General features: G+C 43.6%; 2 protein-coding genes across 3 annotated transcripts in view; one reads left to right on the top strand and one right to left on the bottom strand.

The window, feature by feature from the left end:
• The first annotated feature begins 108,141 nt into the window (after positions 1–108,141).
• Positions 108,142–376,927, top strand: STT3B (STT3 oligosaccharyltransferase complex catalytic subunit B). The gene is made up of 16 exons (XM_082258272.1): positions 108,142–108,777; positions 199,530–199,638; positions 218,886–219,173; positions 255,664–255,729; positions 258,855–258,954; positions 293,793–293,891; positions 295,575–295,721; positions 304,088–304,136; positions 314,384–314,538; positions 317,115–317,323; positions 332,574–332,761; positions 337,988–338,159; positions 353,896–354,069; positions 356,154–356,267; positions 363,500–363,712; positions 374,423–376,927. The coding sequence occupies exons 1-16, from the start codon at positions 108,497–108,499 to the stop codon at positions 374,501–374,503; spliced, it is 2,445 nt and encodes an 814-aa protein (XP_082114398.1). The 5' UTR covers positions 108,142–108,496; the 3' UTR covers positions 374,504–376,927.
• Positions 376,928–446,688: 69,761 nt separating this feature from the next.
• OSBPL10 (oxysterol binding protein like 10) overlaps positions 446,689–576,716 on the bottom strand; it is a 745,381-nt gene continuing 615,353 nt past the window's right edge. For both annotated transcript variants that reach the window (XM_082258274.1, XM_082258273.1), the window contains 4 exons: positions 532,355–532,541; positions 526,601–526,783; positions 500,567–500,720; positions 446,689–447,412 (listed from right to left, as the gene is read on the bottom strand). In XM_082258274.1, the coding sequence (XP_082114400.1) occupies positions 447,371–447,412; positions 500,567–500,720; positions 526,601–526,783; positions 532,355–532,541 (566 nt within the window). In that variant the 3' untranslated portion in view covers positions 446,689–447,370. The remainder of the gene's footprint in view (positions 447,413–500,566; positions 500,721–526,600; positions 526,784–532,354; positions 532,542–576,716) is intronic.

The raw sequence follows: 576,716 nt of genomic DNA on the forward strand, positions 1-576,716 counted from the left end.
CGACTGGTGTTGCTGAGAATATTGGAATTTTTTTCCAACTGGCTCTGCTGAATGCCTATGTGCTATACAAAGCGCCAGGAAGAAGTGGATCCTTCCAAAAATTCCACAAATAGATCATCACAGCCCTTCTGGATCCAGAAGGTGCTATGGCCCAAATTCACAATCCAAATGCAGTGAGCCGGCTGCAGGAGAGGCATTTCTGGATGTCCTTCCTAGTACCCAGGGCCACTGATAAGGCAGTACAGCCAGCCCTCTTGTACTGGGCACCATCAGTTCAAAAGGGGGGCCCAGGTACCTGATGAGCAGGAGGGCTGGCTGTACTATATTATTACAGCCACCGATGCTCTTCTTCCTCCCACTGCAGCACTGCCAGCTTTTCTTCCTCTATCTCCCTCCGGCTAAACTGCAGGAGGATTGGTCCTAGCACATGTACCCCTTTCATCTGCGGTCTGGGCCCACCTTTTGCCCCTTTCCCCTGCAGCGATTCCAGCTTCCCTCCCCTCCCGTCGGCAGCTGCTGTGAGCATAAAGGGATATATTTCAGGATAGAGAGCGGGGAAGAGGACATTAAATATGTAATTTACTGGCCCCTTCCTTTCCTGAATGAACACAGTGAGTGATCGGTACCAATCACTACTGTGTCCATTTATCACCAAAGCATAGTAAACTGTGTTAACTATGCTTCAGTTTGTGAATGAGCAGGTAGCCTCAGAGCGTTTTATTTTCATTCATCTGTGCTGCTGAGGTTGCAAATAAAGGCACTGATAAATCTACGTCCTCAGTCACTTTCGGCCAGGAGAAGGGGTTCCTGTCAGGGAGGCTGTATGGGGCCCTGTGATTTCTAACAGCAGCCCTGCTGGTTTACCCAAAGAGCACCCCAAAGAAGATGTTATGTCTGTAGAAAACGCGGATATAGGTGTGACACCAGCTTTTTTTGTCCCTCCTGTCCTGGTCAACCTGGTCTCTGCATCGGGGACTGTTTCTGTCGCTACCACACACTAGTGAAGTATTAGTATAGGGTAAAGCACGGCACAGTCTAGGGCACACTTTCAGACAGGGTCTGGAAAGATGTTAGATGCCTATCGCATTTTGAGAGCCTGGAACGTTTAAAGTTTTTTACAGTTACAAAAAAAGTGTAAAAAGAAAAAAAGTTTAATAAAAAAAAAACCTAAACCTAAAAAAAAAAGACAAAAATAGTTGTCGTTTTATTGAGTTAATTTTCTGTTCTTACTGTTGTACTTTAAAATATGCTGCTATACTGTGATGTTTTATTGTTACTGTTTTTCATTGTTAACCAAAGTTTGCTATGCAGATACTGCCATTCTACTGTTTTACTGTACTGCATACTATTATATTGCAATGTTTTATTGTTACTGTGTTTTATTGTTAACCATTGTTTGCTTTGTAGGTACACCCATCAGCTGCAGCACTGATCTGTTTATCCTGACAGCAACAGCATTTGCTGTCAGCATATATGTAAATCAATGATTGCAGTAGGAGGTGATTTCACCACCGCAGTTAAAAAAAAAAAGCATATATGGCAAAGCATAGGGCAGGGGTCTTCAAACTATGGACCTCCAGTTGTTCTGGAACTACAATTCCCATCATGCCTAGTCATGTCTGTGAATCTCAGAGTTTTACAATGCCTCATGGGATGTGTAGTTCCACAACAGCTGGAGGGCCGTAGTTTGAGGATCCCTGGCATAGGGGATGGGGTGGACACAGAGGGCAGATCTCCCCTATGCTTCCCCACATATTTTTTTTCACTTTTCTTGGCAGAGATTTCTTCATCCACATTGATCATAGTAAATCAATGTGAATGAAGGAATCTGCCATGGGCTGAATGAAGAAAAAAGAACATTACATGTATGCCCATCATTAGAAGTGGGTGGATCCTTGGAGGTCTAATGGTGGGCATACCATACACTTTCTGGCAGATATTTCTTCATTCACATCGATTAACAGGCTGCATGAAAGAAAAGGACCTTACAATATGCCCAACAAGGACCAGCAACATACTGGTACGTCACTGGAGTTTGAGTGGTCAAACCGGGATGATGCCTGCAGGTTTAGGCATCATCTTGGTATCATTTTTTCAGCCGGTGGTCGGCTTTCATGTAAAAGCAATCCTAGCAGCTAATTAGCCACTAGACTGCTTTTACAAGCAATGGGTAGAGACTCCCCTCCCAGCGCCTTTCACGGTTGTCTCAGGCTCTGCTGTCCACCAGGTAACCTGAGAATGCAGCCAGTGTTTCCGTCAGCTGACCATAGAGCTGATCGGAGACCGGAATGGCTCCACTCAGCTCTATGGCCTAAGATCCAGAAACCTACGAGCACTTCAGTTTCGCCAGATATAATCAGCCCCATTTTTAAATTGGAAAAGCATCCTATCACACTGATCTTTTTTTTTTTTTTTAAAGATATTTTTATTGAGTATATAAACAAACATACAAATATAAAGAACCAACAAATACAAGACCTTCTTAGCAAAGAACTGAAACAAGTACAACGCAATGCTATCAAGCATTACCATGATCACTGGTGCTCCCCGGTCACACCCCCCCCCCCCCGAACAAATAATATAGGAGAAGTTGTAGGTTAACAAGACATCATGTACTAGTAGAAGTATGCACCATACAATACTTGGACGTCAGTAGTGATTCCTTACGGAGTAACAGGGATGGTGTAATGTTCCGGTACCTCTGGTACCCTTGTCTCCATATTTCTCCTCTCCTAATTACGTCCCATCTTGTGTAACAAAGGACGCATATACCTTTAAGACCGGATGACATCATTGCCGAGCGCCGCTATGAGCGGCTATTTCAATCGCCGGTTTGCTCTCACTCATCGCTCGTTCAAACCCACATGTTCATCGCACCTACGCCTGAGAAGTCGGAGCTGCTGACATACCTCCCTTGCTGAACTGAAGCCGGAAACCTCGCTGGTGATCCGTATCTCGCTACGGGATCACCCCTCTCCAATGGACACTGTTATTCTAAAACCTATCTAAGTGATAAGTACCCCGCAGGGGATTCTTGCTAACCAATCTCCTACTGTCATCTACTGCAATTACCAAGACTATCTGTATCTATCTATTCACTATCATCTGCATAGACTGTTAGCTCTTGGGACTACCTTCAACTATCCTTGCACTAGGTTACTCTGTCTAAGTATACTCTATCTGTGTCCTCTTACCATCTGCACTATACTTGACATCAGAACCTATCTGCTTTACCATCACCTGCAACTCTCCTAATACTACTTCTAGTGCTCACCATAATAGCCTGTCTCTCATCTATATATCCTCATATACTCTATCCTCCATTAAACATCTATTAATATATATATAGTATATAACAGGCTGTACACGGTGATGAAGTCCTGAGAGTTGGATATGTTGTTCAACAGATTCTCTACAAGGCTACTGAGTGTAATAATTCTGCAGCTGTAAATCCATCCACAAACAAAAACGCATGAACGTTACAGATGGAATCTGTATCCATCGAACTAGGAGGAGGTAGAGTAAGGGGACTGGATATCCAGCCATGCCATATTTTGTCAAACAAGTGTGGACGACCTCGCAACTCAAAAGTAAGTTTATAAAGGGGAAGACAGTTATTAACTAATTAAAGCCAGGCAGTAACCGTAGGCCCGTAGAACCCTTCCAACACAGAAGTATCGCCTTTTTAGCATAAAAATACAGGATACGGAGCAGCCGTTTGACGTGTCCGGCAACCAACAGGTCCCCGAACACGCCCAACAGGCAATTCTTTGGATGAAGGACATTAGGGAGACCAAGAACCGAGGACAGGAATGTATTAACTTCAGCCCAAAATTTAGCCACCACCGGACAGGACCAAAAACAGTGAAGAAAGTCGGCCGGCTGACCACAGCCCCGAAAACAATCAGGGGTGGGACGCATGCCGAATTTATGCAGGCGGCCAGGAGTGAAATAACTCTGATGAAACACCTTCAGTTGGATCAGGCGATCGTTGGAGGCTATAACAGATTTATGATAAGTAGTAGTAAATTCAGTCCAGTCATCCACACTAAGGTCAATAATCATGTTAACCCAACGTGTCTGTGCCTTGGCAAATCTAGGATTGGAATCTGTCATCAAAAAAGAGTAGTATTGTGAAATGAGCTTCGTAGTGCCAGGGTCTCTAAGCAGTTTCTCCAAAGCAGACATGCTCAAAGGAGCCGATAGCGAAGAAAACTGAGCCTTCAAAGCATGTCTGATCTGGATATAAAAAAACGAGGCCGAAGCAGGTAGTCCAAACTCTCCCTGTAGCTGCCGGAAGGACTTGAACCCCTGGGCAGTGTATAAGTGGTTAAGATACTTAATACCCTTTGCTATCCAAAACTGACAACTTGGGTGAGACATCAGTTCCGGGAGTTCAGGATTGCACCAGAGCGGGTTATTAGGGGATGAGGTCCAGGCGTCCACAGGAAGCCACTGTATCACAGTTTTAAAAAGGGATAAGGTGGTCCAAAGCATAAGGGCACCAGGAACGTGGGGGACTTGCCTATGATACACTATATTATGAAGAGATTCAAGTGAGTCAACTATAGCAGCTTCAGTAGTAGAGCAGGCATTATGTTAGGAGGGATGCAACCAATCATGAATCACCACCAGCTGAGACGCAAGGTAGTAGCAATAGAAATTGGGGAAGGCAGACCAGCCATGTGTGTGGGCAGTTTTAGGGTATCCAAAGCTATCCTAGGGGACTTTTTATGCCACAGGAACGTTAACAGAAGTGAGTCTATGCGCCTGAAAAGGGATTTAGGGACCTTGCACGGAGCGTTAGACAAAACATACAGAAGTTTCAGGAGGAAAATATTTTGATCATATTAACTCGCCCTATCAAATTCAAGGGAAGATTCATCCATTGGGAGATACGTTGTTGGAGGAGATCAATGAGAGGGCATAGATTATTGGACACATAGGAATGTAGCAGCAGCTGGACAATAACCCTGAGGTAACGAAAGGAGTGGGACACCTGGAGCTTGGAACCCGAGTATATCACCAATTCGGCTGCGGGGTCCAAAGGAAAAATAGTGAATTTGGACCAATTTATGCGAAAGCCCGAAAAGTCCCCGAAGCTCTCCATCTCCCTGAGAAGGGCTCGCAAGGAGTCAGAGGGATCCGCCAGGTAGACAAGCGTATCGTCAGCATAAAGGGATATTCTCTCCTCAATAGAGTAGATAGCCAGACCCCGGATGTCCAGAGCTGAGCGGATACGGACAGCCAGAGGTTCAATGACCAAGGCAAACAAAAGTGGGGATAAAGGGCATCCCTGCCTCGTACCTCTAGAGATGGAGAACTTCGGGGAGATCGTAGCATTCACCCTAACTCTAGCAACAGGATCGGTGTAAAGAAGCTTAATCCAGGCAATCATGCGGGGACCAAACCCGAATTTCTGTAAAACCTTAAATAAATACGGCCACTCTACACTGTCAAATGCTTTACAGGTGTCTAAGGAAACAATAACACGAGTCGAGGAATTAGGATGTGGGTACTGTAAGTTATGGAACAACCTGCGGATATTCATACGGGTAGAACGGGATAAAACCTCCCTGGTCATCCTGTACCAATGAAGGGATAATCTTATTTAATCGGGTTGGCCAGCACTTTGTCAAGAATTTTCACATCTACGTTAATCAACGAAATGGGTCTATAAGAATCACAATGTAGGGGATCTTTACGGGGTTTAAGGAGGAGAATAATTAAGGCCTCTCGCATTGACGGGGGGAGCACCCCAGCCTCCAGAGCAGCATCAAAGGTGCGCAGGAGGTGGGGGCTAAGAAGGTGTTTAAACGAATGATACCATTCAGGGGGGAATCCGTCAGGTCCAGGGGTTTTGTGTTTGGGCATCTTTCCGATTGCAGCTTCTATCTCCTCTACCCTAAGTGGGGCCTCGAGGTCCTCAGTATCTTGAGCCGTCAGGGAAGGGAGGGTAATGTCAGTGAGGTAGAGAGACAGGGAGGTATCGTCATAATGGGCAGTGGAGGTATAAAGGTCAGTGAAGAAGGAGACAAATGCATCAAGAATGGCCGAAGGAGCATCCACCACCTCTGTCGGAGAAACACAAATCCTCGGGACAGAAGTGGGAGAATACTCTGGGCGAGCCAAATAGGCCAACAGCCGGCCTGCCTTATTACCATGTTCAAACAGTTTTTGAGAAGTATACAGCATACGTTTCTGGGTAAGGTGCAGTAGGCGGAGTTCATAACTTCTGCGGGCTTGAAGCCATTGAGCATGTGTGTGTAGAGAAGGCTGAGCAGCATAAGCTCCTTCAGCCTCTACCAAGGTAGTCTCAAGCTCTGCAGTGCAAATTTTATTATTCTTACGGAGGATACCCGTAATAGACATAAAGGTATCTCGGGCAGAGGGCTTGAACGCCTCCCACATCAGGGAGTCTGCAGTGAACAGGTTCGTTTCCCAATACTCCGAGACCCTTTAGTGCAAGCGCCCAGAACTGTAGGGTCAGACAGCCAATGAGCATTGAGACGCCACAGTGGAGGGCTGGAAGCCGGCAGAATAGGGGCATGATCCAAAATCCCACGAGGAAGGATGGATGCCCCAGATACGAGCGGGAGGGTGTGAGAGGGAGCAAAAATCAGATCAATACGAGACATAATTTTAGAAGAATCAGAGTGACACGTATATTGTCTAGTGTCAGGGTGTTTCCAGCGCCACACGTCCACCAAACCATATACTTGAATCCAGTCCAACAGGGACTGGAAGATACGTCCCTCCCCCCGCAAGCGGTCCATGGCAGGGTCAATCACTGCATTAAAGTCCCCCACATAGAGGACATGACCCAATGGAGTGTCCAGAATAAAGGAAGTAACTTTGTGAAGAATGTCTGCTGAAAACAGAGGAGGGATATATAGGTAAATTAAATTAAGGACAGTATGGCCAATCTGCAGGGACAACAGAACATATCTGCCCTCTGGGTCCGTCCATATGCGAAGCACCTCCACTGAGAGGGACCTAGCAACCAGGACAGAGACCCCCCTAGAGTAGGAAGTATGAAAGGCATGGTAGGAACGATCAATCCAAGCTCTTTTCAGGGCTAAATGTTTAGGGGCCATAAGATTGGTTTCATGGAGACATATAATATGTGGTTTGTACTGTTTGAGGAAGGAGAAAACCAGGGACCGCTTGTGAGGAGAGTTCAAACCCATGACATTCCAAGAAATAATTTTCAAAGGAGTAGACATATGGACTTTAACTTTCGTGTGTACCCAGGTGTCCGCCAGCTGCTAGGCCGCAGACACCACGGGGGGGGGGGGGGGGGGGTTAGAAGCAACTATACAACGGGGGCGACACAAGGGGAGCACCAGCAAGCGAAAAGTAGTAAAAAAAAACCCAAACAGGGTAGGTCTAAATCAAGAACAAACCCAACCCCGCTCTTCCATCCCAACCATAGAGAGCCTAGGATCCCAAATAACAGTTAGCAGTCAATATCCTTATGATGCGAAGATCAACCCAGGAAAGGGGCAAAAAGAAAAAAAAACTGGGGAGAGCAGGACAAGAAAAAAAATCCTGCCACAAAAGGGGAAAAAGGGGGAGAATAAACACAGAGACATCTTCTGCATTCCTCTGTTGGTAAAGAAGAAACTGTCATGCCAGCAAGGAGAGTCAACACGGGTATCCAGGAACCAGCCTGGGGCCACATAGCAGCAAGTAGGATGAAAGACACCGGCATCCTGTCAGGAAGGTAGTGCCCAAATACAGGAGGAGAACAAACAGGGCAAAGAGAACCCACAGCAAGGATGGATCGTCAGCAGGATCCATTGAGGCACTTCATGAAACTGGGAAACAAGCAGTGGCGGCTGGTGCTCAAAATTTTTTTGGGGGGGGGGCGCAAAAAGAAAAATGTAATAGGTATTGCTTCGCGGCAAAAAACGCAGTAAAAAAATTGCATGACTTTGAGGTCATGGTACAGGCATGGCACAGGTGATGGTATAGGCATGGCACAGGTGATGGTATAGGCATGGCACAGGTGATGGTACAGGCATGGCACAGGTGATGGTATAGGCATGGCACAGGTGATGGTACAGGCATGGCACAGGTGTTGGTATAGGCATGGCACAGGTGATGGTACAGGCATGGCACAGGTGATGGTACAGGCATGGCACAGGTGATGGCACAGGTATGGCACAGGTGATGGTATAGGCATGGCACAGGTGATGGTATAGGCATGGCACAGGTGATGGCACAGGTGATGGCATAGGCATGGCACAGGTGATGGTATAGGCATGGCACAGGTATGGCACAGGTGATGGTATAGGCATGGCACAGGTGATGGTATAGGCATGGCACAGGTGATGGCACAGGTGATGGCATAGGCATGGCACAGGCATGGCACAGGTGATGGCACAGGTATGGCACAGGTGATGGTATAGGCATGGCACAGGTGATGGTATAGGCATGGCACAGGTGATGGCACAGGTGATGGTATAGGCATGGCACAGGTGATGGTATAGGCATGGCACAGGCATGGCAAAGGTGATGGCACAGGTGATGGTATAGGCATGGCACAGGTGATGGCATAGGCATGGCACAGGTGATGGCACAGGTGATGGCATAGGCATGGCACAGGTGATGGTACAGGCATGGCACAGGTGATGGCACAGGTATGGCACAGGTGATGGTATAGGCATGGCACAGGTGATGGTATAGGCATGGCACAGGTGATGGCATAGGCATGGCACAGGTGATGGTATAGGCATGGCACAGGTATGGCACAGGTGATGGTATAGGCATGGCACAGGTGATGGTATAGGCATGGCACAGGTGATGGCACAGGTGATGGCATAGGCATGGCACAGGCATGGCACAGGTGATGGCACAGGTATGGCACAGGTGATGGTATAGGCATGGCACAGGTGATGGTATAGGCATGGCACAGGTGATGGCACAGGTGATGGTATAGGCATGGCACAGGTCATGGTATAGGCATGGCACAGGCATGGCAAAGGTGATGGCACAGGTGATGGTATAGGCATGGCACAGGTGATGGCATAGGCATGGCACAGGTGATGGCACAGGTGATGGCATAGGCATGGCACAGGTGATGGCATAGGCGTGGCACAGGTGATGGCACAGGTGATGGCATAGGCATGGCACAGGTGATGGCATAGGCATGGCACAGGTGATGGCACAGGTGATGGCATCGGCATGGCACAGGTGATGGCATCGGCATGGCACAGGTGATGGCATAGGCATGGCACAGGTGATGGCACAGGTGATGGCATAGGCATGGCACAGGTGATGGCATAGACATGGCACAGATGATGGCACAGGTGATGGCATAGGCATGGCACAGGTGATGGCACAGGTGATGGTACAGGCATGGCACAGGTGAGGGCACAGGTCGGCTTCAATCACTTACCTTCTGACGGCGGCGGGATGGTGGGATTCCGGGAACCGAGACGAGCAGCGCCGTGGACGTCCTCCTCTTCAGTCTTCTGTCTTCCGGTCCGGGCGGCGGGAAGGAGATCGGGCGGTGACGGTGCGTGACTGACGACGCACCGGCACCGCCCCCATTGCGAGTCAGCGATGTCCTGGATGATGATTGGTCCAGGATGGAGACTGGACCAATCACAGCCAGGATATCACGAAGGTGGGGGTGGCTTAGCGCTTTTTCCTGAGCCCAGGTTACGCCCCCAGAAGGCAGCCAATCGGCGCCTCTTCTGGGTCGTAAACCCCCCCCCCCCCCATAGCCACCAGGCCCAGCGCATAGGCCTGCAAACACGTTTTTTTTTTCAAAACTTTATTTGTTCCTTTTGTCATTATTTTTTTTTTCTTCTATTTTTTTTTCTTTTTTTTTAGGGGGTGGCGGCGCTCTGGCGCCCCCTATGCACGGGCCGCCACTGGAAACAAGTAGCACCAAGAGTCCAGAAACGTATAAGGAAGAGATCACAATCAGCGATGCCGAGGTCGTTGAGAACCACCAAAGGTGTAAAACAGCCAGGTTGATGCTTTTCCAGGAGTATTGAAGAATATGGGTTTGTGAGCATGAATAACTTTAAGCTTGGCCGGAAACAGCATGGAGTAGGAGATCTCTTGCTTGCAAAGTCTAGCCTTGACCAATGCAAATGAGGCCCTCTGCTTCTGGACATCCGCCGAAAAGTCAGGAAAGATCCGGATGGTCTGACCATTAAATTGTAGTTCACCCTTCAGGCGGGCCGCCCGCAAAATAGCCACCTTGTCCTGGAAGTTGAGGATTCGAGCAATAATGGAGCGTGGGGGTGCCCCCGCTGGAGGAGGACGAGGAGGGGTGCGGTGGGCCCATTCAATAGCAAAGGAAGCAGGGAGGACATTTGAGCCCAAAGCAGATTGCAACCAGGATGACAGAAAATCTTCAGGCGCGGACCCTTCGGAGTGCTCAGGGAACCCCACAAAATGCAGGTTATTGCGGCGGGACCTGTTTTCCAAATCATCAATTTTGGCGCGCAGCGCCATGAGTTCACTGGAAGTTTCCTGCACAGTAACGGACAGGGGATTGACAGTGTCCTCTACTGTATAGTGCTAATGCGTTCCTCAGTAGCCCCCACTCTCTCCCTCATATTCTGTACATCATGTTTTAGCAAGGAAAAGTCTATATGGATAGTTTCAATCCGAGCAGTGAGGGAGGCCTTGCAATCCTTAATGGCCGACATAATCTGCCCTAGGGTAGGCTCAGCAGCAGGCTCACCTTGCTCATCCAGCGGCGGGAAGGCATCATCCTCACAGGCAGGACAAGAAGGATGAAGATCGGGGGGGGACAGCGGAGCGTGGATGGGAAGAAATCTTCCTGAGAATTTGCGGTAGACAGAGGGGCCTTGCAGGCTGAAGAGGAGCGCAGGTCACCGGCGCCATTTTGGCTGAGGAACCGGTCCATCGTTCCGGCCGATGTTGCGGCTTTTTGAGGGCCAATCTTTACCATATCAAGGCAGCGGGGTGTTCCCGAGGTCCGGAGGAGTCGATTGAGGTAAGTGCCAGGGCAATCGGTGCAGGATAGCATATAGGATGGAAAGAGGAAGCGAGGAGCTCAGGGTTTAGTGTGCTGCTCGGTCCGCCATCAAGCCACGCCCCCTCCTATCACACCGATCTTGGTGTGGTCAGATGCTTTAAGGGCAGAGAGATCTAGAGTCTAATAGACCCCAATTTTTTCAAAAAAGAGTACCTGTCGCTACTTATTGCTTGCTATCATAGGGGATATTTACATTTCTTGTGATAACAAAAGAAATGATAAAAAAAAAAAAAAATTAAGGGAAGGTGTAAAATTAAAAGAAAAAAGCAAAATAAATAGTATAAAAAAAAAAATTAAAGCACCCCTGTCCCCCATGTTTGCGCGCAAACGCAGGCATCAGTCTCATGTCGTGACTGCTTTTTGGGGTCCTGTACGCGGTTAGACTGTCAAAAAGTCTCACACATGTTGGATCCCCGTACTTAGGAGAATCAGCAAAATGTATTTTGGGGTGTATTTTCACATATACCCATGGCACGCGTGAGCAATATATAATTTCAATGACAACTTTGTGTAAAAGAATATTGTGACGAGACCCTTGCTCGCTCTGTCCGCTCTCCCGACACTCCTCTGTTTCTAGTAAGTCCGCTTGCCGATCGCAACGTCTGATGGTTCGGTCAACCAAGGATCCGGGATCCGAACTACAGCTATGTGCCGTCCGGAATCCATTAGAACAAAACACCAGGCAAGCTGTATGTACGTTCAAACAGGAAGACCATTTATTGGAAGAACACAGCACACTTTATACAGAAAGTGGAATATACATGCAAATGAGGGCTTGAAATGAGTCAACAGGGATTGGTCAGATAGCTTTGACCAATGCAAATGAGGGCTTGAAAATGAGTCAGTAGTGATTGGTCAGATAACTTTGACCAATGCAAGGAGACAGAAGCCCCAGGGGGCAATCAATGTACACAATAGTCAGACACAGAACAATGGTTGTCTAACGAGCCCTGAATACACATTACTCTGTGTCAATACCTCCCTTAGCAGACAACAGGTGCGGTCATTAGCATTAGCCCACCTGACAATAGTTGAATGGGGAGCCACCCCCAGACAGTCCGGCTTCTCAGAACTTCCTGGGATGACCATATTAGGAATGGGTTTCCTGCTCAGAAACCTCATGGCAAAGGGAACAATTGACCTTGCTGACAAAAATGAAGCAATTCAACCCCTCACCCATCTGTCCTTAAATTCCAGTGATGGTGAACACCATCACATATCTTCCCCCGGGTAAACAGTCCAACAGCCACAGTGGGACCCCCAACGGGTCAACTCGAGGATGTTGGAAAAGTAGTCTTAAGGTTCTAGGTCTGTCTGCCGGGATAACCCATCCGCATTCCCATTTTGAGGCCCAGGCCGGTATTGTATGGTGAAATTGTATGGTTGCAACGCCAGGCTCCACCGTAGTAATCGCCCGTTCTCTCCCGCCACCCTGTTAAGCCATATCAAGGGATTGTGGTCCGTCATGACGGTAAAAGAGCGTCCATACACGTAGGGCTGCAATTTCTTTAAAGCCCAGACTAAGGCCAAACACTCTTTTTCCACGGCAGCATATCCAACTTCCCGGGGTAACAACTTGCGGCTGAGATACGCCACCGGGTGCTCTTTCCCGTCCTCACCAATTTGGCTTAGTACAGCTCCCAGTCCGAACATGGAGGCATCTGTATGAACGACAAAGCGTTTGTTAGGATCGGGTGCCGCCAGTATGGGAGCTTGCGTTAGGGCGGTTTTTAACTGATGAAAGGCTGTCTCGCACTCCGAGGACCACAGGACCTGTTTCGGGAGAGTCTTTTTGGTCAGGTCCGTTAGGGGTTTGGCTATGTCACTATAGTGGGGTACAAACCTCCTGTAGTACCCTGCTGTCCCTAAAAATGCAAGTACCTGGGTCTTGGTTCTGGGAACCGGCCAGTTTAGGACGGCCTCTATTTTGGCAGGTTCTGGCCTCTGCTTCCCACATCCCACTCTATGTCCCAGATATTGCACCTCAGACATCCCGATATTACATTTGTCTGGCTTTAGGGTCAGGTTTGCGGCTCGGATTCTATCTAGCACTATTCCCAGGTGTCTAAGATGTTCCTCCCAGGTCTGGCTATAGATTGCAATGTCGTCAAGATATGCACATGCAAAATCTTGCAGACCATCGAGGAGTTCATCTATCATCCGCTGGAAGGTAGCCGGAGCATTCTTCATCCCAAATGGCATCACCAGAAACTGGTAAAGGCCGATTGGGGTGATGAAGGCCGACTTCGGAATTGCTTCTGCGTCCAAGGGAATCTGCCAGTAGCCCTTACACAAGTCAATAGTCGTCAGATAATGTCCCTGGGCTATTTTGTCCAGCAATTCATCCACTCGGGGCATAGGGTAGGCATCTGTCACAGTACAGTCATTCAGTCGCCTATAGTCCACACAAAATCGGGTCGTGCCATCCCGTTTTGGGACTAATACTACAGGGGACGCCCAGGGGCTTGTTGATGGTTCGATCACCCCTAACTCGAGCATTTCCCTAATCTCTGCTCTCATCCCTTCTTGCACTGCTCCGGGAATCCTATAGGCTGGTTGTCTCAGGGGCTTCTGCCCAGGAGTCTCTACCTTGTGCACAGCTATGTGAGTATACCCAGGGAGTGCCGAGAACATCTCCTGTCGGTCCTGGAGTAATTCTCGGGCCTGTTCTCGTTCTTGGGATCCTAATCTATCTCCTAGCTGTATATCCTCCACCCCCCCAGAACAGTTATTGATTTCGGGAAGCTCCAGCATCGGTAGATATTCAGAGTCCCCGGTGGCCGGAGCGCATATGGCGGCTACTGCCTCAGCCCTCTCATTAAAGGCCTTCATCATATTAATGTGGAACGTCCTCTTAATGTTGGTGTCTGCACAGCTGGCAACCACATAGGTGGTATCGCACAGCTGTTTTACCACCTGATAGGGGCCCTGCCAGGAGGCCTGCAATTTATTTTGCTTCAGGGGTTTTATTACCAGGACTTTCTGTCCAATATAAAAGCTGCGATTCCGCGCAGACCGATCATACCAAACCTTCTGCTGACTCTGGGCTGATTGCATATTCTCATGGACTAGCTCAGTAAGGTCCCGCAGTCGCTCCCTGAGTTCCAAGACATAACTAAGGATGGGGAGGCCTTCCGGATCCTCTGCCCCCTCCCACTGGGCCCTTACTAAGTCTAAGGGTCCCCTAACCCTTCGCCCATATAACAGCTCAAATGGGGAAAACCCTGTGGACTCTTGGGGTACCTCTCTATATGCAAACAGTAGATGGGGAAGGTATTTCTCCCAATCCTTCCTACTCTCCACGAAGGCCCGAAGCAGCTGCTTCAGAGTCCCATTAAATCTCTCACACAGCCCATTAGTCTGAGGGTGGTAGGGGGCGCTCTGGAGGGGTTTAATCCCACAGAGACGCCAGAGTTGCTGCGTCAGTTCCGCTGTGAACTGGGTACCCTGATCGGACAATATCTCGTGGGGAAACCCTACCCTAGTAAATACCCGCAGTAAGGCATCTGCTACTGTATCCGCCTGGATATTGGATAAGGGAATGGCTTCCGGGTAGCGGGTGGCGTAATCCACCACCGTAAGAATATACTTCTTCCCGGTGGCACTGGGGCGGGCCAGTGGGCCTATAATATCTACCGCTATGCGGCTAAAGGGTTCTCTAATAATTGGCAGGGGTTGCAGCGAGGCTTTTGGGTGATCCCCTGTCTTCCCTACTTTCTGACAAGTCTCACAGGTCCGGCAATATTCTCGCACCTCCGCATGTAATCTGGGCCAGAAGAAAGCATGAGACAACCGACTCCGGGTCTTGGCTATCCCTAAATGTCCGGCCAAGGGGATGTCGTGAGCCAGTCGCAATAGCTCCCGTCTGTACTTCTGGGGTACAACTAGCTGTTTGTGGGGGCCCTGTCGATTCCCAGTGCCCATTCCCTCAGTGTAACGATAAAGAAACCCCCCCTCCCACTCTATTCTGTCTTCCCCCACCCCACCTGGATCCTTGCCCGCCCTGTCCCGATAACCCGCTAAAGTTGGGTCACTCTGAGTCTCTTGCCTAACGTCAGAGGGAGAATCCCAGGACACGGTGTTGTCAATTCGGGGTAACGTAGGAGGATTTGGTCTTACCTGGGTCCCCATAGGAGTGGAGTTGCCTTGGAGTTGGCTCTGACGTCTGGTGGTTACGGCCATGGCAGCCTCTGGGGCATACGAGGAAGTTAAATGGCCCAAATCGTTCCCCAAAAGTACTTCTGCGGGTAACTCGCGTAGTAATCCCACTCGCACATGTCGCTCCCCTGAGCCCCAATCCAAGAGGACTTGGGCGGTGGATAAACGTAGCACCTGGCCCCCTGCTACCCTGACTGCAACAGTCTGGCCGGTCCGGGCTGACTGGGGAATCATGTGAGGCTGGATGAGGATAATCGTAGCCCCGGAATCGCGGAGTCCCTGGGCGGGCTGCCCATTAACCCATACTGCCTGGCGATGGAGCTGCCGATTATCTCCGGCAGCAGCTTGGACAGGATCAGCTTCGAAAAGTTTGCCGCACTCTTCCTGAACATCTCGATGGTTGGGCTCATTCTGGTAGCAATGAGCCGCTGGTCTGGATGGATGATTAGTCTCTCGATACCTCGTGGATTGGCTAGGGCAATGTCGTTGCAGATGACCAGTTCGGTTACAGGTATAGCACTTAGGTCCGGTAGGTGGGTTGGGTCAGGCTGGGGGTCTCGAGGCGGACCACGGAGGTACTGAAGTTGGCTTAGAGGCTGGTAAACTGGGCCGAGATAGTGGATAGCGCTCGTTTTCACCTGACCTTCGAGAGTCCAGATATTCATCGGCCAGAGTAGCTGCTTGTTGTACCGTCTGTGGTTGTTTATCTCGCACCCAATCCCGTACTACCAGAGGGGTGTGGTTAAAAAACTGTTCTAATAGTACTAGCTGGGTGATGTCCTCTATGGTATGAGCATGGCTTCCCTGGAACCAGCTCTTAAGGTTCCGCTGCATATGATGTGCCCACTCCACGTATGTTGTGTTGGTTTGTTTCCGGGATTCTCGAAACTTAATCCGGCTGGCTTCGGGTGTAATGGCAAATCGGGCTAGCAAAGCTTCTTTTACCCGGTCGTAGTCTTTAGCGTCTTCGTCCTCCAGGGCCCGAAATGCATCCGCCGCTCTGCCAGTTAAATTACTCGCCAGTAAAACGACCCAATCTTGGGACAGTACTTCATGTATCTGGCATAGTCTCTCAAAGTCCTGCAGGAATGCGTCAATTTCCTCCTCTCCTTCCTTAAATAGTTTGAACGCCCGAAAGGGCAACTTACGGACAGTCGCTGCATCTTTAGGCGTTTTCTCCGATTGACGTATTTCTGCCATTTTCTGCTCATGTTGCCGCTCTCGTTCCCTCTCTTGCTGTTCTCGTTCTTTCTCTTGTCGCTCATCCTGCAGCTGGATGTCTCTAATGGCATTCTGTATGGCGGTCTCTGATGGGTTAGCACCATATAATGCCAACCGCTCCCGAACTCGTTGCTGAAAAAAGTCTTCAACTGACCGGGGTCCTGCATCACCATCCCTCTGATCCATCTCGGCTAGCTCACTGATCAGGGTGGCCTTGTTCTTTGTCCCACCGGTCCCTCCGCGGCTCTCAAGTAAGTCTTTCAGCGTGGCTCTCCTGCATGCTGCATAGCTGGTCATTGACTCTGGTGGTTTGGAGTGTCCCGGTAACTGGAGAGCAAATCCCACCGCTGCCAACCAATGTGACGAGACCCTTGCTCGCTCTGTCCGCTCTCCCGACACTCCTCTGTTTCTAGTAAGTCCGCTTGCCGATCGCAACGTCTGATGGTTCGGTCAACCAAGGATCCGGGATCCGAACTACAGCTATGTGCCGTCCGGAATCCATTAGAACAAAACACCAGGCAAGCTGTATGTACGTTCAAACAGGAAGACCATTTATTGGAAGAACACAGCACACTTTATACAGAAAGTGGAATATACATGCAAATGAGGGCTTGAAATGAGTCAACAGGGATTGGTCAGATAGCTTTGACCAATGCAAATGAGGGCTTGAAAATGAGTCAGTAGTGATTGGTCAGATAACTTTGACCAATGCAAGGAGACAGAAGCCCCAGGGGGCAATCAATGTACACAATAGTCAGACACAGAACAATGGTTGTCTAACGAGCCCTGAATACACATTACTCTGTGTCAATACCTCCCTTAGCAGACAACAGGTGCGGTCATTAGCATTAGCCCACCTGACAATAGTTGAATGGGGAGCCACCCCCAGACAGTCCGGCTCCTCAGAACTTCCTGGGATGACCATATTAGGAATGGGTTTCCTGCTCAGAAACCTCATGGCAAAGGGAACAATTGACCTTGCTGACAAAAATGAAGCAATTCAACCCCTCACCCATCTGTCCTTAAATTCCAGTGATGGTGAACACCATCACAAATATATATATATTTTTTTGTCATTTTTTAAACTCTTATGACAAAAAAAATTAAACATTCAATGGGCTCAACATGCCTCTCAGCACATTCCTTAGGGTGTCTACTTTACAAAAAGGGGTAATTTTGGGGGGGGGGGGTTACTGCCCTGCCATTTTAGCACTTCAAGAAATGAGATAGACAGTCAGAAAGTAAAAGCTGCGTAAATTCCAGTATACACACCATAGTTTGTAGACGCTTTTGCGCAAACCAATAAATATTCGCTTATTGAGATTTCTTTTTTTATCAAAGACATGTAGCTAAATACATTTTGGCCTAAATGTATCAAAAAAAAATTGAGTTTCTTGGATATTTTTTATAAGAAAAAGTAGAAAACATAATTCTTTCTCAAAATTGTTGGTCTTTTTTCATTTATATCGCAAAAAAATAAAAATTCCAGTGGTGATCAATTACCACCAAAAGAAATCTCTATTTGTGGCTAAAAAAATGACATACATTTTGCTTGGATACAACATTGCATGACTGCACAATTACCAGATAAATTAGTGCAGTGCCAAATTGCAAAGAAAAGCCTGGTCATTAAGGGGGTAAAACCTTCTGGTCCTTAAGTGGTTAAAAATAGACAAAGCCCATGTGTGAGTGGTGGATTTAAAAGTGATTGCATTAAGATAGTTATCTGCTTCCTTTTTACCCGTCCATGCCACCCATCTTTCCCTTCTCTTTAGTTAGCATTTACGTATCTCTGATGTATATTTCTATTGTGTAAAGAAATCAAATCCCTACAATAAAGATCCAGTTGTCCTTCTTTAATCAGGAACTAGGGCTTAAAGTGTTTGTTACCCCAACACTTCATATTCCTGATATGTGCCTGCTGTACCATAGCTTTTATGAGAAAGTATCCTGTTCTTTTTTTATTGCTTCCTTTATGAGAAATCCCTGGTGTTCCTGCCAGTCCCTCTGCTTTCCTATTAAAAACTGACCACACTAAGCAGGAGAGCACATGTGGTCAGTTCTCTAGCTATGCTGGGAACCTAATGTGCTCTCCTCCAAGGATCAGACTTGTTTTGACATGCCTCCGCTGCACAGCGGATCACTAGGAAGCTCAGTGTGCTACCGCTTTTATTACCCCAGCTTTTATGCAGCTGAGAACAGAGGGAATGTGATCACTTATAAAAATAGGAAAAAAGGTATTTATGATGTTTTTTTTACAGAAATGTTATGCTTTTCATTTATATTTTTAACTGAATGGGTTGTTTTACAAGGTAACAGGTAACAATCACTTTAACCACTTTACCACCGGAGGATTTTGCTGTCTTACGTCTGGGCCACTTTTTGCGATTCGGCACTGTGCGACTTTAACTGACAATTGCGCGGTCTTGCAACGCCGTACCCAAATGAAATTGACGTCCTTTTTTCCCACAAATAGAGCTTTCTTTTGGTGGTATTTGATCACCTGTGCGATTTTTATTTTTTGCGCTATAAACAAATAAATAGCGTAAATTTTGAAAAAATAACAATATTTTTCACATTTTTTTATATGAAATTCCCCCCAAAAAAATGTAAAAATCAAAATTTTTTTAATTTTTGGCCAATTTGTTTTCTGCTACCTACGTTTGGTAAAAAATATTGCAATAAGCGTATTTTGATTGGTTTGCGCAAAAGTTATTGCGTTTACTAACTAAGGGAAAGATTTATGTCATTTTTGGTGTTTTTTTTTTTAACGAGTAATGGCGGCGATCTGCGATTTTTTTTGCGGGACTGTGACATTGCGGCGGACAGATCGGACCCCTGACTGACATTTTTGACACTTTTGGGGGTACCAGTGACATTACTGCAGTAATCAGTGCTATAAATATGCACTGTTACTGTAAAAATGACACTGGCAGGGAAGGGGTTAATTTTATTGGAGAGGGAGGGGTTAATGTATGCCTGGTGCTTACTGACGTGTGTGGGGGTAGGTGACTGTGTGACACAGGGACAGATCGGATGTACATGTACATGGCATGCATCCTCGTTTCCCTATACATGACATGCATCCCTTGTACCCAGCTGCACCATCTTGTACTCTTTAGATGTCATGCATCCTCCCTGCCCTTTTAATACCATAGAGAACACTTTCATTTCCCTTTTAAACACCATGCATCCTGCTGACGCATTACATGACATGCTTTCTCCTTACCCTTTATATGACATAACCCCCTCCCCCTTTTCCAATCTCTACCAGTATTTACTCCTAAAATACCATGCATCTTCCTGACCCCTTATGTTACATGCATCCTCCTTTTCCTGCTCCGTGAGCCCTTTCTCGTTACATGACATAAGAACTCCAAACTGGGCACAACTTAAATTGTTTCACAGCAAAATCATGTCACAGCCAGAACAACCAGCTGCGGCAATGCACATGATTTTTGCTGTAAAACAATTTAAGTTGTGCCCAGTTTGGAGTTGTTATACTTATAGTCTACCTGGTAAATGGATCTAAATTTACGCTTTGGATTGGAAGATACCCTTGTATCTCCTAAGAAAATTGTATGGTGTAAAAATGGTGTTGACCAATCTATCCCCTGATGCACATCTTGATTTGACAACAACCAATTCTATACTCTGCTTATATTGCATTTAAAATTCATATTTGCATCACCTTAGAAGTAGCTTGAAATCTATCCCCTGAGGAAAACGTTTTGGTGAAACATGTCGGGATTGCTACTCCATTATACTACCGCAAATATATGTATATGAACTCTATATGTACACAGCCAACAAATTGATTTTAACTATGGTGTATATGTGTCTACCCTCAATCTTTGTTTGGATTTTTTAACCACCTAAGCCCCGGAGGATTTGGCTGCTCAAAGACCAGGACCTATTTTGCGATTCGGCACTGCGTGAGTTTAACGGACAATTTCGCGGTAGTGCGATGCTGTACCTAAATAAAAAAATAAAATTGACGTCCTTTTTTTCCCACTTTCTTTTGGTGGTATTTGATCACCTGTGCGATTTTTATTTTTTGCGCTATAAACAAAAAAAGAGCGTCAATTTTGAAAAAATAACAATATTTTTCACATTTTTTTTTATATAAAATTCCCCAAAAAAAAGTAAAAATCTAAATTTTTTAATATTTTAGGCGAATTTGTTTTCTGCTACATATTTTTGGTAAAAAAAAAATCGCAATAAGCGTATTTTGATTGGTTTGCGCAAAATGTGTTGCGTTTACTAACTAAGGGAAATATTTATGTAATTTTTATTGTTTTTTTTTTTAACAAGTAATGGCGGCGATCTGCGATTTTTTTTTGCGGGACTGCAACATTGCAGTGGATAGATCGGACCACTGACTAACATTTTTGACACTTTTGGGGGTACCAGTGACATTACTACAGTAATCAGTGCTATACATATGCACTGTCAATGTAAAAATGACACTGGCAAGGAAGGGGTTAACTTTATTAGAGATCCAGGGGTTAAGTGTGTCCCTAGGGGCGTGCTTCTAACTGTCAATGGTCGTGGCTTTTGATGTAACCACAAAGACATACGATCCTACATAGCAGGATCATATAGTCTCTGCTGTTACACCAGGGAGAATGACAGCCGCCTGCCTTTCTCCCTCTCCAGCGGGAGATCGCGAGTGATAGGCGGACATCGAAGCCGCCGGTCACTCACGCGGGGATGGCAGTGAATGAGTGGGGGCGGGAGCGTACCTCCGGCGGCGCGCGGTAGCCCCCTAATGGCTCCTGGGCGAGCGACGTAGTACTACGTCGCTTTGCCCAGGAGGGGCTGACTGCCGCAGTAAATGTACTTGCGCGGTCGGCAAGTGGTTAAACAACTGACAATAATACATTTTGTATATTTTAAATAATGTGTTGATGTTGAAATTACTGGCATCTAAAAAATCCCTAATCTTTTCTTCCCCATTTGGGGGTTGATTCTTCTTGCTATTTACCTTTGGGATGTGGTGCCTTTGGGTTACTCTCCAGGCAAACCTTTTTTCCTGTTCACATTACAATACAGTAAAGATGCGGGTGGTATGGCGGTTCCGAACATTAGACCTTATTTCTATGCGGCCAAACTGAAGCACCTTACAGGCTGGCATCTGGTGGATATGACGAGCCCAGTACCCAGCTTACTTACAGGCATCGACCCTGATCTTACAGCTCTATCCCATTTGGAATTTAACTTCTTCCTAGTCCCTACTAGATATCCTATGACAGCCTTATTTTAACGCTCTGGAAACATTTTGAAAACCACCATGCATATTAGGGGTTATCTCAGCTGCACTCTTCTGTGGAATAATAGTAATTATGTTGAATTAGCTAAATTGCAAGGCTTCTTATTATGGCAAAAAAAAAAGGTATTCGGTTGATAGCCCAGGTATACTCACTCACTCCTCTGCAAGAGGAATTTCATCTACCTAGATACCACTTTTAGAACTATTTACGTCATGCGCTTTAATCACAAACAGCTCACATTCAGATGGTTTTAGTAGACTCGGTTTACTAGTGAAGTTACTCAAATCTACATTTCCCTGCAGAAATAGGACATCTGAAAAACGTTATAAATATGGCAGACGAGGCCTGGAGAAACATGCAGTAGGATGCGGGTGACCAGAGCTCTGTCAGAACGATCTCTGTTATCGCTTATCCTGCTGCCCCACAACTCTGCACTTTGCTGTATCTGTACCCCAGAGCTGCCTGACATCGCGGGGACATGTCGCCTCCCAAGAAAGCCACAGAATCCTCTGCTAAACTGGATACAATCTGCCGACAGGACAAGGAGTCCTTCTCCCAAGATAACGCTTACTTGGGCCTGGAGGCGGGTGCAGCGGGAACTGATACGGCAAGAGTTTTCAAGGACATCTCCACCTGCCAGGCAACTCTAACAACAAAAATTGATCAAGTGAAAATTGACATCTCTTTGGTACGGCAGGACAGGCAGAAACTTCGAGAACGGGTCACTGAAACAGAAAACAGGATCCGTGGAGGTGAGGACTCCCTTCCCCGTTACAGAACACCACAGATAGCCTTCAGCTCCAGGTGAATCAAATCCTGCAAAAGCAGGATGACATGGAGAATAGGCTTCGCCGCTGCAATCTGAGGTTCATCGGTTTACCGGAGGAAGCAGAGGGTTCCAACCCCTCTAACTACTTGGAGCAGCTACTCATCAAGACCTACGGGAGGGAGGCCTTTTCGCCCATGTTTGTAATGGAAAGGGCACATCGGCTGTCGGGCAGACCACCGCCCCAGGGTGCACCACCACGCACATTTATCACTAAATTGTTAAACTACCAAGATAGGGATGCAGTCCTTCGCGTGGCGAGAGAGAAGGGGAATATTCCATTTGGTAACAGCAGGATCGCGGTTTTCCCAGACTTCCCTGCTGAAGTTCAGAAGAGGTGCAAGAGCTTCACAGAAGCCAAACGCAGACTCCGGGTCAAGCATATTAAATATGCTATGTTGTTTTTGCCCGCCTCCGGGTGGAGGGAGAGGACCAGGTTCACTTCTTCGAGGATCCCAAGGCCATCATTACATGGTTGGAACACCTTGAGACACGCGGATGAAGCTGGCACCTACTATCTCCCACTCATGGTTTTCGTCGACTGCCTAACACCTGCTCTGTGGATGCACCATGTACCTGTACTCTCTCTTCTCTTTACTCCTTTAGATGCCTGAAATTGTCTTTGTTCCCCTTATACCAACTATAAATTGAGCCTGTATACAGGAGTGCGACTGGCCCGCACTGCGCAGCAACACTTTCCCTTCCCCCCCCCCCCCCCCCCCCTCCCCGACAGGCACCTTCAGTCTCACTTATCCCTTTACCGTGGGACCATTATTATTATTTCTTTCTGATGGAGCGCTCTGAGTAACCTGAAGCCCATCCCAAGACCAGGGCTAGGTGTTCTGGCGTGCATCGCCATGTGTTACTATTCTCTTTTCTTCACCAATCCAGGGTTTCCTACAAATTGGGATTTGGGGTTCTATGCCCGCACAAGTTGGGGGTGGTGCAGGGCGAAGAGGGAGGGGAATGTTTGTTTGATATTGCAAGACGTTTTGAGGTGCAAGGAACAGTTCAATGACTCTGTATACTGTGCAAGGCTTTACTGTGAATGGGCTTCTACTGGTCTATTCTCTATAGTCAGCCCAATGTCACTGAATGCTATTTTATGTGCTAGGGTGACCGAGATCCCAGGTGCATTCGGCCTTGTTAATTCTCTGCCGACACCATGGCCTCCTTGAAATTGATAACATGGAATGTTAGGGATCTTGGTGATAAACTTAAATGGTCAGCTGCCTTCACCTCTATCAAAAAGCACAGGGTAGATACAGTATTCTAGTGTTAGTGGAAACTCATCTTGAGGGTCACTTACAGCTAACGCTTAAACACCTCTGGATTGGCTGGACGTTCACCTCCCACTCCAAGGGCATTGCTATCCTTGTAGCCAAATCGCTACACTTCGTGCTCCTGGGATCTCGGGTTGACCCTCTTGGTATGTTCGTGTTTCTTCATGCCTTAGTTTTTAGTGAGCCACTCCCGATTATGGCTTTCTATGTTTACCCCCCCCCATCCCCCCGTTCTCCATTTCCATCATTTTAGAGGGATTAACATATATGTCCCACTACCCTGCAATACCTGTGATATGGCTTGGGGACTTTAACAACACCCTGCATCCGGCCCTGGATAGATTGAAGATGAACTCGCAGGCCCCCGTCTGCCACCTCTAGATCTAGATTTGCCCGCTTGATAGATGGATTTAATTTAGTAGATACTTGGAGGGCTAAGTTCCCCGTTCAGCAGGCCTGCTCATGTTTTTCGGCTACACATCACTCCATGTCCCGTATAGACCTTATACTTATATCCCAGACCCTGCTCCCCCGACTTTTGGCTGTGGGTTTCTCCCCTAGGATCCTCTCAGACCATAGCCCATACTGGATCAGGCTTAGCCTTCACCACAACAGGCCACCGCCTGAGTGGTGCCTTAATCCGGCTTGGCTTTCTCTCATTCCTGAGGAGGCTGATCTGTATGCTAAATGGCAACTTTTTTATGCGGACAATGACAACACGGCTTCCCCCTCAGTGGTGTGGGAGGCGTTCAAAATACACGTCAGGTCTACCCTGGTTTCTCGGATCGAAAACATAAAGACCAGGTCTGAGCTGTCCTACTCTCAGGCCGTCCTCGGTATGTCCTCTGCAGGCAAGCATACATAGCAGACCCCACTCCATCTAAAGCCTCTCATTTTAAACCAGGACCAGTTAGATTATGAAAAAGCTAGTAAAAACTTTTCTTTTAAAAAACAGAGACTGTTTGAACATGGGGAACGGGCGGGTAGGCTACTGACCTACTTAGCCCACTGTGAAGACAGGCTGCCGGTGGTCATCACGTTGCAGTCCCCCAGTGGAGATCCCCTGACGGAACTTAGACTAATGACAGAGAAGTTCAGAGACTTTTTTCAAAAAGTGTACACCTCCACAGCCCCTTTCTGATCATTCTATTATGCATTCCTTCCTTGACAACATACAGTTTCTCAGGCTCACAGATGCTCAGATTACAAGCCTCGAGGCACCACTCACTGTCGATGAGATTGCTGCGGCCGTCGCTAAATTCCCCAGGTCTAAGTCTCCGGGCCTAGATGGCCTCCCTATTGAATTTTACGCTCACTACTCCGAATTTCTGCTGCCACGGCTTCTTTCCCTTTTTAACCATATGTTTGATGAATTTTCCATGCCACCCTCCAATGCGTGTAGCTTTGATAGTTTCAATTCCTAAACCTGGCAAGGATCCTCACCTGCCAGAATCATACCACCTCATCTCTCTATTACAAGTGAATGTTAAATTCCTGGCCAAAATACTATCTGTTAGGGTAAACCAGGTGATCCTATCCTTTGATACACACAGACCAGTCAGGCTTTATGCAGGGCAGGAACACTTTTTTAACTTACAGAGACTTTTCATGAACCTTCAGGCTGAGCATGATAATTCTGCAACTAGAGTCGTGGTAGCGTAGGATACGGCCGATTCAGTCGAGTGGTGCTTTCTATAGAAATGCCTGGAAAACGATGGTTTTGGCCCCAAATTCATAAAATGGGTACAGCTGTTATATCGTGACCCGGTGGCCAGAGTCTTGGCGAACGGATGGACATCCGCTCATTTCCGACTTACCAAGGGGACTAGGCAGGGGCGTCCTTTGTCCCCATTGCTATATGCACTGGCTGCTGAACCACTCACGATAGCAATTCGGGCACACCCCGACATTCATGGCCTCCAGGTGGGCTCCCTAACCAGAAAGCTCAGCATGTATGCCGATGATACGTTGTTGTATCTAGCGCATTCAGAGGCATCACTGTCGACAGCCCTTTCTCTCTTTGAGCAATTTGGCACTTTCTCCGGTCTTAAAATCAACTGGGACAAGTCACAGATACTGCCCTTACTCTGCAAAAAGTGGACCGTATTAAATATCTTGGTATACAAGCTACTGTGTCTCCACAAGATTATATACCTGACAATATCCAACCCCTCTTCCACCTTATTAAGACCAAGACACAGATATGGTCCAGATTACCATTGGGGTGATGGGTCAGGTCAATCTGATAAATATAGTGCTTCTCCCTAAGATTCTCTATATGATGTGGCATTTACCGGTTTATTTGCCCCTCAAGTACTTTAAACAGATGGAGTCCCTTCTAAAGACATTTGTTTGAGGGACGAGTAGGCACAAAATATCGTGGGGAAAACTTAAGAACCCCTCTGACCTGGGAGGGGTGGCGCTCCCGGATCTCAACCATTATTATCTGGCATGTAGTGTATTAACACAGACAAGCTGTATAGGTTGCTTCTTTATTCACTGCACATCAGCATGCAACTAACTTCAGCCACACCCAGCTCCCAGACATATACATAATTGTAACATTTTGCAGACAGCAACTTAACCCGTTGCTTACCATACTACATTCCCTCCTCTCTTTGAATAAAACATAATATGCACAACGTATTAATAAGATTAACAAAATGCATGGATGAACAACTAAAAATTTAAACTATAAACTCCTGACTATACACATAGTCCTTAAGGTAGGCCGGTGGATTTGTTGCTCGTTTTTCTCTTGGCCATTCCGATGTGGATGGTTGTGGATTGAAGTCTGGATCACTGGCAGTATCATCACTACTCTTTGCCTGTTCGCCATCTTCCGATACTTGACCTTCTGACTCAATAAATTTCTTCACAAATGAGGAATTACGCACTTTTGTGTGTCCATCTAAATCCTCTAAAACCACTTGAGTACCTCTTTTCTCCTTTACAACATAAGGCTCAGGTTCAAAGGACGGAGCCAGTTTGTTAAACCGATCACTTTGAAGCAACACCTTATCACCCTGTTGAAGGCCACTAGGTTGACAATGGCGGCGGTGGTTTGCATATTGTTCAGCCCGGATCTTCCTTTCCTCATCAATATGCCGAAAAGGTTTCTGACTTGTAGGAGGACCCCCAATGTCTGGCAATTTTGTCCTGACTTTGCGACCACAAAGAAGTTCCGCAGGACTAACGCCAGTGACAGTATGCGGAGTTGTGCGATAAGCCAAAAGAAAACGCCACAGTTCCTTTTTCCAGTCTCTTCTCTCTAAATGAGCAATCCGCAAAGCTTTCAGCAAGGTTCGATTCTGGCGTTCCACTTCCCCGTTAGCCTGTGGCCAGTATGGAGTTGTACGATGATGTTCAATAGCATTTGATTTCAGATAATCCTGAAATTCCTGAGACGTAAATTGGGCACCATTATCACTCACAATCCGTTTAGGCAACCCATGAGATGCAAAAATGCTCTCCAACCCCTCAATTACAGTTGATGATGTAGCTTTAGTGAGAACTATCACCTCTTGCCACCTTGAATAATAGTCCACAACAACTAAAAGATGGTGTCCAGATGGAATGTCGCACAGATCAATGGCTAAATCTTCCCATGGTCCCTCAGGTAGAACAGTGTGAGTTACTGGTTCTGGTTTAGGTTTGCTGCCCACCAACTGACATGCTCGACATGAAGAAACCAAACGTTCCACATCCTTGTCAATTCCTGGCCACCAGACTTTCTCACGTAATCTTTGTTTGGTGCGTACAATGCCTTGATGGCCCTCATGGGCTAAATGTAATGTACGTTTCCGTAAATCTTTAGGCATCACAATACGATTGCCACGTAGAACTAGTTGTCCTGCAATACTCAGCTCTTGTTTGATTCTGTGATAGCTTGGGTCACAATCCACCCAAACCCCTTGTCTTACACATTTTCTCAACCAAGCAATTTCCGGATCCACAGATGACAATTCTTCAACCTCCCGCGGTGTCAATGCCTGAGGCATGGCGTTAGTAGCCACAAAACGAATGTACTCTTCTGCCAGGTTATGAACAGGTGCAGAAGACTGAGGCAATCTGGAAAGTGCATCCGCCGCATTAGTCGGTCCAGGTCTGTACCGCACTGTAAAGCGATATGGTAACAATCTGAGAACCCATCTCTCAATTCTGGCGGATGGTTTTGAGCGTGGCGAATATATCACTTCAAGAGGCTTGTGGTCTGTGATGATTTCAAAATCAAGGCCGTAGAGATAGGTGTGAAACCTTTCACATCCCCAAACAACAGCCAAAGCTTCTTTCTCGGTCTTAGAATAACGTCTCTCTACATCAGTGAGGGATCTGCTTGCATACTGAATAGGCCTGTAATCGCCTGTGCATTGTCTCTGAACCAAGATGGCGCCTAACCCCACAGGGCTAGCATCGACAATAACTTGGGTGTGTGCAGTAGGATTGAAATAAGCCAAAGTTGTGGCGCAAGTCAGCCGTCTCTTAAGTTCATCAAATGCACCTTGTTCCAAAAAGCCCCACTTCCATGGGACTGCTTTGCGAGTCAACACTCTCAAAGGTTCACTGACAGTCGCCATATCTGGAATAAACTTGGCACAGTAATTCACTAGCCCAAGAAAACTGCGTACTTCTGCAGGGTTTTCAGGATTTCTGGCATCAGACACAGCTTTAATTTTACAGTCCTCTGGACCAATGCCCCTGTCAGACAGCACATGGCCCATAAAAGTCATTTTATTCATTTGAAATGTGCATTTCTTCTCATTTAATGTTAACCCTTTCTCCTTCAAGCGATTTAGCACTGCACGGAGACGTTCGTCGTGCTCCTGTGTGTTTGTTCCCCACACAATTATATCATCAGAAATGTTATGCGTGCCTTCACAACCATGTAGCACTTGCTGAATCACATGTTGATAGGCCTCCGGTGCGGACGATACGCCAAACATCAACCTCTTGTATCTAAAAAGACCTTTATGGCTTGCAAATGTAGTGATGACTCTAGATGCTGGGGTCAATTCAATCTGATGATAACCCCATTTCAAATCCAATCCGAATATCTGTGCCCTTTGGTACAACAACTAACGGCGATACCCACGGAGTGGGCCCTTCCACAGGTTCAATAATGTCAAGGTCTAGCAGCTCTGCCAGTTTGTGCTCAACAGGTGATCTCAGGCTATAAGGAAGTCTGCGTACTGGCTGTGCAATAGGCTTTACATGTGGATCAATGTGAAGCTCCAACTGAAAATCCTTTAATTTTCCAAACCCAGAGAAGCAATCTTTAAATTCCTCTTTCAATGCAGAAATAGCAGGAGACACCATATTCACTCTTGCGCTGCCTACATCACGGCCAATCTGTAACACCCCTAGTGCCATTGCGGTTTGACAACCAAGCAGAGGCGACCCTGTGCCATCTACAACATAGAATTCGGTCTGCAATGGAGGACCAGTCTCATGTGTTTGAACAGAGGTATAAAATTTGCCTTTAAGTTGCAGTGGTGTACTGGAGCCATAAGTATAAATCTGTTTAGTGGTGTTACACAATTTAAGGTGATTTTCTCTGCCATTAAGACTGTGCCAAGAAGCCAAGTCCATAACATTGCATGTAGCTCCAGAGTCAATCAACACTGACACATCCGTATTTCCAATCTTAATGGTTAATGTCCCGGCTTGCAGAGAACACAGGGAGAATATAAATTCACAGTCAGGAGCACTCTCTTTATCCTCAGCTATAACATTTACTTGTGCAGATTGTCCTTTGGTTTTGTTATCTCTGGTTGTACTTCTACACACAGCTGCAAAATGACCTGTCTTTCCACAAGCATAGCACATTTTATTCTGTACCACAGTGCAGTCCTGACTTGTGTGTCCCGCCCTGCCACATTTTTTGCAGGTGATATGTAAAGTCCTCTTTGGAAAACTCTCTTTCCTACTCCAGATATTCCTATTATTATAGGTAGGTTTGGAGACTGTATTGACAGATGCAGTGTTCTTGGTTTCAATATGCAGAGCCTGGAGCTCAGACAGTTCAATGGCTCTTGCAATCTCCTGCAGACTAGTAAGTGTGAGACTAGGTTCTCTCAATAATCTCCTCCTGAGGTGCACAGATGTGCATTTCTCTATGACCTGATCTCTGATTATCTCCTCAGTTACAGTCCCAAAATCACAAGACTTTGCCAGATATTTCAGCCTAGTCACATAACTGTCTGTGGTTTCTCCCAGTTCTTGCACAGCCTGTCTAAACTTATATCTTTCATAGGGAATATTTTTCTTTGGCTCAAAGTACTCACTCAGTCTATTCATGGCTGTCTCATAGTCTGAATCTTCCCCTGTTGCTCCCAGGGTTTCAAAAATGTCCTGAACTTGAGGTCCAGCTAGATGCAGCAGCATGGCTCTCTTCTGAGCAGGTGCAGTCACTCCTGTGGCTATAACATAGAGCTGAAATCCCTTCTTTAACTTGTCCCAGCGCTGTGAGAGACTAGTGTGGTCTCCAGACACATCAAACGGTCCTATAGCCGGTAAATCCAGAAAGCTAGCCATCCTCGTCGCCAAAATGTAGTGTATTAACACAGACAAGCTGTATAGGTTGCTTCTTTATTCACTGCACATCAGCATGCAACTAACTTCAGCCACACCCAGCTCCCAGACATATACATAATTGTAACATTTTGCAGACAGCAACTTAACCCGTTGCTTACCATACTACATGGCATCCCAATTGTCTCAGCTATTTCATATTGATAAGGTTGACAAAACGCGGTTCCTGGCCCTGTTGTGTCCCACATGGTCACACCCGACCGCTGACCCCCTGTCTGTCATACTACGGGGTGTGAGGGGTCAGAGAGTAGGGTGAATACTAAGACCCTTCTGTATCACTATAGTCGCTTTTGGGATGTAACATTAGAATCGTCCCAGATGAGGAATTGGACAAATTTTCTAAAATCTTCTTACAGGAAACACTGTTTGTTGCTAAGAAACTCATTGCAGATTGCTGTAAAAACGTAGGGGTTGCCCCACCAAATTTGACAAAATTTGGGATAGATGGTTGCAGGCCCTGGAAACATGTGTCTAACTGAGCCTCCTGGATCATGTTTTTTCTTGTTATCCAGCACTGAGGTCAACGTTGAATCTCATTTCTCTTCTGCACTGCATGGATATGTCCTGACTCCACTTGCACCGTGTGCGTCTTGCTTTTGTTCCTTATATACTTGAGTTGTTATATCCTATGTTAGTCTAAAATGATTTGTTTGTAAGTACGGAAACCCTTTTATTCATGTTACCCTTGTACACTTGTTTGTGTTGTATGATGTGACTAACTTTCAATAAACATCACCATTTAAATTGAAATGGGGCAGACGAGACACACCTCTAGGTCCTAAGTGTAATGCTGAAGGCAGCAGCCTAATACACACATTTTAGAGATACCCAAAACACTTTAGATACTGGAGTATGTTATGTACAACATAGCATACAGAGTGCAGAGGTCATCATGAGTATGTTACAACACAGCATATAAAGTGGAAGGGTCAGGAGTATGTACCCACTGAAAATATGCAGGCACCATTGGGTGAGAGATCAGTCTTCCAGATAGTGACTGTAGCAAATGGGTGACACGGGTTTCCAATTCCAGCAATGCCCCAACATTTAGTTTATATACAGTCAGGTAGATCAGCTGTTGGCACAATAAGATTGATGGGTGTGCCATCTTAGCACCTACCTAGACAATCCATTCAGTTAATATCTTGTCAGGTAGGCATTTGAACTACATAGCTGTTGATGGCTCTAAAGATAATTGCAGAGTCGTAATGTAAAGTGTGGCCAGCTGATGACACATCAAGTAAAAACCCTGTCAAAACATTCAGATGAGTGTTATATTAGCAAGAATATGTACTGCAAATGTGCATATGGATATAATTAGTGAGTGTTATTACTGACTGAAGTGGTAAACATTTTACATTTTTAAGGCTTTTATGAGGGCATCAAGGGCTATGAAATGCCGTTAAAGTAGAGAAGTAATTCTGTGTTCTGCTTTTTTGACCCAATTACTTTCTAACAATAAAACAAGGCTTATTATTAAGCAGAATTTATTAAATGTTTTGTCAGTCACTTTAAAGTGCATTTTAGTCACTATAGAAGTCTGTTACAGCACTTTGCTATGACAGGAAAAATGATGAGCTCGCATTATGTCAATTTTTTTGAGTTATAATCAGCTTAATTTTGCATGCCTGTTTTGAAGTACAAATAAAGGCTCCCCTTTTGACAGTCTAAAAACTATCAAATCCAGTTACAGCACAGTAAGGCACAAGCCTTATAAACGTAAACAAAAGACTTTCTTTACTCTCCTTGACTTGGTTAAATTTGGCCAAACTCCAAGCACACAATAGAACGAATATGAAATAGCCTAATTCCCTGATGTTGCTAGGCCCTGGCACCTGGATAATATGCCCCTGGTAGCCTCCTGATGCCCTTGTCTGGGACTTGCAACTGCTTCAGTTCAGCATTCTTTTTCTGGTCTCCTCCTGAAAGAGGGCGGCAAGAGGGAGTAGGTGTGATGATGACCGCTAAGATGCTCTCCTGTGCACAACAGAAGATTACAGGTGGCACAGTAGCTAGGCTTACTATGCAGCTTCTCACATTCTGCTTCTCATCTGGACCTGCAGGGTTTCTTTCCCAAGCAGGATGAAAGATACCTCTGAAAGGTATTGTGCTGCTGCTGACTTGCATGTAGAGGGTGGTAGTAAATTATCACTAAAGTACGCTGAATTTTATTTGGGATGAATATAAATACATGCCCAATGGTTTCATGTGCTATGGGGTCTAAGTGTTGTGTGTAATTGCTGCTGTAGGGGTGGTTTCTATAGTGGGCTGTACAAAGTTGCTGGTAGCAGTCAGCAGCTTTGCTTGGATTTTAGGCTGGGTGTACACTTATGGGAATTGGATACGGGTTTCCCCGCATCCAATTCGCATTACAGGAGACTGTGACCGGCTCTCAATGGAGCAACGAACACACAGCTCTGGGACGGCTGCGGTTCACACTGGAAAAGGGTCCTGTGCATCTTTGGCTCTGTTTCAGGTCTGAATTTGGGCAAAAATTTGGACCAGATTCACACCTGAAAAAATGAGCAGGGACGCACCGGACCCCTGCTGTGAGCCGCGGCCTCGAGGCTCCATTCACACCTGTGCAGTTTGCTTTTGAGTGTTTCTGCAGTGCCTTTTGCTGTGCTTGTCTAAAAAAGGTAGACAAATTGAAAAACGAAAAATGCGCATATGTGGTGCCCATGGCTCTATTGTATGCTTGTTCTATTTTGTATTTGATACTTTTAACCCCTTCCTTTTTCTTCTTTTTGTTTTGTACACTCGTACGTTTTGATTTTCACAACCTGAAAAAATACTAATAAAAAAATACACTGAACAAAATTATAAACGCAACACTTTTGTTTTTGCCCCCATTTTTCATGAGCTGAACTCAAGGATCTAAGGCTTTTTCTATCTACTCAAAAGGCCTATTTCTCTCAAATAGTGTTCACAAATCTGTCTAAATCTGTGTTAGGCTTCTTTCACACGGCCGCTCCGCTGCTTTAGTCCGCTGCGGGACTTTTTTTTTTTTTTTTCACGGAGCGGATGACATTTGTGTCATTCGCTCCGTGTGCCCGCATATCATCCCATCCGTTTGCGGATGATATGCGGACATAATGTAAGTATATGGCATTGCGGATGTCAGCGGATGACACCACTGACATCCGATTTTCCTTCCTTTCCGTTTTTTACACGGATGAAAAAATAGGGTTCTGTTCCATTCCAAAAAACGGAACAGAACTGAAAGGAGGAAAATCGGATGTCAGCGGATGGTATTCCGCTGACATCCGCAGTGCCATTCACTTACATTAAAGACCGCAAATCATCCGCAAAAAAATAGGATGATTTGCGGACACACGGAGCGGCCGTGTGAAAGGACCCTTAGTGAGCACATCTCCTTTGCCAAGATAATCCATCCACCTCACAGGTGTGGCATATCAAGATGCTGATTAGACAGCATGATTATTGCACAGGTGTGCCTTAGGCTGGACACAATAAAAGGCCACTCTAAAATTTGCATTTTTATCACACAGCACAATGCCACAGATGTCGCAAGTTTTGAGGGAGCGTGCAATTGGCATGCTGACTGCAGGAATGCCCACCAGAGCTATTGCCCATGAATTCAATGTTTATTTCTCTACCATATGCCATCTGCAAAGGTGTTTCAGAGAATTTGGCAGTACATCACATCTGCAGACCACGTGTAACTACACCAGCCCAGGACCTCCACATCCAGTATCTTCACCTCATAGATCGTCTGAGATCAGCAACCCAGACCGCTGCTGCAACAATTGGTTTGCATAACCAAAGAATTTCTGCACAAACTGTAAGAAACCGTCTCAGGGAAGCTCATCTGCATGCTCGTCGTCCTTATCGGAGTCTCGACCTGACTGCAGTTCGTCGTTGTAACAGACTTGGGTGGGCAAATGCTCACATTCGATGGCGCCTGGCACTTTGGAGAGGTGTTCCCTTCACGGATAAATCCTGGTTTTCACTGTACAGGGCAGATGGCAGACTGCATGTATGGCGTTGTGTGTGTGAGTGGTTTGCTGATATCAACTTTGTGGATCGAGTGGCCCATGGTGGCAGTGGGGTTATGGTATGGGCATGTTATGGACAACAAACACAGGTGCATTTTATTGATGGCATTTTGAATGCACAGAGATACCGTGACGAGATTCCGAGGCCCGTTGTTGGGCCATTCATCCATGACCATGATAATGCACAGCCCTATGTTGCAAGGATCTGTACACAATTCCTGGAAGCTGAAAACATCCCAGTTCTTGCATGGCCAGCATACTCACCCATTGAGCATGTTTGGGTGCTCTGTATTGGCGTATATGACAGCGTGTTGAAGGTCCTGCCAATATCCAGCAACTTCGCACAGCCTTTGAAGAGGAGTGGACCAACATTCCACAGGCCACAATCAAAAACCTGATCAACTCTATGCAAATGAGATGTGTTGCACTGCGTGAGGCAAATGGTGGTCACACCAGATACTGACTGGTTTTCGGACAATTCCTCCCTCTGATACCAACGATGGGGCAATAATCCCTCTGATACCAACGATGAGGGACTATTCCTCACACTGATACCAACGTTGGGGCACTATTCCTCCCACTAATACCAAAGATGGAGCATTTTTTACTCTCACTGACGCCAAGACATTTTCTACTCCCACTGGCCACATTCCACCCCCCCCCCCCCCCTAAAGTCAGAAGGACAGTAAACTGGCTCTTTGTTTAGAAAGTTTGTAGACCCCCTGTCCTTTACCATGAGATAATACAACGTAACAATTTATTTTTTTTATTTCAGTGAATTGACTTTAATGCTATATCACAATATCTACCACACATGCTTACCGAAAATTTTATATTTTAATTTAATGAATTGGATCTTTAATTATTACAAGTAATATATCATAGAAAATTGGCACGTGAAACAAATATCGCATGCGATAACTATTCGTAAATTGACCCCTATGTTAAAATTTGGAACATATTTGAGAATGTATTACTTCACAGTACAAGCAGTTACAGAGGTCAGTGATGGCTTGTTTTAAAGCCCTTTTACTGCTTGTTAAAGATATGTTAATACTTTAATGTCCATAATCTGGGCATAGCTGGACTTTAATTCTTGCTGGGTAATACTTTATAAGGTTCTGTAATAGAAATATATAAAATATGCAGTCATATTACAGGTGCTCAGTGCAGCCACCCCAAAATAGGAGTTGTGTTACTAACCATATCACCAGATTTAAATAAAAAAGGAAAAGAAAAGCCTGAAAAAAGAAAACATGCAGCAACCACATCTAAGAACTGGTAAGCTGTAAAATGTATTTTTGTTCTTATATTTAGATAAACCTTTATATTTTCTGTTGCAGTGCAATATAAATTATGCAGTTGTGATATGATATAATGTGCTCTTATTGTTTGAGATTTTCTGGCTGAATGATAAAAGTTGCTCTTGCTGTATGGCTTAATGAGCTGTAGAGGAAAGATACGTTCTCTCCAGGTAATATACTGTTACTGCATTAAATGATCTCAGCAGGGCCTGTACATACATTATTAGTGTTGAATGGACATGACATGATTGTTTTAACTCACATTTCTGCCTTGTGATTGCAGACCCTAAAAAACAGGTTTTCACCCCAGGGGTTACTTCTGCTTCATGCAGTTAATTCATCATAACAAGGTTTTTTTAAATTATACTTGTTATACTTGTTATTTAAAACTTAATAAACAGTGAGTGGTTAAAAAGTATGTAAACCTTTAAGTGATAATAAATCCTAATTTTTATATATCCTTTTTTTAAAATAAAATAATAAACATGTCAAGGATCCAGGAGCACCGGCGGGGGACCCGAGAAGAAGAGGATTGGGGCTTCTCCCAGAAAAACCATTGCACTTAGCAGGTAAGTATAACATGTTTATTATTTTTAAAAAATACAATTGTAACCTTTAGTGTGGGTTCACACATATGCGATGCGGGAACCAGCGTGATTCCTGTGCGGGTTCCCGCATCGCCTGTCTTTGACAGGCAGTTCCCATTGCCTATGGGAACCGCTGCAGGTCAATACAAAGTTAATGTCACCCCAGATCGGTTTGCAGATCGCAGTGTAAAATGGTGCAGAAATGAACACCCATGCGATTCGATTCCAGTGCGTACCAAAAAGGGTCCTGCACCCTTAATCTGTATTGCTGAATTTGCATCACACAGACATCGCATGAGATCTGCAAAGCAATGCAGCGCAAATCACATGTGATGTCTGACATCGCAATCGTGTGATCCCAGCCTTTCAATCACTTCAACTGCTGTTGCCCTTTCTGGTGCTTATGTTTCAAATTACAGTGAATGATTACACAGCTGTGAGTGTTTGGTGAATGTCACATTCACTTACTTATAAATATTCGCCTATATGTATTACTTTGTAGCCTTCTGCATGCGGTTTCTTCCCCCCCCCCCCATATACATACCTAAACCCAATCTCAATCTAGCAATGTGCACAAGAGCAGCATCTCTCAGCTCTCTCTCCCCTCATTGGACAGAGCGGCAGCAGACATTGGCTCCTGCTGCTGTCAATCATTGCCAGTGAGGCGAAAACGGGGGCAGGGTTCGAGCCGTGCTCTGTGTGTCAATGAACACACAGAGCCGGCTTGGAGGTGGGCATGCACCGGAGCCCCTGTACACCTTACTATGGGGTCACTTGGCAAAGGGGAGGAGTCAAGAGCACCAGCAGGGGACCCCAAAAGAGGCGGGTCAAGGCTGCTTTAGTTAAAACCGTTGCACAGAGCAGGTAAGTATAACATTTGTTATTTAAAGAAATGCATTAAAAATCCTTTTGAGTAATGACACAATCATTGCATTTTAAACCGCCCAAAAGCAGTGCTGGGGTTCATAATGGTGCACAGGCGTGATAGCTGAAGTAAAATAAATCTAGAACCCTATTTTCAAGCAGTTGTAATGGCCACTGGTTTATGTAAGATTGTGTTTTTTGCCAGTCCTTGATTTTATGAGTATCCTGGTTTTGTAGATGTTTTACCCTGATGAGAAACTGTGTTTTTCCTATCTTACTAGCCTTTTCCTCTTTTTAATGTTAGAAGATGATGAAAATCAAATATAAAGAAGATTCTATCTATCTATCTATCTATCTATCTATCTATCTATCTATCTATCTATCTATCTATCTATCTATCTATCTATCTATCTATCTATCTATCTATCTATCTATCTATCTATCATCTAAAGACATTTTGCAAGGTCTGCAGTGAATAAACAAGCGTAATAAGTACGTTGTTCAATTAAAAGATTTGATCTAATGTACAGCTGTGTATGTGTTTGCTATGATTCATATCATACTTGGGGGGTTGAATGATAGGCGCAAAGGTAATGTATCACAGTCTGATAAAGTCCATGAGTAATACATAATATTCCAACACTTGGGCAAGCGGATCTGTGAGATTTAGCTGGCTCTGGAGAAGCAATGGGAAGGAAGCAGAAGATGACAGGTATGTTTTATTATACCCCTAAACAGGGCTACTCACATAAGTGAATTAAACTCAGGCTCATCGATTGTAAAAGGTCTGAGACGCCATGGGAAGTGTCCGCATATAGCAATTGAGGAGCCTGATTTTAACCCATTTATGTGAGTAGCCCTGTTTAGGGTTATATTAAAACTTAGCCGTCCTACTACACTTAGTGGTGCTTCTCCTCCTCTGTTTCCTTCATATCATACTTATGTAGGGCCCCCCCCCCCCAACCTCCAGGGGCCTAGTGTTGACCCCCCAGAGACAGGGAGGGCTGACATTCCTCCTCAGGGTGCAGGTTACTAGGCATTGTGGGTGGTGTACAAGGTAGAAAGATGGGCACCAATCACTTTTTTGCTTGAACAAAGAGAAGTTTATTTCTCACAAAAAGGAAAAAATGTAGTAGAGAGGGGTAGGGCACATGACACCCTTAGTCAAAAACAGCAGCAGACTAGCAGACTGGCAAACTCCTTAAACAAAAATGTATAAAAAGGTAGACAGCAGTACAGAAAAGGAGCCTTTAAGCTGGAATCATCAATCTGTACTTTGTAGCATAAGCTGTCTCCTATAGCATCAAAACTCAGTTCACAGCATCGTACGAAATTCCCTTGGATGAGTTATCTCTTGAAGTTTTTCCAGGCACTACATAGTCCCCGGCTCATGAAGAGTCACCTCTGGTACTTCCTCAGTTCTCCATCCTTCTCAGTATTGCCTCCAGGTAGTGAGCAGGCTCTTCCTTGCAGAACCTTAAGCAGGGCCGGCCTTAGGTGTTCAGGCGCCCTGTGCGAGCTAATCCTGTGGCGCCCCCCCCCCCATCTTCACCCCTCGCCCCCCTGGTCACCTAAACATAAAGAGGAAAAAAATATTTGTAACAATTAATCCTCCTCAAAAAGGCAGGGACTTTATGAGGTGCATGTGAAACAGGCCAAAATGAATAATGCAGCGCCAAAGTGCAAATAATGATTACAGTGTACAAATGGTTACATACATTACATTACATACATCACTCACATTACATACATACATTACATACATGTATACAATACATTACATACATATATTACATTACATACATGCATACATTACATACATGCATACATTACATTACATACATAACATTACACGCATACATTACATACATACATACATTACATTACATACATAACATTACACGCATACATTACATACATACATACATTACATTACATACATAACATTACACGCATACATTACATACATACATTACATTACATGCATACATTACATTACATTACATACATGTATACATTACATACATACATTACATGCATACATTACATACATACATTACATTACATGATGCATACATTACATACATACATTACATTACATGAAATGCATACATTACATACAGTGGGTACGGAAAGTATTCAGACCCCCTTAAATTTTTCACTCTTTGTTATATTGCAGCCATTAGCTAAAATCATTTAAGTTCATTCTTCTTCCTCATGAATGTACACACAGCTCCCCATATTCACAGGAAAACACAGAATTGTTGACATTGTTGCAGATTTATTAAAAAAGAAAAACTGAAATATCACATGGTCCTAAGTATTCAGACCCTTTGCTGTGACACTCATATATTTACCTCAGGTGCTTTCCATTTCTTCTGATCATCCTTGAGATGGTTCTACACCTTCATTTGAGTCCAGCTGTGTTTGATTATACTGATTGGACTTGATTAGGAAAGCCACACACCTGTCTATACAAGACCTTCCAGATCACAATCCATGTCAGAGCAAATGAGAATCATGAGGTCAAAGGAACTGCCTGAAGAGCTCATAAACAGAATTGTGGCAAGGCACAGATCTGGCCAAGGTTACAAAAAGATTTCTGCTGCACTTAAGGTTCCTAAGAGCACAGTGGCCTCCATAATACTCAAATGGAAGATGTTTGGGACGACCAGAACCCTTCCTAGAGCTGGCCGTCCGGCCAAACTGAGCTATCGGGGGAGAAGAGCCTTGGTGAGAGAGGTAAAGAAGAACCCAAAGATCACTGTGGCTGAGCTCCAGAGATGCAGTCAGGAGATGGGAGAAAGTTGTAGAAAGTCAACCATCACTGCAGCCCTCCACCAGTCGGGGCTTTATGGCAGAGTGGCACGACGGAAGCCTCTCCTCAGTGTAAGACACATGAAAGCCCGCATGGAGTTTGCTAAAAAAACACCTGAAGGACTCCAAGATGGTGAGAAATAAGATTCTCTGGTCTGATGAGACCAAAATAGAACTTTTTGGCCTTAATTCTAAGCGGTATGTGTGGAGAAAACCAGGCACTGCTCATCACCTGTCCAATACAGTCCCAACAGTGAAGCATGGTGGTGGCAGCATCATGCTGTGGGGGTGTTTTTCAGCTGCAGGGACAGGACGACTGGTTGCAATCGAGGGAAAGATGAATGCGGCCAAGTACAGGGATATCCTGGACAAAAACCTTCTCCAGAGTGCTCTGGACCTCAGACTGGGCCGAAGGTTTACCTTCCAACAAGACAATGACCCTAAGCACACAGCTAAAATAACGAAGGAGTGGCTTCACAACAACTCCGTGACTGTTCTTGAATGGCCCAGCCAGAGCCCTGACTTAAACCCAATTGAGCATCTCTGAAGAGACCTAAAAATGGCTGTCCACCAACGTTTACCATCCAACCTGACAGAACTGGAGAGGATCTGCAAGGAGGAATGGCAGAGGATCCCCAAATCCAAGTGTGAAAGACTTGTTGCATCTTTCCCAAAAAGACTCCTGGCTGTATTAGATCAAAAGGGGGCTTCTACTAAATACTGAGCAAAGGGTCTGAATACTTAGGACCATGTGATATTTCAGTTTTTCTTTTTTAATAAATCTGCAACAATGTCAACAATTCTGTGTTTTTCTGTCAGTATGGGGTGCTATGTGTACATTCACGAGGAAGAAGAATGAACTTAATTGATTTTAGCAAATGGCTGCAATATAACAAAGAGTGAAAAATTTAAGGGGGTCTGAATACTTTCCGTACCCACTGTACATGCATTACATACATGTATGTAAATGTGCCATCCCGATCCGATGCTCTTAGCTCTTCACCCAGTCCCAGGGCAGGGGGACCTGGCAGCGCCTGCTGCTATGCTGCTACTACTAGTTCGGACTCCTGAGTAAACAGTCTGCGAGCTGTGATGGCCGCACGGCGCCCCTGTTGCCCATGGCGCCCCGTGCGGCCGCACAGCCCGCACACCCCAAAGGCCGGCCCTGACCTTAAGCACATGGTTAGGCCTCAGGCTTCAGGCCCACCCAGCAGCATCTGTTACTCACACACCCACAGAAAAGGACTCAGATCACCTGACTTCCTCTAAATAAATACCTTCTCCCAGCATGCTCAGCAACCAGTATGATTGGCTGAGAAAAGTTTACATATCCATAAACTAGACTCACTGTAATTCACCATACTAATGCCAAAGGTAACAGCACCACCTATTGACAGAAGAGAGGAACCACAGCTGAACCAGGTTTAGGAGGAAACCCATTTGACTACAATAGCCAGGCTAGCTACCACCTAGCACAGCTACATTTATTAGCAGCCCTGTTTAGGACAAAGGTGCTACACTTATATTCAGAATTTTGAGAGATTATTGTTAATTGGTAGTTTATTTTTAAACCCTGTGGATTTATTTATTTTTTTTAAGAGAACAATTGCATAATACTTGCGTTTCCAGGGGCTTTAAACAACTCCTCATGATTATCTGCATGGTAGCCAAAAAGACTATTTCAAATAAGTGGATTTACTCAGACTCCCCTTGTCTTTCTTTATTTGAAATAAAATAAAATGGATGGGTTTTGCATGGATGGAGGCCTTTCTGAAGAAAGGAATTTGGGTCCAAAAATTCTCTGATGTATAGGAATAGTTTGTACAAACATTGTCTGTGGATATGCAACAACTGATAGTGCAGAGTTTTCATCACACTCAGTGGTATCTGACTAAAATTCTTAAACACAATCTCCCTATTGATGTTCCACATTTGTGCTGACCCAGCATATTAATTAGTTTACTTGAGGCTTCCTCCACCTCCTAGGATACTGGGTAATCACTTGGCCACCACCCTCCAACTAGTCATCAATTTATTTGCAGGGCTATCTACTTAAAAATGTAACTGTTCACTTGAATATTCAACAGAATACATTTCCCTATGACTTTCTCTCTGTGTAGCTATGTCACTGTAACGTATTGGTTTTACTGGCTAAATGTTGTGGCCCTTCCATAATCACTTTATGTTGTAAACTTCAGCCATCCTTATTAGCCAAATATTGTAGCCTCAGTTCTGTTATTTGCATTCTCACTCAATAATTATTTTTTTTTTAAAAGGGACATTAATGGGGTGATTAATGCAGTACAATTAAACATTTCAAGGCTCTACTTTCCACTATTTAGCTCTTGTGATTGGGTTGAGGTACTGCGTGACATCCTCCAGAAATTTCACAAAAAGCCTGTGTAAGGTCGGCCACAGAATATGCAATTTTTTTCCTGCAACCACAGGTCAGCGTTGACGTGTTCTCCCAAGGGGGGGGGGGGGGCATCCTAGCCAGGTGAATCCAGTATTTATTGCTAGCAGCTATAACAGCCGCTAGCAGTAATCGCTTGTGAAAATCCAACAAGCTGGCTGTACCCAAGTTGATCGATTGATAAATTTGGGTACATTCAGCCTGCCCACACGTGGGTTCGAATTTCAGCCGGTTTCTGCTGAACTGGCCAAGAATTGAACCATCTATGGCCAGCTTAACTGCAGCTCTTTAACTCACCAATTTCCATCAAAACAATGCACATATACTGAGAGCCATTTTCAGTTTTAGAGCTTTTGACTCCAATACACTGGACTGGACATATCCTACATTGAATCGGACTGCAGAAACACAGACCAGGTGAAACCTTGTTAAGTACTCTTCATTCCTTTTCCAATTTATAGTATTTTACTGTTGCCTTTTGTTCTTTTGCTTATTTTTTTGTAATATATTTTTTCTATAAATATTTGGTTTGCACTGTTTTTCTAGTTTATTTTATTAAACTCTATCTGAAAGTTTTAGGCTCGGTTCACACTGGGGCGGCACGACTCCTTACTACTTCGGGGGCGACTTGTGCATTCACATAATGGAAGTCTATGCAAGTCACTCCGAGGTCGCCCGAAGTAGTACAAGACCCTTTTTCTAAGTCGGAGCGACTTGTGTCGCTCCTATTAGAACGGGTCCTGTAGTAGTCATTGAACCACGAGGGGGCGCGACTTGTCAGGCTGACAAGTCGCCTGACAAGTCGCGCTAGTGTGAATCGAGTCTTAAAGTTTTTATTGTTGTTTCTCTGGGCAGATTGTCCCTCTATAATTAGGGCAGACACTCTCAGCTTACCAAAGCACAAAAGAATTAGGGGGTTTCCTGAACCCAGTACGGTACCATCGAGCTATGTTCCTTAACAGGCGTAAGTAAGCCAATGCTAGAGGTTAGGTAGTCCTCGATTAAGCTATGTCCCCTCTACCTTTATAGTGTAAGATACTGGTACCTCTGGTACCCTTATTTTCTATTTTCTTTTCAAATATGCGTCCCACCTTTCTAATTAGGTGGTACGCATACACCTTTAAGACGGATGACGTCATCGCCGAGCGCCGCAGAGCGGCTATTTCAACCGCCGGCGTTCTCTCTCACATTGTTCGTTCAAATTGCCTGTGTGTCCACATGCTTACAAGCTTGTCTTGCTGCCGGAACCTCCAGCTACTTTCTTTTACTTGGAACAGACCGGAACCTCGCTACCGATCCCTGTATCTCGCTACTGGATCACTCCCTTACTACTGGACCCTTCTACTACTAACTTACTAGTGATAAGTACCCCACAGGGGAATCCTCCATAACCTTACTTACACTATCTACCTTTGCACATAAGGACTGTTACTATCTATGCATACTAATTCTATCATCTGCACTGTTACATAGATTGCTAGCTCTTGAGTCTACTACCATCTATCCTTGCACTGGGTTAGTCTATCCTGTATTTGTCATCTGCTGTCCTTACCACCTGTTACCATACTCGATTACTAACCTATCTGCATTCTACCTAATACCATCTAATACTCTCCTGAACAATTCTATCAAGTGCTTACCATCTCTGTCACTGTTCACACCTGTCCCTTCAGCACATCATCTTCATACTATCATATACATCCTATCACTCCAGGAACATCTTATTGAGTGTGTATATCTGTATGCTGAAGCTGACAGGCCCACAGTGATGAGTCTGGAGAGTTGGATCTGGTTATTCAACACATCTCTACATGACTACTGAGTGGAGATTCTGCAGCTGCAAATCCAGCCTACTACAAAAATGCAGGAGCGTTACAGATTGAACGAACCTAAAAAATGGATTCAGCAGAATTACCCACTCAAGTGACACAATTAACACAACAAGTAAATGCATTAATGTTTGCTCTTACTGAAGTAAAAGAAGAAAATCAGACTCTGATACAGCAGGTAACCCGTCTTTCACGGCTCACTGCTGTTCAACCCCCTGAACCTAAAATAAACCCTCCTCTAGTGTTTACAGGTGATCTGAAAAAATTTTGTGAATTCAAAAACGCATGTCAATTGCTTTTTTTGTTAAAACCTCGTACATACCCTACTGATCAAATTAAAGTCTGTACCGTTATCTCATACTTAACGGGTGATCCACGGGCCTGGGCAGACTCTCTCTTTGAGAAAAATTATCAGCTTCTCAACTCCTATTCTTTATTCCTAGTGGAACTCGCTAGTTTATATGATGACCCCAACAGGCAGAGTACTGCTGATATTCAATTGAGGGCTTTAAAACAAGGAAGGAGACCTGTAGAAGACTTTGTAGCTGAGTTCAAAAGATGGACCCTTGATTCAGGGTGGAATGACACATCTCTGCGAACTCAATTCAGACTCGGGTTGTCAGAAGCTGTTAAAGACGAGCTCGCCCGAGCGGATTTACCTGGCACCTTGGATGCCTTAATACAACTCAGTATCAACATCGACAGGCGACTGCGTGAAAGAAGGGCTGAAAAAATGGGAATGCCATTGTCTAGTCCTTCTCGGATTTCGGCCGTTGACCCTACTCCCATGGAGGTAGGAACCATACGCCCACCTTTATCAACTACTGAACGAGCCAGAAGAAGATCCAGAAACCTCTGCATGTACTGCGCATCCCCGGATCATTTGATAAGCGTCTGTCCCCTTGTCTGCAAAAAAGAGGGTGAGTGTTCACATGTCTTGCTAGGAGGATTAACGACTTCCTTTTCTAACCCCTATCTTTTTGTTCATTTGACATTGCAGTGGGACCAGACTAGGATTACCACCAAGGCTATGATCGACACCGGATCTTGTGGAAACTATATTGATACATGTTTTGTTACCTTAAATAAAATACCTATTATTTCAAAACCTAAACCTGTTTCTGTTAGTTTCATTAACGGTATTCCACTATCTTCTGGTCCAATCACTAACCAGACACAAGCACTCCTTGTTACTACCAACGAGTCTCATATGGAGACCACCACTTTTGATATACTATCTTCACCCCATTTTTCTATTATTTTGGGACTCCCCTGGTTACACACACATCAACCAATCATAGATTGGAAAAGACGGACTTTGTCTTTCCCTTCTCACTATTGCGAGATTACGTGTAACCTCCCATCTTTTGGAAAGATCCTGTCTGTGGTGTCAGATGAGATTGCACCACTATGCTATCAGGACCTGTCCGAAGTATTCCTTGAAAAAAATGCTCAAGTGTTGCCTCCCCATGGGCATTATGATTGCACTATCGATCTACTCCCTAACAGCAAATTGCCTTTCGGTCATGTTTATCCTCTTTCACAGGATGAACTTTCTCATCTCAAGGAATACTTGGATGAGAATTTGACAAAAGGTTTCATCAGACCCTCTACTTCTTCCACAGCTGCAGGACTTTTCTTTGTCCGCAATAAGGATTAAAGTCTTAGGCCTATTATCGATTATAGGCAATTAAATACGATTACAATAAAGGATCGCTATCCTTTACCGCTCATCCCTGAACTCATTGAACAAGTGCGTGGGGCTACTTACTTCTCTAAATTAGACCTGAAAGGGGCATACAACCTAATCCGAATCCGCGACGGAGATGAGTGGAAAACAGCATTCAGAACCAGATACGGATTATTCGAATATCTTGTGATGCCATTCGGGTTGTGTAATGCTCCCGCAGCTTTCCAAAGGTTCATAAACGACATCTTTAGAGACTTACTTGATGTCTGTGTTGTAGTATATCTGGACGATATACTTATCTATTCTCGATCTCTCTCTGAACATATAAAACATGTAAGACTTGTGTTATCCAGATTACTTGCACACAATCTATACGTGAAATTAAAAAAATGCCTATTTCATAAAGAAGAAATATTATTTCTAGGATACATCATATCCAAAACCGGAATTAAGATGGATATGAGCAAGATATCCTGTATTCTGGACTGGCCTATACCAACAACTCGTAAGGCATTACAGCGATTCCTTGGATTTTCAAACTAGTATAGGAAGTTCATCAAGAACTTTTCTGCCATTGTGAGACCTCTCACACAACTGACAAGTATAAAGAAACCATTCAAATGGTCAGAAGAAGCAAATCGAGCTTTCTGCTTGTTAAAATCAAGCTTTACTTCTGCTCCCATACTACGCCATCCAGACCCATCCCTCCAATATATTCTGGAGGTAGATGCGTCAAATATGGCAGTAGGAGCAGTTCTCTCCCAACGACCAACAAATACTTCACCACTCCACCCAGTTGCTTTCTTTTCAAAATCATTAAGCAGCCCAGAGGTGAATTACCCAGTGGGTGAAAAGGAGTTGCTTGCCATAAAACTGGCACTGGAGAATTGGCGACATCTACTTGAGGGTACCCGGTTACCAATACTCATATATACAGATCATAAAAACCTTCAATACCTCCAGACTAACAAAACTCTCTCCCACCGGCAGGTACGATGGTCATTATTCTTCCTAAGATTCAACTTCTTAGTGACCTACACGCCTGCAGACAAAAATAAAAAAGCGGATGCGCTATCACGATTAACCGAAGATAACTGCGCTGAAATCCCTTCTATTCCTATAATACCCTATGAACGTATTATTGGGGTTGTTCGTTCCCTGAAGGAAGAGATTTTGCACAGTATAGGATTGGATTCACCTCCACCACAACTAAGTACTGATGCAGAAGGCTTCCTCTACTACAACGACAAACTTTACATACCCCCTACTATGCGCACCAAGATCTTGGAGTTATCACATGATGTGCCCATGGCAGGACATATGGGTATGACGAAAACCCTTAATTTGCTTACTAGGCAGTTTTGGTGGCCTGATATGAAGACGTCTGTACAAAAATTTGTATCTTCATGTGACATCTGTGCAAGGTCCAAAATTGACACTACAAAACCATCTGGTCTACTCTGCAGTCTACCAATACTCCAGGTTCCATGGGAGGTTGTATCCTTAGACTTTATAGTAGAACTACCACCTTCTAAAGGATTTAATACCATTCTAGTGTCAGTGGACCACCTGACAAAGATGGCACATTTCATCGCTATCCGTAGACTACCTTCATCCAAACAAACAGCGGAACTACTGATGAAACATGTGTTCAAGTTACACGGAATACCAAAGACTCTTTTATCCGACCGTGGTTCACAGTTCATCTCCAAATTTTGGCAAGCTCTTTGTCAAATATTACGGATTGAGGGAAAGCTCACTTCTCCCTACCACCCTCAGACCAACGGACAGACTGAAAGAGTCAACCAGTGTATAGAACAATATCTGCGTTGCTACACATCATACCTACAGGATGATTGGGTGGACCTTCTCCCTCTGGCGGAATTTGCTTATAACAACGTAACCCACAGTACTAAGCAAAGTCCGTTCTACTTGAACTATGGGTTTCATCCCACACTTCTTCCACCACGCATCCTACCATCAAGTAACCCAGTAGCCTCAGACTATCTTACCCAAATAAAGGACTCTCTGGGTTTACTTAATACTAGGGATGCACCGAATATTCGGCGGCCGAACACTATTCGGCCGAAAATAGAGAAAATAGCACTTTCGGCATTCGGCCGAATAAGTCAAAAGGCCGAATAATTTTGAGCCGAACAATGTCAGCTTCCGCCCTGACCGCTCACCTTCCTCATTGCGGCTCGCGGCTCCCTTCTCACACGCCGCCGGTGTCCTGTCCGGCCGCGAGTAGGGGGTGTGACGTCACGCGCGCGTCCCGCCCCCTGCTCCTGACTGCGGCTCCTTCACACTAGGTCCACGCCCCGCCCCCCTGTTCGCGGCTTTTGGCTCTGGCTGCAGTTCAGGTATGTGATGTGGAGCTGAGCACATTTGGGGGAGAATACGGTAGCTGGCAGCTGCACAAGCATTAGTGTGCAGACTGCCATATGTTGTTGCCACTTGCCATGCTCATTACATTAGAGTGCCCTATAAAGTGCCCCTTAAAAAAAAAAAAGAAAAAAAATGTGCCCAACAGAGTGCTCCCTTGACATAAAATGTGGCCATCAGTGTGCCCCTTATTTTATGCTAAGGGACATGCTGATGAGCATATTTTATGTTAAGGGGCACTCTGATGAGCATATTTTATGTTAAGGGGCACTCTGATGGGCATATTTTATTTTAAGGGGCACGCTAATGGGCATATTTTATGTTAAGAGCAACGCTGATTTAAATGTTTTGTTTTGCCCATCAGCGTGCCCCCTAACATAAAATAAGCCCATCAGCGTGCCCCCTAAAAATTGGCAAAATAAATGGAAAAAATGCGAAACACCGCGTTCGGTATTCGGCCTTCGGCCAAGCATTTCATTATTATTCGGCTTCGGCTTCGGCCAAGAATATCATTTCGGTGCATCCCTACTTAATACCACTATCTCACACGCCCACAGCCAACAAAAAAGGTACTACGACCTCCGTAGAAGACCTTCTCCTCAGTATGCTTTTGGGGACCTCGTTTGGCTATCGACAAGAAATTTAAGATTAAAGATCCCTAGCAAAAAGCTTGGACCTTTATTTCTGGGACCCTTCCCAATTAAGAAACTTATTGGAAAAGCTGCAGTACAGCTCACCTTACCAGCAGATCTCAAGATCCATCCCATCTTCCATGTGTCGCTACTGAAGCCCCATGTTCCTAATCAAGGAATAAGGCCTACCATCTTGCCTCCACCTCCAGTACAAGTTGAAGGCGGAGAAGAATATGAGATTAAGGAGATTTTGGATTCTCGTATCCACAGAGGAAGACTCCAGTATCTCATAAGATGGAAGAACTATGGACCCCAAGACGACACCTGGTTGGATACCACTGATGTTCACGCACCTAGACTTATACGAAGATTTCACTCGAAATACCCGGAGAAACCAGTGCTATAGGCCTTCCGGAGCCGGCCTTAAGGGGGGGGGTACTGTAAGATTCTGGTACCTCTGGTACCCTTATTTTCTATTTTCTTTTCAAATATGCGTCCCACCTTTCTAATTAGGTGGTACGCATACACCTTTAAGACGGATGACGTCATCGCCGAGCGCCGCAGAGCGGCTATTTCAACCGCCGGCGTTCTCTCTCACATTGTTCGTTCAAATTGCCTGTGTGTCCACATGCTTACAAGCTTGTCTTGCTGCTGGAACCTCCAGCTACTTTCTTTTACTTGGAACAGACCGGAACCTCGCTACCGATCCCTGTATCTCGCTACTGGATCACTCCCTTACTACTGGACCCTTCTACTACTAACTTACTAGTGATAAGTACCCCACAGGGGAATCCTCCATAACCTTACTTACACTATCTACCTTTGCACATAAGGACTGTTACTATCTATGCATACTAATTCTATCATCTGCACTGTTACATAGATTGCTAGCTCTTGAGTCTACTACCATCTATCCTTGCACTGGGTTAGTCTATCCTGTATTTGTCATCTGCTGTCCTTACCACCTGTTACCATACTCGATTACTAACCTATCTGCATTCTACCTAATACCATCTAATACTCTCCTGAACAATTCTATCAAGTGCTTACCATCTCTGTCACTGTTCACACCTGTCCCTTCAGCACATCATCTTCATACTATCATATACATCCTATCACTCCAGGAACATCTTATTGAGTGTGTATATCTGTATGCTGAAGCTGACAGGCCCACAGTGATGAGTCTGGAGAGTTGGATCTGGTTATTCAACACATCTCTACATGACTACTGAGTGGAGATTCTGCAGCTGCAAATCCAGCCTACTACAAAAACGCAGGAGCGTTACATATAGGTGCCTCCTTAGTTGCCCTTTTCTAGATTGGGCCCAGTCAGAGATCAACCACTAATAGGTTCCACATTCAAGACCATTCTAAAGACACATGGTTCGGCTATCAATCCCCTAGCTATCTCTCCTATGTTACCAGCAATCGTAAACTATGACTTCCCTTCTGGTATCTTGGCCCCTAAATCTCACCCATTTCTACACAACAAAATATTTTGACTCACGGACTTCAGGGATAATTGAAGCTGAAAATCAGTTTCTGACATTCATTGGATGGTGGATCCTCCACCTATTTGGCGGGATTTTCAGATTAGGCCCTTTCTACTTTATTTACTTCCTAGACAGTCAAACACCTTCAGTCATATTGCATTTAAAGCTTTGTGTAAAGATCCCTCTCTGCTTTAACATGGTCTATCTATAGCCCAAGCCATATTTCTTTCCCTATCTGAGAACTATGCCTACTCTTTATTGACTGAATGGGAGAAAACCCTTTCTCAACAATTCACCACAGCACAGAGAGAGCATATTCTCTACTTCGCACAAAAACCTTTTATTTCCTCTAGACTCCAGGAACTTGGCTATAAGTTGTTGACTAGATAGTATATAGCCCATGCAAAACTGCACTGAATGTTCCCTGAAGTCGATCCCAAATGCTGGAAATGTGAGGACTTTGAGGATATGTTGCTCCACATATTTTTGTTTTTCCTACATATCTGACCCTTGGTTGGCTGTGTGATCCTGGAAGTCACCAATTTATCCCTTGGCGACGATCTGGTGGCATGTCTTCTACATTGAAGTTCTTTATCTAAGCAGAAATACAACTACTTCTTAGTAAATCATTTGCTCCATGTGGCCAGTACATGTATACCAGCTAATTAGAAAGTCACTTCGTCACCCATGGTAGGTCAATAGTTCAAATCAGTGAATGATCTAATCAAAATAGAGAAACTTACCTTGGTCCTCAAAAAACAAGAGGACCATTTTCATAAGACATGGCTCTACTGGATCCAGTTGAAATTCTCCATCATGTATAAAGAAAAATGGATGATCTGCTCTCCTGCTTAGGTGGCTTTGTTGGAGGCCAGTGTTTTATTTAATTTCATCCCCTTTTTTCCCCTTCCCATACTTTTCTCACTCTTTTTTGGAAAATTTTGCTGGGACCTTTTCATCTCCTAGCTGGCAACGATTTCTCACCTGCCTTTGGCTCAATATACAGAGTTAGCCACTAGGTGATTTTCTTTTGGATATTAATATACAGCACAAATGTCTCTTTGGAAGAGGGATGTACCATAATGTGATTTGTGACCTTGTTTTATGTACCTATGGTGATGATGTGTACATATGTGCATCATTTATGTATGTGATTGCTGTTTGTTTTGTCACCTGAGATAAAGAATTAAAAAAAATAATAATAATTAAAAATGTTTTATAGCTAATGCTCTAAACCAGGTCCCCAACCCCCGAACCAGTGCCAGTCCATGGCCTGCTGGAGACTGGGCCATGCGTCAGGGGGTGGGCAGCAGGTAAGTGAGCCAGCACAGCCTGCACTGCTATCCTCCAATCACCAGAGGGCGCCCACTCCCCTTCTCCTAGCACCACTACTTCCTTCTGTCTCTGTGGCCACGAAGAACAAGGGGAGTGAGGAGAGCAGATCAAGGACAGGATCTCATAGAGCACTGGTGAGACCCAGGCTGCACCCCCAATGCCCCGGCCACCTCTCTGAGGTGACAGGCTGCTGCCAAAAACCCATCTGGTGTCCTCATGCTTTTGCTCAAATCTTGCATTTCTGGATCAGCCATGGGGGTGAATATGTGAAATAAGTTTGAACTGCCCCCCTTGAATCCCTTTTTTTATCTAGTTAGGTATCTAGTGGTCATGGTGCATCCCTTCATTCATTGTTTCTCTATAGCTGACACTAACATTGTTGCATGTAATATGTCCTGTCAAATCACAAATCAATCACATGTCCAGCAGACATGCTCTTTGCTCTGATTTATTTCCTGGAAATATCACTCTATTTTGGCTTATTAACAGTCCCAGTTGCCAGGGAAGTTGAGGACCACTGCTCTAAACTCATACCTAAAGGATCTCTGTCTCTTTGAACAGTACTACTATATTTTAACATCTGTTGTATTCCTGTATGGTGTGACTGTGTGTATTACAGAATTGTTAGGAAAATAAAAGTTTTAATATGACATTGATATGATTGAGGTGAAAAGCGTTCAACTGTCCATTAAAGAAAAATTAAATTTTTGCATGCCCACACACCAGGGTTGATTCTAAACCAGGTTTTTATTTATATTAGTGATATTCTAGCACAGTACCAGTGACTTCCCCAGCTGGGATGTATGATTATATATTGGAACGTTGAGGATATTTTTGGTGCATTTGTTTGTTTGTTTTTTCGGCTAGAGATTAGCTTTTATCCCAACCGTCACCCGAAGGAGCTGCTGTAAACATTGAGAATTTCTTTATTTGGTTGTGATGTCATGCTACCCTTATTATACAAAAGGAAGTCCATGAGACAATAACCTCACACAAGATTCCACCTCTCTGGTTTTTTGTGGGAAGTTAATCCCAGGGAGCACAACCTACCCAGATGCAGATAATTACCTCAACTCAATGCCTTCTCCCATCACTTTTAAGCTATCAGTGTATTTTTTGTCAGCGTTTTGTAGCCACTGAGTATTTTTAGTAGGCATGGTTCTGGCCAGAGCCTTATTTCAGGCTTTTTCTTGCCTTTGGTATTGTAAATGTCAAAGTCTTACCTTGCCCTCCTGTTGGCAGCCATCTTGGACATGTGCAGACTGCTGCCTCTTATAAACTCTGATTCCATCATCACTTGCTTGCTGCCTGGGCATCGCACAGGGATGATGCTGCACATCTGACTATATCTATCACCTGATAGGTTGCAGTCCGGCTACAAGAATGTTAAGGCTGATGCCTTATCTTGCCATTATTCTGTGTTGTCCAGGGAGGACTCCATGCTGACACTGGTCATACCTTCAGATCAAATCCTGACTGCCATCCACACCAACTTAAACTCTCCTCTTGGGGAACAGATCTTAACTGCCCAACCTGATGCTCCCACTGAGAGACCTGGTGGCAAATGTTTTTTGCCTGAGGGGTTGCGCATCAGACTGTTGCACACGTACCACAATTCCAAGACTGCCAGTCATCCTGGTAAAAACCAGATGTCCTGGACTATTTCCCGTCAGTTCTGGTGGCCATCTCTTCGTACTCATGTTGCTGCGTATGTGGCTGCTTGTTCGGTCTGTGCCCAGAACAAAGCTCCTCTGCACCTTCCCTTGGACCTACTGCATCCCATTCCCAATGGGAAGTGTCCCTGGTCTCACCTGGCCATGGATCTTATTGTGGAACTTCCCGTATCTCGAGGTTACATGGTAATCCTCATGGTTATCGACCAGTTCTCCAAAATGTGCCATTGTGTTCCGTTTAAGTGGCTGCCTACCGCTCAGGAGCCTGCCTCTGTGTTTTTCAGGGAAGTCTTCAGTTTACACGGGTTTCCTAAGGAGATTGTCTCGGATCGCAGGAACCAGTTTGTATCCATGTTCTGGCACGCCTTTTTCTCCTAGTTGGGTATTCGACTCTCCTCTCCTCGGCCTACCATCCGCAGTCCAATGGTGCCGCTGAGCATTTCAACCAAGCTCTGGAGCAATTTCTCCACTGCTATATCTTTGACCATCAGGACAATTGGGTTGATCTGCTACCCTGGGCGGAGTTTGCCAGGAACTCTGCCATCAACTCGGCTTCCAGAATGTCTCCATTTGTGGCCAATTACGGGTTCCAACCCGCTTTGTTGCCTGAGTCGATCTCACCACAGGACATCCCGGCTGTGAAGGATCATCTTGAAGCCACTAGTTTGCAATTGCTATACTTCTTCACTTCCTCGCCCTCGTCCCATTTCTGTGGGCAATCATGAGGAATTTGAGGTTAGCAGCATCTTGGATTCCCATCTGTTCTGAGGTCAGGTTCAATACCTGGTGCACTGGAAGGGTTATGGTCCTGAGGAGCGCTCCTGGGTTCCCTCCGCTGATGTTCAGGCTCCTGCCCTTCTCTGCACTTTCCATGCTCGCTTTCCTCAGAAACTGTTTTTTGCTCCGTGGAGGAGGGGCTGCTGAGACGGGGGTACTGTCAAGGTCTTACCTTGCCCTTCTGTTGGATATGTGCAGACTGCTGCCTCTTTTAGACTCTGATTGCATCATCACTTGCCTACTGTCTGGGCGTTGCACAGTGATGATGCTGCACAGCTGACTATATCCATCACCTAGTGGGTTGCAGTCCTTGCCCTTGTCTTTGTGCTCCAAGGTATATCTCTGCTAGCAGTCTTCTGTTCTTTGTGTTCCTCTGTGTATGAGCTGGCTTGGCTGATGACTCTGGCTCTCGACCCCACATCGGCAGATGACCCAGCATTAGCAGACTACCTGTCAGGGATCCAATATTATGCGCAGGCACATTGACGGTGCAAACCGGCAAACACCTATGTGCATGCGCGTACAAAGAGGCGCCTTGAAAAGTGCGCAATCCTCATTGGCGCCAGGCATCCTATTTAAGGGCAGTGGTCACACTGAATCTTTGCTGTGTGATCTTTAGCTCTCCTGTCTCCTGTACCTGAAATTACCTGCTGTTCCTGATCATCTGACCCGGCTTGCCTTTGACCTTGATTACCTGCTGCCCGCCCTGACCCCGGCTTATCTTGACTACTCTTCTGCCTCATCCTGATCTGCTTATCCGCTACCGGCTATTGGACTTGTACCTGCTCTTGGCCTGACTGGGGAATCCGGAGGACCGTGACCTGGTGTTAGAACGCAGCCAAATCCATCCCCACCATCAGGGGCCCTGGTGAATACTGGCTAGCACTTAGACTCCACACCTCTCGTGAACCTGTGCCTGCTAGATATCCAGTCAGCATCCCTGTCCTGAGATAGCACATAGTTCCAGGCTCTTCATCCGGTGAGAAATTCCTCTACACGTCAGGCTCTGCCACGACACCCCTGACAGTATCACACAGCCATGACTGAGCCTGCAAGAGGGACTTCTCCTATGGATGAGATCTGCCAGCATCTTGCGGCCCTCACTCAGGCTGTCAAATCCCTGCAGGAGGGCTAAACTCAGTTGGAAGGTCGTGTTCAGTCCCTAACCTCCGCCACGGACCCTGCGCTGGCCGCAGCCTCTTCTGCAAGTTTAGGACCTTCCGCAATGCTTGCGAGTTATATTTCTCGCTACAACCACGGACCTTTTCCTTGGAAGCCACTAAAGTAGGGTTCATCATAGCCCTGCTTCAAGGTGAACCTCAGTCCTGGGCTCACCGCCTGCTTGAGGAACACAACGATCAGTTGAATACTATGACACCGTTCTTTGACGCAATGGCGCAGTTATACGACGACCCACAGGGCACTTCCACCACAGAAGCCGCACTCCACACACTTCAGCAAGTGTAGGTACTAATCACTCTGGCCATTCAGATAGACCGCCGGCTCTGTGAACACAGAGCAGAGAGGTCCACTTAGCAGTCCCCTCGTCTGGATGATGCCACGGGTTCCTACCCCTGCGCACGTCTTCTCCTCCAGTCCCAGTCCAAACAGCACAGCTCCGGTTAACCCAGTACCAGATACTTCTGAACCTATGCAACTTGGGCTTATGCCCCCCTCCTTGACGGCAGAAGAAGGCCTGCGGCGATGACAAAACAACCTTTGCCTGTACTGCAGAGAGGCCGTACACTTTGTACGCTCATGCCCAGCGAAACTGCGTAAGTGTCTTTCTATCTCTCCCTCAAGCTACCCAGCATCTGCTATCAATACCACTCACCTGGCTCTCTCTCTCGTTCCAGCTTCCAGAAGGTCCGGTTCCAGTCACCGCTATAATTGATTCCGGGGCATGCAGTTGCTTCATTGATCTAACCTTTTCAGCACAGCATGCCATTCCACTCAGGCACAAGTCGCAAGGACTCTCCATCTTCCTGGCTGATGGGTCTCACATCAAGTCTGGCCCGGTAACTCAAGAAACCCCTCCATTGCCTGTAGTCACCTGTGAAAATCACAAAGAGTTGTTGAGCCTGGATGCCATTTCCTCCCCCCTGTTCCCCATTATCCTGGGGTTACCCTGGCTACAAGCACACAATCTGCAAATAAATTGGACTTCCGGAGACATCAAGTTCCAGTCCCCCTAATGCCAGAATCATTGTCTGCCAGTGCCCTTCAGTTCTTCTAGCACTCTGCTATGTATGGACTCTGATAAGGAAATACGTTCCTCCATGCCAGAACCGTATCATGAGTATCTGGACGTCTTCAGCAAACAGGGGGCTGAGACCCTACCCTCACATCGTCCCTATGATTGCCCGAGCGAGCTGCTCCCAGGGGCCAAAATTCCTTTCAGACGCATTTTTCCTTTATCAGAATGTGAATTAGGCACCCTAAAGGACTATGTGGCAGAGAATCTAAAGAAGGGATTCATCTGACCTTCTACTTCCCCGGCAGGAGCTGAAATCTTCTTTGTGGAGAAGAAGGACCATTCGTTTCGGCCCTGTGTGGACTATCGAGAATTAAACAAAATCACAGTTAAGGACCGTTACCCCCTGCCATTGATTCCCAAACTCTTTCAGAGACTAAGAACTGCCTCTGTATTCACCAAACTGGACCTACGGGGAGCCTACAACTTGGTCTGTATCAGGGAGGGGGATGAATGAAAGACAGCATTCCGCACCCAATTTGGTCACTATGATTATCTGGTAATGCCTTTCGGTCTCTGCAATGCCCCGGCCACCTTCCAGCATTGCGTTAGCTATATTTTCAGAGACTACCTGGACATTTTCGTAGTCGTGTACTTGGATGATATCCTGGTTTTCTCTACTTCCCTGGTCCAGCATCGAGAACATGTTAAGAAAGTACTCCACCGACTCCGGCAGCACAGACTCTACGCTAAACCAGAAAAGTGCGAATTCGAACAGCAGAGTATCCAGTTCCTTGGTCTGGTGATTTCCTCAGAAGGGATCAAGATGGATCCACAGAAGGTCTCCGCCATTCTGGACTGGCCAGGCTCTGCCACGACACCCCTGACACTACCTGCTTCTGGAGTCGACCCCGGCTTGGGTGACTGCCCGCTTCTGGACTTCACCTCGGCTTGTTCTTGCTTCCACTTCCTCACTCCTGCTGTGTTTATTTTTGTTTGCTCCAATAAACTACTTTATTTTACCTGCATCCCGCTGTGGTCTGGTTTCCTGGCACCCTGACAGTAATAACACAAAGCAGTTTAGGAAATTAGTTTAGGTTGTTACCCTTAGATTTGTTTTGTTTGGCTTTCGTTTCTGTCTCTGACATGTAGGATTGTGTTTGCTCTGAGTTTGTAGGCAAACTGCAGGAGTTAGACCCACATGGATATTGGGGACTCCCTCTGGTCTAGTTCAGGCATCGCCTAAGAACCAATCGTTTTGGAAAAAAAAAAAAAAAAGAACCAGCTTTGACTCAAAGGCCACTAGCTCCAGCCCTTCCGTATGAAATTCTTGCTAGAATTTTCCAAGACAATTGTAGAAAGAACTACCTCAACTGCAGAGCAGGATTCCTGAGCCACCAGACCAAAGACAATCTAGTCATTGGTGTCAGGTGAATCCGTTTGTCCAGCGACTAAACCAATTTGTCTGATGTCCAATAAGTATGTTGTGGTGCAGGGGTCTGGAGTGGAACTACCTCAAAGGAGGCTATCATTAAGCCCAGAATTCTCAAGCAGAACTGCAGAGTTAGACAGCTCCTGGACTGTAGACTCTGAAACTGGGAGCGGAGAGTTAAAAGTTTTTGCTTGGTAAGAAGAAATCTGGCTTGAGCCATATCCAGTATGACACTCAGACACTAAGAGCCGGTTCACATTTGTGCGGCTGCGGCACTCGCATGTAATGTCGGAGCGCACTGCTCCTTCATTACATGCGACCGGCTGTGCGGTGCGAGTTTAGCCATACACTTTGTATGGCTAAATTCGCACCGCACCCGCAGCAAACACGCACAGGACCCTTTTTGGCAGCCGCATCAGGATCGGATCGCACAGCAGTTCACACTTGTGCGATCCGATCCTGTGCGAACTGCAAGATCGCACTGCGATATGCGATCAAACTGGGGGTGTCGTTAAGATTACATTGACACCCCCAGCGTATCGCATATGGCAGTGTGAACTGCCGGGGGTGCGTTTGCGATGCGGGAACAGGCTGCGGATTCGCAGCCTTCCCGCATCGCATAAGTGTGAACCGGGGCTAAAACTGATGTGTCAGTTTCAACACTGATTTCTGAAGGTTCATGATCCATAATTTTGGTTTTGAAGGGGGGAGGGGGGTACATAGGGGTCACAGGGTACATTTTTTGCTGGAGCAGATTTTTGCTTTGAGTGGGTTGCCTGAGGGAAGGTGGGCTTTGCTTTGGGAGTTTTGCTTGGCAAGGATTTTTTTAAAGATTGCTAGTAAAAACATAATTTAGTAGAAGTGATCTACTAAATAAAATCCTTCTCCTCTTTCAAAGCAAGCTTTAAAATAGCATACAGTGCCTGTGGCTCATGTGCCATGCAATAGCCAAACAGCAGTGATGTAGAGCCCAGAATAAGTGACAGAAAAGATTGAGCTCTTGAAAGATGAAGTGACAAGTGACAGTAGGACACAGCTCAGGCCTGTCTTCACTGGAGAAGGGCACACAGGCAGGTCAGTTTGCCATAATGTGCAAGCATGCACAGCATAGTTACACATTATGGCAAGTTGTAATCCTGACTTCTATATGGTAGACTGTATATAACATACTCCTGACCACTTCACTCTGTATACTGGGCTTTCATTTGTAGGCAGTATCCCCCTTTTGTAAAAAATGAATAAATGCACCCACATCAATAATTAAAAAAAAAATGTCCCTTAAATGTTTGCCTTAGAGCTTGCTGAGCATTGAACAACTCTGTACTTTACATACACCTGACCCCTGCATTATGTGCATTATCTACTCCTGACCCCTACATTCTGTATGAAAGCTCAGGTTTTAAGAGTTTCTCGCTTCAATTTTGCCACACTTACAATTTGTTGGGTATGCTGCCTCATTCTTCTTTGTGTCCCCAAATGTATGGGGATCTGTGATCTGTTAAAGGCGGTCATGCATGTTTCCCTGCTAATTAGAAGGCAACAAGGCCCAAAGTGAGGTAAGGCTTCACATACTCACAAACTTAAGCTTAAGCAGCTGGTACTGACAAGGGTAGTAGATGGATGGAGGTGGTCAAATCACTGTAGACGGGCAGAAGAGGGGAGACTGGATAATCCCTGATGCACAGAAAAGCAGAAGTGGAAGCAGCAGAAGGGTGCTTCCTCCTAAGCTAAAAGATGGGAAAGGAGCCTGTGCAACACTTCAGCTAGTAGATGAGATCAGATCTCTCAGGCATGACTGTTACCTCAGTATAAAAGGGTGAAGAATTTAAAATGGCGCCCAATGGTCAAAACTGTGAGGTAACTGCAATTACTGCAATCCGATGGACCATACTCAATGAATGGGTCACACTGAAAGGTTGTGTCACAGCTCTAGAAAGTGAGGAAAAAACTGGAAAACGCTCTGTTGGTCACTAATACAGTACACAAAGGACTGAGAATTGCCATAAAGCAGAGTCCATCCAAGGACCAAGGGCTTACTCACAGAGTAGGTCCTATACAGGTCCACTTATAGTAACCATACAGGATGTTCCATACATCTTGAAAAGCAGGAGAAGATAACACAGAGCCTCCAATAGTTACATTCCATTGTTTTTTAAAATTATTTAAAATAACATAAAACCACTCATGTGCATAGAGTAAAAAAAATACTATGGATAATCACCTACTATTCTAAAACAGGCTCACACCAGACTGCTAGCTGTTCCCATTCACGTGTGTCTCTGTAACGTGATGATGTGTCCAGACCCATCAACTTGTTTTATCAATTTATTGACTTCTTCAGTAGCATCCTTGGAAGTCCACTGTGTGCTATTTCATGACTCCAGTGTGTAGGCACTTTTCTAACAATATTGTAAATAAATATATTCAATAGAATATATTCCTCGCGCCTAGGAGTGCCTGATCAAGTAAGTGAAATAGATATAATAAATAGAAAAAATAAATGGATGAGCAGCTGCTATAAAGTGCAAAGTGAACATGTAAAAAAATCCTACAGTAGATGAGATATTATAGCGCTTGCTAATGTATGGGGGGGGGGGGACTAAAGGGAATGTGTGTACAGTGTACATAGGCTATAAAATCTCTTAAAACATAAAATGGGCTGTACCCCTAAAACATATACATATTGATAAACATTTAAATAAATAATGTGACCAAAATCAAGTCCAACAATTCACAGTGTATATAAAGTGCTGAGTGACATAAAAAATAGTTCATTGGTGACTCAGTGGCTGGTATTCCATAAAAGTGCCAAAAATATAAGGAAAAGTGCTGGTGCTTGGTGCTGTGTCCTCCAATGGATAAAGGTATCCAATCATGCAGATAATAGGGGCAAGATGTGAACTCACCAGATGTGATGGGTCTCAACTACCATACAGCAAGGAGACCAATAGAGCTTGAGTGACCCTCCAGGTCAGAGTAATGGCATCTGCTGGGCTCCTATCCCTCTTGGCCAGAAATCCCCCAGATGTGGAAAACGGGACTCCTCACGGTTACTCCCGGTGTGGATTTTAGGGAACAAAAGAGGATAGGCTCCGGATGGTGTAGTACCATTAAACAAATTTATTCGGTAAAAATATAGACAAAGCCGGTTAAAAATACAAAAACGCTGTGCAAGACCCTATCGTGGATGTCAGTAGCGTGGAGAGCGGCTTGCGTTCCAAGCTGACTTCTGGGTATGACGGCGTGCGTTCCCCCTGACGCGCGTTTCGTCAGAGCGTAGTGACGTCTTCAGAGGTGGAGACGTACGCTCGTATGGGGACTTAAGTACGATGTGCGCCTCCCTCCGCTCCTCCCTCCCCGGAAGTTCCTCCTCCCAGCGTCCATCGTCACCTAGTAACGCACGGACTTCGGGATACAATAGAACATCCGTGGAAAGTATAGGATCGTTTGGTTACGCACTCGTAACAAGCTTGTTATACACACAATCTTACGGGATTATTTTGTAATCACCTCTCGGAGCTAAATTTACAATCAAGTAATATTACGTGCTAAAACCACTCTATCTCTAAAGTGATTACAAATGCATCATACATTTTTGCTCCGTGGGTGTGTTACATGATTTGGATAACCATATATGGAAATTCTTCTTTCTTTATATACTACACATTAGAGGGGGTAATTAAAATAATAATAGTGCTATAGTGCATAATTACAAAATATTTCACCTTAATAAATTGTATGCATATATAAAGCTATTTACATATCATACAAAAAAAGTGATATTTCATACATATAAGGTACCATATAGAGTCCTATATCATACATAATGTGAAGTGAGAGCATAAATCATATTGACTAGTGATGGAATCCACCAATAAAGTGCATTTAGACAACAAATATTTGTGAGAATTATATCGTGAAAGACATAAACTTCTAGGATATATATTAAGTGCCATAGGTATTTCAGGGTGCTCCCTGATTAAATTTCATGATATATATATAATAATAAGTGCATGGTGCTCAGGAATGTTGTGCTAAAAAGGAAAAAAATATATGTATTGAGGGGTCAGCAATTTTTTTAAAAATATAAATATGTGAAAATGTAAAAACATGTTCAAAAGGATTAAAAGCTTATATGGAAATTCTTATGGATCGGAAATGAAGCAGTTGAGGTCCATGTCTATGTTTAAACCCAGGGCCTGGAGTGTCGATAGGTCATAAATCCACCTGGATTCATTTTGTGATACAGCTATCCTCATGTTCTTCCCTCGCCAGTTGTATTCAACTCTATCAATCCCACAGGCTGACAATAGAGTGGGGTCTTGATTATGTACAAGGCGAAAATGGTTGGAGACGCTGTGGTTCTTGAATCCTTTGCGGATGTTGTCAATGTCTCCTTGCCTTATCCTGAGTTTTCTAGTGGTGCGTCCCACGTATTGGAGCCCACAAGGGCATGTGAGTAGGTAAGTAACTTGGGTACTTTCACGGGTGATGAGTTTTGTGATATTATAGCTTTTACCTGTGATCCTAGATTTGAATTCCACGGTCTTACGTTTCCGATTTTTAATTGTTTTGCAAGTTTTGCACTTGCCGCAGGAAAAAAATCCCTTTTGTTCAAAAAATGGAATACGTTTCTTTGGGGGTTCCGGTACATTCTTAACCACCATATCTTTCAAATTGCGTCCTTTTCTATAGACAAATTTTGGGCGGGGGGGTAGTACTTCTTTCAGTTTTTCATCTCTAAGTAGGATATGCCAATGGTTGTGTATAATTTGTTCGACCTCTTTATATCTAATATTGTATTGAGATATAAAGGTCAAGGCATAGTTTTCTGCTTTTTTTGTCTTCTTTTGTAGTAGCTCCTTCCTATCCATGTTTCTTACTTCCTCCTTAATTTTGTTCAATGATTCTTGTTTGTATCCTTTCTCTTTGAATCTTTGAATGAGGGTATCGCTTAGGACGTTGAAGTCTTCTTTGGTTTTACAATTTCTTCTCATTCTTAAAATTTGATCCAGCTAGGGTGGTGGCAGCTATGTGTAGGGATGTAGCCATTCCTATCTGTTAATTTAAAAAATGTCTTTGTGTATAAAGCATTTTCTTTTTGGGAAATGGTGAGGTCTAGGAAGTTCACTTCCTGTTTGCTCCAAGTGCCTGTGAATTTAATGGAGTAGTTGTTGACATTTATCTGTTCCAGGAATGCTTTCAGGGACTCCTCTGATCCCTTCCATATGATGAAAATGTCATCTATGAAGCGCCTGTATACTAAGAGTTCTTCAATATGTTTTCCAAAGATTTCTTCACTTTCCCATTTACTGAGGAATAAGTTGGCTACACTCGGCGCATATCGTGCGCCCATGGCTACTCCTTTGTGCTGTCGATAGTAAGATCCCTGATGCCAGAAGTAGTTTTTCCTCATGGCCATCTTCAGCATTTTAAGGATGAACGATTTCTGTTCCTGTTCTAGTTGGGATTTGTTGTTCAGAGCCCATTCGACAGCTGATAGTGCGTCTTTTTGTAGAATGTTGGTGTAGAGGGACTCCACATCAATAGTAGCAAGAAGTACTTCCCCGTCCAGTTCAGTGGAATCCAGGATGTTGATTAGATGCCCACTGTCTTTTAGGTGTGAGGGATAGGTTTCCACCAGAGGTTGCAAGTAAGTGTCAAGATACTCGCCCAGTCTTGAGAAAAGGGAATTTATTCCACTGATAATTGGGCGTCCTGGTGGTTTTTCAGCATCCTTATGTATTTTCGGAAGTTGATAGATAATAGGCAATCTAGGTGCTTCCGGAATGAGATATTTATGTTCTTTCTTATTTAGTATCCCTCTTTTATGTGCTTTCTTAAGGTGCTTTTTTAATCTATTCCTATATTTTGTCAGCTGGTTGTCTTTTAATTTAATATAGGTTTCTTCATCCTGTACCAACCTATTCAATTCCTCATAATAATGTTCCTTGGTTAAAATTACTATACCGCCCCCCTTATCTGCGGGGTGGATAACTATATTGCGTCTTTCCTCCAATTCCTTAATTCCTGCAGCTATATTCTGTTTCGGCTTGTGCCATTTCTTCTTCATCTTCTTCAAATCCTGCTCGACTAGCGATTTAAAAGTATCGATAAAATTATTATTTTTACATTTCGGATTAAAAGTTGATTTATTCTTTAGTCCACTGTGTAGAAAAATTTCCTGTTCCTGCTCATTTCCTGTGACCATGGGAGTTTCTTGTTTACATATATAATGTTTCTTTATGTTAATCTTCCTAATTGTTACGCTGAGCGCTCGGGGCCTCCTGCTGGCCTCGGAGCGCTCACAGTGTATGCCTCCAGGCAGCACTCCAGCGTCTCGGCGTGTGCGTCCCTGCTCTCTAGGGCGCGCGCGCGCCGGGACTCTTAGATTCAAAGGGCCAGTGCACCAGTGATTGGTGCCTTGCCTAAAGTGGTTATTAAGGGTTAAGGTTTGTGAGAGGTAGTGCTGACTTAATTAGGCTTCACCTGTGCACTACCCATAAATACCTTCTCCTCCCACAGCTTCCTGCCGGATCTTTGTGCCTTGTGCCTTTGAGAAAGCGTTCCCTGCTGTGTTTGTTTGCTTTGCCTGTTGCCGAACCCGTTGCTACCGACTACTCGCCTTTGAACCTTTGCCGCCTGCCCTGACCTCTGCTACGTCCGACTACGCTCTTGCCTACTCCCTGTGTACCACGCCATATCAGCTGCCAGAGGGGTCGAGTTGTTACTAGGGGACACGACCTGGTAGTTACCGCCGCAGCAAATCCATCCCGCCTTGCGGCGGGCTCTGGTGAAGACCAGTAACTGCTTAGAACCGGTCCTCTAGTTCAACCCGTGCCATCGCCTCTCTGGTCCAGAGGATCCACTACCAGTCCTGCCGGTTCGTGACAGTAAGATCCGGCCATGGATCCCGCTGATGTTCCCCTGCCAAGCCTAGCGGACCTCACCACCATTGTGGCCCAGCAGGGTCAACAGCTGGCCCAGTTGACCGCTATGTTGCAGCAGCTCCTGCCTTCTCAGCAACAGCCAGCACCTCCGCCTGCAGTTGCCACCGGTTCCAGAATCCGTTTGTCCCTACCAGACAAATATGACGGAGATCCAAAGCAGTGCCGTGGGTTCCTGTCGCAGTGCTCTCTCCACCTCGAGCTACTGTCCGACCAGTTTCCTTCTGAGCTAGCCAAGGTAGCCTTTATTCTCAGTTTACTGTCCAGGAAGGCCCTGGCCTGGGCTACACCACTATGGGACCGCGCAGATCCTGCCACCGCTTCCGTCCAGAGCTTCTGCCTAGAGTTCCGGAATGTTTTTGAGGAGCCTGCCCGGGTTACCTCCGCAGAGACTGCCTTACTAAACTTGACCCAAGGAGATTCTTCCGTGGGTGACTATGCCATTCAGTTCCGCACCCTGGCCTCTGAGCTGAACTGGAACAATGAAGCCCTTTGCGCCACCTTCAAGAAGGGACTTAACAGCGAGATAAAGGACGTCCTGGCTGCACATGAGCTTCCTTCCACTCTTAGTGACCTCATCTTGCTGGCCACTAGGATAGACAAGCGTTTCGCCGAAAGACAAGAGGAACTCCTCCTTGAAAAGGAAAAAGCTCGTCCTAGACGTTACCCTCGTCTGGCTCCCGTTTTTCTGCGTCCACCTCAACCCGCTACTGGGCCTCCCGCCATGGAGGCCATGCAGGTGGATCGGTCACGCCTGACTCCGCAAGAACGAAGCCGCCGCAGAGACGAGAACCTGTGTCTGTACTGTGCCAGTACTGAGCACTTCCTTAGAGATTGTCCTCTCCGTCCACCGCGTTCAGGAAACGCTCGCACCTAGTAAACGTGGGAGAGGCGTTGCTAGGTGTGGATTCTTCCTCTCCACGTCTCATCATACCTGTGCAGTTGATCATCTCTTCCAAGTCCTCTTTCTCCGCAACCGCCTTCTTGGATTCCGGTTCAGCAGGCAACTTCATTCACGCCTCCTTGGTTGACAAGTACCGTATTCCAGTAATCCGTCTACCCAAGCCGTTTTTCATCTCTACTGTTAACGGTGAGAGACTCTCTGCCACCGTGCAGTTCCGTACCCAGCCTCTGCAGATGGACATCGGAATATTTCATACCGAGACTTTAGAGTTCTTTGTCCTTCCCTTCTGTTCCTCCGAACTCCTCCTGGGTCTGCCGTGGCTTCAACGTCATAGTCCTGTCCTGAATTGGTCCACCGGTGAGATCCTGCGTTGGGGTTCCTCCTGTTCTGACCGCTGTCTCAAGCCTGCTCTGGTCAAACAGGACCCGCAAGTTTCTCCGCCTCCAGGGCTGCCAAAGCCATACCATTCCTTTGCAGATGTCTTCTGCAAGAAACAAGCTGAGGTTCTTCCTCCTCACCGACCCTATGATTGCCCGATCGACCTGATACCCGGTTCTACTCCACCTCGGGGCAGAATTTATCCTCTCTCACCTCCTGAGACTCTTGCCATGTCTGACTATATACGTGAGAACATACAGAGAGGATTCATAAGAAAATCTTCTTCTCCTGCTGGGGCCGGTTTTTTCTTCGTGACAAAAAAAGACGGCTCCCTCCGCCCCTGCATTGACTACAGAGGTCTTAATAAAATTACCATCAAGAACCGTTACCCTCTGCCTTTAATCTCTGAGTTATTTGATCTTCTCCGAGGGGCAAAGATCTTCACTAAATTGGACCTTCGGGGGGCCTATAATCTGATCCGTATCCGTGAGGGAGACGAATGGAAGACCGCCTTTAACACAAGGGACGGCCATTTTGAGTATTTGGTGATGCCCTTCGGCCTCTGCAACGCACCTGCTGTCTTCCAGGAATTTGTCAATGATATTTTCAGGGACTTACTTTACACCTGCGTGGTCGTATACCTGGATGATATCCTCATCTTCTCCTCCAATTTGGACCAACACCGAGCCTATGTGCGACAAGTCCTTACTCGTCTTAGGAGGAATCGCCTGTACGCTAAACTTGAAAAATGTATTTTTGAACGGACCTCCCTGCCTTTCCTGGGATACATTATCTCAGCCCAAGGCTTCAAATGGACCCAGCCAAGCTCTCTGCGGTTCTGGATTGGCCACGTCCCTCTGGTCTCCGAGCCATACAAAGATTTCTGGGCTTTGCGAACTACTACAGGCAATTCATCCCTCACTATTCCACTCTGGTAGCTCCTATCGTGGCTCTCACAAGAAAAGGAGCTAACCCCAAATCCTGGCCTTCCTAAGCCGAGGAAGCCTTCCAGTCCCTGAAATCCGCCTTTGCCTCTGCACCCGTTCTCTCTAGACCAGATTCCACCAAACCTTTCTCTCTTGAAGTGGATGCCTCCTCGGTGGGAGCCGGAGCTGTCCTCACCCAGAAGTCCTCCAGGGGCAAGACTTCAACTTGTGGCTTCTTTTCAAAGACATTCTCTCCCGCAGAGAGAAATTACTCCATTGGGGACAGAGAACTGCTTGCTATTAAATTGGCACTGGAGGAATGGAGACATTTACTCGAGGGCGCCACACATCCTGTGTACATCTTCACAGACCACAAGAACCTGGCTTATCTCCAGTCTGCTCAGAGACTAAATCCCCGTCAGGCCCGTTGGTCTCTGTTCTTCGCCCGCTTTAATTTTGAGATCCATTTCCGTCCGGCTTGTAAGAACATTAGGGCAGATGCTCTGTCTCGCTCCTCTGATGTGGTGGGCGACGAGTTAACACCTCAATATATTATCCCTCCAGAACGCCTTATTACAGTCGCTCCCGTGGACCTGCGCCTTCTTCCTCCTGGCAAATCCTACGTACCTCCACGTCAGCGGTTGCGAATTCTCAAGTGGGGCCACGCCTCCCATTTTGCCGGTCATCCGGGGGTGCTAAAATCTCTCCAACTAATCTCCCAAAGGTACTGGTGGCCTTCTTTGGAGAAAGATGTCTCGGACTTCGTCCAGGCCTGTATGATTTGCGCCCGGGATAAAGCGCCTCGCCAGAAACCAACGGGCCTCCTCTTGCCTTTACCTGTTCCTGAAGTTCCCTGGTCTCACATCGTTATGGACTTTATTACAGATCTTCCCTCCTCCCATGGCAAGTCCGTTATTTGGGTCGTGGTGGATCGCTTCTCCAAGATGGCTCACTTTGTACCCCTGCCCGGTCTACCCTCTGCACCCATGTTGGCCAAACAATTTTTCCAGCACATCTTCCGTCTCCATGGCCTTCCCAAACATATTGTCTCGGATCGTGGGGTACAATTCGTCTCCAAATTCTGGAGGGCTTTATGTGCTCAGCTCGGGATCAAATTGGACTTCTCTTCTTCTTACCATCCTCAGTCTAACGGCCAAGTAGAACGGGTGAACCAAATTTTGGGTGACTATCTGCGTCACTTTGTGTCCTCACGCCATGACGACTGGGCTGATCTACTTCCCTGGGCGGAGTTCTCCTACAACTACAAACAATCCTCTGCTTCTAACAAGTCTCCTTTCTTTGTAGTTTTTGGCCGTCATCCTCTTCCACCTCTGCCACAGTCTCCCACTCCTTCTTCTGTACCTGCCGTTGACAGTCTTGTACAGGACTTTTCCTCCATCTGGCGAGAAACCCACGCTGCTCTCCTCAAGGCTTCCGCCCGTATGGAGGTTCAAGCTGATAAGAGACGCAGATCTCCTCCGGAATTTCGCCCGGGTGACAAGGTGTGGCTCTCCTCTAGGTACATCCGATTTAGGGTCCCAAGTTACAAGTTGGGCCCTCATTTCTTGGGACCCTATAAAATCAAGAGTCGTATCAATCAAGTTTCTTATCAGCTCCATCTTCCTCCCTCCCTCCGAATCCATAACTCCTTCCATGTTTCCCTTCTTAAACCTGCTGTCTTTAACCGTTTTTCTCCCAAGCTTGTTTCTCCCACCCCTGTCGCCGGTACCTCCGATATATTCTCTGTCAAGGAGATCTTGGCGACCAAGATCTCCCGGGGGAAAAATTTTTTTTTGGTCGACTGGGAGGGCTGCGGTCCTGAGGAGAGGTCATGGGAGCCGGAGGAGAACATCCTGGACCGCAGTCTCATCCTCAAGTTCCTCGGTACCAAAAGGAGAGGGAGACCAAAGGGGGGGGGTACAGTTACGCTGAGCGCTCCGGGCCTCCTGCTGGCCTCGGAGCGCTCACAGCGTATGCCTCCAGGCAGCACTCCAGCGTCTTGGCGTGTGCGTCCCTGCTCTCTAGGGCGCGCGCGCGCCGGGACTCTTAGATTCAAAGGGCCAGTGCACCAGTGATTGGTGCCTTGCCTAAAGTGGTTATTAAGGGTTAAGGTTTGTGAGAGGTAGTGCTGACTTAATTAGGCTTCACCTGTGCACTACCCATAAATACCTTCTCCTCCCACAGCTTCCTGCCGGATCTTTGTGCCTTGTGCCTTTGAGAAAGCGTTCCCTGCTGTGTTTGTTTGCTTTGCCTGTTGCCGAACCCGTTGCTACCGACTACTCGCCTTTGAACCTTTGCCGCCTGCCCTGACCTCTGCTACGTCCGACTACGCTCTTGCCTACTCCCTGTGTACCACGCCATATCAGCTGCCAGAGGGGTCGAGTTGTTACTAGGGGACACGACCTGGTAGTTACCGCCGCAGCAAATCCATCCCGCCTTGCGGCGGGCTCTGGTGAAGACCAGTAACTGCTTAGAACCGGTCCTCTAGTTCAACCCGTGCCATCGCCTCTCTGGTCCAGAGGATCCACTACCAGTCCTGCCGGTTCGTGACACTAATCAGTTTTTGGACATCTACATATACACTAAAGGGGTCCATTAGTTGATCTGGGGCATACTTCAAGCCCATATCTAATACCGTCATCTCTTGTTCAGTAAAAGTAAGTCCACTTAGGTTGAAAATTCCCTGTCCTATTGGTTTCTTTTCCTTTTTGCCCCTACTTCCTCTACAGCCTCTTCGTTTCTTGCCCCCTCTCTTCCTGTTTGTGTGGATTGTTGGGGCCGCTGATATTGGGGGGGTGGGGGTTTCCAATAGTTTCTTCTTCCCCTGCGTCCTCTCCCATTGTTGGGTCGATTCCATCCTCTGTTCCCCCTGTGTGGGCGGTAGTAGTAGGGCTCCCAATTTCTCGGTGGGTTCCAGGCTGGAGGTTCTCTGTTCTCCCACCTGGGAAAATCCCATACGTAGGGTCTTTCTGGTGTATAATATTGATCTTGCATATCCTCTGAAGACGTCACTACGCTCTGACGAAACGCGCATCAGGTGGAACGCACGCCGTCATACCCGGAAGTCAGCCTGGAACGCAAGCCGCTCTCCACGCTACTGACATCCGCGATAGGGTCTTGCACAGCGTTTTTGTATTTTTAACCGGCTTTGTCTATATTTTTACCGAATAAATTTGTTTAATGGTACTACACCATCCGGAGCCTATCCTCTTTTGTTCCCTAAAATCCACACCGGGAGTAACCGTGAGGAGTCCCGTTTTCCACATCTGGGGGATTTCTGGCCGAGAGGGATAGGAGCCCAGCAGATGCCATTACTCTGACCTGGAGGGTCACTCAAGCTCTATTGGTCTCCTTGCCGTATGGTAGTTGAGACCCATCACATCTGGTGAGTTCACATCTTGCCCCTATTATCTGCACGATTGGATACCTTTTGGAGGACACAGCACCAAGCACCAGCACTTTTCCTTATATTTTTGGCACTTTTATGGAATACCAGCCACTGAGTCACCAATGAACTATTTTTATGTCACTCAGCACTTTATATACACTGTGAATTGTTGGACTTGATTTTGGTCACATTATTTATTTAAATGTTTATCAATATGTATATGTTTTAGGGGTACAGCCCATTTTATGTTTTAAGAGATTTTATAGCCTATGTACACTGTACACACATTCCCTTTAGTCCCCCCCCCCCCCCCATACATTGGCAAGCGCTATAATATCTCATCTACTGTGGGATTTTTTTACATGTTCACTTTTCTAACAAATCACAATAAATTCCATTGGCCACAGGACACTTATACAGGTCTTCCTTTTAGTAACCATACAGGATGTTCCATACATATTGAAAAACAGAAGGAGATAACACAGAGCCTCCAATAGTGAAAATCCATTGTTTTTATAATTATTTAAAATAACATAAAACCACTCATGTGCATAGAGTGTAAAAACAATACTGTAGATAATCTACTACTATTCTAAAATAGGCACACACCAGACTTCTACCTGTTCCCATCCACGTGTGTCTCTGTAACAAGATGATGTGTCCAGACCCACCTACGTGTTTTATCAATTGAATGACTTCTTCAGGAAAATCATTGGAAGTCCAGTGTGTGATATTTCATGACTCCAGTGCGTAGGCACATTTCTAACAAATCACAATAAATTCCATTGGCCACAGGACACTTATACAGGTCTACTTATATTAACCGTACAGGATGTTCCATGCATATTGAAAAGCAGAAGGAGATAACACAGAGCCTCCAATTGTGAAATTCCATTGTTTTTATAATTATTTAAAATAACATAAAACCACTCATGTGCATAGAGTTTAAAAACAATACTATGGGTAATCACCTACTATTCTAAAACAGGCACACACCAGACTTCTACCTGTTCCCATCCACGTGTGTCTCTGTAACAAGATGTGTCCAGACCACCAACGTGTTTTATCAATTGAATGACTTCTTCAGGAGAATCCCTGGAAGTCCAGTGTGTGTTATTTCATGACTCCAGTGCAAAGGCACTTTTCTAATAAATTCCATTGGCCACAGGACAAACTGAGATTGTATATAACTGGATGCTTCCTATGGTAATCACATCTCTGTGTATCTAGGTGTTTGGTGTCTGCGTGATTAGGACCTTGCATGCATATGTGCTGAAAGATGTATTCCTCTTCAGTTTTCATTGAAGCATATGGATAGTTCTTCTTAGACTTCATCTGCCCTGATGTGAACAGTAGTGTGAGCATTTAAGACACAGCTGCAAACAATGCACCCATGTGTATGAACTGTTGGGATACAGAGACGCTACAGAGAAGAGGATTCATTTGTTTCTGACAGTAGATCTGCAGCATATGCATAGCTCATTTGTCAGATCAAGTTAAAGCCACTTATATCAGACTTATCTAATCTCAGTGGGCATTTCCAGTTTAGCACCTTCATTTCTGTAATACATTTTTAATTAAAACTTGTTACAAATCCCCTTAGGTTTCAGTAATAAAGTAGTAATTAGATGAATGTGGAAAAGTTTTGTTTTCAATGCATTAATCATGTCATGCAGCTGAAGACAATGACTTGGACCTGTATCAGAACCATAATGTTCGAATCGAGTGCCTCCTAGTGTCTAAAAATACCGTCCGGTGAATGTCAGATAAATATTGGAAGCTCACGATGTTAAAATGCGTGTGCTAAAAACAAATTACATAACAGTGTGTATCACCTTTCTTTGCAGCATTGCAAAAACTGATAAGTGGCCAACTAAAAATAGACAGAGAGTTACAGTGAGGATTGTCAGTCGTGAACAGCTGCAATTTAGGGAATCAAACATGAAATCACTGTGATTAGAGGACATTTTAAGTAAAAAGCCCTTGAAAATTGCATTTTTTTTTCTTTTAATGAATCTACTCTCAGCCTGGGTTCACACTATTGCGATGCGAGAACCAGCGCAATTCCAGTGCATCTCCCTCGCAGACAGTTCACACTGCCCTCTTCGAACCGCTGCGGGTGTCAATACAAAGGTAATGACACCCCCAGATCGGTTCGCAGATTGCCATTTGAACTGTGAATTGGGACAGGAATGGGATTGCATGGGTGTGAACACCCATGCAATCCGAATCTAGTGCGGGGAAAAAAAGGTTCCTGCAGCATTTTCGTGGGAATGCAATGCGAGTTCAGCCATACAAACTGTATGGCTGAATTCGCATTGCACAGACATATCATGTGATCTGCACAGTAATGCGGTTTGAATCACATTCAATGTCCTTGTTGGCAATAGTGTGAACCCAGGCTTAAAGTGTTACTAAACCCAGGACCCTGCATTCACTATATCTGGTCTCCCACAGTACACAGAACGTGGAAATGCAGTTATTTTAGTAAATACAAACTGCTAAATACCTTTTCTCATCAGCAGTTAGAGGAGTCCTGTGACTTGTATAATTTGCGGTTCACATATATGCGATACGGGAACCAGCGTGATTCCAGTGCAGGTTCCCACATCGCATGTCTCCTGCCAGCAGTTCACACTGGCATCTGCAAACCGCTGGGAGTGTCAATGCAAGTCAAGTTAATAACACCCCCAGATTGGTTCGCAGATCGCAGTGCGAACTGCCAAATGTTGATGGAATTGGATCACATAGGTGTGAACACTCATGCGATCTGATTCCAGTGTGGACCATTAAAAGGGTCCTACACCATTTTGTTGTGAATGTGATGCAAATTCAGCCATACAATCTGTATGACTGACTTTGCATCGCTCAGACATCACATGTGATCTGCACAGCAGTGCTGTGCAAATCACAAGCAATGTACAACATCGCACCAGTGCGAACCCAGCCTCACTGTCTGGGTAAAGCTTATAAGAGGAGTTTTCATTTACCCCTGACCCTCTGTCTGGACAGTGCTGATTGGCCCTGTGCTAATCACATGCTCTCTCCCAAGATTAAAAAAAACTCTCTAGCAATACACACCAAACTGAGCATGTACAACCTGACTCCAAATGCTCTGTACTATCAGGAAATGGTCTGGAGTCAGTGGAAGAAGAGGAGGATCAGAGAAGACAGGATCAAACAGCCTCTATACACAATGCAGAGAATTAACACTTTAGGTTCCACAGTAAGTATAACAAGCATGCTTTGCTGCATATACACACTGATTTTACTGTTGTGTGTTTAGTAACACTTTAAAACCACTTGCCGACAGCCGCACGACTATCTACGTCGGCGGTCAGCCCCTCACAGGCAAAGCGACGTAGGTCTACGTCGCTAGCCTGTGAGGGTCTAGGGAGCGAGCGCACGCCGCCGGAGGCGCGCTCCCGCTCCCGCGTGGTCACGGACCCCCCCGCGCGTGTGACCGGCGGACTCGATGTCCGCCGGTCACTCTGCGATCGTCGGGGGAGAGGGAGAAAGTCAGGCGGCTTGTGTAAACAAGCTGCCTGTCATTCTCCCCTGTGTATGAAGGATGATCATACGGTTCTACTATGTAGAACCGTTGATCACTGTTCATACATCTGAAGCCACAGCCAATCACAGTAGAAAGCACGCCCCTAGGGACACACATAGCCCCTCCCTTTCAAGAAAAAGTTAACCCCTTCACGGCCAGTGTATTTTTACAGTAACAGTGCATATGTATAGCACTGATTACTGTAGAAATGTCACTGGTAACCCCAAAAGTGTCAAAAATGTCAGTCAAGGGTCCGATCTGTCCGCAGCAATGTCGCAGTACCGCAAAAAAAATCGCAGATCGCCGCCATTACGCGTTAAAAAAAAAAAATGACAAAAATCTTTCCCTTTGTTAGTAAACGTGATAACTTTTGCGCAAACCAATCAAAATACGCTTTTTGCCATTTTTTTCACCAAACATAGGTAGCATAAAACAAATTGGCCGAAAATGTTAAAAAATTTTGATTTTTACATTTTTTTGGGGGGGAATTTCATATAAAAAAAATGTTAAAAATATTGCTATTTTTGCAAAATTTACGCTCTTTTTTTGTTTATAGCGCATGATCAAAAAATCGCACAGGTGATCAAATACCACCAAAAGAAAGCTCTGTTTGTGGGAAAAAAAGGACGCCAAATTCGTTTAGATACAGCGTCGCACGACCGCGCAATTGTGCGTTAAAGTCACGCAGTGCAGAATCGCAAAATACCCCCTGGTCAGGAAGGGGGTAAAATCTTCCGGGGCCTAAGTGGTTAATAAAACTCATCAGTAGAGAAATATGGGGCAGCCTTTGATGACCTTCTGAAAATTTTATTTGTCTGGCTGTTTTTGTTTTTAATAGTTTGAGACATTGACCTCAAACAGCATAAGGACTGGGAAACTTGCAGCGTGCATGGACATAGCTAGGGTTCACTTTAAAGCCTGACTTCGGGTTTTTGTCTTACTTTAACTGCTTGCTGACCATATACTGTAGATATACAGCAGCAAGGTGGCTCTTCTGCGTAGGATCATGTACGTAGTACGTGATCCTTCACTTCTGGGTTTGGGGCGTGCTCCTCCGGGGGCCTGCTCCTGCTATGATTAGACACAGCGGGATCTGATTGGCGGGTACGGCCGACTTGATGTCCGCCAGCACCTGCTGATGATTCAGTACAGTGACAGAATGGCGGTCTGCTTATGTAAACAAGGCAGATCGCTGTTCTGTCACTACAGAAGACATGGGCCCTGTGTCTCTGCTAAGCAGAGGCACCGATCCATGCCTTCTCCTAGTACAAACACCTCCCCCACAGTAGTAAAGCACATGTCAAGCACACAATTAACCATTTGATTGGGCCTGATGTTAACCCCCTTCCTTGCCAGTGTCATTAGTACAGTCACAGTGAATGTTTTTTAGCACTGATCACTGTATTGGTGTCACTGGTCCCCAAAAAGTGTCAAAAGTGTCAATGAATGTCCCGACTGTCCGCAGCAATATCCCAGTCCCGCTATAAGTCGCTGATCATCGCCATTGCTATTAAAAAATAAATTATTTAAACTATCCCAAAATTTGTAGGCGCTATAACTTTTGTGCAAACCAATCAATATACACTTTTTGGGATTTATTTTACCAAAAATATGTAGCAGAATACATATTGGCCTAAAATGATGAAGAAATTAGATTTTTTTTATTTATTTTTTATTGGATATGTTTTATAGCAGAAAGTAAAAAATATTGTTTTTTTTTTCCAAAATTGTTGGTATTTTTTTGTTTATAGAGCAAAAAATTCAAACCGCGGAGGTCATCAAATACCACCAAAAGAAAGTTCTATTTGTGGGAAAAAAGGAGATACATTTTGTTTAGGTACAGCGTCGCCTGACTGAGCAATTGCCAGTTAAAGTAATGCAGTGCCGTATTGCAAAAAATGGCCTGGTCATGAAGGGGGGTAAACCTTCCAGAGCTGAAGTGGGTAAAAAGGTTGTTCGGGCTACGTACATGATCCTACGCAGAAGAGCCACCTTGCTGCTGTATATCTACAGTATATGGTCAGCAAGCAGTTAAAGTAAGACAAAAACCCGAAGTCAGGCTTTAAAGTGAACCCTAGCTATGTCCATGCACGCTGCAAGTTTCCCAGTCCTTATGCTGTTTGAGGTCAATGTCTCAAACTATTAAAAACAAAAACAGCCAGACAAATAAAATTTTCAGAAGGTCATCAAAGGCTGCCCCATATTTCTCTACTGATGAGTTTTATTAACCACTTAGGCCCCGGAAGATTTTACCCCCTTCCTGACCAGGGGGTATTTTGCGATTCTGCACTGCGTGACTTTAACGCACAATTGCGCGGTCGTGCGACGCTGTATCTAAACGAATTTGGCGTCCTTTTTTTCCCACAAACAGAGCTTTCTTTTGGTGGTATTTGATCACCTGTGCGATTTTTTGATCATGCGCTATAAACAAAAAAAGAGCGTAAATTTTGCAAAAATAGCAATATTTTTAACATTTTTTTTATATGAAATTCCCCCCCAAAAAAATTTAAAAATCAAAATTTTTTAACATTTTCGGCCAATTTGTTTTATGCTACCTATGTTTGGTGAAAAAAATGGCATTAGCTTGCATGTACTTCCACTGTGAAGACTCTTATAAATTCACTAGAGTTAGGACTGCAGGTAATACAGGGTGCCGTGGAGTGGCCCTGCAGCTTAAACATGCGTTTGCAAATATGTGCTAACTAAACCCCTGTTTTGATGCAAACTGTTAGACAGGTTAATTTGATTGGTAAGCAAACTGGTTAGCAAATTGAACTGGGAATTTTATTTTTGTTTGTCTCATGTGCGTTGCCCTTCCATGTGATCTTTGCTATGAAGGCCAGTTATAGGTGGGGGCAGAGGCCATTTTCTTTACTGATAATGTTCTGCCTCATGCCATGATAGGGACTTTCTCTTACAACAAGGCATGATTGAGGTATACCCAAAGGCTCAGATTGACTGACCTTCATACCTATTTAGGTGTGTGCATTTATAAACGTATTCACCTGACCCTAAAGATTGGGTTACTAATAATACTATTGATATAACACCCAGGCCCAAGGGGGGTGGGGGGACTGGGAAAAAAAGGGGAGGGGGGGATTTACACAAACTAAAAACTCTTTACATGCATACATCAAGGATTTCTCCCATGTATTAGAGACTTTATAACATTACAAATGGGAGATTTTCCACAGCCCTTAACCTACCCTCATGGGGAATTGATGTGTACAGCGAGCACACATCAAGGGAAAGCCACAGAAGCCATCTGTGGCTTTCCCTTGATGTGTGTTCACTGTACACATAAATTCCCCATGAGGGTGGGTTAAGGGCTGTGGAAAATGTATTGGCAGAAGCTGATTACGTCCACATTTGCCCTGGAACTTAACTATTTTCAATTTAATGGTTCCTTTGACAGGCAGATTTCTGGAAAAGCTATGGGTGCTCATTTTGCACCCTGTTATGCCAACTTATTTATGGGTTTGTGGGAGAAGTACAACATCTGGACCCAGAACCCATATGCCAGATATTTAGTATATTATGGGCATTATATTGATGATGTGCTCATTATCTGGGATGGCCCATTAGAGACAGTTTCTCAATTTGTCTCATATTGCAATTTGAATACATATGGTATCCAGTTTACACATGTGGCAGATGCCCACTCGCTTGTGTTTCTGGATTTAGTGTTGGCTTGAGACGAGTATGGCAAGATTATCTCCAAGACCCATTTTAAAGAGACGACGGGCAAATCATACTTACATAAAAACACCTGCCACCACCCCAGGTGGAAGGACAACATCCCTTACAGCAAATTGTGTAGGCTGCATAGGAATGGCATCAATATGTCAGACTATCTAGAACATATGAGTTATTAACGAGTTATGTAGACTATGAGTTATTAACGAGTATGAGTTATTAATGAGCAAATTCATTGAGAATGGGTACCACAGGGAACATATACAGAAAGCAGTTGACCGTTACTGTCCTGGGTTGAATACAGGTACACAAGGCAGACAGCAGGTTAAATCTGGGGATACACTATTCACCACCAGATTTAATGGCCAGCATTGGGCCATTAAGAGAGCCATTCAGAGACATTGGCTCATCATTAAACTAGATACTGCTTTAAGTGGGGGGATTAAAGATATGCCCACTTTTCTTAACTTGACGGGATCATACAAATCTAAGTCAAGCAAATGTAATGACTGTCAATTCATGGTTCATGGCAAAAAGGCTTTTACCTGTAGAGATGGCCGTACTTTTCAGATAAACCAATTTATAAGCAGCAGCACACAGTTTGTGGTATATGGACTTGGGTGTCCCTGTGGGTTCCTCTATGTTGGCAGGATGGAACGGACTATGCGTACGAGATTCGGTGAACACTGCCGCTTTATCGAACAAGAAAGCAATAAGCATAGTGTCCCTTGCCACTTCCTACAGGTACATGGATGTAGAACACAGTGGTTAGAGCGTTTTGGTATAGAGGCTATACCCATGACTAACTCTGAGGGCAAAAAGTTCTCCAGATTATGCATGCGTCAAGATCTGGGTGAAGGATTTATTTTTATATAAATGGTTCAGCTCCTAGAGTGGATGTGACTTGATAAAGGAGGCCATGCCTCAGAAACGCGCCGTCATGGCAATGTCCTGATGTCATCCCCCTCCCCTGTCTGGCATTTGTGGGTCACTGTGTTGACAGAGCGAAACACCGGCTGGACCAGGCACATGTGCAGTTGTATCCAGACGCTGTGTCTATGGTTTTAAATGGTCTGTCATGATCCTGTCTCTCCAGTCAGGATTTTTCAGTGGTGAACGAGGAGAGACACCAGAGATTCTTTCACATGCTGCTGATCATCTTTAACACATGTGAATGTATTGATTGCAGTGTTTTTAAATGATTTAATCAAAGCTGTATTACAGTAGGGCGAATGTGCGCTCTCTTTTCTTTTGTTTTTGTTTGGTAATGTTCCTGCCACCCAGTGTAATATTTGAGAGCTGCAGCACCCTGTTGGTTTAAGACATGTCATCTTAGTAGCACTACAATCCCCAGCCAGCCAGAGGAACTTTCTTTTGATCTGTGCACCAGCTAGTTTGGTTTCTTTTGCTGTATACTTTATGTAGCTGAAACCACATACAGTTTATGGAGCACTGACAGTGGCTGTAGCAATTAACAAAATAAATAGTTTGTTTGGGTCATCTTGGCAATCTTTTTAAAGTAACACAAAACCTGCAGTTAGACTTTAAGGCAATGATAGCAGTGTTACTGGGGTGGATAATCAAAGAGTATTAGAAGGGTCAAAATATTTACCCTTCCTGAAGAAATGCTTCTGCAAGATGCAATCCATGCCCGTCATATGACCAAAATGCTATGTATTTGGTTAAATTAACTCTGCTAAATGATTTGACCAGAGTTCAAACTGGCTGTTCTATTCAGTCACAAGACCAAATAGTTATCCCTTGGTCACAGGACTGGCTCAGACGAAAGCCTGAAGCAATGCTTTGGTGAGGAAATATATGTTTTTCAGCCTTGCTTTAAGTCTTCATTTATCTGCACTACTTTCACTAAATAAAAATGCAGTTCTCAGACCACACATATTTTGTTTACTTTCATTGAGCAAGCTTCGTGCAATGCAATGTTAGGATGGTTCATTGACTTCTATAGGTTACCCCTACAGGACTAATTAATGGGAAGCTCATAGAAGTCACTAACATGTAAAGCACTTACCTGACATTAAACTTAGGGCCCAATTTACTGAAGTGTAAGGCCTCGTTCACACAGGCATACTACAGCGTACACTTGAACGAGGGCTGTGATTACCTGTATAGGTGTCCCATGCTTCCCCGTTTATGGAGCCTCATTCATATCAATACTACCAATTTTACCTGTGTGGGTACATGGCCCAAACTCATACAGTGCATGTTCAGAGCCCAGATGTCAAAATGGGAGCAGCAGTTTTATCCATCCAGCTGCCCTATTGAATGGGATTGCCTACACAGGGATGCACGAAACACCTGTGTATTCCCATGCAGGTAAACATGGCCCCAGCATGGCATATGAAGTAGTACACCTGTGTGAATAAGGCCTGCACAGAGGAGAAGAAAACTTGCATTCACTTCAAACATCAACTCTTATACAATCTAAAAAAAGAAAAAAGAGTTTCTTCTTAAAACGATTGCCATTAGTTCAGGCCCTTAGTGTGTGCACATGCACTTGACAAATACTGTATCACAGGGAACCCATGAGGATGGCAGTTAGTTAAGTGTTATCAACTTGGGTCCCACTCCCAGCGACTTGATGATCGAGAGGTCTAAAAAGAACTCAGCTTTGTGCTAAACCCGGCGATATCCTCCAATGTCATCCCCACAGCTGTAGTCAATGTGTCCAACTACCTAGTAGTTGGTCTCCGTCTTCCCCTGGTTCCTTCAACCTTCCCAAACATTATTTCCTTCCTCAGTGATCTTTCTCTTCTGACTTTTGAGACCAAAATATGACAGTCATAACTTCATAATTTGGGCTTCTAGTGACATAGCCGGTTTGATCTCTTCCAAAATTGATCTATTAGTTCTATGGGCTGTCCACAGCACGCATAAAATCCTTCTCCAGCACCAAAGCTCACAGGAGTCAAACTTCTTTTCAACCTGTTCCTGCTTTGACAACCGTAATAGGGGTTGCAGTTGCCACCTCCGAAATACAGGTATGTTTAAGGCCTTGGTCCCACTAGGTGCAGTAACTGGGGGTTTCCTGTGATGGATCAATAACATTAATCAAAAGGGGACACATTGCAAAAGAGCCCCTGGGTGCTAAGCAGTGGAAAAAAAACCTGAGCTCATGTGAAGGTTCCATGTGCTGTCGATTTTTCCGCATAGAAATAAAGAAAACAAAAAGTATATTGTGCAATGTGCTTATATGCATCACACCACCCCTTACTGGACCTTGCACTGACAACTGCAGGCCAATGTGAATGAGTCCACACTGGTAAACCTTTATCCTCACTGGTCCATCTAAAGCCTCATAAATATGGTGCTATGCTGCATCTTCATAGATGACCGATTTAGTTTACTAATGTAACGAGACCCTTGCTCGCTCGCTTTCGCTCTCCCGACTTTCCTTTGCCACTAGTGAGTCAGCTTGCAGATCGCAACGTCTGATGGTTAGCTCATCCAAGGTTCCGGGATCCGAACTACAGCTACTACAGCTACTGTATGTGCCATTCGGAAGTCATTAGAACAAACACCAGGCAGGCTGTATGTAAGTTCAAAGAGTAAGGCCTTTGTACACAACACACTTTTATACAGAATTTGAAACATCCTGCCCCCAACAACTGCTTTCCTATTGGTCAATTGTAAAGTACATGGTGTCCTCTTTCGGGTCCTCCTTAGCCATGCAAATGAGGACTTGAAAATGAGTCAGCAGGGATTGGTCCGCTTGATTAGAAGGACTGCCATGTGTAATGAGACAGAAGCCCCAGGGGGCAATCAATGTACACAATAGCCAGACACAGAACAATGGAGCCGTCTGGAGCCTAAGACAGAGCAGAAGACCCCCCCCCCCACTGTGTAACAGATTTCAAGGAGGAAAACCTCCGCATTCCAAGGTCCATGACAACTAAGACTAGGACTATCTATCACAAACCCAGTAGTTGCACTTTTGCTTGAATATTTTTAGATACTTTCACCAAGTAGCAAAGTGTCAGAGAATGTTGACAGCTTTATCAAAATTGCTTCTTTTGTAAAGCCCAAGTCCAGGGGAAAATGACCTTACTCCTTAGTCTTGATCAAAAACAGCTCACAATAAAGTCACAGTTTCCTCTATAAGCCAGGCCAGTTTCCTGCCCTGGGGACCAGACATTTTTCACTGCTGGTTATCTTCTTGGCACTGGTCACCTCCCCCATGATTTTTCCTGCCTCTGGAGCCAGGAGAGAGGTCCTGGTCACTAAAAGTGTGGCCTACACCAATAGGATTTGTCCACATCATACAGGCATTGATGTGGACACCTGAAAAAGGATCCCAGGAAGTAAACAGAAGAAGAGGGGAAGATAATAATGTGACTGTGACTTGTGTAGGTGTGTGATTCCTAAAGAACTTTTCAGTTCTGTTTAGCCATCATCCCGGGAATGTGACTGTGACTAACAGTCATATTACTGTAAACATCAATAAGGAAATTCACAAGAAAAATAAAATAAGAAAAACAAAGAGTAGATCAATCTACATATGCACAGTTGGAAAAGTACAGATACATTTACAAAATAAAATTAACCCACTATTAACTATTTGAAAAACTGTGGTGTACATACATTTCTACAATTAACAAATCGTCATTGTATTTAAATGACACTTTCTATCTTTAAAAATATTAATTCACATAGATGATTAGAATCTATATATATCAACATATCCTTCTATAGTGTGTATGTACTTGCCTTGATCCAAAGTACCAAGTGTGATTTCTCTCTGCTTTCTCATTCTTCTGTTATCTGCATTAATAACTTCTTACAGTCTATGCCACACCCTAAATCCAGGGAGACGGCCCCTTCAGCACACAGAAGCTGATTGACAGCCTCAACTAAGCATGTTTTCTTATGAGACTGTGTAGAAGGGGGTGTCCATTTTCTCCACTCAGTTCTCAGATTACACTCAGCTCTCTGCTTTATGCTGTGCAGTGCATGACATCAGATCTCCACCCCCTGCAGCTATGAAATGCTATGAAAAATGTGTGCTTTAGAAAGCTGTATAGGAGAGAGTGCTGCAGATAAGCAGGTACAACCTATGTAGGATGATTTGATTCATCTTTGTGTATCAGCTGAGGCAAGTAACTTTACTGGGTATACTGTATACACTATATCAGTGGTCCTCAACCCTGGCCTACAGGGTCCACTAACAGGCCAGGTTTTAAGTATTACCTTGGGGAGATGCAAACTAGAATACTGCAATCACTGAGCAGCAAATTATATCACCTGGGATGTATTTCAGTTATCTTGCAAACCTGGCCTGTTAGTGGGCCCTGTAGGCCAGGGTTGAGGACCACTGCACTATATTACCTAAAGTATTAGTACGCCTGCCTTTACACACACATGAACTTTACTGGCATCCCAGTCTTAGTCCATTTGGTTCAATATTTAGTTGGCCCACCCTTTGCAGCTATAACAGCTTCAACTCTTCTGGGAAGGCTGTCCACAAGGTTTAGGAGTGTGTCTTTGGGATTGTTTGACCATTTTTCCAAAAGCACATTTGTGAGGTTTGACACTGATGTTGGACAAGAAGGTCTGGCTCACAGTCTCTGCTCTAATTCATCCCAAATGTGTTCTATCAGATTGAGATCAGGACAGTCAAATTCCTCCACCCCAAACTTGCTCATCGTTGTCTTTATGGACCTTGCTTTGTGCACTGGTCCAAATCATTTGGTGGAGGGCGGATTATGGGCTGGAGTTGTTTTTCAGGGGTTGGGCTTGGCCCATTCGTTCCAGTGAAAGGAACTCTTAAGGTGTCAGCATACCAAGACATTTTGGACAATTTCATGCTCCCAACTCTATGGAAACAGTTTGGGGATGGCCCCTACCTGTTCCAACATGACTGCACACCAGTGCACAAAGCAAGGCCCATAAAGACATGGATGAGCGAATTTGGGGTGAAGGAAATAATCTTTCCTTCTTAATCTTTAGCAATGCAATTTTCAGTAAATCAATGCAATTCGGCAAACTGGGAGTGTTTTGTACACCATTGATGTACAGAACACCTCCAAAATGTAATTTCCAGCTTGTGTGATTGGCTCACTGATTTTCCCAGAAGTCCGCACTAAGATGTAAGTCACCTTTTAAGCATCCTCTACAAAAAAAATGTCATTTGTGAGATACGCCCTAAGGGTTAATTACTTATAATGTGATGCCAACACTGCAACACTTAAAGTGCATCAGCTGATTATATTGAATCAGAAAAAGTTTGTTAAAATCCTTGCAATGAATGTACAATCATCGCCCACAGGGGATTGTTTTGTTTTCTCAAACAAAACTTTTTTTACAACATAATTTTGGATGGTATATTGGAGGGGGGGGGGGGGGAATAGAAATGCGTGCCTAGAAGGGTATAATGGATTCGGCATATTGGGTATAATAATATGTAATAATAGGTATAATCCATAAAATATTAATAATATCATTATTACTCTTAAAGAAGCCGATAACCCAGTATTACTAGTATGTTAAAACGGGAAGGGGGGGGGGGGGGGACAGGACTTTGTATGAGGTGTGTGGAGTCGGTAGGCATGATAAATTGGTACAATAACTTAGCATCAAATAAAAGATTTAATATATATCATATTGTGACATGAACAAAACATGCATGATACATGAGAGTTACATACATATGACAATTAAATCGATAGAGCAATAAAGGATATCCTAAATGCTGGATCATACACAGTAGATGGGATATGCATTGAAAAGGAGGTCACTGTGAGTAGGCATACATAAAATCCAAATATGAAGATAATAAATAATTGTGGGGTGGGGGATACATCCATGTTGGGCTCAACACGTTTCGTGGATAGTATTCCACTTCATCAGGCATAAATGCACCCCAAATCAGCATTCAAGATAAAGTTAGTAAAAATGAGGATGTTGTGGACAGTATTCCAAAAGGCCAAGGGGTCTGTTCTGGAAGCTGTAGGGGCCCAGACTGTGGCCCAGGGCATACCAGATAGGCATTCCAGGATACATAAGAGTGACCGAAGTAATGAGTGGTAGGTAGTGTCACAGGTAATGATCTCCAAAGATTTCTAAATGGGTAAAAGTGTAGAGTTAATATAGTGTTCACTGGTGCTACAGTGATAAAAATGTAGAATAAATGTAGAGATATATACCTAAGTGGGTTGATCAAAGGAGATCGAGCTTGAAAGATGGTTAAAGAATGTAAATAATGTAAAAGGGGAATCCAGTAGGTAACAGAACTGGAACACTCCGACTGGGTACCTCCGTTGATGGATGCTCCTAGTTCTTCCCGAGGGCTCCAAGTACTCCACCAGACACCATAAACACAGCAGACCCTACGACTCGCTGCAGCTTGGTTGGGGTCTCGCCGTCGCTTACCCACCCTGGACCTATGACAAGGCTCCAGGTTCCAGTGGGTGAACCTATCTTTCCCCAGAGTGTGAAGCAGGAACGGGAACAAGCTCTTACAAGTTGTAGCAGATTCCCCCAATAAGAGACAGGACTCTAGATTGAGGGTGAAGTAGAACTCTAGGTTTAATGGTACAGCTGCTCTTTTATACCTGTTTTTATGGTGGACCTTGTGGGGCACAGGACATGAAATTCACAATCCAATAAAAACAGAGTTTTACACTCAGTCACTCCCATACAGTGTACACAATCCATCCCCTCTGCCTGTGATACAATTAACTAAGACAATGGACTAACTCAATTACTCTAAGCAGAAAAAACATACATTTTGCAAACCCCAAAAAGTACCCCAAAATACAACATATCAACACAAAAGTCACATCCCCTGATAGCCCTGATTTGCAATATTTGAATAACATATCCAAAAATCCTCCAGATTGGTTCAGGGGTTCAGGAATTTCCTGGAAGTCTTATTTTTGCCCCACCGTGCACATGGTCCCATGCCCGAAACAGTTCCATACACTCAACGGAAAAAAACTGCTGGACAATTTAAGATGGCCGTCGCCACATGTTTGAATCTGTTCCAATTAAAAGTCCAATGTGGTTATCACAGGGCCCATAGTCCAAGGGTAAGAGGCTGGCAAGTGGGCCTCTCCAAAAACCAGTGGCGAGGTCACTTTCACTGCACTATACATTCAAAACAAGATAAACTAGTGTAAACTTACAACTCGCACACCTTACACAGAGTATAGTCCTGCACCTCAGTAACTCCTCTCCCACTACGTAACACTGTGTGAATTTGTGTAAGCACTTCGAATACAAATATTTGCAATACAGCTGAAACCCATGGTCCTTTTATCCATGAAGCATATGATGCATTACCATGGATAAAGGAGCCACACCTAGAGTAGATAGCCATGGGTCCGAATATTTTAAGGGCACCCTCTGTGTTGGAATGTCACTTTTTCTATAGGAAGTATTCAATTTACTTAACTCCCCCCATTCTTCCAGGGTGGGAGGGTGAGGGTACTTCCATTTGAGAGCTATGAGTTTGGGGGTCAAAAAAAACAGTCCAGTAGCTAGGCTCAACATTTCTTGAGTCCATAGCTCTGGATCCAGACCTCCTAGTAGATAAACAAGGGGTATGGACATCTGAAATACCCTGTTTATTGTATTTACAATCACTTCCCAATAACGACACTGCTTAGGGCATTTCCACAACATGCGTAGAAGGTCGGCCGGTCCCCCTTGACATCTTGGACAACATAGACTATCCCTACAGTGCCAATAAAAAAATTTAAATGTAATATGATATACCTTGTGTAGTATAAACAGTTGCGTCAGCCATTGAGTAGGTGACAATGACACCACAGTGACCTGTTCTAGAGGTGATATCCACTTATCTTCTGAAATATTCCAAAGGTCTCTATGCCACCCTCCTCTACAGATTAGGACTAGTTTGTCACTCACAGTCCTATGTAAATAGGCATACAGGGTGGAAATTAGACATTTCTTTGTGTCTGTGCAGGCTGGTTTATCAATTAATAGGGTAATCCTCAGAGATAGAAAGGTGTGCTTGGTTTGAGCCATTAGTCCATGCCTCAGTTGGAGATACTAATAAAATCTGCTACTTGGCAACTTGTATTCCAATTGTAATGTTTGAAACAATTTCAGGGTATCACCACTGTATAATTGGTGTACAAAATGGATCCCAGCCTGGTACCAATAATCAAACCCTTCTAGCTGTGCTATTTCCCCCATTTGGACATTATCCCACAATGGAGTGTGGACAGGACAACAATCATATTGCATTATATGCTTCATCTCAAACCAGACTTTATTTAACAAAGCGCAAGTCGGATTTAGTTCTACTTTAAGTGCATGTAAACCTAACAGCTGCCAATAAATACCTCCTTCAACACAGCTTCCTTTAACCTTTGTAATAAAACAACTATCCCAAAAATGGCTGGGATTTATTACTCAATGGTTCATGAGCAATCACGTGACCACTATTTGTCCTCCGCGATCTAAGCACTGGAGACAGAGCCTGGTATTCATGATTTGCTTTTGCAGGATTGCTGCAAGAACAAATGACAGTGAGACTCTATGAAGACACCGCTGTCAATCAATTGCATTGATCTGCCCTGTAAGGCCATGCTGGCGGTGATGTAAGCAGCAGGGACCATGACAGAGCACAGTGTGCCATAGAGATGCCTCTTTTTTTTTTTCAACACAGATCCAAAAATGCACAATAGGGTAATAACGCTGCAGAGATTGGATGAGCCTGCATATTGTTGACGCTACAAAGCAGATAAAGTGAGTCACTGGCAGAATCAACAAGTATTTTCAACCGATTGCAAACTACAGTAAAACCTTGAATTGCGAGCATAAGTCGTTCCGGAAACATGCTTGTAATTCAAAGCACTTTTATATCAAAGCGAATTTCCCCACAGGAAATAATAGAAACTCAGATGATTCCTTCCACAACCATTTATTCATAAGTCCTTCAGTCTATAGTTCATATAAAAAGATTATAGCAATGTGACTTCAAGGCAACTTTGAGGCAACTTCAAGGAATGCCTGGGTAATCTTCCTGTAATGTCGGATCAAAATTACATCAATTAACCACTTCTGGACCGGAAGGTTTTCCCCCTTAATGACCAGACAATGTTTGCCAATATTCATTCGCTATTGTCATACAACTGGGTGGGCTCAGGGCGCAGCGCTCTGAGCCCCGAGCCCACCCTTTTTTGAAGCCTATTAGAGCCTCTGGCTCTAATCACGTGCTTCAAAAAAAAAAAAATCTCCTATTGGAATCCATGCGTCCGGCGCCCTGCATGTAGATTAGGGGGGCCGGACGCATGGATGGGGTGGCGGCGCCCCTGCGTCCCCCATGAACGGGCCGCCGCTGCTTGTGCACCTTTTTATTGAGCTTATTTGAGTTTCTTTGAGCTCCTTTGTGCTTTTTTGAGTCTATGGGCACAAGTCAAATAGAAGTTGCCTTGAAGTAGTACAGGAAACTTTTCTAAAGTCAGCACGACTTCAGTAGTGCTAATTAAGACAGCTCTCATTGACTAAAATGAGATTTCTCTTCATTTTTATACTCGTATTGCAAGACCTTGCTCATTTATCAAGTTAAAATGTATAAAAAAAAAATGTTGCTGGTCTTGTAAAACACTCGCAGACCAAGTTACTCGCAATCCAAGGTTTTACTGTATATATTACAATAGACAACACATCGCTATTAAATGTTATTTGCTTCCACACATAGAGTAGCCCTGCTCTGCAGAACAGTACAGGACACAAGGTTTTGTACTTTACCTGGGGCTGTTTACAAAGAAAAACAATGGCAAGACACTGAGAATTTACCATTTCCCTCCCTGCACACTTATTTTGAATAGGGAATTTGTGCTGAAACTTTAACAGTATAAATTACAGTATATTATTACAAAATAAATATTCTTGAGTCTTTTGGACAAAGTCCCTAGCAGGCGAGTGTTTTATTTCCCAATGCCTACCATTTAGGCTTTAACCCTTCACACTGACGGAATGCAAATATACGGCCTCGGCTTCAGGGGGTTGTACCGGAGTAATGCCTGCAGCTAGGGGCATCACGCCGGTACCGTTGTTTAGAGCCGACGGTCAGCTTTTTTGTAATGACAGCCGATATGGCTGAGCAGCTGCTCGGGTGTCATTGCAAGGAGCGGGAGGAGGCGACCACCCGCCCCCCCTCCACCTGCCTTCCGCGGCTCGCCCGGGTTTCCCGTCCCACCGGGTGACCTGAGTGACCAGCCGGCATGTCCGCCAGCTGGCCCAAGACCCGATCAAAGCCACATTCAGCTCTGATCAGGTCTCCAATGTAAAAACCCGGAAGCGGTGTCATGACATCACTTCCAGGTACTAAAGCCTTAAAGGCACAAGATTTAAAAAATATGACAGCATTCAAAACATCCAAACTTGGCGTTTTGAATGCTTTTAAGTCTTACAGACCCCAGATCTCTTCATAAACAGTACCTGTCACTGCCTATTACTGTCACAAGGAATGTTTACATTTCTTGTGACAGCAATAAAAGTGATTAAAATTTTTTTTTTTTAAATGGACAGTGTAAAAATAAAAAAAAATAAAAAATAAAATAATTAAGAAAAAAAAATATTTATAGCGCCCCGTCCCTCCGTTCTGGCGTGCAGAAGCGAATGCATATATAAATGGTGTTTAAACCACACATGTGAGGTATCACGTGATCATTAGAGAGAGAGCAATAATTCTAGCACAAGACCTCCTCTGTAACTCTAAACAGGTAACTGTTAAAAAATTTTAAACTTCACCTATGGAAATTTTTAAGTACCGTAGTTTGTCACCATTCCACGAGTGTGTGCAGTTTTGAAGCATGACATGTTAGGTATCCATTTACACGGTGTAACATCATCTTTCCCATTATACCAAAAATTGGGCTAACTTTACCGTTTTCTTCCAAAAAAATAGCATTTTAAAGATGGCTGTGCAATTACCGTGTGACATAAAATATTGCAATGATCAACATTTTATTCTCTAGGGTCTCTGCTTAAAAATATATATATATTGTTTGGGGGTTCTAAGTAACTTTCTAGCAAAAAATACTAATTTTAACTTGTAAGCAACAAATGTCAGAAAAAGGCTTAGACTCCAAGGGGTTAAAAGTACATGTGCCATGCCTGTCCACCTTGCTCCTCTTGCCAACTTCTCCTCTGTGTGCCCATACCAAATGCATGCCTTTGATGACATGGACATCCCATGATGCCTTGTGCTCCTTATACACTACAAGCTGTACGTGCTGGCCACCAGCTTAAAGCGGAGTTCCACCCATTTTTAATAGGTTGGAATACATAGATCTATGTAATCCCCTTTAAAACGGCTTTTACCAATGGAAACTTTTTTTTTTTTTTGCTAGTAAATACCTTAATTTCTGCTTTATTCCTCCTCTCCTCACTTCCGGGTCCGATCGGTGATGACGTCATTCGGCGATTCGCAGTGTCTGCTGGGATGTATTCTATTCCAGAAATCTCGCAGTAGCTGAGCTGTACTAAGCCGTGCCTGCCCCGCCTCCGCCCCGCCTCCTCTCATTGAGTTGTATTGTATGCAATGTATTAAGGCTGTTCTCTGCCCCGCCTCCGCCCCGCCTCCTCTCATTGAGTTGTATTGTATGAATGTATTAAGGCCGTTCTCTGCCCCGCCTCCGCCCCGCCTCCTCTCAATGAGTTGTATTGTATGCAATGTATTAAGGCCGTTCTCTGCCCCGCCTCCGCCCCGAGGCGGGGCAGAGAACGGCCTTAATACATTCATACAATACAACTCAATGAGAGGAGACGGGGCAGAGAACGGCCTTAATACATTCTTACAATACAACTCAATGAGAGGAGGCGGGGCGGAGGCGAGGCAGAGAACGGCCTTAATACATTCATACAATACAACTCAATGAGAGGAGGCGGGGCAGAGGCGGGGCAGAGAACGGCCTTAATACATTCATACAATACAACTCAATGAGAGGAGGCGGGGCGGAGGCGGGGCAGAGAACGGCCTTAATACATTCATACAATACAACTCAATGAGAGGAGGCAGGGCGGAGGCGGGGCGGAGGCGGGGCAGGCACGGCTCAGTACAGCTCAGCTACTGCGAGATTTCTGGGATAGAATACATCCCAGCAGACACTGCGAATCGCCGAATGACGTCATCGCCGATCGGACCCGGAAGTGAGGAGAGGAGGAATAAAGCAGAAATTAAGGTATTTACTAGCAAAAAAAAAGAAAAAAAGTTTCCATTGGTAAAAGCCATTTTAAAGGGGATTACATAGATCTAAAGTTCCAAAAATGGGTGGAACTCCACTTTAAAGTCCACAGGGAGCACATATTCTAGGGTGACAACACTGTTCCTCTTTAGGGAGTTGCTTAGGCATTGCTGTCACCCTAAGAAAGAAATTGAAGAAAATCACAGAATCGCCAGGTAAAAAAAACACAAACTGAAAGAAGGAGGAAACAGCCAGAACGAGTGAACCGTTGGATACGATTTTACACATTTTTATCTTTAGGTTTACAGATAGTAACATGTGGACAGACTGAAGCACTAAATATATCATCAATACCACATACAAAAGTGAAGGAAGCTGTACTTTTCTCTCTAAGGCCTAGGTTATATGACTGGCACTCTCTACTCTACTGCATCTGAAAAGCAATTTGTAGTGGACTGCTTTTCAGGGGTACAGTACAGCAGCGGCTTGCATTCAGGCATTCAGGAGGCAATGATGCCACCTTCTGATTGCCCATTTATTTTTCGAGTGAATGGGCACTTTCTGTTGAAATATCAGGCCGCAACCATGTGCCAAGCATTTGACTTGGAGTTGTGGTGCAGCCCCTTTCACTTGCATGGGTCATGTCTGGCCTTAATCACACAGGCATTGAAAATAAGTGTTTGGGTAGTGTTTTCTTCATCTTCCTGACCGCATTTCAATGACAGCTGATTTAACTCTGGTTTCCCCCACCACTCCAAAGACATGCTGGTACGTTATTGGCTCCTATCTAAGTTGGCTCTAGTATGTGTATGAATGTAAATTAGGGACCTTAGATTGTAAATATGTGTAAAGTGCTGCATAAATAGACAGCACTATTTAAGTACCTATAATAAATAAATAAAAATATTGATTTAACCGGGAGTGGATGAAGGTATATAGATGGAAGCGTTTGGCAAAGGCCCATTTGGGACGGAGCAGAATCCATCAAGCAGATCCGCCGCTATGAGGGGAATCTCTCCGTTGATTCCTGCTGAGCAGGTGAATAACAGGTCCGTGTCTGCTCCACTATACAGAGCGGACACAGACACAGCCCGCTGTTCTCTATAGGGCAGTCGGATGGAAACAGTTTGTCATCTGATCAACTGGAAAGATGGCAAACGTATCCCCAACCGTCTGTTTTTAGCGGACCGGATCAGATGCTGGCTGGTGTCAGCAGACACATGTGTGGACAATGGGTGGTCCAATTGGGTCCGCCTGAAAAATGGACAGGGGAACACGATCGGTCCGTTGGTGTGAAAGGGGCCTTCCTTTACACTTGGGGTTGGAAAGTGGGAAAAATAGGCAGGTCAATCGTGTTTTTAAAGCCCCCCCTCCCAAACTGCAAAGACAGCTGGATGGGGTATGTCATGATACTTTGCTTTGTGGTGTGGCAAAAATTAAACCCCCGGTCAGGTTCCACAGGCCACCACCAAAGTGATATACTGAATTAAATTTCCTATTAACCACTTCCATACAGAGCAGTTACACCCCCTTCCTGCCCAGACCAATTTTCAGCTTTCAGCGCTCTCACACTTTGAATGATAATTTCTCAGTCATGCAACGCTGTACCCAATCAAATTTTTTATCATTTTTTTCACACAAATAGAGCTTTCTTTTGGTAGTATTTAATCACCAATGGGTTTTTATTTTTTGTGATATAAGTGAAAAAAGAGCGAACATTTTGAAAAAAAAAACATTTTGTTTTAGTTTCTATCATAAAATTTTGCAAATAAGTCATTTTTTTCATAAATTTGGGCCAAAATTTATACTACTACATATCTTTGGTAAAAATAACCCAAATTAGTGGTTATTATTTAGTTTGTGTGAAAGTTATAGAGTCTACAAGCTATGGTGCCAATCATTGAAAATTGATCACACCTAATCACACCAGATGTAGCGATGGCCTATCTCATTTCTTGAGGCCCTGAAATGTCAGGACAGTATAAATACCCCCCAAATGACCCCTTTTTGGAAAGTAGACATTCCAGGGTATTTAGTAAGAGGCATGTTGAGTTTTTTGAAGTTGTAATTTTTTCCCACAATTCTTGGGAAAATGAAGAAATCATTTTTTTTTTTTACACAAAATTGTCATAATAACACGTTATTTCTCACACACAGTATATGCATACTTGCAATTACACCCCAAAATACATTCTGCTACTCCTCCTGAGTATGTGAATACCACATGTGTGAGACTTTTATACAGCCTGGCCACATACCGAGGCCCAACATTCAAGGAGCACCGTCAGGTGTTCTAGGAGCATAAATCACACATATAATTTCCTAACGACCTATCACACTTTTGAAGGCCCTGGAGCACCGGTACAATGGAATTACCCACAAAATGACCCCATTTTGGAAAGCAAACACCCCAATGTATATTCTATGATGCATAATGAGTCTTTTGAACATGTCGTTTTTTTCCACACGTTTTTGGAAAATGTGGAAAGAAAATGAAAACGCATTTTTTTTTACACAAGGTTGTCAATTTATAGGATATTTCTAACACATAGCATGTACATAGCAAAAATTACACCCCAAAATACATTCTGCTACTCCTCCTGAGTATGGCGATACCACATATGTGAGACTTTGTCACAGCCTGGCCACATACAGAGACCCAACATTCAAGGAGCACCTTCAGGTGTTCTAGGAGCATAAATTACACATATAATTTCATTACAACCTATCACACCAGGACAATGGAAACCCCCACAAAATGACCCCATTTTGGAAAGCAAACACCCGACACATAATCTAGGAGGCATGGGCTGCAGATAGGTATTCTGATGGGCTGCAGACAGGTACTCAGTTACACTGATCAGCTTCAGAAAGGTACTCGGGTACTCTGATGAGCTTCAGAGAGGTACTTGGGTATTCTGATGGGCTAGAGACAGGTACTCGGGTAATCTGATGAGCTGCAGATAGGTACTCGGGTACTCTGGGCTGGAGACAGGTACTCGGGTACTCTGATGGGCTACAGAGAGGTACTCGGGTACTATGATGGGCTGCAGAGAGGTATTCGGTTACTCTGATGGGCAGAAGACAGGTACCCAGGTACTCTATTGGGCTGAAGATAGGTGCTTAGATACCCTGATGGGCTGGAGACAGGTACTCAGGTATTCTGATGGGCTAGTGACAGGTACTCGGGTACTCTGATAACAGGTACTTGGGTACTCTGATGGGCTGGTGACAGGTACTTGGGTACGCTGATGACATGTTCTCGGTACTCTGATGGGCTTCAGAGAGGTACTTGGTTACTCTGATGGGCTGCAGAGAGGTACTCGGGTACTCTGGGCTGGAGACAGGTACTCTGATGGGATACAGAGAGGTACTCGGGTACTCTGATGGGCTGGTGACAGGTACTCGGGTACTCTGATGGGTTGGTGACAGGTACTCGGGTACTCTGATGACAGGTACTGGGGTACTCTGATGACAGGTACTCAGGTACTCTAATAACAGGTACTTGAGTACTCTAATGACAGGTACTCAAAGTACCCGAGTATCTGTCATCAGAGTACCCGAGAACCTGTCATCAGAGTACCCGAGTACCTGTCACCAGCCCATCAGAGTACCCGAGTACCTGTCGTCAGAGTACCCGGGTACCTGTCACCAGCCCATTAGAGTACCCGAGTACCTGTCATCAGAGTACCCGAGTACCTGTCACCAGCCCATCAGAGTACCCGAGTACCTGTCACCAGCCCATCAGAGTACCCGAGTACCTGTCATCAGAGTTCCCTGCCTCTGGGGTGCGTGCGGCGGGCACGAGGGAAATGCATGTGGCCGTCTGTGATTGGACACAGCCGGTCACATAGTAAAGAGACATTTTTTAATGACTCTTTACACCGATCCGGGATGGGCTGTGCCCCAACGGACATGCCCCATCCCCGGTCGCCGGGCTGTGCGCCCCCCGGGGGGGCGGGAGAGCAGCGGATCCTTGTGAACGTCATATGACGCCCGCCCGTATCGACACAGTGTTCCTGCCGATGTCATTTTATAATGCGCTGGTATGGAACTGGTTAAACAGCCTATTCGGTTGTGAAACTGAAAAAAAAGCAGGCAGTTTTTCCTCCTGAGGCTGGGTTCACACTGATGCGGCCGCAGGTCACAGCAGGGGGTCTGGTGTGTCCCTGTATACCGATTCACGTGAGAATCAAGTCCAATTTTTTTCCTGAATTCGCACCTGAAACTGAGTCAAGGACACACAGAACTCTTTTCCAATGTGGACCGTGGCCTCCCCAGGGCTGTGTGAACTGGCTCCATTGAGTCACACTTGCGGGGAAACCCACATCCAATTCGCATCAGTGTAAACCCAGCCTGAAGGCCTGTCAGCTATGTTTGTACCGCTCTGTGGAAGGGGTTTCACTGCACACAGAAAACCAATATAGATTGTAGGGTTTGAGAGCTGAAACTATTAACTCTTGAGGTTTCTCTGGGGGGAGAGCGGAAGCACTGATTGCAATGATAGTGAGAGATCTAATCCTAACAGGGTGAAGTGTGTTATTAGAAGCCCTCTTAGTAATATAGCACGGTATTAAGGCATTTTATATTTGGCTGCCTGCAGAATTGATCAGAAATTGAAAGGTTAAGTTCACCTTTAAATAAATAAAAAATGCAAGTTTTTGAAGTTTAAAAAAGTGTGTTTATTACATTTTTCCTCAGGAGCCTGCAGAGCATTGCACCTGCGATCAGTGGATGGTAGGGGCAATGTCAGGCTCCTACACACTCTTCCCCAAGCTTTCTTGCCCATTAAGAACTACCAGTCTGTCTGCTGTAGTGGAAAATGTGAGTTGTAGTTCATTCTTTCACAGATCTTTGTGAATGAATGATGTGACTGTGTGGGTGGAAGGGGGGGGGGGGGTGCTGCATAGTAACATATTACACCCTAAATATGGATGTAACAAGATACTAAAGGTGAACGTATCCTTTAAAGTAGAACAAATCTCTCCTCTTCTTTACACAATGGAAGCTGCCATCTTTTTCTTTGATCTGCTGTTGCCATGGCGCTGCACATGTGATCAGTTATGACATCAACCATTAGATGGGTTGACAGGTTGTTTGAGAGCAAAAGCACATGAGACAATTATCAGTCATGGCATGCCTTGCATATACCTGTTTTGGGAAACCAATAAAGTGGCTTTAGTTTTTTTTTTTATTATTATATACAGGATTTATATAGCGCCAATAGTTTGTGCAGCACTTTACAGTTTAAAGGGAGACAATACAGCAACAATACAATTCAATACAAGAGCGGTTGTGAGGGCCCTGCTCCTGCGAGCTTACAATCTAATAGGGAGGGGCTGGTGGAACAAAAGGTGGTAACTGTGAGAGATGAACTGCCACCTATAAGTGCAGCCTCATCAGTGCCTCCTGATCAGTGCCCATCAGTGCCACCCATCAGTGCAGCCTCATCAGTGCACATCAATGAAGGAGAAAAATTAGCTGTTTGCAAAATTTTATAAAAAATTATAAAAAATGCTTTGTTTTTTTTTTTTTTCAAAATGTTGCCTTTTTTTAATTATTTAGCAAAAAATAAAAAACCTGGTGATTAACAAATACCACCAAAGGAAATCTCTATTTGTGGGGGAAAAAAATGATAAAAATGTCACATGAGTAGAGTGTTGCATGACCGCACAATTGTCATTCAAAGAGTGACAGTGCTGAAAGCTGGAAATTGGCCTGGGCAGGAAGGGGGTGAAAGCAGTGGCGTCACTAGGGGGGTGGGGGGTCAAGACTTTGCCAATATTATGCTGTGCACCCCCCAACAGGATCCCACCTCCTGCTCTGGGATGGTGGGTCGGTAAGCCCAGATTGCGGGATCCCTACCCATCATCCATCAGCATCACATCATCCGATGCTTCCTGCATAGTTCCGGCTCCTGTAATACCAAATGTACTCTGTGAGGTCACAGGAGAGATACAGGAAGTATCGGCTCTGCTCTCTAATTCAACCGCATGTTAACTTGTTACGCATGTCAACCTGCACGCCGTTGATGTGTCTCACAGGAGCCAGCAGTACCCATCAGCAGCACCCACCAGCAGTACCCGCCAGCAGTACCAGCCAGCAGTACCAGCCAGCAATACCATCCAGCAGTACTCACCAGCAGTACTCACCAGCAGTACCCGTCAGCAGTACCAGCCAGCATACCCACCAGCAGTACCAGCCAGCAGTACCCACCAGCTGTACAAGCCAGCAGTACCAGCCTGCATTACTAGCAAGCAGTACCCATCAGCAGTACCAGCCAGCATACCCACCAGCAATACCAGCCAGAAGTACGCACCAGCAGTACCCACCAGCTGTACAAGCTAGCAGTACCAGCGTGCAGTACTAGCAAGCAGTACCCACCAGCAGTACCAGCCAGCAGTACCCACCAGCAGTACCAGCCAGCAGTACCCGCCAGAAGTACCAGCCAGCACTACCAGTCCTGGAGGACAACCAGCAGCAGCCACCAGCTATACCCGCCTGTGGGACAGCAGCAGCCAGTGATACCTGCAAGAATCCTGAGGAACCAGCCAAGGGGATCTGTCCCCTTCTGTGTGGGTGGATCGGATCAGAGGGCCCATAGAATGGAGCAGGCTTTGTCTGTGTCTGCTCTGCTCATGCTGAGTAGACACTGACCTGTCATCTGCCCCCTCCGCTCATTGTGGCCAGCGATCGGTTACCAAGTCGCTAAAGTGGCTCTTGCTCCTCAAAAGGTTGGGCACCCCTGCTGTAGGGGCATGAGTCCTGGATGGAGAGGTGCACTGTAGCAGCCTTCCCTCTTAGTTTTGCCACGGTGTGGAAGAGGGAAGGAGTGCCGGGTGGAGAGGTGCGCTGTACTGGAGCGCATCAGGAGACCTGTGGAGAAATCATAACGATCTCCCATGAAGTTGATAAAAGTATTAAGACTGCCCCCACTGTCGCGGCTGACCAACTTTTCTCACTTTTCTCACTAATCTTCCCTACCTTCTCTGCACTGAGAGCATGGCATCATTACTAGGCTTTATTACTGCGTAAACTGGCAACAATACTAGGCTTTATTACTGCATAAACTGGCATCAATACTAGGCTTTATTACTGTGTAAACTGGCAACAATACTAGGGGCTATTACTGCATAAACTGGCACCAATACAAGGGGTTGTTACTGCATAAACTGGCACCAATACTAGGGGCTATTACTGCAAATACTGGCACCAATAATAGGGGCTATTATTGCAGAAACTGGCACCAATACATACGGGTTATTACTGCATAAACTGGCACAAATACTAGGGCGTTATTACTGCGTAAACTGGCACCAATACTAGGGGCTATTACTGCATAAATTGGATCCAAAACTAGGGGCTATTACTGCGTAAACTGGCACCAATAGTAGGGGCTATAACTGCGTAAACTGGCACCAATACTAGGAGCTATTACTGTGTAAACTAGCACCAATACTAGGGGCTATTACTGCATAAACTGACACCAATACTAGGGGCTATTACTGCATAAACTGGCACCAAAACTAGGGGCTATTACTGCGTAAACAGGTACCAATACTAGGGGCTATTACTGCATAAACTGGCACCAATACTAGGAGCTATTACTGCATAAACTGGCACCAATATTAGTAGTTATTATTGCGTAAACTGGAACCAATACTAGGGGCAATTACTGTGTAAACTGGCATCAATACTAGGGGCTATTACTGTGTAAACTGGCACCAATACTAGGGGCTATTACTGCATAAACCGGCACCAATACTAGGGGTTATTACTTCGTAAACCAGCACCAATACTAGGCACTTTTACTGCATAAACTGACACCAGTACTAGGGGTTATTACTGCGTAAACTGGCACCAATACTAGGGGTTAATACTGCGTAAACTGGCACCAATTCTAGGGGTTATTACTGCATGAACTGGCACCAATACTAGGGGTTATTAATGCTTAACTGGCACCAACACTAGGGGTTATTACTGTGTAAACTGGCACTAATACTAGGGGTATTATTGCGTAAACTGGCATCAATACTAGGGGCTATTACTGCGTAAATTGGCACCAATACTAGGGGTTATTACTGCATACATTAGCACCAATACATGGGGTTAATTCTGCGCAAACCGGCACCAATACCAGGGGTTATTACTGCGTAAACTGACACCAATACTAGGGGCTATTACTGCATAAACTGGCACCAATACTAGGGGTTATTACTGCATAAATTTGGCACCAATACTATGGATTGTTACTGCATAAACTGGCACCAATACTAGGGGTTATTTCTGCGTAAACTGGCACCAATACTAGGGGATATGACTGCGTAAAACTGGCACCAATTCTAGGGGTTATTACTGCGTTAACTGGCACCAATTCTCTGGATTATTACTGCGTAAACTGGCACCAATACTAGGAGTTATTACTGCATAAACTGGCATTAACAATAGAGGTTATTACTGCGTAAACTGGCACCAATACTAGGGGTATTACTGCATAAACTGGCACCAGTACTAGGGGCTATTACTGCGTAAACTCCGCCAATACTAGGGGTTCTTACTGCATAAAATGGCACCAATACAAGGGGCCATTACTACATAAACTGGCACTAATACTAGGGGTTATTACTGTGCAAACTGGCACCAATACTAGGTTATTATTGTGCAAACTGGCACCAATACTAGGGGTTATTGCTGTGCAAACTGGCACCAATACTAGGGGTTATTACTGCGTTAATTGGCACCGATACTAGGGGCTATTCCTGCGTAAACTGGCACCAATACTAGGGGCTGTTACTGCATAGACTGGCACCAATACTAAGGGTTATCACTGCATAAACTGGCAACAATAATAGGGGTGATTACTGCATAAACTGGCAACAATGCGAGGGGCTATTACTGCGTACACCAGCACCAATACTAGGGGTTATCACTGTGTAAACTGGCACTAATACTAAGTGACGCCCAAGGGGAGGGCGAAACGTGTATAGCGAGGCAGAGTGTACTACGTCACATCCGGCCGGTAAAACGCACGCTGCGGGAGCAGTAACCACTGGGCCGCACAACGCTGTTATCAGATCCTTGTTTGTAAGTGGATTCATTTGTTTGGAGAACATTTATGCACTATATATTGAGCACGGATTGCAGCAATTTATGATTATTTATTTATTTGATGAATATTAATTTATCTATTATAAGAAGTGATTCTATTTAGCAGCGCTGACTCACATACACTTCTAATACTAGGGGTTATTACTGTGTAAACTGGTACCAATACTAGGGGTTATTACTGCGTAAACTGGCACCAATACTAGGGGTTATTACTGCATAAACTGGCACCAGTACTAGGGGTTAATACTGGTGCCAGTTTTAGGAGAGGCTATTATTGCGTAAACTGGCAACATTACTAGGAGTTATTACTGCATAAACCGGCTTCAATACTAGTGGATATTACTGTGTAAACTGGCACCAATACTAGGGGCTATTACTGTGTAAACTGGCACCATTACTAGGGGCTATTACTGCGTAAACTAACACCGATAGTAGGGGGTTATTACTGCGTAAACTGGCACCAATAGTAGGGGCTATTACTGCGTAACCTGGCACCAATACTAGGGGCTATTAATGAATAAACTGGCACCAAAACTTGGGGCAATTACTGTGTACACTGGCACCAATACTAGGGGTTATTACTGCGTAAACTGGCACCAATACTAGAGTTTATTACTGCGTAAACTGGCACCAATACTAGGTGTTATTACTGTGTAAACTGGCACCAATGCTAGGGGTTATTACTGTGTAAACTGGCACCAATACTGGGGGCTATTACTGCATAAACTGGCCCCAATAGTAGGGGCTATTATTGCGTACACCGGCACCAATACTAGGGGTTATCACTGTGTAAACTGGCACTAATACTAGCTGATGCCCAAGAGGAGGGCGAAACGCGTATAGCGAGGCAGAGCGTACTACATCACATCCGGCCGGTAAAACGCACGCTGCGGGAGCAGTAGCCACTGGGCCGCACAACACTGTTATCAGATCCTTGTTTGTAAGTGGATTTTTATACTTTAATAAAGTTTTGCTGTACATACTTCACTATGGCAAGCTTTGTCATTATGTGTCACTGAGGAGCAACACCGCCAGCAGTATCCTCTAGCAGCCTTCCGCACACTCACACAGGAACAGCATTTGGGTTACAGAATCTGGATTAAAGGATATCCCAAGGAGAGCACAACAGTCCAGAATAATCTGGTAATGATCTACAGGCTTGGCTTTATACCAACTGACTTTCTGCAGAATTGAAGCACAGAAGCACTTTTTTGTCACTTTTGAATATCTACTGCATAAACTGGCACCAATACTAGGGGTTATTACTGCGTAGTCTGGCACCAATACTAGGGGTTATTACTCCATAAACTGGCACCAATACTAGCGGTTATTACTGTGTAAATGCCACCAATACTAGGGGTTATTACTATGTAAACTGGCACCAATACTAGTGGTTATTAATGCGTAAACTGGCACCAATACTAGGGGTTATTACTGTGTAAACTGGCACCAATACTAGTGGTTATTACTGCGTAAACTGGCACCAATACTAGGAGCTATTACTGTGTAAACTGGCGCCAATACTAGGGGTTATTACTGCGTAAACTGGCGCCAATAATAGGAGTTTTTACTGCGTAATCTGGCCCAAATACTAAGGGCTATTACTGCATAAACTGGCAGCAATTCTAGGGGTTATTACTGCCTAAACTGGCACCAATACTAGGAGCTATTTCTGCTTGAACTGGCGCCAATACTAAGGGTTATTACTGCGTAAACTGGCAGCAATACTAGGGGTTATTACTTTGTAAACTGGCACCAATACTAGTGGTTATTACTGCGTAAACTGGCACTAATTCTAGGAGCTATTACAGCATAAACTGGCACCAATACCATGGGTTATTACTGCATAAACTGGCAACAGTAATAGGGGCTATGACTACATAGACTGCATAAACTGCATAAACTGGCACCAATACTAGGAGTAATTACTGTGCAAACTGGCACCAATACTAAGGGGTTATTACTTTGTAAACTGGCACCAATAATAGGGGTTATAACTGCATAAACTGGGACCAATACTAGGTGTTATTACTGAGTATACTGTTTGCTGAAATGCTTTAAACCAGTGGCGTAACTAACAGGATCGCAGCAGTCGCACTCGCACTCACAACTGGGCCCTGACTTTTTACCGTGCGCGGGGGGGGAGTTGCTGCCAGCCGCTGAGGGGAGGCTGAGCTGAGCAGTGGAGTCAGGAGCCATCTTCTATCCATCCATGTAGGGAGGCAGGGGGGGACACTGAAAGAGAAAGTCAGCTGACTAGCTGACACCAATAGAGTGAAGGGGGAGGAGCTCTCCTCTCTCTACGGGGATTCCTGTTGACACACAGACATCCCTGGAGGCGCGTGAATACTGAGGGGGAATCGACGAACTGACCATGTAAGTGACAAACTACCAGTGCAACTGATCCCAACCTCCACCACCTCTGCCTCTTACTGATCATATCCCCACCACAGGGGTCTCATCCCCATTCCCCCCCAATCACCTATACAACAGAAGTGATGGGGGGATTAGAATGAGACTTGTGGTGGTGATAGGATTAGTAAAAGGCAGAGGTGGTGGCGGGGGGAGGATGGCACCACCGCTGCCACTAATCCCACCCCCCCCCACCACCACCGCTGCCACTGATCCCAACCCCTCACTTCCACTACTGCCACTAATCCCACCCTCTCATCATCACCACCGCTTGCCACCGGCAATTGCAGAACCCAGGGGAGGACTGGGCTGACGTCACGTCATCTGATCTAAAGCAGAGGGAGCCTGAGGCCTCAGCATTTAGAGCGGAGGAGGATTTAACTTTCTCCTTCTCCCTCGCTCCGCCCCGAGTGGTTTAGCTCCACCCACCTCCTCCATCATCTCATGGTCAGAGGGGAAAAAACTGCCAGGACTCGAGGTCTGAGGCGAGGCTGACTGAGTGCTGGGGATGGATCATGTGTGTCATGGGGAGCCAGGCACTGCAGAGAAACCCATACAAAGAGGAGGGGATCATTCTAGGACTTGTAGTCCTTTAGTTTTGGGGGATGTGACCCAAACATAAGTGAAGGACTACAGGTCCCAGCATGAACCCCTCAGAGCTGAGGATGCGATACCCCCAACTAGTTAAGGACTACAGGCCCCAGCATGAACCCGTAAGATCTTATGGGTTCATGCTGGGACTAGTAGTCCTTCATCTTTGGGGGGGGGGTCACAGCTTTAGATCTAAGGGGTTCATCATGGAACTAGTAGTCCTTCACTTTTTTTGGGGGGGGAGTCACATCCTTAGATCTCAGGGGTTCATGCTGGGACTTGTAGCCCATCGCTTTTGGGAGGTATGAACTTCCTAAAAGTGAAGGACTGCAAGCTTCAGCATGAACCCCTCAGAGCTGAGGACGTGACACCCCCTCCTAACTAGTGAAGGACTACAAGTCCCAACATAAGCCCCTGAAATTTAAGAATGTGACTAGTGATCGACTGATATTCGGTTTTTCGTTGCCGATACTGATATTTTGTACAATGCATATTGGTATCGGCCGATATTGTCGTACATTTAAAAAAAACCCTCCTCTGCACTTAAAAGCTTTCAAAACGCCAAGTTTGGCTGTTTTGAATGCTGTCATTTCTTTTAATTTGGCGCCGAGTACCTGGAAGTGATGTCATGACATCACTTCCAGGTTTTTGCATGGAGACCCGCTCAGAGCCGAATGCCGCTTTGATCTGGTCTTTGGCAGCCGTGCAGGCTGCTTGCCTGGGACTCCCGGTGGGACGGGAGACCCGGGCGAGCTGCAGAAGGTGGCGGGAGACGTCCCCTCCCACTCCTTGTAATGACAGCCGAGCGGCTTCTCAGCCGCATCAGTTGTCATTACAAGACAGCCGACCCTCGACTATGGACGCCGGTACCAGGGTGATGCCTCTAGCTGCAGGCATCACTCCAGTACAAGCACTTTCCCAAAATATCGGCAATATTGGTAACCTCTGGGGCCGATTCCAAAATATTGGGGAAAGTGCATATCGGCCCTCGATATATATCGGCTTTGCTGATAATCGGTCAATCGCTAAATGTGACCCCCCCAAAAGTGAAGGACTACTAGTCCCAGCATGAACCCCTCAGAGCTGAGGACATGACACCCCTCAACTAGTTAAGGACTATAAGACCCATCATTAGCCCCTGAAATCTAAGAATGTGACCCCTTAGATCTCACGGGTTCATGCTGGGACTTGTAGTCATTCACTAGTTGGGGGAGTCAGGTCTTCAGCTCTGAGGGGTTCATGCAAGGTTTTGTCTGCACTGCTTGCACTTTAGTTTCTGAGGCCATGGTGGTACAAGTCCCCCAGAAGAAATTAATTGTTTACCAGAGCAAGCAAGTATTTATTGTGCATATCTGGTGTATATAACAAAGGGAGCAGGTATTTAATGTTCATATCTGGTGTATATAACAAAGGGAGCAGGTATTTAATGTTCATATCTGGTGTATATAACAAAGGGAGCAAGTATTTAATGTTCATATCTGGTGTATATAACAGAGCGAGCAGGTATGTAATGTGCATATTTGGTGTATATAACAGAGCGAGCAAGTATGTAATGTGCATATCTGGTGTATATAACAACGCGAGCAAGTATGTAATGTGCATATCTGGTGTATATAACAGAGCAAGCAAGTATGTAATGTGCATATCTGGTGTATATAACAGAGCGAGCAGGTATGTAATGTGCAAATCTGGTGTATATAACAGAGCGAGCAAGTATGTAATGTGCATATCTGGTGTATATAACAGAGCAAGCAAATATGTAATGTGCATATCTGGTGTATATAACAGAGCAAGCAAGTATGTAATGTGCATATCTGGTGTATATAACAGAGCAAGCAGGTATGTAATGTGCATATCTGGTGTATATAACAGAGCGAGCAAGTATGTAATGTGCATATCTGGTGTATATAACAGAGCAAGCAAATATGTAATGTGCATATCTGGTGTATATAACAGAGCAAGCAAGTATGTAATGTGCATATCTGGTGTATATAACAGAGCAAGCAGGTATGTAATGTGCAAATCTGGTGTATATAACAGAGCGAGCAGGTATGTAATGTGCATATCTGGTGTATATAACAGAGCAAGCAGGTATGTAATGTGCATATCTGGTGTATATAACAGAGCGAGCAGGTATGTAATGTGCATATCTGGTGTATATAACAGAGCAAGCAGGTATGTAATGTGCATATCTGGTGTATATAACAGAGCGAGCAGGTATGTAATGTGCATATCTGGTGTATATAACAGAGCGAGCAGGTATGTAATGTGCATATCTGGTGTATATAACAGAGCAAGCAGGTATTTCATGTGCATATCTGGTGTATATAACAGAGCGAGCAAGTATGTAATGTGCATATCTGGTGTATATAACCGAGCGAGCAGATATGTAATGTGCATATCTGGTGTATATAACAGAGCGAGCAGGTATGTAATGTGCATATCTGGTGTATATAACAGAGCGAGCAAGTATGTAATGTGCATATCTGGTGTATATAACAGAGCAAGCAGGTATGTAATGTGCATATCTGGTGTATATAACAGAGCGAGCAAGTATGTAATGTGCATATCTGGTGTATATAACAGAGCAAGCAAATATGTAATGTGCATATCTGGTGTATATAACAGAGCAAGCAAGTATGTAATGTGCATATCTGGTGTATATAACAGAGCAAGCAGGTATGTAATGTGCAAATCTGGTGTATATAACAGAGCAAGCAGGTATGTAATGTGCATATCTGGTGTATATAACAGAGCGAGCAGGTATGTAATGTGCATATCTGATGTATATAACCGAGCGAGCAAGTATTTAATGTGCATATCTGATGTATATAACAGAGCGAGCAAGTATGTAATGTGCATATCTGGTGTATATAACAGAGCGAGCAGGTATGTAATGTGTATATCTGGTGTATATAACAGAGCGAGCAGGTATGTAATGTGCATATCTGGTGTATATAACAGAGCGAGCAGGTATGTAATGTGCATATCTGGTGTATATAACAGAGCGAGCAGGTATGTAATGTGCATATCTGGTGTATATAACAGAGCGAGCAGGTATGTAATGTGCATATCTGGTGTATATAACAGAGCGAGCAGGTATGTAATGTGCATATCTGGTGTATATAACAGAGCGAGCAAGTATGTAATGTGCATATCTGATGTATATAACCGAGCGAGCAAGTATTTAATGTGCATATCTGATGTATATAACAGAGCGAGCAAGTATGTAATGTGCATATCTGGTGTATATAACAGAGCGAGCAGGTATGTAATGTGTATATCTGGTGTATATAACAGAGCGAGCAGGTATGTAATGTGAATATCTGGTGTATATAACAGAGCGAGCAAGTATGTAATGTGCATATCTGATGTATATAACCGAGCGAGCAAGTATTTAATGTGCATATCTGGTGTATATAACAGAGCGAGCAGGTATGTAATGTGCATATCTGGTGTATATAACAGAGCGAGCAGGTACAGTGCTTTGCGAAAGTATTGGGCCCCCTTGAACTTTTCGACCTTTTGCCACATTTCAGGCTTCAAACATAAAGATATAAAACTGTAATTTTTTGTGAAGAATCAACAACAAGTGGAACACAATCATGAAGTGGAATGACATTTATTGGATATTTCAAACTTTTTTAACAAATAAAAAACTGAAAAATTGGGCGTGCAAAATTATTCAGCCCCCTTAAGTTATCATCATTAGTCATTTAGGTCAACATTGGATCATTCAGAGATCCTCACTGAACTTCTGGAGAGAGTTTGCTGCACTGAAAGTAAAGGGGCTGAATAATTTTGCACGCCCAATTTTTCAGTTTTTTATTTGTTAACAAAGTTTGAAATATCCAATAAATTTTGTTCCACTTCATGATTGTGTCCCACTTGTTGTTAATTCTTCACAAAAAATTACAGTTTTATATCTTTATGTTTGAAGCCTGAAATGTGGCAAAAGGGTGCAAAGTCCAAGGGGGCCGAATACTTTCGCAAGGCACTGTATTTAATGTTTATATCTGGTGTATATAACAGAGCATCTCATTAGCCAAAAGCAGGCCCAAACTTCCCATTGAAATATTTATACGTTTATGTTGATTAAGATTGTTCTTCATTTTAAATATTGTGTTGTTTTTCCTGTTTTTTGTGCACTATAAATAAAATATATGCATAGGAATTTGTTCATATTTTTTTTTTCACACTATAGTCCGGCCCCCAACGGTGTCTGAGGGACAATGAACTGGCCCCATATAAAAGGTTTGAGGCCCCCCACTTTATATACCGCCCCTCCTATCCAGGTGTATAGGGTGACACGTGGGGCCAGGTAGTCCTGGGGGCCCTTTATGGTTTCTTGCACCTTCTTGTTACACCTCTGCTTTACACTATAAGGAAAATCTTTTGAGAGTTTTCCTCTTTCTCAGGACTGAAGTAATACCTGAGGTAGAAAGGAAATCTCTGGAAAGCTTGTCCTTTATGTGTTCGGTGAGTACAATAAAAAGGTATCCATGCACACAGCATTACTCATATTTTATAACCTTATTTATATATATATATATATATATATACTTATTTCGTTTTTTTCAGTGGTACAATATAGTAGTGAAAATTATGAGTGCCCCCCCCCCCCCCCCCATATATATTGTTCCTAGGGTCGCCACTGGGTGTAGGTGCCCAGTATTGAGGTGGTGAATCCAGAGGTAGGACGGGGGAATGTCACACACAGGATTGTATGAGGTGAAGGTTCCTGCTGTGACCCTGGTGAGCTCTGATCTATGTGCAGTACATGGGCGGGGGGGTGAACGGCAGGTGGCCGGACATAAGTCACCCGAGCGAGCCCTGCTGACGTCACTCAGGCACCCCCAGCCAACAACAACGAAAGATCGGACAAACGTAATTGGATGACACAAAGGTGGAAGCCCCGCCTTCCCCTCGGCTCATTTTCCCCGCAGTTTACTAAAGGTCCCGCCCACCCTATCAGCGTGTCGCGCCCATTGGCTCGGAACACCTGTCTGTCATCCAGCACTTTCCTCCTCTCCCGTTCATCTAACAAGCACGTGCCTACGAGGCCTACGGGGAAGTGTTTATGGACGCCCCGCCTCCGGGTTACGTCACGGCCAGGGAAGAGGCGTGACTCGCGGTTCTATTGTCCGCGACTGGTCGTCGTCTCGCCCGGGCCCCGCCTCCCACGTACCTGTCGCTCCTCTACTGGCTGAGAGTTTAGGTTTCGCTCAGGGAGTGGGCGTGTTGTCCCGGCGAAGCCCCTCCCTCCAGTCAGCGCTGAGTAGGAAATGTCATTTGAGCAGAGAGGCGAGGAGCACTAGCCGGCTCCGGTGATCCCGGCCTTCCTAGGAACAGCCCTGACAGTGTGATGAGGACAGCGAGACCGGCCGGGCCGCGGGAGAGCACAGCTGCAGGCGATCGGGACAACGCGGGGACGGCTGAACCCATCTAACGGACGAGCCGCGTGCCCGCGCATTTCAAACCTCCCTCCTCATCCCCTGCTCCGCCAACCGTCACCGAACGTCCCCCCCTCCCCACCTCCAGCACACACCCCCACCCGGGAGGAGGAGGAGCGGCCAGCGGGGGGGAATCCAACATGGCGGAGAACGCAACCCTGGATCATAAGCACAAAGCGACAACCGTCAACTCCGGGGCCTCCTCCCCCGCCCCGGGCTCCGGGAGATCGGCATCCTCGGCCAACAGCAGCGTGGTTCCCCACTCCCCCGTAGGAGGGCTATCGGGGGGCTTGTCGCAGCCTGCCGGCTGGCAGTCTCTTCTCTCCTTCACCATCCTCTTCCTGGCCTGGCTGGCCGGCTTCAGCTCCAGGCTCTTCGCAGTCATCCGATTCGAGAGCATCATCCATGAGTTCGACCCCTGGTGAGTGAACACAATGACAGGGTGACAACAAGGGGGGCACTTCCGGGGAACGGTGACACCGCTCACACATCAGGAGGGACCGCCCACACTGCTCAGAGGAAGTGTGAAAGAATGAGAGAGGGGGGGGGGGGCTTACCTGGTTTATAGGACAGATCACTGCCACTGCTAGTCTTCAAATGGACCAATGAGAAGACAGCAAAACATTGCTGGAGGAGTGACTCCCCTTATGTTGGTGGGCACTAGGGGAAGTGGGCAAGTTGTAGGTGACCCCTTTAGGTTGGTGACTAGTGCAGATGTGGTCCCTTACATTCTTAGGAGTAGGACCCTCTTGTATTGGGGGGGTCAATGGACAGTCCCCCCTCCTCTTAATCTGGTGGTCAGTTGCCCCTTTTGCGACACACGTCAGTGCAAGAAGTAACCCCTTTACATTGGTGATCAGTGACCAGTTGTCTTATTATACATTGGTCAGTAGGACACCCCTAACTTTTGTGGGTCAGAAGACCCCTCTTACAATTGGTTGTCAGTTGCCCCCTTACATCAGAGTTCAGTAGAAGAATTAACCCCTTTCAATGGTGGTCCGTCAGTTGCCCCCCCCCCCTTCTTTTCCTTACATTGGTGGTCTGTTGCTCCTTTTTATATTGGAGATCAGTAATCAGAAGAAGTAGTAAAACATTTACATTGGTGGCCACTTGGTCCCTTTACAACAGAGATCAGAAGAATTAACACCTTTTACGTTGGTAGGTCAATGGCTATTTGCCCCTTTTTCATTGGTAGGTCAGTGGTCAGTTGCCCCCCCCCCCCCATCTTTACATTGATGGGTCAGTGGATCCCCCTCAACCTTACTTTGCTGATCAGTGGCCAGTTCCCCCCTTTACATTGGTGGGTCAGTGGACAGTTTACCCCTCCCTTACATTGGTGCTTAGTTGTCCCTTTACATCAGATGGTCATTGGCAGAAGTAACCCCTTTATATTGGTGGGTTGGTGCAGTCCCCAACTCTACATTGGTGATCAGCTGCCCCCTTTACATAAGAGTTCATTAGCAGGAGTAACCCCTTTACATTTGTGGGTCAGTGGTCAGTTCCCCCTTCTTTACTATTGTGGGTCAGTGGCCAGTTCCCCCTTAACATTGGTGGGTCAGTGGACAGTCCCCAACTTTACATTGGCGATCAGTTGCCCCTTTACATCAGAGGTCAATAGAAATAGTAACCCCTTTACATTGGTGGGTCAGTGGCCACTTGCCCCTTCCTTACATTGGCAATCAGTTGCCCCTTTACATCAGAGGTCAATAGAAGTAGTAACCCCTTTACGTTGGTGGGTCAGTGGCCAGTTGCCCCCTTTACGTTGGTGGGTCAGTGGCCAGTTGCCCCCTTTACGTTGGTGGGTCAGTGGCCAGTTGCCCCCTTTACGTTGGTGGGTCAGTGGCCAGTTGCCCCCTTTACCTTGGTGGGTCAGTGGCCAGTTGCCCCCTTTACGTTGGTGGGTCAGTGGCCACCTGCCTCCTTTACGTTGGTGGGTTAGTGGCCACCTGCCTCCTTTACGTTGGTGGCTAGTGTAGGTGGGAGGTAGGTGAGTTTGCCCTGGTTGGGAGGCTCAGTATAACATGATTTATCCCCTCTATTCTGCAGTGTCCAGCAGTGACATATGACTTTGGTTCTAGTTATCTCCTGCATAGTGGGATTGCATTGTATATGCTGTCCATACTGTCAGGTCATTTATTATTGTGATCACCGGATCCTATGTCAGGGGATCTGTCACTCATGTTCTGATTACACTTCACTCCTCTAGGAAGATCATTAGTTGGAGTTGATTTTCTAGAAGGGAATGTTTCTCCTCCAGTTCTCTGTGCAGAAGTCTTGTCTTATATTGTAGTAGCCATCTATGTATACATCTTGTGTACTTGCCGCCAGCTGAATTGTCATTTTTTGTTTGTTCAGTATTGAATGACTTTACCCCTCCCCCTCATTCTTTATGATGAGCAGCCTCAGTGCAGACATAAGATACATGTCACTTGGGTTCCTCTTTGGCACTTCTGCAATAAGACATTTTCCCTGGCAGCGGAAATAGTAAAAGTGCCAGTAATGTGTGAGAATGTCTCAGCCTACTTTCTGGTTGGAAATGAAACGTGTGGCTGAAACTGAACTTGCGTGTAGACACTTATTCAGGAGGAAGCCGTAACATTTTTATTGCTGCACATGTAGAGCGTTCTTATTCAGCCAATCAGAAATCATCTTTCATGAATCTGACAGCTGATCACTGGATGCTTTGAGGAATGAGTGTGATAAAGTTCTTGGCGTGGTTTGCTGTGATCTGCTATCCCTTTTATTTCCGATCAGTGAGCACATTTCATTTGTAATATTGGGTAATCTCACATTTGTCTGAATGGGATTTGTGCTGTTTTTATGTTGCTTTTTTAGGAGATCCTGTTTTTTTTTTTTTTTTCTCTGCAGTACACCTAATTGTCATTTCTATCTATATCTTATTATCAGAATGGAAAGACCTTTCATACCTTGTCTTCCAATAAGGAATGCATGCTGATTTTGGGTGCAGGTTGTTCATCCATCCACCACCCTGCCATATGCCCTTCTCTCCTGTGCACCGTCACATAGCTGTCTGGCAGGAGCGAAGGCGCTGGTATAAAAAACCCAGAGCCGCCTCTTCAAACTCTAGTGATTATGAAACTGTTGTGACTTGGGTAACAATCCTGCCTTTGATTACATGCGATTCAAAGGAAATAACCGTTTCTGCAGGCATATTATTTTCCTGAAACAGGCAATTGCATATAATGCAGCTGTGCAGATATATTGTGTGCGGGGAGAAAGCATTTCTACTGCGGAACTAAAGGAGAGAAGCAGGAAGTAGATTGTAAGAAGGATCGTCTCAATGTGGTGTCTATCCACAAAGGCTAACCTGGCTTTATTGTGCACACTCAATAGGCCTGTCTGTCATTGGATACACTCCGATGTAATTTAAGGATCTGACATCTGTATAGCTGAATCGTATACTCTCAATAATTATTGGATTCACTGCTTGTCTGCTTGACATTGATTTAGAGAATGCATGGCCTTGACACATGCCTTTCGCATTTAAGGAAGTCAGTGCAGCCAAATTCTTGCTTTCATTGTTAAGGCAAGTGAATGGGCAGATTCAAAGCAAGTTCTGCAGATTGTATGGGTCACAATTCAAGTGCTGAACATTCTACTTCTCTAGTTGATGGCTGGAGTGGGGAGATTATAGACCTTGCACAGGTTCACTTGGGCCTATTGCTGAAACATAACAGAAAAGCTGCGATTATTGCTTGAAACCTTCCACTTTTTATTTTTTGTCTTGTTTCTAGTAATTTTCTACCAACTGTACAATTTTAATAAAAGACACATTTGGTGTATTTCACTTGTTTTATAAAATTCATCTGAAAGCAAATTTTAATAATTTCTTTGCTTAGTTGCTGCGCTATATTTTAGTTTCTTAAAGCCTGACTCAAAATATTTAAAATGATCTCTTGCAGTGAAGCTGTCTCTGCACTGAAAGGGTTGATGGCTGATTTGTTTCTAGGGGAGAGGACACACTGTTTAACTTGACTACCCCCCCCCCCCCCCCCCCCCATACTCAGTGTATGGTCCTTGGCGTCATTATGTCCAGTCTAATGCCTCGTACACACGCAACGATTATCGGCCAACCGATCGTCCGACTTTTGTCCAGAGTGGTATTTTGTTGGTTGGAATGTGCCTAGACTGCACACAAATTTTCTCGGCCAACAACAATCTACTTCAGAAGTGATGTCATGTGCTGGTTTACTTTCCTTCTCTGAGCATGCCCAGTCTTAGTCAGTACAGATTTCGGCAGACAAAAATCTGATGAGCGACGGAAAATCGGCCGTTGTGTTGACAGCCAACAAAAATTTTATAGCATGCACACCAGATTTTTTTTCGGCCGAAAAGTCAGAGTCGGTTGTCGAAAGCATCATACTAACAAGCCGAAAATCGGCCGATCGGACGTTGGCCGAAAGTTCACGGCCAACTATCGATGCGTGTGTACGAGGCATTAGGCTTTTGACCCTGCTTTGGTCTTGATGGTGTCAGGATCCTAGACCGCTGGAGTGTTGGGGAGAAGATGCAGGGACTGGTGTGGCCAGTGACAGTAGAAAATGGCTTGCCATTACTGGTGGTAAAGAAACAATGCCCCGTTTTTATTATTGGGGCGGGGGTGGAAAAGTGCACCCGCCTTTTGGTTGCCGGTGGGTGGAAAAGTGCACCCGCCTTTTGGTTGCCGGTGGGTGGAAAAGTGCACCCGCCTTTTGGTTGCCGGTGGGTGGAAAAGTGCACCAAAGACCATATAAAGGCAAGCAAAGGGCCGTAGTTTGAAGACCCCTGCCTTAGACCAAATGGCCTAGGAATCAGACCTAACATAGATAAATTTTTTCTTTTATGTGGCACACCGCAATGCACCGTGCTTTCGTTGCCCACAACTGAATTGGTGTGTTTCAGGCATAGTTCATAATGAATGTTGCCGTGGTTTGTGTTCTACAATGCGTTGTGGTTATTGCAAGACAACAGTGTGAAAAGAGACTTTATTCTGGAAATTGAATGGCCAATAACTTATCAAGAATATAAATCCTTCATGAAGGTAAGCGGACATGAGACTGAGGCCTAAGTAATACTGAGCTCCCATAATCCCCTAGAGGTGAATTATTACTCTCGAGGAGCACAAATGGGAGTTTTTGGGGGAACCTCTGCTTAAAGTAGCATCAGTTGCTAGGATGGCTGTAGTTACACTTGTTGAGCCACTGCACGATAAAACCAGAGCCATTCACCGCTGCGCGATAAAACCAGAGCCATTCACTGCAGTTTAAGATTTGGGGCCATCTATAAAGCCTCATGCACACTCATGCTCATGGGCGTTTGAAAAACAAGGAGCTGCAAAGCCAGTTCTGACGCCAGGAAAAAGCAGCTGTAAAAGCGTGCTTTTAGAAGCAGTTTGTATTGGCATTAATGCACGTTTTAGCCACTTTTAGCAGCCTTTCTCCCCCCCTCTTCTACTTTCCAACATCAAATCCAACTACTGCAGCCTAAAAACATCTGATGTGGCCTAATGCTGTATGCAGCGTTAAGCAGCCTTTAGCAGCGTCAAGCTCCCGGCAAGCAAAACTGAAGGTCCCCACAGACCCTCAGAGCGCATGCGCCGCTCGCGTGAGCGACTGCATGCACTGCACGTGCCGGTTTAGGAGATATTATTTGTACCTACAGGTAAGCCTTATTATAGGCTTACCTGTAGGTAAAAGCGTCAAAAAGCGGTATGCTACCGATTTAACGTTGCTGCTCCAGAACGCACTGGCCCTGGGTTTTTTTTTTTTTTTTTTTTTTTTTTTTTTGTATTAAAAGCAAACTTTTAGGTGGGGTTCACCAGTCTGCATTTTTAATGAGCATTGCAACACCTGTTTAAACAAGTTGGCACCCGTTTTCTTGCACTGGCATGGATTTCAAAGGGCCCTTCAATATTCCTTGACATGTATTTGTGGGAACCCAGCTTTATTTATCTCGATTACTGGTAATGTCACCTTTTGCCAGATATCTTGGTCTGCATGAAATTGTGGAGGGAAAAATTGTCACATGAAATAAAACACTTTGAATTCATATACTGAATATTAGAACTGCACCCGGCTTCAAGAGTACAATTCTTTTATAAAGGTAATTCTACATTGTCTGGTTCTGCAATTGTTGAATTGTGACAGTTCGCATAGTTTATACATATTTTAGGGAGATCACCGAGTACATTGATTTTTAGTTTATCCTTGGCTTGCATACAATACACAGAGCTCTGCTAAATTGTGTTTGCTTCAGCCTCATTTAGGAATGGTGACTTTGTACAGTCTGATTCTTCTCTCCTTGCTGCTTTGACATTGAGCAACAACAAAACAAATTAAGCCCGGTTCACATTTGTGCATTCCTGTTCACCGGTTCAGGTGCAAATTTTTGCCTGAATTCGCACCTGAACCTGACCCAAACGCACAGGACCATTTTTTTAAATTGCACCGCGGCCACCCTGGACATGTGAACCGGCTCCATTGAGAGCCGGTCACATTCCTCTGTTATGCGAACTGGATGCGACGTAGAACACATCCAACTCGCATATATGTGAATCCAGCCTAAAGCAGGCTATACTGTACATAATGCAATTTTCTTTCCTTTAGCCATGGGTTGGGGTTGAAGGAAAGGAAATTGCTTGATTCCCCCATCAACACAGATCGTGTTAAGGGAATCCTTCCCGCTGTGCTATTGTATCCTGACAACGGGAGGTTTCCTCCAGTGATCACTGCCACCACCTATAGCCGCAGGGTTAAGCACACCCTCCTGTCTGCATACCTGGACTAAGGGCAGATGGATTCCAGGAAGTCAATTAAATTGTATGGTAACTGTATTGTCTGCCCTCATGTTGTAAAGCGCTGCGTAAACTGTTGGTGCTATATAAATCCTGAATAATAAGTAAATGCTACATGAACCATCTGCCCTTACTCAAGATGGCCACAGCTAGAAATGATAGGGGGTGTTTTTTAAAGTGCTTTCTTTGCAAAAAAAAAAAAAGCACGGAGACATGGATGGATGGAGGGGGGAGTTTGCTTTGAATATTAAAAATGAATTCAATAGCATTTTTTTGGTTTGTGGTGCTGAGATGCATATTGGTTCCACTTTAAAGGTATATTTAATAGTAAGTGCACATTATTTTTGCAGGTAAAAAAATGTGCATTCATTTTTTGGAGCCTGTAAAGCATTGCAGCGGTGCCCACCCTTGTATTGCGCGCTCTGGCGGTGCCCACCCTTGTATTGCGCGCTCTGGCGGTGCCCACCCTTGTATAGCGCGCGCTCTGGCGGTGCCCACCCTTGTATAGCGCGCGCTCTGGCGGTGCCCACCCTTGTATAGCGCGCGCTCTGGCGGTGCCCACCCTTGTATAGCGTGCGCTCTGGCGGTGCCCACCCTTGTATAGCGCGCGCTCTGGCGGTGCCCACCCTTGTATAGCGCGCGCTCTGGCGGTGCCCACCCTTGTATAGCGCGCGCTCTGGCGGTGCCCACCCTTGTATAGCGCGCTCTCTAATGTGTTGGCCATCTAAAATGAATATGCCTGTTTTATACTGCCTGCTATGTGGCAGTCTTGATTAATCTCCCTTACTATTTCAAAAGTCTCCACAGTTTCAAACTTTATATTTTGGATTCAGTTAGCATAAGTTTCTAAAACTTTTTTTAGGAACATCTGTGAACGTCATTCAACTTGGCTTAAAGCAGAAAAACTATTAATAACGTTCTCAAAGATGCAGAACGGTTTCGGGAGTTTATTGGAACTGCTTGTATGTGAGGCAAAGCTTTCTGATCCAGACAAGAGATATTCCTACACACTGCAGACTTACTAAAAATAGTAATGGCATTTTTAACAAAATTTTGTAATAAACAGTGTGTTATATTGCAGATTACCAGTCTTAGCTGTGATGGCTGCCTGGTGATCCGACCAGTAAGTCTGTTATTTCTCAACTTTAACAGACCCACGTGTCCAGCAAAAGTGTCAGTTGGAGGGTTGAGACAAAGCGGGTGATTACAATGGTTGGCTTTTTTTTAAATTGTTGTTATTCCTTTTTTATATGAAACCTTTTATACCAAACAGATAAAAATAAAACCGGTTGTTCTAAGTGTTTTTTATTTATTTTTTACCTGGAGTTTAGCGGAGTTCCACCCAAAAGTGGAATTTCCGCTTTAGGTAGTGCTAACCCCCTGACATGCCACATTTGGCATGTCATTTTTGGGGGGGGGGGGGAGAGCAGGTACCTAGTTTTCACATGTACCCGCTCCCACTTGCGCTCGGAGCGCCGCGGCACCCTGAGCGGAAGTTCTCTCCCCCTCCCTCCCCTGCAATCTTCTGGGACATGTCAGAGGTCCCAGAAGAATGCCGGCCAATCACGATGCGTAGCGCAACTCGCGCATGCTCAGTGCGTACCCGGCTGTGAAGCCGCAAACTGTCACAGCCGGGTGCCCACACCAGTGATGCCGGCGCCACAGAGCAGAGAGGGAGAAGAGCGAGGCTTCGGGCGGCCGCATCGCTGGGCCGTTGGACAGGTGAGTGTGTGAGGCTGGAACTCCGCTTTAAGTCAAGGCCATCTAAATCTGCTAGTGCATGTAATGCTACCCTTTCTCCAAATTGACAGTGCTGCTGTCTAAGGGCTCATTTACTCTTGCTTTGACTTGAACGCATATTAAAGCACCTATCCCTTTAAAATGTTTTTTTTTTTTTTTTTTATGCTTCGGTGATGCTTTTTTTAGGCTTTAATAAAGCTTGGCAAATGCTGTGTGTGTTGATTTTTCTTTGTTTTAAAGGGGACCAGCAAGGTGGATTTGATTTTAAATCAAGTCAATTTAAATCCTTAGTAAAGACTTGATTTAAATCATAATTTTTAAAGCGCAACTGTCATCTCTGTCCCACAGCAACTCCTCCTCTAATGCCTCGCACACACGCGTCAATATTTGGCCGTGAATTTTCAGCCAACATCCGATCGGCCGATTTTCGGCTTGTTAGTATGATGCTTCCGATAACCGACTCCAACTTTTCGGCCAAAAAAAATCTGGTGTGCAGGCTATAAAATTTGTTGGCCGTCACCACAACGGCCGATTTTCCGTCAGTCAGTACAGATTTCGGCAGACAAAAATCTGATGAGCAAGACTGGGCATGCTCAGAGAAGAAAGAACACACAGAAAGTAAACCAGCACATGACATCACTTCTGAAGTAGATTTTTGTTGGCCGAAAAAATTTGTGTGCAGTCTAGAGCATATTTCAACCAACACAACAACCCTGGACAAAAGTCGGCCGATAATCGTTGCGTGTGTACGGGGCATAACTCGCTGTTGATTCACCGACAGTCCCATTCACTTTAATTGGACAGCTGGTGATGCACCAGTGACACAACAAGGTGAGGGACGTGGATGCCGATAACAGGGGCGGCCATGATGGATCTGAAATGACAGGTGCTCTTTAAATGTAAAAACTTTTTCTTCGTGGTAGTTAGAATCTTTAATATTTGCAAACAAAATGATGGTTTCCTACTTGGAATAAGCAGCTTTCAGGTTAGTAAAACAGCGATATCCGATTAAATCATACAGTTTGTAGTGTACATAGATTACAAAACAATGGTATAAAGGAATATTCCTGAACTTTGTTTTAGCTCACTGTTACTGTGAAATTGTGTGAAGACATCAATGCAGTGCATGTTATGTTAGTGTGCAGAGCTTGGATTCATTGAATGCGTTCAGCAAACATCTAAATATTGCAGGATATACAGCCTCATTCTACGTAACTAAGCTCCATTTCATGTTTAAAGCGGAGTGTCACCCAAAAGTGGAACTTTCGCTCATTTGCTTCCTCCCCCCTCCAGTGCCACATTTTGGCCCCTTTTGGGGGGGGGGGGTACCAGATTTGACAGGTACCCTTCCCCACTTCCGGGAGACAGCGCCATGGCGTCGTTCCGTCCAGTTTCTCCTCCCCGCCGCCGCTGAGCCAATCAGAATGTGCAGTGTGCTTCGCGCATGCGCAGTAGGGAGCCCGCTGTGAAGCCAAAAGGTTTCATTGCTGGTTTCCCTCACGGTGAATGGTGGAGGCGGTGACAGCCGATCTGAAAATCGGCTGGGGTACTGACATTGAGGGCTCCCTGGACAAGTAAGTGTCTATATATTAAGTCAGCAGCTACAGTATTTGTAGCTGCTGACTTTATCTTTTTTTCTCACAACTGGAACATCTCTTTAATAAACTAAATTATTAATGTATCTTGCATGGGAAAACTATCTTTTAGATAGATTTTTTACTCAAAAGCTTTTTATTCAAAAGCATTTTATAAAAAAAAAAAAAAAAATCAATGATTTAAAAAAAAAATACAAAGATATTTTTTTTTTTTTTTTTTTTTACCATGCTGGGGCCCAGTAGAACCTTGGCTCAGTAGTAACCCCTAACTCTGCTGATTTCTCCCCCCCCCCACATAGTAGTAACACCCAGCTGTGCTGATCCTACTCTCCTGCTGCTCCACTCTTTACACATGTCACATTTGCATATATTCGTTTCCCGAATATATACACAGGAATCAGAAGTGTTGATTTCTTATTTCCGGTTTTGCTTGTTGGTTTCCTAGTGCATCCTGGGATATCTCATACCTGCAATACCTCCAAAAAAAAGGGAAGCTAATGCTGAATAAAAGCCCCTCAAAAGCGTCGGGTGCTGTAAGCAAGCTTTGTCATTAGACTTCTGTGGAGGCTTTGGAGACTGAAGCATCAAGAAAGTGACATGGGGCATGTTTGCTTAAAAAAAACCCCCCCCCCCCCCCCCAAAAAGCAAGGCTTTAACAGGACTCTAAGGTAACCATTTTATTTAGTGACAGGCGCTTTAAATGGCATTCAGAGCACTTTAAAAAAGTGTATCCAATGCCACATTTTGCAGCAAGTGCTAAAGCTGTCAATCCTCCATCCAGACTGGAAACTTCTTTAAGATGGGTATCGCCAGGTAAAAATTAAGGAAACCAGTTTGAAAAGAAAACTAATGCAGCTATCATTTATTGGTTATTTTTTTTCCAAACACTATTAAACCCAAGCATAAACTGTCGTGTGAAGGCTTTCTTACACTGACTATAGAATGTCTCTAGCTTAGAGCTACAAAAAGACCGCTCTGTCCTTGCACCATTCACTGACCACGGAGTCACCGTGACATTTTCCGTGTTCCAGGATGTCTTCACACTACATGCAATTATGTGATTTAACAGAATGTTTTAGCAAAATTTGGATGAGGACTTGCCCTGCAAACTGTTTCTGGGGGTGGGGGTAACTTAATATTAGGAAAAGGTATACAGTAAACCCACATGCGGGGGTTACGTTCCGGACCCAGCTGCGAAAAGTGAAAATCTGCGAAAAAGAAAAACCCTATTAAAATGCATTGTAGGCATGTTTTTTTTTACTGTCACTGTACGTGTAAAAGCATTTTAAGGTCTTTAAACACACTTTTAAAACAATATAAACTCATTTAAACACATAAAAGATACTGAGAGACATAGCAAGAGCTATGGAAAACACAAAAAATATTTAATTTTGAATGATTTATATAGTAAAATAACACTACAAAAAAAAAAATGCAATATACCGCGACCGCAAAAACTGAACCGCGATGGAGCGGGGGTTTACTGTAACTCTTTGTGTAAATGCCACAAAGTTTCAACCATATCTTTACAAATGGGTATAGTAACCTTCATCAAATGGATCCTGGGCAGATCAGACTGCTTTTCAATAAAGGGTATTGCTTACACCAATAAATTTGACAGATAACCTCACTTTTCTTCATAGTTTGACATAGTTGTCCAATTCCCTCATGTAATAAAATCACCTTGGATTCCAAAGGGCAAAGTAAAAACCATAAAAATAACATATTTAGTGCCCCTGTAACCAATTTCTATATCAGCCATCAGATATCCAAAGGAATGATTGGTTTTTCTCTATTCGCTGACAACCACTTCTTCAGGAGGGCGAGTCCTGATCTATCTATGATCCAAACATAAATTCATGAATCAAAAAACTTACAAGATCATGGATTATTTTCATAGGTACATAAAATACGCTGTTTTAGTATATAAACCAGCTAAAGGTGCTTGCTGTGATGGAACGATAGAACTCCAAAGATTGTTTGTTCTACAGCTATGGTATTGGAATGTTGTCTATACTGGAGACCGTTTAGTAGGGTGAGTTATCTGAGGAACGTAATTAAAAAATGTGCTCTCTAAAGATAATTTGGCAAATAACTCTACATTCAGTTTTCAAGAATTTGAAAATGTTCCCATAAATTCCAGGTTAGTTTGGAACAGGGGTAGGGAACCTATGGCTCGTGAGCAAGACTTGGCTCTTTTGATGGCTGCATCTGGCTCGCAGACAAATATTTAATAAAGGGGGGGCGTGTCCGGACGTGAGGTTTGCTGGACGTGTAGTCCCAGAGCTCCGCTGCGTCTACCACTCAATTCAGTGCCATCCATGTAGCTGTGCCCGGTGCCAAGGAGATTTCTGCACCCATTGAAGGTACACTTTGTGGGCTACCCACCGCTACTCTCAGTTGGTCTCTGGGTGACCGGATTGCCGCGCTACGGACCCCACGGCCTACTCGGGGTACCGCCACCGGCTCGTGTGCTGTGCATCTGAGGGCCTTGGCAATCATCGCCGGGTAAGGAGACCTGCCATCCGCTCCCTGTGCCCCGACAGACACCCGGGGACCCGCGGGAGTTGCCTCTCGCATCCAATGCTGAAGGCCTTCAGCGGCCGGCCGCCATATTCTCAGAGCCTATACTCACCTCCATCATTCCCAGGCCTGCAGGCGCTTCACCTCTCTGGCCTCATTGCATGCCTGCCTGATCTGTTCTCTTCCCGACCCGACTCCAGGCACTTTAACACGGCTCCATCTACTCACTGTATAGCTGTGGCCCATGAGTATTAAAGGTCCCCAACCCCTGAAATAGAGTGTATGGCTTTCACGGAATTACATTTGAAAATATGTGGTGTTCATGGCTCTCTCAGCCAAAAAGGTTCCTGACCCCTGGTTTGGAATATAATACTCTAATTTAATTTGGGAATAATACAAGGTATTTTAATATTTTAATTACATGTTCATCTTCCCCCCCCCCCCCCCCCCATCCAATTAATGGTGTTGGTACATGCCTTCAGAGTTCCATTTTTCCATTACGGCGAGCACCTTTAGCCGGTTTGGACACACACGGAGCTGGCAGGGAGGGAGGGGGTGAGGGAGACAGAGCTGGGGACAGAGGCATGCAGGCTGAACATTTGTGATCAGGGCTCATTAGCCATGGATTATTATGGTCAGCTCATGGAGGACACAGAAAGTGGCAGAATCAGACAGGTTTAGAGTTTATACAGAGGCAGGTTAGGTAGCACAAGCACTGTCTATTTTCTATTTTATTTTACTAGTTCCTGACCTGCTGCTGCAGGTCAGCTCTATTACGCGAAATGACATAACCTGTACGTAGTTTGGTGTAATAGCCAGTGGGGGCACGCACTGACTGTCCATGGGAGGAGCCAATCAGCATGTCCGGCGGACAAGACGGCCACCCGTGATCGCTCCCTATAGAGACAGAACGGTGGTTTGCCTATGTAAACAAGGCAGACTGCTATTCTGTCTGAGATGAACACGGGGATCTTGTGTTCCTGCTATTTAGGAGCACAGGTCTCTTTGTTCATCTAGCAAGTACAACCCCCACACAGTTAGAAAGCACCCCTAGAGCAGTGATGGCGGACCTTTGCGCCCCAGATGTTTTTGGAACTGCATTTCCCATGATGCTTATGCACTTTGCAGTATAGTTAAGCATCATGGGTAATATAGTTCCAAAACATCTGGGGGTGCCACGGTTCACCATCACTGCCCTAGGGACACATTTAACCCTTTGATCGCCCCTGGTGTTAAACCCTTCCCTGCCACTGTCATTAGTACAGTAACAGTGCATATTTTTAGCATGGATTAGTAGTAATGTCACTGGTCAATCCCACCCAAAAATGTCAGTTAAGTGTCCGATCTGTCCGCCGCAATGTCGCTGATTGCCGCCATTACTAGTAAAAAAGAAACCACCTAAATCTATCCCCTAGTTTGTAGACGCGATAACTTTTGCGCAAGCCTATCAATATACACTTATTGGTATTTTTTTTTTTTTTTTTTTTTTTTTAACCAAAAATCCATAGCCGAATACATATTGGCCTAAATTGGTGAAAACCTTTTATTTAATTTTTTTATTGGGAATGTTTTAGAGCAGAAAGTAAAAAATATTGTTTGTTTTTTTTTTCTTTTTGTTTTAAACTGCAAAAAATAAAACCCCCCGAGGTGATCAAATGCACCAAAAGAAATCTGTGGGGGGGAAGGACATCGTTGTTTTGGGTACCGCGTTGCACGGCCGAACAATTGTCAGTTCAAATAATGCTGTGCCGTATCGCAAAAATGGCCTGGTCATTAAGGGGGTAAAACCTTCCTTTCCAGAAGTAGTTGAATATGAAAGAACTGGAGAGGATTTATAATATGTTATAATTCCACTCTGGTTTTTGGTTTTCAGCGCAGCACTTTGTCTAAATATCACTATTTTAATATGTATTAACACACTTCAAAGTATAATGAATTTCTTCCGCTGTAGTCTAGAAACGTATTAATTTTTTCGCTAGTGCGACATTAATAGGGCATGAAAAAAAAGATAAAAAAAAAAAAAAAAAAAAAAAGCAAATGTTTCTTGATTTTTGAAAAGCATTCTCTATACAGAAAATGTATAGCATATCCTGTCCTTTCTTTATCCTTAGTTTATGGAATAGTTTAGTATTGCCTTAATTTGCGTACATTTTGTATTTCCTTTAACAGAGCAGTAGCCCTAATTCCTTAAAGTGGAATTTAACCCAAAAACAAAAATGTTATGTTGTTGCTCTTTACAGATTCTTTTTATGGGGTGGCTGAGTTTTTTTCTCTTTTTTTTTTTTTTTTACCTCACTTGGTGGTCTGTCCAGTAACCCACTTAGGGCCCTATTAACACCTGAGCGTTTTACGAGCTGAAAAACGCTCATCTCTGAAGTCCCACAAGGCCCAACAAGCAAAATCCCATTCATTTCAATGGCCCCTGTTCACATATGAGCGTTTTGGCGCCTGAAGCAAAACGCCAAAGCTCAAAAAATTACATGAGCTTTTTTTGGCAGATTAGAATCCTTTTTGTTAGATGTCAATGCCTAAATACTGGAAAGATGTACACCGCTTTACACAAGTCGCTCCGACTTAGAAAAAGGGTCCTGTACTACTTTGGGGCGACCTGCATTGACTTCAATGATGTGAAGTCCGTGCATGCCGCTCAGAGGTCGCGGTGCGAGCTGCGCACCGTGACTTCACAGGAACCCCCGGCAAATCGGGTCGCGCCTATGTGAACCGGCTCTAAAAGTACAGACCGCGTAAAAATAGTGACCCGAAAAATAAATTTCCCATAGCCCCTCTCGCACAGAAACATGAGCGGCCTTTCCCCAGCATGGGGTATTTAAATGTGTTGCGTGCATCCCCATGCTGGTGTCCCATTGTTCTCTATAGACACACGGCTGCACAGACACAGCTGCTGTGTCCCAATATGGCGTGCGGATAGCTGAACGCAGATGGAGTTCAGGGACCCGCACCAGCATGTCATATTGGAATACAGGGACTGTCTGTGCAGCCACGTGCCCCAGTAGAGAGTAGTGGGACACCATCATGGGGATGCACGCAACACCTATAAATACCCCATGTAGGGGAAAGACAGCCCTGCACAAGGGCTTATATGCCATCGCCCCATGTAAACGGGGCCCAACAGTTTCTTACATCTCGTCGGGACTCTTGGTCCGATCCAGATCCTACTCTGTGCTTGATTTAGATTTTATATAATGGAACATTAAAAACTTCCAATGGTCGGCAGGAACATTTAAAACTCTGGCCACAAGAGCCCCTTTTAAAGATACAGGATTCAAGTGAGGCAATTTGTTCCCCTTTTTAACTGAGATCCTTTTTGGGTGGACTGGTCCTTTAAGACATTTTGGCTGAGATTGGGTGTGGGTTTTAATATCGAGACCTCTTTAGGTTTGCTTGCATTTTAAATAGAAATTGGTATATTTTTTACTCGTTTACTCGATCTGCTTCTAGAAGTAAAGCTGTGCTTCCCGTTTATTGGTCCAGTAATATATTCCTGGCTGTAGTGGCGGCTTGAGTGCTGTTTCGAAAATGAAAATATTTCATTTTACTAATATAATTTGAACAGTGCAGTTCATTTCATTGGGTAAACATGTTCACTTCAGATTATTTGTGTTCCTAATGCTTTTCCACTGCTAAGGATTCATTCTCGTATAGTTTTATTAACCTGGTTCTAAGACGTGGATATTGGATCAAAAGCCCACCTTTTTGATAGAGGGCTTTGCAGGGCGTTTATATAGTGGAGTGTAAAGGGGGAAAAAATGAAACATGGAAAATTATTTAACTATGGAAATCCCAGATAATGCCACTTTTTCTACTATGCTATCGGATTAATATCAATGATAACATTTTTTTCCATTGACTAATGTCAAGAAGGGAACAGATCAACATAGACGTGTTTTTATGGCTCAGCTAAACAATGTATTGGGTTTACTTTAGAGATAGGACCGGAAGGATTTTTTTCATTTGCCTTCTGCATGCTGCCAACCCAAACTGCTGCAAGAAATTCTATACTGAGCAAACGGAAACTTGCACAGGGCTAAGCATGCAGGGCCTTGGCAGGGAATGCGGTGTACATAAGGTATATGTGTTTTAATTATGTATTTTGCAGTTTGCCTGGAGTTTCTCCTTAAACCATTTGCATCAGTCCCTATCCCCAAACAAGCTTCTAATCTCATACCCAAAACATAGGCACTCCACGATATGAACCGCTTTGTTAGGTGGAAAAGCAGCCTATAAGTGCTTGTTGGACTGCGTGGTGGGAATAGGCAGAATACTATATAGCAGGGGTCTCCAACTTTTTAAACAAAGGGCCAGTTTACTGTCTTATAGACTTTAGGGGGGGGGGGGGGTCAGTCTGTAGTAAGAGTAGAAAAGCTTATCGGTGGGGAAAACCTAATGCCCCATTATTTTTTCAGTGAGAGTATCTGTGCCTCATCATTTGTGTCAGTGGGGAGGAATTGTGCCCCATTGTTCGTGTCACTGGGAAGAATTATTCCCTGTCATTTGGCCCCATTGTTGGTCTCATTGGGAGGAAAAGTGCCCCGTCATTGGTATCTTTGGGCCCCATTGTTTCTCATTGGGAGGAAAAGTGCCCCGTCATTGGTATCTTTGGGCCCCATTGTTTCTCATTGGGAGGAAAAGTGCCCCGTCATTGGTATCTTTGGGCCCAATTGTTGGTCTCATTGGGAGGAAAAGTGCCCCGTCATTGGTATCTTTGGGCCCAATTGTTGGTCTCATTGGGAGGAAAAGTGCCCGTCATTGGTATCTTTGGGCCCAATTGTTGGTCTCATTGGGAGGAAAAGTGCCCGTCATTGGTATCTTTGGGCCCCATCGTTGGTGTCATGGGGGAAATTGTGCCCCGTCACTGGTATAACTGAGGAATTTTGCCCCTTTATTGGTGTCAGTAGGGGGAATTATGGCCCCAAGGGCTGAATAAAAGCAAGCAAAGGGCCGCATCTGGCCCCTAGGCTGCAGTTTGGAGACAACTACTATATAGGATATGCAGATCCACTACAGATCATGCTAACCACTGCTGACTGTACCAGGTTGGACCCCATTTTACTTTCAGATCTGCCGTAATTCTTCGTGGCATAGATTCAACAAGGTGTTGGAAACATTTCTCAGATTTTGGTCCATATTGACATGATAGCATCACTCAGTTGCTGCAGATTTGTCGGCTGCACATCCATGATGCGAATCTCACATTCCACCACATCCCAAAGGTGCTCTATTGGATTGAGATCTGGTGACTGTGGAGGCCATTGGAGTACAGTGACCTCATTGTCATGTTCAAGACACCAGTTTGAAATGGTTTGAGCTTTGTGACACGGTGCATTATCCTGCTGGAAGGAGCCATTAGCAGATGGGTACACTGTAGTCATAAAGGGATGGACAAGGACAGCAACAATACTCAGGTAGGCCGTGGTGTTTAAACAATGCTCAATTGGTATGAAGGAGCCCAAAGTATGCCAAGAAAATATCCCTTACACCATTACACCACCACTACCAGCCTGAACCATTGATACAAGGCAGGAGGCAATGTTTTTCCAATCTTCTATTGTCCAATTTTGGTGAGGCTGTGTGAATTGTAGCCTCAGTTTCCTGTTAGCTGACAAGAGTGGCACCCGGTTTGGCCTTCTGCTACTGTAGCCCACCTGCTTCAAGGTTCGATGTGGTTTTTGTTCAAAGTATTCTGCATACCTTGGTTGTAACAAGTGGTTATTTGAGTTACTGTTTATCGTCTCGAACCAGTATGCCTATTCGCCTCTGACAACAAGGCACTTTGTCCACATAACTGCAGCTCACTGGATATTTTCTTTTTCGGCCCATTCTCTGTAAACCCAAGAGATGGTTGTGCATGAAAATCCCAGTAGATCAGTTTTTGAAATACTCAGACAAGCCCATTTGGCACCAACAACCATGCCACGTTTAAAATCCCTTAAATCCTGTTTCTTCCCTGTTCTGATGCTCGGTTTGAACTTTAGCAAGTTGTCCTCACCACATCTAAATGGCTAAAAAGCAATTGAACAGGTGTACCTAATAATAAAGTGGTCGGGGTATGTGTAATGAATAACCAAACATAGTGTTATACAGAGGCGACCCCGGGTCACTGTGTGTGTTAGCAATCTACGCCTGGTTTTGGTAAAGGCAGGCCTGCTGATTGCACACCTGTGGGCTGGGTCCATATTATTCCCAGGGTTAGCACTCCCAGTTGGAGACAGCTGCACCCGGGCATACAGGAGGTCTGGCCCAGGAGTCAGGAGGACTCCAACCGACAGAAATGAGGTCTGTGTATGGGAGTCAGGAGGGCTCCCACCTTCCCTGAGAGAGAGGCTGCAGTTGGCAGCCAGAGCTTACAGGTCTGCAGGAGGCAGATGTATTCCGCAACAGCGCAGTATGAAGCTGATCCCAAGGAAGCTACAAGGAAGCTTGGCCAAAGGATACTTGTATTGGTCTGAGGATCAAACCTTAGGCCTAGGCGTGAGGTTTGAAGCAGCCTTGTTGCATGTGAGTAAGCCAGGAGGCTGAATAAACCAATTAAGTAATGGTGGAACCCCTGCGAGGGAAATTGCTGTGGGTTTTGTGAACTTTCCGCTATTTAAATAAAAATGGGCTACCATGCCCTTAAAAAAAAAAAGGGTCTGGACTGACGCTACTTCTTCAAATCGCATTCGCCACTTGAGATTAATTGCCCTGAATCGTTAGTGTGTATGTGTGTATAGTAGGGCTGAACGATAGTCGATGTGATATCGACTATCTTGCTGCAGGCGTGGGCGATAGTCACATCGCCGAAGATACGATGTAAGGCATAGTAGGCATTAGGCAGGGAGAAGGCGGGATGACTCGCAGTGGTTGTAGCAGAACACAGCCCGACATCCGTCCCACACGTTCAGTCTGGCTGCCTGAAGCTAGCCTAGTTCTCCAGCTGATGGTAATATGATCCTAGAGTGAGGAGCTCAGCTCCTCCCTGTAACCAATCAGCGGCTCCCAGCACACTGACACTGAAGAACTGGAAACAAGCTTGTATTGTAACAGTTCAGAGTGAAGAGTCAAGTCAGTTCACTGAGTAGTTCAGTACACCGAACGTGTGGGACTGGACTGATGTCATGTCAGGCTGTGTTCTTCTACCTCCTGCCACCACTGGTAGTCCTGACTGTGCCTAATCCACACTGTCACTGTCAATCCCTACAATAACATTAACCCTAGCTGTATGGTGCAATCTGCAATTACAATCAGAAGAAGGCTGCGCTGCTGCAATACTTGGAGACTGCAATCATTCTTGGAGACTTCAACATCCCTGTTAATCTTAACACTCCTGCTACTTCTAAACTTTTGAGCTTAACCTCCTCTTTTGACCTAAAACAATGGACACATGCTTCTACTCACTCTAATGGCAACAGCCTTGACCTCATGTTCTCCTACCTATGCACCCCTCACAACCTCTCCAACATTCCATTCCCTCTCTCTGATCACCACCTCATTAGTTTGTCTCTCCTTGTCTTCCTCCTTACCTTCCAACTACCGAACAATTACCCGTAGAAACCTTCGCCATCTGAACCCTTCACTTCTTTTTTCTGCTACAGATGGTCTCTTCAACACAATCTCATCCCTCTCCTGCCCCAACATGGCCACTTCTGTCTACAACAGTTCACTGTCATCTACCCTGGATGCTTTGGCCCCCCTCACTACACACAGAATCGGGCCCCGACCGCTTCAACCCTGGCAGACAGACAATACCAGAAGCCTCAAAAAACGTAGTTGTGCTCTTGAGCGTCTGTGGCGTAAGACTAAGTCACAGCAAGATTTCAGTCAATATAAATCTGCCCTCCAAAAATACAGTTCCTGCCTCCACACTGCCAAACAGACCTACTTTATCACTCTCATTAACACCCTCTCACACAGTCCCCGTCAACTCTTTTCTACCTTCAACGCTCTACTTCGTCCTCCATTGCCTCCACCCACTAACTTACTCACTGCCCAAGAGATTGCCAATCACTTCAAAAATAAGATCGATACAATTCGTGAAGAGATTTTTACACTAAAGAGATCTCCCTCACCTTACACACCTTGTCCTCCTGCACAATCAATACTTCCCTTGTTTAACCCAACTACTGTAGAGGAAGTTACTAAAAATTTTTCTAATGCCCACCTAACTTCCTGGACCCTGTTCCTTCTCGAATACTACGGTCACCCTCTGACTCTATCCTACACTCTTTAACTCGTATCTTCAACCTCTCCCTCTCCACTGGGATCTTCCCCAGCTCTCTAAAACATGCGCTAGTAACTCCCATACCAAAGAAAGCCTCGCTAGACCCCTCCAATCTTAATAACTTAAGACCCATCTCCTTACTCCCTTTTGCTTCCAAGCTCCTTGAACGTTTTAGTCTACAACCGCCTGAGCAAGCACCTCATTGAGAATAACCTCCTTGATCCCCTTCAGTCTGGATTTCGCCGGCAACACTCCACAGAAATTTCTCTCCTAAAACTTACAAATGACTTACTAACAGCAAAAACCAATGGTCACTACTCGATACTCTTACTCTTGGACCTCTCGGCTGCCTTTGATACTGTTGACCACCCCCTCCTTCTCAAAAAACTGTTTGCTCGGTCTCCGTGACTGTGCTCTCCACTGGTTCGAATCTTACCTATCTCACCGCACCTTCAGTGTCACTTACAATTCCACTTACTCCTCTGCAACTCCTCTTACTGTTGGGGTCCCCCAAGGTTCTGTCCTTGGACCACTACTATTCTCAATCTATACCTCCTCCCTGGGTCAGCTAATAGCCTCCCATGGCTTCCACTACCATTTCTATGCTGATGACACCCAAATCTACCTCTCTACCCCTCAGCTCACCCCATCAGTCTCCTCCCGCATCACTGATCTACTTAGACATATCAGCCTGGATGTCTCACCACTTCCTCAAACTGAATCTATCTAAAACCGAGCTCATAATATTTCCTCCTCTACGTGCCCCTTCCCCAGAATTCTCTGTCAAGATCAATGGAATAACTATTAGTCCTTCCACACATGCCAGTGTGCTAGGGGTAACCCTGGACTCTGCACTGTCCTTTCAGGCTCACATCCAATCCCTGTCCAAATCATGCCACCTTAACCTCCGCAACATCGCTAGAATACGGCCCTTTTTAACCAATGACACCACCAAGCTCTTAATTCACGCCCTGGTTATCTCTCGCCTCGACTATTGCAACTCCCTCCTCATTGGATTACCCTTACATAGATTATCCCCCCTTCAATCCATAATGAATGCAGCTGCAAGACTTATCCACCTTACCAACCGTTCAGTGTCCTCCAACCCTCTCTGCCAATCCCTTCATTGGCTTCCACTCACCCAACGAATAAAATTCAAAGTACTAACAGTTTACAAAGCCATCCACAACTCTGCCCCCAGCTACATCACTAACCTGATCTCAAAATATCAACCTAGCCGCTCTCTTCGGTCCTCCCAAGACCTCCTGCTCTCTAGCTCCCTTGTCACCTCTTCCCATGCTCGCCTCCAGGATTTCTCCAGAGCTTCTCCCATTCTTTGGAACTCTCTACCCCAATCTGTCCGACTGTCCCCTAATCTATCCATCTTTAGACGATCCCTGAAAACCCTTCTCTTTAAAGAAGCCTACCCGGCTACTAACTAATAACGCTGTTTCTCTTGCTCCATCAGCGCATCCCCCACAGCTATTGCCTTTTGTATCAATTGACCCTCCCTTTTAGATTGTAAGCTCTAACGAGCAAGGCCCTCTGATTCCTTTTGTTCCAAATTGTAGTGTAACTGTAATGTCTGCCCTCATTTTGTTAAGCGCTGCGCAAACTGTTGGCGCTATATAAATCCTGTATAATAAATAATAATAATACTTCCATGATTTCCTCTCAATATCGCAATATATATCGTTGGAAAAAAAATCGCAATGTACTTTTTTTTTTTCCAATATCATGCAGCCCTAGTGTATAGACACACATGCACGCACTTGGTGTTTTGTAGTTACCTAATATAATTTTTCAAGACCTCCTCCTAAATTTTGCTGTATTTTCTTAAATGTTTAGAGGAGCTCCAGGCTGGCCCCCCCTCAACAATTTAAAGTCAGCCGCTACAAATACTATAGCTGCTGACTCTTAATGTAAGGACACTTACCTGGCTAAGGATCCAGCGATGTCCTCACCCGAGCCGATTCTTAATCCAGCTGTGGGTGCAGGTGCTGGCATCTCTAGTAGGGGAAACTGCTTCACAGTCTGTTTCCTACTGTGCATGCGTGAGTCTCGCTGCGCCTTGTGAATAGTCCCGTACTCTTCTGGGACCCGTAATGCATGTAATCCCCACACCAGCAGGTAAACTGCTCTGCTATTTAACAGACACGTGGGGCTGCCATAATTCTTAATGGCACCCCCTTCCCTTCTGAAAATGCAAAATGTTTTCTGGTACGGGAAATCGCATGGTTGCTGTGCCCACAGAAAAGCGATCTGCACCAAATGCATATGTGTGAACCTAGTCTAATGCCTGTGCGCACAGCTGTCAGTTTCCACTGCAGTGAGCTGGTATGATGCGAGTTACATGTGCATTATTTTTTTATTTTTTGCCAACTTTATTTGAAGTGCACAAAGTGACTGCACTTTCACCTCTGGGCTGCGTTGCTGGGTAAATGGGGCACATAAGAAAATGTTTTTATGTGCCCCCCTGGTAGTGACTGGCATTCTTTTGGTGTCCAAGGGCACATACAGGGTTAGTAGGTCTGTGCTTACTTTGCTGTTTTTAAACACAGAGCTTATCTAGGTGGTCAGAGGGAAATAATGTAAATGGACCAGGGATCCACTTTAAGGCAGCAAATGGAAGACTTCGTGCTGATAAAACACAGGAAGGAGGTTAAGTAGTGGTTAAGAAAAGGAAGGTTTGAATTCTGAGAAACTCTTAATGGAAGAATTAGCAGCTGGTAACGATTTAGATATAATTATATTTTTATTTTATGCTTCAGGGTTCATTTCTGTATATAAACATGTCTGGCATCTGCTGTGATTTGTCAAGCTCAGAGACTACCACAGAAGGAGTAAAAAGGTGAAAATGGGATCTTGTCGAGGGCTGCTTCCGATATCAAAGTCTAAATACACCTGCAAGACTTCAAGGGACTTGTGAAGTCTGTTTTCGGCAGCCAGCAGGGACTAGAAGCAGCTGGTGGTTGTATGACCCAGAGGGCCCCCGTGTGTCTTCTCAATAATACTTCATTTTTTTCTTGGTAATTTTTACTAGTTTGTTTTGCTTTGAGCCTCGTATTTGAATTTTATTTTTTGTAAATACTTAATGTTTTTGGCAAAATCAATTCTACCATCAAGGGCCCGTCTAAAGACTTGGATTTCTACTGCAAGTTAAAGGTTTCCTGAAGTTGATTCCAATGCTGAGATAAATCGGATACTGTGAAATGTTACATGTAGCAGATGTAGTTTATCTGCGGTGTGAAAGGCATTGCAGACCTCGTAGAAGTCCATTGAAGCTGGCAGAGTGGCCAGTTGCAGTACTGGAATTGAAAATCGCACATAGAAGAAGTTTGATTGGCCCAAATCTACGGCTCCTCACACCACTTCAAAGCACTAAACCCTGTGCCCAACCTTAAAGTTTATTTCATTTGAATTAAAGTAGAACTATAGGCAAAACCTTTTCTTTTTGGATGGGGTACGGGAAAGTTATATCCTGTCAGAGAATATTTTTCACCATTTGTGTGCTATTGTGGCGATTTCTCTTTATTTCCTGTCACTGAACCAAACAGGAAGTGAGATCAGATCCCTGCAAATTAACCCCTTGCCGACTGCTCACAGTAATCCTAATGTGGCAGTGGGTCCAGCGATGTAGACCTACGTCGCTGGACTCCTAGTGATTTTGGCGGCGACGCGCACGGCGTTGGATCTGGCCAGAAGATGAGAGGCGGCGATTGCCGCCTCTCTTCCCTGATCATTGGGGAAAGTGTGAGAAGACCCGACTGCTTATGTAAATAAAGCAGGCGGATCTTCTCTGTGACAGACAGGGAGAGATCACAGGATTCAGCATAGCTGAACCTGCGATCTGTCTGTCACAGAACCCCCATTCCCCCCCCCGTTACACACACACACACACACACACACACACACACACACACACACACACACACACACACACACACACACACACTCACCCATAGTGTTAACCCCTTCCCTACCAGTGTCACTATTTCAGTGACAGTGCATATTTTCAGCACTGATTACTGTAGTAATGTCACTGGTCCCCCCAAAAGTGTCAAATGGTCACGATCTGAATGTCGCAGTCCCGCAAAAAATCGCAGATCGCCGCCATTACTAGTTTAAAAAAAAAAGACAAATCTTTCCCGTAGTTAGTAAATGCGATAACTTTTGCGCAAACCAATCAAAATACGCTTATTGCTATTATTATTATTATTATTATTATTATTATTATTATTATTATTATTATTATTTTTAACCAAAAATATGTAGCAGAATACAAATTGGCCTAAAATGTTAAACATTTGATTTTTCATTTTTTTTTTTTTGGGAAAGTTTTATATAGCAGAATATATATATATATATATATATATATATATATATATATATATATATATATATATATATATATATATATATATATATATATATATATATATATATATACAGGCCTCGACAAATCCCGGGCGCCAGGTCGCATTTGCGACTAGAATTAGCGACCTGGCGCCTGGGGTGCCCTGCTTGAGCTGTCCTGTCCCTTTTGCGCCCCCCACCTCCTCTTCGAGTTCACGGACTTCCGCGCCGTCCAGAAATTTAGTCCCCGGCTTTTCGGCCTTCTTCTGTGAGATGAGAAGCTAGGGGAACTGGCGCCCTCTTGTGGTGGCCGGGAGTAATGCATGTTCTCAATGCCTTTTCTTCTCCTTCCAAAGAGGAGAAGAGAGGGAAGTTTTTTAAGGCTTCATCTCTCTGTCCAGTTACCTTTGCTTAAAGGTAAGTGGACAGGGAGTGTGGTTATTATTATTAATTTATTTTTTAAATGTAAAAAAAATAATAATTTCTTTTTTTTTAATTAAAAAAAAATAAAAAAATGTTTTCTTTTTTTTTTCTTCAATTCTTATTAAAAAAAAAAAAAAAATATATATATATATATATATATATATATATATATATATATATATATATATATATATATATATATATATATATATATATATATATATATATATATATATATATATATCTATCTTTTTTTTTTTTTCCTCATCGCCGTGCCACAGCCGAAGGCCCCTTTCACACGGGCTGTCTGATCAGGTCCGCCTGTCAGTTTTTCAGGCAGACCTGATCGGACCGTTCAGTCTCCTCTATGGAGCGGTAATCTGCCGCCATCTGACCCTGCCCGCCAAAAACAGACGGATGGTGGTTCTATTTTCTATCCATCCCATGGATCGGATCGGATGGAAAGAGACAGACAGTCTGTTTCCATCCAATTGCGCTATATAGGAGAGTGGGGTTCTAGTCGTATTTATGTGTAAATTTAGTATCAGTTTTTTTAAATAAAGCTTGGTTGTTTAAAAAAAAAAAAAAAAAAACTGGCTCCTAACTTTTTTAGCTGGCTCCTAGATTTCAGGCAAATTTGTCAAGCCCTGTATATATATATATATATATATATATATATATATATATATATATATATATATATATATATATATATATATATATTATAATTTTTCCCAAAATTTCAACAAGCAGTAAAGGCTTTAACCACTTGTGCTCCAGAAGGTTTTAACCCCTCATGACCAGAGCATTTTGTAGTATGTGCTACTTTAAAGAGGAATTAAAGTCCCCCAAAAAAAGCGAGGGGAAAAAAAAGCCCTGTAAAGAAAAGGGCATAATGAGCTAGTATGCATCGCATACTAGCTCATTATGTAGTACTTACCTTAAAACGAAGCCCCCGCCGTGCCGCCACCTCAGCGACAGGACGGCGACATGTCCGGCCGTCCTGCTTCCAGGTTCGCGTCCTCCGGCCATCTGATCGGCCGGAGGCGCGATTACATCACTCCCGCGCCTGCGCGCGGGAGCCGACGTTCACGGCACTGAGCTCTGAAGGAACGGCACGGGTGGCCGTTCCTTCAGAGCGCCTGCGCCGATGACGTCATCGGCAGTATGCACTCTAAATATCTCCTAAACGGTGCAAGTTTGGGAGATATTTATAGCACCTATAGGTAAGCCTTAATATAGGCTGACCTATAGGTAAAAGTTTGTGAGGTGGGTTTACAACCTCTTTAACTGGCAACTGAACGGTCATGCAATACTGTATGCAAATAAAATGTGTACTTTTTTTTTTTTTTTCTCTCTATCTGAATGAAAAAAACACTGAAAACTGTGTAAAACAAAACCCCTGCCCTTCCCCCCCCCCCCCCCCCCATATTTTTTACTTTGACCTAAAACCTATCCAATAAAATGTCGCCATAAATTTAGGCTAACATATGTATCTATCTACTACATGTCTTTTGATTAAATAAAAAAAAAAAAAAACCCAATAAGTGATTGGCTTGTATGAAACCAAAAAGAGACCTTTATCGTATTGGACTTTACTGGTTCCAGAAAGAAACGGCCACACATTGATGGAAGGTTGCAAGTGCTAAATATTGTCTGGTGGACTGTTTTATATGGTCTATGTGTATGCATTGGATGAATAAATGGTTTAATGAATATACGCTGGGAGGGATGGCTGTGTTCCTTTTTTGAGGAATTTCTCAGTGACACTTTACAAATGCAGATTGCCTGGTGAAGGCAAGAATATTGGAATATGATTTAACATCTTTGTATTCCGGACATATTTATACTCCCAGTTGGCTCACAACTAATGTTGTATGTGTATTGTCATACTTTGCCGTATCATCCAATATATTTGGTTTACACTGCACACTATACCACCGTCCTCGTGCCACGCTCATAGAGCAATATGCCAATTTTCCTTGCTGCCAAGACAATGAGGTCCTGAAGAAGCGAATAAATGTGAAACACGTTGACCTTCTAAAACATTTGGCAAAGACAGATCAGGGATTTTTTTTGTACATTTTTGTTAAAGTGAAGATTATTTTTAACAGCAAAGATTTCAACTTTCATGAATGGGTTAAATCTTGCTTTTTAAGGTGCTTTTGCTGCTTGTTCTGAAGATGTAAAAATTTTAGAGTGGAAGGGAAGTCAAAACTGAATCAAAACCTAATAGTCTACTCTAAGTGGAATCCCACCTCAATTCTAAGCCTATTCTATCTACCCTGTAAAAGGAAAGATGTCTACACGACTTCTGAAGTCACTCGGGTCCGATCACATGATCTCCCCAGAGTAGAGTAGATATCGCCAACAATAGTTGCAGAACCTTTTCATAAGCTTACCGTGGAGCATCTGTTGTCGGCTGTCCCTTCTCTGCACTGAAGCCAGTAGGTTTAGTTGGGTTTTGACTTGCTTTCCACTTTAGGCCCCATGCACACGGGGCGTTAGAAAAAACGTACGTCAGTTAGTTCTGACGCCGGAAAAAGCAGCTGTAAAAACGTGCTTTCAGTAGCTTTTTCCATTGGCGTTATTGCACGTTTTGCCACGTTGCTTTTAGCGTCATCGGGAGGCCCCGCCCCCTCATGTCACAGATGGCGTCATATGTGACATGAGGGGGCGGGGCCTCCCGATGATGTCATCGGGGCCACGCCCCTAATGGCTATATAATAAGCTGCAGAGACCGGAGATAGGCATAATCAGCGGAGACGTCGTCGGAGGAGGACCGGAGGAAGAAGAGCCGACAGCAAAAGAGCAGAAGACCGGAGAGGAGAAGAAAAGAAGAGAGGACAGCAGAAGAGGGGACAGCAGAAGACCCCGGAGAGAAGAACAAAAGAAGAGGGGGACAGCAAAAGAGCAGAAGACCCCGGAGAAGACCCCGGAGAGGAGAAGATTTTTAATAAACTTTCCAAAACGTCTCGTCGTTATTTCCATACACTGCCTTTTATGTGGTGAATGAGTAGGGGTACAGTGTACCCCATACCCATTCACATAGGGAGGGGGTCCGGGATCTGGGGGGCCCCTTGTTAAAGGGGGCTTCCAGATTCAGATGAGCCCCCTGCCCGCAGACCCCCACAACCACCGGCCAGGGTTGTGGGGATGAGGCCCTTGTCCTCATCAACATGGGGGCAAGGTGCTTTGAGGTGGGGGGTGCAGAGCTCCCCCTACCCCAAAGCACCAACACCCCCCCCCCCCCCCATGTTGAGGGCATGTGGCCTGGTGTGGTCCAGGGGGTGGGGCCGCTCGCTCGTCCCCTCCCCTTTCCTGGCCTGCCGGGCTGCATGCTCGGATAAGGGTCTGGTATGGATTTTGGGGGGGACCCCACGCAGATTTTTCGGCGTGGGGCTACCCTCAAATTCCATAACAGACCCGAAGGGCCTGGTTTGGAACCTTGGGGGGGACCCCACGCCGTTTTTTTTTCCCATTTTGGCGTGGAGTTCCCCCTCAAGATTCCCACAGCGCAAGTCACCCCGCAAGTCGGATCCGACTTGCGGTGTTGCGACCTCCATTCAAATCAATAGGCTCCCATAGGGAACCATTGATTTTGAATGGAAGAAAAAAAAACGTATAACGTGGCTTAACGCACGTTAAGCAACGTTATAGCAAAGTTATTCAGCTTTTAGCAGCGTCAGGCGTTTTTAACGCTGTAACGCTGGTCCTCAGAACGCGCAGGTCGTGGGTTCTTGTTGCAGCTTAAAAACGCCTAGGCCACTTGCAGCTCAAAAACGTCTGAGTGTGCATGAGGCCATAGAATAACATGGAGGGGCGTTTTTAGGTTGCAAAAAGAAAACGCCTGACGCTGCTTACAGCGGCGTTAAAAACGTCCCGTGTGCATGGGGCCTTAATGTGCATATTATGGACACGGGTATCATGGAGACAGAAAATGAGGGAAAATCTGAAATTTGAGTTGTCCACAGAACACAAATGGAGGGAAAATCTTCCAATTGGAACACATTTTTCTTGAGGGAACTCCTCAATATGAACAGATTTGAATTCTGGTTGGTCACTGAGATGCTGCATATGGCAAACTGTCATATATATATAACCTGTCCAAGAGGATAGATTCACATGTCCCTTGCTGGTGCCGACATCTTCACCCAGTTGTCTGCTGGGTTTGGGGTCTTCACCTATCTTGACTGGCTGACCTGGGATATTGGAACTCCTGCCCAGTGAGTTGTTCATCCCCACATCATTGCACGCGCTGCTCGGTGTACATTTGGGGAAAACCTTTGTGACTGGCAGAAGAGGAGCTTTTATTTTCTTCTGCAAAGAGAGCCTACCTGTCAGCAATGTTTCATTACAAGGTTATAGTTCCACCTTAATCTCAGCTTGTTCATAAGTCAAAGCCGTATGTACAGCTTGTGCCTCGGATCCAAGTGACAAACGATGAAAGTATCTGCTTTTTCTTTCTGTGGAGAAAAGCGAATGCAACTTGCTGCAAGTGTTCCACATTTTACTAATCTCCTCACAGAAGAGCGCACAGCAAGTCCTGGCATTGTGACAAGTAGTCCGAGGACAGGCAAATGCCTTACTACCTATCATTCTTGGAGAGACATCTGACTACGGAGGAGGGGGGAATGGTAGGTGCAATGGCAGTGTATCACAGTCTGATAAAGTTCATAAATATTACTTAGTCCAACACTTGGGCTTGCTAATCCTTGAGCTTTAGCTGACTCTGGGCAACAATGAGAAGAGAGAGGAGGAAAAGTGCAATGAAGTGTAGTGGGACAGGTACATTTTTTTTTTTTTTTTTTTTTTTTTTTTTTCTCCCCCTAATCAGGGCAACTTAAAGACTTAAGCCCCGGAAGATTTTACCCCCTTCCTGACCAGGGGTTTTTTTTTTTTTTTTTTGTTTTTTTTACTGCGTGACTTTAACGAACAATTGCGCGGTCGTGCGACGCTGTACCTAAAACGAATTTCACATCCTTTTTTTCCCACAAACAGAGCTTTCTTTTGGTTGTATTTGATCACCTGTGCGATTTTTTTTATTTTTTATTTTTTTTTTTTTTTCCCCGTTTACTGCGACATTGCGGCGGACAGATCGGACCCTTGACTGACATTTTTGACACTTTGGGGGTTACCAGTGACATTACTGCAGTACAGTGCTATACATATGCACTGTTACTGTAAAAATTACACTGGCAGGGAAGGGGTTAACTGTATTGGAGAGGGAGGGGTTAAGTGTGTCCTAGGGGCTTGCTTCTAACTGTGATGGGACAGGTCTACTATTGTAAAAACAGAGCAACGGTTCTACATAGTAGAACCGTCTGATCTCCATTTTTACACAGGGGAGAATGACAGGCGGCTTGTTTACATAAGCCGCCCGCCTTTCTCCCTCTCTACCGACGATCGTAGTGTGACCGGCGGTCACACGCGGACTCCTCAGTGAACAAGCCGGGGCGCTCGCTCGCCCGCTATTGGCTCACAAGCCGGTCACAGGCTAGCGACGTGTATATATACGTCACTTTGCCTGGCCGGGGCTGACCGCCACAGTATATCTACTTGCGGCGGTCGGCAAGTGGTTAAGGCCCGTACACACGATAAGAAAATCTGAAGGAAAATTTCGTCCGACCGATCTGCCGATTTTCGGATTGTTAGTATGGTGCTTTACAAAGGAGCGAGCATGCTCGGAATCAGCATGGCGCATGCTCCGACACACGTTGCAAAGCACCCTGGGTCCTGTGACGTCTACACACTTAACGCTACCTCACACTGCTCTGCTTTCCAGGCCATGATCCACCGGAGTAAGAGTGATTCTAAGCCAGCTTTCTCCCTACCTCCTGGATCTCCACCACATCCCTCCCAGTGCCACATTCCCCATGGCGTCCTGGACCTCATATGAAGGATGAACCTGTTTTTAAACCAGCTAGGCAAGTTGCCCTGATTAGGGGTAAAAATAAAACGTACACATTCTACTACACTTTAGCCCCGTACACACGATCAGATTATCGAACGATCTGTCGTCCATTTTTTGTGGTATGCTAGTCTGATGTGGAAAGTGAAGAGGTTATTTTCATACGAATTTTCCCGTACAACAGAATTCTACTTCAAAAGTGATGTCATGTTGGATTGCTTTGTATGTGTTCTTTCGTTTCTGAGCATACCTAGTCTTGCTCTTAAGATTTTTTTCCATCAAAATCTGTACTAATGAGACGAAAATCGGTCGTTATTTTAACGGATGACAAAAATGATATAGCCTGCACATCAGGATTTTGTCGGCCGCAAAGTCTGAGTCGGCTGCCGAAAGCACCATACTAACAATCCAAAAATCGGCAGATCGGTCGTCAGACGAAATTTCCCTTCAGATTTTATCGTGTGTAAGTGCCTTTAGTCCGGTGCCTTAAAGAAAAAAGAGAAAAAGCACCACTATGACCATCCTTCAGGATGAAGTTGTCGTCCTCCCAACTCTGTATCCTCACTTGGTATGTTTTTTTGCACTTGGAATATTGTTGTTTAAATTCCACCAGGATTCGATTTCCAGTGGATGACTCGGAAGATCTTCTAGATTGTAGTAAATTTTATTGCTGTAGAGTGACTATTCACTTTAATGTATAAATATTAATGAGCATAAATTGTGGTTATACTTTTTAGGAAGTCTGTTTGAATTTGACAGGCTTGAGTTTTATGAACAGTTGTATTCATTTTGCTATACATTCTAGAATTGAATTGTATTAGAAGCGGCGTGCTTATGTTGCATTGGTATGATTTTGCAGCTAATTGTCTTTTAAGCATAGTCTTTCCCCGTAGTAACATGTTTGCTTGGCTCTTATGGTTCAGCCATATGGCCTTTAATATGTTTATAGCTGAGAGAAGAAGGCGCCATGCCTCCACCGGTAAAATCGCTGCACAGCACAACAAAGGTGCTTTGGGTCCACTATTCCATAACATTAGTAATGTGAGGTTTGTATGTTCTCCCATTTTGTTCATTTTAGCAAATGAACTTGACACTTCAGCGCTAAGATTTCATAAGGAAACAGCTGTGTACTCTAACTAGATAATGATGGTGATGCAGCCCTCCACAGATCGGGGAATCTTTAACTGTGCAAACAACAAAAAGCCAAAAGGGCACAAACCTAGTGTGTTATCCACAGCACTTTATTGTAAGATGAAAAGTACAAACCAGGCTGCATATAAGAGTGTAATAAATTCAGAAACCAGAAGTCCGACCTCCATAGATCCAACTGGATGACAGAACCAGCTGACGTGTTTCGGGGGACTGGCCCCCCTTCCTCAGAGCAAACAAAAACTGTTTGCTTGCCAAGGCAAAACAAGGTATATAGGGGGATGGGGCAAGAAAACCCCCACTCATGGATGAGGACTTTAAAGGATGTAGGGTATCAAATCAGTGAGCATGACAATTGTATATAAAACGGTAATATTTTATTTTTACAAATGGATAAAAAATATATCATAAAAACATCATATTGAAAGATAATGATTTCCAGGGTTTGAAAGACCATCCGATACAGGTGATGGCTTCTGAAAAGTTGGTCAATAGGTTTGACGTGTTTCGCAGAATAGATTGTGTTCTATGTAGTGCTTCTTCAGAGACCTTTGATATTGGCCAGCTTCATAGTAACAATACCCAAGAAAAGGAAAAAAAACATAAATACACATACTCAGTGCATGACTATATAGATTTTCCTGACAAATCTTTTTTATTTTATTTTTTTTTCCCTCTTGTACTCGCCAATACTAATTATCGATACCTACCTCAAATTTTTTTTGTAACTTTGAAATGCTTTTTAAGTGTAAATTTACAAATTGAATGCTTTTTAAAACAAAAAAAAAAGTATTTAATTTGTAAAATAACTTTTCAATGCTCTTAAGTGTAAACAAGGGTAGGTATCGGAAATTAGTATTGGCAAGTACGAAAAAAAAAAAACACCCTAAAAAAAAAACAAGTATAACTAAAGGCAATTTTTTCTTTCTAGTTTTGGATAGAGTGCAGATTAGAAACCCTGTCAGTTTTGATTGCGGTCTGTGCTTCTATTAGGGGGATTCTCTCTCTATTTGGCCTGTTTATCATCATTGAAAGTGAAAGAAATTCCCAAATTTTGGGTTGTCCTCAGAGGTAATGGGGAGAAATCTTCCAATCAGGACACTAGTTCTGGTGACCTGGGGATCCTCAAGGAATTCCCCTAATTTTGCAGGGATTCCCTCTCACTTCCTGTTTGGCTATGGGACAGGAAGTGAAGAGAAATCTCCTCCACCGTGGGACACAGATGGTGAAAACAAAAAAATTGACAGGGGTTATAACCCTCCCTTGCTCTGTCTAAAATGGGGTAAAAAACATTTTGCCCATAGTTGTACTTTAAAGGAGTTGTAAAGTCAGGTTTTTTTTTTTTTTTTTTTTTTTTTTTTTTTTTATCTTGCATTCTCTGTATTAAGATAAATAAAAACTGTGTGCAGTAGCCCCCCCCCCCCCCCCAAACACTTACCTGAGGTCCCTCTCTGTCCAAAGATGTCCAGGAGTGTCTCAGCTGTCCCAGATTCTCCCTCCTGATTGGCTGAGAAACAGCAGCGCGATTGGCTGTCGGTGCTGTCATTCAGTCAGCTAGCCAATCAGGAGGGAGAGGGGCCGGGATGAGTGGACACATGGAGCTGTGACTCGGCTCGGGTGCCCCCATAGCAAGCAGCTTTCTGTGGGGGCACTCAACAGGAGGGAGGGGACAGGATCACAGAAGAGGGACCTGAGAAGAGGATCTGGGCTGCTCTGTGCAAATCCACTGCACAGAGCATGTGCAAATCCACTGCACAGAGCAGGTAAGTATAACAGTTTATTTTTTTTTTAAGAAAAAAACAAGACTTCTACAATCGCTTTAATGGTAATTTTTTTTTTTTTTTTGATCTTTACAAATTACATTCTTTTTCATTGCATTTCTTTTAAATTTGATTGAAGCAAAGAGTATTATGTCTTATTTTATTGCCATCTTGTTTTATAAGTTAATGTTCATTCTTTAAAAATAAAGTTCTTCACAATCGTGATCTTTATTCTAAGCAAAAAAAAATCATGATTCTCATTTTATCCAGAATCGTGCAGCTCTATTCAGATGTCGGTGTTCATCTTCCACAGATCTTTCCAAAAAAGAGAGAAGCTCAGAAATAGAAAGGGAATCATTTTTGTCTATCTGGTGGGAAGAATTATTACTATCTTTCGCACCGCCACCAACCCGATTCTAACCTGGTGTGCGGTTGGAGGATGAGAGCTCTGACTGTGAAATAGGAGCAGCTGTGTGTCGGAAAGTAATAGGATGCACTGTGTAAATCATACGGACATGGGCAGTATGTGGTCAGCGTACAGCATGAGAACCGCATGGCACCTGAAAATCCATCCTATACAAGACCATTTATTCCGTCTCCAGTGGTTTTATTTAAATTTTATTTTTCTTAAATCAAAACCAGGATGCTGTTGGGATTGGGCATTTTTGTTTTTCTGTGGATGTAACAGTGTTAAGAGACGAGGGCAAGCGTGACCTACAATTGTAGAACGGATTGTTGGGAAATCGGTCCAGTTGTTGTTCTCTCCTTCTAGCAGCTTTGTTTTTGCATTTATCACTGGCGCACATCCCTCTGAAGCCTTTGTGTGCATGCTCCCCATGCCAAGAGCTCTGAAACATTTGATGCTCGTTCACACGGGTGAACTATAGTGTACGCCCATGCGAGGGCCGTGTTTCTCTACACAAGGATGCACAGGTGTCCCATGCATCTCAATACAAGTAGTCCTAGTCCTTTCAATTGGGATGTAGGGCCTGCAGACCCAGCTGTCAAATTAGGAATGACGGCTTTGTGCAGCCCCTGCGTTCTAATTTAACCACTTGCCCACCGCCAGCAGTACATATACTGCGGCAGCTCAGCTCTATTGCGTGAAACGATGTAGTTTCGTGCAATAGCCAGTGGGGTCATGCACTGATTGGCCAGAGGGGGAGCCAGTCGGTGGGTCCGGCGGATGCGATGTCCGCCAGCCACCAGCGAACACTCCCCAGAAAGGCAGAACGTTCTGTCACGGATGAACAGAGGGATCCTGTGTTCCTGCTATTTAGGAACATGGATCTGTGGTCATCTTATGCAGGGATCCTCAAACTACGGCCCTCCAGCTGTTGAACTACACGTCCCATGAGGCATTGTAAAACTCTTGACAATTCATTCCAACTGGAGGACCTTAGTTTGAAGACCCCTGATTTAGTGAGTCCATCTCCGCACAGTTAGAAAGCATCCCCTAGGGCAGGGGTCTCCACTATGGCCCTCCAGCTGTTGAGGAACTGCACGTCCCATGAGGCATTGTAAAACCCTGACATTCACAGACATGACTAGGCATGATGGGGAATTGTAGTTCTTGGAACAATTGGAGGACCTTAGTTTGAAGACCTCTGATCTAGTGAGTCCATCCCCGCACAGTTAGAAAGCATCCCCTAGGGCAGGGGTCTCCAAACTATGGCCCTCCAGCTGTTGCAGAACTACATGTCCCATGAGGCATTGCAAAACTCAGACATGAATAGGCATGGTGGGAATTGTAGTCCCTGAACAACTATGGCCCTCCAGTTGTTCAGGGACTACCAATTCCCATCATGCCTATTCATGTCTGTGAATGTCAGCTTTGCAATGCCTCATGGGACATGTAGTTCTGCAACAGCTGGAGGGCCATAGTTTGGAGATCCCTGCCGTAGGGACACACTTGACCTTTTTATTGCCTCTGGTGTTAACCCCTTCCCTGCCAGTGTCATTATTACAGTAATAGTGCACATTTTTAGCACTGATTACTGTAGTAATGTCACTGGTCCCCCCAAAATTGTCAGGTGTCCGATCTGTCTTGTGTGGCAAGGCAATTGTATGCGCTATACTGTTTTTTCTTTATTTGATATCCCCCCCCCCCCCCCACGAAAGTGGAGTTACCCTTTAAACAAACTTTGATATGCGGACTATTTTGGCTGCCTTATTTTCTGTTCATAGATGGAAACTGTCATCAGCTTGTTGGTAAAGGTTATTTTAGGTCATTCACATACATATTGTATTTTCAGTCTTTCAGTTTAGTGGCTCTATATTTCAAATATCTATTTTTTTTTTCTCTTTTTAAGATCCGTACAGCAAAGATGATACTACTGATGAGTGATAGTCCTCTGAAGTTGTCACTCCCACCTGCTGCTGGAAAATGGAGCCTTTTCTTAGGACATGGCTGCAGGGCAGCGGAGATGATAAACAGGGTGGTGCATTGAGGGAACAGCTCCGCAACAGTCTTTTCTGTGATTTAGGCTTGTCGTTTAATGGTTATTAGAATTTTAATGATTACTTGAAGGCCATTATTGCCTTATATGGGAAGTTTGACATTATGGATTTCCTTTAATTAAGAATGTAGTCTCTATTTTAATGATCTATGTCAGGTGAAAGAAGCTCCCAGTCTTCTGATTACATGCAGTGCAAATTGTGTGTTAATCTTTGTGAATATGTATTATCTGCGTTTTTAATGTGAGGAACCTGTATCTGCAGGGAACAACACTGTAAAACTTTTTGTTTTGAAGTTGTATAGGCTGCGGGAAGGGTTTAAAGCGGAGTTCTGGCCACAAAAACATTTTTTCAATAAACATACCCCCGGGACAGTCAGGGCTAGTACATTCCACAATGGATAGCCTCTGATCTGTCCCGGTTCACACTTACCTGCTAGAAGAAATACTCACTTTTAAAATTTCTTCTCCAGCGTTTCCATCTCTGTTGTGGGCAGCTGAAGCCAGCGCAATCCTCTTCCGCGTCTTCTTCTCCCAGAATGCGCCTTCACCGCCCCCTCTCGTCACTTCCGGTGCGGCGCCGCATTCCTCCACAGCTTCTGGGCATGCCCAGAAGCTGTTTAGCAGGGAATGCGGCGTCGCACCGTAAGTGACGAGCGGGGCCGGTGCTGTCGCATTGATTCCTGGGAGCGATGACGTTCAGCTCCCAGGAATCATTGCAAACCGGAAATGAGGGCGAGGGCCGAGGTAGGAAGTGGAAGACAGGTGAGTATTTCTTTCTACAATTACAAGGTAAGTAAACAAAAAAAAAATATCCTAACTATCCAATTCTGTTTCAGGTGGGGAAAAGCAAGCGGATGGCCACAAAATCGGTTATGTTGATTTTGTGGCCGGAACTCCGCTTTAAAAGGGCCATTCTTTGTAATGGCCAGTGTTGAACTTTTTTTGGTGTCGAACAGTCTTTACTTTCCACAAAGATGTCTATAGGGATGCAAAAACTACTTGAAGCCGGTCAGAAGGGACAGGTCATATGCACCTGTCAATTTTGAATGAACTCAGAAGCGTCTCAAACGGGCCACCAACTAGGGATGCACCAGTACCAGTTTTTTTCCGAGTGAGTATGGATATTGATACTTTTTTTTTTTCTCAAGTAATCGCCAATACCAATTAAGGATGCCTATATTTTTTTTTTTTTTTTTTTTTTTTTTTTGTGATTTTAATGAAAAACGTCCACAGCTAACTTTTTCCTTATGCTACATTCACACCTGAGCGTAGCGTTTTCGTGTGTTTTTTACTGCGATTTACAGGCGTTTTTTTGTGCAGGCATTTTTAGATTGAATAGAGACCAATGGAAAACGCCTGTAATCTGCCCAAAAAGCTCATGTACTTTTTCGAGCGTTGGGCGTTTTGCTCACAGCGTCAAAACGCTCAGATGTGAACAGGGGCCATTGAAATGAATAGGATTTGTCTTGTTGGGCGTTTTGAGAGCTGATCCTAGAGCAGAAAAACTCCCCAAAAACGCCTACATGTGAACGGAGCCTTTATACATGAACTGTATCTAAACCCAAGAACAAACCTATACCCTACTACAGCTTACCCGTCCTGAAGTTGGTTGCTTTAGTTTCCTTTTTTTTTTTTTTCCTTTTTTTATATTCATCCAGTGACTCTCCCAGTAATCGCTGTATCTAAGAAGGAGCAATGTTGTCTCCCATTCTCCACACCTCCATAACACAGGGGGTAGATGTTCTGTAGTCCACTGGAAACACTGGGAACAACGCTAACTTAGTGAGGACAGAGAGAGAACACAAGGAGTTAACACTAAAGCCGGCCACAGACGGTTCGAATGTCGGCCGCTTCAGCAGGAACCAGCAGAGATTCAAGCTATTTATGGGCAGGCTGAATATACCCAAGTTGATCAATCGATCAACATGGGTACAACCAGCCTGTCGCATTTTATGTGATTATTTCTAGCAGTTATTATAGTTCTTCCAGCCCCCTCCGCCAGGTTAAAAACCATTGCTCCGCAGCAGGGATTCCCCCCATCTGTACTGACTGAAAGGGGAATCAAGCAATTTTTCTTTCAGGTTGCAGAAAAAAAATTTCTCTTTCTATGCCTGGCCTAACTGGCTTAACAGGTGTTGTGTTTTTTTTTTTTTTTTTCTTTGCATATATCGAACAGGTTAAACTTTTTTTGTTATATCTACTAGAAATGGCAAGGAGCAAATAACGTTTCATTATTGGGTAGAGGTACACAGAATGGAAATTTTGTTACCGAAAATTCGGGATGCACTTGGCTGAAACCAACAGTTTAAAAAAAAAAAATGTGTGTGTATATATATATATATATATACATATTCAACTTTTTTGTTATCATGAATTGAAATGATTATAAATTTGTTGCCCATTATCGCCACATTTAGCGCACAAAAAAAGCTCAAGAAAAATGCATCCCTTGAAATTCTGTGTCTTCACACTGGTCCATTATGCTTTGGTTGTGGTGTTAATCTCGCTTGCTGCATTTTTGGTCCGTAAAAAAAAAAAAAAAACAGAATTGCACCAAAAACTTAACCTCCCTGTTGAAATGCATTGAAAATGCATCCCTGTTATGTTTTTGATGCACATGACCTACGAAACGCATCATAAGCGCAGTAAAATTGTAGTAGAATCTCGTACGTTTTTATGCCATTATCGGCACCTTTTCTCTATCGTCAAAATGTAGAAAACGCCCCTATTGTTAGGATCTATCTACACTTTTAGATGTCGATATCTTTTTAGGGGTTTATGTTCTTTTCTCCCTTCCTTGCTCATTACCTTATCACTGATCTCCCCATGAAGTAAATGGACGTGCAATGTCACATGGGGTATAAACCTATTGGTGGATTCAGTATCCTCCTTCACTGGAATGCACATCCTCAGAACTTCCTAATTTGAGCTGAATCTGGCCTGCCCCCTCTTGCATCCTCCACATTCCTATTGGTCAGTGACGTAGAGACCATAGTGATAGGCCAATAGGAATGACATGAAGATCACTGAATGGTGTCACACATATAATACCTTCATATCCGTAGCTTCAGAAACTCAGTATACTTAAATCAGCAGTCCCAAAGTGCATTTAAAGAGAACCAGTTAGCATCGTGGATTTGGAAGAATATGAATCTGTACCTTTTTTAAACTGTAATGGTGCAGCCTCACTTCCCTGGAATAGGTGAGTGCTGGGATTTAGTTGTAATATCTAATGTCAAAGCAGAAATGTCATCTCATTGTCAAGGTGTAAGGCCCCGATGGATGCTGGCCTGTCTCCTGCCTGAGCTCAGGACTGATAAGTCTCCAGGCTTCTGGGGGAGCGAAAAACTGTCAATTAGCAAAAGCTTTCATGTAATCTTGACAGTACCTTTTTGTTCAGTATATGACTAGATTTTTGAGAGTACATCGTCTGTGCTGAGCTCCACCAGGAGATGCAACAGCTTGACACTTCTCTATTAGAAGAACGAATTAAAGATCGGGAGATAAAGTTCTTTCTGAGCGCTCTGTCTTTTTAAGAGTGGAGGATTTGGATCATTACAAAAACTCCAACTGGAGATTGGTTCTCTGGACAGCCAGAACAGGAAGTGAAGGGAAATTTTACTTTCCCTAAACTGAAACCATGGCAGCACAGTGGCCAAGGTTTAGAACTTGTCATGTTTTTATGGCTGCCTCCGTTGGGTAGAATTTCTCACATTCTGTCCCAATGACCATGATTGCAGACTGGAGAGTTCTCCACTGGAGAGAATACAATAAACTTTTTGGATAGAGTATAAAGAAGAGTTGGACAGTTTTACAGCTATCTCTGGCTCCGTTTAAAGCGGAGTTCCGGCCTCAAATACCTTTTTTAACTAAAAATACCCCTATAATACTAATCCATTGCCCTTTACAGAACCGCTATTCTCATACTTACAAGGTGTACGGTATTGGATTTTAGTCAAAATCTTACTTTTAAAACCGCTGTCTGGGTGCAGCCATCTTGGATGTGGGCATCTGAAGCCGCAGTGTAATCTGCTGTGTCCTCCTTCCTGATTCCAGGGAGTGTTCTGGGAGTTCTTCCTGATTCCAGCCTCCTGGGAGTGATGACAAACAGCTCCCAGGATGCAATGCAAAGGCGGAAGTGATGTCGGTGGCCGTGGCCACAGAGGGGGGAGAAGGAGGAAGTACAATCAAAAATGCCCTGAAAATAAGGTAAGGGACCCCCGAAAAAAATTGAAAATTCCCAATTGTTGATCAGCATAGCGAGAACTCCAGGAATCACTAAAGTTACAAAATAGGCCGGAACTCCACTTGGGGAAATTGTTCTTAGGCATTAAGATTTGTTTTACCCTTCGGCGTGACCCTTAATTTTGTTTCCAGATGTTACAGGGACTGGGTATGAAAGGAAATGCTTTACCGAAGAGAACCCCAACATCAATAGAAACCCCAACATCAATAGAAACCTAACCAAAGTTCTATTTTTTTTTTTTTTTTTTTTTAACCATTTTACCAAAAAAAGCATGGATTAGCTTTAAAATGTATCTTCAATGAATACTGAGGCAGTCTAAATGTTTTCTTCATCTGGCTGAGCTTCGCGTTGACATCCATCGATGATGTGATATGCACCTGGGGTGATTGTAGCCTTAAAGTGAAGTTGAGATGTTCTTCTGCATTGTACGTAATAACGCACATGCTCCTAGGTGAGGTGTTTCATGTGTCATCCCCATCACCTGCTGCCATCCCTTCAGGTTTTTCACGGTAGGATTTTAATGAAAGTGTATTGGTATTCTGCCGCTCACCAGCAAAGATCCAGAATCTCCGCTGTGCAAATAAAAATATTTTCACAGCTTTTTTTGTATCCCATAAGTGTGAATGTAGACACTCCTCTCCATGCAAGGCTGTTTTAAATTGGAATCCAGCTGCTCCTGTCTGACATTGTTTCCTATGCAGCACTTTTCACGATAGGCACTTATTTTTGTGCTTCACAGGATGTCAATTTTGCCAACATATTTCATACTGCTTTCCACAGTTTTATCCAAACACATGATCATTTGGGATATAGTCAGAATGTTTACCGTGTTTTTACACATCCCTCTTGATGACTTAACGACGTGATCGCAAAAGCTTCAATAAAACTGAACAATGCCATTTATAAAGCTGTGTGTTTGACAACATCCATCACTACTGGGAATGGAGCTCAAATCTTTCCCATTATTTCTTCTCTCCTGAAAAGTATTAGCAATATGCTCAGGGGATGTACGTTCGATTGTTCTTGATGATCTCAAGACACCAATATCTGTGCTTCAGCTAAGGCCAAGCAAACTCTCATATAAGAGGTAATACAACGTTTTGTGGCTGCATTTTCATCAAGTGTTTGAGAAGTAGTTGGGGGATGGGAAGTGTAAGGGGCAGTTAATATCTCGTACACACAATGAGTTTTTTTTTTTTTGCATGCTAGTCTCCATATTGAAAAATGAAGAGGTTACTAAAGTTGCAAAAATTCTCGGACGACAGAATAAAAATTCTGAAGTGATGCCATGTATTGTAAGACTATACTGCTTAAACAAAAATTTTACGATCTGGTATCGTACCAGGAAAAAATGTTTTGCTTGTTGCTTTGGATAATAACGGATTATCTGTCGTGATCAGCTCTCCAAAGCTGTGTACTAACCATTAAAATATCGTACGATCAATATTTATCAGATTTTTGTGATTGTGTGTACAGGCCTTTATAAGGGGTATATATAAGAAGTTGCAATGGGCAAGATCTATAGTCATTCTTTATGCATGCAAAAAAGAGTCTTCCGTAATCCAACACCATTGCGGACATCTTTGCCTCAGTGCTCCAGAGGATTTAGTAATGGACAAGATGGAATCTAGGCTGATGCAAGGGAGTCTCCTCTGTCTCCTATTTTCTCAGCCTTACACACCGGGTATAATGGGGATATTAAAAATGTCTGCCACCAAACACAGACTTGCATTGCTGTGATCACCAGTTATACCACAAAAAGGCATGCTAGAAGTTATTAAATTTAGTTTTATATGATCACCATTATAACAATAGTTATGCTTGACAATCCATAAGTTTACTTGAGCAATCTACTTCCACGTTGAGTGCTGCCTGTCTGCTGGCCATCTCTTTACACAATTTCCTGGATTCCCTGCTTTCTTTTCAGTTTTTCTTTTGCGGTTTACTTTCAATTTCTAAGGACTACATATCCCATGGTACCTTGCTGCTTGTAAGCAGCGAGCCCTGTGCTGACTCTACATCACAAAATCCTCCTTTCAGCACCTCTGTAGTTCACAAGGCAGGCTCTGTGAAATGTGTGTGACAGAACAGGGCCTCCTCACAGGGCATATTGAATGGGACAGGGCACCTCCTGCAGTGCACCCCAGGCGCCAGGTCGCTAATTCTAGTCGCCAATGTGACCTGGAACCATCACATAGGTTCTGGAATTGGTGTACTGACCTTTTTTTTGACACATATGCTCCTGAAGGATTCCTAAAACGAGTCCACATGTGAACTGTAATCAGAATCTTTGCATGTTATAAACCCCTATGTGGAGAGTCATTTTTAATGTGTATTAGATTTTTTAATGGTACATAATAAAGTTGTTTTTATGGTACTTGGTTCCTCTTCTATATGTCCACACAAAGTCCATGACTACATATTCTGTTCATAGTTTTACATGATTTGGTAGCATGTGGACATATAGCACACAGTCTGGGCTTCTCTCCCGATATATAGATGATTGGGAGGGTAGTATACGTATTAGCAGATTTAATTACACTAACAAATTGAAGCCAAACTCCAGCTCACATTTTATAAGCAGTTACAGCCAACATTTTTTTCCCTTTTGGGGATATAGGCTTTGCATAAGTAAATCTGATCATTTTTATCACCCCTACCATTAAGTGGTTTGTCTTATTCATGTAAACTGATAGTCTCCTGGAGAGCTCAAGCTTTTGAAAAACCGACTTGCTGGATGGACCACCAAATGAAAATACAAGAAAGTGCCTAAAAAAAAAAAATGAATGCAGCCACCACATCTGAAAATATGTAAACTACAATATATAAAATATTTGCTTTTGGGTTTAAGACCCCATTCAGACCAGCGCGACTTGTAGCCTGACAAGTCGCGCTCGGTCGCTCGCCATTGATTAGCACAGGACCAGTTCTAATAGGAGCGAAACAAGTCGCTCCGACTTAGAAAAAGGGTCCTGTACTACTTTGGGGCGACCTGGGAGCGACTTGCATTGACTTCCATTATGTGAAGTCCCTGTAAGTTGCGCCAAAGTCGCCGTGCACAGCACAGGTCGCCCCTCGAAACGGCTCTAATAGTGCTTTAAAGCCTTGAACCCATTTTTATTTGGTTGTGGTTTTATAATGTCAGTGATTTTCCACTCCTCTGTATTGTGGTTTTAAACTTTTAAAATTTAAACTTCAGGCAAACTGCCAAAAACATTTGGAATACATGTTTCCGTTCACCTACCAGAGGGTTTGTAATTCTGTAATGTTTACTTGTTTGAATCGCTTATTTATCGGTTTAGCTTTGTGGATTCTTCTACCACCTGCTTACCTGCACTGGACAGGGAATTGGCATAGTCGCCTTTTTGTACAACGAGCAGGGAGGGGACTAAGCAGTAGAAAACCAGTAGTAGAGTGACGGCCCTGATTAAAAGTGTGCTGTGTTACACAAGAATGACTGGACAAAATTGCAAATCAGCAGTTGGAGAAAGGAAGTTGTGGGTTTTTTTTTTGTTTTTTTTTTTTGTTAAGGTGTTTTATTTAGCAACTTTAGAGAGAACCCATGAAACTGAGGCCATCAGAACACAGGATGTGATGGCACTATAGTCAGCTATGCAGCTGCTGGAGACATTCACCCCCATATAAAAAGACAGGTACAGCATGGGGCACTCGAGCAGGCTTGCCTCCGAGCCACGCTCCTGCCAATAGACATTGTTCATTGACACGCAATTTGGTTCGGCCCCGCCCCTCTTTCCTCATTGGCTTAGTGGTTGTGATTGACAGCAGCAGGAGCCAATGGCTATCACTGCTGTGGGAGCCAATGAGGAGAGACCTGGGAAGAGCCACTGCTCTCATGCACATCGCTAGATCAGGATGGGGCCCAGGTAAGGAAGGCTACACCAAAAAGGCTTTTTTTTTTTTTTAGCCTTTTTTTTTTTTGCATAGAATGCATTACGGTAAATACCTCCTGCCTTTAGAACCACCTTAACATGATTCAGAGAAGAGCTGCCCCACACATGTAGGCTATGCCCCCCCCCCACAGATATTTTTTTACTCCCACTGTAGTGCAATTCTCAGCATTGTCACTGCTGATTCACAAGCTTCTTTTAATAGTTTCCCTTTTAAGATAAATAAAAATATATGTATGTGCAATCAGGTCCATAAATATTGGGACATCGACACAATTCTGATGTTTTTGGCTCTATAAACCCCCACAATGGATTTGAAATGAAACAAACAAGATGTGCTTTAACTGCAGACTTTCAGCTTTAATTTGAGGGTATTTACACCCAAATCAGGTGAACGGTGTAGGAATTAGTTTGTATATGTGCCTCCCACTTTGTAAGGGACCAAAAGTAATGGGACAGATAACAATCATACATCAAACTTTCACTTTTAAATACTTGGTTGCAAATCCTTTGCAGTCAATTACAGCCTGAAGTCTAGAATGCATAGACATCACCAGATGCTGGGTTTCAACCCTGGTGATGCTCTGCCAGGCCTTTACTGCAACGGTCTTCAGTTCGTGCTTGTTCTTGGGGCATTTTCCCTTCAGTTTTGTCTTCAAGTGAAATGCATGCTCAATCGGATTCAGGTCAGGTGATTGACTTGGCCATTGCATAACATTCCACTTCTTACCCTTAAACTCTTTGGTTGCTTTTGCAGTATGCTTCGGGTCATTGTCCATTTGCACTGTGAAGCGCCGTCCAATGAGTTCTGAAGCATTTGCCTGAATATGAGCAGATCATATTGCCTGAAACACTTCAGAATTCATCCTGTTGCTTTTGTCAGCAGTCACATCAATAAATAAAAGAGAACCAGTTCCATTGGCAGCCATACATGCCCACGCCATGACACTACCACCACCATGCTTCACTGATGAGGTGGTATGCTTTGGATCATAAGCAGTTAGTTCCCTTCCTTCTCCATACTCTTCTCTTCCCATCACTCTGGTACAAGTTGATCTTGGTCTCATCTGTCCATAGGATGTTGTTCCAGAATTGTGAAGGCTTTTTTAGATGTTGTTTGGGAAACTCTAATCTGGCCTTCCTGTTTTTGAGGCTCACCAATGGTTTACATCTTGTGGTGAACCCTCTGTATTCACTCTGGTGAAGTCTTCTCTTGATTGTTGACTTTGACACACATACACCTACCTCCTGGAGAGTGTTCTTGATTTGGCCAACTGTTGTGAAGGATGTTTTCTTCACCAGGGAAAGAATTCTTCGGTCTTCCACCACAGTTGTTTTCCGTGGTCTTTTGGTGTTGCTGAGCTCACCGGTGCATTCTTTCTTTTAAAGGATGTGCCAAACAGTTGATTGGCCACGCCTAATGTTTTTGCTATCTCTCTGATGGGTTTGTTTTGTTTTTTTCAGCTTCACTGATAGTGACAGCTCTTTGGATCTCATATTGAGAGTTGACAGCAACAGATTCCAAATGCAAATAGCACACTTGAAATGAACCCTGGACCTTTTTATCTGCTCCTTGTAAATGGGATAATGAGGGAATAACACACACCTGGCCATGGAACAGCTGAGCAGCCAATTGTCCCATTACTTTTGGTCCCTTTTTAAAAAGTGGGAGGCACATATACAAATTGTTGTAATTCCTACACCTTTCACCTGATTTTGGATGTAAATACCCTCAAATTACTGCTGAAAGTCTGCAGTTAAGGCACATATTTTTTTGTTTAATTTCAAATCCATTGTGGTGGTGTAGAGAGCCAAAAAGATTAGAATTGTGTAGATGTCCCAATATTTATGGACCAGACTATGTGATTCTAGGACAATATCCCCCTCCCCCCCCGGACAATATTCCCCCCTCTAACCCTAACCCTATGTCGGGGGGGAATAATGTCCCAGGGGGAATATTGTCCTGATACCGACTATGTATGTATGTATGTATGTATGTATGTATGTATGTATCTCTATTTGTGGACATTGAGCATATTCATGAAAATCCATATAGAAGTTTATAATTGATGTCATTTTGTGCTGTGTCTGCTAGGTTGTCCTTGGATTGACTGTAGTACTCTATATATCAACAGTGATTCATGGAGCCAAATATCAAAAAGATCTGAACTGATCTATTTGGGTCTTTGCTTTTCTCTGGGTTAGTGCCAGTTCACACATGTGATTCGCACCGCTCTGCAAATCGCATGCGATGTCTGTGCGATATGAATTCAGCCATGCAGATTGTATGGATGAATTCGCATCTCATTTAAACCAAAGTTACGTTTTTTTTTTTTTTTTTTTTTGTTCATACCAGAATCGGATCGCATGGGTGTTCACACCTATGCAATCTGATTCCTGTCCGAACTCAGTTTCTCACGGCAATATGGGAACTAATCTGGGGGTGTCGTTAACTTTTTGTATTGACACTCCCAGCAGTTTGCATATAGCAGTGTGAACTGCCTATGAGTCGGGTGCGATGTGGGAACCCGCAGTGGATTTGCAGTGTTGCTGCATCACACCAATGTGAACCGGGCACTTAACACCGTCCGAATATATTAATGGGTTAAGCGTGAGCGGTTTGTCTTTTTTCTTAACCTTGATGACTACTGTATCTAGCCAAGGCTGGCAGAGATGAGAGCTTCTAGTGAATGAAAGATTTTCCCTTACGGTCAGACAGGAAGCGTGGATCTATATCCGGACCCAGACAGTAATACAGGAAAAAACTGATAGAGATTTGAATTGTTTTTTTACTAAAAAGGCTCTTAGTGAGTTCTGTATCCCTATTGGGAATTCTGTGTTTCTATATTTGTACACCACACAGAAATAAGGAAAAACATTTCTAGTGGGAACTCAGTCGTGAAATCAGAGGCTCTCGCCATTCCTCATTGTGTTCAGAACTTTCAAAAAAGTTGGACAGATAATCTGACACCTAACCCTTTCCCCCCATTTGGAGAAAAACGTCCGAATCTCCTTCTAGCCCAACTCTAGGGTCCATTCACAACGTTTGGATGGGTACAACTTGGGCTTTGACACGTGATGGACAACTGTTGCATTGTATAACATTCAGGTACAGGTTTCATGCAACATTTGAGGGCTAACATTGAAGTCTATGGCTCTTAAGTTGTATGAAAGGTAGACCAAAGTAGTGTTTGAACTACTTTGAAGTCGCTGCAACTTTAGGTTGCACATGTATGAATGGTTATTAATGGAAAACATGGGGAACGACTTGTCATGCATCCTTGATGTCCAAAGTTGCACGATAAGTCACACATGTGTGAATAGAGCCTCCACCTTTTCCAGATATGGGGAACATACACTAGTGGCCTATTGCCGGTCCTTAACAATGTCCGTTGATGAGGACAAATTAATCAATCAAAACTAAAGAGAAGCCGCACTTGTTTCTGGAAAAAAATTAAGTCGGCAGCTACAAATACTGTAGCTGCTGACGTTTCATTAAGGAAAAAAAAAAAAAAACCTCCAGGGATCCATCACTCTCCTCACCCTGGCCAGTTGTTTGCTGGTCTTCGGGTCCCCAGTGCCACCATCTTGGATATGGGAAACGAGTTATGGCTTTATAGCCAGCTCCTACTTGTGCATGCTCGAGATGCAGTGCACTTTCTGAAAGATTTCGCAGTCTCCTAGATGTGGCATGTCCCAGGAGTTTGTGGGTGGGGAGGGGGCCTAAACTTTCTCTTGTCTGGATGAGCAGAAGTGGTAGTGGGTACCTGCCAGAAATGGGTGAAGTTCTGTATAAGCTCCAATAGGAGAAACTGATTCCCGGAGAAAGGGAGCTGCAGGGTAATGCCGGGAAGGTAAATATAAATGGGTCCGAAATCGGCCGGTAAAGGCTTGTTCACATGTGCATCAATGCCCTGTTTTTGAGGGAAAGGCAGTGGAGGTTCCTGTATCCCAGAATGCACTGGGGAAAAATGAGAACTAGGACAGAGCAGCTACTTCTACTTTGAGCACCCATGTGGTAACACCATTTGTATCTGCATGCAGACAAAAGCATCAATCCAGCCAGCAATCCTGACAGTGCCAGGCAGGAGCATAGGCCTGGAGAATTGCCTGTGGCAAAGCTTTTTGTATCAACAAAGTGTTGATGCCAGCAAGTGACAATGCCAGCAATTTGCAAAAACTTGAAATTGACATGCCAGCAAGTATCATGAAGGCTGACGCTGAAGCAGAGTTTCAGCCTTTATTAAAAAAATAATAATTAAGTCAGCAGCTACAAATACAGGGGCTCAGGGGTCCCAAACTGGCATGATGGGACTTGGAGTTTTACAAGAGCTGGAGAGCCACCAGTTTGAGACCCATGCTGTAGCTGCTGACTTGTAATATAAGGAAACTTGCCTGTTCGGGGAGCCAGTAATGTCGGCACCCGAAGCTGACCCGTCCATCGACTCTGGGTGCAGACGCCGCCATCCTTACTAAGGGAATAAGGAAGTAAAGGCAGAGGGGGGAGGGGCCTCAAATGACGTAAGTCGCCGTGGCACACTTACACGGAAGTGGGAGCAGGTACCCGTTTTTGACAGGTATCCACTCCCCCCTGACAGGTGCCAAATTTAGCAGCGGAGGTGGAGAGGAAGCAGATGAGCAGAGCTTCCACTTTTGGGTGGAACTCCGCTTTAATTTATTGATACTTATAGGCGAGGTGGGCAGATTCAATACCGGATATTAGGAGAAATATCAGCTACTGCATCTGCTCACTGGCAATCACAAGGCAAAGGGGCTTGATGGAGTAATTGTCTCCAGAAATGACAATAAAGAGAACACTATTGCTGGCCATACACTATACGAACAATTGTTCAAATTTCCTTTTCGAAAAACAAACCCTCGGCCGTGAGAGCAAACAATAGTGCCATCATGTAATGACCGTTCAATGGACATCCATTTTTTGTTCTTTTTTTTCACATATACCTAGTGCAAACAGTTTGGAAAAAAAAAATTCAAAAGTTTGTATTTTGGCTCAGAAACATCACAACCGATTACCAATTTGTGCCCATTAACTGGCCCAAAAACGAGCAAACTGTCCGAATCGAATTTCGGCTGATTTTTCGTTTATAGTAGTGTATGGCCAGCATTAGACCTGACTTGCTGCAAAATTAAAAGGTGTTGTTCTGGTGACACAGGATGCCTAATATCAGTCGGGTTCACACTGGTGCGCTGTGGTTTGGCCACAGCACGAGTGTATGTACGGTTCTCATGCGTTTTTAGCCGCAGCCCTACATGATCCTGGTTATTAAGGAATGCTTGACATTACGAAACCATATGCAGTTGGCTTATGGCATAATATTAGGACAGATAGTAATTACTAAACTACTCATTCATACATTTTCACAGTTTTTACTGCGTTTTTGTGAAGTTTCTAGTCCAGATGGAGATGAAACCACTTTCAACTAGCAATTCATGAACGATATGTAGGCTTTCAATAGTTGCGTTCTTATTTATAGCCATAGTCCACTCATGCACCTTTTATTATTTTACTGATGAATAAAAATTTGTATTTTATTTTTATGCCCTGGAGCCGCTGCAAAGCATTGCAACTGCAGCCAGTGAATTAAGGGTGCAATGCTCTGCCTCCTGCAGACTATTCCTCCAGCCACAAGTTCGTATTGAGGTACAGATTTTCAGTTATGGAGCTGGAGAAAGTATTTGACTACAAGATCAGTGATGTTACTGCTCAAGAGCTCCATTGAAAACTAGAAGTCCCTCGGCTGCAAGGGAAGATGGAACTTCGATCCTACTTCTGCGGTCTCTCACTGATGCTCCAGTCCCCTACTTTCTGCCGAGTGCCCCCATAGCAAGTCACTTGCTATGGGGGCACTAGTGCAGGTTTGCCCCCCCCTCGCTGTGATTGACAGAAGCTGGAGCCCAGTGGCTCCTGCTACTGTCTTCTAGCCAGTGAGAAGGGAGAGAGCCAAGAGTCTCGGCTCTGGTGCACAGCGCTGGATCGAGTTTGGGCTCCGGTAAGTATAAGGAGGGTGGGGGAGCTGCATGCAGGAGGTTTTTACCTTAATGCAGAGAATACATTTAACATGAACGTCCTGCTTTCAGGACCACTTTAAATAATAGCCAGTGGGGAGAAAAATTCCTGGATTCTGTAAGAGGGCATGCTATACTCTAAAATGGGTCAGAAAAGTGGATTATTCTGGTTTCTTATGAAGGCAGATTACTCCAAAGTGAGAAATGTCCCCTTTGTCATTGTCCATGGAACAGATGTCACCATTATGGTGTCAACTCAAAATGTTACATTTTCAAATTCCCTTATTTCCAGTCCCTGTGGCAGTTGCCATCGTGACAAATGCAGAGAACAAATTTGCCTTTAAATATACTTTAAATGGTCATTTCCTTCAGAAAAATGATTGCACACCAGGGTGATATTTACATTTCAGAACTGAGCAGTTTGATGTGAGAATTATCAAAAGATAAAGGGACAAACTGCAGCACTTTAATCGGTCTGTTTTCTGCCTCAATGTTCTGAGATATAGATAGATGGAGATATAGATAGATTATAATATATATATATATATATATATATATATATATATATATATATATATATATATATATATATATATATATATATATATATATATATATAGCTATATCTCTATTTATGCATTTATTTTTTAATTGTAATCGTAAGAAAAGTCCTTTTAAAGCAGCAAGCGTACGATAATCTGATCGTTCGTGCACAGCTTTCAAGAGCCGAACTGAAATTATCCGATAGGACAAAACTTTTAATGTAGGGTACGAGAATGATTTTCGTTTAATCAGTACAGTATTTGCCTGAAAATTAAATTGGAAGAGCAAGACTACGCATGCACGGAACTCAAAGAATACATTGCAATAAAACACGTTGCATCACTTCTGAAGCTGTATTCTGTTGAACAAAAATTTTTGACATGAGCCTAGCATGCAAAGAATACTGATCATTTGTCCAATATTCTTATTGTGTGTACCAGGCTTAAAGCTGTGTTCCACCCATTCTTCTTTTTTTTTTTTTTTTTTTTTATGTGCAGTCATTCCCATGGCTATCCTCACTGCTATTCCAAATGGCAATTTTTTTATTTTTATTTTTTTCCCGTTTTTCCAATTTTTTTCCTGCAGCACTTTCGGCTCCAGGCGATTGTTACAGGGCAATTCCCATGTGTTCCTAGGATATCACTGTCCCAGGAGTTTGTGGGAATTGCCTAATACGGAAATCTTGCGTGATTTCCAGACCGGAAATGACGCAAACGGGAGGAGTCCCCCCCACTTCCATTACCTTCCGGATCGCCTGTGATTGACAGGGTGCCATAATACCAGGGCGGGAACTTCCGCCGACACCTCTATGGCAACCTATCGGGAAGAAACAACGCTGCCCAGTTGCATTACTGCGCAGGCATGAGATCGGGAGGTGCTTGCTGGGTAGCCAGCTGGTTAATTCTAAAAAAAAAAAAAAATCTCAAATCGGGACAGCCAGCTGCACTGATTCCCAGAAATGAAGACAAACGGCTTAAGATGCCCACAACAGCGATGGACCCTGCCTGTTTCTGAGATCAGGTTAGTTTGTAGTGATTTTAAAAAAAAGGAATTAAAAGGCCTCATTGCTGACAGTATCCTAATGATGCTTTGGAAGTGGTAACAATTACGGGGAACTTATAGAAAAAGGTTGAATTGGTGGACTGGAACTCTGCTTTTAAGTCTCAGTAGCAAAGTACAACTTTGGTGGTTTTCTGGCCAATAATGATACTTCTTGTGATACCGGTTTCTCAGACAGCATATTTATTTATCCATTTTAAAATGGCTAACCGGTTGTTTTTAATTAACTTGTGAGACTGTTGTGCAACTATCAACGTGACTGTTGCTATTAACTGCTCTTCATGTGCCTGAATCCTTATTTCATGGTAAGAAAATTGCCTGAGGATATTGCTGAATGCTACAGATCCTGATCTCCAGTGCCTGTACTGAGTGGCCTGTAGCTAGCTCCAAGCGTCTGATAAGATGGAAACTGTTTCATATTGCCAGGGGTGAAATTGTATTATCAGCAGGGACCACAGCAATTTGTACTATTTTAACATTGGGTCATAATAAATATCTTGCAGAGCAGCTTGTACTAAACTATTGTCAAAATAACTTTGTGTTAAAAAAAAAAAAATATGGCCTCCATTCCTTCATAACAAACCACCTAGAAGGCTTTTGGAGTAGTTGGGGGTACATCTTACTTGCCCTCAGGTTTTCATACAAGAGCATCAGCTAATGCTTATAATGTAAATGGCTAAAACCTATCCTGTCAAAGGCAATTGTTCATGGACTGTACTTATGGCAGAATACATTTTCTCCATCCCCTTTTATGGTTTAGGAATTTCTTGAGCCAATCTAAACCACTCTCCAGTAACTGCAAGTGTCAACTGACGGCATGCCATTCACTGACATAATTCCCAAGTCTTCATTTCAGCCACTGTAATCTTCACTTTTATGTGTCTATCATACTGGTAATGACCATTCGTGCCACTCCTCATGTAAGACCCAGCTGTCTATCATCCATCTGCAGAGATGGTGTCTATTTAAAAGAATTCAGCCCTTTGGAAGGTCTCATGTTTTTATTGTCCTGGAACTCTAAAATTTCCACACTAATGAGCAGAAATCTAATCTGTCAATGGGAAAACAGATCTCTGCAAAGCGATTTAAAGCTGAACTCCAGTCTAAGCAAATATTGTCTAAATACAAGAGCCATGGGTTTTCTTACTTAAAGCGGAGTTCCGGGCACAGAAATTTTTTTTTCAGAGAACATACCCCCGGGACAGTCAGGGCTAGTACATTCCACAATGGCTAGCCTCTGATCTGTCCCGGTTCACACTTACCTGCAAGAAGAAATACTCACTTATAGAATTTCTTCCACAGCGTTGCCATCTCTGTTGTGGGCAGCTGAAGCCAGCGCGATCCTCTTCTGTGTCCTCTTCCGCGTCTTCTCCCAGAATGCGCCTTCACCGGCCCCCTCGTCACTTCCGGTGCGGTGCCGCATTCCTCCACAGGAAGTGACGAGCAGGACGGGTGCCGTCGCATTGATTCCTGGGAGCGATGACGTTCAGCTCCCAGGAATCATTGCAAACCGGAAGTGACGGCGCGGAACGTGGCCACAGAGGGAGGAAGTGAAAAAAGGTGAGTATTTCTTTCTACAATTACGAGGTAAGTAAAAAAAAAAAATCCCGAAATATCCAATTCCTTTTCAGGTGAAGCAAAGCAAGCGGATGGGCACAAAATCGATTAGGTCGATTTTGTGCCCGGAACTCCGCTTTAAATATTGGTTTTCTTTGTGCATTTGTTCTAGATATGTGCCGTAATTCCATGGAACTGCCCATTGTCTCTTTGGCTGTGTTCACATCTGAATGTGGCGTTTCCATTCACTTTTTTGCACATTTTGGAAAGTTTCCGTTCCTTGCGCATAGGGCAGCCTATTTACGTGACTCAGATGCCCTACGCGTGGCAGAAGCCCCTAAAGCTCTATAAAGCAGTATAATGTGGGCTTTCACTACGTGTATTGGCGCATTCGCCGCGTGGCAGTCGTGTGCCTGCAACTGTGCTTGAGGTGCGATTTACCAAATTTTCTTGTAATAAAGACCAGCCACTGATCTTCTCCTTCCTTGTGCAGGGAAACTGGTCTTGTATCCCCCCTTTTCATAATTTTCTGTGGGTAGCCAAGCCTATAATGGGTGGGCCAGCCACAGCTTTTGCAGACTACATGCTGCCCAGCGATGAAGTAGCTGCTACTTTTACAAGGAAATTCCGGGATTTGCAATCCCACTTGATACACACAATGTGGATTTATACCTTTTGTGGCTATTGAGAAATACATTTTTAAAAAAATGTTTTGCGCCTAGAGTTCAGCTTAAAAAAACATGCTAACTGCATTTGTATGTGTGTGTGTGTGTGTGTGTGTGTGTGTGTGTGTGTGTGTGTGTGTGTGTGTGTATGTGTATGTGTATGTGTGTGTGTGTATATATATATATATATATATATATATATATATATATATATATATATATATATATATATATATATATATATATATATATATATATATATATATATATATATATAATATATATATTCTTATCTGAAATCGCATCATTATGGAGATGTATTGTCAAAGGGATTTCAAGTGATTGCAACATAAATGCAAATTTCTCTAGCGCTCATCGACAGACGTAGTCCTCGGTGATACACCACCTTCGGGTTATGTTACCTCCGCAGGAGCAGGACTAGACAGGAAATTAAAAAAAGCTCTGGCCACACCCTAGGGGCAGTCCCAGAGGGTATATCCTCTCTCTCTCTGCCTCAGCAAATCAGTTATTTTCTGTCTAGTTAGGAGTAAGGACCTAGATACCTTGCTGGGATCTTAGGTCCTGGCAAGAAATTTTTTTCTAAAAGGATTTTTGGACAGCTTTTTTTCTCCAGTGTTCCTGTGAGATCTTCAAGCAAGAAAGCTGAACTGGGCGACGGGCTGGATGTTGAGATCCGGTGGTCACCCCAGTTCAGCCTACGAGCGCGTGCAGGCCATAGCTCCGCGCTGAGTCGGCCGCGACAAAGTCCCATTAAAGGACTGAACCCGCGAGTTAAACGTCTCGCTGAAACGCCAAAGACCATGAGTCACGGCGTCTGTATCGGTCGACAGCCCTCCCGCCCCGGTGGAGAGGGGTACTGTCAGGAGTTGGTGCCCGCCTGGTTCCGGTATGGTGAGTAGTATGTTCCCCCTGTTTTCCCTGACGGGTTTTGTGGTGAACGCGGGCCCCTCTCTGTATGGTAAGAAAGAGTTTTCTTTCTATCCTATAACATGTCACAAATCCTCCTACTTTGAGTGTGATTTTATGTGTGCAAAAGCCAGGAGGCTTGGTTTGGGAGCTAACAATCTATTGTATACACGTTTTAAAGATGTAATCTGTGGCATTCTGGGAATCTTATGGGTTAAGTATAAGCTACTTACCAGTCAGAAGCCATGGACATGTAGACTGCCTTCCAAGTCAGATCTCCAGCTAATAGCAGGCCTCCCGAACGGCCATGCGGTCCGCCAGGGCCGGTACCGCCAAACACGCCATATCCCCATGCAGAGAGAGTGTTGTGTGCCTGCAACACACCGCTAGTCAGCACAGGCCGCCGCCATGTTTTTTGCTGGATCGCACGAGCCGCCATTTTGGCGTAGCCTCGTGTCTCCAGCATGGGGGCGGCCATGTTTTAGGTGATTCTACACCTCGTGGAGCTTGGGGGAGGCGCCGGAAGGCGTACAGAGGGGCGGAGCCGCCTCCTTTCTTCCTGGGCAGCCAGCCAAAAGACTTCCTGTTTGTCTAAGACAGCGCTGTAAGCTGTTGCAGTTCAACTCTGAACATCAAGTGGTGAGCCTGGGGGTCTATCTCTCTCTCTCTCGATCGATAGGGATCCCTAGCAGGTAACACTAAGGGGTTTTTTGTGGCACTGAGGGTCAAAAAAAAAAAAAAAAAAAAAGTTTTTCTTTACTTTGAATTATATCATCCAGGAAGTAACTGGAGTTATTATGGACCCTGCCACACAGATTCCCCCACCTGTTTCCCTCGAGGGGGCCTCGGGACCCGCCGGTGTACAGAGTATAGAGTCATTTACAGCAATTTTGGAGTCTATGGTGGCTCGGGTGGAGGCGGCCTGTCAGGGACGGGGGTCAAGGAAGCGACCCCCGCCTACCCCTATACTATCTGACACCTCTGACTCTGATTCAGAGATGGTCACTGCAGTTGCAGGTTCCTCTGCAAGGGCTGCTATCCCAGGTAAAGCCCCCTCAGACAGTGAGGAGGACGCTTCTTCTCCTGCTATAATTCAGGAAGAAGCATTGGTGGACGCACTAGTTGTGGCAGTGCAAGAAACCTTAAAACTTGAGGCTTTACCGGCAGAGGCAACTGAAACAGAGAGGCCTTTTGGGACTAATAAGCCCATCAAGACGGCGAAGGCCTTTCCTGTACCTAAATGTTTTGGAAATCAGATTAAAGGAGAATGGGAACATTCTAAACGTACCTTTACTATTTCCAAGCGTATTGCTAGACGCTATCCGTTTGAGGAATCCATCATTAAGAAATGGACGGTACCACCAGTCGTGGATCCGCCTATTTCCAGGCTGAATAAAGCCACGGTTATTCCAGTGGAGGACACTTCGTCCTTTAAGGATCCGGTGGATCGAAAGATAGAAGCGGAGTCCCGCACTATCTTTTCTCTGATAGGGTCAGCATTTAGACCAGTAATTGTTATTGGTCTAGTTTCCCAGACACTTACAGAATGGGCGAAGATGGTACGCCAAGATCTTAGGGGAAAAGATATTCCCCAGGAGACATCTGATTTGATAGAACAGATCATATAAGGGCTACAGTTTATCTGTGACGCAGCCTTGGACACTACTCCCTTGTTAGGGCATGCATCTAAGTTAGCAGTGATCCTCAGACGTGTGCTGTGGTTAAAATGCTGGTCAGCTGACCTAGGTTCCAAAAAGACTTTGACCAATCTCCCTTTTCAGGGGAATCGTCTATTTGGAGCCAACCTAGATGAAATCATTAAGGATGCCACCGGGGGCAAGAGTACTTTTTTACCACAGGCTGCAAAAGCTAAGGAACCTCGCAACAAGCGAGGACCTTTCTTTACCGCCCATAAAGGACGCCCGGCTGGTACTTCCGGGAAAGGCAAGACTCCTCCAGGAGGGTTCAAGAAGGGCTGGTCGGACAAGCAGAGGACCAACCCAGCCAAACCCGAAGTAAAGGAGTACACAGCCTGAAGGTGCGCCCCCACCCAATTTCAGGGTGGGGGGACGTTTTCACCGGTATTCAGGACATTAGATCGAGCATCAACCACTACTACCGGTGCGATTCTTCCCTTCCAACATTTAAGTACAGGAAGCGGTAGTTACCGTTCCCTGTATAGATCTTTTCCTTTACCTTTTCCTAAGATTAGTCCCGATACCTCACAGGAATCGGATCTGATTGACCAGATAGGCCAAGTAGCCTCTAGTCGGGTGACTTCGGTCCCTGAGGTTCAACCAGAAAAGATCACCTTGCCTGATAACTATCAGGTATCTGATAAATGTGTGGGAACAGAAAACGACCAGACTTTCTCGGATGGTCGGGGCCAGATACCTCTAGGGACGCCTGGTTCAGATCCAATCAGCGCCAGTGGTCCTAGAAATTCTAGGCTGGCCTCTTCAAGCCGGCCTGGCCGACTTGGACAGGTTAGTCGCAGACGTTCCGTGGGAACTTCGTCTCAGGGAATGTCTGTAGTCTCAAGGACCTATTTACCTTCGTGCTTTACAGTCGCTGGTTTTAATGGCCTGGCCATTGAGACCCAAGTACTGAAGGACAGAGGTTTGTCTACTTCTGTCATTCCTACCCTTATTAAAGCAAGGAAAGCGACTTCCAGCAAAGTCTATTATCACACATGGAAGACTTATATTGCGTGGTGCGAATCTTTAGGATTTCCTCCACGTACCTATTCGGTGTCTCGAATATTGGCCTTTTTGCAACAAGGGGTTGAGCAGAAGCTAGCCTTGAGCACCATCAAGGGTCAAGTTTCAGCATTAGCAATCTTCTTTCAGAAACCTTTAGCTACCAAATCCTTGGTGCGGAATTTCATCCAGGGGGTGCGGCACCTGGCTCCTCCAATCCGCGCGCCCTTACCGCCCTGGGATCTTAATTTGGTTTTGTCGGTTCTACAGAAACCTCCCTTTGAAAACATCAGGGAGATTCCCTTGCTTACTTTATCCCAGAAGGTGGTCTTCTTGGTGGCTATTACTTCTGCTCGCAGGGTGTCAGAACTGGCTGCATTATCATGCCAGTCCCCATACCTAGTGATTCATAGGGATAAGGTAGTACTTCATCCTAAGCCATCTTTTCTTCCTAAGGTGGTTTCAGATTTTCATCTGAATGAAGATATTGTACTACCTTCCTTGTGTCCTCAGCCCAAGCATCATCGGGAACATGCGTTGCATTCCTTGGATGTGGTTCGGGCAATCAGGGTATACCTGAAAGCTACGGAATCATTCCGTAAGACGGATTCACTTTTTGTGATCACGGATGGCCCCAGAAAGGGTTTGCCTGCATCTGCCGCGACCATTGCCAAATGGATTAGACAAACGGTGGTACAGGCTTATTCTATTAAGGGTCAGAGTCCTCCGTTCCCTGTTAGGGCGCACTCCACTCGAGCGCTCAGTACTTCCTGGGCCTTTCGCCATCAGGCGTCAGTGGTCCAGGTATGTAAGGCGGCCACTTGGTCGTCGGTACATACCTTTACTAAATTCTATAAAATTGATGTGACGGCATCGGCGGATGCCTCATTTGGCCGCAAGGTTTTGCAGGCCGCAATTTGAGGAGACCGGTGGTCTACCTCGAGGGTTTTTTTCTGTTTGAAAAATTTTTTTGTTGAGTCTCATCATTTAGGATGAGCATTGTAAACTTCTAGTTGGCACCGGTTGGGCCTTCTAGATTGGGATTTGATTTCCATTTTCCCACCCCTCAGTTGTGATACTGCTCTGGGACGTCCCGAAGGTGGTGTATCACCGAGGACTACGTCTGTCGATGAGCGCTAGAGAAAAATGGATTTTTGTAAAATCTTACCGTAAAATCCTTTTCTCTTAGCTCATCGACAGACGTAGTCCCCGCCCCTCTGTTTTGGAGTTGGGTTGGGTTAAATTCTCTAAGCACTGCTTTTTCACATAACTGATTTGCTGAGGCAGAGAGAGAGAGGATATACCCTCTGGGACTGCCCCTAGGGTGTGGCCAGAGCTTTTTAATTTCCTGTCTAGTCCTGCTCCTGCGGAGGTAACATAACCCGAAGGTGGTGTATCACCGAGGACTACGTCTGTCGATGAGCTAAGAGAAAAGGATTTTACGGTAAGATTTTACAAAAATCCATTTTTATCCAGAAGATCCAACTTCTTCTTTTGAGTCTGTTTCCTAGTGTAACCTACCCCAAGGAGAGGAAAGGAAACTCTTTGCCACTCTGTGAAATTGTTGTTAGAAAGCAGAAATTGGGAAGGATACAAGAAAACTGAAGTCACTGATTATCCCTTGGAGTTGAATCCATTATTCAGAAATTGAAGTGTAGCACATCTGTAAAGAACAGGCTGGCCACCAACGAAAACAAGTGTGCATGCAGGAGACTCGTGAAAGGAAGAACCCAAAAGATCCCTGACCATTTTAAAGGGGGTTACAACTCTTTGGATGAGATATGAGGGACTACGTATACAACCACTTCACCAGCATACCAAAAGGGTGCTTCATCAGTTGAAGCATTATGGTAGAGTGAACTGTTGACTAAAATTCCCATGATCAACTTTTTTGGAGGCGCTGAAGATAGTTTTAGAAGGTTCTATGATCTGGTAAGAAAAAAATGTAGCTTTTTGTCCATGAAACTAAACTTTGCCATACTTCATCGTAAGTGCACCATCACACATCCCATCAATTGCCCTGAATTATTTGTAAGGGTAGAATCCATGCTGGAAAATCTTGGCAAAAGCCTGATGGAGTCTGCAAAAACACTTGCCATAGTGGGAGGAAATCCCTGCAAATTAAGGGAGTCTCTTGGGGACACCCGGTCACCAGAACTAGTGTCCCCATTGGAAGCTTTCCCCTCTGTTACTTTTCTGGGGACAACCCAAAACATGGGATTTTCATTTAATTTTCACTTAGGGCTGAACGATTTTCGATGTAACCTCGAATATCGTGCTGCGGGCTTGGGCAATAGTCACATCGCCGGATCATGCGATATTGGGGACTCGCAGTGAAGGTAGAAGAATACAGCCTGACATCCGTCCCACATGTTAAGTCCATCCTGCAGCTCTCCTCAGCAGTGAGCAGCGGCACAGGGAACCAATCACGCGTGCCTGCACACCTGCTTGGATTCGCTGTGTCGCTACTCATGACGTGATTGGTTCGCTGTGCTGTGGGGCGGAAGTGTATTGTGGGGACTGGAGTGTGCTTCCGGTGCGAAGGAGCTGCCTGGTGGAGAGGACTACAACTCCCAGCATTACCCCCACTTCCCGCGTTTCCGTCTGCCCCCAGCCAGAGAGATTCCCCCTCCCTCCTGGAGAACCGACTTCACAGGCCGATCATGAGGGACATACAGAAGAGGCAGAGGGAGCTCCGCACGTGGGCCGAGGCTGCCAAGAAGGTACCAAATACGGAGGGAAGGCGACTGTACCATGTACACCAGGAAGAGGCGGGTATAAATATCGCAATATATATCGTTGGGGAAAAAATATCGCAATGTGTTTTTTATTTTTTTTTTTTCCCAATATCGTGCAGCCCTACTTTCAATGATCATGGTCAACAGGACAAATGGAGAGGGGTAATCTCTCTAATGGGGGCACAGACAGTAATAAAAACTAACAGGTATTCTAATCCCTCTCCACTCTATCCAAAACCTAAAGAAAGTTTTGCCTTTTTAGTTATATTGTAACAATTTTTTGGGGTGCAGCAGCTGTTAATACTTGTTGACGTGTCCTCTAATTAATTTAGTTTTTAGTATTCAATTTCCGTGGGTAATTTTTTTTTTTTTTCCCATGAGCTTTTTGAGCGGTGCCTAATTCTTGGCCTATTTTCTTGATGGCCTTTTTTAGGTTATACTGCCTATGAAATTCTAGTTAAGATTGCTTAAACTGATTTTGATTGATGAATGCGGTCAAAATCTGAAAGTGGAGTTAAAATTCATAACTAGCAAAGTGAGCTAGTGACAGATTTATTGCTGCACAGATGAATTTTCTTTTCTGTGACATATGCAGAGGCAGCGGTCTCATGTTCTCGCAGTAATATTAAAAATGCTCAGCATATTGGATTAGTAGCTCATGTCTAATGAGACCAAAACCACTGGCCCTTAGAGAAGTAACTCGGATCACAGAATCCTTTTAAAGAAAGCATGCCTGTAATTAATAGTACTTAGCTGTATACATCAGTTTTCATCACCAGGTTTCATCATTGAATTTTAAAGCTTGAACATCTATCTGCTGATCATGTTTTTTGCTAAAGCAGAAGAGGGAATACTTAGTTTTGTCAAAGAAAAAAGCAGTTTGATAGATTTAATTTAATTATGCATGTTGCCGGCGTGTAGATGGTCTGTTAGTGTTTCTATTTTTAAGTGTGGGCTCAAAAGCAGCACTTTCTTGGCAGTTTGTAATGAAACCTTTTTTTACTGCTTTCAATGCATACAGTGCCTTGCGAAAGTATTCGACCCCCCCCCCCCTTGAACTTTGCGACCTTTTGCCACATTTCAGGCTTCAAACATAAAGATATAAAACTGTAATTTTTTGTGAAGAATCAACAACAAGTGGGACACAATCATGAAGTGGAACAAAATTTTATTGGATATTTCAAACTTTTGTAACAAATAAAAAACTGAAATAAAAAAGTATATGACTGATTGTTATCCTATGGACAGAGTCTCCCACCTCAGCTGTAGATCTCTGCAGTTCATCCAGAGTGATCATGGGCCTCTTAGCTGCATCTCTGATCAGTCTTCTTCTTGTATGAGCTGAAAGTTTAGAGGGACGGCCAGGTCTTCGTAGATTTGCAGTGGTCTGATACTCCTTCCATTTCAATATTATCGCTTGCACAGTGCTCCTTGGGATGTTTAAAGCTTGGGAAATCTTTTTGTATCCAAATCCGGCTTTAAACTTCTCCAACAGTATCTCGGACCTGCCTGGTGTGTTCCTTGTTCTTCATGATGCTCTCTGCTCTTTAAACGGACCTCTGAGACTATCACAGTGCAGGTGCATTTATACGGAGACTTGATTACACACAGGTGGATTCTATTTATCATCATTAGTCATTTAGGTCAACATTGGATCATTCAGAGATCCTCACTGAACTTCTGGAGAGTTTGCTGCACTGAAAGTAAGGGGGCTGAATAATTTTGCACACCCAATTTTTCAGTTTTTTATTTGTTAAAGTTTGAAATATCCAATAAATTTCGTTCCACTTCATGGTTGTGTTCCACTTGTTGTTGATTCTTGACATAAAATCAGTTTTACTGTATATCTTTGTTTGAAGCCTGAAATGTGGCAAAAGGTTGCAAAGTTCAAGGGGGCCGAATACTTTCGCAAGGCACTGTATTAACCTAATTTGGCTCAAATAATTGTCTCTGCCCATTTTACCCAGGGGTACAGTGTTTTAGAAGTCGATTTGTATTGCTCTGTGTCCCCATTTACAAGATGCAACCTCTCTAGTTGTGCTGTTTGCTATTATTATTATTCAAAGTGAAGTTAAAATATACATTTTTGGTTGTCCCTAGAAAAGTAATAGAGGGGAAATGTTCCAATGGGGACACTAGTTCTGGTGACCTGGGGTCCCCATGGCATTCCCTTAATTTGCAGGGATTTCCTCACTTCCTGTTTGACTATGAAACAGGAAGTGAAGGGAAATCTCCGCAATGGGATAGAGATGGTGGAAAAAAAAATCTGGCGGATTCTAATCCTTGCTTTTCTATCCAAAATAGAAAAAAAATGTGCCTATAGTTCTACTTTAATACTATATAATATGTTAGATCTTTACTCCAGGAGTATGAGTTTGGAAATGCTTAAATATTGCATTACAATTAAACCCATTAGATTAGGGGTCTCAAACTAGTGGCCCTCCAGCTGTTGCAGAACTACAATTCCCAGGAAGCATTTCATGGCTGACAGTTACAAGCATGACTCATAGGCAGAGGCATGATGGGGCTTGTAGTTGCATAACAGCTGGAGGGCTGCCAGTTTGAGACCCCTGCACTATATTTTAGCCGACTAAAATGTACTTAAGATTTTAGTTGACTAAAATACGACAAAAACTGCATTTTAGTTAGGCTGACTAAAACTAAATTGAGATTTGTCATCAAAATTAACACTAATTCCTCCCTGCTGCATGAAAGGTGCAAAGAAGACACTCCCCTTGGATCACAACCTCTCTAATGTAATTAAATATAATGCAGGACCAGTCGCCCTGCATTGTACTTGATGGCTTCTGAGAGCACAGACTGTCAGGGAGTGAGAAATAAAGGTTAACTATTGCTGGCTTTACCTTACTAGATAAAATTCGTAATTAACCCTTGCAAGGGGGGCACTGCCTTTTCAATTTTCTGGCTTGACTGGAGTTCAGCATTAAAGAAAAACTACACATGAAAGCGATAGCTGTCATTCTTCCGTTCTCTGGAAGATGCAGTGAACCAGAGAATAGAATGGGTCATCTGACACACCAGAAGCGTTTGGCGTGCTTTTATGCAATGATTGTTGCAGACAATCCATGTTCTGTAGTAGTAGCTTAAGAGACTTTCCAGTTTATGCCATGTCTTTCTTCAAATGATAAAAGAAGTGTTTTGTAATTTTGTCTTCTCTGAATACTAGAAGTCGCTGTAATTACCTGAGCTGATAAAGCGGTAACAAACCGCAAAAAAAATGTCCCCTACAAAATAGCATAATGTGCTAGTATGTAGGGCTGCAACTAACGATTATTTTCATAATCGATTAGTTGGCCGATTGTTTCGATTTAATCAGATAAAAAAAATAAACTCAGTGTGGCATATAATTTTAGTTATGTAAATATTAAAGAGACTTTATTCTTTGAATATCTATATGCAGTTGTAAATACAAATAACCAGCTATATGGTGAGAAAAGATATACCTGTGCTCAAATCCCAATAGCTTGTACATGTATTAACCACTTCCCGTCCGCTCACTGAGCTGGTACTGCGGCAAAGTGGCTCGTTATCGTCCAGCGACGTAAACCTACGTCACCAGACTCTCCCCTCGGCGGCGCGCGGGCGCCGCCTGAAGCTCGCTCGCGCTGTATTCAGACACAGCGGGAGTCGGGTCAGGGGAGGAGAGGTGGTGATCACCGCCGCTCTTCCTTGATCGTCGGGGATCGAGTGAGAAAATCCGCCCACTTGTGTAAACAAAGTGGGCGGATCTCCTATGTGACAGACAGGGACAGATTATAGGATTTAGCATAGCTGAACCTGCGATCTGTCTGTCACACAACCCCCTCCCCCCACACACGTCAGTAAGCATGAGGCATACATTTAACCCCTTGATCACCAATAAAGTTAACCCCTTCCCTGCCAGTGTAATTATTACAGTGCATATACGATTTACTGTAGTAATGTCACTGGTACCCCCAAAAGTGTCAAAAGTCAGTTAGGGGTCTGATCTGTCTGCCGCAATGTTGCAGTCCAGAAAAAAAATCGCAGATCGCCGCCATTACTAGTAAAATAAACACTAAAAATGACAAATCTTTCCCGTAGTTAGTAAACCTGATAACTTTTGCGCAAACCAATCATAATACGCTTATTTTTTTTACCAAAAATATGTAGCCAAAAACAAATTGGCCTAAAATGTTAAATTTTTGATTTTTTTAATTTTTTTTTTTTCGGGAATGTTGTATATCATTATTATTTTTTTTTTTTTTTTTCAAAATTGTCGCTCCTGTTTTTCAAAAATTAAAAATCGCACAGGATCAAATACCACCAAAAAGCTAGATTTGTGGGGGGAAAAAAGGACATAAATGTAATTTGGGTACAGCGTCTCAGGACCGCGCAATTGTCCGTTAAAGTAACGCAGTGCCGAATCGCGAAATATAGCCTGGTCAGGAATGGGGTAAAATCTTCGGTCTTAAAGCGGTTATAAATAAGCTCATTGAGAATTTTTTTGTCACATGTAGCTAAATACATTTTGGCCTAAATATATGACAAAAATTTAATATATTGGTTATTTTTTAACTGTCAAAAGTAGAAAATGTCAGATTTTTAGCTTTTTTTTTTTTTTTTTTTTTTTTCTTTTTTTTTAATTTTGTAAAAAATTAAAAGCGCAGAGGTGATCAAATACCACCAAAAAGCTCGGTTTGTGGGGAAAAAAATGACGTAAATTTCGTTTGGGTACAGGGTTGCATGACCGCGCAATTGTCCGTTAAATTCGCGCAGTGCCAAGTTGCAAAAAGTGGCCTGGACATAAAGCAGGAAAATCCTCCGGTGGTAGAGTGGTTAAAACTATCAGGTGTTGAAGCGTTGTGACCACATATTAACACTACAAATTCTGGATCGATTAAATAACTGTTTTTCATAGTTTGCTGGAAAGGTTGCTCTGATACTAAAACCAATACCTTTTTTGCAATTCTATTGACTGGCATTTAGTTCTGTTAAATCAACTCACAAGCCGCAATGAAATCAGAGGTCCAAATTGCACTGATCTGCGGCTTTAAAATCACGCTGAAGTAGATAAATTTTAAAATTTTAAAGAAGAAAATCCATTTATTTTAGTTTTTTGTATGGCAATAAATGGAGTTTGTTTTTATTTTTTTTCCTTTGTGCGATGGCCTAGCACCACATGTGGTATTTGTTCTACAGTGACAAACTACTGTACATGGAGGAAGAACTGGTTGGGCGAATTTAGGAAACGAGTGACTGCACACGGTCCATGAGAAGAAATGTGCTGTTACTTCACAGCGATTTATATTATTCTAGGGCTCCATTGTCTTTCCCCTAAGGAGTGCCAGTGTTTGTTACAAGAAATCGGAAAGCAGTATTAAACCCAAAAGCAAACCTTTATTCTATTGCAGCTTACCAATACTTGGATCTGATGGCTGTATTCGTTTTAATTTTTAGACCTTGTTCTAGTTTCATCTCATGATCCTGTCCGTGTCTGTTTTTCAAAAGGACAAGCTCTGTTCCTGATGCATCCATTTACAGGGATGAGACCGACCAGATAACACTGACAGGGGTGCTTACAGTGGTCAGCTTTTATTGATTTATGTAAAATCTTTATAATCAGTTAAAGCAAACCTTTTTTTTTTTTTTTTTGGGTTAAAGTGTGAGATGCAGTTTGTTTTTAGTTTGTTAGTATATCTAAATCTGCTAGTTCATCGAACACTACCTTCCCCTGACAATGCTACAGTGCTCCTTCATCCAGAGTGGGGGCACTCTAATACAGGAGATCACCAGGCTAAGACTGGGGGGGGAGGCTATATAATAAAATTATACGTACCTACTCTGGGTTTTGCACAGAGCAGCCCCTATCCTCCTTTTCTGGGGTGCCCCGGCAGTGCTCCTGGCTCTTCATTGGGTGCCCCCTGCGGAGAGCTGCTTTCCGTGCGGAACCTGTAAAACAGGGGTGTCAAACTCCATTTCACAGAGAGCTGCATCAGCATTATGGATGCCCTCAAAGGGCTGATTGTATCTGTTGGACTATATAAATGTTTCTATACTTTATCACAGGGATTCCCAATCTATGGTCCTGTAGCTGTTGCAGAACTACACATCCCATGAGGCATTGTAAAACTGACATTCACATACCTGGCAAGGCATGATGGGAAGTGTAGTTCCTGAAAAATTTCAGGGCTGTAGTTTGTGAATCCCTGCTTTATCATATATTAAATAATTGCCTCTGCATTTGATTACTAGTTTTGGTAATAACTTTGGCTCTGAAGGGCAGATGCCTACTCACACCCCTGTAACAGAGGATGCATGTCTGAAAAGGAAGGTCACACCACTGGACAAGATCCTTTTTTGGACACTGCTCAGACAGAACATGGTTCTGCCATGGTGGTCTGGTGCTGGTTGCTCAGACAAGGTGGTGTCGGAGATGAGAGGGATGCTGCAGGAGAGTAGCGAGGGCCTAGAGGGCCACATTCGTCCTGCGGGCCTCTTGGTTGACACGTGCTGTGAAGATACTGTAGAAATAGGAAAGCTGTGCATTACAAGGTCTGGTGTGGTCATCCTGATCCTGGTATGACACAAGTCTGCATGTTGGGATTCAGATTTGGCAAGATTTTTTACTAGTTATTGATTTACTAGGTAATAAAGCTAGGATGAGGTTGATGGCCCCGGGACTGGCAAATCTGTGAGGAAAAACTTTGCTATCAGTTACAAAGTGCAGGCACCTAGAGGCATTTTGGCTTTGGTTAGGACTGCAGAACTATTTTAGGGGTACTTGTAGTGGCCTGCACATCACAAAGAGGTCCAAGGGGCTACATGGCAGCTTTCCAGTACCATAAAAGTGACCTATAGCAGCAGCAGCTGTGGGCTTGTTTTAACCCCTTGAATCCTAGGATGTTTGTATACATAACTTGATAGACAAGGGGTTAAAAGCAGTTGTAAACCGCAGCTTTGTGGCGCATAAACAAAAAAACATCTGCAAGGCAATGGCATAATGCGCTAGTATGCACCACATACTAGCGCATTATAAAATACATTTGAACTAAGCTCTTCAGGGCTGTGCGGTCACAGCTGAGAGGGTTGATATGTCAAACAACCCCCATGCGCCCCATCTGTCTTCCAGGTTCGTGCATTCCGGCTATCTTATTGGCCAGAGCCGTGATGACGACACATGCACGCCGGAGCCCTTGGTTCCTGCTCAAAGCTCTGAAGTTCTGGCAAGGTATGCTGGACCTTCGGTACGTATGCCCCGGTGACATAACTGGCTGCATGCTGGGGGAACTCTCCTAAACAGTGCATGTTTAGAAGATAATCATTTTCCCTACAGGTGAGCCGTCTAATAGACTTTCCTGTAGGTAAAGATTATTCTAGGGAGTTTACTACCACTTTAAAGCTGGAGTTTAGTCTGCCTATATTTTAACCTTCCCTGGTTTCTCCTTTCTTCCCCTCATCAAACTGCTAACGAAAGGTTTTAAATACAAATGTTCATTCTATTCTTTTAAACCTAGTGGCATCACTGGGTCTTTGCTCCTTCACACCAGCCATGATCTGCCCACATTTCACGTGAAGGGACACAAACTCCCTTCCTCAGTACTCCTCACAAGAGCCCTCGGGTCCTGATAAAAGCCCTCGGGTCCTGATAAAAGCAATGTAGCTCACTTGGGGGGGGGGGGGTTAAGCAAGTGTCAGGATGCCTTGGTGGGTGGATGTCAGTCTGGAGGAGTAGGGATTTCTCGGTAGCAGTTTTAATTTAGTCGAAATTAACACTTTATTTTTGCTGACTAAAATGGGGCTAAAACTGTTCCAAAAGCTAAAATACGTCTAAAACTAAAATGGCATTTCAGTCTAAAGGCTAAATTGAAATTTGACGTCAAAATGAACACTGGTTATATAAATAGCGAAATCTGTGTAGTGCATGTTCAGACCTTAATACCATAAAAAAAATGTTTGATTTTTTACTCCAGGAGTATATAATGAGTGCTAGAAAAATGCTAGCATGAAATTCTAGAGTGGCGGTAAGCCTTAAACTAGAACTATAGGCAAAACCTATTTTTTTTTTTTTTTTTTTTCTTTCATTTTGGATAGAGCAAGGGTGGGTTATAACCCCTGATTTTTTTTTTTTTTCCGCCATAGGTGTCCCATTGCGGAGATTTACCTTCACATCCTGTCCCATAGACAAACCGGAAATGAGAGGAAATTCCTGCAAATGAAGGGAATTCCTAGGATACCCCAGCTCACTAAAACTAGAGTCCCCATTGGAAGATTACTTTTCTGGGGACAACCCAGGCCAAAATTTGGGGTTTTCCTTTACTTTTAATGAAAATGGTAAACGGAACAAATAGGTTGAATCCCCTTAACGGAGGCACAGATAGAAATAAAACTGACTGGTGTTCTAATCCATCACCACTCTATCTAAAGGCAAAACTTTTTCTTTTTAGTTTTAGATATACTTTAAGGTCACTCACTTTTGCATTCTATGCATTATGATGAAAAACATCTTGGTTTTATTTGACCTGCGTTCACTTCCATGTGCTCCTTGCTGCAAAGGCCAGGTATAGGTGGGGGCATTGGCCATTTGTCTGTAGACTTCAAACAGTCGGTGCGTAATAATTCACTCTTATTATATATAGGCTGCCTGCACCCAGCTCAGCAATAGTACAGAAATAAAATGCGCTATGGAGCTGATCGCTCATGTGAATGAGCCTTTGGCTCCTTTCACACTTATGCAACCTAAAAATTGCAAGATTTTACCTCGTTTTTTTTTTTTGGTCATGATTAGACAAAATTTTGACTGGACTTGAACCATGGACTTGAACCAATGCCTATGTCTATGGACCTCAAAACGCATTCAGATCGGCCCAAAGTAGTGCAGGGACTACTTTGAAGTCATACAGATATGAACGGTACTCCATAGAAAATCATGGAGTATACAACTTTGCAGTCCCAAGTCGCAGGACAAATCGCACAAGTGAGAATGGGGCCTTGCACCTCTTGCCAGGGCGTTGGATGGTCAGGTGGGGGAGTGATCTGTTAAGTCTTCAGAAGAATTTTGTTGAGGTATGGCATGGAATACCTTGCCTTGGTAGAATATCTGTCATGCGTTAAGAGATTTGATTTTGGCATGTCAGTCGCTGTGTCTGCCTGTGCCTGTTCCCCGCCGAGCAGTGCACTCACCGAAATGAAAAGTCATGACTGATCTTCAAAAATTGGCTGAAACATCACCAGGCAATGAACGCTCGCCAGCATTTTTCCTCACATCCCCATTTGCTTACATGACAGAGTTATCTGTATCAATTTGCAGGAACAACGTTTAGTCTCCAACGTTAAATTTTGTTCATGCACATTTAGACCCTAGAAATAGCCTCAGAATCTTCGTCATTATTTAGAACCTAAATAAGTAGTGAAATGTAAGTGACAGGTTTTTTTTTTTTTTCCCTACGATGTCAGTTATCTTTTAATATAATGCCTTCCTAATGTAGACACTTTGAAAGAACCAAGGTGACCTTTTTTCTATTCCAATTTGCTGCTACTCTTTTGACAAGCTACCAAGTATAAATTATAACATTATTAAAGCAGTATTAAACCCAAAACCAAAAACTGAATATATTGCAGCTTACAAATCCTATGTAGTGGCTGTGTAATAGTTTTCTTTAACCACTTTACCACCGGAGGATTTTGCTGTCTTCCGTCCAGGCCACTTTTTGCGATTCGGCGCTGTGCGACTTCAACTGACAATTGCGCGGTCGTGCGACGCCGTACCCAAACGAAATTTACGTCCTTTTTTTCCCACAAACAGAGCTTTCTTTTGGTGGTATTTGATCACCTGTGCGATTTTTACTTTTTGCGCTATAAACAAAAAAAGAGCGTTTATTTTGAAAAAATAACAATATTTTTAACATTTTTTTTATATGAAATTCCCCCCAAAAAAGATGTAAAAACCAATTTTTAAAAAAATTTTTGGCCAATTTGTTTTATGCTACATATGTTTGGTAAAAAAAAATCGCAATAAGCGTATTTTGATTGGTTTGCGCAAAAGTTATTGCGTTTACTAACAAAGGGAAAGATTTCTGTCATTTTTGGTGTTTTTTTTTTTAACGCGTAATGGCGGCGATCTCCAAGTTTTTTTTTTTTTTTTTTTTTTGTTTTTTTTTGCGGGACTGCGACATTGCGGCGGACAGATCGGACCCTTGACTGACATTTTTGACACTTTTGGGGGTACCAGTGACATTACTGCAGTAATCGGTGCTATAAATATGCACTGTTACTGTAAAAATGACACTGGCAGGGAAGGGGTTAATTTTATTGGAGAGGGAGGGGTTAATGTATGCCTGGTGCTTACTGACGTGTAGGGGGGGAGGTGACTGAGTGAGTCATGGACAGATCGGATGTCCAGCTATGCTGAACAGTCTGATCTGTCACTCCCTGTCACTATGGAGATCCGCCCGCTGTGTTTACACACAGCGGGCGGATCTCCAGACTCGATCCCCGACGATCGGGTAAGAGCAGCGGCGATCGCCGCTGCTCCTCCCCTGGCCCGACTCCCGCTGTGAATGAAAACAGCGGGAGCGAGCCTCCGGCGGCGCGCAAGCGCCGCCCAGAAGGGGGAGTGTCTAACGACGTTAATACTACGTCGCTGGACGATAACGAACCACTCTGCCGCAGTAGTATTACTGTGAGCGGTTCTAAAGTGGTTAAAGAGTAACTCCACTTTAGTGTTGGGGGGGCAGCAAATAAAGAAACAATCTAGTGTATATAATTGCGACACAAATCATATTGTAATTGAATGTTGTTAAAAATGACTTTTCCTTTTCAATCTGCAGCTGTTGTAATTTTCTGAAAATGCGATATGGCTACCTAGAGCTGTTCTGTACACAGAATGTATACTGACCACCCCCCCAGAAACATAATTTCCTGCTTGTGTGATTGGCTCACCAATTTTCCCAGAAGTCTGCACTAAGATGCAAGTCAGATTTCTGGCATCCCCTGCAACAAAAATGTCATTTTTGGTGAGATACTCCCAATAGGAACACGGCTAAAGGGATGCAGGCATAGCAGCTTTCCTCATTGGAGCCCTGCAGCTGCACAGGTGATAGATAATTATGAAACCACTCCCATTAGACCCACTCAGCACAGAGGTACAGAGAAACAATGATTTCTTCAGAATAACAAAAGGTAGGAATCTGCAACAAAGTTTGTTTAAAATCCTTGCAATGTACATGGATCACCCAGAGGGGAATGTTTTTTTTTTTCCTCAACAAAAGCGGAGATATGCTTTAAGGCTTTTCCCCTGGTTATCTGGCCAGTAATACACCTACTGTATTATATTATACAGACACTACTCTGGATGAAGGAGCACAGGAGTCAGATTTGGACAGCAGCATTGTCTGTCTCAAGGGAGGGGGGAGTGTTGGATGTACTAGCAGATTTAAATACAATAGCAAGTCGGCTAATATTTAATAAATTACAGCAGTTTTTTCCATTTGGATTTAAAGTTTTACATAAAAGCTGATCATTTTAAGCACCCCTGTCCGTGTATAAATAGTCTCTCATCCAGTAACTGCAAGAGCTTTTCTGTTGAAAAACAAACTTACCGGCTAGATCACCAGATAAAAATAGAAGAAAGCCTAAAAAGGAAAATAAGGCGGCAATCACAACTAAGAATTAGTAAGCTGCAATGTTTGCTTTGGGATTTAAAACTGATTAAGTATGCAAGCGTGACTTGGCGGTCCATTTTATGAAAGCTAAAAATAAAATTTTTGCATTTTTTTGAGGTGATTTCAAATTGGATTTTTTTTTATTTAATTTAAATAATTTCACTAGTTTGCTTTTCACAATTGTGGAAACATTTTTTAAGGCCCCCCCATTAATAATTTCTTTTGTATACCTGTAAACTGGAAGTCCTTTTCACAAAACTAATCATGCTTCTATGTACCTATGTATCTTATACCTTTTTTGTTTTTTTTTGTTTTTTTTGTTTTTTTTTACCGTGTCACAGCACAATTTTGTCATAGAAGTAAGCAGCATGATTTTCACATTTGGTGCCATATTTGTGTACTTCCATTTTGTATACACATTTCTATCTGCCGCCTCCTTTTTTTTGCTGGGTAACTAGCGCCATAAATTAATTTGATCTTCATTGAAAATCTATTGACAGAGCTGTAGATTTTACGTGACTGAAAAAGAATAATAATGCAGGCTATCGCACTATTAAACATTTCCATAACGCATGTTGGTGTGATGCATTGCCTTTCATTCTGAGTTGTACCCCGATGCACCTCGCCAACTAGCGTACATTGCAACAATGCTGCATTAGATTTTTGGTTTGTTTTTAATAGGTTGGGCACCCCTTTCAAAGGAATGGTTTCTATCTAGATGTCAACGCACATTGTGGTTGTGCTAATGGACCGCAGTGGTGTGGATAGGCTATGGAGCCTATTTATTATGTTGCATTTACTGGGGTGTGTGTGTGTGTGTTTGTGTATGTATGTGTGTATGGGGTGGGGGGGGGGCTGGATGAGGGCGGGGATAATAGGAGACTGCAGAGATCCATGAGTGTTCATCAAGAGAGGAGAAATGTGTGTCTGTGTGTAAATCCAGGAAGTGAACAGGCAGCAGCTTCAGCTGCCCACAGTTAAAATGGCTGCAGCCAGACTTGGTGGAGGGAGATTTCTCAGATTTTAGTCCATATTCACATGATAGCATCACGCAGTTGCTGCAGATTTGTCGGCAGCACATCTATGATGCGAAGCTCCCATTCCACCACATCCCAAAGGTGCTCTATTGGATCGAGATCTGGTGACTGTGGAGGCCATTGGAGTACAAGGCAGGATGGATCCATGCTTTCATGTTTATGCCAAATGCTGACCCTACCATCTGAATGTCGCAGCTGAAATCAAGATTCCTCAGACAAGGCAACATTTTTCCAATCTTCTATTGTCCAATTTTGGTGAGCCTGTGCGAATTGTAGTCGGTTTCCTGTTCTTAGCTGACAGAAGTGGCACCCGGTGCCGTTGTCTGCTGCTGTAGCCCATCTGCTTCAAGGTGGGATGTTTTGTGCGATTAAAGATAGTAGTATTCTGCATACCTTGGTTGTAATGAGTGGTTATTTGAGTTACTGTTGCTTTTCTATCATCTCGAACCAATCTGTCCATTTTCCTCTGACCTCAACCAGGCATTTTTGTATACACAGCTGCTGCTCACTGAATATCTTCTATTTTTCAGACCATTTTCTGTAAATCCTAGAGATGGTTGTGAGTGAAAATCCCTGTAGATCAGCAGTTTTTGCTCAGACCAGGCTCCCTGGCACCAATAACCATGCCACAATCAAAGTCCCTAAACTCCCTTTCTTCCCCATTCTGATGCGTGTGTGTGTGTTAGTGATCAGAGGGGGAGCCTCAAGAGTTGCTTACATTTTAAGTCCTCCTTTACACTAGTGCGACTTGTCATGCAATTTGGCAGGTTGCACCCTATTGTTTGTAGTGCTGCACTGATTAGAAAAAGTAATTCCTGCGATTTCAGGTGCGACTTGCATAGACATCTGTGTATGAAGTCACCCAGATGTCAGCCAAGGTCGCCCCTGAAGTCACACTGACATGCGGCTTTGAAATTGTGCAATTTCTAGTGAAGCTGCATGATTTCAAAGCTGCATTTAATATGACCCATGGCTGAAGAGAGCTTCTAGGTAAGAAATAGATTTTAGGATCATGTTATTCTAGTAACACTTCTTTATCTCCATTTGAAGGAACAAAGTCCAGGTTATCTTGTAACTTTGACATAAATGCTCTATTGTTTGTTGAAGAGGCAGGTAGTTCAAACCAAGGTGGTGTGGTCCGGTGCTCACATTGAATATTTTTTTTAATAGATACGGTTAAACTACAGCTTTTTTTTTTACCCAGAATGCACAGTGTACAGCACAAATTCCCTGTAAGCTGTTCTTGTAATGCTGGTTTACCAGAAATTGTCTAATGATTTTCTTTAACCCATCCATGGCAGATGCGGGCTGTGTGAAAGGACCCATTGATGGCAAGTCAAATAACATTTAACATGACAATGGTTTGAGAGTGTATAACAATTTTTTTTTTTTTTTTAAGTGATCGCATCCGATCTGTTCTCAGCTGCATAAGGAACTCAGAAAACTGAGGGAGACACAGCAGTATACAGGTCTTCCCAGTGAATGTGTGTGTGGCTGGGGGCGGGGTGTCAGGACAAGTCTATTGCAGGAGTTCCCAGCTCAGCTAGTAAACTGACCATGCTGTGCTGTCCTGCCAAATGTGGTTAGCTTTTAATATAAAAACAGGGGGACTGGCAGGAACCCCCGGGATCTCACACAAAGCAAGCAAAGTGCATGGTACAGCACCAACAAATCCGGAATATGAAATGTTGGGTTCACGTAATCTTTAATTGGGTATTTGGGAAATGCTGAATGCATCTTGAAAGTAGACCTTGCACAAAAGATTTCCCACTTTGGGATAGCACTAACTTTTTACCACCCCTCCCCTAACCTATGCTGATGGTATTTTTTTTTTCTTTTACCGCCTGGTGAAGTCAGAAATACTCACTGCCATTTCCATAACACCCCCGAGGCCATTGGACCCCTACTGTTTCTTTTGACCCTGCAGCAATCTAAAAGAGGGCGTTGGGAGGGGGTACAGCTTTATGCCGAAGAGGGGCTTTTATATTTTCCGCAGTTGCCACAAAGAATATTACCTACTTTATATGCACCTAATGTTCCATATATTGCAAAGTATAATATTGTAGAAGTAACAGTGACCTCTTTAGGGGGCTGTGAATAGCTTGGGTAGAGAGCAGAGCTGTGGTTGGGACTCAATGGGTCCCCCCCAATTACTGGCTGCCTTCAGGAAGGGGCGGATACCAGACCATTCATCCTGCACACAGAGTACAGCAGTGACTGGTCTTTATTACAAGAAATCCCTTTACAGAGGCAAAGTGCAGGAGTTCTGCTGGATTACTTGCTGGATCTGGGAGTCATGTACACACGGCAGAAAGGTTCAAGTAAGAATGAAATGAAAAAAGGGCTTTTTATATGCCCCTTTTCCTCATGGGAGAAATGGCAGGGTAGCAGCTTTAGATTTTAGTCAGAATTTAGGCGGGATAGTCTTGACAGGAATTTACCTCAGGGGAAAAAGCGGGATCCTGGCTGGAGATGGTTCCAGGAGGTGGGATTAGGAGTATCCTGACAGGTGATAGGTCAGTTGTAGGGAAAGTTCTAGAAGGTATTAGGAGCCTATAAAAGAGCAGTGCGGTCTCTGAGGGGCTCATTCACCTCAGAGAAATCCTAGTGTTCGTCTCCCCACCCCCCCCCCCCTCCCCTTATGTCACGGCTGTTTATGTGGTATGTCACCTTTGCAGCTATGTAAAGGGGGACTAATGTGTTAGAAATGGGAGTTTTTAATGATAAAGACAATTTTATATTTATTGATGCAGCCTGAGCTTTTTATGGCTAGGCTGTCTGAGGATGTGTGGATAATTATTTGAGCCCCTGGTTCACACTGGGGCGACCTGGTCGCCTGACAGGTCGCCTTCCACAGAGAAGTTGTGGACCCGTTCTAATAGGAGCGACACAAGTCGCTCCGACTTAGAAAAAGGGTCCGGAGCTTCTTTGGGGCGACCTGCATAGACTTCAATGTTATGAAGTCCGTGCCGGCCGCTCCGAGGTCGCGGTGCGAGCAGCGCGCTGCGACCTCTGAGGTCGCCCCGGGAAGTAGCGTCGCCCCAGTGTGAACGGGGCCTGAGTCTTTATTATTTATTAATGCTTTAAACCAATAATAAACGGCCGGGGCCAATTTTTTAATCCAATTCTGGGTCAGTTTTTTATTATATTATAAGGCTTTAGAGTGTTAAGACAGATCCGGCCTATTATCCCATACACATGCCTGTTAAGGTCGGATTTGGTAACCCTGAATTTTCGTCTTTAAAGAAATTGTGCCATAGGTTTGTTAGGCCTTTAAATATCTAGGATAGGAAGGTGGGCAGAACCTTGTTTAGCAGTTTTTGGAAAGGTGGTGGAAAATTGCAGATCTTTACTTCTTATCTGTCTGACTAGTGATTCCAACCTAATTACTTCACAAATAGAGCAGAGAAAACGTAATTACCTGTGACTGGAAGGACTGATGAATAGTCCTATCACCAAAGGCCATAAACTCCCAGAGACTTCTGGTTTGCATGTTCCCCTCTTATTTTTCATTTCATGTTGAAGTCTTGTTAATTTAAAGAGCCGAAACAGACCATTTAGACGGTTTTATATAGAGCAGAGTAGTAATGTATAAGAGTTTTTAATGTGTTTAGATGATGAAGATGATTAGAACTCCCTTAGGAGAAGCCTGGGGAAGTTTACAAGTAGTCTATTGACAAGGCCATTCCATTTAATGGCTGGAAAGTGACATGTATTATCCAGATATGGCCATGAATCGGCTGCCCCAAAGTTTTAATGGAGGCAATTTTCACATATTGTTTTACGATGTGATCATGTAAATTTGTATGCACATGCAAATGTGAGTGAGAAAATAGTGGGGAGAAAGAAGCTTTTAGGCAATTATATGCAAGAAGAGCTGCTAGAAAGTAAAATTTATTCTAATCGGATGTCATGTTGCCTCAAGATGGTAATCATTGCACCCCATGTTAAACCACACCTGGGCATGCTTGAGTTAAGCTGATGTTACACTTAATATCCTGCCGCTGGCATAAATTCACCAGCTACAGGATTGCTATGGGGGGACAGCAAAGAGGTGGAACACCTTCCTTGCATGCGTTGCAACCTTGCCAGCTGGATAAGCGAGGAGTCTCTCTCCGTCGTAACTGCAGTTCTGCAGCTTATTTCAGTGGTGATGAAATGACTCTTAACTGCTGAAAAGAGCCACGGACTGACCCACATAATGCAGGTAAGTGCTCCCCCTGCATCTTGTTGCTGGGCTATTATCCCCAGCAAACAGTCTTGTGCGAGTGACATCAGCCTTACTTAGCCAAGGCTACAAGTAGAGGTCTAAGTCCTTTCTATTAATGTCACTATATATGTAAATCCTGGGGCCCGTGTTCTATTCTGGACTATGTATACACTTCTCAGGCAGATCAATACTCTGCTGCTCTCCCCTGGATTGCTATGATGTAACAGCTGGAAGTATGAGACCATGCTTCCTCCTGCCTGTTACCGACTGGTGACATCATTCTCCCAGATTGTGCTTGGGTCACATGACTGGAGTGCAAGGACTGATTTTTAAAAAAAGTAAAATCTTGCCCTGTATTGTGATGTATACTGTGCCTTCAAAAAGTATTCATACCCCTTGAAATTTTCCATATTTTTTGTAATTTTACAACCAAAAATACATTATTGTATTTTATTGGGGTTTATGTGATAGACCACTACCAAGTGGCACATAACTGTGAAGTGGAAGGAAAATGATAAATAGTTTTCACAATTTTTTTTTTTTTTTTACAAATCTGAAAAGTGTGGAATTCAGCTCCCTTGAGTCAATACCTTGTAGAACCACCTTTCACTGCGATTACAGCTGCAGGTCTATTTGGATAGGTCTCCACCAGCTTTGCACATTTAGAGAATGAAGCTTTTGCCCATTCTTCTTTGCAAAATAGCTCAAGCTCTGTCTGATTGGATGGGGAGCGTCTATGAACACCAATTCAAGTCTTGCCACAAATTCTCAAATGGAATTGGGTCAGGATTTTGACTGGGCCATTCTAACACATGAATATGCTTTAGGCCCCTTTCACACAGGCGGACCGTTCAGATCCGCCTGTCCGTTTTTTTGGCGGATCTGAACGGTCCCCCCATACATCTCTATGGGGCATCGGATGGCAGCGAAGACATGTCCACTGACACCCGATCCGTCAAATCTGGACGGATGGAAACCCTATTTTCCATCCGTCCAGCGGATCGGATGAGAACGGACCGACGGTCCGTTCTCATCCGATTCCCCCATGGAGATCTATGGGGCTGTGACAGCTGTGTCTCCGCACACAGTGCGGAGAACAGCTGTCATTCTCCTGCTCAGCGGGGGATCGGCGAATCGATCCCCCGCTGAGAAAAGCGGAGTCTGTTTGACGGACTTACTGTGTGAAAGGACTTACTGTGTGAAAGGAGCCTTAAAAGAAACCGTTCAATTGTAGCTCTGGCTGTATGCTTAGGGTCGTTGTCCTGCTTGAAGGTGGACCTCCGCACCAGTCAAGTCTTTTGCAGACTCTCTCTGTCGAACAGGTTTTCTTCTAAAATTGTCCTGTAATTGGCTCGATCCATCTTCCCACCATCGCGGCTTGCAAACGACTTCTCATAATAGAAGTCAATGCAAGTCGCTCCGACTTCGCTCAGAAGTAGTGCAGGAACCTTTTTCTAAGTCTGAGCGACTTGAGTCGTTCTGATTAGGACGGTTCCCTTGCACAGAATGGAGCGCTACTTGTCAGGTGACCAGGTCGCCTGACAATTCGGAGTAGTGTGAACCGGGTCTTATGGTTTCCTTGTTTACTTTTCCTGTGTGCATGCCTTGCTCCTAAATCTACACATGCCTGCTGCAAATATGAGGTGGTTAGCTAAATCTAATGCAACCTGCACATGTATACTGTTTGATAGATTGGCCATAACGCAATTTTTATAGACCTATGATGTTGTTGGCGTTGAGCTGGTTTTACTTTGTAGACTTATACCAACTGACCTCAGACTCCATGTGGAAGGATGAGAACATCCTAAGGGTCTGTGGTCTTATTTACCATGGGACATCTCTAATAGTTCAAAAAGAAAACAGTCTGGACCAGGTTTAAAATGTTAGTTTGTTTTTCTCTTCCTTGAAGTTGTTGATGCCACTTGGCATTATTAATCCAGTGTGTTAGTGCACATGCTCGCATACTACCATTTACCAGATGACAATAAACATTTAATTTGCAGTTTTCTGAAATATCTGCAGCAATTACTTTTTTTATGAAACCTGTTCATTATCTTCCCTGCATGTAACCCATCCGACATATGGAACTTAGTCAGTCATATCAGTCTGTGGTGTTGTATAAATCTGAAATGGCTTATTTAAGCAAGTTGTGCGTTGTAAAGCTTCCTCTAGGATTTAGACCCCATTTGAAAGGGTCAAGTTACCTTTGGGTATCTCTCAGTGGAAATCTGTGATGACCATAATAAGGTCTGATAAACCCCAAATTTGTACAGAACACAGTGGGGGCAATAATAATAAAGTCTCACTCTAGCTGTGCACCAGTTGAGGGAAAGTTAATTACTTTTTACATTTTCATTTTCTAAACTGTGTGGAAAAAAGAGATGGAAGCTGATTGATTGCTATGGGCAATGGCACCAGTTGAGATAAAACTTGTCTACAACTTTTTAATTGAGTGCAACCCTCATTTTCCTCCATGTGCAAGTTAGTAACAGGGACGGTCTGATTTAATCTAAAGTCTGCAGTAGCCAGCCAGAGAAGGTGAAAGGATCCATCCAGCTCAAGGTGCAATTTGACGTAAAGCCGAGAAAGACAGATGGAATGTAGAGGGTCCTAAAATGTGCTCTAGCAGAATCTGTAAAAGACTCTAAATGGGCACAGTTGTAAGTGGCTGCAGTGCCAGGTCAAGGTCACCTGGTGCCCAGGGTGAAGACAGCACATTGCACCCTACCCCCAGGGGGGTGCACTCCACACTGAGACATATGTAACATATGAGTTTAACAGTGGTACGCATGCTGTCCTGCAGTAAAATGAGGGGCTGAAGTCTGCAGTGATGTAAAAAGAAATTCTTCAGCATCGGTATGAGAAAAACGTCTCTCCATTGGTGTCTCTAAAATCACGTTTTTTACGTCGTATGGATAGCCGAGTGCATGTGTGTTGCTTATCTAGAAAAGCGAGCACCAGGATTCACCATAGCAAGCTGTCAGAGGCTTAAAGAATCTGCTAATTTTCAATGGCGTACCAGCAGAGATGTATAGTAACTAAGTAGAACTACTTCACTACTGTACATAAGTACCGAAAGGCGGTATCTGTACTTTCCTAGAGTAGAAATTTTTTCTCCTACTTCCACTTTTACTTCACTACATTTTTTCAATGATTTCAATACTTCTACTCCGATATTTTTTTTTTTTTTGTGCTGCATAATTACTCGTTACAATTATAAAAATTACTACTGCCAGAACAGTAGATGGCAGGTTTCATGAAGCTCAAAACATGGGTATTATCAGCGCATACGAAAATAAATGCTACTGTATGTATAAATGAAAGCTGCATTTGAAATAATAAAAAACAATATGATGTTCAAACTTTTGACTTCTTTCTTTAATAACTACATAACACAGTACTTGTACTTTTACTTTCAGTAATTGAGTAGCAAAATTAAAAAAAAAAAAAAAAACTACTTGCAATACTTAAGTACAAAAAATGTTGAATACTTTAGTACTTCTACTCAAGTCAGCTTTTGATTGAGCACTTGTACTTTTAATGAAGTATGGGTTTCGAGTACCAGATACTACAGCAAGACCTTCAGAGATCTTATGGAGTCCATGCCTTGAAAGGTTGGGGCTGTTCTGGCATCAAAAGGGGGATCTACTCCATATTGCAGGGCTTGACAAATTTTCCTGAAATCTAGGAGCCAGCTAAAAAAGTTAGGAGCCAGTTTTTTTTGTTTTTTTTTAAACTAACAACCAAGCTTTATTTAATAAAACGGATACTAAATTTACACATAAATACGACTAGAACCCCACTCTCCTCTAGCGCAATTGGATGAAAACAGACTGTCTGTCTCTTTCCATCCGATGCCATCTGATCCGATCCACGGGATGGATAGAAAATAGAACCACCATCCGTCTGCTTTTGGCGGACAGGATCAGATGGCGGCAGATTACTGCTCCATAGAGGAGAATGAAGGGTCCGATCAGGTCTGCCTGAAAAACTGACAGGCGGACCTGATCAGACAGCCCGTGTGAAAGGGGCCTTCGGCTGTGGCATGGCGATGAGGAAAAAAAAAAAAAGATATTTTTTTTTATAATAATAATTGGAAAAAATATAATATATTTTTTTAATAATTAAAAAAAAAAAAAAAAAATATTATTTAGTTTTTACATTAAAAAAATAAATTTAAATTAATAATAAATAACCACACTCCCTGTCAAAGGTAACTAACTGGACAGGGAGATGGTAATGCATTGTGAACAAACAGTGGAAACAGTAATTACAACAGTCATTACTCCCGGCCACCACAAGAGGGCGCCAGTTCCCCATTGGAAGCCTCATCTCAAGTAGGCCGAAAAGCCGGGGCCTCAATTTTCGTACGGCCCGGAAGTCCGTGCACTCCATACGCGGAAGTCCGTACAAAAATGACAGGGCACCCCAGGCGCCAGGTCGCTAATTCTAGTCGCAAATGCGACCTGACGTCCGGGTTTTGTCGAGGCCTGCCATATTGGGTGGAAATATTAGTTGGGTGATCATGATGATATGGCTAATCGGTGTATATTTTGCAGGGAGTTGCCAAAATATTAGGGGGGATTTACTAAATCTGCAGCAACTGAATAGTAACCAATCAGTTTGCTGCGCCAGCTTATTCAATTAAGCTTTGAAAATGAAAGCTAGAAGCTGAATGGTTGCCATACACAACTGATGCAGATTCTGTCTGCTTTAGTCTTAGTAATTCCCCTTGCTGTATGTTCCTCTTCAGTAATTATACCACATTTTACTCAGCTTTAGGTTTGTTTTTCATAGGTCATGGGACTCGAAAACCGTATCAAAAACATACCACGGATGCATTATTGCTGCATTCGATGCATTTCAATAGGGAAATGCGTTTTTGGTGCTTTTTATTTTTTCTGACCAAAAATGCAGGATTTTTAATGCCACAACGGACCAGTGTAAAGACGTACATAGAACTTTTAAAGGGATACATTTTTCTTGAGCTAAAGGTGCCAATGTTGGCCAACAATAAATTCATATTCATTTAAATTAATGATCTGAATTAAAAAGTGGAATATAATACAAGAATGTATAAAAAATATTTTTTTTAAAATAGTTTTCGGCCATGTGCATCCTGCATTTTCGGTTTCGGCACCAAAATTTCCATTCAGCGCACCTCTAATACCTGGTGTTTTAATTTTAAAACAGTCACAGCTACTGTTTGTAAAGGGTTAACTGGTTTGTGACGTGGTTGATCACTCTCAAGCTCTTAGATTTGCCCGTGATTGTAATGTCACAAGGTGAACTGTGTTCAATACTCTAAGCTTATAAACTATTGTTTGTAAGTGGCTCCCTGCTTTCATATATGAACTTGTAGGATCTGTGCATGGGGGAATCACTCATTTCTAAAGGTCTGATGGGAACTGCTGTTTGTTAGTGTTCATAATGAAGAGGGCGATCTCTAGCCATCAGTAGAACCTGCCTGCCGTATATTAAAGGGTCACTGAATTTAAATTGTCTTCACTAATGCTATGCTGGGATATTTGAGATGTTTTAAAATGGACTTACTGCCTGCATTTGCTTAAGATGCTTTATCATGGCAAATTTTTCTTTGTATTTATGCTAGCAAGATTTCAAATCTGTTTTCTGATGTCGCTGCACTTTTTTGCTGTATGAACTCTGTAATATTGCTAAATGGCGTAAGCATGGGGAGGTGTTCCGCCTTCTTTTTTTTTTTTTTTTTCTCCTATCTTTTTATTATTCACTTTGAAATTGGCACCAATCACAGAATACATTTAGAAATCTTCCTCAACCTTTTTTTACTACAGAAGAAACTTTAACAAAAAAAGAAATTGTGTGGGTAAAGTGCCCCTTACGTTGGTGCTCAGGGGCAAGGGTGGCCCCCTCCCCTATACGTTGGTGCTCAGGGGCAAGGGTGGCCCCCTCCCCTATACGTTGGTGCTCAGGGGCAAGGGTGGCCCCCTCCCCTATACGTTGGTGCTCAGGGGCAAGGGTGGCCCCCTCCCCTATACGTTGGTGCTCAGGGGCAAGGGTGGCCCCCTCCCCTATACGTTGGTGCTCAGGGGCAAGGGTGGCCCCCTCCCCTATACGTTGGTGCTCAGGGGCAAGGGTGGCCCCCTCCCCTATACGTTGGTGCTCAGGGGCAAGGGTGGCCCCCTCCCCTATACGTTGGTGCTCAGGGGCAAGGGTGGCCCCCTCCCCTATACGTTGGTGCTCAGGGGCAAGGGTGGCCCCCTCCCCTATACGTTGGTGCTCAGGGGCAAGGGTGGCCCCCTCCCCTATACGTTGGTGCTCAGGGGCAAGGGTGGCCCCCTCCCCTATACGTTGGTGCTCAGGGGCAAGGGTGGCCCCCTCCCCTATACGTTGGTGCTCAGGGGCAAGGGTGGCCCCCTCCCCTATACGTTGGTGCTCAGGGGCAAGGGTGGCCCCCTCCCCTATACGTTGGTGCTCAGGGGCAAGGGTGGCCCCCTCCCCTATACGTTGGTGCTCAGGGGCAAGGGTGGCCCCCTCCCCTATACGTTGGTGCTCAGGGGCAAGGGTGGCCCCCTCCCCTATACGTTGGTGCTCAGGGGCAAGGGTGGCCCCCTCCCCTATACGTTGGTGCTCAGGGGCAAGGGTGGCCCCCTCCCCTATACGTTGGTGCTCAGGGGCAAGGGTGGCCCCCTCCCCTATACGTTGGTGCTCAGGGGCAAGGGTGGCCCCCTCCCCTATACGTTGGTGCTCAGGGGCAAGGGTGGCCCCCCTCCCCTATACGTTGGTGCTCAGGGGCAAGGGTGGCCCCCCTCCCCTATACGTTGGTGCTCAGGGGCAAGGGTGGCCCCCCTCCCCTATACGTTGGTGCTCAGGGGCAAGGGTGGCCCCCTCCCCTATACGTTGGTGCTCAGGGGCAAGGGTGGCCCCCTCCCCTATACGTTGGTGCTCAGGGGCAAGGGTGGCCCCCTCCCCTATACGTTGGTGCTCAGGGGCAAGGGTGGCCCCCTCCCCTATACGTTGGTGCTCAGGGGCAAGGGTGGCCCCCTCCCCTATACGTTGGTGCTCAGGGGCAAGGGTGGCCCCCTCCCCTATACGTTGGTGCTCAGGGGCAAGGGTGGCCCCCTCCCCTATACGTTGGTGCTCAGGGGCAAGGGTTGCCCCCCTCCCCTATACGTTGGTGCTCAGGGGCAAGGGTGGCCCCCCTCCCCTATACGTTGGTGCTCAGGGGCAAGGGTGGCCCCTCCCCTGTACGGTTGGTGCTCAGGGGCAAGGGTGGCCCCTCCCCTGTACGGTTGGTGCTCAGGGGCAAGGGTGGCCCCTCCCCTGTACGGTTGGTGCTCAGGGGCAAGGGTGGGCCCCTCCCCTGTACGGTTGGTGCTCAGGGGCAAGGGTGGGCCCTACTGTTGAGTCTGAGATTACATGAAAATCTGATGCCACTTGGTATTTTCTAGAGTCCATGGAGATTGTGGCACACTCGTGGCATACACACTCCTAAACGTTGTCATCCGTGTCCCTGTAGCTGCATTGATAGAGTAACACCACTTTTGGTATTGCGGTACTTAGTTTACAAATGATGAGCAGGCTGGAAGAATGAGACCTTGATTCTGTGTTTGTTCGAAGGCTCGACATGCAATGATGGTAAGACATTGGTTTCTGTTGCAATATACATTTTTGTGCAGAAACACATGGCATGCAAATGCTACACAGAAGAAGCCATAAAGCTAAAGCAGCCAATGTATGCAGAAATCCAGATGGCCTATTGCATAGTTCATGATGAAATTTGCAAAACATGTCTGAATGTATCTGCCAGAAACGACATCCTATCCTGGTCAGCATCCGATAAACGGACTTGCAAAAATAGTGTTCTGCCTGTGATCCTGTGTGTTTGACTTGGGTAGATGCACAGTTTGTTCTTGTTGAGATTCTTGGTTATGATTTATTTTTTTTCCTTATCACTCCAGACCGCTAGTAACATGGCTGAAATGCTAACCATAAAAAAAGATGTAAATTAGGGCCCATTCACGCTTATCACTTTTAACGCATGTCAACACATGTACACGTTTCAGCCATGGTTTTAAACAAGGTGCTGGCTCACATCATTGTGAGGTGTTGATGTCGATTGTCAGTACTTTGATGCATCTGTGAACAATAGAAGGCCTAGTGATGCGTTGTCATGCATTTGCCACTGTCAAGTGAAAGCACATAAAATACATGCGCTGAAAGTGACTTCAGCCTAGGAATTTATTATGATTGACTATTTTAGGCCTCCTTCCCGTGAGCAATTACGGGCATACACCACATTTCAGCAGCAAGAATCAGATTCTTGCACCTGGGATGACTGCTGTATGAGAACAGTTATGGTAGCTTAGCGTGTACAGAGTAATGACAATCTGCGAGGAGCTGTCACCGTGCCTTTATCTGCCTACCCAGCAGTTACTTGTAGATTGGGGTGGATGGATGAGTGACCTTGCATGCTGACATCTGTCCCTTAACACAGGTAAACGCTGGACACGTGTGGATCCATGTGAGCAGAGACTGCTATTACTCTCTACAGGCTGAGCAGCTTTTACTGTTTGTATACACCTTTCATCACAGCTACAAGAATCCACTGATATCTCCTACTGGAATCCAGTGTATGCCTGCAATATCCCAAATATCCCCATACAATTTACTATAAGTTTGTATAGATCTACTAACACATTTTTACTTTGAGGGCCTTCCTGATTGGATACAAATTCTTTGGATGGGTTGGGTAGTTCTTTACATTATATAGTTTTGGTAAATCTAAAGGAGATTGTACAGAAATTGTACAATTAAATTGTATAATGGCCATCTTAAAGAGGAAGAAAACTCCCCCTCCTATGCTGCTTTTCAATTAGATCTTTATATTAAAGAGGTTGTAAACTCATTAAATTTTTTTTTCCTACCTGAAAGAGACACACATAATGAGCTAGTATGCATCACATACTAGCTCATTATGAAATACCTTAGAACGAGCCCCCGCCATGCCGTCTGCTTACCTGTATGACGGGCGACTGAACATGTTCAGTCGCCCATCTTCCGGTATCGCGGCATCCGGCCATCTGATTGGCCGTACCCGTGATTACGTCGCGCATGCGCCGACGGTCACAGCACGGGGCTCTGAAGAAACGGCACTAGCGGCCGTTTCTTCAGAGTGCATGCGCCAGTGAGGTCACTGGCTTCATTTAAGGTAAATTTCTCTTAAACGGTACATGTTTAGGAGATATTTACAGCAGGGCTTGACAAATTTGCCTGAAATCTAGGAGCCAGCTAAAGTGTTTTTAAACAACCAATCTTTATTTAAAAAAACGGATACTAAATTTACACATAAATACGACTAGAACCCCACTCTCCTCTATAGCGCAATTGGATGGAAACAGACTGTCCTGTCTCTTTCAATCCGATGCCATTTTATCCGATCCACGGTCGGGATGGATAGAAAATAGAACCACCATCCGTCTGTTTTTGGCAGACAGGATCAGATGGCGGCAGATTACTGCTCCATAGAGGAGAATGAAGGGTCCGATCAGGTCTGTCTGAAAAACTGACAGGCGGACCTGGATCAGACAGTCCGTGTGAAAGGGGCCTTCGGCTGTGGCATGAGAAAAAAAAAAATTCTATATGTCATTTTTTTTTTTTTTAATAATTGAAAAAAAAAAATACATTATTTTTTTTTTAATAATTAAAAAAAATATATATTTTTAATTTAAAAAATAAATTAATAACCACACTCCCTGTCCACTTACCTTTTTAAGCAAAGGTAAGTGGACAGGGAGATGAAGCCTGCAAAAACTTCCCTCTCATCTCCTCTTGGGAAGGAGATGGGAATGCATTGAGAACAGGCAGTGGAAAGTCATTACTCCCGGCCACCACAAGAGGGTGCTAGTTCCCCATTTGAAGCCGCTCTTATCTCACAGAAAAAGGGCAAAAAGCCGGGGCCTCAATTTTCGGACGGCGCGGAAGTCCGTGCACTCGGGGAGGAGGTGGGGGCGCAAAAGGGACAGGACACCTCCTGCAGGGCACCCCAGACGCCAGGTCGCTAATTCTAGTCGCAAATGCGACCTGGCGCCCGAGGTTTGTCGAGCCCTGATTACCTATAGGTAAAAGTTGCAGAGGAGGGTTTACTTCCTCTTTAAATTCTTCTAACACATTATACAATATAATTTAGCCCCAATCGCATGTATCTTACCGTGTTTTTTAGTTTTATAAATTAGTTTCTCCCAGGATAGGCCAGCGTCATATTAAGTCTTGTTTCCTGTGTCTATTATGCAATACTTCCGCCCTTTATTGTACCCCTTGCTATAATCTCGCGCACACGCAATCGTTTCTCAGCCATGCCTCCTAGTTCCCGAGGTTGAGAATTTAGTCTCACGGTATTGGAGCCCAGTGCCGCAGAGAGCGGGTAGGACGGTCACGGCACACCGCTCAATGGAATATCAGCACAAAGAGCGTGCCGTGAATTGCGGGAGAGATGCGCATGCGCCAGTGACGTCATTACAGATTAAGGGATGGATTACAAGCAAACTGAGCTAGTAAGGTGACATGAGGACAGCGATTTAATAGTGCTTTTTAATCTGATTTATATGTGCTGAAGTGATAGTTTACTTCCACTTTTAAGACTAGCGATGGACTCGGGCGTGTTTGAGTTTGCACGTGTCCAATCCCACGACACTGCAGTCCACAAATCACAGGCACCAAGACCTTTCCTCATCCGCAGCTGCACAGATCAGGAAATGTCTTGCCGCCTGTGATTAGCAGAGTGCAGTGTAGGCTTCCTGGTGGGATCATGTAGGTGGGGATCCCAAACACGCCCAAGCCGATCTCTACTTAAGACAGGTTACCAAAATGTGCCTACTATTACCTTTTTATTAGCCAGAAACTAGAACTCTGACTTTCAAGAAGGAAAAGGGTTTAAATAAATCAAAAGGCAACTAACCCAGTGTATCATCTTAAAACAGTCTCCTTCCATCAGATATCACAATAATGGGATTATGCCTCGCATCAGGACAGTGGGCAGAGCCATGCAGTATATATGGCATTATGCCCCAGTGGCCATCTGCACATCCTGACCTACTGGTGTATAGTACAGATACAGCCTAAAGCCTAGTACACACGGCTGAATGTCTGACGGCATTGGCTAGTTTAATAGAAACTGGCTGACATTCGGCCCGTGTTTTTTGGAGTCGGTCCGACAGTAGCATGCTCTTAAGCCAACTTCTGTCAAAGGGGCATGCCAATCGGTTCCCAATCAACGCTCTCAGCCAATGGCCGGAGTGTTCTGGCGGAGGGCGTCCCCTGTCAAAAAACAATAGCACAGCAGGGGAGATTGCTGTACTAACATCAAATTGTTAGTACAGAAATGCCGACCTATACGGTTTTTTTTATTGTTCAGTCCTGCTGGGATGCAGAATAACTACTGGTGTGTACAAGGCTAAAGGCTGGCCATCCATTATACAATTGTCCTTTTTACAATTTTCCTTTAGATTTACCAAAATCATATATTATGATGTAAAACCTAAACACTTTCATTTTATATGTAATCAGGCAGGCCCTTACACTACATAGTTAAAGGTAAATCCAAAGAAAATTGTATAATGTATGGCCAGCCTAATATTCAAGTCCTTTATTCCAAACTGCATAGAGCTGTATGGGGCTTGTTGGCCATCATCAGTACAATGAATGGAGGCGATGGAATCATGAGTACAGCATAAGGGTGTATGGGGAAAAAAATAGGACATTTTTTGCATATGCCTGTACACTGTACTTGTGTTTACTATAGAACAGCCTTATACGCCAATACAGCATCGCACAACCATTCACGTCAATGACAGGCTGTTTGCTGCATCTGGGCTACCTTCATGGAAGAAATACAACTGCAGTTATGCTATATGGGCTCAGCTGGCCCATGTGCAAGAACCCTTGTGATGGGTGGATGGAATTTAGCCCAAAGGGTGTGGAAGTATCTTTTGTTTTTTTTGGGATTTTTTTCTTAAAACCTTTTTTAATGATGGTCTTATGATGTGTGACCTGGAGAAACATGTAGTGCCGCTTGAAGCTGAAGGTGTAAATACTTCCCCGCCTGTACTGCATAAAGGGAATAGTATGCTGCTCAACTGACCCAATGCTTGTTGAAGTATACTGACGCGTTTCGTCTATAACTAAGCCCTGGTGGGCAGGGCCAAATACGTCAGAAGTGGAGCAGTGCTGGCAGAGGCCATACACTTCCATTGGGTCGATTGAACAGCGCCTTATTATCGTGAGTGCTTTTAAAAGTCTAAAGTAGATGACCAGTTTGTCGTAACGATGTGCACCAAGTAAAAAACACCATAAACCCAGTGCAATTTCACAATCCCACCATTCTGTGGGAGAAAAGGATTACAGTTTTATAGGAGCCACATCCCTCTAAAAGGCACATGTAAACAAAACAATAAATTGGGATTTAGGCGACGTATGGTGTTTTTTACTCCATTGCAATGAACATGGCTAAAATATAATTGAATATATTTAGTGATTTCAGCAGCTCCTCATTTGGTAAACAATGCGCTTTGTTTTTATTTTTTAGACCTTTTTATCATTGCATCTTATGTTGATTATCTTTTGGTACTGCCGTGAATAATTCATTGTGCAGATCTTTCAGATTGCACAGGATTAGGTTTTCTGATCACTTTTCTGGAAGAACTGGCAGGAGAAATGAGCAGTGTATTTTATGTATAAATGTAGCCTAGTTGGAAACATCCATAGCTGTTACATATTCTGATTGTGGATAAGATCAGTCATGGGATGGCCACCTGCTGAGCCAAACCTGAAATTGACTGCATAGAATGTTACAGCACAGTAAGAACAGCTTAATAAAAAAATGCACACATTAGAATTTTGTATTCAATAGCATAGATGTGTCTTCATTCAGCTGACATCATATATGTTACTGAGAAAATGATTTTATTTACTGTAGTCTTAAAGGTTTAACTTCTCTTTTTGGTTTCTGCAGGTTCAACTACAGATCAACACATCATCTAGCATCTCACGGGTTTTATGAATTTTTAAATTGGTTTGACGAGCGAGCATGGTATCCATTGGGAAGAATAGTAGGTGGGACGGTAAGTACCTGAATTGTATAATTGCGTTAAAGACATTGTGCCTAGTTAAACAAAAAAAAAATTGAAGGCTGGATTCACACTGATGCGAATTGGATGTGGGTTTCCCCGAATCCAATTCACATGACAGGAGAGTATGACTGGCTCTTAATGGAGCCGGTTCACACATCTCCGCGTCTGCTGTGGTCCAGTTTGTGCGTCTTTGGCTCCATTTTAGGTCCAAATTCAGACAAAAATTCAGACCCGTTTTGCCCCTGAAACGGAGAACGGGGAAGCACCGGACTTCCTGCTGTGAGCCGCTCCACAGTGTGTTTGAAGCCACCCTCAAAAAAGAAAGAAAAAAAAAATAAACTTTTATCCCAAACTCTTTAAAAATGTTCTCCATGATACAGACTCTGCATCTTGGTAACAGTGACGGTGCACAATAAGTACCATAAGGTGTCTCCTATTTCTTTAACCACTTGAAGACTGGGCCTGTAACAATCAGTATTTTTTGCTAGAAAATCTTAGAACCCCCCAAATATATATATATATATATATATATATATATAATATACAATATATATTTTTTTAAGCCAGAGGCGCAATAGAATAAATTGGTGGGTTTTGTATGTTTTTATGTCACTGTATTTGCGCAATTTTTTTCTTTCTCCCTTTTTTTTTTTTTTTTCTTTTTTGAATGCAGTTTTTTAGTTCAATGCAAAAAAATAAAAGATGCATAACCATATTTTTTTGGTTAAATTTAAAAAAATGAAAATATGATCGTAATTGGATAACGAACATGTCCTGCTTTTAAAATTTTGCACGCCCATGCATCGGTGACAAATTACATTTATGTACATTTTAAATGTACATTTTACCATCCATAGGCAAGTTTTATGCTTGCCTGCTCTGTGCAATGCGGTTGCCGAAAGCCGCCCCTTACCTCCTCTTCTGGTTTCCCCACTGGCGCACTGTGCTCCTCCTTTTTTCTAGTGCCCCTAAGCTCAAAGCTGAGAGCAAGCAGGCTTGCTCTTGAGCTGGAATGTGTGTATCCATAGACTCACACAGAGCAGCTTAGCCACACTTCCCACTCTCTCCTCACAGGATTTGACTGACAGCAGCCGTAGCCAGTGGCTTCCACTGCTCTCAGAGCCTCCTGTTGAAGCAGGGAGGGAACAGAGAAGAGATGCAGTCGGGCACAGCATTTGATCAATGGAGGACCCTGGTAAGTGTTTAGGGTGGTGAGGAAAAGGAACAAGTAGTGGGACATTTTTTACCTTCTGCAGAGAATGCATTATGGTAAAATATTTTGACTTTATAACCTTTAGGCTCCGTTCACATGTAGGCGTTTTGGGGAGTTTTTCTCCTCTAGGATCAGCTCTCAAAACGCCCAACAAGACAAATCCTATTCATTTCAATGGCCCCTGTTCACATCTGAGCGTTTTGATGCTGTGAGCAAAACGCCCAACGCTCAAAAAAGTACAAGAGCTTCTTTTTGGGCAGATTACAGGCGTTTTCCATTGGTCTCTATTCAATCTAAAAACACCTGCACATCGCGGTAAAAACCGTGCGAAAACGATACACTAGGTGTGACTGTAGCCATATAAATATGCAGTTTTATTAAAAAAATATTTAAACACCTGGTGATTCTGCCATTAGGGTATGGTACTTCTAATATAGGGTAACAATGCTCTCTCGCTATTTCTAAATTGTCCTGCATTCTCACCATGATGCACTGGCTTTGAAAGAGACTAAAATTACCATTTCCAAATGCAGGCATGGTCCGCTGTTATCAGAAAACACATCCTGAGAAATGCAATGCAGCCAATGGAAAATTTATATTGCCAGAAAGTGTCTGCAAAGATGCCAAAGGAGATGGCAGCACTGAGAATGCAGCAAAGGATTACAAAAAAACTTTTTATGATGAAAAAAACTAAATGTTGAGATACACAGTGCTTTGACAAACCAAATGTCAATCAGTTAAAGCTTAGATCTACATTAACTATGTGCCCTTGTGTCCCTTAAATGAGCCTCCGGACATTTTCCGTAAGCTCTGACTTTCTGAAAGTCAATATTTGCATGGAGTTTGGCCTGCCCACCACGTGGGAATGCTCAGTCTAGTCTCTGTACTAAAGGCACTGTATGCAGGAGGAAGTGGGAAGAGTCACCAGAATACAATGTAGTGGAAACGCACATTAAATCTTGGAGTATCTAGTATGCCTCACTCCAGGAAGTACCAGGTTTTTGGCACCAGTGGCAGATATAGTACATGCAATGCAGACTCTACACTTGATTCAGCAAATAAGCACAGGAATCCTCCCGAATAAAGAGTGGCGGCCACTTGGATAAATGTAAAACCAGTAAAAAAGGAAAAATGTACCTAGGCAGGCAACATACAAATATTCTCCAGCACACTATAAAGTGTAGTCCTCGGCTCTAAATTATTCCCAGCTATAGGACATACTGTATATTGCAAACTATTTGTGCTGACTATTAGGAGAGAGTACGTGGGGATTTTGTAATGCACATTTGAGATGTAGGCAGTTGCAGAAGCAGGGAAGTATCGGGTCCAAATTTAAGGTATTCACCATATAAATACCAGCTTTGTGGCCTGCAGTGCTGTTCAGACACACCGCCTGCTTTTTGTCTCTTTTCACAGTACATTGCTTTGACACTACTGATAGATATTGTGTTCATAGCAAAGCTGTAATAGAAAATCTAGAAAATATGGATATGCCTCTCTGTTTGCATCACAGTTCACATAATATATTGCTGCAGTGCACCACATTTTTAAATGGATACTCCTTCACTACTTACATACCAATGTGCGTTTTCCAGCGGCGTATCAGCAGCCCTTTATTTATCCAGTGCAGTTTATGAATGGCACTGTATAAGAAGCAGTCCGGTGGCCAATCCGCCAGTTGATGATTGTGTACTGGGTATACAGAACCACTGTACCCAGCTGATCAGAGAGGCTGGGTACCATGCATTTGCTGTGATTGATCATCACAGTGAGCATGTTACTGTTTACAGTGCTCATCCCTCCCCTACCCCTTACAACAGAGGAAGGAGAGCCAGATCAGTACTTATGAATGGGTACAGAATGAAGGGATTAGCAGCTGCCAATCCATTCATTCTGTTGCAGTGAGACCGTAATCTTTTTCTTAAACCCTTTCAAGCCCCCCTTGTCTCCTACTTATGCTGGATTCAATGCTGTCTCCATATATGACCTTGTAAATTAACCCCTCACCTCCGTGATCCTGCCCATTATCTCCTTTCATCTCCATCCTGCCACTATATGTGACCATTTATTAACCTCTTCACTTCCAACTTCTATGTATGACTGAAGGGGGGTGGTAAGAGTACCTTCCTGCCACAGGGTAGAAAAGGGAGAGAGCTTTGTCGTAGAAGGGCCCTCCTTTTCATCCCATAGAAAATTATTTTGTGCTTCTAGGACTGAGAATGAGAGAGAGAGATCTTTCAAATCTTCCCCAGGAGGTTTCAAGCAAACTTGGTCTAGTAACCCTACAGCTAGCTTCTCTGGACCTGCAAACAAGACCCCTTCAGTAGGAAGGTCTACCCTCACCCATTATTGGAGTGGGGGGGGGGGGGCATCTTTGCTGGTTTCCAATAATGGGAGGAGCATTCACCCTTAAACCCCAAAAAAGGGAGAATAAGGGATGAAAAAAGAGGGATTTCAATAGTGTCTGGCATAAACAAGTGTATAAACCAATATTAAACTGTCTTTTATTGGTATCAAAAAATATAAAAAACACATGAATAAACTATGATATGGAGTAGATCATATCCAATAGTATATCTCACAGAAAAATCACAATATCAGATGTGGGTCAATCTGCTGCTGGATCTACGTGTTTTGCCCAAGGATGGGGGCTTTTTCAGGATCCCATAACAGATATAATAGACACCACTTAGGTAATGGATAAGAAAGTGAATTATAGCCCTGGCCAGCAATACTTTCATCGGGTGAGAAAAAAGGAAATACTCCAATAAAAAATTGGGTGTGTGTAAAAACAGTGTTAGAGGAAAAAAACACTCCACTGACAAATCACTCTATTGTTGATCAGGGTGAAAGAGAAGAAAAATGCTAAACAGCATTCACAATATGCGCACAGGCATTATAAGGATATGCCATTACATGAGCAAACCAATCCCGCATAGGGTCATAGAGAAAGCCACCTAAGGTCTAGCATAGGGCAGTAGGAAGAGGTAATCCTTATGTAAATATAAGATCCACACATAAAGGACAAAGTAACCATGTGAAGCGGGACCGCACACAGACCTCCCTCCTCGCCGCACACCATCAGCCGAATGAGGATCTCCTTTTTAAATAATGCTTGTATCCGCCTTTGTGCGTGGGGATGGGGGCACTTTAAACTTTTTTTTTTTTTCTTTTTTTTTATACACTGCCTAATTTTTTTTTTTTTTTTTCTATTGCTATCACAAGGGATGAATACCATCCCTTGTGATAGCATGGGCAGTGACAGGTCCTCCTGTGTGGAGATATCTGGTGTTTATTTGGATCCAAGATCTCTCCTCTAACCTCCAAAGCAGCAGATCAAACCAAGATTAGTTTCAGCTGCTGCTTCACAAGCCGGCAATGGCTTCTAAACCAACCAAAACCAGAAGTGCTAAACCCTTGTCACTTCCCGTTTCTTACATCCCACAGTGTGAGGAACAACACCAGTTACCCTTATTCTGTCTGGGAGAGCTATTGCCGCTGGTGATGTCCTTACCACGCCCCCCAATGGGATGGGAGAGCCTGGTAAAGGCCGCGGATTACTTGTAAACGTAATCCAGCAGCTGTTTAGCCACTAGAATTTCTTTTACTTTGACAGGAATCCCTAGCAGAAAAAATTATTCCGGGATCATGGTTGTAGCCTCAGGGGACGCTGCGGCAAAGAAGGTTTTTCACCCTAATGCATAGCATGCATTAAGGTGAAAAAGTCAGACTTTAGAATCCCTTTAACTAACTAGCTTTCATCCTTTGATGTCATATTGCATTGACTTTCAATAGCCCATTTGAGCCAACTTCCTTCCCCCCCCCAGCCAGCACTGTTCATCATCCATGCCACTTGTATTCTGTACCATACCACTCCTCTCCATACTCTGTTGTGTATGTGATCTGCTGCTTATGATTATAATGCAATTGTCATATGAATATGGCTACGCTTAAAAAAATTACCCTGTACAAGGAACAAGTACACTTTATTTTAAGATATCAAAATAACAAAAGTGCGTGTGTGTGTGTATAGATGTGTGTAATTGAGAGATGACCCTACATCTCTCTCTAACTCCACCGCATGTACCTGAAATACATGCATTATGCCCCAGTATTCTCGTTTTCTCTCATTTGCTCCAAATGTGCATTTGCTTTTTGGTTGGGGAAAAAAAAGGAAGCCGCTATAACAGAGAGCTAAATCGGCATTCATGCATATAATTAAATGGACCTTCCAAGCAGCACTACAGAAAATATCCATTAAAAAAAATCTGAAACAGTAAAGCTGTTACATTAGTGCTCATGGGCATTCCAACCATAGAAATATCTAAAGGGAAGCGAAATGAAGATGAAGCTGTGTATTTTTCACAGCCTTCGCTTCCACCTTTTTGTTTACTTTTTTGGTAAAGGATGAGTTCACCTTTTTAAAGAAACCTCTTTTTGCAGGTAATAAAATGTGCATGCATTTAATTTTTTCTTGCTTTGAGCCTGTAAAGCATTGCACCCACAATTAGCAGATCGCGGGTGCCATGCAGGATTCCTGCAGACATGTCAGTGTATCTGTCTGCTTGTTCCTTGTATGGGCGGCAGAAGCACACTGACAGGAAGAGAGCATGAACTGCCAAAATGCTTAACGATGGCATGATAGTTTATTGAGAACTACAAGCCGACGGCTACAAAGGCTGTCGGTACTTGTAGTTTCCCATTCACAGAGCACTGTGAATAAACAACGTGGCAGGGCGGGCGAAGCCCTGCTTGGCCACATTATTTCAAACCATGACAGCAGGCACTGGGGGGAAGGGGGAGAGAGAAACGTTTTAACATGTTGCAAAAGGTGAAATTATCCTCTAAGCCAGGGCTTGACAAATTTTCCTGAAATCTAGGAGCCAGCTAAAGTTAGGAGCTAGTTTTTTTTTTTTTTTTTTTTTTTAAACAAACAACCAAGCTTTATTTCCAAAAAAATAACATACTAAATTTACACATAAAGATGACTAGAACCCCACTCTCCTCTATAGCGCAATAGGCTGGAAACAGACTGTCTTGTCTTGTTTCCATCCGATGCCATCTGATCCGATCCACGGGATGGATAGAAAATAGAACCACCATCCGTCTGTTTTTGGCAGACAGGATCCGATGGCGGCAGATTACTGCTCCATAGAGGAGACTGAAGGGTCCGATCAGGTCTGCCTGAAAAGACAGGCGGACCTGATCAGACAACCCGTGTGAAAGGGGCCTTCGGCTGTGGCATGGCGATGAGGAAAAAAAAAAATTATATAATATATATAATTGAAAAATACATTTTTATTTTTTATTTATTTTTTTAAAAAAAAACATTTTTTTAATAGTTAAAAAGAAAAAAGGAAAATATTTTTTTAATAATAACCACACTCCCTGTCCACCTCCCTTTTAAGCAACGGTAAGTGGACAGGGAGATGAAGCCTGCAAAAACTTCCTCCTCTCCTCTTGGGAAGGAGATGGACACTTCAGCAGCGTTGGCTCCAATAATTAAATATATCGGTTTCCTTTTAGTGCCGGTTCACAATTTGTGCGATCAGAGATCGCATGTAATTCGGAGCGCACTGCTCCTAAATTACATGTGATCTCTGTGTGGTGCAAATTCAGCCATACAGTTTGTATGGCTGAATTCGCACCGCGATCGCACCTAACTCGCACAGGACCCTTTTTTCGGTCTGCAGCAGAATCTGATTGCATGGTGGTTCACACCAGTGAGATCCGATTCTGTGGGAACTGTCAGATCGCACTGCGATATGCAATCTGATCTGGGGGTGTCGTTGACCTTTAATTGACACCCCCAGCGTATCGCATATGGCAGTGTGAACTGCCAGGGGTGTGGGTGCAATGCAGGAACAATGCTGTATATTCACAGAGTTCCCGCATTGCAGAAATGTGAACCGGCACGAAAACTAAACTTTTTTTTTTTTTTTTTTTAATTCTTTTTATTTTATTTTTTACTTGGCCTGAAGTATTTTTCAGCGAAGTATGTCACCTGCGTCTGGCCTAGCTCAAAAAATTCCTATAAATTAAAAACAAATACAAGAGGTGGACTAATTCTGGACATCATATATATTTATATCTGTTCGGCAAAAAAGACAAGTTCTGTAACAAATAGATTTTAAAAGGGAAAAGAAAAGCTATTTCTGTTCTTACGATGCTCTTTATCTGACCTAAGGAGTAAAAAGCAGACCCTATAGGTGCAATCGCATACATATTGTATTTCTTACGGGGGAGCTTAGTAGTGAGTAAACGGGTCGTAGACCAGTTCATGTCCTTTACCTATTCATTAATCCAGGTGCTTGCCAGTGCTTGTACCAGGACATGAACACAGGTGCGGGTGGGAATGGTAGCACGAATCTGCACTTCCAACTGTGTTGTAACCAGATGTTTATGAACAGTTTTGGTCACCGTGATGGGACGTGGGTGGTAAACACCCTGGCTGACAGATGGTGGTCCCTACCCTTTAACAGGAACAGCATGGCGAAGCGTTTGGTGTAAAAAAACCAAAACTATATTACCCTCTGTTGCTTAATTTAATGAAGCTTGGAGTAACATTGCTGCAATGCTTTTGGACCCTTGTAGCTTAGTTGTCACTAAAGGATAATTAACAAAAAAATAGCCAGGAAAGGTGTAAATGGGTGTATTGAATTTAATGGACTGGTTTTTGCACTCTAAGGTCTGTAGACAAATGACTTGATAGTCCAAAGCTTATTCTCCCTGAGCAATTTCTCACGTTAGATTTTATCTTTTAAACCAGCATTTTTTTTTTTCTGCAAATTGATTCTGCAAATCAGACTCTGGAGATAGCGTAATCCTCTGCCCACCTTCAAAATGTACCACTTTGTTTAATCTTCCGTATCCAAAGACAAGCAATGATTTACTAAAGGATTTGAGAATGTGTGAAGATTCACTTCAATTATCAAATGATGTGAAAGAAAATCCTTATTTTCTCTGCCCGTTATTGCATAATAAATTTTGAAGTAAATATTCAAATTGTTTAGTAAATGTACTAAAATATCACATTGTCTTGCCTTGCACTACTTTTATATGTTGAAGATAAGTGGCTATTATCCTACTTTTAAAATGTTGCAACTTCAGAGTGGCTAAGATTCAGAATAGTTGATACTATGACTTCTTAATATGGACATTTTATGCTGATAGACATTGTTTTTCTACTTGATCTACCTCCCATGTAGTTATTCAGTGGGGAACCTTTGCAACCCAAATCATTCAGACTCTGTCATTTTTTTTCTATAGAGCAGGGTCTATAAACTTTTTTAAAACTAAGGGCCAGTTCATTGCCTTTCATATTTTTAGTGGGCCAGATTGTGGCCAGCGGAAGTGGTATTGGGAAAGGGGGGGGGGTGGCGGCAGTGCCCCATCATTGGGAGGAATAGAACCCTGTTGATGGTGTCAGCAGAAGAAACGGTACCCCATTGTTGGTATCAGTTGGCAGAATAATGTCTTTCATCAGTGGGAGGAATAGTGCCCCAAGGGCCGGATAAAGTCAGGGAAAGAGACACAATTTGGAGACCGCTGCTGTAGAGTGACCGTGCAGGTGAAATTTGGATTATAGGTCTCTAATATTTGAGAACTGATAGTTTGTTGCTCCATTGCTCAGTAGGGCAGGAGTCTTCATTGCAGTAGCGAACATACCTTTTAACCAGCAAAGGTTTTCTTAAGCCGGCTATAGATGGTTCGAATCCCAGCTGGTTCAAAAGGAATCGGCTGAGATTTGAACCCTGTTTGGGCAGGCTGAATGTATGAAAGTTTTTATAGCCACTAGCAACAATCACTATCTTCTCCCGGTGGGGATGGCTTTCCCTGCTTGCCCCTCCGCCTGGGAGAACACAATAGTTCTGTTGGAGAGATTCCCCCATCAACACTTAGTGTATTGATGGGGGAAATCAAAAACGCTCAGTCTTTGGCTGGCTTTACATACGCTTACTTGTGACTGGACACCCTGGCAAAGGATTTCCTAGTTTCTTGCTACTGCCAGGAGTAGTGTATTGTTTTCAGTTAGAGAGATCCTGTCTTGTAGAACACCTTTTTCTCTCCTTATCTCACAAACCTAAATGAGTTGCTGTGTAGTCCAGCTGGATAGAACTGCCCATGTTCACAACTTAGCTTGGGATTTTAGTGCAGAAAAGGCAAAGTTGCAGGAAGTTAAAGGCTCACTGGCTTTTTGACAGGATCACCAGTTATTACTCTGTTCATCGATGGACACAGTGCTCCATAAATCATAACTACTGGGTCACATTGCCTCTTCCAGGAGTAGGGCTAGGCAGAACAAAAAACACTTGGCCATGCCCATGGGCAATCCTCAGCTGTTATATAACCCCCCTCTCTGCTCTAGGTAATCTAAAGTTTTAATCGGTTTAGTCAGCCTATAGAAAATTATTTTGCACTCCTGGGACTGAGAACAAGGGAAATGGATCTTCCCAAGCAAAGTTGGTCTGGTATGCCTAGAGCTAGCTTCTCCGGACCCGCAGACAAGACCCCTTCAGCATGAAGGTCTGCCCTCTCACCCTTTATTGGGGTGGGGGGGATATCATTGCTTGTTTCTGGCCTCTTTGGCCTCCTTTTGTGAGAGTCAAGGGGATCCACTAAATCAGGGCTTGACAAATTTGCCTGAAATCTAGGAGCCAGCTAAAAAAGTTAGGAGCCAGTTTTTTTTTTTTTTTTTTTTAACTAACCAAGCTTTATTTAATAAAACGGATACTAAATTTACACATAAATACGACTAGAACCCCACTCTCCTCTATAGCGCAATTGGATGGAAACAGACTGTCTGTCTCTTTCCATCCGATGCTATCTGATCCGATCCACGGGATGGATAGAAAATAGAACCACCATCCATCTGTTTTTGCAGGACAGGATCAGACGGCGGCAGATTACCGCTCCATAAAGGAGAATGAAGGGTCCGATCAGGTCTGTCTGAAAAACTGACAGGCGGACCCGATCAGACAGCCCGTGTGAAAGGGGCCTTCGGCTGTGGCACGGCGATGAGGGGAAAATATATATATATATATATATATATATATATATATATATATATATATATATATATATATATATATATATATATATATATATATATATATATATATATTTTTAAGAATTGAAAAAGAAAAATGTTGTTTTTTTTTTTTTTTTAATTTAAAAAATAAACTAATAATAATAATCACACTCCCTGTCCACTTACCTTTAAGCAAAGGTAACTGGACAGAGAGATGAAGCCTGCAAAAACGTCCCATCTCCTTCCAAAGAGCAGATGAGAGGGAAGGCATTGAGAACATGCATTACTCCCGGCCACCACAAGAGGGCACCAGTTCCCCTAGCCTCTCATCTCACAGAAGAAGGCCGAAAAGCCGGGGCCTCAATTTATGGATGGCGTGGAAGTCCGTGCACTCGGGAAAGAAGGTGGGGGCACAAAAGGGACAGGACACCTCCTGCAGGGCACCCCAGGCGCCAGGTTGCTAATTCTAGTCGCAAATTCGACCTGGCGCCCGGGGCCTGCACTAAATTATTCTATTGGGGGTACTAAAGAAGTGAGGCAAACTATCCATGTTGGGGTTTTTACGCCCTTGGTCTCCTTGTGCAGATATAATTCCTGCAAAGGTTTGGGTGACGTCCAAACAACCTAAGGTCTCCCCTATCCCTGTTCAGGAAATTGAATTACTTAGGTCTAATTTTAATTCTGACCAGAGTCGTCCTTCCTCTGGACAAATTTCAGGAACCACAGGCCGTGATTCACTAACTGCTGTCACAGACAGTTCTCTTTCCTGCCTTGCAGACAGGTTCTGTGTATGGTGGTATCCCCCTTCAAGGGCAAGGGTCTTCCAATCAGTCTGTGTCCCTTGGGGGGGCTTCCTCTCAGAGAAGACCAGTTGTCCCAAGGACTGATCTACCATCCTGCTTTAGTCGCTGATTTTAATGGCTTCGCTACTGAAAGCCAGGTACTGAGGGATAGAGGTTTGACTGGATCAGTGATCCCTACTATAGTGAAGGCGAGGAAGTCTCCTTCCAGCAAGATATATTATTGTACGTGGAAAGCGTACATTTCTTGGTGTGAGATGATTGGCACTCATCCTCGCTACTTTTCTGTGACTCAGATCTTTGCCTTTGTTCAACAGGGCGTTGAGCAGAAGTTGGCCTTGAGTACCATCAAGGGCCAGATGTCTGCCTCTATCTTTTTTTTCGTGACCCACTAGCCATGCACTCTTTAGTTCGTACCTTCATTTGGGGGTTCGACATGTGGCTTCACCTGTACGGTCTATTTTGCCACCATGGGATTTAAACTTGGTGCTCTCGGTTCTCCGGAAATCTCCATTTGAGAATATTCGGGAGATTCCCTGGCCTTCGTTGTCCCAGAAAGTGGTATTCTTGGTGGATATTACATCGGCTCGCACAGTACTGGATTTGGCGTCATTATCCTGTTGTAGTCCCCATTTGGTGGTCCATAGAGATAAGGTGGTTCTTCGCCCCTGCCCGTCATTCCTGCCCAAAGTGATCTCTGACTTCCATTTAAATGAGGACATTGTGTTGCCTTCCTTGTGTCCCAAGCCAGCTCATCCCAAGAAATTTGCTTTGCATACCTTGGGTGAGGTTTGTGCAATTCAGGTGTAATTCAGGTGTATCTGGCAGCTACAGAGTCCTTTCGGAGGTCAGGCTGCTTCTTCGGCTACCATCTCAAGATGGATCAGACAGACGGTGACTCAGGCTTATTCTATTAAAGGTCCGGTTCCTATTTTCCCTGTCACGGCACATTCTACTTGGGCGCTTTGTACTTATTGGGCCTTCCATCATCATGCGTCAGTTTCTCGAGTTTGCAAGGTGGCCACTTGGTCGTCGGTGCATAATTTCAAATAATTCTACAAAGTAGATACTTTGGCATCTGCAAATGCTTCTTTTTGCCGCAAGGTTTTGCAGGCTGCTGTTTGAGAGGGGCTGTTCCCTCTTGAGGGTTGTTTTTCTTTTAATTTTTTTATTTTCAGATGGAGCTCCTGTGACCCGGTTAAAGCTTCTGTGTGTCCTGGTTAGGGCTCTTATGTTTAGCCTTGGGTTATTTTCCCCACCCCTCATTTTTCCTTTTGGCACTGCTTTTGGATGTCCTAGTAGTTGTTTATGGAGCGCTGTTCATCGACGGACACAGCACCCACCCCTCTAAGGAGTTTTGGTACTTCCAATATGGCTTGCTACTAAACTGATTGCCTAAAGCAGAGAGGGGGGTAAATACCAGCTGAGGATGGCCTATTGGTGTAGCCAGGTGTTTTTTTGTTCTGCCTGGTCCTACTTCTGGAGGAGGCAATATAACCCAGAAGTTATTTATGGTGCCCTGTGTCCATCGATTAACTCAGAGAAATAGATTTTACGGCAAGTACAAAAATCCAATTTTTTTTCTGCACTTGCAGCATTTGTAATTCGAACAACATGGGCTAAGATGCATGTATTAAACTTATTATTATTATTATTGTTATTATTATTTATTTATTTTTTTAACATATTTTTTCTTTTGTATAATCGGTAAAGACCACCGTTCTTTAATGTTAAAACACAAAGTCAAAATTTTTGCATTGTTTTATATTTAGTAATATGATTAAGCTTTCAGTGGATTTGAACAATTTTTAATTCCCTAATCAAACCATTTTTGTTAATGGGTTGGTTTAAAACAAACAGCATTTTCTTCCTGAATAAAGAATGCTTAACTTCTAACCCTAGATTATTTGCAGAAATTAAAAAGGACGATAGATGATTTAAAAAAATCACTTTCATTTCTGAGGTTGTTAATTATAGATGTAATACAATTTGAAACCTCCAGAAATTACTTAATTGGCCTATGATGTATTTAAATTCTACACACTCATTTGTATTTTTGTCCCTTTTTCATATAGATATTGCATTACTTTGAGTAGGTTTTAAATAAAATCTACATTTATTGCTTGTATTAAGCCGGCTACATATTTCCTTAAGTGTACTATGTGCACCCCTGATAATGTATAGTAAAGTTCAGGATAGCCTTATAGGATTAGGTTAGCGGTTAACCCTTAAAGGTTAACCTTTTTGTTTTTAAATAACAAACATGCTTATACTTACCTGCTCTGTGTAGTCGTTTTGCACAGAGCAGCCCCAATCCTCTTCTTCTGGGGTCCCCCCCCCCCAGCAATCCAGGCCCTCCATTTGGTGCCCACACAGTCGCTTTCCCTGGGGGCACCCATGTGGGCTCCCTCCTGAGTCCCACTACTGCTTCCGTTGGCACAGACAGCTGGACTCTACCTCACCCCCCAGCTCCTGTCACTAGATTTGATTGACAGCAGCAAAAGCGAATAGCTCCTGCTGCTATCAATCTGTCCAATGAGGAGAGCGTCAGTGGCTGGAGCAGCTGCGTTTGTGCACATAGCTGTATCAGATTGGGCTCAGGTAAAAAACAAAGGGGGGAGGGGGTCTGGGGGGAGCTGCAGCACGGAAGGTTTTTCGCCTCCACTTTCCATTTTATTATAGGCCTGCTTATTTCACTCTCTTCATAGCTGTTTAATAACACTGCTTGATTACTTCTGCCTTACTTCCTGGACAGACTTGGGCCCCGTTCACACTGGGGCGATCCGACTTGCCGGGGGGCCAAATAGGTTGCTGCTCGCACCGCGACCTCGGAGCGGCCGGCATGGACTTCATAACATTGAAGTCTATGCAGGTCGCTCCGGGTCGCCCCAAAGAAGCTCCGGACCCTTTTTCTAAGTCGGAGCGACTTGTGTCGCTTCTATTAGAACGGGTCCATAGCTTCTCTATGGCAAGCGACCTGTCAGGCGACCAGGTCGCCTGACGGGTCGCCCCATGTGAACGGGGACTTAAGGTCATGACACAGAAAGGAGTTTACCAGCTGATCTCATAGCACACACCCTGCATTATCTACCCTCAGCTGGTCAATTCCTTCCTGTGTCATGGCATATTCTGTCTAGGAAGTAAGGCAGAAGTAGTCAAGCGGTGTTTTTATACAGCTATCAAAAGAGCAGTGTTGGTTTTGGCAGCAAATTGGGATTTGTTTTAGTCCCATTTTATTCTTCTGCAATTGTTTTTGTCATATTTAGTCGACTAATATATTTTAGTCTACTAAAATTCCCTACATTTTAGTCGACAGGCTTACCTGTAGATACTGTAAATATCTGCTAAAATTGCACAGTTTAGGAGATATTGATAGTGCATGCAGCCGATGACGTCATCAGCTCATGCGCTCTGAGGGAACGGCCGACTGTGCCATTGCTTCAGAGCCCTGTGCCATAACTGGAGGCTCCCGCATGCGCACAGGAGTGACGAAATCGCGGCTTTGGCCACTCACATCGCCGGAGCTGTCAAACTCAGAAGAAACACTGGGGAAGATGTCGGGCGTCTCAGGAGTGAGTGGGTGCCACTGGAAGGCATTGTTTTAAGGTGAGCATTTCATTATAAGCTAGTATGCAATGCATACTAGCTCGTTATGCCTTTCTTGCAGTGTTTTTTTTTTTTTTTTTTAATCGGGGGTTTACAACCTCTAAAGTGTCAGTTCCCTGCCTTTTAGGTTAACTTTCTGGCTTCAGTAATTTAAGATTTAAGTTCTCAATATATGGATGAGGGCTTTCACACTGCATTTTTCTTTTGAGTCGGAAATTATTGAATCCATGGAGTGAACAGAACAGCCTTTCAATGTTTCACAAGTCAACAAATGACAGCCCACATATTTTTGTCTTTACAGGTTTACTTCAACCAGCAGACTGTGACTACTTTTATGGCCTACAGGCCAAGTTTGTAGAGAACATTGTGACTGCTGGACACTGTTCTCCAAGTGGACAGAGTTACTAGGATGTACTGTATATAAAGTAGATGCACTTAAGAAAACCCCAGGGAGTTTAATGAGAAAGCATTTGCCTTTTTATGGAGAATTCTTAGCTCAGTTCTTTGCACACTGCCATGCTATATGTATCAGCCATTTTCTTTTCTAGTCCTTTGTATTGTAAACAGGCTCTTACAGTTATGTGCATTGACTTGTCACATATTTATCAAAGCAAACCTAAAAGCATAACTGTAGGAAAATGCTGTAGGCAGCTTCTCAGAGGTAGGCAAACAGTAAAAGAAATGTAAGGCTTCAATAGGTGCCGCTTGAGGGGAAAAAACCTCCCTCCTATATGAGAACTAGAGAGAGCAAATGGCGATAGAATGTTTGACCACTTATGCGGTAATTAAATCCACTTTTTGATTTACACCTAAAGGTAAGCCTATAACAAGGCTTACCTGAGAGTACATTAAATATCTCCTGAATGTGCACCTTTTAGGAGGTATTTACTGTAGTAGCAGCTGGTGACATCTCCGGTAAAAGCACTCTGAATACACTGTGGCGCCCATTCAGAGCTCTGTGCCATGGTTGTGACTCCTATGTGCATGCACGGTAGTGATGTCACAGCGGCTCGGGCCGGCTGTTCAAATGGCTGAAACCTGTGAATCTGGTGAAGATGAAAGCCCCAGCAGCGGTGAAAGCATGCAGCTGGAGGGCTTTGTTTTAAGGCAAGTCTGTCATAATGTGCTAGTATGCACCTCATAACCGCATATTATGACCGCACAGTGGCTAAGTTGTTAGCACTTCCACTTAGCAAACAATAAGGCTGTTGGTTTGAATCCTATCCATGGCATTACCTGCCTGGAGTTTGCTTGTCCTCCCTGTGCAGTTTTCCTTCTGGTACTCCAGTTGCCTCCCACACTCCAAAGACATGCTGGTCAGTTAATTGGCTCCTGTCTAAATTGGTGCTAATATTTGTATGAAAGTCAGTTGGGGTGTTTAGATTGTAAGCTTGCTGAGGACAGGAACTATGTGAATGTACAATATATATGTAAAAGTGCTGCGTAAATTGACAGCGCAATATAAGTACCTGTAATAGAAAAAATTATCCTGCAGGGGCCCAATTATTATTTTTTTTTTTTTTTTTTTTTTTTTTTTGCGGTTATAAAAGCTTTAAAGCTCACTGAAAGGAAGTTTTATGAATACGATTTTCCCTTAATGTTTAACCATTGGTAGACCTCTGCTGGTCCTTCCTACTATGGTCAGAGCCATAATCAGTTAGTGGTTCCCAACCTCCAAGGAACCCACAGGTCATGTTTTGAGAATTTCTCATAAATTAAAATGGCTGTCCTAAATTCTTAGCAATTGACATTGCTCTCACCTAGCACAGGTGCTTTAAATCAATCTGAAAACATGACTTGTTGGGGGCCCCAACAGCCTTAAAAATCTGTATGGTGGTACATTTGCAAGGAGACATTAATGAAGTGAAACTCGGATTTGGGAATTCAAGTGTTTTACGATTTTTCATTTAGGCACAATGTGACCCCTCCCAACTGTCATATACACTTGGGTCTTTTTGGTCAGGATACCTTTTTATTGAAATTGTCATACTGGATATGTTTCCTAGCTTATTGCAATATAATTTTAATAACTTTTCTGACCTTTCCATTTGCTATCAGGCACCTACCTTTTTTACTATTATTTTTATTAATTTATAACAGTCACTTAAGATTGCCTGATGACTTCTAGATATTTTAGTTTGGGTCTAAATTGTCCCTTAGACCAACTTGATTTAGCACTGATGGCATACAAACCAACCACCTGAGACAAAACTGTCAATAGATTGTAAGGTTAGAGGCTTCAAGATCTCCAACAATCTATAGCAAAATTTTTGGCCCAGATTACCTCATAACCCCAATGAAACCGAAGATAAACCATCCTTCCTAAATAATTAAAATGGATAAATAAAAAATAAATGGTGTTCGTGCTTTCACAGTTGTATCATTACTCATTATGTGCAAGAAACTGCTTTCAAAGCTATCGTGCGATAATCTGATCTCGTCCGAAATTATCCCAAGGGACAAACGTGAACATTTCTCTCATACCATATCAATCGTGTGATTTTCGTTTAATCAGTACAGTTTTTGTCAAAAAAATACAATACAATACAAATACATTACATCACTTCCGAATTTTTATACTGTTTTATGAGAATTTTCGTACTTTAGTAACCTATTGGTTTTCGATATGGAGACTAGCATGCAAAATAAAAAAATCCTTAATTCAGCAGAAAGTTGTAACCAAAGTACCCAGAAACAAAACACATCTACTTCCCTAAAGCACTAGGAGTTCCCCTTTCCAGGCTTTGGGTTTTGGTCATAATGAAGTCATGATGAAGTGTGCAGTGGGTGGCCACAAAATTAAAAAAAAAAAATCTACAGGTGTATGCCGATATTTACCTTCATCGAAACCAGTTATGTATTGTTGGTTAAAAAGATACACATTTAACTGTTAAATAGTACCTCACTTTGTAGGGCTGATCGCTGGTACTTCCCACCATGGCACGCGCCATAGATGTCTAGCAATAGTTTAACAACATTCAGACTGGGAGAGGAATGCATCACTTCTGGCCTATCCAGCTTTATTACATTGCGCGGTGCTGCGAGTCTCACAGATGGCACCTGCTGGTTGGAGGAGAGTGCCCAGAGGGTTTTACGTCATCTACCATGACTTTGTGGAGCCTTTTTGAAGAATCTGGAAAATTAGGGTTTGATTTTTGAACGTGCTCCTATCAAGCAGTGTTGTGTGGTTTTACTTTTCCCAAGCTTTGTGTTGCTTTTCCATCATACAAACTGGTGCGTTTGCCTCCAAGTTGTGTCCTAAAGTAAACTCAGAAGGATCTCCAGTCCAGTTTAACCAATTTTTCCATGAAGGCATACTGCATTTGTCTAAAGCCCCGTACACGCACAACGATTATCGGCCAACCGATCGTCCGTCTTTTGTCCAGAGTGGTGTTTTGTTGGTTGGAATGTGCCTAGACTGCACACGAATTTTCTCGCCCAACAAAAATCTACTTCAGAAGTGATGTCATGTGTTGGTTTGATTTCTTTGTGTTCTTTCTTCTCTGAGCATGCCCAGACTTGCTCATAAGATTTTTCCCTGTCGAAATCTGTACTGACTGCACGAAAATCGGCCGTGTTGTGACGGCCAACAAAAATTTTGTAGTGTGCACACCAGATTTTTTTCGGGCGAAAAGTTGGAATCGGTTGTCGGAAGCATCATACTAACAAGCCGAAAATCGGCAGATCGGACGGTGGATGAAAATTCCCTGCCAATTTTCGACGCGTGTGTACGGGGCTTAAGGGCTCTTTCACACGGGCGTTCCGTATGTCCGTTTTTCATCCCATCCGTTTGCGGATGAAAAACGGACATAATGTATCTCTATGTAAATACGGATGTCAGAGGATGATCATCCTCTGACATCCGTTTTTTGTCAGTTCAGTTCAGTTCAGTTCAGTTTTTTTGAACGGAGGAGAACCCTATTTTTTCTTCCTTTCAAAAAACGGAACTGAAGCAAAAACGGATGTCAGTGGTGTCATCCGCAGACATCTGTTTTTACATAGACATGCATTATGTCAGATTTTCATCTGCAAACGGATGGGATGAAAAACGGACATACGGACCGGATGACACAAGTGTCATCCGTGTCCGTTACAAAAAAAAAAAGACCTGATCGGGCAAAAAAAAAAGGAACGCCCGTGTGAAAGAGCCCTAAGTATCGGGTTTAGAAGAGCTGCTAACCTGAATGTAGCAGTTCTCCCACACTCAGAAGCTGAAAGACAAAACTGTCAATAGATTAGAGATTTTGAATGCTCTAACTTTAGAATCTATAGCATCTTTTTTGGACCAGTTTTCCTCATAAGTCGCCCCCATCCCAGTTATAAATATCTCTACTTGTGTACAGTCTCATTTTGTAATATTTAACATACTCCATAGGTTCTCATTTGTGATTGCCAACATGCTCCCTGTAGGACTGCACAGTGGCTTCTATTTATGGGATGGATGATTTAAGAATTTTTTTTTTTTCGCTTTTATTTATTTTTTGCTCATTCTGTGTTCTTATAGAATAATTTATTTTTGCTTTTTAAATGCTTTAAAATTGGATAATAAAGCTTTTTCCTTACTAATCTTTGATCATTTCCCCTACAGGTGTACCCCGGATTGATGGTGACAGCTGGCCTTATTCATTGGATTTTAAATATGCTAAACATCACAGTCCACATCAGAGATGTATGTGTGTTTCTCGCACCAGTTTTCAGCGGCCTTACATCAATTTCCACCTTCCTGCTCACCCGAGAACTGTGGAACCAGGGAGCAGGGCTTCTAGCCGCCTGCTTCATTGCTATAGTGCCAGGCTACATATCCCGATCAGTAGCTGGATCTTTTGACAATGAAGGCATTGCTATTTTTGCACTGCAGTTTACATATTATTTGTGGGTAAGTAATTGGATTTTCCTCTTCCCTGTAGCCTTTCTCCACGCTCTGGCAGAGAAACAATAACTACCTTTATGAACTGCATAAATTGTCTGCACGTTCATCTGCATTTTCCTCACACACCACTGGCTTTTTAACATACCCCGTCACAATTTTAAGGAATGAATAGAAATACTGCTGGTTTTCAGAGGAATTTTTGTGTAAAGCCATTTTTTGCCTTTTTTTTTTTTTTTTTTTTTTTTTAACACGTTACTGTCAGCCAAAATCTATTTCAAAATTCTACCAACTCTCCTGAGCTGCCTTAAGCAATGTTCAAGCTTTCACCCTCAGATTTGTGATATTCTTGCTTTTATATAGTTTACAGACAGGCTCTTCTAAATGCAAATTACTGTTAGCAAAGTTTCATCTCTGGAAAAGACATCTCTGTTTGGTAGGCACAGCATGCCATGCTAGTCTACCAGATCATTAATGAAGATGCTGCCGTTATTGGTTGTAACTAAAGTATTTCTATAAATGTTTATTAAATGGCGTCCTGCTTGGAACTTGATAAATTTACTATGACTATTAGTTACTGCACATTAATGTTTTTAAATGAATATAGCATGAATGATGTTGGGAAGTATGTTTTATGTTCTGTTAGGCTTTAGTTTGCAGAAAGCATAGTTTTAATTTAAAATGCATCAAGGAAACTGTCATTTATGTAGGAATTGCTTTTTTGTACTAGTCGACCCTACTCTAGTCCAGCCTTTCTCAACCTTTTCAACACAGAGGAACCCTTAAAATAACATTCCAGTGTCAGGGAACCCCTGCAAAAAAAATACTAATTACAACTTTTGATACAGTAATGTGATTGTCAATGGGAAGAATGCTCCTTACAGATGCAGTCACTGGAAATAATTACCCTCTTACAGATAGCAAAAAGATCAATGCTGTCAGTAAGAACTTATCTGAGAGGCAGAAATTGCTCCTTACTCAAGGAACCCCTAGCAACCTCTGGAGGAACCTTAGGGTTCTATGAAACCCTGGTTGAGAAACCTTGCTCTATTCTAAGTATATGTGAAGCCAAGACTAACTTTGTGTTTTTTGCTTTTAACAAAAAAAAAGCAACCATTGTGCGCCATATAGCAACGTCTTCAAGCAGCTTTATTATTCCACACAGTCACTGTATGGGAACCGTGACCCACACTGTGTTTGTGGGCTTCCATCAATATACGGCTTCCTACAGTCTTGAACATATATACCAGGTTTTCCCAGCTGCCCCATACAAAGCTAGCCGACACCTTAGCTTGTACTGGAATCTATTGAACAGTCACACAGGATTTAATACAGCATGGACCTCCCCCTCCTGATCAGATTACCACACACAGGTCAGGGATTGCCTGATTACATTATCCTATGCAGATGAAATTGTATACAGAAATAGAACTAACCTGAACTAATTATCTAGCTATCTAGACAGAAACAATGTGAGGTTATTAACATTTAACAATGGAACAGGCAGACTTAACACAATCCACATCCCACCTCAATAGACAGACAATAGGGAGAGCCTGCCATCGACAGTCTGTCTGTCTCCTACATTGAAGTACATGGAATACACCTCTAAAGCATTGCTTTGATTATTAAGGGTCACAGACTTCATGGCAACAGGCTATAGGTCTCAGTGTAAAGTGGGATCAAATCTTCATATTTCTTGAGAGATATCGTTGATTAAATATTACTCTCCCATTTGAAGTTATCCAAACCATATTAGTGTCCATTAAGTATCTGTCACATAGTGTCTGTCTTTCACTCCCTGTGGCAGTGAGTACCGCCAGTCACATCGCAAACCCTGCCGGGATCCTTGCACTGTGCCATATTTTGGCCTTAATTACATCGTAGTGTTTGGACTGGATTTGTGCTGTGACCATTTGGATCAATGAAGTTGCTGGAAGATGTTAGTATTTATTGTGCAGTGATTCTTTTGAACACATCGACTGAGTATGGATGAGCTTCTAGGCTGCCATCTATCCATATCTTGGGTGGGAGCTTGAGATCTGTGTAATTTTTTCGGGTTTTTGTTGCTGTCTGTATTCCAGATTGGTAGATTCATCTTCTATTAACATGATCTGCAAAACCAGTTGTTGCTCTTAAAAATCTTTATACACATAGGAAAAGCCACAGTGTACAAAAACGCAATAAAATTAGTTTACACGTTTCAGCCTACAAGGCCTTCATCATAACGACTAAGGCCTTATAGACTGGGACGCGCCAACTAATTTTATTGTGTTTTTGTACATTGTGGCCTTTCTAATTAATATGAAGATTTCTAAGAGAAAAAATATGACGCATTTTACGACTTTGTAATAGCTAGGATATCTGTGAAGAATAGTCACTGGAAAGGATAACTCATGACTGTAGTTCCCCATAGACCAAAGTTGTTTATTTTTAACAGTAGCAACTGGGCAGAAAATGGATGAAATCAACCCTGTGCTTCCTACCCCAGGATCATTTTGTTTCTTCATGAGCCTAGAACGCCTATGGGGCATTCAGGGTGGCAGAGGGGTTGTAGCAGAGAAGTGTTGGGATTGTAAATTCTCAATTTTCTCCTGCTGATAACACACCCAGAAGTGCTCAGCTCTGAGTACTTCTGGGTTTAAAGTTGTCAAAATCCCAGGCCGATGCCAGGTATGTAAGCAAATCCGGGCTCGTCTCCAGTCCAGTGCTTGTACCAGTGACAAGGGTCTAATAGACCCCTGATGTCACCATTAAAGTGTTGCTAAACCCAGGACCCTGCTTTCACTAGATTTGGTCTCCCAACAGTACACAGAAGATGAAAAGCAATTATTTTAGTAAATCTAAACTGCTAAATGCCTTTTCTCATCAGCAGTTTATATTAGTTTTGTGACTTCGATCAGTGTCTGGTTAAAGCTTGTAGGAGGAGTTTTCATTCTACTCTGGCTGTTCCATGGGGCTGCAGGACCCCTGCAACTTAATTGGTCCTAAGCTGATAACATGCACCCTCCCAAGGAAAAAAAAAAACTCTTTAGCAATACACAACAAATTGAGCATGTTCAGAATGCCCCCAAGGCTCTGTTCTATCAGAAGATGGATGGGGGACTGTGGAAGAAGGGGAGGATCAGAATGTAAAAATGTAAAACCTTTTTTCCTTGCACATTAAATTGATCGGTGGTAACTTTTTTTACGCATCGGCTGTTTATAATTCTGGTATCTGTTTTTTTGCCATTTTGTGCATACAGTAATGTCCAAGATGACTCTTATGTCCAAACATTTGTGACCATCACACCTCTGAGCTTGTTGGATATCCCTTTTCAAAACCATGGTCTTTTTATAAGGAGCTGGAATTGCCGTTGACACGGAGGGACGGCTTTGCACAGGTGGTTGGAGTGCCTGTCTAAGAATCTGTGGATACCCAAAAGAGGCACTGCTTCATACCCCTCAATCCTCCTCCATCTGAAATCAGGGGCTGACTACAAGAGAGCCCACCTCCACGCCGTCTTACCATCACTACCAGATACTTAGTCACACAATGATGGTGTAATGCAGATAATTTAAATTTTAATCAGCCTGCACAACACCTGCAGGCGATCTGCATGTCCCCTTGCCTGGACTGCCCCTATCTCTATGCTTAAGCCTGTAAGGTGAAACGCATTCGACGAAGTGGCTTAAAGATGGAGACTCTGTGTCTGATCCTGGGTGAATAAAACTTCATTACGTGCGGCATCCTTGGGGTGTGAAAATTTGTGTCTATTTATCAAAGGTGTTTAAAGTATACCTAAAGGCAAAACTTTATTTTTTTTATTTTTTTTTTTTTTTCGCTTTGGAGAGAATAGAGATCGATTAGAACGCCTGTCAGTTTTTATTGCGGTCTGTGCCCCCCTTAAGGGGATTTATCCACTCTTTGTCCTGTTTACCATTATCATTGAAAGTGAAAGTAAAAGAAAATCCCAAATTTTGGGTTGTATCCAGAAAAGAATTGGAAGGGACACTAGTTCTGGTGACAATATGGGGGGGGGGGGTTTCCCTAGGAACTCCCTGAAGAGAAGTATGGGGTTCCCCCCCCCCCCATAAATACTTCTCTAGGTGGATGCAGCATCGGTCCGATGCTTCATCTGTCCCCGGTACCTCTGCACTGAGAACCGATCGCTCGATTCTGATAGCTCCCCAAGCAGATAGCTGCTGACTGCAGTCAGCAGCTCTCCGCTCTGCCTCCTCCTCGCTCATTGGAGGGCTGAGCTGTGGAGGGGGGGAGGTAGTGGCCGGCTCAGGCTCTCAGTGGCTCAATGAGAGGCTGAGCCGGGTGTCTGTCCAGGTACCTGGCAGATCCCGACCTTGTTCTTTGTGATGACGCAGTGCCTGGACTGAAATCTGTGAGATTTGCAGCCAAACGAGCTTTGGCTGTACATCTCCTTTAATTTGCAGGGATTTCCTCACTTCCTGTTTGCTATGTTTGGACAGGAAATGAGGGAAAATCTCTACAATGGGGTAGAGATGGCGAAAATAATAATAATAATAATTTGACGGGTTTAACTCTCCCTGGCTCTGTCCAAAATGAGGGGAGAGAGTTTTTTTTTGCCTATGGCTCTACTTTAATAGGGTTGAGGATCAGGGCTTTGTGTAGGCCACTCAAGATTTTTCAAGCAAAATGTCCAACCATACCTTTGTTTCTACTGGTTCCATACATCTGTTGAATTAAGTTAAAATCTAGATCAAACCAATTGGTGGGTGATCATGAGTATCCCATTCCAGTATACAGTACACCTTTATTTACAGTATTTCCAATAAATGATCAGATTTTGAAATGAAGTTGCATGAGTTAACATGTCCAGTTTTGCAGGAAATGTTTTGGCCTCCCTTTGTGTCTGTGCTTACTTCTAGATACGCTTTCAGCACACACACTGAGCATAGTATGAATATGCCATATCTGATCTATCGTAAGAGGAAATGAGCAGGACCTGAATGCTGCATTAATGGCACAGATTAAATCTTTTGAAAAGGAAGCTGAATTTCGTGTTGTATTAATCATTTTACAGAGCAGCTAACACTTTCTAGTGCAAAGGAGTGATTTGCATATAAACATCCTTTTCTTTGTGGACATGTTTTTTTTTTTTTTTTTTTGAAGCAGTACTAAAACCAAAATGCAGCCCCCTCCCCCCCCCCCCCCCCTTCTTTTTTTTTTTTTTTTTTTTTTTTTAATCTACCAAACAGAACTATTGCAAGAGTTTTTCCGTAGGAAATGTCTGCTTATTTTCTAAATTTGCAGAGGGGAAGAACCTGTACTAGTGTAATGGTAAAAGCTGAACTCCAGGCCCGCAGCCATATAATCTAAAGCCCCGTACACACGCGTTGATAATTGGCCGTGAATTTTCGGCCAACGTCCGATCGGCCGATTTTCGGCTTGTTAGTATGATGCTTCCGACAACCGACTCCGACTTTTCGGCCAAAAAAAATCTGGTGTGCATGCTATAAAATTTTTGTTGGCTGTCAACACAACGGCCGATTTTCCGTCAGTCAGTACAGATTTCGGCAGACAAAAATCTGATGAGCAAGACTGGGCATGCTCAGAGAAGAAAAAACACACGGAAAGTAAACCAGCACAGGACATCACTTCTGAAGTAGGTTTTTGTTGGCCGAGAAAATTCGTGTGCAGTCTAGGCACATTCCAACCAACAAAACACCACTCTGGACAAAAGTCGGACGATCGGTCGGACGATAATCGTTGGGTGTGTACGAGGCATTAAACAAGTGCAGTTAAGCCTGGTACACACTTTCCGTTTTTTTTTTTTTTTCCCCTGTTCAACCCGCTGAAAAAAAACTCAGTTCGCAGCCACTCTACTAGCAATTCGATGTTAGCACAGCAATCTCCACTGCTGCGCTATTGTGTTCTGACAGGGGGCTGCCCCTTCCCCCTTCCAGAGCACTCTGGTCAGTGCTTTCAGCCCTTGGCAGAGAGTGCTGATCGGTATCAGGTTGGCTGCTTGTTTTCCAGCATGCTTGTCCAACAGAAGCCGGCCAGCTTTTCTCTGCCAGGTTGCCGTGCACACGTGGCGAATGTCAGGTGGTTTATATTGAACCGGCCGACGTCGCCCAGTATTCGGACCATGTGTATTATACGTAAGTGTGCTTGGAACTATTATACCCGTTTCTCTCCAAACAAAATCTCACCCGCTACATTTTTTGTATTGCAACCAAAACACACTGTTTTGTGTTACTTGTCATTGTTGTGAGCTGCAATGCTAGGTGCATTGTTAAGGTATGTTAGGTTACCTTTTAATATGAATGGCACTGTAGTGCACCAATGCATTTAATGTGCGTACTGCAATCCAGTGGTGTGAATTAGTTCTTAAAGTTTAAATCCATGTTTGGTGAGAACAAAGTCAATCCTTTCCTGGTCAGTTTCATAGATTTTCAAACTTGCTAATTTTTTTTATAGATTCCTGCTTTTAGTCTATGAATACACCATTTGATTTGAGTTTGTTTAGCTTTAGTAGAAATTCTACTCTTATTTGTGCCAGAATATCTTTAATGAGGAAATCTTGTAAGTAAAATCTCCTGTCACAGCAACATATCCTCATGGCATTCTGGGCTATTGTTTTGAAGGAATATTAATGCTTAAAAAATTAATAAAAATCCTTGAAATATGTTAATTTTTATTAAAAAGTTGACTGAATGTGTGAAAAGATTGAAAGCTAGTTTAGGGCTGTTACAGTGCATCCGGAAAGTATTTGCTTCGCTTCACTTTTTCCACATTTTGTTACAGCCTTTTTCCAAAAATTGATTCAATCCATTATTTTCCTAAAAATTCTATAAACAATACCCCGTAATGACAACATGAAAGAAGTTTTGTTTTAATAAATTTGCAAAGATTTCAAAATGAAAAAAATCACATGTACATAAGTATTCAAGCCTTTGCCATGACACTCAAAATTGAGCTCGGGTGCATCCTGTTTCCACTGATCATCCTTGATGTTTCTCCAACTTGGAGTCCACCTGTGGTAAAATCGGTTGATTGGACATGATTTGGAAAGGCACACACCTGTCTATATAAGGTCCCCAAGTTAACCGCGCATGTCAGAGCACAAACCAAGCCATGAAGTCCAAGGAATTGTCTGCAGACCCCTAAGACAGGATTGTATTGATACACAGATCTGGCGAAGGGTACAGAAAATGGTCTTCAGTATTGAAAGTCCCAATGAGCACAGTGGCCTCCATCTTCCATAAATGGATGAAGTTTAGAACCACCAGGACTCGTCCTAGAGCGGGCTGCCTGGCCAAGCTAAGCGATCGGGGGAAAAAGGCCTTACTCAGGGAGGGGACCAAGAACCCAATAGTCACTCTGACAACACTTCTGTGTTTCTGTGGAGAGAGGTGAACCTTCCATAAGATCATCCATCTCTGCACCAATCGGGCCTGTAGGGTAGAGTGGCCAGACAGAAGCCAATCCTCAGTAAAAGGCACATGACAGCCCACCTGGAGTTTGCCAAAAGGCAATCTGAAGGACTCAGACCATGCAAAACAAAATTCTCTGGTCTGATGAAACAGACTGGGCTTTTTGGCCTGAATAGCAAGCATCCTGTTCGGAGGAAACCAGATACCGCTAATCACTTGGCTAATACCATCCCTACAGTGAAGCATGGTGGTGGCAGCATCATGCTGTGGAGATGTTTTTCAGTGCAGGAGCTGGGAGACTAGTCAGGATTGAGGGAAAGATGAATGCAGCAATGTACAGAGACTTACTTGATGAAAACCTGCTCCAGAGCGCTCTGGACCTCAGACTGGGGCGAAGGTTCATCTTCCCACAGGACAACGACCCTAAGCACACAGCCAAGATAACAAAGATGTAGCTACAGGACAACTCTGTGAATGTCATGGAGTGCCCCAGCGAAAGCCCAGACTTGAACCCGATTGTATCTCTGGAGAGATCTGAAAATGGCTGTGCACTGATGCTCCCCATCCAACCTGATGGAGCTTGAGAGGTCCTGCAAAGAATAATGGGAGAAACTGCCCATAAATGGGTGTGCTAAGCTTGCAACATCATACTTTAAATAGACTTGAGGCTGTAATTGGTGCCAAAGGCAGTAAACTTATGTTCATAGATTTTTTTTTTTTTTAAATACATTTTGCAAAGATTTCAAATACACTTTTTTCACGTTGTCGTGGGGTATTGTTTGTAGAATTTTGAGAGAAGTATTGAATTTAATCCATTTTGGAATAAGGCTGTAACATATCAAAATGCGGATAAAGTGAAGCGCTGTGAATTCTTTCTGGATTCACTGTAGTGAATATAATTACCTGCACCAAAACGAGTAGCAACACTAGTTAGTGGAATGGCTGCTTCCATTAAAGCCTTCTTACAAAGGTATTTTGTTTCATGAGACTCTCCTTTTTAAAAGTATACTTTCTCTGCATTAATAATAGTCATATCTTTTTGCCTCTGGCTTTTGGAAGACCTTTTTTTCTGAGGCCATGCCTTTATACATCTGACTGCTTTGATATATCCATCAGGCCACACAGTTTGTAATGCATTTACATTCGTGTGTGCTATTCTCGGCTGAGTTAAGGGTTTTCATTTGCGGTGCAGGCAGGCTTAAACAGATAGCATTCTGAGTGGCACCTGGATGAGACTGCCTGCAGTCAATACGATTAAAAGCAAGCCTGTCTTGTAATATTACCAGTTTGCTGCTTTGGGGTCAGAAAATACATCTTAGGCCCACAATTTCAATTGAAGCCTGCAGAGACTTTGTGCCAGTCACAGGGATTAGACAATAATGCAATCATTGAAATGTAAGTTTCTGGTAAATCGTGTTGTAGGAACAAAACCGATTACAAGTATGTGTGTATATATAAGGGACATGTATTGCAGGAACTAGCACAGCAGAATAAACTGCATTTATGCAGAAGTAACCGGAAATCAGCTTTGTAGTCAGGCAGACTACTTTTATAGGGCTTTGAAGGGGCCGTTCCACTGGGGAACCCGGGACTGCTGTAAACAGGCTGGCTGATATGGAGGAACATTCCCCCATCTCCTCTGCGATAAATGAAGCTGGAAGCCATGGGGGTTTTGTCACTGGGGTTTTGTCACTGTTTCAATGGGCCAGTACAGCCAGGGAAGCAGCCAATCAAAAATTATCATTGATTGGCTGCCTTGGAGGGCAGAGAATAGATCAGGGCTATAATAGAAAAATACTCTTTCCATAAAGAGCACCTACCACTGCCCAATAAATCTGCAGTGGTGTTCACCCCTTGTGATGACAATCAAGTTGATTGGACAAAAAACAGTGTGAAGGACCCCGTGCTCATGCGCAAATGCAAACGCACACCCAGGTCCTGCATTCAGGGACATTCACTATTTATTTGTCCTGTTCTACAACAGTAAGTGATAGAAAGTGACACTGGAGACAACCAGGCATTCCCTCACATTAGAGGGATTTCCTCTCAATTTTCTGGATATGGGACAGGATGTGAAGGAAAATCTCAATGAGACGCAGATGGCAAAAACAAACCTTGTAAGGGTTAAAAAGTTTTGCCTACATTACCATTAGTTTAGTGTGACTGCCAGGTTACAGGTATTTTCTGAATGGGCAGCAGTTGCTCGTTTCACTGTTTGCATTGTCACAGCTAGTTGATCTACTTCAGGCACAGGTAATATTTCAACAAGTTTAAAGTATATGTAAACGGAAAATCCCTTGCTGGTAAGTTGCTCCTGCACGTGCTGAGGGACCTTTCAAATACATGTTTGACCTGGTAATCCTGTCAGTATATGGCTTTCTGATCCTCAGGTGACAGCACTCTGTTGGTGTGTGTCAACGAGGCGTCATCATCATCATCCTAGAATGCACACTGCTGAGGATTACAGTCCAACACCTCCACCCCAATGCCCATCAGACCTGCCCAGTAATGTCCTCTGCCCAAGTAATTGATAGTAATATGGCTCCATTCAGAACTTTTTTTTTTTTTTTTTAACCTTCTCCGATTCCACAGCTGGGGTTAGAGACAACCCTGGTATCTAAAAGACACTGAATCTTGGAGAAGAAAGGCATCTCCAAAAATATATTTAAAAAAAAAGCCACATGGATCAAGCACAGATGAAAAGGCTTTAGGAGTTAGTTTACCCTTATCAGAAAACTGGGGATAAGCGGGGACTGCAGGTAAAAACAAACTGCAACTCTGATTAAGGTTGAATAATCTCCTTGCTATAGGTCTACTCTAGGCCATTTATGTACCTCCTTAATCCTGACTGGAATACTCCCAGGACATTGCTATCACAGGAGCAAGCTCTCCAATGCTGATCTTAGTGCTATCTCATTTGGGAGGAAAGAGTGCCTGTGAGGAAATTGGAATCAGAGAAAGAGCTTCCAGTAATGGCTCACTTGGCAACAATCTGGAAGTTTTGCAGTCAGTGCCATGAGGTGTGTAAATGGCCTACACCGGGGGTCTCTCTACTTTCTACATAAAGGACCAGTTTACGGTCTTCAGACTTTAGGGGTGGGCGGACTAGTGGCCCCTTGTTGGGTGTCAGTGGGCGGACTAGTGGCCCCTTGTTGGGGGTCAGTGGGCGGACTAGTGGCCCCTTGTTGGGGGTCAGTGGGCGGACTAGTGGCCCCTTGTTGGGGGTCAGTGGGCGGACTAGTGGCCCCTTGTTGGGGGTCAGTGGGCGGACTAGTGGCCCCTTGTTGGGGGTCAGTGGGCGGACTAGTGGCCCCTTGTTGGGGGTCAGTGGGCGGACTAGTGGCCCCTTGTTGGGGGTCAGTGGGCGGACTAGTGGCCCCTTGTTGGGGGTCTGTGGGCGGACTAGTGGCCCCTTGTTGGGGGTCTGTGGGCGGACTAGTGGCCCCTTGTTGGGGGTCTGTGGGCGGACTAGTGGCCCCTTGTTGGGGGTCTGTGGGGGGACTAGTGGCCCCTTGTTGGGGGTCTGTGGGGGGGACTAGTGGCCCCTTTTTGGGTGTCAGTGAATGATATGCCAAACGGGCAGGTTAAAGTCCACAGTAAAGGACTGCAGTTTGTAGACCAGTGGTTACTCCTATAGCAAGGGCATGATTCAATTTTAATCAAAGTTGCATTTTAATCTTATCAACAAATATCCCTTATCTGCATAGGCAGTTTTGTGGTAAAGATGAACTATTCTAGTAAATCAAGCATTTGTTTCATAATGGTTTTATACTTGATGGCTAAAATGAATGCCTAACATATATTCTCTTCAATCAAAATGCGTATGTATTCTTAAATCTTAGGGGCATATTTATAAAGCTGTGATTCTTGACACTTGCCAAACATTTTCTGCTAGTGATCTTTGAGCTGCTTGTGTTTTTTGATGACAGTGACTGATTCACCACTAGTGAATGTTTGGAGCAATTCTGATTCACTACTTTATACATATGTCTTCTAATGTCGTGTGGATATCCCCCATATGGCCAGTAATACAGCCTAAATCAACTCTTGCACTTTGCCTTTATACAGGAGCTTCCTATAACAAAGATTGATCACTGCTGCTCTGTCTGTGCAGGATGACTGGTCTTGTATCCGCCCCCTGCAGTATCAGCAGGTGGCCTGTAGAGGGTGGACCTACTGAGTCCCACCTATAGCTCTATATTTGCAGCATATGTTGAGCACAGTTATGATGTCACTTTTATAGGATCATATATGGGTTTGCAAATGCACTTAGTACAAATTAGGTTGATTATTTATTTATTTATTTTTTTAATGATTTTTGGCTGTTGAATGCATTTTTGTGCCTGGAGTTCAGCTTTTACTGAGCTTTACCAAAGTGTACAAAGCTGATTTCATATTTTGTCCGTCAGTTCAGGAAAGGTTTGTCTCGGCAAGACTTTTGCGATGCATTTTTTATTATCTTTAGTAGATTATATCTGTTGAACCGAATAATCTAAATATAATGTAGTTGGTTTAGCACATTGTACATGGATTTCTGTTTTTTGCTGGAAGTTTTTCTTTTTTCCTTTTTAGTCGGTTTTAACACTTGCATATTTTTATTAAAAATAGAGGCAGCTTCTATTGTATGTACTGCCATGGTATCAAGATTACAGAAAGCTTTTGATTTGTGGCATCGCAGATCACAACTCTTCAGTCTGGGAGTTTACAGTTTTTGCTCTCCACCAGCATATTTCTCATTCTTGTTACATAAACCGATGAGTCTAATTCTGATTCCCATTATGGCTAAAGATCTGCACTCTGATATACAGTAGAAAATGAAATTACCACAGGAAAATCACTGCATGCCTTTTACTGTATACAGTGGCTATAAAAAGTCTACACACCCCTGTTAAAATGTCAGGTTCCTGTGATGTTAAAAAAAAGAGACCAAGATACTTTCAGAACTTTTTGCACTTTTTAATGTGACTTATAAACTGTACAACTCGTTTGAACAGCAAACTGAAATCTTTTAGGTGGAGGGAAGTAAAAATAAAAAAACTAAAATATATTTGCATAAGTGTGCACACCCTTAAACTAATACTTTGTTGAAGCACCTTTTGGTTTTATTAACAGCACTCGCTCTTTTTGAATACAAGTCGATCAGCATGGCACATCTTGACTCGGCTATATTTGCCCACTCTTTGCAAGGGCATCTCCTGTGCAGAGCCCTCTTCAGATCACCCCACAGATTTTCAATCGGATCAGGTCTGGGCTCTGGCTGGGCCATTCCAAAACTTTAATCTCCTAGTGAAGCCATTCCTTTTTTGATTTGGATGTATGCTTTGGGTTGTTGTCATGCTGAAAGATGAAGTTCCTCTTTATGTTTAGCTTTTTAGCAGAAGCCTGAAGGATTTGTGCTAATATTGACTTGAGTTTAGAACAGTTTATAATTCCCCCTACCTTGACTATGGACCTTGTTCCAGCTGAAGATAAAACAGCCCAAAGCATGATTCTGCCACCACCATGCTTCACTGTGGGTATGGTGTTCTTTTGGTGATGTGCCGTGTTTTTGCCCCTAACATTTCTTTAGGAATCATGGCCAAAAAGTTCAACCTTGGTTTCATCTGACAAAACACATTTTCCCAAAAGCTTCTGGGAGACGTCAGATGTGTTTTTGCAAAATTTAGCTGGTCTTAAATGTTTTTTCCCTGTAAGAAAATGTTTCCGTCTTGCCATTCTACCCCATAGCCCAGACATATGAAGAATACGGAAGATTGCTGTCACATGTACCACACAGCCAGTACTTGCCATATATTCTTGCAGCTCCTTAAATGTTGCTGTAGGCCTTTTGGCAGCCTACCTGACCAGTTTTCTTTTTCATCAATTTTGTAGGGACATCCAGTTTTAGGTAATGTCACTGTTGTGCCATATTGTCTCTACTTGATGATGACTGTCTTCACTGTGTTCCATGATAGAGCGCAGGGGTCATAACTATGCAACCCAAAGTTCAGAGGTTAGGAGTAAGTAACACACAGGGTTCAGGGGTATGTAATGTTGAAAAGACACCTGGCTTTTCGTAAACCTGTCCATGAAAGGCATCAGTGTGTGTGTGTGTGTGTGTGTGTGTGTGTGTGTGTGTGTGTGTGTGTGTGTATATCATTTATACACAAACAGTAAACATTTGAAAAACTGGGGTGCGACTTTGATGTTGCATGACATTGGAAGTCGCAGGACAAGTCACAGAAGTGTGATGGAGCCTAAACCTTTAGCCCCCTCTTCACATTGTGCGATTTGACAGGTCAAATTGCATGACAAATCGCAGCCTATTGCCGACAATGGCACCGCCCCAATCAGTGCGACGCCGCAAAGTCAGATTTCCAAAAGTAGTTTCTGCACTGTGACTTCAGGGGTGACCTCAATAGACAACTGTGCATGAACCCGCACATAAGTCATCCCTGAAGTAGGTCTGAAATGCAGCTTTGAAATCGTGCGAGTTTTCAATTTTCAAAGCCGCGTTCATTGTGAACAAGGCCCTAACGCTGAAAATTCAAAAGGGAAAGACCAACTTAGCTACACATTTTAAAAGAGGTCATTTAATAACCATATCAAAACAATACTAGACCAATTCTCTCACTTGCTCGCTCTCACATCAGGAGATAGCCATACGTATGTATGAAAAAAAATGTATTGTTTTCTAGTGATTTTGTAAAATTAAATCGAACTGCAAAATAAAGAAACTTTATGGTGCAACTTCAAAAAGTGTTTTAATTGCTAGAAGGTGTGTAGACAGTGAACTGAAGAACATAAAATATCATTATATGAAAGTTCAAATGCTTTTTGATATGATCTTTAGCAAAACATGAAATGTTAAATGACATTTTCAACATCTTTCAGTGATGTGAAGATAATAGATCTGTCATGGCTGGTCCCCTCTTCTACATCCCCGGTTCTACCTATTTTTAATGACTGTGAAATGGTTTTCAACCTGCTGTTACTCTCAGGATCTTGATTGTGGCTTCATCAGGCAGCAGATAAGAATCAGCAAACTCCCTTCCAGCGGAGATGTAAATTAGCCCATTATTGCTTATAACTGAGCAATCCCACGTTCGGACTTGGAGCCCTGATACCAAGAACCAAGTGAGCAGGAAATCTGATCTTGATCTCTATCGGCAGCATACATAAGACATCAGGCAGTCTAAATAATATAATTCTTCCATTACCTGAAAAGGTAACCTAGTATCCATTTCATTACTCTATAGGTTTCAAAAATTGATGTCTCTTTGATGGGATTGCTTGTATATTGTCATATGGAGTAGGGCTGCAACAAACGATTATTTTCATAATCGATTAGTTGGCCAACCATGGCTTCGATTAATCAGATAATAACCTTTTAAGCTGGATACACACTATACAATTTTCATTAGATTCTTTCCTTTAGATTTACCAAAACCAGATAATGAGGTCAAACCTAAACACTTTAAATTTGTATGCAGTCAGGCCGGCCCTTGCACTACATAGTTGAAGGTAAATCTAAAGGAAATCTAACAAAAGTTGTATAGTGTGTATCCAGCTTAAGGCTCCTTTCACACGGGCGGTATGCTCGATTTACTTTGTTTTGCTCAGCAGGGATCGATCTGCCGATCCCCGCTGAGCAGGCGGGAGAGAGCTCCGTCTCTGCTCTGTGTGCAGGGACAGACCTGTCAGATCCCTGCTCTCCTCTATGGGAGATCAGATGAGAGTGGACCGCCTGTCCGTTTTCATCTGATCTGATCCTCCAGACGGATGGAAAATGGGGTTTCTAGCCGTCTGGATTTCACAGACCGAATCGGATAGCGGGTGTCAGCGGACATCTGCTGCTCCATAGGGATGCATGGAGCGTCCAATCCGGTCCGCCTGAAAAACAGACAGGCGGACCGGATCGGAAAGCCTGTGTAAAAGGGGCCTAAAAAAAAGTGTGGTGTGTAATTTAGCAAATATGTAAACTAACTTAGCAAATATGTATTAAAAAAAATAATAATAATTTATTCCTTAGCGCCGATTCACACTACCGCGACGCTACTTCCCGGGGCGACCTCCGAGATCGCGGTGCGAGCAGCGCGCCGCGACCTCGGAGCGGCCGCCACGGACTTCATAACATTGAAGTCTATGGCGGTCGCCTCCTGGTCGCCCCAAAGAAGCTCCGGACCCTTTTTCTAGGTCGGAGCGACTTGTGTCGCTCCTATTTAGAACGGGTCCGCAGCTTCCCTATGGGAGGCGACCTGTGAGGCGACCAGGACGCCTCACAGGTCGCCCTAGTGTGAACCGAGGCTAAAATAAATAAACTATATGGTTAGAGCAAAATCTCCAATCCACTGAGAATAACTAAAAGTATATACAGTATATCTCTTCTGTCTGAGGTTGAACCTGGTAAATATGATCAGACTCGGAGATCAACTTTTTTAATAAAAGAAAAAAAAGAAATGTAACACGGTTTTGCCAATTTTCTAACAGAACTGTAATTCTGTATGACAGACTCCCTTGTCATAGGCAGGCAGCTTGAAAAAAGATCCCTGCGTCTGCTGTCACTTATGCTGGCCATACAAAAACAATGTCTTACTCCCAAAAAAAATGTTCCTTCTTAAGAACATTTATACAATTTTCTAATCATTAGTGGGGTCAAATTGACGTTCATTTTCGACCACAGTGATGGGAAAATTTGAAGGAGCAGAATAGAAAACTTATTGGTCAAAGGAATTTTCAGTGTGTGTCGTTTTCGCTCAGAAATTACATTCATTTTAAAACAATGTTAAAGTGAAGTTTTCAAACATCCTTTCATTTAGCGAATGTGCAAAGATTTTTCTTATGAATATTCTCGTCCGAAAAGCGATAGGTTGTATGGCCAGCATAAGGCTCGGTTCACGCCTTGCAGTTTGCTTTTGATTCATTTCTGCAGTGCTTTTTGTGTTGTGTTTTTGCGCACACGATTTGGGTATTGCATTTTTTATGCTTTTTTTTTTTTTTTGCCCAATTTGTTGTTGGGTAGAGCTGCACGATTCTGGCCAAAATAAGAATCACGATTTTTTTTAGCTTGGAATAAAGTTCACGATTCTCTGTGTAACAAAAAAAATTGGGATAACTTTACTGTTACGTTTTTTTTTTTTATTCATTAAAGTCTATTAATTGCGTTTGAAAGACTGCTGCGCAAATAAAGTGTGACATAAAATATTACAACAATCGCCATTTTATTCTGTAGGGTCTCTGCTAAAAAAATATATAAAATGTTTGGGGGTTCTAAGTACTTTTCTAGCAAAAAAAAATGATTTTAACTTGCAAGCAACAAGTGTCAGAAAAAGGTCCAGTTTTTAAGAGGTTAAACTTCCTTTCTCCCTGGCAGAGGGAAGGAAAAGATACAATGTAATCATTTTGTTTATAGTTACTGGGAGACTTGTAGCCGGTTCACATTTGTGCGATGCGGGAAGGCTGCGAATCCGCAGCCTGTTCCCGCATCGCAAACGCACCCCCGGCAGTTCACACTGCCATATGCGATACGCTGGGGGTGTCAATGTAATCTTAACGACACCCCCAGTTTGATCGGATATCGCAGTGCGATCTTGCAGTTCGCACAGGATCGGATCGCACAAGTGTGAACCGCTGTGCGATCCGATCCTGATGCGGCTGCAAAAAAGGGTCATGTGCGAGTTTGCTGCGGGTGCAGTGCGAATTTAGCCATACAAAGTGTATGGCTAAACTCGCACCGCACATTCGATCGCATGTAATGAAGGAGCAGTGCGCTCCGACATTAAATGCGAACGCCGCAGCCGCACAAATGTGAACCGGCTCTTAATGCTGATAGGCGTTTGCCGGGAGGCTTTTTTTTCTTTCCCACAGCTGTTCAGCTATGCAAAGAATCGAGCATATGTTAGGTTTAGATCGTCAGGGGGGGGGTGAATCGAGATCGCGATTTTCATACGATTAATCGTGCAGCTCTATTGTTGGGTAGATTAAAAAAACGCAAATCACTGCAAAAATGCACTACATGCTTTCCGGCAGCTTTTCCAGTGAAGTCTATTGAACCAGTAAAGCATAACAAAGCACCGTTTTGCGTTGAAAAAAGTCCTTGACCCTTTCCAGATTAAAGCGGCTGAAAAAAGCGTAGATGCGAACGTGTCCCATAGGAAACCATGTTAAATGGATTGTAGTGTATTTGTGCAAAAAGCACCAAAAACTGCATAGGTGTGAACTAGGCCTAAGACGTTTAGTAGCAGCCACATGCTTTTTTTTTTTTTTTTTTTTTATAAAGCATGCGGCTTAAAAAAAATAAAAATAAAACCAGCCCTTTATAGTACAAAAAGAACAGATACTGGCTACTATAAGGGGTTCGTTTATACTGTGAAGCAGTAAAAGTAATATATATCATATATTTAAAGAAAAAACACACCCAGAAGTAGGATATATGGGCATTTAGGAGTTAGACCTGAAGCTATATGAAGGGTGGAAGGGCGAAATAAATCTTTTATATTAAAGTAGTACTAAAAGACTTTTAAATATGCACAATACTGGTAAAAGTTCCTGCCCAGGACTACATGTCCCATGAAGCGTTGCTCCTCACACATTCACATTTTCTCAGGCACCTACGGACATGTTTGGATGGTGTACTGAGGTGTGTATGTGCTGCACTGTCTTCTTGCATGTATGGATGGTGTACTGAGCTGTATTTCCTGATATGTAAGCAAATAATGCATCCTTTAGGCTCGGTTCACACTGGGGCGGCACGACTCTGTAATACTTCGGGGGCGACTTGTGCATTCCCATGCACCATGACTTCGGAGCGACTTGCACAGACTTCACATAATGGAAGTCTATGCAAGTCGCTCCGAGGTCGCCCGAAGTAGTACAGGACCCTTTTTCTAAGTCGGAGCGACTTGTGTCGCTCCTATTAGAACAGGTCCTGTAGCAGTCAATGGACCGCAAGGGAGTGCGACTTGTCAGGCTGACAAGTCACCTGAAGTCGCGCTGGTGTGAATGGAGTCTTATGCAGACCAACAAATCAATTATGAAAATAGTTGACAATTATTTTCACAATTGATTCGTTGACGATTAATCAATTAGTTGTTTCGGATTTAATACAGAGGCATGTCTGCTTCATGACTGTAAGGGATATTGCTTACAATATGGGATGGGATTTCGATGGATATTGCTCGTATCCAGCGTCTGCGTTTTTTTGGGTTTCAGTCCGCCTGCATTGGTAACATTCCTGGCAGATGCAATTGAAGTCTGTATAAACAGCCATCAGCAAGACCGCCAACTACCCGCCTGTTTGGCTCAGCTCTCTCTATTAGACTGAGCACTTGGTATGAGTTCAAACAGCCTGCCAAGCACCCATCAGAACATTCCCGAATCGTTTTTGTATTTTTAATGTAAAAAAGAAAACCTCTGTTTTCACAGGACTTACAGTATATATGCACATAAAATCCCTCGTGCATTATACTCATTAACATGGAAATTCATCGATTTCGCTGTTTTTTTTAAAAGTTACATTCACAGCATGCTGGGAATGCGGACTGTTACATTGGTTGATGTCTTTCTGGCACATAGCTTGTGGAATTTGGGAAGTATATCAAATGATTCTTCAGAATTTCCAACAGAGAAAGAGACATCAGAATCGTCGCTGTCGTCACTTTCCGTACCCGATGACGAATTTTCCCACGAATCGCTATCGCTCAGTTCTTCAAGTAACTCAGTTTCGCTGTTTTCCAGTTCGTCTAAAAGCGATTTAGCGCAAAAAGAATGCTTTTTGGACGCCATGGTCGTTCAATATTTTCCAGGCACAAAGAACTGAAAAAGTCACCAGGTGAAATCCTGTGGTGAAATGGCATGATACAGTGTAATCCGTTAGGGTTGCAACTAGGGCTGCACGATATTGGGGGAAAAAAAAGTACATTGCGATATTTTTTTTCAACGATATATATTGCGATATTGAGAGGAAATCATGGAAGTATTGCAGCAGCGCAGCCTTCTTCTGATTGTAATTGCAGATTGCACCATACAGCCAGGGCAGGCCAGGGTTAATGTTATTGTAGGGATTGACAGTGAGGATTAGGCACAGTCGGGACTCGCAGGAGGTAGAAGAACACAGCCTGACATGACTTCTGTCCAGTCCCACTCGTTCGACCGTGTACTGAACTACTCAGTGAACTGACTCGACTTTTCACTCTGAACTGTTACAATACAAGCTTGTTTCCAGTTCTTCAGTGTCAGTGTGCTGGGGGCTGCTGATTGGTTACAGGGAGGAGCTGAGCTCCTCACTCTAGGATTATATTACCATCAGCTGGAGAACTAGGCTAGCTGCAGACAGGCAGACTGAACGTGTGGGACGGATGTCGGGCTGTGTTCTAATACAACCACTGTGAGTCATCCCGAGTCTCGACTTCTCCCTGCCTAATGCCTATGCCTTACTATCGTATCTCCGGCGATGTGACTATCGCCCACGCCCGCAGCACGATAGTCGATATCACATCGACTATCGTTCAGCCCTAATCACAACTTTGTATCGTGTCATTTGGTGTATTTACCATTTTTAAATTGCTGCCAGTTCCACCTCCGCCCCCCCGCGTCCCAAACGCTCGCAGGGAAGGGAGCTGGAAGACAGGTGTCATCGGCCGAGCACAGAGCAGGAGGACGGCAGGGAGGATGGCGGGGGATCGCAGAAGGTGAGTTAAAATGTAAAACCAATTTCCATGCAAAAGAATGTACCGCTTTGAGAAAGAAATCCGGACATAATCCGACCATCAGGGAGGTTAATACTGCTTTAAGAAACCAGAAAGGTCCACTTTAAATATTGCTTCTTATGAAGCTATGGAGAAGATCTGATAACATTGAGCTTTAATACAAGCATTGATCCCCGCTTGAGAAATTGGCCCCTTTATATTAAAAGAAACCCAGTACAACACCCAGCATAGAGCTGAGGAACAAGATATACAAGTTAGCTGCAGCCTGTCAGAAGCAGAGGATGAGACACTGACGAAATCTTCCAAAGCGCCAAAGTTCTTGCCTTTAGACAGCCATCTAACCTCAGACAAACTAATTAGCTGTAAAACACATTCAGGCTGTGGGAACTAAGCTTTCCTAAAGTAAATACTGCAAACTGTGTAGTCTCATTAATCAGTCATCAACTGTCATACATGCAACAGGGACTTTTATCATCACAGCATCACACTGTTTCCTGGAATGTTGTGTACTGAAAACGTCTCTTCAAAACTCAACTGGAAGTGGTAAAAAAAAAAAAATCTCACGTATGGTACTGATATTTAGAAGTTCTTATGTACTAATATAGCTACAATCACCTCACCAATTTTGTTGGTAAAATTAATCAGTCACCAGTTTTAATTAATTGTTTCCTGATGTTCTGAAATATTATTCTGCAGATAGCTATCACTTATGCTTTTCCATGTTGTAACTAAATGTCAAAACTAAAGTCTCCTAAAAGCAGAAATACAGATAAAAAAAATACATAAATTCAACTAGTTTAATTGGCTAGGAAGGCCTTTCAAATATAGAAAAGGGGCAAAGATAATGTGAGGGTACCAACGTCCTGATATTGCAATATAAAGAAAGCGGAGACCCCCCACCAATGGTCATCCAAAATATAAGAAAATGGAATCTAGGTACCCATAAACTTCAAAGGGTAAATCAGCAATTTGTACTTTTATTGGTACAAAGGTTAAAAATTGGAAAGACAAGATTTAAATAACACAAATTACTTATTCATAAATAGAAATTTGTATATTGGGCTACACAAATAACATTGATATAACGCCCTCACTACAAAATGAGAGCCTGGGTATGTCGTACAATCGTCCTCGTGGTGTGTCTATGATCATCTTATCCGCCACATGTTTGTATTTTGTGCATATAACTGTCACCCAGATGGAAAGGGTGAGGGTGCCGAAGGGAACTGATGTATCCCCAAGTAAGCTGAAAATGGGATTGTAAAGGCTGTGAAAATCCTACTGCCAAATGCAAAATACAGGAAAGAAAGGAGGAAAGGGGACAGGGACAGAGGGAGAAGAGGAGGGAGGGGGGGAATTTGACCAAGCGAAAAAAAAAAAAAGTGTGGCGGGGATCGGTAACAGGAGAAGGAAAAAAGGGGAAGGGAAATGAAAAAAAAGGAAGAAGGGGGGGGGGGAGAAAGGTGTGTCAAGAGGGAGGAAAAAGGGAAAGAGGGGGGGGTGGAATGGAAAGAAAGGTGTGTTAAGAGGGAGAAAAAGGGGAGGGAGAAAGGAAAGCAAGAGAAAAGGATGTAGGGTAAGAAGAAGATAAAAAAATAAAGATCAAATGAATCAAGGAGGGAAGGCAGAACTATGGTGGAAACAATAGCAGCTATAGGAAAAAAGTCTCCAAATTCTCCACTCTGGCTGAGAGCACAGATCGGGAGCCGATCAGCAGACCTTTTTCGGTCATGCCCCTCGACAGAAGCCAGCCGACCGCACACCTTGACTAGTGTTTAACAGGTGCTATGCTCGGGCTCCTGCAGACTAGTCCACCACTGCAGGTCCATACTTGGAGTATGGACCTTCGTTTGCAGGACTTGAGGAAGTAATAATGGACTACAAGTGTCCTTACTGCGTTTGTGCTCTATTGAGATCTAAGAGTCCCCACTCTTCAGTTTCAGATGGACATAGTCTTTTCATTCACAGATGCGATTGAATGATGGAGCTATGTGTCCCAAACTACACTCAGCCATGCAAAAATACACAGGGCACTCCAAGGAGAACACCTTAGTAAAGAGAGGCTCATATTTGGGGATGTAGGATGGGGGGACGGGGGAGGGGGGGGTTCTACAGATTGTGACCATGTTACACACTAAATAGGAGTTTAATATGAAACCTGTTCAGAAAGGTGGACTTTGCCTTTAGGGTTTATACATTACTATTGGGCTTTACTGCAAATTGCACCCCTTATTATTGATCTCATAACATTGTTAAAGAAAGGCATAATTTAGCAGTGCTAAGCCTTATGTTGTTGCTGAGGTTTCTGTTGCATCAATAACCATGTTTCCTCTGATCAAACTGTATACATTTATATCATCCCTTTGCAGTACATTTAAAGGGGGTGCACACTCTTCATTATCTAAGAGTGTAAAATGTGTGTGGTTTCAATAAAAGATAGACTTTTTTTTTTTTTTTTTTTTTTTTTTTTTATATTCTGATTCGGTCATACTTTTGGAAATTTTCATCAATCTAACACTGGTGCAAGATGGGATCCGACTTGTCGGACCACAAGTCGCATGACATGTCAAATTGAATTTCTCTTACGTCCTCCGACAGTCGCCGCCTCTTCATATTCGTCACATATGGGGTATTAGACTTTGCTCCGAAGGAGTAGCTAGGCAACAGAATATGTTAACAATAAAGCTTTAACATATCCCACCCTCAAGGGGTGGTCCCCTCAGTCAATACCCTCCTACTTCCTGCAACCATATCTCAGTTTTAATGTCTAGCTTGTCAGGAGTGGCTGGCTCTCTCTGTGCTGGGACTTTTTGTCCCAGACTCTTTCTTCTTTTTAATATTTTGTTTGAGTTTTCTCTCTACCTTTACTTAGCTGTTATTTTTGTCAGCATTAGTTAGTTCTTCGGACGAAGAGGATCATGCGGACTGGGTCTCGGGCTGATCCCCCTGGTCGCAGGTCGTGGGTCAGTGGCTTCCCAGTCTGCCATCGAGCGTTCAGCCAGGTAACGCTCCTGGCACAGTGAACGACCCATCCCTGTTCGGTGCAGGGATGATTGGTGAGGTGGCTACCTCACCGGACGCTGTGCGGTTTCTTAACCTCCATTATGTGCGTCTTGAATTGCGACTCTCCCTGCCTCATGTGCAGCGGCTTGTTCGCCTGTGCGGGTTCCCCACGCCATGTGAGGTAAGTGTATTTATGTGGGGACCTGTCTGTCTGGGGGGGTCTCAGTCTGGGACTGTGTAACCTGCCTTTATTCACACTGCTTGTCTCCCTATCTCTCGGCTGCATGCTGTGGGCTGCAAGGGGGGGGGGGGGGAGCTGTATGACACTGTGTCAGGCTGGGCAGTGTGAGGTGCTGTGTGCTGTGGGGCATGTTTTTTCTTGGCATGTTTGGGCATATACAGCGATCGCTGCGGCGATCTAACATGTATCCTTATATTGGGATGTAATGTGTGTGTTTTTTATGCACTGTGGAGCGGCGTTTTCGGCGCCAAACGACGCCATTTTACCGGCGCCCGCTCCGGCCGCATGGTTTACATGCACGGCGGCCATTTTCTTGTAGCCTCCATAGGCTTACATAGAGCACCCTGGCAGCATCACTTCCTCTCTCCTGGAACACCGATCGAGGCAGCAGCAGCAGCGGGGTCTCCTCAGGTTTTATCCTTCTGTTCTTGTTATCCATTGCCTGTACTCAGTTGGTATATTCCCTGTGGGGGTCTCATTGTGCCGGAGTGTGGTGCGGTGGGCTGCGCTTGCCGCGCTTGCTAAAAGGGGGCAGTTAACCCTTGGTTGTCTGGCATTACAGGGGCAATGGATTCTCAGGAGGGCAAGTTTCCTACAGTATTGGTGGAAAGCCAGGGGACCGCTGTTTCCCCCCCAGGGGGGGATTTAGCCACTATTGTGGCTGGCCTTGCTGCCCAGGTGCAAATGCTGGTGGCTGCTCAATCTACTAAACGGCCCAGAGTTGCTCTGTCCTCTGATTCTGAGGGTGAAGGTGATGGGGCTGTTCTGGCAGGGACCCCCCTATCGGGGTCCCGCTCCTCTCTTGATCTAGTGGGGTCTGAGGTAGAGGCTGAAGTTGAGGGGGTTGATAATTCTCCCCCTGGCTCGCCTGAAGAGCTTGCAATCATGGATGAGTTGATTGCTTCCATTAAGCAGACGCTACGTTTGCAGGACGAAGTGTGTCCCCCCGCTGCCTTGGCGTCTTATGGGACGCAGAGAAAACGCAGGACGCCGCAGGTTTTTCCCTGCAATGCTGATTTTCAGCGCGCTGTTAAGGATCAATGGCGCGATCTGCGCAAGCCTTTTGCGGTACCAAGTAAATTCAAGCTGCGTTATCCTTTCTCGCCTGCCACTGATGAACGGTGGTGTGTGCCTCCGCCAGTGGATCATGCAATTGCGGTTTTGAACGAAGCCACTGCGATTCCTGCAGAGGGTTCCCCTGTTTTCCGTGATGCCACGGATAGGAGACTGGAGTCTCTTGCCCGTCATACTTATTCTGTTACGGGCTCTATGCTTAAGGCTCTGTTTGCTTCTCTCATGGCGGCCCAGGCGATCGCAAGTTGGACGCAGATGCTTAGGCGCGTCCTAGTGGCCGATCGGCCTCGGCGGCGACCCTGGATATGGTGGATCGGATCCACCAGGGTGTCATGTATCTGTGTGATGCGGACCTGGACCTGATTCCGTTGGCTGCACGTGTGCACAGCGTGGCGGTGTTGTCTCGCCGCCTGGTTTGGTTGAAATGTTGGTCGGTGGACCAATCTTCACGTAAGACCTTAGCCAATCTACCTTATGATGGGTCTCGCCTTTTTGGGGAGTCCCTGGATGTGTTGATTAAGGGGATCACCGGGGGTAAGAGCACTCTCTTGCCCCATTTCCCCAAGGCTAAGGGGGCTTCTGGGAAGAAGCATGCAAAATTTTCGGCCCCCCCAGGGGTCCTTTCGTGCCTTTCGGCCGCACTACAAGGGCAAACCGTTCAAAGGCCAAGGCTCTCAGAAGAAGCCCTGGTCTGGGAAACAGAAGTCCGGCCAATCCGGACCTGCTGCCCATAACAGTTCGGCCTGAAGGGGCGCCCTCACCCAGTTTTGGGGTGGGGGGACGCTTGCTCGGTTTTCTTCAGCCCTGGTTGGCCCGTGTGCGGGACAGATGGGTTCTGGAAATCGTTCGATCTGGTTACAAGATCGAGTTTCTCTCTCGGCCGGAGAGCAGATTTTTTCCCTCAAATCTTCAACTGTCTCCAGAGCGACTGCGGGATCTGCACCTGGCGGTGCGGGACCTGAGGGCTCAGGGAGTGGTGGTTCCGGTGCCTCATCGGGACAGATTTCGGGGGTTTTATTCCAATCTGTTCACCGTGCCCAGGAAGGAGGGCAAGGTTCGTCCGATTCTGGACTTGAAGGCTCTGAACCGCTCTGTGCGGGTTCGCAAGTTCCGCATGGAATCCCTGCGCTCGGTGGTGGCTGCCCTGGTTCCGGGGGAATTCATGGCCTCCATCGATTTGAAGGATGCGTACCTTCACATCCCCATATTCGAGGGTCATCAGAGATACCTTCGATTTGCCATTGCGGAGGATCACTACCAGTTCGTGGCGTTGCCCTTTGGTCTCGCCTCGGCTCCGCGGGTCTTCACCAAGGTGCTTGCACCGGTTCTGGCATTATTGAGGGCCCAGGGCATTTCTGTCCTGGGGTATCTGGACGACATTCTGGTTCGGTCTGCGACCAGACAGGGTCTGGAGAAGGACCTGTCTGTCACAATGCAAACTCTGCAGGAGTTTGGTTGGACGATAAATGTTCCAAAGTCGACACTGAGTCCGTCGGTTCGTCTCCCCTATCTGGGAATGATACTGGACTCGGTGCAGGCGAAGGTCTTCCTGCCGGAAGACAAACTCAGGACTCTTCAGGAGGAGGTCAGGTCCCTCAGGGACGTTCCACACTCGTCTCTGCGGACGTGTATGAGATGTCTGGGATTGATGGTCTTGGCCTTCGAGGCGATTCCTTTCGCGCAGTTTCACACGCGGGGTCTCCAGGCGGAGATCCTGTCCAAGTGGGACGGGCGACCTCAATCTCTGGATCTTCAGATCTCGTTGAGTCATCGCACCAGGGAAAACCTTCTGTGGTGGCTCCAGTCCCCGTTGGTGTCCGGGGGCAAGTCGTTTCGTCCGATCTCGTGGACGATAGTCACCACGGATGCCAGCCTGTCGGGCTTGGGTGGTGTTCTGGGCGTTCTGTCCGCCCAGGGGACCTGGTCGGAGGGGGAGTCTTCCCTCCCGATCAACATTCTGGAATTGCGTGCGATAAGGCTCTGTCTTCATCGCTGGACGGACCGGCTGCAGGGCTGCCCGGTTCGGGTGCAGACGGACAATGCCACGGCGGTGGCCTACATCAACCACCAAGGGGGCACCAGGAGTGCCCGAGCGGCTCGAGAAGTGGCCGACATTCTGTCTTGGGCCGAGACTCATGTCCCGGCGATAACGGCGGTTCACATTCCGGGAGTGGAGAACTGGCAGGCGGACTATCTGAGTCGCCAGACCCTGGATCAGGGGGAATGGTCTCTCCACCCGGCTGTCTTCCAGATGTTGTGCGCGAAGTGGGGTCTTCCAGATGTGGACCTGTTCGCGTCTCGCCTCAACTACAAGGTGAAGAGGTTCGTGGCAAGGACGCGCGACCCTCGGGCAGACGCGTCGGACGCGTTAGTGGCCCCGTGGCATCAGTACAGGCTGATGTACGCGTTTCCACCGATTCAGTTGCTGTCCAGGTTCCTTCGCAGGTTACACTCGGAACGCAGCACGGTGATTCTTGTGGCACCGGACTGGCCTCGCCGGTCCTGGTACGCAGACCTCGTGAATCTGGCGGTCGACGCCCCTTGGCGTCTGCCTCTTCGAGACGATCTACTGTCTCAAGGACCGATTTACCATCCTGCTTTACAGTCGCTGGCTTTGACGGCCTGGCTTTTGAGACCGAGGTCCTGAAGGAGAAGGGTCTCTCTCCAGAGGTCGTTCATACTTTGATCAACGCAAGGAAGTCTTCCTCGGGGAAGGTTTATTACCGTACTTGGAAGGCCTATTTTGCCTGGTGTGAGTCCAGGGGGTTTTCACCCCGCACGTACTCGGTTTCCCGTGTGCTGTCTTTCCTTCAGACGGGTGTCGATCAGCGTTTGGCGCTGGCTACGATAAAGGGTCAGGTGTCTGCGCTGGCCGTTCTGTTTCAGCGTCCCGTGGCTTCCAACTCCTTGGTTGGCACTTTTATTCAGGGTGTGCGGCATCTGGTTCCTCCTAGGAGGGATCCTTTGCCCCCTTGGGACTTGAATCTCGTTCTATCTGTATTACAACGTGCTCCTTTTGAACAGATCAGGGAGATCTCGTTGTCTATGCTGTCCAAAAAGGTCGCCTTTTTGGTGGCGATCACTTCGGCTCGCAGAGTGTCGGAACTGGCGGCTTTGTCCTGCAAGTCTCCGTACCTGGTTGTTCATTTGGATAAGGTGGTCTTGCGACCTAATCCTTCTTTTCTGCCGAAACGAGTTTCGGAATTCCATCTTAACGAGGATATTGTTTTGCCTTCGTTGTGCACGAAGCCTAAACATCCAAAGGAGGTGAGATTGCACTCTCTGGATGTTGTTCGGGCGATAAGGGTTTACCTTAAATCGACTGAGTCTTTTCGTAGGACGGACTCCTTGTTTGTTCTTCCGGAGGGTCCTCGGAAGGGCATGGCGGCTTCGGCCTCTACCATCGCCAAATAGATCAGGCAGACCATTGAACAGGCCTATGCTTTTGCAGGGGAAGGTTCCCCCTGTACCTGTGAAGGCGCACTCTACTAGATCTCTGAGTACGTCTTGGGCCTGCCGTCATGGGGCTTCTGTAGCCCAGGTGTGTAAGGCGGCGACTTGGTCGACCGTGCACACTTTCACAAAATTCTACAAAGTAGATGTTCAGGCATCGGCGGATGCTTCCTTTGGCCACAAGGTTCTTAGTGCGGCTGTTCCATAGGGTCCCTTGTTGGGGACTCCTGGCTGTTGGGATAGTTTTTTGTATCCCCTGGTTTTTTGTCTTTTCCTGGGTTGTTGCTCCTGTTGAGCACTTATTTTTGCTGTTGCCCAGCTGGTTTCCTTCCTTTGGTAAGGTTCCTTTCTTTGCTGTGGAGACTGCGTTGCCTTTCGGCGCGGATGCGTTTCCCACCCCTCATGTTTGCACTGCTTTGGGACGTCCCCATATGTGACGAATATGAAGAGGCGGCGACTGTCGGAGGACGTAAGAGAAAACGGAATTTTTGTAAAATCTTACCTGTAAAATTCCTTTCTCTGAGTCCTCCGACAGTCGCCGCCCCCGCCCCTCTTTTGGGGTTTGAATGTATACTCTACTGCTATTCCACAAAAACTGAGATATGGTTGCAGGAAGTAGGAGGGTATTGACTGAGGGGACCACCCCTTGAGGGTGGGATATGTTAAAGCTTTATTGTTAACATATTCTGTTGCCTAGCTACTCCTTCGGAGCAAAGTCTAATACCCCATATGTGACGAATATGAAGAGGCGGCGACTGTCGGAGGACTCAGAGAAAGGAATTTTACAGGTAAGATTTTACAAAAATTCAGTTTTTTGCCCTTTGAGAGTCGTCTTAACTGATCTGACACAAGTCGCTCTGACTTTAGAAAAAGTTCCTGCACTACTTTGGTCTAACTTTGATACGGCTTCAATGCCATAGAGTGTAAAAAGTGAGATCAAAGTCAGACTGAAGTTGCAGGGCAAAGTCGGATCTGAAGTCCTACTTTCATGTCGGAGCAGTGTAAGACCAGTTACTGCTGCTCTCTCTCCTTGTGCAGGATGACTGGTCTTCTCTCTGCCGCTCCTTTAATTTTCTGCTAGCAGCCTATAGAGGATGGAGTCTTGAGTCCCCCCCCCACAGCGCTTCTCTTTGCACAGGTGGTACAGCACAGTGCCATTGCTCCTTTACAAGATAATCTTGTAAAGGAGCAGGCATCTGATTTACATAAACTGGCTAATGTCCATACTACGAACTATATCCATATATCCAAAACGTAGACCTACAAAGATGCACTGAGCCCCTTCTCAAAAGCGGAATAAACCAGCAGGTTTGGGACTCCATAGGTAACATGGGGAGAACACAAAAACTGGGATCCCTGGTTGAAATGGAACCAGAACCGAACCCCAACCCTCCAAGGCCAGATTCCAAACTACTTTACCTCCATGCAGATAACATTCTGAAGACTGAACCCACTTCTTTATAGGTCAGCAAAAGTTTTTCAGTTATCCCTGAATAGGCATGTGATTGAGGGTAATAAGTTGTGCAATGTCAGCACATTGCAAGTGAAATGTGAGGAGACGGGGATTACGGCTGACATTTATTTTCCGAGGTATGTATGGTAATAATTAAATATTACAGATCAGTTTTTGCTCTGTGGCATTAAATTTTAAGTAAGCCATGACGGTTCAGCAGTAATTTACACTGTGCCATTCTGACTTATCGTAAAACAGCTAAATTTGCAGCTGAGGAACATCTTTGTGAACTAGTGAAATATATTTTTCATTTTGTTTAGGCATTGTTGCTTTTCTCACATTCATGCCTTCGTGCCCAATCACATTTGTGCATTTCTATAACACGTACATTTCCGCATCACGACTGCTCCATTACAATTAATGGCCTGCTTAAAGCCTTGTACAAAAAAAAAAAAACGGACTGCTCAGGAGTCGTCATTGTACTAACAATCCGATGTTGGTACAGCATTCTACCCTTAGGGTTTGACTCCTTGATGGTCACACACGATGTAGGTTGAATGATGATGGGCACAATTTAGCCCAGAGAAGCAAGAGAGGGATCAACAAGTTTTTTTTTTTGTTTTTTTTTCTTTCTGGATTTAAAAAGAAAATTGCAGCCTGTGGCTTTTTTTCTCCTTAGTTTTAGTATCTTCACTCTCTGGTCCTGCCTGACGCACCACTTTTGTATGTAAAAAGTCCTGACAAGGCCCTGTTCTTACTGCGTATTTATTCTTTTGGCTGCGCCATACTGTTGCTGACCCCAGACATTCAAAGGAGTGTGAACTTATGGCCGGAATACACAATAAGAATATCGGACGAAAATTTCCGTTCAGCGAGCGATCGGCCGATATTCTACTTGTTAATGTCCAGCCATCAATGAGCGATATCGATATTGTGAACGAAAAATACCCTTGCGAAAAACCCGAAAAATTCTGTCGTTTGCGAAAGAACGATATTCTATACGTTGATGTTGAGGTTGTTCAGTTTAACCTCCTCACGCATGTCCGAAAATATTTTCCCGGAAATGTTTGTTGACCCGGAAGCATTGTACAATGTCAAGAAGTTTCGTAAACCCGAATGAAAAAAGCTAAAGAAGTCCTCTCAGCCAAGATATAGCTTGGAATGTCAAATAGACATATGCCATGTATGTTTTTAGCAAATCTATTGGTAATGTATTCCCTATTTAAATAGTAAAGGACTTTTTTAAAATAAAGCATTATTCAACATTGTCCGATATATATTAAATGCATGATAAATTCCCAAAGAAAATCTAAAGACACCATAAATGCGTAAACAAATTTTTTTATTGATTTTGTAACCAAATAAAAATATATTTATATATCATAAAACAAAAAGATGTGTGTTTTGTATAAATAATACAAAAAGATCTTTGACAGATGTTCACATAGTGCCAATGGAGACCAAACATACACAACAAATAACAGGTTGCCAAATAGTGCAAATTGGCCATATATGGAAGTGCAAGCATAATCAATGGGAAATGGACTTATGGTGCAGGTATTGAGTATTTGTAGGTTGTCCTTGCAGGTAATTGTTGTGACATCTGTATGCCATAATGCAACATAATTTTAAAATATAACAGCCACTGAGAGGTAAGGGGGAGCAAAATCCAAATCAAAGACTTTCTCTTTTTTTCAGATGATTATGATTGTTCAACAGTATGCATCAAGGACACTGGAAGACCGTAGACTATAATAGGCAACCACTGCATGAAGTGGTCATGTACACATTAGTTGTCGTATGCGCTGATCAAACATAGAGGAGGATTCAATTTTCCAAACAGACATTTGACCCACTCCCCTCCCCTCCCCTCCCCTCCCCTCCCCTCCCCTCCAAAAATGCAAGAACACAGAGGAGGAGCCTAGAGGCAATAGGACAGTTGGCCCCATGCACCTACAGAAATGCAAAAATAAGCACATCTCTTATGTACTTAGTGCATTCCAAGTCACACAAAAAATGTTAGCACGATCAATGGGAACTGGAGGCAATGCTACATATGTAGTGATAGGGACATGTGATCCACCTGTCATTACGTACACCAGCAAGAACACAGAGGAGGAGCCTAGAGGCAATAGGACAGTTGGCCCCATGCACCTACAGAAATGCAAAAATTTTGGCATTCTGGGCCTCGTCCATATTCAATATCGCCCATTCGTGAACACGAACACTACCCGACGAACGCACGTGTGTGATATAGAGATATGTATATATACACACGGCTATATTAAATTATGTGTTTTAACGTTGGTCCCACGCTCGTTCGTGCTAGGCGGTCGTTGGTGCTAGGAGGAAGTGCGTGGCTCTAAGGTCACACACACATTACATCACTTCCGCTTAAACGTGAAACGTGAGGATTACGTATCTAATCGATTGGTCTGTAACGGGTTTTTTTTGGATCGTTGATGTTGGCAACATTTTCGACCGACCACTGTTTCGATAGTCGGCGGGCACCGGTCGGGCGATATTCGGGCCTTGTATGTTGGCAACGTTTTCGACCGACAAATACTTTTTCAAAAGTCGGTGGTCGAATGATCGGGCCATATTCTAATCGTGTAATCACACCATTAGTCATAGAAATGAATGAGGCCACTGCTGTATGCATACATGGTACTTTAAAGTGGAACTTCTCTCTCTCTGTCATTACTGGCTATTTGTAATCCTTATGCTACTAGCATTAGTAAATGGATAGGAAAGTATATCCTATTTCTTTTAAACTTTTTTTTTTTTTTTTTACATTTTTTCAATTACTTCCTGGTTTCCATTCCTAGGCAAATGTCATAGATCCCAGGAGTCTTCAGTAGGCGAGGAGGCTCTCTGTTAAGCACACCCTCTCCTGCTTGCATGCTCAAGCTAAGGGCAGGTGGATTCCAGAAAGTCAATGTACATAAATCATCTGCCCTTACTCAAGATGGGCATGGCCAGAAATGCTAGGGGGTTGTTTTGTAATAAAATTTCTCAACAAAATAAAGCATGGAGACATGAAATGATGGGCAAGTTTGCTTTAAGGCAGAACACCCTCTTAATCAACATTCACTATTTGTAATCCTTATGCTGCTAGCATTGATAAATAGAAAAGTATATTATATTTACTTGAACTTTTTTTTAACACTTCGTTACCTGGTTTCTATGCCTAGGCAAATGATGTCATACATCCCAGCTGTCTTCAGGAGGGGAGGAAGGGTTCTAAGCTCAGCCTATCCCTGAGTTAAGGGCATTTGGATTCCAGGAAGTAAATATCACATGAATCATCTGCCCTTACTCAAGATGGCCACTGCCAGAAATGCCAGGGGGTGTTTTTCAAAATGATTTTGCGGCAAAATAAAGCATGGAGACACGGATGGATGGGGGAGCTTGCTTTGAATATTAAAAGTAATTTAATAGCATTTTTGGTTTGTGATGCTCAGATGCAGTGCAGTTCCACTTTAAATAGCAAAAATGAACTAAATAGCATTTTTGGTTTTAGGCGCTTAGATTAAGTGTAGTTCCACTTGAAATTATCATTTAACGGTGGTTCATACCAGCCCCAATGGGCTGTATTTGGCAGCACTGTGCAAAGCTTAGACAAGCAAATTTGCGGAATTTGCTATTAGTTTAACACACTAATAAAGTATGAGCGATTGAGTTTTCACACAGTGCATTGCTGCCACACATAGAGGTAATAGACTGTAAGGTTGAAATAAAAGCGAGCCAATAATAGAGCAAGCACTGCAATGCTTGGTACAATGCAGCACACATGCACTGTGCACACCAACAAGCACACATTATGGGCACCCACTGGTGTGAATAGCCCCTTAAAATTAAATTCTAAGCCGACAGCTAAATATTTTGTTGGAATTCATATGAGCTGCCAACCCATTTGCAATTCTGTTCAGCCTTCCTTTTATAATTCCGACAGTCATGGCACAGTTAATACTGGCATGCGTTTGCCCTGTTTCAGCGGTTTTAGCTTTTCAGTTTTCATTTCCATCTCTCCACCTCACTGGGCTTTTCGTTGCATCAGACAAGAAGCTGTGTTGCCTCTCCCATGCTTTAGAATTTCTTAGCTGTCCGTGGTATGTAGGGGGGTGCGCACTGTGGTTCCTCCTGACTGCGATTGGCTATAAACAGGGCACAGACCACAAGAAATTTTGGGAGGCTGGTGGCAGCTTTCTCATCTTCAGAACCAGAGAGTAGTTGATAGGTTACATTTGTGGATCTTTACATGTTGCCATTTAAAAAGCATTAAAAAAAAAAAAGAAAATTCAGGATGGAGTTCTTGTAGTACAGTGCGAAGGTGATGTACTGTAAATTCATAGCAACTCAACTGAAAACCATGTTTTACACATCCTTGCCCAGTGTAGTAGCAATGCCTTGTTTGCTGTGAAGTCAGTTTACATCCCTGATTTGTGGTGGTGTGAGCATGCAGTACTTTCTACTCCACATAATATGATGCAAACCGCCACATTGCAACACCACTGAGGTGAATAGAGCTGAATAAACTGACACTTGTGATGTTTCAATAAAGTTGTAACAAAAAAAAGCATGAACAATGTGACGTGCTGGAATCCTCCCAGAGCACACCAGCTGCCGTGCATTTAACACAACTGCTAGTGGTCAGAAGCCCTAGACCTGCCAAAGGCCTGAACAATTTAAACCTGTGCTTATGATGTAGCCTCTCTCAACCAGGGTTGCCGCAGCATCCTGGTACAGAGAGGCTTTCACGTGAGACCAATCTCCTGCTCTTCCAACCAACTTCAGTCAGGAAAGTGAAGGCCGTGTAAGGGGTAGGTGTCTTCCTGATCACGCTGTTCTCTCTACCTCCCCACTACAGTGCAGTGCGGAGTCCAGGTGTAATTTTTAAAAAGGGTGTGTGTTTTGTGTGTACATTACTTTTAAGAGTGTACTTTTTTTTTTTTTTTTTTTTTTTTTTTTACACATTTATACTTACCTGGGTGGATGCAGCATCTGTCCCCAGCTGGCTCTAACACTGAGATCCCGAGGGATTAAACAATGCCAATCGCTCGGTTCTCACAGCTCCCTGCGCAGAGAGCTGCTGACTGTAAGGCTCCATTCACACCTGGGCGTTTTTGAGTGTTTTTCAGCTCCAAAAACGCTAAAAAAAAAACATTCCAAAACGACCAACAAGTAAAACCCCATTTATTTAAATGGCCCCTGTTCACATCTGAGTGTTTTGCAAAACGCCTGTAGCTGAAAAAAGTACACGAGCTTCTTTTTGGGCTGATTACCAGCGTTTTTGTTGTCAATGCCTGCCTCCAAAGACGCCTGAAAATCGCTGTAAAAAAACGCGGTAGAACGCTACGCTCAAGTGTGAATGCAGCCTCAGTCGCCACCGTCTGCTCTACCCCTTCCTCGCTCACTGGTGCACTGAGCTGTTGAGAGGGCGGGAGCAGCCAGGTGAGGCTGTGCTGGTTCAGGCATGTGGGCGATCCTGACCTCATTGTCGCGATCTAGCCTGAGCTTGGACCGGCTCTGTGATGTCAGCCGATAGCGGACTTCAGCCCACTGTCTGCTGAAAGCGGGTCACAGAAGTGCAGAATGAACTGCACTTCTGGATCCACAGGAGAAGAGTACAGCCAAATGGGCTTTAGTTATGGCCCCTAATCCTGTATGATCAGGGGCCACAACAGGGGTGGGTTGGTGTATGTCAGGAGATTTTGAAGCCAGCCATCCTGCACTTTCCTAATTGGATTGCAATAGTAGGTTTGTAAGGAGGAGTTATTAAAATTCGTCTCACATAATTTATTATCCATACATAAATCCATAGGGTGTTGACAAACCAAGTTATTTTGAATAAAAAAAATGAAAAAGTACTTGCCATGTATTAAAAAAAAATAAAATGGCTACTTCCTGCATAGGCTAGATCACATTTTGTTTCTGGCTACCAATCATTACTGCAGACTTTTAAAGCAGTTTTATTATATAGTTAAGACTCAAAAGGCCTGTGCCCTCAAATACATTAATAATTCCAAACTACACACAAAAGGGTTTAATAAAATGTGAAACAAGAGGATTGTTTTTATCTTAATAAAGCTATATGAAAGTTATAATGCTTTTTGGTCAATTTTATTTTAGATGTTTGGATTTAAATACTTTCTGCCTTGATGATCACTTTTTCATTGCTTGTATAATTTTTTTTTTTACAAATAAATATTTAATACAGCGTGCTTCCTACTTTTTCTGCAGAGGATAGAAGTCTCTTAGGATGGGTTCACATTATTGCGATGCCAGACATCGCAGGTTGATTTGCACTGCATTGCTGTGTACATCACATGCAATGTCTGTGCGATGTAAATTCAGCCATACAAGTTTGTATGGCTGAAATCGCATTGCATTCGGACCAAAATGGTGCAGGACCCTTTTTTGGGGCATCCACTGGAATTGGATCACATGGGTGTTCAGATCCATGGGATCGGATTCCCGTCTGATATCACCGTTCACATTGTGTTCTGCGAACTGATTAGGGGGTGTCATTAACTTTACATTGACACCCGCAGCGGTTGGCAGAGATCAGTGTGAACTTGTCTGCGAGTCAGATCTGATGTGGGAACTCTCACAGGAATTGCTGTGGTTCTCACATCGCATCAGTGTGAACCCAGTCTTAAAGATGCCGTGCAACTGTGTATAAGCTATAGATAGAGTTGGGGTAGCTCCTCTGACTAAGCTGTATGTAGTTTATTGTAAACATCCTTGAACAGCAGAAACCCAAAACTACAGTCTGTCCACAATGTTGTAGTAAAGCTGTAAAGTTCTGCCTTGACTGCACCACCTGCTGGCTGCATGTGGTAAATAGTGTGTGCGTGTGTGTATGTATATATGTGTGTGTATATATATGTATATATGTGTGTGTATATGTATATATATATATATATATATATATATATATATATATATATATATATATATAATCTGACCAAAAAGAGAGCAATAGTACTGAATATATAGTTTAGTGTAAAACATTATATATTCTTTTTCAGAATACATGTTAAACATTATTCGTTTATATTTTGCATATATGCTTTTGGAACAATAAATGATTCCCTTTGGATGAATTAAAATGAAAAATAACATCCTGTATGTATGTTTTGGCTTTACTGTCGGTGCTTCATGTTCTTATACAATCTCCTTTTATTTTAGGTGAAATCCGTAAAAACGGGCTCAGTCTTTTGGACGATATGCTGCTGTTTGTCTTATTTTTACATGGTAAGTTCATGCCAGAAAACAGTTTTTCTGTGGGCATTCACCAATGCCCCAATGTCAGCATCAGTCTTCTGTGATCTGAGATATTTAAAGTGGCAGTATGCAAAATGGTTAGAGCTTTGTGATGGAGCATGTCTAGAATGTTGGTCAGGGCTGTCTATCACCATTGGCATTTATAGCATACTTAGAGTTTTTCAGGTTTGACCCAGCCTCAAATGGGTTTTTAAAGGCAGCACAAAAAAAAAGCAGTTTTGAGTTGCATTAGGCTCTGAGATACACAGCAGTACTGAACTGTGGCCATGGACAGCGGAGGACAGTCTGACAGGCAGGCATGATCCAAACTAGGGATCGACCGATTATAGACAAGGCTGATATATCGAGGGCCAATATTGACTTTTGCCGATATATCTGTATCGGCCCCGGAACTGGCCGACATTGCCGATATTCCAAATATTGCTCATTTGAGGGTAAAATGTCACATAGCACAATTCCGTTTACAAATGTTATTGAATATGCCACTCACATATGTACAAATTAAAGATATAAGCAATGAAGTGATGTCATGACATCACTTCCAGGTACTGACACCAGAGTCAAAAAAAAATGACAGCATTCAAAACAGCCAAACTTGGCGTTTTGAATGCTTTTAAGTGCAGAGGAGGGGTTTGGGGTCTTTTAGACCCCCAGATCCCTCCACAGGAGTACCTGTCAAGTGATAAAAAAAAAAATTAAATGTACGAAAATATCGGCCGATACCAATATGCAGTGGCCAAAATATAGGTTTCGGCAACGAAAAACTGATATCGGTCGATCACTAATCCAAACCCTTTGGGGCATCTCCACTCGCTTTCATATCTGAGGTTATATTCAAATTTCTTTACCATAACACAGGCTGGTGCATTTTGAATGTCACACTAAAGGACCTGGCAATCATGCCTCAACATGTGCGTTTCAGTGCACCACCATAAGAACCTGGATTTTGACGTAAATAAATAAGCTGCCTTACTGCAAGGCACATTAATGCACTGCAAAGCATCAAACCTTAAGCGAAGTATGAGGTTTCCAAAAAAAAAATAAGTGATACTAACCTAGGTCCCCTGACATGTCTGCACTGAGAAATGAGTGATCAGACACCGCTGATCACTCAGTTCCCCTCTGCTCTAAGCAGAGAGTGGTGATGGTTGTTCACCAGCTCTCTGCTTCTGCTCCTCCAGCGCTCACTGGAGCTTTGGGCTGTGGCGGGTGAGGGAGCTGCTGGCTCAGTCTCAAGGTGGCTCTCAGAGGCTGAGCCAGCTGCCAGCCCAGGCATCTGGGTGATTCCAGACTGTAAAGTTCGGATCGATCCTGTGCCTGGGCCAGCTGAGAGTAGCCCTCTGTCAGCTAAAAACTGGTCACAGGAGTGCAGATTGAACTGCTCTCCTGCGATCTATAGGACGACTAAAAATGTTTTGGCCATACTTCTCCTTTTAACATGATATTCATACCCCCATTTATGACTCTGTTGTAATGCCACACCCCTTAGAAGAAAATTGTACAAAAAATTATTAAAGCATTTGTTACCCCAAAAAAAATAAAGATCATGTTCCTTTAAGCATGTTATACAGCACGGTGCTTGTGCTGTCATTTGCCCCCCCTGTAAAACACCTTAAAAACCTGGCTGATCCTGCCTGGTTCTGCCCCCCCCCCCCCCCCCCTGTAAACTGACCACGGTGTATCTTGGCTGCTGAGCCTTGACATCATGGTCCTGTTATATGCCTCCATCGTCCACAGCTCTCCTGTCCTCTGTCTCCCTCTGTCCTCTTTCCCCACCCCCCTCCCCTCTCTGCTTTCTGCATCAGGTGCCTGCCCCCTCCCCTCCTGCTGCTGAAATATCTTTTAATATCTTATATAATCCTCTTTTTTTCCTAATGATAGGTGCTCCTTTCATTTTTTTTTTTTTTTTAATGCCTCCCTCTCCTCCTCCCCCTTCCTCCCCTTCTCCTCCCCCTTCCTCCCCTTCTCCTCCCCCTTCCTCCCCTTCTCCTCCCCCTTCCTCCCCTTCTCCCCCTTCCTCCCCTTCTCCTCCCCCTTCCTCCCCCTTCCTCCCCTTCTCCTCCCCCTTTCTCCCCCTTTCTCCCCCTTTCTCCCCCTTTCTCCCCCTTCCTCCCCCTTCCTCCCCCTTCCTCCCCCTTCCTCCCCCTTCCTCCCCCTTTCTCCCCCTTTCTCCCCCTTTCTCCCCCTTTCTCCCCCTTTCTCCCCCTTTCTCCCCCTTTCTCCCCCTTTCTCCCCCTTTCTCCCCTTCCTCCCCCTTTCTCCCCTTCCTCCCCCTTCCTCCTCCTCCTCCCCCCCCCCCAACTGATGTCAGCGGGGGAATCTCATCCCTGCCAGCTGCGGCTCTCAGACAGGGAGAGAAGAGAGGCAGGTGGTCACGTGAGCACCGATCAGCGCTTTGAAAACTGGTACAAACTGTATTTTTTTTTTTTCTTAACTCACGAGAACCTAGCATAATGAGACAAAGGATTATATAGTTAGCAGAGTGGGTTAACAACCACTTTAAACCCACAAGTGCTTTTTTTACCACGACTATTCCTTTAGACTAGCTTTTAGATTTTACACATATAGCAATTTAGAAATTGGATAAATGGTTTAGCACCGGGAATTTTTTTACTGAAAAATGAAAAGTGCATTTTATATACAAATATAAAGATCAGACCAAAATGAGGGACAAATAAGGACAGAGGGAATTTGTTCCAAATCGGGGACAGTTGGGAGCTATGCATGTTTCCCAAAAACTTTTCATTCTCATTCTGTAATTGGTATGTGGCACTGTGGAATTGTATACCACCTGATGGCTTCTTGTGCTCATTTTCTAATCGTTTATAAATTCAGAATTCATGGCTAGGTGTATTTAGCCTGCAGTTGACCGGCTTCAAGGAAGTTCTGCACTCTCATAGACTTGTAAAGGAATGCATAAGCCACTCAAAGAAAACACAAGTCCATGGACACAAGCCCTTAAGGGTGATTACACCATTCTGTAGATTTCAGTTTTCTACTTCTCAACTGTTTTCCTTCATAGGCAAGGTAAAGCGATTGAGTCATAATGTAACTGCAATTTTATTGTCTGATTTTCTTTGCTTGCTCTCTTTTAGGTGTCTGCCTGGGGTGGCTATGTGTTTATTATCAATCTTATTCCACTTCATGTGTTTGTGTTGCTTTTGATGCAGCGTTACAGCAAGAGAGTCTACATAGGTAAGCAGCTACAAGTGCAAAGATTTGCCACATAGTTATTTCCCTTGCAAAAAGTTCCCACTTGAACCTGAATAGCAGAAATGTTCTTTCTGTCCATTACCTTTACAAAATGCCATTGTTGGTACGTGTTTTGTTGCAGTCAGCAAGATAAAAAAAGATTTATATTACTGTTCTGTGCTGCAGTGCATCAACGATTCAATCCACAGTGACTCTACACCAGGGGTCCTCAAACTTTTTAAACAGGCGCCAGTTCACGGTCCCTCAGACACTGTTGGGGGCCGGACTATAGTTTTGAAAAAAAATATGAACAAATTCCAATGCGCATATTTTATTTGTAGTGCACAAAAAAATAATACAATATTCATTGTTTTATATATAGATGACCCCAGCGTGGCCCCTTTCAGTGCCAGAGTGACCCCAGCGTGGCCCCTTTCAGTGCCAGGGTGACCCCAGCGTGGCCCCTTTCAGTGCCAGGGTGACCCCAGCGTGGCCCCTTTCAGTGCCAGGGTGACCCCAGCGTGGCCCCTTTCAGTGCCAGGGTGACCCCAGCGTGGCCCCTTTCAGTGCCAGGGTGACCCCAGCGTGGCCCCTTTCAGTGCCAGGGTGACCCCAGCGTGGCCCCTTTCAGTGCCAGAGTGACCCCAGCGTGGCCCCTTTCAGTGCCAGAGTGACCCCAGCGTGGCCCCTTTCAGTGCCAGAGTGACCCCAGCGTGGCCCCTTTCAGTGCCAGAGTGACTAGTGCACTTACCTGCAGTGGCGGGCGGCTTCTCCTCGGTCCCTCGCGTCTCATCGAGTCCTCCCGCCTCCTCCTCGGCCAATGGCATGGGTTCGCCTTTTGGCCAATCTGATTGGCCAGGAGGAGGATCCATGTGACAATAGCGAATTTTCATTCGCTATTGTCACACAAATGGGTGGGCTAAGGCGCAGTGCTCTGCGCACTGGGTCCCACCCTTTTCTGAAGCATATTACAGCTTCAGTGAGTGACCTACAGTTTCTCCTATGCCGATGCCGGCGGGCTGGGTTCAGGACCCTGGCGGACCGTAGTTTGAGGACCCCTGCTCTACACCATGTCTGTAGCTGTGACTCTGTCAGGTCTTTATATATACCAACCGTGTCAGTCAATGCTTGACCCACGTGACAGTTATCCGTATAACAGACGCTGTGTTATGTAGCAGTAGAGCTGCACGAATAAGTGTTACAAAAATTGCGATGTTAATTCACACACACCACACCCCCTCGATTCTTACAGAGCTGTTCTCTGCTCACTCACAACTGTAAAAAAAAAACACCTCTGCCAAATATTATCAACATTTTTAAGTGCCGGTTCCCATTATTGCGGCTGCGGCGATCGCATGTAATTCGGAGCGCACTGCTCCTTCATTACATGCGATCTCATGTGCGGATGCAAATTCAGCCATACACTTTGTATGGCTGAATTCGCACTGTATCCGCACCAAACACGCACAGGACCCTTTTTTTTCAGCCGCATCAGGATCGGATCGCACAGTGGTTTACACTTGTGCGATCCGATCCTGTGCGTACTATCAGATCGCACTGCGATATGCGATCAACCTGGGGGTGTCGTTAACATTTAATTGACACCCCCAGCGTATCGCATATGGCAGTGTGAACTGCCAGATGTGTGGATGCGATGCGGGAACAGGCTGCGAATTCGCTGCGAGTGCCGGTTCACACTGGGGCGACCTGGTCGCCTCACAGGTCGCCTCCCATAGGGAAGCTGCGGACCCGTTCTAATAGGAGCGACACAAGTCGCTCCGACCTAGAAAAAGGGTCCGGAGCTTCTTTGGGGCGACCGCCATAGACTTCAAGGTTATGAAGTCCGTGGCGGCCGCTCCGAGGTCGCGGCGCGCTGCTCGCACCGCGATCTCGGAGGTCGCCCCTGCAAGTAGCGTCGCGGTAATGTGAACCGGCGCTAAGTGTGAACCGAGCCTAAGGCTGCTAGATAACTATAAACACAATGTTTTACAATGTATCATTTAGTTCTTTTAGATCAAAGGAATGAACTTCTGTCTAAGTGAGGGCAGTTTAACGTCTTAAAGACTAAGGCCCCTTTCACACGGGTCCGTTCCACTCAGCGGGGTGGTCGATCCGCTGATCCCAGCTGAGCAGGCGGATGACAGCTCTGTCTCTGCTCTGTGTGCGAAGATGGAGCTGTAAGATCCCCGCTGTCCTCTATGGAGGAATCTGATGAGAGTGGACCGCCTGGCCGTTCTCCTCCGATCCGCTAGACGAATGGAAAACAGGGTTTCCATCCGTCCAGGTTTCACTTGGATAGCAGCGGGTGTCAACGGACATGTCTCCGCTGCCCAATAGGGATGCATGGAGCATCCGATCAGGTCCGCCAAAAAAACTGACAGGCGGATCGGATCACCTGTGTGAAAGGGGCTTTAGCCTTTTTTTGGCACTTGTTGCTCACAAGCTAAAATCATTTAATGTCGCTAAAATGTCGACGTTGCAATCTTTTATGTCACACTGTATTTGCGCAGAAGTCTTTCAAACGTAGTTTTTTTGGGGAAAATTTAAAATTAAAAAAATTAAAAATTAAAAAAACAAAACCATAAAGTTAGCTCAATTTTTTTTTGTATAATGTAAAAGATGTTACGCCATGAATCGTGATCTTTATTCTAAGGAGAAAAAAAAATCGTGATTCTCATTTTATCCAGAATTGTGCAGCTCTATGTAGCAATGTGCCCCTATTCTCCTCATGTGTGCCGGTACTGTCTTGGTGTGGGGCCTTAGCTGCTGGAATACCTGTCCTCCTACACCTTGGGACCAGCCCACTTGTCCACCTCATTTCTGTTGTTTAAAAAAAGACCAGCTCCTGTTCATGTAAAATGATTCTGATGTAAATTGATTTTAAAGTAATACTAAAGGTAAAATTTGCTATGGGGGCACTCATACCTGCTCATTGCTAAGCCCGGTGTGTCCATAGGTAACAGAGTGTGGCTCAGCCCCGCTCCCTCCTCGCTGGCTGTGATTGACAGCAGTTGGAGGCAACAGCTCCCACTGCTGTATCTGAGCCATTGAGGGAGAGAGACGCTAGTCTCATGCACATCGCTGGATCTAGATTGGGCTTGGGTAAGTATAAGGGGGGTGCTGGGGGGGGAGCTGCACACTAAAGGTTTTTTTTTTCCCCAAGTAAAAAAAGCCTTCAGCCTTTTAGAGCTACTTTAAAATACATCTTGCACCTTTTGCAAGCTCGTTATTCAAAATTCCCTTCCAAAAAGGGCACACCTAGCTTCTAGGAGCTCTAGACTCTTGCGTGAAAATGAAAAGTGAGACTTACCACTAAACACCCACTCACCTGTCCCAGGTGCCAGCGGTGTACTCATCCTAGCTGTTTTCTCCCTGTGTCCCCCCCTCACTGGCATCTTTACTATGGACACCCGGCTGTGACAGCTTGCGGCTTTACAGCTGGGTGCCCACTGTACATGTATGAGCAGCCCTGCACTCTGTGGCTGGTCCCGCAGTCTTCTGGGACCTGTCATGCATTCCTTAGGACTTCAGGAGGGAGGGGGGAAGGAGAGCTTCCACTTATGATCCCCTAGGTCAGTGATGGCAAACTTTGGCACCCCAGATGTTTTGGAACTACATTCCCCATGATGCTCAACTACACTGCAGAGTGCATGAGCATAAAGCTAAATGTAGTTCCAAAACATCTGGGGTGCCAAGGGTCACCATTGCTGCCCTAGGTGATCAGAGCGGAGTGGAAGCAGATACCTGTCAAAATCGTGTACCGCTCCCCCTTTCCCCGACAGCTCTATTTCACAAGCAGGAGCAGGGGAGGAGGCCTTAAAGTTGAACTTCCCCTTTTAGGTGGAGCTCCGCTCCAATACCTTTTCTGAATAAATAGACCTAACCTAGCCTGAAATCTTTCTATGGTTGAGAGCCAAATTAACGTGCTGGCAAATACCTGTTCTGTCTGACTAAATCAAATTATTACTAGCATTATGAATGTCATTCTGTACCCTTGCGTTTCTTTAATGCCAAGTAAGGGTGCAATGAATGGAGATTTTGGTTAAGAAAACTGCCGGATGCACTTGGCTGAAAACCGAAAAATGATCGTTTTTTAAAAAATATTTATTTTTATATATAATTGTATTTGACTTTTTAATATTTAAATGAATATGAATTTATCATTGGCAGTTATTGCCACCTTTAGTGCAAGAGCACATGACGAAAAATGAATTGTTTTAAATATTTGTCTTCACACTAGTCTGCAGTGCTTCCATTGTGTCGTTAAAAATCTTGCTTGCTGCATTTTTGGTCAGTTTAAAAAAAAAATGCACCTCCCCTTTGAAATGCATAGAAAACGCATTAACGCACCCATGTTACATTTTTGATGCGGTTTTGAGTCACATGACCCATGAAAAACACCATAACTGAGTTTTTGGTGCCATTATCGGCACCTTTTTCTCTTTTTGGCCGAATGCCGATAACATTTTTTGCTGATATGTTGCCAGTGGTTTAGACATTAATGGCTGTGTGTTGAGTTATTTTGAGGGGCAGCAAATGTACACTGTTATACACGCTGTACGCTCACTACTTTACATTGTAGCAAAGTGTCATTTCTTCAGTGTTGTCACATGAAAAGATATAATAAAATATTTACAAAAATGTGAGGGGTGTACACACTTTTGTGGCTAAAGTTGCCTTTTCAACACTATGGGGTGATTTTAGGTTGTTTGCACAATGGAAAAGGTAACAAATGTGAGTTTGGTAGAATTTGAATTCTTTAAAATGTAGATATTAAGATACAGCGATTAAAACAGGGGCAGCCATTTTACCAGCAATGTGCAGTTATGGTATTGGGTGTTCACTTTTGCTGAAATTACAGGAACTTTGACGGCCTAGCATTTCATTGCTTTCTAAATGTGGAACTTTCACATTTCATCATATTGTGGTATTAGGTTCTTTAGAAATGGTTGCTTCTTGTCAGCTGTAGATTGGAGAGCTATTGGTATTGTGTTAGGGGAAATAAGGCCTCTATATGGCAAGTTTAGAATTCTGTTCATCTCCTGCCCCGTTTTCTCTATTTAAACAGTGGGCCACATTGACATAGCTGACCTTTGGGATTAAACCCTTTTACAAATGTGATTGTCTGATATTTTTTTTTTAACAGTTCCATAGCCTTCTCTGAAAAAATTCTGTGATTGTAAAAGTAAAAATGACTATAGAAATACATCATCATGTTTGCGGCTTTCTGCTTGCACACTTGGCTGCTCATGCAGGTTTGCTATATATTTTTTTAGCTGTGGTTTTTGAAAATGTAAATGATTCAGAAATGCGTTTTTAGAAAATTTCAGCAAGTGACATTTCTGCTCGATTCTGATCTTCACATGGTGCTTCCTGTGTTTAGTGGTAGAATCGACATGGTGGTGTCGCTCCTCTCTAGCACAAAAGGGATGCTGTATAAATGGACATGTACTGTTCTGAACCAGTAGATATTTAGAACATGATCATACCTCTGCAACGTTGTATAAGTCTTTTTGTTGTTCAACTGGGACACAACATGTATGGAGGCAAGGCTTGTTTTGGGTAAAAGGGCTACCAGTTCATGTTTCTCTTAGGATTGTCTCAAAGAGAGCAAATGAGGGCTTATGATCATAGTTAAGGCGCTAGTATACTCTGCTTTGCAGTAGGATAAAAAGCCTTCTGTGTGCAGCAGCCTCTTCAGCGACCCCTAATACTTGCCTGAGCCCCACCTCTGTCCAGCGATGTCCCTCTGCCGTCCAGGACTCTCCTTCCTGCTGTCAATCAAAGTCAGTTATGCAGGAGAGAGATGGGGTTGGGTCGAAGGGAAGCTCCATATCTGAATGGACACACTGAGCTGCAGCTCAGCTTGGGTGCCCCCACAGCAAGCTGCTTCCTGTGGGGGCACTCAACAGGAGGGAGAGTCTAGGAGCAGGGAAGAGGGACCCGAGAAGAGGAAGATCCAGGCTGCTCTGTGCAAAACCACTTCACAGGGCAGGTAAGTATACCAATATTTGTTAAAAAAAAAGACTTTGCAATCACTTTAACCTGGTGTATGAATTGCATTAAGCCCCTGTTCACATTTTAAGTTTCCGGCTGGTTTCCCTACATCTGAATACATGCAACATGCCATTCTTTGACATTGTCCATATTCACACTTGTATGTTCTGCCACCCTAAGCTCTATACACTACGCTCAAAAAATAGAGGAGCTTTTTTGAGTGTACTGGCAGTCCCTTGCTAGGACTCCGGGCACACCCTAGAATGCATTAGGGTAAAAAAAAACCTTGAGTCTTTGGAGCCACTTTAAAAAATATGTAAACCCGAATGCGTTGTTTTTAGCATTGCGCCAATAACTGTATCTGTGCCACTACTAGCATTTGCATGAGTACTTGAGCAAATACTCCAAAACTAAAACCTATACCTTTTAGACTCTCTCCGCATATGTGCGATTTTGTTTAGCGGTTCAGGTGCAATTCCAATGTGAATTGTAGTGTATGAGATTAGAAATTGCACCTAAACCAGGCTGAAATCGCACAGAACTTTTTTTTTCTAATCGCACTGCTGTCAGGGACACACATGTGAACAAACTGTAAAAACTTGTGAAAACTTAAGTGAAACTGATTTCTCTGCAAGTGAAATCTGTGGCTTTCCCATGGGTTTCCATGCTTGTATGGTGTGAATGAGCCCTGAAAAAACATGACACTAAAAATAGGTACTGGAAAGTGGTATCAGCGAGTGCTTGAGAATAATTATCGGTACTCGATTTAAAAAAAAAAAAAAAAAACTGGTACCTAGCTCTTTTACAAGGTAATCATATGCAATCCCTTTCAGCCTGATACACATGTATAAAAAACATAAACACCCCAAAAATTCTTTTAAAGTTACTAGGTGTATGCTGTGCTCATGTGCGAATGTTATGGTTACATTTGATCAGCACAGGGCCAATCGGCACTGTCCAGTCAAGGGTCTTAAAGTCTGATAGGACAATCGTGGGAGAAATGAAAACTCCTCCTACAAACTACCAGCACTCGCTGATACAGGTCACAAGATTGCTCTAATTGCTATATACAGCTGATGAGAAAAGGTATTTAGCAGTTTATATTTTCTATAATAATTGCATTTCCATGTTCTGTGTACTTTAGGAGACCAGATATAGTGAATGCAGGGTCTGAGTTTAATAACACTTTAATGTTGTATTGTTGAAATTTCCCCAAGGCTTAGTGATACTAAAGTTTTTTGTGTGCTTTTTTTTTATTTTTCTGTACGTCTTGTTTTGTAAAGAGGTCATCTATACCTGTTCTGTGTAATATTATTTAACAGAAGGTTCGTTTCGTTCCAGTCCTCTCTCCGCTGTACACATTCCCGGGGTGGAAAATTGGCAGGCAGGTTACCTCAGTCGACAGGCTTTGGACCAAGGGGAGTGGTCCATTCATCTGGAGGTGTTTCATCAGCTGTGTTTCTGGAAAGGTGCAGAGGTTTGTGACTCGGTCACGGGATCCTCTGGTAGATGCCACAGATGCACTAGTGGCCCTGTGGGGGTCAGTATTATCTGATCTACGCCTTCCCTCCTTTTCAAGCTTCTTCCCCGACTCCTACGCAGGATCGAGGCCGAAGCGATTGCAGTCATCCTAGTGGCTCTGGACTGGCCTCGCTGGACCTGGTACGCCGTTCTAGTGCGGCTGGTCCCCGATGTTCCTTGGAAGCTTCCTCTCGGGTAGGATCTGCTGTCCCATGGACTGATCTTCCATCCTGCTTTGACAGCTTTGCTGTTGAATGCCAAGTGCTATAAAGGATAGATGTTTGATGATTCCTACGTTGTTGAAAGCTAGGAAATCTACCTCTAGAAAAATCTACCATCCTACGTTGAAGACATACATTGCGTGGTGTCAGTCCCTTGGAGGTTCATCCTTGCTCCTTCTCGTGGTTCATCCTTGCTCCTTCTCGTGGTTCGTACCTTAACCTTACTTCAACGGGGGGTTGAACAGAATTTGGCCTTGAGTACCATCAAGAGCCAGGTCTCGGCCTTGGTGGTCTTTTTACAGCAACCTTTGACCACTCCCTGGTGCGTACCTTTCTTCAGGGTGTCTGACATTTGGATCCTCCAGCGCGTGCTCTGTTGCCGCCTTGGGATCTTAATTTGGTGCTTTTAGCTCTACAGAAGCCTCCCTCTGAAAATATTTGGGAAATTCCCCTTGCTTATGGTGTCCCAGAAGGTGGCTTTTTTAGTGGCTATCACTTCTGCGCGCAGGGTGTCGGAACTGGCGGTGTTATCCTGTCGCTTCTTATTCATAAGAATAAGGTGGTACTTCACCCGTCCGTCATTCCTTCCTAAGGTGATCTCTAAATTTAATTTGAATGAAGACATTGTGTTGCCTTCTCTGTTTTCCAGGCCTAAACATCCAAAGGAAATTGCCTTGCATGCCTTGGATGTGGTCTGGGCAATTCAGGTGTACCTGGCAGCTACGGAGTCTTTCAGGAAGTCAGAGTCTTTGTGCTCACGGATGGACCTTGCAAAGGGTTGTCTGCTTCCTCTACGACCATTTACAGATGGATCAGACAGACGGTGGTTCAGGTCTATTCCATCAGGGGTCAGGTTTCTCCTTTCCCTGTCAAGGCGCACTCTACCTACCGCACTTGGTGCCTCCTGGGCTTTCCATCATCAGTCATCAGTGACATAGGTTTGCAAGGCAGCCATCTGGTTGTCGGTGCACACTTTTCCAAAGTTTTATAAAGTGGATGTGTTGGCATCGGCGGATGCTTCCTTCGGCCGCAAGGTTTTGCAGGCTGCTGTTAAGAGGACCTGATCCTCTTTGAGGATGTATTGTTTTTTTCAGGTGGGCTCCAGTTGTTTGGATTGAGTCCCTGTCGCCTGGTTGGCTACTCTTTATCCTTGGGAATTTTTTCCTGTTTCCCATCCCTCATGTTTGACACTGCTTTGGGACTTCCCAATGGTCAAGAATGACAGGAGCTGTGTCCGTCTATGAACGAAAGCAAAAATGGGTTTTTGACTTACCGTAAAATCTATTTCTCCACCCTTCTAAAAAGTTATAATTCTTCTCACACTGCTTGTAACAAAACTGAGTGGCTAAAGCAGAGATAGGGAGTATACCCCCTGGGACTGCCCATGTGTGTAGCCAGACTTTTTTTTTTTTCTGCCTAGTGTCTTTTTTTTTTTTTTTTTTTTTTGATCACTTTTATTTCTATTACAAGGAATGTAAACATCCCTTGTAATAGAAGTAAGCAGGACAGGTCCTCTTTAATGTGAGATCTGGTGTCAAAAACATCTACACCTAAAAGCAAAAAGAAAAGGGGCCTTTTGGGAGGAAGCGACGTATGACGTAGCTCTGGTCCTCCAAGGTCATAGAGTATAGTGGGGGCCATCTTGCCCTCACTTGACTTCCTGCCTGGGACATGGAGGGACCAGATCAGTTTCCCTGCTACTGATGGCTCCTATAAGGGGGGAAAACTACCAGGAGCAGGGGGGTTGGGGCACCTCTCCTGCCACCCATAAGTTATCCCGTGGCGAATCCGCCGCTGGGACTACTTTTATGTGATAGAGGACCACATGCCCTGTAAGAAAATACGGGGGGTTGTGGCAGCTATATCTGCTGCTATAACAGCGGTATTTAACGTCAAAGTATCGACGTAAAACTGCGGCGGGCGGTCCGGAAGTGGTTAATCTGGTTCTAATATCACTGTTTTACTAACCTGACAGCTTATTTTTCTAAATGGTAAACCTTCATTTTATTTGCAAATATTAAAGATATCAACTACCAGCAAGAATAAGTCCTTATATTTTAAGAGCACCTGTCATTTCAGATCCATCATGGCAGAGCCTGCTAGCATGCATCCACTCACCTGCTGCCACCACGTCCCTCAACTTGTGTCACGGGCGCATCACCAGCCATCCCATTAAAGTGAATGGGACTGCCGGTGTGTCAACATCGGGTCAGAATAGGAGCCACCGTGGGACAGAGATGACAGTTGCTCTTGAAACTTTGATTTAAATCAAGCCTTTTTACTAGTGATTTAAATCCAATCCACCATGTTGGTGGGAGCCTTTACCTCTGTGCGGAAGCAGTGGTCACATTAGATGTCCAACCCCCCCCACACACACACACACTAAAGACCTATAGCTGTTCAGTCAGCAAGGCTCCTACTCCCCATTAAAACGATAAATGCTGCCCCACAGAGACCAGCTCTGCAGAATGCTGACAGGGGACAGACTTTTCTACTCAGGCCGTGTGTATGGTTTTTAAATAAAACCAATGATAACTCTTTGCTTTAGCTTTTGTTTTGTTACCCAGAAGATATGAGATTTAATTTACCTCAGACAATATTCGGGTTAAATGAGAGTTCTTTGACCATGAGTAAAAGCTTCAAAACAGCAATAGGAATGTATTAAGTAGCCTTGAAGCCTAAATTAATTCACAACAATTGTATCTCTAGTACATACAAAAAGGAAAATATTCAAAGTTTAACTGAACACCTATATTGGATTAAAATTATTATGATATGCACCGCAAGACAGACAACAAATACTACAAACATGTATACATTTAAGTGCTAGGAGATGTCCCTTATATTTACCAGTGGTTTAAGATGATATGGGGTCCCCTTCTCAGGTCCATGGCTCCTACCCTTCTCTGCTCACCTTGGAAATAATATACACCTCTATCCCATAGACTTGTATAGGGCTATTCTGATTGATTCAGCTATCCTGCCCTCTTCCTCCCTCTGGGCGTATCTCGTTCAGGATTGGACAACTTCCTCCTCGCCTAGCTTAGCATAATTCAGCCCCTTGCTAACCCCTCCTCTCTGTTGTAGGGAGAATTTAATTATACATGTTGATTTGCTCTGAAATTGATATTTTAGATATGCAAGGTCATATCCGGGGAAAATTATCCAACCCTCAACAGATGGTCCATCTTCATTGCATATCTTAATGACAGTGCCTTTGATATGGAGGCCGAATTTAAGGGAGGACATGACATTAACACTATTGCATTGGCCCCAGGATGTCTGGCTAACACACATACTGATATGTAAAATAGTACCACTATGTAATTAAGTTCCTAAGTGTAAATAGCAGGCTACCTCCTGGGTAGCAAAAAGCTTGCACTTTAAACAGACTTATCCTTTTATATGTTTAAGTGTAAATAGCAGGTGTCCCCTGGTAGCTCAGGCATGCATTTCAAACAGATTTGTTAATCATTGATTACTACTGCTTGTCTGTCTGGATTACACAACTTACAAATCTACAATCATATATCAAATATGTGTTTGAAATCAAAACTTTGTACATTTATATTTGCATCCATCTATTTACAATTACTAATGGAGATTTATACATAACTCCTCATCAGGCAACGCACTAATGGAGATTACACATAAACTCCTCATAAGGCAACAGTTTTCATTTTCATGCATCTTGAAAGTTAAAATTTGCTTTTAGGGAAAAGTGCACTTTTAGCAGGGGCAAAAAAAAGTATTGAAACCACTACCCTCTGATCCCTGCAAGCGAAAATGTAAAGGTAGGTATCTCCGTTGTGAAGAAAACACGTTTCTACTGCCTGGGACTGCTGTGGTATGTTTATGCAAGTGCTTGCAGGTACATGCAGCATGATGAACTGAATACATAGACTGATTTACCATTCTTCCATGTCCCTCAGACGTTGCTCCCCCAATCTCCAGTTTTTACATGCATCAAGTTTTAGTGGGGAGTGATGGTCTCCAGAGCAAGTACATGCTAGATGCAGCAAAGCAGCCTTTAAACATACCAGTGCTTCCTCCGTGTTTCACACATGGAGCTGAGATGACTTGCCACAAACTCCAGTTTTATCTTGTGTTTCAACAGTGAAATCCTCCTGGGTGGTCGTATTTTGAGCCCACTCGCTCAAAAAGCAGCAGATGTGCGATCACACGTTTGATATACCTTGACCTTGGAGTTCAGTTTTTATCCCCTTGGCTCTGTCTACCATTATCCTTCTGTTCAATCCTGGATCTTTTTTTTTTTTTCTCTTGCAGCTATGTCCAGAACAGTTGGCTATACTCCCACAGACCTTAAATGTCTTAATAATTGCAACTGTAGTCACAGGGACATAAAGCTGCTTGGAGATATTCTTGTAGCCTTTACCTTTTGGCAGACATTTCTTTTGGATCTTCTTGGACAACTGTCTCCTTTGCATTCTCTGTTTCATGTTCAGTTTGGTGCACACAATATCAAACAGCGGACTTTCTTAAATTAAGTAGGCTAGCTGATTACAAGATTGAAACTTGATACAAATTAGTTTGAAAAATGACGGTGATCTAATTTTTATCATTTTTTTTTTTCTAGGGGAAACAAATCAGTCCAGGCCATTTTAGAATATTTTTGTAGAATAAACAATGATTTTAAATTTGCTTTGTGAAATACCAATGCAGTTATACATGAGACCGTTCATCCTAATTTCATCATTTTTCAGGAGGAATAAAGCATTGTTCCAATGAGCTTTAGGGGTACCGATAAATTTGTCCACGTCCGTAGCAGGAATGAGGACAGAAGCTCTTATAGTCAGGCATGCAATTGTGCAGCACTGAGCTGAATTAACTGCTGTTGCCATTACTGCATGCATATATCTCGTGTTGCTTTATTATGCAATGCAAGGTTAGAGTTGAACCGTGTACAGGCAGGCTTGAATGATCAACTTGGGTAAAACCAGCATGCCTGGTTTTACCTGAGACTATTGCTAGTGGCTGCTATAGCCGCTGGCAATGATCACTGTCTTCTCCCAGCGGGGATGGTTAAGCTCGCCCTCCCTGAAACCCCAACCCATGGTTGCAGGACAGAAAATCTGTCAGTGTATGGCCAGCCTTACAGTAACAAACCAATTATGATGCAATAAAACTCAAGGCAATATGAAACAGCGCTACAACAGTGTAAAAAAAAAAAAACATTCAAATACCATATATATATGACCGTATATAGAGAGATGCTACAGATAAAGTGCACTGGTGCTTCAATAAATATACGAGCATGTGCAAATGATCATAATATATTATCACAGTCCCAAAAGAATATGGTAGTGAAACCAAACTGTAAATAAATGTCCAAAATGTGATGTGCAACAGTGATATAAAAAGGTCAGTTATTCCATGGATGTAGTGATCCATGGATGTAGTGCAGTTTTCCCACAACCGGTATCCAACATCCAGTGCAGTGGCCGCTCACCTTACAACAAAATATCATTGCACGTTCACAAACACCAGAGTTTGGTTAGGGGGATTCACTCTTTTGTAGGTAATTCTCTGCAACCATGTACTAGGAACTTCACAATGTTATGTGGCATGAAATTCTGTATTCTGTGAAAATCTACACCCCCCTTCCCCTGTGCCTTTTGAGCATGCATTGACTCTTCAATGCACCCCTTCCCCGATGTTCAGAAGGCATGGGGGAAGGGGTGCAGATTTTCACGGGACACGGAATTTCATGCTACATAACAATGTGAAGTTCCTAGTACAGGGGTGCGGAGAATTACCTACAAAGGCGTGAATCCCCCTAACCAACCATTGGTTTTTGTGGAAACGCTATGATATTTTGTTGTAAGGTGAGCGGCCACTGCACTTAATGTTGGATACGGGTTGTGGGAAAACTGCTCTGCTGTCACCATATTTTTGGATCACTACATCCATGGAACAACTGACTTTTTTATTTTACTGTTGCACATCACATTTTGGACATTAGTTTACAGTTTGGTTTCACTACCATATATTTTGGGACTGTGATTCGAAATTTTCACTTGTTGAATGGTGTGCATTAATTCGTATACACCGTTTTGCACATTCACTTTATTTCTGTTCTATTATTATATTATGATCATTTGCACATGCACGTATATTTATTGAAGCACCAGTGCACTTTATATGTATCATATCTGTATCTACTGTCATATATTTGGTATTTGAATGTTTTTTTACACTGTTGTAGGGCCATTCCATATTGCCTTGCATTTTATTCATATTGTGTGTGGAGACGCTACAGGGATTGGCTGCTATATTGCAGATATGGTGTTTATTATTTACTTTTCATTTTGTATCATATACTAATTTTTTTTTTTGGTACCTAATTGGTTCATTAGCTTTATAAATTATGATGCAATATTTTTCACAAAAAAACTCAGGGAATTTTTGTTTTGTCCCAAAATGTATACATTTTCTTGAATGTAACAAATATTTTCAGTTTGATCTGACCTTTATCAGGGCCATAGAGAGAGGTATACATTTTACTTTTAAAAACTGCAGTCACTGATCATCTCTCATTGAACAGTAGGATACCACTGGGAGTCTGGGAAGATGTTTTTATACAGTGAACAGTCAGCAAGTGATTAAAGGATTCTTGTAGCTTACACGCGTTAGGAGGAGCTGTTATCAATAGTGAGCCCTTTTTCTAAAAGTTCAGCTTATAAATGCACTACAAATCACAGTTCTTTCCAAAAGAAGGCATTAGCCACGATTTAATGGGTTATTTTTTTAGCACTGATAAAGTGATCGAGGTAAAGCAGTATTTGTGCAGCATCCAATCCTTATGACATGAGCAGTACAGTTTGCAGGTACCATGATCATCTTAAGGCTTGGAGCAACTGCAAAAAAGTGAATAAAGCTCAAAGGAAGACTTCAGGTTTAGGTGCACCTGCATTCAGATTATGTACTTTAAAATAGTCACTTCTGCATAGGCAGGCAATAAAGGAGTTTAGGGCCCCTTTCACACCGGCAGAATCCACTTTGCTCAGTAGAGGATCTGTCCGCTTAACCCCCCTGCAGAGCAGGTGGATGACGGGTCCAGATCTGCTCTCTTTATGCAGAGCGGACATAGACGCAGCACACTCCATTCTGTGGGCGGACGAGTGTAAATGGACCAGCTTGTTTACAAAACTAGACCAAAAACACTTTTAGCGCTAAACCGATGGGGAAACTTTCCATCAAATTTCTTTCTACAATGCCATTCAAGGGTGCTGCCCTCCTCAGACCTGGAAATCCTGTGGACACACTGCAAAAAACAGACAGGAGGTAGCAACCAGTTTGTGCATTACCATTGATAATGTTTATTGAATCCACATAGACAAATGGATACTCGCAAGCGAACACAAGATAAGTCAAACTGATCTGCTCCAGCTGGAACTCAATAGCCATATGTCTTGAATGCAAATGGGTGGACAGCTGACTCGTTTTGGGGTTCATGCCCCTTTCCGCAAAGGCTGATTACACCCAACTACCCTCCGATCCAATCCACCTAGAGAGAGTGGAACGTATCCCCTTCTGGTGTTTGTTTGTTTTTTTTGGTGGATCAGATTGGAAGTAGGTGGGTGTAAAAGAACACAAGTCTGTTTACACCTGCTGGTCCATAGGAATACATAGACCATCCAATCCGGTCTGTCTGAAAAACTGACAGGCAGATCTAATCAGATCACTTGTGTGAAAGAGGCTTAAAATGAGCCCTGGCTGAAAACTGTAGCTACAGTCATTGTGGAGAAATGGGTTTCTAATTCACAACAGAGGCACTAAAATCACAGCACCTCTTGCCCTCTTCTTATGGCAGCAGATTCTTCACAGCCTGCAAGACACCTAATGTAAACAGCACTAAGTGCTTGTAAGCTGTTAGAAACTGACTGAAACATGATTTTGTGGGGCTGCTCACTCGTCCCCTACCTTTTCTGACCTGCTGGGCTTTATGCTCTGATAAGGGTCTGGTATGGACTTTGCCATTTTTTTTTTTTTTAACATTTTGGCATGGGGGTGTCCCCCTCCCTTAACCACTTAACCCCCGGAAGATTTTACCCCCATTCCGACCAGGGGTTTTTTCGCGATTTTTTACTGCGTGACTTTAACAGACAATTGTGCGGTCGTGCGACGTTGTACCTAAACGAATTTCACGTCCTTTTTTCCCCACAAACAGAGCTTTCTTTTGGTGGTATTTGATCACCTGTGCGATTTTTGATCATGCACTATAAACAAAAAAAAGAGCGTAAATTTTGCAAAAACAATATTTTTCACATTTTTTTTTATGTAATTCCCCAAAAAAAATTTAAAAATCAATTTTTTTAACATTTTCGGCCAATTTGTTTTATGCTACAAATGTTTGGTAAAAAAATCGCAAAAAGCGTATTTTGATTGGTTTGCGCAAAAGTTATCGCGTTTACTAACAAAGGGAAAGATTTTTGTCATTTTTTTTTTTTTTTTTTTTAACGAGTAATGGCGGCGATCTGCGATTTTTTTTTTTTTTTTTTTTTTTTTTTTTTTTTTTTTTTTTTTTGCGGGGCTGCGACATTGCGCCGGACAGATCGGACCCTTGACTGACATTTTTGACACTTTTTGGGTTACCAGTGACATTACTGCAGTAATCAGTGCTAAAAATATGCACTGTTACTGTAAAAATGACACTGGCAGGGAAGGGGTTAACTGTATTGGAGAGGGAGGGGTTAAGTGTGTCCTAGGGGCGTGTTTCTAACTGTAGTGGGACAGGTCTCCTATTGTAAAAACAGAGATCAACGGTTCTACATAGTAGAACCGTCTGATCTCCATTTTTACACAGGGGAGAATGACAGGCGGCTTGTTTACATAAGCCGCCCGCCTTTCTCCCGCTCTACCGACGATCGTAGTGTGACCGGCGGACATTGGGTCCGCCGGTCACACGCGCGGACTCCTCCGTGAACGAGCCGCGGCGGGCACGTGCCTCAGCGGGTGCGCGCTCGCCCGCTATTGGCTCACAAACCGGTCACAGGCTAGTGACGTATATATACGTCACTTTGCCTGGCCGGGGCTGACCGCCGCAGTATATCTGCTTGCGGCGGTCGGCAAGCGGTTAAGGGCCTGGTATGGACCTGGGGGGAGGACACCACGCTGTCATTCAGCCCCGCTGCCAGTTGATGACTCATCAGTTACGGATGCAGCGGCTGGCTTCCTGACCTGCTCTTTAGCAACTAGCTATATACAGTGTGTTTAAAAGTGGAATAAAAATGTAAACCGCAAAATGCATAGAAACACTTAAAAAAGGAGGGTTTCAAAAGCAAAACGTGCCTGAAAAATGCATCAAGCGCAGCCGCATTGATGCAAATCTAAACTTAAGATCTATAGTCTGGACACATATACACTTAAATTTTGATGTAAATTAGAAGTTGTTGAAATTTTGAAGTACGGTCCTAAATCCATTCCTTTCATTTGTAGGGCAGCTGATATGCAGTGTAGGAACCTACACACTATTTGCTATGTTTGCTTACCCTCTACATTACTACAACATATTGGCTTACAGCACAAGTTGCATAAAGTAGAGTAGAGGAAGATTGTGCTGCATCAGGGGAGCGGAACGTTTCCCTTCTTCGGATCTGCTCAGCTGTGACATACTGGCATGGCATGTAATAGGAAGAAACATCTAACTTCACTTGGCAGCAGGGTACTGAGAGATCATAGAATGCATGTCTTTTAAGACCATTTTTTTTTTCTTCTAAAATTGTAATGAGGTTATTTGTCCATTTTGGGTAGACCTAGTGCTTAGTGGAGTAGTTCATGTTCAGAAAGTCTGGATAAGTCGAACTGTAGCTGGCCCTGCTAGCTCCTGAACAGGTTGACCTGTAAACCCTACACTTGAAGATCTTGAGAACCTGTTCAGTTATAGTGCATGGTACTTGTACAGCATTCAAAATTATATTTCTCCTACAAACCTTGGACCGATAATTACATTATAAATGCAAAATGAGGACGTTCGTTATGTCGTGGACTAGACTTGTTAACCTAGTATAGCCTTTCTCTAACTTTTTACTCTGTAGGAACCCTTAAAATGTTTCAAGCCAATTTTAACCTTCAACTCATGGTATATTGAGTGCGGTGCATAACCTTTTTAGGTATAAATTTCACACCCAGGCTATTTTGCTTTTTTACACCCTCAAGCTCTATAACCGGGGTCTCCAAATGTTTCAAACACAGGGCCAGTTTACTGCCTTTCAAACTTTAGATGAGAGAGGCTGGGTTGTGGACAGTGGGAGTAGAAAATGTCCCAGGTCCAGCATCAGTGAGCATACACATGGCCTCAGGCTTGGTGGTCAGTAGGTGCAGGAGTAGTGTCCTATCATCGGTATTAGTGGGAGGACTAGTGCCCCAATGTTGGTGTCAGTGGAAGGAAAACTGCCCCATCATTGGGATCAGTGGCAGAAAATGGAGCATAACTCTTTTGACTAACAATAAAAATGGAGCACTATTCCTCCCATTGACACCAACTATTTCCCCACCTAATACCAAACACTGGGCATTGTTCACTCCCACTTGGCACAGACCAGCCCCCCGTAAATCGGAGTTCCACTGGCTTTTGTTTTTATTAAAAGTCAGCAGCTACAAAAAGTGTAACTGCTGACTTATAATAAACCACACTCACCTGTCCCATGGTCCAGTGATGTGGCTGGGGGGGAGCCTCGGTTCTCTCCTCCTCCCTGCGGCTCCGGCTTCTCTAGTGTGGGCACCCGGCTGTGACAACTTGTCATTTCACAGCCGGGTGCACACTGCGCATGCATGACCCGCGCTTTGCGTCCTGACTGGCCAGGCAATCTTCTGGGACCTGTTACATGTTTCAGAAGATTGCAGGGAGGGGGAGAGGAGAACTTCCGCATGAGCCGTCAAGGCGGCCCGAGTGGAATTGGGAGCGGGTACCTGTCAAAACTAGGTACCCGCCCCCCCCCCCCCCATGACAAATGTGACCTGTCAGGGGTCGGGACCACTTAAAGCGGAAGTTCCATTTTTGAGTGGAAATCCGCTTTAATCTGAAGGACGGTAAACTGACCCTTTCTTCAGAAACTTTGGAGATCCTTGTACTATGGCCCAAGCAACCAAAAGGGTTCCTCCAGAGGTTGCTAAAGGGTTCCTTGAGCAAAAAGCAATTTCAGCCTCTCCGATAAGTAACTGCTGACACATGTGATCTTTTTATTTATCTGTAAGGAGATATTCTGTACTATGACTGTAAGCGAAGGGAGCATTATTTCCAGTGTCCCTCGTGGTAATGTACCACAACCTAGAAGCAAAGTAATTATTAGCAGGGATTCCAGACCAGAAAGTTTTTTTTCAAGGCTCCCTCCTTTAAAATGTTGAGAGAGGCTGGTCTATGCTATGCTTTCAGATAAACCAAATACTTATTATTTTTGGTTTCCTTATTTTTAAGAATTTTTGTGTATGAATAGGGATAAAATGTTTCACTATTATAATAACTCATATTAAAAAAAAGGAACATTCCCTGTTTCTGTACTCTGAGAAATGTTACCATAGTGATCTTAAATAGCCATATTCAATAGGAGCTGCTGGTGGAGACTGGGTAAGTAAGTATAAACCTTTAACACCTTTTTGTAAAAGTTTGATTTCTTTTTATGCTTTTAGGAAACACAATATGTATATACAGTAGCAAACTTCATTTTGGTTTTGTGTGAATGCAGCAAATGATGTTCTTTGCAAAAAATGGATGTATTCCAAGAATACTTACGGTACCTATTTATTTAGGTCTTTTAAGTGTGCTCACTGGGAAAGATGGATCGTACAAAAAAATGCCACAGATAAAGAAATATATACAAGTCCACTTTAATTCACATGTTGACTATATAACATTTCTTTATCAAAAAATCTATAATTGCATAACTTCGGAGTCAGTATGTGCATTTATAAAGCCCCTCAGGTTTCTGGCCGCTCAGGATGCTTTGAAAGTATCTGAAACCATTTTTCAGAATCTCTGGGTATTTAGAAGAACCTGTCTGGGTAGTCATTTGTTTGCTGCTGTTGAAGCCTTATATTTTTAAAAAGGTGTAAGCTCTGGAGCTGTAGACATTTCCCTCATTTCACTGCAATCCTCTGACCCAGAGCAAGTATCCAGATATAAGCGTCAGGACACCAGACCATCAGTTGCGTCACAAAAAAATAATTATTTTCTATCTGTTTGTACATCTGCCTTAGTTCACTTTACATCAGTATTCATCAGTTTTTTCATGTGCACAAACCGTTTTCATTTTTCTTCTGCGGACATACACAGACCTGGATGTAAGCAGATATAGTTACATAGTTAGTTAGTGAGGTTGAAAAAAGACATCAGTCCATCCAGTTCAACCTATGATGTGTGTGTGTGTGTTTGCTTTTAACCTTACATTGTATACCCCTGTATGTTGTGGTCTTTAACCACTTGCCTACAGTGCACTTTCACCCCCTTCCTGCCCAGACCGATTTTCAGCTTTCAGCGCTCTCACACTTTGACTGAGAATTACTCAGTCATGCAACACTGTACCCATACAAAAATTGTGTCCTTTTTTTCACACAAATAGAGCTTTCTTTTGATGGTATTTGATCAATACTGGGTTTTTAATTTTTTGTGCTATAAATAAAAAAAGACTGAAAATATCGTGAAAAAACGCATTTTTCTTTGTTTCTGTCATAAAATTTTGCAAATTAGTAATTTTTCTTCACAAATTTTGGCCAAAATTTATACTGCTACTTATCTTTGGTAAAAAAAACCCAAATAAGTGTATATTATTTGGTCTTTGTGAAAGTTATAGAGTCCACAAGCTATGGTGCGAATCATTGAAAATTGATCACACTTGAAAATTGATCACACTTGATCACACCTGATGTACTGAAGGCCTATCTCATTTCTTGAGACACTAAAAGGTCAGGAAAGTACAAATACCCCCCAAATGACCCCTTTTTGGAAAGTAGACATTCCAAGGCATTTAATAAGGGGCATGATGAGTTTTTTGAAGTTGTAATTTTTTCCCACAATGCTTTGCAAAATGAAGATTTTTTTTTTTTTTTTTACAAATTGCCGTATTAACAGGTTATTTCTCTCACACAGCACATGTATACTTGCAACTACACCCCAAAACACATTCTACTACTCCTCCTGAGTATGGCGATACCACATGTGTGAGACTTTTTCACAGCCTGGCCACATACAGAGGCCTAACATCCAAGTAGCAGCGTCCGGCATTCTAGGAGCACAAATTACACATATCATTTCCTGACAACCTATCGCACTTTTGAAGGCCCTGGAGCACCAGGACAATGGAAACCCCCATAAAATGACCCAATTTTGGAAAGCAAACAGCCCAACGTATAATTTTTGAGGCATAATGAGTCTTTTGAATATGTCATTTTTTTCCACAAGTTTTTGGAAAATGTGGAAAGAAAATGAAAACACATTTTTTTTACACAAAGCTGTCCATTTATGCAATATTTCTAACACATCACATGTACATAGCAAAACTTGCACCCCAAAATACATTCTGCTATTCCTCCTGAGTATGGCGATACCACATGTGTAACACTTTTTCACAGCCTGGCCACATACATAGGCCTCACATCCAAGTAGCGCTTTACACAAAGTTGTCCATTTATCCACTTTAAGACTGGGCCTATTTTTGACACTTGGTGTTTACAAGCTAAAATCATTTTTTTTGCAAGAAAACTACTTTGAACCCCCAAACATTATATATATTTTTTTAGCAGAGACCCTAGAGAATAAAATGGAGATCGTTGCAATATTTTTTATCACACCATATTTGCGCAGCAGTCTTCCAAATGTGATTTTTTTGAAAAAAATTCACTTTTTTGAACTAAAAAATAAGAAAACAGTAAATTTAGCCCAATTTTTTTCCATAATGTGAAAGATAATGTTTCGCCGAGTAATTAGATACCCAACATGTCATGCTTCAAAATTGCGCATGCTCACAGAATGGTGCCAAACATTGGTACTTAAAAATCCCCATAGGCAACATTTTAAAAATTTCTGCAGGTTACTAGCTTAGAGTTACAGAGGAGGTCTAGGGCTCAAATTATTGCACTCGCTCTAACGATCGCGGCAATACCTCACATGTATGGTTTGAACACCGTTTACATATGTGGGCGGGACTTGCGTATGCGTTTGCTTCTGCGCGCTAGCTAACGGGGACAGGGCGCTTTAATTTTTTTTTTTTTCCTATTTATTTTATTTATTATTTTTACACAGTTTAAAAAAAAAAAATGTTTTGATCATTTTTATTCCTATTACAAGGAATGTAAACATCCCTTGTAATAGAAATAGGCATGACAGGTCCTCTTTATTGTGAGATCTGGGGTCAAAAAGACCTCACACCTCACAACTACACTAAAAAAGAAAAAAAAAAAAAAATTGTTGAAAGAGGAAAAAAAAAAAGCAAAAAAAAAAGCGGCCCTTTAAACCGGTTGCTAGGCAACGTCTTTTGACGTAGCTCCGGTCCTCCAAGACCATAGAGTTGAATGAGGGCCATTTTGCCCTCACTCGACTTCCTGTCTCTGAGGATCCAGGACCGGATAGTTTTCCCCGCTGCCGGCGGGTCCGGTAAGCTGGGAAAACGTCTGGGACGTGGCAGGAGGGGGGGGGGCACCTCTTCCCCTGCACCGTAAGGGTAATTCCGCTGCGAATCCGCCACTGGGACCACCCTTATCTGAAAGCCGACCGCCCGCCGTTTCAAAAAATACCGGGGTTATGGGGGCTATCTGCTGCCATAACCCCAGTATTTAGCTTTTAATGGCCGACGCATATAGTCGTTAGGCGGTCAGTAAGTGATTGCATGTATATGGCAAACAGGTGACGATGACTGACGGAGTGACAGGTGACGATGACTGATGGGGTGACAGGTGACGATGACTGATGGGGTGACAGGTGACGATGACTGATGGGGTGACAGGTGACAATGACTGATGGGGTGACAGGTGACGATGACTGATGGGGTGACAGGTGACGATGATTGATGAGGTGACAGGTGACGATGATTGATGAGGTGACAGGTGACGATGATTGATGGGGTGACAGGTGACGATGATTGATGGGGTGACAAGTGACGATCACTGATGGGGTGTCAAGTGACGATCACTGATGGGGTGTCAAGTGACGATGACTGATGGGGTGACAGGTGACGATGACTGATGGGGTGACAGGTGACGGTGATTGATGGGGTGACAGGTGACGGGCGATGGTCACTGATGGGTGACGGGCGATGATGCACGGCGGTACTGATGGCAGTCTCTGGTGACCGGTGAACTTTAGGCTATGTTCACATGTGAGTGTAGCGATCGCGGGCAGAATCACTGCGATTCTGCCCGTGATCCAGAAATCATTGCAAATCGCTGGACGCCTGTGCGTTGCCCGTGATTTGCAATAGCACCCCAAACGCTGTGCGATGTTGCTGCGATTTCCGCCTGCCGAATCGCGGTAACATCGCGCAAACAACGCATGACGCTCCAAAGAAACTCTTGTACCTTTTTTGGGCGTCATGCGATGTTTGCGCGATGTTACCACGATTCGGCAGGCAGAAATGGCGGCAACATCGCACAGCGTTTGGGGTGCTATTGCAAATCAGGGGCAACGCACAGGCGTCCCGCGATTTGCAATGATTTCCGGATCGCGGGCAGAATCGCAGTGATTCTGCCTGCGATCGCTGCGCTCACATGTGAACGTTATGGGTGTCAATTTCTGGGCACTGATGAGGTGACTGTTGGGTGACAGGTGATATTGGGGGGGGGGGGCTGAGGACTGTGTGGGGACCTTTTATTATTGTGATTTTTACTTTGTGACCTGTGTACAGAGCAGTAACTCACTATTTCTAGCTCTTCTCCCCTCACACTGGAAGCTGTATGAGGAGAGAAGAGCTAGTAACACTGAGTTACTGCTCTTTGTTTACATTTTGTGATCGGCTGTGAATGGATTCACAGCCGATCACATAGTAAACAGTCACTGTCAGTGACTGTTTACTACCGCCGGTGACAGCTGTGTTCCTACGGAACACAGTGCCACCGACATGACCGCGCTGCGCGCTCCCGATCGCGCATGCGCGGTCATCTTGTGGGCGCCTTCATTGTGATCGGCTGTGTCATTGGAACACAGCCGATCACGTGGGAAACAGCCACGCCCATTGGCTGTTTCCCCCCTGCCGGTGACGGGGGGTGTCCCGGGGACACCCCGACACCGGCAGTGCAGGGCGGCGCGCACGCGATCGCGCGCCTGCCCTGCTTAAAGTGCCGTCGTCATATGACGGCGGCCCAGGATAATGGTCGCACCGCTCCGCCGTCATATGACGGCGGGCGGGCGGCAAGCGGTTAAGGTGCCCATCTAATAGTTTTTTGAAACTATCAATGCTCCCTGCTGATACGACTGCTTGTGGAAGAGAATTCCACATCCTTACCGCCCTTACAGTGAAGAACCCCTTACGCATTGTAAGGTTAAACCGCCTTTCCTCTAGTTTTAGTGAGTGGCCACGTGTCTTTTTGTATTTCCTTACTCTGAATAGTTTGTTCCTTATGCTAGGGTCGCCAGTACAGTATTTGTACATTGATATTATATCCCCCCTCAAACGTCTCTTCTCTAGAGAGAATAGGTTCAGTGCTTGTAGTCTTTCCTCATAGCTGATGTCCTCCATTCCCCTAATTATTTTTGTTGCCCTTCTCTGGACTCTTTCCAATTCCAGCACATCCTTCCTGAGAATCGGTGCCCAGAACTGGACAGCATACTCCAGATGTGGCCGGACCAGAGTATTGTAGAGCGGGAGAATAATCTCTTTATTTCTGGAGTGAATCCCCTTTTTTTATACATCCCAGTATTCTGTTGGCTTTGCTTGCAGCTGCTTGGCATTGCATGCCACTGCCAAGCCTGTTAACCAGTACCCCCAAGTCTTTTTCCATCCTAGACTCCCCCAGAGGTTCCCCCCCTAGTGAGTAGCTTGCTTTCTGGTTTCTGGCCCCCCAAGTACATTACTTTACATTTATCAACATTAAACCTCATCTGCCATGTAGTTGCCCACCCCGTTATTTTGTTCAGGTCCGCTTGTAAGGTTTCCACGTCCTGCATAGAAGATATTGGCATGCTTAGTTTAGTATCATCCGCAAATACTGAGATTGTACTAGATATCCCCTCCTCTAGATAATTTATGAATAAATTAAACATGATTGGTCCCAGGACTGGACCCTGGGGGACCCCACTTTCCACACCCGCCCAATCCGAGTATTCCCCATTAATCATCACCCTCTGGACTCTCCCCTGGAGCCAGTTCTCTATCCAGGTACTCACCTTATGGTCCATACCTACCTTCCTTAGTTTGTACAGTAAGCGTTTGTGGGGAACGGTGTCAAAGGCCTTTGCAAAGTCCAGATACACCACATCCACAGGCTTACCTTTATCTAGGTGGCAGCTCACTTCATCGTAGAAGGTTAATAGATTGGTTTGGCAAGAACGATTTTTCATAAATCCATGCTGATTACTACTAATTATATTGTTTTCATTACTAAAGTCTTGTATGTGGTCCCTTAACATCCCCTCCAAAATCTTGCAGACTACAGATGTTAGGCTGACAGGTCTATAGTTACCCGGGATACACCTCGGCCCCTTTTTAAATATTGGTACTACGTTGGCCTTTTTCCAATCTGCTGGCACCATACCCGTCTGTAAACTATCCTTAAAGATCAAGAATAATGGTCTGGCAATCACCTGGCTGAGCTCTTTAAGAACCCTCGGGTGCAAGCCATCCGGTCCCGGTGATTTATTTATGTTAAGTTTCTCAAGTTTAGTTCTAAGTCTGTCTTCTGTTAGCCATGGGGGTACTTCCTGAGGTGTGTTGTTTAGTTTGGCCTTACAAGCTGGGTTCGTGTAGCCCCCCGATTCTTTTGTGAAGACTGAAGAGAAGAAATTATTTAACACTTCCGCCTTTTCCCTGTCCTCAGTGGCCATATTTCCTTTGCCATCTTTTATGGGGCCAATGTGTTCTGACCTCGCGTTCTTACTGTTTATATACTTAAAGAACTTCTTGGGGTTCTTTTTACTCTCTTCCGCTATATGTCTCTCGTGTTCTATTTTAGCCGCCCTGATTTCATCTTTACATTTCTTATTACACTCTTTGTAATGCTTAAATGCTGCCAATGACCCCTCAGCCTTGTATTTTTTGAAAGCCTTTCCTTTAGCACTAATATGCATTTTTATGTTGGAGTTTAGCCACCCAGGGTTTAATTTTGCTCTTTTAAATTTATTTCCCTTTGGAATGCACTGGTCAATCCCCTTAAGTATGCTCACGGTTTCCTAAATATACGTGTATCTGTGTACATCTGACCTTTCATAGACATGCATTGTGATGCAGTCTGGAATGAAAAACGAACAAAACAAATGTCTAAAGCCCCGCACACACAACCCCAATATCGTATAAAAAATACTCCTTTCAAAGTGATCGTACGATGATTGATGGTTAGTGCACAGCTTTTTTCCAAAATTTTCTAAAGGGACAAACACGAAAAATTTTCTTGTATAATATTCATATAATCCGTACAGTTTTCTTCCAAAAATACATTACATCACTTCCAAATTTTTATTCTGTTGTGCGAGAATTTTTGAACTTTTGTTTTCGATATGGAGACTAGTATGCAAAAAACAAACGGACGGTCATTCGTCCGATAATCTCCTTGTATGTACTAGGCTTAAGGGGGGGGTCCACAGATGCCTATATACAGGAGATCTCTCAACATTATTGATCTTTCTAGGGGCCGCTTGGGGGCCCTGGGTGGGGGAATCCTTGGCCGAGTTTTTCATGCTCCTCATCAGTCTTTCTCTCTCCTTCGTTTCTTAGTAGACCATTACCCCCCCCCCCCCCCCCCCCACACTTTTTTTTGTTGGGTGATTACCCGCCGGGCGTTTTATTCTTGACCCCAGCATTCTTTACTTCATATCCCATTGGTATGCAATATCAAGTTAGGGCTGTTCCTCTCATATCAAGTTAGGGCTGTTCCTCTCAGGTTGGAACTACTGGAGTCTTTTACCATCATGTCCTCCTGGTTAGGTTATACCAGCCCGACTTGGAACTTACCAGGTTATATATCGTATTATCCCTGCAGTTCTAATGTTATCACTTGTTTGTAACTGACTGACTTAAGTCATTGTATTTTTTGCTCTTCCATATTTTTTTTGTACAATGCAACCTGTGGTTAAATAGAGGAATTACAAAAAATAACCCAGTAACTGCCCATAACAGAGGTAGAGGCATACATTGTACTGAGAGCCTGTAGGATCTAGGCATTGCACCCATGTGATCAGTGGATGCAATGCCTTACAGCAGGCAATGTCCAAAGTCCAGCCCGCGGGCCAAATGCGGCCCCCGGGCTGCTTTAATACGGCCCCACAGGTAATTTGGAAAAATACATTGGCATCATTCATGACTTTTTTGCTGCCATCATTAATCATCATCGGTGGGTTCATATAGCGCTTATATGTGGTTAACCCTTGTGTGACTGATTAGGAAGCATGCATGCTCCGGATTGAGATGAATACATTGTAAAATTTCAGTTAAAGTCAGTTGGTCTAGATCAGTTATCAATATATTTGAACACAACGTGTATACTTGATATGTTCCTGTTCATATTTTTTTTTTAACTTAAAAGTTGACAGACAACCTTTATTACCAATAATATGCAATGTATGTTCCTGACATATATTCCAGCTTCCTGAATTTTTTTTTCATCTGGCCTTCAGATATGAAAGGTGGAGCGATTTAACATCCGTTTAGATTTGTCATCCATGTGATGAAAGGAAAAGTATGCCGTTTGCAATAAACTTTGCATAAAATAGTTAGTTTGTATTTAATTTGAATGATCCAAAGAATGTCAGGTAAAATGGTCGGCCCTCACGCATGTTCACTTCATCAAATCTGGCCCTCTTTGAAAAAAGTTTGGACACCCCTGCCTTACAGGCTGCAGAGGAAATAAATAAAATGCAATTTTTTTTTACCTGCAAAAAAAGTGCATTTATTTATTTTGTAAAAGGTGAATTTAGCCTTTAAATGTTTCATTTCGTCAACTTCATGTAAGGCTGGCCATAAACTGAGCAACTTTCTTTTCTGCAACCACAGTTTGCAGGAAAGATATTGGCTTGATTCCCCCATAAACAAAGCAAGTGTTGGCAGGGGAAAACCTACAGCAGAGTCATTGTGTTCTCCTAGTGGGGGAAGCCACCCTGCTGGGAGAACAGTGATTATTGCTAGTGGTTATACCAGCTGCTAATAATAATCGCATGTAAAATCTGACAGGCTGGTTGTACCCAAATCGATCGATCAACTTGGTACATTCAGCTTGCTCATACATGGTTTGAATCTCGGGCAGTTCTTGCTGAACTAGGTGAGATTTGAACCCTCTATGGTCGGCTTAAGGGCTCATTCACAAGGGTGCTCTGCCCCATGCAGCGAAAGAGCTATTTTGTTCACTTTTTCAGAAAGTGAATAGCAGCCAATCTGCCATATTGACTCACCTGTACGGTTTGATATGTACACCAGGATGGATGCATCCTGTGTGAATGAGCCTGCAGGTTCACACAAAAACTCTAGTTGCTGGGCTGTTTGGCTTTAGTACTTTGAGTCACTGGCCAGGGACATGTGTGCAAATCGGGAAGGTCAGACTGAGACTGGGTTCACACTTGAAACTGATGCGGCTGAAAGCAGGGGTATGGCGTGTCCCTGTTCTCCGTTTCAGGGATGAATCGGGCCCGAATTATTGGCTGAATTCGGACCTGAAACTGAGCCAAAGATGTACAGGACCCCTGTGCAATTTACATAGTAGGTGAGGTTGAATAAAGACAATAGTCCATCCAGTTCAACCTGTGTAGGTGTGTGTGGCTGTAATCCTCTCACATACCCCTGAATGTTCTGATCCTTGAGATGCACGTCCAATAGTCTTTTGAAAGCCACCATACTACCCGCAGAAACCACCTCTTGTGGTAGAGAATTCCACAATCTTGTAGCCCTAACAGTAAAGAACCCCCCACGTTGCCTGAGGTTAAAACGCTTCTCCTCTAATCACATTGTATGCCCCCGAGTCCTCATGCAATCCCTTCGACTGAACAGCTTTTTTTCTAAGCTGAGATCCCCATTGAGATATTTAAAAATTGCGATCATGTCCCCCCTCAGGCGTCTCTTCTCCAGGGAGAATAAATCAAGCGATTGCAGACGCTCTTCATAATCAAGGTCCTCCAATCCCCTAATTAGTTTAGTTGCCCTTCTCTGGACTTTCTCCAGCTCCAACACATCCCTTCTGAGGACTGGCGACCAGAACTGGACAGAATACTCCAGATGCGGTCGGACCAGAGTTTTATAAAGTGGAAGGATTATAGTCTTATCTCTGGAATACATCCCTTTCTTTATGCATGCTAATATTCTGCCAGCTTTGGCAGCTGCCGCTTGACATTGCATGCTGTTGCCTAGTCTATCATCAACCAAGACTCCCAGATCCTTCTCCATTTTTGATTCCCCCAAGGGTTCCCCTCCTAACGTGTATTGTGCTTTTATGTTTCTAGTCCCCAAGTGCAAAACCTTACACTTCTCTACGTTAAACCTCATTTGCCAAGTCGTTGCCCACTCCGTTATTTTTGTCCAGGTCATCCTGTAGGATATCTGCTTCATGCTGTGCAGTTATTGCCCTGCCCAATTTTGTGTCATCTGCAAAGACTGCTATTGAACTACTGATCCCGTCCTCAATGCTGTTTATGAATAAATTGAACAAGGTTGGTCCCAGGACTGAGCCTTGGGGGACCCCGCTTACTACCTCAGACCAGATGAGTATGCGCTGTTTATTACCACCCTTTGGACACGCCCTTTTAGCCAGTTCCGTATCCAAAAGCAAACCCTGCTGTCGATACCTGCAGACCTTATTTTTTAAATTAAGCGCTTATGGGGAACTGTATCAAATGCCTTAGCGAAATCTAGGTACACCACATCCACTGGTCTGCCCCTATCTAGCTCACAGCTCACCTCCTCGTAGAATGCTAATAGATTGGTTTGACAAGAACGCCCATTTGTAAACCCGTGCTGGTTATTACTGATGATGCTGTTGTCTTTAGCAAACTCTACGATATAGTCCCTTATCATCCCCTCCAGAAGTTTACATACTATCGATGTCAAACTGACAGGCCTATAATTTCCCGGGACATGCCTCTGACCCTTTTTTGAATATCGGAATCACGTTGTCTTTCCTCCAATCTCCTGGTACATCTCCTGTCCTAATACTGTCCGCAAAGATCAGGAACAGTGGTCTGGATATAACCTTACTGAGTTCCTTGAGTACTCTCGGATGTACGCCATCCGGGCCTGGTGATTTGTTTGTGTTAAGTTTATCCAGCCTTTCCCTGATTTCACCCTCTGTTTGCCATAGTGGCAAGTCCTGTGTATTACTACTAAACAAACAGTCATGGTCAGTGTACCCCTCCTTTTCCTGTGTAAATACTGACCAGAAAAAAGCATTCAGCACGGTTGCTTTTTCAGTGTCCTCTGTAACCATCCCCCCATCATTGCTAATTATGTGTGCAATATGCTCTGCCCTAGTTTTTTTTCTGTTGATATACTTAAAGAATTTCTTTGGGTTTTTTTTTACTATCCTCCGCTATTTGTCTCTCAAAGTCTATTTTAGCCATCTTGATTTCGTGTTTACACTTCTTCTTATTTGTCTCCTTGTATTGGTCGAAAGCCAATACTGTGCCTTCTGATTTATATTTCCTGAAGGCCAATTTTTTTCCCCTAATAAGGTTTTTAACGCTACGGTTTAGCCAGCCAGGTTTGGCCTTATCTCTTCTAAATTTATTTCCCATAGGAATGCACTGCAAGATGCCTTTGCTTAATATGTTTCTAAAGCATTCCCATTTTTCCTCTGTGGTCAGGGATCCTAGGGTTCGGTCCCAGTTTACCCTTTCCATCAATGAGTACAATTTTGGAAAGTCTGCCCTTCTGAAGTTTAGGGTTCTTATGTTCCCCACTTGCCTTGTTCTATTGTTTACACTAAATGTGATCATCCTGTGATCGCTAGAGCCCAGGTTGTCCTGGACTCCTACCATCCGAGATTATGTCTGGGTCATTAGTGATCAATAGATCCAGGATTGCGTTTTCTCTAGTAGGAGAATCCACCAGCTGTGACATGTAATTATCCTGTAAGGTTTCCGTGAATAGACGGGCCTTATGTGAGTGTGTAATCCCCTCTCCCCAGTCAATGTCGGGATAATTGAAGTCCCCCAATAAATTTGTCCCACAGCCCCCCCCCCCCCCCTCCCCACCCAGAGATGTGTGAACAGACTCCTTTGAGAGGCGGTCATAATCTCCTGTCATACGAATTGGATGCGGGGAAAACCACATTTAATTTGTGTAAGTGTAAACCCAGCCTAAAGTCAGAACCTGTTCTACGTGTGCTCTCTGTATCAGTGGCCTAGAAAGAGCTGAAGCCTGATAGGAGTATGACCGATAAGGTGGTATTTTTGGGCAGAGATGTTCATTGTGCTAGCCTAGATTAGCCCAAAAATGTTTGTGTGTGTGTGTGTGTTTGTGTGTGTGTGTGTGTGTGTGTGTGTGTGTGTGTGTCTATCTTCATTTTATACGTCTGCAGGCTGGTTGCTGTGTTGGGAGGATTTTTTTTTTTTTTTTCGGTTTCAGTCTTTGATACAAATTTTGGGTTTTGTGATTCTGGTTAGTTTGTATGTTTACCTCTCTAAAATCTATTTCCCCAATGAATGTTGTATACTACACTGTTTCCACAGGATGGCAGTCTAACAGTTATTATATAAAACTAATTTACAGGAAATTATTTACAATTCTGCCTTGCTTAATAGGTTGACATGACATGAGTTGGTTTGTTCTAAGTGAAACCTCTTGTGCCAATGAGTTGCATCTGCAATGTAAATGAAAGCTTTTATTCAGTCCAGAAATGATTTCTCTCAATGACATTAGGCACAATTGCTCAGCAGTAAAACTGAAGGAAGCGAGATAAAATATGTGCCATGTTTTTCTTGCCTTGACATTTTCTTTTCTTTCAAAGTGGCTGAAAATAAATGAAGACCCGTATCGGTCATGATGCTGTGCAATGTTTTCCTTTAGCTTTGTGTTTTAGAATATGTTCTTAACCTATAATGCTAGTTGTCTATCTAAGATGTATTTTCTAGTGATTGTAAAGTGTATTGCTAGCATGACATGGGGTGTTAATGATCAGAGATATCCAGGATTCTATTAAGGTATAAGGAGGCTGTGCATTATATAATGAGCAAGTCCTAATAGGAAGCTTTTTCTAGGGAATGCTTAAAGCTGAACTCCGAGGAAAATAAAAACCGACCCTTGCAGTGAAGCTTCCCACACTGCATAGTTTAAATGTTAATTTATATCTCGGGTACCAGGAAAAAGGATGATTACTCATGTTTAATATTTCTTCCCTGAGGCCCAAGCTTGTGGCCAGTCCCTCCACATGCCTAGTTACTGTGCAGCTCTGTTGGTCCTGCATTGTGTTTGACATCAGAGTGCCTACATCATCTAGAGTGCCTTAGAGAAGAAGCTGTGGCATAGAGGGAGACTGCAGTAGTAAGGAATTAGGTAAGTAAAAGTGCCTTTTACTGATAGAGCTGCACAATTCTGGATACGAGAATCACGATGATTTGTTTAGAATAAAGATCGCAATTTTCTCACGATTCTCAGCGTAACATCTTTCACATTATACAAAAAAAATTGGGCTAACTTTACTGTTTTCTTTTTTTTTTTTTGTTGGCTGAATACTGCAGACTCCAAAAAACCTGCGACGAGAGTCTGAGTTGCTTACCTGTACCCACCATCTCTACCCTTATAATCAAACGCATGAATTGATTTTTCTTAAAGCTACCCCTCTCTAAACCAAAATTCCCCAGAAAAGAAGAAACTATAATAGAAAAGTGTAGACTTCCAGGATTGTCAGTCTCCTAAGTCCTTCGCAGCACTCTTTGATTTCTCCTGCTGACTTCCACATCACTAGAAGATACAATAGTGGCAATGTATACAATAGTTGCAATGTAGGCCTGTAGGGGACACAGCAAGATCAGAATTTCAGAGATTTTTTCCAGTTTACTGTAGTAGCGTTCAAAGGATTTGAACTAAATAGCCGATATGGATCGATCTGCACACTGCTGTGCGCTGTAAATCAACAGCCACACGGACATGCTGGGGATCTACTCTTTGTTCCCTATTGGGTTCCACATACCCCTACTACAAAATTGCTGTTGTGTCTGTGGCCAGGGAGGGAGGGTGTGTGCTGAGGAAGGAGTGCCTATTATGGACACTCTGATCTCGGTGCCCAGGACTGTCAAATTCATGTCCCTGTGTCGGACTACAACACACTTTATGAATACCCCCTCATTGTTCTTTAGAGGAATAAGCCTCCCCAAATGCAGGCCTAAAAGAACATGCTCCTTCCACAAGTTTTTTTTAAGCATTGCATAGTTTAACTCAAATGTCTAATTATGTAATTTTAAAGACAAAAGGAAAGCCAGCTTTTATTTTATTTTTCTAATTCATTTGTGAGACAATGCTATGGTTGCACATATGGCAGCTGAATTTAGGTGTCTGGGTCTAGAACAAACAAAACCCTGGCTGTTACATGTTTGGTGAATGCACATTATAGGGATGGTTGATACAAGTCCGTTCAAATTATCTGAAATTATTTTCACTGTACTGGAGTTTGGCTTGCAAACGCATGTATCCAATTGTGTTCTACAGAAAGATTTCAAGGGCACTCGCGTACACCTTGAGAATGCATTTATATTGCCGATATACTCATTGCAATGGGCTGCACTTTAACTGCAAGGGTTAACTGCTCATATAGATCTAGAAGACACTGCAAAGTAGATTCTTTGCTCCTCCACTGCTAAACCGGTCCCCAGTGTCTTCTCCCCCAAACTGCAGTGGTTCATGGCACTGATGTCCTCAAGACTTATGCAGGATGACAGGTACCTGCTTCCCGCTTCGTTCTGTTCTCCTTCCTCCCTCCCCCTGCAGTCTTCTGACACAGACAGGCCCCAGAAGACTGCATCCACCATTCACAATGCGCGGCGCGACTAACGTATGCGGCGCCCGGTTGTGAAGGTGCAAGCTGTGCCCATAGTGAAGATGCCGGCGCTGTCGAGGGAGAACAGTGGATGAAGACGGCTGGGCTGAGTGCACTGCTAGACCGTGGGACAGGTGAGTGGCTGTTTTTTAAAAGTCAGCACCTACACTTTTTGTAGCTGCTGACTCCTATTTTTTTTTTTTTTTTTGACAGGTGGCTGGAAATTAAGGAAAAAAGGATCATGTATCTAAAAGTACTTTTAGGCCCCTTCACACAGCTCCGTTTGTCGACGGAGCGGTTCTGCTCAGCGGGGAATCGATCCGCCCATCCCCGCTGAGCAGGCAGATGACAGCTCCGTCTCCGCTCTGTGTGCGGAGTTGGAGGTGTCAGATCCCCTCTGTCCCCTATGGGGGAAATCCAAAATAGGGTTTCCATCCATCTGGATTTGATGGACAGGATCGGATCGTATGTCAGCGGACAAGTCTTTGCTGACATTCGATGCCCCATAGAGATGCATGGGGCATCCGTTCAGATCCGCCTGTCAGTTTTCAAGGCGAATCTTAACGGTCTGCATGTGTGAAAGGGGCCTTACTCTTCCCCTGGTCCTAAATGAGCAGTTAACCCTTGCAGTGCAGGTGAATCCATACTGCAAGGGAGAATTTTCTGATTTTCCAGAGTTGGGGCTTTAAATATTTTTACCCCCTGCTACTTTGCTTTAATAAAGAGAATCCTATTCTGTGAGTGCCCTTGAAATCTTTCTGTGAAATATATCATTTATTGAAATGTGACAAGTGAGCACTGAGACCCACTCCTGTGGATGATACGGGTTGATGTATGGCTGAGTTTCATGTGGCAATTTCTCTTGAATATAGAAGTCTGCCTCTCCCTTCAGGATATCAACTGTGAGTGCCACGTAATTTTCTGTTATATATCTAATTTGCATATTTATTCTTCTTTTTTTTTTTTTTTTTTTTTTTTTTTTCACTGTAGCATACAGCACTTTCTACATTGTGGGTTTAATTTTATCCATGCAAATTCCTTTTGTTGGATTCCAGCCCATTCGGACTAGTGAGCACATGGCAGCAGCAGGTAAGCTTTTATATTTCTATCCTCCTCCTCAACCCCCCCCCCCCCCCCTCGCCGCTTTTTGTATTAATGCTTAAAAGTTACTACTAGACGTTGGGTGCTGGGCCTTCATAACTAGTAGATGTCAAATAAATCTGTTATTTTAGCATAAATAACCCTTAAATGTTTGAACATCACAGTATTGAAATAAATAAATTTTTTTTTTTATATAGACTGGCCATACAGTATACAGTTTTCTTATTTAATTTCCTTTAGATTTTCCTTCAGCAATATAGTGCAAGGGCCTGCCTGATTGCATAGAAATCGAAAGTGTTTAGGTTTGAGCTCATATTTGGCTTTTGTAAATCTAAAAGAAAACTATAATGTACGGTCAGCCTTTGATTAAAAGGGTAGTGATTAATGTGGTTGTAAACCCTTACCTAGTGATGTGACTGGCTTCAGGTGATAGAGATGAAACCAATCCTCCTACATAAATTGTACCTGTATATGTACTGCTATCTTTCCCCTACATGCATTCAAAGTGCAGGATTTACACGGGATCTCTCAGCTCTGAAAAGCTGGGGACAGAGTGTTACATCAGTGAGGAGAGTTCTGACAGCTGATTGGAGGGGAGGGGACACACCCCCCTTCACACATGAATAGAGCTGAGGCTGTCAATCTGCTGGAGGTCTCTCCCCTGTCACCATTTTTCTATTAGTGTCGGGAAAACTCATCAGAAGTGACTCGTGCAGATAGCAGAGAAATGAGGCAGCAGACAGAAATGACACTTAATGCTTTATTGAGACAAGCAAACACTAGAAGGATATGCTTTGTCCACATTTCCTATCTAAAGGTTTACAACCACTTTAATGATCCATACTCTGAAAAGCCGAAGTTGTTAGTGATGTACCCGAAGATTCACTGTTGGGACTACTTTCTTTACCTATTTATAAATGACATGGAGTTTGGGATTAAAAAGTACAACTTCAGTGTTTGCAGATGGCATCGATCTATGTAGTGGAACAACATAGGGCAACTATGTGGTAAATGAGGCTTAATGTTGATAAATGTAATGTTATCTACTCGATAAGGGGGACTTAAAAACATGCACCCATCATACATTCTAAGAAGAGTACAACTGAGGAAGTCAATGGTGGAGAAGGACCTGAGCATTCTGATAGATCAAAGACTTAATAGCATGCAACGCCAAGCTGCAGTTTCTAATGCAAGAAAAGTCCTTTCTTGTATTAGGACTCGGAGGTATAGAGAGAGAGAGATATCGTTTTGCTCCTGTAGATTATAATAATTAGAAAAACCTAATCTGGAATAGGCAGGTCAAGTTTGGGCACCAGTTCAAAAAAGATATCTGGAAACTGGAGAGAGTGCAGAGAAGGGCAACCAAACTGATGAGAGCCATGCAGGACCTTGGCTTCTAATTACTACTTTACTCACACAGACCTTTTTGAAGAGCTGTATGCTAATGTCTACATGTACCTGGATCCTGTATGTTGTCTAGATAGCTGTGTTAATTGTTTTGGAGGATGCTTACTCTGACCATTGAGCGCCATAGCAAGTGGCTCATCATATAGTGCGGTGTAATACTGGTGCAGTTCCATGTGTTTCCAAAGTTTTGGATTGGCACACTTCGGATTTGGAAACGCTAGTCCAAAATGATTTTATTTATTTATGTTTCTTGCCCTCATTTAGGAGTATTTGCTCTGCTGCAGGCATATGCTTTCCTCCAGTACCTAAGAGACAAGCTGACAAAGCAAGAGTTCCAGACGCTCTTCTTCCTGGGAGTGTCCCTAGCTGCTGGAATTGTGTTCTTAACTGTGATCTACTTGACCTACACAGGTAATACACTAAGTATTTCTGGGCCTACTTTAAATATTAGAAGTGCACTTGAAACTTGCTTTTAGGTATTCATTATGTATATATGCATGTATGTGTGTATATGTATGTATGTATGTATGTATAACAAAAAAAAAAATATATATATATATATATATATATATATATATATATATATATATATATATATATATATATATACATAATTACACACACACACACACACCAGCCATAACCGGTAATGAGAATGACATTGATTATCCTATTACAATGGCATCTGGAAGTTGGTGGGATATATTAGGCAGCAAGTGAACAAATTGTCCCTGAAGTTAGTGTTCTGAAAGCAGAAAAGATGGGAAGCCAAAGGGATTTGAGTAACTTTGACAAGGGCTAAACAACTGGGTAAGAGCATCTCTGCAGAGATTCTGCTCTTGGGTTTAGAATGGGATGTTCCCGGTCTGCAGTCCTCAGGATCTATTAAAGGCCAAGGAAAGAAAAGCTGTGGACTGGTCAGGATGCCAATGCTGATAGTTTGCAGCCAAAATCACCTACAGTGGGCACCTGAGCATCAGAACTGGGCCAAGGAGCAATGGAAGAAGGTGGCCTGGCCTGATGAATCACAGGGGGGAGTTTGTACTTTTGAAAACCGCTGAAATATAGTATATCAAAGCATGTACATGTATTTGTTTTTCTCTTTGGGCTTGCATATTTTGGTTAAATATCTGTATTGGCGATTAATGTTTGGTTAAGTTTGATCCATTGTATTTTCATACATGTATGATTTTTATTTTTTGTACCTCATTTCTTCTCCTAATGTGCTTGTAGTTGTGTTAGGCTATAACCAGTGGAATAACATTCAAGCCCCCCCTCCAATCCACCCAATTGGGATTTCCCCTGAAAGTTTTAACTTGGTGGCTATGAGAAACATAGAGTGCAAATTTCTTTCCTGCAACCCGTCATTCGCACAATTCCCCCATCAACACACAGTGCTGAAAGGGGAATCCCTCCTGCTGAGTAATTGTCTTCTCCTGACTGGGAATGCCGTCCCCGCTGGGAAAAGACAGTGGTTTTCGTTAGCAGGGATAACAGCCTCTTGTGATATTCGTAAGCAAATCCGGCAGGCTGGTTGTACCGAAGTTGATCGATCAACTTGGTACATTAGGCCTACCCATTAATGATTTGAAACTTGGCCAGTTCCTGCTGAATCTGCCGAGATACAAACCGTGTATGACTGGCCTTACTCCACTTAGTAAGGGCAGGTTACTATGCTGTGAGACTGCTGGAATTCCTTCCACATTGTGGGTGCATATAAAGGAGGTTTTATTTGGCTTTCTTTTTTTTTTTCTTTTTTTTTTTTTAGTTGGTAAATGTAGTAACTGTTTGTACTTGTATCTCAAGTGTTTTTTAATTGCTTCATTCTCGTGTGAAAAATTAGGCTCTTAACCACTATTAATAGTCAATTTCATACATTAATGAAAAATTTATATTTTAATTTCATTCAACAAGCACCTGCGTTGGTTAGAACAAATGGATTAGATGTTAACTAAATATAGCTGTTTTAGGCCAGCTCTGCAGATAAGGCTAGACATACATGGCTAAATTTCTCAGTTATTCAGCCCCATGTCTGTGCTGAACAGCATAAATGGAGGACTCTCTTGCCAGTTGTAGTTTCCTGGCAGCTGCAGAAGCTATGGCTGTCCAAATACCACAACAGTGATGGCATCCGATTGGAAACTGTCACTGTGTGACCATCAGTTTTCCACCCAGCTCCTTAAAGTTTTCAATTGCATTTTGTTGAGACAGCCTGCTTATTCATCCTACATCATGGGTTGCCCCTGGCTTTCATAAAATTTGGCTGGATTCTTAATGTCCTTAATGACAGATGCTGTGGGATGTATGATTGCTGTCGTCCTTACTGTGTTAAAAGCCGCTTGATGAGAGCTGGAAACCTATAGTGGTAAGTTTGGGCATTGCTATGGATAGATACATCATTAGTGCAAGGCTACCAAAAAACGAATGGTGGGGAGCTTTAGCAGTCTCATCAGTGTTGTGCAGTTGTAAATGTCTCTGAAACACTAGATCTAGAAAAAATGCAGTCCTTCACATCAGATGTTTGTCGTGTTATGATTTTGGGTAAACCAGATTTCTCTATCGCTCATTGACAGACGTAGTCTTCTTGATTCTCAAGAGCTGGGTTATGTTGTCTCCGCAGGAGTAGGACTAGGCAGAATGACAAAACGTTCTGGCTCCACCCTAGGGGGCAGTCCCTGAGGGTATATCCTCCCTCTCTCTGCTACAGGGAATCAGTTTTTTTCTGTCTAGTCAGGAGTAAGGACCTAAGTTCCTTGCTGGGATCTTTTGGTCCTGGCAAGACTTTTTTTCTTTAAGAAAAAGACATTTTTTAGGTAGTTTTCTCCAGTGTTTTTTTCCTGTGAGATCTTCAAGCAAAAATGCCGGACTGGGCGACACTTGTGGTCACCCCAGCCGGCCTACGAGCGCGTGCAGACCAGGCATTGCGCTTGGTCGGCCGCGACATATTCAAGTAAGTATGCGGGGCCGGGGCGACGGGCTGGATGTGAGATCCAGTGGTCACCCCGGTTTCTGCCTAAAAGGCGCGTGCAGACCAGTGCGCTGAGTCGGCCGCGACGGAGTCCCAGTAAAGGGACTGACTTTGCGAGTTAAAGCTCGCTTGGACGCCAGGACCAGAGAGTCGAGGCGTCCACAAACCCCCACCCCGGTGGAGAGGGTATTATGAAGAGAGGGTGCCTGTCGGTTCGGTATGGTGAGTAAAACGTTCCCTTTTTTTCCTCATTTATGAGGCAGTATATATTATGGGCCCCTCCATATATGGTCAGTATATATCTGACACTTACAAGTCCCCCTTGTAATACAGCATGTGTTTGTGGGAAGTGGACTTGGTTCAAGAGCTAACACTCTACCCAGCAGACTGTAACATTACAGCAGACATAGGAGGTATAATCCTACCTTATGTGCAGTGTATCTCTGTAGATCCATATGTCACCTCTCAGGTAGAGCCAGAGTGTGGGTGGATGTGCTGGGAAGACGATATCGGCGGTCCGCCGCCATTTTGCCGTAGACCGAATACATATATGTCCTCAGGTCACGTCGGCCGCCATGTTTTTGGAGTCTTATGTCTCTTCTATGGGGGCGGCCATGTTTTGTGAGCCCAGCTTCCTCGTGGAGGGCTGGGAACGCCGGAAGGCGTACACAGGGGGCGGAGCCACGCCTTCTGCCCGGGGAAAAAGCAAACAGCTCCTTCCAGTCTGTGTAAGACAGACGCTGGCTGCAGTTTGTTGGAAACTGCACTGCATCGGTTGGTGAGCCTTGGGGGTCCCTCTCTCTCTCTCTGGGATCGAGAAGCAGGTACTCTGAGGGGCGCTATTGCGCTAGGGGGAGACACACAAAAAAAAAAAAAAAAAAAAAAAGTTTTTTTGTTTATTGCTGGCAAAGTGTCCTGTATTAACATGGACCCTGTCACTCATGTATCTCCTCCGGATCCCCTCGAGGGGTCTGCGGGATCCTCCAGCACCCCATTGACAATTGAATCTTTGTCAGCTATTATGGAAACTTTTGTGTCCCGGGTGGAAGTGGCTTGTCAGGGACAGGGCGCAAGAAAGCGACCCCCGCCTAACCCCTTATTATCTGAAACCTCGGATTCAGACTCTGAGCCTATTTCTGCAGTTGCAGGTACTTCATCTGGTATTGGTGTCTCGGGTCCTGTCTCTTCAGACAGTGAGGAGGATGTTTCGGCATCTGCCATAGCCCGAGAGGAAGCGTTGGTAAACGCACTCATTGTATCTGTTCAAGAGACTTTAAGGTTACAGGTTATTCCATCAGAAATAGCTGAAACTGAGATCCCTTTTGGGACTAAAAAGCGCATCAAAGTGGCAAAGGTTTTTCCATTGCCCAAATGTTTCGGCAATCCAATCGATGAAGAATGGCGTCTGCCAAAACGCACTTTTAATATTTCCAAACGCATTGACAGGCATTATCCGTTTGAGGAAACCCTTATTAAGAAATGGACAGAACCACCTGTGGTGGATTCACCTATTGCTAGATTGAATAAAGCCACGGTTATTCCTTTAGAAGACGCTCCGTCTTTTAAAGATCCAGTGGATCGCAAGATAGAAGCTATGTCTCGCACCATGTTTTCCTTGATTGGATCAGCTTTCAGGCCAATAATTGCTATTGGTCTGGTTTCGCAGGCTGTAACTGAATGGACCAAGTGGTTACGTCGGGACTTAGAAGAAGTCCCTCAGGCGGTATCAGATTGTTGGAACAAATGATACAGGGGTTACAGTTTGTATGTGATGCGGCGTTAGACGCCACTCCATTAATGGCGCGAGCATCAGTCTCAGCAGTGGTTCTCAGGCGTACACTGTGGCTAAAAGGTTGGATAGCCGACCAAGGTTCCAAAAAAGCATTGGCTAATATCCCCTTTTCAGGAGAGCGTCTATTTGGAGCCAACTTAGATGAGATCATTAAGGATCTCACCGGTGGAAAAAGCACCTTTTTACCGCAAAATTTTAAAGGTAAAGGAACTCGTCAAAGACGAGGGCCTTCTTTTTCTGCTCACAAGAGGTTTTTTCGTCCAGCGGGTGAAAAAACTAAGTCCTCCAAAGCTCCTGCAGGAGGCGTCAGGGGTCGGTGGTCGGGCAAGCAAAAGCCCGCCCCCTCCAGACCCGAAGATAAACCATCCAAAGCCTGAAGGTGCGCCCCCACCCATAACTGGGGTGGGGGGACGTCTTCGCCGGTTCCCGGATCCATGGCTTTCCAGAATCCCGGACAAATGGGTTTGCGAAGTCATAAGGTCAGGGTACAAGATCGAGTTTCGATCTCTCCCACCAGCGCGATTCTTCCCTTCCAATATCCGTCTATCCGCAGATCGTTTAGAAGATCTGCGGAGAGCAGTCACAGATTTACTACAACAAGGAGTGGTAGTCCACGTTCCTTGGACAGAACGGTTTCAAGGGTTTTATTCAAACCTGTTTACAATACCCAGGAAAGAGGGCAAAGTGCGTCCAATTCTGGACTTAAGAGCACTCAATTCTTTCGTCAACATAAGAAGATTCAGAATGGAGTCCATTTGCACGGTAGCAGCCTTCCTGCATCCAGGGGACGTCCTAGCGTCCATAGACATCAAGGACGCCTATCTTCACATTCCCATTTTCGCAGGACATCAGCGTTTTCTACGCTTTTCCGTAGAGGAGAACCACTATCAGTTTGTGGCGTTACCTTTCGGTCTCGCCACGGCTCCGCGGGTCTTCACAAAGGTGTTGGCCCCAATGTTGGCACTTTTGCGCCAAAGAGGTATATCGATTCTAGGTTACCTAGACGATCTCCTGCTTCATGCAGAATCTCCTCAGACCTTGCTACAAAACATAGAAATTACTATGATTTCTTTACAGGAATTCGGGTGGCTGGTGAACCAGCAAAAGTCATTTCTGGTTCCCACCCAGAGGCTCGAATATCTGGGTCTAATTCTAGACACAGTCAGGACGAGAGTTTTCCTTCCGGTAGGGAAACTTCGAAAGATTCAATCAGCAGTCCAGTTGTTACTGTCCAACAGCTGGTCTTCCCTTCGGACGTGCATGAGGGTTCTGGGGTTGATGGTGGCTTCATTCGAAGCAGTCCCATTTGCCCAGTCCCATACCCGAATTCTTCAGCAAGAGATTCTTCTCAGATGGAATCGGAATCCGGAATCCCTGGACAATCAGATACGATTGAGCAAACAGACCAGAGAGTCTCTGGTTTGGTGGCTTCGGTCTCCAATGCTCAGCCAGGGAAAGTCATTTCTGCCAATATATTGGACGATAGTGACCACGGATGCCAGTCTATCCGGATGGGGAGGAATTCTTGGTCAGTTATCTGTCCAGGGACTTTGGTCCCCGGAAGAATCCAGATTACCGATAAATGTATTGGAACTGAGAGCGATCAGACTTTGTCTGATTCACTGGACCGAGCAGCTCCAGGGCAGCCCGGTTCGGATCCAGTCGGACAATGCCACGGCCGTGGCTTATGTCAATCATCAGGGGGGCACCAAGAGTGTCCGAGCGGCCAAAGAAGTGGCTTGCATTCTTCGCTGGGCGGAACGATTTGTTCCAGCAATCTCTGCGGTGTTCATTCCGGGGGTGGAGAATTGGCAGGCAGATTATCTCAGCCGTCAGACCCTGGATCAGGGGGAATGGTCCCTCCATCCAGACGTTTTCCACCAGTTGTGCCTACGGTGGGGCACACCGGATGTGGATCTGTTGGCATCACGATTCAACAGGAAAGTTCAGAGATTCGTGGCTCGCTCCCGCGATCCTCTAGCAGAAACCGCAGACGCACTGATCGCCCCGTGGGGGCAATACCAGCTAATATATGCCTTCCCTCCTCTCGCGTTACTGCCAAGACTTCTTCGCAGGGTAGAGGAGGAAGGAATCCCAGTAATCCTGGTAGCTCCGGACTGGCCTCGTCGAGCTTGGTACGCCGACATGGTCAGACTGGTGGCGGACGTCCCATGGAGACTTCCTCTCAGGGAGGATCTACTGTCTCAGGGACCGATCTTCCATCCTGCTTTACGATCGCTGGCTTTAACGGCCTGGCTATTGAGACCCAGGTGCTGAAGGACAAAGGTTTGTCAGCTTCAGTTATTCCTACTCTAGTTGAAGCAAGGAAAGCGACTTCCAGAAAGATTTATCATCGCACATGGAAGTCCTACATTGCATGGTGTGAACCTTTAGGGTTCCGTCCTCGGTCTTATTCGATTAGTCGAATATTGGCTTTTCTGCAACAAGGGGTTGAGCAGAAACTGGCCTTGAGTACTATCAAGGGTCAGGTCTCAGCATTAGCCATCTTCTTTCAGAAGCCTTTGGCTACTCATTCCTTGGTGCGGAATTTCATCCAGGGGGTGCGACATCTGGCTCCGCCAGTGCACGCGCCGTTACCCCCCTGGGATCTTAATTTAGTGTTGTCGGTTCTTCAGAAACCTCCCTTTGAAGATATTAGGGAGATTCCTCTACCCACGTTGTCCCAGAAGGTGGCCTTCTTGGTGGCTATTACTTCTGCACGCAGGGTGTCAGAACTGGCCGCATTATCTTGTCGTTCACCATATCTGGTGGTTCATAGAGATAAGGTGGTTCTTCGTCCGAATCCATCCTTCCTACCAAAAGTAGTTTCAGAATTTCATCTGAATGAAGAAATTGTATTACCTTCCCTGTGTCCTAAGCCCAGTCATCCTCGGGAATTTGCTTTGCACTCCTTGGATGTGGTCCGGGCGATCAGGGTATACTTGAAAACGACACTCGTTTCGCAAGACGGATTCACTTTTTGTGATCCCAGATGGACCCAAAAAGGGGTTGCCTGCATCTGCCGCGACCATTTCCAAATGGATCAGACAGACGGTAGTACAGGCTTATTCTATTAAGGGTCGGGAGCCCCCGTTCCCTGTTAAGGCGCACTCCACTCGGGCACTTAGTGCGTCATGGGCCTTTCGCCATCAGGCGTCAGTGGTCCAGGTGTGCAAGGCGGCTACCTGGTCGTCGGTGCATACCTTCTCTAAACATTATAAAGTTGATGTAATGGCATCGTCTGATGCCTCATTTGGCCGCAAGGTTTTGCAGGCCGCAATTTGAGGAGACCAGTGGTCTACCTCGAGGGTTTTTTTCCGTTGGAAAATTTTTTCTTTTAGTCTCATTCTTTGTTTATAATGAGCCTTTAAAACTTCTAGTTTGGCACCGGTTGGGCCTACTAGATTGGATTTGATTTAGTCAATCCCACCCCTCATTTGTGGCACTGCTTCTGGATGTCCCAGCTCTTGAGAATCAAGAAGACTACGTCTGTCAATGAGCGATAGAGAAAAATGGATTTTTGTAAGAACTTACCGTAAAATCCTTTTCTCTTAAGCTCATTGACAGACGTAGTACCCGCCCCTCTATCATTGAGTTGGGTTGGGTTAATTTCTCTGTACTGCTTTAAACAGAACTGATTCCCTGTAGCAGAGAGAGGGAGGATATACCCTCAGGGACTGCCCCCTAGGGTGGAGCCAGAACGTTTTGTCATTCTGCCTAGTCCTACTCCTGCGGAGACAACATAACCCAGCTCTTGAGAATCAAGAAGACTACGTCTGTCAATGAGCTTAAGAGAAAAGGATTTTACGGTAAGTTCTTACAAAAATCCATTTTTGCATTATTTCTTGGTTGGTGGATTTTTTTTATTTTTTTTTTTGTGAGGACTTGGAGCTATATTGTGCAAAAATTTCCATAGCAGTCATGGACATACATCCTATAATAGCAGCAGTGATAACATTCAGAATTGGCCTTTGTACACTTTATTCCTAAAACAAATACTCTTGTATTACATTACAGGGTACATTGCTCCTTGGAGTGGAAGGTTTTATTCCCTTTGGGACACAGGGTAAGTTTCATTAGTATAGCTTGTCATTTTTTTTCTTCTCCTTTCAGAATTTATTCACAAATTTATTTGAATAGTAATATAAAGCCTGGCATTTCCATAAAGCTATATATACTCTATATTTGATAGGATCAGTTAATTTGTTAAAATATTTGTTTTCTAAACTTTCAAATGATTAAATAAAGCTCAGTGTAAATTGCATGTTGGTGCTAAAAGTTTTTGAGAGTGTAATTGTAGAATGCATATTATACAATGTCTTTAGTCTTTACACGGTTTTTGGTCTTTCAGAGTTATATATTATGGTGATTTAGGCTTCCTATTTGAAACTGCTTTTTCTTCTTCCTTATTCTGTTGAACAGACTTGATATTGGGTAGTTAACAGGCCAAAAAAAACTTGAAGACTGCCTCCACTCAGTAAGGAGGATGACCAATCTTATGAGCACCCACTTTCAGCCCGAGAAAAGTGGTGCTGCTGGGATTTGTTGGACCTGGTCTCCGAATCACTATTTTTTTCCTGCTGAGGCATTTCTTTAATTTGGCAACATGCAGAAATGAGAGAGTCTGAGATGTGAGCTGACACTGGAAGGACAACTGAAAGGACGGCCTTACTTATAATACGTATATAGTAAAAAAAAAAAAACTATAGATTGCAAACCAAGGTGGGGGAGAAACACAGTTCTTAGTTTATAGTTTGGTGAGAGAAATAAAAATTTTTAATATGCTTGTGGATGAAATTATCTCTACCCATGTCCCACCCAAAAAATGCACACAAGTAATGATTTTGAAGAAGTGAAATGATAAAAAAATGAAGTTTCCCAAGGATGCCCACATGGCCAAGAAATGTTCTAGTAAGTCAAGAAAAAGCCCTCCTACAGCAAAGCGGTAATCCTCCTACATATGTTGTAGCTGTGTATCTGCAGCAATTTCTTCTGTAGGTTTGTTATAAAAACACACAGGGGAAAGCATTTCGCTTTAGTTTTAAGAGCCGTGGGCGGGGATCTGGAGTCCTCACTCTAAGCCCTGATTGGAGGGAATCATCCTCTTCTCACAGTACAAAGGACAAGCACAGCTGTGGATAAGTCACAGGTGGTGCTGCAGCTCTCGTCCCCGTCTTAACGCTTGGTGTTGGGAAAAGCTGCCAGAACTGAGTCATTTTGATAACAGAGGAACCAGACAGCCGAGAAGAATGACACTCAGAGCTTTGGGGAGACGCAAGTACACCGTATAGAAAGGATGTGCTTTTTCATATTTCATGTCTGAGCTTTACTACCACTTTAAATAGTTTCTTTGGACCAAGTTGGTCCAAACTATTTCCTTTACAAACACATGCAGTGGTTGTCCGCTCTGTATGAAATGTATATAACCACATGTACATACGATATATAGCACTATGTTCAGGCAGCAGGATGAGGACTTCCCTTCCCACTCCAAAACAAAATCAAGTCTGACCGATGACTGCTCATACATTCACAGGAAGCTTTGTATTCTATGAATGAATGCAAACTGGTTCTGGTTGGCTAAGGTGGAGATTGTGACGTCATCTGCCTGCCTTTCGAGGTAGCCCTGTAATTCAGAATTTACAAAGCTTTCTGTGTATGGCTGAGCATTGCTTAGCCCAATTTAACTTTTTGTTCTGGTAATACATAGTCTGGCTGAAAAAAGACATCTAGTTCAACCAATAGTTGGGATGGAAAGGTCCCATCCCACTGCTGGAAAACAATGCTGTATACTTTATGTAGCTGAGGCTACATACAGTTTATACAGCACTGACAGCTACTGTATGTGTTAGTGAAGGAAAGTTTGGTTGGACAAGCTTGGTCCAAGCAAAGTATTTAACCCCTTCATGACGTGGGTAAAAACAATCCTAAGGTCTGAACAGTTTTCCAACTTTGACATGTGATGGTAAACTTTACATATCATCACAACTACTTAGTGTAGCTAGGTGGACTATACTTTTTTCAGGATAAACTTTGTTGTATATGGATGTATTTAGTAGTAAATTTCTTGCTATTCCCTTAATCTACCTTACCTTACCTAAAACACACTGACACTAATTGACACATACTAACACTCAAACTAAGAATAATAAAAAAGTTGTTTTTTTCCCTACCTAAAATACACTGACCCCGATATTTGACCTAACCTCCAACCTTCGCCTTTGACCCTGACCAAGATCCAACCCTGATCGAGCTATAATTTTTTTTTTTACTTTACACTCTCTAGTTTTACATTTTTCTCTTCTAGCAAGGAGAAAAAGATAAAATATATCTTTTTCTCCATTCAGAGGAGAAAACAAACACAGGGGTGTGCTGTACAATGACTGTTCCCTGTTATCAAATCAGAAGGCTATGACAGCAATCAGATGATTGGAAACGGAGCCTCCATATTGGTAGTGGGTGAGAACCTGGCCTCTGTGCTGGGAGGCAGCACAAATACATGTAAGCATATATCCAGAGGAAATTAAAAAAATTACATAATTTGACCTAGGCCAGAAAGCAACTAAAGAAATGTGTAAAAAAAAAAAAAGTTAACACAAGTAAATTTATTATACCTTCTTAACTATTTACTAATGTTAGGGGCATAGGGATTATTAATAATTGATGATTGACCTATGCAGGCCATGCATGAGTCGAATTCCAAATTATTTTTCTTTCAAAAATCAGAAATTTAGTGCGTTTTGTGATAAGATGATGCCACCATGGAGTTTGAAATTTAAACAACCAAGCCTTCAATTTCCCCTCATGTTGCTACAGAAAATTTTTTGTGGCCAGGAATTTTCTTTTCTTTCTCCCATCATTGATTAGAAAATTGTTAGTTTTTCAGAAATATTTCCAACGTGCTGGATCACTTGAATTCGATGGCTGCACGAAAATTGTCCGTTGCTGCAGCCCACTAATTGTACGAAATTCAAACACAAATTCTTAGATGAGATTTTGGAAAGAAAATTCTTTTGAAATTCCACTCTAAGTTTAGTTCCACTCTAATATTTGCCTACCATGATTTCACAACTAATATTGGCCTACTATCATTTCACAACTTTTTTTTTTCTTTTTTTTTTTTTCTAATATACATTTTATGAAGTGGTGCAAAAGCAGCTGTGTAGCAAGTTTCTTTTCAGTACCTTTAGATTGCGTACACCTTGATTATTATGCCAGAGCATCCTGCAGGTGATATTCAAGTTTTGTCAGAGTGCTGTGCAGGTGAAAGCGATTAATATCCCCACTGTCTGACACATGAACCATAAAAAGGCTTCCCACCAAGAGCTTTTCTCATTTTACTGAAAACCTCTTGTATACATGAAGAAACCAGGGCTTCGTCTCATTGAGACCTAGGCATTGCATACTGTTAGAAGACCAACTTAAACAGCAACAATAGTCAAATTACTGTTTCGTTTTCTGTAGAGGAGATGCCAGTAATGTCCTAGAAGGGCTAGGCTCTCACTGGTCTACATGCATTACATATAATTGTTTTTACATGACCGCAGCTGGCTGGCATTATTGAGCTCTCTGAAAAGGAAAATCCAGCCAACTCAACAGCCGGGGAGGATCAGGCATCTGGGCAGAAAACTGACCTGTAAAATTGCAAGGCACATCCCTTGTTAGAAGCAATTGGTATCTAAGCACTTGGCAGGTGTTTTCTGAAATGTTTTGGCATAGAATAGTAATAAAAGCTGTCTTTATACCCAAGATCCCTGTGAAATTGCCATCGGTTTACCGCTTTAGTCTGTAACTAAAAGGTCATCATTTAACATCAGGTTCACTGACTTCATACATTGGCTCTGAACAGCGGCTATCTCGCAGAGTAATCCAAACAATAAATTGACAGTTAAATTTCCACTTTTTGAGATTTAATTGCAATATGCTTGTGCTGCCATCACACTTTAATTCTTCAAGTTTTTTTTTCTTTGGAATGGGGGAAAACTTTGATTACAGTATTTTTTTTCTCTTTTGTTCATTGATGGACACCGCTCCTGATCTTCTTTACCATTGGATTATACTGACCCCTTCAAAAGTAGGACCTCTGGTTCCCCTCCTTCTGGTCAGGCCCCCCCTCATCTGTCCCCCCATCCTACCCCCCCTCCCATCCACTTGTGCTGGGGCTGTGTGGGTGGTCTTGCCCACCTCCTGGGGTTGGGGCAGAGGGGATTCGCCGCCGGCGACTTGACAATCGGCTGTGGGGGGGGGGGGGGGGGGGGCTCCGCGTCCTGCCTGTCTTTGAAGCCTAGGCATCTCTTCTGGATCCCTGGGAGATTTGTGGGGCTGCCATTTTGTTGTAGCCTTGTGCTGCAATGCACAGCGGCCATGTTTTTGTGTAGTTCGGTGGCCATTTTGTGGTGGTTTGCCATAGAAAACAGCAGCAGCCAAGTCTGTGGAGCCTTCTGGGTTTTTCGGCAGTGGGAGTCCCTCCTCATCCCCTGGTTCTGACTCCTGGATACTTTCATTTCCTGATCGCCACTTGTGCAGTGCAGATTCTCCTGGTGGCTGCGGGGCCTGGTTTCTGCGGAGTGGGGAGTCTGGTGGGGTCCTCTACCTCTGCTGAGGATCAACTGGTGCTCTGTGAATGGCAACCAGGTGGTGCTGCTGGATCGGTGGGGGCTGTCCCTTAGCAGTGTTATACACATTTTTGTTGGGTCCCCCTGGTGACTCATGGAGTCTTTGGAGCACAACTCCCCACCTGATCCCCTCTGAGGTTGCAGGGCCCTCCGGGTCCCAACCATCCATCAATGCGCTGGCGGTGGTCCTGGAGTCCTTTGTGTCCCGGGTGGAGGTGGCTTTTGGGGGACGGGCTGGCAAAAAAGCGCCCCCTGCCTTATCTGTCTCATCAGATCCTGAATCTAAATTCGGGCCACGCAAATGTGGGTCACCCTGCTGGGTCTGCGACCACGCGCTCTGAATTCTCAAATAGTATGGGGGATTCCTACACTTCTGCATCTGCGCACGAAAAGGCACTGGTGGATGCACGGATTGTCTGTGCGTGAGACCTTAATCATGGAGGAAACCGCTGCGACGGAGGCAAAGGGTTCCCTTTGGCACTCACAAGCCATCCAGAACGGCAAAGGCGTTCCCTTTGCCCTCCTATTTTGACAGAATTTTCACTAAAGAGTGGGGGCGACCAAAGCTTCCCCTTGGGGTCCCTAAGCGATTTGTTAGGCAATACCCCTATGACGTGTCCTGTCTTAAGAAGTGGACTGTTCCAACGGTGGTGGACCCTCCAGTTTCCAGATTAAACAAGGCAATCCGGTTGAAGAGTCTCCGACCTTTAAAGACCCAGCTGACAGGAAGGTGTGGGCCGTGGCAATATGTACACCCTGGCTGGGTTTGGCACTGAGGCCAATATTCACCATTTACCTGGTGTCACAGACTGACTGAATGGGCTAAGCTTTTGTTGCTGTGACCTGGAGGTGGAGCAGATCCCCCCCCCCCTTACCTTTGCTGAGCTGGCGAACCCGCTGGTCCAGGGGCTGCAGTTTATCTGTGATGCCTCTTTGGATGCAGCTCCCCTAGTGGCTCGGCTCTGTTTTGGCAGTGGTCTTTCGGCGTGTCTTTTTGGCTCGAATGCTGGTCTGCGGACCAGACTTCTAAAAAGGCCTTGACTGATCTTCCCTTTCAAGGAGGTCGCCTGTTTGGTGCTACCCTGGATGACATCATTAAAGGTCTCACAGGGGGAAGAATACCTTTCTTCCGCAGGCTACTAAAGGCATGGTTCCTCGTCGTAGATGTGGGCCCCCCTCATCTGCGCATACGTTTTTTTTCGTCCCTTAGGGTTGATCGACAAGGGATCAAAGCCTTTCAGGGCCTCCTGCAGGATCCAAGCGAACTTGGTCTGGCAATCAAGAGCGGGCTTCTCCAGATTAACAGACAAGGCCCCTTCATCATGAAGGTGCGCTTCCACTCAAATCTGGGATTGGGGGGAGGTCTTTGCTGGTTCCTGGATCCGTGGACTTCCCTGGTACAAGACAAGTGGGTCCATGAAGTTATATGGTCCGCCTACAGGTTTCGTTCTTACCCTCCGAAAAGGATCTTTCCTTCCAACGTGCGACGATCCCCAGGCCGCTTACTGGCTCTCTTTCGGGCAGTGCTAGCCTTTTTACTTCAAGGGAAGACTGTCCCGGTTCTGACTTTGGAAAGTTTTTAGGGGTTTTACGCAAACCTGTTTAGTCCCCAGGAGGGAAGGCAAGGTGAATCCAATTCTGGACCTCAAGGCGCTAAACTGCTTTGTGTGGATGCAGAAGTTCAGAATGGAGTCCATGCGCACGGTGGTGGCTTCCCTGCCTCAGGGGGATTTTCTTGTCTCCATCGACATCCATGACGCTTACCTTAACATTTCAATATGTGTCCAGTCACCAGCGCTTCCTCCACTTTGCCATGGGAGAGGAGCATTATCAGTTTGTGGCGTTACCCTTCGATTTCGCCTCCGCTCCTCGGGTCTTCACGAAAGTGTTGGCACCAGTGCCAGCATTGTTACGTCAGCATGGGATAGTGGTCCTGGGCTACTTGGACGAACTTCTTTTGCAAGCAGAGGCTCCTACTGCGCTGCTGGAAAACCTGAAGGTCACCATACGGACCCTGGAGTTCGGCTGGATTCTGAATCTTCAGAAGTCTACCTACGTTCCTTCCACGAAGCTAGACTATCTGGGTCTGACTCTGGATTCGGCCTTGGCCAGAGTGCTCCTTCCTCTGGACAAACTCCAGAAGCTGCAGCCTGCAATTCTGTCTCCTGCTGTCCAGCAGATGATCATCCCTCTGGACTTGCATACGGGTGCTGGGCCTGATGATGCCGACCTTCGAGACGGTCCTGTTTGCATACAAGGTCCCTGCAAAGGGAGATTCTGATCAAATGGGACAAGCAGTCTCTGGGCAACCAAATCCAGCTGAGCTGAGGTACAAAAGGGTCCCTGATCTGGTGGCTTGGTAATCGGCGCTCCGGCAGGGTACATCCTTCCTCCCCTTGTATTGGACGGTGGTCACCATGGATGCAAGCCTGTCTGGATGGGGAGGCGTTCTCGACAGAAATTCTGCTAAGGGCGTCTGGACCCTGGAAGAGTCCAGACTTCCAATCAATGTCCTGGAGCTCCGAGCGATCAGACTGTGCATGGAACATTGGACCGATCATCTCCAAGAATGTCCAGTGCGCATTCAATCAGACGATGCTATGGCCGTGGCTTATGTCAATTACCAAGAGGGCATAAGAGGTATCCTGGTGGCTCTGGAGGTAGCCGGAATTCTCAGGTGGGCAGAACATTCCATTCCAGTCCTTTCCACCGTACATATTTCTGGAGTGGAAAACTGTCAGGCAGATTACCTTAGTCGGCAGGCGTTGGACCAGGGGAAATGGTCTCTTCATCCGGAGGGGTTTCATCAGTGTCTCCGGTGGGGCACTCCCAAGGTGGATCTGTTGCTGTCTTGGCTCAACAGGTTTAGAGGTTCATGACATTGTCACAAGATCCTCTAGCGGGCACCACAGGCGCACTGGTGGCCCCGTGGGGTCAGTATCGTCTGATTTTACTCCTTTCCTCCTCTCAAGCTTCTGCCAAGACTTCTACGCAGGATCAAGGCAGAAGGGATTCTGGTCATCTTAGCGGGTGTGGTCTGGCCTCGCCGAACTTGGTAAGCTAATCTGGTGTGGTTGCTTGCTGACGTTCCTTGGAAGCTTCCTCTGCTGTTCCAAGGGTCCATTTTCCATCCTGCTTTAGTTGCTTGCTTTGACAGCTTGGCTGTTGAAAGCCAGGTACTGAAGGATAGGAAGATCTATCATCGTACGTGGTAGGCGGATATCGCGTGGTGTGAGTCTCTTGGGGTTCATCCTCGCTTCTTCTCGGAACTTGACCTTCCTTCAACGGGGGGTTGAACAGAAATTGGCCTGGAGTACTGTCAAGGGCCAGGTGTCGGCTTTGGCGATCATCTTCCAATGATCTTTGGCCACACGCTCCCTGGTGCGTACCTTTTTTCAGGGTGTTTGACATTTGGTTCCCCCAGTGCAGTGCTCAGTGTCCGCCTTGGGATCTTAATTTGGTGCTTTCAGTTCTCCGGAAGCCTCCCTTTGAAAATCTTCAGGAGATTCCCCTGCTTACACTGTCCCAGAAGGTTGCCTTTTTGGTGACTATCACCTATGCGCACAGGGTGTCTGAACTGATGGCGTTATACTGTCGTTCACCTTACTTGGTGATTCTCAGAGATGGGGTGGTTCTTCGCCCCTGTCCGTCGTTCCTTCCAAAGGTTGTCTCTGATTTCCATTTGAATGAAGACATTGTGTTGCCTTCTCTGTGTCCCAGGCCAAAACATCCTCAATTGCCTTACATGCCTTGGATGTGGTTCGGTCTATTAGGGTGTACCTGCCAGCTATTGAGTCTTTTAGGAAGTCGGACTCGCTATTTGTGCTTATGGATGGGCCTCAGAAAGGGTTGTCCTCTGCCACCATTTCCAAATGGATCAGACAGACGGTGATTCAGGCTTATTCCATCAAGGGTCAACTTCCTTCTTTCCCTGTCAAGGCGCACACTACTCGGGCACTTAGTGCCTCCTGGGCCTTCTGTCATCAGGCGTCGGTGATGCAGGTTTGCAAGGCAGCCACCTGGTTGTCGGTGCAGGTGGGCACATTCCATAAGTTCTATAAACGGATGTGTTGGCATCTGCGGATGCTTCTTTTGGCCACAAGGTTTTTCAGGCTGCTGTTTAGAGGACCTGGTCCTCTTTGAGTGTGTATTGTTTTTGTTAGGTGGGCTCTAGTTGTTTTGGTTAAGCTCCTGTTGCCTGGTTGGCTACTGTTTAGCCTTGGGAATTTTTTGCTGTTGCTGCCCCTCATGTTTCACACTGCTTTGGGAGATCCCAATGGTTAAGAAGATCAGGAGCGTTGTCAGTCAATGAACAAAAGAGAAAATACGATTTTTGACTTACCGTAAAATCCATTTCTCTAATGTTCATTGACGGACACAGCACCCACCCCTCTGTGAAGTTGTATTTTTCTCTGACACTGCTTGTAACAAAACCGAGTACCTATAACAGAGAGAGGGAGTATACCCCCTGGAGTTGCCCATAGGCGTAGCCAGACTTCTTTTACTGCCCAGTGTCCTACTCCCGTAGGGGGCAGTATAACCCAATGGTTAAGAAGATCAGGAGCTGTGTCCTTCAATGAACATCAGAGAAATGGATTTTACGGTAAGTCAAAAATACTATTTTTTTTTTTTTTTTTTCTGCTTGGTGGCTTTTTCAAATGACAGGTTAAATTTATAGAATGAATCCAGTTTTATTTTTCACTTCCACTACGTTTTGCTTGTATTATAATGAATAAATCCACTGCCTATGGCGATCTGTAAGTTATGGTTTGTTATCCGTGCAGCTTAAACGCATTCATATACCCAGTGAAGTGACTGGTCCCAGGTGATGGAGATGAAACAAATCCTCCTATATACATTGTTCCTGCTTATCTGCAGTCTTCTCTTCTCTACAGCTGTTGAAAGTGCTGAATTTTATAAGCTTGTCTGAGAGCTCAGAAAAAGGGTCTGGAGAGCTGAAGCCCCACTCTGCAGAGCTCAGTGAGGGGAGCTCTGAATGCTGATTGGAGGGAAGGGACAAACACCCCTTCACACCCCTTCACACAACACACAGGAACAGAGCTGAGGCTGTCAATCAGCTGGCGCTCCCTCCCGTCACCTTTTTTTTTTTTTTTTTTTTCTCGGTGTCAGGAAGACTTGTCAGAAGTGATGCATCCTGAAAGCAGAACGTAGCAGCAGACAAAAATGACACTTCCTTCTCTTAATTGAGACAAGTACACACTATAGAGGGATATGCTTTGTCATATTTCGTGTCTGAGGTGTACAACCACATTAAGACTGTAATCTTGGAGCAGCAATTCAGGATGTTAGTTTATCTTATGTTGGGCATTTTTTATTTTATTTTTTAACTAGGGCCACATACCCTACTTTTTACCTAGATAATCCTAATATATCTCATATATTTGTGTGTGTTGATTAAACTCCTTTTAGAGAGCTCTGCAAAGTTTGTGGGTAGCTATTATTGAAGTAAGGATAATGTGTAAATTAGACTTCATGGTGCACTTGAGCACTTTGAGCGCTCCCCGCTTTGTATGTGAAGTCGCTGCTCAACCCATTTGCACTTTGCTCTCCATTTCCAATTCAGTGCCATGGATGCCTTTGGGGATCTCCTGGCTACCCAGCACAATTCTATACAATTTTTCAGTAAATATGATCCTTTTTTAGTGACTGTTTTTGTGTTTCCTCCTTTTTCTACCAGGTACGCAAAAATTCACATCCCTATTATTGCTTCAGTATCGGAACACCAGCCGACAACATGGGTTTCTTTCTTCTTTGACCTTCACATATTAGTCTGTACTTTTCCAGCAGGGCTGTGGTTCTGCATAAAAAATATCAACGATGAGCGAGTATTTGGTAAGGACTGTCAGCAACCAAATTTAATCTGCATGCATTGAATGATGCCATCTTGTGTTCTATTTTTGCTTTGGCATATGTGGTGTAATTGTGCTATGAGAGCCAACATAATTAGATCTGCTTTATTCTGGTCATGCTTTGTTACTTGTGCTCTGGTAATGGGACATCGTTCAATCGGGAAAACCTCCAGTTGTACACTATTACTTGGAAGTCTTATGTGAGGCACCATATGTTCTAGAATACATTTCATTAGGTGGATTATGGCTCTTAAGATGAGGGAGAAGCTGGCCAGCTCTGGCATTGCCAGAATGGCTGGTAGAGTTCCTGTAGGCTATTTAGCTCAATTCTGTCCTGCTTAAAAGGTAAACTATAGGTAATTTTAGTACGTTTTGAGTTACTGCTGTACCATTTAACAGCAATTCATATTTAATTTTTGTTTTCATATTTTTAAAGTGGTACAAAACCCAGGACCCTGCATTCACTATATATGGTCTCCCAGAGTACACAGAACATGGAAATTCAAGCATTTTAGAATATATAAACTGCCAAATATCTTTTCTCTTCTGTATATAGCAGTCTTGTGAATTCCATCAGCATCCAGCCAAGTACTAGTTAAAACTTTTAGGAGTTTTTTCATTCTCTCCTGATTGTCCTTTGAGGCTGCAGGACCCCTGATGCTCTGGAGGGGGGGGGGGGGGTTCAAAATTTAATTTTTTTTTTGTGCAAAAAAATTAAAATCCCAGTGGTGATTAAGTACAATCAAAAGAAAGCTCTATTTGTGTTTAAAAAACAATATTTGGTTACAGCATAGCATGACCGTGCAATTGCAATTGTGTGACAGCGCTGAAAGCTGAAAATCGACCTGGGCAGGAAGCAGGTAAAGTAACTTCAATGTTCATTTATCCCAGAGAAAGGGAAATTTAAAACATTTCCTGACCTTTTGAGCTGCACAGTGATGTAAGGGATGTGTGTTGTCTTTATTAACTGGAAAGCAGCTAGGACCTTTTTTCTGGTTAAATTCTTCAACCAAACAAGTACTAGAAGGATGAGCAAAAAACACTAGCGTGACACGTCTGCACTAATAAATCCCCTTTAACAAAGATTTTCTGAAGTTACATTTGGCTGTGTGACTGCTTCATGTGGATGAAAACAAAATAAAGCTTTTTGCCTTGACCTTGTGAGGTATGTTTAGTGCACAATGCATCATATTGTGAATTTTTACACTTTTGAGTGGATATATAAGCTTTGCAAATGCCTTCCTGTAAAAAAATCCAACATTTGGTATTGGCTGCATGCTTCAGGGTAATGCACACACCTTTGCAAATGCCTTCCTGTAAAAAATCCAACATTTGGTATTCGCTGAATGCTTCGGGGTAATGCATGCTTCGGGGTAATGCAAACACCTTTGCAAATCCCATCCTGTAAGCAATCCAACATTTGGTATTCGCTGCATGCTTCGGGGTAATGCACACACCTTTGCAAATGCCTTCTTGTAAGCAATCCAACACTTGGTATTGGCTCACACCAACACCTTTTACACATTTGTTTTCTGGAAGCTTGCAACATACAGGCGGTCCCCGGGCTGCAAACAAGGTAGGATCTGTAGGTTTGTTCTTGAGTTGAATTTTTGAGTCGGAACAGGTACATAGTTACATGGGTTGAAAAAAGACACAAGTCCATCTGGCTCAACCAATAAACAAAAAACAGTAAAGAAAACCCAACCATACCCAACCTATACCCTCAGTTGATCCAGAGGAAGGCGAAAAAACCCCAGCAAAGTATGATCCAATTTGCTACAGCAGGGGAAAAAATTCCTTTCTTATCCCCCGAGAAGGAATCGGATATTCCCTGGATCAACTTTACATTTCTTATGTGTATAAAAAAAAAAAAAAAAAAAGTTTTTTTTTTTTGACTAGCATGGGGAGGGGTTAACACCCCTGTAACATTTGTTTTGCGGTCTGTACCCTTGTTCAGATGATTTCGCCTCACTTTTTCTGTCCTTTTGACAATTGGATTTTGAAAATTTTCCATTGTTGTGGAAACAAGGATTGGTGATAAAGCTTCAGTGGAGACAACTTTTTCCCATGAGAACTCTTACAGGAGTGAATTTCCCTTCCTAGGGGTAGATTTCCTCTGACTTCCTGTCTCCCTCCGTTTGTGAGTAGGAGTCGTTTGTAAGTCGGATGTCTGTAACCCGGGGACCGCCTGTAAATTGCTTTTTATTTTGAGCCATTACAAAGCAGGGCACTCATATTCAACAAGGAACAGTACAATTTTATGGCTTTTCTTTGGCATCAATTTAGGTACCTGGCTTGTTCAAGTTAACGTCTGCTTTGCCTGACATGCCAGAGCAAATTATTTGAACTGCTCCTCTGACAATCCGCAGTTATTGGCTTTAGTTAGCAGAGCATCCTCTCTAAGCTGTAGTATTGTATATATCAGAGATTTATGTTGCGTTCTGCAATGGTTATGTACCTTATTCATTAGGTGTTATAAACTGTAAGTAAATCACATTTAGTGCATCCGATTTTCCTAATTGACAGAATGACTAAATGCTCTCAAATTTCTTTTCACAGTTGCCCTTTATGCAATCAGTGCTGTTTATTTTGCTGGAGTGATGGTTCGTTTAATGTTGACATTGACTCCTGTGGTCTGCATGCTGTCTGCTATTGCTTTCTCCAATGTCTTTGAGCATTATCTGGGAGATGACATGAAAAGGGAGAACCCACCAATAGAGGACAGCAGTGATGAGGATGGAAAGAGTTCTGGCAATCTATATGACAAGGTAAAATTAGCACATTTTATTTCCTTTTTGTTATGAAGTATTTCTTTGACCACATAGAAACCTGGAAAGCGCATGTCAATTACTGTAAGGTTTATTGGAAAGAATTTTTTTGTATAATTTTTGTCAGGGTGCTCAACCATTTGACGAGTGCGCAGGCCACTTAGTGATTGTAAAGGCAGAAGGTTTTTTTTTAGCTTAATGTATTCTATGAATTTAAGATAAAAAACATTCTGTGCGCAGCAGCCCCCTCAGCCCCCCTTTTACTTACCTAAGCCCCATCTCTATCCATCAATGTTGCAGGAGAGACTCAGCTGCCCAGGGCTCTCCTCATTGGCCGCAGCGGAGCAACATTAGCTCCCGCTGCTTTCAATCAAAGTCAGTGAGCCAATGAGGAGAGAGGGGGGCAGGGCCTGACCAGGACTCCGTGTCTGAATGGACACACGGAGCTTAAGCTCAGGTCGGGTGCCGCCATAGCAAGCTGCTTGAGCACTCGTCAGGAGGGAGGGACCCGAGAAGAGGAGGATCAGGGCTGGTCTATGCAAAACCACTGCAAAGAGCAGGTATCCCATGTTTGTTTTTAAGCAAAAAAAAAAAGGGGGGGGGGGGCTTTAGTATCACTTTGAGATGTGGTGACCAGTTGTGGGCCCCAGTGAAATGAAATGGTTCAGAATTTTTTATTTTGGATAACCTAATGAAGTTTTTAAACCACGACCTGGATCATCATTTTCCATGGGACCAATCCCCGTTGTTTGCTAACCTACTGTTTAATCACATCACAAAAAGTGTATGACAGTAGTGTGAACACTAACTTTGTTTACTCTTTACAAGGACTCTATTTCAACAATTGAGGAAAATTTAAAGGATCAGTTCCTGTATTTGTCATTCCTCCTGTCCAAGTGTAAAACCAAATGTGCCAGCGGGGCTACATGCATTCTATGAATTTGAAATAAAAAACATTCTGTGTGCAGCAGCCCCCTCAGCCCCCCCCCCATTACTTACCTAAGCCCCATCTCTATCCATCGATGTTGCAGGAGAGACTCGGCTGCCCGGGGCTCTCCTGCACATAATGCAGTGATCAGTTATAAAAAAAATATTCACGAGCACTGTACTAATGACACTGATAAGGAAGGGATTAACATCGGGGACGGTTGAAGGGTTAAATGTGTACCTAGGGGGTGCTAGCTAACTGTCCAGGGGGGGGGTGCTTGTACTGCGGGAAGGCAGAGAGCAGTGTTTCTGCTTAGCAGAAACACAAGATCACTGCCTTCCCTTGACAGAACGGGGATCTGCCTTGTTTACATAGGCAGTTGGTGGATTCTGGCGAATATCATGTCCACCAGACCCGCTGATTGGCTCCCCAGACCCGGAAGGGCAGAATTACGTACCCCAGTAAATGTACGTGGGGTGGTCCGCATTTGGACCTGGACATGCAGTAATTGTTTTACACAGTGTACCACAATGTTATGGAAATTGTTACAGAATAAAAGTCACGCATATAGGTTGAACTGGAAGAACCTGTATCTTTCTCTTTTTTTTTTTTTTTTTTTTTTTTTTTCCTTAAACTATATAAACTTTGAGATCACTTACAGCTGTGCATTGCTGTGTGCCAAATTACAAGTGTGTTATGTGCTACACCGCCTAGGTAAAAGAAATAGCAACATGCTGCACTATTTCGTACATTAGTATCAAAGATCTGAATGCGCTCTTACAGTTTGTATCTAGAATGGCTACCTAACCACCATATAACATTGGGCAGTCTGCAGCTCTGTGATAAAGAAACATGCAAGAAAAATGTTTAGTTTAAAATGCACTTCATCTGTGACTGAAGGAGTAATTAGGAGTATAAGGTAAAAAAATAAACTCTGTCCTAGGGAAAGGCTGCTGGAAACAAATTATATTCCTCTACATAACAATTTCTAATGTGGCTATAGGTAATCTGACAAAGATAAAATAGGATAGAATAGCTTAATAAAGCTGACCAGACCGAAAATTCATATATTCCTCAATTGCCACAAAAGTTATAAATCTACTTTGTGATCACCAAATGCCTTTACAAAGCCATATATTACCTTGTTAAAAAAAAACAAGAGCTGTGAGAAGGGGACCAACAGACTCCTCCCACTACAGGAGGGGGCAGAAACGAGACTAGTCACTCTGCACAAAGAGCGCAGCAGCGACTGGTCTTTATTACCAGAAGCTTTTGCACAGAGGCAACGTTTCACACTATATTAGTGCACAGATCTGTAAAAAATATGTAAAGCACTCCAATATTCACGAAAGCATACAACACATGCCTTTTAAGCTGGCCATAGACGGTTCAAATCTCGGCCGGTTCCTGCCAAGATACCTTTTTTGGGCAGGCTAAATGTACCGATCCCAATTGATCAACTTGGGTATAACCAGCCTGTCAGATTTTAAATGCGATAATTGCTAACAGCTGGTATAGCTAGCCGTCCCCACCAGGAGAGCACAGTGGCTCCACAAGAGGGATTCTCCCTTCAACCCAGTCAGTGTTAATGGGGAAATCAAGTGATTTTCTTTCCTGCAACCCATGGCTCTGTCTATGGCCAACCTTTGCTTATCCTGGAGTTCAACTTTAAGGATCAATTAATTTTGAGTCACTTGAATTTTTTTCGATATTCTAAAAATATTGTTTCTTTTGAGGAAGGGCCCATCAATGTGATATATTAGCTAATATAGCATTACACCTAAGGAAATGGCGGGGGCACTTGGGTTTCATCGAACACTGTGCTTCTCACATTGTGCAATAGAAGCTGCAGCAGACCTTGCCTCTCTTCTTGGGGGAGGATAATCCAGCATCAAGCATGCAGGCTCAGAATCGCATATAGGTGTTGCCTAGGGTGGTCTGTATGCACATGCAGTTTGCTTTGGAGCGTCCAGTTCTCCAAACTGACATCTATCAATAAAGGTATTGTGATATTTGCATAACTCCTCTTGAGATTGTTCTTAGCGTGCATGAGGGCTGTTGAGAAAAATACTAAGGCAGGATAATGTGATGTGCAGTGTTTTAATATCCATTCATTCATGCAGAATATCTGGGGGAAAAAAAAAACATAAGAAAAGATAGGGTTTATATATAGATTTATATATATAAAGGCCCCTTCCGCGGCTCGCCCGGGTCTCTCGTCCCACCGGGAGACCCGGGCAACCAGCCTGCACGGCCGCTGAAGAATCGATCAAAGCCGCATTCTGCTCTGATCGGGTCTCCATGTAAAAACCTGGAAGTGATGTCATGACATCATTTCCGTGTACTCGGCGCCAGATTCAAAAAAATTACAGCATTCAAAACAGCCAAACTTGGCTTTTTGAATGCTTTTAAGTGCAGAGCCCCCAGATCCCTCCACAACAGTACCTGGCAAGTGCTATAAATTTATTTATATATATATATATATATATATATATATATATATATATATATATATATATATATATATATATATACGAACATATGGTCTCTCCCCTCCCCCCTTCTCTCTCTCTCTCTCCCCCCTCTCTTTCTGTCTCTGTCCCTCTCCCCCTCTCTTTCTGTCTCCCTCCCCCTCTCTTTGTCTCTCTCCCCCTCCCCCCCCTCTCTCTCCCCCTCCCCCCCCTCTCTCTCCCCCTCCCCCCCCCCCTCTCTCCCCCTCCCCCCCCCCTCTCTCCCCCTCCCCCCGTCTCTCTCTCCCCCTCCCCCCGTCTCTCTCTCCCCCTCCCCCCGTCTCTCTCTCCCCCTCCCCCCGTCTCTCTCTCCCCCTCCCCCCGTCTCTCTCTCCCCCTCCCACCGTCTCTCTCTCCCCCTCCCCCCGTCTCTCTCTGTCTCTCTCTCCCCCTCTTTCTGTCTCTCTTTTTTTTTTTTTTCGGGCATAGCAACAGGAACTAAAAACCTGTTTTTATAGTTGCTTTTAGTTCCCGTTGCTATGCCCGAATGCCAAGCGCTTATGATCAGGCGAAACTTTGGCGCTTCCTCGTAGTGTCAAAGCTTCTCCGGCCCCTCCCACACTTTATTACTGCCCATTCTGAAAGCCAATCATAGAGACGGGTCAGTATAAATTTATAGGAGGAATGTATGTGCGGAGGAGGGCTCAAGGTTTGAATTGTAAATTTGAGCTGATCATATCCCTGCATTTACCATACATTTTCAGTAGCGATTTTCTGGTAGGAAGATTGTTTATAAATGTTCATTATGTAATCCGTTTAAATCTGCCTGTGTCATTTTCTTTATTCCTCACCTGTACTTTTAAAAATTCCGCCACAAAGCTAAATATAGACAGCATTCCAAGTATGGCTATAGGATAATGGTTCTTCCTTGCTGTCATCCTGCTGAGAAAATTATGCTAATAGTTTATATGAGCCAGAGCCGTTAAATATCTAGTCATCAAGAAAAGCAGCCATTTCCTCATATGATTTAAAATATCAGAAGAATGCCTCTTTGCTGCAGGTTTCTATTTGCTAGTGATTCATTGTTTTTTCCAGATAAGTGCAGCGAGCTGTAATAGAGGTGAAGTAGCGAGCAGTGTTTAATCTCTGAATTGTGTAACCACCTCTACAAGAACTTAGGTAATGAAGTGCAGACAATCACAATTCAGACCTTTTTTTTTTTTTCCCCCTACTTTTAATTGCTGAACAAAATGAAAGCACTTGGCTAGGCAGTGAATGCGGGGGATAACAGTTTGATTATACAATTATCGTTTTCAATGTCAGATTATTTTCCATGCTGGTTGCCACTCAGCAGGGTGAATGCTAGATTGCCTGCTGCTGTGTAAGTGTTACATTATGAGCAATAGTCTGCCAAGAAGCCACCTGGGAACAACTGGCTGCTCATGCTTTGTTTGGAAAGAGCAACACCACATCTGATGAGCTCGACTTAACATGTTTGTTGCCGGGCTGACGGCATGCATGCTGGGTGCCCTGGCTGCTACATCTTCATAGGCATAGACATTAGAGTGTTGGTATACAAAAGAAAATGCCAAGCATATGCGTACATTTGAGTGATGGGTCGTGTAAGGGCAATGGACCAAAAGTGAAACGTAAGTCTTGCTAAGAATAAAATGGCAATCTGCTCCATGTGAACTGTATGCATTGTGAGCCTTACCATGTCTTTTTTTTTTTCAGAGGGACTAGATCAGGGGTCTCCAAACTTTGTAATCAAAGTGCCAGTTTACTGTCCTTCAGAATTTAGGGGGGGCCAAACTGTGGCCAGCGGAAACAAAACATTTTCATGGCATCAGTGGGAGTAAAGGATGCCCCATCTTTGTTAGGGGGAGGAATAGTACCCCATTGTTGGTGTCAGTGTAAGAACTGACGCCCCATTGTTAGTGGCGGGTATTATACCCCATTTTTGGTGTCAGTGGGCAGAGCAGTATCTCATATCAGGGGGATGAAAAGGTCCAGATAAAGGCAATTTACTTTGTTCCTGTATTGATGGCACTATCTCATCCAGGGCTTTTTTTAGTGTGGGAATGCAGTTCCAGAACCTCCAGCATTACAGTATGTAATGGCAAGGAGTGCTTGGGTCTCTTGGAGGGTCTATTGATGCTGGGTGATCTGTTGCTGGAGGAAGTTTTTTTTTTTTTTTTTAAGGCTATCTGTTGTTGCTGGTGGGGAATTTATTGCTGCTGGGGGTGGAGTCAATTGTTACTGAAAGGGATCTACTTTTGAGGGAGAGGTCTATTATTCCTGGCTGCTGGATAATATATTGATTATGGATGCTGGGAATTCTGTTGTTGGTGTCAGGGGTCTGTTGTGTCTGGGGTGATGTTTTGTTGTAGGGGTCCATTGTTGCTGGGTGGTATATTGCTGCTGGCTGCGGGAGATCTATTTTACTGCTTTTGTTTTCATATACAAATTACTTTGCGCCACAAAATACTTGTTTCTGTATTCTCTAAATGAGGCGGTGCTGGGAGGTGGGTAGGGGGGTTGGAACCAAGGGATGGTGCTCAGAGGTGGGTAGGGGGCAGAGAGAAGTGACCCAGAAGGGGGGGGGAATTCCAACACCTATTCTCTGAGGGAATTTTCTCCTTTTGCTGGGTATAAGATGAACGGTTTGCCATTTTTTAATGCTTTAACCACTTTTATATCAGACACTTTCACCCCCTTCCTTCCAAGACCACTTACATTTTATTTTTCAGACCACTTACATTTTATTTCATTTGTAAATGAATGAAATATGCAGCTGCTGTATAAATGATACTAAAATATATATGGTCTTATAGAAGACCAATTACAGCGCTTGCTGGAACCAGTGAATGCCACTAACTATGTCACTCTTTATATAATAAATATAATACCAGTGTAAACGTGATATCTTATAAAATACAACATGTGATCATTAAAACCAACAAAACAAACTACCTATAAAGGGTAATAGTGCAAAATTAGTGCATAGTGAATAAGCATATAATTATAAACCAGAATAAAAAATGTATAAAAATTATTAAAAATTGTTTTAAATATTATCAAAAAAAGTCCAAAATATATATATAGTGACTTCAGTGCCAAAAATAGTAGTGAAAGTCCTTGGTGACAATAAATCCTCAAATTCAAAAGTGCAAGTGCTCTGACGTGATTGGCCGTGACATCAATTCCTTTGTGAATAGGTAAATTGGATCACTTACCAGATTAAATGGGCTCTACGTGCCGTATGGCACTAGAACCATTCTCTCTTGAAAAGCCCCCTGGGCTGAATAGATATCCCCTTTAGGTGGTCCTATGGGCTGCTGGTGGCTCCTTTAAGCTTCAACAGGTATCTTCTCCTCCACCAGGACAGGGCTTTCAGGTGATGTTAGTGAAGGCTGCTCCAAAACAGCAACAGGATTTGAAACATTACTTTTTGTTTTTTTGATATTTAAAACAATTTTTAATAATTGTATACATTTTTTATTCTGGTTTATAATTATATGCTTATTCACTATGCATTAATTTTGCACTATTGCCCTTTATAGGGAGTTTCTTTTGTTGGTTTTAATGATCACATGTTGTATTATTTTATAAAATATCACGTTTACACTGGTTTTATATTTATAATATAAAGCGTGATATAGTTGGTGGCATTCACTGGTTCCAGTAAGCGCTGCATTTGGTCTTCTATAAGACCATATATATTTTAAAAAATGACATTGCCTGGTACTAGATTTATTTTATTAAAATCTGGTAAAAGGGAGGCAGTTGAGTCCCTAGAGATGGGTCTTTAAACTGGTGCCAGCCTATCTTCTAGGTGCCTCTGATTTCCCTTCTGATAATCATGCGGTTCACCTGACTTTACTAATAGTTATTCTTTAAAACTGTTTTATCTTCTCTGAATGGTCCAGAACTTGAACCTGTAAAATTGTCACCCTGTGTGTCCAATGGTTCAAGAATTGCTCTCTGTGATCCAACTGCAACCTCACACATTGGGGCATGAGAGGAAGGCTGCACAACAGAAGGCTTCCAGTTCTCGTCATAATCCATATGAAAAATCACCACTTTTATATATAATATATCAATATCTTGCAGGCCTCCAAAATCTGCTAGTTGTTGATCATGCAGATCTTCAGATCTACATACTAGATCAATGACCCTGAATAAGCATGCAAGTAAGTATATCAAACAAGAAGTACACTAGAATGGGACTTTTGAGGCACAACATTTCTCTAAAAACAGTTTCTCTTTCGTTCCTTGATGGACACAGCTCCTGATATTCATAACCATTGGGTTATACTGCCCCCTACAGGAGTAGGACACTAGGCAGAAAATAATTCTGGCTACACTCATGGGCAGTCCCAGGGGGTATACTCCCTCTCTCTGCTAAAGGCACTCCATTTTTTTTTCTGCCTAATCGTGAGTAAGGATCTAGTTCCTTGGTGGGATCTTTGGTCCTTGGAAACATTTTTTAGATAGAAACTTTTTTTTTTTTTTTTTCTCCTAGATTTTTTCCTGTGAGATTTACAGTCAACTGCCAGATTGGGCGACAGGCTAAATAATCTACATGTGGTCACCCCAGTCCACGTTAGATCGGCCAAGACATAGCCCCACTGGATGGGGGCTGGCCTGCAAGTTAAATGACTCGCAAGGTCCCATACAACCGGGTCTCGGCCCGAGTCGCAGCGTTCCTCCTGGACGACAGACACCCATTTTGATAGAGATGGGTTCTGTCTGGAGCGGTGCCCACCTGGTTCCTGGTATAGCAAGTAGCTGACTTGGGTGGACGTGGGCCACTCCTTGGGATGGTCGGACCCCTGGGTTCCCCTCCTTCCCGCAGGCACCCCCCTCTTGCCAAGTTCCTCATTCTGCCCCCCCTTCTCCACAGGGCTAATTTGTTGGTCTGGCCTATTTCCTGCGATGGGGGCAGGGGGCTATCCGACAAAGGGGTTAGTATGAGGTTCCCAGTCGGGGAGGGGACGATCGATTGAGCGGAAGGGGGGGGTGAACCTGGTGGGGGGGGGCTCATGCCAGGGCCTACTGTCCTGCCTGGATCGGTCCTTGAGGTCTCGTCTCCCTCTTGGGTCCCTGTAAGCCACGCAGCCGCCATTTTGTTTTAGCCTGTGTTTCTTTACACGGCTGCCATGTTTGTGTAGTCCAGGGACAGATTATTAGTGGCTAAAGGTGCCTGTTTCTGTGAGTGGTGAGGTCCTCTCCCTCTCTGCAGAGGATCGCTTGGTGCTTTGTGCCTGGCGCCTGGGTGGTGCTGCCAGTGCGGTGGGGGTTTTCCCTTAGCAGTGTTTTACATTTTTTGTGGGGTCCCCCTGGCGACTCATGGAGTCTTTGGAGCACATTTCCCCACCTGATCCCCACTCCGAAGCTTCGGGGCCTTCCAGGTCCCAAACATCCATCCATGCACTGACTGCTGTCCTGGAGTCCCTTTTGTCCCGAGTGGAGGTGGCTTGTGGGCAATGGGCTAGCAAAAGGCGCCCTCTGCCTTCCCCTATCTCATCAGATCCTGAATCCGATTCGGCTGACATGGACGTGGGTCACCCTGCTGGGTCTGCAACCATGCACCTGGAATCCTCTGAAGTGCGCGAAAAGGAGCTGGTGGATACACTGGTTGTATTTGTGTGTGAGTCCCTGAAGATGAAGGATGCAGCTGAAGCTGTGACGGAGGCACAGGTTCCCTTTTGCACTCGCAAGCTATCCAAAGCGGCAAAGGAGTTTCCTTTCCCTGCCTATTTTGACAGAATTGTCGCTAAACAGTGGGGGCGACCAAAGCGCTCCCGTGGGGTCCCTAAGCGCTTTATTAGGCGTTACCCTTATGAGGAGTCCCTTCTTAAGTGGACTGTTCCACCGGTGGTGGAACCTCTGGTTTCCAGATTGAAAAAGGCCTTTTAAGGATCCCACTGACCGGAAGGTGGAGGCGGTGGCGGGCACTATGTACACCCTGGCGGCGGACCAGCTGGTCCAGGGCTGTAGTTTAGCTATGATGCCTCTTTGGATGCGGCTCCCCTGATGACTCGCCATTCTGTTCTGGCAGTGGTCCTTCGGGGTGTTTTTAGGCTCAAGTGCTGGTCTGCGGATCAGACTTCAAAAAAGGCCTTGACTAATCCTCCTTTTCAAGGAGATCGCCTGTTTGGAGCTACCCTGGATGACCTCATTAAAGGTCTCACAGGGGAAAGAGTACTTTTATTCCGCAGGCTACTTAGGGCAAGGAACCTCATCGTAGTCGTGGGCCTGCCTTCTCAACTCATAAGTTATTTCGTCCCACAGTCGACTGACATGTGCTCGAAGCTTTTTAGGACCTTTTCTGGAGGATCCAAACAAACCTGGTCTGGCAAGCCATGATCGGCTTCTCCAGACCCCGGGACAAGGCTCCTTCTGCATGAAGATGCAGAAGGAGTATCGGGGGTGACATCTTTGCTGGTTTCTGGACATGTGGACTTCCCAGGTGCAAGACAAATGGGTCCACGAAGTCATTTGGTCCGGCTACAAGATAATTTCGCTCTTGTCCCCTGGCAAGGTTTTTCCTTCCAACTTGCGCCTGACCACTTACAGGGCATGTTTGAGGCGGTACAAGACCTGTTCCTTCAAGAGATGATTGTTCTGGTACCGACCTCGGGACATTTTCAGAGTGTTTTCTCAAACCTGTTAACAATTTCCCAGGAAGGAAGACAAAGTGCGTCCAATCCTGGACCGCAAGGCACTAAACTGCTTTGTGCTGGTACAGAAGTCCAAAATGGAGTCCATTCGAACGGTGGCGGCATCCCTGCATCAGGGGGATTTTCTCGCCTCTGTTGATATCAAGGATGCTTACCTTCACATTCCAATATGTGCGAGTCACCAGCATTTTCTCCCCTTTGCTGTGGGAGATGAGCATTATCGGTTTTTGGCGTTTACACTTTGGTCTCACATCTGCTCCGGCGCTTTGGCTGAGAAATTCCTTCCTCCCCTTGTATTGGACAGCGGTCACCATGAATGCTACCCTGTCCGGCTGGGAGGCATCCTCGGCAAGAATTCTGCACAGGGGATCTGGACGCTGGAAGAGTCCAAGTCCCGATCAATGTCTTGGAACTCCGAGCAATCAGATTGCATCTGTATCATTGGACAGATTGTCTTCAGGGTTGTCCAGCACGCATTCAATCAGACAATGCCACGGCCGTGGCTTATATCGATCACCAAGGGGGCACAAGGAGTATCCTGGCGGCTCTGGAGGTAGCTGGCATTCGTTCCAGCCCTCTCCGCCGTACACATTCCCAGAGTGGAAAATTGGCAGACGGATTACCTTATTCAGCAGGTGTTGGACCACAGGGAAGTGGTCCCTTCATCCGGAGGTGTTTCATCAACTGTCTCTCCAGTGGGGCACCCCCAAGGTGGATCTGCTGGCGTCTTGGCTCAACAGAAAGGTGCAGAGGTTTATAGCCCTGTTAAGGGATCCTCTGGCCAACACCACAGATGTGCTGGTAGCCCCGTGGGTTCAGTATCGTTTGATTTACACCTTCCCTCCTCTCAAGCTTCTGCCAAAACTTGTACGCAGGATCGAGGCATAAGGAATTCCGGTCATCTTAGTAGCTCCGGACTGGCCTCGCCGGGCTTGGTACGCAGATCTGGTGCAGCTGGTCTCTTTGGCAGCTTCCTCTCAGGGAGGATCTACTGTGCCATAGACCGGTCTTCCATCCTGCTTTACAATCGCTGGCTTTGACTGCTTGGCTGTTGAATGCCAGGTGCTGAAGGATAGGGGTCTGTCTGAGTTGGTGATTCCTACACTGTTGAAAGCTAGGAAATCTACCTCTAGGAAGATCTACCATCGTACATGGAAAATGTACGTTACGTGCTGAGTCTCTTGAGGTTCATCCTTGCTCCTTCTCGGTGGCTTGGATCTTGATATTCCTTCAATGGGGGGGTTGAACAGAAATTGGCCTGGAGTACCATCAAGGGCCAGGTGTCATCTTTGGTGGTCTTCTTCCATCTACCTTTTGGCCACACACTTCCTGGTGGGTACCTTTCTTCAGGGTGTCCCACATTTTGGTTCCTCCAATGCAGGCTCTGTTGCCGCCTTGGGATCCTAACTTGGTGCCTTCAGCTGTACGGAAGCCTCCCTTTGAAAATATTCAGGAGATTCCCCTGCTTATGCTGTCCCAGAAGGTGGCCTTTTTAGTCGCTATCAACTCTTTGCGCAGGATGTCCGAACTGGCGGCGTTATCCTGTCCACCTTACCTGGTGATTCACAGGGATAAGGTGGTTCTTTGCCACTGGCCGTCGCTCCTTCCAAAGATTGTCTCTAATTTTCATTTGAATGAAGACATTGTGTTGCCTTCCCTGTGTCCCAGACCTAAACCTATGAAGGAAATTGCCTTGCATGTATTCCAGGTAATTGGTGTACCTGACAGCTACGGAGTCTTTCTGGAAGTCAGTCTTTGTGCTCACGGATGGTCTTGAAAAGGGTTGTTGGCTTCCTCTGCGACCATTTCCAGATGGATCAGACAGACGGTTGTTAAGGCCTATTCCTTCAGGGGGTCAAGTTCCTCCTTTCCCTGTGGAGGCACACTCTACTAGCGCACTTAGTGCCTCCTCTGCTTTCTGTCATCAGGCGTCAGTGATGCAGATTTGCAAGGCAGTCACCTTGTCGTTGGTGCACACTTCTACAAAGTTTTATAAAGTGGATGTGTTGGCATCTGCGGCTGCTTCTTTTGGCCACAAGGTTTTGCAGGCTGCTGTTAAGAGGACCTGATGCTTTTTGATGGCATATTGTACTATATTGACTATAGCAGGGAGAGAGCGTATACCCCCTGGGACTGCCCATGAGTGTAGCTAGAATTTCTGCCTAGTGTCCTACTCCTGTAGGGGGCAGTATAACCCAATGGTTATGAATATTATCAACTATGTCCGTCAATGAACATGAGAGAAATGGATTTTAGAGTAAGTCAAAAATCCCATTTTTGATATCAATAAAAAAAAGTATACTTGGAGGATAAATTTTTAATAACTGTTTTTGTTTAGATTGAGATGTGAATAAGGATATTGACAGCTCTTTAAGTGGATTCTGTCCATGAAACGCCACAAGAAATTAGTCATTTATGACACAATGTTTTGCTTTATCACAATGATGTTTTATGATTTGTACTATATTTTGGATAGTGACGTTTTGTGGAACTATATGGAAAACATTTTTGATATCAAACTGTTTTTAGATAAATGTTATGCCTCAAACGTCCCATTCAAGTGTAACTTTTTTTTGTTTGCTATTTTTATGGTGATATGGCACCAGCTTTTTAAATACCTTTTTATTATGCAAGTACGTTCTTCGGACACTGTATGCTTTTATTCTAATTTTGTTTTGTTTTTTAAATAGATCTCCTTTAAAATTAACTTGGGTGGACTATTTGACTTTAGGCACTTTTCCAGTGTTTCCTGCATAACAATATCTGATTGATTTTTCTAATTCTGTGATTGATTTTACTTGTTGTCTGGAGTTGCCCATTAAATTAGAACTCTCAGCAGACTGCTAAATACACAAGTGAAGTGCATACATGTGAACTGTTATAAAAATCTTTCTAATTTTGTGTAACCAATATTCAGATTTCCACCTACCTGCCCAGCTGTACTAGCACAGTGGTAGATGTGTGATCCTGCTGTTCGGTTTTGGGCTCCTTTCCCACCTTAAAGCAGTTTACTGGACTATGAATCGACATTATTGCACCAAAGGTCTTTCCCTTAATTGCCCAAATACATCCTTTCCAATTCCTAGTGCCTAAGAAATTTTAGGATGACAGTGCTCTGCAGTGGAGCAAAGCCTGTCAGGTAGCCTACCATGTGTGAACTGCCAAATCCTCCATTTAGTGTGCTATAATGAACAGTTGCTTTTCTCTTCTGTGTAATTTCTTTCTGTGATTTGTTTCTGAACAGTCTATCGGGAGATCTGTTATAAATGATACTGAAGAGATTCTGTAATTAGTATGTGGGAGTTAACATACACCAGTAGTGGTTTAACAGGCCTTAGTCAATGAAGTGAGCTGCTTCTATGCCTGAATAGTCATTTGTAAGTGGTGTGAACTATAAAGAGTTCTAATGATTTCTTCTTTTCCAACCGATGATGCCCTGTGAAGTCATTTGTTTTGCCATTGATGTTCAAAGATAACAGCAACATGATTTGCAAAGACTTGGAACTGGTCATTCTCTCTTCATACTCCAGGTTCCACTTAGTAGACATGCCATGCAGGTTCTCTTTAAAGGTGAAGTAGGGCCCAAGGTCTTTTGACCGTACTTTAGTTTTGCACGCCTGTGACCCGTTTTCAGTCGACAGTGAGCTAAAGTCCTTTGTCGGCTGATGTCACTTAGCCTGTCCGGGCTCTGGAAAGATCACAACTTTGTCTGGATCCACCCAGACGCCTGGACCGCCATTTGGTTTAGTCGCTCTTGGCGAGCCGCTGAGAGCCTGAGCCAGCAACTCCCGTCCCCTCCACAGCTCCAGTAAGCCCTGGAGGCAGAACAGAGAGCTGGTGACAGTCACTGGCACTCTGCTCACTGAGGACTGAGAACTAAGCAATCAATGATCCTAATTCGCTCAGTTCTCGGTTTTAGAGATGGGGGGGCAGTGTCCACCTAGATGAGTATGGTTTTTTTGTTTGTTTTTTTTTCCTAATCCTGAACTTCTCTTTTAGAGCCGGTTCACACAGGGGCAACTTGTCAGGTGACTTGGTCGCCTGGCAAGTCGCCGTGGGTCGCCTGCCATAGATTAGCACAGGACCCGTTCTAATAGGAGCGACACAAGTCGCTCCAACTTAGAAAAAGGGTCCTGTACTACTTTGGGGTGACCTGCATTGACTTCAATGATATGAAGTTCGTGAATGTCTCTCCGAGGTCGCGATGCGCGCTGTGCACCGCGACTTCACAGGTCGCCCCGGCAAGTCGGGTCGCCTGTATGTGAACCGGCTCTTAATCTCAGCCTGATTTCTGGTGTGCAGATGCTGGTAGGAATCAGGTTTTTTTTTATTCCCATTTTTGGATTTTAGATATACCAACATGTCCACTTTAATTTGGTGTAAGTTCCCAACAACGAAAGACTGATGAGATGCCTACTGCTTTTAAATGCAGGCTCACTTCATAATATTTATGACATTCATAAATGTCATAAATGTGCGGTTTGTGGTTTTAATACAACTAAAGATAATTGTCAACTACAAGGTTGAGAGGAGTACACATGGCAATATATAAAGGAAATGTGATATTTATGTGGCATGTCCATAGCTTAGATTAGGTTGAGTAATGGCAGTCTCTTTAGACCCCCAGCATTGCCTAAACCTTTATAGTAGCCTACAACTGTAGAAGAGATGAGCCCTGCGATCATAGCTTGGATCAATGATTTTCTGATATCTAAAGGATTACACTTTAAAATCATCATGTTGGCTCACTTCATACAAATGTGTATATCATTTAAAAAAGGGGAAAAAAAGTCTTTGGCAGTGGGCATCCCTTTTAACAGCTGGCTCAGTGTTGATCTTATAATGAAGCACACAGCGATTCCGGTTTGTAGAAAGATATTTTACTGCGGACAAAATTGATTTTTTTTTTTTTCTTCTATAACCACAAACTGCATTATTAGAGAAGCAGACAGTTCTTTAGGCCTTTTGAAATATGCAATTTGTGCTGCTTCTCAAAATTTTCAGGTTGAATTAGAGCTGGGTATTATTCTCATCGATCAAATAAAACCCAAGCTTTGACCTAAAAAGACATTGACATGTTTTATTTATAATTAGTAGATTTTCAGATGCTGCTTCCTTGTTGGCACTGTTTCTGCTGGCACAGTTCCTTGGCAGCCCTGCAGCTAATTCTTTCTGTGTCCTTCCAGGCTGGTAAAGTGAAGAAGCCCGTGTCTGAGCAGGAGAAGACTGAGGAAGGTCTGGGGCCAAATATTAAGAGTATAGTCACCATGCTCATGCTGATGCTCTTGATGATGTTTGCTGTACACTGTACATGGGTAACTAGCAATGCCTACTCCAGCCCCAGTGTCGTACTCGCATCCTACAATCATGACGGGTAAGAAATAGCAATCGTGATTATGGTAGAAAACACTTAATGAATGCATTAAGTCTTTCACAACTGTTGAGATTTGATGTTATATAACAGTTTTGCAAAGGTTTATAAAAATATTTTCGATAATATACTAAAATATAAAATGTATATAAAGAATATAACCATATATTTTAATATATATATATATATATATATATATATATATATATATATATATATATATATATATATATTATATTATAATATAATATATAATATAAATTATTAGCACACACAAACCCTTCCCCTAAGAGAACCAATAACAAATATTTGTACACTTTAATTTGTGCCTTTTTTGCAAAACTGTAAATAAGCACCTTTCACAAAAGATCTGAAAGTTGGCTTCGCACTTCTGTATTTTGGGAAGGCCTGATACACAGTGCCGTGTGTATTGCGATAAAATTATGCTGCTATACATTTTATTGCAGAGCAGTGTATTACAACGCATGGCAACACATCCCAGTATGCTACTGTACATGAAGTTCATTGAATGTAAATTTGAAAAAAAGTTTAAAAAAAAATAAAGCCTGTGATGTAGACGTGGCAATGCATTGCTACAATACATTATGTAGGTGTTATTTGTGTGTGGGGGTAGTAGGGGTGTTTTTGGGTCTTATTCACCTTGCCACAATGGGTCTTACTGCATCAAGGAGTGTATTTCTGCACATGGTAGTAGTCAATACTTGTGTACTGCTGTGGCCAACAGCCTTAACAAATCATTGACAGGCTGACGCATGCTGCAGCCGTATGTATTTAGCCACACGTCTGGTTACAAGCATGCAGGGAGATATAATATATATAATCTCCCTGCATGCTTGTAACCATTCAGACGTGTGGCTAAATACATACAATATATATATATTTTTTTTTTTAAAGCGTTTTAGAAGTGTTTTACGGCTTCAGGCATTTTTGTTTAGCCAAGAGAAAGCACTAGGGGGAGGAGAAGGAGAGGAAATTAGGGGTAGGGAGCTGCTGTTTGAGCGTTTTTTACAAGCTTTTTACGACCGTTTTTCTGCTTAAGTCAGGCGTTTCTATCTACGTCTCTGGGGCCAAAAAAGCTTGTAATATGCCAAAAAGAAGAGCATGTACCTTTCTGTGCTTCAGGTGACAGAACGCTCAGATGTGAACAGGGACCATTGAAATGAATGAGATGTGAACAGGGCTTCAAGGGTATAAATAGACCCCTGAGATTTTTCTCTTATGATAGAGCAAAAGATTTAGGGTTGGATCACACCATAAAGGTGGATCCAAGCACATGTTTTTTGCGCATTTAGGACAGCCCATTCATTTCAGCGAGCTGCCAAATGCTGAGGAACCCCCAAAAAGTACTGCAAGCATGATTTAAAAATCATGCCGCACCAAACCATACGGTACCCATGTTTGCTAGTTGCATGGGGGGAGCGATCAAGAATTAATGGCCCCTCCGTGATGTTTGGGAAGAGCAGCACATTTCCGTGCGTTGTTGGAAAACACTGTAAAGCTTAAGCGCAGGTTTTACTTGTTCCATGTTTTCATCAGATTTGTAAATTGTTTTCCATGTAGCTTTCTATGGATCAGGCTGTACAGCCGGCACCTTTGTTGAGTTGAGTGACCACTGAGATAAAGCGTTCAGCCACCTAAAGATTGCATTGTTTTTTAGTCTCAGCAATTTTTAATAGGTTATTAAAGAGCTTTTAGGAGAAATAGTGAAAATAAACTAAGTGTATGCAATCGTTAAAGTGGTTCTAAAACCTAAACATTTTTTTACCTTAATGCATTCCCTGCAGTAAGGTTAAAAAAATGTTTAGACTCCGAATTTGGCCCCTAATCCCCCCTATACTTACCTGAGCCCTCATTCGACCCAGCGCTGTGCACGTCTGCAGCTCTTCTCTCCCCCCACCTTTGTGTCTCACAGATTTTGCTGGGGCATCTGGAGCTATTGGCTGCCAATGCGGTCAATCAAAGCCTGTTACTTGAGGGTGGTATGTAAAAAAAAAAAAAAATATGTAAAAATGTATTACACACTGATAGAACGATTTATCTGATAACATTCATATGTTTGTCCAAATGTAAAAAAAAATGACTATAGAATTCTTTTATGCTGACACCTTATTTTATACTATGACATGGCCTGTATAGTTCTAAAGGCTGAATGATTTTTACCTTAATGCATTCTTTACATTAAGGTAAAAAACTGAGTGCAGCTCTTCTCCCCCCTCCTCATAGTCAGATTGCTTTTGGCATCTGATGCTGCTGTCAATCACAGACAGTGAGGAGGGAGCTGGTGGGGAGCCGAGCCCTATTTTCTATGGTTGGCACTGCCAGCGGGAGACCCCAGAAGAGGGAAGATCGGGGCTGTGTGTATGTATGTATGTATGTGTGTATATGTGTGTGTGTGTGTGTGTATATGTATGTATATGTGTGTGTGTGTGTGTGTATATATATATATATATATATATATATATATATATATATATATATATATATATATATATACAGTATCTCACAAAAGTGAGTACACCCCTATTCGTAAATATTTTATTATATCTTTTCATGTGACAACCCTGAGGGCCGGTTCACATTAGAGCAATTCGACTTGCCGGGGCGACCTCACAAGTCGCGGTGCGCTGCTCGCACCGCGACCTCGGAGCTGCCGGCACGGACTTCATAACATTGAAGTCTATGCAGGTCGCTCCGGGTCGCCCCAAAGAAGCTCCGGACCCTTTTTCTAAGTTGGAGCGACTTGTGTCGCTCCTATTAGAACGGGTCCACAGCTTCTCTATAGCAGGCGACCAGGTCGCCCCAGTGTGAACCGGCTCTGAAGAAATGACACTTTGCTACAATGTAAAGTAATGAGTGTACAGCTAATATAACAGTGTAAATTTGCTGTCCCCTCAAAATAACTCAACCCACAGCCATTAATTTCTAAACCACTGGCAACAAAAGCGAGTACACTCCTAAGTGAAAATGTCCAAATTGGGCCTAATTAGCCATTTTCCCTCCCCGGTGTCATGTGATGTTAGTGTTGCAAGGTCTCAGATGTGAATAGGGAGCAGGTGTGTTAAATGTAATGTTATCGCTCTCACACTCTCATATTGGTCACTGGACGTTAAGCATGGCACCTCATGGCAAAGAACTCTAAGGATCTGAAAAAAAGAATTGTTGCTCTACATAAAGATGGCCTAGGCCAGTGATGGTGAACCTTGGCGCCCCAGATGTTTTGGAACTACATGATGCTTATGCACTCTGCAGTGTAGTTGAGCATCATGAGAAATGTAGTTTTAAAACATCTAGGGTGCCAAGGTTCGCCATCTCGAGCCTAGGCTATAAGAAGATTGCCAAGACCCAGAAACTGAGCTGCAGCATTGTGGCCAAGACCATACAGCGGTTTAATCGGACAGGTTCCACTCAGAATAGGCCTCGCCGTGGTCGACCAAAGAGATGTTGAGTGCAGGTGCTCTCTATATACATATGCACGTGTTGAGTGCGTGTGTGTGTGTATTATTTTTTTATTTTTTAACCACTTCCTGCATACAGACGTACCTGTACCTCGTCTTGAAGGGGTTGTGCCGTTTTTTTTTTTGTTTTGTTTTTTTTAGAGCCAGCGGTCAGCTTTCTGATAGCAACCGATGCGGCTCAGCAGCCACTCGGCTGTTACCACAGCGAATGGGAGAGGACATACTGTGCCCCTTTCCGCCGCTCGGACTGGGTCTCCTGTCCCCCCAGGAGACTCAAGCAACGTCCTCCGGCTGGTTAGTCTCTAACAAAGCCAAATTTGGCTTCGAATGGGTCTCGATCAAGTACCCGGGAAGCGACGTCACTTCCAGTCTACTCTGCTGCCAACTACGCGGATTTAAAAAAGTGACCTATTCAAAAATGCCGATTTCGGCGTTTTGAATACTTTTAAGTGCAGTGAAGGGGCTTGGTGTCTTTTAGACCCCAGATCCCTCCATAAAGAGTCTAACTAAGAAAAGAATGCAGGGTCCTCAGTCCATTCAACCCATTCAACCCTCCACATAAGGGGAATGGTAAGGTAATCAAAGCAGATCATCGCTCCATCCAGTAGGACTGGGTACTTCAACAACTGTGCTATCAAGAAAGCAGGAATGGAGATCTCTCCGTAGAGGATACTCTATGGAAAAGTTGTAAATTTATTGAAAAATTGGCATAAAGTCTATTTTACGAAGTCGTGGTAAAAAACATCCCAGACATCCAGTGGACAACACAAAACAACCTGTCTAGACAAGTACATAAAGCGCACATACATTCCATTCAAAATTCCTCATGATGCGTATGAAAATGTATATCAGTCAAGGCTAATTGGAAAAATCCAGGAATGGCTTTCCAGTGTATAGAACACATGGGTCAGTATTGCCATGAACACAGTCATATGCAGGTAGAGATGAAGTCGCCAGTACAGCCAGGGCAGGAGCAATAATCCAGGAGATTGCAATTCAAACTAGCTGGTATGTAGGGACTGTTTCACTTGGAAGATCATGGTATAAGCTTCAATGGATAGGGCCACAAACAGGCAGTAAATATCTTTTGTTTGTTGGGGGTTTGAAGTCATTTTCTAGCAGAAAGCACTGATTTTAACTTGTAAACAATGTGTCAGAAATAGGCTTGAGCCTTAGAGTCGGTTCACATTAGTGGTTAAACAACAATCACTTAAACGTATAATGCTTATATTATAATACGTGGTTCTATATTTTAGACATAGGAGTGCTTATTGAGAGTTTTGACCTCCCAAGTATTCTGGTTAAAGCTGCTTACTTATAAATGTCTAGGCTTAATAAAAGGAAGAGAAGACTAGATAAAGTAAAGTGCTCATCAGACTAGTGGGCTGATTTGCTCTGCTGTACATAGTGTTGTATGAATTATTTCATAAACGCAAATTAATCTCACAAAATACACCCTGTACCAGAAAAAAAAAGGTTACATTTCCTCTCTATATAAATGGGCTTACTGTGCCCGAATAAAGACTTAAGGACCTTCAACGCTTTCACAGTATTTAACACATGATAAAAAAATCTGGATGCTTTAAGGAATATCAGTTCTTCCTAGTTACATGCAGTGACAACTTTATACAAAATTATAGCAGTTACCTTTAAACTTTAATGTTTTCTTAACAATATTTAATTTGTATTGGTATCCTGGACCTGTGCTTTATCACTCCATTTCAGTGCTTTGACATCCTCAGTCTTATTTCAGAACAAGAAACATCTTGGATGACTTCAGAGAAGCTTACTACTGGCTAAGACAGAACACAGATGAGCATGCCCGAGTCATGTCATGGTGGGATTATGGCTACCAAATAGCAGGAATGGCTAATCGGACGACGTTAGTGGATAACAATACGTGGAATAACAGTCACATAGCACTGGTAAGAAATGTGAATTAGTGTGAACCAAGATAAACAGAATGCTTACTACACATGAAAATATTGCCCAACAAATGAAAAAGATACCATGCCCCGTTAAGTGTTCCTATACAGAAGGGATATTAGGAGAATGTCTGATCATAATCAAGGCTATTTCTAGAAAAAGCACATCGAATCTGCTGCTCAAGGGACTTGGGGATTAGAATTTTTTCACACTTCATGTAAAAGCACCTTTATAGGCTACTGTATACAATATTAAAAAATTACTTTTTACTCTTGGTCATACATAGGACCTTTCTGACCTTGAGGATCTCTCTTGTTCCTTCGCCCCTTTCCCCAGTGATTTGGTACCTGGACTTTCCTTTCATCTCAGACAATAAAAAAACAGTGACATCTCATGAAGGGGGACAGGGTCAGAATTGAGCGCTTTATTTTCATACGAAGACCGCACAAAGATCCAAGCCCTGCTATCGCCCCCATTGGATCCCCTAGCTGCATTTCAAATCTGGCATTTTCTTAGGTCTTTACCACCTCCCAAACAATACAAGAGGCCACTTCCCCCTTCAAACCCTTATGCCAAAATACTGCACACACCCCATCTGCTCTGGGTGTTCTACAAGCTGATCGATTATCTTCCAGATGACTTTCCCCCCACTATATTTGCAAATGGTAATCCTAAGTATGCATCACAATTACCAAACCTCAGATACCATCTCGTAAGAAAATTTAAATGGTTCTCTGTATCGCCTACCTGCCCTCTTCCACAAACCAATCATACGGGCTCCTAACTCATCCCGGTGTTGCCAGTAGGATGTGAGACCACTAATGGTCATTTCTCTATCGCTCATTGACAGACGTAGTCTTCTTGATTCTCAAGAGCTGGGTTATGTTGTCTCCGCAGGAGTAGGACTAGGCAGAAAGACAAAACGTTCTGGCTCCACCTTAGGGGCAGTCCCTGAGGGTATATCCTCCCTCTCTCTGCTACAGGGAATCAGTTTTTTTCTGTCTAGTCAGGAGTAAGGACCTAAGTTCCTTGCTGGGATCTTTTGGTCCTGGCAAGACTTTTTTCTTTAAGAAAAAGACATTTTTTAGGTAGTTTTTCTCCAGTGTTTTTCCTGTGAGATCTTCAAGCAAAGATGCCGGACTGGGCGACACTTGTGGTCACCCCAGCCGGCCTACGAGCGCGCGCAGACCATGGCATTGCGCTTGGTCGGCCGCGACACATTCAAGTAAGTATGCGGGGCCGGGCGACGGGCTGGATGTTGAGATCCAGTGGTCACCCCGGTTTCTGCCTACGAGCGCGTGCAGACCAGAGCTCCGCGCTGGGTCGGCCGCGACGGAGTCCCAGTGGAGGGACTGACCTTGCGAGTTAAAAGTCTCGCTTGGACGCCAGGAACCTGAGAGTCGAGGCGTCCGGAGTGGTCCACAAACCCCCACCCCGGTGGAGAGGGTATTGTGAAGAGAGGGTGCCTGTCGGTTCGGTATGGTGAGTAAACGTTCCCTTTTTTCTTTCCTCGTTATGAGGCAGTATGAATTATGGGCCCCTCCATACATGGTCAGTATATATCTGACACTAAAAGTCCCCCTTGTAAATACAGTATGTGTTTGTGGGAAGTGGACTTGGTTTGAGAGCTAACACTCTACCCAGCAGACTGTAGCATTACAGCAGACATAGGAGGTATAATCCTACCTTATTTGTAGTGTATCTCCTGTAGATCAATCTATCGCCACTCAGCAGAGATGCAGGTGGATGTGCTGGGAAAAGCGATTTTGGCGGTCTGCCGCCATTTTGCCGTAGACCAGGTGCATGCATGTCCTCAGGTCACGCCGGCCGCCATGTTTTTGGAGTCTAATGTCTCCTGTATGGGGGCGGCCATGTTTCATGAGCCCAGCTACCTCGTGGAGAGCTGGGAACGCCGGAAGGCGTACACAGGGGGCGGAGCCACGTCCTTCTACCCGGGAAAAAGCAACAGCTCCTTCCAGTCTGTAAAAGACAGACGCTGACTGCAGTTGGTGGAAACTTCACTGCATCGGTTGGTGAGCCTTGGGGGTCCCTCTCTCTCTCTGTGGGATCGAGAAGCAGGTACTCTGAGGGGCGCTATTGCGCTAGGGGGAGACACATAAAAAAAAAAAAAGAGGTATTTTTTATTTAAAAAAAAAAAAAAAAAAAAGTTTTTTTTGTGTTTTCTGGCAAAGGTGTCCTGAATTAACATGGACCCTGCCACTCATGTATCTCCTCCGGATCCCCTCGAGGGGTCTGCGGGATCCTCCAGCACCCCACTGACGATTGAATCATTGTCCGCTATTATTATCTGAAACCTCGGATTCAGACTCTGAGCCTATTTCTGCAGTTGCAGGTACTTCATCTGGTATTGGCGTCTCGTGTACTGTCTTTTCAGACAGTGAGGAGGATGTTTCGGCATCAGCCATAGCCAGAGAGGAAGCGTTGGTAAACGCACTCATTGTATCTGTTCAAGAAACCTTAAGATTACAGGGTATTCCGTCAGAAATAGCTGAAACTGAAATCCCTTTTGGGACTAAAAAACGCATCAAAGTGGCGAAGGTTTTTCCATTGCCCAAATGTTTTGGCAATCCAATCAAAGAAGAATGGAGTCTGCCAAAACGCATTTCTACTATTTCTAAACGCATGAACAGGCGTTATCCGTTTGAGGAAACCCTCATTAAGAAATGGACAGAACCACCTGTGGTGGATTCACCAATTGCTAGATTGAATAAAGCCACGGTTATTCCTCTAGAAGACGCTCCGTCTTTTAAAGATCCAGTGGATCGCAAGATAAGAAGCTATGTCTCGCACCATGTTTACCTTGATTGGATCAGCTTTCAGACCAATAATTGCTATTGGTCTGGTTTCGCAGGCTGTAACTGCATGGACCAAGTGGTTACGCCGGGACCTAGAAGAGGTCCCTCAGGCGGTATCAGATTCGTTGGAACAAATGATACAGGGGTTACAGTTTGTGTGTGATGCGGCGTTAGACGCCACTTCATTATTGGCGCGAGCATCTGTCTCAGCGGTGGTTCTCAGGCGTACACTGTGGCTAAAAGGTTGGTTAGCCGACCAAGGTTCCAAAAAAGCATTGGCTAATATCCCCTTTTTAGGAGAGCGTCTATTTGGAGCCAACTTAGATGAGATCATTAGGATCTCACGGGTGTAAAGAGCACCTTTTTACCGCAAAATTTTATAGGTAAAGGAACTCGTCAAAGACGAGGGCCTTCTTTTTCTGCTCACAAGAGGTTTTTTCGTCCCGCGGGTGAAAAAATTAAGTCCTCCAAAGCTCCTGCAGGAGGCGTCAGGGGTCGTTGGTCGGGCAAGCAAAAGCCCGCCCCCTCCAGACCTGAAGATAAACCATCCAAAGCCTGAAGGTGCGCCCCCACCCATAACTGGGGTGGGGGGACGTCTTCGCCGGTTCCCGGATCCATGGCTTTCCAGAATCCCGGACAAATGGGTTTGCGAAGTCATAAGGTCAGGGTACAAGATCGAGTTTCGATCTCTCCCACCGGCGCGATTCTTCCCTTCCAATATCCGACTATCCTCAGATCGTTTAGAAGATCTGCGGAGAGCAGTCACAGATTTACTACAACAAGGCGTGGTAGTCCACGTTCCTTGGATAGAACGGTTTCAAGGGTTTTTATTCAAACCTATTTTACAATACCCAGGAAAGAGGGCAAAGTGCGTCCAATTCTGGACTTAAGGGCACTCAATTCTTTTGTCAACATAAGAAGATTCAGAATGAGTCCATTCGCACAGTAGCAGCCTTTCTGCATCCAGGGGATGTCCTAGCGTCCATAGACATCAAGGACGCATATCTTCACATTCCCATTTTCGCAGGACATCAGCGGTTTCTACGCTTTTCCGTAGAAGAGAACCACTATCAGTTTGTGGCGTTACCTTTCGGTCTCGCCACGGCTCCGCGGGTCTTCACGAAGGTGTTGGCCCCAATGTTGGCACTTCTGCGCCAAAGAGGCATATCGATTCTAGGTTACCTAGACGATCTTCTGCTTCATGCAGAGTCTCCTCAGACCTTGCTACAAAACATAGAAATTACTATGATTTCTTTACAGGAATTCGGGTGGCTGGTGAACCAGCAAAAGTCATTTCTGGTTCCCACCCAGAGGCTCGAATATCTGGGTCTAATTCTAGACACAGTCAGGACAAGAGTTTTTTCTTCCGGTAGGGAAACTCCGAAAGATTCAATCAGCAGTCCAGTTGTTACTACCCAACAGCTGGTCTTCCCTTCGGACTTGCATGAGGGTTCTGGGGTTGATGGTGGCTTCCTTCGAAGCAGTCCCATTTGCCCAGTCCCATACCCGAATTCTTCAGCAAGAGATTCTCCTCAGATGGAATCGGAATCCGGAATCCCTGGACAATCAGATCCGATTGAGCAAACAGACCAGAGAGTCTCTGGTCTGGTGGCTTCGGTCTCCGATGCTCAGCCAGGGAAAGTCATTTCTGCCAATATATTGGACGACAGTGACCACGGATGCCAGTCTATCCGGATGGGGAGGAATTCTCGGTCAGTTATCTGTCCAGGGACTTTGGTCCCCGGAAGAATCCAGGTTACCGATAAATGTATTGGAACTGAGAGCGATCAGACTTTGTCTGATTCACTGGACCGAGCAGCTCCAGGGCAGCCCGGTTCGGATCCAGTCCTACAACGCCACGGCCGTGGCTTATGTCAATCACCAGGGGGGCACCAAGAGTGTCCGAGCGGCCAAAGAAGTGGCTTGCATTCTTCGCTGGGCGGAACGATTTGTTCCAGCAATCTCTGCGGTGTTCATTCCGGGGGTGGAGAATTGGCAGGCAGATTATCTCAGCCGTCAGACTCTGGATCAGGGGGAATGGTCCCTCCATCCAGACGTTTTCCACCAGTTGTGCCTACGATGGGGCACCCCGGATATGGATCTGTTGGCATCTCGATTCAACAGGAAAGTTCAGAGATTCGTGGCTCGCTCCCGCGATCCTCTAGCAGAAACCGCAGACGCACTGATCGCCCCGTGGGGGCAATACCAGCTAATGTATGCCTTCCCTCCTCTTGGGTTACTGCCAAGACTTCTTCGCAGGATAGAGGAGGAAGGAATTCCAGTAATCCTGGCAGCTCCGGACTGGCCTCGTCGAGCTTGTTACGCCGACTTGGTCAGACTGATGGCGGACGTCCCGTGGAGACTTCCTCTCAGGGAGGATCTACTGTCTCAGGGACCGATCTTCCATCCTGCTTTACGATCGCTGGTTTTAAACGGCCTGGTTATTGAGACCGAGGTGCTGAAGGACAAGGGATTGTCAGCTTCAGTTATTCCTACTCTAGTTAAAACAAGGAAAGCGACTTCCAGAAGGATTATCATCGTACATGGAAGTCTTATATTGTGTGGTGTGAATCCCTTGGGTTCCATCTACATCTTTATTCGGTAGTCCGAATATTGGCTTTCTGCAACAGGGAGTTGAGCAGAAGCTGGCCTTGAGTGTTATCAAGGGTCTGGTTTTCAGCATTTGCTATCTTCTTTCAGAAGCTTTTGTCTACTCATTCCTTGGTGCGGAATTTCATCCAGGGGGTGCGACACCTGGCTCTGCCAGTGCACGCGCCGTTACCATCCTGGGATCTTAATTTGGTGCTGTCGGTTCTTCAGAAACCTCCCTTTGAAAATATCAGGGAGATTCCCTTGCTTACTTTATCCCAGAAGGTGGTCTTCTTGGTGGCTATCACTTCTGCACGCAGGGTGTCAGAACTGGCTGCATTATCCTGTTGTTCCCCAGATCTGGTGGTTCATAGGGATAAGGTTGTTCTTCATCCGAATCCATCCTTCCTTCTAAGGTGGTTTCAAAGTTTCATTGAATAAGGACAGTATATTGTCCTTCCTATGTCCTTAGCCCAATCATCCTCGAGAATTTGCATGGCATTCCTTGGATGTAGTTCGGGCGATCAGGATATACTTGAATACTACGGATTCAATTTGTAAGACGGATTCACTGTTTGTGATCACGGATGGCCCTAAGAAGGGGTTGCCTGTTCTGCTGCGACCATCTTTAGATGGATCAGACAGACGGTGGTATAGGCTTATTTTATCTAAGGGTCGGGATCCCCCGTTCCCTGTTAAGGCGCATTCTACTCGGGCGCTTAGAGTTTCCTGGACCTTCCGCCATCAGGCGTCAGTGGTTCAGGTTTTCAAGGCGACTGTTTAGTAGTCGGTTCATACCTTTACAATATTGTATAAGGTTTATGTGATGGCATCGTCAGATGCCTCTTCTGGCTGCAAGGTTCCTGCAGGCCACTGTTTGAGGAGACTGTTGGTCTACCTCGAGGATTTGTGGGGTAGGTCTCATCTGTTTACTCGATGAGTCCTTTGATACTTCTGGTTGGCTCCGGTTGGGCCTTCTAGATTGGATTTTGATTCTGTCAATCCCACCCCTCATTTTGTGGCACTGCTTCTGGATGTCCCAGCTCTTGAGAATCAAGAAGACTACGTCTGTCAATGAGCGATAGAGAAAAATGGATTTTTGTAAGATCTTACCGTAAAATCCTTTTCTCTTAAGCTCATTGACAGACGTAGTACCCGCCCCTCTATCATTGAGTTGGGTTGGGTTAAATTCTCTGTACTGCTTTAAAACAGAACTGATTCCCTGTAGCAGAGAGAGGGAGGATATACCCTCAGGGACTGCCCCTAAGGTGGAGCCAGAACGTTTTGTCTTTCTGCCTAGTCCTACTCCTGCGGAGACAACATAACCCAGCTCTTGAGAATCAAGAAGACTACGTCTGTCAATGAGCTTAAGAGAAAAGGATTTTACGGTAAGATCTTACAAAAATCCATTTTTCTCTATTGCTCATTGACAGACGTAGTCCTCGGTGATTCAACACCCTCGGGTTATGCTGCCCTCTACAGGAGTAGGACTAGACAGGAAAGAAAACGTTCTGGCCACACCCTAGGGGCAGTCCCAGAGGGTATATCCTCTCACTTCCTGCTACAGCAAATCAGTTTTTTTCTGTCTAGTTAGGAGTAGGGACCTAGATACCTCGCTGGGATCTTCGGTCCTGGCAGGATTTTTTTCTTAGAAAAGATTTTTTAGACAGCTTTTTTTCTCCAGTGTTCCTGTGAGATCTTCAAGGTCCGAACTGGCCGCATTATCCTGTCGTTCCCCAGATCTGGTGGTTCATAGGGATAAGGTGGTTCTTCTTCCGAATCCATCCTTCCTTCCTAAAGTGGTTTTCGTAAGACGGACTCACTTTTTGTGATCACGGATAGCCCTTGAAGGGGGTTGCCTGTGTCTGCCGCGACCATATCTACATGGATCAGTCAGACGGTGGTACAGGCTTATTCTATTAAGGGTCGGAATCCTCCGTTCCCTGTTAGGGCGCACTTCACTCGAGCGCTCAGTACTTCCTGGGCCTATCGCCATCAGGCGTCAGTGGTCCAGGTATGTAAGGCGGCCACCTGGTCGTCGGTACATACCTTTACAAAATTTTATAAGATTGATGTGATGGCATCGGCGGATGCCTCATTTGGCCGCAAGGTTTTGCAGGCCGCAATTTGAGGAGACCGGTGGTCTACCTCTGGTTTTTTTCTGTTGAAAAATTTTTGAGTCTCATTGAGGATGAGCATTGTAAACTTCTAGTTGGCACCGGTTGGGCCTTCTAGATTGGATTTGATTTCCATTTTCCCACCCCTCATTTGTGGTACTGCTTTGGGACGTCCCGAGGGTGTTGAATCACCGAGGACTACGTCTGTCAATGAGCGATAGAGAAAAATGGATTTTTGTAAAATCTTACCGTAAAATCCTTTTCTCTTAGCTCATTGACAGACTTAGTACCCGGCCCGCCCCTCTGTTTTTGAGTTGGGTTGGGTTAAATTCTCTAAACACTGCTTTGTGACATAACTGATTTGCTGTAGCAGGAAGTGAGAGGATATACCCTCTGGGACTGCCCCTAGGGTGTGGCCAGAACGTTTTCTTTCCTGTCTAGTCCTACTCCTGTAGAGGGCAGCATAACCCGAGGGTGTTGAATCACCGAGGACTACGTCTGTCAATGAGCTAAGAGAAAAGGATTTTAGGGTAAGATTTTACAAAAATCCATTTTTTTAGGACTACCCTTTACTCTGCCCATTTTGGGCTGAGGTACCCAAAATCTGTAAGCTTACTTCGGTGGATATGGGGGCGACCCTACCAGCTACCTCATACATATTAACGCAGTGCCACTAAAATGCTACAGATGTTCTGTCACAGCCCAACTGCTCATCCTGGCAAGAGCGTGTGCTTCAGCTCTATAGAAATCAGCGACACCCCACACGATTCAGGTGTGTTTCACCAGAGTTGTTGAAATTTGTAAGATGGAGGAACTGACAGCTTTTCTCTATTGTGAAGAAAAATTGCCTAACACCTAGCTGCTCTGGACAGCCTTCACTTGCTTTTCTTGATGTCCACTCTGAAATCCCCTGCTACTTGAATTCCCCCATATTTCTAGAATTTTGCTAGTAAGGGATCTAGGCAGTACTCTTGTGCCACTATTGGATGGTATCTGTCTCTACCCTTCCCGGTTCTCCCTCTCATTCCTTTCTCCTACCCCATTATTTTAGTTTTTCTGCTTTTTTTTGAATTTTACCCCCAGCTACTCTATGATATGTTAGTGCCCTGGCCAGTTGTATGGCATTTGATTCACATTCATGAATTAGACACTTTGAGTTCTCTTTCCTTGTTATTTGCAAAAATTCATGCATCTTTAGTTCTGGTTGATTGCTTTTCTCATTATGTATGCAGGCTTCATTTTCTTAGGCAGACCTTGCTCTAACCAAGTTGGGGTTCTTCATTTAGGCAAACACATTTATGTCTGTCTTTTTTCTTTGTTTTCAAAATCAGTACATTTTTCTAAGTGGACTTGTCCTGTCTGACTTGGAACAAAAAAAAAATCTCTCCTGGAACATGTACAAAAAAAGTTGCCACAATGTATTTTATAAATGTGTGTACCCACTGGTAAAGTCTGTTGCTGCTCTGACTGATGCATTTTACTTATCACTTGACTTTCTTGAACAAACATATCAAAAACTGCCAAGGAACCTGAAGGTATAAAAACGGTATGTGTGTAGACACATCAACATAGAGTAATCTAGGGTTCAGTAATTTTTTGTCCTGCTCAGTTTTTGACATATTTTGCAGCGGTTTTCAAAATTGGCTCCTCTTCTCAAAGTAGAATCTAAAGTGTCCTCTTCTATAGAATCGAAGTATGAGATGAGAGCAGATCGTCTCTGTGAGTCTCATTGATGAGTACTTGAACTGTAGCAGGAAGTGGTCCTCAACCTTCAGGACCCCTTGGTTACATTGCTGGGACAGGCTATTTTTCCTTGGTTTTTAGTTCTCTCTGCCGTCGTAATGTGTATTTCAGGCAGTGGGTGCTTACTCTGTACAGGCTCTAGGTCTGTCTGTCTTTGGGCTCTTGTTGCACCTCCAGGTATGGGGCTAGTTTGTAGTCTCCCTGAAGTGACTGCTAAACAGTTAGCATTTATTTAATTTCTTCATTCGCCAACTTAATTTTTTTTCTTAATTGGTCAATTTTTATTTTATTTTTTTTTTTTTTGAGATTTTGTTAGACCTAATTGTTGTGGAGTTTGGGGTAGACAAGGCACTGATGAGTTGTTGCAGTCTGCTGGAGTTGTCCTTATTGGTTAGTAGGGTTTCATGATGGTATGAGTTGGGACTGCTGTAGGTGGTCCAGTATAATGGCACCCTCTTCTGTACTACAAGCAGTAAGGGAAATCTGCACAGCGGAGACCAGCAAGCACTGTTGGAGGTGCTCAGATAGACTTGGAGTAGGTGCTTACAGAATTCCAGATGAAATGTTTCTGTAGGGCAGGAGTCCCATTTGGATTGGTCCATGTATGCAACAGGACCCCAAATTTCTCCTCTCGCCTTCCAGGGTGGCAAACTTATGAGAGATGTCATGCTCCTCCCTACCAGAAACACAATCCAATTAACAGCTGTTAAAAGGCCCCACCCTTCCCCTTGTCCCTCAGTTAGATTGCGTTTCCCCACAGTGAAACATTTATTTTTTTCCCTTACCTGAAAAAACTTAGCGTTTTGATGGTACCCCTGTGAGCCAGGTTCAGGAATGCCGGTGAGGGCTGCACTCTACCTGCTCGCCTCCTAAGGCTTCTCACAGGTCGCCCCCGAAGACACTCGCCGTTGGTTACCTGAGTGGTCCCTCTAGGCTGGTGTCCTGCTGAACAGCAGAAGTCTCCTCCATCTTCCGTGCGGCGTCCGGAAGATTCAAATTTCCCTCTGGAAGAGCGCTCTCCAAGCCTCGCTTGAGAACCGGATCTTCCGGTGAAGCGTCAGGGTGGAGCATGCGCGACGCTACCCGGAAGAGGGAAGCAAACTCGGAGGAGACGCCAGACCTGCATGGAAGCTGAGGAGCAGACTCTCAGGCCACAAAAGCCAAGAAATCTGCCAGAACAATGAAGCCTGCCGCAACCCACCTTAGACAAGGAGGAGGGAATATCGGGACAGGCAATGTCGGCTAAACACAGGTCGGAACCAGGTAAGTGAGGTTCCTTAATGCCTTGTTTAGCCAGGAGACTGACGAGGTTACACATCCCCGATGTATCGTACCCAGTAGGACTTACGACTGTCTTTACTAGGGGTATAGTGAAGAGTAGTGCATGTTGTACTCTTCTCTTGCAGTGTCCAACTGGAACCCAGGAGGCCCCTAATATAACACCCCCTTTACCTGCAGGCACTAGTGTCTCAAAAAAATTAGGTAATTGAGGGGAGAGACTACCTAGCTCTCACACTACTCCTTTTTGTTATAAATGCATTAACAAACTGGCTGGTAAAGAGGCCTCTGGGTTAATGAAGGATTTCCTAAAATCCATGCAGGAAGATATGTTAGCCACTATACAGGCTTTCCGTAGCTGTCCCCCTTCCCCAGACTATAGAGTCAACTGAACCTTCCATTAAAGAAGGCCTCTCCTCTTAGAGTTCAGTATCCAAGGCTGGGCCATCTGGCTTAGTGCCAATATCCCAGGAGCTTCCCCCCGGGCCAAGTTAGGGAGGGAGAGGAAGTAAGAGGAACAGGAAAGTTCTCAGGATAGTTCTGGGGAAGAGAGTGGAGTAGACCCTGATAGTGATATAGAGGTAGTTAGTAAAAATAGGAACTTATTTAGTTTGGAGGGTCTGCAAGGACTCCTCCAAGCAGTCTATTCTTCAGAGGAAATTCCTGAACCCCCTAATGAAATTTCCGCTCAAGATAAAATGCATAAGGGGTTGGGGAAGAACCCATCGAAATACCAAATATACGAAATGTAATACCAGTTCACCAATCTCTCAAGGAGTTAATCCTTGGAGAATGGAATGGTGATCACCAGAACAGGGTCTAGTTAAACAAAAATCCTGGAAAAGGAGATTTCACTTTAAAGAGGAGGAGGCAAAGGTTTTTCAAAAACCCAAAATTAGAAGCCCCCCTATCCCAAGTAACAGAGATCAGACCTCTTCTTTGAGGATACGGGGAACATTAAGAATGTTATGGACCGTAAAATAGAGTCCTTGCTGAAAAAGGCCTGGGAGGCCAATTCAACTTATTTAGCACCAGCCCTTGCAGCCACTTGGCTAGAAATGCAAATTCCTGGATGGATAAGCTTACAAAGCACCTGGCACAGGTTACATCCCAGGACTTAAAAGACTTCCTCTCTATTATAGGGAAAGCAGTTGCATACTTAGCAGATGCAGCTGTAGAGTCAGTGGTGGCTTCAGCCAAAACAGGATCTCTTATTAACTCAGCCAGAAGAGCTATCTGGCTAAAAGAATGGGATGGAGATTTTACTTCAAAAGCTAAGCTCTGTGGGCTACCTTTTTGAGGAGTCTCTTTTGATTGGTTCAGGTCTAGATGAGGTCTTTTCCAGATCTTCAGAAAAGGGAAATACATTTTCAACCAAACCCAAAAGGGATAGCCCTAGAAAGAATTTTCGAGGCCCTCAGAGCCAAAATTCTCAAAGGACAAGAAAAGAGCCCATTAAAAGATGGGGTCTTGGAAGAGGTAGGCAAAGAAACTGTTTGCTCTTTGCCTCTTCACCCTTTGGCGCAATAAACAATAAGTGACGCCAAAATCATGGCGGGGGGCAGACTTTGTTTCCCAATGGGAAAGAATTTCAGTTTGCCCGTTTTATTCACCAAACCATTTGAGAAGGCTTTCGCCTACAATTCTCTTCAAAACCACCAGATTCAATAACCTTGACTCATCTTCCCATGCAGGTACAAAAAAGGAAGGCCCTGTTACAGGGAATTCAAACACTAGCAGAGCAACTAGTGATAGTGCCCGTGCCAAAAGACCAACACTTCCAAGGCTTTTACTCCCACGTATTCGTGGTACCCAAGCCCTCTGGGAAGTTCCGTCTCATAATAAATTTAAAAAACCTGAACAAATTTCTAGTATACAAGAAATTCTCCATGGAAAAAATCTTTTCATTACGCAGGAATCTCCAAAAAGATGTGTTTATGGCTACCATGGACCTCAGAGATGCCTACCTGCATGTTCCGATTTATCTGGAACATCAGGCCTTTCTGAGGTTTGCGGTGGTCACCAAGAAAGGGTCTGAGCACTGGCAGTTCAAGGCACTTCCATTTGGCCTTGCGGCTAGCCCAAGAATTTTTACCAAAATTCTGGCAGAGGCAGTAGCTTAATCTCCAGGGAATAGCCTTAATTCCTTACCTGGACGATTTACTGGTCTTCGGCCCTTCCGCAGATCATGTGAATTCAGATACCCAGAGGGTAATGACAATCCTGCAAGACCTGGGCTGGTTAATCAGCCGGGAAAAGTCATCCCTGGAGCCGGCCTAGGTTCAGACTTACTTGGGTATCGGATAGAGTCAAGGATTCAGAGCCTTTTTCTCATGGAAGAGAAGGTGGAAAAAATAGTCTCAGCCGTGAGGACCCTAAAGGAGGCCCCTTCTTGTTCCAAAAGGGGTATTCTGAGGGTCTTGGGACTCATGACAGCCTGCATACGAGTGGTAGTCTGGACGCAGCTCCATTCCAGAGGTCTCCAGTTCTTCCACCTTTTCTCTTGGGACAGGAAGGTAGAATCCTTAGATAAGATAGTGGTCCTCGCCCCCAGGTAAAAAGGTCTCTAGAGTGGTGGTTAAATCCAAGCAATCTAGTGAAAGGGTGACCTTGGGGTCAGTGGAACCCAGTATGGGTCAGTATGGACGGAAGCACCTGGGGGTGGGGGGGGCACATCTAGAGGGTGCTCAAGCCCAGGGCACCTGGGGAAAGGAGGTGGCACAAGCCTCCTCAAACTACAGAGAATTAAAAGCAGTGAGCCAAGCCTTAAAGGCCATCGAAAGTCTCCTACAGGGCAAGGAAGTAAAAGTCTTCTCCGACAATGCTACAACAGTGGCTTACCTAAATCACCAAGGATGCACCAGGTCAAGGCCTCTCTTGAACCTAACCCAGGAAATCCTGACTTGGGCCGAAGGGAGATTAACCTCCCTGATGGCTATCCATATAAAAGTAGAAAACGACGAGGAAGCAGACTTCCTCAGTCGTCATCCCATAAGGCAGGAGGAGTGGGAACTAAATCCCGAGGTCTTTCAGACTCTGGTTAAAAAGTTTGGTTGTCCAGAAGTGGATCTGTTTGCCACCCGGCAAAACAGAAAAGTGGAAAAGTTCCATTCTCTGACACAGGAAAAGGGCATGGTGGGCCTAGATGCTCTGGCCCAAAAGTGACAGTACAGGTTGGCTTATGCCTTCCCACTACTAGTCCTGATTCCTCGAGTTCTGCAAAAGCTCAGTCACTCTCCGCGCCTTCTCCTGATTGACCCATGGTGGCCAAGGAGGGCATGGTTTGCAACCCTAAAGACCTTCTCGATAGCCACCCCCTGGAAACTCCTGAGCGTTCTGGACCTGCTATTGCAGGGACCAATTTTGCACCCAAAACCAGAATTCTTCCAACTGACGGCCTGGTTAGTGAGCGCCAGGTCCTCAGATTGAAGGGTTGCTCAGAGTGATAGATACACTCTTGATGAGCATTAAAGCACTAGGAAAATATATTTGAAGGTTTGGAAAACCTTTTGTACTTGGTGTAGGCAGAAACAAGCTACCTCCACCTCTGTCCCTGTAATCTTGGAATTTTTACAGGATGGGGTAGAGAAGGGTGTGGCGGTTAACACCCTTCGGGTACAGGTAGTGGCTCTTTCGGCCTTTCTTGACGCAAGGATCGCAAAAGAGCCTTTAGTTAAAAGATTTTTGTTACCAAGGGATAGAGCTACCCCTATAGCCAAAAATAGGTTCCTGCCTTGGGATTTAACTAGGGTTCTAGAGAGTCTAACTAGTAGCCCTTTTGAACCCATAGAGGAAGTTTCATTTAAAGTATTAACCTTAAAACCTTCCTGCTAGCCGTCACAACGGCTAGAAGAGTAGGGGACCTACAGGGGCTCTCTGTAAAAGAGCCTTTTATGTTAATCCTGGCAGATAGGGTTATTTTCAGGCCAGATCCATTATATCTGCCCAAAGTAGCATCTTCCTTTAACAGGAAGCAGGAAATAATGCCATCCTTCTGTAATAGTCCTAAGAATGAAAAAGAGAAAAAAAAATTCACTCCTTAGATGTGAGGAGGTGCCTCCTCACGTATTTACAGAAGACCAAGGAGTTTAGAAGATCTAGTCATCTTCTAATTCTCCACTCTGGACCAAGAAAGGGACTGCAGGCCTCAAAGCCCTCAGTCTCTCTAGGTGGATTAGACAAGCCATTACCATGTCTTATGAGGTTTCAGGTGTTCCTGCGCCAGCAAAGCTGAACGCACACTCAACAAGGGCCCTAGCAACATCCTGGGCCGAAAAAGCTGGAGCGTCTTGGGAACATCTGCAATGCAGCCACCTGGTCCAGCCATGTCACGTTTCTAAAGCACTACCGAGTAGAGGTGCGGTCTAAACAAGATCTAGCCTTTGGCCGAAAGGTCTTACAGGCAGTGGTCCCACCCTAAGGTAGGCCTGTGGGTTTGATTTATTATCCTCTCATAAGTTTTCCGTCCTGGAAGGCGAGAAGAGAAAACCTACTGTTGACCGGTAACGGTTTTTCTACGAACCTTCCAGGACGGCAGGGTGTGTGGAAAAAAATGTATAAGGTAGGTGGTAAATACCGAAGTGATTATACATCCCTTGTTTATTGGTTGTGAAAACTACTCTGGTACAACTGAGGGACAAGGGGAAGAGGGTGGGGCCTTTTAACAGCTGTGAATTGGATTGTGTTTCTGGTAGGGAGGAGCATGACATCTCTTATAAGTTTGCTGTCCTGAAAGGTTTGTAGAAAAACCGTTACCGGTCAACTAACTGTAGGTTTTCACTGCTATAAAGAAGTATAGGGTTGACGACACCATCAAAGATTTTAAACCAGACTCTTCTGGTTTTAGGTAAAATTTTCACTCTCTCTTCCCCTTCTCCCTTCCTTTTCTATTTTCTCTCTGTTAAATCATCTCTGATGTGATATTTCATGTATATACATTTTGCTTTAACACTTTTTTGTATATAGAAGATAGTTACCGCCTTTAAATGTTATCTTTGTATATAGATATAATAGCATTACATAATTCCTTTTTGCTTCCTGTCTGCTATAGTAGCAGAGATGAGTCATGTTCAGAGGAGATAAATAGTTTAATTGCTTTCTTTTTTGCTTTCAGTGAACTGGCTGGCTTTTTTGTATCCCTAGATGTTTCTTTTTCAAACATCGACTAATACTACATCTGCATTTTCTTTCAGGTCGGTAAAGCAATGTCTTCAAATGAATCCGCCGCCTATGAAATCATGAGAAGCTTGGATGTAGATTATGTATTGATTATTTTTGGAGGTGTAATTGGCTACTCTGGCGATGACATCAATAAGTTTCTTTGGATGGTTAGGATTGCAGAAGGAGAACATCCAAAAGATATCAGGGTAAGAACATTTTCTGTGTACTTGCCCTTTGAAAGGAAAGAGTTTCTGCCTGCCCTTGTATATTAATAAGCCCTCTAGGACGGGGTTGCTGCATTTTTTTTTTTGTTTGTTGGTGCCTGCTAGCTCAAAAGCTTTATTTTGCAGCACATTCATGTTCAAACATAAAAAAAGGCCTTGGGTATGTACAATATGAAACCATGATTAGTATGGAAATGGTTTATTTACATGTTAACCCTTTTATACCCTTATTTTATTATGGTGCCGCAGTATCAGAATGCAAATCTGTATTTTGAAACATAAACTCCAGGCTCTCCAATAAAAGTGATTTGGATAGCTGTAAAGCCACCCAAACACGTCTACATGAAAAACAAACGTGCTTCCATCGCTCCAACCACACACACACCCTTGTCCGACATCCATTGCAGTCTTCAGGAAGGAGAGCAGAGACGAGAATCCTCAATTTCTCAATATTCCTTTGAGGTACAAACTCTGAGCATTTATTTTTCAGAGCTGTCTGATCCTAAAAAAATACATAATTCCATTCCACACAGATTTCTTAAACCACAAATTAGAATAGTTGCACAGCTTAAAGGGGTTGTAAAGAAGTTTTTTTTTTTATCTTAATGCATTCTATGCATTAAGACAAAAGCCTTCTGTGTGTAGCAGCCTCCCTCAGCCTATCTAATATTTACCTGAGCCCATCTCTATCCAGCGATGTCCACAAGTGCCTTGGCTGTCTGGGACTCTCTCTGCTGATTGGCTGAGACACAATAGTGGCACAATTGGGTCACGCTGCTGTCAATATAACTTAGCCAATCAGCAGCTCAGCGTCTGGATACATGAAGCTGCAGCTCGGCTACCCCCATAGCAAGCTGCTTGCTGCGGGGAACTCAGCAGTAGGGTGGGGCCAAGAGAGTTGGAGAGGGACCCTGGAGGGGGACCCGAGAAGAGGAGGATCAGGACGGCTCTGTGCAAATCCAGTGCACAGTTCAGGCAAGTATAACGTTTATTTTAATAGAGCCTAAAACGAGACTTTACTATCACTTGCCCTATACATTTGTACCACAGCGCACACCAGAGTGAGAAGAATAATTCTAAGGACAGTATTAGTTAACTCAAAATTACCAAAGCTGTAAAGTAAGGGTCGCCTAGAGACCATTTTGGGTATTGCACTTTTTGAAGGCACGTACAAAATTAAATCTTGCCACATCTGGCCTCATCTTTTGTATTTTACAGGAAAATTTGGTGATTTTAAATTTTAACCCTAGTGTACATTAAAATTGAGTGAAAAATATAGGTTTAAGGCAATCCCAAAAAAAAAAAAAACATAAATTCACAATTTAATGCTATGTGTAAAAGAATAAATAAAACAAACAACATGTAAGTAATCAATGCATCAAATATAAACAAACTGTAACAAATTGGTGCATTAAAACCACATATGAAACAAAATAACCACTTCAACAAAAAGTACAACAGTTTATCAAATGTCAGAAAAGTAGAGAGTCCAGACAACCAATCCACCTTGATTCTCTGCGTGAATAATATCTTCAAATAAATCTAGAACAGTGCTCCGTGCCTTTACCACCCTCCAGACAGACGTTCATCACATAAACATGCCTCTCTAATCAAAGATCGGCATTAAAAGCTTGAGATCAGTGGCTGTTCATTCCTGCAGACTTCCCTCCATGGGACAGTAGTTCTCTCCTCTTTTCTCCTCTGTATATCGACCAGACATATTATAAAATAAATAGTTATAAACCCAATAGTCTAAGACCATCAAGATGCAACTTAACAAATAAAAGAAAATCATTAAATAGAAGTAAACAAATGCCTCTCTCTGCATCTGGATAACCACTGTGTGAGATCACACAGCCCTCCTGCAAAGTTCCAAGCCTGCCGCTATGCAACTACTCATCTCTTAATGGCAGAATGGATCAGCATGGAAACACCAAAACCGCTTTAAATTTTAATGCGTGACAGTTGATTGCTTAAATCATGTTGCAAAGATCAGATTTAAAGTTTATTAAAGTATTTGTGTTAAAGCCATAAGCTTTGATCTGGATTTATTTTTCAACTTTTAGGAAAGTGATTATTTCACACCCCAAGGAGAATTTAGAGTTGACAAGGCCGGATCTCCAACTCTTCTAAATTGCCTCATGTATAAAATGTCGTATTATCGATTTGGTGAAATGCAAGTAAGTATAAAATTTAGCACTTACTATCCTTAACAGTACAAGTTCTGTACAGAGCAGAATCCTGTGTTGGTAACCTCAGTGGCTCCAACTGAATGGAAGAATGACTAAAGAGTGCCTGCTGGCTCACTACCTACCTCACTTATTTGCTCCTGTATCCAAATTTTTGATATTTTGTGTGTTTGGGAATATACTGATATACACATTTCAACTAGAATTTAAACTAAACAGAAGGTTGTCTTGAAATGCATTCAGGTTTGTTGATTAGTGGATGTGTATATCTGTGTACTAATCTGCCACTTTGAGAAAAAGGTCTCTCGTATCTCCAAAATGTCAGTAGAATCATTGTTTTTGTAAATTTTTTGCCTTTGAACTTATACTTCAGTAATTATTTGTGGTGGCATTACCGTAGGCCAGACGCTCTCCTGTGTGGCATTAAGGGTTTGGAGCAGGGGATGTTTACAGCAATAAAATCATGAGGGCTCCAGTAAAAAAAAAAAAATTTGAAGAGTTCCCTTAATTTTCTGTCTGGTAAAACGATAGGAAGTAAATCTCTCTAGTGGACTGTTTTAAAGGAGACTTACAGCCAAAGTTTGTTTGGCCGTACTTCTGTGGATCACAGTAGTGCAGTTCATTTTGCACTCCTGTGACCCCTTTTTAGCAGAGAGAGCAGGCTGACGTCAGAGCCGGTCCATGCTCGGGAAGGATCATGACCATATGGTCGGTTTCCTCCCACATGCATGGACTGTCACCCAGCTCAGCCTCTGTGAGCCGCTGAGAGCCTGAGCGGCTGCTCCCATCCCCCACCACAGCCCAGCTGGGGTCAAAGCAGAGAGCAAGTGACTGATAGTCACCAGCTCTTTGCCTCATGCAGCACTGAGAAGCTGGCAATTTAGTGGTGTTTGAATGCTTGGCAGAGGACAGACACACCGTTCCGATACTTTTTTAACCCTTTCCCACTTTTATCTCTACTTTAATTCAAGAGAAACACTTTTGGGTAGACATACAGTGCATCCGGATAGTATTCACAGCACTTCACTTTTTCCACATTTTTCTATGTTACAGCCTTATTCCAAAGGACGCACAGTTAACCGTGCATGTCAGAGCACAAACCAAACCACGAATTCAAAGAAATTGTCTGTAGACCTCTGAGATGGGATTGTATTGAGGCACAGATCTTGGGAAGGGTACAGAATAATTTCTGCAGCATTGAAGGTCTCAATGAGCACAGTGGCCTCCATCATCCGTAAATGGAAGAAGTTTGGAACCACCAGGACTCTTCCTAGAGCGGGGCACCCGGCCAAACTGAGCGATCGAGGGAGAAGGGCCTTAGTCAGGGAGGTGACCAAGAACCCAATGGTCACTCTGTCAGAGCTCCAGCTTTTCTGTGTGGAGAGAGGAGATCCTTGCAGAAGAGCAACTTTTTCTGCAGCACTCCACCAATTAGGCCTGTATGGTCGAGTGGCCAGGCGGAAGCCACTCCTCAGTAAAAGGCACATGACAGCCCGCCTGGTGTTTGCCAAAGGGCACCCAAATTGCTCTCAGACCATGAGAAACAAAATTCTCTGGTCTGATGAAACAAAGATTGAACTTTTTTGCCTAATTGGCAAGTGTCATGTCTGGAGGAAACCAGGCACCACTCATCACCTGGCCAATGCCATCCCTACAGTGAAGCATGGTGGTGGCAGTAGCATTGTGTGGAGGTTTTTTATTGGCAGGAACTGGGAGACTAGTCAGGATCAAGGGAAAGATTAATGCAGCAATGTACAGTGTAATCCATGATGAAAACCTGCTTTAGAGAGCTCTGGACCTCAGACTGTGGTGAATGGTCATCTTCCAACAGGACAATGACCCTAAGCACACAGCCAAGATAATAAAGGAGTGCCTATGGGACAACTCTGTGAATGTCAGAGTGGCCCAGCCAGAGCTCAGACTTGAACCTGATTACATCTCTGGAGAGATCTGAAAATGGCGCTGCCCCTCCAACCTGATGAAGCTTGAGAGGTTGTGCAAAGAATGGGAGTAACTGCCAAAAAATAGGCGTGCCAAGCTTGTAGCATCATACTCAAAAAGACTTGAGGCTGTAATTGGTGCCAAAGGTGCTTTAACAAAATATTGAGCAAAGGCTGTGATTACTTATGTACATATGATTTCGTTTTAATAAATTTGCAAAGATTTCAAACAAACTTCCTTCCCATTATTATGGAGTATTGTTTGTAGATTTTTTAGGAAAATAATGAATTGAATCCATTTTGGAATAAGACTGTAACATAACAAAGAAAAATAAATATGTCAGAGCCACTTTAAAAAGTCAGAAGCATGCAAAGTGTATATATACCAACACCAACTGTAAATGAATAAAAGGTTGCAGCGCTATAAATACAATATAATCAAAGTGATGTAGTGCACAAACAATATATCATACATATGACTATACAAATATAGTCTTAAGTGCCGGTTCACATTTCTGCGATCAGAGATCGCATGTAATTCGGAGCGCACTGCTCCTAAAATTACATGCGATCTATGCGGCACAAATTCAGCCATACAGTTTGTTTGGCTGAATTTGCACTGCAATCGTCCCCAACTCGCACAGGACCCTTTTTTTGGTCCGCAGCAGAATCGGATCGCATTGTGATTCACACTAGTGCAATCCGATTCTGTGCGAACTTTCAGATCGCACTATGATATGCGATCTGATCTGGGGGTGTTGTTAACTTGCAATTGACACCCCCAGCGTATCGCATATGGCAGTGTGAACTGCCAGGAGTGCGGATGCAATGCGGGAACACGCTTTATATTCGCAGCGTTCCCGCATCGCAGAAATGCGAACCGGCACTCAAACTCTGAGTCCAAAAAGTAGAATACAAGGGTGAAAATTATTGGTGTTCAATATTTCTACGATGTGTCACCACGATGATATCCTCCACCCAAAGAAAAAATTTAACTCACCAGAACTCCATGCTGTCTAGATTATAGGACAGCATAAACGCCATTACTGATTGACTCCTTAAAAAGTGTTGGAAAGTATATTCAAATGCAACGATCTCTGCGTTCCTGCGTTAACTGACAGGTATCTTGACGCAGGGTATTTCCACCAATCATAAAGGATGAGTCACCATACATTAGAAAAAAAATCTCAGTGTAGTATTTATTTAAAATCCATAGATAAAATGTATAAAACAAACACTGACTCGCTCTATGATTGAGTGGTCAAATAACTCATGTGACAATTTCACAAAGGTCCATAGAGTACAATAAAGTGCAAGTGGTAACAGTTGAAAAGGCTGCACACACTGAAAGCCGCCACACTAAAAATAGAATGGCGGCTGGACCTCGGACCTACAGTCAGGTGCATAAATATTGGGACATCGACACAATTCTAATCTTTTTGGCTCTATACATGACCACAATGGATTTGAAATGAAACAAACAAGATGTGCTTTAACTGCAAACTTTCAGCTTTAATTACATCCAAATCAGGGGAACGGTGTAGGAATTACAGCAGTATATGTGCCTCCCACTTTTTAAGGGACCAAAAGTAATGGGACAGATTAACAATCATGAATCAAACTTTCACTTTTTAATACTTGGTTGCAAATCCTTTGCAGTCAATTACAGCCTGAAGTCTGGAACGCATAGATCTCACTAGACACTGGGTTTCATCCCTGGTGATGCTCTGCCAGGCTTCTACTGCAACTGTCTTCAGTTCCTGCTTGTTCTTGGGGCATTTTTCCTTCAGTTTTGTCTTCAGCAAGTGAAATGCATGGTCAATCGGATTCAGGTCAGGTGATTGACTTGGCCATTGCATAACATTCCACTTCTTTCCCTTAAAGAAACTCTTTGGTTGCTTTTGCAGTATGCTTCGGGTCATTGTCCATCTGCACTGTGAAGCGCCGTCCAATGAGTTCTGAAGCATTTGGCTGAATATGAGCAGATAATATTGCCCGAAACACTTCAGAATTCATCCTGCTACTTTTGTCAGCAGTCACATCATCAATAAATACAAGAGAACCAGTTCCATTGGCAGCCATACGTGCCCACGCCATGACACTACCACCACCATGCTTCACCGATGAGGTGGTATGCTTTGGATTATGCGCAGTTCCTTTCCTTCTCCATACGCTTCTCTTCCCATCACTCAGGATTTTTTAGATGTTGTTTGGTAAACTCTTAGGATGTTCCAAACAGTTGATTTGGCCACACCTAATGTTTTTGCTATCTCTCTGATGGGTTTGTTTTGTTTTTTCAGCCTAATGATGGTTTGCTTCACTGATGGGGACTGCTCTTTGGATCTCATATTGAGAGTTGACAGCAACAGATTCCAAATGCAAATAGCACACTTGATATGAACTCTGGACCTTTTATCTGCTCCTTGTAAATGGGATAATGAGGAAATAACACACACCTGGCACATATACAAAATGTTGTAATTCCTACACCTTTCACCTGATTTGGATGTAAATACCCTCAAATTAAAGCTGAAAGTCTGCAGTTAACACATTTTGTTTGTTTCATTTCAAATAGATTATAGAGCCAAAAATATTAGAATTGTGTCTGTCCCAATATTTATGGACCTGACTGTATAGTCCAGCACGACGGCTGTTTCACATAACGCGCTTCTTCAGGAGCCCTTTACAATTGGTTTAAATACCCTGGGGGAAGATACCTGTCAGTTAACGCAGAAATTGCTGCATTTGAGAATACTTTCCATCACTTTTTTTTAAGGAGTCAATCAGTACCATGGCGTTTATGCTGTCCTAAAATCTAGACCGCATGGGGTTCTGGTGAGTTTGCAATTTTTCCATTGGGTGAAGGATATCACCGTGGTGACACATCGTAGAAATATTAAACACCAAGAATTTTCACTGTTGTCTACTTTTTGGACTTGTTAGAGTTTTAGTGCCGGTTCACACTAGGGCTTTCTGTTGGTGCCCTATTGAAGCATCAGAACCTGTGAACTGCTTTGTGTTCTCTTGAATAGATGAAACTTAACCCTTGACCTGCCACCTTTATTTGGAAACCTCAAGAACATGAAAGTGAAAGAAAAAAACATTTTCAAATCTATAGTTCTGTCTAAGTGTAGCGCAGTTTGGGACTAGCTTACCATATGGTTAATCTAAGGAAGACACTTGCATCTGTATTGCTGACAATCAGACAGTATAATTAAAGTAATCCACTGCACAGACATGAGTCAGTATTAAACACAGTATAAGCTAACAACATTGTATAACTCAAAAAATGTGCAGTAAATTGTTTTCCGAACGCATTGCAGAAACATTCCCTTGGAAGTGCAGATATAAAATACCAAGAATTGGAGCGCAGTTAGGAGGAATGCAGTGAAAATAAATGGGTATATAAACACATGTTGATAAACTATTTGTGGCTGATCTGCAGTAGCAATTGGAGACTTATTTTACACATGGACTGAAGAGAAGCAATCTCAAGATTAATTTGTTATATAAACCATTGATGGGATTTTTTTCTGGGGCGATTACATAAGTATGACTTTTCCATCAGCCTATAAGCCATCAAGTAAATTCCTATACTGAAGGAGCTATCTGTATCCTTATGCAGATGGTTACCTTAAAGCCCAATTCCGAGCAAAAAAAAAAGTATTCCAATGCAGTGGGGCTGGGCCCCTCACTCAAAGGGTTAGCTGCCCATTTTTGTCTAGGCGTTTGGACAAGGGAGATATGCTTACCTAATCCTTCCATCTCCCCCGCAGTTTTGTGCCGTGGACTGTTCCTGACGCCATGAAGCCCATTGCCCTACTTTGGACGCGAGGGCGTCAGGAACAGTCCACCGCTTGATCATGGAGGAGCGTAATTTTGCTGCTGGAGCAGAGGATAGGATGAGTATAAGCTTTTTGGTCGCCCCTGGACAAAACAAGCAGTTAACCCATGTAGTGCGGGCACAGCCTCACTACAGCCATGGCCAAATGTTTTGAGAATGGCACAAATATTTTAATAAAGTCTGCTGTTTCAGTGTTTATAGACCTTTTTGTCAGATGTTACTATAGTATACTGAAGTATTACACGTATTTCATAAGTTTCAGTCTTTTTTTGACATTTATATTAGGTTTATGCAATACTTGTATTGTTTTTACCCTTTTGAAGACCTCTGCAATTTGCCCTTTCACACTGTCAATCAACCTCTGGGCCACATCCTGACTGATGGTAGCCCATTCTTGCATAACCAATGCTTGGAGTTTTGCATTTTTTTTTTTTTTTTTTTTTTGTTCACCTCTTGAGAATTGACCACAAGTTCTCAATGGGATTAAGGTCTGAGGAGTTTCCTGGCCATGGACCCAAAAAAGCTCTTTTTTTTTTTTTTCTTTTCTCGACCAGTTTTTTTTCCAGATGCCTCAAACAATTCAGGAAGGGGTTTTATCAGAGAAAATTACTTTTACCACAGTTCTCAGCAGTCCAATCCCTGTACCTTTTGTAGAATATTAGTCTATCCCTGATGGTTTTTCCTGGAGAGAAGTGGCTTCTTTGCTGCCCTTCTTGACACCAGGCCATCCTCCAAAAGTCTTCACCTCATTGTGCATGCAGATGCACTTACACCTGCCTGCTGCCATTTCTGAGCAAGTTCTGCACTGTTGGTGCCCCGATGCCGCAGCTGAATCAACTGTAGGAGACTTTCTTGGCCATCCTCAGGCCGCCTTTACACATAAAGTAGAAATTTTTGTTTATGGGATTAAGTTTGTTTTCATGGCAAAGAGGGACTTTGCAATTCATCTGATCAATCTTCATAACATTCTGGAGAATAAAAACTGAGACTGCAGACTTTGCAAAAATTAATATTTTGTGTCATTCTCAAAACTTTTAGCCATGGCTGTACATGGGAAAACTTTTTTTAGGCTTGCAGTTGGGCTATAAAGCACGATACTGAGCAGGTAAATGCACAACATAATACACAATAACGTGCAAACAGTAACTCACGGTAATTTTTCATCCTCCTTCTAAACCTAAAATGTCATAATTGTTCCAAATCCATTAATTTCCTTTCATATTTGCTTTAAATTTTAACCTAGACCGTTGGTTGTCTATAGAGGAAATGCCTGTATTGAATAACACATGCTATATTCAGCGTTCAATGTTGATACGAGTGTTGGTGAGATTTGATATGTATCATTAATTTAACATTCCGCATCATTCCTGAATTATTGCATTCATCCAATGTGAGCAATGTTTGCAACCCTGACTTATATATTTTTTTTTGTTTTTCAGTTAGATTTTCGAACCCCGCCAGGATTTGATCGTACTCGTAATGCTGAGATTGGAAATAAAGATATCAAGTTCAAACATCTGGAAGAGGCTTTTACATCAGAACACTGGCTTGTCAGAATATACAAAGTTAAACCATTAGACAACAGAGAGGCACTGGACCACAAACCAAGAATGACAAACCTTGTACCCAAACAGAAATATTTATCTAAGAAGGTGGGTTATATGTAGATTGAATGAAGGGAAACTTCATTAAAGTAAAAACGAATGCTTCCGGTAAAAAATATTAAAAAGGTCAGTGTGTGACATCGTAGCTCTATTTAATTTGAGTTTGATACATTTTAAGATTTGAGAATGGTTATTTTCTGAATATGCAGGTGCTGTCCTTTTTTTACAAACAAAATGAAAGAAAATTACAGGGAGCAGACAATAATCCAAATAACCATTCTGTATTCAAGACTAAATTTAAAATAAAACTTTATCAACAGTAAATAATGTAAATGGGTAAAGCAGAGTTCATAATTAAGACAATCCTCCAAAGAATCTTTAACAAAGTGTGGTGCTTTGCTTATCAAGAAAAAAAATAATTCAAGCCAAGTCTAGTTTAGATGCTATGCCTAGCGGAAGGGTTTATGGGTAGGAGTCCAGTGCACAAAGTTCCAGATAATGGTTAAAATAAACCAAAAATGCCTATAAAAAAGGGGGTAACTATGGCATGCTAATATGTATGTATTCCGACCCCCTTCACTTTTTTCAATTTCTTTATGTTGCAACCTGATATTATTTAAATTTTTGATGATTTTTTTCTCAATAATCTACACTCAGTACCCCATAATGACAAAGCTAAAACAGAATTTTGGAAATGTCTGAATTTATTAAAAAGGAAAAACCGAATCCTCACAGTGGCTTAAGTATTCATACCCTTTGCATCAACACTTGAAATTTTGCTCAGGTGCCTCCCATTTCTCTTGATCATTGCTGAGATGTCTACATGATTGGAGTTCACCTGTGGTAAATTGATTGGACATGACTTGGAAACACACCTCTCTAAAGAAAAAAAAAAAGTCTTACATGCATACTGTATCAGAGTAAAAGCCATGAAGTCAAGGAACTGCCTGCAGAGCACAGAGGTAGGGTAGTTCTGAAGAATCCTCAAGTAAATTCTACTGCACTGAAGGTTCCCAGAAAGCATAGTGGCCTCCATAATTCTCAAATGGAAGAAGTTTGGCACAACCAAGACTCTTCCAAGAGCTCATGGCCCGGCCAAACTGAGCAATCGGGGGAGTTGTTAAGGGCCTTAGAGGGGTGACCAAGAACCCCGTCGTCACTCTGTCCAATCTCCACACAGGATCGCTGGAGCTCAGTCAAAGTTCCAGAAGGACAAGCGCCACTGCAGCCCTCCACCAATCTGTGCTTTCTGTGTGGCTAGACGTGGAGTAAAACACACTTGTTTTTCTCTTGCGTCCTCTGACGCAGCCACTTCATATTTTCCTCACAAATGGGTAATGCTCTCTACAGGAGTAAGACTAGGCGGTGAAACTCCTAGAAAGTCTTTTCACTAGACACACCCTTAGGGGGGCTGTCTCTTCAGACATTACCCCAGACACACCGTGCCTACTAATCAGTTTCTTGCTGCCTAGTTTAGGAGTAGGACCTAGGTTTTCCCTGCTGGGACTCAGGTCTCAGTTTTTTATTTCTTTGAGAAATGTTTGTTTCTTTTTTCTTTACTATCGCTAGCTAGTGTCAGGGGGATCCTCCTGGTGAACTACATGCGACAGCTGGGCTGGGGTTTCGCACTGGATATTGTAGATCCTTATTGTCTCCCAGCCTGGCCAATGAGCATGAGCAGGTTGTGGTCCACCCAGGCCTCGCCATGACAGAGCCCCGACGGATGGGGACGAGCCTGCGAAAAGAACTTTCGCCGGGACGCATCAACCTGCAACGCCCTAAGTTGCAGCGTACACCTCTTGGCTGGCAGAACCCCCGCTCAGGTTGGGAGGCGAGCTGCCTCGGAGCAGAGCCTCACGGTCCATGGTATGGTGAGTGATAAGCCCCCCGTGTCCCTGGGACAGTTGTCTGTGGGGGAAATGTGGGCCCACTCCTGGAGATGACAGAGCTGGGGTCTCTGTAAGATCCCCCTGGCCTGTACAGGTCCTGCCCTCCCAGCTTCTGATGGGGGCGATGTAGCGGCATCTTAAGCCTGGGGGGGGATGTAGCTTCTCCCTTGTCCTGGAGGGTTCCCTGTGGTGGGTTCCCGCGGTGGCCTTGTTTCCTGGGCTCCTGATGGCTGGCGCTGTTTTCGGCCGCCATTTTGGGTGTGGGCAGCCAGGCTACATCAGTGTAAGAGCAGCAGCCATTTTCTTGCCTTGCTGTGCGTTTTGGCGCCGTTTTAAGGACCCAGTGGACATGCGCATGGAATCACTTTCCCGCCACCTACACTTGGTAGCGGGCTCGCTCCTCAAGCCTGTGTATGCCTCCGTACTGGTTTCTCAGACTGTTGTGGAATGGATTAAGGTGCTTAAAAGCAACTTGCTGGCTGAGTAGGTTTCTCCGACTCTCATTGAGCTCACGGACCGGATGGCCCAGGCAATGGTCTATCTGTGTGATGCGGCACCTGGACGAGGCTCCCCTGGCCGCTAGAGTATCTGCGGTGGGGATTGCCTTTCGCCGCATGGTGTGGCTGAAGAGCTGGTCGGCAGATGAGGCTTCTAAAAAGGCAGTGTCTGATCTTCCCTTTTTTGGGCGAACTGCTTTTTGGTGACTCCTTGGATGAGCTAATCAAGGGTCTAACCGGGGTTAGAATACTTTTTCCCCCCCAATCCACAAAAGGCAAGACCCCTCGAAGTAAGCGGGGACCTTCCTTCAAAGCTCACTGGGGGCTTTTTTGTGCCCTGGGGGCACAGGAAAAAGAAACCATTCAGAGCCTCCGGAGAGGACAAGGCTTGGTTAGATGAGCCCGAACCTTGCCATTCCGGTTCGGCGGACGATTCCTCCTCTGCATGATGGGACACCCTCACCCGATTCGGGGGTGGGGGGACGTCTGCGTTGCCTTCCGGGACCCTGGGCGTCTTTGTTTCAGGACTCATGGGTTCACAAACTAATTTGTTCGGGGTTCAAGATCGTATTTCTGTCCCTCCCGGTTCAGGTGCGGTCTGACTATGCCACGGCTGTGGTTTACATTGATCATCGAGGGGTCACCAGGAGTGCCCGGGCGGCCAAGGAGGTGGCCAAGGTTCTGTTGTCCCCAGACTGCCTTCGCTGGTCTTGGTACGCAGACCTGGTAAGGGTGGTCGTCGGACCTCCCTGACGGCTGCCTCCTGTGAGTTTCTGCTGCCTCTAGGACCGATCTTCCCTCCTGCCTTGCAGTCTCTGGCCTAAACGGCGTGGCTGTTGAAGGCCAGATGTTGCGTGACAGAGGTCTCCCTGATGCTGTGATTCCTACTTTGTTAAGAGCTAGGAAGGCTACTTCCAGGGAGGTTTATCATTGTATTTGGAAGATGTACATTGCCTGGTATGAGTCGCATGGGTTACATCCTCGCTCCTTTCGGTTGGCAAGGTTTTTAGCTTTCTGCAGAAAGGAGTGGAGCAACTTTTGGCTTTAGACCCGGTTAAAGGTCAGGTGTCAGCCTTAGCCTTTTTGCTTTCAACTTCCCTTGGCGAAGAAAACACTTGATTCGCACCTTTATTCAAGGGGTGCGTCGTCTGGCTCCTCAGAGGTGGTCCCCTTTACCTCAAGGGGCTCTGAATTTGGGTTTGTCCGTTCTGTAATGGCCTCCCTTTGAAAATATTAAAGACATCTCTCTGCCTTTGCTGTCCCAGAAAATTACCTTTCTGGTGGCTATCAACTCTGCGCGCAGGGTGTCTGAGTTGGCGACTCTGTCTTGCCATTTGTCTTCCCTGGTCGTTTGAGGTTCCGGTTCTGCGACCCAACCAATCTTTTCTCCCTGAGGTGGTGTCTGCCCTCCACCTCCTCTGAAGATTTGTTTTGCCTTCGCTTTGTGCGAAGCCCATGCATCCCAAGGTCTTTGCTTTTCATTCGCTGAATGTGGTACGGGCGATCAGGGTTTACCTGTCGGCCACGGAATCTTTTCGGGCATCAGATTCCCTGTTTGTCCTTCCTGGGGATCCTCGTAAGGGTTCGGCTGCGTCCAAATAGATCAGACGAACTATTGTTAAGGCCTATTCCCTAGAGCAGTGATGGTGAACCTTGGCACCCCAGATGTTTTGGAACTACATTTCCCATGATGCTCAACTACACTGCAGAGTGCATGAGCATCATGGGAAATGTAGTTCCAAAACATCTGGGGTGCCAAGATTCGCCATCACTGCCCTAGAGGGTCAGGTTCCTCCTTTCACTGTGAGGGCACATTCTATTGTAGCGCTGAGTGCCGCTTGGGCTTTTCGCCATCGGGCCTCAGTGGCTCAGGTGTGTAAAGCGGCGACTCAGTCGTCTGTACTCACTTTTACAAAGTTCTACTAGATTGATTTGCTGGCATCCTCTGATGCTTCCTTTGGTCGCAAGGGTTTGCAGGCTGCTATGTGCTGAAGAGACATGGTTTTCTCTTCTGGGGGTGAAATTTTGTTTTGGGGTTAGCTCCTGTTGGCTACGTGTTTTTTCTTTTTTTCTAGCCGTGATAGATCGCAACCAACAAAATGCTAACGTTCTTCCCACCCCTCATGGCTACACTGCTTTGGGGCGTCCCATTTGTGAGGAAACCATGAAGTGGCTGTGTCTGTCAAAGTACGTAGGAGAAAATATAATTTTTGTAAGAACTTACCGTAAAAATTATTTTCTCTTGAGTCTTCTGACGGACGCAGCCCCCGCCCCTCTATTGCTTGGGGTTGGTTGTCTTTTCCTTCACTGCTTGCTACGAAACTGATTAGTACGCACGGTGTGTCTGGGGTAATGTCTCAAGGGACAGCCCCTAAGGTGGTGTCTAGTGAAAAGTTTTTCTATGAGTTTCACTGCCTAGTCTTACTCCTCTAGAGGATTACCCATTTGTGAGTAAACTACAGTATGAAATGGCTACGTCTGTCAGAGGAAATAATTTTACGGTAAGTTCTTACAAAAATTCTATTTTTGCCTTGCACGGCCAAATTACAGGTTCGTTTAAAGGTTGTGTGTAGGTATTTGTTTAAATGGAATATAAAGGCAGAAGGTTTTTTTTTTTTTTTTAACTTCATGCATTCTATGCATTAGAATAAAAAAATAGTGTGCAACAGCCCCCCTAATCTTTACCTGAGCCCATCTCTATCCAGCGATGTTGGAGGAGTTTCTTGCCCGGGACTCCCCTCCTCCTTGGCTGAGAGCAGCATGGCGCGATTGGCTCCCGCTGCTGTCAGTCATCCAATCAGAGAGAGGGGTGGGGTCAGGTCGTGGCTCACTGTCTGAATGGACAAAGGGAGCTGTGACTCAGCTAAGCAGCTTGCTGCGGAGGCACTCAACAGAAGGGAGGGACCAGGAGCATCGAAGAGGGGCTAGAGAAGAGGAGGATCCAGGCCACTCTGTGCAAAAAACCAACTGGCATGGAGCAGATAAGTACATGTTTTTTTTTTTTTTTTTTTTTTTTTTTAACAAGACTCTACAATCATGTTAAGGGCTCATCCACACCAGCCCTGCTTAAATGCATTTTTGAAATGCAGGTAAACTTTTCTAAAGAACGCATTCCTACTACTGCAATTTATTGCAATGCCTAGGAATAAATCTGCTTTTGCGGTTTTATTAGTCCACTGTAGTTACACCAAATAGCATTACAGCACTGTACACCTTAGTAAGTTCAACTTAGTTTATTACTCAAGTTGTCACTTTTAGAGTAGCTTCCATCATATCACAAATGCTTTCATTTCTCACCTTCGTTTGTAAAGAAGTTGTCAAAGTACCTCAGGTTGGCCATCAAGCTGTGCACAAGGTGGTTTTGAGGGGCCATGAATGGAATTTAGCATGCACACCTGCTGAATGGCTGTGGGCATTCCATTGGGCGCATGAATCGGGAACCAGTGCGGGGTGTCACTTCCGGGAGCAACTAAACACCAGCCTTAGGCAGCACAGGGGAAGGGGAGAAGCTGGTCCTGGTGGTTAAAGTGATAAAGTAAACAATGTTATAAAAAAAAAATGTAATAATAAACATGTTTTACTTACCTGCTCTGTGCAGTGGTTTTGCACAGAGCAGCCCCAATCCCCCACTTGGTCCCCTGCCAGCGCTCTTGGACCCCCCTTGCACATGCCCCTATAGCAAGCCGCTTGCTGTGGGGGCACTCGTGCGTGCTTGCTCCCGAGCTGGCTTTCTGCATCTATTAGACACAGCGCGCGGCTCAGCCCCGTTCCAACTTTACTGTCTGTGATTGACAGCAGCGGTTGGCTCCTGCATCTCAGCCAATCAGGACGGAGAGCCTCAGGTCTTGTGCACATCACTGGATCGAGACCGGGCTTGGGTAAGTATAGGGGGTGGCTGAAGGGGCAGCTTCACACTCGTTTTTTACTTTCATGCAAAAGAAAAAAAAAACCTTCAGTCGCCTTTACAACCTCTTTGAGCTGTCCTTCGTTGTCCCTGCAGCCAGCAAGACCGTTACGAAGGCCTCAGGCCATCAAGCTCCAGGGGCATAAGCAAAATGAGCATCAGCTCAACACAAGTAATGGATTGTTGTCTTGTCCTTATTCCTATTTTATCAACTTTTTTGGTTTTCGACAGTAACCGGGGTCCCTTGGTGGTGGCCATTTTTGCCCACTTGGCACTTTTTTTTTTTTTTTATCGATTTAGGAGTTTAGACTTGACTCCTCTTTTGGTTCTTAAAGAAAACAAGAATTTTGCACTCAAAAGTGTGCTAGATGTGGTGGTAAATTGAGGTCTGCATGATCCAAGCCTTTGTGCCACAGCTGTAATAATGGTTTGCTAAAAGATGAAACCGCTTCTGCCTGTAACAAAATTTTGTTGTCCATTAAGGAATGGCACCCACTTTTTATACATTTTAGGTCTTTTCTAACATGCAGAATCTAGTCCTTACAACTCCCCATCCTCCTGCAGTGCCTTTATTCACTCTGCCTGGACAGTCAGCCATGGGGATTGTTCTGTAGCATAAGGAGGTCAGGGAAAATGATAGTGACCTTGATAAATCTAGATCTGAATCTGACAGGGATTGTCAGGACCAAGCGGAGGAATCTGCTATTTTTTTCTAGCTTTAGACTCAGGCTGCAGGAAGTGAATGAGTTAAGTGCAATTTATGACACTTGTTTAGATATTCAAGAGGATAAGTTTGACATTTTCAGACATCAGATGTACCAGGGGTCACAGAGGAAGTCCAGAGTTTCCCCAATGATTTTCTTTTAATGATTATCTTTCTCTTGTTTAAAAAGAGGAGCATCCAGACAGTAAAAAAAAAAAAGTCTGACCTGGCTTTTGAAGATATGTGTACAATCAGAGATCCAATAGTGCAATGTGCTGTTTAACAAACCCTGGTCTAAAGCTAGCCTTGGCCACAACGTGTGGCAAGGAATTTGGAATTGTTGCTCAGCTACATGCCCATTTTGGAAGCGGATACACCCAGAGATCAGTTGCGGAGTACATTTCCTATATTGTTCAAAGCTGTGGGTTACATGGCAGATGCTTCTGCAGAATATGTGAAGATGGCAGCCAAAACTTCTGCTTCAGAAATTCAGCGAGACAAGCGCTTTGAAAAAATTGGGTCAGAAGATGCAGTTTCCAAGTTGAGATTGCCTTTATCTGGAGATTTACTTTTTGAGCCTGGCATAGAAGCTGCTCTAGAGAGCGTACAGCCGAAAAGAAGAAAAAAAAAATCTGTCTTTTTTTTTTTTTTTTTTCCCATGCCCATGGCAGCAACGGCAAGGATAACAAACCGAAAAAATACTGGACAGGGTCAAAAAGGTTAAAGGAAATCCTGTATTCTCTTCAACTGTCCTGACAAGTCCTCCAAGATGCAATGACAAGCAACTTCTGGTAGGAGATCAATTAGGATTCCTGTCCCAGTGGAAATCGCCTCCAACAGATTCATTCTAAGCCCAATTGAGCAGGGCTACATGTTGGAGTTCAACTGCCAGCCACCATCCTCAGCTGGTATATAACCCCCCCCCCCTCTGCTCTAGGTAATCAGTTTTAATCTGTCTAGTCAGAAGTAAGGACCTAGGCTCCCGGCTGGGATCTCTGGTCCTAGCAATTTTTTTCTCCTTCCTTACATATTTTTTGTTTTTTTTCTCTCAGATCTACAGTCAACTGCCTGGCTGGGCGATGGGTTGGATAATCTGAATCCAGTGGTTCCCCCAGCCCAGCCAGCGAGCGCGTGCAGACCTCTTCCCATCCTTAAATCCCTCAGTGAGCTGGGCTTCCCCCACTCCCTGTCCCCTCTGTCTAGACCTGGAGTCTGGTAGGGGTCCCAGGGCAGAGGATGCAGCAGAGACCCCTGGGGTCTCCCCCACTATCCCCACTCTATAGGGGGCCTGGCATAATGTACATCCTGCCCTGGTGGTCTGAAGTGGTCCCAGTGTAGGAGACCTCTAGGTGCTTGCCTTACTGTTTGCAGTGTGGGTATAGTGCAGGGGGGTCCCGGTGCAGAGTGCGCAGTGGAGTCTCCCCTAACGTGTGTCCTACCTTCAGGGGTCTACCCTTGCAGAGGGTGCAGGAAATATCCTGGCAGCATGCTTCAGCATCTGTAGCTGATGGCAGCTGTTAGTCTGGCTGGTCTCCAGCTGATGGCCATGTTTGTGTAGCCCAAAGATGTCATAGGGCCATTTTCCCTTTGTCCGGGAGGTGCTGGAGGCGACCAAAGCCTCATCGGGATGCCAAATCTCCTCCTTCAGTTTCCCCTTCCTGTGCCCGAGACCTATGAACAGGGATGGCGTCCATGGGTGATGCTGGGTCTGATTTTTTTCGGTGCTCCGCCGATCGGTAGGGTGAGTCCTTGAGGGTCCCTGCTCTCTTTGCTGATAGGTACCCTGAGCCTTGGGGGGATGCTTTAGTGATGCCAAAAGATCATTTCCTTATGGAGCCTCAGGGTCACATCTCCCTCACTGACCCTCTCATGGAGGTGGCAGGTCCCCCGGAAACCCCAGCTTCCCATAGCTTCCCATGGTTGCACTGATGGCGGTTCTGCAGTCCTTAGTGTCCCGGGTGGAAGTGGCATGTGGGCGAAGGCCCAGGAGGAAGCATCCCCTGCCTTTCCCTACTCAGCCTGTCTTATTTGATTCTAAGCCTGAGGCCACTGTGGGCGTGGCCCGTCTGGGTGGGCTTAATATCGCACCCCCAGAGCCATCTGATAGTGAGGATGATTTCTCCATGATCGCAGCAGCGAACTAAAAAGTAGATGCACTTATTACTGCAGTGCGTGAGACTTTAAAAATGGAGAATGTGACTGATGTAGCCACGGACGAGGCTGTGTCATTTGGTACACATAAGTCACCTCACACTCCAAAGGCGTTTCCTTATGTGCCTTATTTTGATAGGTTTTCTTGTAAGGAATGGGAGCAACCAAAATTACTCTTAGTGGTCCCCAAACGTTTTGCTGTACGTTACACTTTTGAGGAGTCACTTTTAAAAAAAGTGGACTTTTTGTTTTCAAGTTGAACTAAGCTACCATGATCCCAGTAGAGAATCCCCATCCTTTAGGGACCTGGCTGAAAGGAAAGCAGAGGCTGTGGCACGCAGCATGTTTACTATGGCTGGTTTGACATTGCGGCCAGTCTTTGCCTCAGCCCTGGTGTCTCAGGCCCTAACTGAATGGGACAAACATTTGCAGTCTGGGGGCCATAAACGTCCCTTTGCGGCTTCCTTCCGGGGATAGAGGTCTGTCTGGATCAGTGATCCCTACTGTGGTGAAGACGAGGAAGTGGTCTTTCCAGTAAGATATGCCATTATACCTGGAAAGCGTACATTTCTTGGTGTGAGTCGATTGGCGCTCATCCTCAATCCTATTTTGTGGCTCAGATCTTAACCTTTCTTCAACAGGCCTCAATATTGCAAGTTTGTAAGGTGGCCACTTGGTCGTCAGTGCATACCTTCACAAAATTCTTTAAGATAGATACTTTGGCATCTGCGGATGCTTCTTTTGGCCACAACGTTTTGCAGGCTGCTTTTTAAGAGGGTCTGTTCCCTCTTGAGGATTGTTTTTCTTTAACCTTTTATTTTTCATATGGGGCTCCTGTGAACTGGTTAAGGGCTCCTATGTTTAGCCTTAGGTTATTTTTCCCACCCTTCATTTTTCTTTTGGCACTGCTTTTGGACGTCCCTGTAGTTATGATCTATGAAGTGCTGTGTCCATGGATGAACGAAAGAAAATGGGATTTTTGTACTTACAGTAAAATCCATTTCTGAGTTCATCGACGGACACAGAACCCACCCCTCGAAGGAGTTCTGATACTTATACTTCTAATACTGCTTGCTGCTAAACTGATTACCTAGAGTACTTCTAATACTGCTTGCTACTAAACTGATTACCTAGAGCACAGAGGGGGGTTGTATACCGGCTGAGGACAGCCCATGGGCGTAGCCAGGTGTTTTTTGTTCTGCCTAGTCCTACTCCTGGAGGAGGCAATATAACCCAGTTGTTATGATTTATGGAGCGGTGTGTCTGTTGATCAACTCGGAGAAATGGATTTTATGGTAAGTACAAAAATTCCATTTTTTTTTTTAGTCAGGTTTTCCTAGCAGTCTTTCATCTCTGCTGGGAAGATTCACCCTCTTGGTGTAGTGTATTATTGTCATGGGCACAGCCAGTGACCAAATTGATTAAGAGTAAATCTTCCAATGGGGACACCTGTTCCAGCAGCAACTGTCTAAGCCTAAATTTCTCCCCATTTTGGGATCTTGTTGTGCCCATGACAGCAAGTAAAGGAAAATGTCACGATTTGATATAGCAAAAACAAAATTGTGAATAACACATTTACTTAGGTTTTTAATTTTCCTTCTTGTCTGTTTTTAGACATCAAAGAGGAAGCGTGGCTACATTAAGAACAAGCTGACTCTAAAGAAAGGAAAGAAATCCAGCAAGAAGACGGTTTAAACCATCCCATCTCACAGGACAACGTCCTCGAGATAACCAGTCTTTGCCTTTAGATGAACTCATGTTTATCAGTGACATGAGAGTACAGAACCATCTTTGGTCCAGGATATTGTACAAAATTTTCAGGCAATGTCTGATTACAAAATATATATTTATTGGCTTATTAAGAACAGCTGTTTTAGATTTGTAATGTGAAGCCAGACAGACAGTGCTGTTGTCCACGAATAACAGCAGTCCCCCCCCCCCCCCCCCCCTTTTTTTATTTTTTTTTATTTTTTTTTTTGGTAAATGATTTTCAAATCCTTTGACAATTTGGACTGATCGCACCAAAGAGCCCTCTAATTTGGTTATTGGCACATGCATACTTGTCAATTATTTTTTTTTTTTTTTATTAAAAATAATAAAATGAAACTTGAAACCTTGAGCTTCATTTTTCTTTACAACACTCAGAGGAGTCTGCATAGATGTAATTTGTGGCATCTGTGAGTGGCCCACTTTTCTGCCTGTGACTTGTATCATAACATAAGATAAAAAGCATGAGTTCTTGAATAAAGTCATATTTTGTTCTCAAGCTGTTTTTTCCTCCTCTTGAAATCAATGAACGACGCACAAGGAATGTCAGTTTTTTTTTTTTTTTTTTTGGTTGTTTTTTTTTGGTTGCTTTTTTTTAAATCTAGTCAGGGATGTGGGTGTATGCTAAAATTGCTGCTCTGTTTTATATGTGGACAAGTACATTACAGTGTATCAAAACTGTGTCTAGGCGAAGATGTACAGCTAGGAGACACACTGCTTCATGATAATTTTGAAAGGGCATAACTTGTTAAATGATTTCACATGCCAATGGTAGCCATTTGTGCAGCTTGTCATCTCTCTAGAAGCTAGTAATATCCTTGAGGCAAAATTTACTAAGTGCCTCACCAATGTTCCTAATTGGTATGATCTATATATATTTTTTTTTTTTTTTTTTAATTTTTGCTTTAGACTACAAAGTAGCTGCTGCTTTTCATGGCTGGACTTCAAGTAGATGCCACTTGTTTCTCCCTTGTGACAATAGATACTTCTGGCCACAGAGGTATTTGCGTCATTTAATTACAAAAATTCTACATGCGATCAATACCTTTGGCCTATCTTTTATGTTTTTTTTCTAGCAATTTACTTTAGAGGTTTGGTAATATTTAATAAGGGATACCTGCCATCTACTCAAAATTTAACACCCTAAGCTCCAGTCTGTGTGGCTATAAATCAAGTGAACTCCTCCTGTGTTGATGGCAAGTCCATCTAATTTCTACAAAGCATTAACCAGGCATAATGTCATGTCTCACCTATGCTCTGATATTATTACTTTATATTATTTTTTACATCCAGCAGCTGTAACTGATTACACAGGGAGGAGGAAGGGAAGAATGAAGAGAAAATGCTGATTTATGTTGAATGTTCATATGAAAAAATCCCGTTCGAGTAAACCGCTTATGTTTGAATGTTTACACATTTAAAAAGTTGACAAGTATACAGACGTCCACTTTTTCTAAGTCTGAGATTATATTGAGGGTATCTGATCTAGAATGGAATTTTTGAATTCATCTTATTTTTTGGGTTGTTTTTCTTTATATTTTTTCTCTAGTGCAGTTTTCTTCATAGTTTTTTGTTTTTTCAAGACTAAAATTGACAATATTGTCAATGTAATGCACTAAAATGTACATGGGTTGAACATTTTGGGTGATCCTTCTGTGGCTTTAGACATTATGCAGACTTGAACTTTTCATAGCTTGATGTTTTTCTTTTGTTTGTTGTTTTTTTTTTTTTTTTTTTATTTCTGGGTCAATGTTTTATGTTAATTTTGAAAAATTTTCAAGCAGAGTTGTACTACCACAAATACTGGACTATCCTGTGTTTAGAATGTATGTTTTATAGTGAGATGGAAACATAAAGAGGTTAGACACGGCGATTTCTCAGAAAAAAAAATAAAAAATACAATCATTTCTTTTCTATTTTTTTTTTTTTTTAATATATATTTTGTTTTTCAAGCTTGTGATATTTTTACATACCATAAAAGCTGCATTGCTGTGAAGCATTTGTATGCAGCTCTAATGCCATTACAACATGCTGGCAATCTGTATATTGGATTGAAAACTTTGAAAATAGAAAACAATAAAATTTAATTAAGGTTTTATGTTAAGTGTCATGTTTTGTTTCTAATCAAATTATTTGAATGCCCAACGTTTAAAATTGTGTCAAATTTGACAGCTATTGATGGGTGATTAGACAAAATAGCTTTCCAGGGTAGTTTTTTTGGTATCGATTAAGACAAAGTACACACTTATTTTAAAGATGTTTATTGAAGAAATGGCATGTGAAGAGATGCAGTCAAACTGGAATAATTTACTTTCAAATAAAAAAGAAATAACCCTGTGTTTATCATTACAATTTCTTGTTTTGTTTCCTTTTTTATTTGCATTTTACTTGCAAAAAAATATGATTTGAGGCTTATTCAACAAAATAGTGGAAGAAGCCAAATGTGGTACGCCTATTAAATAATTGGGGTCCATTTTATAATAATCATGCTTTAGTAAAAACAAAACCTGACCGGAAACTGCCCATTATTGTACTTAGCACTTCCCTTGCATCATTTGCTGAATATGGGGCTGGCATAGGTTTCATGTTTTTACAGCCCTCAGTTAAACATAAAATACTTTAAAACAATAGGTCAGAAATAAGACAACGGTAAAGTAACTGTAAAAGGCAGAGATTATGCGAGAGGGGTAAAAAAAATGACCCATAAAGCGGTATTAAACTCAAAAGCAAACCTTTTATTGGGTTGCAGCTTACCAATTCTTTGATCATCAGGTGAAAATAAATAAATACAAACTTAATGCAGCCATGGCATCTAGCCAGTAAGTCTGTCCTGCAGATTTAGCAGTTGGAGGTTCAAAACAAACCATTTACTAGTGACAGTTGTGCTTACGGTGGTCAGCTTTTATTTATGTAAAACCTTTATCCCAAAAGGAACCAAACTGTTGCTGTAACTGCTAATAAAATGTTAGCCGGAGTTTGGTTTTAATTTGTTTAGTGTATCAAAATCTGCTGGGTATCCTAATGCTACCCTTCCCGAAGACTAACCATGCTGCTGTCCAAAGGTTGTCTTTATTACTCCTTCATCCGGGGTGCAGGCATTCTAATACAGGAGGGTGTTACTGGCAAGATCTCCAGGTGAAAACAAAGGAAAGAACACCTAAAAAAAAAAAAGAAAACAAATGCAGCCACCATATCGAATGATTGGTAAGCTACAATCTGTTAAACCAAAAATGTAATACCCCTTTATGTTTCTGAACAGATTTTGTGTTCTACGAGCTGCCGCCAGCACTCTCCTGAACAGAGTCGGTCCCCAAGGACTCTGCACAACTTGTTCCTCTAGCCTAAAGAAAGATCATGAGGATGCAACTCTCAGGAGTTTTATACTGCATTGAAGTTGGGAGCTTTTTAAAAGGAAAAAAAGAGATCTTAAACTCTGCAGAAAACAAAGAAAAACATTCTTAAAGAGATACTATCCTGGTGTTTCAGTGTGCAGTTTTTTTTTTTTTAATGAAAATTTTACAAGATTAATAAGCTATTTGGTATTTCTTTGTACTGTTCTTTATTTTACAACTAAATCTGTTAGGAAGCCCATTCATGGAATCTGCTTTAAAAGCTTGCTAGATTGTCTAAAACAAAAGCCCAGCACTACCAGCATGCTTTCTGCTGGCAGACCTTGCTAATTAACTAGCTTTCTGGTGGTAAACTGCTAACAGGCATTCAACATTTTCAAAAAGAGGTCAGTACTAATATATTCTGTATTTTCGGAAGCGTGTGTAGCTTTAGTAAAAGCCAAAGGTCACATATTACAGGAAAGCACATACGGGTGCATCTCATACAATCAGAATATCATCAAAAAGTTAATTTCAGTAATTCAAGTCAAAAAGTGAAACGCCTATATTTTATACAGATGCATTACACACGGAGTGATATATTTCAAACATTTCTTTTAATTTTCACGATTATGATTTACAGCTAGTGAAAACCCCAAATTCAGTGTCTCAGAAAATTAGAATTTTGAATAAGACCAATAAAAAAAATTATTTTTAATACAGAAATGTTGGCTTACTGAAAAGTATGTCTATGTACAGTATAGTATGCACTCAAATACTTGGTCAGGGCTCCTTTGGCATGAGTCAGCGCATCAATGCGGCGTGGAATGGAGGTGATCAGCCTGCAGCACTGCTGAGGTGTTAAGGAAGCACAGGTTGCTTTTATTACGTCCTTTAGCTCTGCGTTGTTGGGTCTGGTGTTGGTCATCTTCCTCTTGACAATACACTACAGATTCTCTATGGGGTTTAGGTCAGGCAAATTTGTTTGCCAAAAGTACCAATACCTGGATTAATGATCATGGTATCACTGTGCTTGATTGGCTGTGTGGGCAGGTGCCAAGTCCTGCTAGAAAAATGAAATCAGCATCTCCATAAAGCTGGTCAGCAGAGGGAAGCATGAAGTGCTCTAGAATTTCCAGCTAGAGGGCTGCACTGACTTTGGACTTGATAAAACGCAGTGGACCAACACTCCCCAAATCATCACTGACTGTGAAAACGTCACAATGGACCTCATGGATCTTTGATTATATGCCTCTCCACTCTTCCTCCAGACTCTGGGACCTTTATTTCCAAATCAAATGCAAACTTTTACATAGTCTGTAATAAATTGGGAGCCATGTGGTGTTGGTCCACTGTGTTTTATCAAGTCCAAAGTCAGTGCAGCCAGAGTCTAGAGCACTAAATTCTAGAGCACTTCATGCATCTCTCTGCTGACCAGCTTTATGGAGATGCAGATTTGTTTTTCCAGCACCTGCCCACACTGCCAAAGGTATTGATATTCTAATTTTATGAGATGCACATGTACATCAATTACTGTGTGTATAGAAAGCAAGCAGGTGCCAGATGAGTCAAAAGTAAATATTACTGTATGTAGCATGTCAGTAATACCCCTCTGTTTAGACCAGGGGTCTCCAAACTTTCTAAACAAGGGGGGCCAGATTACTGTCCTTTAGAGGCGGCTGGACTTTGGCCCGTAGGAATAGAAAATGCCCTGACATAGGTGCCCCATTATTGGTTTTAATGGGAGAAACTGTTACCCATTGATGGTGTCAGCAGCCCGATCATTAGTGTGTTGGTGGTATAATTCCCTCAAGGGCCAGATAAAGACAAGCAAAGGGCCACTGTTTGGAGACCCCTAGTTTAGATCAAAGATCTCCCTTCTATTTCCTTTCATAGGGACATACGGGTAAATTCAACAAAACATATGCAAAACTTTTTCTGGGTTTATTGGCCCATTAGGAAGTACTGTACCTAACTCATGGAAGCCTTACAACAATTCTGTTAACAGTTCTAACACAGATTCATATTTTTTTATATGGCTAGTTTCAAGTTGTGTTGCTTTGGCTGTGAAAATTTCAAAAAGGATTATCGCCAGGCAGAGCCTAATTGGAATTCTGAGAAACTTGTTCCCGATCAGACGTGGCTTCCTTGTGAATGACAGCAGCCAGTAGTGAGCGAGAGCCATAGCTGCTACACAGCCAGTAAAGAAGGTCACTGCTGTCCGTAACAAGGCAGGTCGACCTGATTGTGAACTCTGAAAGGCTAGTTCCCCATCAGGTCTGTCTGCCTTGTGCTTGACAACCGAAAGATTTTATAGTCACTACTAGGCTGTCTAATGGCTATGAAATCTGCCCACTGTCAGTTGTCAATATCAAGGGATGTGGACCTGCCAAGGAGCTAGTCTTGGACCCCACAACCAAACTCAACCAATTGGCTTGTCTGTGTGGCAGGCAGGGAGTTCAGTAACATTAACACTCAGTGCTGCCTGTGTCCTGCGAAAAAAATCATGTACCAGTTCCCAAAAGATACATGAATTTGATGCAAGCACTGACTGTTTACAGGGGCTCAAAGAAAGTGTTTCTCAACTCCGGCCCTCAGGGCACACTAACAGGCCAGATTTTAAGTATTACCTTGGAGAGATGCAGACTAGAATACTACAACCACCGAGGAGCAAATTATATCACCTGTGATGTATTTCAGTTTTCTTGTAAACCCGGCCTGTTAGTGTGCCCTGAGGACTGGAGTTGAGAAACACTGGTCTAAAGAGTGTCTTTAACACTTTTTTAATTCCACTACCAATATTTAATCTGCATGTTTTGCTCCTTGACAGCTGCTTGCCATTGACATCAAGGACAATTATTTTGGATCATTATAAACCTTCTATTACCACAAAGTAATTTTATTCTCAGTCTGGTCATTATTTCATTGCTTAAGCAGAAAGTAGATGTGGATGAGCGTTTGCAGAGTTTTGAGAATGACCATTATGTGCATATGCCTCTTTAGTAAAGTAAGTTTACTTGGTGACATATTTTTCAATGTCATCAGAAAAGGAGAAACGTGGGTCAACAGGACTTCAAAAATCAGTAGTACACATGATAGTAAATTTATTGCATAACACCAAATATCATAGTAACTTTTTTACAAATACTCATTAAAAAGATTTCATTGAGCCGTTCCATAATCAGTAGTTATCCTAAACCCTATAATTTCATTATTAAAAAATATATATAAAAAAAAAATTGGTGTTTGTATATGTGATTATTACAGAGGAAATGCATGATTGTGCAAACATTTATGGGCATCCTCTAACTCTACATGTTTGGTGGATCCCTGTCCACTTAGGAGTAGATGCCAAAAGCCCTAATACTTACAGGTCCACTCAAAAAAAGGGGGAGGAGGAAAGGGAAGTCTTGCAGCCCTGTGGGACTGGTGATGTGACTCAAATGGACCTCGAGGACAAGTAGAGGGTGGACCCGGTATCCATAATAGAGCGAATCCATAATTTAGGTACATGGGTGATGGTACATTGGCCAGTAGTAATCTATAAAGGAAAAATAGTTGCATAGCTGTATAATATGGATTCTTAGATACCTGTTGTGTAACATATAACCATGTAAAGTGTATACATGGATATAATGTGACTAATAGATGGGTTGGTTCACATTGTTATCTATCTTGCGCTTATCGCCAAGTGGTCAGAGGGGTGAATGCAATTCAGAGACAAAAAACATGCATTGGTAGTCCCAAACAGTTTTACATGTAAGAGTCCATAATGTAAAAGCAAATCCACCGTGTCCACCAGCAAGAAAAACCAAAAGGGAAAAGACATGAGGTCTGGGTAGTGCGCCACTGCCACTTATGACCAGAGGCGGGGCCAGCGCCATGCGGATGCTGGGGGAGGCCCAGGCTGAGCCGGCGAAAACAGCGGAACAAGTGGAAAACAAAGACCCAATGTGCTGCCGGAAGCCACCCTGCCTGAACCAAGGGGGCTATTATGAAGCAATGGTAATTTTATTATCACTATTACCTACCAGCATCTTAGTCACTGTGCTTTTTTTTTTTTTATTATTATTGTTTCTCTCCATGTTTTTTTTATTTTGTTTGTTGTTTTTTTTTTTAGGGGCGGGCGGGCTTGGTTTTGTTTTGGTTTATATACTTAATTTTATATATATATATATATATATATATATATATATATATATATATATATCCCTACATCCTTGTGTGATGTGTCCACAAATCATACACTGTGAGGCCTGAGGGGAAAAGCTAAACCTGTCTATAACCACACAGGCACAGCAACTAGTCCATATACATGCTGAAGGGGGGGAAACCTTTATTGGTGCGCATCCCAGTCTTCCCAATCTAACACAACAGATAACATCTGCATCACACTCTGGGCCTTTTATTTCAATTCAGATTCAGGAGTCATAAGCTACCACTATGGAGAGCAGATTTAATGTGTGCAAAACAATTCATGTGCTGCTCCAGCAAGAAAGGGATTTTCTGAGTGTCCGAAATGAATATGTACTCACAGTTCTGGTCTATGGTAAGTTTTTACTCTACACTACACTCCAGTATAACAAATGGCACTTCCAGGAACATTACAGTTTCAAATCAGTAGGCAAGCAAGCTTCCTCTTCTCACTTTCTGTCAAACCTTTACTTAATCGCAAGAAGAGAATTCCCCTATTGGTGGGACTTTTTAGGCACTCGCGTATGCACAAAATTTGTAAAATTTAATAATTTTATTGAAGAAATAATTACAGAATATAAAAGGCAAGTAGGATAGAATACATCACATGTGCAATAAAGAATGACCACACCAGTTCAGGGTGAAGACTCAGAACCCGACTAGTTTCGGAGTTTACAACACATACTCCTTCTTCAGGGGGAGAGAAGAAACCCTGGATGGTGGTATTCTATGCAGTGATGAAGAGCATCATATACTTGCACACATAATGTTAAAATCAAGTGGTCTGCATGCTCCGCTGAGTCCGAACATTGGCTGTATCAAGGATGTAATTAGAATGGCAGTACCTCTCAATTGTATATTGTATCAGAGAGGGGTTGTTAAGGTGTGTAGAGGGTGGACCTCGGAGAGCACCAGGTAAAGACAGCTGGATCTCAAATATAGCCAGCAATGCTCGCTGGCTGAGAACATCGAGGACTGCTTAGCAGTGTCTAAACCAATTGCCATCTGAATTAAGCCAATCGGCTATATTTGAGATCCAGCTGTCTTTACCTGGTGCTCTCCGAGGTCCACCCTCTACACACCTTAACAACCCCTCTCTGATACAATATACAATTGAGAGGTACTGCCATTCTAATTACATCCTTGATACAGCCAATGTTCGGACTCAGCGGAGCATGCAGACCACTTGATTTTAACATTATGTGTGCAAGTATATGATGCTCTTCATCACTGCATAGAATACCACCATCCAGGGTTTCTTCTCTCCCCCTGAAGAAGGGGTATGTGTTGTAAACTCCAAAACTAGTCGGGTTCTGAGTCTTCGCCCTGAACTGGTGTGGTCATTCTTTATTGCACATGTGATGTATTCTATCCTACTTGCCTTTTATATTCTGTAATTATTTCTTCCATAAAATTACTAAATTTTACAAATTTTGTGCATACGTGAGTGCCTAAAAAGTCCCACCAATAGGGGAATTCTCTTCTTGCGATTTAGATTGGGATGTGGAACCATTATTAGTACCTAACACAGGCAACCTCCTTTGAACCTTAACTTAATATACACTACTCAAAAAAAAAAAAAAATATGAAAGGAACACTTTTTAATCAGTGTATAGCATCAACTCAAACTCCAACAATGAGATGACCTTCAAAACAGGAATGGTTTTACAGGTCGAGGCCACTAACCTTTTTTTCTCTACTCATCTTTTTAGACTTTTTTTTTTTTCACTAGTTTTGCTTTTGGCTAGGGTTGGTTCCACTGTCCAGCAGGACCCTGGTGTTCATGTCTCTGACCAAACAATCAGAAACAGACTTTGTGAGGGTGGCTGGACATCCCCTAGTGGGCCCTGTACTCACTGCCTGGCACTGTGGAGCTTGATTGGCATTTCCCATTGAACACCAGAATTTGCCGGTCTGACACTGGTGCCCTGTGCTTTTCCCAGATGAGAGCAGGGTCACTCTGGGCACCAATGACACAGGCAGCATAACATTCTCCGTGCCCTCTAACATCGTTCAGCATGACCATTTTGGTGGTGGGTCAAGGATAGTCTGGGGAGACATGTCCATGGACGAACGCACAGACCTCTACAGGCTAGACAATGGCACCCTGATTGCCATAAGGTATAAGGATGAAATCCTTGGACCCATTGTCAGACCCTAGGCTAGTGCAGTGGGTCCTGGTGCATGACAATGCCCGGCCTCATGTATGGGCGAGAGTATGCAGCCAGTTCCTGGAGGATAAAGGAATTTATACCATTGAATGGTTCAAAGGTTGCCTGACCTAAATCCAATAGAACGCCTCTGGGACATTATGTTTCGGCCCATCCGACACCGCCAGGTTGCACCTTAGTCTATTTAGGAGCTCAGTGATGCCCTGGTACAGATCTGGGAGGAAATACCCCAGGACACCATCCGTTGTCCCAATAGGAGCATGCCCCAACATTGTCAGGCATGCATTCAAGCACGTGAGGACCGTACAAACAACCATTTTGAGTTGCTGCAATGAAATTTTAGCAAAATGGACTAGCCTGCTGCATAATTTTTTCACTTTGATTTTCAGGGTGTCTTTGAATTCAGCCCTCTGTAGGTTGATCATTTTCATCAAATGATGTGACATGCTTTTGTTCCTAACACATTACCTGCTCCATATCAGTATAGATATCCAGCATGACATTTTTCCCCATTGAGATCTGATGTGTTTTCAAAGTGTCCCTTTAATTTTTTTGAGCAAAACACACACACACACACACACACACACACACACACACACACACACACACACACACACACACACACACACACACACACACACACACACACACACACACACACACACACACACACACACACACACACACACACACACACACACACACACACACACACACACACACACACACACACACACACACACACACACACACACACACACACACACACACACACACACACACACACACACACACACACACACACACACACACACACACACACACACACACACACACACACACACACACACACACACACACACACACTTTTGTAAATCTTTTATTATATCTTTTCATGTGACGACACTGAAGAAATTACACTAAGTGAAAATGTCCAAATTGGTCCCAAATAACCATTTTCCTTCCCCAGTGTCATGTGACTGGTTAGTGTTATAAAGTCCCAGGTGTGAATAGGGAGCAGGTGTGGTAAATTTGGTGTTATCGCTTTCACTCTCTCATACTGGTCACTGGAAGTTCAACATGGCACCTCATGGCAAAGAACTCTGAGGATCTGAAAAAATAGAATTGTTGCTCTACATAAAGATGGCCTAGGCTATAAGAAGATTGCCAAGACCCTGAAACTGAGCTGCAGCACGATGGCCAAAACCATACAGCGGTTTAACAAGATCGGTTCCATTCAGAACAGGCCTCACCATGGTCGGTCAAAGAAGTTGAGTGCACGTGCTCAGCGTCATATCCAGAGGTTGTCTTTGGGAAAAAGACATATGAGGGCTGCCAGATTTGCTGCAGAGGTTGAAGGGGTGGGGGATCAGCCCGTCAGTGCTCAGATCATACGCCGTACACTGCATCAAATTGGTGTGAATGGCTGTCGCCCCAGAAAGAAGCCTCTTCTAAAGATGATGCACAAGAAAGCCTGCAAACAGCTGAAGACAAGCAGACTAAGGACATGGATTACTGGAACCATGTCCTGTGGTCTGCTAAGACCAATATAAACTTATTTGGATCAGATGGTGTCAAGCGTGTGTGGCGGCAACCAGGTGAGGAGTACAAAGACAAGTGTTTCTTGCCTACAGTCAAGCACGGTGGTGGGAGTGTCATGGTCTGGGGCTGCATGAGTGCTGCCAGCACTGGGGACCTACAGTTCATCGAGGGAACCATGAATGCAAACGTGCTGTGACATACTGAAGCAGAGCATGATCCCCTTCTTTCGGAGACTGAGCCGCAGGGCAGTATTCCAACATGATAACGACCCCAAACACACCTCCAAGACAACCACTGCCTTGCTAAAGTACCTGAGGGTAAAGGTGATGGACTGGCCAAGCATGTCTGCAGACCTAAACCCTATTGAGCATCTGTGGGGCATCCTCAAATGGAAGGTGGAGGAGAGCAAGGTCTCTAACATCCACCAGCTCTGTCATGTCGTCAGGAGTGGAAGAGGACTCCAGTGGCAACCTGTGAAGCTTTGGTGAGCTCCATGCCCATGAGGGTATAGGCAGTGCTGGAAAATAATGGTGGCCACACAAAATATTGATACTTTGGGCCCAATTTGGACATTTTCAGTTAGGGGGTGTACTCACTTATGTTGCCAGCGGTTTAGACAATAATGGCTGTGTGTTGAGTTATTTTGAGGGGGCAGCAAATTTACACTGTTATACAAGCTGTACACTCACTTCTTTACATTGTAGCAAAGTGTAATTTCTTCAGTGTTGTCACATGAAAAGATATAATAAAATATTTACAAAAATGTGAGGTGTGTGTGGTTTATATTATGGGAGTAGTGTTACGCTTCACTGTGTTTTTAATGACTGTTGAAAACCTCACCACCCCCCATGTTGTGTTGTTTCAGAAGAATCCAAATAAATTTTAATTGTGGTGTATATGTATTCGGGGCACCCAAAGTTCAAAAATGGGGGGGTCTTCTATTCAGACTGGAGTAAACACAAGAGTTCATTCTTCCTGGGATGGAAGCTCCTTGCCTCACACCATGAGAAATTTGCTTTTCAAGGTGCAGTAGTAGACTTTGCAAGAACCTAAATTGGCTTTAGGATCTCTGCTCCAGCATCCATGTTCCACTGAGGGTACAGGTCAGGCTAGGAGTCTGCCCTAACTCCATGTAATCCACAGCACAAATAGAGAAAAATCTCAGCTACCGCACACCATCCAAGCCCAGCATGTAATCGGTGATAGCAACCTCAGCCTAACTCCATCCATGCCACACACCCCTGGCCTGGATAGAGTTAGGCTGAGGCTGCTATTACATGCTGGGTTTGTATAGTGTTGGTCGCTGACATTTTTCTCTATTTGTTCTGTAGACTTTGCAAGAAGTTGACCTTGGAGTTTTGAGAAAAGTAGGGATAACAGAATCAGGTAATCCCCTGTAGTTTAGGACAACCAGGTAAAGCCAGGGCCCAAGAAATAGGGTTGTAATCAGTTTTTGGAATAGAAGACCTGAGCAGTCTGGAAGAGCCCAACGGAAGTCCACCATGTGTCTGGTGAGCTTCGAGTACAACATATTGGTTTGGGCCAGTTTGGTGCGATGAGTATTATGGGAAGGATGAGGAAGGAGTTTCAGAGGAGGAAAATAGTAGAGCCGGTTGAACTCCTCCCCAGTCGATATGGCTGACATTTATTATAAGAACCTTCCAGGCTAGTGGGAGAAAAGATTTCCCCAACCTTGCAGCAGGATTCGTAAGTCATTAGGCCATGACCAACCTGTTCTTGGGCGCCAGGCATACACAAATGTTCAGAGAATATGCCTTCTTGTCCAACGCAACACCAGAATGTTAGGTTGCAGTAGTGAAATTGGGAATGCAGAAAAGCCTTGAGCCCAGAACCCTAATGCAAAAGCAGAGGATGGAGCTCCTGAACTGTAATGTCAGAAACCTGGAGTACAGATTGAACAATTTTTCCTGCAGAAGAAAAAGCCTGAACAGAGCAATATCCAGGAGTCCTAGATGCTCCTCTGCCGACTTCTTAAGTTTCAGGATTTATCCGAACCTCAACATAGTCTAAACAGTTTGTTAGACTGACAGAGACCATGCCAACTGTAGAAGGTCATCTAGGTATCCCACTGGAAAAAATGAGAGAGCGAAGCAGAGTAAGTACAATTTGCGATCGTTGGGAAGAGGACCTCCACATCTCTCTTAGTGGTGAGGACTGGGATAGGATTTTCACCCACATGCACAAGGATTCCAGGAACGTATTCGTGCAAGAAAGTGGCTTTAAACTCTTCTATAAATGGTACAGGACCCCCGATATCCTACACAAGTTTTCGTCGGCGGCCTCCCCCATGTGTTGGAGGTGTAACAGTCACACCTGCAAATTAGATACAGTTTACATACCTTTTTTAGCACTGAGCTTCTTATCCATTCATTTTTCAGTTGGTGTCAAAATACTATCATCACACTTTCACATCACATGTTTTCTCGCCTGACTCTCCATTCCTTTGCCGCCAATCCTTGTCCTTTCAGCTCCCGGGTCAGACATATGGTACTTCCACCACATGACAGCATTCCTCCCACTAGTCATACTTAGCCATATGTAAATATGGTTTTCCCCACTTGGGTCATACTTTTGCTGACATTCCATATTTGCTGGCTATTTTATAATATATATACTATTGTCTTTGACAGGCTTACATATTTATTCACTCCTGAGGAGTGGGCTAAGAGACTCACGAAACGCTTAGAGTTTTATACAAGATATTCTGTTGAGTTTCTATCCAAGATGTTCTACTCATGTATTACTGCTACATATAGTAAAGCAAATCTCCTGCGCTCAAGTAGAATGTGATGAAGGGAAGAGAGATGCACTTCAGACTTAGATCGAAAAAAAAGGGCCAATGGTCTTGCTGCCCCCTCAGGATCAAGGGTATCCAGAATCAACTGAGAGAAAAAGACAAAAGAAAAGGGGCGCACCGACCTAGTGGATTACCACTAAAACCATTTATTAAAATGTTAAAAAGTATACAATATACTCACAAAGCGGGTGTGATTATACACACATCACCATTGCATATACAATCTCCAAGGTAGCCAAGGTCCCATATGTGACAAAATGGCATGCAGAGTGCCGCATGGGGCTGCTATGGCTAGGCTGACGCGTTTCAGGGGCGTACCCCCTTCCTCAGAGCCAGAAAAGTTGCTACTGAACCACACTCCCTGAAACGCGTCAGCCTAGCCATAGCAGCCCCATGCGGCACTCTGCATGCCATTTTGTCATGTATGGGACCTTGGCTACCTTGGAGATTGCATATGCAATGCTGATGTGTGTATAATCACACCCGCTTTGTGAGTATATTGTATACTTTTTAACATTTTAATAAATGGTTTTAGTGGTAATGCACTAGGTCGGTGCACCCCTTTTCTTTTGTCTTTTTCTCTTACTGCTACATATGCCTGCACTGATGCCCATTGGCCTGTGTATCAACTATTATACTCCTATTGTATTGTTTTTACTCAATCAAAGCCATATACTAAGTCTATTGCTTTTTAGGCTGCATTCACATGTCAGCTTATAATCGCGGGCAGAACCGCCGCGGTTCCGCCCGCGATTCGGAGATTTATTGCAAATCGCGGGACGCCTAGCGTTGCCCGTTGATTTGCAATAGCCCCCCAAACGCCGAGCGATGTTGCCGCGATTTACGCCCGCCGAATCGCGGCAACAATTACGCAAACAAAATCGCGGGACGCAATACGCTCCAAAAAAGTACAAGAGCTTCTTTGGAGCGTATTGCGTCCCGCGATTTTGTTTGCGCAATGTTGCGGCGATTCGGCGGGCGTAAATCGCGGCAACATCGCTCGGCGTTTGGGGGGCTATTGCAAATCAACGGGCAACGCTAGGCGTCCCGCGATTTGCAATAAATCTCCGAATCGCGGGCGGAACCGCGGCGGTTCTGCCCGCGATTATAAGCTGACATGTGAATGCAGCCTTATATATGTTGCTCTGTAATCCTGTCATGTTTTGTATCAATATTTAACATCTGTAACTTGTCGGTACTTGTTTACATTCAGTTATGCTTTCATAACAATAAATATATTCATCATTCTATAGTAGTGACTATTGCGTGCACCTCATTTAACCACTTGCCAACCTGCCCCCGCTCGTTCCCTGCTGAGCCAGCGCGTGTGACCGGCAGCTCCGATAGCCGCCGGTCACTCACAATCTCCCGCAGGAGAGGGAGAAAGACAGATGGCTGAAGTAAACACAGCCATCTGTCATTCTCACTGAAGTAGGCACAGAGGCTATGCGATCCTGCTATATAGGATCGCATGTCTCTGTGGTTACTTCACTAGCCACGCCCCCTAACAGTTATCATGCCCCTAGGGACCCACTTAACCCCTTGATCACCAATAAAGTTAACCCCTTCCCTGCCAGTGTCATTTTTACAGTAGCAGTGCATATTTTTAGCACTGATTACTGTAGTAATGTCACTGGTACCCCCAAAAGTGTCATAAATGTCAGTCAGGGGTCTGATCTGTCCGCTGCAATGTCGCTGTCCCACAAAACAAAATCGCAGATCGCCGCCATTACTAGTTTAAAAAAAAACCAATAGAAATTACATAAATCTTTTCCGTAGTTAGTAAACGCAATAACTTTTGCGCAAACCAATCAAAATACGCTTATTGAGATTTTTTTTACCAAAAATATGTAGCAGAAAACAAATTGGCCTAAACTGTTAAATTTTGATTTTTACATTTCTATTTTTTTTTTGAGAATTTCATATAAAAAAATGTGAAAAATATTTTTATTTTTTCAAAATTGTCGCTCTTTTTTATTGTTTATAGCGCAAAAAATTAAAATCACACAGGTGATCAAATACCACCAAAAGAAAGCTCTGTTTGTGGGAAAAAAAGGACGTCAATTTCATTTGGGTACAGTGTCGCACGACCGCGCAATTGTCCATTAAAGTCATGCAGTGCCGAATCGCAAAATAGGGCCTGGTCTTTGAGCAACCAAATCTTCCAGGGCTAAAGTGGATAAAGTCCCATCTGGGCACTCCTTTCCTGTGTATTTGAATTATGGGTGGAGGTGCACACAATTTCCCCTTTCTCTCTATATCTTTCACTTGGATGTAATAAGTTGCACTAGTAAATACAGCTGGATAAAACAAGAACTGTGTCTGTCTTAATTTCAGGCTGCCGAGCAACAAAATGTGATTATTTTAGGGGGTGATTATTTGCTATACCCACTGTATATTGTGCTGTTCTTTGTACATATTTGTAAAATAGCCTGCAATTTCAAATCCATTATTGGCTTGGAAAATTAATGTTCATCTAATAAAGCTATCCTCAGCAGAAAAATATGATTTCAGGATATTTGGGGTGCTTTCTGCTGTGGGAATGATCTTTTACATCTACTATTCCATCATAAAATAATCAAATCGTGCTCAGTAAGCATGTATATATAATTATAGCACCAGGAAGCTTTGGTATGATATCTGGCAGGATCACACGTGTGTTAAAAATATATGAATAAATCAGTAGAGGAAGCAGTTTGCTGTTTATTAGAGAACCTGTTCTACTAAACTCTATAAGGAAGCACTGCCTGTGGGTGGTGTTATTGTGACAAAGTGTCCCTGTCTGAGCATTTCTGTGTCATTGCTGTTTTCATAACTTTTTATTGATGCACTATTTGTTTCTGGTGTATTTATAGCGTTATTAAAGCAATATGTCTGTAATTGGTAGTTTGCTACCATAAATCACTATTGTATTGAATAATATACAGTATGAGTCCTGTATGTTGCTCTCGAACATGCACAATTATAGCAGTATTCATACAGCAGTACATGGGTACAACACAGAACATAAAATCCTGGTGTGTTTTACACATCTATTGATAAGGTATGAGATATGTTTATACAGCAGTGCCCTTCAGACTATATTTTCTTGATTACAGACTGAGCAAAGGTGCACCGGTCACCCTGATAGAGTAGCATGAGCAGTCAGATCATTATCAATAAAATGATTATCTTTTGTGGGGTTGGATGAAGATAAGTGGTGGAACGATATAGAGTCAAAGAAAGAAATTGGCTGCACACCTCCCGCCGGTCCAACAGGTTTATTGAGGCTGGTGAAGAGCTGCTACCAGGACAAGGACACAGATAATGGAGAGTTGATGACGTGTTTCGCACTGGCATTGTGCTTTTTCAAGACCTCGGGTAAAACTAAATCAATACTCCTTAAATAGGAGCCGCCCCTACCTGTCACAGGTGTCGGGTGGTGTGATCAGTTCCCTATTTGTCTTGATAAAGCTGGATACACACTATACAATTGTCTTCAGATTTTTTTCCTTTTAGCTGGATACATACTATACAATTTCCCTTAGATTTTTCCTTTTGATTTACCAAAACCATTTTATTTATGAGGTCAAACCTAAAAACTTTCAATTTGTATGAAATCAGGCAGGCCCTTGCACTACATAGTTGAAGGTAAATCTAAAGGAAATCTATCAACAAAAGTTGTATAGTGTTTATCTAGCCTTAGATTTACCAAAACCATATCATATAAGGTCAAACCTAAACACTTTGTATCTCTATACAATCAGGCAGGCTCTTGCACTACATAGTCGAAGGTAAATCTAAAGAAAATTGAGCAACAAAAGTTGTAGAGTGTGTATCCAGTAAATAACATTCCATAAAACAAAGGTGAATCACCCAAAGAATAAATTGAAACCTATATAATATGGCACATAAGCAAAAATATTATTTATATAAAAATAAACCAGGCTGAAAAAAAAAAGAACTGAATAATTGAAAATAAAATGAATAATAAAGGTAGAAACAAAGGTAAACATTTTTCTCTGTCGCTCATTGACAGACGCAGTCCTCTTGATTAATAACACATTGGGTTATACTGCCCTCTACAGGAGTAGGACACTAGACGGAAGGAAAACGTTCTGGCCACACCTTAGGGGCAGTGCCAGAGGGTATATCCTCTCTCTCTCTGCTACAGGAAGTCAGTTTTTTTCTGTCTAGTTAGGAGTAAGGACTCCTAACCTTGCTGGGATCTTGGTCCTGGCAAGATTTTTTAGAAAACTTTTTTATTAGGCAGCTTTTTTTCTCCAGTGTTCCTGTGAGATCTTCAAGCAAGTACGCTGAAACTGGGCGACGGGCTGGATGTTGAGATCCAGTGGTCACCCCAGTCAGCCTGCGAGCGCGTGCAGGCTCTAGCTCCGCGCTGGGTCGGCCGCGACATAGTCCCACTGGACGGGGACTGACCCTGCGAGTTAAACGTCTCGCCTGGACGCCAACGACCAGTTGGAAACTGAGTCACAGCGTCCGTATTGGTCGACAGCCCCCCCCACCTCGGTGGAGAGGGGTTCTGTCGGGAGGTGGCGCCTGCCTGGTTTTCCGGTATGATGAGTAGAATGGTCCCCCTTTCCCCCCTGTCGGGTTGGTTGGTGGACGCGGGCCCCTCCTTAGGATGTTCGGACGCTCAGGTTTCTGGGTCCCCTCTCTATCCTGTAACAGGTCACAGATCCCCCAATTGAGTGTGATTTTGTGAATAAGAAACCAGGAGGCTTGGTTTGGGAGCTGACTATCTAAAGTCACTGTATGGGGTGATAGCATCCTACCTGATAAGGTTGCAATACAGGCCGATGCCTGTGCCTGGACTACCGCCATCCGCAGGCCGCCATCCTCCCGCAGACCGCTATCCTCCCACAGGCCGCCATCCTCTCACAGCTCCCGCAGGCCGCACAGGCCGATAGCGCTTCCGCAGTCGTGTCTCCAGCATGGGGGCGGACATTTTGGAAGTGACCAGTTACCTCGTGGAGAAGCATGGGAGGCGCCGGAAGGCGTGTAAAGGGGCGGAGCCGCCTCCTTTACCTGGGAAAAGTGCCAAAAGACTTCCTGTCTGTAAGAAGACAGCGCTGAGGCAGGTTGATAGAAACTTCTGTGCATCAGGTGGTGAGCCTTGGGGTCTCTCTCTCTCTCTCTCTGTGGGGTCCAAAGCAGGTAACACTGAGGGGCGCTGTTGCCCTGGGGGATTAAAAAAAAAAAAAAAGAAGTTTTTTCTTTGCAATTATTTTTTGTTCGCTGGCAAGTGTCTTGTATAATCATGGACCCTGCCACACATGTATCCCCACCTGATCCCCTCGAGGTGGCAGCAGGACCCTCCAGTACCTCACTGGTTATTGATGCATTATCAGCAGTTTTGGAGTCTTTGGTATCCCGAGCGGAGATAGCCTGTCAGGGACGGGGGTCAAGAAAGCGACCCCCGCCTACCCCTATTTCATCTGATACTTCAGATACAGATTCTGAGCTGGTCACTGCAGCTGCAGGTCCCTCTGCTGGGGCTGTTGTCTCAGGTAATGTCTCCTCAGACAGTGAGGAGGACGTATCTGCCTCCGCCATAGCACAAGAAGAAGCGCTGGTGGACGCACTAGTTGTGTCTGTCCGGGAAACCTTAAGACTTGAGGTTACACCGGCAGAGGTAACCGAGATGGAAATTCCTTTTGGTACTAGTAAGCGTGCCAAGATGGCAAAGGTTTTTCCTTTACCCAAATGTTTTGGCAATAAAATTAAAGAGGAATGGGATCATCCAAAACGAGCCCTTGCTGTTTCTAAACGCATTGCTAGGCGTTATCCGTTTGAGGAATCCCTCATTAAAAAATGGACGGTACCACCAGTGGTGGACCCACCAATTTCCAGACTAAATAAAGCCTCTGTTATCCCGTTGGAGGACGCTCCGTCCTTTAAGGATCCGGTGGATCGAAAAGTGGAAGCGGAATCCCGCACCATTTTTTCCCTGATAGGGTCAACCTTTAGGCATTGACAGAATGGGCCAAATTGTTACGCCATGACTTAAAGGGGAGAAGTATCCCCCCGGCAGCATCTGATTTGATGGAACAAATTATACAAGGACTACAGTTCGTCTGTGACTCCGCCCTGGATGCCACTCCCTTGTTAGGGCATGCATCGATGTCAGCAGTGGTCCTCAGACGTGTGTTGTGGTTAAAGTGCTGGTCGGCGGATCTAGGTTCCAAGAAAGCTTTGACTAATCTCCCTTTTCAGGGGGATCGCCTGTTTGGGGCCACCTTAGATGAGATTATAAAGGATGTCACTGGGGGCAAGAGGACTTTTTTGCCACAGACTGCTAAGGGCAAGGGACCTCGCAACAGGCGAGGACCTTCCTTTTCCGCTCATAAAAGGTTTTTTTGCTCCGCTGGGGCGAGCGAGAAGGGCTCCAAAGCCCCCTCAGGGGGTTTCAGAGGGCGCTGGTCGGGTAAACAAAAATCTGACTCAGCCAAACCTGAAGATAAAACCAACACAGCCTGAAGGTGCGCCCCCACCCATTTCTGGGGTGGGGGGACGTCTTCACCGGTTTCCAGATCCAGGGCTTTCCTGAATCCCATACAAAGGGGTTCAGGAGGTCATACGGTCCGGATACAAGATCGAGTGTCGATCACTTCTACCGGTGCGATTCTTCCCTTCCAACATTCGTATGCTACAGGCAGCGGTAGTTTCTGTTCCTTGAGCAGGACGTTTTCTTCACTTTTTGCAAAGATCGTTCCCAGTTCCCTCCAGGAATCGGATCCGGGTGAGCGAGCGGACCAGGGAGTCTCTGGTCTGGTGGCTTCGGTCTCCAATGCTCAGCCAGAGGAAGTTACTACTTCCGATAGAGTCCAAGTTTCTGATAAATGTGTGGGAACTGAGAGCGATCAGACTTTGTCTGATTTTCTGGACCGAGCAGCTCTATGGCAGCCCGGTTCAGATCCAGTCAGACAATGCCACGGCTGTGGCTTAGGTCGAGCACCAAGGATTTCACCAGCTGTGCCTTCATTGGGGCACCCCGGAGGTGGATCTGTTGGCATCTCGGCTCAACAGGAAGGTGCGGAGGTTTGTAGCCTGCACTCGCGATCCTCTAGCGGACGCATTAGACGCCCGGATCGCCCTGTAGGGGCAGTATCAGCTACTGTATGTCTTCCCTCCTCTCAAGTTGTTGCTGAAGCTTCTCCGCAGGATAGAGGTGGAGGGAATGCCAGTTATCCTGGTAATTCCAGACTAGCCTCGTCAAGCCGGGCACGCCGACTTGGGCAGACTGGTCGCGGACGATCCTTGGAGACTTCCTCTCAAGGAGGATCTGCGGTCTCAGGGACCGATCTTCCATCTTGCTTTACAATCGCTGGCTTTAATGGCCTGGCCATTGAGACCCAGGTACTGAAGGACAAGGGATTGTCAGCTTCAGTTATTCCTACTCTAATTAAAGCAAGGAAAGCGACTTCTAGCAAAGTCTATTATCGCACATAGAAGGTTTATATTGCGTGGTGTGAATCCCTTGGATTTCCCCCACGTACCTATTCGGTGACCCGAATCTTGGCTTTTCTGCAACAGGGGGTTGAGCAGAAGCTGTCCTTAAGCACTATCAAGGGTCAGGTTTCAGCGTTAGCAATCTTCTTTCAGAAACCTTTGGCTACTCATTCCTTGGTGCGGAATTTCATCCAGGGAGTGCGGCACCTGGCTCCGCCAGTGTGCGCGCCCTTACCGCCCTGGGATCTTAATCTGGTGTTGTCGGTTCTTCAGAAACCTCCCTTTGAAGATATCAGGGAGATTCCCTTGCTTACTTTATCCCAGAAGGTGGCCTTCTTGGTGGCTATCGCAGGGTGTCAGAACTGGCTGCATTATCTTGTCGTTCCCCATATCTGGTGTTTCATAGGGATAAGGTGGTTCTTCATCCGAATCCATCCTTCCTTCCTAAAGTGGTTTCAGAGTTTCATCTGAATGAAGATATTGTATTACCTTCCCTGTGTCCTAAGCCCAGTCATCCTCGGGAGTTTGCGTTACATTCCTTGGATGTGGTTCGGGCAATCAGGGTATACCTGATGACTACGGACTCGTTTCGTAAAACGGATTCACTTTTTGTGATCACGGATGGCCCCAAAAATGGGTTGCCTGCATCTGCCGTGACTATCTCCAAATGGATCAGACAGACGGTGGTACAGGCTTATTCTATTAAGGGTCGGGATCCCCCGTTCCGTGTTAAGGCGCACTCCACTTTGGGCGCTTAGTGCTTCCTGAGCCTTCCGCCATCAGGCGTCAGTGGTCCAGGTTTGCAAGGCGGCTACCTGGTCCTCGGTTCATACCTTTACAAAATTTTATAAAGTTGATGTGATGGCATCGGCAGATGCCTCTTTTGGCCGCAAGGTTCTGCAGGTCGTAATTTGAGGAGACCGGTGGTCTACCTCGAGGGTTTTTTTCCGTTGGATTTTCAGTTGAGTCTCATCCTGTGGTTTGATGAGCCTTTAAAGACTTCTAGTCGGCACCGGTTGGGCCTTCTAGATTTAAATTTTTTCTGTTATCCCACCCCTCATTTGTGGCACTGCTATGGGACGTCCCAATGTGTTATTAATCAAGAGGACTGTGTCTGTCAATGAGCGACAGAGAAAAATGGATTTTTGTAAAATCTTACCGTAAAATCCTTTTCTCTTAAGCTCATTGACAGACGCAGTACCCGCCCCTCGGTTTTTTGAGTTGGGTTGGGTTAAATTCTCTGACACTGCTTTGTGACATAACTGACTTCCTGTAGCAGAGAGAGAGAGGATATACCCTCTGGGACTGCCCCTAAGGTGTGGCCAGAATGTTTTCCTTCCGTCTAGTGTCCTACTCCTGTAGAGGGCAGTATAACCCAATGTGTTATTAATCAAGAGGACTGTGTCTGTCAATGAGCTTAAGAGAGAAGGATTTTACAGTAAGATTTTACAAAAATCTATTTTTAATAATTTTATTTTCCATTATTCAGTTCTTTTTTTTCACCCTGGTTTATTTTTATATAAATAATAACCCTTCAAGTATAGTCACAAAAAAGTGCAGGGCTCTCCTTAAATAAAGTGCATTCAAATTATAGTGCATAAATAAATATCTGAAAACAGTGTAAAAATCCTCTATATATAATAAATGTACACGAGTCCATCTTTTCTTTTTAATATATATACAGTCCATCAATAAATGAATCAATGTCCGTGAAAAAAAGGTTGCAGTCCCATTCACCAGAAACTCTTCAGTAATTGCCTCTGATCACCACAGTGCCCTTCACCCCATCTATGAGTGTCTTCTCTCCTGCTTGAATGGACCTCACTAATTAAGGCCCCTTTCACACATACAGTCCGTTCAGTTCATCAGTTCAGTCACGTCAAATTTATCAGTTTTTCATCCGTTTTTCATCAGTTTTACATCCGTTTTTCGTCAGTTGTCATCAGTTTTTCATCTGTTTTTCGTCAGTTGTTATCCGTTTTTCATCCGTTTTTCATCCGTTGTCGTCCGTTTTTCATCCGTTGTCATCAGTTGACATCAGTTTTTCATCCATTGTCATCAGTTGACATCCGTTTTTCATCCGTTGTCATCCGTTTTTCGTCCGATCCGTTTTTTTGACGGATGAAAAATAGGGCATTCATCCGTTCAAAAAAACGGACATTGACGGAAGTGGATGAAAACGGATGTTAACTGATGATCATCAGTTGTCATCCGTTTTTACATAGAGATGCATTGATGTCCGTTTTTCATCCGTCAACGGATGGATGAAAAACGGACAAACGGACAGCATGTGTGAAAGAGGATGTAAAACTGATGAAAAAGAGGATGTAAAACTGATGAAAAACGGATGAAAAACTGATAAATTTGACGTGACTGAACTGATGAACTGAACGGACTGTATGTGTGAAAGGGGCCTAAAGGAGATCTATATGCACTTTGCAGTGTTATAAGGGGCACCGCTCCCACTGGCTGTACACTCCAAATCCGTGGCTCTCAGCGTGGTGTCACTCATATAGGAGGCAAGAGGAAAGAACCGTTTTTTACTTCTGAAATGTGAGTGGATTTTTATATGCAAATAAATACTTTTTATTAGCGATTTGCATGATGGTTCTTTCCTCTTGCCTCCTAGATGATTGACACCACGCTGAGGGCCATGGATTTGGAGTGTATAGCCAGTGGGAGCGGTGCTGCTTATACCACTGCAAAGTGCATATACAGTAAACCCCCCTCCATTGCGGGGGTTACGTTCCGGACCCAGCCGCGAAAAGTGAAATTCCGCGAAATAGAAAAACCCTATTAAAATGCATTGTAGGCATGTTTATTTTACTGTCACTGTACGTGTAAAAGCATTTTAAGGTCTTTAAACACACTTTTAAAACAATAGAAACTCATTTAAACACATAAAAGATACTGAGAGACATAGCAAGAGCTATGGAAAACACAAAAATATTCAATTTTTAATGATTTATATAGTAAAATAACATTACAAAAAAAAAACGCGAATTACCGGGACCGCAAAAACTGAACCGCGATGGAGCGGGGGATTACTGTACACCTCATTTTTTAGTGAGGTCCATTCAAGAAGGTGAGAAGACACCCATAGGTGGGGTGAAGGGCACTGTGGTGATCAGAGGCAATTACTGAAGAGTTTCTGGTGTATGGGACTGCAACCTTTTTTTTCACGGACATTGAATCAATTTTTGATGGATTGTGTATTTAAAAGAAAAGATGGACTCACGTTAACTTATTATATATAGTAATATAGATGATATTTATGCTGTTTATTTATGCACTATCATTTGAATGCACTTTATTGAAGGAGAGCGCTGCACATTTTTGTGACTATAAATACTTATTGCACTTTGTACAGGTAGCTGGATGCACAGTGGTGCTAGCTACTTCCTATAGTATACAGAGTTGAGTAATAGGTGGTTTAAACACAGAGATAGTGTGGAAAGTTTTTTTTCACATTCATAAACCCTTCAAATAGCTTCTCCATTAGAAGTTAGACTATGGAAAATGAAATGGCTACATCAATAGATACTAACCATGGTGTAAACCTGACTTCCCCTCTTAATTTTTTTTTTTTTAATCAAAGTTATTGTTATCGTAGGGGATCTCTTGTGATAGCATGGGCAGTGAGAGGCACTCTTTACAGAGAATTGTGGGGTCTTTTAGACCTCAGATTTCTCTGGCCTTAAAAACATCAGATCTAACCAAGATTTGAACATCTGCATTTCATTTGGAAATCAATGTCCTAGAGTTTGGAGAAAGAGTGGAGAGGCACATAATCCAAGTTGCATGAGGTCCAGTGTGAAGTTTCCACAGTCAGTGATGATTTGGGAAGCCATGTCATCTGCTGGTGTTAGTCCACTGTGTTTTATCAAGTCCATAGTCAGCGCAGCCCTCTACCAGGAAATTCTAGAGCACTTCATGTATACCTCTGCTGACCAGTTTTATGGTGATGTTGATCTAATTTTCCATCAGGACTTGGTACCTGCCCACACTGCCAAAAGTACCAATACCTGGTTTAATGATTATGGGATCACTGTGCTTTATTGGCCAGCAAACTCGCCTGACCTAAACCCCATAGAGAATCTGTGGGGTATTGTCAAGAGGAAGATGAAAGACACCAGACCCAAAAATGCAGACGAGCTGAAGGCCACTATCAAAGCAACCTGGTCTTCCATAACACCTCAGCAGTACCACAGACTTATCGCCTCTATTCCATACCGCATTGATGCAGTAATTTGTGCGAAAAGAGCCCCAACCAAGTATTGAGCGCATACTATACTCTACATGGGCATACTTTTCAGTAAGCCAACATTTCTGTATTCATTTTTTTTTTTTTTGGTCTTATGTATTATTCTAATTTTCTGAGATACTGAATTCTGGGTTTTTACTAGCTGTAAGCCTTAATGATCCAATTTTTTAAGAAAATAAATGCTTGCAATATAAACCTCTGTGTGTAACACTTCTATATAAAAAATATATATGCATTTCACTTTTTGAATTGAATTACTGAAATAAATTACCTTTTTGATGATATTCTAATTTTATGATGCACCTGTATATGTGATCCTGCACAGCAGGGCCACGCTGTAACAGTAAATCTGCTACAGGATAGTCAGGAAGTGGTTAAAGGAAGTTGAAAATAACAGCAATACTGGCTGAATCACCAGGTGAAGATCAAGGAAAAAAGCCTAAAAAAGAAAACTAATGCAGCCACCATATCTAAAGATTGGTAAACTGTATTTTTTTTTTATATTTAATACCGCTTTAATATGTACTCACTAATTGTTTATATTTATGGATATATTTATATATGGAAAATACCACATTAATGCCACTAGATGGTGCTGAGTATCATACAAAAAAGTATGCTCCTCAGCACCATCTAGTGAGACAATAATGTATTTCACCATTCACAATGTGTGTGTTTTTTTTTTTTTTTTTTTTTTTTTTTTTTTTAGAGAATAACATTCAACCTGCAGGAATCATAGCCTGAAAACATTCAATTAGCCCTTTCATACATAATGAATTTACACAGTTTGCAGCTATCCAATTTTTATAAATATACCCCTGAACAAAAATGACTGCCAGGAGGGAAAGAATAAAGCATTTTTTCCTCCTTCACGCAGCAGACTTCTGACATATTTGTTCCAATATGCTTTTCTCAGGCGGTCCATGAGAGCCTGTAGCTAGGCACAATCACTTGGCTGGAGCTCAAGGACTGTGTTTTAATGATAAAAGGTACAGTGTGCCTTGTTAAGTCACTGATGGGTCAACCTTAAGAATAAACTGCATCATGATGACCTTCTAGGGATGTAGCAGAGAAAAAAGAGCCTCTCCTAAGTGGAAAGTTAGCATGATTGTATGACCATTAATAAAGTTTAGAATATTAGTCCACATAATACTGGCCCACTTTAATCAAAGCAGCAGTTGATAACTATGACAGTAAAAGCTATAGGGCAACGTATGCACACGTTGTATTGTGCAGTGTGTGTACTACCTTTGTAACACACTTCATAGACACCTACTGGTTACAATCTATCACGGGTAATATGCTATTAAGCTGCTGCTGTTTGAAGCTGTGCCAACATACTTGAAGGAACGTAAAGCAGAAGCATACCTAAAGGTACAAAGCAAACACCAGTCATTTGATCCCCCATGACTAAGCTTTAGGGGGTGGAGCGAAACACGTTGGGGGCGTGGCCTGGTGGGAGCCCAGACTGAGGTTGCCACTCTCATCACTACTTCCAGACCTCATGGATGTGTGGCATTAGGGAGTCTTTCCTCTTTTACCTCCATTTTTAAAGGTTCAAAGTGGGAAATAAAAGCTAACACCTGAATGGTTGAAAAACACTTTTACTTTTTCTCCATATCCACCCAAAAGCAACATTTGTATTCACAGCAGTGCAACAAAGATCAGTTCAGTGACTGTACTAATAAAGTAATGGTACCAACAGCATCATTTTGAAGTTCATATCAAACTCCTATTTATTTTTAATTTCTTCTTATCGGCACTCTCACTTATCCGCAGCTATATTTTGGTGCGTTATCTCAAGGTAGTAGAAAAGCAGCTGATCCAAATTAAGTAACCAGGGATAATATACCACAACGTTTGATTAGAAATATTGATTTTGGCCTTGGGACGGATCCCGTTTTTTTCTCTAAGGTATTTATTTCTCTCTGAGCCTCTAATTCTATTGTTAGTCTCTAAATCAATGTTTTAGATGACTGTAGCTATTTATATTCTTTGAAGATCTACAGTATCTGACTAGTTCAGCTTGTGTAAAGGAATTGTAGTTTGAGAAAATACTCCTTGATAGAGACACCTAAACTTGTATCACATGTGCCTTTTGAAAAGATCACAATGTATCCATTAATGGAAAAAGTCCTCTTTGTTAAAAATAAATTCAACACATATACCAACTAGACAAGCCATTTTATAAAAATGAATTCAACACATATACCAACTAGACAAGCCATTTTATAAAAATAAATTCAACACATATACCAACTAGACAAGACATTTTATAATTTAAAGCATATGTCAAGGGAAAAAAACGAATTCAGTACATCTTTGCAATACATGTACAATCCACACATTTTAGCCCATTAAAGAACTTGCAAGTACAGATAAACACATGTTCATCTGCCAGAAATACACTTAGCTCTTAAGCCCTGTATTTGGCTAACAACACACAGCAATTTGTAGACTTTAAAAAACTTGGATAGGCCACGATAGTCACAATCATGGTTTATCTCCACTGTGCAGTGGTTTATGTAGCTGCAGCAGAAATGGCCAGTTTAAAAACACACAAAAGAAGCACCTGGCTGTCTGTGTAACGGTAATCTATATCCCTCCCTGTTTCTCCACCTCTGAGGTGATGATTGCAGGGAAAGAAGAGGGAAGTGGCTATGATGTTAGAAGGAAACAGAAGAATTATGTCCTCTGCTTCCTCTGTCACTGCTTGGCAGCCCTTGTAAAATGCCACGAGAAATATGCCTTCCAAGTGTAATGGTAGGCTTTGCGAGAAGTCACTTTTCTTGCATTCAGAAGCATGGGAGGATCAAATCTGATAGGCCCCTGTCCTTCAGGACCAAAACAGCCAAGCCAAGCCATCAAATCCAGGACACAGGGTGAAGGGTGGTAAACAGGCCTTGAGTTAGAAGATCTGACCTGGGAAGGCTCATGTATCAGGAGCCTGACACGGTATGAATATAATGTCCTCCTGGACCAGTTTGGTGCAATGAGAATCACCAGAATGCCCTCTATCTCAACCCTGTGAAGCAGGCAGGGAAGAAGCTTCAGAGGGAGAAAGGTGTAGATCAGTTGGAACCCTGGACTCCCTTGAGCATAAGATGAAAAAGACAAGAGATCCCTGGATCTGGAAACAAACCTGCTCCATTTTTTGTTGTTGAACCTGGAGACCAGGGGGTCCATGTACAATGTCACCTGTGACAGATGTCTGCAAATATTGCGTGGTGACGACTGAGGAAATCTACCAATTCTCAACGCATTACATCTGCATGGCAGTTAGAACTGAAATGTGAAGTTTAGCTGGATATGAGCATTTGTACTAAGAGGTTGTGCTGGGGGAGGAGCCTGTACTGAGGTGTCTGTGCTGGATGGTGGTAAGATGGGGGGGGGGGGTCTTTACTAAGAGATCTGTGCTGGATGTTGTTTGTTTTTTAAATCAGATTTTATTTTAATTGAATTTTTAATGATTAAACAAACAAAGAAGAAAAAAATGCAGGCATAGCTTACAAGACACATCTTAGAAAATATGTTTGTTTTTTTGAAAATAAATAAGCCTATTAAGATCACAAATCCAATCAGACAAGGTAGGAGGATATGGGGAGCTCCACCTGAGGGCAATTTGTCTGCAGGCCACGCAAAATAGTATTTGAACTAGGAAAAGTATAAAGAGTGGGATCAGGATAGCCCAACAGGCATATATGTGGGTCAACAAGAATATTTACATTGAAAAGCCCAATGAGTGTGCCAACTACCTCCTCCCAATATCTCTTGAGTTTGGGGCACTGCCACAAAAAGTGTATAAGTGTACCTGAATTGCCACATCTTGCACAGGCTGAGTCAGATCTCAGACCTATGGAGTACAAACATTCTGAGGTTCTATATACCCTGTGGAGAATAAAAATCTGGGTCAATCCGTGTGATGGGGAAAGAGAGGTAAGACGGAGGGACAGAAGAATCTCCTCCCAAACCTCCTCAGAAATAGGACCCATATCCTGTTCCCATCCTGGCTCGGCACGAATAGGAAACCTGAATAAAAACTTGCTAATGGGACTGTATATGTTGCAGAGATGAGTCCCTTACTTGACTTCACTTGCACTATTCTATCCAGGACAGGGGTGGGAGAAAAGAACACCTGAACTGAGGAAAACTGGGCTGAAGGGACTGATAAAACCACCTTGATTGTAAGGGGTACTCTGTCCTCAACTGCTCATAAGTTTTGAGATGACCGTTCTCATATAGTTAGAATAGGGTAGTTACCCCTGCTTTCTCCCATCTCTGAAAACCCTGGAGAATTGAAAGCTCAGGGAACCTATCGTTTCTCCAGATTGGCGTATATCTAGTAGGGCAAGAGATCCCCATCATATTTTTAACGGCATACCATACTTTATACATTAATACCAGGGTGGGCATAGTGGTAGATGAGAACCCCCCCCCCCCCCCCCCGTTGTCCCCTCCAGTAGATGCAATGGTGGACCAAGACCAAATTTTTCAAGAACGGCCCACAAGTATGGCCACTCGACACTATCAAAGGCCTTGATGGTATCTAGCGCCAGAAAGGTACGGTCTGAACTGTTTGGGACCGGAACCTGCATATTTAAATAGGCATGCTTACTATTAATCGCCGTTGACATGGTAGACATAAATTCAGCTTGGTCCGGATGGATAATATATGTAATGACCTTATTTAATCTATTAGCAAGTACCTTGGCAAGTATTTTAACATTAGTGGGTAGGAGAGAAATTGGCCTATAGGACTCAGCGTATTGAGGGTCTTTATCTGTCTTAGGTATACCTATTATAGCAGCCTCTCCCATGGAATCTTGGAGCTGGCCCAGACAGAATGAGCTAAGAAGGGCTGGAAGCAGTAGTTCGCTATATGTTTTGCAAATCTCTATAGGGAGACCATCTACTTCTGGAGCTTTAGAATTGGGGAAGCTGGCTACCGCAGTTTCCAGTTCATGTATATTAGGTGGAGCATTAAGTATTTCCCGATCTTTTAATGAAAGAACCTTGAAATTGATAGTATCCAAGTAGGTGGACGGCTCCATTGAGTTGTAATCAACCCTGGAGGTATATAGATCCTGATAGTAAGACTGAAATATTGATACACTAGAGCTCGTCTGGATGTTTATCTCTCCCTCTTTACTGTTGGGTCTTTACTGAGAGTTCTGTGTTTGATGGGGGTCTTTACTAAGAAGTCTCCTCTGTATAAAGGGGGTAGTGGTTTACTGAGAGGTCTGTCCTTGTGGGGCTCTAAGGGGGGATTTCAAACCGGGAGGGGGCGGGGAAATCTGTACTGTGAGAAATATGAGCTGGAGGGGGGGGGGGGAGAGTTATACTGGGGAAAAAGGGGACATTTTTGGTTGTACTCTGTACAGTGGCCTGTATGTTATGCACTCCTGATCCCTTCTCTCTGTGTGTTACCAACTGGTGCTTCCTGACCCTTCTGCATTTCCCCTCTCTTACGACTGCTCACTCTACGTTACGCACTCCTGACCGCTGTGCTGTCTGCAATATGTACTCCTGAGCTCTGAACTCTCTGCATTATGCACTCCTGGCCCCTAAACTATCTGTGTTACACACTCCTGGACCCCCATTCCTGACCCCTATGCTCTGTGTTACGAACTCATGATTTCAGCACTTTCCGCATTATGCACTCCGGGTCTTTGCACTCTCCACATTAGGCACTCATAGCCCCTGCGCTTCCTGGCCCCTGCATATTCTGTCTTACCCACATCTGACCCCTGCTCCCTTGCACTCTCTGCTTTACCTGCTCCTGACCCTAAACTCTGCATTATGCACTACTGAAACCTGTACTTTCCACGTTATGCACTTCAGATCACTGCACTCGTTAGTCATTCCTGACCCCTGCACTCTGTGCTATACAGAGTTGTATAAAGTACTCAAAACCCATACTTGAGTAAAAGTACAAGTGCTCGATCAAAAAGTGACTTGAGTAGAATTGGAAGTGCTCGATCAAAAAGTGACTTGAGTAGAAGTACTAAAGTATTCAACATTTTTTGTACTTAAGTATTGCAAGTAGTTTTTTAAAAAAAATTGCTACTCAAGTACTGAAAGTAAAAGTACAAGTACTGTGTTATGTAGTTATTAAAGAAAGAATTCAAAAGTTTGAACATCATATTGTTTTTTAATATTTCAAATGCAGCTTTTATTTATACATACAGTAGCTTTTATTTTCGTATGCACTGATAATACACATGTTTTGAGCTTCATGAAACCTGCCATCTACTGTTCTGGCATTGGTAATTTGTATAATTGTAACGAGTAACTATGCAGCACAAAAAAAAAATATCGGAGTAGAAGTATTGAAATCATTGAAAAAATGTAGTGGAGTAAAAGTGGAAGTAGGAGAAAAAAATGTGACTCTAGGAAAGTACAGATACCGCCTTTCGGTACTTAAGTACAGTAGTGAAGTAGTTCTACTTAGATACTATACATCTCTGGTGCTATATGTACTGTGTACTATTCCTGCTCTCTATGGAACGCACTAATGATCGCTGCACTCGTTCTTAGTGCTGCTTTCTCTGCATCACCCGGCTTTTCTGTCAGTAAGCACTATTAGGCATACACTTAACCCCTTGATTACCCCCAGTGTTAACCCCTTCCCTGCCAGTGTCATTAATACAGTAACAGTGCATATTATTTAGCACTAATTACTGTATTAATGTCACTGGTCCCCAAAAAGTGTAAAAAATGTCAGTTAGGTGTCGGATCTGTCCACCGCAATCTCGCAGTCCCGATAAAAATCGCTGTTCGCCACCATTACTAATAAATAAATAAATAAAAAGTTCAAAAATATATCCTGTAGTTTGTAAACGCTATAACTTTTGTGCAAACCAATTAAAATACGCTTTTTGGGATTTTTTTTTACCAAAAATATGAAGCAGAATACAAATTGACCTAAACTGATAAAAAATTTAGATTTTTTCATTTTTTTATTGGGATTGTTTTATAGCAGAAAAGAAAAAAATATTAAGTTTTTTTCTAAATTGTTGGTCTTTTTTTGTTTATAGCGCAAAATCTAAAAACCGCAGAGGTACTCAAATACCTCCAAAAGAAAGCTCTATTTGTGGGAAAAAAAGAACATCAATTGTATTGGTGTACAGCGTCGCACGACCGCGCAATTGTTAGTTAAAGCAACGTAGTGCCGAATCATAAAAAAATGGCCTGGTCATTAAGGGATAAAACCTTCCGGAGCTGAAGTGGTTAAAAAAGCATAAAACCCTCAGTGTTTTGAATCTTAACACATTGAACACAAAGAAATATATATTCCCAAGTAAACTATTTGTTAAAATTCTTACCTAGTGCATAGGTTTGCACAAATATTTTACACTATTGCTTATAACACGGTAAATAAATAATATTTTGTAGGTAATACGTACGTGCTATGTATAGGGTAGTAGACTCAGGTTTTATTTAACTATGCTCCTTTAATCCTCTCCCACTGTTAACGCAATTTGGCCTCACCCACAATTCGGTTCTGTGCTGTTTTGCTGGTATCTTTTTGGCTTTTTTTCTGTAAACCCAGGAAGAGATAAACCTTGTAGTAAATTATTGTACTGACTAAATTATTGTTGACTAAACAAGAATGTTGCACATACAAACCACGTGCAATAGTAGGAAAACAATAGAGAACATTATGGAGTATCACACAAATGCTTACAGCACAGATGCACATGCTATCAGGTCACTTAGCTTGCATTATAGCTGGTCCCATCTGGCAAAGCCCCTTCTTTGTCTTGTGGTGTTCCCTCTGGCAGAACTCTTCCTTGGTCTTGTAGAGTTCCATTTTCAGGCTGCTGGCCTTTTATTTAGTTTGTGTAACTATTCCCACATGGGTGTATCACTTTCTACCTCTTCCGTCTACATCACTTTCTATGAAAGAAGTATTTTCTAACTCCAAACTCTAGATGGCACTGTAGTAAGAATAATGCTAGAAGTCGTATATGTCAAATTTCACTATTGTTAATCCTTATTGCCACAGTTTTGGGTCCATTGTTTGAAAAAGCTCATCTAAAACAATGTCAATAGCTAAAAATGTGTACATTGCCCAAATATACTATAATAGTATATTTTTCTACATTGTATTAGAAGACAGTGAAACTAGTGAGGTTAAAACATTGTTCCAATGGCATTTGTTTGAGAGATGTTCTTACCATAAAATTAACGTTGACTTCTAAAATCAACAAATGCGTTTATGTAAGTCTGAAAAAAAATCGAAGAATCTATAACACGGTTGCATACTTTAATTTTTCAAAAATGTTTGTGTGGTGTTGCTAAATAAATGATCAGCCCTAGGTGTAAGATATGCTAGGTACACCACTAATACCTACAGAGGGGTAACAGGGCTTCCCCAGACCCCGGGGGACCACAGCACTGGACCTGTAGAGCACCCTGCCACTAACTCAACACATTGCACCAAGTACCTAGGCGAGTGCCTATTACAGAGTCCAATGCCCAGACAGCAACATTACAGGCCAGTCCAGCTTCTTTCTAGTGTGTCTGGGTACAGTCCTCTAGGGCAAAGACAATGTGTAGCCAATCTAAAAGCTGCATCTATAAACTTCAGTGGCTCTGCAGCAAACAAGCAATCTTGCTAGAAGAAAATGATCTTGATAAAAAGAAAAATAGGAAATGGTTTGCTTTTCTCTGAGTAGTGAGAAGATGTCCATTCTCCTCAGCACAAAACCGAGGCTTGCTGGGAGTGAGAGGAGTTATATTTGGCTGACCTTTTCCAGTATATAATTCCTTGAAGGAGGCAATATAGCCCAAAGTTCCTGAAAACTCCTGTGCTCCGTAATGTACAATAAAGGAAATGTTTATTAAATTACCTGGAGGGGAGTGCTGTTCTCTTGCAACACAATTTAAGTTGAACAGATGCATAGATTAGGTTTTAAACACTTTTCCAGACACATATAATGTTCTCCGGGGGCTAATTATCAAAGTCTGTATCTTGTTGGTAAAGCAGCAGCAAATTAAATTATTAAAAAATAAAAATGTAAAAATTAAAATTTAAGCCATTAAAACCCTATTAGATTATCAACAATACAATACTCTCTTGAAACTAACTGTAGCCTCTTACAAGGGATAAAATGCAGTTCTGCCCTGCGAAGCTGTAAGTAATACAGTGTCCACAATACATACAATGCTGAGAGATTTTACAAAGGGATTTAAAAAATAGTAAATCTGGAATTTAGAAAATGGGGCAAACTAGGCTGGAAAATGTTGCCGTGCACCTTGTTTATTGTGTTGTGCAGTTGAATCCATTTGAAAGGGAGACTTCCATATACAGTGATGATCAAATTCTTCCTATAAAAAGATGAAGGGACCTCACTTTTTGCAGTTCTCTGGTTTACATGAAATCATAAACTTCATACTTGTGAAGTGTTGTGAGACCAACAAACCTGTTCAGGAATAAAGTGTAAAAAGCACTAAAAATGGACAAATTAAAATAACCCATTACACTTTAGAATGGGGGCAAGCTGTTTCCTTTAGTAGACTTGTGGAATTCCAAAAAAAAAAATAGGTAAACTTTGTCCAGAACTTACAAATAAAACGTGAACATAATTTCAAAAGAATAAACTAAACTAACAAGGAAGAGAAATGAGAAAGAATTTAACTCTGCTGACTTAACAATAATTCATTGTAGGAGTACTGAATTAAAAGTTACAAATGTGGGTTATTCATTGTAGGAGTACTGCATTAAAAGTTACAAATGTGACCATAACCCAGCCACCCTAAACAAAACATTAATCCTATGTACACCATCATGACCTCAATAACTAATACAGTAAAATAATACATGAGTACAGCATTTGGGCACTTTGGACTGTAACATCAAGCAGATTAAAATATAAACCACTGGCTGTTTGGGTATGATGTATTTAAATGGCATTGACTGTAGCACATGCAGACTCTCTCCCATGATCTACCAAGGTAGGTACAGAACACTCTGCTCTTGATTACCTGATATATACAGTAAGCAAACCATTTTTAAGAGTTCACTGACTAACTCAGGTGGGTGTAATCAGGATAGTAGACAGACGACCAGGAGGGCAATGTTTTGTACCTGTTGGACGGAGTAACATAGAAGTATGTGCATACAGCCAATCTCTGTATGGGGTATATGTCCACATAGCAGTGACAGTAAATTGATTTCAGTAATAAAGAATCTTGATCAAAATAATAGAAATATCATCACCCATTTAGCATAATTATTCTAGAGGGTCTTCAGTCAAAAATGTCAGTAATTATGGTGGTGATATTGGTGTTAAAGGCCATTTTTACCCTGATGAACTTCCCCCTTTGAATTAAGACACATTTTGAAACTGATGATTGACATCAGTATACATACATAAGTACTCAAACATACCCTCCCTTCAGAAGAGTACTACGTGGACATTCATCCCATAGGGAGACTTGTCTTATGCCATAGTCAATTCTGTTAACGTATAATATATACAGTCAGGGATTTAAGCTTCATTCAGTTTGACTTTACATTAGTTAGGTTACTGTTTTGTTTGTTTGTATTATATTTATTATTGGGATTGTTTTTTTTTTCTTTATCTCTTGTCCATAGTTCCTATGAGCATACCCATACACATGATCAGAAAATTGTACAAAAAAAACCTCACTTTGGAAGCGTTAATGCGTTAATCTGGTCGTTAGTATACAGCTTTCATCCGAAATTTTCCGAAGGGACAAACATGAAAATTGTTCTCATACGATACCAGATCCTAGGATTTTTGTTAATTCAGAACAGTTTTCGTCCGAAAATACATTACAAATACAATACAACACATGGCATCACTTCTAAATTTTTATTCATACAAGAATTTTCGTACTTTAGTAACCTCTTCATTTTTAATCTGGAGACTAGCATGCAAAAAAAAAAAAAAAATGGATGCTCATTCTTCTGATAATCTCATCGTGTTTACTAGACTTTAGTGTGGCTAGCTGCTAATTGAAAAGAAAGGGGCCTAAAATCAGCAGTGACTAAGGCCAGCCATACACAGTTCGAATCTCAGCCAGTTCAGCAGGAACCAGCCGAGATTTAAACCGTTAATGGGCAGGCTGAATGTACCAAGTTGACTGATTGCTCAGCTTGGGTACAACCAGCCTGACAGATTCTCTTGCGATAATCACTGTCTTCTCCCAGCGGGGACAGAGAAGACAATGGTCCGGCAGGAGGGATACCCGCATTAACACTGTCTGTGTTGATGGGGGAACAAAGCAAATTTCTTTCTTTTCTGCAACCCGGGGTTGCAGGAAAGAAATTTGCTCCATGTATGGCTGGTCTACACTGATAGATATCTCCCTCAGATGTCGCAGTAGGCAGGGTTAGGTGTGGCCAACTGTTGATTGACAAGAGGAGCATGGTAAACTATGATGACTATGCTAAAAGACATCATCACATCAAGCTATATTCCAACACAGCACAACTCAAGCAAGGGTGACATTGCTGCTCTAAACTCAAAGGTGATAGATCAGCCTATAAAAAGAGAGTGGAGCAGGAAGTGTTTGGTAGGCAGGATCAGCAGGTAATTGTGGCAAACTTGTGGGTTGATGCATTATGTTAAAGTGATTGTAGAGTCTTTTTTTTTTCTTTCAAATAACAAAATGTTATATTTACCTGCTCTGTGTAATGGTTTTGCACAGAGCAGCCCAGATCCTCCTCTTGTTGGGTCCCACACCTGCGCTCCTGGCTTCTCCCTCCTGCCGAGTGCCCCCACAGCAAGCAGGTTGCAATGAGGGCACCCAAGCAGGCGCGCTCCCAAGCAGCGGCTGCGTATGTCTATTCACGCACAGAGCTGTGGCACGGACCCACCCCCTCCGTCTCCTGATTGGCTCACTGCCTTGTTTGACAGCAGTGGGAGCCCCTGGAGAGGCAAGACTCTTGTGGACATCAATAGATTGAGAGCGGGCTCAGGTAAGCATTAGTGGGGCTGGGGGGCTGCTGCACACAGGTGGTTTTTTACATTCATGCATAAAATGCAGGATGGCAAAAAAACCTTGCGCCTTTACAACCACTTTAATTTTCTCTGAATGCTGCATTACAACTTTTTTGATGTGTTGCCCATAGTTCTACTTTAATACTAGTTGTAAAAGATTTGAACAAGTATATAGAAAGTAAAGGGAATTACACACTGGCACATGCTTTATAGCAGATGAATTGTACATTATTTATGCTCTGAGAGAACTGTCCCTTTCTTCGTAAGAATCACATTGTGTATCTGTTATGTAAATACTCCAGCAATAAATAATGCAGATATGTAATGCCAGAACAGATTAAACTTGTGTGTTTCCCATTACTTTCTCCATATGCTGCTACTGGAAGGAAACCAGTGAAAACATCTGGCAGTGTAAAGAAAACAGGCCAGCCTGACATGGACTATATGTGGATTGTCCCGACAACGGTACCCAGACAGTATCCAGTCTAGGTTTGATCTGACGCTGCACTCATGATCATTTCAATTATTTAACATGTGGAAAGCCCCCCCCCAAAAAAAAAATGAAAAAACAAACAATCTGGCTAATCACATGATACAATCATTCAGACAGTGTCACAAATGATTGCACTATAAAAACTGAAATAGTTTTACAGGGTATTTAATAATACCCAATAATAAAACCCAATGTAATAAAAACTGATTTCATAAGGGCATGCATCAGTAAATTTATGTTTGCATCAGTACAGCTTCCCTCCTTAAACAAGTCAATAGGTATCCAAAAAATAGAGTAAAAGCAAGTTGATGCAGCTTATAGGGAGACCAATTGCACCTGTCAATGAACTTCATTTGCAAATCAAGACAAGCCCAAAGCCTGTTGACTCCCTAAATAAGTTATAGATTTGCAAATTATCAGTTACTTTAAAGTATATCTGTATTCAGGCTAAGGACATTCAATCATAGGCATATTCTTAACAAGCAGTAAAAAAGATATAAACCCAAGCCCTCATTAGTCATTGTAGCTGAAGGCACTGTGAAGCAATTCATCCTAAAAACTGGCAGATAAGCTCAGCTCACCCTGTTACCCAATTCCACAGCAACTGTTCTGTCTTTAAACCAGTCTAACACTAGAAAGGCAGAAGGAGCTTAGGGGACTGAACAAGTGGCTGAGGAACTGGTGTTGGAAGGAGGGGTTCGGGTTTCTGAAGAACCGGGCTGACTTCTCAGTCGGTTACTGGCTCTTTAGTAAGGGCAGGCTGCACCTTAATGGGGATTGTACAGCTCCATTGGGAAGAAAGATGGCCACATAGTTGGACAGGTAGTAAGAGTCAGCAGTGAGCAAAGGACAGAGGGTAATATGGGAGTCAGTAGTGATAATATAACCATAACCTCAAATCCTGGGGTGAATGAGAGGGCAAATCACAAACAAAGCATGAGAGCAATTAATAGCCACTCATACAACGCTGAGAGGAGTATACACAAGCCAGGAGCCTAGCTAACAAAATGGAGGGACTGGAACTGCTATTACACCAGGAGGACTTAAACTTTATGGGTATAACAGAAACTTGGTTTGACAGCCCACACGATTGGTTGGCAAATATACAAGGGTATTCCTTGTATAGGAAGAACAGGGAGGGTAGAAGAGGGGGAGGGGTATGTCTTTATATCAAAAATTATGTAAGCGTGGTAGAGAGGAGTGACATTGTAAATAGGACAAGGGGGAGGTGTACTGTGTGAGTAGAACTCCACAGAGAAGACGTAAGTGAGAAATTAAAAGTGGGGGTATGTTAGAGGCCCCCCAAAGTGAAGGAGGAAGAAATGGACCTCCTATCACAGTTAGAATTGGAGGTGAGGCAAGGAAATGTCATCATAATGGGGGACTTCAGTTATCCCGATATTGACTGGGCAGAGGGGACAGCTCATTCATTAAAGGCCCGTCATTTCATGAATGTCCTACAGGACAACTTCATGTCTCAATAGGTGGATTCTCCTACAGGAGAGAATGCATTGCTAGATTCAATAATTACAAATGATCCAAGTCTCATCTCAGATACTGGACAACTTGGGATCTAGCGATCACAGAATGATCACATTTACTGTAAATCATAGGAAAAGGAGGCACAAGGGAAGCACAAGAACTCTAAATTTCAAAGGAGCAAACTTTTCTGAACTGTGCTCAATACTACAGGGCATCAATTGGGATCTAACCCTATAAACATTGAACACGGAGGAAAAATGGAAAAGTTTTAGGAACATAATAAACAAAGGTATCACACAGTGCATCCCAATGGGCAATATACTGTATATAGAAGAGCGAAGGTCAAACCTGGGTGGGTGAACTGTAAAGTAAAAATTCTTATTAGAGGGAAAAAAATGGCCTTTAGGAAATATAAAGCGGAGGGAGCACTGTCAGCATTCCGATAAGAACTAAATAAGAGCAGCAAAAAAAGACTACGAGAGACACATAGTAGAGGAGAGTAAAAAAAATCCCAGATATATTAACCACTTGCCGACAGCCACATGACTATTTACGGCAGCGGTCAGTCCCTCACAGGCAAAGTGACGTAGTACTACGTCGCTAGCCTGTGAGCCTCTAGGGGGCGTGCGCGCGCTGCCGGAGGCGCGCTCCCGCCCCCGCTCCTTCCCTAACATGTCCCGCCGGTCACTCGCGATCTTCCCATGGAGAGGGAGAAAGGCAGGCGGCTGATGTAAACAAAGCCGCCTGTCATTCTCCCTGATCTAACTGCAGAGATCATACGATCCTGCTATGTAGGATCGTATGTCTCTGTGGTTACATCACTAGCCACACCCCTTTACAGTAAGAAGCACGCCCCTAGGGACACAAGTTAGCCCCTTCCCTGCCAGTGTCATTTTTACAGTAACAGTGCATATGTATAGCACTGATCACTGTAGTAATGTCACTGGTGCCCCCAAAAGTGTCAAAAATGTCAGTCAAGGGTCCGATCTGTCCACCGCAATGTCGCAATCCCGCAAAAAAAATTGCAGATCGCCGCCATTACTCGTTAAATAGAAAAACAATAAAAATGACCAAAATCTTTCCCTTAGTTAGTAAACGCAATAACTTTTGCGCAAACCAATCAAAATACGCTTATTGCAATTTTTTTTTACCAAACATATGTAGTAATCAACATGGGTTTACAAGGGGACGTTCTTGCCAGTCCAATCTGTTAACATTCTATGAGGAGGTGAGCTGCAATCTAGATAGGGGGAGACCTGTGGATGTGGTGTATCTGGATTTTGCAAAGGCATTCCATATAGTTCCCCATAAATGCTTAATCTAAAAGCTGTGGTCTGCAGGAATAGATCATAAGGTTTGTTCTTGGATAGAAAACTGGTTACAGGGGTGCGTCCAAAGGATGGTAATAAATAACATGTATTTAGACTGGTCTGGAGCGGTAAGTGGGGTACCCCAAGGTTCTGTCCTGGGGCCAATTCTGTTTAACTTATTCATAAATGATATAGAGCAGGGCTTCCCAAACTTTTTTGGGCCGAGACCCACTTCTGAATACAGTTATTTTTTCGGGACCCACTTGCTTGTAATAGAATATTGTTAAGCGCTACAGAATTTGTTGGCACTATATAAATGCAAATAATAATAATAATGCATATTTTAAAGGGAGGGGGGTGTTAGGGCATACAATTGGCACAACATGGCAAGAAGTGTTAGGGGCATAGAGTGGCACAACATGGAAATAAGCTTTAGGGGCATAGAATTGGCACATGGCACAAAAAAAGGCATACAATTTGCAAAACATTGCATAGAAATGGTTACTCACTGAGTGTAGATTCGGACAGAAAGAAGTGCTGTGTCCCGCTCTTTCGTGTAGCAAGTGATGCAAGGGCTGCGGACATGGTGCAGGAGATGCAGGGCTGTGGGCATGGTGCAGGAGATGCAGGGCTGTGGGCATGGTGCTGAAGATGCAGGGCTGTGGGCATGATGCAGGGCTGAGGGCATGGTGCAGGGCTACGGGCACGGTGCAGGAGATGCAGGGCTGCGGAAATGGTGCATGAGATGCAGGACTGTGGGTATGGTGCAGGAGATGCTGGGCTGTGGGCATGGTGCAGGGGATGCAGGTCTGTGGGCATTGTGCAGGGGATGCAGGGGCTGTTGGCATAATGCAGGAGATGCAGGACTGTGGCCATGGTGCAGGAGATGCTGAGGTCATGGTGCAGGAGATGCAGGGGCTGTGGGCATGGTGCAGGAGATGCAGGGGCTGTGGGCATGGTGCAGGAGATGCAGGGGCTGTGGGCATAATGCAGGAGATGAAGGGCTGTGGGCATGGTGCAGGGCTATGGGCATGCTGCAGGAGATGCAGGGCTACAGGCATGGTGAAAGAGATGCAGGGCTATGGGCATGGTGCAGGAGATGCAGGGATGTGGGCATGGTGCAGGAGATGCAGGGCTTTGGGCATGGTGCAGGAGATGCAGGGCTGTGGGCACGGTGCAGGAGATGCAGGGGCTGTGGGCATAATGCAGGAGATGCAGGGGCTGTGGGCATAATGCAGGAGATGCAGGGCTATGGGCATGGTGCAGGAGATGCAGGGCTACGGGAATGGGGCAGGAGATGCAGGGCTACGGGCATGGTGCAGAAGATGCAGGGGCTGTGGGCATAATGCAGGAGATGCAGGGGCTGTGGACATGGTGCAGGAGATGCAGGGGCTGTGGGCATGGTGCAGGAGATGCAGGGGCTGTGGGCATAATGCAGGAGATGCAGGGGCTGTGGGCATAATGCAGGAGATGCAGGGCTACGGGCATGGTGCAAGAAATGCAGGGCTATGGGCATGGTGCAGGAGATTTAGGGCTGTGGGCATGGTGCAGGAGATGATGGGCTGTGGGCATGGTGCATGAGATGCAGGGCTGTGGGCAAGGTGCAGGAGATGATGGGCTGTGAGCATGGTGCAGGAGGGGTCTGTCTTACCCATCCCTGAGGCTCCTTCCATTTAAAAATGGCGCTGCCCGGCTGCTGCGTCACCTCCCCGAACATGTACATCCTCCCCGAGCGGTAGCGACGGCGCATGTGCTGTAGACATAGGCCGGCCGCAGCCGGTTTTTTTATGGAAAGGCAGCGGCTCCGGCTTCCTATAGTTTGAGCAGGTTCGCTCAGCGCGACCCACTCAAACTGAGCTCGACCCACAGATTGGGAACTCCTGATATAGAGGATGGGATAAATAGCTCAATCTCAGTTTTTGCGGACGATACAAAAATGAGCAGGGCAATACCTTCACAACAGGATATAGAAATCTTACAGAAAGACCTGAACAAAATAATGGCATGGACAACTACACGGCAAATGAGATTTAATGTGGAGAAATGTAAAGTAATGCACTTGGGGGCTAAAAACATAAATGCAAACTACTTGCTAGGGGGGAATCTCTGGGGGAATAAAGGATGAAGAAAGATCTGGGGGTTCTAGTAGATGATAGACTGAGCAATAGCATGCAATGTCAAGCTGCGGCTGCCAAAGCTGGCAAAATATTGGCATGCATAAAAAAGGGGATATACACCAGAGATAAAACTATAATCCTGCCACTTTATAAAACTCTGGTCCGGCCACATCTGGAGTATTCTGTCCAGTTCTGGTCACCAATCCTCAGAAGGGATGTGCTGGAGAGAGTACAAACATGTCCCTAACATGTCCCGCCGGTCACTCGCGATCTCCCCGTGGAGAGGGAGAAAGGCAGGCGGCTGATGTAAACAAAGCCGCCTGTCATTCTCCCTGATCTAACTGCAGAGATCATATGATCCTGCTATGTAGGATCGTATGTCTCTGTGGTTACATCACTAGCCACACCCCTTTACAGTAAGAAGCACGCCCCTAGGGACACACTTAACCCCTTGATCACTAATAAAGTTAACCCCTTCCCTGCCAGTGTCATTTTTACAGTAACAGTGCATATGTATAGCACTGATTACTGTAGTAATGTCACTGGTACCCCCAAAAGTGTCAAAAATGTCAGTCAAGGGTCCGATCTGTCCACCGCAATGTCGCAATCCCGCAAAAAAAAAAATTGCAGATCGCCGCCGTTACTCGTTAAAAAAAAAAACAATAAAAATGACAAAAATCTTACCCTTAGTTAGTAAACGCAATAACTTTTGCGCAAACCAATCAAAATGCGCTTATTGCGATTTTTTTTACCAAACATGTAGCAGAAAACAAATTGGCCTAAAATGTTAAAACATTTTGATTTTTACATTTTTGTTTTGGGAATTTCATATAAAAAAATGTGAAAAATATTGTTTTTTTTCAAAATTTACGCTCTTTTTTTGTTTATAGCGCAAAAAGTAAAAATCGCACAGGTGATCAAATACCACCAAAAGAAAGCTCTGTTTGTGGAAAAAAAGGACGTCAATTTAATTTGGATACAGTGTAGCACAACCGCACAATTGTCCGTTAAAGTCACGAGAGTGCCGAATCGCAAAATAGGGCCTGGTCAGGAAGGGGGTAAAATCTTCCAGGGCTTAAATGGTTAGCAGTAAAAAAGCAAGGTCAGAGCGCATTACCCACATAAAAAACGATGAAGGGAGGATGGTTACAGATCACACAGAGAAGGCAACTGTACTTAATATTTTCTTCGCCTCAGTTTTTACACAGGAAAATGAGGGGTATAACCACGACAGTATTGTTAGTAGCACATCACAGGACATACCGCTGAGCCAATCAGAGGCAGGAATCAAGGAAAGACTTGAAAAGCTTAATACAAACAAATCACCAGGACCAGATGGCTTAGACCTTTGTTCCAAATCTTTGCGGACAGCATACTGACAGGAACTGTACCAGCTGATTGAAGAAAAACAAATGTGGTACCAATATTCAAAAAAGGGCAGAGAGATATTCCGGGGAACTACAGGCCAGTCAGCCTGACATCAATAGTAGGTAAATTATTGAAGTGGATGATAAGGGACTATATCCAAGAATTTGCTGATAAAAACAGTATCATTAGTAGTAATCAACATGGGTTTACAAGGGGACGTTCTTGCCAGTCCAATCTGTTAACATTCTATGGGGAGGTGAGCTGCAATCTAGATAGGGGGAGACCTGTGGATGTGGTGTATCTGGATTTTGCAAAGGCATTCCATATAGTTCCCCATAAACGCTTAATCTAAAAGCTGTGGTCTGCAGGAATCGGCCATAAGGTTTGTTCTTGGATAGAAAACTGGTTACAGGGGCGCGTCCAAAGGATGGTAATAAATAACATGTACTTAGACTGGTCTGGAGTGGTAAGTGGGGTACCCCAAGGTTCTGTCCTGGGGCCAATTCTGTTTAACTTATTCATAAATGATATAGAGGATGGGATAAATAGCTCAATCTCAGTTTTTGCGGACGACACAAAAATGAGCAGGGCAATACCTTCACAACAGGATATAACCCTGGAATGTGTACAGCAGAGGGGGCTGGAACGAACCATTCTGCCCACCTTTGAATGTATGCTACTTCCTGAGCCGACAGCACACTTCTTCTGCCCCCTTAGTGATTGACATAGGCCAGGGCCCTGGCATAGTCTGATCGGTGCCGCACCTCAATTTACCTAAGAAAGGTATGTCCGCCCCGGGGGGGGGGGGGGGTTTGAGCAGATGGGGCCACAGAGACGACCGAGCTGGAGGAAGGGGAGACGCAATTGGACCTGAACCCAGGGGTCAAACCATCCCAGGGAGGGGGGGGCAGCTACTTACCACACCAGGAATAGGGTGGGCATCGCTCTGGACAGGACACCGCTCCATTGTAATGTGGGTGCTGTCAGCCAGGAGGAATGCTGCAACTCAGGCAGAAGTCAGTTTGTATGCGCCCTCGCGAGATGTTTAACTCACAGACCAGCCCCTGTCCAGTTGAGCTATGTCGCGGCCAATCTATCGTGGAGCTGTGATCTGCATGCGCTCACCAGCTGGACTGGGGGGACCCTAAGGATCTAGATAATCCAGTTCATCGCCAAGTCCACTAGTAGATTTTCACAGGAACAAAACAATAAAAGAAGGAAAAAATTCCATTTAAAAAAAAAAAAAAATAGCTAGAACCAGAGATCCCAGCAAGGAAATAGATCCCCTCTACTGACTAGGCAGAAAAAACTGAATACCTATAGCAGGAAAGAGGTGCTCAAGTTTTTCTTTGCCTAGTGTCCTACTCCTGTAGGGGGGCAAGATAACCCCATGGTCATGAACATGAAGAGCTGTGTCCCTCAATAAATGAAAGAGAAAGGAGAGTTTAAAAGGGAACCCCCATCTGTACTTGATACCATGGGTTTGCAGGATCTGTAGGTATGGTTTCCAGGTCTGCTGTTTGGCGATCATGACCAGGGAAAGATCTGTGAACAATTGTAGGGAGTTGTTCTGAAAGGAGAGGTCAGGAAGTCTCTCTTTAGAGCGGTAATAGTGACATTTTATAATGACATCCCTAAGAGGGCCGTCCGTGAGTTTAGGTGCAAGGGATCTGTGAATGCGGTTAAATTCCAGGCGCTCAAGTTAAATCTCTGAAGCCAACTCCTGGAAAAAGGCTGTGGCAGTGCCTTTCAAACCAGTTATAGCCTCAGGGATCCCACAGATTCAGAGGTTATCCCTACGGGCCCTCTTTTCAGAATCCTCCAGTTTATCACGTAAACTTTCAAGTTCAGCATTGAGCTTATCCACCTCATCCTCATGGCCTTCAAGAACTGTGGTGGCCAAATCCATTCTTTGTTCTAGTTGATTCGTGCAGTGGCCTAGCTCTTTAAGGCCCCTCATGAGATCAGAGGAGAGCTTGTGGGAGGCCGTGGATATTTCATCCCTCGCTATAGAATGGAATTTGGCTAGCAAAGTATCAGGGTCAGTCGAAACAGTTACCACGTCCGTGGGGAACTGCTGCAGGCTGTTTGCTGGGGAGGCTGGTTCTCCTGCCAAGAGCCGGGTGGAGTCATCAGGCTGAGAAGGTTCAGGCGCCATCTTGCCTCTTCCTGTACCAGGGGAGGCTTTTGGCTGTGATTGGTGCTTCTGCCTATATTTAGGTGTGTGATGCATACCCCCAGGTGCCTGGCAGTGTCCGCGGTCATGGGAGCTCATGCGGTCATGCCGGGGTGAAGTCAGTGCCCTGTTAGCCGGGTTGTTATAGTCCGTAGGTGCAGAGCGCGGAGTCTAGGCAGCCATCTTCCGCGATTGCGCCCTGTTTTTGTGCTTTTTCACACGTTTTTGGGTGCTTAGCCATCTTTTCTGCTCTAATGTTCCTCTCAAAAACGTGAGTTTGGTGGGGGGTTTCTTCTGCATGTAGACTCCTGAAAAAGCCATAGTGTTCATGGACATACTGGCTAACATCAAGGGGAGTTTCCAGGCAGAAAAAAATTAGAGCTCAAAAGCCTGTAGGAGCAACTTTTTTGAGATACAGTGTGCATGTGCCCTAAAGCTGACTCAGGCATAGGTGGCATTTTTTAAATAGTACATTTTAGCAGACATTGCATTAAAAAAAAAAGTAAAACAGGCCTGAATACTTGTAAGAAAACCAACTAAACCAGACTCATATAATAATGTGCACCTAAGCTGTTTCAAGACAATTTGGAAGTTGGCATAAGCCATGCAGTTTTGCTTCCATTTTTGTTGCATCTCCTTGGCAGACATAAAAAGCACAGGAAGGAAAGCTTCTGTTCATAAAGAATCACTTTTTACCTAATTCAGACTATTCAAATATGTGATGCTAAACAGGAAGAATGACCATGCTCAGGAGCTATTTGTTAATCACTTCACGTGGTCCTGAAGGGGATATGGACAGTGTAACAGTATTTATCTTTTGCAGAAAGATTTATTTTTCTAAAACTACATTTGAGTTTTTGTACTTGGTCACAATATGCGGTATGGTCACTTTACATGTAGCTAGTGCTTTGAAGAGATCTTTGAAAAATACAAGCAATTCTAATATTCATGACCAGTTAATAGCATAGGTCCCACTGGGAAAGGTGTGGGATGGTAGCTGGCTGAGTAACCACCACGCTCAGTCAAGATGCAAGCCAGCTGCATAGATTCTATAACTGCTATAACGACACTTATATGGATCTGTAAGATATTGCTTGAAGGTGAATCAATTGTTTCATTTTTTTTTTCATGAAAGTAACATATTGTAAGACCTTGACTATTGATTTTGGCTATAATAATACATAGGATTACATACATAAATATATTACACTTTAAATACACAAAACATTAGTAACATTTCTCCTATAGGAGGCAATAATTAAAGGTTTATGATAGGTTTTATGAGCCTCTCTGACATTCCTACACAGCTGGAATAGATAACATTGTCCCATCCAAGCATGACTCCTGTTAGGCAGTCAAATTATTTAATGCCTGCAAAGTGGGTTTCATTCAGTTGCTCACCAAACTTCAACCAGTGTTAAGAATATTTTACCAGTTTACATTCGTATGGCCAACTCCTCCCCACATAAAGATTTCAGTTTTAGGGAAGCACCAGTAGGTTTATTCACCTGTCAAATTTTTAAAAATCTCAGATACTTCAGTTACAAGATTTTTGCCACGGGGTTCATGTCTCTCATATCATCCCATAAGTCCATAACAAAGATGTCACACTCTGTTGAATACTTCAGTTATTACTGATACAAGAATAAAAAGCAATAGAAAATAAAGGTATGGCATTTATAATTGTGAATGGTGTGCATCTGACAGTTATACAGCAACACAAATCAGTTGAAAATTGTTGCAGTTTCTCATACAGATCAAACATTGGCATACTTTCTGTGAATAATTGCTACACTTGACATCTGCAGTGGCCATGCTGCAACCCGCACTCATCCATTATCTATAGACTGAAGAGAAAATATAAAAGATACAGGAAAAGGTCAGAATGCTACAAAACAGAAGAAAATATATAAGCAGGAGGGAGGAGGTGAGACAAATATGAAATAAGGAGAGAGCAGAATGAATACAACAAAAGGTAGAGAATTAAAGGATAAATATAATAGAAGATAATGCAAAAGGCCAAAGAAAATAGGATTTTTGTCCTAACTATAAAAGGACAAAGGATAGCATTCTGAAAAACTTGGTTATACTCAGTGCTTTAAGTGGCCCAAAAGAGGTGCCGGTACTCTATTATAGCCTATAAACTTTGTTGCCCCCCCCCATCCCACATCAGGGTCCCCAAAGAGCACCCCCCCCTGGCCTGGGCTGGGACTCCGGAGCAGGGGGACTCACTGGTGGTGACTGGTCTCCCTCTGGAGTGGGAAATAGTCTTGGGGGGGGGCAATTGAGGGCCCAGATGTCCAAAATGAGCGCTAAGGCACATGGAGAGGTGGCGGTATGCTCAAGAGCCATATTTGGAAGTGGCGGTACTGAGTACCAGTGCATACCGGCCCACTTAAAGCACTGGTTATACTGCTTTCTTCAGGAGATTAAACACAGGAAAAGCAAATCTGTAAGGGCACTCAGTTTTAGTAGCAATAAATGACTGGATGATAAGAACAGAGAGGAGGTGTCTTGTCCCATTATGTATGCCGAGAAAAGCAGGATCCAGTGCCCAAAGCAACATGACAGGCCGTCTCCATAGTGTGGGGTCTGGGTGTGGTTCCCAAGGTATTACTAAGGTTAGGTGCACTAAATCTATTGTTATAGTAAAAGGCAGTGAAGAGCCGATTAAAGAAATCAAATTAAATAAGAACAGTTCAGCACAGACCTTCTCTGTAAAGGAGAAGAGGTCCATCTACTACACGGCACTAGGAAAAACTGAGGTCTCATGGAATGGGGTAGGGTTATAAAAGTATGCCCTAGAAGGTGGGTCTATGTTTTTCCAGTGTCCAAAAATCTAAAGGTAACAGCCTATAACTCAGGGTCTAAAAAAATATCCAGTCTGTGCCCCATACTGTACTGTACAATAAAGATAACTGAGGTTTGCTAAGGATGGGTTTTTCTGGGCTGTCCTTAGAGCTTTGCTATACAAGTGTGCAATCTCCTGAATGTGGCAGTATAACCCAGTTTTTTTGTTTTTTTTTTAATACTCAACTGTAATTACTATCCTGTACAACTAAGAAATAGATATAAATGTCTTTGGTAAGCTAATGGCTTTCTATGTCCCCCATGGACTTCAGTGCTGATATATCCCAAACACAATTTCAGGTCCCACCTAAACTACTACAGCCAGTATAGAGTCAGTTGAGGATGTCATACTGCCTTGTGGATTCAATGTAGAGTAAACAAATTTTTGAGACAGCTGGCCTTGTGGAAGTGGACAAACTATTGTGGAAAGTGAAAGGCACTGCTCAATACATTATATAGAGCTAGTTATTTATTTACAGACTTTAATTTGTGGCATTATATATTCTTTCTTTTGGCATCTTTTTTTGCAGTTTATTAGCTTTTACTGGCTTAAAAATCCTGGGGTTGCATACTATTATAAAAAAAAATTGATACATTTAGAATGAATAACTAAAAGCAGCAAGTCTTCAAAACTCAGGATGGCTTCCATAAGAAAAAGCTTTAAATAGTTTCTTAGCTGTCAAAACTTATTTAACAAACAGTTTCTCAATACAGTGAAAATGTGAGCTTAAAATTTGTACCTGTCATTTCTTGTGTTTTCTTCAATTTGAAAAGTGAAATAATTTTATCAAGAAGATAAAATGATATACATGTTGTTCTTGAAGATAAAAGCACAACTGTTCTACAGGTATAGAATCTACTATATGGATTGTCTGGAACTTGGATTTATCTGGAGAACAGGTGTTAACTAACTTAAAGCACTATTATTAATATACAGTACATTAGCCTACACCACCGCTAATCTTTAGGTAGTCATAGACAGAATACAATTTTTTTGGAATCAGGCGCTGATTAGGATAGCTATGGGCATCTTCAGACCTCAGCAGGCATGCCTGGTCAGTGTGGGAATCTATTGCCCAAGTTTGATTACATCTGGTTCTGAAATTTTTTCAACTTAAAGCTAAGCCCCATATCCATTTAAAAAAATAAAAATCCATTATAAAAAATGCCACCCCAGAACTACAGGAATTGCTGAACAAACTAAACTAAAATTTTATAGCAAACGATTAAAGAATATTTGATTTTAAACAAAAAGTATAATTTAACAATCACAATGTAGCTGCACATAAAATGCTATTAAAAGGTAAATGGGTATTCAATTTGCAATGTCATAAACTTCACATGACTAACAACAATGAATGCAAGTTGAAATGCATGTGAGCAAATAATTAGGTGCAAAAGTTTAAAGCAAACCGGTCATCAGGTCATTAAAAGCACAATCTCCCCCTTTTCTGCCACCTGGCAAGATAGGGGATGTTGTTTTTGTGCTTTTATTGAGAGCTTGGATAGGAGAAGGGATGAGTGGGGTACTCCAACTGACAACTATTCACAATGATGAGGACAAGTGGCTTTAGAATGCGGCAAGGCCGCTGATTCACCCTGCCACTGAAGTGAAGATAGATCAAATGTTCCTGCTTGAATTACTCTTCAAGGTTCTAACTTGGCACCCCCTTTCACACTTGCTGTGTGTGCTGACAACTCGTCCACTCACTCTCCACTGGAGTGGTCCCCTTCCTGGGCAGACCCCCGGCAAGCTTCCCGGTACTCACTGACGCTGTTTTTTCCAAGGTTGCTCTGCCTCCAACTCCACTAGTCCACTCTCTTGGACCTCCTGGCTCAGCTCCACACTCCTGGCTCACAAGGCCGACTGCCTGTGACTACCATCCACAGCAGCAGAAGGAGAGGCAAATGTTACTCTCCTTCTGGGACCTGGTTTCCCACCCAAAGACACCCTGCCACATATGCCCTTGGCTTTTATAGCCTATCCCAGAATGCACCACTTGTCTATGCCAGCCCACTGAGATAGCTACAAAAGCCTGTGTGTCACTGGATGGGTTTCCTCCACTGTCCAACAGGCCTCCCTATTGGACACAGTGGGGACACTCCCTCAGCATAGATTAATCACACATGGACACATGCAAAAGGCCTAACTAATTATCAGGCTCCCCTGATAAGCAGAAGTAGATACTAGGCTTTACCTACCTAGCACCTACCTAGGAGGGTGCTACACTTTATTTAAGTAAAATATTTTTGGGGGTTGCGTCCCTTTATCAAGGCTTACATTTCTTGTGTGTGCAAAAGAAATTTGGATAGGTGGTTAGCCCTGCATTTTAATTCTTTGTATGCGATAGCTAAAAGCACACTCAGTTGCCAGACAAGATAACTAATCGAGTTTCTAACCACAGCTTAATTACAACATAGGATAAATCACCCATGCATGTTCCTCTTGCACAGTAAATCTAGCCGCTAATGAAGCGGAAATCATGCATGACCTCAGAAACATGTTGGCTATCAACTCTTTCTAGACCCTTTTAGGCCTGGCTCACACACATGCGTTTTTTGGTGATTTCTGCAGAAACGTACTACAGTTCATTTAACATGGTTCCCAATGGGACATGTTCACATCTATGCTTTTTTTTCAGCCAATGCGTTTTTTTGAAAGGGTCAGGGACTTTTTTAAACACAAAATGGTGCTTTTTTTGGTTCAATAGACTTCTATGGAGAAGCTGCAGAAAGAATGTAGTGTTTTTGCTGTGATTTTGCTGCGATATGAGTTTTGTGTTTTTTAATCTGCCCAACAACAAATTGGCCAAAAAAGCATAAAAAATGCAAAAGCAAATCGCGTGGGAAAAATGCACAGCAAAAAGCACTGCAGAAATGTTTAAAAGCAAACTGTAAACCGAGCCTAATTTAACAAATAAATGTTATATCTGAACTGGACCTTATGGCTTGGCACTGTCTATATCATATTAAGATGTGGCATGGTATGAAGTCTGCCTGTTATGTAGGATCTTTTTCTAGTTTCCAATGACCCGGTGACAAGCCCTATACATAGTCCCCACATCTGCTGTCTACTTTAACACTTATGGGCCATACACATTATACAATTGTTTTTAGATTTTTTCCTTTAGATTTACCAAAGCCATATAATATGAGGTCAAATCTAAACACTTTCAATTTGTATGCAATCAGGTAGGTCCTTGCACTACATAGTTGAAGGTAAATCTAAAGGAAATCTAACAACAAAAGTTGTATAGTGTGTATCCATCTTAAGTCTCCACAGTACCTGTTCAGTTTGTACATTGAACATAACTCCTCTGTGCATTACTTTGAGGCCACTACCCGCTATTTTCTTAAAAAAAGAAAAATGTAAGGAAAGCTGGTCTCTTATGCCATACCCAGCATTACCTCCTTAAAATCACTGTGAACTAAATGGTAAGCTGCACAATGATAAAAGTAATAAAAACTACATGGCATAAATGTGTACCTTTGCTCTGTCAGAATAACAGCATGTGATGTGACATTACATCCACACACAAGCCACCCAACTACACTAAAATCAGTAATGAATAATTATTACCAAGAAAACCTGACATTTTGCCACAGCTAAAACTCTGTTCACAGATTATGAGAAGTACATTCACAATGATAATTGTTGATGCATATTTAAAGTGGCAGATCTAAATACCACTGTCTGAGATCTGATTTGCTATAAAGATCAGTGAATCTTGTCATACTTCAATATCTGTTCGACCATTCTTCCAGAAGCACATTTGTGAGGTCAGGCACTGATGTGGATGAAAAGACCTAGCTTGCAGTCTCCTCTCAAATTCATCACAAAGGTGTTCTATCAGGTTGAGGTGCAGGCCAGTCAAGTTCCTCCACCCCAAACTCGCTAATCCATGTCTTTATTGACCTCGTTTGTGCACTGGTCATGTTGGAACAGGAAGGGGCCATCCCCAATCTGTTCCCACAAAGTTGGGAGCATGAAATTGTCCAAAATGTCTTGGTTTGCTGACGCCTCAGGAGTTCCCTTCACTGGAACTAAGGAGCCAAGCCCAAAGCCTGAAAAACAACCCCACACCATAATCCCCACTCCACCAAATGATTTGGACCAGTACACAAAGCAAGGTCCATAAAGACATGGATAGGCGAGTTTGGGGTGGAGGAACTTGACTGGCCTGCACAGAGTCTTGACCTCAACCTGATGGAACACCTTTAGGATAATTTAGAACGGAGACTGCGAACTAGGCCTTCTCGCCACATCCGTGCCTGACCCCACAAATGCGCTTCTGAAAGAATTGTCAAGTGTTCTCATAAACACACTCCTAAACCACGTGGACAGCCTTTGCAGAAAAGTTGAAGCTGTTATAGCTGCAAAGGGTGTGGCTGCACTACTGCTACCCTCCTTGGCTCCAGTGAGGCCTACTGATCCTGAGAGCTTTATTGATTCCTACACTGAGTGGATGCAGGAGCCTGGGGTGGACCCAGGGAAGGATCCCCCGGATGGCCAGAGTACCGGTCCTCCCATACCAGTGTTTGAGGACCTGGGAAGAGGCCCAGCTAAAGGCAAAAGCCTAGCAACCTACAGAAAAGAAGGTTTTGCGAGGAGCCAAGGAGGAAGAAGGGCTGGTGAAGTTAAAGTTTGACTTCAAGCATAAAAAGATTGCATGTAACCAGCTTCACAGTTCCAAGATCAGACAATCAGACAGATGCGGCCTGATTTGATGGCTTTGTAGGCCAAAGTGGAAAAGCAGAGTCTGTTGGTGGCCGCATTGAAAGAAACCAGCGGGGCTTTCAAGGAAAAGTATGGCAATGATCAATGATGATCGCTTCCGTGCAATGCACAGAGGGGCCATAGAGGTTAGTGAAGTACAGGCATCACCAGAGTGCGAGAAGCAGAGGTCAGTACCATGCAAAAAGGTTTCTGTGGGCTTGGACTGTTTCTGCCCAGCAAGCTGGAAAATCTTTGCATCCAGTGCCAAGTATCAGTATGTCTGCAGAAAATGGAGAAAGCTCTAGCAGACAGGCTGCGGGTGATCAGCAGGCAGATGTTTTGACCGGCAATATGAGCAAGATGATCCATCCGAGCCTGTGGAAGGAGCAGGTATGCTAAAGTTAATTACAGAAATGGAATCGCCTTTGCATGGTCACAAGTTTGCCGTGTCAGGATTGTCTGAGGATGAAGAGGAGGATAATGATGTCCCCCCAAAGCCTTTAAAACAACAGATGACAGAAAAAGCAGTTTTTGTTTATGATTTGCCTATACAACATGGAGGTGTAGTCCCTATGGATGGTGCAGCGGAGAGCAAGGTCATCTCCTGGCTGAGGCTCCCACCTGTGTACAGCCAGGCAGTGAAGATGTGCAGACTCTGCTGTGAAGAGTGCTGATAAGGACATCTCCATTGTTGGTAACACTTTAGTTACTGGTAATGAAATAAGAATTACCAAGGGTAATGTAAGCTATATTTCTGTGTCAGAAGCCTCTGCTCCATCTGTTTCTGACAATAATGTTGTCTCTACCTTATCTAAAGAGGGGTCTGTAACTAAAAGTGATGTGCAGGATGTTGCAAGGAGTGCAGTTATTTCCTATGCTGCAGTGGTGGCTGCACCTGTCCCGAGGGTGAGTAGAGCCAGTTATTCTGCGGTCACAAGGAGTGATGTCAGTGAAGGTCAGGCCAATCTGACACCGTCTAGTAGCTCCTTTAAATGCCAAAATGTGGTCCAATTGAGGTGGACTGGAGAAGCCCCCCCCCCCTAAATAGGAGAGATGTGGAAGGCCTTATTCTGTGGATGGGTTTAAAAGTGTAGGAGATTTTTGCCATTATCAGCCCAATTGGGGCATGTGAGTATGACCTCTCCTTTGTCAACGCTGAAGGATTATATGACTTTTAGGAGAGGTATGAGCAGAGGTGGAAGGAGTCCCCAAGATTGGCAGGTTTGTCACCCAAAGTAGTCTCTCGCCAGCCGTTATAAAAAAAAAAATGGCACCATTTTAGTACGGAATGAGTCCATTCCTGCTGTGAATCTGGTGATGTGGTTGGGGAGATATGTAGATGTCCAAGGCCCCTTGAGAAAAGTCGTTGATGATAGGGGGATATGGACGGGAGGATGAATAGTGTTGGTAAAACTGCATGTCACGGGTAATGTTGTTAAGCACTTCTACCTTTATAGGTCGTAACAGTATCATAACTTTTAATGCAGGACAACCAAAGCTGTGTCATCGCTGTGGTGAAAAGAGACATTTTTCAAGCTCATGTTCTGTGCAGAAATGTTCCCTCTGTCAGGGCATGTTGAAAAGGACTGTAATAGTATACGATGTAATCTCTGTAACAAGTTAGGTCATCCCTATAGCCTTTGCCCTGAAGCACTCCATAATCAACCCGAGGTGGTGGAAGAGCTGCTGAGGATGGAGGAGGAGGAATGTAGGGGGCAGCAAGGGGTTGGTGGGGCTGTTTCAGCTAGTCCTGAGGGCCCCCCCAGGTATCAGTATCCCAATCTGAAGGTGTGACCCCTCCTATGTCCGCTTCCCAGTCTGTGCTCCCTACTGTGTCTGTGTCTACTTCTGTTGTGTGCTGTTTGGGTATATAAATGTGACAATATTTACAAATACATTATAATAGATCTAATAATCATATAAAACCATCCCCCCATGTGCTGTATATTTAATTCAGATTATCTATATACAAATAAATTTGAGTGTAAAAAGCCGTGCATCATCATAAAAATGATTACAAAATATTGTGAAAAAACTTAGAAGTTCCAAAAAATATCAATAGTTACAACCATGACTGAAAAAATATATCCCAAAGTATTAAAAGTTTGTGAATCATCAGTGCAATAGTTGGTTTACAGTGCTTCTAAGAATATTCTGTGATAGAAAGTGGTTCTTGATTTTGTTACCAGCCACCACGTAGTCAGCCTCCTCTAGGTGCAGTGCGCGCTCACCTGAAATAAAATACAGACTCGCAATGAAGGCTTAACCTGCCTTGTGATGTTCCTCTATCCACCCTTTTGGAACCTCCTCTATCCTGAGTGATCAGATTTGGATAAAATACAGACTTGCAATAGAGGCTAAACCAGCCCTGAAATGCTCTTTTGTCCACCCTTTAGGAGATCCTCTTCTATCCTGGGCGACCAAACTGTGTTAGATACTGAAGAACAACTTGCACAGGCACCAGGATTTACATTTACTTTGTCATCTCTGAGCCAGCATCTCAGTCCAGGAAGATGATTCTCAACCTGGATGATGCCTGAACAAAGACGGCGCTGACCTTCAGATAATATAGACTCAGATACCTTTAGCACTGAGTCAACAATGCTTGAGTATACCCAAAGGTGGTGTTTGGAATCCTTCAGAGCTGCCTTCAAATGTGATTCCAAGCTAAGACCGCCACTCACAAAGTAGTATCATACAATGCGATTCTTTAGAAAAGCAGTGGTGTTCCAGCAATGGTCTCAACTTTCAGCCATACGCAGTGTGCTGTCCTTGTACAACTACCAGGTAGGTAGTTGTAGTTTGTTGCAAACAAAGCTCAGCAGTTAGGACGGTTGTTGGGTAAAGTTGTATAGGTAAAGTGGTGACATAGTAAGTGCTTATCTGCTATAGGATCACATACTCATATGGTAGATTATATAAGAAACAGATAATTACTCTATAATGTTTAGGATGGTTGTCCCTTTGTTGAGGTCTCCTTTCCTGGTCCCGGCACCCACACATGGAGAGTATGTGCATGTGCGGTTGCCATTAGAGGTGGATCTCGTCTTTACTTGATATCAGTCTCTGTATATATGAAATGATGAAATGTAATGTGATTACTGTATGTATGTATATGACTGTAAATGATATTGTTCTCCCCCATATATAAGTACTATGCGGTCTTTTCAGCCCTGATGAAGCAATTGGCAAAACGAGTAAACATCGGAAGACCAACACATAATGCTCATCATTTGGTTAGAATGCAATTTCCTTGGGGGGGGGGGGGGGGGGGTTATATATAAAGATGCACTAGCACCTGTTTTTTAAGTTTGATACAAATAAACCTTTATATTTTCTGTAATTATGTAGGCTCCTTTTTCTGACCTGTATGGTCCGATATTTTGGTTTCTTTTTTCCAATTAATAATAATTAAAATTAACACCTTTACATATCCTGTTTGCTCTTAAACTTCCATAAAAACATTGTGAAAAAAACATGGCTGTATTTAATATTGTCATGAAACCACTGCCTAGACATCCACTCTTCCCATGGAACACTGGGATTGTACCAACAAACGAGTCTGCCCTGTTGTCATTTGCAGTCTGCCTGCTCCTCAACACGCTTCATGGGATCGCAGGCATAAGGCAATGACTAGCAAACATGCATAGACCAAACCACCATCAACACCAAAAATTTAGATTAAAATTGCCCACAGCCTGGTTTATTGGTTTAAACAAAATATTTAATTATAACATCAACTTTATTCATATCAAAATTATTTTTTCAACCAAAATTACTCAGAAATAAACCATACTCAGCCCAGCCACTCAGACTCAAGCTGATTCAGCATTCATCTTTAACCATTTCCTTAAATCTCCCAACTTACAGGAGCGTTGTCAACATCAGCCCTCCCACCAACACCCCCCCAAACCGCGGCTGACTCTATGCTAGTTTGCATGTCAAGGTTAAAATATTCAAACCTACATCTGATAGGTGTATTCCATCATGTCATAGGTGTATTCCATCATACAAACCTTGTAGTCCACCTTCAAGCTCGTAATGATAAAATGAGATTACCAAATCTGGAAACAGAAATTTTTCCAATGCCCTATTCACCCTTTATGAACCTTCTCAAGTGGCTTGAATATAACACACTCTAACCATCTTAAACGTGGTATAATTTCTGAAAACACTAAAACTGTATGCGGAGAAGCTATTTTAAGGAACCTAATTGTATCCTTCATTAGTGTAATTAACTCAAATGTCTTCATTCTCCCAATATCATTCCCACCTAGAAGAACTAGAAGTATATCTGGTGCAGGAAAAATGGTATAAAGCCTTCCTAGCTCAAAAACAAAATCTTCCTAAATCATACCCCTACGTCCATGCCAATAAATGTGGAAAGAAGTAGGATCCAGGCCCAAATTCTCAAAATAAATTTTAGCAGCTGCTCTTTTCTGCGCCCAACAAATATAAGAATGGCCCAATATCCATACTGTATGATGATTACCTGAAACGGAACAATGAATTTATGAGGACGAATATATAATTTTAACGAGTTAAAACTCTATCTACCTATCTTTTTAATGGAGCTAGCTTCTAAACCAATCCAGACAGCTTCCGTAGCTGCTCCGATTCAAACTGAATGAGATGTTATCTTTAAATGACCCAAATTTAAATGTGCCAAACATTTATTTAACACAACTGAAAATTGATAACTAGTCAACGGAGAACCGTCACTATGAATAAATAATAAATTTGAAAGTTCCAATCTTATGCAAATATAAGACTGTAAAGCTTTGACTGGGCAAATGCTCTCATCCTGGCACTCCTTTATTTGTTATCCAGGATCCAACACCCAAAGCATCAGTCTTACTAAATTTCCCAAAAACCCTTAAGCTGTCCTCACATAATATAACATTCGATTAACAAAATACCTGACTTACTAGCCTTTGATGGAGGTAAAATTTCTGAAATTCTAAAAGCAGCAAAAAATGCCATTGAAAAAACGGAATTAAAAAAGATGGCTTCATACCTAGATGAGCAAATCAGAGATGTGGCAGCACAAAGCTGCACCACAATGCCTGGGGTAATAGGTGACCTATTATTTTTTTCTGAAGTTGAGCTTTCTATATCCTTTTAGAGCCTGTCTTACTGAGAAAAAACTTTAACATGTAGGCAGATTATAATGGCATAAGAAAAAGGAAACACCAGATATAATCCACCACTGATTGCTTAATGTTCTTAACAATCAGATCAGAACCCATAAATGGGAAGGGCAAGGCTCCCCACTAGATCCGGCTCTGGCATTAGTGAGAAAAAACAGTCCATCTGCAGGCGAGAAAGAGCATCAGTTATTAGGTTATTCTTACCTGGGATATACTTAGCCTTTATCCAGATGTTCCACTTCAGACATAGAAGAACCAAATAATGTAAATAAGAAACCACCTGAGGAGACTTGGATAAAAAAAAATTAACTGCAAATGCCACTCCTTTATTATCTGTACTAATAACCTCTTATTAGAAAAATAAAAACACCATATTTCTATTGAAATAATAACAGGGAACAACTCCAACAGTACTATATTTTTGTAAAAACCATTGGTGATCTTCCTTGATGGCCAGGTTGATACGCACCAATGGTTCTTCTAAATTGACCCAATTCCAAGCGAGCCAGCTACATCAGTTGCCAGGCAGAATTCGCTATCAGTAATAAAGTCTTGCTGCCATGAAGCTTTTCCATTAAAATGCTCTACAAAATTTAACCAAACCAGTAGATCCTCCTCTATTTCGGATGTAAGCCTAATATGCGCCAATGGATTGTTTAATACCGAAATTGACACATATAGCCTCCTTGAAAAAACTCTTCCCATTGGAAGCACCCTAGATGCAAATGCTAATTGACCTAAAAGAGATTGAATCTCTTTTAAAGTTACCTTCTTCTTTCTGATAAATGATAACAACAACTGCAAAAGCCAATAGATTGTATCACTAAGCAGCTGAAACTCCATAGGGACTGTGTCCAATGCTATACCCAGAAATTCATCCAAGTAATGGATAGAAAATTGGGAATCAGCAACTTTACTTACTAACCCTTCAATGAAGGTTGAAAATGCGTCAAAATAAAAGCAAGAAACTGAGCAGCCCATAGGCTGGCATTTGCCAAAATAGAACTTATTCTCAAAATTATACCTAAAGAATTAAAACATTTTGGATTAAGCAGGAGTCTGAAGGCTGACTTTATATCAGCCTTTGCAATCAACCCATTTGGGCCTAACAAACGCAGTTTTTTTACTGCTGACTCAAAATATGCATATGTCACTGAAGATAAATTTGGATCTATTTGGTTTTTCGAGGAATTGCCAAAAGGAAACAACAGGTGGTAAATGAGACAGAATTCATTTGGTTCTTTTTTGGGAACTACTTCCAACTGAGAAACTCTAAAATTCCTAAAAGGGGGGGAATCAATGGGACCCGCCATTCTACCAGCCGTCACCTCCTTAAGCAATTTCTCCTTTACTACAAGCGGGAATTCTTTAACTGAATTTCAATTACCATGAAAAATCTCAGTTAGAAGGAAAGCCGCCTGCGGTTTTGGATAAATTCACAACCACAGGAGCATTCTTTGAAAATTCACCAGTGTTGCTGCTGTTGTGAAAGTTGTCCTTTTGTACTACTTGTAGCTTACAAAAGCATTTTGAAAACGGGTGAGCTTCGGAAAAAAAAGCACATTCATGCCTATATTTGCATGCATTCAACCATTTACACTGGCTATCATTGAACACGAAACAAACCTTTTTTATATGTATTTCCTGATCCATTTACAGTACTGTGTTTCCCCGAAAATAAGCCCTACCCCGAAAATAGGCCCTACCTCGATTATCGGGGTGGGCTGCAATATAAGCCCTACCCCGAAAATAAGACCTAGTAAATCTCCTTCAAAACACTTTGTGAATTTTAGCTAGTGTCTCAGTTTTCTGCTACCGGTATAACAAACATGTTTACACCCACCGCTGCCCCACCGGAGGTCCTCTTCTCTCTTCCCGGCTGATGTCTGCTGCTGCTTCCTGCGCACGTCAGCGTGGATCTCGGCTATTCTCTGTCCTCCCCTTCTCCCACCTCCCTCTTCAGCGCACTGACGTCAGCGGCAATCTCGGCTCTTCTTTTTCCTCCTCTCCTCCAGCTGACGTCTGCGCCCCCCTCCCTCTTTAGTGCACGGAGTGGGTACCGGTAATCATCACCTCAGAGAAGAATACCATAAAAGCTGTACATACCGTAAACAGGTACTTTTACCAGTATAAAAATAAATAAAATAAGCCCTACCCTGAAAATAGTGTGTTTTTTTGTGACTAAAATTAATATAAGACCCGGTCTTATTTTTGGGTAAACACGGTAGCAATAGTTGTTTGCCTCACAAAAAGGCTGCTTCTGCAGTAAAAATAAATTTAACAAAAGACTGACGGCCTTGGAACCGAAGTGAAGTGAAGGTTGGACTGACAATTTCTGGCGAAAGGCCTCATCATATGCTAACCTCGGAAAACCACTAAAACTCCTGTAAGCTTCAAGGATTATATAAATGTGCTGGAATAGAGATGAACTCCTTTCTAAAAAAAAAAAAAAAAAAAAATCACACAATACACTTGCATAAATGCAAAATGCTTGCAATCAGCTGTAAAACAATTTCAGAACTGGTTTCCTCTTGTCATCATTTTTCTCTTTTTTTTTTTTTGTCATATTTGTGAGAAATATTACCAAACTCAAATCTATATAATCTCCATTCCATTTATTTCAGAACAGAATTTAAATGGAAACCAAGAGGAGAAAGTACACATGGCATGGACTCTTTAGCACCCTTATCTTGTACATTTGTAACTGGAAAAGGATCTGAAGGCTGTAAGCTAACAGCAGCACTCTGAGTAATATACTTAGGGTCTGATAAATCTGCTGACCAGACCACTGCAGTGCTACCATCAATCCCTCTAGAAGAGCTATCTTTTACAGCAGATTGTTCAATCATAGCACAAATAAGTTGCTCCAGAGAAGAGGATAAAGCAGAGAGCTTTGACAATGTGTTAGACTACCCAACATCCACTGGATTGCTGAGGGCCACAGGAGGAGGCATGGGTGAAGCACAGGAATAAGACTGGCGGCTTGCTCTGCCCTTGTTTGTTGAGGGAAACCCATTCCTGATACCCTGGCCACTCTTGCTCCTCTCTTCTGTAGCCTCGGCTGATTACCAGGCATTCTGCGTTGCCTAGGTGATGTTCCAACGCCTAGTGATACAATATGCAGGCTCCTCCCACCTCTTCGGTCATTCGCCAATGCCACGCATGCGTGCCGTCTTCCAGATGACGAGGCTGACCTCGCACTGCCTCTGACTTCTTCTGTAGGTGGAGCCAGGCTAAAGTTTCTTCTTTGTTGGCGCTCCTCTTGCTCGCCCTTTGCCCCTCCTCTTCCACGATGACATCTTCCTGTCTGACGACCTCCGGAACTTCCCCTGCTGGGAACTCCTCCTTTTCCTCTGCCTGGCATGGTCACTGCTGTGTTTCCTCATTGCCGCTTCTCCGCGATGTCGACTCCAAACCTTCGCTGAGCTCCTCTGCATCTTTAGTGTCGTGACCCGCAGGTAAAGCCAGGCATTGCTGGATCCAGTCCTCTCCTCCTGCCACCTCCGCTTTCTCCAGGAGCTGCCTTACCAGGGTCTTCATGCCGCCAGAGATAGCTTCCAGAGCCTGCAGTATTATAGCTCTTTTGTCTTGAGCTCCTTGCACTGTCTCTTCTCTGGCAACCGGCAGAAAACTCTGGAAAAGCAGCTCCTTAAAATATGCCCAAAAGGCCTTCCAGAAGGTTCTAAAAGGTCATCTGACTATAATTGACCAATTCCTACCTGACCTACTGACCTTACAGAATCTTCTTTGTCACATGACCCTAACTGTCCAGTTAGAATAAGCCCCATTTTAAAAAAAAAACTATAATAATGTTAAAATTGCCGATGCCACGATCCCATGAGGTAAGGGGGGGGGGGCTTAAAAGGCTTCCCCCTTATTTCCCACATTCATGCTGGCTGCCCGGGATGCTGAAAGGTATTAAGGCCTACATTGCAGGTGCACATAGCCACAAGTGGCTACAAAACCCTCTCCTGATTTATTAAGGCTATATTTAGGAGACAAAAATACATCTTTCACATATCAGTCTGAACAATTCTGAGAACCTTAACTGAGTATTCAGACTATTTTATAAGCTCAGCCATGAACTACAGATTTACATTTTTCATTGATCAAAAACAGGAGGTGTTTTTTTTTTTTGTATCTGTCAGCTGTGATCGAAGAGGAGCAAATAAACGTTTTAAGTGAATAACTTGTTAGAGTTCCATTTTGAAGGTAACTAAATAATTTCAAAGCTGCTGAGTTTAACACTTTTAGGTCTTGTCACCTAGCATAGAAATAACAGAGAAATGTTACTCAAAGCCAAGAAACTGAAAAAGAAACCAAAGCCTATCCTATTACTGTGTTACAACATTAAAAAAAAAAAAAGCAGCAGAGACTTTGATGAGTTATATAGCACAAGGCACTTTCTATTCCAGCCATTCTTTAGTGCAGGTTCAGTGATGTCGGTTGTTAACATATCGCCTGCAGAATACAGAGTTAACCTATCGCCACATGGGCTTATTCTTTCCTGCCTATCTCAACCACACTACAGTCCACCTTTACAGTTTATCAAAAGGTAGAGTCAAGTCTTCCATGAACCTGGCTATGCAGGTGCCATCATGCTTGATGTTAAAGGGAGGATAAAGGCAGGTTTATTGACATTCACCACAATATAACTATACAGTTTCAAAACGCATAATTTTTGATGTTGCATTATAGATTTGATTCAAATTATAAGATATCACTGCATAATGAATTTAAAAATATGGTAATGCCATTCCACTGTATTTAATGTCACGTCGCTGAATTTAATGCTTAAGAAATATAATCACTATGCTATTAAAGTGATACTGATACCTCTGTTGGTTCCTTCTCAACCCATCCTATGAAAATGGGCTTATTAAATGATTATTTTTACTCACGTTTTTCTAAAAATAAATTCATACACAACTTCTTGCCTAAGTTACTTTAAATCTTTTAAATAATTGGAATTGAATCTAAATGTTATTGTAATTTTTTCTTAAAGAGGAGAGAAGGGCTTTTGTTCCTGCCTGTGTGCTGCTCACTTCTGGTCAGGCAAGTAGCAGAGGGGGTTGTTAATCAGCTTCAGCTGCTTTGGTGTTAATGAAATTAGCAACAGGTGCACTAGATGGGCAACAATGAGACAATCTCAAAAACAGGAATGGTTTTACAGGTGGAGGCCACTGGCATTTTTTTCCCTACTCATCTTTTACGACTGTTTTTCACGAGTTTTGCATTTGGCTAGGGTCAGTGTCACTACTGGTAGTGTGAGGCGATACCTGAACCCCATAGAGGTTGCACAGGCAGTCCAACTCCTTCAGGATGGCACATCAATACATACCATTGCCAGAAGGCTTGCTGTGTCTCCCAGCACAGTCTAAAGAGCATGAAGGAGATTCCAGGAGACAGGCAGTTACTGTAGGAGAGCAGGACAGGGTCGTAGAAAGTCCTTAAACCCATCAGCAGGACCAGTATCTGCTTCTTTGTGCAAGAAGGAAAAGGATGAGCACTGCTAGAGGCCTACAAAATGACCTCCAGCAGGCCACTTGTGTGAATGTCTCTGACCAAACAATCAGAAACAGATTGTCCTGACGGCCCAACATCTTCTAGTGGGCCCTGTGCTCACTGCCCAGCACCGTGGAGCTTGATTGGCTTTTACTATTGAACACCAGAATTGGCAGGTCCACCACGTGCTTTTCACAGATGAGAGCAGGTTCATCCTGAGCACAAGACAGATGTGAAAGGGTCTGGAGAAGCCGCAGAGAACCTTATGCTGCCTGTAACATCGTTCAGCATGACCAGTTTGGTGGTGGGTCAGTGATGGTCTGGGAAGGCATATCCATGGAGGGAAACCCAGACCTCTATGGCATCCTGACTGCCGTTAGGTATCGGGATAAAATCCTTGAACCCATTGTCAGACCCTATGCTGGTGCAGTGGGTCCTGGGTTTCTCCTGGTGCACATCAATGCCTGGCCTCATGTGGCGAGAGTTTGCAGCCAGTTCCTGGAGGAAGAAGGAATTGATACCATTAAATGGCCCCCACACTTACCTGACCTAAATTCAACAGAAAACCTCTGGGACATTATGTTTCGGTCCATCCGACACCGCCAGGTTGCAACGTGGGGGCCATACAAACTACTGCCATTTTGAGTTGCTTCAATGAAATTTCAGCAAAATCGACTAGCCTGCTGCATCATTTTTTCACTTTGATTTTCGGGGTGTCTTTGAATTCAGCCCTCTGTAGGGTGATAATTTTAATTTCCATCAAACAATATGGCGTCTCTTAGTTCCTAACACATTACCCAGTCCATATCAGTATAGATATCCAGCAAATAGTTTTTCCCTATTGAGATCTGATGTGTTTTCATAGTGTTCCTTTCATTTTTTTGAGCAGTGTGTATATGTACTGTATGTATATATACATATATATATATATATATATATATATATATATATGCCTATATATGCAGTATCTCACAAAAGTGAGTATAACCCTCACATTTTTGTAAACATTTTATCATATCTTTTCATGTGACAACACTTTGCTACAATGTAAAGAAGTGAGTGTACAGCTCAGGGCCGGAGTGGGACTCATTTTCAGCCCTGGAGTTTCATGACTTAGACCGGCCCACTTTAGTTCATGACTGACTATATTAAAATAATGTAATTAAAACCTCAGAATATAAGTTTGCAAAGGCGCACTGTTCTCTATTTTCTACAGCCTTGTAATTCATTGTATTTTTCAAAAAATATTTCCAATTCAGTGCAAATGCAGTAGCCTAAGGCCTCTTTCACGCGGCCGCTCCGGTTTTTTTGTCCGCTGAGGCACTTTTTTTTATTTTTACGGGCACGGATGACACTTGTGTCATCCAGTCCGTATGTCCGCATATCATCCCATCCGTTTGCGGATGATAATCGCGGTAACATCGCGCAAAAAAAATCGCGGGGACGCAATATGCTCCTAAGAAGCTCTTCTTCGATTCGGCAGGCGGAAATCGCGGCAACACCGCTCAGCGTTTGGGGGGCTATTGCAAATCAACGGGCAACACACAGGCGTCCTGCGATTTGCAATAATCTCCGGATCGCGGGCGGAACCGCGGCGGTTCTGCCCGCGATCCATACGCTGACATGTGAACGGAGCCTTAAGAATTCGTATTCATAAATATCCAAACATTGAAATGAAGAAAAAAAATCTAACAAAAACAAATATATTAAACAAAATAAATAAAAGATTAAAATAAAATGTATTGCTCTAATAATAGTATCATCTCTTTTTCAAGGAAACAGCTGCTACAACTTGGTGGTTATAGGCTAGAGGAGATTGTTAGAGGCTGCGGACATGGTACGGGGGGGAGATGGTTAGAGGCTGTGGACATGGTACAGGGGGAGATGGTTAGAGGCTGCAGACATGGTACAGGGGGAGATGGTTAGAGGCTGCGGACATGGTACAGGGGGAGATGGTTAGAGGCTGCGGACATGGTACAGGGAGAGATGGTTAGAGGCTGTGGACATGGTACAGGGGGAGATGGTTAGAGGCTGTGGACATGGTACAGGGGGAGATGGTTAGAGGCTGCGGACATGATACAGGGGTAGATGTTATAGGCTGCGGACATGGTACAGGAGGGAGATGTCTGAGGCTGCGGACATGGTACAGGGAGAGATGGTTAGAGGCTGCGGACATGGCACAGGGGGAGATGTCTGAGGCTGTGGACATGGTACAGGGGGAGATTGTTAGAGGCTGCGGACATTGTACAGGGAGAGATGGTTAGAGGCTGCGGACATGGCACAGGGGGAGATGTCTGAGGCTGCGGACATGGTACAGGGAGAGATGGTTAGAGGCTGCGGACATGGTACAGGGAGAGATGGTTAGAGGCTGCAGACATGGTACAGGGGGAGATGGTTAGAGGCTGTGGACATGGTACAGGGAGAGATTGTTAGAGGCTGCGGACATGGTACAGGGGGAGATGGTTAGAGGCTGTGGACATAGTACAGGGGGAGATGTTAGAGGCTGCGGACATGGTACAGGGGGAGATGGTTAGAGGCTGTGGACATGGTACAGGGGGGGAGATGTCTGAGGCTGCGGACATGGTACAGGGGGAGATTGTTAGAGGCTGCGGACATGGTACAGGGAGAGATGGTTAGAGGCTGCGGACATGGTACAGGGGGAGATGGTTAGAGGCTGCGGACATGGTACAGGGAGAGATGGTTAGAGGCTGCGGACATGGTACAGGGAGAGACGGTTAGAGGCTGCGGACATGGTACAGGGAGAGATGGTTAGAGGCTGCGGACATGGTACAGGGAGAGATGGTTAGAGGCTGTGGACATGGTACAGGGAGAGATTGTTAGAGGCTGCGGACATGGTACAGGGGGAGATGGTTAGAGGCTGTGGACATGGTACAAGGGGAGATGTCTGAGGCTGTGGACATGGTACAGGGAGAGATTGTTAGAGGCTGCGGGCATGGTACAGGGGGTGATGTCTGAGGCTGTGGGCATGGTACAGGGGGAGATGTCTGAGGCTGCGGGCATGGTACAGGGGGTGATGTCTGAGGCTGCGGGCATGGTACAGGGGGTGATGTCTGAGGCTGCGGGCATGGTACAGGGGGGAGTGGTCAGAGGCTGTGGAGGGGTCTTACCTGGCCGTGATGAGAGGCGCGTGCCACTGCTGGGCCACTGCAGTTTTTTCTTTAGATTTAAAAATTGCGCCCCCCCGGCGCCATTAGGTCAGGAGGCGGGACAGATTACTTAGCTGAGACAGGAGGCGGGGCGGAGGCGGGACGAAGTGCTTAGCTGGAAGGAGGCGGGATGGAGAGAAGACATCCTCGGGTCTGAGAGGAGGCGGGGCAGAGGCGGGACAAACTGCTTAGCTGGGAGGAGGCGGGACGGAGGTCGAGCATAATTGTAATAATGCAGAGCTGGCTGATTACATTTTTTCTCTACCTCCGTCCCGTCTCCTCCCAGCTAAGCAGTTTGTCCCGCCTCCGCCCCGCCTCCTCTCAGACCCGAGGATGTCTTCTCTTCTCTCGCTAAGCAACCAGTCCTGCCTTTTCTCTGTCAGCGGTGTTCTAAAATTTTAGAACACCGGTGTCACCGGCCCTCAAGCCGACCAGCCCACCGGGAATTCTCCCGGTTCTCCCGATTGGCCAATCCGGGCCTGGTACAGCTTGTATAACAGTGTAAATTTGCTGTCCCCTCAAAATAACACAACACACAGCCATTATTATCTAAACCCCTGGCAACAAAAGTGACTACGCCCCTAAGTGTAAATGTCCAAATTGGGCCCAAAGTGTCAATATTTTGTGTGGCCACCATTATTTTCCAGCTCTGCCTTAACCCTCTTGGGCATGGAGTTCACCAGAGCTTCACTGGTTGCCACTGGAGTCCTCTTCCACTCCTCCTCCATGACGACATCACAGAGCTGGTGGATGTTAGAGATCTTGCTCTCCTCCACCTTCCGTTTGAGGATGCCCCACAGATGCTCAATAGGGTTTAGGTCTGGAGACATGCTTGGCCAGTCCATCACCTTTACCCTCAGCTTCTTTAGCCAAGCAGTGGTCATCTTGGAGGTGTGTTTGGGGTCAATATCATGTTGGAATACTGCCCTGCGGCCCAGTCTCTGAAGGGGGGTCATGCTCTGCTTCAGTATGTCACAGTACATGTTGGCATTCATGGTTCCCTCGATGAACTGTAGTTCCCCAGTGCCGGTAGCACTCATGTAGCCCCAGACCATGACACTCCCACCACCATGCTTGACAGTATGCAAGACACACTTGTCTTTATACTCCTCACCTGGTTGCCGCCACACAAGCTTGACACCATCTAAGCCAAATAGGTTTATCTTGGTCTCGTCAGACTGCAGGACAATGTTCCAGTAAGCAATGTCCTTAGTCTGCTTGTCTTCAGCAAACTGTTTGCTTTCTTATGCATCATCTTTAGAAGAGGCTTCATTCTGGGACAACAGCCATGCAGACCAATTTTAAGCAGTGTGCGGCATATGGTCTAAGCACTGACAGGCTGACCCCCCCCCCCCCCCACCCCTTTAACCTCTGTAGCAATGTTGGCAGCATTCATACATCTATTTCCCAAAGACAACCTCTGGATAAGACGCTGAGCACGTGCACTCAACATCTTTGGAAGACCATGGCAAGGCCTGTTCTGAGTGGAAACTGCCTTGTTAAACCACTCTATGGTCTTGGCCACTGCTCAGTTGCAGGGTCTTGGCAATCTTTTTATAGCCTAGACCATCTTTATGTAGAGCAACAATTCTTTTTTTTCAAATCCTCAGAGAGTTCTTTGTCATGAGGTGCCATGTTGAACTTCCAGTGACCAGTATGAGAGATTGAGAGCGATAACACCAAATTTAACACACCTGAGACCTTGTAACACTAACGAGTCACATGACACCGGGAAAGGAAAATGGCTAATTGGGCCCAATTTGAAAATTTTTACTTAGGGGTGTACTCATTTTTATTGCCAGCATTTTAGACATTATTGGCTGTGGGTTGAGGTATTTTGAGGGAACTCCAAATGTACACTGTTATACAAGCTGTACTTTCACTACTTTACATTGTAGCAAAGTGTAATTTCAGTGTTGTCACATGAAAAGATATAATAAAATATTTACAAAAAATGTGATGGGTGTACTCACTTTCGTGGGATACTGTGTGTGTGTGTATATATATATTTTGTCTTTTTTTTCTTTGATGCGAGAATGCAGTTAACAATAAAAATGGGCACAACGTTTGGACAGTTGAACAATACACAATTGACAGATTATGTCACTGTAGTTTGAGAACCGGGTATCAGTGGATCGAAGGATGGACATTAGGAAGCAAAAAGACAGATGGCAGTTGGTCTAACTAGCAGAGGATGCAAAGAGGGGAGGCCTTAGCTGATAAAGCGTAAAACAGATTTTAATTTTAAGCTGCAGGTAGGATATCAGTTGCAGGGTCATTGGTTAACAGTCTGGTTTGAAACCATTGGGTATATTGAAAACATTGTACTATTGATTGTTGGGTATCTGTAGGCAAGGTTTGAATAAAAGATTCCCAGATATCAAAGAATGTTTGAACCCATGACTCCTTATGTAGGGAGGCCTCCACTCATTCCATATTTCTGTATATTTTACATTGTGTCACAAATATAAATGATGAGGAGACACAGATCCCTGTTGCATGTCAGTTTTTCCTTGTTAAATTAAAATGAACTTATTGATATCAAGTTTGAGCCTCTTTTAAATGTGTCACTGCTCTTAAATTTTATGCATTTTCTCATCTTAAGATATACACTTCTACCTTCTGAAGAGAACAGCTTTGAACTCTACAAAATGACCAGTTGGGTTTGTGCTCTCAAGTCTACCAATGGTTTCAAAAGCAAAAAGAAAAACCTAACAGAGGTTCTAAAAACCTTTTGCACTCTATTTAAAACAAGAAAAAAAAGGACTGATCTCTATGAGTACTGAAGAGAAAAACCTATTGTGCATCTGTCATTGATACACCACAAATGCAACACAACTGTAAAATGAGAAAAAGATGCCAGAACTCCAAAAAGAAGGAACTTTCTCAATTTACTTCAAATCATGTAAAGACAAACATCAAAGTAAATACCAACATTGCAGAGACATTTGTGAAGCTAACAAAGAACACTAATTATCAAATACTAAAATATTTTAAACTGAAGAAAACCTGAGTACATATAATTCTGTCAAAGATGCATGTTCTGAAAGCAATGCTTGAGGTTTTTGAAATTATAAAGTAACTAATTTTCAAGATTTGTTACCTACACTTGGTAGTTACCTACCTAATTGGATAATAATTGTATTATCAACAGCTCTAATGTAAACTGTTATATTGTTTTAAGACTCTTCAATGTTTGTTTTTTCAGGGTAGAAATCTTTAATCTTTGCTGAGCTGAGCCTTGATATGTGCCATTTACTGGACAGCGGTGGGCAGAGCTTTCCCCTGAGCATGGCATCAGGACAGGAATGGATACCACTTACACTGCTCCCAAAAGCCAAAGTTAGGGAGAGGAACAGGGAGGCTGTATGCATGCATAATCAAGTGGCTCATCTTTCAGTAACCGACAATCTTGGGGGAGTCAGCCATTTGAATGAAGGCTGAATAGTGATGTCAGTCCAGAACATGAAACAGCGATATTCTGGAGAATGGCAGGGTTACCAGGTATTTTTCTTACAATAACTGGGGTTTTCAAAATGGTACATTTTGTCATTGTGTATATAGTAAGGGAACATCGCTAAAGTATCTTTATCAATTTTGCCTTTAAAAGGATAGTTCTCCTTTACTAAAAAAATGTCTATGCAGGTAAGGGGCACCTGTAGATAAAAAAACAAACTGTGCAATTTTGATCAAAGTTGAAAAATGGCCTTGCTATAGGTGTGGGATATTTATGTATCTTCAGAAGCCTGGCTGAAAAACTCAGAGATGGCATTCCCCATCCTGTATTGTTACTAGGGCATTGCTAAGACACTCCCAACTGTTACTGCTCATGCCCACCATCATTTGAGTGAGCTTTTTCTCTAATTTTAGCCCCCTTGCACGCGCTCTCTCTTCCCTGATGTAGTAGCTCTGAGCTCAGCGATGATGCGACAGCAGAGATCATAAACTGCATATGCGTGAGGGTTTAGGAGTCCGTACCTGTGACATGGGGGGGAAGTGTCAGCTTGGAGTGTTTTAGCAATATCCTAGCAACAAGGCAGGACAAGAGGATGCCATGAGTTAGCGTTCGAGTATTCAAGCAGTTGAAAAAAGTAGCACTCTTTACAAAGGGCACATTGAGTAACTTTCTGACAAAAAGTTTTCTTTGGATTAACTGAGGCATGGAACGGCTTGTCATGTCAAAAACAAATGTTCCTTGTCTAAATATGATGATGTTATGGGTGGAGATTAGGCAAATTAGGAGAGTTGATTATGTCCTGTTTTAGTCTATGAGGTTAGTAGAGAAATACTTTTGAATCCTGAGTCATCACAATATGCTACAGAAATCTACAAATGATCTTTGAAAAAAGTTCAGCAATAACAAAGTTTCTTTCCCTCTTTGTTGTTGAAATGTGACCATACGGTATATTAGACTGAAATGTAATTAGATGGTTACTTTGTTTCACCTAAAGAGTGGAAAATATTTGGCAAATAAATTTCCAAAGGGTTTATAAAAATCTTAATTATCTTATTTATAATTTGTGTATATACATATATTTATATCAGTTTTGATACACAGAGTGCATACCTATATATATTTATATATGTACACATCAAGTGGAATATATCATGGCTTTTGAATACAGTGGTTAACATTGCAGCTGCAGAAATACATTATTCCTTGGCGGAATTTCTCTTAACATGGCGGGTTGCTAGGAGTACTTGAACCATCGTAATCACTGTGCTTTCCATGGGTTTGCATATACCCAGACTTCACCCTATAAAAAAAAAAAAAAGAAGCATATGTTTAATAGCCAGTTTTATTTATCTGTTTTCAAAACCACATTGTGTCTTTTTACTCTAGAATGATCACGTTTTTTTTTTTTTTACCATTGACTTACAGTGCAATTTAAATCACTAAACACTTTTAGAAAAATGACATACAGATTTAATGCCTTAGGGAAAGTATGCCTATCCAAAGTGAAAGTCAAAATTGGAAATATTTGGCTGTGACAGAAGGCAGTTTGTTTCCCTAAGGACTGAAGAGTGTTACACAGATGGGTGTCTGCAGGTAACATGGTGGACGTTGCTTGCAGGTATGGGACTGCATTTCTGCACATGAAGTTGAAAATTTGGTCAAAATGTATGCTCTCCTCAGTTCTGAAAGTTACAGGAAGATACTCATCCATCATGCAGGACAACAGGCTCAGTACACAAAAAACACCAGGATAAAAGATACTTATTTTTTTAAAAAAGGATATTTTTTCTGAGTCCAATGAGTTTTAAAAATGACAGTCACATAATTAAAAATAAAGATTCCTATCCTTAGGTAAAGCTTTCTGATGACCAATGACCCCAAACATATGGCCAAATTAAGAAAGCCCTATCTTTAGTGAAAAGGAGTCCTGGAAGAAAAAGTACTGTATGGCCCCCACAGTGCCCTGGTGTCAACATCACTGAGTCTGTCGGGGATTACATGAACCGACAAAAGCAACTGAGCCTTAATCCATAAAATAACTTTGTTAAGTTCTCCTAAATCAGCCTTTCTCAACCTTTACTACACAGAGGAACCCTTGTAACATCTTTCCAGTCCCAGGGAACCCTTGCTAAAAAATTATTTATCTACATCTCATGATACATTCATGTGATGGTCAGTGCTAAGAATGCTCCTTACACTTGTGGTCATTGAAAATAATGACCTCCTTACAGATAGCTAAAAAGATCAATGGTGTCAGTGGGAACATATCGGTGTGAGTGAGGAAATTGCTCATGGAACCCTCAACAACCTCTGGAGAAACCCTGGTTGAGAAACCCTGTCCTAAATGTTTAGACAACTTTATTGTGGCGTTCCTTAAAAGAGATGTATGGGGTATAAAAAAACAAAAAAAGAAACAAAACAAAAAAACAACCCTTATACTCACCTAGCCGTCTCTGCACTGAGAACTAAGCGATCATACTCCACTGATCCTTCAGTTCTTCCCTCCGCTCTGACTGCCAGTCACTGGCTCTCTGCTCTGCCCCTCCAGCGCTCTTTGGAGTGCTGGGCTGGGGAGGGAGCGGCTGGCTCAGGTCTCCCAGTGGCACAGCTGGGAGGCTGAGCCAGCTGCTGTTCCAGGCATCTGGGTGAATCCAGACTCATATGTTAGGATCTTTCTCCAGCCTGAACTGGCTGAGTGACATCAGCCGACTGCGGGTTTTAGACCGCTGCTGGCTGAAAAAGGGTCACAGGAGTGCAGTTTGCGCATGTAATCCATAGGAGAAGTAGGGCCAAATAACCTTTGGCCCTACTTCTTCTTTAAAAGCCCATGTGCAAATATACCTATGAGAACTTATGCTATTTTAAAGGCAAGGGTAGACAAACAAAAAATGGATTTTTGTAAGATCTTACCGTAAAATCCTTTTCTCTTAAGCTCATTGACAGACGTAGTCTTCTTGATTCTCAAGAGCTGGGTTATGTTGTCTCCGCAGGAGTAGGACTAGGCAGAAAGACAAAACGTTCTGGCTCCACCTTAGGGGCAGTCCCTGAGGGTATATCCTCCCTCTCTCTGCTACAGGGAATCAGTTCTGTTCTAAAGCAGTAACAGAGAATTTAACCCAACCCAACTCAATGATAGAGGGGCGGGTACTACGTCTGTCAATGAGCTTAAGAGAAAAGGATTTTACGGTAAGATCTTACAAAAATCAATTTTTCTCTATCGCTCATTGACAGACGTAGTCTTCTTGATTCTCAAGAGCTGGGACATCCAGAAGCAGTGCCACAAATGAGGGGTGGGATTGACAAAAATCAAAATCCAATCTAGAAGGCCCAACCGGTGCCAAACTAGAAGTTTTAAAGGCTCATTATAAACAAAGAATGAGACTCAAAAGAAAAATTTCCAACGGAAAAAAACCCTCGAGGCAGACCACTGGTCTCCTCAAATGGCGGCCTGCAAAACCTTGCGGCCAAACACGGCATTAGATGATGCCATTACATCAACTTTATAATGTTTTGTAAAGGTATGCACCGACGACCAGGTAGCCGCCTTGCACACCTGGACCACTGACGCCTGATGGCGAAAGGCCCATGACGCACTAAGCGCCCGAGTGGAGTGCGCCTTAACAGGGAACGGGGGCTCCCGACCCTTAATAGAATAAGCCTGTACCACCGTCTGTCTGATCCATTTGGAAATGGTCGCGGCAGATGCAGGCAACCCCTTTTTGGGTCCATCCGGGATCACAAAAAGTGAATCCGTCTTGCGAAATGAGTCTGTCGTTTTTAAGTATACCCTGATCGCCCGGACCACATCCAAGGAGTGTAAAGCAAACTCCCGAGGATGACTGGGCTTAGGACACAGGGAAGGTAATACAATTTCTTCATTCAGATAAAATTCTGACACCACTTTTGGTAGGAAGGATGGATTCGGACGAAGAACCACCTTATCTCTATGAACCACCAGATATGGGGAACGACAAGATAATGCAGCCAGTTCTGACACCCTGCGTGCAGAAGTAATAGCCACCAAGAAGGCCACCTTCTGGGACAACGTAGGTAGAGGAATCTCCCTAATATCTTCAAAGGGAGGTTTCTGAAGAACCGACAATACTAAATTAAGATCCCAGGGTTGTAACGGCGCGCGCACTGGCGGAGCCAGATGTCGCACCCCCTGGATGAAATTCCGCACCAAGGAATGAGTAGCCAAAGGCTTCTGAAAAAAGATAGCTAATGCGGAGACCTGACCCTTGATAGTACTCAAGGCCAGTTTCTGCTCAACCCCTTGTTGCAGAAAAGCTAATATTCGACTAACCGAATAAGACCGTGGACGGAACCCCAGAGGTTCACACCATGCAATGTAGGACTTCCATGTGCGATGATAAATCTTTCTGGAAGTCGCTTTCCTTGCTTCAATTAGAGTAGGAATAACTGAAGCTGACAAACCTTTGTCCTTCAGCACCTGGGTCTCAATAGCCAGGCCGTTAAAGCCAGCGATCGTAAAGCAGGATGGAAGATCGGTCCCTGAGACAGTAGGTCCTCCCTGAGAGGAAGTCTCCACGGGACGTCCACCACCAGTCTGACCACGTCGGCGTACCAAGCTCGACGAGGCCAGTCCGGAGCTACCAGAATTACTGGAATTCCTTCCTCCTCTATCCTGCGAAGAAGTCTTGGCAGTAACCCGAGAGGAGGGAAGGCATACATTAGCTGGTATTGCCCCCACGGGGCGATCAGTGCGTCTGCGGTCTCTGCTAGAGGATCGCGGGAGCGAGCCACGAATCTCTGTAGTTTCCTGTTGAATCGTGATGCCAACAGATCCACATCCGGGGTGCCCCACCGTAGGCACAACTGGTGAAAAACTTCTGGATGGAGGGACCATTCCCCCTGATCCAGAGTCTGACGGCTGAGATAATCTGCCTGCTAATTCTCCACCCCCGGAATGAACACCGCAGAGATAGCTGGAACAAATCGTTCCGCCCAGCGAAGAATGCAAGCCACTTCTTTGGCCGCTCGGGCACTCTTGGTGCCCCCCTGGTGATTGACATAAGCCACGGCCGTGGCGTTGTCCGACTGGATCCGAACCGGGCTGCCCTGGAGCTGCTCGGTCCAGTGAATCAGACAAAGTTTGATCGCTCTCAGTTCCAATACATTTATCGGCAACCTGGATTCTTCCAGGGACCAAAGTCCCTGGACAGATAACTGACCGAGAATTCCTCCCCATCCGGATAGACTGGCATCCGTGGTCACTATTGTCCAATATATTGGCAGAAATGACTTTCCCTGGCTGAGCATCGGAGACCGAAGCCACCAGACCAGAGACTGTTTGGTCTGTTTGCTCAATCGGATCTGATTGTCCAGGGATTCCGGATTCCGATTCCATCTGAGAAGAATCTCTTGCTGAAGAATTCGGGTATGGGACTGGGCAAATGGGACTGCTTCGAAGGAAGCCACCATCAACCCCAGAACCCTCATGCAAGTTCGAAGAGAAGACCAGCTGTTGGATAGTAACAACTGGACTGCTAATTGAATCTTCCGGAGTTTCCCTACCGGAAGAAAAATTCTTGTCCTGAGTGTGTCTAGAATTAGACCCAGATATTCGAGCCTCTGGGTGGGAACCAGAAATGACTTTTGCTGGTTCACCTGCCACCCGAATTCCTGTAAAGAAATTATAGTAATTTCTATGTTTTGTAGCAGGGTCTGAGGAGACTCTGCATGAAGCAGAAGATCGTCTAGGTAACCTAGAATCGATATGCCTCTTTGGCGCAGTAGTGCCAACATTGGGGCCAACACCTTCGTGAAGACCCGAGGAGCCGTGGCGAGACCGAAAGGTAACGCCACAAACTGATAGTGGTTCTCTTCTACGGAAAAGCGTAGAAACCGCTGATGTCCTGCGAAAATGGGAATGTGAAGATATGCGTCCTTGATGTCTATGGACGCTAGGACATCCCCTGGATGCAGGGAGGCCGCTACTGTGCGAATGGACTCCATTCTGAATTTTCTTATGTTGACAAAAGAATTGAATGCCCTTAAGTCCAGAATTGGACGCACTTTGCCCTCTTTCCTGGGTATTGTAAATAGGTTTGAATAAAACCCCTGAAAACGTTCTGTCCAAGGAACGTGGACTACCACTCCTTGTTGTAGTAAATCCGTGACTGCTCTCCGCAGATCTTCTAAACGATCCGGGGATAGTCGAATATTGGAAGGGAAGAATCGCGCCGGTGGGAGAGATCGAAACTCGATCTTGTACCCTGACCTTATGACTTCGCAAACCCACTTGTCCGGGATTCTGGAAAGCCATGGATCCGGGAACCGGCGAAGACGTCCCCCCACCTCAGTTATGGGTGGGGGCGCACCTTCAGGCTTTGGACGATTTATCTTCAGGTCTGGAGGGGGCGGGCTTTTGCTTGCCCGACAAACGTCCCCTGAAGCCTCCTGAAGGAGCTTTGGAGGACTTAATTTTTTCACCTGCGGGACGAAAAAACTTTTTGTGAGCAGAGAAAGAAGGCCCTCGTTCTTGACGAGTTCCTTTACCTTTAACATTTTGGGGTAAAAAGGTGCTCTTTCCACCCGTGAGATCCTTAATGATCTCATCTAAGTTGGCTCCAAAAAGACGCTCTCCTAAAAAGGGGATACTAGCCAATGCTTTTTTGGAACCTTGGTCGGCTAACCAACCTTTTAGCCACAGTGTACGCCTGAGAACCACCGCTGAGACTGATGCTCGCGCCAATAATGGAGTGGCGTCTAACGCCGCATCACATACAAACTGTAACCCCTGTATCATTTGTTCCAATAAATCTGATACCGCCTGAGGGACCTCTTCTAAGTCCCGGCGTAACCACTTGGTCCATTCAGTTACAGCCTGCGAAACCAGACCAATAGCAATTATTGGTCTGAAAGCTGATCCAATCAAGGTAAACATGGTGCGAGACATAGCTTCTATCTTGCGATCCACTGGATCTTTAAAAGACGGAGCGTCTTCTAGAGGAATAACCGTGGCTTTATTCAATCTAGCAATTGGTGAATCCACCACAGGTGGTTCTGTCCATTTCTTAATGAGGGTTTCCTCAAACGGATAACGCCTGTTAATGCGTTTAGAAATAGTAAAAGTGCGTTTTGGCAGACTCCATTCTTCTTTGATTGGGTTGCCAAAACATTTGGGCAATGGAAAAACCTTCGCCACTTTGATGCATTTTTTAGTACCAAAAGGGATTTCAGTTTCAGCTATTTCCGACGGAATACCCTGTAATCTTAAGGTTTCTTGAACAGATACAATGAGTGCGTTTATCAACGCTTCCTCTTTGGCTATGGCTGATGCCGAAACATCCTCCTCACTGTCTGAAGAGACAGTACACGAGACACCAATCCCAGATGAAGTACTTGCAACTGCAGAAATAGGCTCAGAGTCTGAATCCGAGGTTTCAGATAATAAGGGGTTAGGCGGGGGTCGCTTTCTTGCGCCCTGTCCCTGACAAGCCACTTCCACCCGGGACACAAAAGTTTCCATAATAGCTGACAATGATTCAATCGTCAGTGGGGTGCTGGAGGATCCTGCAGACCCCTCGAGGGGATCCGGAGGAGATACATGAGTGGCAGGGTCCATGTTTAACTCAGGACACCTCTGCCAGAAAAAACAAAAAAACGTTTTTTTTTTATGTGTCTCCCCCTAGCGCAATAGCGCCCCTCAGAGTACCTGCTTCTCGATCCCCACAGAGAGAGAGAGGGACCCCCAAGGCTCACCAACCGATGCAGTGAAGTTTCAAACCGACTGCAGTCAGCGTCTGTCTTTTACAGACTGGAAGGAGCTGTTGCTTTTTCCCGGGTAGAAGGACGTGGCTCCGCCCCCTGTGTACGCCTTCCGGCGTTCCCAGCTCTCCACGAGGTAGCTGGGCTCATGAAACATGGCCGCCCCCATACAAGAGACATTAGACTCCAAAAACATGGCGGCCGGCGTGACCTGAGGACATACATGCACCTGGTCTACGGCAAAATGGCGGCGGACCGCCGAAATCGTTTTTCCCAGCACATCCACCTGCATCTCTGCTACGTGGCGATTTATTGATCTACAGGAGATACACTACAAATAAGGTAGGATTATACCTCCTATGTCTGCTGTAATGCTACAGTCTGCTGGGTAGAGTGTTAGCTCTCAAACCAAGTCCACTTCCCACAAACACATACTGTATTTACAAGGGGGGACTTTTTAGTGTCAGATATATACTGACCATGTATGGAGGAGCCCATAATTCATACTGCCTCATAACGAGGAAAGAAAAAAGGGAACGTTTACTCACCATACCGAACCGACAGGCACCCTCTCTTCACAATACCCTCTCCACCGGGGTGGGGGGTTGTGGACCACTCCGGACGCCTCGACTCTCTGGTTCCTGGCGTCCAAGCGAGACTTTTAACTCGCAAGGTCAGTCCCTCCACTGGGACTCCGTCGCGGCCGACCCAGCGCGGAGCTCTGGTCTGCACGCGCTCGTAGGCAGAAACCGGGGTGACCACTGGATCTCAACACCCAGCCCGTCGCCCGGCCCCGCATACTTACTTGAATGTGTCGCGGCCGACCAAGCGCAATGCAATGGTCTGCGCGCGCTCGTAGGCCGGCTGGGGTGACCACTAGTGTCGCCCAGTCCGGCGTATTTGCTTGAAGATCTCACAGGAAAAAAATACTGGAGAAAAACTGCCTAAAAAAAATCTTTTTTTTTTTTAAGAAAATTCTTGCCAGGACCAAAAAGATCCCAGCAAGGAACTTAGGTCCTTACTCCTGACTAGACAGAAAAAAACTGATTCCCTGTAGCAGAGAGAGGGAGGATATACCCTCAGGGACTGCCCCTAAGGTGGAGCCAGAACGTTTTGTCTTTCTGCCTAGTCCTACTCCTGCGGAGACAACATAACCCAGCTCTTGAGAATCAAGAAGACTACGTCTGTCAATGAGCGATAGAGAAATATTGTTTTGATTTCCTTTTTTTCCCCACTTTTTTTATCTTTTTTAGGTTAATTGATGAATTATTATTCATTGCATTATTTTGAAAGCATCCTCACCTTAGAAAATTGTGTTTACCGTATTTATCGGCGTATAACACGCACAAGCGTATAACACGCACCTTCACTTTAAGAGGGAAGTTTCAGGAAAAAAACATTTTAAATATTTAAAAATAACAGTATACTGCCCCTTTCATTAAACAGCCCCCCTATACATTTCACAGTTCCCCCCAATGCACAGTACATACCCCCTTTTATTTTAAAGCCCCCTTTACATTGCACAGCCCCCCTGCACTCACAGGAAACCCCCAGTCTCCTGGGACAGCTCTGCAAGCGTTCTCTAAAGTAAAAAAAAAATCACTACCAGACCCTTTTTATAGATGTTTCCTTTGTGTCACTGTTATTGTAAGCCGATGCCTTTAAATACCTCATTAGCTCCGTTCGTACATGGCCGGTCATGTGACTGCTTTCCTCTGACGTGTAATGGACTGTCATGTGATCGCTCTCTTCCACCAATCTGAAATTACACTCAGAGGAGGAGGAGGGGCAGGAGGAGGAGAGCAGCCAGCACGAACAAAGCTATCAAGGTATTTAGAGGCAGCATTCTTCAATGACATAATGTCGGAACGATCTATAAAAAAGGGCATGATTTTTTCTTAACTGCAGAGTACGCTGGCAGGGCTGTCCCACGGCCAGGAGAGGAGGGGCAGCCAGCCTGACACCATTCCAATGTGTGGATACCCGGGGAGGACCGCCCGATCCCCGCCCCCCCCTCCTGGAAAAAAAATATCGGCGTATAACACGCACCCACTGTTTGCACTATATTTTCAGGGGGAAAAAGTGCGTGTTATACGCCGATAAATACGGTATATATTTTGTTATTTTATATATATATACATATATATATATATATATATATATATATATATATACACATACACACACACAGTATATATTTATATACAGGTGCATCTCATAAAAGGTAGAATATCATCAAACAGTGTTAGGTGAGGAGAGCCAAATAACGGCACTTCCTCATTTACATGTGACCGGATGTGATTGACACATGTCATTGACTTTTTACCGAGATCGGGGTCGCGCCGTGTCCTAGCAACACGGTGTGGCCATGTGGCCCCTGAGGGCGCGCGAGAGGGGCTGTTCTGGTGCGCCGTCATATGACGGCATCCCAGAACGATAGCTGCACCGCTCCGCCGTCATTTGGCAGCGGGCGGGTAGCAAGTGGTTAAGCAATTTCCTAGCTGTAAGCCCTAAATCATCAAAATTAAAATAAAGAAATCCTTGAAATATATCACTCTATGTGTAAAGAATCTATATATGAGTTTCACTTTTTGAACTTGAATTACTGAAATAAAATAACTTTTTGCTGATATTCTAATTTTTTGAGATGCACTTGTATGTATTGTGAGACACTGCCTAGCAGGATTGTGGATGGCATATACGTGATACCCAAGTTTCTCACCTACATATGGTGAGTACGAGAATTTCTACCTGATGAGAAAAAAATACAAACTATTTGTTTTCTGAGACTCATAGTAAGGACCCTGTTCTAGGGCCTGAAACCCAGAGGTTTTGTAGAGCTTTGGGTAGGATAATGCCTCTATTCCTAGGTTAAAATTATACTTGGTAGCAAGATTTAGTTATCACAGCTGTGCACAGGCTTTTATGTATGTCAGCTGAATGATGCTCTGTGCTTTCCTAAGCTACTTTCCCCTGCGTTACGTCAGTGCTGCTGACTTCCCTCCTCTCATCTCCCCCCAGCTCCTGTGGGGGATGTTTCAGAATGGAATGTGCATTTAGAACATTCTAAATGAACACAGTGAACACATTCACTGTTTATTCGTGACTGAAGCATAGTAAACTGTCTTTACTATGCTTCAGTTTGGGAATTAACAGGAAGCTGCTCAGCACAGAGCACTTCCCATTCATTCACTGCCCAGTGCAGCTTAGGCTTTAGAGAAAAGCATGTGTGTTTGAGCTTTGGGATGCACAACCTAATGCAATAGGCTGTGCACACCTATGTGTGGGAGCCTAATGCTATGACAAAAGGCTGTTGACATAACACTAAAAGGTACAAAGGCTGTCTTTTTGTTTTGATGAACCTATTAGGGAGCACCCTGTTAGCCAGGAACTAACCTGAGTTTAGTTAATAGCTTACAGCGTAAATAGTGTACAGGTAGTATTTAACCAAGCTCCTGTCGGCGGCCAATAGCACAGCCTGCCATCGGGAGCTTGGTGGTTCACATATCCCTCATTTTGTTTATGCTGGTATCAGGTAAGCGGTTTTTGCATAATGTCTACATTGTTGTTTATTTTGGACATAATAGAGCGGTGGGGCTTCTCTCTTAATAGATGATCCATCTTACATTTGGCATTTATTTTTCTGAAACTATTTTTTAGTTGCACACCATTGAGGAGTATCCTCTCCTTTCAAGGCAGGATATACTCTCTGCTGTTTGAATTAAATCCTAGTCAAAAGTAACATTCTTTCACTAAGATGTTTTTTGAGGACATCTAGAGCAAGATTTCCCTAGCCTTGCAGCTATTTAGCCCCAATTTGTCTTTACATTATTGTCCACAATGCCTATGATATGAGTGGCATCATTATAAGAGCCAATAGTATCCTTTGAGGCTTATGGATTGAATTTTTATTGCTAGACAAAAGCACGCTTCTAGTTCTTTTCCTCCCCTTTTCTTTTACTCCAGCATTGCATGGTTCTATCTCGGCGAGCTGTTCAGCCAATTGGACTCCAGCTGTTCCGAACCCAGGGAACGCACTACCTATTCACCATCTTGACAACACTTACCTGCATTGGGTTCATTTTGAGGCCTCACAGCATTCTGAGGCTCCAACCTATCCTGTTTTTACTTGAGCAAGCATCCATTATTCATGTGCAGTCAACCATGTGAGTCAAATGTTTCTTGATTCATGATACATTGTACAATTATTTTCTGTTATATTTTATAAATTTATGAAAACTGAATGTAAGGTTCTACCATCACATGTATATTTATATTTAATATTAACACGATGAATTCACCCAAAGTCACCCCTGATGAAGAAGCAGTGACTTCGAAACGCGTCAGGTATCGACTTTGGACTGGGGGGTTGGTTCTGACACTATGTGTATATCTTATGCTTGCCTATGTTTTTAATGTTTTGTACATTTTGTATGCTAATAAAATTCAAAAATCTTACATAATTTTTTTTGCCAACAATTCCTTTTGCTGTGCCCTAAAAATCCCACCTCAGGGGAAACCACACATTTTTTGGTTTATCTTTTAGGGATGTGGCACATTTTTTAGACAGCCTTGCCAAGAGCACACATTAGTTAATAGCTTAGAACATGCATTGTTTTTTTTTTTTATGATATGGAGTTGCTGTACAAAGTACTCCTGAAATGCAGGACACACTAAGCCTGCTCCTGTTTTGTGTGCAGTTTACAACTGCCTCTCTCCCTTACTATATATATATATATATATATATATATATATATATCTTTTTCATTACCAGGATAGCCATTCCTACCTGCAGTTTACTATTTACAAGCTACAAATGTCTAACGAATATATTCCCTATATGTGAGCGGTCCATGGTGAGCCATACTTTGACCGGTCATCGTGGTGCCCTGTTGGTCCCTCCGGGCAGCTACTGCTATCTTTCTCATACTCTCATGGATCTTTCTGCCCTGAACGGGCATTGGGAAACTTGGGCATCCCTCCACACGGTAGCAATACCGTTTTTAATCTGACAGACCGATCCAATCCATTGGTTGGACGCAAAAGGGTAGGTTGATTAGTATAAAGCTCATATTATAAGACAAGTATATAATTGCCTGTTTATGGATGTACAGATATACCTCTTTCAATATACTAAAATGTCTTGCTTTCCCAGACATGCTAGGTGCTTTATCTGGTAACTTTGGGTGACCCCTGAAGAAGGGCTGTATCTATGCCCGAAACGCGTAGGGTCGGTTCTGGTTCCATGATCGCCCTGCATACCTGAGTGTCCTCATCTTGGTTCGGTATTCGGTCTGTCAAATGCATGCATATTTTAATGCCCCTGTATGTGTTTTTGAGTTGTTCAATATTGTTGTCTTGTATTGTTTGTTTTGTATTTGCAATGTAATAAAGATATACTTTTTATGCAATACACAGTGTCTAGCGGCATTCATAGTCCCATTTCTCAAGGGGAACTTTCTTTGTATACACATCAAAGCTAAATAGCCTGGATGGAGGAATCTTCCCTGCCAGCCATTGTAGTCTGACAGACAGCACCTGAGGAAGGGGGCAAGATTGCTCCCAAAATGCTTATCCCAGAATTCTTAGCACTTTTGACTTTTGTCTTGCTGCCATCTGAATAGCGGTTCCAGCACAGTAGGCTCCCAGCAGCTCCAGCAGTCCCAAGAGCAGTGGTTCTCCCCTTCTGGATCAGCGGTCTGCTTTCACAGTCAAACTATCTCCTGTTCATCCCCGGCTAGGAACCAGTTCTCATATGACATGCCTGGATCTTCAATGCATTTGTAAGTGTTCTACATTTGTTTTTAAGCTTTGTTCTAATAAAAAAACAGACTTACTACACCATATCGCTGCTTGGTGCCCCTCTTCCCTTTCTTTTGTCTTGACAGAAAGCACCTGTAGCTGTAAAATACCCAATAGTGGCTGCATGTGACTGGATGCTGCCGCTGATCAGACGAGAATTTTTCATCTGGCTACTTATATTTTTAGATCAAAGGATGTTGGGCGAGAGGGTATTACTGGTTTGTGGTGATCAGGGACACTAACTGGTGACAGAAAGTACAAAAAAAATAAATTGTTTAAATTTTTTAATTACATTTTTTTTTATTATTTTTTTCGAACTCACTGTGACTAGAAAAATACAATGTTACCATAATAACACTGTACGCAAACATTTTTACTGAATGAAGAGTGTCTTCTGTTGTAATTAGCTGTGAAAGCTCAAAGTTAATCACATGGTACAGATGGGCTATAGGCCGGGCAGGAAGGTGTTAAATATACCTGGGGACAATGAAGAGAGGAAAGTTGGATTGAATACTATTTTTGACCACATTTTGCTGAAACCTGGGTGAGGCCTAAAATGGTATGGTTAAAGTTGAACTATAGGAAAATCTAAGAGATACAAATTAATGCAGTTCTGTAATCATTATTACGTAATTTAGGAGCAACTTCATCACTATTTGCCCTAGTCTCAAAACAAAATAAAAAATATACTTACTACACCATGGTGTCCAGCGAGCTTTGTCTTGCTTAGAGCAGAAGTTTTCCCTCTCCTCCTCTCCATCTGTAATGGAGATCTGCCACAAGTCTCTAGGGAACCTGGCAGAGAACCCAGTTTCATGTCTTCATGTGCACCACATTCCCCATGCACGTGCATACACCCCACAGGCACTGCCAAACTACTGGCAGATACCCCATGGCGTATCTGTGCATGCGTGAGAACTTGAAAACTGCATCCTGGAATGTCTATGTCACACATCCCAGGAGGCGGTTTGCATGATTTTCTAAAGGACATTTTTTGTCTAGGCAAGGATTTGGCAAGTAAAAAAAAAAAGATTTTTGTACTTACAGTAAAATTAATTTCTCTGAGCTCATTGATGGATGCAACGCTACATATTCAGAACCATAGGGACGTCCCCAAGCAGTTCCAAACGAGGGGTGGGACAACAAAAAATTTCCAAGGCTAAACACAAGAAGCCAACCAGGTAAAAGGAGCTCAACAAAAACAACTGGAGCCCAACCTGAACAATACACCCCCAAAGAGGGAACAGGCCCTCTAAACAGCAGACTGCAAAACCTTGCGGTCAAAGGAAGCATCCACAGATGCCAAAACATCCACTTTGTAGAACTTAGTGAAAGTGTGCACCGACGACCAAGTGGCTGCCTTGCAAACCTGCGCCACGGATGCCTAAAGATGGAAAGGCCCAAGAAGCACTAAGCGCCGGAGTAGAGTGAGCCCTGACGGGTAAAGGAGGAACCTGGCCCTTGAAAGAATAGATTTGAGTAAACGTCTGTCTGATCCATCTGGAAATGGTTGCAGAAGAACCAGTCAGCCCTTTTCTAGTCTAACCTCCGAAAAGACTCTGTGGCTGCCAGATACATCCGAATTGCCCGAACCACATCCAGGGCATGCAACACAGATTCCTTGGGATGAGTGGGCCTGGGACACAAAGAAGGCAACACAATGTCTTCATTCAAATGGAAATCAGAGACCACCTTAGGTAGAAAAGAGGGGCTTGGGCGAAGAACCACCTTATCTTTATGGGCCAACAAGTAGGGGGTACGACAAGATAATGCCGCCAGTTCCGACACCCTGTGAGCAGAGGTGATGGCCACCAAAAAAGACACCTTCTGAGATAGCGTAAGCAGGGAAATCTCCTGAATATTTTCAAAGAGGGAGGCTTTTGGAGAACTGAGAGCACCAAGTTCAAATCCCACGGCGGTAGAGGAGACCCCCTTAAATGGAAGTACGCACCAAGGAATGCGTGGCCAAGGGTCACTGAAAGAAGACTGCCAAGGCAGACACCTGGCTCTTGATACTCAAGGCCAACTTCTGCTCAACACCTCATTGAAGGAAGGTCAAAATCCGAGCCACAGAAAAAGTCTGAAAGTCCATCAAAGCCAGAGATTGTAAAGCAGGATGAAAGACTGGCCCTTGGGACAGCAGGTCCTCCCTGAAAGGCAGTCTCCAAAGGAACGTCGATGACCAAGCGCACTAGGTTGGCATACTAAGACCAGCGAGGCCAGTCCGGGGTCACCAAAATGACCGGAATCCCTTTGGCCCCAATCCTGCGCAGAAGTAGCTAAAAAAGCTTGAGAGGAGAGAAAGTGTGAATCAGACAATACTGGCCCCTCGGGCCACCAGAGCATCTGCCAGAGGATCCCGTGACATTGCCACAAACCTTGAAACTTTCCTGTTTTTCTGAGATGCCACCAGGCCCACCTCAGGGGTGCCCCACCTCGGACAGATCAGATAAAACACGTCCGGATAAAGGAACCACTCCCTTGGTCCAGCGCCTGCCGACTGAGATAGTCCGCCTGCCAATTTTCCACACCTGGAATGTGTACAGGGGAGAGGGCCGAAACAAAATGTTCTGCCCACCGGAGAATGCCGGCTACCTCCAGAGCCACCAACACACTTTTTGTTCCACCCTGGTGATTGACATAAGACATGTAAGATTGACATGTATCCATACCTGGGAGCCCTTGAAGCCGATCCATCCAGTGATGCAGGCACAGCCTTATCACCCAAAGTTCCAAGACATTGATTGGTAGTCCGGATTCTTCCAGCATCCAACAACCTTGAGAGGAGCTCAGCCCAAGGACGCCTCCCCACCCGGACAAACTGGCATCTGTCGTGACCACTGTCCAATACAAGGGGAGAAAAGACTTGCCCTGCCGAAGAGTCGGAGAGTGCAGCCACCAGACCAGGGAACCCCTGGTATCCTGGCTCAGCCAAATCGGATTGTCCAGAGACTGCGGACACTTGTCCTATTTCACTAGGATCTCCATCTGGAGGGACCTCGTATGGAACTGTGCAAACAGGACCTCCTCAAAGGTAGACACCATCAGGCCCAGCACCCGCATGCAAGCCCGGAGAAGGACCTCCTGCAGGACAGCAACAGAGGAATCACAGTATGCAACTTCTGGAGTTTATCACAAGAAAGAAACACACTGGCCAGGGTTGAATCCAGAGTCAGTCCCAGATAATCCAATTTCCTGGACAGATCTAAGGCAGACTTTTGGTAGTTTTGCAGCCAACCAAACTCCTTCAAGGTCTGGATAGTGATCTCCATGTCATCCATCAATGCAGATGAGGACTCCCCTTGCAAGAGGAGGTCGTCCAAGTATTTCATTCCGCCCACTGGGTGAATGAAAAAAAAAAGAAAATTCCCATCTATGGCTAGCTTTACACTTTAAACACAATATGATTTACAGCATAATTGTCTAGCTAACAATATGACACTAAATATCTGATTGGTTGCTGTATGTTGTACATGAGTTTTTCCTCTCCATTTTTCTTCTTTTTTTTATGAAAAGGCCACTTTTTGACTTTGTCATCCATTTTAGCAGAATACACGTCAACATTCCTAATGTAAGATTATATCCCAGAGCCTGAATTCATAACATGTTTTTTTTTTTTTTTTTACATTACACTTAAACCGAAGATACAATTTTGTGGGATTCAATCAATAGCGGTCAGAGAGTGAAAGGCTGGATATGGCAAATTCATGAATAAATCACATATTGGTATTCTTAGTAATATCTAATTTATTTCTCTCCAACTACATACTGCAAAATGAAAGGATTCTTTCTGTAGTGACTTGACAGTGAGTGGATTTTACCATTTCCAATTCACCTAGAGCATCAATTGATATCCCTTTTGCAAACTGTGCTTAAGGGAAGGCAGTAATGTAAAAATGGTATCTACATAGATACACTCATGCAAGATAACTGTGAGAACAAATAATAATACTACTATAATCCTAATAAATGCTACCCTTTTTACTAAATTTTGAACATGAAAAACAATTTCTGATGAATGTACGTTTTTATGAGAGACCGCAATAATTGCTATCCTGGTTATAAAATAATAAGGGTTATGCTTTTATTGCAGTTACCCACTCATAATCAGCAAGGCTAGCAGCACAGTAAAATATCTTAAAACAATGTGATGCATTTTTTTTTTAATGTCACAAACTAAAACTTGTAACCATGAGAAGTCTCCTCTACCTGATTAAGCACACCGATGAGCCTTTATTGAGGCACGCTAAGAAGGAAGAGACAGGTCTACAACCCCAATTCCAAAAAAGTTGGCATATTGTGTAAAATCTACATAAAATCAGAATGCAATGAATTTCAAATCTCATAAAGCCATATTTTATTTAAAACAGAAAACATGTCAAATGTTTAAACTGAGGGAATGTACCAGTTTAAGAAAAAAAGGTAATTTTGAAATTAATGGCAGCAACACATCTCAAAAAAGTTGGCACAGAGCAACAAAAAGCTGGCAAAGTGGTACTAAAAAGGATGACCTGAAAGAACATTTTAAAAATGATTAGGTCAATTGGCAACAGGTCAGTAACATGATTGGGTATAAAAAAACACATATCATAAGAGTCAGAGTGCCTCAGAAGTAAAGAGGGTCACCAATCTGTGAAAAGCTGCATCTAAAAATTGTCAAACATTTCAGAATAATGTTCCTAAAAATTGAAAGGAATGTAAATATATCATCAGTACAATATCATCAAAAGATTCAATCAGAATCAGAAGAAATCTCTGTGCACAAAGGACAAAGCTGAAAGACAATATTAGATGATCGTGATCTATGGGCCCTCAGATGGTACAGTTGGAATTTCCTAAACCTCAGATAGAATTTATTTATCCAGATATATACTGGGCAGAAGGAACCGCACATTCATCTAAGGTTTGCTATTTCCTAAATGTTTTGCAGGACAACTTTGTGGGTCAGATGGTGAACTCACCAACGAGAAACAATGCATTACTAGACTTACTAATTACGAATAATACGGACCGGATAGCGGATGTAGAAATAAGGGGCAACATAGGAAACAGTGACCACAGGTCAATTAGTTTCAGTATAAATCACAGAAATGGGAAACATAAGGGTAATACACAGACACTAAACTTCAAAAGTGCCAATTTCCCTAAACTGCGCTCTATGCTAGATGATATTAAATGGGATAGAATCCTAGGAACAAAGAACACTGGAGAAAAATGGGAGTGCTTTAAGAACATACTTAATATAGGTATTGGCAGTTCATTCCGACAGGGAATACGTTTAAAAGAGCTAAAATAAACCCTGGGTGGCTAAACTCCAACGTAAAAATGCATATAAAAACAAAAAAAAGGCTCTCAAGAAATACAAAGCAGAGGGGTCATTGGCAGCATTCCAGCACAACAAAGAATGCAATAAGTAATGTAAGAGCGCAGTCAAGGCCTCTAAGATAGAACACGAAAGGCACATAGTGGAAGAGAGAAGGAAAAAAAACAAGAAATTCTTTAAGTATATAAATAGTAAGATAGTAAGAAAGTGAGGCCAGAACATATTGGCCCCATAAAGGATGATGAAGGGAATCTGGCTATAAAGGACAGAGAAGGCAGAGATTCTAAATACATTCTTCTCCTCAGTCTTCACAAAAGAATTGGGGAGATACAGTAACCTAGACTGTAATGTTAAAGGTTAATAACACATCACAGGAAGCACGGTCATGGTTAACAGAAGACAGACTCTGAACACTCAAAAAACTTAACATAAATAAGTCACCGGGACCAGGTGGCTTACACCCGAGGGTCCTTAAGGAACTCAGCCAGGTGACAGCCAGACCATTGTTTCTAATTTTTAAGTACAGTCTACTGATGGGAACGGTGCCAGCTGATTGGAGAAAAGTCAATGTGGCACCAATATTTAAAAAAGGGCTGAGATACAGTGCCTTGCAAAAGTATTCGGCCCCCTTGAACTTTGCGACCTTTTGCCACATTTCAGGCTTCAAACATAAAGATATAAAACTGTAATTTTTTGTGAAGAATCAACAACAAGTGGGACACAATCATGAAGTGGAACAAAATATATTGGATATTTCAAACATCCCAAGGAGCACTGTGCAAGCGATAATATTGAAATGGAAGTAGTATCAGACCACTGCAAATCTACGAAGACCTGGCCGTCCCTCTAAACTTTCAGCTCATGCAAGGAGAAGACTGATCAAAGATGCAGCCAAGAGGCACTCCGGATGAACTCCAGAGATCTACAGCTGAGGTGGGAGACTCTGTCATTAGGACAACAATCAGTCGTATACTGCACAAATCTGGCCTTTACGGAAGAGTGGCACGAAGAAAGCCATTTCTTAAAGATATCCATAAAAAGTGTAGTTTAAAGTTTGCCACAAGCCACCTGGGAGACACACCAAACATGTGGAAGAAGGTGCTCTGGTCAGAGGAAACCAAAATCGAACTTTCTGGCAACAATGCAAAACGTTATGTTTGGCGTAAAAGCAACACAGCTCATCACCCTGAACACACCTTCCCCACTGTCAAACATGGTGGTGGCAGCATCATGGTTTGGGCCTGCTTTTCTTCAGCAGGGACAGGGAAGATGTTTAAAATTGATGGGAAGATGGATGGAGCCAAATAGAGGACCATTCTGGAAGAAAACCTGATGGAGTCTGCAAAAGACCTGAGACTGGGACGGAGATTTGTCTTCCAACAACACAATGATCCAAAACATAAAGCAAAATCTACAATGGAATGGTTCACAAATAAACATATCCAGGTGTTAGAATGGCCAAGTCAAAGTCCAGACCTGAATCCAATCGAGAATCTGTGGAAAGAACTGAAAACTGCTGTTCACAAACGCTCTCCATCCAACCTCACTGAGCTCGAGCTGTTTTGCAAGGAGGAATGGGCAAAAATTTCAGTCTCTCGATGTGCAAAACTGATAGAGACGTACCCCAAGCGACTTACAGCTGTAATCGCAGCAAAAGGTGGCGCTACGAAGTATTAACTTAAGGAGGCTGAATAATTTTGCACGCCCAATTTTTTATTTGTTAAAAAAGTTTGAAATATCCAATAAATTTCGTTCCACTTCATGATTTTGTCCAACTTGTTGTTGATTCTTCACAAAAAATTACAGTTTTATATCTTTATGTTTGAAGCCTGAAATGTGTCAAAAGGTTGAAAAGTTCAAGGGGGCCGAATACTTTCGCAAAGCACTGTATATCCCTAGGAACTACAGGTCGGTTAGCCTAACATCAATAGTCTGCAAGCTATTGGAGGGGATGATAAGGGACTATATACAAGATTTTTGTAATAAAAACTGTATCATTAGTATCATTAGTAGTAATCAGCATGGATGGTGATAAATGGAGGAGTACTCGGATCGGTTGGGTGTGGAAAGTGAGGTCCCCCAAGAATCTGTAATAGAACCAATACTGTTTAATTTATTCATAAACGATCTGGAGGATGGGATGACCAGCATAATCTCAGTATTTGCGGACTATACTAAGCTATGCAGAGCAATATCTTCTTCACAGGACGTGGAAACCTTACAAAAAAACCTGAACAGAATAACGGGGTGAGCAACTACATGGCAAATGAGGTTTAATGTTGAAAAATGTAAGGTAATGCACTTGGGTCCCAGAAATACGAATGCAAGTTACTCGCAAGGGGTAGAACCTCTGGGAGAATCTAAGATGGAAAAGGACCCGGGGGTCCTAGTAGACAACAAGCTCAGCAATGGCATGCAATGCACAGTGTTGCAAGCAAAGCCAACAGAATATTGGCATGTATAAAAAATAGGATTATTCTCCCACTCTACAAGACTCTGGTCCGGCCGCATCTCGAGTATGCCATCCAGTTCTGGGCACCGGTCCTCAGGAAGGATGTGCTGGAACTGGAGAGAGTCTATAGGAGGGCAACAAAGATAATTAGGGAAATGGAGGACATCAACTATAAGGAAAGACTACAAGCATTGAACGTATTCTCTCTGGAGAAGAGACGCTTGAGAGGGGATATGATATCAATGTACAAATATGGTACTAGCGACCCTACCATAGGGAACAAACTTTTCAGTGAAAGGGAATTTAGAAAGACACACGACCATTTGCTAAAATTAGAAGACAGGCGCTTTAACCTTAAACTGCATAAAGGGTTCTTTAATGTCAGAGCAGTAAGGATGTTGATTTACCTTCCACAAGCAGTGGTATCATCAGGGAGCATCGATAGTTTCAAACATTTTTTAGAAGGACCACAACAGACAGGGGTATACAAAGTACTGTTAACTGCAAACACACACATTATAGGTTGAACTGGGTGGATTGGTGTGGTGTCTTTTTTTTTTTGTGGTGTCTTTTTTTTAACCTCACTAAATATGTAACTATACACTGCATTAAAAACAGGCATTATTATGTGATGGACATCACTGCATGGGCTCTGGAATACAGTATTTCAAAAAATGACTGTTTGTGAATACAGTTTGCTGTGCTATCCAAAAATGCAAGTTAAAATTCTATCATGCAAGGAAAACCCATATCTGAACATATCTGGGTCAATACAAATTAAAAATGGTCTGTTGCAAAGTGGAAAACTGTTCCATGGTTAGACAAATCAAAATTTGCCATTCTTTTTGGCAACCATGGAGGCTGCATCCTTCAGACTAAAGAGGACAGGGACCTTCCGGCTTGTGATCAATGCTCGGATCAAAAGCCTGCATCTCTGATGGTATGGGGATGCAGCTTGCACATGCTGACATCAATTTTAAAATGACCTTATTTTTTTCCTAAAATGGTACACTTTATCATTTAAACAACTGACATGTTTTATATTTTTTATTGTGAATAAAATATGGGTTTGTGAGATTTTCAAATCATTGCATTCTGTTTGCAGATTCTACACAACGTCCCAACTTTTGTGCAATTGGGGCTGTACAACAATCCAGAATTGGGCATTAAGACACAATGCAAAGTCTGCAGTTGGTAACTGCTCAAATCCATTATCAGGACCAGTAGCACTACTAGTCGACACACTGCTGGGAGGAGGCTCTAGTAAGGAGGGAGTTAAGGCAAAATAAACAGAAAATTTGTGTGCATGTGAAGATGACATAGATCCAGTACTGTATCGTTATTAAGGGTTTAACAGCTTTCAGTTGACTGACCCATTGAAGCCTTCAGTAAGGAAAAGCTGACATCAGGCATACAGGAGAAGCCTTTGGAGCCATCCCTAGTCACAGCTCCCTTCACTTTCATCTCTGTAGATGCTGTAAAGGCTGCTTTAAATAACAGCTTCTCCATCTAGGAGTAAAGTTATTGGCCTTCAGAGCTTCTGTTTCAGCTCATCCAGCACTTTTAAATTACCCTGAATGCCAACACCAGGTGTCTCCTTAGCTAAAAACTTACAAAACAGCTGATATTTGTAGCTCTGTCAAAAAGCTCCAGTTTAAGGAAATGCGTGTTAAAGCTATGTGGCTATTGTGTACAGAAGCACTAAAAATGTCAAAATATATATATATATAAAAAAAAGGGATTATTATTACACTGCAACTACTGATCTTTTTTTCTTGTCTGATTGCTAAGCCGTGATGTTGAGCAATTCTTGTTGTGATGAGGGGATGGGAATTTACACCAAGACCCTAAAACCTTATATGCCTAAAATGATCAGCTGATACTGAAAAAAAAGATGGCTAGTGGAGCTTGAAAAATGAAGTTGAAAGTTAATTCGCTATACTGTTTCCCCCTCCTCACTGACAACTCTTATCTTCAGGGCTGATTCCTAGCAGTGTGCCGACTATGCTGACAGCTCTCCTTCCACTTGTCCTTGATTTATGTCTAATTAATGTTGAGTTCAGTGACACGTATTGTCGCAGTTGACATTGCAAGGTGCTACAGAGAAAGGTTCCTGGGGGTGCATGCAAGTAAAAATTTGAATGTAGATAGATCTATATAGTTACAGTAACATGTTTAGCTATATGCTATGTTAGTTTACTAAAATATATTTTTTTTAAATATATTTTATTTAATTTTACTTTAAAGTGACACTAAAGCTTTGAATTTTTTTTTTTTTAAATATCAAACATGTTATACTTAAAGTGGAGTTTCACCCAAAAGTGGAACTTCTGCTCATTTGCTTCCTCCCCCCTCTGATGCCACATTTGGCACTTTTCAGGGGGGGAGGGGGGAACGGGTACCTGTTTTTGACAGGTACCCTTCCCCACGTCCGGGAGACGGCGGCGCTGTCCCTCGGGAGTTTGGTCCCCTCCTCCTTCCCCCCGCCGCTAGGCCAAATTGAATTCCCAGCGCGCTTCGCGCATGCGCAGTAGGGACCCGCCTGCGAAGCCGCAAGGCTTCACTGCTGGGTTCCCTTACCGGTAATGGCGGCAGCAGCACCCGACAGCCAATGGAAACATCGGCTGCGGTGCTGACATCACTGGACTCCAGGACAGGTAAGTGTGCTAATATTAAAAGTCAGCAGCTACAGTATGTGTAGCAGCTGACTTTTATTTTTTGGAGGGGTAGGCTGGAACACCGCTTTAAGTGCTCTGTGCGATAGTTTTGCAAAGAGCAGGCCCAATCCTCCTCTTCTTGATCCTGGCTTCTCCCCCATGCTGATTGCCCCCCAGAGCAAGCTGCTCTCTCTGAGGGCACTTGTTCATGCTCACTCCTGAGCTGCTTGTGTGTGTCTATAAGACCCCCTTTTCACTGGCTGTGATTGCCAATAGCTCCTGCTGCACTGTCTCAGCCAATAAGGAGAGGGAGACCCAGGGGAGCCAAGGCTCCCGTGCACAGCGCTGGATAATGATCGGGCTTAGGCAAGTATTATAAAGGGGCTGTGGGGGGACCAGCAGACTAAAAAGTAAAAATACAGTTACTCACACAGTCAGGACTCAGGACTCAGACCCCCACAGTGTGCCACACCGCCACCACTATTAAAGATCTTATAGAACATAATTGCATTATAAAATAGTAAAAAAAAAGTCACAGTTACTTTGCTGAGTAACTAATTACTTTTTCAATGTGGTAACTGAGTCAGTAACTCAATTACTTTTTGGGAGAAGTAATTTGTAACTGTAACAAATTACTTTTTTAAAGTAAGATGACCAACACTGTTGATCGGTTCTACCGAATCAGAGATCAGCCTGTTTTTACAAACCGCCACAGGAAATGCTAAGATCTTCTTGTGCCCTTTTTGGTTCCAGTGAAAGAAGAAAACACATCCACAGTGAGTAAAAGCACCACACAGTCAGAAAAACACATAGTTAGGCACATTTAACTCCCAGATCACCCCCAGTTAATCCTTTCACTGCCCTGTCAACAGTGTCATTAGTACAGTGTACAGATTTTTTTTTTTTTTTTTTACTGATCACCGTATTACAGTAGTGTCACAGGCGACATCAGATAGCGTTAGCATCAGTTAGCGTTCCTACCAGATAGTTTCAAATTGTCCGCCACATATTCACCATCACATTTAATCCTTTTATTGCCAGCAACATTATCATTATCACATCGCTTTTTGCTAGCCCATCACCCGCAAGCCACCTCCACCCTGGAAACAAGAGACTCCAGGATGGCCGTCAGTGCATGGATGGATGGTTGAGACCCGGAGGGCCCCGCAGCCTCAGAGAGGGGATCAGGTGGGGAAATGTGCTCCAAAGACTCCATGAGTCACCAGGGGGACCCCACAAAAAGTGTAAAACACTGCTAAGGGACAAACCCCACCGAGCTGGCAGCACCACCCAGTCGCCAGTCACAAAGCACCAAGTGATCCTCAACAGAGGGAGAGAACCCCACCAGACTCACCACCCAAAAGAAACAGACAACTGCAGCCACCAGGAGAATCTGCACTACATATACGGAGATCAAGAAGTAAAATGATCAGCACCAGGGACAGAGGGGGGCTCCCACCGCCGAAATCGCTGCCCACAGGGCTCCACTGTCATGGCGGCCGCTATTTTCAATAGCAACCCACAAGAAAATGGCTGGTGGACTACACAAACATGGCCACGTGTATTGAAACACACAGGCTAAAACAAAATGGCGGCCCTGCACAGCACCACGAGACTTACAGGGACTCAGGAGGGAGACCAGGCCTCAAGGACAGATCCAGGCAGGACAGGGGGGACCTGGCAGGACCCCCCACCAGGTAAAACCCCCCCTCCGAACAATCGACTATCCGGTCGCCAGCGGCACCCCCCTCCCGGCCCCCATCGCCAGTTAGCATCCTGCCCCCATCCCAGGAAAGTGGCCAGACCACCCAAATAGCTCCAGAGTGGAGGGGGGGGCAGGATGAGGGTCTTGGCAAAGGGGGGGTGCCTTCAGAAAGGAGGGCATCCCGGGGGACTGACTGTCCCAAGGAGGGGCCCACGTCCACCCCAAAACCCTCCAGTGGGAGAAGGGGAACAGCTACTCACCATACCAGGAACCAGGTGGGCACTGCTCCAGACAAAACCCTTCTCCATCGAAATGGGGGGCTGTCTGCCAGAAGGAACGCTATGATTTGCGCCGAGACTCGGTCATATGCGACCTTGCAAGGCGTTTAACTCGCAGGCCAGTAGGGCTATGTCGCGGCCTACCTAGTGGGGAGCTAAGGTCTGCGCGTGGTCGATGGCCAGACTGGGGTGACCACTGAATTTAGATTTTCCAGCCCGTCGCCCAGTCCAGCAGTTGACTGTAGATCTCACAGGAAAAAATCCAGGAGAAAAACATTTCCTATTTAAAATTTGTTTGCCAGGACCAAAGATCCCAGCAAGGAAGAAGGTCCTTACTCTTGACTAGGCAGAAAAAAACTGAGTGGCTATAGCAGAGAGAGGGAGTATATCCCCCCCCCTGGGACTGCCCATGGGTGTAGCCAGAATTCATTTCTGCCTAGTGTCCTACTCCTGTAGGGGGCAGTATAACCCAATGATTATGAATATCATGAGCTGTGTCCGTCAATGAACGAAAGACAAATGTATGTTTTTCTTTTTTCTCAAAACCTTGTGACAAAAAACGGAATTTTTGTAAAATCTTACCTGTAAAATTCCTTTCTCTGAGTCCTCCGACAGTCGCCGCCTCTTCATATTCGTCACATATGGGGTATTAGACTTTGCTCCGAAGGAGTAGCTAGGCAACAGAATATGTTAACATTAAAGCTTTAACATATCCCACCCTCAAGGGGTGGTCCCCTCAGTCAATACCCTCCTACTTCCTGCAACCATATCTCAGTTTTAGTGGAATAGCAGTAGAGTATACATTCAAACCCCAAAAGAGGGGCGGGGGCGGCGACTGTCGGAGGACTCAGAGAAAGGAATTTTACAGGTAAGATTTTACAAAAATTCCGTTTTCTCTTACGTCCTCCGACAGTCGCCGCCTCTTCATATTCGTCACATATGGGGACGTCCCAAAGCAGTGCAAACATGAGGGGTGGGAAACGCATCCGCGCCGAAAGGCAACGCAGTCTCCACATCAAAGAAAGGAACCTTACCAAAGGAAGGAAACCAGCTGGGCAACAGCAAAAATAAGTGCTCAACAGGAGCAACAACCCAGGAAAAGACAAAAAAACCAGGGAATACAAAGATATCCCAACAGCCAGGAGTCCCCAACAAGGGACCCTATGGAACAGCCGCACTAAGAACCTTGCGGCCAAAGGAAGCATCCGCCGATGCCTGAACATCTACTTTGTAGAATTTTGTGAAAGTGTGCACGGTCGACCAAGTCGCCGCCTTACACACCTGGGCTACAGAAGCCCCATGACGGCAGGCCCAAGACACAGGGGGAACCTTCCCCTGCAAAGCATAGGCCTGTTCAATGGTCTGCCTGATCCATTTGGCGATGGTAGAGGCCGAAGCCGCCATGCCCTTCCGAGGACCCTCTGGAAGAACAAACAAGGAGTCCGTCTTACGAAAAGACTCAGTCGATTTAAGGTAAACCCTAATCGCCCGAACAACATCCAGAGAGTGCAATCTCACCTCCTTCGGATGTTTAGGCTTCGTGCACAACGAAGGCAAAACAATATCCTCGTTAAGATGGAATTCCGAAACTCGTTTCGGCAGAAAAGAAGGATTAGGTCGCAAGACCACCTTATCCAAATGAACAACCAGGTACGGAGACTTGCAGGACAAAGCCGCCAGTTCCGACACCCTGCGAGCCGAAGTGATCGCCACCAAAAAGGCGACCTTTTTGGACAACAGAGACAACGAGATCTCCCTGATCTGTTCAAAAGGAGCACGTTGTAACACAGAAAGAACTAGATTCAAGTCCCAGGGGGGCAAAGGATCCCTCCTAGGAGGAACCAGATGCCGCACACCCTGAATAAAAGTACCAACCAAGGAGTTGGAAGCCACGGGACGTTGAAACAGAACGGCCAGCGCAGACACCTGACCCTTTATCGTGGCCAGCGCCAAACGCTGATCGACACCCGTCTGAAGGAAAGACAGCACACGGGAAACCGAGTACGTGCGGGGTGAAAACCCCCTGGACTCACACCAGGCAAAATAGGCCTTCCAAGTACGGTAATAAACCTTTCCCGAGGAAGACTTCCTCGCGTTGATCAAGGTATGAACGACCTCTGGAGAGAGACCCTTCTCCCTCAGGACCTCGGTCTCAACAGCCAGGCCGTCAAAGCCAGCGACTGTAAAGCAGGATGGTAAATCGGGCCTTGAGACAGTAGATCGTCTCGAAGAGGCAGACGCCAGGGGGCGTCGACCGCCAGATTCACGAGGTCTGCGTACCAGGACCGGCGAGGCCAGTCCGGTGCCACAAGAATCACCGTGCTGCGTTCCGAGTGTAACCTGCGAAGGAACCTGGACAGCAACTGAATCGGTGGAAAAGCGTACATCAGCCTGTACTGATGCCACGGGGCCACTAACGCGTCCGACGCGTCTGCCCGAGGGTCGCGCGTCCTTGCCACGAACCTCTTCACCTTGTAGTTGAGACGAGACGCGAACAGGTCCACATCTGGAAGACCCCACTTCGCGCACAACATCTGGAAGACAGCCGGATGGAGAGACCATTCCCCCTGATCCAGGGTCTGGCGACTCAGATAGTCCGCCTGCCAGTTCTCCACTCCCGGAATGTGAACCGCCGTTATTGCCGGGACATGAGTCTCGGCCCAAGACAGAATGTCGGCCACTTCTCGAGCCGCTCGGGCACTCCTGGTGCCCCCTTGGTGGTTGATGTAGGCCACCGCCGTGGCATTGTCCGTCTGCACCCGAACCGGGCAGCCCTGCAGCCGGTCCGTCCAGCGATGAAGACAGAGCCTTATCGCACGCAATTCCAGAATGTTGATCGGGAGGGAAGACTCCCCCTCCGACCAGGTCCCCTGGGCGGACAGAACGCCCAGAACACCACCCCAGCCCGACAGGCTGGCATCCGTGGTGATTATCGTCCACGAGATCGGACGAAACGACTTGCCCCCGGACACCAACGGGGACTGGAGCCACCACAGAAGGTTTTCCCTGGTGCGATGACTCAACGAGATCTGAAGATCCAGAGATTGAGGTCGCCCGTCCCACTTGGACAGGATCTCCGCCTGGAGACCCCGCGTGTGAAACTGAGCGAAAGGAATCGCCTCGAAGGCCGAGACCATCAATCCCAGACATCTCATACACGCCCGCAGAGACGAGTGTGGAACGTCCCTGAGGGACCTGACTTCCTCCTGAAGAGTCCTGAGTTTGTCTTCCGGCAGGAAGACCTTCGCCTGCACCGAGTCCAGTATCATTCCCAGATAGGGAAGACGAACCGACGGACTCAGTGTCGACTTTGGAACATTTATCGTCCAACCGAACCCCTGCAGAGTTTGCATTGTGACAGACAGGTCCTTCTCCAGACCCTGACTGGTCGCAGACCGAATCAGAATGTCGTCCAGATACCCTAGGACAGAAATGCCCTGGGCCCTCAATAATGCCAGAACCGGTGCAAGCACCTTGGTGAAGACCCGCGGAGCCGAGGCGAGCCCAAAGGGCAACGCCACGAACTGGTAGTGATCCTCCGCAATGGCAAATCGAAGGTATCTCTGATGACCCTCGAATATGGGGATGTGAAGGTACGCATCCTTCAAATCGATGGAGGCCATGAATTCCCCCGGAACCAGGGCAGCCACCACCGAGCGCAGGGACTCCATGCGGAACTTGTGAACCCGCACAGAGCGGTTCAGAGCCTTCAAGTCCAGAATCGGACGAACCTTGCCCTCCTTCCTGGGCACGGTGAACAGATTGGAATAAAACCCCCGAAATCTGTCCCGATGAGGTACCGGAACCACCACACCCTGAGCCCTCAGGTCCCGCACCGCCAGGTGCAGATCCCGCAGGCGCTCTGGAGACAGTTGTAGATTTGAGGGAAAAAATCTGCTCTCCGGCCGAGAGAGAAACTCGATCTTGTAACCAGATCGAACGATTTCCAGAACCCATCTGTCCCGCACACGGGCCAACCAGGGCTGAAGAAAACCGAGCAAGCGTCCCCCCACCCCAAAACTGGGTGAGGGCGCCCCTTCAGGCCGAACTGTTATGGGCCGCAGGTCCGGATTGGCCGGACTTCTGTTTCCCAGACCAGGGCTTCTTCTGAGAGCCTTGGCCTTTGAACGGTTTGCCCTTGTAGTGCGGCCGAAAGGCACGAAAGGACCCTTGAGGGGGCCGAAAAGTTGCATGCTTCTTCCCAGAAGCCCCCTTAGCCTTGGGGAAATGGGGCAAGAGAGTGCTCTTACCCCCGGTGATCCCCTTAATCAACACATCCAGGGACTCCCCAAAAAGGCGAGACCCATCATAAGGCAGATTGGCTAAGGTTTTACGCGAAGATTGGTCCACCGACCAACATTTCAACCAAACCAGGCGGCGAGACAACACCGCCACGCTGTGCACACGTGCAGCCAACGGAATCAGGTCCAGGTCCGCATCACACAGATACATGACACCCTGGTGGATCTGATCCACCATATCCAGGGTCGCCGCCGAGGCCGAATCGGCCACTAGGACGCGCCTAAGCATCTGCGTCCAACTTGCGATCGCCTGGGCCGCCATGAGAGAAGCAAACAGAGCCTTAAGCATAGAACCCGTAACAGAATAAGTATGACGGGCAAGAGACTCCAGTCTCCTATCCGTGGCATCACGGAAAACAGGGGAACCCTCTGCAGGAATCGCAGTGGCTTTGTTCAAAACCGCAATTGCATGATCCACTGGCGGAGGCACACACCACCGTTCATCAGTGGCAGGCGAGAAAGGATAACGCAGCTTGAATTTACTTGGTACCGCAAAAGGTTTGCGCAGATCGCGCCATTGATCTTTAACAGCGCGCTGAAAATCAGCATTGCAGGGAAAAACCTGCGGCGTCCTGCGTTTTCTCTGCGTCCCATAAGCCGCCAAGGCAGCGGGGGGACACACTTCGTCCTGCAAACGCAGCGTTTGCTTAATGGAAGCAATCAACTCATCCATGATTGCAAGCTCTTCAGGCGAGCCAGGGGGAGAATTATCGACCCCCTCAACTTCAGCCTCCACCTCAGACCCCACTAGAGCAAGAGAGGAGCGGGACCCCGATAAGGGGGTCCCTGCCAGAACAGCCCCATCACCTTCACCCTCAGAATCAGAGGACAGAGCAACTCTGGGCCGTTTAGTAGATTGAGCAGCCACCAGCATTTGCACCTGGGCAGCAAGGCCAGCCACAATAGTGGCTAAATCCCCCCCTGGGGGGGAAACAGCGGTCCCCTGGCTTTCCACCAGTACTGTGGGAAACTTGCCCTCCTGAGAATCCATTGCCCCTGTATGCCAGACAACCAAGGGTTAACTGCCCCCTTTCAGCAAGCGCGGCAAGCGCAGCCCACCGCACCACACTCAGGCACAATGAGACCCCCACAGGGAATATACAGACTGAATACAGGCAATGGCAAACAGGAATAGAAGGATAAAACCTGAGGAGACCCCGCTGCTGCTGCTGCCTCGATCGGTGTTCCAGGAAAGAGGAAGTGATGCTGCCAGGGCGCTCTATGTAAGCCTATGGAGGCTACAAGAAAATGGCCGCCGTGCATGTAAACCATGCGGCCGGAGCGGGCGCCGGTAAAATGGCGTCGTTTGGCGCCGAAATCGCCGCTCCATAGTGCATAAACACACACACAATTTTATCCCATTATATGGATACATGTTAGATCGCCGCAGCGATCGCTGTATATGCCCCAACATGCCATAAAAACATGCCCCACAGCACACAGCTTCCCACACTGCCCAGCCTGACACACACAGTGTCACACAGCTCCCCCCCCCTTGCAGCCCACAGCATGCAGCCGAGAGATAGGGAGACAAGCAGTGTGATTAAAGGCAGGTTACACAGTCCCAGACTGAGACCCCCCCCAGACAGACAGGTCCCCACATAGATACACTTACCTCACATGGCGTGGGGAACCCGCACAGGCGAACAAGCCGCTGCACATGAGGCAGGGAGAGTCGCAATTCAAGACGCACACAATGGCGGTTAAGAAACCGCACAGCGTCCGGTGAGGTAGCCACCTCACCAATCATCCCTGCACCGAACAGGGATGGGTCGTTCACTGTGCCAGGAGCGTTACCTGGCTGAACGCTCGATGGCAGACTGGGAAGCCACTGACCCACGACCTGCGATCAGGGGGATCAGCCCGAGACCCAGTCCGCATGATCCTCTTCGTCCGAAGAACTAACTAATGCTGACAAAAATAACAGCTAAGTAAAGGTAGAGAAAAAACTCAAACAAAATATTAAAAAGAAGAAAGAGTCTGGGACAAAAAGTCCCAGCACAGAGAGAGCCAGCCACTCCTGACAAGCTAGACATTAAAACTGAGATATGGTTGCAGGAAGTAGGAGGATATTGACTGAGGGGACCACCCCTTGAGGGTGGGATATGTTAAAGCTTTAATGTTAACATATTCTGTTGCCTAGCTACTCCTTCGGAGCAAAGTCTAATACCCCATATGTGACGAATATGAAGAGGCGGCGACTGTCGGAGGACGTAAGAGAAACAAGATCTGCAAAATACTCACCATGCCTCTGCCAAATTCCTTGGGGTGAGGGCGTGACTGGATGTGACGTGAAGAAGACATGCTCCGCTCAACTTTGATCCTATCCGTCATCCTATCCATGCAGACCGACTCTTCTGCCTTCTAATCCTTTTGCCCTGTGGATGCTCCATCGGATTTGTTCACTTCAGTCCTCTCCGATGGCCCCTGGCAAATCTAAATCGGGCAGGAATGCACCAGCTCCCAGACACTCTTCTCCTACGACGGCCATCTCCACTACGCATGCCTTCTCCTCCAAAGCCTCTGTGAGTACACAGACAGCGCCTGCAGCCATGGGGGACGTGGAGCCATCCTCTGCTGATCTACTAGCCGCTATCACATTTTGCAAAGAAGCCCTAACATCTAAAAGTGATTCTCTGTCCACCGATATCAGTCTTATAAGACATGATACTGCTCCCGGCTCTCTAAAGCAGAGGTGAAGGATACAGTACATGGGGACTCCAGGGAGCTGAGAGGGAGAGGAGAGGTGGGGCTTCCTGAGCGAGCCAAACCTGTGGAGTTTGCTGAAAAATTCCTCACCACCCTACTGGGCCTCAAAGATCTCCTACCCACCTTTCTGAGCCCACAGGGTTCCACCTACACCGCCGATACCAGGAGCCCTGCTGAGATCCTTCCTGATCAAGCTCCTAAACTACAGGGACAGAGACATGCTGCTTGCTGCGACGAGGAATACCCCTGAGCTTACATTTAACAACGCCAAGATCTCTTTATTCCCAGATTATTCCCCTGAAGTACAGCAACGCAGGCGTTCGTTCACTGACATCCGCAAACGTCTCAGGGAGCGTGGACTCAAATATAGTCTCCTGTGCCCAAACAAGCTTAGGGTCATTGATGGAGGTAACACATGCTACTTTGATACCCCTGTGGCAGCAGATACCTGGCTGGCATCTCGCTAAAGGTATGAAGGTTGTTAGTCCATTTCTCTGGTCGCTTATTCCCGCTGTGAACTCTGAATGACTATTATCCTAATATGTTCGTGACTGCCTCTCATCATGCCTCCTTATTGGAACTACCCCTGCTCTTCACATCATACAGCATCCCACGAGCAAGTAACCCTGACTGTCTGCAAGTTACTCTTTCTTTAAGTTGAGCACTTCAACATAGCTCACAAAGTTCTACTATTGGTATTTTTCATTTTATTTTTCCTACTTGGTCGTAGAGACGCAGGGGTTGCCCAGGACTTGCTCTCCAGGTGCTCCCTTCTAAATGGACCCCTCCTAAGGGTGATGAGTCCCCAAAGCTTGCACAAGTTACGGGTATAGGCCCCGCACCAGATGTTTCATTTTTGTGTTTTTCTTTTCTTTTGACAGTGCTAAGGGTAGGGGAGTTTGTTTCTGAGTACTAGGGTTTTCCAGGTACTACTAGGACTCGAGTCTAAAATAAAGGTAATGATATAAGAAAATATTGTCTCACTCAGACTATTCTACTATGATTATGTGCTGCATCTTCACTGTATGGGCTTCTAAGGGTTTTGCTGCATTTTTTTCTATCCTGCTACCCAGTGCCAATCTTAGCATGAATGGCATTATCAGCATGCTATGACCAGAAATACTAGAGACTCACTAACTATCCTGTCATGGAACGTTAGAGGGCTCAATTTAAAATAGAGGAGATCTCTATTGTTTCAGTATCTAAAATTGCACAACCCGCATATAATCCTATTGCAACAGACACCTCTTATGGGCAGCAAAACATTGGCCCTAAACAATGTTTCATAGAACACACGCCTCATACTCCTGTGGAGTGTCGGTATTGATTAGTAAGAGTTTACCCTGCATAATTATTGATGTGGTCACCGACCCGAAAGCGAAGTTTCTCATGTTGGTTATTACTGTATGGAACCAGAAATATATTATAGCCAATATCTACTTGCCACCTCCCAGCCCGGTGCATCCCTTGTACTTGTTGCTGGAGAAGCTGTCCCCACATCACCCTAAGATCTTATTTATGGGGGATTTAATGCCATTCTGTCACAGGATCTGGATAGACCAACACCCCCTAACAATTTCAACTGTGACCTGGTTGCCTGGGTGCTGGCGGCTGACTTCACCGAGGCATGGAGGTGGTTACACAACCAGGACAGGGCATATTCATGCTTTTCTGCCACGTTTAAAACATCTTCCCAGTTAGATTTGGCCTTTACCAACCCTGCTCTCCTAGGTGAGATCCAAGAAGCCTGCTGTCTTCCCTCAGGCCTATCCAACCACAGTCCCCTAAAACTGGACATAAGAGTTCGGAAGGTGCATAATCGCTCCTTATGGCACCTACAGCCGAAATGGATTAGCCATGAAACATGGGTCAGCTTCTCCGGAGGTCATTTGGGATGCATTCAAAGCAACCAGTAGAGGACACTATGTCTCTGTTATACCTGCTATTAGAGCTGAGTAGGAAACACTCATCTCCACCTTGCAAACAGGAGTGGAGAGTGCCTCCACCCAATATTCATCCTCTCCAACAACTGAAAATTTTGATCACCTTGCTGCAGCTCGACGGGCGCTACACCTTCATGTAGTGGAGGTCTCTAGACTAGGCATTCAATCTCGGAGACAAGAGTACTTCGAGTTCAGAGATAAAAACAGTAAGCTACTGGCTATGCTGGCCCAAAATGACAGACCTGTCACAATAATTCCAGAAGTCCTCACTAATACTGTAGATGTGGTGACCTCTCAGGAGGATATCCTGGCAGAATTTACTGGCTTTTACTCTGACTTGTACACTACCCGTTTACCACCAAATTTTGATCCAACCACCATGACCTCTACATTGGACACCCTGGCATTAGGTTGGCTCTCAGATTTCGAAAGAGAACTACTTAATGCTGGCATTTCTACAGACAAAGTCACACTTTCCATCTAGTCTTTACCAGTAGGTAAGGCCCTGGGGCCTGACAGTTTGCCAATAGAATTCTCTAGAGCACATGCTAAAACACTCGCCCCTATGCTAGCAACTTTATATAAAACATGTTTGCTCTCGGACTCCCTACCCCCTTCTATGAAGGAGGCCCACATAGCACTCATACTTAAACCTTCTAAGTAACCCCAAACTGTGCGCCTCATACAGGCCCATTGCTCTCCTAAATTGTGACCTTAAAATCCTCACACAATTACTGGCCACCAGGCTAAACCACATACTGCATCTATATAACAATAACAAGTATTATTTAAGTTCACTCTTTACAAAGCTAAGCCTTATGTACCTGAGTGGATCCCACTCTACTCTATGAGGTTGTTTTTTTTTTCTTTTTTATTGTCTAGCATTGTAAAAAAAATTTTTTTTTCCTATAGGGCTTACCGCTCTGCCCCTGTGTGGGCACATGTATGTTGAATAAAAAAACAATAAAAAGATTAAAAAAATAAAAAAAATTCTTTGGGGTGTCTACTCCCAAAAAAAGGGTCCTTTGGGAGATGTTTGTATCCTGGCATTTTAGGGCCTCGGAAACTGTAATGGGTAGTTAGAAAGTGACTTAAGGATGCCCTTTGAAAGCCTGAGGGTGGTCATTGGATTTTGGGGGCCTATACGTGGCTAAACTGTTATGAAGTATCTCACATGTGGTATCCCCATACTCAGGAAAGGAGCAAAATGTGTTTTGGGGTGTAATTTCACATATACCCATGGCATGCGTGAGCATGAGTATAATTAAAGTGACAATTTTGTGTAAAAAAAAAAAATATTAGATGCTTGGAAGTATTGCAAAATGTTTGTCTTATCTGTATAATTTAAATATTTGACTGTAACTGGTCGTGGTGTCTATCAGGGTTTGGGATCCCCAGTCTGTGGATCTTTTCCACAATACTGTACTATATATGGACCTTAAAGGAATACCTTTTGGGCAAATATCAGCAAAAGAACTTTGAAATTTTCATTTTGATGATTCTGAAGATACTCCACATTGACTTAGTCTTCCTGTGAGCCAATTTAGCCAACAGGGTGAATGCATGCTTTGTAGTAAATGCAAATTCATTTTGAGTATGGAGGAGACAATTCTCTAGATCTGCTGCTTAACTTCAGTGAGCTTGTTTGCTTTTGATCTAATTCCTGTTTCAACCACTGTACCCCGGTTTTATAGCATCATCTAATGCGGTCTCAATAGTGGACTTAATGAGTTTACCTACTTCAGTGGTGATTTTAGCATGCTCCCCTGAACATGTGGCAGGAGAGTGCTTGTGGGTACTGGCCGGGAATCACGTGGTTGCCCCCTTAGCACTACCTTCTGTGTAAGAAGCCATAGCACTGACTGCAATCTCACCCATTACTTTGTTAGAAAGAGGTACATTGAGGATCATGGGTATTCCAGGGAGGCAATTGAGAACATTATAGGTAGGTTAGCCGGATTTTTATAATGTTTTCCTCCTGGCAAGTAGGATCTGCTCTCTCTTGCTGCTGCTGCTACATGTAGCATAATGCAATGAGGAATGTCAGGGATCTCCTCTTCACAACCCAGAGGCTAAATAGTAAGCTCCATCTGAGTGAGGTGTTAACTAAAAGCCCAAGTTCTGTCAATTGTTTTTTGTTTTTTAACAGACCGTCCCGAATTAAAAAGTGCTGGGAAATCTACCTGATCAAGTGATGGGAATCAGGCAAAATAGGAAGTGAGAGGAAATCTCAACGGGTATTAACACAGCTTTTAATACCTAGTGGGGACTAAAAAAAGCATTTTAAACCCGACAGAGCTTCTAACCTTCCACTCTCTGCTGTATCAAAAACTAAAAAAGGAAAAAAAAAAAAAAAAAGAACTGGAGTTTAGTTTTTGGAGGCAGTGAGGGTAACATAAAACAAGCAAGTGCTCTATACAGCCCATGATTACTCAAAAATGGCAGCTCCAAAACTTAATGTCGACAGGGAATGCTGACCATGTGTTGCAACTCTCAATATATTAATTCTAAATGGGATAAAACTGACTGATATTGTTTTTATGTGATCATAAGCACCACTTTAAAGCAAGCCTGTGACAAAACAAAAATAGCAAAATAACACATTGCAAATGCAAATCTAGTGCATACCTGACAGCATGCATTGTTAGTATACACTTTTAGTTTTATGATGGTCTGGAGGGTCCTCTGTCTTTTCCCACTGTGGAGATTAAGCACACACTGTTTCTACTTGCAGTTATTGATCATAAAACTAAAGCATTTTGCAGACAGCTATATACTGTATAAATCTTTTCCTGTTTAATTTTTTTCTTTTTTTTTTCTGTATAGGTGACAAACTGCTATCAGTCTAACTAATAGGTCTGTAATAGGTCACACATAAATAATTAAATAAAAATATATTTCTCAACTTATCTTCTTTTAAATTACATCCATACTGTGCTGCTGTAATTATCTCTTATTCTTTTCTTTTCATTGTGACTCAGAACTTCTCACTGTTTTAGGTTAATTTGTGTTCAGAAGTCTCACAGTGTAATTCAGAGAAAGCAACATGGTGCACACAATAAAGGTGGATAAATAGTTATAGATCAAACTTTATTAAAACAGGTCAGAGGCAAGTTCACTTGTCAGGCATTAACGCTGCATGGGTGTAAAAAAAACAAATTAGGGATTCATTCACACCACAGTGCACATGTTGCTGCATTCACTTGACCTCCGGCAGGTTTTACCCCCTTCATGACTAGAGCACTGTGCTACTATAAATGGCAATTGCTCAGTTACGAAATTTATATAATTTTTTTTTACAAAGATATAGCTGTCTTTTGGTGGTATTTGATCCCCACTGGGTTTTTATTTTTTATTATATATATAAAAAAACCAAAGATTTTGAAGAAAAAAAATATATTTTCTACTTTCGATTATAAAAAATATCAGATAAAAAAAAAACAAATTCCTTTATAAATTTAGACCAAAATGTATTCTGATACATATCTTAAAAAAAAAAATCCCAAAAATGTAATTGGTTTGTGCAAAAGTTGTAACGGCCACAAAGTATGGTATATGTACTGGAATTTACACAGATTTGGCGCTATACTGGTAATGGGGGTGATCAGGGACTTCTAGTGGGACTGTGATAGGGTGGTAGACAATCTGGTGCTAACAGACACTATCTGACGTCACTGACATTTATACAGTGATTACTGGTGACACTGTACACTGACTATGTGCTGATTACACTGGCTGGGAAGGGGTTAACATTTATTGGCAATAAAAGGGTTAACTGTGTGCCTATCAATGTGTAATGCGTGCCACTTTAACTTTACTATCTAGTTGTTTTTTTCTCCCTGCTTTGAAGGAAGAAGAAACAGCCAGATTGCTGTTCCCCGTACACAGAGTTCTGTGTTTTCACACACACAGAACTCTGTGTGTCATTTGGCACAGCTGATCAGCTGATTTCAGCCAAATGTATTGCTTGAATTAAGCTGCTGACCCGAATGTGTCCACTCACAGCATGGGTCAGAAGGAGGCCGACCGTATACATGCCCTTTTGGGGGATCCTAGACACAGATGTTTTACCTTAATCACTTGACAACCGGACAGTTTTACAGTGAGGGGAAAAAAGTATTTGATCCCCTGCTGATTTTGTACGTTTGCCCACTGACAAAAAAATGATCAGTCTATAATTTTAATGGTAGGTTTATTTTAACAGTGAGAGACAGAATAACAACAAAAATATCCAGAAAAACACATTTCAAAAAAGCTATAAATTGATTTGCATTTTATTGAGTGAAATAATTATTTGATCCCCTATCAATCAGCAAGATTTCTGGCTCCTAGGTGTCTTCTATATAGGTAATGAGCTGAGATTAGGAGCACTCTCTTAAAGGGAGTGCTCCTAATCTCAGCTTGTTAACTGTATGAAAGACACCTGTCCACAGAAGCAATCAATCAATCAGATTCCAATCTCTCCACCATGGCCAAGACCAAAGAGCTGTCCAAGGTTGTTAGGGACAAATTGTAGACCTACATAAAGCTGGCATGGGCTCCAAGAAAATCAAATCAGCAGGCAGCTTGGTGAGAGGGTGACAAAGGTGGGTGCGATTATTCGCAAATGGAAGAAACACACATAATAACTGTCAATTTCACTTGGTCTGAGGCTCCATGCAGGATCTCACCTCGTGGAGTTTCAATGATCATGAGAACAGTGAGGAATCAGCCCAGAACTACAGGGGAGAATCTTGTCAATAATCTTAAGGCATCTGGGACCATAGTCACCAAGAAAACAATTGGTAACACACTATGCTGTGAAGGACTGAAATCCTGCAGCGCCCGCAAGGTCCCACTGCTCAAGAAAGCACATGTAGAGGCCCGTCTGAAGTTTGCTGTTGAACATCTGAATGATTCAGAGGAGAACTTGGTGAAAGTGTTGTCGTCAGATGAGACCAAAATCAAGCTATTTTGGCATCAACTCAACTTGCCATGTTTGGAGGAGGAGGAATGCTGCCTATGACCCCAAGAAAACCATCCCCACGATCAAACCTGGGAGGTGGAAACATTATGCTTTGGGAGTGTTTTTCTGCTAAGGGGACAGGACAACTTCACCGCAATAAAGGGACGATGAACGGGGGCATGTACTGTCAAATCTTGGGTGAGAACCTCCTTTCCTCAGCCAGGGCATTGAAAATGGGTTTGCATGGGTATTCCAGCATGACAATGACCGAAAACACACGGCCAAGGCAACAAAGGAGTGGCTCAAGAAGAAGCACATTAAGGTCCTGGAGTGGCCTAGCCAGTCTCCAGACCTTAATCCTAAAGAAAATATCTGAAAGGAGCTGAAAGTTTAAGTTACCAAACACCAGCCCCGAAAATACTTATTTCATTCATTAAAATGCAAATCAATTTATACCTTTTGAAATGCATTTTTCTGGATATTTTTGTTGTTCTTTTGTTTCCCACCATTAAAATAAACCTACCATTAAAATTACAGAAAATTACAGACAGATTTCTTTGTCAGTGGTCAAATATGCAAACTCAGCAGGGGATCAAATACTTTTTTCCCCTCACTGTACCCCCTTCATGACCAGGGCATTTTTTTGCTTTTCAGCACTGTGCTAATTTATTTGGCAATTGCTTGGCCATGCAACACTGCACACAAATAACATTTATGAAAAAAAAAAAAAAAAATCACACCAATAGAGTTTTCTTTTAGTGGTATTTGATCACCACTTTTTTTTATTATTTATTTTATAAACTAAAAAATAGAGAACATTTTGAAAAAAATATATATATATATTTTCTTCTTCCTGTTATAAAACATATACAATTATATCAAATTTCTCAATAAATTTAAGCCAAAATGTATTCTGCTACATTTTTGGTAAAAAAAAAATCTCAATAACTGTATATTAATTGGTCTGTTTGTGTGACAGTTATAGCGTTTGCAAACTATGGTACTGGAATTTACTCAGCTATAGAGGCTATACGAGTAATGGCAGTGATCAGTGACTAGTGTGACTGACAGTGTGGCAGGCAATCTGGTGTGGACAATCTGGCGCTAACAGACATTGGCTGAGAGGGTCACTAACTGACACTGACATCTCTAGTGAAACTAATACACTGATCAGTGATAATACATTAAACCAAGAGTGTCCAACCTTTTGATCTTCCTGGGCCACATTGGATGAGGAAATGTCTAGGGCTGCATTTGCTCGGGCACGGCAGCCCAAGAAGCACTGGAGGGCGGCGAGGGGGGGTTGTCCCCTCTCGCCGTCTGTAAGAACGATCAAAGGGCTGAACAGCCGCTATGATGGTTCGTATAGTGAAGGGAATCACCGGCTGAAAAAAATTATATCTGAATGATGCCTGCAGCTGTAGGCATCGTTCAGATATCCCCACTGAAAGCCCTAAACGTCATATGACGTCCAGCGGCATGGAAGTGGTTAAAACCACTTTAATTCTATGATCATATATTATCTTGTCATATACAGGTGCATCTCATAAAATTTGAATATCATCAAAAAGTTATTTTATCTCAGTCTGTGATGATTTGGGGAGTCATGTCATCTGCTGGTGTTGGTCCACTGTGTTTTATCAAGTCCAAAGTCAGTGCAGCCCTCTACCAGGAAATTCTAGAGCACTTCCTGCTTCCCTCTGCTGACCAACTTTATGGAGATGCTGATTTCATTTTCCAGCAGGACTTGGAACCTGTCCACACTGCCAAAAGTACCAATGCCTGGTTTAACCACTTCTGGACCGGAAGGATTTGCCCCCTTAATGACCAGGCCATTTTTTGCGATCCGGGACTGCGTTACTTTAATGGACAATTGTGCGGTCGTGCAACGATGTACCCAAATAAAATTGATGTCCTTTTTTTCCCACAAATAGAGCTTTCTTTTGGTGACCTGTGCGATTTTTATTTATTGCGCTATAAACAAAAAGCAGCGACAAGAAAAGAATGCTTAAAATATATCACTCTGTGTGTAACACATCTATATAAAATATGAGTTTCACTTTTTAATTGAATTAATAAAATAAATTAACTTTTAGAGGATATTCTAATTTTAGGAGATACACCTGCATATTATGAAGTAATTTCACCAAAAAAAATTAACATTAATCATTCCATTGTGGGCTTGTTTTGAGGCTCAAAAATTGGAGTTCTTGTCCTAGGACAGATGTGAAGGACCCCTAATAGTAGAAAAGTCTTAAAGTGATTGTAAAGCCTTGTTTTAAAGGAAAAAAAAATAATAACAAACATGTTAAACTTACCTCTTCTGTGTAGTGGTTTTGCACAGAGCAGCCCAAGTCCTCCTCTTCTCGGATCCCTCATTGCTGCTCCTGCCCCCTACTTTCGAGTGCCTCCACAGCGAGTAGCTTGCTATGGGGTCACCCGAACCAAGCTGCAGCTACGTTTGTCCATTCAGACACCTAGCTGCCTTTCGGCCCAGCCCCCTCTATCTCCTGATTGGCTCACTGACTTTGATTGACAGCCCTGGGACCCAATGGCACCGCGGCTGTATCTGAGCCAATTTAGAAGGGAGAGCCGAGGGACTCGTAGACATCGTTGGACAGAGAGAGGGCACAGGTAAGTATTGGGGGGGGGGGCTGCTACACACAGAAGGCTTTTTATCCTAATATTTTTATCCAAATGCATTAAGATAAAAAACCTTTACAACTCCTTTAAGGCAGGATAGGATCCTGGGCAAAGCAACAGCTTTGGCACCCTCTCATTGCTTCAACTGACACTAATAAGAAATTGTAACAGGCACAGAAAACCAACCCCATTTGCATTGCACATACTGGTATGACCCCATCAGACACCAACTGCCTACAAGTGAATACTCACTTGTGAGGTGAAAGGCAGGTACACAGCTTTGGCTGGTTGCAATATCCCCATGGTTTACTGTAGAAGCTTGAAATTTATAGCTGGGTCCTGTGGGCCTAGGTTGCCTTAGTGGGTGATCTGTCTCTGTTAAGGCTGCCTCAGCCCCGTATCGCGCTACACTTGCAGTTTTGACAGTGCAGAGGGTGGAAACAACCATGGTGCTTTTGAAATATTTTGCACCGTCGTGTTCAGTAAAATAGTCGAGTGCAACTGCACACAATAAAAAGCCTTAGAGCAGTAGATGAGGGCCACACCAGTTGTGATGAGTGCAGACTCAGAAAGCCATCTGCTCTAATTCAATTATTTATGTATTACAGCTTATACTTACTGGTAACATGTATATAATCAGTATCCCCCTTTGTCATAGGAATGAATCCCATACACCCAGTGGCGACTGGTGCTCAGTAATTTTGGGGGATGGCAAACCAATGCGCAACCCCCGTCGGTCGGTCAGGTCAGTCAGTCAGGCAACACATTCCTCCTACCCACCCCCTCTGCTTCCTTACCTCTTCACCTCCTTCCTCCTGTCAGGAGCCGGGGAGTGCTGGATGGCTGAGCCGCTGTCCTCCTCCAGCCGCTGCGTCTTCTGTCTCTTCCTGGCCACTGGCCAGTAAGATCGCTTCTCTTTTCAGCCAATCAGGAAAGGGGTCTCACAACCCTCTTCCTGATTGGCTGGGAGGAGAGTCAGTGTGACAATAGTGAATATTCATTTGCTATTTGTCACACAACTGGGTGGGCTCGGGGCGCAGTGCTCTGCTCCCCGAGACCACCCTTTTCTGAAGCCTATTAGAGCCTCTGGCTCTAATCACATGCTTAAAAGAAATCCCCTATTGGAATTCATGCATCCGGCGCCCTGCATGTAGTTAGGGGGCCGGACGCATGCACAGGGAGGGCGGCGCCCCTGCACCCTCAATGGACGGGCCACCCCTGCATACACCTACTATTGACACTTGCTGCAAGATGTCTCACAAAGGAAACAATAATGGCTGTGTAAAGTTCAGGTGGATCAACCATACACAGCTCAATGACATAGCAACAGAAAGTTCCGCTTTCATGCCTGTTCCCTGGACTATAGTCTTTGAGTGGGACTTTCATGAACTCTTCAATGAGATTGCATAAATAAATCTTTGGTTTGTCACAATTTACTGCAGCAGAATCATTTTTTTTTTTTAAAAGTTTTACCTTTCAAGTAACCGCGCCTGGGATGACAGGGTGTCATTTTCACCACCCACATGAAGGTCCAGAAACACCCATAGTAACCCTACGACCCACCCACAAAAACTCCCAGAACTCCTGAAACTATAGAGCAGTGATGGCGAACCATGGTACTCCAGATGTTTCAGAACTACATTTCCCATGATGCTCAACTACACTGCAGAGTGCATGAGCATCATAGGAAATATAGTTCCAAAACATCTGGGGTGCCAAGGTTTGCCATCACTGCTATAGTATCTCAAAAAATCATGGGCTATATAGTATCAGGACTGGAAATGGAAGGAAACTGGAAGTCAAAGATTTTATAAATTCAGCCAGGAGGAGTGACATCACAGACACAGAAACCTGCTGTATATAGCTAAAGGAGGTAGGTTACACTAAAACGAAGTCTGTGATTTATTTACATGCACAATGCATGTAAAGATCTGTTGTTTTAGGGAGGAAAAGCTGGAGTTGTTCTCTAAATGTATCATACCTTATTGATGCTTTGTGAATCAACTCTGAAGGTCTTTAGGTCAGATCCACATGATCACCTAAGATTGTGCAGGTCCCTTTAAATTATATTGAATTTTGATAAGTTAATGATTATTAGACAGTTGACTCTAAAAATTTACCCATATCATTGACATAAATATGGACCATACTGATCATAAAATATGTTACAGGACTATTTATTCACTTTGATTATCAAATTATCAGTTTGACGTATATATTTTCTGGATAGTATATACTGTATTTTGATATGGATTTTATAGATATACTGTATATCGCTATATTGTTTATATAACGTATACATGGTATGTTTCATTTCTTTGTGCTCACAAAACACACTAAACAAATTATCCCACATAAGCTGTACCTGTTAATCTGCAGTTTTCTCTTCTCTACATCCATTGAAAGTCCAGAATTTGTACAGCTTGTCTGAGCTTTTATTAAGAAAGGAGTGGGGAGCTAAAATTACACTCTGCAGAGCTCAGTAAGGAGAGCCGATAGTTCACTGGAGGGGAGGGGCGGGAAAGGATGCACATCTACACAGCACTCAGAAACAGAGCTGAGGCTCCCAATCAAAGGCGGTATGCTGGAGCTCCCTCCTCTGTTCCTTTTTTTACTTCCTGTTGTCAGGAAAACTTGTCAGAAGTGATTTATACAGATAGCAAAGGGAAAAGGCAGCAAGCAGAAATGACACTTGAGACAATGTTACACACTATAGAGGGATATGCTTTGTTCATAGTTATATAGAAGGTTTACAACCATTTTAATCAAACATGTTTGTGAATGGTTTTAGCGGTGTTTCATATTTATTTTCCTCTTGACAAAATACTAATGTTAGAACAGGTTTCCAATGAAAAAAAAAAAAAGGTGTTGGTTTTTTTACCAAAGAAACGAAAAAGCTTCACGGCACAATGATTAGGTTTCTCCCAGTGTGAGTGAAATAATGAAAACGAAGAAAAAGAGAAAAAAAAATCAGCATTCCATCTTGCTTTGCCTTCCCAAGAGAAATCATAAAAATAATAATGAGGTCACAAAGGCCAGGAGTAAATTACTGTCTGTGATTAAACTACAGCAATAGCGGTCTATTAAAAAACAGATTTCTCTGCCGAACAAAAATGTAAAAAGGAAATATAGTGAAAAAGGTCTCGATGAAAAGAAAACTTTGGAACACTCTTGTTTTGCTGAAAAACCTAAGTACAGGGCTTCTCAATTTATATCAGGACAGTGTTCCAGAAATTTCAAATATTGCATAATTTTAACTATTTATTCTATTAAAAATAATATAATGCAGTAACTCCAAATCTAGAAGCATAATTTTGAGCTTATTACACCCTACAAAAATGAATGATGGAACCGGTCCTATATAAAGAAGCTTTGTCTGTTATTACGGATTCAAACTACAGGCCAAATATTAACAAATCTCTGTAAAATATCAATCTTCAGTGAAGACCTGCAGAGTATGAAAACTTAGGAGACCTGTGTAGAGTACCAAAACTCTATGAATCTATAAGGAGTATCAATCTTCAATGAATCTCTGCAGAGTAATAAAACACAGTGAATCTCTCTACAGCACTATATATGCATGAGACCCAACATGTCTCCATGTAACCTGGAATCAGCTCCATAACTTCTGTTATTTCAACCCTTAATTTGTAATTTGAACAAAATGGGCAATCCGGCATGTGATGTTTTTTTTTTTAAATGGTTATTTGTTTTTTATTTAATTAATTTATTAGAATTTCTTATATAGCGCCATGAATTTACGCAGTACACATGCAACAAAATGTATTGTGCAGTCACATCAGTCCCTGCCCTCAAGGAGCTTGTAATCTAAGGTCCCTAACTCACATTCGTACATATACATACTAGGCCCAATTTATATAGGACGAAGTTAACCTACCAGCATGTCTTTGGTTTGTGGAAGGAAACCGGAGCACCCAGAGGAAACCAACACAAGCACCGAGAGGACATGCAAACTTACACATGATCCTTTTTCGTAAAACAAGATTCAGCTTGAATTAATGTGATTACATGGGCATGTGTTCTTGATTTTTTTTAAAAAAAAGAAGGGCCTGAGCATTTAGATTTGCCTAGCACCTCAAACTGCCTTATAGTAACACTTGTAATGTGTACAATAAACAACAAACCACCACATGCATCATGGCTAATTCTACATATAAAAGTTTAAGAGAAAGTTAGATTATGACCACCAACCTTAATTGGTTAAAGAGTACTTTTTAAATTTGTGGAAATATATAGCAAATAAAAAAAATCATACACCACATACAATTGCTACACAAGCCATTCTGTAAATTAATGCTATTAAAAATTACCTTTCCTTTATAATCTGCAACACTGTAAATTTCTGTCAAATTCAATGAAATATGACAATCTGGAGGCGTTCTGTACACAGTTGGTGTATTGGTGGCCCTAAAAATGTAATTTCCTTCTTATGTGATTGTCTCCAATCATGACATCCAATTTTCCCCAAATTCTACACTATGATACAAGTCAAACTTTAGGCCCTCCCGCAATAAAAATGTAAGTTTTGGTGAGATACTCCCCAAGCATTAATATCTTTTAAAGAATACAGACACTGAAGCTTTCCGCATTGGAGCACAGAAAGTGCATCAGCTGATTGATAATGAAGCAGACCCTCCCTTTCAGAACAAGTATGCAGTCAGTCTAGTAAAAAAAAAAAAGCCATTTCTTCAACAAAAGATAGGAATCTACTACAAAGTTTGTTAAAATTTCTGCAATGTACATTGATCACCCAGAGGGGTTTGTTTTTTCTCACCCAAAAGTGAAACATAGAATGTGTCGGCAGATAAGAACCATTTGGCCCATCTAGTCTGCCCAATATATCTGAATCCTATGAATAGTCCCTGGCCCTATCTTATATGAAGGATAGCCTTATGCCTATCCCATGCATGCTTAAACTCCTTCACTGTATTTGCAGCTACCACTTCTGCAGGAAGGTTATTCCATGCATCCACTACTCTCTCAGTAAAGTAATACTTCCTCATATTACTTTTAAACCTTTGCCCCTCTAATTTAAAACTGTTACCTCTTGTGGTAGTTTTTCTTCTTTTAAATATGCTCTCCTCCTTTACCGAGTTTATTCCCTTTATGTATTTAAAAGTTTCTATCATATCCCCTCTGTCTCTTCTTTCTTCCAAGCTATACATGTTAAGGTCCTTTAACCTTTCCTGGTAAGTTTTTTCCTGCAATCCATGTACTAGTTTAGTAGCTCTTCTCTGAACTCTCTCTAGAGTATCTATATCCTTCTGGAGATATGGCCTCCAATACTACGCACAATACTCCAAGTGAGGTCTCACCAGTGTTCTGTACAGCGGCATAAGCACTTCTCTCTTTCTACTGCTTATACCTCTCCCTATACATCCAAGCATTCTGCTGGCATTTCGTGCTGCTCTATTACATTGTCTTCCCACCTTTAAGTCTTCTGAAATAATTACTCCTAAATCCCTTTCCTCAGATACCGAGGTCAGGACTGTGTCAAATATTCTATATTCTGCCCTTGGGTTTTTACGCCCCAGGTGCATTATCTTGCACTTATCCACACTAAAGTGGAGTTACTCTTTAATGATTACTGTTCATTAAATATTAACAGCGGCACACTGCGTGTGCAGAAGGCTCCTGGCTACTTTCTGAAACAGGCCCCCATTCCCAAGCTATAGAGGTCATTCATGTTTACCTTGTACAGTCTGTCAAAAAAGGTCTGCAGTCTCTGACAGTCTTCTGGTATATGGGTTGGTTTCAGTCTCTTGTAACATGACTTTTGTGATTGAGAAAACATGTAATCCCCATTACTGACCGGGTCATAGTCTGCTTAGTAATAACAACAGTACTGTTTCCATCTTAATGTATTGGTTTTAGTTTTTGTTGCATTAATATTGTGGTGGGCAGGTGGGAGCAAAAGAAGCATGATCAATAATTTTCTATGTGAAGAAGAGTCAAATTCCAAGTGTACCTCGGGACAGCAGAAACGATCATTCAAGAGCCAAATACATGCACTGTGGAGATAACCTAAACATGAATGGGCACATTAAGCACAAATGAAGCCAAAGAAATGGGCAGCCCAACGGACATTGTATTTTTAGAGAAACACTAAATGGAAAACTTTTTCTTTCATATATATTAGTAGTACACAAATATAAGCCCTGACTTGGTTTTATTGCTAAAACAAATAAATATTCCTAAGTGTGCTGTCCTCATACACTGAATGCAATGTGAATCAACATATCTTGTAATAAACTAAATAAAGCACAATGAACATATATTCAACTCATATATTTAAAAAAATGTATCATCAACAAGATCACATATAATAAAGTGTAAAATATAAAGTCCATATAGATGTGCCAAAAGAGGCTATGCAAAAAAAAAACGTTTTTTTTTAATGTTCTATGTGATCTTGTTGGTGATATATTTTTTAGATATATATGTTGATTGTTCATTGTACTTTTTTCCCCGTTTATTACAAGATATGTTGATTCGCATTGCGTAAAGTGCATGAGGACAGCGCACTTGGGAATATTTATTTGTTTTAGTTTGTTTCACATCCTACCCCGATTGGTGTTTTTGATGCAGCAGTCCTTTATTTTCAATTACAATTTAGTTTGTCGCTTAGTTATTTATGGATATTCACTAAGTGGATAAGGCGACTGACTTGCAATATTTCCAATTATTCGGTTTTTTTTTAGCAACCGCACAAATATATTTTGGTTATAAGTTTTTGTTTGGTCCATATTTTCCATATTATTATATTCATATTCCATTGGCTGGAAATGCGTTGGACACTGCCATTCACGTGATGTCACGCCATCGTGGCTGCCAAACGCAGCAGCGCTTACATGTGAGTGACTCATGATATTATTACACTTGCAGTATTGTTTTAGCTGACTATTTTTCAATAAATATTGCTACACTATTGCCTCGTTTCCACTGAGCGGTACGGTTCGGTACAGTTCAGTACGGTTCGGAACGGTACACCTTGATCAGGCTTGCGTTTCCACCGCCAACAGTACCTTAGCAAAAACAGTACCTCAACAGTATAGCTCCACCCTGTTGGTACGGTACTAATGTGCATGGTACCCCAAGGAAAGGGTCCCAAAAAAAATGGTACAGTACGGTTCGGAATTAGAGTACCATTCACAACTTTTGACAATGGAAACGGCAAAAATTGTGTACTGTACCGAGCCGTACCGCTCAGTGGAAACGAGGCATAAGATACCTTGTTTCTTTTTTTTTAAACTGGTATCATGATGTGGTGTATGCGGCTGGGTGCCCCTTAATACCTACATACTTAGAAGTTTTGGAACAAGTGGATACTGGAGGCAGTGCTGCAATTTATCCGTCCATTCTCTGCTGAGCAGATTGGGCTGCATTTGGTGTATTTTAACATTTCTTTTGAGACATAAACATCCATCATTATTATATTAGAGGGCTCCCTTTGAAGATCTACACTGGCACTTGTAATGCATTAACCGCTTGCCGACCGCCGCACGACTATATACTGCGGCGGTCAGCCCCTCACAGGCAGAGTGACGTATCGGTACGTCACTAGCCTGGGAGGGTCTGGGGAGCGAGCGCACGCCACCGGCGGCGCGCTCCCGCGCGATCACGGACCCCCCCGCGCGTGTGACCGGCGGACCCGATGTCCGCCGGCCACTCTGCGATCGGCGGGGGAGAGGGAGAAAGTCAGGCAGCTTGTGTAAACAAGCTGCCTGTCATTCTCCTCGGTGTAAAGACACTGATCACACGGATCTACTATGTAGATCCGCTGATCAGTGTCCTTACAGCTCAAGCCACAGCCAATCACAGTAGAAAGCACGCCCCTAGGGACACACACAGCCCCTCCCTCCCAAATAAAGTTAACCCCTTCACTATCAGTGTATTTTTACAGTAACAGTGCATATGTATAGCACTGATTACTGTAGAAATGTCACTGGTAACCCCAAAAGTGTCAAAAATGTCAGTCAAGGGTCCGATCTGCAGATGGGGGAAAAAAGTTGGCGCAATCAGACAGTGTGGGTAACTGCCGCAGTGTCAACTGTGGGCAGAAAATGGGGGGCGATCCGATGGCTGTACACTGGGATGGCTGCAGGCTTGTAAAGGGTGAAGTAACCCTGTAAGATACCAAGAAGAGAGAGAGAGAGAGAGCCCAGCGCCGATCTGAGTGTAGCACAGCAGTACTTTAATGACACACAAATTACAATGCTACTCACAAGAGGTAGATAAAAGCAGGCATCTAAAATCAATGGGGGGGAAGTCTCTGTAGTCACATCCACGGTGGAAGGTCCGGTCAGGCGGGAGCGCTGTGATGAGGGAGGGCAGCCGATGTCCTCATGTGGGAGGCGGGGGACGTGCCGATCCTCTTTGATGTTGATGCAGCGTGGGACCGCCGGTCGGATGGGTGCAACGTCACTTCAGGAGACACCAGGGGATCAAACGGCGACGCGTTGCGGAGCTCAGCTCCTTCTTCACGCCTCCCGCATGAGGACATCGGCTGCCCTCCCTCATCACAGCGCTCCCGCCTGACCGGACCTACCACCGTGGATGTGACTACAGAGACTTCCCCCCATTGATTTTAGATGCCTGCTTTTATCTACCTCTTGTGAGTAGCATTGTAATTTGTGTGTCATTAAAGTACTGCTGTGCTACACTCAGATCGGCGCTGGGCTCTCTCTCTCTCTCTCTTAAGGGTCCGATCTGTCCGCCCCAATGTCGCAGTCCCGCAAAAAAATCGCAGATCGCCGCCATTATGCGTTAAAAAAAATAAACAACAAAAATGACAAAAATCTTTCCCTTTGTTAGTAAACGCGATAACTTTTGCGCAAACCAATCAAAATACGCTTTTTGCGATTTTTTTTACCAAACATAGGTAGCATAAAACAAATTGGCCGAAAATGTTAAAAAATTTTGATTTTTACATTTTTGGGGGGAATTTCATATAAAAAAATGTGAAAAATATTGCTATTTTTGCAAAATTGACGTTTTTTTTTTTGTTTATAGCGCATGATCAAAAAATCGCACAGGTGATCAAATACCACCAAAAGAAAGCTCTGTTTGTGGGAAAAAAAGGACGCCAAATTCGTTTAGGTACAGCGTCGCACGACCGCGCAATTGTCCGTTAAAGTCATGCAGTGCCGAATCGCAAAATACCCCCTGGTCGTTTAGCAGCCAAATCCTCCGGGGCTTAAGTGGTTAAGCAAGTGAGCGGTTTTCTTTCTGGTGAGTGGCCACTTCTTCTATACCTTTACATGTGTAGGACGATTGCACAATATACTTTTTATGGACTTTTACTTGTGGACCAACTTCTCAGGTTAAGATACTCATGGGCATCACTATCCCAAGGAGGACTATTGCACTTTCAATGTTGATCGCTAGTTTTTGTTGTTTAGTAGTGCAGTGATTTTCTGTTTTTTACTTTTTCTGCTATGCCAGCATTGAACACCCAAGTAGGAAAGCAACAAGAAGCATTTCCAATGAGAGAAGGATGCCATGTTGCTAACCTACAAGATTGAAATTTACTGACATGACACCCAAACTTTACTGGCACAGCCAAGTTTTTACTGACACTTTTAAATGCAAATTTTAGTATTTAAGCTACATACAAGTCCAATATGCAATTTGCAATGTGATTTAAAGGATAACTCCACTTTCTTGGGGGACAAAAAAATCAGCAAATAAAGAAAAAACAATATAGTGCATAAAATTGCGACACAAATCATATTGTAATTGAAAGGTATTAAAAATTACCTTTCCTTTTCAATCTGCAGCTGTTGTAATTTTCTGAAAATGCAATGCAATATGGCTACCTGTATCTGTTATGTACATAGAATGTGTACTGACCACACCCCAGAAACAATTTCCAGCTTGTGTGATTGGCTCACCAATTTTCCCAGAAGTCTGCCTAAGATACAAGTCAGATTTCTGGCATCCCCTGCAACTAAAATATCATTTTTGGGGAGATAATCCCAATAGGAACACATCTAAAAGGATGCAGGCCCAGCAGCTTTCCTCATTAGAGCTCTGCAGCTGCCACAGCTGATAGATAATTATGATACCACTACTATTTGACCCATTCAGCACAGAGGAACAAACAATGGATTTCCTCAGAATAACAAAAGGTAGAAATCTGCAATAAAGTTTGTTAAAATCCTTGTAATGTACAGAGACCACCCAGAGGGGAATGTTTTTTTTCTCAAAAAAGTGAAGTTACTCTTTAGGGTAGATATTTAGGCAAAAACATATTTCTTGTTTGATTTTCAATATAGTAAGTAGTTCAGGGACAGGACTCAGTAGGGCAAGAAATTAGAATGGGCAGGCACATACGCATGAAATGGACTCTCACACTGACACTGACAGCAGTGTGCAGGAGAACAGATGATGACACCTCACCGACATAACAAACCCCCTCCTGAGTCACGGTGGCAGTCTCTCTCCATGCCAAGTTGTCTTCTCAGTCCACTCCAGTCTTGCCTTGCTTCCGTCCCGCAGACCCACACAAGAGGCTCTGGCCGCTTCACTCGGCTAGCTTGCACCATGACATCACACGACACGCTCAGGACAGGGCCATCTTACCCAATGGGCACGTTGGGAATTTGCCCGGGGGGCCCCACCTGCCCAAGAACCCAGCCCCAGCCAAGCATTAGTCCCGATTCCCATGTGCGTCCCACCACCGAACTTAGCAGGTGGCAAGCCCCTGTCGGCCCTGCGCTGCTGTCAGGCCACTTGGGCCATGGAGGGGGAGCCCACAACTGCAAGAATGCCTATCCACCTCCACCAGAACAGGCACACACAGGACATTCGAGTCTGACTCCCATCCTTGTGTGTGTTCACCGGACCCAGCCCCCCAACTTGGAAGCTGTCATTAGCCTGGCACTGCTGTACGAATAAATATCGCCTTGTGGATAATTTGCATTTTTATTCTCATGGGTGATTGTGTAGGCGGGGCCCTAGAGGACTGCATTGCCCGGGGCACTTTAATGCGTTTAAGATGGCACTGGCTCAGGAACCGCCTCTGCCAGACCCGCCCCCCCACCCCCCGGTGCCACCCGAACATACTGTAGCAGGCACTTGGATGGTCTTGGCAGCTCCAGATCAGAACTGTACATGCCGAGTGTCACAGCTATATTTTTAACTGGCAACCTTTTCCTGTCACTGGAAATCCTGGCAGGAGAAAAATCCCCATTTTTTTCCCTGGCTGCTATTAAAAATACTGAGGGTTGCCAACACTGGAAGGATGTATTTTAAAGCATTGAAAAACAAAAATGAGTCACAAATATGAACTTTGAGGGTATAGGACCATAAAGAGATAAAAAGGTGCGAAAATTTCAATTGGGCTTTGAGACAGCAAGACATTGATTATAAGTTTATTGCTTAAATCTAGCATATAACTAAGGGGATGTTTCAAAGGAACACAACCTTGTGTATTCTACCCTCCCAAATCAGCCTGGGTACACATTCTGTGCTGTATAAAGTTTGTATTATTATACAAGATAGTTTGCATAACCAGGCTGATTTAGTAAGCATGAACATACAAACCTGTAATCCTTTGTTACATCTCCGCTATTCCGTGGCAGTCTATTATCTGAGCAGTAAACTCTTCAGTAGTTTCCCCGCTTACATAAACAGAGCTGGGTCACAAAGCTTAAAAGATGTTTGATGCAGCAGCACTTTATTTTCCAATGAGTTATTAGTACAGCACAGCCGTTTTCTGAGATAACAATGGAAAAACACCACCATGTCCCCCCTTATTATATTCTCTACAAAGTCCCCATTGCTTGATTACAACACCATCTTTCATCTAATAAACTGGATGGAAAGCTTAAAGTGTGAGTGAATTCACTGGAATAGGGTTACATTGTAGTGTGAAATCAGCAGAGCAAAATGTGTGACAAAGAACAATGGTGGAAGTTTACTCAGGTATGATACTTGCCTCTCTGATAAAATACTTTGGTTTCCATGGCACATCAGCAGATGCTCTCTGCCTGGCTTCTGCCCTCTGCCTCTCCTCCAATTGGTGTTTGTGCTCTGTTGCTGCTTCAATGTTTTTTGACTTCAGGGCATTGGTGACATTTTCCCAAATGCGCCTGAGGAAAACAAAAAGGCATTATGAAATATGTAAACATCTTTAGAAAATGGCACCACAAATGCATTAAAACTATGATGGATATATAGGGGTCACATTATAATGGGTGTTCAGACACACAAGGAAACACATTGATGAAGTAAGCTGTTAAATGACAGCCATCAAATAAGTTTTGGCTCTCATTTTTAAATAACTTTTTTTTTAACATAGTTACTAGTAGAGCTGCATGATTGTGGATAAAATGAGAATCCATTTTTTTTTGCTTGGAATAAAGATCACGATTATTTCATGAATCTCGGCGTAACATTATCTTTCACATTATACAAAAAATTTTGGCTAACTTTACTGTTTAGTTTTTTTTTTTTTTTAATTCATTAAAGTGTATTTTTTCACACAAAATTGCATTTGAAAGACCACTGCACAAATACAATGTGACATTTTATTCTGTAGGGTAACTGCTAAAAAAAAATATAAATATATTTATACAGTATATATAATCTTTGGGGGTTCTAAGTAATTTTCTAGCAAAAAAAATACTGATTTTAACTTGTAAGCAACAAGTGCCAGAAAAAGGCTTAGTCTTTAATTGGTTAAACTGATCTCATTTACAGACCGAATCTTCATCCCTTTGATCTAAAAGAACCAAATGATACATTATTTATTGTTATCTCTCAGCACTGAGTAAGGCCCCTTTCACACATGTGGACTGTTCAGATCCGACTGTCAGTTTTTCAGGTCGGAACTGAACGGATGCCCCATGCATCTCTATGGGGCATCGGATGTCAGCGGAGACATGTCCGCTGACATCTGATCCAAACCTGTCCGTCAAATCTGGACGGATGGAAACCCTATTTTCTATCCGTCCAGCGTATCGGATTTGGATGGGATCGGATGAGAACGGACAGGCGGTCCGTTCTCATCCGATTCCCCCATAGAGAACAGCGGGGACCTGACAGCTCTGTCTCTGCACACAGCGCGGAGACAGAGCTGCCATCCGCCTGCTCAGCGGTGGATCGGCGGATTGATCCCCGCTGAGAAAAACGAAGGCCTCTGATGGACTCCCATGTGTGAAAGGGGCTTAATGTTAATAAACATTTGCCAGAGGCTTTTTTTTTTTTGACGGCTGTGACTGAGCAGAGAACAGCTCTGCACTGGATGAATCGTGGAAATGCTGGATTAGGATCGTGAGGGGGGTTGATAGGAGATCGCAATTTTTTTAACGATTTATTGTGCAGTTACTAGTATTTGACAACTATGACATTTGGCAGAATGATTGTTGCATCAAAGGATAAGTGCCATATCCCCCTGAGGAAGCCACTTGACCCTGTGGCGTAACGCTCAGGGGAGGGGCCAATCTATCGTCACACAGAGGCACGCATTGTGAGCATACGGTGGAAATACTGTCTAATTATCTTATACCCGCACTGTGAGGACTGAATGCTTTTTACAGTTTGGAGCACTCCAAGCACCAGCAAAATACAGAGTGTTAAATATCTTGCCAAGCAGCGATGAACCGCGAGCGAATTGAACAAATGAAGAAAGTCTGAAAACCTCAAAAATATCGCCAAACCCTATTAAAGTGTATTGGAACTGAATCTTGTAGGGTTTTTTGCGATTTTACAAGGAGCGTGAGGTTGGCAGAGGAGTGTGGGGTATATCTGTTATACAGGCGATTGCAAGGTGGATCCTTCAGGAGGGCTCAGACTCACTCTGGATTCTGATCATTGTGTCACACTTCTGCTTGCATTGACCCCCTATAATCAAGGGGTCGGTGCCTTCTGGTAAGCATTCCCACACACTGGGTGTCCATGTGGTGAAGGGAGTGAAGATTTGTCTTTATGTGGAAGAATTATCCTCTAGAGACTGCATCCTTGTTTCTTTGTTGGTGAATGGGACTTTATTTATGATTCACTCATTTACCAATTGTTGATGCACTTTATATTTGATAAATTTACTTTGTATGGGATTTTATTTAACATTTACTCATTCATTAACTGTTGATGCACTTTATATTTGATTATGCACTTTGTATTTAAGAATTTATGAATTTTATATATTTATTATCAATCATACAGTGCACTTTAGGTGAGCGCAGCTCCGTACACTTCAGGTGTATTTTTTATCACTTTTCACATTTTTACGATTTTGTTGCAGCCCCCTTTCTTTGGTTTATGCCAATATATAAATTTATGTCACTCATGCACTTTTATATTGCACTTTATGGATTCATTTAACACATATATTTGAATATCACACATATATATCTTTTACCATTTGCGCAGGTACTATTAAGTGCCACAGCTGTCTGCTAATTCAAATTGTTTTTAACAATACCGCATGCTTTGACTGCATTTACCTCCTTGTCCGTTGAGATATTGGTGCAAATACACATTAAGCAGGCCATAAACAAAGCAAATTTCTCATGGGTTGCAGGAAATAAATTTGCTGGATTCCTCCATCAACACAGACAGTGTTGACAGGGGAAAGCCCTCCTGCAGGGCCATTGTATTCTCCTGGTGGGGAGAAGAGGGAAGCCATCATGGCTGGGAGAAGTCAGTGATTATTGTTAGGGACTATAACAGCTGCTAGCGATAATCGCATGCAAAATCCGGCAGGCAGGTTGTACCAAAGTTGATTGATCAATTTGGTACATTCAGCCTGCCCATACATGGTTTGAATCTCGGCTGGTTCCTGCTGAATTCAAACCATCTAAGGCCGGCCTTAGTCCCTGGAGCTAACAACCACTTGTTATCTACTCAAAGGCAAAAGGGTGTGCTTTGTATGCAAGGGTTGATTTGGCTCTATCCAATGGACTGGTAAGAATTGTTTTGTTTTTTAAAAGCCAGAGACCCATAAAATTTTTCTGCTTTGCAGTTTTGCGGATGAAGGAAACTAGGGTATACAACGTTTAGAAAATACAGAACAGAACTACACACATATGGACAGTTTAAAATCAGTAAAATATACCAATATATCAAGTAAGTGTACCACAAAAGTATATAAACTGTATGTAAACAATATTATTATTATTTGATCCCTTTTGGTCTGGTAAAAATACCATTGAAAACATTTTGTTATATCTGTTCGAAACATGCAAATAAAAATACCTGTTGATGCTGCCCCAAATCTAGTGAACTGAAAACACTGTTTTCCCCTATCACTGAAGACTACAGAACCGCTTTCCTCTATGTTTTAGTGAATAGGAGAAGGGGGGGGGGGCTGTGTAGATTTTTCCTAGGGTGACAATGCTGCTTCTCTACAGATACATTGCAAACTCAAAAAGCCTAACATATACAAAATAATACTAGCATACCCTTATGTGGAACTTCACTATGCAGGGGCAAAACAAAGCTTGCATATATCCACGCACCAAAAAGCCACTGGGTTAAAAACCAAATTTTTATTAGAGTTTCAATCAAAGATTATTTTTGTATCAAAAATGTTATTTATAATACTCATAAGGAGAGAGGGCTCCTAAATACTCTCATCACATCAAGAGACCTTCCAGCATAATAACAGCTCATATATTCTGGTCCAGGTATTTCTTTCTCGGTTTGCCCAATGGGCTTGCAACCATCATTACAGAGACATAAACAGGAGGGGGCTACATACATATACCACGAATGACTAAATAATCTTTGGCTCTACTCTCGTAAGTACAGTGAATACTGAAGGGCTTAACTAAGTTTTCTGAAACCCAGCTCAGGTTGAACTGGTGTCTTAATTCAACCTTACCAACCATGTAACTAAGTAACGTCAACTGTCCCAGCCTCTGTCCAAATAGCCCTCGTACTTACTTCCCGCATAGACCAGCTCAGAGCCCACTTGCTGAGAGAGATGTGGAGTCCCTAGTTCCCTCCTCAAAAAATCCAACATGTTTCGCTCTCAAAGTGGAAAGCTTCATCAGGGATGCATCAAGTGGGGATAAAAGTCTGTGTGTGTCACTCACCCCATGGTCAGCAGCAAAATGGCGGCTTTGCCATAAATCTCTATTTAAACACAAAGATAGCTGTTGCCCCCCCCCCCTATTACATGATGTGATAAAGGCATGATGATGTTAGAGATTCCTATGAAACTAAGGGACACTGCCATCTAATAGACAAAAAGGTGATGACACTTTTGAGTAAAAGTAATGTGATATGATAGAAAATCTTTACTGCATTATCTGCCTTAAATGCAGAAAATGTTTTTCTCTTTCTATACCAAATCAAGATAAGAAGGTACCAAAGACCCCAGTTACATCTATGCATGGTACATCAACAATATTATCTACATTCTCTACCTATCTCATTATTATCAGAATTGTACAGTATATGGAATGTAATCAATTTTGATTATTTCAGTACAGGGTTAAGACCAATGTCAAGGATTGCATATAAACAGCAGGTTAGGGAACCCCTCGTTTAAACTACGGGGGTGTAAAGCGATGCAAGATGAGTTAACTAGCTTTCTTTCAGTATGGGTAACTTTAAATCAAGATCACCTTTACTTTGGTCTAAGCCAGGGGTCTCCAATCTTTCTAAACAAAGGTCAGGACTGGGGGTAAAAATTGTCCTGGCATCAGTGGAGGTAAACAGTGCATCTTTGTCATTAGTGGGAGGAATAGTGCACCATTATTAGTGTCAGTGGAAGAATAGTGCTTCATCATTAGTATACAGTGCATCCAGAAAGTATTCACAGCGCTTCACTTTTTGTTATACTTATTCCAAAATAGATTAAATTCATTATTTTCCTCAAAATTCTACAAACAATACCCCATAATGAAAATGTCATTTCAAACGTTAGTTTGAAATCTTTGAAAATGTATTAAAAATAAAAAAACAAATAAAATCACCTAAGTATTCACAGCCTTTATAGTGACACTCTAAATTGAGCTTAGGTGCATCCTGTTTTCACTGATCATCCTAGCGATGTTTCTACATTGTGATTGGAGTCCACCTGTGGTAAAGTCAGTTCATTGGACATGATTTGAAAAAGGCACACACCTATCTATTTAAGGACCCACAGTTAACAGTGCATGTCAGAGCACAAACCAAGCTATGAAGTCCAAGGAATTGTTGGTAGACCTCAAGAGACAGGATTGTATCAAGGCACAGATCTGGGGGAGGGTACAGAGAAATGTCTGCAGCATTGAAGGTACCAATGAGCACTGTGGCCTCCATCATCTGTAAATGGAAGTAGTTTGGAACCACCAGGACTCTTCCTAGAGCGGGCCACCTGGCCAAACTGAGCGATCAGGGGAGAAGGGCCCTAGTCAGGGAAGTAACCAAGAACCTGATGATCACTCTGAAAGAGCTTCAGCATTTCTCCCTGGAGAGAGGAGAACCTTCCAGAAGAACAACTATTTCTGCAGCACTCAACCAATCAGGCATGTATAGTAGAGTGGCCAGATGGAAGCCACTCCTCAGCAAAAGACACATGACAGCCCACCTGGAGTTTGCCAAAAGGCACCTGAAGGACTCTCAGACCATGAGAAACAAAATTCTCTGGTCTGATAAAACAAAGATTGAAGTCTTTGGCCTGAATGGCGTCATATGTGGAGGAAACCCTTGTGACGTCATTAACCCAGCAAGCCCCCCATGTTGAGGGCATGTGGCCTGGCACGGTTCAGAAGGAGGGGGGTGCTCGCTCCCCCCCCTTTCCCTGGCCTGTCAGGCTGCATGCTCAGATCTGGTATTGATTATTGGGGGGGGCACATAATTTTTCTTTTTTCATTTTTGCATGGGGTTCCCCTAAAATCCATACCAGACCCAAAGGGCCTGGTATGGATCGGGGGGTGGGGGGGGCCCACACATTTTTTTTCTCAATTATTTATTGCTGGCAATTGTTTAGTTTACATTCAGCTGTCAGCTATTTACTGGTTATTGAGGACACTGGCAACTTAAAACAAACGATACCGCTTCTAAACACTTTTTAAAATGCTACGAAACACTGCAAAAACGCTGGCAAAAAAACGCTAAATATTATTTATAAATATATATATATATATATATATATATATATATTTTTTTTTTTGCTGGTTTTTGAGCATCTAGTGTTTATGGAGACTAAATGCTTGTGTTGATGGGCAAATGCAGCTTGCTTTTAGGTGCATTTAGCTTGCATTTGATTTACTACGAGACACTGCTGATATCATTCACAATTCAATAACAGTGACAGTTGACCTCCTCTTAACCTGCATTTGATCTCCTTCTAAACCTAATCAACCTGCTTAATGGTGTATTTGCTATCCAATTGACTTGTATGGGGGCAAAAGCAGTTCTGATGTAAACAAAAGATTATCACTACAGGCCCATACAGTGTTAAAATACAGGTACCTGCTGATCCATGCAACCAGCTCTACAATAAAATGCCAGCATACTATGTTTCTTTAAATGAAGGACACAGAATAGTTTTTAGTTCTCCCAGCATTTGTATAAATTTACTCTAGTTCCTCAGAATTTTGCAAACAGCTCAAATTTATGCATGGCTGGTCCCAATCTTAGAGAGAAAGGAAGAGGATCAAGTGCATTATTAGTAACCTGGCACTGTACAAATTAACACTTGATTAGAAATGCAAACAAATGCTCAATGTGACTAGTGGCATGTAACAGAACATATTAGTAGATAATTTTGGGCCTAGGGAGTCCCTGGGTTGTAAACATGTTGACCTCTGGCCCAAGATGTCTTAAAGCTATGCCTGCAAAAAATCCTTTCCTTAAACAATGGAGAGGTCCTGTGTGGCTAGTAAGAAAAAGGGGGGGGGGGGGGGATCTGGGGGGCAGCTGCAGCACACAAGTTTTTCAACCTAATGCATTAAGGTAAAAACCTTGAGGCTTTAGAATCACTTTAAGCAGGGTATAAATGTTTAGGTTTTTTTTCTTTTACCCAGCGGGTTGAATGAAAAAAAAAAAACAACAGATCCTTGCATCAACACAAATCATGTATAATGCAGACATCTCTCCCACAGAGCTATTGTATTCTGACAGTGAGGGCTCCCCCTGTCAGAATACACAGATGAGTGCTGCACCCATTGGCTAAAAGCGCTGATCGAATACTGGTTTTCCAGCACAACCATTTGTCAGAAGCCAGTCATTATACTGGCTTCTGTTGAGCCAACTGCAGTACACACAGTCCAAAATTTGGCTAATTCCTGCTGAACCAGTCGATTTTCGGTTTGTTAATACCCTGTTTTGGTGGTAACTCCAGTCAATCCAGGTGTTCCTCAAGCCCACTGAAAACTAGTGAGTATTATCAAGCAGTCTTGCCAGTATTTTGACACTATTTTTTAGTCTAATCACCTTATATCAGTGTTTCTCAACCAGGGTTCCGTGGAAATCTAGGGTTCCTCCAGAGGTTGCTAGGGGTTCCCTGAGCAATGGGAAATTTCTGCCTCTTGGATAAGTTCCCCCTGACACCATTGATCTTTTTAACTATCTGGAAGAAGGGAGTTCTTCCCAATAACCACAAGTGTGAGTGCCGGTTCACACTACTGTGGGCGCGCTGATCGCATGTAATTCAGAGCGCACTGCTCCTTCATTACATGCGATCTCCTGTGCGGATGCGAATTCAGCCATACACTTTGTATGGCTGAAATTCGCACTGCACCCACACAAAAGACGCACAGGACCCTTTTTTTCAGCCGCATCAGGATCGGATCGCACAGTGGTTCACACTTGTCCGATCCAATCCTGTGGGAACTGTCAGATCGCACTGCGATATGCGATAAAACTGGGGGTGTCGTTAACATTTAACCTCCCCCCATCCGCGCTACAGCCTATATACGGCTGCAGCGCGGACTTGAATTTTCGGGAGAGCGCGCAGCGGGGAAAACCTGTGTCGGCCGTGTCCCTTGGACACGGCCGATCACAGATCGTGGTGAATGGCCAATCACAGCGGCCATTCACCACGTGATCGGGCCGTCCAATGAGCGATGATCTCATATGTAAACATATGAGATCATCTCTCATCGCCGGCGCTCCTTCCTCACACAGAGCCTGCAGTGTGAGGAAGGAGGGGGAGCCTCACAGCGCCGGGGACACAGAGACATGTAATCAGGGCACTGACCACCAGTACCCTGATTACTAAAAGGTAAAAACATACACACAGTGCCCCCCCATCAGTGCCCGCCATCAGTGCCCCCATCAATGCCCACAATCAGTGCCCATAGTGCTGCCAGTCAGTGCCCATCAGTGCCTGCTCATCTAGGCACTGATGAGCACTGACTGGCAGCACTATGGGCACTGAGTGTGGGCACTGATGGTGCTGCCCATCAGTGCCGCTCATCAGTGCCACCCGTCAGTGTCCAGTGCCATCCGCCAGTGCCCATCAGTGCCGCCTATCAGTGCCCATCAGTGCCGCCCGTCAGTCCCGCCTCTCAGTGCCCAGCAGTGCCGCCTCTCAGTGCCACCTCTCAGTGCCCAGCAGTGCTTCCTCTCAGTGCCCAGCAGTGCCACCTCTCAGTGCCCAGCAGTGCCGCCTATCAGTGCTCATCAGTGCCGCCTATCAGTGCCGCCTATCAGTGTCGCCTATCAGTGCTCATCAGTGCGGCATATTAGTACCTCCTCATCAGTGCCCATAAGTGCCACCTCATCAGTGCCCATAAGTGCCACCTCATCAGTGCCCATCAGTGAAGCCTATCAGTGCCCATCAGTGCCGCCTCATCAGCGCACATCAGTGAAGGAGAAAAATTTATTTTCAAAATTTACTCGCAGAAAATAAGAAAAACGTATTTTTTTTTTCAAAATTTTCTGTCTTTATTCTCTTTTTTTGTAAAAAATAAAAAACCCAGAGGTGATTACATACCACCAAAAGAAAGCTCTATTTGTGTGAAAAAAATGATAAAAATTTCATATGGGTACAGTGTAGCATGACCGCGCAATTGTCATTCAAAGTGTGACAGCGCTGAAAGCTGAAAATTGGCCTGGATGGGAAGGGTGTTTAAGTGCACAGTAGGCAAGTGGTTAATTGACACCCCCTGCGTATCGCATATGGCAGTGTGAACTGCCTCTTGTGCGGATGCGATGCGGGAACAGGCTGCGAATTTGCAGCCTTCCCGCATTGCACAAGTGTGAACCGGCACTGAGGAGCATTCTTCCCCCTGACCATCACACTAATGTATCACGAGTTGTAAACATAGTCATTATTAGCAGAGGTTCCCTGTGACCTGAAAATTATTTCAAGGGTTCCTCTGTGTTGAAAAGGTTGAGAAAGGCTGCCTTACATAATCCAAAAAAGATAAGTGCTATACAGCACCCCCTTTCCTGCGCTCGGAACCTGGTCCTCAGGCTGCCTCAATCCCGGAACTCGTGCTGATAATAGGCATCTATGATGGCTAGGCTTTGCTGCCCCTTACGACCAGGGCGGTCGACCAAACACTGAAAATACAAAGCAAAGAAAAGACAAAGCAAAGAAAAGGGCGCACCAGCCTAGCGCATTATCCTCAGCGAGTTTATTAAATGAAAAATTAAAATCAGCTACTCACAAACAATCGTGAAATTCAGGCACATCAATTCCATAAATCTGCCTCATATGTGTGCATATAATGTGACTCGTTGAATATAGCGTGTAGAACCTTTAACGCGAATTTGCGCGTGCTATACCTCCTCTACAAACAGACCTTGGAGAATTTGGGAAACTTGGCTCCGTAAGCCAGTACAGAACATTAGGTGTGGGATCTATACTGAAGACTATACTCTTGAAATATATTAAGGCGGGGAAAAGAGAAGATGGTATATAAATAAGTGTGTGTATGTACGTGCATGATTCTATGCACACACACCCACACACACACACATGGAGGGACAGAGGGGAGGGGGGGGGGCGGGCACACATGCACATACGCCAGCCTATATTGTAATTGTAATTGTGATCTGCAATAGTTTTGGGCAATCAGTTGTGTAGTCATGCCCACTTGGGCGATATCTCCTCCCACATCCCCAAGGGCCATGTGGAGGCCCGGTCTTCCATATTATATTTAAACTACGGACTTGACCATGGCCTCCAGGCTCTGAGGAAGAGGCACAGCCTCGAAACGCGTCAGCCCTCTGCTTCCAGTAAAGACGTTGATCCTCTGGCATGAGGCAGATTTATGGAATTGATGTGCCTGAATTTCACGATTGTTTGTGAGTAGCTGATTTTAATTTTTCATGTAATAAACTCGCTGAGGATAATGCGCTAGGCTGGTGCGCCCTTTTCTTTGCTTTGTATTTTCAGTGCCTTACATAATCTCAGAGGTACAGGACCTGACCCATGCAAGTGCTGCCACAGATCTAAACTTTGCTTATGATGAGATTGAGGTCAAGTAGGTTCCTGTTTGTAGAACACATGTAGTGGCTGGGGAGCAGCAAAGAGATTACTTGTTAACAGTCATGCTTGCTGGAAAGGTACGTATATTCTCTTTTTTTTCTTCAATTACAGGCGCCCTTCTGTTTAGAAGGGACCCAGTAGGGAAGGGGTCACTTGAAATATAGGTAAGGCTGAAAGTCAAGTACTGAGTATAGTGAAAGGTAGGTAAGCATGGGAATGAAGACAAGTGCGGGGTGTGCTGTAGCATCCATAACTGCTTTGTAAAGGGAAAAAAAAAACAATAATAAAAAGAGAATATAAACGGATAATTAAAGGAAAGACTGTAGCTGCCGGTAGTTCTCTAAGGCAGCAGCTTATCTTTCACACGTTGATAATCATTTTCAAACTCCTTTTGAAAAGCTGCGTGCTGCTGAGTGTGTAAAATACATGCTACTTTTTCACAATGCTTCTCATTTAATAACTTTGAAACATTCATTAACCTCCTCTGTTATAAGAGCTTCTACTGCTGTTTTCAACTGCTCCCAGAAAGCTAGATTATAAAGTAGTACTTTGATGTTGCTACTTATTTACACTGTAAACTTCCATTTCATTTAAATCTCGCTATGGTAATATGGCTGTTGTTAACTGCCTGCTGCTATTGCGGTAACTGGGAATGCTCATCTTTTTCTGAGGGAATACATCACTTTTTATATTCTTTGTCAAAAGCCACTCAAATAAGGCTTGGATTTGTGGAAATGCAGCAGAGCCTTCGTAGTCCTTCAAATGACTTTACTGTAATGCAGTCTCCGTGGTAATGATCTAGTCAATTTTTGCAACCATTTTATACAGGAAATGCTTTTATTGGTTTACAAACATCAATGTAGTAAAAATATTAAAATGCAAAACTATGATGCTCATAGACGAACTTTTTAAAAGGCACCAATGCCTTTGCCTAGGGAACTAGAGGCTTACGTTTTGTAAAAAGTTTTATCAATCAGCAAAAAAAAAAAAAAAAGAAGGGAATTTGTGTGAGAACTGGCTGAGCACGGTCATTGATCCTTTTTTTTTTTTTGGGCAAACTGGTACATTTTCAGTGCAAGCTTTCAGAGGTCTAACCCCTTCTTCTACGGTCCAAGCAGTACTGATACACAAAAGTTTAGCAAAAAAATAGAAATAAATCTACAAAGACAACAATCTCTGAAGGAAACAAAACATACATAGTAAGAGCCGGTTCACACTGAGGCGACACGACTCCTTACTACTTCAGGGGCGACTTGTGCATTACCATGCACCACGACTTCGGAGCGACTTGCAGGGACTTCACATAATGGAAGTCTATGCAAGTCGTTCCGAGGTCGCCCCGAAGTAGTACAGGACCCTTTTTCTTAAGTTGGAGCGACTTGTGTTGCTCCTATTAGAACGGGTCCTGTAGCGGTAATGAAGTTTTTCAGATGAGGAGTAGATGGGGGAATTGGTAGATGGCGAAGAGACACAGCGGTAAGGGAAAAGGGCTTGTTCATACTGTATGTGCGTCAATACATAGTGTTGCATTTACTGAGAACTTTAAAAGCCTCATAACTGCCCTTCAACACCTGGCATGAATATTAGGTCTGTTTCACGTAGGCTTCAGCCTCTATAAGAGCAGTGTGAACAGCAATCTTTTAAAAAGCATTTCCAGAGCTTTTGGCAAGCTTTGTAGACGCTTTTAAAGCTCAAGTTTGATAAAAGCTGAACAGGAATCCAAATGGGAGTGCAGATTGCCACTTTAAACAAGCTGCAAGCAGGCTTCAGCACTTCTTAAAGCTTGTTCAAAGCCTTCTGAAGCTTGCCAGCAGCTTGCTTAGAGCTAAAGGAAAAAAATATAATCCAAGCTATGGGCCAAATGCTATTCTATATGTGAATGACATACTGTGTATGGGATGTTAAAACTGATGTATGCTTATGAATATTGCAAGCTGCTGCCCCCAATTCTCCCACTTCAAGAATGGGATCTATGTATAAGTTTAAGTGAGGTATTGGGTTGAGGCGCTGCCCTGTGCATTAACCTTTGATGTTATTGTGCAAATGCCGTAAAGTGCACTGAATGTTGTAATATATCTCAAAAACAGATTGATAACTATTTAAATGCTGTAAAGTGCTAGAAGTGTCATATAAAAATCACCATATTAATCATTACAAATTCATATAATAATGTGCAAAATATCACAGTCCCGTGCAAATATCGCAGAAAACAAAAAAACAGAAACCAAGTGCAAAAATTGCAAAAAAGTGCACATGCAAAGTGTCCAAAATGTATTAATTACGCACCCAAATTATTTATGTGTCCAATAAAAACTCTATAATCAAAGGTGTAATTTTCTTGAAAAATATTGCTGGTCTTGCTGGTCCTTATAGTGCCATCCGTGGAGTGACAATAGTGTGTGCCAACACAATGCAGTTAGTGTCTCAGTATGCAGTGAGCCTCGGTGTCTCCACTCGTACCCCCCACCAGAAATCCTACCCCTTTCAACAAGGTGTTCCCCCTTGTTATTTCATCCTGTTGTTCTCAGTGGTATATAAAACGACAGCCCCCATAGTGTAAATCCGATATAAGTTTCATTAATTAAAGATAAATACACTTTCATAAAAGTAATAAAACCTGCACTTGTAAGTCACGGGAGGTAATGTTGGGGTAATGTTTCCACTGCTGAAAACCAGAAGTTGCGTAATGACTTATAGAGTTTTTTATGGACACATAAATAATTTGGATGAATAATTAATACATTTTGGACACTTTGCACGAGCACTTTTTTGTGATTTTTGCACTTGGTTTCTGTTTTTGTTTTTTTGCGATATTTCCACGGAACTGCGATATTTTGCACATTATTATATGAATTTGTAATGTATGGTAACTTATATATACTTTTTATATGACACTTCTAGCACTTTACAGCATTTAAATAGTTATCACTTTATTTTTGAGATATATTGCAACATTCAGTGCACTTAACGGCATTTGCATTTGCAAAATAACATCAAAGGTTAATGCATAGAGCAGCGCCTCAACCCAATACCTCACTTAAGCTTGCTTAGAGTGGTAATCAACACTCCCTTTAGGATTGCGTTCAACATTTACAAACTAGACTTGAATTGTACTTTAAAAGCTTTAACAAAGCTTTCTGAAAGTACAGCAAATGTTTTGTCAAAACTTGCTATTCACACTGCTCTTTTACAAGCTAACTCCCATGTGTAATAGGCCTTACAATGGCGCCACACAGTGCTGTACACACAGGAGCAATAGAGTTGTGTAGTGTTGTGTTAGATTTAAAATTAGGCAGCATGTCGCTTTTATAAGGCATCAACACTTGTCAGCTGCTGCCATTGATTTCAATGGTAATGCTTTGTAACCATCCTTTACCAGTACCTATAGCAATTATGGCGTGTTAGTGAAGCATGGTAAAGTGTAACTGGGCATTGAGGGAGATAGGATGGAGGCTTCTGTATCCCAGAATGCACTGAGAAATTACAGAGAACTAGGACAGAGCAGCTCAAGCCACTTCCTCTTTGTACAGAGCAGCAAGGTGGTAACACCATTTGCCAGGGCTGCTGATAGGGATGGACCACTGGTCCTCTTGTAGGGGGCCTGAGCACACAGCGGGGGGGCACACAGGGAGGGGAATTAGTGACAGACAACAATTGTGTCTCTCTTCCTCAAGGAGATGAAAGCTGCTCTCTCCCCCTCTCTCCCTGCTGCCAGCATTCAGCTGCTAAAGGAAGAGAGACACAATTGTCGTCAGCCACTAATCCCCCTCCCTGTGTGGCCCTCCCTCTCTCAGCACTGGCTCTAATGTTAGCTCTGCTAGGTGAGTTTGTTATCTGTGTAACTTTGTCTCTCTCCTTACAGTTCTTCCTATACTCCATGTCCCAGCCTGTATATTTATTTTGTCTCTCTCCCCCTTTGCTCTGTCTTCCTGACAGAGTCACAGCTGATTAGCTGCATTCCCATAGGATGAAGAATTTACTGTTACACCGGTTCCATAGTTGCCTTTTATCTTGTCTCATTGAAGTTTAGTGTGCTTTATGTAGCTGGGCTTCCCACTCTTCTCCCCCAGACTGCTTCCTGACCTATGTAACTTTGCTTCTCCTCTACACTGTCAGTTCCCTCTGCAAATTCATGTAGCAACTCCTTCTATTAACCATTTACTAACTGATCTGGCAGTAGTAAACCCCATTTTTATTTTGTATCTACAGGTAAGCCTATAATAGGGCTTACATGTAGGTACAGTGACTCCTAAACGTAGCAGCTGGTGATCGCACCAGTGCATGTGCACTGTGCTCTCTGGACAACATAGCATCCATTATTTAGAGAGCTGTGCTGTGATCATAAATCCTGCACAAATGCATGGGAGTTACATTATCGCAGTTTGGCCAAACAACTGGAGCCCAAGAACCCAGAGAGAACACCAGACGAAGATGGAATCTCTCTCAGTAGTGACAGCACACCGCTGGAGAGATCTGTTTTTTAGGTAAGTCTGTCATAATAATATTTCACCAAAGCCCGCCCCCCCATTTCCCAACAGGGAAAATTGCTAGAAAAATATAATTAAGGGCTCATTCACACAGACACTGGCTGTGTAAAGGAGGGGATTGGTGTGGAGCTGTCTGTCATTCTATAAGGGTGCAGCACGAACACAGCCGTAGGCCCTAATTTGACATGTGTGCAGGTGAGTGGCCCCAAATGCACACTGTGTGTTCGGGCTGTACACCTGCATCCCCACGCGTTTTAAATTAGGACCTGCAGCTGTTTTGGTACGCACACACAGAGATTTCTTTATCAACTCAGTTTCATCTTTTAGATTTAGCAAGAATTATGTGAGTTATGATGGATTTGTGCCTGCTAAAAATGATTTTATTGTATTTTTATCAAAATATAGCTTTAGATTATCAAAATTGTCTGCTATCACTCCACAACCTAACCACGCCTCAAAGTAGATTATTTTCTGTATATCACTTCCCCTATAAGCACTTCCTACAAGAAAAATTACACTTTTATGGGTATTGATCAAGCATACTGGAAGCATGGAAAACACATCAAATGTAGCTTAAATGCAATAGGCACCTTAATGAGTATAGCTTCAGTCTTCCTAATCAACACATGTGTGAACGAGCCCTATGAAAGGTCATAAAATGTTTGCTAGTGATTTTGAAATCTGATGTCCACATTTAGTTGGTTCTCTCTTGTGTCAAACAGAATTTTCATTCAGAGGTCAAAGCTTTTTCCTTCCTGGATATTTTCAAAAGGAACCAGGAACCAAAACATTCATGTCTTTCATAGATTACTGGACGTGGATATGTGTGATCCTGTAACACTGAAGGTTCCTTTTGTGAATGACACCTTTTAATGGATTGATTTGTCTGCACAGTTTGCAGCATTTATTGTTGCAAGGTTTTGTTTCATTGTTTGTGTCCCTGTAGCCAAAATAAAGTTTCCTGCCGATTAATTTATATCGAAGTTTGGGTGGCTGCCTGAAGGCCAGCATTGGGGATTGTTGTAAACTTGTTTTTAGCATGGCATATTCCGTTATGATGAGTTTCCGCTCCTTGATTATCTTTTTCCTCCTATCTAGTGCTGTCTTGTATGTGGTTACTAGTGGTATTCAGCTATTTGATTTTCTCTCTGGGTTTTAAAAACAGTGGTTCGGCTTGTACTAATTGTTTTGCTCCTGTAACCTTTCTTATGGAATAATTCTTCTAGTACTCTGTTAGATATGTTTAATTCTGTCTTAAGGGTTAGAGCATATGTGATGGAATCCAGTGGCCTGATGGCTTGTTTGGTGTGTTGGGGCTGGAAGCTGAAACTGTGGAAACATTTGCTTGGGTCAATGGGTTTCCAGTATATTGAAGTGTGCAGTTAGTCACCTGATAGATACTGTAGCACAAAATGTACTTAAATAGCCCATTTTAAATTTTGATTGAGGGGTGAAAACATATTAAGCTATGACAGTCCTTTTTTCTAGATTTTCTTTCTATTCGGGCTATATCATGAAATATAGCACTAACAAAGTGTATATGCTTCTTGTTGTATGCTGTTAAAGGAATTTCTATTTCACGTCTGCCATAAATTAGTTAGCATTTTGTGCTGTCAATTTACTCCCTAGCAGAACCTTTACACCGAATTAACCTAATGAGCTGTGTAATAACCTCAGCAGTGTATTTGTGGTTTTTAGTGGACATGATAAGAACCTGTGACATGCAGCACTTCTATCCTTGTGAGATTATTGCTAAACAGAGATTCTACATCCATAGTTACTAGAAGAGCATTTTGTGGTAATTGCTGTATATTGTGGAGCTGGTTCAGGAAATAAGTAAGAGTTAAATCAAAACTGTTAGGACTAAAAATGTAGTATCAGGGACAGCACTCAACTCTGTTGTTGCAAGTGCACAAACACTACAATCCCAGGTACAACCTGCCGCATACATAGAAATAGCAAAACTGCTCAAAGCTGTAACCCTACCTGTCATTTCACGAACGAAGATGCAACTGAAGGTATTGGGATCTGATGAGGCTGACCTTGAGAGTATATAAAATGCAAATTAGTTGGATTCTCTGCATATATAGCAAAGCCTATGGCCCCATTCTGCCTTATTCTGTCTCTACAAGGCTTTCACCGATACCGTTTTTATCGACGAGTACCGATACTTTCGGTCAAGTACCTGCTGATACCGAGTACCGATACTTTGCAGTGAGATTTGCGACAGCACAAAAAAATTTGCGCAAATTGCACTGCAAAGAATGTGAGTGTGTGTGTGTAGAAAAATTAAAGTGTAGTTATGGCGACTAGACAGAGGCAAATGGTTTTTTGGAATGGTGGGAGAGGAAGGGACTGGGGTCCGTGACAGACCAAAGAGGGGTTAGAATCGCTTGAGAGCAGTGGCAGATAGGAATGTGATGTGGTGGAGGGGGCCTGGTGAGAAGTGGGATGGTAGCAGTGTGAGACAGTTAGGAATGTGGGAGAAATGTGGTGGACATCGAGCAGTAATGGCTGCTGTCTGGAGAAAAAAGGGTCTGACAAACCTGCCTGCTGTGTGGATGTAGGAAAGTATGGGGCAGAAGTGGGGGGGGGGGGGCAGAAGTGGGGGGAGGAGGAGGATAAGGGGAAACTGTGGTGTTTTGACTGCTTGTGGGAGACAGATGAGGAAATAGTCTGAGGTGACAGCTGGCAGGGAAGGGTAGAGCTAGCTGGGAACGGGGCAGTGGATAACAGGATAGAAGCGGGAGATAAGCTGGCAGAATGGGGGGGGGGGGTTTGCAGGATGACTTAAGTGGATCATACTGACCGGAAAGATTTGTGTCCGCTGTGCTGGCAGAGGCAGCATGGCGAGAGGCAGTTGGCGCCAGGTTACACAATGTTAAAACTTTCAAACTGCCCCCTAGATGGCGCTTAAATCCATTTCTACACCCCCACATAAGTATTGGTTTGGGTATCGGGAGAATTTGGGCGAGTACCGATACTCGCTGAAATACCTGGTATCAGCACCGATACCGATATTGGCATCGGTGCATCCCTAGTCTCTAAACATACCCTCCATATAGCAATGTTAAGGGTTTTCCCAATTTAGTAAGTTTATGGTTTCCACACAGAGGGAGATATTTACTAAAACAAGCGCACTGAGAACTTGTTGCAGATGTGAATGGTAGCCAATCAGCTTCAAACTTCAGCTTCTTCAATTAGGCATTGGCAATAAAACCTGGAAGCTAATTGGTTTCTATGCAGAGCAGCACCAGATCTTGCACGCACAAGTTTTAGTAAATAACCCCCAGAGACTTACAATTTAAAGGTTCCATCTGCTTGAGTAAGCTGATACGTAGTGGCCCCAAACCACCCCCCTCCCCCTCACATCAATGGCTTTGAAAACACTGAAGCCAAAGCATCAATCTGACAACCAGGCAAACTAGCTTTTCAGTGCAAAAATATGGAACCTGCCAATTCAGACTTGTTTTTAGTTTTTAAAATTGCACACTCTGGGGCGGTCATCCTTTCCTTCTATTAGTACATGACACACGTTGGGACGCCTAATACACACATGCTCGTCTTGTTACGGCAACTTACAAAGTAGTGGAGCAAAGTCTAAAAGCCATGCAATTTACAGCTTCAAAAATAAGTAGGCAATAACAGCTCCTATATTCCTTTTGTGATGGGTTCTCTGGGTTACTGCTCAGCTTAGCTTGGCTTATACAGAGTCTACCTTTTTCTATATACTGAAAGTACAATGCATTTGGTACACAAATAGTATGTGTTTGTAGTCAAATATGGTGGAAAATTATTATCTAAATAACTTTATATGTTTACAAGGTGAGTGCTTGAGCAGGTACAAAGCATAATTCTATATATATACTGAGCTTTTTAATTGTATTCAGATCACTCATGTAGAGAAAAATACTTGCTTTTAGAAAAATCTGCTAGTTTTTTTTTTCTCACATTGCTGAAATGCGTTTATTTCTTAAATCTTTTTACTTCTTTTGGGAGGTGAAAAGTGGATTTTTGTAAGAACTTACCATAAAATCCTATTCTCTGGAGTCCATTGACAGACACAGTTCTTATGCTTCTTAAACCATAGGGTTATGCGGCCCCCTACAGGAGTAGTACTAGGCAGGAAAAAGATTCACTGACACGCCTACAGGGGCTGTCCGTCATGGCATAACCCCACACACATTCTGCCACAAGCCAGTTTCTTGCTGCCTAATGAGGGAGTAGAACCTAAGTTTCCTGCTGGGACTTCGGTCTCAGTTTTTTTTTGTCCTTACTGAGGGATCTCGTAAAGGTTTGGCTGCGTCTGCTGTGACTATATCCAGATGGATTAGGCAGACGGTTGTAGAGGCTTATTCATTGCAGGGTCAGGTTCCTCCTTTCCCTGTGACATCGTATCCTACCAGAGCGCTGAGTGCTTTTTGGACTTTTCCTCATCTGGCCTCTCATCTCAGAAAAGGGGGCTAAAAACATCTTATGAAGCAATTAGCTGTATAAGTATGTAAGAAAGTGTAAGTTATCAGCTGGTGAACAGCTAGAGGTGAATTTTTTTTTTAGCCCTATACCACTAAGGGCTGCAGACCAGGAGCAAAAGGACCACATGGAGCCTATAAAAATATGTTTGACATGCCTGATCTAAGCGAAAAAAAAACCTGCAGCTTACCACTTCTTAGATGAAGTGTCTGCATTAAGCCTCTTGCACGCTGCAGCTTGAAAATGCTCAGTAAAGTGTTTTTTTTTCCTACTGATCTAAAACGTAGCCCATTGTTTACAATGTGCCTGTACACACAGGCGTGTAAACAATATCAATTAATTTCCCCTAGGTATGTATTGTGCACTTGTATGCGCAAACCCGCATATACACACAAATACGCACAAAACAAATGCCTGAAATTACGGCTAAAAAAAGCAGATGCTGAAACATCAGTACCGTGTGCAAGAGGCCTAAGGGTGACAACAATTACCTACTGCACTATATCTCTGGAGAAGCAGCACTTTCACCCTAGGCTGCTTGCTCCTGATTTTGATTACACAATGTCTCCCCCCTCATCTCAATTAAATAGGGGGAAGGGTTTTGTAGTTAACAGAGGAAAACTAGACAGGACTGATAACAATGTTTGAGATTTCTTTGCAGAAGAAGCAGAGAGCACAGGAAGATATGAGCTTAAGGCCTTGTTCACATTTCATATAGTGTGAACACGCGTTCCACCTCGCAATTTTTTTTTTTTTTTAACGATTAACATGCGTTTCTGTGAGTCACATAAGGAACAGTCCATTCACTTGAATGGGCTGTCCTATGCACTTTAGTCGTGGCAAAGAAACTCAAGGACCTTTTTTGGCTTGCTGCAACCTTTGCGGGTTTTGTCATGTGACAATCATGGATAAATTGCACTGCATTTGGGGTGTCATTATGGCACCCAAATGCACATCACGCATTTTGGCAAAACTTTAGCGCGAGTAGGAATCACAGGCAGAATTGTAACGATTCTGCTCATGATTCCAAATCACTAGGTGTAAACAGGGCCTAGTGGATTTCGATTTCAGTAATGGATTTGATCTTCCTAGGCTCCAAGATCATGGCAGGTGGTGACTGTAGCCATGAAATTAAGAGATGCTTGCTTCTTGGGAGGAAAGCAATGGCAAACCTAGACAACATTATAAGAAGCAGAGACATCACCCTACCAACAAAGTGCCGAATAGTTAGAGCTATGGTTTTCCCAGTAGTAAGCTATGGCTGTGAAAGTTGGAGCATAAGGAAGGCTGAACACTGAAGAATTGATGCTTTTGAACTATGGTGTTGGAAAAGAAAGAAAATCAAACCAGTCAATCCTGAAGGAAATCAACCCTGAATATATACTAGAAGGACAGATCTTTAAGCTAAAACTCGAATACTTTGCCCACCTAAAGTGAAGAGAGGACTCATTGGAAAAAACCCTGATGCTGGGGAACATGGAAGCAAAAGGAGAAGAGGACGACAGAAAACAAGATGGATAGATAACATCACCAAAGCAATGAACATGAAGTTAAGCAAGCTCCGGGAGGCAGTGGATGACAGAAAAGCCTGACGCGCTATGGTCCATGAACTCACGAAGAGTCGGACATGACTAAACAACTGAACACAGGGCCGGTGCAAGGATTTTTGACAGCCTAGGCGAAACCTCATTTTGCCGCCCCATTGTGGCTCCGCCCCTGACTCCACCTCCTTTGCCCCCTAACTCCCCGGAAAAGCAGTAGACCAGTTTCACATGTATATGAATATGAAAACCAGTATATTTATAATAAGAAGGAAACAAGGCATGAAGAAAAGGAGGCATAGTATGACGGGGCCATTGCAAGGATTTTTGACTACATAGGCGAAGATTCCCCCTCCCCTCCCTCCCCCTACCCATCCACACCATCCTCTTGCTACTCCCTGTCTGAAACCAAGCTGATATCTCCTTCACATCGCCACTGTAATGTGATGGGGCGCGATGTGAAGGAGGTCACATACCATTGAAAATGGAGCTGTGCTGAACTTCCACCAAATGGCAATGTGTAATGAGGGGGTGGGGATATGCATTCCTCAGTTCCCCTCACTGCAGCTGAGGTCAACTAAACTGCCAATGGCTGGGTTCCCCCCATAAGCAAACTCCCAGATCACCTCCCCCCCCCCCAGATACTCCCACTTTGATCACACCTTCCCAGATACCCCTACCCTGGTTACACCCCCAGATACCCCCCCACTTTGATCACACCCCTAGATTACCCACCCCACCCTGATTACATCTCCCTAGATACCCCTACCCTGATTACACCTCTAGATACCTCTCTACACACTGTAGAGCACTACATCTCTACTGGAGAGAGAGTGGCTGAGAGAGAAGTGTGGCTAACAGAGAGGGGTGACTGACAGAGAGGAGGGCTGTGTTTAAATAAAGGGCATGAGAGAGAAGGGGGGACTGAGAGAGAAGGGGGGACTGAGAGAGAAGGGGGGACTGAGAGAAGGGGAGACTGAGAGAAGGGGAGACTGAGAGAAGGGGGGACTGAGAAAGAGTCCCCCCTTCTCTGTGTTTAAATAAAGGGCATGATAGAGAAGGGGGGACTGAGAGAGAAGGGGGGACTGAGAGAGAAGGGGGGACTGAGAGAGAAGGGGGGACTGAGAGACACTGGGGGCTGAGGGAGAGGGAGACTGAGAGAGAGGGGGGCAGAGAGGGAGGGTGAACAGAGGGTGGGGCTGAGAGAGAAGGGGGCTCAGAGATAGGGTGGCGGATGGAGAGGGTGGCTGAGACACAGGGGCCTCAGAGAGAGGGTGGCAGACAGAGAGGGGGGCTGGGAGAGACAGAGGGGCTCAGAGAGAGGGTAGCAGACAGAGAGGGGTGGACAGAGGATGGGGCTGAGAGAGGGGGGGCTCATAGAGAGGGTGGTGGATGGAGAGGGGAGCTGAGAGAGACACAGTGGGCCTCAGAGAGAGGGTGGCAGAAAGAGAGGGGGGCTGAGAGAAATACAGGGGGGCTCAGAGAAAGGGTGGTGGACATAAAGGGGGGTTGAGAGAGAGGGGCCTCAGAGAGAGGGTGGCGGACACAGAGGGGGGCTGAGAGAGACAGGGGGCTCAGAGAAAGGGTGGCGGACAGAAAGGGGGGTTGAGAGAGAGGGGCCTCAGAGAGGGGGTGGCGGACATGGAGGGGGGGCTGAGAGAGAGAGAGAGAGAGAGACAGGGGGCTCAGAGAAAGGGTGACGGACAGAAAGGGGGGTTGAGAGAGAGGAGCCTCAGAGAGAGGGTGGCGGACACAGAGGGGGGCTGAGAGAGAGAGACAGGGGGCTCAGAGAAAGGGTGGCAGACAGAAAGGGGGATTGAGAGAGAGGGGCCTCAGAGAGAGGGTGGTGGACACAGAGGGGGGCTGAGAGAGAGAGAGACAGGGGGCTCAGAGAAAGGGTGGCGGACAGAAAGGGGGGTTGAGAGAGAGGTGCCTCAGAGAGAGGGTGGCGGACACAGAGGGGGGCTGAGAGAGAGAGAGAGACAGGGGGCTCAGAGAAAGAGTTGTGGACAGAGGGGGAGGCCTAGAGAGAGAGAGAGAGAGACAGAGGGGCTTAGAGAGAGAGGGTGGTGGACAGAGAGGGCGGCTGAGAGAGACATTGGGGGGCACAGATGGAGGGTGGTGGATAGAGAGATGGGCTGAGAGAAAGGATGTTGACAGAGATGGGGGGGATGACAAAGATTGTGGGGGTGACAGAGAGGGTGGGAAGATGAGAGAGAGAGAGACCTCAAAACCTGTCCCTAACCACAGTCCCTCCTCTGCCCCCTCATCCCAGTCTGTATGTGCAGTTAGGTCTGTTTCAGTGCATGATGCTCAATACCTTGTTGATACTGAAGGTGCTCTGCTGCTCCTTCCAGCAGCTCCCTGACAGCTTGTGACTCCCGTTCGTCCTTCCGGGCCTTACTGCTGTTGCTGGAGCAGAGAGGAGGTTGGAGGGGACCGAGTCCAGGCTTTGGGACTCCACGGATGCTTCTGCGCGCCTCTTCGGGACTGAACTCCACAAGAGCTCCTTTGAATATGTCCAGCCGAAGGATGACGTCATCGCTGTGAGCCGACCGACACTCCGATGGTATTGGTATGGCAGTGGGACGGGGCGCACACCGCTACTGAAGGCACTGTGTGGTCACGGTGCTTGGACATGCAGTCCCATAGCATCAGAGTGTCAGTCGGCTCACAGCGCTGACGTCATCCTCCGGCTACAGCATTCGGCTCCATCGCCTTCAGTCTCCCCTCCGTCAGGTATCATAAGACTCCCGCGGCAGCCGGGAGATTACACGCGACTTGCGGGTGTCTGCGAGCCGCCGGCCAAAGGCGGGAGACTCCCGCAAGTCGCAGGAGACTGCCACACCATGCCACGCCACGCCACTGCTGGAAAAAAAAAATGATTTTGCCACCCTCCCTACCCTGGCGCTCTAGGCAGCCGCCTAACCTGACTATTGCTGGCGCCGGCCCTGACTGAACAACACTTTAAACCATTTTTGTTGAGCTGAGCTACAAAGCCTAGATATGACTGACTATGGATAATGTTTCCAGACACAGTTAGACCTAATATCAAGGAGTTCATGTTGTACCATTTTTCTTTTATCTGCTTAGTAATATGTTAACCTGAATAAAATCCAATATTGCATTTTTTGTATGCAAAATTACAGGTTACAAGAAACCACCATTTGTTTTAATAATTATTTTTTTAAAGGTCATTTGGATAACCAATTATGTACATAAAGCTTACTGGTTGGGAAAAGCAATCATATTACTCAGATAAGCTGTTAAGCAGTTTTAGCACACTAAATTGTGGGACAAGCCTTCCCTGCATGTTTAAATTTAACGCATGCATGATCAGGGAGTTATTTTTGGATTTACAATCATATTTGCTTTTGGACTGCCAAATTGCAAATTATATTTGCAGTTTTTCTTTCTTATGCAACTCACAAAAAAATGTACAGTATTTGTTTCAGCTTGGGATCATTCAGCAAACCACACAATTTAAATTGAATGATAATAGATACTGTATATGGATCAAGAAGGGGGGCCTTTCCAGCAGCCCAACCTCTCCTTGGTAATTCAATATGGACTGATAAGTATACTTTATTACACATATGTCATTCCTTTCACTCTCAATCTAAGCCAATCCTTGATACATGGAGAATTAAGGTATATTCTAAGTGTAACCATGTTGATCATATGGACTAAAATAATAGATTTGTGATCACTTATGTTCTGGAACTTTCGCAGTATAAGCCCCTATGCTCTACAGTGTCGTGGGTTTAGTCCTTTCCTAATGTGTGCAGCAGGTGTTTACAGTATCTGAGTCTTCACCTGGTTATCCATATTGGAACTGGATCCCCATATTTGAAGGAAATACACATGTTCTGTATAATGACCTCCTCTGGACCACATGATATATTATGGGTAGGGGGTGACCATTGCCTGAGAGAGGCAGGCACATGTTTTTAACCTGTGTTTATGCATGGGTGATGTTTTTTGGTTTGATTTTAACTTTGATACATAATGTAATAAAGTAACATTTTTGCATTGAATCCAGTGAGCTGATTAGTTAATCTTTTTTTTTCATTTTTTCTACTTATTTTGATATAAGAGGGGGAGTTGAGTACACATCAGGTTTTTATTTTTTACGTTTTTCCTAGTTTCTCTTTATGTAACTCAAAAAATGTACGTTATTTGTTTCAGCTTGAGATCATTCAGCAAACCATACAATTTAAATAGACTGATAATAGATACTGTATATCAGGTAGAGATAAACATTGCTTCTTTACATTTATTGTTAAGGCCCCATTCACACTTGTGAATGGGGTTATTACCAATTAGATGCATAAGACCCAGTGGGGGTTCTCAGCGATTAACAGCAGACATAAGACAAAAGCAATGAAAGGCTGACAGCTCCCGCAGGTAATTGCAGGTGCACCTATGTAATTGCTCAAGCAGCAATTACCTGCAAACAATCAGTCTTGGACGCAGATGCATCCAGAACCAATGATTTGCAGGTAATCCCTCCATAAACGATTACATGTGAGTGGCCATGATTAGCTGAGGGAGTTGTCAGCCTTCCATTACTTTCAATAGGGCTTCCAGCCGCAGCTAATAGCGAGGAACCCCCCTCTTGGTCTCCTACATCTAATTGCTAACAGCCCCAATTGCAAGTGTTATTTGGGCCTTAATTCTCTGTATCTTATGATAAATATTTTTTTTTTCGTGCTTCGGGTGCCAGCCCCAATAGTCTTTTTTCCCCTATTGTGTGAGAGCAATGTTCCAACATGCCCTCTGAACAGTCACTACTGCTCTACATCCAGTAATGAGCGCGAGCGTGGTTGATAGGAGTACAGTAGCTGTAACGAGACAGTGGCATGTTGGACTGTCGCACTGATCCAACACACCTTTATGATCTAGCTTAGTATTCTAAGACTACAATTAGCTTAATAAATTGAATTGAAGGTTTTTTAAAAAAAAATAAAAACACATAATTCAATGCAGTTCTGTATTCCTTAATAATTTTCTTTCTTAATGTTTTCTGTCATACAACAAGAATAAGTACATCAGCCTTTTATCATCCTATGCACAAGAGCACTCACACTCACCTCGATTCAGAAGGCCCTTGCTTTTCTAAGGGTCGTATTTTTTTCCTGATAATTGACAGCTTAGTTGTGTCAATGACTTTAGTCTCTCCACTGCTGTAAGTGAATTCTAGTGTTCCATTCCATTCTCCCTGGCCCTTACATACTATTGTGTTGGTGGGCATGTGCTTGACTTCAGATGTGACCCTATTAAGAAGCCATATGCATTTGTTAAAAGAAATGTACTATTTTATGTTGCTTTCTTATACAGCTAGAAGGCACAAAAATTCAAATGAAATAGACCATCAATGTAAAGAATTAGGAGTTAAAGTTAGGTACCTAAAACACATGCTAGTTGAATATAAAATCATACAGTGGGTACGGAAAGTATTCAGACCCCCTTAAATTTTTCACTCTTTGTTATATTGCAGCCATTTGCTAAAATCATTTAAGTTCATTCTTCTTCCTCATGAATGTACACATAGCACCCCATACTGACAGAAAAACACAGAATTGTTGACATTGTTGCAGATTTATTAAAAAAGAAAAACTGAAATATCACATGGTCCTAAGTATTCAGACCCTTTGCTGTGACACTCATATATTTAACTCAGGTGCTTTCCATTTCTTCTGATCATAATTGAGATGGTTCTACACCTTCATTTGAGTCCAGCTGTGTTTGATTATACTGATTGGACTTGATTAGGAAAGCCACACACCTGTCTATATAAGACCTTCCAGATCACAATGCATGTCAGAGCAAATGAGAATCATGAGGTCAAAGGAACTGCCTGAAGAGCTCAGAGACAGAATCGTGGCAAGGCACAGATCTGGCCAAGGTTACAAAAAGATTTCTGCTGCACTTAAGGTTCCTAAGAGCACAGTGGCCTCAATAATCCTCAAATGGAAGACGTTTGGGATGACCAGAACCCTTCCTAAAGCTGGCCGTCCGGCCAAACTGAGCTATCGGGGGGGAAGAGCCTTGGTGAGAGAGGTAAAGAAGAACCCAAAGATCACTGTGGCTGAGCTCCAGAGATGCAGTCAGGAGATGGGAGAAAGTTGTAGAAAGTCAACCATCACTGCAGCCCTCCACCAGTCGGGGCTTTATGGCAGAGTGGCCCGACGGAAGCCTCTCCTCAGTGTAAGACACATGAAAGCCCGCATTGAGTTTGCTAAAAAACACCTGAAGGACTCCAAGATGGTGAGAAATAAGATTCTCTGGTCTGATGAGACCAAAATAGAACTTTTTGGCCTTAATTCTAAGTGGTATGTGTGGAGAAAACCAGGCACTGCTCATCACCTGTCCAATACAGTCCCAACAGTGAAGCATGGTGGTGGCAGCATCATGCTATGGGGGTGTTTTTCAGCTGCAGGGACAGGACGACTGTTTGCAATCGAAGGAAAGATGAATGCGGCCAAGTACAGGGATATCCTGGACAAAAACCTTCTCCAGAGTGCTCTGGACCTCAGAATGGGCCGAAGGTTTACCTTCCAACAAGACAATGACCCTAAGCACACAGCTCAAATAATGAAGGAGTGGCTTCACAACAACTCCGTGACTGTTCTTGAATGGCCCAGCCAGAGCCCTGACTTAAACCCAATTGAGCATCTCTGGAGAGACCTAAAAATGGCTGTCCACCAACGTTTACCATCCAACCTGACAGAACTGGAGAGGATCTGCAAGGAGGAATGGCAGAGGATCCCCAAATCCAGGTGTGAAAGACTTGTTGCATCTTTCCCAAAAAGACTCCTGGCTGTATTAGATCAAAAGGGGGCTTCTACTAAATACTGAGCAAAGGGTCTGAATACTTAGGACCATGTGATATTTCAGTTTTTCTTTTTTAATAAATCTGCAACAATGTCAACAATTCTGTGTTTTTCTGTCAGTATGGGGTGCTATGTGTACATTCATGAGGAAGAAGAATGAACTTAAATGATTTTAGCAAATGGCTGCAATATAACAAAGAGTGAAAAATTTAAGGGGGTCTGAATACTTTCCGTACCCACTGTATATGGCAAAGCATACCAAGAGTTATATTTTCAGCCTATCACTATGCTATTATACATTATAACAGTGTCAGAGTAACTTGTAAATGCTAAAGCATGCTTGTTAATGTTCAAGTCGCCCATTCTCTGGAGGATGAAACATGCGTCTTTGCAAGTGACACAGGTGAAGCTTGGCCAATCAGAGCATGGCTGGGGCTGGAGTCTTGGGAAGCAATAAGAACTATGCAGGGATGTTGTATGAAAATGCAAAGCTTTTGGGTGGAGTTTCTCAATAAGTTACACCTATTCATTTTGGTAACACAGGCATTACTGAATGCACCATGTGTCCCTTAGTGCACTTACATTGCAATAGCACCCCAACGCACTAAGGCAGTGCACCTCCAATACACACGTTTTTGTGCATCACAAGGCGTGGTAATGCAATACCGCCAGTTGTGGTGCGCTGTCACAGCAAAAATGGTGCACCAACAATTTTTTTCCTGTTCTGGTGAGTTGACAGCCCATTCATTTGAATGGGCCATCTTAAACAGGAACTGAATTTAGGAAGACCCAAAGAGGGTAGTCAGAGGGCAAAAGACTAGTCACCAATATTGCCCGTGGGCTCTCCGAGGTGATTCTTCCCAATTACTAACTTACCATGCACACTAACATACCATTTCCCACTGCAGATGTAAATCTATTTGGATATAGGAAAATAAGTGCCTAGAAACCCTCACATACCAGGAAGTGCACTGCTATTTTTCAGAAGGAATTTAAGACAAAAGAGGTTCATTTTACACAATACTGCTTAGACACATTTAACATTTTAGATGTTCCCATTAACACTGCACATTTTCACTTTTTGAGTTCAGGTTCATTGCAATGCTATGTACAATACCTTACAACATAATGGGGTTGATCTAAAACTGGAGAGTGCAAAATTTGGTGCAGTTGTGCATGGTAGCCAATCAGCTTCTACAATTAAGCTTTGACCATCTATAATTTCCTAGTTACTTTTCCATTAACATTTATGGGTTGGTATGGTGGATCCCAAATGAAAAAAACACTAATTATGCAAGAATTTTAAACATGAAATCCTGATGGTAGAGGTAATGGTGTAGCGCTTGTATTAATACAAAAATGAACTCCACAGTCCATATGCAAGTATACAATCCTTGGATGGAAAACCAGTCTTTCCAGAAAAACGTGCTCCCAAAAGAGTTGTCAAATACTTCACACTCCAATAGATCAGTGCATAGAGACCACCACCAAGAGAAAAGATGGCCCCTTACCGCAATGAATAGATCCCCACTACAGAGATCAAATCCGGCTCGTAGCATACATCAATGGAACCCCTGCAGACAGTACCCGGCTGGTTTGTGATGACCGCATCAGCTCCGCTCAATATAGGCATGGGTAACAGTGCATGTGTGAAAAAAGGGGGACAACTCCCATAGTGAAGTACAGTAGTGAAAGTATTTATTGATGCACTAGCATAAAAATTGGCAACTCACATATCGTAGCAAGTCAAACAGCATGTCTCTCTCCAATATCGCCTTCAGGACCTGGTTTCCAACCAAGAAAATGGCCGCCGCGTCCCTTCGTGTGTCCCAGCGTGGCGTGCCGCAGGCTCCTCCTACGCGTTTCGTAAGTATGTTACGTCGTCAGGGGGTGTGGCCTGCGGTAAGCCAATCTCTTTTATACGCTGGACGGGACGGAAGAGGCGGAACTTCTGCAAAAACCCGGGACCGGAAGCCGGAAGCATATGCGCTCCAACTACTGGAACCACCGGGTCCGGATATCACCACTCTATATCCTGGTACAAATCGCTTGCATTCCAGCTCCCCGGAAACTTGCGTTCCAACTACCGGAACCAGTAGATCATAAAATCGATAAAGTCCAATGCCGGATGCTAATTATTGATGAACCAGCACCCCGGACATAAATCGAAAGATCTAATATAAATAACAGTGGTGTATATAATCAATTAATTTGCACAAAGGGGATGCCATAAACGTCACATAAAAACGTGACACGGCAAATCACCCCATGCATGGCCTGTATTGGAACCGATGGGAATATGTAAACATCTCTTGGCTTCCATTACATCCATACAGACCATGCATGCATATAGTGCCATATAGTGTTATGATACACAGAGGTGGCACCACCACAAGGTGCCACCTCTGTGTCTTATTCTCTTAATAAGTGATGCCCTAAATAACTTTTTAAAATTGTTGTGTTGTTTTCATGTGATATTTTTTTGTTTTGTCATGATTTTGTTGTTTTATGATTGGCACTGTATTTAGTAGAATTGCCTTGGGGGCCTGCTTTCATGACCGGAGGATGGCCCTGCGTTCTGCAGTGGGTCCCTTGTGGTGGTGCCACCTCTGTGTATCATAACACTATATGGCACTATATGCATGCATGGTCTGTATGGATGTAATGGAAGCCAAGAGATGTTTACATATTCCCATCGGTTCCAATACAGGCCACGCATGGGGTGATTTGCCGTGTCACGTTTTTATGTGACGTTTATGGCATCCCCTTTGTGCAAATTAATTGATTATATACAACACTGTTATTTATATTAGATCTTTTGATTTATGTCTGGGGTGCTGGTTCATCAATAATTAGCATCCGGCATTGGACTTTATCGATTTTATGATCTACTGGTTCCGGTCGTTGGAACGCAAGTTTCCGGGGAGCTGGAATGCCAGCGATTTGTACCAGGATATAGAGTGGTGATATCCGGACCCGGTGGTTCCGGTCGTTGGAGCGCATATGCTTCTGGCTTCCGGTCCCGGGTTTTTGCAGAAGTTCCGCCTCTTCCGTCCCGTCTATAAAAGAGATTGGCTTACCGCAGGCCACACCCCCTGATGTCACATACTGATGAAACGCGTAGGAGGAGCCTGCGGCACGCCACGCTGGGACACACGAGGGGACGCGGCGGCCATTTTCTTGGTTGGAAACCAGGTCCTGAAGGCGATATTGGAGAGAGACATGCTGTTTGACTTGCTACGATATGTGAGTTGCCAATTTTTATGCTAGTGCATCAATAAATACTTTCACTACTGTACTTCACTATGGGAGTTGTCCCCCTTTTTTCACACATGCACTGTTACCCATGCCTATATTGAGCTGAGCTGATGCGGTCATCACAAACCAGCCGGGTACTGTCTGCAGGGGTTCCATTGATGTATGCTAAGAGCCGGATTTGATCTCTGTAGTGGGGATCTATTCATTGCGGTAAGGGGCCATCTTTTCTCTTGGTGGTGGTCTCTATGCACTGATCTATTGGAGTGTGAAGTATTTGACAACTCTTTTGGGAGCACGTTTTTCTGGAAAGACTGGTTTTCCATCCAAGGATTGTATACTTGCATATGGACTGTGGAGTTCATTTTTATATTAATACAAGCGCTACACCATTACCTCTACTATTTTCCCATGATCTGTGTTTCTAATGTAAGATCAGGTGTTGGCAGCTGTATTCAGACCTTTGATTTTATATCTGATGTGAATTGTATTTGTATGGTTTAATACTTTTTACTGTTATAACATTTTAGCGCAGCAATACCCCCATTTTATGAAATCCTGATGACCTGAATTTTTTCCTCCACAATTCCCATGTTTTAATTCTGTATGAATTTCAAAAGGCCTCCAATCTAAAATCAATTTTAATATGCCTTAGTATTTAGAGAATCAGCTGTTAAAACATTTTCTGAATCGGTGCTGACAATGACTGTAAAATGTCAAACGCTTGTATTAAATACGTAATTGACTGGCCATTACCTGTGAACTTTTCCTCCATAGAAAGGCTTTGTGTGGAATGTGACGGTGGCAGCGTAGCCCGTCTTGGCACAAGTTATATTGACTTTACCTCCCAGCTCCACCCAGGGAACTGTGAGTATAGAACGAGCATAGGCACTAGGAAGAGTAAATATGTATTCTTCTCCATATTCCATCAACTTGAGTACCCCTGAGTGAGAGAGAAGTGCACACAAAGGAGCAGGCTGTTAGATGTAAAATATCCCTCAATAAAATCTACTACTGCAATAATGAAGTCTAAGAAATCAATTATATAATGCTTCCTTTACAAATTGACTTTTTTTTCCCCCACCATTCTCAAAGGAAGTATCTGTGGTAATGTGTCAGAAAAGATTACACTGTCATCTTTTTTTCTTAGGCAAGACAAATTACAGTACATTAGAATATTTTTCAAGTATACAGTAAAATAACTTTATCAGTTGCTTTTTTTAGGTTATATGCTGTGCAATATCTAAACTAGACATTGAGGAAAGTGAAAAGATTTATAGTGTAACCCAGGGCCATTCATACCTTAGACAAGGCAAGAATATTTTATGAGATACTGGAGGCATGACACAAAACGGGCAGAATTCCTACTTTTTCCAGACTGCCTTCTGCTCTGATAGACACAGTGCAAACCATATCATGAGGCAGGATTTAATCTAGCGGGATCCCCAAAGCTTTAAAGTTTATTGTGAGGTCCCCACATTTTATTTTTTTTACCATTGGCTACCATTGCTACATCATTATTGAGAAACAGCAGCATGGCACCACTGAAGCAAATATCTTCTTTTAGAAACTTCAATAAGCTTGGGCATGGGGCATAACTACCACTGAACACAAATGCAGAAATATTTCCACTAAACATCAATGTAAATATATCGCTCCCACTGAACACCAATGTATATATACGAGGTGTGTCTAAAAAGTTTAGTGAATGGTATCAGAAAACAAACAAAACAGAAGATACAAAGTACCTTTATTGGCGTTCAAAATAATCGCCATCTTTCACAACACACTTTTGGCAACCTTCACAAAGCTTCTGGAAACTGTCAGCAATGGCCTCTTTAGGAATCGATCGCAGAACCGCTGTCACACATTCTTGGATTGCCGCCCAATTTAGCAAAATGTGCACCTTTCATGATGCTCTTCAGGCAGGAAATTTTTTGGTCGTGGGGAAGACGGTGAACGCCATTCCATCGATTACTGATTAGATTTCCTGATCAAACAGGTAGAACCAGGTCTCTACCCCTGTGACAATGGTTCGCAAAAAGGATGGATCCTAGTCACACATGGAGGTTTCCATCCATTTTGCTTTCTATTCATCTGTCAGCTTGTACGGCACAAACCGGGAACAGATCTTCCACTTACCCAAATCTTCACGGACAATGGTGCACACCGTATTCTTGATAATGCCAAATTCCTCCACCATCAATCATAGAGTCAGTCGCCGATCTTGTGCCAGCATTTGTCGCACTCGCTCGATCATGTCTGGGCTTCTGCTTGTTGATGGCCGACTGGATTTGTGGTTTCCTTCCCATCGCGAAAGCATTTAAACCAGTCATAAACACATTTTCTGCTCACGGCTTCCATCCCGTACACTTGCACCAACATTTCATGCATCTCCGTCGTCGTTTTCCCCAACTCGTAGCAGAATGTGATGTTCACTCATTGCTCCATTGCAATGTGATCCAAACTCTCACCCTGACTACCTTCGACTGCCCGCAGTGGGTTTACCATGGGGTCACGTATACTCGGTGCTAGGTGGTGCTTCTTGATGTGTCTCTGATAGCTATGTGCATGTGTCGCACGTGGCCCATGTTGCCGTTGAGATAGCGGACCATGCACCAAACTTTTTAGACACACCTTGTATTGTTCTCACTGTTCACTAATGTGAATATGTTGTTCCCATTAAACATCTACACAAAAGTACTATTCCTACTGAACACCAAAATAAATAGATGTTTGCCACTGAATACCAGTGTAAATATGATGTTCCCACAAAACAGTGATGTAAATTATATTCTTCCTTACAATGAACACCAATGTTCGGGTCATGTCACACTTGCAATTATGTCACTGGCTGCTGCTTCAATTGTGCTGTTGTAGTATCCTCTTCGCCATTGAGAAAGTAATGCTTTGCTCATCCAGCCAGTGAGAGAACAACACTAAGGATACAGAGGAGTATTTCTCCGCCCCGCATAGCGATCCTGCTGCTGGCAAATTGTGCCCAGTAACTTAAAGGCAAGTGTGATATGGCCCTGAGGGTGCCCTTGCTAAGGGGAACTTTAGCCACCAACGCAAGTACACAAAACTCACTACAAACTTAAAGCAGAATTAAATCCATCCATCCATCCATTAAATGTTTAAAAAAAAAAAAAACAGTCATCATTTATTTCCTAATAAATAGTAAAAATATTTTATACAGATGGTAACCATGCTAAAAAACTACTCCGGGGGCATCAAATCCGCTTTGTATTCCACTTGGTGTGTGGCAGTTGATAAATGGTGAGTGCTGTATTGCATGGAGAGGAAGGAAGTAGCTGGATTATGTTAATTACCTGACTTTTCCTTACATGCTACCCAATGACACTAAAGTTTTACAAGCTCTAGATGTTATCATTTTGATACAAGGAATCTCTGAGACCTATAAATTATTTTAATGGGTTCTCCACAATAAAAGGATTGAGAAACCTCTATCTATAGAAATATGGTCACAAATATCGGAGCGAGGCTTAGCATCATGGGTAAGGTTGGAATGGCACCTGAAGGTCTCTCTTCAATGAAGCTAGGAGAAGCAAAATATGTTTAGATGATTTTTCTAGTGAAAAGTCATCACCTAGCACTGTGTTCAGGTCATGTGGCCGAGAACTGCAGCAACATGGGATAGTTACAGTGAAGAGGTATTTTATGTTAATTCTAATGCTCCAACCCAACATCTATTACCTTTAGGAATGCCTCCTCAGCTTTTTAACCACTTTCAGACCGGAGGATTTGGCTGCTCAATGACCAGGCCCTATTTTGCGATTCCGCACTGCGTGATTTTAACGGACAATTGCGCGGTCGTGCGACGCTGTACCCAAACTAAATTGACATCCATTTTTTCCCACAAATAGAGCTTTCTTTTGGTGGCATTTGATCACCTGTGCGATTTTTATTTTTTGCGCTATAAACAAAAAAAAGAGCGACAATTTTGAAAAAAATACAAATATTTTTCACATTCTTTTATATGAAATTCTCAAAAAAAAAAAATGTAAAAATCTAAATGTTTTAATATTCTAGGCCAATTTGTTTTCTGCTACATATTTTTGGTAAAAAAAAAAAAATCGCAATAAGCGTATTTTGATTTTTTTAAAATAAAGTTATTGCGTTTACTAACTACGGGAAAGATTTATGTCATTTAATGGCGGCGATCTGCGATTTTTTCCAGGACTGCGACATTGAGGCGGACAGATCGGACCCCCAACTGACATTTTTGACTTTTTTGGGGGTACCAGTGACATTACTACAGTAATCAGTGCTAGAAATATGCACTGTACTGTAAAAATGACACTAGCAGGGAAGGGGTTAACCCTGTTGGTGATGAAGGGGTTAAATGTAACCTCAGGGGCGTGATTCTAACTGTGGGAGGCGTGGCTTGTGAAGTCATCACAGAGACATGTGATCCTATATAGCAGGATCACATGACATCAGTGATCATTTCAGGGAGAAGTACGGACAGCTGTGTTTACATCAGCCGTCCTTCCTTCTCTGTCAGCGGCGGGAGATCGCAGGTGGCCGGCGGCCATCGGAGCCACCTGAAACCCACACTGGCTCCCCCCGTTGATGAGCGGGGGCGGGAGCGCGCCTCCAGCGGCGCGCGATCGCCCCCTAGCTCCTCCCAGGCGAGCGCCCTACATGTACGGTGCTTTGCCTGTACGAGCCAGAATGTCGCAGTACATCTGTGGCGGCTGGTCGTAAAAGTGGTTAAGGACACATAGGCGTATGAAGTTTAGAGGAATTTTTTCTGCCAGAAGTTGGCAGAAAAAACACATCTAAATGCCTTGAACATTTTTCACTTGGGTATAGGCATGTATGGTGTTTAGAAATGTTTGAGCATAAACTCATTTTATTAGCTAGAATATTCATATATTCTAGCAACTAGAATAAATTAACACACATAAGAGCACATTTATGCACGCTTGTGCTCGGTGGGGAGTGTTTATCCGTGTTTGCATATAAGAAAACGCAAAAACAACTCTTGGGGAACATGTAACTGGGCCATATTTTTTTCTGCCCCTGGATGCTTGGCATAAAAATGTGTGAAAATGCCTGCGTATGCATGGGCTCATTAGCTAACATGCAGCTGCATTTACAGATGTGGAAACCCCCCCCCCCCCCCCCCCGACACTGTTTTTTTTTGTCCATGTACATGATGCCTAAAGCAGACCTACGTTCCATTTTGTTTTTTGTACAGCCCTGATCTTTCTTCTCTGGTCCTCCACCGGCGCTCCTGGCTCCTCCCCCATGACCACTTCCCCCAATAACAAGCTGCTTGCTATGGGGGCACTGGTGCGTGCTCGCTTCTGAGACCTGCTCTATGCATCCATAAGACACATAGAGCTGTGACTCAGCCCTTCCCCCTGCTCCCTCCTCATTGGCTCCCGCTGCTGTCTCAGCAAATGAGGAGAGGGAGTTCCAGGACAGCCCAGGATCTTGTGCACATCCCTGGATCAAGAAGAGGCTCAGGTGAGTATTGGGGGAGGGGGGTGTGGGGGGAGCAGCACACAGAAGTATTACAACCACTTTAAATAAATTAGAACATTGCCAAACATGACATGTGGATCATAGGGTGTTATCTGATGGTATATAGACACCTTTAGGGCCATCCAAATACATTTTTCTTTTTTCTTCCTCCAAAATTTAAATAAAAGGAGTACAAAGTATTACAAAACATTCAAACCTGTTTTTGATTTTTAGTTTTGTATACTACTAATTCTTTTCTGCTCTCTTGAATACTAATTTGTGGCTGGAGTTGGGCTTTCAGTACACATCATTACTTTTCCCCTACTTGTCAAAAAGTAGAAAGCTTAGAAGTGCTCTGAGACTGCACAGAACATTTTGATGACTAGGCACTTTTAACCAAAGATCTTTGCAAATGACAGTTCCGTGAACCTTGCATAAGATAAATGAGTGTAATATTCATATAAGTAAAGGACAACTATTGCAAAAAATTTGGCTTAACATTGTTCTCACATTTTAGTGTTCTGCTTCTTAAGGGGCAGGTGATTTGTGCCTATTTAAGCGGATATGAATAATTTAACTATATTATGAAAATACATGTCCTTGTATCCCATGCCATATTATTTATAAGAGTTCTACATGATGAATTTCAAAAAGGGATACAGAATATACAAGGGGCCTTTTTCTGCAAATTTTACATTCTAGAAAAAATAAAATTACTTGGAGATATTTGCAAACAATCCAGAGGAGGACTGGGCTGTTGGGTAGAACTAAATGTATATTGGCCTGGTGGCCTCAAGCAGAGATATATTATGGCATTTGGCCTGGTGTACTGTGTACCTGGAAAGTATGCCCAGCCCTTCACTTTTTTCGACTATTTGTTATGTTACAACCTTATACCAAAATGGATTCAATTCATTCTTTTCCTCAAAATTCTACAAACAATACCCATAATGACAACGTGAAAGAAGTTTGTTTGAAGATTTTACAAATTTATGAAAAATAAAAAAGGAAAAAATAATCACATGTACATAAGTAGTCACCGTCTTTGCCATGACATTTAAAATTGAGCTCAGGTGCATCCTGTTTCCACAGATCATCCTTGAGATGTTTCTACAAATCGGATGAAGTCCACATGTGGTAAATTCAGTTGATTGGACAGGATTTGGAAAGGCAAACACCTGTCTATATAAGGTCCCACATTAAACAGTGTATGTCAGAGAACAAAAAGGGGAGGCAAAGCCGCGCTAATCCATAAACAGCATATGAATATGGAAAGATGATCCACCAAAAATCAATAACTTAAACTAATGATGATACATCGCAGCCAGCACAATAGGATAAACCAGATCCACAAGCTAAATTAGGAAAATTAGTGCAGCGCCTATTGATAAAAAAGTTGCATAAAGGAATATACATAAATGTATTCCTGGTGTAAACAAATGAGAATAGCCAAAAAAGAGACTATGTAACAACAGTCTCCTAAGGAAGTCCTCATATGTTTATGCACATAGAATGTAAACGGTCACTGATGGAGAAATGCCACAATCTTTAAATATTAATCAAATGGAAGGAAGTGATGACACGAAGTCGCTCCCGAAATAGAATGACTATCCACCATCGTGTATATTGCTGGGGTACTCTTACCAAAAAGTGTGGAGCCTCAAATCAATGAGAGGTCAGATAGGCATGAAATATTAGTCCCGTGCCAGGTCAGCAGGTCTCCGGTCAGTTCACCTTCTTACAGCATTTGATAGAAAGAAGAAACATTCCAGCTCTCAATATGTCCCCAGACCTCCAATGTACCTTCTCTGCACAGTTGTCATTGATTGGTTGCCCGGGCTCCTTATTGCATGCACGTATTAAATCCTGGGAAGGAGAGCTCACAGTTGGGATGCCCCCAGTTCCCCCAGAGATTGGGGGGGTATCGAAGATGAAGGGGGGTCGCATGTTGCTGGCAGCGGCTCTCAGGAGCCAAACAGACACTCCTCAGAAGAACATCGGCTCAGCTACACTTTCCACTGCACAGTGTCAGCACACCCAGCAGTATCTATAGTTACTGCCGGGTGTGCTGACACTGCAGTGAGAAAGTGTAGCTGAGCCGATGTTCTTCTGAGGAGTGTCTGTTTGGACACATCTATAGATACTGCCGGGTGTGCTGACACTGTGCAGTGAGAAAGTGTAGCTGAGCCAATGTTCTTCTGAGGAGTGTCTGTTTGGCTCCTGAGAGCTGCTGCCTGTGACGTGCGACCCCCCTTCATCCTCAATACCCCCCAATCTCTGGGGGAACTGGGGGCATCCCAACTGTAAACTCTCCTTCCCAGGATTTAATCTGTGCGTGCAATAAGGAGCCCGGGCAACCAATCAATGGCAACTGCGCAGAGAAGGTACATTGGAGGTCTGGGGACATATTGAGAGCTGGAAGATTTCATATTTCTATTGAGTGCTGTATGGAGGTGAACTGACTGGAGACCGCCTAACATTATTGCCTTTCTGACCTTTCATTGATTTGAGGGTCCACGCTGTTTGGTAAGAGTACCCTAGCAATATACACGGCGGTGGATTCTCTATGTCAGAGCACAAACTAAGCCATAAAGTCCAAAGAATTGTCTATAGACCTCCGAGAGAGGATTGAATTGAGGCAAAGATCTAGGGAAGGGTACAGAAAAATGTCTGCAGCATTGGCCTCCATCATTCAAAAATGGAGGAAGTTTGGAATCACCAGGACTCTTCCTAGTGCAGGCTGCCCAGCCAAACTGAGCGATCGGGGGAGAAGGGCCTTAGTCAGGGAGGTGATCAAGATAGGGATAGTCCAGTTTCTATGTGGAGAAAGGAGAACCTTACAGAAGTACGACCATCTCTGCAGCACTCCACCAATTAGGCCTGTATGGTAGAGTGACCACACGGAAGCCACTCCTCAGTATAAGGCACATGACAGCCCGCCTAGAGTTTGCCAAAAGGCACCTGAAGGACCATCAGACTATGAGAAATAAAATTCTCTGGTCTGATGAAACAAAAATTGAACTCTTTGGTCTAAATTGCAAGCATGTCTGGAGGAAACCCGGCACTGCTCATCATCTGGACAATACCATCCCTACATTGAAGCATGGTGGTGGCAGCATCATGCTGTGGGGATGTTTTTCAGCGACAGGAACTGGAAGACTAGTCAGGATAGGGGGAGAGATGAATGCAGCAACATACAGAGATGTCCTTGATAAAAACCTGCTCCAGACTCAGACTAAGGTTCATCATCCAACAGGACAATGACCCTAAGCACACAGCCAAGATAACAAAGGAGTGGCTATGGGACATTTCTGTGAATGTTCTTGAGTGGCCCAGCCAGAGGCCAGACTTGAACTCGATTGAAAATCTCTGGAGAGATCTGAAAATGGCTGTGCACCGACGCTCTCCATCCAACCTGATGGAGCTTGAGAGGTCCTGCAAAGAAGAATGGGAAAAACTGCCCAAAATTGATGCGTCAAGCTTGTAGCATCAAACTCAAAAAGACTTGAGCCTGTAATTGGTGCCAAAGGTGCTTCAACAAAGTACTGAGCAAAGGCTGTGAATACTTATGTACATGGGATTTTTTTTTCTTTTTAATAAACTTGCAAAGATTTCAAACAAACTTCTTTCCCGTTGTTATAATGGAGTATTGTTTGTAGAAATTTAAGGAAAATAATGAATTTATTTCATTTTGGAATAAGGCTGTAACATAACAAAATGTGGAAAAAGTGAACTGTATCTATCTTCTCCCTGTATAGCCCTACATTCACAGCATTTAGGAGAGGGAAGTCTCCCAGATCCAACTTCATTTGTGGTTCTGGGATGTCACGTAACTGAAAGTCAACATATGCAAAGAAAGTTAATTTTAAAATCCAAACGCCAAATTTCTGGAGTAACAATTGACACTACTATATGGAATGCCCTAAGAGAACGCCCATTTAAAAAAAGGGGTATCTCAGGGTTGTAATCCCATCTTCAGGGCAAAAGCAGCTTTTCCAAGACCACAATTATGCTAGTTTGGGAGAAGGACCTTCATAGAACTTTTGACAGCAAAGAATGGAGCAGGGCAGTATCCCTTACGTTCAGATCCAAGTGTGTAAATCACTGGGATAACTATTTGAAAACTTTGCATAGAAGCGATCTTACCCCTTATAAATTATCTTTGCTCTTTTCTGACGCATCGCCAAGATGTTGGAGACATTGTGGGGAGGTGCGCAATTTAATACATACACTATGGGAATGCAAAAGCTTCTGGAGGGGAATTTTCGCTTTAATCTCCAATGTTACGGGGGTTTTTAATAGAACTAGCTCTTTTACTACTAAACATAGATATCCTAATTTCCCAAATTCTTACTGCAGCCAGAATGACTATTTCTTCATACTGGAGAACAGATACAACTTCTTACGTGTCAGAAGTTATTAATAGAGTGCATGTTTTTGCCCAACATGAGACTTTTTTGACTATAGGACAAATACAGTAAAGAGTTTTAGAGATACATGGAATTACTGGATCCAAACATTTCCCAAGTGGGATTCCTAGATTCATTATCCTCAAAATAATGATAAACTGATATCCAAATCTTCGGGAGTGTGGCCAACCAGGGGTAAACTCATACAACTCACAGTTGCTACAAAGTGCTATCCTTTATTTGTTACGTTTTCTTTACTTAATCCCTTCCCCCAATCCCGTTATACACAATTATTTTTTTTCTTGCTTAACTAATGTTTCTGAGTGAATATCAACAACATTATGTTAGACTGTTCTTGCTAGGGGTACCCTCCCCATAGTGACCCATACATCATAAGAAGGATGTACTACTTCAGAACAATGATAATGATCTGGAAAAAAGAAGGTGGGGGATGGGCGGTCCCTGGAGCCCAAGACACAGTTTGATTCCACTGGGTGTCGGTGCCTGTGGGGGCTTTGCCCCCCCCCCCCCAGCAAACCAAAGTTATTAAAAGTGTATATATGTTATTTACGTGTGACAAAGTACTGATATAACAGTCTAAGCCAGTTGCATATACTATATGTTTGCTCCTCAGACAATTCTGAAAACAATGTCTTTTTCAACTATTTATGTTTATTGTATCTTTCATATTGTGCATTTAAAAAAACACATTTGAAAAGAAAGTTAATTTTATAAAATGCAAAAAGATGTGACACAACTAGCTGTGTAATTTTGGAACAATCTAACAATCAATGAGAAGCCACGGCTCACTTTGCAATTTGCACTTTAAAATGATAGGTGTTGCAATTTTTGTATGTCACACTGCGATTGAACAGTGGTTTTTCACTTTGCAATTTGTTTGGAAAATAAACACTTTAATGAATTTAAAAAAACACAATATTTACCCAAATTTTTTTGTATACTGTGAAAGATGAGGTTACACCGAGTAAATTGATACCTTACATGTCACGTTTTAAAATTACATCTGCCCATGGGATGGCGGCAAACTACTGTGCTTAAAACTCTCCATAGGCATTGCTTTAAACACCTTTAACCACTTCAATACAGGGCACTTTCACCCCCTTTCTGCCTAGGCCAATTTTCAGCTTTTGGCACTGTCACACTTTGAATGATAATTGCGCAGTCATGCAACGCTGTACCCAAACAACATTTTTATCATTTTTTTCCCTACAAATAGAGCTTTCTTTTGGTGGTATTTGATCACCTCTGTTTTTTTTCTTTTTTGCTAAACAAATAAAAAAAAGAGCTAATATTTTGGTAAACAAAAAGTTTTTCTTTGTTTATGTTGAAAATGTTGTAAATAAGTAAGTTTTCTCTTGCACTGATGAGCACTGATGAGGCTGCACTGAGAGGCACTGATAGTCACTTATAAAGTGGCACTGATGCGCACTAATGATGAGGCACTAATATGTAACACTGATGGGCACTGATATGCAGCACTGATGGGCACTGATAGGTGGCACCGATATGCAACATTGATGGGCACTGATAGGTGGCACTGATGGGCACTGTTGGTGGCGCTGATAGGCGGTACTGATGGGCAGTGATAGGTGGCACTGATAGGCAGCACTTATTAGTGCAGACCCCCCTGTCAGAAGAGCCCTCGATCGGCTCTCCTCTACTCGCGCCTTGTCATCGCGAATGGAGGAAAGCCGATAAACGGCACTTCCTGGTTATGATGTGACCATCTGTGATTGGTCACAGCTGATCACATGGTAAATAGCCTACGTCATAGGCTCTTTACCGGGATCAGAGATGCAGTGTGTCAGAGTGACACACCTCGCCACTGATCACTGCTCTGCACGCCCTCACGGTTGCGCGCGGGCGGCTTATCCTGCTGGACGTCATATGATGCCCAGTCAGGATAACTTATCCACTTTCCAGCCATCATTCTGCTATATGGCGGGTGGGAAGTGGTTAAAGGTTGCCACTTCAGAGTTACACAGGAGGTCTGGTGCTAGAATTATTGCTCTCGCTCTGACGTTTGTGGCAATACCTCACATGTGAGGTGCAATCACCATTTACATATGGGCGCGGGAGTAATGTATGTATTAGCATTTAGCGTCAGCATAGGGGGCGCTTTACTTTTTTTTTATATTAGGATTTATTTTATACAAAACTTTTTTTTTGGACTTACTTTATTGCTATCACAAGGGATGAACAACATCCCTTGTGGCAGCATTGCCTGTGACAGGTCCTCTTTATGGAGCGATCTGGGGTCTATTAAACCCCAAATCTCTTCTCTGGCCTCCAATGCAGCCAATCAGACACAGATGGGTCTGAACGGCTGCTTTCCTGGCCGCTAACAGCCAGGTAAACAAAAAGGAGGAGCAGGTAGCTCCATTTTTTGGGGATCACAGAGGGAGAGGAAAAACGTCAGTTACTCTCTCTCTGTTCAGTGCAGCCAATGCTGCATCACTCCCGGGCTCTGCGATCGGACGGCAGAGTCCAGAAGAAGCGGCGGCGGGAGGGGGGGTGGGACCCCCTTCAGCCACTCGCATAAGTGATCCAGTGGCTTTTTAACCACTCAAATCACTTCTACTACAATCCAAATCACTGGCTGAAAAATGTAATACCGGGATGATGCCTGTAGGTGGAATACCCACCCCAAATGGAGGACGTCCCATAACTCCAGATCCCCTCCATAGACCACTGCATTATGAGCCCAGAAACATAAATATGATATGATCCATACTCCATAAAAGCAACTGCAATGCTATCCTCAGGAAGCCAGGGCCACAGTACACCTATGAATTAAAAGCTAATTCCAGCTGACAGGGGACTAAGTAAAACAGTATCTGTGGCACACCCTGGTTCTGTAAGCCATGCTATTCATATGAAGCAACGTAAAGAGAGTCTGGAAATAATAAAAACATAAAAAATATACACGATACGGTGACCCCTGCCGTCAAATAAATGAGCGTTGTTTTGCACAGAGAAGAGGACAGTAGGCTGATGACTTCCCTTTACATTCTACTGTCTGACTTAGTGGAACAAACATGCTCTATTTAGTGAGGCAATGTAATTGGCAAAATTTAGGATAAAATAAACAGATCCCATGACAGAAAATAATTGTGATTGTAAAGTCAAACATTTTATTTGAAATAACAAACGTGATATACTTACCTGCTCTGTACAATGGTATTGCACAGAGCAGCCCCGATCCTCCTCTTCTCAGGTCCCTTACCAAAGCTTCTGGCTCCCACTCTTTCTCTTGCGGCATACCTTTGGGCTCATTTCTGAGCTGCTCTGCCTGTATTCATAGACACAGACAGCGCAACTGACTTGATAACCCAATGGCTCCTGCTGCCTCAACAAAGCCTGTGAGAGCAAGGAGAAGAGAAGAGACCCGCTCCAAATGAGCACAATGCTGGACTGAGAGAGGGCTCAGGTATTTATAGGGTGATGGGACATACTACTACCTAAAAAATACCCTAATGTAGGTAAAGCATTATGGTAAAAAAAAATAAAAAATTGGTTTTAGAAATACTTTAAAGAACATTGACTATTAAATCAACAACATATTCATCAAGCCAACGTACCATAACATGAACATATACATTTTTATGCTAGGATTCCCTGAGACCGGAAACTTATTAAAAGGGATCTTCCAGGATAAAAGGGTTGAGGAAAGGCAGTTTTAGATCTGCTGTAACACCTTTGCTTGTCTAAAGATGCCAAGATCTGGTCAGGTGGAATAGAAGAGGAGACCGAATAGACAAGTTGACATGAATGCCTGCTTATCTGCCTTTGACCCAAGGCATTCTGTAGCCTTAACAGGAGCTAAAGTTTAAAAAGGGCTACCAATTAGGTTCCTCTATTTAGTGGAATTGTAAAGGGGCAATTTGAAAATTGCTAATTATAATACTAAATATGAAAAGTACAATCTTTTACAAATAATTCTAATATTTATTGAATCACATATTAAAAAGAAAACCCCAAATAGAAGTGAAAAAAAAAATGGGACACCAACAGATAAAGACAGCACAGGCTGCACAATCACAAAGACATGCACTATCTGTGGCAACTGTCTTTTCTCTGAAAATCCTTCAAAGTGAAGAATAGACAAACAATTCATAAAGCCATCCCTAATGCATGAAAAATCTATTGCCATTGCCCCACTGGAAGAAGGGGTCATGCTTATGCTAATGCAACCTGTGAGGGAGCTGGTATTTCCATGGGCACTTTGGCACAGCTCCATTCTGTACTGGAAACACAGACTGTAAACTAAAAGGTATGACTAATCAATGTAAGCTGCTTCCCCTAGCTAAAGGGGCAAGCCATACACTAGTAGAATTTTGTTAAAAAAAATGAGTTTTTTGAATAGGGTCTTTACACCCCTCCCCCACTGGTCTCTTTTTTACGTATCTTCAATATTTTTGATCTAGTCTTTTCAAGATTACACATATCTAATATACGTTCAATATATTTAGATATATGATTTATATATATATATAATATTTTTTCTTGCACAGCACATGTGGTCTTATATTTTGCTGATATTTTTGACCAAATATCCATCGTCTCCTTTGGGATTGCTTACCCCTCCCTTGTTATCTCCTGTTGGACCGTTTGGGCGCCTACCCGCCTCAGCCCCGGATCAGGCATATATCCACACCGTGCATCCTAGCAATGGATTACTACTCAATCTATATTATCAAATCCCAGACTCTTCTTAGTAAAGACTTGGTTGCTGCTTGCCAATCTTGTAAGGAAAATAATTTTCTACCTATCCATATGTAAGTACTAGACTTCCAGACTTTTTTTGAATGAATTTTCTAATTTATCGGTGTACTTTTTCACAATTAGATTAGATATATGCTCAGTCAACTAATCAGTTTTTATTCATAGATTATCTCCAAAAAGCTCCTGAAGAGTGGATGCGATTTCCACGAAACGCGTAGAGCTATGTACTGTCTATACTGATCAGGACACGAACCATGGAATATGTATGGCAAAAAGGATGATCTATTGGTTATATAGAACCTGTACACTCTCATATGGTTTTTTTGACTTGTATTTTAATCATGCATCTTTTAACTGATATATATATATATATATATATAAATGCCTTAGTATGATATAGTTTTTATCTGCCTATATATAATTATTTGAGTATGATTTACATATATGCATGATTTGATATATGTATTTTTATTTCTGGATTCATGCTCGTGTCCTTATTGGTTATTTTTCTTATTGTTGATTACTTGGTCTTACTTTTGTGACATATGCTGCATGTTTGTATCTCATCATGTAGCAATAAATAAATTATTTTTATCATCTGTTTTTTGGTTGGATTTTTTCAAACAGCATTGACCTCATGCAAAGTCCCATAACCTCCCCCTTTTTCTTGCATATAGAGTTTTTTGAATAGCTAATGAGGTCAAATTGACATTTGTTTTTGTAGTGACCAGGAAAATTGAAGGAGAAGGTTTTTTTTTTTTTTTTTTTTAATGGACTAAATTCTACTGTTAATCCTAAAAACAAACCCCCTGCGCTACAGTATAACAAATGTATTAATGTAAAAATGGTAGCTTCCGGTTAGAAGTGAAAGGAGAAGTATAGCCAAAGCTATTCTGGCTATATTTCTCCGGCAGATCACAGAAGTGCAGTTCGTTCTTCACTCCTGTGATACGATTTCAGCCGATAACGGACTTTTCCAGGTTCGGGAAAGAGATGCCTGGACTGGCAGCTGGCTCAGACTGACAAACCCCAGCTCTCTGCACACCGAAGACTGAAAACTGAGCAATCACCGGTCTTAGAAGAGGCGGGGGACAGATGCAGCTTTGGATCAATGCTGAATCCACCTACAGTAGGCGAGCATAAATGTTTATTTTTTTGTAAAGTCAATCTTCTCTTTAAAATTTTTGTTTACTGTGACGCTGCACACTTTTATCACAAAGTATTGATTGGACTATTCACTTTTTAAAGGTTGTGCACATATGTGATGTTTTTTCTATACAGTGCCTTAAATCTTAGAAGAAAACCTGTTAGGCGCCTTTCACACATACTGACCGTTTGTCCGTTTTTCATCCATCCATTGACGGAAGAAAAACAGACATCAATGCATTCCTATGAAAAAATGGATGTAAATGGATGATCATTCATTTACATCCGTTTTCATCCGCTTCCGTCAACATCTATTTTTAGGAATGAATGAAAGCCCTATATTTCATTCATTAAAAAAACAGATCGGAAGGAAAACGGAGGACAATGGATAAAAAACTGATGACAAAGTATGAAAAACAGATGATAAAGTAAAAAAACTGATGTTGACTGAAAAAAACTGATCATAGAAGATGAAAAACTGATGACAAATGATGAAAAACTGATGTTGACTGAAAAAACTGATCACAAAAAAAAAGTGACTGAACTTATGAAATGAACGGTCCGTATGTTTGAAAGGGGCCCTAGAGTCTGCAAAAGACTTGAGACTGGGGCAGAGGTTCAGCTTTTAGCAGGAAAATGATCCAAAACACACAGCCAGAGCTACAATGGAATGGTTTAGCTCAAAGAATATTCATGTCTTGGAATGGCCCAGTCAATGTTCAGACCTAAATCCAATTGAGAATCTGTGGCAAGACTTGGAAATTGCTGTTCTCAGACACCTTCAATCCAATCTCAAAGAGCTTGAGCTATTTTGCAAAGAAGAATGGGCAAAAATGTCACTCTCTAGATGTGCAAAGCTGGTAGAGACAGACCCAAAAAGACTTGCAACTGTAATTGCAGTGAGAGGTGCATCTACAAAGTATTGACTCAGGGGGGCTGAATACAAATGGACACCACACTTTTCAGATATTTATTTGTAAAATTGCGATTCGGCACTGCATTATTTTAACGGACAATTGCGTGGTCGTGCGATGGTGTACCCAAATGAAACTTATGTACTTTTTTTCCCCACAAATAGAGCTTTCATTTGGTGGTATTTGATCACCTGTGAGATTTTTAATTTTTGAAAAAAAGAGCGACAATTTTGAAAAAAAAAAAACAATATTTTTTACATTCTGATATATAACATTCCCCCCCAAAAAATGTAAAAAAATCTAAATTTTTTAACATTGTAGGCCAATTTGTTTTCTGCTACATATTTTTGGTAAAAAAAATCACAATAAGCATATTTTGATTGGTTTGCGCAAGTTATTGCGTTTACTAACTATGGGAAAGATTTGTCATTTTTATTGTTTATTTTTCTTTACTAGAAATGGCGGCGATCTGCGATTTTTTTTGCGGGACTGCGACATTGCAGTAGACAGATCGGACCCCTGACTGACATTTTTTACACTTTTGGGGGTACCAGTGACATTACTACAGTAATCAGTGCTATAAATATGTACTGTTACTGTAATAATGACACTGGCAGGGAAGGGGTTAACACTGTTGGTGATCAAGGGGTTAAATGTATGCCTCATGCTTACTGACGTGTGTGGGGGGAGGGGGTTGTGTGACAGAGACAGAGATCACAGGTTCAGCTATGCTGAATCCTTTAATCTGTCACTGTCTGTCACATAGGAGATCCGCCCGCTTTGTTTACACAAACGGGCGGATTTCCTCGGTCTGTCCCCGATGATTGGGGAAGAGCGGTGGTGATCACCGCCTCTCCTCCCCTGGCCCGACTCCCGCTGTGTCTGAATACAGGGGAGAGGGGGCGGGATCCAGCGATGTAGGTCTACGTCGCTGGACCAAGGAGAGCCACTTTGCCGCAGTAGGCTCAATGTGAGCAGACGGCAAGTGGTAAAAGAGGTATTAACCCCGAAAACAAACATTTTATTGCAGCTTACTAATTTTTAGATGTAATGGCTGCATTTGTTTTCTTTTTTTTAGGCTTTCCTTCCTTTTTTTTTTGACTTGGTGAACCTGCAATTAAGTCTGTTATTTTTTAATATAACGAGGTGTCCTGCAGATGTGGCAGTGAGAGGGTCGAAACAATCCATTAACCACTAACAGGGGTGCTTATAAATGAACAGCTTTAATGAAAAACCTTTATCCCAAAGGAAAAAAAAAAAGTTTCTGTAACTGCTTTTATAAAGAGCTAGCTGGAGTTTTGATTCAACCTGTTAGTGAATCTAAATCTGGTAGTACATCTAATACTCCCCTCCCCCAGACTGGGGAGGTGCCCCTGTGCTCCTCCATCCAGTGTGGGGGCACTCTAATACAGGAGGGGTGTTACTGGCCAAATCAACAGGTGAAAACAGGAGATAAAAAAGCCTAAAAAAATGAATACAGTCACCATGCCAAGGATTGGTAAGCTGCAATGCATAGCATTTTTGGTTTGGGATTTAATACCACTTTAAGATATATTCTTTCAAAATTATGTATTGCTGTGTGTGTCTGCTGAATAAATTCAGCCTCTCTCTTTGCCCTGGTGACCACTGTCAATGGAATAGAAAGTGATGAGAATTCCAAAATTATTGCGCTGGTAAGGAGAATAAGGAAAAATCTTGTAATAGGGACACTTGTTCTGGTGACAACTGTCTAAGAAGAGGGTTTTCTTCACTGTAGAGAGGTTTCTTCTGACTTATATTACATCTCATCTCAATGATAGGAACAGAAGGGAAATCTACTCAGCAAACTCGGACAGTGACAAATGAACAAAGTTCTTTATTTAATCACTTGAGCTCCGGAAGGTTAAACCCCCTTTCATGACAGAACCATTTTTTTTGCTATTCAGCACTGTGCTACTTTAACTGGTATGCAAATTAAATTCATATCATTGTTTGCACACAAAATAGCTTTTGATGGTATCTATTTTTTTTATTATTATATAACGAAAAAAAGACAGAAAATTTTGAAAAAAAAATAAACAATTTTTTTTACTTTCTGCTATAAAACACATCCAATAAAAAATAAATGCAATTTCTTCATACATTTTAGCCAAAATGTATTCTACTATATGTCTGATAAAAAAAATCCCAATAAGTGTATATTGATTGGGTTGTGTGAAAATTATAACATCTACAAACTATGGTATATATACTGAAACTTTTATTTATTTTATAATTTTATTCGCACTGATCAGCGACTTATAGTAAAGCCCCGTACACACGCACAGATCGTCGTCATACAAACGTCGGCGGACGAAAGATCTGCCGATTGTACGCGTGTTAGTATGGTGCCTCCGACAGCTGTCTGCACACAATCTGCGGACAAGAGTCTTTCTTGCAAACATGAAAATTTTTGTCTGCGGACACCAGAACAGACGATTGTTCGCCTGTCAGTACAGAAATCAGCCGACAGACCGCAGATTTGCAAGACTGGGCATGCTCAGAAAATAAAAAACACAGGGAAAGTTAACCATTACATGACATCACTTCTGCAGTCAGCTGAAGTCTGCGGACAAAATTCTTGTGCTGTCCTTGTGCTGTCTTTGCACTTTTCAACAGACACCGACATCCCGGGGAGAAAAGACGAACATTTGTATGACGACGATCTGTGCGTGACGATCTGTGCGTGTGACTGAGATAGTGCAGCAGACAATTTGACACTAACTGACGCTGGGTGGGAATTGACTGACACTGACATCAACAGTGACCAGTGATAACACTATACACTATCACTGTACCAATGACACTGGGTGGGAAGGGGTTAACATATTGGGGTAATAAGGGGTTAAGTGTGTGCCGAACAAGTGTTAATGTGTGTGTAATATGTGCTGCTTTTTACTAAAATAATATGTGTTCCTTCTCCCTTTGCAGGGAGAAGAAACAAGGAGATTGTTCCCTTTGTACAGAGCCATGTGTTGTTTGTCAACTCTGGGCTGTGATTGGACACAGCTGACCATCGGGTCTCAGCGGGAGTTGTGGGGGGTGCACCCTGAACCCAGAAGCAAACAGCGATATACAGGTGCATCGCTGTGCCTGTAGGAGTCGCCCATCCGCAGTACAATGCATACGGGCCTAAAGAAGTTAAGAGTTTTGGCTATATAGCACATACACTTTTAACTGTAGGATTACATAAAGTGCAGAAATGTTACATAGTTACATAGTTGTTGAGGTTGAATAAAGACAACAGTCCATCCAGTTCAACCTGTGTAGGTGTGTGTGGCCATAATCATCTCTCATACCCCTGAATGTTCTGATCCTTGAGATGTACGTCCAAGAGTCTTTTGAAAACAACCATACTTCCCCCAGAAACCACCTCTTGTGGTAGAGAATTCCACAATCCTGTAGCCCTAACAGTAAAGAACCCCCTGCATTGCCTGAGGTTAAAACGTTTCTCCTCTAATCGCATTGTATGCCCTCGAGTCCTCATGCAATCCTTTCGACTGAATATCTTTTTTTCTATGCTGAGATCACCATTGAGGTATTCATAAATTGCCATCATGTCCCCTCTCAGGCGTCTCTTCTCCAGGGAGAAAAAATCAAGCGATTGCAGTTGCTCTTCATAATTAGGGTCCTCCAATCCCCTAATTAGTTTAGTTGCCCTTCTCTGGACTCTCTCCAGCTCCAACACATCCCTCCTGAGGACTGGCGACCAGAACTGGACAGAATACTCCAGATGCGGTCGGACCAGAGTTTTATAAAGTGGAAGGATTATAGTCTTATCTCTGGAATACATCCCTTTCTTTATGCATGCTAATATTCTGCCGGCTTTGGCAGCTGCCGCTTGACATTGCATGCTATTGCTTAGTCTATCATCTACCAAGACTCCCAGATCTTTCTCCATTTTTGATTCCCCCAAAGGTTCCCCTCCTAACGTGTATTGTGCTTTTATGTTTCTAGTCCCCAAGTGCAAAACCTTACACTTCTCCACATTAAACCTCATTTGCCATGTCGTTGCCCACTCCGTTATTTTGTCCAGGTCATTCTGTAGGATATCTGCTTCATGCTGTGCAGTTATTGCCCTGCCCAATTTTGTGTCATCTGCAAAAACTGATATCGAACTACTGATCCCTTCCTTAATGCTGTTTATGAATAAATTGAACAAGGTTGGTACCAGGACTGAGCCTTGGGGGACCCCACTTACCACCTCAGACCAGTCTGAGTATGCAATGCGAAACAAGGTGAATAATGAAATTTTGTCACCAAAGGTCATGGTCTATGTGACCTTTTCTATAAATATACACTCACTGGCCACTTTTTTAGGTACACCTTGCTAGTACCGTGTTGGACCCCCTTTTGCCTTCAGAACTGCCTTCATTCTTCGTGGCATAGATTCAACAAGGCTTTAGAAACATTGGAAACATTCCTCAGGTTTTGGTCCATATTGACATGCTAGCATCACGCAGTTGCTGCAGATTTGTCGGCAGCACATCCATGATGCAAATCTCCCGTTCCACCACATCCCAAAGGTGCTCTTTGGATTGAGATCTGGGGACTGTGGAGGCCATTGGAGTACAGTGAACTCATTGTCATGTTCAAGAAACCAGTGGCAAAGTGATTTGAGCTTTGTAACATGGTGCTTTATCCTGTTGGAAGGAGCCATCAGAAGATGGGTACACCGTAGTCATAAAGGGTTGGACATGGTCAGCAACAATACTACTTCAATAGGCAGAGGCATTTAAACAATGCTTAATTGGTATGAAGGGGCCCAAAGTGTGCCAAGAAATTATCCCCCATACATTACACTAACACCCCTAGCCTGAACTGTTGATATGAGGCAGGATGGATCCATGCTTTCATTTTGTTTACATCAAATTCTGACCCTACCCTCTGAATGTCGCAGCTGAAATCAAGACTCATCAGACCAGGCAACGTTATTCCAATCTTCTATTGTCCAATTTTGGTGAGCCTGTGTGAATTGTAAACCAGTCTGCCCATTCTCCTCTGACCTCAACAAGGCATTTTCGTCCACACAACTGTCGCTCACTGGATTTTTTCTCTTTTTCAGACCATTCTCTGTAAACCCTTGAGATGGCTGTGCATAAAAACCCCAGTAGATCAGCAGTTTTTTTTTTGAAATATAGAGACCAGCCCATCTGGCACCAACAACCATGCTACGTTCAAAGTCACTCCCTCTAAGCAAGGGCTTAGATATGCCTTTCTAGGCTCTGAGGAAGAGGCTAAGCCTCGAAACACGTTAGCCATTACGAATTCAAGGGACAACTTACCCTCGGATCACACGACTGAGGACTACGTTCCTTATGTGATATGCTTTTAACCAAGAACTCGTTTGTGAGTATTTTTAATCTTTCTTCTTTTAAATAAACCAATCAAAGGATAATGCACTAGGCCCGTGCGCCCCTGTGTTTGTTTGTTGTTTGCAGTGTTTCCAGACTTCCCTGGTCGTATAAAGGGCAGCAAGGTCGCAGCATTATCCTGGGTTGCCGAGTCCACAGCTCCAGAAACAGTAGAAAGACCCTAATAAGGTGGACTAGTAACTACACCTCTCTGAGCGCAGGGAACTGGTGCTTTGCACCAAAAAATTATTTTTGCCCTTTCTTTCCCATTCTGATGCTCGGTTTGAACTTCAGCAATTCGTCTTCACCGCGTCTAGATGCCTAAATGCATTGAGTTGCTACCATGTGATTGGTTGGTTAGCAGTTTGTGTGACCAAGCAATTGAACAGGTGTACCTAATAAAGTGTCCGGTAAGTGTATATACTACTAGTATAAAAGTATATTTTTTTTCTAATATTCTCTTGGCATGACGTTTTTAGATAATAATCTGACACACAATATAAAATATTAAATATTCATGTTTATCCCTTTCTAAAAACTGTCTATTTACTTTCCTTGAGAAGTCAACCTTCACAGAGATGTGACATTTTAGATTTGATGACTCTGCAGTTCTATGTTCGGAAAGTGATCAGTAACTATTAGACTAAAGAGCTTATTTCGTCTCTGCAAAGTTTTCACAGAACGCTGAACAGGGCGCTTTCAGCTGTGACAGTAAATGTATTATTTTTCTGTCAGGATACGCATAATAGTTAAAGCCTGAGGGAAAAAAAATACATTTGATACCTTGTTCCTTAAATAAACTTGACATTAAAAATGAATTGTTTCCATCTGTGGTTCAACCTTTCAAAATATTTTCAATCTAAACCAGTGCTTTTACCGTTTGGAAAGCCAATGACTCAAAGTGTACCTGTGGTACAATCAAAGCTACTAAAGTGAAACCAATGCCAAAGCAGGAAACTTCAGGTTTTGGCATGTTATCTAAGCTTTCCAACTGAGGGCCCAAAGAGCCCTAAAACCCAGCGCACTCTGGTATCCAACACTGTAGTCTTGGCAAAGACCATGGTCCTGCCAGCTTTCTGCACCCCACTACTGTACTCACTGCCAACATGAGCAGCCTTGCTACATAATAATAAGGTAAGTAATAGTATCTGTATGTTTTTTTTTTCTTTAAATAATAAAAAATAGTCTATTAGGTATATAAAAATTAAAGCAACACTTCACCCACCACCTCCTTTAACTAACTTCTGGCGTTAAAAATGAAAAACCCTACCTAAATGTCCTTTTTACTCACCAAAATCTGTGGCGATTTGATCCCAAGTCTTCTCTTTTCTGAGTAAAGGAGTTGAGATGCTTCTTTAGGTGTCTACATAACTGCCTGCATGACGGGAACACTTTCTATTGGCTGTCCAGGAGTGGGGGCCTCTCAGGATGCAGAAAAGGCATCTCAGTGGTGACATCAGCAAATTGGATTGGCCAGCATGGACACATCTGCAGCAAAGGACTAGCAGTCCCCTGCACTCATAAAGAGTATCAGGATTAAAGATTTAGGGCTCTTTCACACGGGCGATCCGATCAGATCCGCCTGTCAGTTTTTTAGGCGGATCTGATCGGATCCTCCATGCAGCTCTATGGGGCAGTGGATGTCAGCGGAGACACCTCCGCTGACACCCTCTGCCATCCGTATCCGATCCTGTCCGTGAAATCTGGACGGATGGAAACCCGGCTCAGCGGCGATTGGCGGATCGATCCCCGCTGAGAAGCACGGATCCGCCTACGGAGGCGGACCGTGTGAAAGATTCCTTAGGGAGCAAAACCTTGCTTCAACGGTATAAAACATTTTTTTAAAAAGAGGATAACTGGGATAAGTGAAAGGGGATAGGTTTTTTTATAAATCGCATATACCTCTGGTTGGTGGTAACTATGGGGTCAATTCACTAAGAGTTAAATACCGGCCAAAAAAAATTCGGTAAAATAACACTTGCAGTAAAACAGTTGTGAAAGTGCAATTCACTAAGAATTTTGCGTTAAATACTGAATCCAGTATTTGTTTGATTTAGAGGTAATTACCACATTATTTAATGCGGTAATTTACAGCATTGAGCTGGTTGCTAAGGAGCAGGCCAGGAAGCCAGCCGCTGAGTCCTTAACAACGGATGACTCCGATGGTTCCCCGCTGACAGGTGAATGTAAAAAAAAAATGCCGACAATTATAAAGTATGAAAAAAAAAAAAAACCAGTGTGGGTTCCCCCCCACAATGCATACCATCTGTGACATATAAAGAACATGCTGCAGCAAAAGTGACATATCTAAAGAAAAAAATGCCTGAAATGATATTTAAATTGCCGACATTACAATGCCATTGCCATTCAAACAGAACTACACGAAACAGAATAACACCTTTTTAATGAAGGAAGAAGAAGTGTTGCTCTTATGTCCCAGTGTCCAATATGCATGTAAGTGTAATTAAAGTGGTTGTGAACAGTGTTAATTTTGGCAGCAAATTTCAATTTAGTTTTAGTCTTAGGACTAAAATGGCATTTTAGTTTTAGTCCCATTTCAGTCTTCTGCAAGTGTTTTAGTTTTAGTCGTATTTAGTCGACTAAAACTCCAGTACATTTTAGTAGACTAAAACGTCCTACATTTTAGTCGACTAAAACTCATTTAAGTCATCTATATTGGAATGGGTGTAGTTCAATTGTAATTTGTAATGCATTATCCAAGCATTTCTCTACAATTTCCAAACTCATTATATACTACTGGTGGTCCTGGAGTGAAAAATCTAATATGTTATTATTTATGGTATTAAGCTTTGAGCATGCACTAGTGTTAATTTGGCAGCAAATTTCGATTTCGTTTTAGTTATAGCCAGGAGAGTCGAAGAGGGACCTGAGAAGAGGAGAATCTGGGCTGCTCTGTGCAAACCCATTGCACAGAGGCGGTAAGTATGACATGTTTGTTATTTTTATAGAAAAAAAACAAGACTTTACAATCACTTTAACTCTCCAATATAGGCAGTTTTAATGCCTCAATCAATTTTATTTGCATTGCATTTGCACTTCAGCCACCTCTGCATGAAATGGACAGTAAAACGCACCACAGCAAGCTTGGTATTGCATGATACCCAAATCTCAATTTATTCCCATGTAAGATTCATTATGGAAACTGTAACACCTGCTGACTTTTGTGGTGTGTGAACCCAGCGCTCTCTAGCCACAAAAAATCTAGTGTGTGCCTGTAAGATTATACACTGGCATAGCTCCCAACTGTCCCTGATTTTGAGGGATTGTCCCTGATTTGGAACAAAGTCCCTCTGTCCTCCTCCTTTGGTCTGATCTACATAGTTGTATAATAATACACTTATTTTTCAAAAAATGTTTGCCAGTGCTAAACCTTTCATCCAATATCTAAATTGCTGCATTTTTAAATTTCAATAGCCAGTATAAAGTAACAGTAGTGATTAAAAAAAAAAAGAAAAGCTCTGGGTTTAACTAATCATTTTTTTGTCTTATTCTCCTTTATGGAGGTTTTAATCTCCTTTAACCGCTTGCCGATCGCTCCCTGCATATATACTGGCTTGGCTGCACGAACTGACGTATGGGTACACTAGGCAGCGGGGATGCCAATCCATGGGACTTGCGGCACCGATTGCCGCCGAGCACCAGGGATCGCTCCCCGCTGAGAGAGAAGGTAAGACCGATGTTCTCTCTGAAATGATCCTCCTATATAGGATCACAGGTCTCTGTGTTCATTTCACAAGTCCCTCCCCCATACAGTTAGAAAACACTCCCCTAGCCTCACACTTAACACTTTGATCACCCCTGGGTTAACCCCTTCCCTGCCAGTGTCATTATTATAGTAACAGTGCATATTTTTAGCACTGTATTTTGTAGTAAAGTCACTGGTTCCCCCAAATGTGTCAAAAATGTCAGTTGGGGGTCCGATCTGTCTGCCGCAATGTCGCAGTCCCGCAGAAAATCACAGATCGCCATCGTTACTAGTTAAAAAATAAATTAAAAATGATATAAATCTTTTCCCTAGTTTGTAGACACGATACCTTTTGTGCAAAGCAATCAAAATATGCTTATTGCAACTTTTTACCAAAAAATATATATTATATATGTGTATGAATTGATTTTTAAATTTTTTTTTCTTGGAATGTTATATAGCAGAATGTGAATTTTTTTTTTTTTTTTCAGCATTATCACTCTTTTTTTGTTTATAGCGCAAAAAATAAAAAAACGCACAGGTGATCAAATACCACCAAAAAAAGCTCTATTTGTGGGTAAAAAGGACATCCATTTTATTTAAGTACAGCGTCACACGACCGCACAATTGTCTGTTAAAGTAACGCAGTGCTGAATTGCAAAAAATGGCCTGGTCATTAGGGGGGCAAATCCTTCAAGTCTAGAAGTGGTTAAGGTGGGTAGGGCAGGGGCGTAACTACAGGGGTTGCAATTGCAACCGGGCCCCATGCTCCAGGGGGCCTGTGCGGCTCCCTTGTACACCTGGATAGGAGGGGCGGCAGGGGCCGCATGTAGAGAAATCACTGTCCTCCTTTTTCCTCCTGTAACTGCAGGAGGAAAATGGAGGAGATTGGTTCCTCTGTATGCTGCCCCCGCCACTTGTGTTCTCTGGGCCCCTGTGTGCGCCCCTGGTTCCCTCCCACCTGTGCTCCCTTCCCTCTCCTCCTGGCTGCTGCAGGGGATGTGTCACAATAGAGAATCAGGAAGGGGTCAGTAAATATGTAATTTACCAGCTCCTTCCTTTATTTTAGTCCTAGTCAGTGACATTGTAAAAAAATAAAATAAAATGATAAAAAATAATACAATTAAAATACCAAAAAATAAAAACTACTGACACCAATGGGTGAACTTCCAGGATCGCAAAGGTCACACTTGCGACCAGGCCCGGGCATTTCACCATCGTGGGGAGGCCCCAAGATGGCAGAAAGGGGGCCCACTGCGGGACCGTAATAAAGGGCCCCGCAACAAGAGTAAAGGACCCCAGGATCAGTGGGAAGAGCCCCAGGCTTGAAGGGAAGGGCCCCGGGCCAGGGGTCCGGGGGGCCCTTCATGGTTTCTTGCACCGGGGCCCTGAAGGTTCTAGCTACGCCTCTGGGGTAGGGGGTGTGTCTTTTGCCTACTTACTTTTGCTAATTGGTGTTCCTCATTTCCATTACAAAAAGTTGGGAGGTATGCACTGGTGGTATTAGTAAAAACCATTGAGGAAAAAGCAGACCATCCATACTAGAAACAGTTCTTAGGATTACCAGCTAGACAGTGCTGGGTTCACACATACAATTTAAAAGGCACTCAGACCTTTCACCACAGCAGCAGAAAATTAGCCTTTTTTCTTTCTTTTTTTTTAAAGAGACCCATATACCGTAATGCGGGGATTATAACATCTATATTCATCTATATATTTATCTATATTCACCTGCTGACTTTTAATCCACTCTAAATTAACTGCCCTGCATTCTATGCCCTCAACAATTCCAAACTTCCTACACTAAACCCCCTGACTCTAAGCTCCCTAAACTAAACCCCCAACATTTAGGCAATTCTAAAATTAACCCCTAATTTTTTCCTCCTAAGATCAAAGTAGGCCACCTATTAACCACTTGCCGACCGCCCACAGTATATTTACTGCAGTAGTCATGCCCCTCCTGGGCAAAGCCCCCGCTCGTTCACGCCCATCCCCGTGCGAGTGCCCGGTGGCTCCGATGTCCGCCGGCCACTCGCGATCTCCCGCTGGAGAGGGAGAAAGGCAGATGGCTGATGTAAACAAAGCCGCCTGTGATTCTACCTGGTGTAACTGCAGAGATCATACGATCCTGCTATGTAGGATCGTATGTCTCTGTGGTTACATCACAAACCACGCCCCTTGACCATTAGAATCACGCCCCTAGGGACACACCTAACCCCTTGATCACTGATAAAGTTAACCCCTTCCCAGCCAGTGTCATTTTTACAGTAACAGTGCATATGTATAGCACTGATTACTGTAGTAATGTCACTGGTACCCCCAAAAGTGTCAAAAATGTTAGTCAGGGGTCCGATCTGTCTGCCGCAATGTCGCAGTCCCGCAAGAAAAAAATCGCAGATCGCCGCCATTACTAGTTAAAAAAAAAAAACAATAAAAATTACATAAATCTTTCCCTTAGTTAGTAAACGCAATAACTTTTGCGCAAACCAATTAAAATACGCTTATTGCGATTTTTTTTACCAAAAATATGTAGCAGAAAACAAATTGGCCTAAAATGTTAAAAAATGTTGATTTTTAAAAATTTTTTGGGGAATTTCATATAAAAAAATGTGAAAAATATTGTTATTTTTTTAAAATTGACGCTCTTTTTTTGTTTATGGCGCAAAAAATAAAAATCGCACAGGTGATCAAATACCACCAAAAGAAAGCCCTGTTTGTGGGAAAAAAAGGACGTCAATTTAATTTGCACGACCGCGCAATTGTCCATTAAAGTCACGCACTGCCGAATCGCCGGTCTTTGAGCAACCAAATCCTCCGGGGCTTAAGTGGTTAAAAATTACAGTACGTGCTGCAGTACTTCTTCTATGCGGGCAGCTTAGCTGCTGGTGTGGATAGGCCCTAAAATCTGAACAACAAGGCACACTGCAATTCTGCCTAAAAGTTATTTTTACAATCACTTATTTCAAATAAACCTGTTGACAAAGAAAACTATTTCCACTAAAAGGTACTCTACAGGGTAAATGTCTATCTAGGCTACATTGTGTGCTTTAGGTATCTTACTTTGCAATCCTTTTTTTTTTCCACAATTTAAATTCCTTTCAATTCTTGACCTTTAAAGAGCTAGTGAATAAAGCTGTTTTGTTTCGCTTTACTACTGCTTGAGCACAACTGTGGATTGTGTATGATGTATATCTCATGGCTCTTGCAAATGCTTAAAACTACTAAAACACTCAAAAGAGCATCCACTTCTGTACCAGATTGTGAAACTAAAGGTAAACTGCAGTCTGACAAGATAATGTCTTAAAATAAATATTTATTATAGCAGTAAATATGAAATACAGAGGAAAAAAGGACAAGCCCTTCTGACATGGTAAGTTCAAAGTCATATATAAGCAAAATCATACAAAAATGCAATGTCATATATGGAAAAAGCTGTTGATTTTAGAGGATTACCTTTTTGGCAGGTGCAGATTTACAATATGTTGTTGACTGTGGAAATAGACACAATCGGTTCACAGAAGTTGTCAAACATATCGGATTTATTTTTTATGAAGAAGTAGGCAAAAACGTAGACAAAGGAGTAGCTGTGGATATAGTATACTTGGATTTGGCAAAAGCATTTGGCACAGTTCCCCACACATGGCTAATGTGTAAATTCACATTCAGAATGGTTTAAGGTTATTAGTGGTGTACCCCAAGGTTCAGTGTTGGGCCCCCTACATTTTATTATATTTATAAATTATATAGAGTTTGGGATTAAAACTATAATTTCAGTTGTAGCATAACCCCTGAAGGAGCCGCTTGGTAATCTGAGTTCTTTGTTCTGCGCCTCGACTCCCAAGAACTACCTCAGCCCCTCTGGCATACCTGGTTGAGTGAAGTTTACTGCATGCCCTTATGGAAACACAAGTGTGGATACCCTTAACCCGACTGTGAATTAGTATCAGGAAATAGACACAAGACCATTTAGTGGTAAATGGACTCAATGTATTGGTATGGGTTAGAGCAGCCTTTTTTTAACCAGGATGCAAAGGCAAAATGCCTAAAAATTGCCCAAAAAAATTGTATACAAGTCAGCAGGTGGCTCAAGCCTACCTTTTAGTTACACAAAGCCACAGGTTTTCATTGTGCACCATTACAACCTTCCAGTTGCCAGTGTTCAAACAACCAATGATTTAATTGGTTGAAAAGGAGGACGTCAGGCACATGCACAGCATCCTTGTTTGCCCCTCCTGTGCTTTGCTGTATTTGCTTTGAAATAATAAAAAACCTCTGACGTTGGGTGTCCTACGTGTGTGGATGTACATTTTAGAATGGGATGCCTCGAGATTGTGTATAACTTTAAAGGGTGCCTTGACTAATAAAAAGGTTGAAAATACTGGGTTACAGTAAACGGTGGTTTGAGCATAAATGAACATACAAAAGGTAGGTTCAAATACAGTCTGCTAGACCGTATAATCACTATGCCAAAGAAACTTAGAATATAGTACTGTACCACAAAACTGGAATTAACTTGGCAAAGTCAGCAATAAAAGTGCATATAAGCACTAACTGCAATGTAAATAATAATACTATAACTAGTCTAGAATGCACTCTAGGAGGATGGCTAGAATATGGTGCAAGGTCTCCTGAGAGATAGCTCTTAGCATAGGCAATAAGTAAAGGTCTCTGTGTAGCAGCCGTAAAGGGGCTTTAGTCCTAACGCTTCAGCAAGCTAGCGTTGGGGCCCAATTGTATTGTTGGTGCACATGAAAATAGTTCCAGTCAAACCTGCAGGCAGCAATAAGGCTACTAGATGGCTGTATGGTCAGTTCCTCAAGAGCACAGTCTCTAGCAGCAAACAGTACATCCCCACAGCAGATGTTCACCAGTGCCAGTGATATTGCAGCTTACCCTTTGGTCACATACAGCAATTAGTCCACTCTCTTCTCTGTACTAAGGTGAGTCTGCCTATCAGCACTCCAGATACAGCACAGGCCCCCGACATGCAGCAGTGATGGTGAACACTAGACAGTGATGTACACTAGTCGGTCTCTCTCACAACAAAAGGTAGGTGTGTCTTGTATAGCCTAAGAAAACACAACTCTTTCCCCTCCTCCTGGCCATCTTTCTCTGGGAAATGCAGTTCAAAATTTTGATTACAATAGAGTCCTTCCCCTCTAGACTACAGTTCCCACAGTGCAGTGCTGCCTGACACAGTCTAATGAACTCTTCCTGCTCAGCAGCTCCCGCCTCTTGCTGATAGAACTATTAACCAGTTGAGCAACATGGGGCAGCAGCTACAGAGAGCAGCTCCAGCCAGAGTTTCTCTCACTCTCCATTTGTAGCCAAGCACCTGGCTACACAACATTTGCAGATAACAACAAGCTATGTAGTGGAATAATGTCCTTATAGGATGTCTCCAACTTACAAGCAGACCTCAATGCACTGTTTAATTGGGCAGTTATATGGCAAATGAGGCATGATGTTCATAAATGTAAAGTTAGGCATTTGGAGGCTAAAAGCATGCAATCATCATAGACATTGGTAGTACAAATCGAGAAATCCATGGTAGAGAAGGATCTGGGCATTCTGGAAGATCATAGACTTAATAGCATGTGATGCAAAGCTTCAGTTTCTAAAGCAAGCAAAATACTTTATTGTAAAAAAAAGACCTCGGAGAGAGAGACATACAGTAATTTTGCCCCTGTAGAAATCATTAGTAAGACCTCATGTCAGGGGTGGACGTACAGGGGTCGCAGGGGTCGCCATGGCGACCGGGCCCCATGCTGCAGGGGGCCTGAGAGGGCCCCCTGTATGTATAGAGATGAGGAGCGGCAAGCGGAGCTGAGACCGGAGCTCCCCCGATCCTCCCGAGAGAGCTGATCGTGATCACATTACAAAAAATGGAAAGTGAAAGCAGTGTGTGCTGTGCTCTCTGCCTCCCCCTACAGTGCAATACCCGGCAGGAAGGTACCGGAAGAAAGGTACAGTCCTCTCTCTGCTGTTTTCAAAAAGGATTTTTCTGTATGTGTGTGTGTGTGTATGTATGTAATGTATGTATGTATGTATGTATGTGTGTATGTATGTATGTATGTATGTGTGTGTATGTATGTGTATGTATGTGTGTGTATGTATGTATGTATGTATGTATGTATGTGTGTGTTTATATGTGTGTGCATATGTGCATCTATATATGTATGTGTGTGCATGTATGTATGTTTGTGTGTTTATATGTGTATGGATATACTGTATGTACGTGTGTGTGCTTATTTAAGGGTACATGCCAGTTGTGTGGGGGACACTTGTCATCTGGGAGGCGTTGTGTGTGCGGGCACAATTCCTGGGGAGGTGCTCTGAGTGGGGAGCTTGTCAACAGTGGAGTGCTGTGTGTGGGGTGCTCATTATCTATGTGTGGGTTGCTTGTTCTAATAGGGTTGCTATCTATGTGTGGGGAACACTTATCATCTGGGAGATCTTGTCAGCTGTGTGTAGGACACTTATCATCTGGGAAGTGATGTGTGTGGGGCTCTTGTCATCTGGGGGTGTTTTGTGTGCGTGGCGCATATCATGGGGGGTGCTGTGAGTGGGGAGCTTGTCAGCTGTCAGGTGCTCTGTGTCTGTGTGTATATGTGCTTATATATGAGTATGTGTATGTGTGTACATGTGCGTTTTATGTGTGTGTGTGTGTGTGTGCACATTACTTTTAATCCTGACCCCATATATGTGTACAATCAGAAGTAATTATTTTTTTTAGGTTGTTCATAGTACCAGCAAGAAAATGCTATTCCTCTGAAAAGCGATCCATACTCACTCATATCGCTTTTCAGAGGCATTTGACAGGTGGTGAAAAGGCAATATGTTGCTTCCTCACCGCCTGTTTTAACCCCCTAATGCAGGGGTGGGGAACCTGCGGCCCACACAATCATTGCGAACGCCCCCCGTGCCGCTGAGCCTGTGTATGCCAGCGGAGCTGTCAGAAGGAGCCGACTCACACTGTCACTTTTCTGTGACAATGTGAGTCACAAAAAAGCTTCAGAAAAGGGAGGACCCGGGACACAGAGCAGTGCGCCACGAGCCCACCCATTTGTGTGACAATAGCGTATGAAAATCCACTATTGTCACACGGATCCTCCTCCTAGTCAATCAGGAAACGGGTCCAAGACCCGCTTCCTGATTGGCTGAAAGGCGAACACATGCCATTGGTTGAGGAGGAGGCAGGAGGACTCAAGGAGAAGCCGCCGCTGCAGGTAAGTGCACTGGCTTTCTGCATTGAAAGGGGGCACGCTGTGGTCAGTCTGCATTGAAAGGGGGCACGCAGTGGTCACTCTGCGTTGAAAGGGAGCACACTGTGGTCAGTCTGCATTGAAAGGGGGCATGCAGTGGTCGGTCTGCATTGATGGGGGCACGCTGTGGTCGGTCTGCATTGAAAGGGGGCACGCTGTGGCCGGTCTGCATTGAAAGGGGGCACACTGTGGTCAGTCTGTATTGATGGGGGCACGCTGTGGTCAGTCTGCATTGAAAGGGGGCACACTGTGGTCAGTCTGCATTGAAAGGGGGCACGCTGGGGTCAGTCTGCATTGAAAGGGGGCACGCAGTGGTCAGTCTGCATTGATGGGGGCACGCTGTGGTCGGTCTGCATTGAAAGGGGGCACGCTGTGGTCGGTCTGCATTGAAAGGGGGCACGCTGTGGTCACTCTGCATTGATGGGGGCACGCTGTGGTCAGTCTGCATTGAAAGGGGGCACGCTGTGGTCAGTCTGCATTGAAAGGGGGCACGCTGTGGTCAGTCTGCATTGAAAGGGGGCACGCTGGGGTCAGTCTGCATTGAAAGGGGACACGCTGTGGTCAGTCTGCATTGAAAGGGGGCACGCTGTGGTCACTCTGCATTGAAAGGGGGCACGCTGTGGTCAGTCTGCATTGAAAGGGGGCACAAACATTGCACTTGTGACCGGCCCTGGCGTTCCGCCACCAGGCTGGGAGGGAAGGGCCCCGTCCGGGGGGCCCTTTATTGTTTCTTGCATCGGGGCCCTGAAGGTTCTAGTTATGCCACTGCCTCATGTGGAATATGCAATTCAGGTTTGGGTACCAGTTCACATAAAATATATTGGGGAACTAAAGATAGTGCAAACAAGGGCCACCAAACTGCTAAGAGGCATGGAGAAACTTAGCTATGAGGAAAGATTAGCTGAACTGGATTTATTCTCGCCCTGAACACACCATGTAATTGCAGCGAAAGGTGGTTCTACAAAGTATTGACTCAGGGAGGCTGAATACAAATGCACATCAAAGTATTTAGATATTTGTAAAAAATGTTGAAAACTGTTAATAATTTTCCACTTCATAATTATGTGCCACCTTGTGTTGGTCTATCACACGAAATTCCAATAAAATACATTTACGTTTTTTGGTTGTAACATAACAAAATGTGGAAAAAGGGGTATGAATACTTTTTCAAGGCACTGTATGTATGAGAGTGGGACATAGAGATATTTTTTACAGTTTGCAAATTACTTATTGTTTTTATGCAACGGTGCGTGCAACAAACTTTGTATGTTATGGAAGAAGCAGTTTCAAATAACCTTTTTGTTATATGCAAACGATCAAGTAAAAGTCATCTGCTGAGTCTAGAAAACAGACATTCCATTTTTTTGTATGGTAATTTCAAATTTATGTTTTCCTCTAGATTATTTGTCATGATGTCAACCATTGCATGTTTGTATTGTGTTGTAAATGTATGGTGCAAAATAAATATATATAAAAAAAAAAATTACAAATAGTATTTTCTAGTTGTATACATAAGATAGAAATAAAGAAAATATGCTATACATTCATCTTAATGCTATCATTTCAAACAACACAAGTTGTGATGCCAAACTCACTGAATCTGTACCATTATGCTCACTGGGCTTGATGCATTAAATAGTAGTAATGAATAAAGTATGTTACTTGTCATTTCAAGTATCAAGTCTTTCATATCTGTAAGACTAGATGTACAGAGCACCCCGCTTCCCCTTACATCAGATGTCAAGATGAAACCCACCATCAGAAGGCAAGAGTCCCCCACTATCCCTTACATTACAGTGCCGCTTCCAGAAAGAAGCTGGGGCAGAACTGGGAAACAGAAAGTGCAGGGTCTGGAGAAGGACCAATGGAGGGCTGGAGTCAGCTGCTGGAGTCTGCTGAATGCTGAGACCAGGGAAGGCAGGTACGAGGGGGTTCTGCAGGTGCATGGAGTTGAGCAGGATCTGGTGGATGAGTTCTGTCTTCCTCTCTGTTGCGGACTGCTGAGACGGGGCATATACAAAGGAGGTGTTGTAGCTGCAGGAGAAGTGTAGGGCCACATGAAATGGCCTGGCGGGCCAGAATGCAGCCTGTGGGCCTTGTGTTTGACAAGTGGCTAAAGGGATCACTTGGATGTGCTTCCTGTTTAGAAAATAGCAAACGACTGTAAAGAAAACTTAAAAGTGTTACTAAACCCAGGACCCTGCATTCACTATATCTGACCTCCCAGAGTACACAGAACATGTAAATGCAATTATTTTAATAAATATAAACTGCTAAATACCTTTTCTCATCAGCAGTTAGAGGAGCCTTGTGACTTCTATTAGTGTCCAGCCAAGCACTGGTTAAAGCTTGTAGGAGTTTTCTGGCTGTCCTATGCAAGACCCCTGATCATCTGTCTGGTCAGTGCTGATTGGCCCATGCTGATCACATGCACTCTCTCCAGAAAAAAAAAAAACCTCTCTAGCAATACACATCAAACTGAGCATGTGCAGCCTTACTCCATACACTATGTGTTATCAGGAAATTATCAGGGGACAATGGAAAGGGAGGATCAGAGAAGCCAGGATCAAACAGTTCCACAGTGAGTATAACAAGCATGCTTTACTGCATACACACACTGATTTTACTGTTGTGGGATTAGTAACACTTTAAGAGAAGGACACCTTGAATTAGAGATTATGTGTAAAGCGAGCAGCACACTGCTGCAAACCATTAACTGTTTGGTGTGGTTTAAAAAGTCTGAAAATATTTTTTAGATTTTTTCATTCAATGTTTTTTATTGAATTTTTAAGAAAACATAGTCGCTCATGGTCCATGGGCGCAGCCGCATAATAAGGCTTGAAACATTTGGGAACATTTAGTGTAGCCAACATGGCATCGTAAAGGTAAAACATAGTGTAATGAAATAGAGTCATTTACACAAGTACTAGTAAAAGTTTAAGTACAAGGCACTTCTCTAAATAAACAACATTGGTAGTAATATGATTGTATAACAAGAGGTAAAAAGGCATAGAATGGATGCCAGGGCGTCCTTCCTGGGTCCTTAGGTGCATCCAGGGCGTCCTGGAAGCCCACGGTCCCCAGAATTGTTCAAATGCATGGAAGGATCCCATATGTGGAATCAAGGATTTTTAGTACAAATAATGTTGTTGAGTAACATTAGCAACCTCTGACTGGTTAGGAGCCAAGTCTTGTTTTCCAATATCTGCTGAGGATTTTGGCTGAAAACAGTATACTGGCAACTATTCCTCCAATATTTGTTGGGAATTGCTCAATACCTAGATCGAGTAGGGCTAATGCCGAGTTTATAGGGTTGATAATGCTTGTCACCTCCGAAATCAAATGGAAAGTTTTCCACCAGAAACTGTGAATGCTATTACACGACCAGAAAATATGCATAAGGGCTGCCGACTGATAGCAACCACGCCAGCACTGTGAGTTTGTTTTGTATATTTTTGCTAGTCTATAGGGGGTGAGGCACCAACGATGTAGGACTTTCAATGCTAGTTCTCCAGTGGTTCACACAGTGTGTAGTAATGTGGGTAAATTTATAGCTTAGGTCCACTGGGTGTCAGAGAAGGAGGATTTCAGGTCCGCTTCCCATTTAAGGATTGAGTTTGTTTTATGAAAGGTCTTTTTATCATGCAGCAAGTTGTAAATTAGAGATGTGCCTTTTATCGATTTGAGAGGGTTAGTGTAGTACTGCCAGATATTAGATTGTATCCTAAAAGGTGGAAGGGGGCACATGGATATGAAGCTATATATATGACTTAGAGTGAAGTGTGAGAAATAGGGGAGTTTGAAATTGTCAATTATACTTTCTGGTGTGGTGCGAATCCCACTTGGCAAAAGGTAATTTAAACCGCATAGCCCCCTTTTGTCCCATTCCGAATGTTCAGGTCATGGATGAGGTGTGTTAAAGTGTTGAGCGGAATATCTTTTCGTGTGGTATAGAGAGAGGCTGGGTGTGAGCTGTGTAACTTCTCGCCATGCCAGCAAGGATGCTATCGTTGGGGGTGGTAGAGGGTTCAGATTCAGTGGTTTTCACATGTCAGAGTAGAATATGGAGCAAAGGTTGGGAGTCTTATTAAGAGCCTTTTCAATGTCTAGCCATAGTGTTTCAGTAGATTGTGTAAACTAATGTTTTAGGTGGTCTACATGGACAGCTATGTGGTAATCTTGCAGGTCTTTAATGCCCATACCCCCTACTGACCTATGCTTAGATAAGGATGTGTGGGAGCTTCTAGCTCTCTTCCCTTGCCATATAAAGTTCCTCAATTGAGAGGTCAAAGCTTTTAGAATGGTCTGTTTTAAAGGGACGTGCAATGTCCAAAATAAGTAGAGTATTTGGGGGAAGTACCATAATTTTATAGGCTGCTAATCTTCCTACCCATGACAGCTCAACCTGAGCAATTTTTTTTTTTTTTTATTCTTTATCAATTTTGGTCAATAGTGGTTTATAGTTTGCTTCCTCTAGGGAGGCACATATGGGTGTAATCTTGATGCCTAGAACAGTAAGCTGTCTTTGAGGGATATTGTTGTTGATTTGGGCAGATTTAGAGTGATTAAGCTTATAATATAACAGCTGGCTAAATTCTGTTAGAATAGTGTGAGCCCTAGGAAGTGAGGTTTGAGGGTTAGTTAACATCAAAATAACATCGTCTGCAAACAGATTAATGACGTGAGGTCTGTCATGAAAGAGGAACCCTGTAATCTGTAAATTCAAAAGCATTTTTTCTGCCAGCAGTTTATTCGACAGGTTGAAGATTGTTGGCGGGAGTGGGCATCCTTGCCTCGTGCCATTTAAAATCGATAACGGTTTGGACAGCATGTACTCCGTATAGACTTGGAGCATAGTGTCAAGGTTTGGTATAAAATTGTCCCCTGAAACCCAAACCTGCGTAGGACAAGTGAAATGTAAGTCCAATGCACTCGGTCAAAGGCCTTCTCTGCATCACGTGAGAGTAGCAGAGAAGGCCTTCAACTACGATCAACAGCATAAACAATGTCAGTCACCTGTCTGGTGGCATCAGATGATTGCCTGCTAGGAATAAATCTTGTCTGGTTTGCTTGTATCAGTATGGGTAATACCCCTTTTAGTCTTTGGGCCAGGAGTTTGGCGTATAATTTGACATCTACATTGGAGTAGAGATATACGTAGGTCTGAAGTTGGCAGGGCAGTTGGGATATTTCCCTGGTTTACGGAGGGTAATAATATGTGCCTTTAACATCACAGGGGGATAGGCTGCTTTGTTAGCTGCTGTAATGAACACAGAAGTACTGTAGGTAAGGGGCCAGCATGGAGCCACATGTTTAGTAATATTCAGAGGGGAGTCCGTCCGGACCAGGTGATTAACCGTTCGGTAAGGAGCGAATTACTTTAAGTATTTCAGAGTTGTAAAAGGGTCGGTTTAGGTTCTATAACTCTAAGGAAGTTACAGAAGGTAGTTTTAGGGTCTCTAAGAAGAACATCACTTCCGTTTTGGGTTGTGGGATGGACGAGTCATCCTTTAGGTTATATAATGACCCGTAATAGTATGCAAATGTGTCTGATATTGGTTTGGGATTAGTCAGTTTCTGTTTTGTGGAGGGATGGTACAAGAAGAGAATTTTAGCTTTGAACTATCGGGCTTTGAGTCTAGATGCAAGAATTTCCCGGCCTTGTTGTGGGAGGAATAGTATTTCAGTTTTAGCTGGGTTTCAGCATGAGATCAGGGCGGTCTTAAAGCATGGAGCGAAGTTCCATTCGTAAATTAGCTAGTTTGAAAGCGTCTGAGGAGTCTGGGTTGGCTTTGTTTTGTCATTCTAGGTCTCTTCATTCTGATGTTACTGTTTGGAAGTTGGCAGGTCTGAGCCTTTTTGCTCTAGCTCCTAACTGGATCATTACCCCTCTTATATATGCCCCTTGGGCTTTCCAAAGGGTAAATATGTCAACATCAGTACATCATTAGAGGTGAAGTATTCTTCTAGGTGTCGATTGATTATGTCCTTGGTGGTGGGTTCATTGATCATTTCAGTGTTACAACGCCATATCAGGTTTGGGTGACAGGAGGACCACTCTGAGATTGTGTTTGAAACAGCCGCATGGTCAGACCATGTAATATTCACTATATCAGAGCTAGAGACCTGTTGCAGCAGCCACTTGTCCACCAAGAACAATTCAATTCTAGAGAAAAAATGTAATCTGAGTAATATGTAAAGTCTTTTTCTGATGCATGTGAGCATCTCCACACATCGTCTAAATCCTCCCTAAGCATGAGGGTTGGCTAAAGAAAATGAGCTAGCCCTCCTGCTAGAAGTGGAATCTAATTTGGGATCGAATACTAAGTTCATATCCTCACGTACGACATTACCTTGTTTCTGTTTGGCAATACACTTCAATAGGTTGTGATTAAAGAAACGGTGTCTCGAATTAGGAGCATACACCCCCACTATCGTATGTAACCTTTCCTTAATAAAACATACCATTAGTACATAGCGTCCCTCTGTGTTATGGAGGACTGTAGTCTGAATAAGACAGAGTTCTTAATAGTGATTAGAACCCCCCCTATTTTTTCCCGATGAGTATTCCACTGAGAAAATAAAGGGGAAGTCTATATGCTGGCATTTAGGAGCAGCTGAAGCTTTAAAGTGAGTCTCTTGTACAATCACCACATCAGCATTTGAGTTCCTGGCTTCTTCCCACTGGGAAAACGTTTAAGCTGGGTGGTTTAGACCTTGGGCATTTATGGATAAAAGTTTACGTAAAATGGGACTGGTAGTGAAGCTTAAAAGTGTCGATTTCATTCCATGGTTGAAGTGAAATGAAGTTGAAGTTCAAATAGAAACAACTATGATGATAATAGATGAAGAAATATGTTCCTCCCTGAGAACTTGCTTGTAAAGTGTTTGCAAGCTGTTAGATGCGGCCTGCAGAACTTGGTGAGTACAGTGCCATGTACAATGAAGGAAGTGTTAAAAAATTTAGATAGTAAGAATTCTCGGGTGGCAGCCGATGTAGCCTTTCTGATCCAGGTATGGGTAAAAAAAAAAAGTGTTCATCAATGAACTTGGTGAGGCTATGCGTATCAAAGGGAGAGAAGAGAAGATTGACTTCTTAAAGCAAAGCAAAACAAAAATGGAATGTCTGCTACTCACGGTTATGGCTTATAAGTATAGTAGTTTGTCAAGTGTGATTGCCCATTGTAGATTTTTTCTTAGTGTTGCGCTTGTGTGAAGTTTAGCTCCAGTCCCAGGATGGTCTGATTGGCGGACGCTACTGTGCAGGTTCAGGTGGGTTTTCTGGTACTATCTTCCATTCCTTGAGGAGTATCAGCCCTTCTTGGGTAGTGTTAATGAAGGTGGTAGAGTCTTCATGGGAAAATCTTTATGGGGGGGGGGAGTGGGGGGTATTTCCATTGATAGCCTATATCATGGTTGTGCAAGGCTTTGGCTATAGAAATCAGATTTTTGCATATTGGCTTGCAATGAGGAGCAGAGGGATAGGAGCATGTCCTTCATGACTATGTCCGATATAGGTTGCCCCACTGTGGGAAATGAGGCAATAGGGTCAGAGGTTGATGTACATGGTGATATGGAGGGGTCACATACCTCCATGCAGGGGCCCTCCGTCTCATGCGTGCTTCTCACCTTGGTCGAGATTTGGCAGGACTTTGCGTGCCAGTGGATGAAGGCTGCAGTGGCTGGTCAAGCCCTGTGTCCTCCTCTGTCCTCGTATCAGCCTGAGTAAAGATGAAAGAAGCTACCACTAGAGGTCCGCGGTTTGCTGCAGGACGGCGGCTCCTGAACCATACCATAATAAGCTTTGGGAAGACGGCTCCTGCCGCCATTTTGTTGGAGACCCCTTCAGGCCTGAGCAAAAAAAAAACAGAGCGCTTTTGGAGCTGCTGCTCCTCTCTTAGTCTGTGGGACATCTCTGGTAGTTCGGACGGGTAGAGGCACTTGTAAGTGCACACAGTGGGCTGGGGCTCGAGGATGGGCCTTAAACCCAAGCAGCAGAGCAGAGCTGGAGTCTTAAGCGGCCATCTTAAAAGGAAGTCACCACACCCCCCACAGCGAAAATATTTTTGAAGTATTCTACTTGAACCCACAAAATATGCCTGAATTATTGTGCCAAAAGCAAAAGCTTCACAGTCACAGATACACGTAAACATTACAACAAAGTATATATTTTAAAAAAATAAACATACATTTTTCTGCATATGGATTACAGAGCTAACACTTTATTTAAGCCTACCTTGCTAAGGAGTAGAAACCAAAAAAGGTAGGTGGGGCAGGGCACTTTTACTTGAAATTTGCATTAAGTGAGTACCTTTGATAAAATGCAATGCAAGTAAATCAAGACATTTTTTGCAAAAGAGGGCTACTTAGCAATTAGCCCTCTGGCCAAGAGAATATAATATAAAGCACAGCTTACAGTCAGCAAAGGTTCTCCCCTGAATTGGTGATATTGGGAAACATTACTCCTCCTAGCACTGGTGTTAGTGGAGACACTCCCTTCCATTATTCCAAGCACTGGTGTCAGAAGCAGCACACTCTCCCCTTTCTATGCATTAGTGTCACTTCTCTTTCCCTCACCTTGTGTATCAACTTACCAAATTGAAGCTCTGTGTCCCATGTAGCTGACACTTAAGCGGAAGGATGAGGTCTGAGTCAAAGCAATGCCAACATTGCTAGGTAAGAAATCACTTTGCCCAACAGTGCGTGCACAGATCTGGTCCGGTGTGCAGAAAGCAGGAGAACCAAACCCAAGTCAATGGAGGTTCCATTGGAAGCTTTTGTGACATGGTGACAAAATAGAAGCATAATCTAGAATACAAGTATCACAGCATTCAACTGCGGTGTAAAATAGATGCAAAAGACAGGCTTCAGCTCAAATCCCTGCCTGTGGGTGGAGTACCGATGGGCAGGGATTTGAGCTGAAGCCTGTCTTTCATTTACTTCACACTGGAGTTGAATTCAGTGAGCTGTGATATTTGTATCCTATATTGTATCTTAGAATGAGATGTGCTTGGTCTCTGTTTGCACCTGAATACAGAGTGTAAACCTGGGAGACACCGTAGGCTTGGAATGGAGCCAATCTGTTATGGTATTTGTGAACACAGCAATATAACTGGAAAAAAGAACAGGAGCACAACTGGAAGTGTCTACACAATGGTCTTCATGACAGAATGACCAGGCACTTTATTGAAAGCCGCAAAAAAAAAAAAAAAAACACTGAAAATTTCTTTTGAAATTACATTTACATGGTAAAATATATTTGAAAAACATATATTACTACTCCCTGTCCTCCTGCTAAAGTACCCTGTGCTGGCATTAGACATGAGCAATTTGTTTCGGTCTGAAAGTATGTGTTATTCAGAGATCTGGATGCATGTATTAGTTTCCTAACGAATTTCAAATTTTCAGAATGAATCGAATTAAGAACAGTCAAAAAATGATCAATTAAAATTGTGAAGAATAGCTGGTTGTTAAGGAGCCGACCCGGGAAGCTGGCCGCCATGTCCTTAACAACCGATAACTCATTAGCTGTCAGCTGGCTTCCCCGCTGAGAGCTGAAATGTTAACAAAAGAATGCCAGCAATAACAAATGCAGAAAAAAAACTGTGTGCGGTCCCCCCCAAAATCCATACCAGACCCTTATCTGAGCATGCAGCCTAGCAAGCCAGAAGGGGGGGGGGGTGGTGAGCAATCCCCATTAAAGCATCCCCATGTTGAGGGCATGTGGCTTGGTATGGTTCAGGATTGGGGAGGGGGGGGGAGTGCTCGCTCGCCCCCCCCCCTTTCCTTACCTGCCGGGCTGTATACTCAGATAAGGATCTGGTATGGATTTTAAGAGGATTCCACCCATCTATGCTTAAAAGCTTGCATAAACAAGCCTTCAATTGTTGGTCACTGCTTTGTGACAGCCGGCAACCTGCGGCTGTCAGAATACCTGATTAGTGATTGCCTCCGACTGGCTGCAGTCACTGTCCAGCTGACTTTTTTCCACCCAGCTCCTCTGGTTTCTGAGTTTCTCAAGCTAAGTGATTTCAGCAGGCAAACCCATGGCTTGAATTTGAGCTATGTATAGCCAGCTTGACCCTTAAATATCTTTATTAGCTGGAAATTGAACCAATCACTGTCAGTCATCTCATCTGAAGCACACTGAGAGTAGCAGAGAGATTAAAGGCTGGTACACACTATGAGTGTGTACCAGCTCTGGTCGGGGCCGCTGTACTACCTATGCAAAGTTAGTACAACAATCTCCCCAGCTGAGCTGTTCTGTACTGACAGGGGGGTGCCCCCCCCCACCAGAACAGTCCAATCAGCGCTCTCAGTCATTGGTTGAGAGTGCTGATCAGGAGTCTGTCGGCTGCTTTTTTCTTTTATAACCAGCCAATATCTCCCAACATTCAGTTTTGATCTCCTGTGTAGTCCCAGGTTACCTATGGTGCCTACTGGACTGCACAGTCATATTTAGACACTCTGCTGTAAAAGAAAACAGGACCTAAGACTGTGAAACTGGAGGTTGTTAGCTCAGTTTTTTGTCTGTCGCTATATCTTTTTCAGTGACTTAAATTGGGCTTTAAACACGTTTTGCTTGAGAAAAGGGCAGTTTTTTTGGACAGATGCTTTCATCTTGTTAGCCTAGCAACACTTTAACAAGCTCAAAAAGAAAGCTTCCATTGTCTTTACAGGACTGTCACATAGCCTTAAGATACATACCTACTTATTGAACATGTCAACATTATGATTCCTGTTAGGGGGCAACTAATGTCTCAAAATGAAAACTAAAAAGTGTGTATGTCTAGAAGAGAAGAACAAAACAGCAGACTACAGAGAACACAATGTGGGATTCTCGGAGATAAGAAAAACCCATCAACATGTGTTGGGCAGCAGGATGACAGCTCTGTAAGCACTTCAAGGAGCCTACAGGCAAGTTACTCAGCAGACTCAGCGTGGAAAGTAATGTAAAAGGAAGAGAAATGGGGAGTCACAGAGAGAGGCAAAGTGATCATAAAACAAACTCATTTCCTCATTTAAGCATGGCTGGTTTTCTAGACTCCAGTGTATCATTTCACAGCAGCTGCTTAAAGATTATGTTCTGTATAAATTATTTAGTAACCAATAGAGGTGCGGGGGCCCTTCTGAGTACACCTTTGATACAGAGATGTCAGCCATATTAGTGAATGTATGGATCCAGGTGCAGGAGATTCAATCAATAATTAATTTTAGAGGAATCATAGGTCTTTCATACTGCTAAAGTGACACGCATATGTCCTTCAGCAGCTAAAACTTTAGGAAAAAGATTGGTAATTTTGTCAAAGATGTGTTCACTATAAGGCCAGTGCCTAGGACAACAGGGCAAGAGAAGCAATAAGAACATATGCCTTCAATTTATGTTTACTTTTATGTTGACTTTGCCACTTGTTTAGTGTTTTACGCCTTCTGAAGTGGCCCAGTCAGAGTCCTGACCTCAACCTGATTGAGATGCTGTGGCATGACCACAAGAAAGCTATTCACACCAGACATCCCAAGAATATTGCTGAACTGAAACAGTTCTGTAAAGAGGAATGGTGCACGTCTGATCTGCAACTACAGGAAACATTTGGTTGAAGTTATTGCTGCCAAAGGAGTTTCAACCAGTTATTAAATCCAAGGGTTCACATACTTTTTCCACCTGCACTGTAAATGTTTACATGGTGCGTTCAATAAAAACATGGCAACATTTGATTCTTTGTGTGTTATTAGTTTAAGCAGACTGTGATTGTCTATTGTTGTGACTTAGATGATGATCAGATCACATTTTATGACCAATTTGTGCAGAAATCCATATCATTCCAAAGGGTTCACATACTTTTTCTTTCAGCTGTATATATTAGTGATCGACTGATATCGGTTTTTCGTTGCCGATACCGATATTTTAGCCAATGCATATCGGTATCGGCCGATACGCGCCGATATTTTCGTACATTTAAAAAAAAAATATATATATTTTTTTTTCTTGACAGGTACTCTTGTGGAGGGATCTGGGGGTCTAAAAGACCCCAAAACCCTCCTCTGCCCCTAAAAGCATTCAAAA

Source organism: Pelophylax lessonae, assembly GCF_965119305.1.
Source record: "Pelophylax lessonae genome assembly, chromosome: 5".
Lineage (NCBI taxonomy): Eukaryota > Metazoa > Chordata > Amphibia > Anura > Ranidae > Pelophylax > Pelophylax lessonae.

What these genes read in the sequence shown, in the direction of transcription:
- STT3B (XM_082258272.1), top strand. Translation starts at nt 108,497, where the DNA reads ATGGCGGAGAACGCAACCCTGGATCATAAGCACAAAGCGACAACCGTC. An exon ending in TGAGCACATGGCAGCAGCAG is followed by an intron (nt 293,892 to 295,574) that starts GTAAGCTTTTAT and finishes GCCCTCATTTAG; the next exon opens with GAGTATTTGCTCTGCTGCAG. An exon ending in AACATCCAAAAGATATCAGG is followed by an intron (nt 354,070 to 356,153) that starts GTAAGAACATTT and finishes TTCAACTTTTAG; the next exon opens with GAAAGTGATTATTTCACACC.